Here is a 530022-nt window from a genome sequence, read left to right as displayed (position 1 = left end):
AAAATCATGCCAATCTAGACGCAGCCCTTGTGAATTGAGGGTTACAGGAGTCAGAGTAAGAAGTCCTCCAGCTCACCATTATTTCAAAATAAAGGCTTGCAGCATAGACACGCTCTTTGTTATTTAATGCTGCTGTGCAGAGGTACCCTTAGTCTTTAAGGTGCCACAGGACTCATTGTTTTTGCAGATACAGACATTGATGGCTGCCCCTCTGATACATTTGCACACAGTCTAGCATGCCTGATGGGTGGCAGATAGTGGGGTATGACTTGCAGTCTCACTGATTCACCTCAGAGAAATATTTGGATACCTCACAAACTTAGTTAGCGTAAGAACCCATGAGTGGACACTAGGTAGATGAGATTGGATTTATAAAGGGAAGTGGGGAGAACAGCTGTTCCCCAGGAACTCCTACCATTCCTTCCTCTGCTTCTGATGTCCACTGACTTGCTTAGACAAGCATATTCTGAGATGTTCAATTCCTCCCGATGAGCCTGTTTAGGAACTACCAGGAGACTGGAAATGACAGACATCTCTGTGAGTTTGTCCTATAGCTAAGGTCAAGTTCTGGGGGAAAAAAGCACAAACTTCACCAAGGCCCAAATGGTGTCATGTCACCAGCTCCCTATGCACCATCCCCAAGCTTTCCTTGGGCCCCCATGTATCTTTTGGCCTCTAGTTATTTGCCAGATAGTGGTCATGTCTGTGACGATGGGGCCCCTGCCACTTAGTCTTCAGTGGGATAGCGAGAACAGCCCCCAAGAACTGATGCATTGTCAGCTTGTCCCCATTCCCACTTGGAAACAACTCAGAAGGAAAAAGTTCCCTTGTTTTTCCAGAAGTTCAGATTCCCAGACAATTCTCCCCTTCTCTGCTGACTCTCACAGTCTCCCCCACCTCTCCTACTGGGTGCATTGGCGTGGCCATGCTCATCCCCCTCCACCTCATCAAATGGTTTGCGCCCTCTGCTATACAACTCATACAAAAGGCTTCTGGCTTAGGAAAGCAGTTACCATGGAAACAAAGGACTAGGTTATCTTTAGAGAGTATTTTGTCTCTCTCTTTTAATTATTTACTAACGGTTTGAAGAAGAACAAGGAGAAGAAGAAACATTGATTCTTCCCAGAGAGAGGGAGTTGTTAAAACACAGCAGAATTTGTTGTCTTTCCCCCAAGGGATTCCTGTGCATTGGGCTGGAACAGGTCTAGTTCTCCGTATTTGAGAAGGTTCCTCTGGCCTGGTTGTTTCAGCTTCTCAGTGGAGCCCATGTTGCCAGGCTCTTGAGATTGGAGCGAAAGGGAAGGTAGAGACCTCACGTCTGCGCTACTGTAGGAATTGCTGAGCTCTCTGAGGCTGGGTGGAGGCAGGTGGCCCGTCATCTATGCTCCCGGTGACATGAAGAAGGAATCACAAGAGCCAACACAGAGAGAGTTGTCTCAGTTTCAGTTCACTGTTTGAACAGGTGCCCTTACATGGTCTCAGATGACTATTGCTTTCCCCTATACTTGAACAGGAGCTAACTTCTGTGTGGTGCCTGTTGCTCAGGCCAGATGTTTTAGGGTGTGTCTACCGTTGGAGCTGGGGATGGGACTCCCAACTCAAGGAGACATGCACACACTCAGCTCCCGCCAGCGCACTAAAGTGGAATGTAGCTACGGCAGGGTGAGCAGTGCGGGGAGGTGTGGGCTGTCCTGAGTGGGTGGCTATGGGGTAGCTAGCCCATCTTATTCATGCCAGTGTGGCTACATTCTATTTTTAGCACACTTGTTCAATGAAATTGCTTCAGCTGGGAATCACCCCTTCCAGCTGACCCAAGTGTAGATATGCCCTTAAAGTGGATGGCTATTCTTCCTACCTCTACCGAAAGGTTTCCACACAAATAAGAGGTATGGTGACCCAAAAGCCATAGCAGATATTTGAATTAGCATGCACTAAGTCACAAAAGCCAAAGGGGGGGGGGGGGGGGAAGTAGGGCAAAACTGGCTTTAGGACAAGCAAAAGGGCTCTGTACAGACATATACACTATGCCATGTGGAGTCACATATTCCCTACAGTTTACAGCCTTAGTAATACAGAATTTAGCAATGCCAAAGGCTCATCTCATCATCCACACTGTTTCCCAGCCATGACAGAATTAGGCCCTGGCAGTTTGTTTTTCAGTGTCGCCTAGTCTTGTGGGTTTCCCTACCTCCCATAGGAAACTATTCCCTAGCCTGCTACTGTCACAAAGGTCTCCCCAAATTTCAACTTTTTTTCACCCCATTGTCATTAAACTCCCCCCCCCCCGCCCCATCTATCATAAATAAATCCTTTTCCTACTTGATGTTTAGACTGCTCAAATACTTGTAGACTGTTACTATGTCCCTCTTAAGCTATTGCTTAGCCAAACTAGATGCATTTAGCTATTTTAATCTTCCCTTGCCAGCCAGTTCCTCTGGCTCTTTGATCATGTTCTGAGGAATCTTCTTTATAAATCCTTTCCTCTCTTAAACTGAATCCTCCCTATTTTCTATGTGCTTTATCTCAGGCTCAGGGGAAAGCCCCAGCTGTCAACTTGAGTGCTAGCTGGCCTCCTCTACATAGGGGAACTCTCTCTTCACCCACTCCCACCTGGGAATGGAGAAAGGTAGAACTACTTATTTTATTCCATGTGGGAATTGATTCTTTTTCAGCACCGCCACTGACACAGGGACCTGCCAAATTCCCCATTCCTAGACGCTGCTCTTCCCTAAATAAAAACCAGGTAGGCTTTGCCTGCCCTGCACCCATCGATACTCATTTCATTATGAAATATGAAGAGAAGTTAGACTTAAGGGATAGCAATAACCAGGATCACCTTATTTTATTTGCAAATCTGCACCATAGTATAACTGTTTTCCCTCCAGTTTTCTGGCACCTGCCCAATTCAACACATTGTCATTGATGGAGTAGGTATATTAGCTAATTAAATACAATGGGTCCCACTCCTTTAAAGTGCTGATTGCCATACATCCCCTTTTAAGTTAATGAGTATCAGTTTTGTCACTGGAATCTTGGGGTTTTGATCAAAACAAATTTCAATTTCTTATAAAAAAACAGCATCTGAACTTTGCCAGAGGTGGCCACGAAATATTTCTAACAAAAACTGATGTATTTTGATTGAAATGCCATTGTGGTGTCATATGGGGATTGTAGCTGAGAGGCCTCCTATTCCCAATTGTTTTGGGGCATCACCACCCCAGAAGGACTTCATCTCCCATGAGCCATAGCAGTCCCTCATCAAGAATGGAGACCATGATGCATCCTAGGCGATGTATTTCAATTAGGGCAGCATTTCCCAAACTATGGGCCGTGGCCGGGTACCGGGCCTCAGCGTGCCTGGTGACTGCCGACAGGGCCGGCCTCAGGCCGATTCGGGCCCCGCACCCCTGAACCCGGAAGTGCCAGCTGGGTCTCTCCCCTGGCTCTGCCTGGCGCGGCCCCCTGCGTGTCCTCCCACCCCACCCCACCCCTAGAGCGTCCCCGCCGTGCACAGCTCCTCCTCACCGCCTGCTGCTGCCCATATGCGGCGTTGCACGTGGGCGGGGAGCACGCCTGGGCTTGACGTGACGTCACGGCCCAAGATTTTAAAAGTCTTCGGAGGCACGTGGCGGGGCCACGCTGGCTCTGGCGGCCTCCGGCCCCGCAATGTGGAAGGCAGAAGGTAGGGAACGGGCTTGGGCAGAGGCGAGGAGGAGGCGGCGGCGGGCTTGCATGGAGGGGGAGGAGTGGAAGGAGAAGGGGCTTGGGCAGGGGTGAGGGGAAGGCACCGAGGGACAGGGGTGCAGGAGAGAGAGACAAATGCCAGGGGGCCAAGTGCAGACCATGAGGGAAAGGGCAGGAGGGGAGGTGTCAGTGGGAGGGGGGACAGGGTGATGCTGGGAGAGGAGAGGGGAAGGACACTGGGGGCTGGAAGGGGAGGTGCTGGGAGAAGGCTTGAAAGAAGGGGTGGGCATGAGGAAGGCCAGGATGGCGCAAGGCATGTGTGAGGGCACAGAGGGGCAGGAGGGGATGGGGCAGAGAGTGCTGAGGGGGTGGATATCAGGGAAAGAGGGGGCAAAGGGGGCAGGGGCAGTAAGGGAAGGGGAAAGCACCAGGAGAGTGCAGGGCTAAGGGAAGGTGCAGGTGCCAGGGGATTCTGGGGTGAGGAGGAGGGGAGAGCTGGCCACCAGAAGCAGCACTGGACGGGGGAATCGGGGCAGGCTGGGGAGATTGGGGGGCCGGTGGAAGCAGGGCTGCCGGGGGGTGCGAGGTTGGGGGCAGGGAGCTGGCCGGGGAAGATGGGGGTGGGGAGAAGAAGCGGCCTCTGGAAGGAGGGCTGGATACAGGCAGTGGGGCTGGCCAAAGGAGATTGGGAGGAGAAGTGGACCTGGCTGCCCGGGAGGGGGTTGAGGGAAGTGGGGCTGGCCAGTGGCACAGCGGGGGGAGCAGGGGGGAGGAATGAATCGGCCTGCAGGGAGTGGGACTGACCCGGCCATATGTAGATCTTAGGACGCTGCCCCTGTTTCCCCCTTGCTCCCCGCACGTGTTAGTCCAGCCTGGGGATTCTATTGTCCCCCCACACACACTCCCCCTCGAGTAGTTGCAAACTGGCTGGCTGGTAGACACACTCATACAGCCTGAGCACATTTACCAGCCAGGCAGTTCGAAACTACAAACTGATACATCTAATAATAATACAACTTACCTAATGAGAAAATACCAGACATATTATATGTCTGGTATTTTCTCAGTTTGTTTTTTATGTGTTTATATTTTTGGGCTGCAAAAAGCAGTATTGGAAAAAAAAAGGGTTCCAACTAAAGTAGGGGTATGTCTACACTACCCCGCTAGTTCGAACTAGCGGGGATAATGTAGTCATCCGCAATTGCAAATGAAGCCCGGGATTTGAATGTCCCGGGCTTCATTTGCATGAAGCCGGCCGGCGCCATTTTTAAATGCCGGCTAGTTTGAACCCTGTGCCGCGCGGCTACACGCGGCACCGAGTAGCTAGTTCAGATTAGAAGCTAGTTCCACGAGGTGTACAGCTAGTTCGGATTAGAAGCCTAATCCGAACTAGTTACTCCGTGCCGCGTGTAGCCGCGCGGCACGGGGTTCGAACTAGCCGGCATTTAAAAATGGCGCCGGCCGGCTTCATGCAAATGAAGCCCGGGAAATTCAAATCCCGGGCTTCATTTGCAATTGCGGATGACTACATTATCCCCGCTAGTTCGAGCTAGCGGGGTAGTGTAGACATACCCTAAAAAGTTTGGGAAACCCTGGTCTAACCAGTTTTCTGTCAGTCTTACAGTCCATTTATCCATTCCATATTCCTTAATTTGCTGGCGAGAATATTGTGGGCGACCATATCAAAAGCTTTGCTAAAGCTGGCACTGGGGGTTTTGGGAGGACCAGAAACAACTTATTTGAATATTCATCATTTGATTAATGAATATGTAAATATGCAAATGAACATTACTGGTCCTCCAAAAGTTCGTGAATGGATTTACTGGTCCCCGTGTCAAAAAGTTTGGGAACCCCTGAATTAGGGAATTCCAGGCTATAGATATGAATGAGAGCATGAGGCACCACATCAGCATTTCAGAATCAAAATATTTCAGATTTATGTTTGCCAAAATTACAACATTTTCTGAGGAAAAGTGTCAAGAATTTTTTTTTTTTGTCAAAACATAAGAACAGCCATACTGGGTCAGACCAAAGGTCCATCTAATCCCGTATCCTTTCTGCCAACAGTGGCCAATGCCAGGTGCCCCAGAGGGAGTGAACAGAACAGGGAATCAAGTGATCCCTCTCCTGTCACCCATTCCCAGCCTCTGACAGAAGCGAGGGACACCAGTCTACACGTCTTGGCTAATAGCCATTGATTGGACCTAACCTCCATGAATTTATCTAGTTCTTTTTTGAACCCTATTAGGGTACGGCTAGACTTGGGGGGGGGGGGGTTCGGGATACCAGAGGTATCCCAAAAAAACCTCCGCTGCATGCAGGGAAAGCGTTTGCTCTTCTGTTTGTTTTTTTTTTTGGTGGAAGAGCAAATCCACTCTTTTGGAAGCCCCTGTATTCCTCGTTCTATGAGGAAGTAGGGGGCTTTTGGAAGAGGGTTCCCCCCCCCCAATATTTGACCCAGTCTAGATGGGCCAAACATCAGAAAAACTTTTTCTGACAAACAGATGTAGCCTAGCCATACCTTAAAGTCCTGGTCTTCACAACATCCTCTGTCAAGGAGTTCCACAGGTTGACTATGTGCTGCATGAAGAAAAACCTTCCTTTTATTTCTACAGGAGAAAAAACTCAAGTTTCAAGACAGCTCTTAAGTTCAGGGAGAAGAAAAGTGCTTAGTGTTTTGCCCAGGCAGGCCCCTTGGACACATGCCATCCAGCTCAGATGATTTTTATATGTTCAGATATGCCCTTCCCCAGTCTTTAACAACAGATGTTTTATAGGATCTGCCTTCTCAATTGTTCAACATTATTTATATTTCTGGCTAAAGATAGGTTTCAAATTGGAACTTAGCATCTCAGCTATTTAGGAGTTATCATTAATTTCATTCATCTGATTTATTAATGAACTAGTTTTTCTCCAGCCCTTTTCCTTCTCCATTGCTAAAGGCCCTTCTTATTCCTGCTAAGATGTGGAAAATGACTGTGGAATATGTCATTGCACAGGTGAGTGTTTGTCTCCCAATTGCTTCCAGATCTAATGTGCTGCATTTACAGGTACAATGTTGCTTTCTCCTAAAGACCAACACCACAAACTCCACCTGGGCCTGTATTGGAGAATGCCAAACTGGGCTCTCTCTTTCCAGCAGGAGCAGTAGCGATGAATATTTTACAGGCAGAATTCTGCCCTGGCTTATGCCTTCAATGGGGTTGCACAGATGTAACTGAGGCAGGATTTGGCCCTGCAATTGCCTGCAAGGTGTTTTGCATACATTGGGGCTGTGTCTAGACTGGCCAGTTTTTCCGGAAAATCTGCCGCTTTTCCAGAAAAACTTGCCAGCTGTCTACACTGGCCGCTTGAATTTCCGCAAAAGCACTGACTTCCTATTGTAAGAAATCAGTGCATTTTGCGGAAATACTATGCTGCTCCCGTTCGGGCAAAAGTCCCTTTTGAGCAAAACTTTTGCGCAAAAGGGCCAGTGTAGACAGCTCAGATTTGTTTTGCGCAAAAAAACCTCGATCGCAAAAATGGCGATCGGGGCTTTTTTGCGCAAAAGTGCATTTAGATTGGCCACGGACGCTTTTCCGCAAAAAGTGCTTTTGCGGAAAAGCATCCATGCCAATCTAGATGCTCTTTTCTGAAAATGCTTTTAACGGAAAACTTTTCCGTTAAAAGCATTTCTGGAAAATCATGCCAGTCTAGACGTAGCCCTAGAGATGTAGAGCATCCTGGACTCCCATTGACTTCTACAGGAACCGAGGGGACTCAGCACCTCACAGGCTCAAGCCCTTAATTAACAACTGGGTTGTTGCCATGTAAACCACAACAGACTCCAGGTCACTGCCTTTTCCCGTCACTTCGTCAGCTGTACTGGGTCTGATGGGCTACAAGGAATACAAATCTGTACCATCTCATTTTTAGTCACTGAAGTTAGGAGCTCCATGCCAGGGAGCAAATCTGTAGCATAAGAAAGGGTTATTCCTACAAGTCCACTTTTGGGACTACACAAGCACATTAACCCCTTTGGCTTTTCCCTCCAACTCTCAAGGGCTTCTGTATTTAGTTACTGCCTCCTGTTTCTGTGTCAGTGCATGCTCTCCTACTCTCCTGTCTGTGAGCTTCCCTTTGTGAAACCACATTGGCCTCTGACAGTTCTTACCTATCCACGTACTTTTCCCTGGCTGAAAAGTGAGAGTCACCTGGCTGTACCTCCAGTCACCACACTAGAGTGTTCCCTGCTTTGTTTTCCTTTGCTATAACAGGTGCAGGGCTGGCATTTTACAGAGCCTGGGAAAGTGTCCCCAGGAAAGCAGATAGCTTGGCTAGGTAGAACCCAGTATAAACAACTATACTAGTCACCTCTGGATCTTAAAAAACAACAGACAAGTTCTGCAGCACCTTAGAGACTAACAAAAATGTAGATGGTATCATGAGCTTTTGTGGGCATAGACCACTTCTTCAGATGAATGGAGTAAAGGGTCTAGGGTACAAATAAATAGCAGAGAAAGAGGGTATGGGGAGGAAAAAAGTTGTCAAAAGTGTCTGCGCTAAATGAGGCTAATAGAGTGGGCTGTAAGTACCCAGTGCTTAGCTTTTTGTCATTAAGGCGTGGAATATAGTGACCCATCCAGGGCAGGTCTTTGTTCAGACGTTGATTGCAGGTGTCAAACTTGTAAATGAAACCAAGTTCTGCAGCTTCTCTCTCTGGCTAGTTGTAGTCACTTTTTGATCCATTAATGAGTGCCCATGAAGTTAAAATGTTCCCCAACAGGCCTCCGAATCTATTAGGTGTACAAACCTGTCCTCAGCTTCCAGTCAGGTTAAACCAGTTGTTGTGCAGTGAGCAATCCAGTAACCAATGAAGTAGGAGGAAATGTACCGACTAACACAACGAGGCTATGTCTGCACTACAGAGTTTTTCCGGGATACCTCTGATATCCCCCAAAAAATCTGCCACATCCAGGGATCACGTGTGCTCTTCTGAAATTTTTTTTGGAAGAGCAAACACGCTTTTTTGGCATCCCTGTAAACCTCGTTTTACAAGGAAAACGGGATGTTCCGAAAAAGGGTTTTTTTTCTGACATTTGGCCTGTCTACACCCGCCCAAATGTCGGAAAAGCTTCCTCCAAAAAAAGTGGAAAAACCTATTCAAATTGCAGTTTGCATAGCTTTTTCTGGAAAAACAGTGTAGTGTAGACATAGCCTGAAGCATCTTTTAATCCAAACTTTTGTTCTTAAATCAGAAAGTGTAATCAGAGAGGGTATGTCTAGACTACATGGCTCCATCGACTGAGCCATGTAAACTAGTTTACCCAGCATAAGCAAAGAAGCGGGGATTTAAATAATCCCCACTTCATTAAAACAAACATGGCCGCTACGCTGTGCCAACGATCAGCTGATCTGGCACAGCATGGCAGTCTAGATGCGGATCTGTCGGCTGGGGAAGCCTTTGCCGACCGATCCCTTATGCCTCGTGACACGAGGTTTACGGGATCGGTCGGCAAAGGCTTCCCCAGCTGACAGATCTGCATCTAGACTGCTGCGCTGTGCCAGATCAGCTGATCGTTGGCACAGCATGGCGGCCATGTTTATTTTAATGAAGCGAGGATTATTTAAATCCCCGCTTCTTTGCCTATTCCAGGTAAACTAGTTTACTTGGGTTCATCGACGGAGCCACGTAGTCTAGACATACCCAGAGAGACCAATCCACACATCCAGGATAAACATCAGGGATTGGTACTGTCCCACATGCCTCTGGACGGATAGACACACACACCCCTGCTCCCTCAATTAACTAGGAACTGTTGATTTTTCCCCTCTTACAAATACTTCTTGGCTACATCTAGACTGGCATGATTTTCCGCAAATGCTTTTAACGAAAAAGTTTTCCATTAAAAGCATTTGCGGAAAAGAGCATCTAAATTGGCACAGACGCTTTTCCACAAAAGCACTTTTTGCAGAAAAGTGTCCATGCCAATCTAGACGCGCTTTTGCGCAAAACAAATCTGAGCTGTCTACACTGGCCCTTTTGCCCAAACGGGAGCAGCATAGTATTTCCGCAAGAAGCACTGATTTCTTACATGAGATCGTCAGTGTTCTTGCAGAAATTCAAGCGGCCAGTGTAGACAGCTGGCAAGTTTTTCCGCCAAAGCAGCTGCTTTTGCGGAAAAACTTGCCAGTCTAGACACAGCCCTTATGTTTACAAATATTATGACAATTAAGCAAATACAGCCAACCTTATTTTATCTCCAAGTGTGTCTTCCCAAATCCTGTTTTAGCTTCTTCTCGTATCCTTCTCCACTACTTCCTAAGATGAACTGCATGAGGGGTTTTGGTTCAAGCATTCCAGCTTAGTCCACATGTAGAAAAGCTGCACACAGTCTCCACAATGACAGATGTGTCTAACCATGGGCCAAGGATGACAGGGTGTTGTGTGTCGGTGTCAGGAGATGCTTCCCTCTGCGTTGGTGAATCCCAGTCGTCTTCCCCCCACCCCATACACCACCTGCCCTCTTTTAATGATGAAATTTCAGTCAAGTGTGCAGTTCAGATCATGCAAGAGGGTTTTTCAGCCTAGCTGCCAAAGGTTAGTATCTACTGTTACATTTGAGTGGGGGTGTGGGGAGAAGGGAAATAACCCAATGACCAACTGAATTTTTTAAAACTACATTGGGATCTGGCTGACATTTATTGCTTCCTCTTGTGTGTCAGCCACAGGGAGTGTGGGCAAAGGGTGTGTGGTGCGTTCTAAGGATTTCTCTGTACTGGCCTCTTTTCCTAGAGGTATTTAGGTAACAAGCAGCCCAAGTTGTGCACAGGGGAAATTGTTCCCTAAATCTCTTATGGAACAGGTACACAATGAACGAGAGCCAATTTGGGGTCTTGGAAGCTCAAGGTTTGGCTTTGGGGCTGAGGGGGAAGTAGAGGGGCAGGACTGTTTGGTCATTGCCTGATGACAGCAGAATGCAGTTTCTGCTAGAACCTGCCAATGCTACTGCTGGAGTGGCCAGTGGAGAGCCACAAGAGCTATGTGCTCTCCTGGGCGGAGCTCTCTAGAGCGAGCCTGTTGCTGGAACATCATAGGCCTCGCCTCCTATGGCGCCACGGTGAGTTATTCCTGCTAAGGGGTCCAGCCCTTCATGTTCACAGTGCTACCCCTCTATCAGCCCAGAGGGGAGAGTCCCCTCCCTCCCTCCCCCTGCACTGCAGTCAAGCACCACGGCTGGGCTACGGTAAAGCATCAGGTGCCCTTTTAAATTCCAAGAACAGAGTTGGTGTCACTAGAAGCTTGGCTGCACTCCGGTAACCAGGAATCAAATTCAGCAGCACTTTGTACTGTAACCTTCCCATATACTAATTTAGGGCATGTATACCCCAGAGCAGGAAGACAGACCAGTGAAGTGTGGACACAGTGGCACAAGCCAGGGGCTGGACTAGCCACCCAAATATGTAGCTATGTCCGTGGCCTGGCAGGACTAGTGCTAGCACTCTTGCAGGGGGACACTTTAACTTACCTTTGTGGATTTGGCTGCTGAAATCCCACAAGAGAAGCTGAGTGACTGGCCCATCAAGCCTTAGAACTCAAGCCAAGCGGCCCCTTAAAACAGGCTCCACTTCTTAGCTGGCATACAGCAGAGTAGGTGCCTTGAAGTCAGCAGACCCACATTGACATGCATTAGCAAAGCGTCTGGCCCTGCAAATCCAAGAGTATAACTCATGGCCTACGTCTACACTGGCATGATTTTCCGAAAATGCTTTTAACAGAAAAGTTTTCCGTTAAAAGCATTTTCGGAAAAGCACGTCTAGATTGGCAGGATGATTTTCCACAAAAGCACTTTTTGCGGAAAAGTGTCCGTGGCCAATCTAGATGCGGTTTTCCGCAAAAAAGCCCCGATCGCCATTTTCACGATCAGGGCTTTTTTTGCAGAAAACACTACTGTGCTGTCTACACTGGCCCTTTTGCGCAAAAGTCTTTCGGAAAAAGACTTTTGCCTGAACAGGAGCAGCATAGTATTTCCGCAAGAACACTGATGATCTTACATGAGATCGTCAGTGTTCTTGTGGAAATTCAAGCGGCCAGTGTAGACAGCTGGCAAGTTTTTCCGCAAAATCATTTGATTTTGCGGAAAAACTTGCCAGTCTAGACACAGCCATGAAGTTCAGGGCTTCTTTAGTTTGAATAATACCCAGGGCCCAGCAGATGGCACCTATCCTTGATTATAAAGTTTTTCAACAGTTTACAATTTTTATACCCACTCTCTGGGTGCTGGCAGGGGGTAGCCTGACAGGTCAAGTCAGGGAAGGAGCCCAGGTTCAAACCCCGTTGCTCCCCACTCAGACAGCCAAAGGGAGAGTAGCAGCTGACTTTGCCTGGTTGAATTCCTCAGGGCAAAAACAGGGCTAGCTGGTTCAGGGAAATGTAATTTACCACCCCGTTATGGCTGCTAGCCAATCTGGACTGACATTTGTCATGTTTCTGAGCACTGATGCCACAGAGATCTGAGCATGAATGAGAGCTAGCCACAACGGCATGAAGGAAACAAGAAACTTTGCCTAAATCCTGAATCTACAAAAGCTGGTTTGATGCCCAGCTTACAGGTTAGAGTTTTGCTTTTAGGGCTGAGCTTATGAACCTTTCCTAGTGAGACAAGGACATGCTGCAGAAAAGTAACTTATTTCTAGCCAGGCTGATAGGAAGTATGTGAAGGCTCACAGCCAATTGAATATTCATATGACCTTTCCAGTCTCTGGAGCCAGACATCTGCAGCAGTTTCAATGTATTTGGGTGCTGTTACAAACCAAACCTTTTACCCAGACCTTGTCACGTCATGCTTGAAACAGCACCTCTGGCACATGTGCCTCAGCTAGCCCAGACTCCACAGCCATCCTTACCCATACACAGAATACACAGTTGCATAGCCGTAGGGCACCCAAAAATCTGGGGCACTATTGGGTCTTAATGTCCACCCACTCACCTCTTCCAATCCCTGTTCTATGGCTCTGCTTCCTCTGGAGAGGAGCTAGTTAACTTAAAAATGGAAAAAGCCTGCCAGACCTATTAGAGAACCTGTGAAATAAAGAGCCATTCAAGTGGTAATGAAGCCATTTAACAGGCATTTGCCAACTGCTTTCAGTTGCTGAATTTACTGTGTTACTCTACAGGGGCTTAGCTGAAAATTTGCTTTAAAAATATTTCATTAGTGTGTTGCTGCAGATTATCCAATCACATCTCTAAAAAATCATCATTGTTCCCAACCTCTGGCTGCCATGGGCACCGGGGCACCAGTTCAATGGTACTGCTTAGGGCCCCCTACATCCTAAGGGCAGCATGGTCAGATTCTGTGGTTCTGTATCAGGCTATCCAGGGGTAGGCTAGTCCAGTGCTTCCTGGCTTGCCTTATAACTGACCTTTATTTATGCCTGGATTAACACAATTTTATAAAGTTGTGCACAAAAAGGCAAAAATAGTTCCGTGAGGAGGATTGTGGGAGGTTTGTGTTAATTATGGAGGAAGCAAGGATCTGAATCCTGGCCTGTGTGACCCAGCCAGTCTGTCCCTCGGGACATGCTAAAGGTGCTGATTTCCTCCCTCCGGTCTCACTCAAGTTGCTGCTACATTTTGTTGTGCTGTGGATATGGAGAGAATCAGTACAGCAGCTAATGTGGCACTTGGGAGGGGACTGATCACAAGTGACTGAATAAATTTGCTCCAGTAAGACTCCCAAGTGACAGAAGAAGTAGACTCACATCCTCCTCCCCCCAACTTCTCCCCACTTACTGCTAACAACACCTCCTAGCCCTTAAGGGAGAGGGCCCAGAGACAGAGCAACACCAGCTTCCTCTAATGCAGCAATGGGCAACCTAGGCTAGTGAGTGGGCCTCCATCTCAGTGGGGCCATGTGGCAGGGTCACCAGCCTCGCCCCCTTCAACCACCAAGGCCTGGTCCTTTAACTGCAGGCCCAGCCCTTTTAAATACAGGCTCCTGCAGCCTAGTCCTTTGAGTACAGGCCCCAGCTGCCTAGTCCTTTATGAGATCCCCTCACCCTCCAGGACCTGGGAGGAAGGGGTAGGGGGGCCCAGGCCCTCCCTCTCCACTAGGCCCCAACCCAGGGCCCTATCAGTGGCAGGCAGTTCCCACCACTGGCTCAGCAGGGAGTTTTCCCCAAAACTCTCCAAGCCCACTGGGTCCTTTCCTGGTCCCCGCCCTGGGTTGTTTCCTACCCCCTTGCCAACAGCACTCCACCTGTGGATGTGGGTCCAGCAACATTGGCAGGCACAGCTTAGGAGGCAGCAGTGGCTGGGACAGCAATGGCTTCTGGGGGAGGGGGGGCAGCACAGCCAGCATTGCAGTCTGGCTCCTCCCGGAAACAACAGCTGTAGGGGTAACTGGTCCAGTGCCTCTGGTTCCAACTGCAACAGGTGTCACTCCAGTGTCTGGAGAGGAGCTCTTTCCCCTCCAGCAGCCCACACCAACTGAGCATGCCCAGCATGTATTCTACCCAATAGGCCGGCTCTCCGCCCCCAGGTTCAGTGTGGGGGCTGGCCAGCCCCGTCACAGGGCGCAAGATTGAAATTGGACATGTGCACTAGCCATGACCCCGAGAATAAGATTAAATACAGTGCACTTGATTCTCCTTCCTTATTGTGCCTTTTCAACACAAAGTGAGCCATTATTGGGGCAAATTAAATTGCTGGCAAAAGTAACGTAAAGAAGCAGAGGGAGCGCCCGGTTCTCGATGCTGTGTGCAATCAGCATGCACCTCATGCGTGCCCTTGCTTTAACTGTGCATCACTTCTCATTTTGCCAGGCGCTGCTCAACCTTCCCCTCTGCTCCAGACTCCACCCCCCAATCCACCCTTTCCCTCAGACCATCACTTGGCCTCTTCCCAGCCTCCTCCCCTGAGTGCACCCCATCCCTTCTTCTCCAGCTCCCTCCCAGCATTTCCAGAGCGCTATGAATTGACTGATTCGTGCCCTGTCCCCACTCATCATCCCTCTCCCTCCCAAAGGTTGGGCAACGCAAATCAGCTGATTCGCAGCATTCAAGTTCTGGGGGGGTGGGGGCAGCAGGGCACTGGGGTGTGAATCAGCCAATTGACGATGTTCTGGAAGTGCTGGGAGGGAGGGGGAAGAGTAGGTAAGTATGGGGCCCCCAGTGTGTAAGAGGCACAGGGGAAGGGGGCCGGAGGTACATGGGCCACACACAGAGACCCGATGAGCCGCAGGTACAGGCCGCAGGTACAGGCCACAGGTGGCCCATCACTGCTCTCATGCATTAATATTCCAGGCACGCAGGTAGGGCAGGAAAGATGCTCTGTGTTTGTGGGCTTGCATTTCTCGATGATGCAGTTGTGTCATTTTCACATTAATGCTCATGTTATGCTTTACTGCCTTCATTTATATCATTCAGCTCAGCAGCTGAAGGGCCGGTCTCCCCTATTAAGAAGTTTGAACTATATGTGTTTGCCAGACATGTGAATTAAGGTGTGTGTGTATGCGCACGTGTGCAAGAGCAAGTGAATTAGTATTTGTCTATCACTCTGTAGGAACCTGTGCTAGGACACGAAGAAATCTATGCAAATGTCTGTGGTGTAATAGAATGTACTCACTTGCAAGAGCAGCATTGGCTGTGATATGGCTCTGGACCAGGAATCTCAGCTTCCACCCTGGCCTTCTACTCTCACCCCTAACACTGCCCCGCTGTGTAATCTTATGCAGGTCATTTCAATTAGCGATGTTTCTTCTAATCTTTCCCAGCCACATGAGGATTTTTTCCATCCATGTGCGGAATAAACTTATGTGCAGATGTGCACCACCAGTAGGAACACAAAGCCTAGCTGGGAGTGCTCTGCTAATCAGCTGGGTAGAATTGGAGCCTCCCCTGAGCGGCCACACAAGCACTCATCTTAGGCTATGTCTACACTACAGCGTTTTTGCAGAAAAATGGCCATTTTTCCACAAAAACTCACAGAGCATCCAACCTCAAGCGCATTTTTGCACGAGTAAATCGAAAGATCAGAGGGGTTTTTGCACAATTGGTAATCCTCTTTCTATGAGGAAGAACACCTTTTTGCGCAAGAGCTCTTGCACAAAAAGGCATGTGTGGAGGGGGAAGACTGGTTTTTTGCACAAGCAGAGGGAAGAGGAAAACACACAGATGCCCTGGTGGCCATTCTGTTCATAGCAATCACTGCTTACTTGCAAGAGAATATCCAGGCAGTCTGGATGCTCTCTTTTGAAAAAGCATATTGCTTTTTCTATGCGCTTTTGCAGTGTGGACACTCTCTTGTGCAAGAAGTTTTTGTAGACGATCTCTTCCAACAAACACTTCTTGCACAAAAAGCCTGCAGTCTAGACGTAGCCTTACAGGGAACACGGTCAATTAGCCACCCCGTGCCTCAGTTTCCCACAGCGTATAATATTTACTCTTCTTTGTAACATGAAAGCTATAAAGCACAGTATGGGCTATGTGTGCTGTCTAGTGCTAGCTGGTGTGTATGTAAATGCACACATGACAGTCTATATGCATGGAGGTGTTTATCTGCCAGCTGTTGAGACAAGTTTTCAGATGACTTCAACTCCCAGGAGTGGGATTTTCAAAAGGGCTGAAGTGAGTCAAGGGCACAAGTCTCCCGAAAAGCCCCTGGGATTCATGCATCCAGCTCACTTAGGAATCTGAACATTTCACCCTAAAAGGAATGGCCAGATGTTCAGCTGTTCAGGGCTCCTTTTAAATGCTGCCCTGACATGCCTGGCAGTCTGCTATGCCAGGCTCTGAGTGCATGCGCCTGGATGCTGGGAACGCGTGCACGAGGGCACATGTGAGTGGGGAGAGGCTCTGTGCCAGTGCGCTTGACACCATGTCGGTGTGTGAATGGCGGGGCAGAGAGTCAGGTACATGGTTTGCCTAGGGCCCTCGCTCATAAAGCTCGCGCTGCAGGATGTAAGCCCAGATCCCCTCTGCGTTTCCAGCAGGCTTACGAGTCCCTCCTAACGGGAACAGGAGACCAGTCGCTCCAATCCTGGCCACTTTGCTTGGTCTCAGTGTGATTTAATAGCCCCATTTGCATGGAAGGAACCATTACGCCTCTCCTCGCCAGCCCGGCTGTAACTCTCTCTGCCTGTCACTCTGCTGCTTCAGGGACAGCAGACTGGTAATGAAGCGACACTGGAGTGGCAGCCGCTAACGCAATTAAACGACACGGAACACAAAGGGCAGGGGGGAGGGAAACGGGAGTGCAAAGGAATGAGCCGCTGCGCCTCTCTCCGCACTGGTGCGTGTGTGGGTGGCGAGGGGGGATGCCAGGGGCAATGAGCACATATGCTCTATGTCAGCAGATTTACCAGCAAACCTCCAGGAGCCGGCAAAAGAACATAAGGTGTTTCGGGGGCAGGGAAAAGCTTCCCAATCCACCAGGTTAGCGCTTTCTTGGAGCAACCGGAATTTTCCCTCCTGCTCTTTCCCACAGGCCCCTCTAGCCCCTCCTCCTCTGTCCCAGAAACCTGCAGTTCTCTGCAACTCCTCCACTCGGCATCAGTCCGTCTATATTCTCCCCATCCATTGCTCACCCCTTGTGCATGAGATGGGAGTTGCTTACGGTCTCTGCTTGCCCTGATTGGCCTTGTTTGGAGACTGGCCCCCATGTTTCTGAACATGGGCGGTGGGTGAAGGTAGAGCTGGGGAAGCAAACTTCCACCCCCAGCCCCGCCCCTTTTTCCCAATTCCACCCCTGGAGCTGCACCCTCTCCTCCCCAGCAACACAGGTAGGGGAGGCAGCCAGTGGCCCCAGCCTCCCCCCCCCCCCCCACAACACCACAGGGAGGGTGGGTGGCACACAGACCCAGCCTCCCGAGCCCCGGAGCAGGGGGAGGGCAGGCACTCAGGGGCAGCAACACTCCTCCCCCAGTACACCTTCAGCAGGCATTCTGGGGATGGAAAATAGGTGGGGCCAGGCTGGCGGTTTGGGAAGGCAATGCCTTCCCCTGCCTATGATATACAGTGACCCCGTTTCTGAACCTCTGGCTGGTGTGAAAAATCCCTTCCAGCATTGGCTCAGGCTGCTCCCCCAACTACCAATGCCTGGACTGGGGCCCTGTCTTTTGTTCCCATTGAGAACAAGCCCAGTCCCCTTACTCTTTCTCCATACCTCAGCTCCTTCCCACCTGCTCTCATCTCTGCTGTGCCCTCTCCAGGGTACAGGGCTCAACCCTTTTATGCCACTTCAGAGCTTTTAGGCAGCACCCTTCACTGGGAATGTACTTTCCTTCCCCTCACAGTCCTGGCATTGGAGTGTGCTGGGGGTCCGGAGGGCATGTGGCCAGGCACTTCATGGTTCAGCTACTCCGGGCAGTGGCACAGCTCTATGGGAAGCTACGGGCAGCAACTGTAAGTCAGAACAGGTCCTGGGCCCCCAGAGCAACCCAGAATTCAGGAGGCACAACAAAGTGCACATCCACATACGGCCCTCAATGTTCCCTCTAATCTTTTCCATCCTAGTGAGGAATAAATTTGTATATGCACCGAGACATGTCTGAATGTGCACCGCCAGTAGAAACAAAAATATCTAGCCATGGGTGCTCTGCTAATCACTGGGCAACACTGGAATCTCGCCAGAGCAGCCACACAAGTGCATAGTTTGCAGGAATACTGATGGCCCTCTCCCCTGTCCCTGGGCTGCCCCTCCCATGCTGCAACACCCACAAACTTAAGCTGAGAATCTGGGCCAGTATCAGATGGGGTCAAAAATACCACAGCCTTATTGAAGAGTTGCTCTCTTCCTTTTGAGATGGTTACCAGCGACAGTAGACCAGTGGGCTGTGTCTAGACTGGCCAGTTTTTCCGGAAAATCAGCCGCTTTTCCAGAAAAACTTGCCAGCTGTCTACACTGGCTGCTTGAATTTCCGCAAAAGCACTGACTTCCTATTGTCTGAAATCAGTGCTTTTTGCGGAAATACTATGCTGCTCCTGTTCAGGCAAAAGTCCCTTTTGCGCAAAACTTTTGAGCAAAAGGGCCAGTGTAGGCAGCTGAGATTTGTTTTGCACAAAAAAGCCCTGATTGCAAAAATGGCGATTGGGGCTTTTTTGTGCAAAAGTGCGTCTAGATTGGCCACGGACGCTTTTCCGCAAAAAGTGTTTTTGCGGAAAAGCGTCCGTGCCAATCTAGACGCTCTTTTCCGAAAATGCTTTTAACGGAAAACTTTTCTGTTAAAAGCATTTGCGGAAAATCATGCCAGTCTAGACGTAGCCATGGGGTCTAACCAGAGCCTTACATAGTAAGCGTATCGCTAAGACATAATCCCCTTCTAGACACGATTAATAAAGAATTAAAGGAGGGTAATCCAATTACTGTCAATCAACATGAGTTAATGGCAAATGGAACCTGTCAAACTAATGATATCTTTTTTTGGATTAGATCACAAGTTCGGCTGTACAGGTAACAGGGTTGATGTAATATACTCAGAATTCTCTGAGGCATTTGTCTTTGTATCACAAAACATTTTGATTAAACAACTAGAATAACAGAAATTACAATAGAAATAGAGCAATAGACATAATAATAGAAAGTTAACAAAGCACACCTTGAATGGATTGAAAGCTGGCTAACTGGAAGGTTTCAAAATGTAACTGTAAATGGAGAATCAGCATCAAACAGGTATGATGTCAGTAGTGGAGTTCCTCAAGTATCAACTCTTTGCCCTAAGTCATTTAACATATTATCAATGATCTGGGAAAAAACATTAAAATAATCACTGGCAAAGTTTGCAGAGGGCATAAAAATCAAGGGGATGGTAAATAATGAAGAGGCTACGTCACTGATCCAAAGTGATCTGAATTGCTTGGTAAGCTGGCCACGAGAAAACAATAAACATTTTAATATGGCTAAATGTAAATGCATGCATTTAGGACCAAAGAATGGAGGCCCTACTTAGCCATTCTATCGTGACAAGCACAGTGACCCTGAAAAAGATTTCAGGGTGAAGGTGGATTAGCTACACGAGTTCCCAGTGAGAGATGCTGCCCATAAATTGCCTAATACTTTGGAGGTGGAAGGGAGAGTCCCCAATTTTTTGTTTTGTTTTTGCTTTTGTGTTACAAAGAGTTATAAGAGGTGAATGGATCTTGAAAAATCACCAAAGAATGTGTTATGTAATTTATGGACAGCTTCCGACACCATGGTCAAAAGAGCTAATGCAATCCATGGATGCATAATTTGAGGAATCTCATGTAGGAGTTGAGAGGTTATTTTACCTCTGTCTTTGGCATTGGTTTGACCACTACTGGAATACTGGGTCTGTTGTCTACAGTTCAAGAAGAATGTTGCTAAATGGTGAGAGAGTTCCAAGAAGAGCCATGAGCATGATTAAAGGATCAGAAAACAGGCCTTATATGCCAGTAGATTCAAGGAGCTGCATCTATTTAGCTTAACAAAGAGAAAGGTTAAGCGGTGACTTGACTGTAGTCTGTAAGTACCTACACGAGGAAACTCATATTTGATAATGGGCTGTTCAGTCTAGCAGAGAAAAGAATAACATCCTCCAATGGCTGGATGCTGAAGTTAGGCAAATTCAGACTAGACGTGAGGAGTAACTTTTTAATGATGGGAGTACGATATACCAAATGCCACAGTGGATCACTGGACATTTAAAATCAAGATTGCATGTGTTTCTGAAAGCTCTGCTCTAGGAATTACTTTGGGGAGTTCTCTGGCCTGTGCTATGTAGAGGTCACAGTAGATGATCACAGTTTGGCCTTGGAATCTATGAAGCCAGGTGCTCAAACGCAAATCTCATTTGGTCATGCTGACCCACCTAAAGCTTCAGCTACAGTATCTCCCTGAGCCTCACATTGCTCTCCTTCTAGGCCTTTGCCCCCTCCCCCACTTTGGGAAGAAGGGAAACTGCCAGGTTGTAATGAAAAAGAAGAGTTGAATTAACTTAAAAAATTAACCCAGACGGAAATAAATGAATAGCTTCCTGTAACGGGGTAAGATCCCTCTCCCCTGCCCTCACCCTTGCCCTCACCCCACACCAAGCCAGAAGGGGTTAACTCCACTCTGAGGGTCAGGGATGCTACATCCCCTCTAGCCTTCTGGGCATGCTCCCTCTGCGTGGGTATAAAAGAGGACTACTGGGGGCAGAGGAGGCTGACCAGTGAGGGAAAGGAGCTCAGGTAGGAGCTCCTGAACAGCCCTGCAATCAGAGCTACCACCCCCTGGAGCAGCCACAGTGACAATGCCGGGCAAGGGAGTTGCCAGACTGTGTGTGACAGTGTGTTGCACTGGTGGAGGTAGGAAGTGGCCCAGGGTGGAGGATTGTCCTCTGGGAGCTTGCCATGTTCTGGCAGGCATCCCCGCTGAGCAGGCAGTGACAGCATTTGCTGCTAACAGGGCTCTGGGCCGGGACCTGGTAGAGTGGGCAGGCCTGGGTCCCCCTACCCCACTGCAATCCAGCTCCCTAGATTTTTGGGGGGGGGGGTTTACCTGTGAACCAGGCTGAAAAGCTGTCTCCGCCCTGTGGGAGTGGGCTGTGTTCGTGTCTAGGCCCTAGGGGCCGTAATTACCCTACTAGGGGTGGACTAGGCTTCAGAGGCTGTTTTGACCCCAATAGGGGTGCAATGGACTAGCGACTAGGCCTGAGAGTCTGTATTGACCCTAAAGGGGGGTGGAGTAGACTTGTGTGACTAGGCCCAAGTGGCCATATTGACCACTAATAGAGGATGAATCTGATTTGGGCATAAAGCCTGAAAGGCTGAGCCAGCCCTGATATTTGGGGCTGTACCCCACAGTGAATGACTAGAGGTGCCCTGGGCACCAGGAGACCCTGTGACATGTCCCTTTTATTTTCTTGCGGGGTCTCTTCAAACAAACCCCTTCCCATCCTCCCAGGAACTGTCTCTTCATGCATCCTCTGATATCCCACTCCCACAGCCTATACCGAATGGATTGCCTGATCTGACGTTGGCTGCCACGAATCTAGGTGACTAGTTGTATCTGAAGCACCAGTATTAATCCTTTCATCAGAGCAGAGGTACCTACATGGACTCTCTCTCTTCCCCCCTCTCCTTGCCCCATTGCCTCTATCTCCGTCTCTTGCCTTTTCCCACTGTGCCTAGTGTTCTGTCATGGCTCCCTGCTCCTTCTCTCTTCTGCAGCTAGTAGAAGAGAGAAATCTTCCTAAGGAGCCTCTGTCTGTACGCCCTTGCCAGAACTTTGGAACAGCCAAAGGTCTCCGAAGATCCTATTGTTAAGGAGTCATGATAGCATTAACCAGTGTATTATGAGTAGGGTGCCAACACTCCAAGCTTGTTCTGGAGTCTGCAGGGGAGGAAAGATAAGGTCATGTGATCAACATTCCCTCTAATGTTTTACATCAAACATGTGGATTTTTTCCACCCATGTTGCAGAATAATTTTTGATGTGCACTGAGATGTGTAAATGTGCACCACCAACAAAAAACCTAGCCACTGGCACTCTGCTATTCAGCTGGGTGGCATCTGAATCTCTCCTGAGTGACTGCACAAGCACACAGCCTACAGGGGACGCTGCATGTGATGAGACCACCAGGAATTCATCTAGCCAAAGTTGGCAACTCTAATTATGGGATGGATTGATGTTCTATCCCTGCCCTTACTTTGTTATAGAAAACATTTAATGGGGGGAGAGGGTCCCAAGGGGGCAGCTCTCTGAGTAGATTTAGTTTTGCTACACTAACTGTTCCCTTTACAAAAGCACCCACTGCCAGTTTTACCCCAGCCTGGTGCCAGCTGGGCTAGAATGTGTGAGTTGGTTCCACACTGTAGACAGTCAGCTCAAATGGATAGCACTCGCTATTGAGTCTCAGAGCTCCTATTTCCACAGCTCCTCGCAAGCTGAGGAAAGAAGAGCTCTTGGTGAAGGCCTGGTCAAGTAGCTGGGGGTGTGACCAAAACAGAGGTTTTGCAGCCACCCAGAGGAGACTCAGCTGAAAACTCTTAGAAAGGATGAGCAGTATCAGAGGCCAGGTGCAGAGGCAATGGGTTGCCCCTGCTGATTGTAGAGAAGGAGTTTTAGGGTGGAAAAGGCAAGAGTTGAGTAGCAGGGAAAGGTGTATCCGAGGAGAGTAGCTGGCTATGGTGAAGCCTGTCTGCTGCTGATTCAGTGTAGAAAAAATATAGTTCTTGGAACAGGGCTGTTGCCTGAACAGCATTGCTCTGAGGGCAAGCTGTGCTGTGAACATTTTGGGCACCTGTCCTTGGGGTCAGCCGCTTCTAGAAGCCTGGTACCTCCTGGCAGCATGGAAGGGGATTGCTTCAGTACAAACTGAGAGGCTACACAATGTCTCCTTGGGCTTGTTTCCCAACACATCCAGTGGATATGATCACAGAGGCTCCGAAAGTTGGCTCTTCTCTTCAGTTCCAGTCCCTGGCTTTGGAAGGTGTTGGGGAGGTGAGGTGATACCTGAGTACACATTAACTTTAGGAGGTACCACAGAAATGCAGGTCCTCTAGCCAGCCTTATGCTGTTGCTTCTTAACTCCCCTCACCCTTCGCTGTAACGAAGCTGGTCTTTTGTCCGTCCTTTCATGAGGTGATTTCATTTGCATCCCGGTCTCCCCATTGATTATAGGATTTAAAGAAAGTTGCACCAATGTAACTATGAGCCTTAAATTTTTTTTAATGGATGGGAAATAAACCCCCAGCCAGCAGCAATTTTTATTTAGAACTGAATTCATGAATTTTAACCAAACATTGGCATGTTAGGTATTAATGTATGTGTGATTATGCAAAACCTCCATTATGTCTGTAATGAAAATTAGATTCTGCTACTGAGGCTATATGCAGAGATGGCATATATCTTTATTCTTTTTTTGTTTTTTAAGATTCATGCTCCAAGGTTATGGTTACTATGGTGATAAGACCATTACCAGAGGAGGGAGCTAAAGGTAGGTATGTGTGTGCATGCATGGGCTTGGAGGGTGGGAGCTACTGGCTGCTGGTCACAATTCCCCAGGGCTGTTTTCTCTCCCTTTCACCTACTAATGTGCAACTGTGAACCTCTCTGCCCCTCAGACTACCTTGTTTCCCAAGTCAATCTGTTATAGTGATTGACAGCTGTCCTTGGAGCCTTAAGGCCACCCTGACTCACAAATGAATACAATGGGGGCAGTGGGAATGAGGGCTTCCCAACGGCTTCCCCTCAGGCAACACAGGAGATCAGGTTCTGTGGCCCCTTGAATTTTGGGCAGTCTGAGCAGACAGACCAGAGGAACCAATCAGCATTTTTGTGACATGGGCACTTGTCCTGCTGGAAACTGATCTGAGGGGCACCTCCACTGCTGTCATACAGGCTGCTGAACAGCTCAAAACTTCCAGGCACTACCAACTTAGGGGTTGGAACTAGCATCCTAGGGCACAGGAGAGAGATACTCTAGCTTTCCAGTCACTCAGACCCCATCTCCCTTTTCTGCTTTTGTTTTGGTGCACTTTTTCCCCTCAAAGAGCTGGAGAAAGCCCTAGATTCCTCAAAATTGTCCCTGCAGATGAAGTCTCCCAGGGTGTGTCTACACAACTGGTCCAAGTCAGTTGATTCAGTCTTGCAGTCTGTGAGTTATGGGGCTAAGAATCTCTGTGCAGACATTTGGTCTTGGGCTGGAGCCTGAACCAGAACATCTACACAGCAATCTTCATTCCTGGAAACTGAACCCTGTGAGCCTGAGTCAGCTGACACAGGCCAACCATGTTTTTATTAACGATGTGCAGACCTACTAGTGATGATAATGCTATTGTCCCTCTAGACTCAAGTGGTAGCCAATATTTGGGGTCTGGCAAGTTGTTTCCGCTAGGAGGAGAAATTGATGTTGTAATGTAGTATTTCTTTGATGCAATCCTATTCATTTGAAGAGAATGCACATAACATCGTGTTTCCCTAATCACAGTAAGAATCCAACAGAACAGTTTTCTTGTTTATCATTTCAGATCTCTTTTTCCAGCTGAATAGCTCTCTAAGTTTTCTCCCATGTCTAGACTGCAGGCTTCTTTCGGAGAAGCTTTTCCAGAAGAGCACTTCTGAAAACTTCTTCCGAAAGAGAGCGTCCACACTGCCAAAGTGCATCGAAAAAGGGATCTGCTTTTTTGAAAGAGAGCATCCACACTGAATGGACGCTCTCTTGCATGTAAGCTGTGATTACTATGGACAGAGTGGCCACCAGGGCACCTGTGCTTTTTCCTCTTTCTGAAGAACTCCCTCTTTCCTGTCCACATCTTTTTCCGAAGGAGCTCTTTTGGAAAAGGCATTCTTCCTCAAAGAGATTTACCTATGTTGGAAAACCCCCTGCATTCTTTCGTTCTTTCTTTTGAAAGAACGCAATAGCGGTGTGTATATGTGAAGTTTTTTCAGAAAAAAGGCTGTTTTTCTGAAAAAAAAACCTTGCAGTCTAGACACACCTCCAGAGTCCTGCTACAAGTGCTCCTCTGCCTCTCCTTGGCTGTCTGCTGCCTTCTCTGTCTGCTTCTGTGGTGTTTCTGGCTACATCTGCACCCTCCCATATGCATGCGAAATGCACAGCTCTAGCAAAACAGCACCCAGCCAGTTCTCTGCATTTGCTTCTAGGGAAAGCCCTCTATTTGCATAGCTCAGCTCCTAACCAGCCTTGCAAGGGGCTGGCATTTTGGGCAGTGTCTCTTCTTGTTCCACCAATCTTACTCCCAACAACAGCGTAATGTTTCTCAGGTTTACTCTGATTAGAGCTGCTCAGCAACAATGAGATTTTACCACTGCCACTGCCCCCAGCCTGCTAACATTTTGCATCTGTCACCTTGGGCTTAGGCCTTGAAAGTTGTCAGCTCAGTGGCTCAGGGCCAGTGGAGTTGATCTGTATCTACACAAGTGTAGCTGAGGTTAGAATCTAGCACCCACTTGGGTCTTTCTTTAATTTTTTGTGTGCATTTTTTTTTCTACAGGAAATCTCATCACTTATTTATTTTATACTCTTCTTTGGTTAAAAATAGCCACAAGTGTTTTGAAAGGGTCTCTCTCGCTCTGCCCTCCCCTGTCACATTGATGTAATTTCCTGAGCTTGTGCCTTGCCTGTGTGCAGCTCATTGAAAGAGAAGACACTTTAATGTAAGCAGACACTTTGCTCCCACAGGGAGGAGGGAGGGATAAATGACGGGGCTTGCAAATGTCCCTACTCTCTCCTCCTGAGGAAGGTGTCTCCAAACTACCTGCAGTCCAACTACTGACCCTTACAAGGGACCACCTTCCATCAGTCTCCACAGGAAACTGGTTTGTTCACCAGTGATTTCCGATCCAGCGTTCGTTCTGGGAATGGGCAGATGCTGCAGCTGCAGTGACGGGAGGGCAGGGAGAATTGCTTGTTTTAAGTTAGGAGGAGTCAGGGTGGGGAGGAGCGGGGTCACACTTGAACCCTGCCTGCTTTTCTCAGAGCCTGCCATACTCTAATTAGAGAGGAAGTCTCCAGGGATGATGATCTTTCACGGTAAAAGCCAGTGAATGCCGCAAAACAGGGTAGCCTCATAATCTGCTCAATCCTGTCACTGTTTGGCCTTCCCCTTTTAGGTCTTAAATATAATCCAATCAGTTAAATGCAGTCCCCCCCCCCCCCCTTCAGCTGGTGAGGTGCAGTTCCCTGAAGTATATTCTCAGGTGTGCTATCGAGCTGGAAGGGCCCAAGCATTGTGAGGTTCCTAGTTCCCCTTGAGGATGATGCCATAGCATTACCAAGTGGGCTTAAGATAGCCTTTTCTTGTTGCTTAATTTTACCCCACCACTCCAATTACAGCCCCTCGGCCTCTCCTGAGAAGTTCTTCCACGTTTGTAGCCTCTTCTGCCTCCTCGCTATAGCTGGTATTGCAAACTACTGCACAGATTTGTCTTTTTTCTTTTTCTCCAGATAGGACCAATCCAGCTGTGCTAGCCCCATCTCTGAGAAGCCCCATCCTTGCATTTCTCACTTCACCCCCCTATTTTTCCTGGTACAGTGCTCATCAGTCTCTTCCATAAATCCTGGCCTGCATTAAGCCACCCTGAGACTCCTGTGTTGTGTTTCCCAGTGTCACAAGTTGTTGGCTAATCTGCAAGCAAGAAGTTGTGCCTGCATCCAGAAGCTTCTGTAAGAAAGGGCCCTTCGAGCTCCTCCCCAGTCCTGGCTCTTCTGTCCCCCCCAGAAGCACTATAAGGCCGAAGCCACAGCCGTTCCACCTGAGGAAAGGAGCTCTTGGGAGACCTTCCTCTTGCTGATCCTGACTTGGTTGCGGGGGAAAGGGGAGAGGAGGCTATTGCTGTAGGCACTGCTAAGCTGGGGCATGGCTGGGCACCTGGCCTCTTTTGCAGCCAGACTGTGGGTCTGAAAGAAAATAGGAAGTAACACTAAATTGCCTACAAATTAGCAAGCAGGGTGAGGTAGATTAACCCAACATGTGTGCACTTGCTGAGAGAGAATTGCTGATTTTAAATACCAGGGAGGGAAGCTGAGAAGTGCAAGGGCCTGGTTATGCATTAAGGAGCCTTTCATCTCTAAGGGTATGTCTACACTACCCTCCTAGTTCGAACTAGGAGGGTAATGTAGGCATACCGCACTTGCAAATGAAGCCTGGGATTTGAATTTCCCGGGCTTTATTTGCATAAGTGGGGAGCCGCCATTTTTAAAACCCCGCTGATTCGAACCCCGTGCAGCGCAGCTACACGTGGCACGAACTAGGTAGTTCGAACTAGGCTTCCTAGTTAGAACTACCGTTACTCCTCATTTCACGAGGAGTAACGGTAGTTTGAACTAGGAAGCCTAGTTCGAACTACCTAGTTCGTGCCCCGTGTAGCCGCGCTGCACGGGGTTCAAACCAGTGGGGTTTTAAAAATGGCGGCTCCCCGCTTATGCAAATGAAGCCCGGGAAATTCAAATCCCGGACTTCATTTGCAAGTGCGGTATGCCTACGTTATCCCGCTAGTTCGAACTAGCGGGGTAGTGTAGACATACCCTAGCATAGGAGTTTAATTGTAGCTGAGGCCAATAGAGATACAAAGTCATAACCTGCAGGCAGGGCCAGATTAAGAGCAGGGCTTTTCGGGCTGCAGCCACTAAAGCCTCTGTGGTCTGAGCCAGCCCTTCCTGGCTGGCAGGTGAGCAGAGGGCGAGGAAGGTGGCTCTGTGAGCTGCTGTTTGTCCTCTTCCTGTCCTCCGTCAGGCTGGAACCACATCACCATGAGTGCTGGGAAACTCTGTCCCTGCGCTGCCCTCATCTGGAGGCTCTGCCCCCTCAGCTCCTATTGGCTGTGATTCTCAGACAATGGGAGCTGTCGGGAGCAGTGCCTGTAAATGACCGTGTGGCAGCATGGGCTGCTTGGAGCCACCTGTTCCCCCCACCACAACCAAAGGGGAGCTGCCTCAGATACATGCCCCATACTGAAAATCCTTGCCTCGGTCCTGAGCCCTCTCCAGTACCCTACCTCCCTCCTAGACTCCACAACCCCACCCCTGAGCTCCCTTCTGCACCAAGTCCCTAACTTGCTCCAAGATCCCACAACCCAATCCTCTGCTTCAGCCTTGAGCCCCCTCCTGAACCCTAACTCCCTCCCAGACTCCCACCCCCACATTCTGCCCTGAGTCCCCTCCTGTACCCCAAGCTGCTTGGGCCCAGCCTGGAGTTTCTTCCTGCACTTGAAATGCTTCATCCCCAGCCCAGGCAGAGCCCACACACCCAGTTGGAGCCAGCACCCCTACCCACGCCTATCTTGCTGTCTCTGCCTGCAGCCTCCTCTCCTACACATTGAGCCCCTAATTTCTAGCCACACCCTGGAGCCTCGGGGCCCTACAAAATCAGCCTGAGGCCCTGAACTGATCTGGCCCTGCCTGCAGGTTGTTGCTTGGTAGCAGTCTGTGTAAAATAATGCTGGCATCTGGCCAGCTTTTGGGGGATGGGTCACACAACTTCTCATCACCTGGGAACATGACAGACGTCGAGGAGCAAAGAGGACAACGACTGTAAAATCCTTTTGCTCCATGCAGAGTGGGGTGAGGTGTATGGTCTGAGAGAAGGGCAGAGTGCATTGGAAATTGGTACTGTGTCCCATGCTGAGAATAAATACAGGCCTGGGGCTGCAATGGACAGCTGTCAGTCTGGCCCTTTCACTGACACAAAATTCATGGTAGGAAAATGTCATCTGTTCAGACACAATGTCCCTGTGCAAATATTTACGGTGAGTAGTTAAATGGAAGGTCATGCAGCTGTAGGCTAGAAAAATCAGGCTTGTCCTCCTCCATCTAGAGGAAGGTTCACTAGCCCCTCAAGTACCCTCTTCCTCCCCCATGCCGCCTCAGTAAGCTGTCTGCACAAAGATTCACGGAGTGTTCAGAGACGTTGCTGCAGCAAATAGAAGCGGTGTGACCATAATTTCAAATGAACCAGTCAGGTATTTAAGGACAAAAGGGAATAACCAGTTAGACAGATGTATGTAATATGGTCCACATGTAAGAATTGCAGCCTAATTTGTAGCCATCCTGAGGGCTACAAATAATCTCAGGGGGAGATTATATCTTGACATTTTCTGTCTTCATACCGTGGTGTCACAGCAAGGCACAATTATCGTTCTGTAATGCACGGACATGGCATCCTGAGCTGTCTATGACTCTCCAAGTATGCCAGGAATGTCCAGGACACAGACCCGACCCATTGAAATCCTATTTGTCAGGCTGCGTGGCAAATCTCTTTCCTTCTGTCCCTCAGTGTCAAATCAATGAGATGGAAGTGCTGGGAAGGATGTGGAGGGCAGATACATTGGTTCTCAGCACAGGTGGACATTTCAACGGCAAGGTGTGGTGGGGAGCCCTTAGCCGTGATGTACTACAAAGCAGGAGGGGCATTTTTGTAAAAATAAATTGGGCAGTGACTCCTCAATATGTGCTGCTGCTGTGCCTCAGCCAGGAGAGATGAATGTGGTGAGTCTGCATTGCAGTGTCACACCACAGTTATTTTCTTGCTGGGTTATTAACATAAGTGCTCCTGATTCTGCCTGTTGTGGTAAGGGGGCTCGCATGGGCTTGGGACTGCCTCAGCCTAGCTGGTGCTCTCAGAGCACATGCAGAGGGAGGTGTTGGTTTCTACACAGTACCTGGCAAACAATTGGACTTCTGCAGTTTCTGAGATTTATATCATCTCAGTCTGGGTGTTTTTATAACTGGACATTGCCTGACTGCCTAAGATACATCCTTTGTCTGCCTGAGAGCTTATCCCTTTTCTGGGCTCTGTATGCGGCACGCCCAATGAATCCACAATGATCATCACAGGAAAAAATAATATGCATTTCTCTCCCAATAGCGGGGCACTCATACCGCACTGTTCCGTCAAGGCACACCAACAAAAGGATGGTCCATTATTTTTCTCTGTACATTCTTTTCCTTTTAAAGATTCTTTTATCCTATTTGTAACTGGGGTCAAGGCGAAGAACTGCCCCAATTTCTTTGTTTGTTTGGGGGAAAAGTGGTTTTGTTTTGTTTTGTTTTTTTGTGTGTAGAGATTTATTCCTAGGATCTTGTCTGTCACAAAAGGGTCCTGTAGTCCTCTCTGCAATGGCTTGCTCATGCTGTGATTGGGTTCTAGTGACCTCTAATGGACAGCTTTTAACAGCAAGCCTGAGAGGCCTTTCCTCCTGTGCCTTACTGCAGCAACTGATCAGCAGAGGCTCTTCCCTGCTGTATTCAGGAGAGAGGTGCCAGGAGGATGTTCTCCAGGAGTGCCCTTTGGCATTGGAATTTACTCACCTCCCTCGCTGTTCTTCATGGTACTTTGCCAGAATCATCTTTTTCTCCAGACGTTTGGGGAGGGTGGCAGCATAAAAGGGATGGGGCAGACTGAGGCAGTAGTCATTCTGATTAGATGTTACTTGATGATTAGGACTGGGTTTTGTTGTTGAGGCCAATAGGGCTTTCCCGTATTCTGTGTGTGAGTGTAAGTAGCAGTGGGGATTTTAGAGTGCAAGAGCGGTGCCTTTTTTATTTGAAAATTGAAATAAACAAATACATTTTAACTCATGTGGAGAGCTCTTTCATGTCAGTGTTTGTAGCTCCGGGAAAGGAGCGCAGTTGCTATTTGTCAGCCTACTCAGTACACACTGCACTTTGACAGTGTTTTTTCCATGGTCCACCTTGCCAGCAAGTCATCTCTTCCTCTGTCCTGCTGACACCATTTAGAAGCAAGTAACCCTTACGTACAGTTTCATGATAGCTGGGGTCTTTAGAGCCCTGGCCGCCTTTCCTTTTGTTTGTGCTTTTTCGTTTGCCTCTTGAAGCTCAGGTTTGAACTCTTGGAGAAGCCGTGGGGAACTGATGTGCACCTTCACTGATATGCAGGCGAGTGACTTGGCTTCCATGTTAGGACTCTACGGCAGTGAGAGCGCACCTGGCACCTCAGATGCCCTCCTCAGCCTGTCTCTGTCTAAAATGGAATCCTGTGATTTTGGACGTTAAGTTAAATCAGGGCTACTCCACACGTGGCCCACAGGCTGCATGTGGCCCATGGTCTGCTTGTTTGTGGCCCATGGTGCAGTTTGGGTTTGTGGGGCTCAACACGCAGCCCGCAGGTGGGAGCCAAAACAAAAAATAATCAATATAATGGTCTTCTGTTGATATGAATTTTAGTAATTAAATTCCTGGACTGTCATTGCTCATTAAAGTGCTGTCATATGAGTGGAAATCGGGTAACTATTGTATTTTATTAATATCAGCAGAACTGACTTAAATGGGACCTGTATTGTGTAGTCTTGCCCTAATATTTGTATTCATGCCCGTCAGCGTGAAAGAAGCTTCTTGCATATATATTTGCATGTATATGCAACCACATTTAAGTTGCAGCTCTTGGCATGCGCTGTGAGTATCATTGTGGCCCCCGGAGCTTCCAAAGTTGAGTAGCCTTGAGTTAAATGGTGGCGGATTGCAGTAAATAGTTTTCAGATCACGCATACTTAGACTGTGGAACTCACTGGCACAGGAAGTTGTCGAGGCCAAGAAATTAGCAAGATTCATCTGGACAGGTCTCTTATCTGGCTACCAAGAATATACAGAGTTATAATTAATGATGGAAATGCTGAAAGGGATATTTTAAGTCCAAGATTCCGGCACCGTCTTTAACTGGAGACTGGGATGAAAGCTGGCATTGTGGGGGAAGGGCAGATTATCCCATATCTGCCTACTGTGGTATCTTTATACCTTCCTTTGACACATCTGATGCTGGCTACTGTCACAGATAGGACACAGTACTAAACAGACTGAGAGTCATCTCCTCTGTAGCAATTTCGGTATTCCCATTGCTTGCCAAGGAAACACACTTCTCAAGGTCTCTGCCAGCCCTACATTTCTGTGGTTTTATGAGTCTATCTAACACGGTCAGCTAGGTCCACAGGAAGATTACCTGAAATGGAAGGTCAATTGATCCGTGGCACAACTTAAGCCTCCCAGTTCCAGAAGAATAAGCTGCTGACAGGATAAACAGCAGCTGTCATGTTCTAAACGGGAACTCCTGTTTGTTTGGTTGTGTGCTTCCCCTTCTGTGTGCAATCAGCGGTGTAGGTGAGTAACTTATCTGAGTCAGCTGCCTGTACTGACTCTCAGATCCCCACCAGGTATTCAGTGCTCACTGCTTTAATAGACTGAAAGCGTTCTGTGAAATTGAGAGATTCTGGAAATTCAGAGTAACAAAATGTACTAAGGGGCATAAGAATTGATTTGAGGAAATATTAAAAGAACTAAATATGTAAGAGCTTGGCCAAACAATTCCTCTGGAGCAGATATGGTAATCGCCAGCAAGATCTGAAGGAGGCACATAGCAAAGAGGGAGAGCAATTGTTCTAGGTGGGAGAGTGGCTATAACTTGCGGTAATGGAATGGAGCCTGAATATGAGGAGCCTGAATATGAGGAAGAGATAAGCAGTGTGTTAGACTATAGATTAGTCTGCCGAAGGAGACTAATAAGATTGGAAAATAAATTGTAGGAAACAATTCATCAGCCATTATGGGACAGGAAAAGGAAGGGGTGGATGACTTGTGGGGTCTTTCAGACAAAGCTGTCTGGTTAGTGGAAAAGAGATCTCCATGTTCCAACTGTAACCTCACAATACAAGGTCCAGAGGGAGATTGCAAATGAAATTAATACAGAGAGGAGGAGAGCTTGAGAACTGTTAGAGATGGAGGATAACACACAAGTAGCTTAATATTAGTCTTTCTCCTTTAATTGCAAGGGCTTTATTGTCTCCTGACCGACTGTCTCAAGACATCATTGGAGATTCCTACTACTTTGCTTTCAGCACCTTTCTGATTCTGGCAGCTTTGATTTCAGCACCTCTTCACATTCCCATTTATTCTTCAGAGGTGAATTCAAAACCAGTGAAATCTGCTTGGGCTAAATGGCTAACATCTCTGCAGAGGTTCCATTGTTGTCCATAGTAAAAATGACCATTGACACGCAGGGGTGTGTGATTGGGCGAGTGAGTGCAAATCTGCCTGCTGGCGGATTGTGATTGCATCAGGTTCCATTGTTGTCCATAGTAAAAATGACCATTGACACACAGGGGTGTGTGATTGGGCGAGTGAGTGCAAATCTGCCTGCCGGCGGATTGTGATTGCATCAGCTGAACAATGTCCATTGTGATCAATGCGGTGCTTGGATGGAAGAACTCCAGGGGAAAGCCATATGTTGCTGGAAGTAATGCCGGTGGTTCAGTAAGTGGCTCTCTTCCATCTGAGTAACACAGGGCCCTGACGTGGTTTTTGGCACTGTTGTGAACAGAGGGTACGGCTTCCCTACAGAGTTAGCACAGGCACGGCATCCCCGCTATAGTGCCCTCACTCAGAACTCCCCAAACTCTGGGCTGTGCCCCCTAAGGAGGAATGTTCGGGGCAGCCTCACTGGGACCTGGGTCAACCCCCACAAGTGGTGGGGAGGAAGCACCGCCCACTTTTGCTCCTGGCCTTGGCCCTGGCTTCTGGCCTTAGCTGAGGCTCCGCTCCCAGCCCACTCTCAGGTGTGGCCACAGCCTTGCCCCCGACCCCTGTCCAGCCTCCTAGAGCTACAGCTCTGCTCTGGGCCCCAGCTGCAAAGAGTGAGGCACAGACAGGGCTGAGGGAGCCTGTAAGGTAAAAAGTTTGGGGACCACTGGCCTGTGTGACTGCATTCCCAATGGTGCCGTAGCAGCCCACATGCTGGACAGATTTCTAGCAGGATATCTCTTTAGTGATGCCTGAAGCAGGGTGCGATCTGGACCATCCAAAGGCAGAACGAGGGAGGGTTGATCACCCCCAAAAAATACAGTTGAATCAGCTGATTGTGTACAATGCTAGTGTGCTTTAAAAATGTATCATTACCATTCTAAACTTAATCATTATGAGAGAGGCATAGATACTATGGTTATTAATGTATTTATTTGTGAATATGGAGAACTGTGCTGATAAACCTCAGCTCTGCCTCCTGGCAGGAGAGCGAGTGATCAAGCAAGGGAAGAGCACAAATCCAGACTCGAGTAAGAATCCATTGTACAACCCAGGAAAACATAACAGGCTGTTAAAGTTAATGGAAAGACATTGAGTCAAAGTAGGGAAATCCCCAGTTGTATTGTGGTTTATCTATTAAATAGACCTTTTGTATATTTAGACCGCCAAGCTGGCCTTTAGTGTGGAAACTGTGAAGAGCGTAGGTGCTTACAAAGTGGGGCGGATGGGCTGGTTTGACACCTTCAGAGGTAACAAACCAGAGGGGGAAATGTCCATGTGTCTGGTATGTAAGAACTCGGGGAGGATGGATTTGGGGAGGCTTAGGACTGGAAGGGCTGTTAGTATCAATCTGAAAGGAATAACTAGGGTGACGGAAGCCAGGGTAATACCTTGTATTTGTGAGCAGGCTGCTGGTGTCATGGGTCTGAGCCGTAGAGTCCCAAGATTACAGGGTAGGAGCTGACAGAACCCCTCACTGGCCTGGGTGATTCCCCAGAATGTCACAATGAGCCACTCTATGAATTCATTTGCAGTGTATTGTGAAAACTTGTGCGTCCATTCTGGGTGCCTGTGTGGAGATGTCTTTATGGGTCCTATTGATTTTACACCATCTTTACCAGCACAGGCAAAGCAATTTCTTGAACAGCATCTCTGCTTAGAAGCTGTGGCATGAAGCAGAAAGGGAGCAGAAGCATGTGGGATTAAAACACAGTGCAGAAGTAGGGAGGAGTTAGACAAAGTTCAGCCCTGGAAAAATTGTGGGATAAGAATGGAAAACTAATAGTGCCTGTGTTCTCACTTCAAAATGGGTGGGTTGCCTGCCCATGTGGACACACAACCCAGGCTCAAGATATCCTTTAGATATGCTTGCTAGCCAGGATTAGGATACTTTAGATATGCTTGCTAGCCGGGATTAGGATTTTCCTGGGAAGTGGGGATAGGAGCAAAATGAGGGTAATAGGAGCCTGGAGTAACTCTGCAGTGAAAACAGAACCTTAATGGTGTTCTTTTGAAGAAAAAAATAATAATGCTGCACGTCTGTTCACTTGGCTCCATTAAAATTCCCAGGTAACTTTCCCCAAGAATAGAGGTGCTAACCTTGTTGTCAAAGCCATATTCCAATTCTGTTTTGCCTACCTAAAATTCTTGCTGGGGTTTATTGCATAGGGCATCCTTCCTTGCTTCCTGTCCTAAGCTGTAGCATAGCTTTACTGTCCAGTATTAAACCACATGACGGCAGCTATATTTCAGTGCTGGATGACTGATTTTGTCTCATCGATATAGATATAGATATAAATATAAATAGATATAGCGATATCTTTAAGGACTTTGGATGAAAGGTTCTCGAAAAGCATAGGGTATTATTTTGCCTTCCCTTAGGTTTTCAGCTTTGTGACCTCCTATTTAAAAACTTTGCTGTCTGTCATTCTATTTCAACACCTTGTTGAGTCAGGGTTCTGAACACAATTTGGGGGGTGTCCATGTTTGACTGTTAATTGCTTTTTATAGTTTTTGTCCTTTCTGAAATTTTGCATGATGCTGCCCCAAAGGAAAGGCAACATTTAAAGCTAAAGCTCCAGCAATTAAATTGGTAGCAAAAACCAACAAAACATTTGGCCAAATTTGAAGCCACTTGGTGCCAAGATGACAGCAAAGCTTTTTTCAGAGATGTGTGTTTGTGTGGGTTTAAGGGAGGGAATTTTAATTAAAAGAAGAGAAAGTGAGTGATGCACAATGTTTCAGAAATTATGAAAAAATCCAACAACTCAATCCTGATTTCTGATTACTTTATAGATCTTAGAGTGTGAACCCCTTCTATTAGTGAAAAGACAGCACAGTCTTAAAGATGCTTAGGATTCTTGCTATCCAATTTTTTTAAATGCCTTAACCTTATGTGTAGAATCCTCGTCTGGTGTAAATTGTTGTAGCTCTATTGTCTTCAGTAGCATTTGTCAGTTTGCACCAGAGTCAATGATATGGCTCTGTTTCTTCAGACATGAGATCCCAGCCCAAGGCAATAAGTACAGTAATTACTCGTTAACACGTGCCCGCTTAACATGTTTTCACAATAGCCCGATTTTTGGGGGGGAATGTTTTTCGAATAATATGACCGTCCCCGAAATAATACAAAAATATCAAGTGGCGGACTACTTCATGTGGCTGTATAAGTTGGTGAAAACAGTGGTAATACGCATGAGTGGACGAATATGCTTGGTCACAGTGCTTCTCTGCTCACTCACGTGTTTATCTTTGTGTTTTAACAAATCGCGGTGACTTCTGTTGCTAGATATCTAATGTTGATGTTGATGTTGATGACCAAGCACCAACAAAAAATTGACTTTGCCACCACCACCTAAAATGCAACCCCCCACCTCTTCCATTATTTTTAATGGGAAAATTGACCCTGCATTTCACGTTGATTAGCACATCTATAGTGTTAAATGAGGAATTACTGTAATTATGCACCGGATGGGAGAGCTCCAAGGGAAAAACAGGTTCTACAGGAAGTGGCGTGGGTGACTTAGTAAATGGAACTCTATTTTTTTTCTAATTTTATGTTTTGGTTCACGATTGATCCCAATTACCAGCCAAGGTTTTGGTGGCTGGAGGTGCCATCTTCTCATGTAAGGCTGAGAGAGTAACCACATGTAGTTATTAAAGATAGACTAGGAATGTTGACTACTGTTCTGGTTAACTCCAGTGAGAGTAATTCAATTATGCCCCACTAAAATTCCTCTTGTGGTCTGTTAGTTTCAAAATTCCTATTTAATTTCCTTCTTAAAGATATGGGGTAGCATTTCTGTGCTTTTTATCAGAGCCAGGTGTAATGATTGCTGCATTATGAATAGTTTAATGTATGCTTTGGAATCCATCCATTGGAAATACACTAACAAAATCTAACTTATGGCATTGCTTGCAAGAAGTGCCTGACCTTCAAAGACTTCTCTGTTAAAATATCAAGCGAGGGGACAGAGAGGCAAAGAACAGGACAAAAATGCTTTTCTTTAAAATTCACTTATAGAACTCATTGCTGCAAGAAATTACTGAAGTAAATCTAAGCAGTTAGAAAAGACTTAAGGAAGGCTTGAGTGCTATTTTACCTGTTAACAATAACACGTTAGCATTCCACTGCCTTTGGTCCTCATGGAGCAGAGCATTTACTTTGTGTGGCAGTGTCACTTCGCAAACATTACATTGCCCATCGTGGTGCATTCCACTTCCTTTGTTGAGAGAGTTGAACTCCCTGACCTTCTGTGGCATATAAGAATGCAAAATTCTGACATGGTGCCTTATTGGGGTGGGGACCTCTTTCCTGTGAAGTTTCCAGTATAGTTCAGTGCTAGAAGATGGATACCAGACTAGATGTACAAATGTTGGGCAACAAATTGGCAGTTCTCATTTGAAAGTGGTGTGACTCAGACACAAGAGATACTCTTTCATCTACCATTCCCCTCATGGTAGGTCATACAGGTGAGCCTACATCATTCTTCTGCTCTGCCACAGATTGGTCTCCTCAGCCATGCGTGGCAGTATCTCTCTAGAACAGAGGTCCTCAACCAAGGGTGTACAGCCATCTTCCAAGGGGCACCTCAATTGATCTAGGTATTTGCCTAGTTTACAAGAGGCTATGTAAAAAGGACTAGTCAAGTCAGTACAAATGACTTGTTTATACTGCTCTATATACTACATGCTGACATGTAAGCACAATATTTATATCCCAATTGATTTATTTTATGATTGGATGCTAAAAATGGGACAGTCCGCCATTTTTCAGCACTGAGACACTTTTGTACTTTGTCTGATTTTTGTAAGAGTAGTTTTTAAGTGAGGTGAAATATGGGGTACACAAGATAAATCTGAAAGGGGTTCAGTTGTGTGGAAAAGGTGAGAGTGACTGTTCTAAAGCACCTTTCTGAGCCACAGAAAGCAAGTGAATTTTCTTACTTTAACTCTAAACCCTAAGCCACCTATTCTTATGAAGTTCTGGTTGGTGGCAAGCGAAGACTTAAAATCTTGTCACTAATTAGTAAATGAAATGAAGAGGATTTTATTGACCAGTAAGAGGAAAACCGAAGCAACACCCATTTTTGTATCTCAATGTCTCTGGATTAGTGGGAGGCTAGAAGATTTACCACACCTGATAGATTCACTGCTTATGGATTCTGGAGAGATCCCTATTCAAGTCTAAGGTGTAATGATGTAATATGCATGACACGTGTGCAGTGAGTCTGGTCATCAGTTGCAGGAGACTCTGCCACTTGGTTACATCTGTTCTTTTATCCCATAAAATAAAAGGGAGGATAAAGGGGGATCCCTAATCTATTTCCAGCGATCCAAAATATAGTAGGGCTCCGATCCACCCTTGAACTAAAGAACAAAAAGATACTTGAGTCTAAGCAGAACTCTTCCCGGTGCCATGAGGATGAAAGGGAGCAAATCATTATGTATGTATTCAGTATATACCCTGAACCTGCTGAGGCATGCATGTCAAACAACTAGCACATGTGTCTGGAAGCAAGTGTCTCAACTAATGAGCTTTGAAAGTGTCTCCCTAATGGAGCTTGCTAGAAGCCATGTGACCCTGAAAGTAGGGAATCCTCAGAGAAATCTTAATAATTTTCCTCTGAAGGTAAAGACTGTATAGATAGGGATGAGTGCAGAGTAAATTATGAATTGGAATCGCTCATGCCATTAAAAGCAAACCAGACTAATGGTAAGGTGAACATTAAAGCCCTTTAATCTTATATATTTAATAAATCTTTTTTATTTATAGAAGCCAGGTTGTGCCCTTTTCTTCAAAAGAGGAAATAGAGATTGATAAAAGAGGCAGTGGTATGTGTGTGTGTAAATATATTTATGCAAATACTCACAAGATGTGCTACAGAGACTTCCTGCCATGTGTCTGGGGTGTTGGCAGTGTTTTCTAGAGATGAAGTCTCATAAAAGACCTCAATTTTACAAAGGTCTGCTGACTCCTACTACTGGTGCTGTAATGGCAGGTTTGTAAAAGCAGGAGTGTGTGTATAATCTACTCTCAGGCTGAGGAACACAGAGATATTTTGGATAAAACAGAATCCTCTAAAAATCAGAGTTCACAAAATCAAGATGTTCCTATCTACACAGTACCTGTGAGTGTATTTCTCATAGAAAACTCTCTTTCCTTAACTTTACAGCCAGGTTTGGGACCTCCTCTAATTTCCTTCATTCAAACACCAGGCCTTTTGTGCTTCAATTTTTGCATGTGTGATCTTTGCCCACTAAAGAATATTTCTGACAAACACAGAAGTGAACTGAACAAGCCACTTCTGAGAGATGGTGCTTTGAAAATAAACTGTGCTCTTTGCTTTTCGCAAATTCTTCTAATACTACTTTGTCATGTCATTATCTCAAAAATGGCTTGGCCTAAAAACTTCAAATTTGGTTTATCCAAGTGTCTTTGATGAGATCCTAGCATAAATTACTATTTCTGATCAAGCCAGAAGCTATTGAAGCATTACTTGCCGCAGAGTTTTGAATGCTTTAGTCACTAGCAGTGGACTGTAAGGGTGGAATTAGGCTAAATTGCTCAAGTCCCATTTGATGTCAGTGGGAGTAAAGCTAGGCCAATGCTGAGTGCATTTGAAAGTCATTCCCTAAAAGCTGGCCAAAGGTCTGGCAGAGTTCAGAAAGGGTGTTAGGGTACAGCTGCACTAGCGGGGAGGGACCATGCGCGCTATCAATCAAACCTCTCTGGTTACAACAGAGTGCAAACTTCAGGCTGAACGGTCACAGATGGCAGAGCTTTCAAGTCTGCTGGGTGACCTGCTCAGGTGGAAGGAGGCCACAAGCTCTGTAAGCACAGCCTGCAGAGTTTGTAAATTCTGGCTGAGTGCCACTTGCACTGGAAATTCCACGCTCTTCCGATACTGCCAGTAGAGCCGGTAAACTCCATTAGCGAAAGTGCTTGGGTTTAAGGAGTCAATAGACTCCTCCTGGCTGGTGCTGCATGTCCCATGATTTCAGTGCACAGGAATATTTCTGGCAGAGTTAGATGCATATGTAAGGAGTCATAGGTGACTTTAGTAGTGCTTGGGAGGCACTCTGCCCTCCTCCCTGTGCCCCTGCCAACATTTTAATTGCTAAATAGAGTGACCTCCCACTTGTCCACAGCTTGTCCCTCTGCCTGGCCCTCCCTGCATCTGCTCCTTCCCACAGGCACCAGTCAGCCCGGTGACTACGGATTTTAACTCTTGAATCCTTTGACAGGCCCTGATGAATTTTGCCAGATCTCCTGATAATCTAGTGCAAATTGTCTGCTCTGCTAGGGTGTGACTTGTAACTCAGGCAAAAGTATAATCTTTGTCAGCTGACTTGTTCCAAGCCAAGGGGATTACCCTCTTCACTGTTGGCATTTGACCTGGATGCTTCAATTTGAAGTCCATTAATTTTTACCCTAATTTAAATAGGTGTGTAGGTGTGTTGCCCAGTACCATAAATGTCCATAGTATTTTACAAAGGAAATAAACAAAAGGGTCCATATATTCAGCTGACTTTATTAGAGCTAAAACAGTTCACATCAGCAGAAGATCTGGCCTCATTACCCATGACTTTCCAATAGAAAATATCCAAAAGGAATAGAGACCCTTGGGAATAGAGGTGAAATTAGTTGTTGTTCCAAGGCAGAGAAATATATTAATTATTTGAACAAGGTGGCCGGGGTGGGAAAGGAGCAATGCAGCTATTCATGTTGAGCAGCTAAAGTACTTTCTTCTTCTCTGTGAGATGAGACCATTTGATTTTTCTGGGCTGTGCTGAAATCTTTGTCTTTTCATATAATTGAACATAAATCTTTGCGTCTTTCTTTTTAAAAATTAAAATTGGCATTTCTGTGGCTCCTGCTTGTGTGCACCATACTGCATAGATCAGATACCACCTGTGACACTAGTGGAGTGCATCCAGCCTCTTCTACACTAGGGATTTCAGCCAGCATTGCCCAACCGTTTGTGAAGATAGGAAAAACTGTGATAAGTCTAAAGGAGTTTATAAGGGAGGAAGGGTGGTTCAGAGTTCAGGTGCAAAAGTCTGGGCTTTGGGAGACATGTTTAATTTTGCCCCGCCAGACTTATTAATATGAATTATTGTGTTCATTGCCATATTGCCAAAGGGCCAGAGTAGAATATAGTAAGGCAATGTCTACATGATGAGCTAGGGGTGTGATTCTCCTGCTTGTGTACATATACTTGTGTTAGTTCTCATCAAGCAAGTACAAATAGCTGCATAGCTGTACTAGCACTGGTAGCACCAGTGACACAATGACTTAGCTGTGCCAAGTATGTCCCTGCTGATTTCAGGCAGGAATGTACTAGACATGGCTAAGCCATGCCTCCACCATTGCTACCTGTGCTGTCCTGCAACTATGCGACTATTTACACTCCTACTAGCTCAATGAGCACTAGCACGAGTACTGGCACTGCTACTGTGTGTGTGTGTGTGTGTGTGTGTGTGTGTTTGGGGGGGATACGCACCACAGTTCATGCACAGAATTCATGTCCTCCACGGGACAGTCTGGGGAGGGAGCACTGAAGCCAGCAGGGTAACAGCACTGAGCCAAGGGCTGAATTGGAGAGATGATGCAGGACTGCGTAGGGATGGGAGAGCAGGGGCGACTGAGTGGGAGTGCAGGGACACATGGGGATAGAGGCAGATGTGTCTGACTTAAAGGGAAAGGCTACAGATAAAACAGGGTCTACCGGGGAGAGGCTCCCCAACTTCCTAAAAATCCCTCTGCTTCCCCCCCTCCCCCCCAAAAAAAACCCCACAGCTGTTTGGTATTTCTTCCATCCCCACCTAGCAATTTTTCGAGTTCACTACCCAGCTCCTTCCCAGCAATTACTTCCCTCTCCTTCAGGGCTTCCATTACCCCCGACTCCCCTGATGCTTTGTATTGCTTCTGACAGGTGCAGGAAATACATTTCTGGATTGTAGTTTAAATGATTTATTTCTCAAAGTTCTGTATTAATATGCCTAGTAAGGAATCTATTTGTCAAAAAACATTTCCTGAATCTTTTGTCGTCTGTATTGTTACAGACATACTTGCTGAGGCATATTTTGAAATAAATTACCAAAATAATTGAACCTGGCATGATTATCTTGTGTTATTTTTGACAGAGTATGCAGAATTTTAAAATACTATGTGCAGGGTTTTTGGTTTTTGTTGTTGTTGTTTTTTTGATGGTGCAGAATTCCCCTAGGAATTGTATGCGAACAGGGGGATAACACCCCTTACTCATAGTGTAGACAAGGCCTAAATAAACAAGACAGGCACAGGTTGAGTAAAAGGAGTAGAACACAAAAGCAGAGGGAAATGAAAGTTACTTATTCCTCACCAGAATTCTGCAAGATGGTCTCCGTATCATCACATTCTTGGGATGCTCTTACTGGTACAGTCTAAATGGTAGAATTCTATCTAGCAGTCCCCATTGGATAACTCATGCCTCTTCCTTGCTCCTCCCCTCAGTGAACACCAAACATTTTAGAACAAGTGTGTAGAAGAGAGATGAGAGACCGCTACTGTTACCTCAGTGTCCTCCTAGGTAGTGGGGGAAGAGTGGTCAGTAAGGGTATGTCTAGACTATATGCCTCTGTCGCAAAATTAGACATACCGACCTAGTCAATGAAGTGGGGATTTAAATATCCCCTGCACAAACTGGCAGTCAAGATGGGGATTGGTCGGCAAGAAAGCCTTTGCCGACCAATCCCTTATGCCTCATACAACGAGGTTTTCAGGATCGGTCGGCAAAGGCTTTCCTTGCCGACCAATCCCCATCTTGACTGCCGGTTTGTGCCGACAACAGCTGATCCGGCACAGCGTGGCGGCCATTTTTATTCTAATGAAGTGGGGGATATTTAAATCCCCACTTCATTGACTTGCTTGGTATGTCTAATTTACATGCCTCTGGCAACAGAGGCATGTAGTCTAGACATACCGTAAGTATGAATGTGCAGAGATCATCTCGGAGGCTTGTAGTTATAGGAAGTAACCATTTCTTCTTTGTGTGTCATCTGCATAGTCCCCCTCTTGGGACAGACTAAGGGTACACCTATACTACAGCCCAGATCAACACTCGGAGATCAATCCACTGGTGGTCAATTGAGCGGTTCTAGTGAAGACCTAGTAAATCAACTGCAGATTGTTCTCCTGTCGACCCTGTTACTCTATCCTGGATGAAAAGAATAAGGGAAATTGACAGGAAAGATTCTCCCATAGACCCCATGGGGCATAGTCCACACAGTAACTCAACCTAAGGTTGTTGACTCCAGCTGCGTTATCCACATAGCTGTAGTTGCATAGCTCAAGTTGACTTTTTGCTGTAGTTGCATAGCTCAAGTTGACTTTTTGCTGTAGTGTAATAAATGGTTACTGTGGTCCAGGATGGTAGGGCCAGGGAGACCTAACTAAATAAAAAGTGACCAGAGGTGAAAGTAAGCTGATGTGCTGCAGTGGCTGGGGCACTTGGCTACAGTGGGAGAGGTGGTGCTCTCCTAGCCTTGCTCCTGGGGCTTTCTGCAGGCTGCCACACTAAGCAACAAAAGGAAAAACTATGTAGTACTTTAAAGACTAACAAGATGGTTTAATAGGGGAGGAGGGGAGGGAGGGAATAGCTATTTCAGTCAATGAATGGCTAATCAGGGGGTGATAAGTGGGAAGCTATCTTTTTGTAATGGTTAAGGTAATTAGCATCTTTGTTAAGGCCCATTTGTAAAGTGTCAAATTTAAGCATGAAAGAAAGTTCTGAATTTCCCTCTGTAATCTGGTGTTTACAAAGTCTCTTTGAAGTAAGATGCATGTAGTAAGGTCGTTAAGACTATGTCCATGTAGGCTAAAATGAAAAGCCACTGGTTTTTCCTTGTGAAGATGTTCATCCAGAAATATAATTTATGCCATCATGTTCCAATAGTATCCTTCTGTTATGTATATTGGAAAGACTTCTCAGGTACTTCGCCAAAGAATTAATGCCCACGTATCAGACATCTTCACAAGGAAAAATCAGTGGTTTTTCCTTTCAGCCTACCTGGACATAGTCTTAACGACCTTACTACATGCATCTTACTTCAAAGAGTCTTTAACACCAGATTACAGCGGGAAATTCAGAACTTTCTATTTCTATTCTTTCTAGCTATTCCCTCCCTCCCTTCCCCTCATCCCACCTTCTGTACTAAATCTGATTTGTCAGTTTAATAATGTGTTCACTTTTTTTATTGTATTCCTTTGGTATATATGGTTATGCCAATTCTCTTCCAGAATATGATCTGAGGAAGTGGGTCTGGCCCACGAAAGCTCATCACCTATTAAACCATTTTGTTAGTCTTTAAAGTGCTACATAGTCTGATCTTGCCAAAACAGAAGGAAAAACTAACACGGCTACCTCTCTATTCCTACACTAAGCAACAGGCATGCTAAAGGAGCTGGCTGAGCACCCTCCCCCAGATGACATGTTGGGGAGGGAGGGGCGCAGCAGCCGCAAATACCAAGTTGCTGCTATTCTTCCACCTCCGCTATCAGGGAGCAGGGGAAGTGCACAGCCTGCATGCATTCCTCTCTCTCTCCTGGCTGCCCAGCTGCACTTCCCTTGCTCCCCGATGGGGAAAGAGGAAGAAGAACATCAGTCACACAGTATGTGTGGCTGCAGCCGTCCCACCCTTCTGCTATGGTGCCCTTGATCCCCCACTCTGACCCTACCCTACACACACAGAGCCCCTTGCTCTGACTCCTGCACTGCCACAACCCAACCTTCTGCTCTGAGCCCCCTCCTCTCAACCCCCAACTCTGACTCCATACTCTGCCACACCCAGTCCCGTGCTCTGACTTCTGAACCCCCCACATCTTCCAACACTGACTTCTGCAACCCCTCACCATGTACCCTAAGCCCCACCTCACCCCCCCAACTCTGTCTCCTACAACCCCACCCATCTCCAGCCCCTGTCTGAGCTCTTCCTTACCCCCTTCCTGCCCTGACTCCTGCTACCCCCTGCCTTGAGCCCCCACATAAGAAACTTAAGCTACTTTCACCCCTGAAAGACAGTAAAATTGCTTAGCATCATACATATATTCTAAGTCTCTTGAGTAATGTTTAGAAAAAGCATGGTCTTCTGCTCTGCATATCTTAGCTAAAGGAATGTGTTTAAGAAATGGCATGGAGGCTGTGTGTGTTAGAACATCTCCAGTTCCATCAGGGATAAATAAACAAAGAGGCTTGTAAGCCTCATTAATACATAACCTAGTGATCTTGAAAGACTCAGGGGTAGCTGTGTTAGTCTGTAACTTAAAATGAGTTGTCCTATAGCACCTTAAAGACTAACAAAATATATGTGTGTATATATAATAGTATCATGAGCTTTCATGGGCACAACCTACTTCTTCAGATGAGTGGAGCAAAAGGCACAGAGGGACACAAACTCCAAAATTTAATGCAGAAAAAGAGAAGGGGAGGTAGAAAAAAACCTGTCAATTATAGTGTCTGTGCTAACTGAGCATAATAAAGTGGGCTGTAAGTGTCTGATACTTAGCTTTTGATGTAATTTGAGTGTTGAATATAATGGCCAGTCCAAATAATGTCATTGTTCAGTTCCTGGGTAAAGGTGTCAAATTTGCATATGAAGGCCAGTTCTGCAGTTTCTCTCGTGTTGGTTCCTGAAATTACTTTGCAAAAGAATGGCTACTTTTAAATCCATTAATGAGTGCCCAGGCAGGTTAAAATGTTGTCCAACAGGTTTCTCTGTATTACCATTTTGAATATCTGATTTATGTCCATTAATCCTTTGTCGTAGAGACTGTCCAGTTTGGCCCATTTACATGGTAGAGGGGTATTGCTGGCCCATGATGGTATATATCACATTAGAGGGATGTGCAGTTGTAGGAGGCTCTGATATAGTGGCTTATGTGGGGGTAGATCCTGTGATGGTGTTGCTTGTATACATGTGTGGACAGAACTGGTAGGGGTACGTTCCTGAGTGTGTGAGATGGAGGTGTGATGCGTGGTTGCTGGAAAGAATTTGTTTCAGGTTAGGGGGTTGTCTGCAGGCGAGGATTGGCCTGTCCTCCCAGGCCTGTGAGAGCGAGGGATCGTTTTCCAGGATAGGTTGTAGATTGTTGGTGATATGCTGGAGGGATTTAAGTTGGGGGCTGTAGGTGATGACTAGTGGTGTTCTATTATTTTGTCTGTTTGGGCCTGTCTTGAAGAAGCTGATGCCTGGGTACTTGACTGTCTCTATCTGTTTTTTCGGTTCCCCAGCTGGGTATTTAAGTTTTAAGAATGCCTGATAGACATCCTGTAGGTGATTGTCTTTGTCTATGAGATTGGAGCAAATCTGGTTGTATCTTAGGGCCTGGCTGTAAACAGTTGATCATGTGATGTGTCCTGGATGGAAGCTAGACATGTGAGTAAGTATAATGGTAGGTTTCCAGTATAAGGTGGCAGAAATGTGGCCATTGTGTAATAGTACTGTAGTATCAAGAAAGTGGATCTCTTGTGTGGACTGGTCCAGGCTAAGGTTGATGCTGGGATGGAAATTGTTGAAATCCCTGTGGAATTCTTCAAGGGTCTCCTTCCTGTGGGTCCATATGATGAAGAGGCCATCAGTGTAGCGTAAATAGAGTAAGGGTGCTAAGGGACGAGAGCCGAGGAAACGTTTGAGGTCAGCTGTGATGTAGTGGGGGCTCTCTGCTTTGTAACCCGGTGTCCCCACCAGGCTGTGCTGTGGTGTTTGATTCCCACTGACTCACCCCACATGTGTATTGGCTCAGACACCTAGTCCCAGCCTGAGCAGTTAACAAGGCTCTTTCCGGAGGGAGAGACAAAGGAAGGGAGGCGGAGACGGCCACCTGGCTGGGGGCAGGGCCTGGGAGCTGGGCAATCTTGGTTGGACAAACATGAAGAGAAGGGACTAAATCGAGTACTGGGGGATCAGGGACCTGTGTACCCTTGCTCCAAGAGGTCTAAGACTGCCTGCCCCCTTGCTCTGATGTCCACATCGAACCCGGGCCATGCATTATCTCTGAGAAGCAATAAAACCTCTCTATTCTACTGGCTGGCGGAGTCACATCTTGCTGCAGACGAGGGTGCAGGGTCAGGGGTCCCCGATGTGCCATCACACAGCCATAAAGATGTTGGCATATTGTGAGGCCATGCGGGTGCCCTTGGCTGTGCCACTGACTTCAAGTTATAAATTGCCCCAAATTGGAAATAGTTCTGAGTGAGGACAAAGTCACAGAGCTCTGTAAGCAGGTGTGCAGTGGTGTCATTGGGGACAGTGTTCCTGACAGCTAGTAGTCTATCATCGTGCAGAATGTTGGTGTAAAGAGCTTCTACATCCATGGTGGCCAGGATGGTATTTTGAGGAAGATTACTGATGTTCTGTAGTTTCTTCAGGATGTCAGTGGTGTCTCAAAAGTAGCTAAGAGTGCTGGTAGCAGAGGGTCTGAACAGTGTCTCTGTCGCCAGATAACGCTGCTGTAAGTGTGCCAATGCCGGAGATGATGGGATGTCCAGGATTTCCATGTTTATGGATCTTGAGTAGTAGAATACTGCTGGTCGGGGTGGGGGGGAGGGGAGAGACTTTTTTTTTGAAGGGAGGGTGTTTGTATAAATTTGGTCCCGAAATGTAGCGCAGAGTTTCATGAGCAATTGGTTTTAGTTTCTTTTGGTATTCTTCAGTGGGATCAGAGGAGAGAATCCTGCCGAATGTGGTGTTGGTGAGTTGTCTGGCAGCCTCCTGTTCATAATCTGCTCAATTGATGACGACTACAGTGTCTCCTGTGTTAGCCCCTTTGATGATGTTTTTGAGGCCGTGTATCGCATTGCATTCTGCAAGGCTGAGGTGTTCTGTCACACGTTGTGGTTTAACAATGTCAGCCCGGGCTTGTTTGCAGAAGCCATCAGTGTAGAAGTCCAGACTCATTACAGCTGTCGGGAGGGGTCCACATAGAAGCCTTCCTCTTGTGAGTCTAGCAGGGGGGATCCTGAGGGTCCGTGCGATGTTCAGTGGTATGTTGGAAATATTCTGTTAGACAGAGGCAGTGAAAATAGGCTTCTAGATCACCAGATAACTCAATCGTGTGTGTGGGGGGGGGGGGATTCTTCTGCTAGGCTAAGAGTGTAGTTGGATGGGTTGACAATGTTGTTAGGTGAGCTGAGGGTCCCAAAATTGAAATATCCTGAGGCACGTAAGAGTTGCATAGTTTATTGTCCTTTTTCTTCTGTAGGGAAGTGAAGTGAGTGGTGTAAGTGGCTTGTTTGGTTTTGGTAAAGTCCAGCCATGAGAAGGTTTGTGTGGAAACTTGGTTTTTTATGAGAGTCTCTAGTGTTGAGAGCTCCTCCTTGATTTTCTTGTTTGTTGTATAGTGTGCTGATTAGGTGTTTCCTCGGTTTCTTTGAGAGTATGTGGCATAATCTCTTACTATAGTCTGTGGGGTATGTAGATTGTAGTGGGGTTGTTACCTTCAGTCCATTGGGTATGATGTTCATCTGTTTGCACTTGGATAGGAAGATGATGTCTGTTTGGATCTGTGTGAGTTTCCTTGTGCATTTGATGGATTTCCACTCCATATGGCTGAATGCAGTGCCTTGCATGTTTAAAAGTCTCAGAGGGGTAGCATGTTAGTCTGTAACTTTAAAAAAAAGTAAACAAGTGGTCCTATAGCACCTTAGAGACTAACAAATATATACAATCATGAGCTTTCATGGACACTGTGATGGACACCCCCCCATGCTTTATGAAGTGGACTTATGGACATGAATACACATAACTCAAAGGTGGTTTGAGCGAATTATTTCATGTAACACATCAGTCTTCATGTTATGATCTGCTGTTTCTGTTTATCTTACTCGGTTGTATGTAGCATTTGTGTGTAGAAAATTAGACACATGGACTGGGGAATACTTGATGAGTTTCAAATGAGTAAATGGGAGGCATGGAGGGTGTTACCTGCAACTTCTAGATCAGCCACTGTTAAACAATCTTTTGTCCTTAAATCTGAGCAGTGGCTGGTAGGAAGTGGCTTCAACTCCTTAACAAAAGGAATAGGAAAGCAGAGGCTGGGGTCTTTTGGTTGGGCTGCACTGGAAGGAAGGAGCCTGAGACCCGGGGGGGGGGGGGGGGGTGGAGGGTGGGAGGGTGGGAGGAGGGAGACAGCACCCTGGTGTGGCAGCTGGAAAAGAGGTTTTAGGGTGAGTTTGATTAAGTTTGTACTGAGGTTTCAGTGTAGAATTAGCCAAGCGTTCTTGTGTTTCTTTTGATTTGTAACCTGCTTTGCTCTGTCTGTTTTCACTTATTACTACTTAAATCCTACTGCTTCAACTTAATAAAACCATTTTTATTTTTTTATCAAACCCAGTGTAAGCGATTGTAACCTGGGGGGGGGGGGGGACCAGTGTGCATATTCCCCCTTTCATTGCTAAAGGGGGTTACCTAATTCTTTATGGTTTGATCCCATCTGGGGAGTGCTCTCTCAGGATGCTGGGCTCTAAACTGCACTCTCCTTGGACCTGAAGTGGTTCAGTGTCTGTACTGCTTCTCGGCGGGGGCAGGGACCTCAGCTCAGGACCTTGGTTGGGGGAGACCAGTAGAGCTGGCCCAGCAGGACGGGGTGGTGAGGAGCCCCAAAGAGCCGAAAGGCGAGTGGCAGTGGCCATGTCAGCACCCTGGGAGGCACCCCCAAGGGGTCATCTATGACCGCACCCCATCACAGACACAACTCACTTATTCAGATGAGTGGAGCTAGAGGCACAGAGGGACACAGAAACCCCAACATTTACAGCAGAAAAAGAGGGGGGAGAGGGGAAAAAAACTGTCAACTATAGTGTCCATGCTAAATGAGGCTAATAAATGGGCTGTGTCAGATTCTTAGCTTTTGATGTCATTTGGGTGTTGAATATAACGGCCCATCCAGTTAATGTCTTTGCCATCTTGAAAGAGTTTGTATAGGAACAATCTTCCCTTTATTTTTATTTTTTCAAACATTATAAACAGGCTTGAAGACAGTTGTTTAGATCAGTCTAAATAAAAGGATAAAGCCCTCCTAACTCTAATGTTTATAGATTCGTTTCCTCACCTTGACTGTGAGGCTTGGGGGAAAAAAACGCAGATTGGCTTATGTGAAAATATTAAACCACCGTTGGTTTAAAAAACAACTTTGAATGTATACAGAGAATTATTTTAGCATTATGAAAACTAGTAAATGGGACACCAGGCATTAATACATGCAATTCACTTATGTCTTGCTGAAGTGATGATTATTAAAAACACTGTCTTAATAGATAGATGGAACAAGGTACAACTTGCAATAGGTTCAAAAGGAGGCTTCGTAATTATATACTATACTATCCTGAGACTTGAGCTTAGTCATGCTTTCACAATTAGAGGATACAAATTATTAAGACCTTTGAGAATCTCTTAATTACATCATGAGTAAAAAAGCCTATTTACAATCATGCTATTCTTATACAGCTGAAAGATTAACTAAAGGCCGTGAAAGACACACTCTTTTGAGATGCAACAGATATTCTAATATGCAACTAATAGCTGCTAAAAATGATCTCTCATATACACAGAAACTTACAATAAATCCCTGTTCCATTTATAACCCTAACATTTTTGTGTGGATTCTTATCTTGAATGTATCAGTATGTTTTGCACTTCTAATGATCAAGACTAACTATCTCAGAGCCTTAACCGTGAAGTGGTGGGTGATAACTTCCCCTGCTGGTGTGTCAACAAGTCTAGTACTAATAGTAGAGGTGTGATTAACCCTCCACATAGGTAAATTAAGTCTGAACCACTGTTGTCTTGCACAGGGTGTTGCTATTAAAATGACCCTGTCTTTGTCTTGTTTTATTTTTTCGTTCTCTGAATGGGAAACATGCATACATAAGACTTTGACCCCAATCTGTCAGAAATGTCCTTGATGCTGAGTCTCTATCTTTGCCTGGCTTCGAGCAAACATGGTTTCTTCCTTTGATAACACTTTTATTAAATGGTCATCTAGATAAGGTCCATTGTTTTCTAGATATGCTGCCACAACCAAGAGGCATTTTGTAAATACCCTTGGCACTCTGAATAAACCAAAAAGGCAGTGGCATAGTGAGGGTGTTATGTGCCGGGGAGAGGGGTGCAAAGGCAAAACTGTGTTGAACTGCACAGCGAGGGCAGCAGCGGCTCCCGAGCCAGGGGCGCTGGGCTGGGCAGGCCTTCAAAGTGCCTGCTCCTGCCACCCCACCCAGCTCTGCCTCAGCGGCTTGTCTGCGGGGAGCAAGTGGCCCTGCAGCTAAATTGGCACCCCTGTAGTGTGGCACCTGGGGGCAACTGCCCTCCTGACCCCGCCTCATTACACCACTGAAAAAAGGAGTACTCTGTCCTATCCTAAAATAGATATTTCAGATGACCTGGTCTATATTGAAATGTGGAAATACACATCTCATAAATTCTTAGCTACAAACCAAGTCTGAAGGAAAGAAGGGATTATAGAAATTAGAGACAATATGTGGAAACTAAACTTTTTTATACAAATACTTAATTCTGTGAGATCCAAAATGGTGTGAAGCCCTTTTGGGTTTTTTCAGTGTGATGGGATCCTCGGGGTGCAGCCTGGGACTGTGGGACCACTGTGCTCCCAAAACTCTCCAGCGTGGGCTGTCTCTCTGAATGCTTTCCTAGTGACAAGCAGCAAAATCCTCCAAGTGCTGTGACCATGCAGCAGAACCACATGTGAAGTCCCGCACCTAGCTAGATGGCTCTGGGACCATTCATGCCACTCATGAATCATTCAGAGAAAGGCATCAGCCAGATTTCCCCAGCTCCCCAATCTTGAGCTTTGTACCTCAAGAACATGCTGAAATGTATTAATTGGTTAATCACTGGAAAGTGGACACACACCAGTCTTTGTAGAACCCCTGAGCAAATTTACCAAATGCTTCAGGCAACCTCTCTGGTAAAGATAACCAGTAAAACAAGTTTATTGACTACAAAAGATAAATGTTAAGTGATCGGCAAAAAGTCAGTACTCACCAAAAGCAAATAAAACATAAGCACTCCGTCTAAACTTTCCACCCTATTAGATTGGACAACAATTTAGAGTAAGTAGGCCTTCTCGCCCCACTGGATAGTGCAGGTTTGTCCCTTAAACTTGGGCCAATCTCCTCTGTTGGAGTTTTCAGTCTTCTGATCGTCCTTGTTGCTTGCAGTACAGGTTGGAGCAGGAGAAGACTGAACAATTCCTTGAAGGTGGCCTTTTTCACATTACTGGATTTTAAGGGGATCAGACAGATCACTGCTGCACACAAGGGTGGGGTGTTTGCCCCAAAGTATGTACAAAAGGGGCCATGTGAGGTGTTAAGTGGAAAGCTTTTGTTCTACTGATTCTATATATTCTACTCACGTACTCATGTGATATCTGTATGTGGAGTTATAAATATGTACTCTGTGTTGATGCTGGAAGATGCTCTGTCTCAGACACAGCAATGTGCCAGGCAGGGACGGCCCGAGACAAGCTGCCGGCAACTGGCGCCCCAAGCGGAATGCGCGACCAGTGACCCTGCCTCCGAGATGAGCTGCCAGCAACTGGAGGCCTAGGCGGAATGCACGATCGGTGCCCCCGCATCCAAAGCCCACAGCAGCGGTGCGTCATCATTGGGCGCCCTGTTTAACGCGGCGCCCTAGGCGACTGCCGAGTCTGCCTATGTGCATGGGCCGCAGAATGTTCAGCCAGTGACTATGCTAATCAGCAAGACTCTCGGAGAGGCTAATACACACCTGAGGAATGTGTCTGGGACCTGCAGATCAGCCAGTATCATGCTTGCTTACTTGGGACACAAGGATAGGTCACTGTGCCATGTGACCTGCTCCAGCTTGGAAGATACTAGGGATGGATATAAAATGCCATGAGGCAAACTCCATCTTGCCTTCAAGTCTGCTACTGATTCCAGATGCAGCCTTGTGAGGAACAGTGAGCCGGGGAGAATCGTTGGCCCATCCTGACATAGGATGTACACCAGAGACTTTTAAGATTGCAGTTTATAACATCTCTGCTAAGTACCTGCATCGAGAACTTGGTGATTCGATGCATGCAGTGTATTCTCCTTAACAAACTTACTCTCATGCTTTTAATAATAAACCTTTAGATTTTAGATTCTAAAGGATTGGTCCAGTGTGCTCTTGTGGGTAAGATCCAAAGTGTAAATTGACCAGGGGTTTGTAGCTGGTTCTTTGGGACCAGAAAGACCTATTCGGGGTAGGTGGGATTGAGTTCTATAACCCCTCACTTGTGTGTTAGGCCCAGGGTGGTTGTGGCACAGGGAGAGCTGGGGTGTCTGAGCAGGTTTTGCTCGGTGTGACTGGTTTGTGGCCTATTTGGGGACGGTCTCCAGTCAGGGGCTGTAAGGAGCACTGAGTTTGAGCAACTTCCTGAGCGGACGCCCTCAGTGGTGTCCAGACTCAGCCTGGTCTGTCACAGCCTTATGCAGATGAGTCATTGAATTGTAGCTCCCTTGTTGGGCAATAGCTGTTGATGGTTGTTTGACATCTCTGCCAGGCATTGGTTGCTTTCCTTGCTGTTATGTCTAGGGAGCTAAAATCTGGCTGATTCCTCAACTTACAGGATGTTTTAGTGACAACACTTCAAAACAATCTAATACATTCATATGCACTAAAGATGCACATATTTAGATAGAAGAGTGGGTTTCAGCTGCTCATAATCTTTTTCCTGATCTCTCACGTGGCATGCTCTATATGCTATATCACAGTTATATACAGATGAGGAATATGGGGAATAAATTGGACTCCCTCATGGTATAGAATTGGAATTTAGAAAATAATGTGACTAAAGCCCCCTTCTTTTTGTGCTCATAAGGTACTTTCTCTATTGTACCTCCTTGCAAAAGGGACTGAATTTCATTTCTAAGTGAAACCAATAAACTAGATCCATGCTCAATGAGAAACGAGTGGGAGAAAACAATTTGAAGTGAATCAAATAACCACTTTCAATAATTTGTACAATCTATCTGTCCAATGCTATTAATTCCTACATTTGCTCTATTCCTGCACACCTGGAGTGAGTATCTGGTCCTTTGGGACTAGGAGTAACCTGACTATTAACCCCAACCCCCAAGATCTAGATGTAGCGCTGACATTCCTTATTTTCTCTAGGGCTTTGTCTCTCTGTTTCTGCTAAACGAACCATTTCCATCAAAAGGAAGATTGAGTCTCATCCTTTTCTCTAGAGAGAGACCCTCTGATTTCAGCCACACATATCTTGTTAATGCAATAACTGAAGTTATTGCTCTAGCTGAAGTATTTGAAGAACAAAATGCTGATCTTAATTGGTATTTAGCTACCTTTTGTCCTCCTCCTAAAAGAGCATTTTCTGATCTTTTATGCTTCTCCAGTAGAGGGTTCTGGAATCAGATCATCTTTCCCCAGAAATAATATTGAAATCGAGTCATAAAAGCCTTCATAATTTGCATTTCACATACCTAAAGTAGCTGAAGGAAATATTTTTTCCCAAACACAATCGGTCTTTCTCCTTCTTTGTCAAAAGGAGTAGAGAGTGCATTTGTGAGGCCTTGTTCCTGTGAAGTACACACTCCACTACTTCAGAATTGGGAAAAGGATGGGTATAGAATGTAGCCAGATCTTCATGAGGGGCAAAAAGTACAAATTTGTCAGCCTTTTTTAACATAAGATTGTGCAGACTCGTAGGGTGGTTTCCAAATATTTTTTACTGGTTGGGACAATCTTTCTATTAAAAGAAGCGTGACTATCTAGTTGTTAAAATATCAAACACAGGGTGAGAAGAGTGTTCAGCAGAAATTGAGAGAATGTTTAAAGTCTTTTTCATGCAATCTGCCAGTTCATAGAATAATACCACATCCCCTGATGACGATACAGCTGATGTGATGACACTCCCCCCTCTCCTCAAAGTTTCCTCAGAACACATCACCATTCCAGATTCTGGATCGAATTCTTGTATGTCTGTGATTTCTTCCTCTCTTCAAAGTGCAGCTGAGAGCCCGTATGGGGGTATGGCACTTCTAGGATCCCTCCCCTGCCTGCTGCAACCAGGAGCTATGAGGTACCCCTGCTGCCTGAGGCAGCCAACAACTACAGCCCCACCATGAACAGAGGCCAGGAGCTATGGTGTAATCCCCTCCTCCCCAGAGGTGCCAGGGTTACCTTGCAGCTCCTGGCTGCTGGGGCTGAATTCACAGAGGTTGCTGCAGTCACATGTGTTGTGACTTCCTGGACCTCCATGAAAAAACCGTAGCCTTATACCTGAGTGATCCAATGGCTGTACCTAGCTAGAATACCACTCTTCAAGGTGCACCTGTCAGAGCAATCCAAGAGTCGGGCTAGGCAGAGAGCACTGAAAGAACAATGTGATGGCAGCAAATGGCATTTTAGTTCCACAATGTAATAAATTATTTCTTTGTGTTACGTAGGTTTAGTTAGGAGGGGATTGGTTAAATGGGACAAAAAGAGAAGGGAAACAGGATATGAAGGGGTCAGGAGAGGAGGGTCAGGTGTGGAGTGAAGCTGAGGTGAACAAACTAGGAGGGAATGGGACAGAATGCGTTGAAGCAAACAGCCAGTTAGCACAGGATAGAGAAATTAAGCTCAAAACAGTAGAACGTTCTTCGTCTGGAGACCCTGCTTTCTGGCTGCTTCTCTTGGTTGGGGGAGGAGACTTCCGGGGTGTGACCTTGGCTGAGTCATTTAGTTTCTACATGCTTCAGTTCCTTTATAAAATGGGAATAATAGTACTTATCTCCACAACAACTCTACTGCAAAGGGATGGGGGGTGAGAATATATGCATTAGAGACTGAGAGCAGCTCACATACGATGGTAATGGGGCCATGTGCACACCTAAAATAGCTATCTAGCTAGGCAAGCTGTAACCTGCACTGGTGCATTTTAGCCATGCTTGAAAACAAGGCAAATTAAATGTTGCACTAAGGCAAATAGCAGCTTGGCTGATTTATCCTAGAGTTTGCTCTGGTTCAGCAAAACTGGTAGCTGGCCATCAGTAGCAATAATCAGGGCACATTCCCAGTGTAAATAAGGCCTGCGGATAGGGAAACGAAGTGTGAGCAGTGACTGTTTTCAAGCATATCAGTGGCTCTATCTGCTTCAATTTCTAGGAAAGTGCGCACAACTTGGCTGGCAAAGGAAACACAATTACTTATCTGAGGAGGGACTGCGGGGGAAATGGGTGGAAAAGTGAAGAGGCTGGGAAGAAACAGAGTCACACATCCCCATTTTTCCCCAGATAATTTCAAAGGCCTTTCAACAAAATGGCTCTTACATGCTCTTAGTGAATTAATTACAGTGAGAAGGTTATTCATATACAAACATGTGAGTTTGTGTTCTTTTTTTTTCCAGGCAGCAGCAGCGTTCCTCTGAAAAAATTGACCAATAAACCCCTATTTCTTAATCCCCAAACTTCAATCAGAATGAAATTACAGCAAATCTCAGTGGATTTAGTGTTCTAAATTGAGCCTCTTAAAAAAATCACAAAAATACCATTAAAATGACAAGACAAAAACAGGTAGTGTGCTCTTGCTATGCTCAGCCCTTCCACAGTTTGAAATATTCCTGGCATGCTGCTGTTTTACATAATATTGGTGCCATGAAGTACGGCCTCTTTAGGTGAAGAGGCAGAGATTAATGAGCCACATGGAAACACTAATTTGTCTGAGTTAGAGGAGATTAATTATGTTAATGGTCTAAACAAAGCTAATCTAGAGGCTAGAAATGTTCGTTCAGTGGTGTCCTTAAATATGGTTGGACTTGTATTTAAACTGTGAAAATGGAATCTGAAAATAAGTAATGTATTTTATTTACAAAATGTGAGCTCTATTCTTTTTTCTCTGTGCATCTATACATATAGGAGTTGTGCATAATAACAGATCCCTCCATGTTTAATACTGTAAAATTGTGAATATAATGCACACCTATGTATAATGCACACCTACCTTTTCAATGTCAGAATCCTGGAAAAAGTGAACTCCTATATATAATGCGCACCCCCATTATACTAGCGATTTTACGGTGTGTATATATAGGAAGGAATGGGCCGCTCCGACCTGCAGGCTCGCCTGGGAAACGTGTGCGCAGCACCGGGGAGCCGGCAGTGGAGTTTGAAACCTGCTCCCCACCCCCCAGCCCAGCTGCCCGCACCGAGACCAGGCAGGCAGTGAGCCAGGGCGCTGCAGTCTGGCAGCACGCCGGTTCCTTGCCTTGTGTGGGAGCCTGGCGGGGATCCGCGCTGCAGCTGGAAAGTTTCTGTGCAGAGGGGAGAGTGAGTTTAAAACTTTAACAGAAAATCTCCTATGTATGATGCGCACCCCAGCTTTGACCCTAAAAAAATGGGGGGGAAAGTGCACATTATACTCGAGATTTTACAGTAATATTTTGCATCTCTCTACCACTTCCTATCCAAGGGATTCTCAAACTGGGGCTTGTAACCCCCAGGGATCACATGGGTACATGGTGGCTGCAAGCTGTCAGCTCCGTGGGGCTGACAGCCCAAAGCCTCTGTTAAATTAAATTAGACCCCATTTTTAATTTATAAGGGGATGGTCACACTCAGAGGCTTTCTGTGGGAAAGGGGTCTCTAGTCCAAAAAGTTTGAAAACCACTTTTCCACCAGGATCCCCAAATGCTTCAGAAACAGTGGATTTCAGTCATCACTGAGGTCCAGCTGCTTCTGGACTGAAATGGAGCAGCTGTTTAACTTTCAAGATGCTGGCCAGTCCTCCAGAAACGTGGTACACCATTGCAAGCACTATCGGAAGTTACCTCTCACTCCGAGTGCCTCGACCATTGTACAGAGTGAGGTGCTGCACACCTATAACCATAGGCGTTCAGTAACCTAGGTGGGGGAAGGCTTTGTCTTCCCAAACCACCAGGCATGGCCTTGCCCACACTCTACCCCCAGAATACCTGCACTAGGTGTTCTTGGGGAGGAGTGTTGCTACCCCCGGTGCGCACTCAGGCTCCCCGTGCTCCTGGCCAGGAAGGCTGGAGCCACATGGCCTCCTCCCTCCCTGGTGCTGGGACAGCACTGCACACCCTCCTCCCTCCCCAGGTGCACCAGGGAGGTTGGGAGGCGAGCATGTGCTTGCCCCTCCTGTCTCTCTTCCCATCCCCGGGTGGGGTGGGGTCACAGCAAAGGGGGCAAGGTTATAGGTGGTGCTGGGGGCCTGCCAGGGTAGGCCCACATTTTGGCACCTGAGGCGGGGAGCTCAAATGACGCCCTCATATCCCCTTGCCTGGACCAAAACTTAGGGGCTCCTTCCTCCAGCACAGCACTCCACCATCTCTGTGCATCTAGAGCAGAGAGAATACAGATGCACCAGCAGCAGACACAATTTTCTACACTCTGGGTCCTAGTGGCGTTCCCCCAGAGTCTGGCACCTGAGGCGGCCGCCTCAGTTTGCCTCATGGTAAGGCCAGCCCTGGGGCCTGCCTCCCCCAGCTCCAGCTGCACCAACCACTCATGCCTATAACTGAAGTCAGTGGTGTGATGTGGAGAGGGAGGAGAGACCATGCTTACCCTTACACTCATCCATAGGATACTAGAGAAAGAGTGGGGCTGTAATGCTTTTAAAGCATGGCTGTAACACACCTCTCCCATCACTACAGAACTCGGTACAGTTGCTTTTGGGGCGGGGAAGGGGGGTCTGACCCTCAAACACTGCAGTTTCAAATTATTACGTCATAGTTAGTCGCGACTAGCTTTTATTTTAAAACTATCTTGACAATCCTGTAATTATCAATCTGTTCCAGAGAGTATGAAACAGAAGAGTTTGTGGCTGAGAGCCACTGTAGCATTCAGGGACTTACAACCAACAGAGGGAAACTGTAAGGATGCCAAGAAAAGGACTTTAAAAGCTGGGACTAGAACACTGCCTGCATTGTGTCCTGGGAATTTAGGTTTCCCTGAGACTCATGTAGAAATGGCTGGAACATGGATCTGCTAGGGAAGTTTGTTATAGCAACATTCCAAGGAGAAATAGTTTTATCTGTTACTTTAATTTTTTTTTTATTTTCAACTCTACATTTCTGTAAGGTCAGCGGAAGAGAGTAGCTGTGCTTGTTGGCGCTAGCTTTTACTCATAAAAGATACCAGTGTGTTGCCAAAAAATCATAAATTGAAGAGAAATTGGGTTATATGAGTAAAGATCAACACTACACAGCAACACTACATAGTAGTTTAAGACGAGAAGCGAAGAGCTATGTCCAGAGCTGAATCCTGAGGGCATGCAGTTGCCTAAGATGGAAAATGGTCAGGATATGCCAGCCAACACCACCACTCATTTAATACACTATTTAGGGATGGTGGTAGAGGACTTGAAGCAGGTTGGGTTTCTCAGTTCCTGGTCATTCTTCAGCTTCCTGTTTCATAGGCGATCATATTTTCACACCCCCTGCCCTTTTAGCGATTCTCCCTCCATTTGATTTTATCTTACACACATTTATGGTTTTGGTCATGTCATCAGTCAAGGAATTTCCCATAATCTTCTAGGAATGAGAGAGAGTCTCAAATAGCTTCTGTTAGCAGCAGCCATGGCAGAAATATTCTGCCCACCTCCCCTGAGAGGGGAGGGCAGTGTGCCCACAGCAGCTTTTAATATATTCGTCAACACCAGACAGGTTCTGATTAACCACAGATGTGTCTTCCACTGGAGTGTAATGATTAGGTCCATCCATCCTTTCTATCACTGCATGCTCCCTTCCAAACAAATCTCATCAGTCAGTTATCCTCCCATTAGACCTTTATCAGACAGCATTTAAACTGTCACTTGAAATCAGCCACATTGCGTCTGTTATTGGCATTTCCACTTCTCTTTCCAGTTCTGAGTTTCAAATTGATGAACCTCTGTTATCATTGTATGTATTCTCCTACTGTGACCTCAGAACCCGTAGCCCATTCTCTTGTATTCACACAGCTCATGATTAACCTCTTCTTCTTTCTTCTCCCCTTGCTTAGGGCTCTGTTCTGGCTTTCAGTGTTGTGCAAGCAGCAAGCTGAGTGGGATGCAGAGGCTATTCAGGCCATAGCAGAAGTGCCTGGAGGCATGACTCAGCCAGAATGCCTCTGGCAGTAATGATCAGCAGGCACTACAATACCTGTTTAGAGAATGAAGCATGTGCTCTCCCGTTGTCTTTGGCCCTGCTTCACTAGCCCATTGTCGAAGGTTCACAACATGGGCTGTGCCTCTCACCCATTTAATGAAAAACCTTGGATAATGTCAAAAATATTGTGGCAAATTATGTTTGACATTAAGCAGGTATGTCTGAGTAATTAGGCCCTTAAGTCATGTAAGAACAGTCTGACTAGACTAACTGCAGCCTTCTGTCCTGTCAACTGACTGCTGGAATTGGAACTCAAATGCTTTCCTCCTTAATTTACCCCTTGGCAATGATGATTTTACATTTTAACATAGCATCTTGTGTCCTAACAGTTCTCAAAGCACTTTACAAATTGAAACCAAGACACAGGCTATACATAGGGGAGTGCTTAATCTACAGCTGAAATGCAACCATCTCCAGGATGAAAACAACAAAGTTTTCAGTAGCACAAAAACAACATTACACAACAGGCTAGGAAAGGAAGAGAAGGGTGCCTTTTCCAGGGGAAACTGTGTGGGGAGTGTTAGGTAGGTGGCATGTAGTAGAATTTTGGTCAGGACGCTGGGTGACCTTTACCTGCCTTTATTTGTATAAGGAGTGGCAAGCATTCTGGTCTTCTCTGTCTCTGAAAAATTGTACTTACAGTTGCATGGGGCTTCCACACACCTTGCTAATATTGGCTCTCAGAGAAGAATCCCACATCTCATTTATCACCATTACTCTTTGCAGCACTTCCTTGGAGTAGGGGTCAGAAGTTACCAGTGTGGTGTCCTGAAAGGTCTCTTGCTCTGTCCAATGATGATAAATGTTTGGGGGGGGCAGGGTGTGTGTGTGTGCTCCTGTATGTTGCACTGGATTTGTGCAAGTAGCCAGCACAGCAGACTCTGTGATGGTCCCCCCAAGGACCATGGAATGAGATAAGGTTTGAAGTCACCTGAGTCAAGTTTATTGTCCAACGAAGCACAGTAATAGTTGCCAGCAGATGCTCCTGAACCACTCTGCATATGTACCACCTGACAATAGACTCAGCTCAGTGAGTGGCATGTCCCACTCCGCTGAGGCTGGATAAAGAGTTATGTCAAAGTCCCCCAACATTTATAGACTGAGACAAACAATCTTTAATACATACCTATGTATCATCATTCGTGCTTCATGACATGTTTATTACCTCCCCTTGTATTTTCCTCCAAAGCATTCCAATTCACCACCTGTAATTGTGCTTTCACTCCTGATGTTTGACAAAATAGCACTATTCATCACTTTTGTCAAACTGTTTTATCCTGTGCTAGGTTGTGGTGTGCCCTGTATCAGAGGCAGCAAGGGTGGCAGGCAAGGATCAGGTGGCTCTCTGGGAGCCTGCACATACAGGGAGCTGGCTTCCTGCATGTACCGGTTCCCACCTCTTCCCCCCTCCCCCCAGACACACACTCCCATGCTGCTGCCTGTCTATCAGAAACAGCAGTGGTGGGGGAGGCGGCTCCATGGGAGCTGGTGTCCATGGGGAGCTGGCTTTTAACCCTGCCCCTCCACACTTCTTCCTTTGTGGGGACCCAGAGGTGGGGGGAGCTCTGTGGGAACCAGTATGCACAAAGAACCAGTTTAAAAGCTGGCTCCCCGTTTATACCGGCTCCTGCTTGCCCTGCTGTGTCTAAATATGTAACCGCTAAAAAAATCCAGCGGTTACACGTTTATACAAATATAAGTTTATTAACATCCCTAATAACAAATGGTAGAGCTTACAGACAGCTTAAAAAAGTAATGAGTCATATAACAGCTATATGTCTGTGTTTGCATTATGTGGGGGGTAATTAGATCTGCTGTTCATTTCTTTTTCCTGGTTGATTTAGTGGTGCATTTTGTCATTTCAGTGTTTTGTTTCTGTGATTAGTTAACCTACACCAAAGAGGGGAACCTTTTTTGGGTCTGGGGCCGCTGACTCACAGAAAAATGAGTCGGGGGCTGCACACATGTCAGAAGCAAAAAAATCCAACCAAACACTCTCTGAAGTGGCCCCCAACTGAGGAGGAGAAACACACTCCCCACATTCCCCTCGCACACCACAGCATAGAGGGACCCAGGCTAGTAGATTTTGTGTGCTCCAGCCTTTGGGGGGGGGGTGAGCACTGAGCCTCAGGGGCAGGACTCGGGCAAGCCAGGGACTACAACCGTCCCCTGGGGTCTTAGGTTCCCCACCCCTGATCTACTCCTTTTTTCAGTCAGTAAATCTTATATCTTTGGGTAGGTTATTTCCTATGGTTGCCTCTGGAAGCCCCTAATACTAAAACTGAGGTTCTTCCAAGGGTGCATGTGCTGCCATTTTCCTGCTAAGCCATGCTTATATTATACAGTTTGCAATGGGGTCAGGTTTGTTCCGACATGTGGAGATACCTTATAAATTAACTGCACGATATATATTATTTTATTTGCTGGCAATTAAACAATAGCTCTTGCAGACTTGCACGCACAAAACTTTGTCCCGTGCAATGCGAGGATTCCAAAGGGCCAACATTTGTAAAATGCAAGGTGTGTGTAGTCTACGTGTTAACAATACTCAAAGGCTAAAGATGTAAATTATTTTTTAATGACCATGACAAGAACAGAACAGCCACATGGATTTCTATTTGTAATTATTTTAACACCAGAAAAGAGATCTGATGCCCTAGATGAAGCGTATTGTTGGGGCAAGGTAGCATAAAGCTGCACTGAAGTTTGATGTAGCCATTATGAAAATTACTACTGACGTGAGGCATCGTTAGCAGTTTGGGAAGCTGTCAGGAACTTGCTCGTATGCTGAATGTCCCCCACCAGACTTGCCATCTGGTTGCCAATGGTTTGCAGCTGCTGGGCCACATTGCCTATGTCCTCTCGCAATCCCAGAACTGCATTTTTTATCTCCTCCAAAGTGCCCATGGCTTTCTGTGTAGTGTCCATCTTAAATGAGCTTCCAGCAGGAGGCATACTGGGACTAACCACCATGTCTATATTCTGCAGAGGAACTGCCCCCCAGCTCCCACCAGAAATTCGGAGAGTTCTGCTCTCATAACTGTTTCCTTTGCCAGGGCAACTTCGTGAATTATCTGGAAGGAGATTCAGGATGCTAGTGTTTTCGCTCCCCTCTTCCTCAGATCTTTGACAAGAAAAAGGTTGTGTAACCCTGTCTTTGAGATCATTAAAGAAAACAGAAGAAGAGATCTTGTGAGGTGAAGACAAGCTGAAAGGTCCATGGGATGGGATACGGTTAGGGTGAACTATGTTCTCTGGAACAACTGAATCAGGAGATGAGATGGAAAAGGTGGAAAAAGAAGAAGTTGTTGCCATGGAGCTGGTTGAATCTAAAATGTAGGTAAAAGAGAAACAAAAAAAGAAAATGATACAGTCTTTGTGTAACATTAATGTTAGTAGCAGTAAATTATTTATACTAAATAGTATTTATACTAGATAGTACCTGAAGCCCCGATTAAGCCCTGGGGTCCTATCGTGCTGCATGCTTGAGACACAGAGAAAAGTGACAACTCCTGCTCTAAATGGCTTACCGTCTCAATATGCAAACAGTAGAGCTGTTAGGAAAATGGGGTGGTTTCCTGTGGAAAATTTGTATTTTTGTCAGATCACTTTCTTCTTAAGATTTTCTTCACAAGATTTTAAAAAATAACATATTTTGAGTTATTTCATTGCCTTCTAGCTTTTGAACCATTGGTATTCACATGTTTAAACCTTTTTTCCATAGCCATAAGGGCTAGAAGTATCCTTTCAGAAAATGAAGACTGAGATTGTTGTTTAACAATACTCCAGGAGCTGGGGCTTTAAGATAAAAGAATTAACAACACTGGAGTTGATATCTGCGTTCATGTGCAGTATGACTACGGTCTCTCTCAGGGCACCTCCACAATGTGTGGAAATAAATGTAATTTTCAAGAAAATCACAAGTGACTATATAGTTCCTCTTCTGAAGAGGTGAATTCTGAGCTGACCCTGTGTTTTGCAGGACTTCAGCAATTTCTGTAGCCTATTTATAGTGTTTAGCAACTTGATAAAAGCTTGTGGTGACTGACACTAAGGGTGGGGGGGGGGGGGAATTTCTTCAACAACTGATTAGGTTTGTAGGATAGGATGGTTGCTACTGGAGAGACTTGAAGTGTTCATCTTTTGGGGAGGAGAGGCACAGAAAGGAGAGTTCATGGAGCAGTGCTGCCAGAGAGGAGCTGCCAAAAACCAAAGCCCCTAAATGGCTGACCAAACATGTAGCAAATGTTCAGGAGCAGCCACGGGTGAAATGTTTCCCAGAATATGTATTCAGTTGCTGTGAAATTGATATTTTAACAAATAAGTACACAAGCATTATATGTAACATTCAGAACACATGCTGTACTTGAAACACAACCCAAACAGCTCTAACTCTTGCCTGACTCCGCTTTTACAAGCCAAAAAGCACCTACAAAAACATCCAGCATGGTGCTCAGTTATAACAGACAAATGTTCAGTTTTACAGTGGGATCAGCCACTTATTTCAAAATTCATGGGACATTTCATGATTTTCACACATGACTTGAGAGCACAGAGCTTGTAGGACAAGTAGAGAGTATAGGTCTGACACATCCAGGCCCCACACCTTACAATGACATTATGCTGAAGGTTAAATCCTCAGATGGGCCAAAGTAATACCTCTTAGGATACAGTGGAAGTTAGTTGTATGGCAGTAGTCTCCAACCTTTTTAAGCACAAGATCACTTTTTGAATTTAAGTGCAATCCAAGATCCGCCTCAGACCCAAATACCCTTTCCCTGCCTCCTTTGTGCCCCTTCTCTGAGGCCCTGCCTCTGCTCCCTCCCTTTCACCAGGCAGGCTCTGGTCTTGGACTAAAGGATTAGGAGTGGGGCTCTGAGCTGAGCCTGGGTCTTGGGCTGAGGAGGGGGTACATAATTGGGGCAGGTGATTGGAACTGGCTCCAGCTGGACACTGCTTACCACAGGTGGCTCCTGGGTGGTGGTGCAATGGGGCTAAGGCAGGATCACTCCTGCCCTGGCCCTGTACCACTCTCAAAAGCAGCCAGCAAATTCCCTCCCTCCCAAGCCCTGTTGTGCCCGCTCTCTGCTCTGTGGAGAGAGAATACTGGAGGAGGGGGCACCCTGACATAAGCACCCCATCTCTCCCTTCCCTGCTCTGTACTGCAAGCAGGAGGCTCCCAGGGCGGGGCAGCTCCAAGGCAAAGGGCAGGAGATGGGCAGCAGTGGGGGGAAGGGCAGCTGAAGTGCTGGCACTTGGTAGCCTCTTGGCCAAACCAGTCAGGATCACCTGTCAGAGGCTCCAAGATCTACCAGTAGCTCCCAATCTACTGGTTGGTGACCACTGTTGTATGGCAACTTTGCAGTTGTCATCCCTTTCCTAGGGCCACCTGGGAGCTTGTTTAGCCCCTGGAGTAACTTAGACCATCCCAGAAGCTGCTCTAAGTTATACCCATTTGTAATAGTCCCAGAGTTCATTACACTACCTGAGGATCACCAGAGTGCAGCGTGTCCCCCCAATTAAGGTTTGGGAAGGAGAGGGCCATGTAATGCTAGCTAGAGGGATCCTCAATTGTCTTTTTAGAAAAGCTTTATATCTTCACTGTGCTGCCAGATTGCCAAAAAGGAGCTGTATGATGGGCCATGACTTAAGTTCCCTCTAAGCTGTGCAGCTGCACAGCAGGGTCTAAAAAGTCATGCAAAAGTGCAGCTAAAGGAGCCTGGAAAAGAGAGAGGTAAGGGACCAGCAGGAAGGGGAGCAAGTTAGGAGCTGCTGCCAGTGGGAAGAGGACTGGGGGGAGTCCTCTGGCTCCAACCCCTGAGCCCACACCCTCAACCAGAGCCCTCACTCCCCCCCACCTCAATTCTCTGCCCCAGCCTTGAGCCTCTACCCTGCCACACATCATCTCCATACTGGTGCACATAACAAAATTCATTCCACACATGGATATGAGAAAACAGAGGGAATGTTAACCATGATCTAGCACTCAGTCTTCACTCTGTGACATTTTACTGATGCCTAATATCATTGCATCACTGTGCACTGGTTCCCCCTCCTGTGTGAAAAAGCAAATAGGAGGCAATTATTTTCTCCTGAAGGATAAAAATAAAAAAGATGGAGTGTCACAAATAACTATGAGTTCTTAAAGGAGCAGTTTAACAGATTTTTTGCCTTCAGCTACAGATAATATTTTGATTATATCTATACACCATTATCTAAAACATAAACACACATGTAATTTCACATTAAGAGTTCTTTTCTTGCAAAATCTCCATGTACAATCAATAAGAGTCCTTGGTGTCTGACTCTGTCACCAAACAACTCAGACTAAAGAAAATAAATTATTTTTCTGGGATGCAAAGATTCTCCGCTTAATTGCTGTTTCCACGAGTAACTGACTTCCTCTTCTATTCTGAAAATATGTAGTTTCTCTTTGGTGGCATCAGTTTTCTAATTTGGCAGTAGTGATGCTTTATTAGAGTAGAATTTTTTCTTGTAGAGATTCTACTCTCTTCATGGTAGTCACTTTCACCTTAGGATGTAATCCACTTTGTTTCCCATTCTCCCCAAAACAATTATATGCACAGAATACTAAAATTCATCTGGCTCAGTGATGTAGACCAGTGTTTCTCATAGTGGTCCACAAAGCCACTTTGAGAAACCTGCTAACAGGCCATGCCAGTGTGTGTGTTTGCTGGTTCCGTGGTCATGGAACCTCACAGCTCCCATTGGTTCTAGTTTGCTGTTTGCAGCCAAGAGGAGCTGCGACACTCCATGGCCATGGACCCAGTAAATAAACACACTGGCACGGCCAGTTAGCAGGTTTTCTCAGAGTGGTTTAGTGGACCACCTTGAGAAACATTGATGTACCCTGAGTATATATTGTCTGGCAGAGATGGATTCTAGAGAGGTGAGCTGTTCTTCACTTGCTAGGGACTCAAGCACTGTGCAAGCAGCGCACACAGCCCCTAGGGCTGGGGAAAGAATACCATACTGGAATGGCATGGGTGGACTCTGGAACTTAAGAGGCCAGCCTCCTCAGCCAGAACAATAACAGCCTCCATGGGCCCCTGGACAAGGTGGGAGGGCAGTCTCACCCTGGAAGGGGCAGGGCCTATGATGGAGGTGGTGGAGCCAGGGCTACCAGCCCTCAGTGGAGCCTGGAGTGCAGCGCTGCCCCAGCCCGGGTCTGAGGCTAATTTGATGGTTGAATTGCTTTGAGTACTCCTAATTCAACTCAACTACTTAGTTACTTAGGGTATGTCTACACTACCACCCTAGTTTGAACTAAGGTGGTTAATGTAGTCAATCGAAGTTGCAAATGAAGCCTGGGATTTAAATATCCTGGGCTTCATTTGCATCTTGCCGTGTGCCGCCATTTTTAAATCTCCGGTAGTTCGGACTCCGTGCCCGTGGCTACACGTGGCACGGACTAGGTAGTTCGAATTAGGCTTTCTAATTTGAACTACCGTTACACCTCATTCCACAGAGTCCGAACTAGCGGGGATTTAAAAATGGCGGTGCCCGGCAAGATGCAAATGAAGCCCAGGATATTTAAATCCTGGGCTTCATTTGCAACTTCGATTGACTACATTAACCATCCTAGTTCGAACTAGGGTGGTAGTGTAGACATACCCTTAGATATTTGATAACTCAACTCCTTTGATTAGCCAGGCCCCATGGCAGTTGTCCTATTTGGTCTGCTTCGAGATGTTACCAAAGGTTGGCATTTTTGTTTACATTTTTAAGACCTGAGAATGTTTCTTTGTGTACTACATTTTATAAAACTAAACAGGAAAGTCTCAGAAATGCCAATTTTAAATTTTAAAACATCTGCTTTCAAAAACAATTGACTTTATCAGCAAATGAAAAGCATTTGTTGACACATGCCCTAACTAAAACAGAGGCAAGTCTCAGAACAATAGACATGTTAGTCTGTATCTTTAAAAAAAAATAAAATAAAATAAAATAAAAAGTCCTGGGGCACCTAAGAGACTAACAGATTGATTTGGGCATAAGCTTTCATGGGTAAAACTCACGTCATCAGAAGAATTGGAGTGGAAATTATAGAGGCAGGTGTGTGCATGTGTGTGATTATTTATATATATAACTAAATTAAATAAAGAAAAGAAGGAAGTTACTTTTCAAGTGCAGAGCTACTGTTAATGAGGCCAATTAAGACAGGGTGTCTGTAACTCACTCACAGCAATTGTTGAGGAGGGAGGGAAATTGTCTTTGTAGTGAGAGAATCAATTTAAATTCTTATTCAGTCCTAATTTGAGTGTATTGTATTAATTTGCAAATTCAATGCAATCAAATTAGGAGGGAATACAGATTTAAATTGATTCTCTCACTACAAAGACAATTTCCCCTCTCTTGGTATTCACATTTCCCCATCAGCTGCTGTGAGTGAGCCACATCTACCCTGATGACCTCATTAACACTGGTCTTATACTTGATAAATAACTTCCTTTTTTTCTTCTATATATACTCCTGTCTCTGTAATTTGCATTCCAACTCATCTCATGAAGTGGGCATTACCCACAAAATCTTATGCCCTAATGAATTGGTTAGCAAAGGTGCCACAGGACTCCTTGTTGTTTTTGTAAAATAGAGGCAATTATTCCTTCTCTAGTCCCATATTCTACATTCAGTGGTTTCTTCTGACATCCAAAATTTTCACAGGTGTGACCACAAGATTACTGGCTCCTCACATTGTCTGTTTAGACAGAACTTCTCAGATGAGAGGAAAACAAAGGGGTTGCATGTGTCTCTCTCTCTCTCTGGTAAAAAAAAAAAAAAGTCACAGGGCTAGCTAGGGACTAGAGATGGGATAAGGAATCTTTCCTGTCTAAATCTCTAGTTTCAGATATACTTAATTAGTATCTAATGGCTTTTCAATGGCTTTGGTGAAGTGAGGTTGTGGTCTGTCTCCAGCCCCTAATAATGGAGTTGATGTGGCCCTCTTGTTGAAGCCAAGCAGTAAATGGGCAATGCAGACTGAATCCCCTTATGATCAGATTTGAATAGTGGAGGGGGAACTGGGGAAAAACTTGTTCCAACATGAACTATGCTGTATATATTCTGAGAGTAACTGGAGAATTTCAGTCCCCAGCACTGATAATCCAGCACTATGCAACAGCACTAAATTTGCTTACATTATATACAGACTACTGCATTTTCAAAGGCTTTGTTAAAGATGCTTGTTACCACTTCCAATATGTTAGATTTTTTTCCTTGGCTTGTAGTATCTAATACCGAATATGAAAATATGAAGGAAAGATGTTACTTAAGTTCTGGATAATATTAATCTAACCTCCATTTAAATAGCTCTGAACATTTAGTATTGTGTTAGCCCTAAGTGACAGCAAGAATGCCTGCAGCACAGAGGAGGCATTGATAGCTTTTTTTCTTAACACCTTTTAAATTTTGAAGAGCTAACATCCTTAGCCGAGTGCTGTCACTACAGCATGCATGTTTTGCAAGAGCTACAAAGAGGATGTGGGCTGGGAGAGGAGGTAAAGAAAGCAGCAGGCAAATTAGACACTTGTCTTTCATTAAGACATGGAATGTACAAACTCACCTGGCCTTGGGGAGAGATGGAAACTCGTGTTACATGTCTGCATGTTACCAGGTGTGGAGGAATTGAAGTTTAGCATGGTGGTTGTACTAGGTCCAGGGAATTGTTTAGAAGCTGGGGTTGGTTTAAGAATCTCGCTATTTGCCACACAGCTCCCTAAAGGATCAAAGATAGTGAAGGTAGGGGAGAGGTAAAGGGTCTCCACAGAAGCTACACTTCTAGAGGGCGGAAAGTCTGACTTTGGGACATGTTGGTTGGGTGTGGCAGGCTTTTCTAGAACCGATAACTGAAGATCAAGCAAGACTTCTGCAAAGTCGGGAGTGTTTCCTGACTGCATCCTTGAAGGAGGCCTAAGAGTGATTGTGGAAGGAGGATTTGTGACTGTGCTGTCTGTTCTCCTGGCTGCGCCCCATTTTTGTGAAGTACATACGCTTCTCTGTGGTGGGTAGGATATGATACCTGTAAGGCAAAAAGCAAGAATGTCACAGAAAAGGAGCTGCATCTTGGAGAGGAGAGATAATATTATTAATATAGTGCCTAGTTCTAAAATAGTACTTGTCAGCAGTAGATCCCAAAGTGTTTTACAAAGGAGGTCAATTATCCTCATTTTACAGCTGGGAAAACTGAATACAGAGTGGGGAGGTGACGTACCCAAGATTACCCAGAAGGCCAGAGCTGGAAATAGAACCAACTCTCCTAAATCCTAATCTAGTGCTCTATCCCCTTAGCCAGGCTGCCAAATTAATCACAATTGCAGTGGCAATAACGTTTAGCACTTTCCAGCCATCTATTTCAAAATATCTTACCAGGGTATATCAGTACAGCATCTTCCTTTTCACAGAGAAGTTACTGGGACCCAAAGAGGTTAAGTGACTCTTTTGATCTTACACACAGTGAGTCAGTGGCAGAGCTGGGACTTTCTTCTGTCTGTCTAATTATTACATCCCATTACATGTAACCATACATTACTAATCCTAAGCATTTTACATATAATTCGAAAGTTAAGACTCAAACCATAAAATGTAATCTTGATGATCTGATGTAAGTTATGGTGATTGTGTGAAAGACGGGCGAACACTCCTGAAATCCTTATATGGTAAATTCTGTTACTTTAAATATGGTTAATAACGGTTAATTCAGCTAAACATGTAGAACATTTTGCAACAGTTTTTGAAAGTCTCTCTTTGCTGTGCATTCAAAATGGCATCTGCATTCCAGTGTCTTAAGCCAAACTTGGGGGCACCTGGTTCCCCTAAAGCCTCCCCAAGACACCAGCACAGGTGAGGAGGGGAGGCTTAAAAACAGGTTTCCTCCTCAGAGGAGCAGAGCTGACAACAAAATAGCATTGGCTCCAGAGCAGCCTTCAGAAATCTAATGGCCTTGTGAATTCATCTAGACTTCTATTTTCTGCAGCGTGGCAATGTGCATGGGGAAGAGGGATGGAGATGGTTGTGTGCCTACACACACACATACACGTGATCAATCTATCTAGAGAGAACCTTCTTGGTGAATTGGAGCTCAGTTGTTTGGTGGAAAGGAACTGGGTGCTATTTTTTTTAAGTTTATAAAGAAAAATGGTTCTGTTGTAGAGATAAAGCTAAAATAATAGAATTAAACATAAGGGAAGACAGATGAGGAAGGACACAGGGGGCCACTGGCCACATGACTGCCCCTCCATGACTCCTCCCTGTGCATCCTTGAACTCAGGGTTTCCTAACCTATGGGTCGGGCCCCAAATATGGGTCACCGTTACATTTCAAAAGGGTCACCTTCGTCAGGTTTCTCCCCAGGTGGCTCTTAAGGAGCAAGTCACACATTTTTTGAATTGCCCTGGGTCAACAAGTCTGCCTGAATTGTCAAAATGTGTCCCCATCTGGAAAAGATTGGGAACCGCTGCTCTAGCTCCTTTGCAACAGTCCCTGCCTCTCCCCACCCCTACCCCAACTCTCCCTACCCTGCTTCTTCCCTGCAATTTCCCCTCCCCCCAAGTAACACCACGTAGGGGACTAGCAGGGGCCTGGCACCAGGACCAGGGATTGCCCCCCCACACACACACCCATTTACACACTCACTGGCAGTGGTGGGGACCAGGGAAGTGGAGCAATGTGTCCACAGCCTGTTCACTTCCCCAGCTGCCGGCCACGTCATTCTACTTCCTGCAGGTGAGGTCCTGCTTCTTCCCCCAAACAATGTGACGAGAAGCCAGGAGAGCAAAGCCAAACTGCTCTGCATCCCCCTGCCACTGGCAGTGAGTGTGGGGGGGAGGGCTCAATCCCTGCTGTAGGTGCTAGGCACCCACTATTCCCCCGAGCTAAGGCACTCACTGTTCCCCCGAGCCACCAGAGGCTCTGACCCCTTATACTATGTTACTGGTATGTGCCATTCATCACCAGGATCATCTACTTGGACCCCTCCTTCCATTCTTCCTCTGTATTTGTGCCTCTTAGGGCCCAACTCTGCAAACATGACTTATGTCATTTCACTCAGACCAGAATTAAGGTTGAAAAATCTAAACTTCCTTACATAGTTAATATAGTCTCGGGGGTAGCTGTGTTAGTCTGTATCTGCAACAAGGAGTCCTGTGAACCTTAGAGACTAACAGATTTATTAGGGCATAAGCTTTTGTGGGTGAAACCCACATCGCCAGATGAATTGGAGTGGAAGTTACAGAAGCAGGAGTGTATATAAATAAAAGAAGCTAATCAAGTCAGGTGTAAGTGGGTCATTCATAGCATTTGGAGATGTGAATATTCAGAGAGGGGAAATTGCCTTTGTAATGCATTAATTAGTTGAGATCCTTACTCAGCCCTAAACAGATAGTGTTGAATTTGGCGATGAATTCCAGTTTAGATATCTCCCTTTGTAACCTTTTTAAAAAATTCCTTTGTAGAAGGCTGGTTACGTTCAAATTCATTACTGAATCCATTGCTGAATGTCCAGAGAGGTTAAAGTGTTCCCTGCAGGTTTATGTGTGTTATCATTCCTGATGTATGATTTGTGTCCATGTATCCTTTGGCGCAGAGACTGTCCAGTTTCGGCAATATACATGACTGGCACTTACTGGCATGTATCACATTAGTGGATGTGCAGGTTGATTAGCCTCTGATGTTGTGGCTTATGTGGTTAGGTCCTGTGATGATATCGCTTGTATAGGTATGTGGACAGAGTTGGCAACAGGGCTTGTTGCAGAGATAGATTCCTGGGTAAGTGTTTTTGTGGTATGTTATGTGGCTGCTGGTAAGTATTTTCTTCAGGGTGGGGGGCTGTCTGTAGGAGAGGATTGGCCTGTTTCCCAAGGTCTGTGGGAATGAGGGATCATTTTCCAGGACTGGCTGTAGATTGTCAGTGATGCACTGAAGGAGGTTTAGCTGGGGGCTGTAGGTGATGATTAGTGGTGTTCTGTTATTTTCCTTGTTGGGTCTGTCCTGAAGCAGGTGACTTCTGGGTACTAGTCTAGCTCTGTCAATCTGTTTCCTCACTTCCCCAGGTGGATATTTAAGTTTTAAGAATGTTTAATAAAGATTCTGTAGGTGTTTGTCTCTTTCTAAGGGATTGGAGTAGAGGTGGATTTATCTTAGGATTGGGCTGTAGACAGTGCATCATGTGACGTGTCCTGGATGGAAGCTAGAGACATGTAGGTAAGAATAGCAGTCATTAGGTTTCTGGTATAGGGTGGTGTTTATATAACTATCATTTATTTGTACTCTAGTGTCCAGGAAGTGGATCTTTTATGTGGATTGTTCCAGGCTCAGGTTGATAGTGGGGTGCAAACTACTGAAATCCCAGTGGAATTCTTCAAAGGCTTCCTTTCCATGGGTCCATATGATGAAGATGCCATCAATGTAGCACAAGGAGAGGAGGAGTGCTAAGGGAAGGAAGCTGAGGCAATGCTATTCTAGGTCAGCCATAAAAATGTTGGCTTATTGTGTGGCCATGCAGGTACCCATAGCTGTGCCACTGACTTGAAGGTATAAATTATCCCAAAAATCAGAAATTGTTGTGAGGACAAAGTTACATAGCTCCACCACCAGGTGTGCCTTGGCATCATCCGGGATACTGTTTCTGATAGCTTGTAATCCAATCTCCTGTGGAATACTGGTGTAGAGAGTGTCTACATCCATGGTGGCCTGAATGATGTTTTCAGGAAATTACTGATGCACTGTAGTTTCCTCAGGAAGTCAATGGTGTCTCGAAGATAGTTAGGTGTGAGTCTTAGATTCACAAAACTGTTTGGGTGTAAGAACAGTTCAGGGAGGGAGAGAAGTTAACCCTTGCTTTTCATAGAGCAGTAGAAGAAGTTCTTCAGCATAATGTCCCTTCCCTTATTACTCTTACTATCACACTTTAGGATCATGTCCCAGTGCAATTTGAGGCCTGTTCTCTGAGCATTCGCCAGAAGGAGTTCAGGGAAAATTTCGTCAGGTGATCTTGAAATGCTTCTAGCTGCTAGAATATGGTTCTGCCCAATTTGTACAGTGGGAGTGCTGAGAGCCATTGAACCAAAATACAAATCCTGTATATAATGAAAACCACTGCAGACAAGGGGTGTAGCAGCACCCCCGACACCTGTAATTCTAGCACCCATGGTTCTGGGCTGCACATGATTCTCACATGCTACTGCCCCTCTAAGATATAAATCTCTGTACTCCCTCTGCTTCTTGATTTCTCTCTTTTTGATATCTCCACTTTCCTGTTGTTGGTGCAAATTGCATTATTCTTCATACACAATCACATGGTTTTGTTTGAGAGAGATGGATTCCCAGAGGCTAGTGCTGGCAGCAATTTCCATGTTAGCCCAATATGCGTGCATTACAGGTTTCAAAGCAGAGAGTCAGCAGGTGTGACAGGAGATTTTTAAAAAGTTGAAATGTATCTCATGGTTTAAGAATGTGTGAATGAAAGAGTTCCTCTGTGAGTAATTACAGTGCTCAAAGGAAATAGAGCTCACAGATAATAGAAAGACCAGTACACTAACTGCCTGCAGTATTAAACAGTTGGTTCAGTGGGGAGATTGGAATCACTGAATGTACTGATTCAATGGTAGATACATTCTGTCTTTTAACAAAGATAATGTATGTTCTTGTTCGATGTTACATTTGAGAGATGGGTCTTTAATTGCTGAGGCAGGCTAAAAGTGTGTGTGTTTGGGTGTGTGGCGTGCGTTTGTAGGTAAGGAGTGATGAGATATCTTTCTAATAATGGAAAGATTTGAAATCTCCATACATTTCCTCTGTATTTTTGAGACGAATATAAACAAGTTAGAAGTTGTAATGAAAGTGCCTTTCAATACTATAGCCTTTGCAGAAAACATATTTGGAAGCCATTTAGTCATGCACTCATGTTTTTTTCACAGTGAAACATAGTATAAAGCTGAACATAATGGCAAGGAGCCATGTGAGAAATGTGCTCTTTCTTTTCCTGCCTCTTATTATGATCCGCACCTTTCTACTTTGACATTGGGCTCCCAGTTCTCATGTTAACTTTTCATTTCATTTATCCTTCTGATGTTCTCTTAACCCGAACACCAGCTTACTGAACCAGAACATCCCCACAGAGGACCTGATACTAGGAAATGCTGCATTCATCGTTCATTTTCAGTTGGCTCTTGTTGCCGCTACCCTCTGAACCACTTCATTCATTCCTCTGGAAGGGATAGGAAGCCAAGGATAATTGAACAAGCACAGATGCAACTGGCCAAATTTGGCCACTTCAAACATCACTGTGGGCTACGTTCGGGGGGGTGGAGAGGGGGGAGCGATATAGGCACTGCAATACTGAACATTGCACCATCTAACTTTTTTAGATGCCATGCTGCCTAGTGAAATTTACTACCCCAAATTAGGGACCCAGGCTCCATGTACAGTATATGGGGAGAAAAATGGGATTCACAAAAGCCAGTAAATGAAACAGGGAGCTATCTAAGCTCTCTTGCAGGAAATGCAACTGTGGTACCGCCTATTCCCTATCCCTTCAAGGGAGGTAGGTGCCTCTTTCTAGCCTGGATATAAGCACCTATCTTTACTTGGGACTCACAGCTGTGAACCTTCTCTTAGAATTAGGCATCTAAGCCCAGGAGAGGTCATGGTGCCCCCCCTTATAGCCCGTATCTAGGGCCTAGCATACTCACCCAGAATTTGGGAGATCTGGGTTTAAATTCCCCTTCTGCTGGATATGGAGCAGGAACTGAGACGAGTGCCCTAAACACTAGGCTATGTGGTACTTAAGGATGGGTTTCTCAGTCTCTCCTGTTGGATCTGTTCCACTGGGTATAGATAATTCACTGAGCCAGAGAGCAAGAGCAGCTCTGCAGCCCAGCAGTTAGGGCTCTCGCCTGTAGGGCTGGAGTCATGCTGAAATGCTCTGGAACACCACTCTGTCTTCTCCCTCAGCTGACCAGTTCTCTCACTTTTGAGTGATGTGGGATAATACTGGCAATGCATTCTGGCACTCTTTTTTTGGTAAGGTTCTGTTGCTGCTCACCTGGGAGGTGGGAAACCTGGTTCAAATCCCTGTAGGTTGACCTGAGCCAAATAGCAAGTGGGAAAATTGGGATGGGTGCGGGAGGGAGGGCGGTATTAGGTACCTACATAAGACAAAGCCCTGAATAGCAGAACTATCCCTATAAAAGCAGGACAGTTGGTTACCCTAAATCCCTGCTGCACAGCAGACAGAATGGGGATCTGAAGTTAGGTCTCCCACGCCCCAGGTTTAGTATTTCACCCACCAGACCACCGGGTAAAAAGGAAGTGGCTCCACTTCTACCATTCTGTGTGAGGCCCAATCTAATAGACATGCTCTAAGATATCTCTGAGCATGCCTACTGAATCAGGCCTAAAATTCAAGGTAGACAGGGGAATTTTGTGAATTCCCCCAGGCCTTACACATGAGCTAGGTACTAAGCTGCTGGGTGGACACTATTCAAGAGCTTAGGTGTCTGTACATGCAATTTAGGGGGGACTTCGGTAAAAACTACAGATTTTAGGGATCTACAGTTTAGGTGGCAGGTGAATGATAATTTTGTGAATGCCAGTGCACCTAACATATCAGCTAAATGCTCTCATCCCTATTGTAAATCCAGTCCTGTGTATCACTGGAGATTGGAATAAGTTGTGTCTGAACAGCTAGCCGCAGTTTCTACACAGGGATTCTGCCATCTTCCAACAGTCTTCCCCTGAATGGTGGTGTGGGTTTGATTAACATAAACATGCCCAGCCTCTTGTACATAAACAGTGGAACAGGATTGCTAGAAAAATATTCTAAGACTTTTAAAATAGAGGCTTTAAAGTTAGGGTCCCAAATTATTATTTATGCATCTAAATAAGTTTCCTGGTTTTTGGGGTGCTGATTTCCATTGAAGTGAATACAACAGAGAGTCCAGTAGCATTTAAAGACTCACAATTTTATTATGGCATAAGCTTTCATGAGTTGCAACTCACTTCATCAGATGCATAAAGTAGAAGAAAAAGAAACAGATGGTAGGGATACAGAGATGGGAGTGTAACATCAGAGCTAATTCAATCATAGTAGATGTGGATAAGAAGGTGAAAATGCCTATAGTGGAAAATTACTTATTGTAAGGAGAGAGCCATGCCCAGTCCCTATCCAGACCCATTCTGATGGTGTCAAATTTACATATGAATTCCAGCTCAGCAGTTTCATGTTGCAGCCTATTTTTGAAGGTTTTGTGCTTGAGGATGGCAACTTTCAATTCTGTAACTGTGTGTCCAGGGAGATTAAAATGTTCTCCCACTGGTTTTTGCATGTTACCATTTATTTTATTGTGTAGAGATAGTCTGGTTTATCCAGTGTACGTGTCAGAAGGGCATTGTTGGCACACAATGGCATATATCGCATTAGTAGATATGCGGGTGAATGAGCTTTTGATGGTATAGTTGATCTGGTTAGGTCCTATGATCATGTCACTAGGGTAGAAGTGTGGACAGAGTTGGCAGTGGGGTTTGTTGCAGGGATTAGTTTCTGTTGTGAGGTGTGTGGTTGGTGGTATGTGTTTCAGATTTGGAGGCTGCTATAAGCAAAGACTGGCCTGTCTGCCAAGGTTTTTAGAGCAAGGGATTGTCATCTAGGCTAGATTGTAGATCCTAGATGATGATGTGTTGGAGAGGTTTTAGCTGGGAGCTGTAGGCAATAGCCAGTGGCATTCTGATGCTTTCTTTATTGGGTCTGTACTGCAGTAGATGACTTCTGGATACCTGCCTAGCACTGTCAGTCTATTTCTTCACTTCCTAGGTGGGTACTGTCGTTTTAAGAATGCTTGATTGTAGGTGTTGGTCTCTGTCTGAGGGATTAGAGCAAATGCGGTTGTATCTTAGGGCTTAGCAGTAGACAATAGATCTTGTGATTGTTCTGGCTGGAATCTGGAAACATGTAGGCAAGTACAGCAGTCAGTAAGTTTCCAGTATAGAGTAGTGTTTCTGTCACTATCAATTATTTGCACTATAGTGTCTAGGAAATTGATCTCTTGTGTGGACTAGCCCAAGCTGAGGTTGATGATGGGGTGGAAATTTGTTGAAACCCCAGTGGAATTCTTCAAGGGCCTCCTTCCTGGGTCCTGATGATGATGTCGTCAATGTAGCGCAAGTAGAAGAGGGGCACTTGAGGATGAGAAATGAGGAAGCATTGTTCTGAGTCATTCATAAAAATGTTGGCATAGTGTGGGGCCAAAGGAGTAGCCATAGCACGACTGATGACTTGAAGGTATAAATCATCCCCAAATTGCAAGCGATTGTAGGTGAGAACAGTCACTTGTTGAGAATTATAAGAGCATTGAGTCATAAGTCTCCAAGTCCTTAATGCTAATCACCTGTGAGAAGCTTGAGTTCCTAGAAATAAGCAGACTACTCTTACTTAATATCTTGGTATTATGATATGCTGTACAAACTTCAGACACAGGAAAAAACAAAACAAAAGAGAGAAGGTTTCCAGGAGCTAGTCAAATCCCCCTGCAGTAGTTTTGGGGAGAGATCTAAGAGCTTATTCAATCCTTCTGTTGGCACTATCTGCAATAAAAAGTGCTCCAGAATGTTACTTTTATTTCCTTATAGCCGGAAGAATTTCTTCCAAAGGTTAAACTGCCTTGTTCCATAAACTTATAGTCTAAGGGTGTGTCTAGACTACATGCCTCCGTCGACGGAGGCATGTAGATTAGACAGATCGGCAGAGGGAAATGAAGCCGCGATTTAAATAATCATGGCTTCATTTAAATTTAAATTGGCTGCCCTGCTCTGCCGATCAGCTGTTTGTTGGCAGATCGGGGCAGTCTGGACGCGCCGCTGTCAACAAGGAAGCCTTTGTCGATCGGCGCAGGTATGCCTCGTGAAACCAGGTTTACCTGCGCCGATCGACAAAGGCTTCCTTGTCGACAGCAGCGCGTCCAGACTGCCCCGATCTGCCGACAAACAGCTGATCAGCAGAGCGGGGCAGCCATTTAAATGTAAATGAAGCTGCAATTATTTAAATTGCGGCTTCATTTCCCTCTGCCGATCTGTCTAATCTACATGCCCCTGTCGACAGAGGCATGTAGTCGAGGCACACCCTAACCGAAGTGTTGGAGCATAAGCTTTCATGGGCAAAGACCCACTTCGTCAGATGCATGTCTAACAAGCTTATGCTCTAACACTTCGGTTAGTCTATAAGGGGCCACAGGACTCCTCGCCACTTTTGCAGATTCAGACTAACACGGCTACCCCTCTGATACTTGTTCCATAAAGAAATCTGTGGATTGGTGTGACAGCCAAGAGACATGGTATGTGAACTATGGTCTTTGATCAGTTGGATCCAAAGAGGAGTCAATGTTTTTAGTGCTTGCACTGTGAAACTACCGTGAGTTTACCAACAAGCATCTCATTGAAAGGCTGAGTAAATTTACAACAGGCTCAGAATGGAAGAGTACACAGTTACAAGGTCACAGGCCATGCTCTCACTCTGATTTTTTATTTATAAATACAGATCGGATTATTTTCTCACATATGCCAGTTTTACACTAGTGGCAATATTGATTTTAGTTGTTATACCTTATGTACAGCCATGCAGATGAGAGCAGTCCAGAGCCATAACCTTTTAATATTGCATTATATGTAGTTTGGAGCATGAGTTGTTGCGCTTTAATTAAATCACTGGTTCCTCTCATTCTCTAGGTTGTCCAGCAGCGGACAATATAGGATGCTTCAGAGCATGGTTAATGTTTCTAGTAATTATGCAATGAGGTGCATGGGGGTTGGAACTATTCCAATGGATACCTACACACCAACCTAAATGTAAGGATTGTTAACTATATCTTATATCACTACGTTATTAATATTCATTTTTGTTTAAGGAGGACTGAAAACCCCTCGGATGTGTCACAGTGTGGGCTACCCGCCCCAATGTCAAAGTAGTTCATCAAACTGAAAACACGAACAGTTGTTGTTTTTTCCAGATTTTAATCTTGGAAAAAATAATTCTCCCTCTTTCTGGATACAAGCAGAAAAATCCACTAACAAGACAACTTTTTTCTTTCCAAGGTGCATGCTGTAGCAGCCAAATTCCCATCAAGGGGAGACCAACATCTTCCCACCATCTTTGTTCTTTCTTTTTTGTATACTTGACAGCTAAGCCTTCCAGTTTAAGTGAATCCCATCCACATCTGTCCCCCACTATCATGCCTGCAGTCTAATTACTTGTTCTTTAGCCTGAGTAGAAAAAAATGGGTGGCACACTTTAGTTCTGCATGGGCAATCAGTACGGGGGAGAACTGAAACCTGGGCAGGTAGAATACTGTCACAGAATGCTCACCTACAGTTTCCCTAATTGTGTTTTCAGCCCATGAAAGATTGTGCCCTACTACTCCCTGTAGAGCCATGGGGGGCAACCTGTGGCTCGTGGGCTCATTGGTGAATCAGGGTAATTGGATTGCAGGCCGCAAGGCATTTTGCTGAGGTTGACTGTCTGCAAGCACTGCCCCCCACCGCTCCCAGTAGCCAGGGTTCTCTGTTTGTGGACACCAGGACATCCCTGTGGCCCTTTTGCCTGCAGGTACCACTTCCCACATCTCCAATTCTAAGGGAACAGAGGATAGCGGCCATTGAGAGCTACGGGGGGCAGTGCCTGCAAACAGTCGCCGTCCACAAAATATCCTGCAGCCCACAAGGTTACTCTGATGGTTCTGCAGGTAGCGCACCACTGCTCTAGAATCATAGATTCCGAGGCCACTGTGATAATCTAGTTTGACCTCCTTTATAACACAGGCCATAGAACTTACCATTCCCACAAGCCTTCTTTTAGACAAACATCCAGTCTTGATTTTTAAATTGCCAGAGGAGTATCTACCACAATCCTTGCTAAGCTGCTCCAATGGCAATTACCCTCACCATTAAAAATGTATGTCCTATTTGTGTAGCTTCCACTTCCAGCCATTGGATAATGTTGTACCTTTTTCTGCAAGACTGAAGAGCCCATCATCAAAGAGCATTAGCACTGGGTTCATTGTTCCTAGTCTAAAACCCATCGGTGCTGCCCTAAGTTTTGGCTGAAGAGGAACATGATGTGAACCATCCCCTAGGGGGACTGAGCATGCTGTTTTCTCAGCACATAAAGGGCAAGATGATATGGTGGGCTACTTTACGCTATTCTTTTGCTTGTCTTCTTTTTAATGTCACAGTTAATGCATTCAAGGCAAGAGCTGTAAGTTAGAATTGGCATGCCCTGACAGAGCAATAGGAGGGTTAAAATGCTTTTAAGCTTTTGATGTACCCCTTTTGGTGCCCTGCCTATCCCTAGGCAGTGCCAGGGCAATTTCTAGGGGCTGATTTTTTTCTGATATCAGAGGAACAATTCCACAGTTAATTCCTCTTTACTTTGTTTTGAACTTGAAAACAGGCAAACAAACTGTTCCAGGACATTACAGTCAATATTTTCCCAAACAGAACAGTCAGATCCATTTCAGTTTAGAGCAAATAGAATGCATTTCTTGGGGTGCAGTAGTGAAAACAGAAAATAAATGGTTTGAAACATTAACTGCCTGACAGGGTAACAACAATGAGACACTGCAAGCTGGGCTATCAAGCTTGCAGAATAATTGTCCAGCTAACCATTTAAGAAAAGGTCTGAAAGCTGCTTGTTGTCTAACCAATCAGTTTCCCCTTTCAATGTCTGGCTTTTCAGACCACATACACACAGATATATACAGGGTATGTCTGCACTCAATAAAATACCCACAACTGGTCTATGTCAATTCACGGGGGTCATGGAAATTTGCTTCAAAGACATTTAGGCTTGTGCTAGAGCAGTGTTTCTCAACTTTTTTTTATAAAGTACCCCTTTTTCAAAAAAAAACCCCAATGATAAGTACCCCCAGTACCTACAGTTTTCAGACACACAACATTTTTTTCTACCATTGTGACCCATTTGTTTAAACAACTTAATGGTAGCTGGGCAGACAATGAAATTTTTGGGTGTAAAAAGTACAAAAATAATAAAGCAATGTAAAACTGAAAACAAAAATTCAGTTTTCTCCACATTTCAGACTTCTCTTAAGTACCCCTAAGGGTACTCATACCCCTGGTTGAGAAACACTGTGCTAGAGGTTGGGCTCTGATACCCCAGGTGTGGGCTCAAGGGCCTTGGACTGCAGGGCTATAAAACTGCAGTGTAGACATATGGATCTTAATGTGGAGATTGAACACAGGATCTGCTCTGTGCTAGCACATCCTTCAGAAAGATGATTCATTGTGTCTTTATTGGCAGTGATCTGCAAATGGAAACTAAGATCCAGGTCTACAATGCAGTAGTCATCCCCACTCTCCTTTATGGGTATGAGACTGGGTGATATACATCTTTAATGTCCAGAGTGGTATTAACACTGCTGTTTTAGGAAGATTCTCCGTATCAGATGGGAAGACAATTGCACCAATTCCAGCATTTTCTCTGCAGCTAATATCACCTGTTTTGAGGCAAAGACTATGAACATCAGTTTTGGTGGGCGGGCCATTGTGTGTGGATGGCTGATACTCATCTCCAAAAACAAGTCTTCTTTTCTCAACTTATTTATGCTAAGAGTGCCCACAGAGAAAACACTATGAAGATAGCATGAAAGTATATCTTCAGAAGCGAGGCAAGGACCCTACAAATTGTTAAGAACTGGCAATAGACTGCAAGAGCATCACATCACATATCAACCTTCAGCCTGTTTTGAAGAGAATTGCCTTCCTCAAAAGGCTGAGAAACAATGGAGGAGGAAAGAAAGTGTGTAGCATCCCGGGCAGCAATTGTGCTCTCGCCAATCACTAGGCACAATCCTGGAAAAACCTGTAGATCATGGATTGGTTGGATTCCTCAGCCATCTTAAGTCTCATCAACAGGGTCCCTGACAGACATCATCCTCATATCAAGGGATGGCACCAAGACATTTGGGCTCTGGGACCCCATGAGGGAGAAGGGTTTCAGAGCCCAGGCTCCAGCCTGAATAATGTCTACACTATTTTATAGCTCCACAGCCCAACCCTCAGTCAGCTAACATTGGCCAGCTGTGGGTGTTTTATTGCAGTGAAGGCCAACCACATATGTCAAATCCCTCACAGGAAGTCTCTCACCTCAGAGCCCTGCTTCATAACCAGCTTCTCATTGAAAAATATGGTTAATAATAAAGGCAGTCTGATACAATACTGATATTTCTTTAGGAATTTACAGAACAAAAATATTGGGCCAATCCTTAGCTGTTCTAACTCCACTGACTTGAATGGAAAAATGCCAGTTCACACTAGTTGAAGGTCTGGCCCATTACTCCTTACTACACGTAAGACAAGTTCAAACAGAACTGTCAGACATTATTAAATCCCATTCCCTTTTCCCTTGCTGGGTTGCATTTTGACTAGTTTTCTGGAAACCTCTCTTTTAATTTTTCTCTGTATCTGAGGATTTTTTGGTAGTTGTAATAAGGATTACCTTGAATATTAATGCAATGCACTGCAGACATCCACCTTCCACAATGAGCAACTAGAAGAAGGAGATTAGGTTTTTCAAAGAAAGGGGGAAAGGAAGTCACTTCAGTGTCATGTTTTCAGTGACTATGATTGCAGTCATACCTCATTTATGTAATATGAAAAGAGAATGCTGCAAGTTTTTTTGGATATGCTTCTATTTCTCAGCCATCCTCTCTTTGGGGTTTCAACTGTGGTTTAACTGCTGTCGCTTTATCTAGAACTAGGCAGCATGCACCAATTTCAGGTTGCTGCTGCTTTTTAAAAATTGAATTATAATTTTTCTTGCCTCTTAGTGGGTATAGAGCGGTTCTGGAAACGGAACTGATAGATGCAAAACACGCAAGGTGTTTAGTAGAGTGCACTAGTAAGTCAAATTACTGGTCTGCTTACGTAACTAGAAGAGTTCTGAGTATTGACTTTCCACGTCTTAATTAACATGTAAAATCTGATTGAAGAAATGTGTGTGTTAGAACTGAGAGAGAAAAGTTCTTGATAACCAGAGTCAGGACAGTACAGGTAAGTGCTATGTAAGCCTTCACACACTTTTCTGATGAATATTATGCTATCATAATTGTTTCACTCCCTCTCCCCTTCTGTTTTTTATCCCCACATTACATCTTAGATGTTAGGAATGTTAAGCTTGCTGGGGCAAGACTGTCCTTTACAGTTGTGTATGGTACATAACACAATGAGGCCCTAATTGGGGTCTTGAGGTGTTACCGCAATATAAATAATTATTTAAAAATACACTTCATGCCTGATCTGTAGAGTCCCTCCTAGTCCAGCCCTCTGTACCCCACACATACCTCTCCCTACACATCTTCAGGCCTGCCGATGGGGTGCATCGTGGGCAATTGCCTTGGGGTCCAGCGATTCAAAGGAGCCCAGGGCTTCCGGCCACCATCACCGCTACTGTAGCAGCGGCAGCAACTGGAGCCCCAGGTCCTTTAAATTGATGCCGGAGCACCATGCTGCACTCTGAAGGCTTGGGGAGGCCACACATTTAGGGCAGGGCTGGCAGGGGGCAGCAACACACTCAGGCTATGTCTGCACTCGTGGCTTCTTGCATGAGTAATATGCAAATGAGGCTAAGCGTGGAATATCGCCGAGTTTCATTTGCATACCTAATGAGCCACCATTTTTTTCAGAAGAGGCTCTTATGCAAGAAGGAGCATCTACACTGCCCCTTCTTGCGCAAGAAAAACCCTCTTGCGCAATGCTGTTCTTCCTGAAAAGTAATAGGTGTAACGGCATTGTGCAAGAGGGTTTTTCTTGTGCAAGAAGGGACAGTGTAGACGCTCCTTCTTGCATAAGAGCCTCTTCTGAAAAAAATGGTGGCTCATTTGGTATGCAAAAGAGGTGTGGAGATATTCCACGCTTAGCCTCATTTGCATATTACTTGCGCAAGGAGTCGCGAGTGTAGACATAGCCTCAGAGTGGAATGGAGGACTGGCTACACTGGCCCCACCCCTTCTACCTGATGCCCAATCACTACCAGGCATACCCACACACGCATACACACCTTGCCCAGCAGCGGCTATTGATGCCTCTGCACGCCTTGCAGCAATCTCCACCACTCTATCAGTAAATCTCTACTGAACATATGAAAAAATGTTAATTGAAATCTGGAATGGAAAGACAGGCATAACAACCTACCATGCATCCTATTCTACTCCCTCCCATAAAAGCCAGAAACTCAGAACTAGAGAACATCCTGGCATACTCAGGTTCAGAGCTGTATGCTTCCTAACTTACCTGCTACTCAGCAAAATGAGATTGAAATGGCAGCAGTGTAAATCAAAACTTGGGATACCATAGTGAGACAAAAGGGAGAGAGCTACAAGGGGGATTATAATTAGTGAGCAGTTTTCTTTAAAAAAAAAAATACTGTACATCTTAAACCTCTTTCTTTGGTTGGGTTTCATTGTGAACTTAGTCATGCACCGTAGCTTTGAAATCAAGTTCCATGCACATCTGATGCAACCAATTTGACAAGGTTTGTGCTAATCAGCTGAGATGGTAGCCAGTCTAGAAAACACAGGGATTATATTGTGTGTTTTAAAAATGTGAAGATTTGCTAAAGGAATGTGGAACTGGCTTGGATTCTCCATCTTCCCCCAAAATTCACAGGATAGGCTATAGTCTTATATTAGGCTATGCAACATGGTATGGTGATAAACTTATCCCCTTCCCCAAAGAATAAGCAGAGAGACGGCAGCTCCTATATAGAGTAAAGTCTAGCTTTTACCACAGGTGGCCTTGGTTTTACCTGCTACGTTCACAGAAGCAGAAAAAGGAATCCCCTCCTTTAGGTTCTCTCTCCTCCCTCTCATTTTTATGATAGGATTTTTAAAAAGACACATATATAGTCCATTTCACATATGCCAATAATGAGGTGACACACTCTCCTATGTTTTTAAAGGCAGGGAAGGCCAAGGAGTAAAAACAATTTCTCCCCACCTGAATATGTTCATACCTAATATAATTTAGAGCCATGCTAACTTTTCAATTTTATGTCTTCATTGAGTTATGTAAAAAGTTCCTGAAGCCTCATGGAAGACTTGAGAAATAAAAACAAAATGTAACTCCTAAGCTATGAGATTTCCTACATTTCACTCCCCCTCATTTTTTATCACTAAGGAGACAAGTGTCGGCCTGAAAACAGGATCTTGGTTCCTTGAGAGTTCACCTACTCCAGCTGCTTATTATTCTCTCGCTTCCCTGTCTTGTGCCTGAGGCTCTAATTCTCTGCTTGTGACATCACTTATTTCCATGGCATCCAATTGTGATGTCACAGAACTCTCACTTGAGGCACAGGAGAAGAAATACTAGCAGGAACACATGAACTCTTCTTAAGAAAAACTTACTGCAGCCCTTTAGCCTAATGAAGTAGAACGGAGAAAAATACACGTCATATTATAGAGCGGCTGAATTGCTCCTACTTACAAAAAATAACCTGTAGAAATCAAAACACAGAACTCCATTTCACAGACTGTCGTCTTAAACTAGGACTGTACAATCCAGGTCTCAAAAGTACTAACTGAACTGAATCTCAACCCTGTCTCTGAAATGCTTTTCAACATTTTTATGGCTCATATTTCTTCCTCTCTCCACAGCATCAAAATTTTTCTCTTCCTGCTAGACCCCTTCCACAACACCAGCTCCATACCCTAGCCCCTTCCTTCACTCCCTTCACCAGGCTGCCTCCTAAAAACTTTTTCCATATATATCCCTTCCTTTCTATAATCTTCCCCACTACTGTTTTAATACCCTAATATCTGACAGCCTCTCTAATCGAGTCTCATGCTCCACTGTATTCCAGTGTTGGAAGCAATACACTCTGTGCACCTGTGAGCAGGGAAAGTTCAGAGTGTAGGAAAAATGTAAATAGAGAGGAGGCCATGGAAAGCAAGGAGGCTATATCCTATGTGCATTGTTAAGGGAAGGCGATAGAGGGAGTCTAATTAATATAATAGGGTTAAAAGTAAGGAAGAAGCCAAAAGAGACCCTCAGAACAAGCATCCACATTTATGGATGGTTGCCTGAAATCAAACTGAACCTTTTTTAGGTCTGCCCATTATAATTAACTCTTTCTCTGTCCATTGGAATGGACTATTCCTTTGAATAACAGGGTACATATACCAGAAGCTGATGTGAGTTTTGCCCCGTGTATCTGCAGTTATTTAGCAGTTAAGTGGATATATAAAATGCTTCCCAATCAGGCTTATTTTTGGACAAGTTCACTCAGTTAAAGATTCTATATTCATACAGAACACCTGTCCCTGCTTGGGTTTTGAACTCTTTAGCCATCATACTTCTGTTCCAGGAGTCACTGGCAGCTGCCTGCACCACTGGGGGTGCGCTGTTTGAAGAGCCCTCAGCAGGAAACAGAGGCAGCAAAGTGGTGGTGGTGGTCTGTTCATCCTCGCTAAATACTATCAAGTCCTGGTAGAGAAAACAATGCAGAAATAATCAGTTAAGCAGTGAATGCTCAGATAAAAGCCATGCTGCTCAAAATGGTGAAGACTTGAACTTTTCAGGTGGTGCTAAAACCAAAAAGGGAGCAGGGAGTTAAAAGCTTCAATTTACCTGAATTATTTGATTGGCTGGTTTTTAGTAGAACCACTGGCCATTAAATATAGATTGAAATATTTTTAAAATGTTTAAGATGGCATATTTATCTATATGAGAATCGGGCCATGGAAAATATACATTTAAAAACAAAAAGAATTGAATGCTGGAGTCTTCCACTTACCTACATGCTGAAATCTGAGCGAGGGGGCTCCGTCTCCCCTACTAACATTGACATCATTAATATCTAAAGCACCATAAAGAATGCAGCTCACTGTTCTCTTTTAGGTGTCAGTGATGTGATATCATATATTATAGGAGAAATGCAGAACCTTACGGTCTTGTAGGCTTCTCTGCTCAGCTTTTAAAATGTCAAGGGATTTACTTCCACCTGTTGTTCTGCTAAAGGGTGACTTTTGCCCTGGAGCAAACTTGTTAAAAATAATATAACTGATACAAGAAGAAATGTTCTGGTCCTATGTTTCCTTTACTATTTTTGAAAAGATTTGTGTTTTCATAATGACTCTCTTTTATCAGTCCCAACTTCAGCTTGGCATACTACAACTACTTTGCAATTTTATAGCACCTTTCATCAGAGGTTGCTAAAATATTTTACAGACTTTAAAGAAACGCAGTCTTACAACAGCACTGTCAGATAAGGTATTAGTATTCTGTCTTATCAGATGGGGAAACTGGGCAAAGAAAAGTAAAGACATTTCTCCAACCCAGATCTCTTCACTCCTAATCCAGTATTTTAAGTATCAGGTGTGTCGGTGTAGCTTACTGGAAGTCAGGGGACTTATGCAGATTTCTACTAGCTGATGATCTGGCCCAGGGCTTTTCATAGCTTGTTTTGTTTTGTTAGATAAAAGGAAGCCACAAATCATCTCAGTTGATTACTGATAAAGTCTCAGACTGGCAACTAATACATATATGAAAATAATTTCATTAATTAGGTAACATTTGAGGTGCTTTTCTCTCTTCACAGAAAGGCTTGAAAACCACTGCAAGTTTTCCATTGTTTTAACCGATTAGGCTTAACAAAGCAGCACTTAGAAGAGCTCAATGGAGAATTACAGCCTTGCCTACATTAGAAATGTGTTATTTATACCAGGATTCTAGGAATGAATGCAGTTGAAACAGTGCTGAACTCTGAAGTCTACACTTGGCACATTTACAAGTAAACTACATTCAGCTCTGGTTTAACTCTCTTTGTTGCTGACACCTGCTGTCAGCAATGGGTTTTTTTTGTAGTGCAGTCAAAATTAAAGGCATATATTCCTAGAAGAAATTAAAATGACTGCCTTGGCAGTTCCAGACAGATTGGCAGTGGTGGGTGTAGGAAATGTAATTGTGATTGGCATGTGGCAGTGACTATGAATGACAGGAAGGTATATGAAATTACAGAGGTTAAATGTGTTTGGGGTGGGTTCAAACACACGCAACTTGGAAACTATGTGGTGACACATAAGTTTAAAGTTTGAACACAAAAATGTTCTGGTAGAGCCCTAAATGTGGTGCGGTGCTGTGCTGCATGTATGTAATCTTTGTTACTGCTTTTGTTGGCTTTATTCATCTTTTTTTCAAAGCAGCAATAAGAACAATCTAAAAAGTAGACTAAGAATATCCTGGGTTTGTGTATCTCTTTATTTTTCTCACAACAAAGAAACAGCCTATTCCAGAAGTCTGAGTAATGATTCTAGCCTCTTAGATTTACAAAGCAGAACCAGAATTAGTGAGAAAATACTTTCTCGTAGTATTTCTCTGTTTCTGTGTCTCATTTTACACAGGTAATACAAGGACTGCATTGAAATGAAAAATAACAGTAAAAACATTAAGTGATCAGTCTTGAGTTTTCCAAAAGTTTTGGCTTGTTTCAGTTCCATTTGGGGTAAAAACAACATAGTCTTGTGACACCTTAGAGACTAACAAAAAGGGATAAAGTTCATGATGGTTTTTTATTTTGTAAGAATAATGTTGTGGTTGACATGAAAATGATTCCGATAGCATAAACTGATGATAATAAGTCAAATAGGAGCATAAAGCTGAGAGGATAAAGCTTCTGTAAAAGCCTAAATCAGTTAAATTAGCAAATGTGGTAAGGAAAATGACTAACCATGCATGGAAGGTAAGTGGAATCATATTTATGGCTTTGTCTATAGTAGAGAACTGAATTGTTTCTAACTGACTTGGTGGGCTGATACTGCTATAAGTACCAGTGGACCAATGAGTCCTTATTAGCCATTCTGTTCTGGTTGCAGTTTTGCCCTGTGTACACATTGTGCTCTGTTACTCTGTTGTGGCTGCATTGCCCTCTGGATTTTTTGATCCCACAGTTTCCTGCTCAGATGAAGCAGTGGATTCACGGAACTATTTATTACAAGGATTCCACCAGCATCTCTATTGTACACAAAATTGCAGGCCAACTTCAAAAGCAAAACAAATTGACATGGATAAATAGAGGCAAGAGTAGGGGTTTATGGGGCCCTGAGCCACAGCAAATGGGGGCCCCTCCCTACCTCTTGTGCATGCAGTCCCTCCCCACTACCCTTTGGACTCTCTGCAAAGGAATGGGATCAGGGTGTAGGGGCTTGCCCTGCTCTGCCCAGCCAGTGCTCCTGCTGGAGATCAGGATGGGGTGTGGTACCTCTCCCACTTCCCGGCAGGAGTGTCGGGTGGGCCGAGGGAGCAGGGCAAACCCCTGTGCCCCATCCTCATTCCTGGGCAGGATGTGGGGACACCCAGTTAGCCAGGGCCTTTGGGCAGTGTCCCTGTTGGTCTAGGGGCTAATCTCCCACTGTGGATACACCATAAAAAGCAATAGAGATGTTATCATCCAACTTCATAAGTGCATCTCACAGGAATTTTCCAATTTTCCTTTCCAGCATCTTGTAAAGGAATGGAAGAGCTATGAGGCATCAAAAGTGGGAGTTAATCCAATAAGCAGTGGTATCCTGATGTAAAATGTACTGTGTAAGGGTTATAGGCATAGGCGTGACAACTAGTTCTTGAGTTAATACCTCATTTATGCTTGAGCCCTAATGTAATTGTTGGAAATTTCCTTTTGGAATTATCTGAGCTCCATTTGCATTCTTCGCTGCTGAAATTTCCCTGCATCATTTCCTGGTTGTCCTTTCTGAAACTTTCCTATTTCTCAACAATGGTTTATTTTATACTCCCCACATTTATATGAGCAGTCCAAGTCCTTATTCGTGTGTCTCTGCATGACTAGCTCTTCCCTGATCTTCCTCTCCTGGACTTCGTCTGTCAGTCATTCCATCTCTATGGATCCAGTTTACTTGCCCCGAGGTCTGTTCTGGGTGTCTTCAATGGCCACTAAAATAGGACATAAGAAATGAAAGTTAATAATCATAGCACTTGCACATCCCTCCCTTAATACAACAAGTAATTCCCCCCTCCCCCAAATATTTAAGTGTATCTGAAGTAAGCAGGGGGACACTGGACAATCAAGATGCTGAAAGAGAACTGAAGGACAATAAGCTCATTGCAGGTCTTCACTGCTGAGGAGGAAGGGAGATTCCCAAACGTGTCATTCTTTTAGGTGAAAAAGCTGAAGAACTGTCCCAGATTGAGATGTCATAAGAGGTGGTTTTGGAACAAATAGATAAATTAAACAATAATAACTCACCAGAACCAGATGGCATTCACTCAAGTTCCAAAGGAACTCAAATGTGAAATTTCAGAATCACTAACTGTGGCTTACAACCATCTATTTAAATCAGCTTCTGTACCAAATGACTGGAGGATAGATAGTGTGATGCCAGTTTTTAAAGAGGGCTCCCAAGGTGATCTTGGCAATTACACTGGTTGAACTATAGTAAAGAATAGAATTGTCAGAGACATAGATGAACATAATTTGTTGAGGAAGTTTCAGCATGGCTTTTGAAAAGGGAAATCATGGCTCAGCAATCTATTAACATTTTTGTGGGATCAACAAGCATGTGAACAAGGGCTACTCAGTGGATATAGCATTCTTAGATTTTTAGAAAGCCTTTGCCAAAGTCCCTACCAAAAGCTCTTAAGCATAGTAAGCTGTCTTGAGATAAGATGGAAAGTGCTCTTGTGGGTTAATAACTGGTTAAAAGATAGAAAACAAAGAGTAGGAATAAATGGTCAATTTTCAGAATGGAGAGAGGTGTCCCTCAGGGATCTGTACTGGGATCAGTTCTATTCAACATATTTCATACATGATCTGGAAAAGGGGGGAAAACAGTGAGGTGGCAAAATTTGCAGATGATACAAAACTATTCCAAGATAATTGAGTCCAAAGCAGACTGCAAGAGTTACAAAGGAGTCTCACAAAAGTGGGTGACCAAGCAACAAAATGATTTTCATCTGCCAATGTTGCTAAATGCAAAATTAATGTGCATTAGAAAGCATAATCCCAATTATACTAAAGTCATGGGGTCTAAATTAGCTGTTACCACCCAAGAGAGGAATCTTGGAGTCATTGGGGACAGCGGATGAAAGCATCTGCTCAATGTGCAGCAGTGGGGGGAAAAGTGAACAGAATGTTGGGAATCATTAAGAAAGGGATAGAGAATACGACATAGAATATCTTATTGTCTCTATATAAATCCATGGTGTGACTGTGTATTTAATATTCTTTATGAAAATAGGTGTATTCCTGTTTTAAAGCATAATTCGAATATGCTTTGTGCAAAATTTTCATGTAACATATAACTGGAAAGCTTGTAATCCTCTGTGCATATAAATAAAACATACATACACCATTTCTGTACATGAAATTGGGAATATTGACTGTAGATTTATTATCAGTATCTTCATAGTGGGAAAAGCCTATTTCCAGCCCATCAGGACAAACAATGAAGAAGCTAGACACACAGCTAATAGCCTATAAGCAAGAAACAATTGAGTGAGGGAGAACTGTCTTCCTGCAGACATGTTACAAAAACATGTCCATTTTCATCTGGTGCTGAAATCCATCTTGAATTTTGTACTTTTCCACATAAATATTAGGGAATTGAACATAGATTTCCCACCATAGAGAAATTCTATACAGTATAAGGCAAGGGAAGTAAACAATGATTGTTTTCAGGTGGTTTTATAGACTGCCTCCCCACCCCAACAAGGTACATGAAAACACCTGGAAACAAATGCACTGTAATGAGAGTGTTGGAGGAGAACTGCTGGACTCAGGTCAGAAAGGACATCTCTGGCCTGAAATACTTTATCTGAAATAAGAACTAAGGCAAGACATTATTATTTTTAACAAATTCTCTTAGTGTTTGTTTTGTTTTATTTTGCTTAGTAACTTACTTTGATCTGTCTCTATCACTTGCAACCACTTAAATCCTACTTTTTATACTTAACATCACTTTTGTATAATTATTATTATTTATTAAACCCAGTGTAAACAATTGTTACATGGGGGGGGGGGGGGTGGCAGCTGTGCATATCTCTCATTGATAAAGGGATGTGACAGGGCAGGAAGCAAGGCAGCGTCGCTCCACACTAGAGGCGGCCCCAGACCTTGGGCTGGAGATCGGGAGGGGGGTCCGCACGGTGGCAGGCAGGCGGCGTAAAGCCGCAGGGCTGAAAGGGGCGCGCCAGAAGCAGCCGGCAGCGTCGTGATCGCGGACTGCTGGGCAAATGCGGCGTGACCGGATGACATCACCAGTGATGTCACGTGTGAGCCCCGGAAGGGCGGGGTGGGGAACGCGGGGGCAGAGCCAGCAGTAGACACCGAGGCAGACAGTTTGAAAGGGGCGAGGAGCCCGGGCAAAAGGGGTGGTGAGCCGGAGCGAAATGGCACCCGCCCCAGGAGGAGAGGGACAGTAAGCCTGACTCCACACTGGGAGCCATAGGAGTCGTCAGGGAAGAAGTGGCCCAGGGCAGGGCCGTGGTACCCATGAGTGGAGGGGTTAGGGGCTACAGCCCCCTCCACTGAGTAGGGACGAGTGTCCCTGCCTTAGGGCCCTGGGCTGGGACTCGGAGAGAGGGAGGGCCCGAGCCCCCTTCCCCAACCCTGGGGATCTATTTATGCCGAACCCCTAGCGGCTCTTGCGAGCACAAACACGGTCCAGAGTAGGACCGGTCAGAGAGAACCACATGTAGGTGCATAAAGCCGTAGACATTTTCCGTCTTGTACGGGTGGAGTCTGAGACGATTTGGGGGAACTGGTGACAAGGGGATATACAATTTTTGATCTTCCTGTGCATAAAACTTTTCTACACAGTAAGATGGATTTATCTGGGGTTCTGGTCTCATTGCACCTGGCTGCTGTGTCAAGTTCCTTTGACTGAGCCTTCCCAGAACTGAGCTGATCTCAGTATTCAGCTCTGCTGTGAGCTGTGACCCCCAACTCTCTATCACTGCTGGAGAACACTGGAGGGTCTGACTCAGCAGGACAGGTTCATGGAGTACCCGGGAGGGCAGGTAGGTAAGTTCAGTGGTATCTCAGCCCATCAAGCAACAGTCTCGAGAGGATTTCTGTGACTGAGCCCATCACGCCTATTTTAAATATTGCATGCAGATGTAGCCACCATATATCAAAAAAGATATATTGGAAAAGGTTCGAAAAAGGCAACAAAAATGATTACGGGTATGGAACAGCTTCTACGTGAAGAGAGATTAATAAAACTGGGACTTTTCTGCTTGGAAAAGAGATGACTAAGGGAGGAATATGATAGAGGAATATAAAAGCATGATGGGTGTGGAGAAAGTAATTAAGGAAGTGTTATTTATTCCTCATAACACAAGAACTAGAAGTCACCAAATAGAATTAATAGACAGAAGGTTAAAACAAACATTAGGAAATATTTATTCACCCAACACACAGACAACCTGTGGAACTCCTTGCCAGACGATGTTGCAAATGCCAAAACTATAACAAGGTTAAAGAAAGAGCTAGGTAAATTCATGGTGGATAGGTCCATCAATGGTTATTAGCCAGGATGGGCAGAGATGATATCCCTAGCCTCTGTTAGCCAGATACTGAGAATGGGCACCTACGTATGGATAACTTGATGATTATTTGTTCTGTTCATTCCCTCTGGCATTTGCCATTGTCAAAAGACAGGATACTGAGCTAGATGGACCCAATATGGCCATTCTTATTTTCTTAAGGAATGTGATTAAAAGTGACAATTCCATTTCAACTTTTAATTCCAGTTCTTGGTCATAAGGCACTTTCTTATTTGACTAGAGATGGTAGGAATGTATTATTAGAATTCACATATACACTTACAAGAGTGAGCGAGGATGCCAGATAAACATGAGGATGGGATAATGGCCAGGTAGCGGTCACTTTACCTAGATTAACAAAGGTTTCCAGCAAGGGGGGGGGGAAGCAGTTTTTGTTTGCCTAGAGGATATTTGAGAACCAGCGCTGTCAATGGAGAAGTTGTCTGAGTTTCTATGGGGTGGAGGGAAATATACAGTGCCCCAAATTTTAATTGTAAGGCTAGAAGGCTTGTTTAATGAAGGTTTTTGGATATAACTCCTGGGTACCGGGGGAGGAGATTACAGTATATTTGATCTCTGAGATCTGGTGGGACAGACAGCATAATTAGTTCAACTACTCTCAGGGTCTCTAGTTACCTGTACATCACTGTGTCACCAAAATATGCCAAAGGCTGATTCTCATGCATTAAACAGCAAGAAAAAATAAAAATTTACCAAGCAGTGAATTGTGTATGGACTGAGAAATACAATGACACCCTGAACTCTGCAGAGAAAACCAAGAGAGTATTGTTACGGAGGGATAAGCTGACACGGGTGGATTACAGAGGAACTAAAACAGCTGGGCTGAAGAGAGGGTCAGAAGCTATCACCTATTCTCTCCTTCCATAAAGAATGAAAGAGTTGGGGAGATAGCTGGACACTTGCACCTTCATGTGAGGCATTTTCCACAATCACTAAGAACCTGGAAAACATTCTTCTGTCCCCAAGCCTACAAAATCAGCTCCCAATGGTACATTTTAAAATGAAAAGCTGCATACCTTCTGTGGAGGGCATCTCTCCAACTCTGACTTCTGCAGACATGGCCTAAGCATAGTCTTCACGTCCGGCTCTGGATCCTGAGATTCTAGCAATGTGTCAGCAATCACCTAGTTTGGATCTTTGTCTTGCTGGTCCATAGATCCAGTGCTCTCCTTTTTTCCATCATCATTGTGCTGCAAGACACCTCAGTCTATGTAGAAGGGTGAATGCTAAGAAATCAGTCTAGTTTATTGTAAAAGGGAAACATTTTCCAGCATGAACCAGATGTACTGTAACTGTCCCAAGCCTTTTATTCTTAGATTTTTCAGTCCCTTTACCTTCTCTCAGCACTCTTTGCCACTCTGAGTGATACTGATCTTGGTACCCAATAGCTCATAGACCCAGCCATATACTAAAGTAGTGTGCAAGACCAATTTCTGGTGGTTCTGGATCACCTCATCTCCCCTTAGGACCATTAATGCCTGCACATTGGCTGTCAATCCATCTGGCAGCAATCTCATACAATGGCCTCCTTAGAGAAATGCAGATGATACTCAGAATAAAATCAGAGAAGCTAACTAGCTCCAAGGTGACAGTTGTGCTATTTGTATGCATAAGTGTTTTCCAGCAAACCTATTCCCTTTCTGACAAAGTACAGGAAGTATACCACACAACTGTATATGCCATGACCAATGTGATGTGAGATGGTAGTGGGAGGACTATTTCCACCACTATGGCTACTATGCCAGTGATTTTCTTCATCTGATGATTAGCACTGCAAATTTCTCTAGTGTACGCAAGGGCTCCATGAGGTACATTTGAAAGCTTTCTCTACATTAAAAAGCATTAGAGATATAAGTACAAAACCAAACACTAGGAACTCCTGAGTTCTAATCTAGGTTCTAGCAATGCTGCATGTTATCAAAGCTAAGACCTGATTCTCATTTACAGTAAGGCTGCTTGAGGCAACCCTAGAAGCATGAAGAAGCCTTAACATTGAGTAAAATTTACATAGTCAGTGTCAGGCCTCTTAACACTGCCACAGTGGTGTAAAGTGGCCTTTGTGTAAATGAGAAGGAAGCGCCTAACCTCTCTGATTTCCCACTTGTAATATAAGGACACTACTCCTTACAGTGGTCACCATTAAAAATTGAGCAGTCATCTCCAGGCACGTCACTGTCGGAAATCAGGGTAGTTCTCTATTAAGAGAACAGGAAAATAAGTGCCGTTATCTCTAGCATCATTGCTCATTGTGTAGTACAGTATCTGGAAAAAAGTTGACACTTTAATGACAACCACTGGGCCTCTGTGAGTTTAATTAGCAACTGGCAGTGACTTGAAACTGTAAAGTCCAACAGAAGTGCTAAATATTATTTTTAACTATGAAAGTGTGCAGCATAAGAGAGGAGAAAGCATGGATCTGAGTCTTAAAGCGCTGCTTTTCCAAATTCCAGTGTGCAGTGCATGGAAAACAGAATAGGTTGGAAAATATATTTATGTTAAGCCATTTTAAAAAGTAGTATGTGCAAGCTTTGCCTGTGCTGACTTAGCAACCATAGAAATGAAACCTTCTCAATTTCCCTTTTGTAATCAGTGTGTGCTTTCCTTTAGTGCTGCCGCTCACATACAATCTCATATACAGCACGTGTGGGCATCACTAATAAGATTTACTATTTATCCATGCCAAGTTTCATCATCCACTGTGAAAGCAGCTTGCTGAACAGAGGGAGAGCTGGACTGTAGCGAGTGCTGCTGACATTTAATAAGAGGGGGAGGGTGGAATATTGCCATGCTACAGTAATGCTTTTAAAATGAAAAATCTCATTTCCAAACCTCTTTGCAAAGCAGGGGGTAACATTTATAGAAAACTCTTTGGGATGAAGGAAGAAAATTAGTTTCAGCAGGCCCTTGTGGAGCCACAGAAATAATAGCCAGGAGTAGGTGGGCAGAAACAGAGAAAAAACTGCATTCCATTGCATCAAGAGATTCCATAAAACTTTTGGGGTATAGTCCTTGGTGCACAGGGAGTTACATGCACTGACCAGTGAGCATGCCCCTTAGAATCATATTGTGTGCAAAGAATTATGACCAATTACTATTTGCATGAAAAATATCTTTGAACACATGACCAATGTGATGTCAGATGGTAGTGGGAGGACTGTTTGCACCATTATGGCTATGGGGTTCTCTGGGATGGAATTTCCCCCTCCCAGGATTGTCTTCCTCTTTATACTGCCTCCTATCACCACCTTTATATTCAGAGATGCAGAAGTTCTCCCACTGGTTAAAGGCTGAACACAGCTCCTTTCAGAGTCTAGATTCACATCTTTAGTCAGAAGAAGCAATTGGTCCCTTCCTCTACTTCATTGATTTTGGAAGACAGAGCAAGGATGAATTTGAATATATCAAAAGCTTAAGCCACCTGTGTTCCTTCTGCATTCACATAATTGAAGGAAATGGTTTAGGATACTTTCGTCTGATCTAAAAAGCAATGTCTCCTCAATGGTTCAAATGAGGAAAATATTTTCCTCTACATTCCTGTCAAAAGACTCGGTGAGGTAAAGGGCATAGAATTCTTTCTAGAACAAGCAGTTTAATAAGGTGAAGTTGCCATTTACAAAGCTACCAAATACACAAAGGTGTGCTGGTGTACGTATTAATCAGATAAAACTAGATGTAAGATTACTTCTTTGTGCAGAGCCTAGCAATCAGACAACAAAATGTTACTAAGAAAGAAAAGAATTCTTGCCCTGGAATACCCACACATGTCTACAGGGTTATATTTATTTCTGTTAATAAACATATTACTGCAGTTTACAAAGCTTTTTCATACATATTTCAGGTGGGCATCAGATCTGCTGACTGATGGCCAGATGCTGGAGCTAATTTAACCAACTAGCATAATCCCACTTCCATATGGTAGGTAGATGGACTCGCTTTGGTTCAAACTGCGATACTCTTACTTACACTGAATAGTACTTGATTCCACAAATTGTCCTATTGATTTCAATGGGATTATTCATGGTGTAAAATGTTAAATGTGAGTAAGGGTATGGCTCTATGGATATCTGTGTGCATCTCCCTCCCAAGCAGCAGTTTTACCATGACCCTGTAGGATGTGTCCTGAATTGGTACTGGTCTCAGATGAAAGTCACTATTTGCTTATCATAGAGGGGACCAATGTTCCCTCCAATTTTTTCCATCCTTGTGTGGAATAGATTATGTGCAGATGTGCACCACAGGTAGAAACACATGCTGCTGGCTGTGGGAGGCTGTGGGCACTATACTAATCAGTTGGGAGGCACTGGAATTTCTCCCGGGCAACCGCCCAAGGACTCAGCATACAGAGCACACTGGAGAGGACCCAGGGAATGCCTTAAAGCAAAATGCCTGTGCTTTCTACCATACCAATAGTGAACATACCAAAAATATAGAAATAGAAATAACATTTAAGAAGTACTTCTTGATATATCCAACTTTACTATAGCTATGTGAATTTCTTAGCTCATACCATGGAAGCTGCTATTCTCTGCTTAAAAGGCAGGCATTAGGACAAGAAGAAATTCATTCTGAAATGAAACCGTTAAGAAAAGCTATTTCTAGGAGTTTTGAAATATATTTTAGAAAAGCTGTCAGGTAATAGTAGAGGGTGGAGGTTGTGTAAGAGTTTGGTTTAATGTAACTTGTATTTCTTTATTTTCATTATGTCCCTACCAGAGAAGTCCCCAGGATAAGACCAGCACCTTGGGACAGAAGCTGCCTTTTTCTTCTGTGTTTGTACAGCACTTGGCATAATCAGGTCCTGGTCCATGACTAGGGTTCCTAGGTGTCATGACAGGATTACTATGAATAATAATGAATCAGGCTGCAGATGGGAATTTATTGCTAAGAGCATGTGTGTGTGTTTGCTGGGGCCCTCAACGTGGGCAGTCTGATCCAGGGACCTGACTCCAAATTAGAATGAAGACTGAGATCAGAAACCACAGCAAGCAGTAAACCAGAGGTGGAGCCAGATGTCATGCCAGGGGTCGAAGTTGGAGTCAGTCAGAAGTCGCACCGAGGGTCAAAAAGCCAGAGTTCATAACTGGAGTTAGGATGAGGGACAAAATAAAGGAACAAGGTGAGGTAACAAAAAGGATCAGGCACCAGGTGAGAAGGTATGAACATGATCTCAGGAGCCTGGTCAGCAGCAGGCCTAGCAGCTAATCCCTCAGACAAAGTGTAAGGCAGGAACAGGAAGCTTTATGCTAAGAGGTGTCCAATCAGCAGCCTGCTGCTTCTCCAGTGATGCTGCTGACTCAGCAGATATAGCCATTGGTGAGAGGTATTAATTACGGTTTCCTTGTCTGGCATTGCAGAGTGGTGGTTCAGGGGGTAAGGCTCTCTCTTGCCAATCCTGCAGGCCTGGATTTGAGACCCATGATGCCTTGCACCCTCAAGGTGATTTCTAGGAGCCCTGGGGCCAGGCTTTTCGTGGTGATCCCTGTAATTTTGCAGGGGCATGAACATGATGCGCTGGCTCCCAAGAGCATTCTTCGCATCCACAATCTTCCCAGTTGATCATATAATACAGTGCTCATTTCTCTTCATATTTGGGAATCCAGGATGTCCCCACTATGTACTCCTCAATCATAGTTCCATATTTGAACTGGAGTTGGGTGCTGTGGCACCAGCTGGGAAACAGATCATTGAAGAGCGGTTTCAGGAGAGAGACATGAAATACCGGATGGATTTTCCAGGCCTGAGGGAGTACTGCAATACAAATATCACTGGACTGATTTGTTGAAAAGTGTAAAGGCCTTTGTATTAATTATCCAACTTGTGCACAGGTTGATGAGTCTGTAGGTTTTTAGTGAACAGACATACTTTTTGACCACCTTTCAGAAGTGGGACCTCCTGGCAGTATTTGTCAACAGGATGTTTGTACCTGTACCAGATCTGAGGCAGCAAGAAATGCTGTAGACAAGCGGACAGAGGGATGGAACTATAGATGAAAATCATAACTGGGATAGAAGTCACTGAATAGAAGTCATTGAATAGGGTGGAAGCACATTCTGTGTTATCAGTAAATCTGGCTAGCAGCAGTAATACACAACCCGATTATTTTAGCAGTGGTTCAGGAAACAGTGTAAATACTGTTCAAGTACCTATTTGGCCCATTCTGATTGGCCATCCATCTGGACATGATGAGATGGATGAATGCCAATGGACATTCACAACATGAAACACTTCCTTCCAAACACTGGATATAAACTGAAAACCTCAGTCAGTGGTAAGACTTTCAGGAAAGCTGGGGGTGAATAGATGCGTGGAATAAAGAGTTTTATGTGGCCAGAATCCGAAAGGGTTTCATACAGTATCAAGACTTGTGCAGTAATTTCTGCAGTTGGGAGGCCTATGCATGGTATAAAATGTGCCATTTTTGCTAAATTGATTCATGACAGTTATTAGAGTGCTGTGTCCTTCTGATTCTGGCAGTTTTACCATGAAATAAAGAGTTGTATGTGACCAGAGTCAGAAAGGGTTTCATACAGTATGGCAAAAGCCTTGTTTCAGAAGGTTTTAGTCCAAGTCACAGAGCCTAACATAGGATCAGACATCATCCAGCGTCTGTGGCCACCAAAATAAGCAGTCTACTGCATGCCAAGTCTTAGATTGTCCAAAGTTACACAGCAAACAGATTTCCAAAAAAATCACAGAAATGTTTTGAATTTGATAAGTCATCAAATTCAGCCCCCCTGGGCTATGGCAGGACCAAGTAAACCTAGATGGTTCCTAACAGATGTTTATCCAAATTGTTTTTAAATGCTTCCAGTGATGAGGATTCCGTGACCTCTTCCAGAAAGTCTATTTCAGATCTTAACTACCCTTATAGTTAGAAAGTTTTTCCTAGTATCTAAGATAAATTTCCCTTGCTGCAGATTAAGCCTTTTACTTTTGGTCCTGTCTTCAGTGGACATGGAGAATAGTTGATCACTGCCCTGTTTATAACCGCCCTTAATGTATTGGAAGACTGTTACCCAGTCCCCTCCTCATTCATCTTTTCTCTAGATTAAATGGGAAGCAAGACTGAAGGGAAAAACAACTGAGGAGAGTTGGAAGTATTTCAAAGGGACGTTGTTAAGGGCCCAAAAGCAAACAATTCCGTTGTGTAGGAAAGATAGAAAATATGGCAATGAAGAGAAATGCAAAGTGCTCCACTTAGGAAGCATTAATAAAGAGAAATGCAAAGTGCTCCACTTAGGAAGGAACAATCAGTTCCATACATACAAGATGGGAAGCGACTGTCTAGGAAGGAGCATGGCGGAAAGGGATCTAGGGGTCATAGTGGACCACAAGTTGAATGAGAGTCAACAGTGTGATGCTGTTGCAAAAAAAGCAAATATGATTCTAGGTTGTATCAACAGGTGTGTTGTAAGCAAAACTCGTGAAGTCATTCTGCCGCTCTACTCTGCACTAGTTAGGCCTCAGCTGGAGTACTGTGTCCAGTTCTGGGCGCCACATTTCAAGAAAGATGTGGAGAAATTGGAAAGGGTACAGAGAAGAGCGACAAGAATGATTAAAGGTCTAGAGAACATGACCTATGAAGCCAGGCTTCATGAACTGGGCTTGTTTAGTTTGGAAAAAAGAAGATTAAGGGGGGACATGATAGCGTTTTTCAAATATCTAAAAGGGTGTCACAAGGAGGAAGGAGAAAATTTGTTCCTCTTGGTTTCTGAGGACAGGACAAGGAGTAATGGGCTTAAAGTGCAGCAAGGGAGGTTTAGATTGGACATTAGGAAAAAATTCCTAACTGTCAGGGTGGTCAAATATTGGAATAAATTGCCAAGGGAGGTGGTGGAATCTCCCTCTCTGGAGATATTTAAGAACAGGTTAGATAGACATCTGTCAGGGATGGTGTAGACAGAGCTTGGTCCTGCCTTGAGGGCGGGGGGGCTGGACTGGATGACCTCTTGAGGTCCCTTCCAGTCCTATTATTCTATGATTCTATGATTCTATGAAATATGCCCAGGTTTCATGTAACCTTTCCTCATAGGTCAGGTTTTCTAAACCATTTATCGTTTTGTTGCTTTGTTCTGGACATTTTCCATTTAGTCCACATCTTTCTGTGGTACCCAGTACTGGACACAGTTCTCCAGTGTAGTCCTCACCCATGCTGAGTAAAGCAGGACAATTACCTCCTTTGTTTTATATTCAACAACCCTGTTAATACACTTCAGAATCATATTAGTCTTTTTTGCAGCCGCATCACATTGACAATTCATATTTAGCGTGTTGTCCACAATACCTGATCGATCCTTCCTGCAGTGGATCTTTTTAAGTCTCGGCTTGACAAAGCCCTGGCTGGGTTGATTTAGTTGGGATTGGTCCTGTCTTGGGCAGGGGGCTGGACTTGATGACCTCCTGAGGTCTCTTCCAGCTCTATGATTCTATGAGTGCTACCATCTATACAGTTATTCCCCAATTTGTAGTTGTCTCTTTGATTTTTGCTTCCTAAGTGAAGTACTTAGTACTTCTTTTCACTGAATTTCATCTTGCCAAGTTCAGACCAATTCTCCAATTTGTGAATGTCATTTTGAACTTTCAACCTGTCCTCCAAAGTGCTGGCAACCCCTCCCACCTTTGTGTTCTCTGCAAATTTTATAAACAAAATCTCTACTCCATAATACATGCCATTAATGAAAATATTGACTAATACCAGACCCAGGACTGACCCCTGCAGGACTCTGTTAGAGACATCCTCCCAATTTCACAGCAAACCATTGACAACCATTGACCTTTGAGTATCGTCTTTCAAATACTCATGCACCCACTTTATAATAATTTCATCTAGATTACATCTTCCTAATTTTTGTATGAGAACGTCTTGTGGAACAGTGTAAAAAGCTTTATTAAAATCAAGTTACATCAAGCTACTGCTTCTCCCTATCAACTGGGTCAGTAATCCTGTCAAACAAGGAGATTAAATTGGATTGGGAATATTTGTTCTTGACAAATCCATGCTGATTATTCCTTAAAAACATCTTACAAACTGGTTGTTTGGTAATTTGCTTCAGTACTTTTCCAAGTACTAAAGTTAAGCTGACTGGTTTAAAATTCCCCAGGTCCTCCTTGTCTCCCTTTTAAAAGACAGGTATTACGTTTACCCTTTTCCAATCTTCTTGGACCTCTCCCATCCTCCAGGAGTTGTCAAAGATAACTGGGTTATGGCCCTAAAATTGCCTCAGGTACAGGCAACCCCCGCACTTAAGACCTAATTGGTTCCTGGAGAACTGTCATAAATCGAGCCATCGTAAGTCAAACCCTTTTTTCCCATAGGAACAATGATATAAATGGGGGTTCCGTTCGTGGCCCGCTTTCCCTCCTGGGAGTTGTAGTCCCCAGAACGCTGGGCGCAGAGCCAGCCAGGGGTTGTGCCAAGTGGAGGCGGTTCCACGTGTCCTGGAGCTAGCGCCGGGGGCTCTGCCAGGTGGAGGCAGTGCAGCACGAGCTGCTCCCACAGCCGGCTGGGGGCTGTATTGGGTGGAATCAGCTCCACATGTCCCGGAGCCGTCGGCGTGGCGCGAGCTGGGCCCAGAGCCATCTGGAGCTGCGGGCAATTGGCTGACTCTGTGGCTCACTGATCAGGTGGGCTTGAGAGGCTGGCCCAGAGCAAGGTGATTGTAAATGGGGGAGAGGGGTCATAAATTGAGCAGTCATAAGTCAGGGGTCGTCTGTAGTTCTGTAAGCACCCTAGGATGGATTTCATCAGACCCTGCTAATGAATACACCTAACTTATCTAAATAGTCTTTATCCTGTTCTTTTCCTGTTTTGGCTTGCATTCCTTCCTCCTGGTTGTCAATACTAATTATATTGAGTATTTCGTCATTATTAAGGTTAATATTCTGTCATGGGTATTTTCAGCAGAAGTCAGGGACAGGTTGTGGACACTTAACAAAAGCTCATGAAAGCCCATGTCCTGTCTCTGATTTTTATTAGAAATATCCCGAGGTAGAAAGACAGAGCTCAGCTGGGGCTTACAGCTGCTCCAGCTCTGCTGCTGCTTCTGTGGCAGGGGTTGATCACTGCTACTTCAGTCTCAGGGGGGCTCATCACACCCCAGACACTGTTCTGGCAGCCCTGGGGCTGGCAGCTAGCTGGCTGTTCTGGCCCTTCCCTAGAAAAAGTAACAGAGGTCCTGGCAATTTAAGAAATCCATGATCTCCATGACAGAATTGTATCCTTTGTCGTCATCAATCTTTTTAGTGAATACTGAAGCCACATAGGCACTAAGCACTTAGCTTTCCTGATGTCATCAGTTATTAGATCTCTTTCCCCACTAGGACCTATACTTTTCTTTGTCTTTTGATTGCTCCTAATGTATTTAAAGAAACTATTCTTGCTGCCTTTTATATCCCTTGCCAGCTGCCCTAGCCTTTTGTATCCTAGTCTTTCTGATTTTGTCTCCACATACTTATGCTGTTCTTTTGTAGTCCTTAGCAATTTGATAATGTTTCTGCTTTTTGTAATTCATTTTTGTTTTTCAGGTCATTAAGGGGCTTGCCGAGGGAGCCATCTTGGTCTCTTTCTATTTTTCCTATCTTCCTTTGAATCAGAATAGTTTGCAGTTGTGCCGTTACTTTTGTCTCCTTGAGGAACTGCAGACTCTCCTGAACTCCTTTCCCCATAAAGTGCTACCAGACCATTTGTTGTTTTTTTCCTTTCCCTTGGATTTTCTTCCAATATGACCTTACTTACCAGTTCTATCATTTTGTTGAAGTTTGCCTTTCTGAGGTTGATTATCTCTGTTCTCACTCCTTTCTTAGAATCATTAAATCTTATCATTTCATGTTCACTATCATCCCAATTGCCTTTCACCTTCAGATTTGCTACCAATTCCTGCCTGTTGGTCAGAATAAAGGCAAGACAGAGCCACAAAGGAAATGGTATGGTTTCTGTAGGTTGAGTGTTTCTGGTTTCACAGGTTTAGGTGACAATGATAAATCCTAGTGTGAGGTACTGTTTTGTTTTTTTCAAAGATGTCCTGGTGGTAATCTCAGTATTTTATATAGGGGCATGGATCGTCATGGAGAATTGATCCAATAGAGTTGCCTCCAGGTAGACGGGCTTCTGGGTTCTTACATTAGAGTTCTCCAGCTTGGGTTCTAGGATTCTAGGTTTTTTGAACTGGGACTGGGAGAAGCTCAGTGAGAGAGAAATAATGTGTTGAGACAAAGAATGTGGGGATTAGCCAGGTGCCTCCAAAATGTTTTGCTGTTCCCCAACTCCCTCTGTTTATAGTCCTCTCTCAGGGTATGTCTACACTACCCTCCTAGTTCAAACTAGGAGGGTAATGTAGGCATACCGCACTTGCAAATGAAGCCCGGGATTTGAATTTCCCGGGCTTCATTTGCATAAGCGGGGAGCCGCCATTTTTAAAACCCCGCTGGTTCGAACCCCGTGCAGCGCGGCTACACGGGGCATGAACTAGGTAGTTCGAACTAGACTTCCTAGTTCGAACTACCGTTACTCCTCATTTCACGAGGAGTAACGGTAGTTCGAACTAGGAAGCCTAGTTCGAACTACCTAGTTCGTGCCCCGTGTAGCCGCGCTGCACGGGGTTCGAACCAGCGGGGTTTTAAAAATGGCGGCTCCCCGCTTATGCAAATGAAGCCCAGGAAATTCAAATCCCAGGCTTCATTTGCAAGTGCGGTATGCCTACATTACCCCGCTAGTTCGAGCTAGCGGGGTAGTGTAGACATACCCTCAGACCTTCCCCCGGCTGGACTAAATGATCTCTCAGGGTTCCTTATGGTAAAACCTGCCTAGACCCTGTGACAAGCTATTTAAAAGATACAGGGTATATAAACTTTCCTTCATTAACATACACATTTAAATTCTCTCTCTTCAGGATTGTCTTGTAAACTATATGTTTGTAGACTCCATTCACATAAGCTACAGAGCAATGATTTAAACAGAGAAAAACAAAACTTTGAGCTAAGGACCCAAGCAACACTGGGTAAATCTTCTAGGGTATGTCTACACTAGCCCCCTAGTTCAAACTACGGAGGCTAATGTAGGCATTCGAAGTTGCAAATCAAGCCCGGGATTTAAATATCCCGTGCTTGATTTGCATGTTCCTGTCCGGTCGCCATTTTTTCAAATTTACAAAGTCCGGACTAACTGCCCGCGTCTATACGCAGCAGGGACCCAGTAGTTCGAAATAAAGCCCTAAATTGAACTACCTGTTAAACCTCATTCCAGGAAGAATAACAGGTAATGTGGACTAGGGCTTTATTTCAAACTACCAGGTCCCTGCCACATGTAGACGCGGGCAGTTAGTCTGGACATGTAAATTTCAAAAAATGGCAACCAGATGGGAACATGCAAATAAAACCCAGGATATTTAAATCCTGGGCTTCCTTTGTAATTTCAAATGCCTACATTAGCCTCCCTAGTTCGAACTAGGGGCCTAGTGTAGACATACCCCTAGTGAGCATACAACACAAGAAAGATAAGACAATGGGTATTTTTTAACTTGATCAGAAGCAGCCACCCAGAAAAACAGACCTACTGTTTCCTATATAGACATTCAAAGAAAACTATACAATTTTTTGTAGACAAAAATAAGATCATATCTACTGCGGTATTTTAAATCTCACAGCGCTGGAACCGGGGCTGCAGTGAGGCTTCCCCAATAAGTCCTTGCTTAACAAATGAATCCCTTTCAAAAGGTGGTAAATGCAATCCATTTTAGAAGACTGGAGAGATAACGGGAGGATTAATTTTAGTAATGCCTGTGAGAGACCTGACAGGTAAGGTAGGTGGAAAGGTTCCGAAAACCTGGATGGTGAGAAATTCTGCTTCAATGATTTGATTTCAAAGTTCCTGATAACACTATAAAATAGTAGTCCTGTCAATGACGACTGAAAGTACTTAGCAGGCCCCCAGCTGCCGCCTCCTCCCCCCGCCCCATGAGCAGGCCCCAGCCTCTTCTCCCCCGCCAAGTGCTGGTGGCAGGCCCCAGCTGTCGGAGCAGGCCCTGGCCCCCCACACCATGGAGCAGGCCCCAGCCCCTGCAACGTGGCAGGTCTTGGTACCCATCCTGTGGCAGGCCCCAGGCTTGCCCTACCATGATTCTATGATGCTATGAAATCTGATGTCTATCCTGATACACAGATCCATAAAAGCTGGGCAGGAGAGTCTATTTGTGCCAGCTTGTCCTTTAATTTGTTACAGAGCCTGAGCTGAAATTGATAAAAGAGTGCAACATCGTTCCCCAGGCAGTGTCTGTGGCCAAGCATCTAACCTGGGCACAGGAAGAGCCCAACCTCAGTTTTGAAAGTTTACATCAGGCAGTCTCTGCCATGTGAGGTTCATGTGGGTTATCAAAAATGGTGGCAAAGATTTGCAGGAAAGTATCTTTTCTTATCAGTGGGTGGTCCTGCTCTAGAAGGGGAGAGGCCCACGCAAGCTAAATACCAGCTCCACCTTCCTCTGGTCCATGGCATATTCCTGGGGTTGAAGGATAAATAGGAGTTTGCACAGGACAATCAACCTGCAAAACTTGCTACAGGTGCCATTTTATCTTTCTAGAAATGCAATTCAGGGGTCAGCCACCCAAGCTGGTGTCATAAAAGGAGATAAGTGGATACCTGCAGTTGTTCCAAATGCTGAAATTTGTACAGAAAGAGCAATTTTCCATTTTTGGATGCCATATTTGATCCCTCAGTCTCTTTTTCCCAGCCTGGAGGATAGTAATCTGTTCCTGCAGACTCACAAGTTCTTGGAGCATTGATGAGGTAGAAGCACCACTAATATCCTGTATTTGGCCCAGGGGCTCAGCAAAAAGTCTTGGAAGACACTAAGAGGATCAGAGCTAACTGTCAGGGCCCATAATGTAGACAGCCGAGTTAATGGTCAGAGTCCAGAGTTGAGCTGGGGTCTAGGTTAGGAGTCACTCCAAGGGTCACAGCTGGAGTCAGTCAGTCAAGCAATGCCAAGGATCACATCAGAACCAGAAGCCAAAGCCTATAATTAGCATTAGGATGAGGGATCAGGAAAAGGATCAAGGTGAGGAGCAGGAATAGAGAGTGGGAAATGGGCAAGGAAGCAGGAGCTTAGTCTCAGGAATCTGGTCAGCAGCAGCCCAGTGACAAGGCTTGTGAGAATAGGAAGCCTCATGCTCAAAAGCAGTCTGCTGTTAGTCAGCTGATGCTGCTGGAGTCACCTGCTGCTGGGATGCCAGTTGCAGTTTCCTTATTTGACTTTGGAGTGCAGTGGCACATCGGGTCAGGGTCTCACTGCGAAACCCTGTGGACAGGGTCCAAGAGCTGTGGTGCCTTAAAGTTCTGCTGCTGAAGTCAGGCTGCAGGGAGGGAAAGCAGAGCTGAAAGTATGGAGGGAGTTTAGTCCTGAGGTCAGAGGTGAAGGATGCATCATCTGTTATAATAATAATTAAGAAGAAAAGGGGACAGATCAGCTACATGATTTCTCTTAGAGGGAGGCTTCAGTTTATCTCCATCTAAAATTCCTTGACACGTTCTTGCAGTAAAAGAAAGTAAGACAAGTTAAGTTCAAACAAGATCACGTTTACCTGATAAATGTCTTATTTTAAATTTACCATAAATTGGTATTCACAATCCAGTTTTTCCTGACTGATTTCAATGCAGATTCAGTTGCTCCCTGACCTAAATTTCTACCTGATAGTAAGATAATGGCACTCTTCATGGAATTCTACCCTTTAAAATATTTAATATAAATGTTAAGAAGACCGCTTTCATCTTCTTTGAGATATTTTAAAAACAACGTCAACATTTTCCTTTATTTTAGTAGAAGAAATGCCAGGGATTGCGGGGAATCTTCACTTCTGGGGGCTTTATACAGACTTGGCAAAACATGGACAGTCTCTGTCCAATCTTCAGAGGTGTCAACAGCCTCCACAGGGCCCTGAACAAAGTGTGTGTGGGGGGGGGGGAATGGTTCTATACTCCCAGATAGGGCAGGGCCTCAGATGGAAGGGGCCAGGTCAAAGGTAGCCAGCCCTCAGTGCTGCCCATACTGTGGTACCCCTTCCCCGCCCCAGCCCTCAGAGCCTCCTGAAGTATGCGCTGCTCCGTCGGCGATTTAAAGGGTCCTAGACTCAGGCCGCCAGCACTACTGGCCCCAGGCCCCTTTGAATCACCAGGCACCAGGGCAACAGCTCTCTTTTCCCTGCCCTGTCGGCAGGCCTGCTAGTCTTTTCCAGAGGTTAGGGTAAGGTGAGGAGGTAGCAGACAGGATAATTCCCCTCACTCCAGCAGTTTGGGAACCCACAAATCATAAAGCTGGCTCTGACATCACATCCTAATTTGGAAAACCGGCTCTCTGCTACTTGTTCTTCAGTGCCATGAGTAATAAACAGCATAATGATCAGAACAGACTGATTTAAGCACCCTTCAACAGTAGCATTGCTCCCTATAGTATTTACCTCTGATGACTTCTTAATGATGTGAGGTGCCATCGTTTCTTGAGCCATTGCCGCTTTCCTTGGTGACTGAAAAGGCTGGTTTTGCTGCGGCACAGATGCTGCCTTAGGAAAATGGACTGTCAATGAAAGAGATAGTTAAAAAAAAATTACTTTGGCAAACAAAAAAAATGAGTTTTATGCAGGTGTTAAATTTCCTGGAGTTAATCGGGTAGACAAATGCCTCTGATGCCTCATTTGGTCCATTAACTGCAATGCCACCTGCCAATGACTGGGACTGAATACTAACAGCTTTTCTAACTCTTTACAATAATTGACAAACACAGATGGATTCACAGTTCAGCACAGCCCTCCTATTCTTACCTGCTACCTTCCGAATTATGTCCCCAGTGTGTAAAACATGCCTTCTTTTTCAAATGGGTGAAATGAATGTAAGATGCAAGGTCATTCTGCTCACTTATGTGAAAATTATGTAGAGGAATGAATACCCACCAAACCAGGACCAGCATCATCCCCTCCCTGACACCATACCTTCTAATTACTATTTAAAAGGAACATTATTACTGCAGCGTGTCAGATGTGTGCTGTGAATCACAAGGAACTAAACAGGAGTTTAGAGACCATTTGAAAAGATAATGGCAAATTTTGAAGACCATAAACCACTAAAAGAGAATGTTGTTGAGAGACAAATGTGGAAAAATATAAAAATAAAACGAAATGTTGTTGTCAATATTTTTTTATTTTATTTGCTACCATTTCAGACTATTTTTATATTATCTTTCCCCCCCAACCCAGGTATGTCTTTTTAACAGCCTAGCTTAATTGATAATAACTAATCAAACATTATTTTCTAGCCTAGTGCTGTAATGAATCATGATTCTCTGTCTGAGCTAATGGTCTTATTATGGCAAAAATTTTCATGTCACACATTCAGAATTGTAATTTAGCAGGGCAAGATAAAATAGGAATGGGACTGTGTATGTAAAAATGAAAGAGAAAGGGAGAGAACACCTTTATTTGATGCCCCAATTTTGTGGCAATGGAAAAAATATTGTTTAGATGTTTTGACAGTTTCTCTATGGACAATCTTTTACACTCAAGAGCCATGTAGTAATTTCCCCCAAACTAACCAGGACTGGAAGGGATTCCCCTTTGTGATGGATCAAGTAACAAGTGTCTCTGTATAGCAGTGCAAAACATTCCCACCTACAATTATGTGAAATTTTGTTCAACTTAAATGTAGATTCAGTGACACCAGAATGCTTCATGAATTCCTGATGATTTGACTGAAGTGATTTTGTTGAAATAACCATTCCAAAAAAGTTGAGAGTTTTTTCTGTTCGTAAAAAGTTTCATTTCAAAATTTCCTTCACTGAACTGATTTTAAAAAAATTAAATAAAAAATTATGTTTTCTGATTTTCCAGAACTGACAGTTAACCAAAAAAATCTATTATTTGCACAGCTCTACTTCTATCCCCTGCAATCTCCTGGGAAGTAAAAGACTGACCTAGGTATTGAAACTTGGGATATATCTATTTTGCACATAAAAAAAACATAGCTAACCAGTCTCATGAAATTCAGGCTAAAAGGCTGTTTAACTGCAGGGTAGACTTTCAGGTTCTGGCTCCAACTTGAGCTCTGGGACCCTCCCACCTTGCGGGATCCCAGAGCCTGGGCTCTAGTTGAATTCAAACAGCTACACCAGGCATGTCAAACTGGTGTTTGGAGGGCCACATGCGGCCCGCCAGAACATTTTTATAAAAGAATGAAGTGCGGCCCACTGGCCGCTCAGAGCACGTGGCCAAGTGCCTGCTCACAGCCAGCTGGGTGCTCTGCGCTGGGCTCTCCAGCAGGCGCTCACAGCTGGCTGCTGTGCTCACGCTGCCCCAGGCGGCAACGTCAACTCCAGGACCCAGGTATTAGGTTGTGGGGGCCTTGCTCTGGGTGAGGGGGAAGGCATTAGGTTGGGGAGGCTTGGCTCTGGGGAACGAGAGAGGCATTAGGTTGGGGGTGCCTGGCTCTAGGGGAGTGGAGAGGGATTGGGTTAGAATGGGAGCATGGAAGTGCCTGGCTCTGGGAGAAAGGAAGGGGTTATTTTGTTAATATTTTGTTTTTATTTATTTATTCCCAAATAAAATCACAAAATGTATATTAATTTTATATCAATAAATGTCAATTCTTTGCAATTACATGAATAATTATATCTTTATGCAAAATCTCAAACTTACAAAGTATCTGACATTTTCAAAGAAGCCTGTTCTATTTGATTAACCATGGTCTATACTTGTTTTTATTTCAACAAAACAAGTTATGTATCATATACAAAATTTAAAAGTACCTTAAATTTATATTTAAATTAAAAAGTATGTAAAATTTTAAAATTATTTAATACGAGGAAATAACAATTTTACACAGCAAATTATTGTAATATTATAAAATATACCTAAAACATAATCTATAAAATAAATAACTACTACTTTCCGACAAAGTACATTTTCTTTGGTGGTCCTAGGGTTGCCAGATGTCCGGTATTTTGCTTGGTACCTAAAATGCTGCTTTTTTTTTTTAAATCAGTTTTTGTTTGTGCGGCCATCAATAGGCTTTGAGTTTGATATGCCTGGTCTACACAGCAATGAAACAGCCCGTTAGCCCAAGTTCCAGCTGACACGGACCAGCTGTGGATTTTTAATTGCAGTGTAGACAGACATACCCTAAATCTCTCCCTCGGTGACCATAGGGGACACCACTTAGGCTGGGTCTACATTGGCACTTTCAGCACTAAGACTTCAGTTGTTCAGGAGTGTGAAAAAACACCTCCCAAGATGACAAAAGTTTTAACACTGAAAAGCCCACGTATAGACAGAAGCAATTCCTGGCTATAAAGCTACTGCCCCTTGTTCAAGGTGGAAGCGGGGGGTTATTTCCAGGAAAGCTCTTCCCTGGCAATAAATCATGACTACACTGCCCACATCCCAGTGCTGCCCTTATTTGAATTTCTGTTGAAGCCTGATATTTGATTTTTGTGTCCTCTTTAAACCCAGCGTTTAGGTTAGTACAGGTAATTTCAGGTTAGTTGTATGTAACAAAGGGTAAGGTTGTAGGCTTCCTTATAGTGTTTGTCATGATGGCTTAGATACCACCAGTTAATCTGTGGCTGAAGTATTGTGAATTTGTGTTATTGAAGCAAGTGATAGGTGTGTGCGAGAGACAAGTAAAAGTCCAGTTGTTTCATTCTGGGAGTATAGATAACAAGAGATAGGTATTGCATTATTAACCCTTTTGACATTGTATACATACACAGAGAGGGACCAACAATCTTGCCTGGGCAAAGGGGGAAGGTCAACTCCATGTTCCCAGAAGGGGAGGGGCCTTGGGTACAAGGGGCGGGGCTGGGGCAGCCAGCCCTTAGTGTCACTCAGCATACACAACACAGGGTTCCCCCCAGCTCTCAGAGCTACCCAGAGCATGCTGCACAGTCCTCCAACAGTGATCTAAAGGACTCCGGGCTCTGGACACCACTGTTCTTGCAGTAGCTGTGATGGTGGCCAGGAACTCTGGGACGTTTTGCCTTTTAAATCGCCAGGTCCTGGGGCAACTGCCACCTTTGATGCCACATCCCCCAAGCAACAGGCCTGCATACACAGATACACCTTCCTAGCCATTCATAGGGCAACAGCGCAAAAGGATGGGTTGTATTACCCTACCAACCCACACTTACTTCAGTACTGCTTCTCTGCCTGCCTAGCTCTGAAGGCAGCACATCTGCCACTAGCAGTACAGAAATAAGGGTGGGAATACTATAACCCTCCTACAATAACCTTACACCCTCCTTCACACACAATCCCTTTTAGGATCAGGACCCCTACACTTACAACACCATTTAATTTCAGATTTAAATATCTGAAATCATAAACATTAAAAACCCATGACTTTGAAATTGACCAAAATGGACCATAAATTTGGTAGGGCCCTCCCAATTATGTTTCCACTTAATGGTAGTTCTGCCAAACCCACATTTCTCTCCCTTGCCTATCAGAATGTCATGTGTTAAAAGTAAGGCTGTCCATTAACATGTGTTAATGCCTGTGATTAACACAAGGCAGAATTAATGCATTAATTTTTTTAACGTGCATTAATCGCAAGCATTTCTGTAGCGTTACCCCTCTGAAATGCCACTGCCACGTTTCAAAGGGGCAGCGGCGTGGGAGCCTGGGATCAGCCAGGTCCCCAGCTGACCCCAGGCTCCATGCAGCACTGCCCCTTTGAAACACCGCCGCAACATTTCAAAGGGGCAACGACACAGCTGATCCCGGGCTTGGCTCAGCACTGCCCCTTTGAAACACAGTGGCGGTGTTTCAAAGTGACAGCGCTGCATGGAGCCTGCAGTCAGTTGAGGACTCCAGCTGATCCTGGGTTCCCACGGTGCTGCCCTTTTAAATGCCCCTTTGAAAAGACCCCGTGGCATTTCAAAGGGACAGCACTGCACAGAACCAGGGTCAGCTGGGGTCTCAAGCTCATCCCAGGCTCCCACGGTGCTGCCCCTTTTAAACACTGTGGCAGCGTTTCAAAGGGGCAGCACCTTACAGCTGATCCTGGGCTCCTGCGGCACTGGCCCTTTGAAATGCTGTGGCAGTGTTTCAAAGGGTCAGCGCAACATGGAGCCTGGGGTTAGCTGGAGTCTTATTATTGTTTAACAGCACAATTAATTGCAATTAATTACAATTAATGTTTTTAATTGCTTGACAGCCATAGTTAAAAGTCTTGCTGAAGTCCAGGGATATTATGCCCATCATGTCCCCTCACCTATCAAACTAGTTACCTTGTCAAAGAAGGTAATCAAACTGGTTTGGCATGATTGGTTCTTAGCAAGGCCATGCTGGTTGCTAGCAATCATTCCTTCATCTTCCAGGTATTTGTTAATTGAATGTTTTATGCATTGCTCTCACAACCTCCCAGGTATCAGAGTCAGACTGACTGATCTACAGTCCCCAGCTCTTCCTTTCCCTCATTTTTAAAGATGGGCACTATGTTAGCACTTCTCCAGTCTTCCAGGACACTTCTGTTATCCATGAGTCTGTAAATATTATTGCCAATGGCTCTGGCTTGTGCTAATTCCTTCAGAACTGCTAAATAAGCCTCTGAACCTGGTTATTCAAATCAGTCAGAAGATCTCTGGCTTGTTCTTTACTTACCCCAATCTGCATCCTTTCCCCTTTATCTATTGTAAGGTTACTAGTCATCTGGTCACATGTTACTCTTTGTGAGAAGACTGAAGCACAGTAAGCACTGAGCAGCTCTGCTTTCCTATCCTTTTCCATTACCAGCTCAACTTCTTCAGTAAGCAGCAAACCCACACCATCCTTGATCTTCCTTTTTGTCTGGCATATTTTGAAGAACACCTTCTTGTTGTCTTGCAACATCCTTTGCCAGGTGTAACTCATCCTTTGTTTTGGCTTACCTGATTTTGTCCCTACACACTCGCACTATTTCCTTTTATACTTCTTGGTGTTCTAAGGATTTCAGAAGTGGATCAGCAGGCTGTGTGTGCCTGGAGAGTTAGAAGGGTTTTGGAAAGAGGGACTAGTTTGAGTCTTCTGTCTGAAGAGAGGAAAAAGGAGGGCTCAGTAGGCATGGAGAGGGAAACATGAAGATATATTTGTCTTCAATTCTACAATATAGTTTACTAAGAATGAGTGACAGTGTGAATGTCAACACCCTACCAGCCAAGAAATAAATCAGACTGAAACTCCAGTCTCTCTACACTGGTGGTGTTTAGATGTTTCAGCACATATGGTATGTAAATATCAAGCTCTATTTAAAGATGTTACAGTGCCTAAGAGCAGCATGTCTACCAACAGGTGATCATACAGTAGACTAGCAGTCTGGTTTCCAAAGGGATCTGAACCGCCATGTGAAATTTTTTAGAGGTTTGCAAATGAAGAAAGGTTAAGAACCACTGCATTAGAGCAAAAGTAAGAGTAGTGCCTCCCCTTGTAATCGGCAGCTGAACTTGCTGTGTATGAAAGTCTCATGTTAGAGTGGAGCAGTGGTTCTCACTGGGAATCTTGTTAAGGTCCCTAAGCAATAGCTATATGAGGTCTATAGCCAATAGCTGCATCAGATGGACAAAACTGGAATTCCCATGCCATAGGAGCTGATATAATCTGCTGTCAGTTGGAAGTCATTTTTTGCATAGATACTACATTACACTTTTACTCATTCCCACAGTGACCAAGAACTGAAGCATTTCTGGTCTTCTGTTGGTGTTTCCAGACAGCATGAGTTTTATGTATTATATAGACAGCACGTAAAATGCTGGAAAACTTAAGATGACAAGCAGGGTGAAAAGTGATGCAGGAGACTGAATGGCTTTGGTTAGTTTGTACTGTGTTAACTTGACCATTCATATCTTGTAAATTTGCATTCAGTACCTGTCATTTAAGACTTAGAAATAAGATACAATATCTTGGATTGTTTTTCCATTATTTTAAACATTGGTCTATGTACTCTTTCTTCCAAGTGCTGGCTCTGTTCAAACGAGGCTTGCAGCATTTAAGATTGTCAGAACAGCATTAACTCCTGACAATATTAATTAATCACAAGTACATTTCATTTGCCACTTTGAGTGATTGGGCAACAAAATGGCAAATTAAATTTAATGTGGATAAGTGTAAAGTAATGCACATCGGGAAAAATAACCCCAACTATATGTACAGTATGATGGGGGGCTAATTTGGCTATGACAAATCAGGAAACAGATCTTGGATTTATCGTGGATAGTTCTCTGAAAACTTCCACGCAGTGTGCAGCGGCGGTCAAAAGGGCAAATAGGATGCTAGGAATTATTAAGACAGGGATAGAAAATAAGACACAGAATATCTTCCTGCCCCTGTATAAAACTATGGTACGCCCACATCTTGAATACTGTGTACAGATGTGGTCTCCTCACCTCAAAAAAGATATTTTGGCCTTGAAAAGGGTTCAGAAAAGGGCAACTAAAATGATTAGGGGTTTGGAACGTGTCCCATATGAAGAGAGGTTAAAGCGACTGGGACTTTTCAGTTTAGAAAATAAGAGACTGAGGGGGGATATGATAGAGGTATATAAAATCATGAGTGGTGTGGTGAGGGCGGATAAAGAAAAGTTATTTATTAATTCCCATAATAGAAGACCTACAGGACACCAAATGAAATTAATGGGTAGTAGGTTTAAAACTAATAAAAGAAAGTTCTTCTTCACACAGCGTGTAGTCAACCTGTGGAACTCCTTGCCAGAGGAGGCTGTGAAGGCTAGGACTATAACAGAGTTTAAAGAGAAGCTAGATAATTTAATGGAGGTTAGATCCATAAAAGGCTATTAGCCAGGGGATAGAAATGGTGCCCTGGCCTCTGTTTGTCAGAGGCTGGAGAAGGATGGCAGGAGACAAATCGCTTGATCATTGTCTTCGGTACACCTTCTCTGGGGCACCTGATGCTGGCCACTGTCGGCAGACAGGCTACTGGGCTAGATGGACCTTTGGTATGACCCAGTACTGCTGTTCTTATGTTCTTATGTTCTCCCTTACTTTTTTATATAATTTAACAAATTTATATATGGACTAATTTACTTGTGGATGGATAGCCTTGATGCTTTATAGATATTCATCATGTATAATATGGATAAAGGAAGGAGTCAAACCTCTAAAAATAACTGTACCCGAGGGCCATCTTTCTCTATTTCTTGGCAAAGAACCACATTGGTTTAGTTCACACCAGACTACAGTCACTTTATTTACATGTTATTTCACTGTGGATGCCATCTGACAGTTTCGTCTGAAAGGAATAATCAGCCTGAACACTGGAAGATTTTTAAAAAAATCCACACAGCCCAATTCCCAAAGAATCAACTTCTTCCTTTTTCCTATATACGCTGTACAGTTGATGAATTTTAATGGTCTCATAACTGAGTGATTGACAGTACTATCTAGAGCAGTGGTGGTGCGATCCCTCAGGATACTCCGCCGTCGGACTGTGAGACATTCTGTTTATGTTGACCATCCACAGGCACAGTCACTTCCCCACGATCAGCAGCTGTGGTTCACTATTCCAGGAAGTGGCGGCCAGTTTGTCTCTGCGATCCACACTACTTCCAGCAGCTCCTATTGGCCATATCAGCAAAATGTCTTGTGGCCTGCCACTGGATTACCCTGGTGGGCCACAGGTTGCCCACCACTGGGCTGGGGTCAAGCATAATGCCATACAGATTGTGTGCTACTACTCCTTCTCCCCCACCTTTACCAGTGTGTTTTAACTCTCATCTCTACAGGATTTCTGTAATTTCAGTTTTACTGTCTTGACCTTGGTTCTGCCAGTGCACCTAAATTCTTGTACACTGAATCGTTTCCTATTGGAGTCCCTATGTCCTTGCACTGCTCTGCTTGTTACATAATATTTACAGGCATTTCTTGCTGTTCCAGTACTAGCACCTTCCACATATTTCTGCCAATGCCCTTCAGTGCTGACCTACAGCACCTCTTTGCTATTCCAATTTTGCATCCCCTGTGCACTTGTATCAAATTACCACCAGTATCCTCTGCCATTGCAGTCCTGAGTAAAGATTATCAATTATACCAAGCCATGCAAAATGGGGTGGAGATTGTCAGAGGAGAAATGTTCACTAGTACATAAATTAGATTACCACGAAACTCCAAAGTCCATTTCATTTGAGACTGACATGAAAGACCCATCATTTTGCTCCTGCAAGCATCTCCTCCTCTCTTATCACTAGAACTGGAAGGGACCTTGAGAGGTCATCAAGTCCAGCCCCCTGCCCTCACGGCAGGACCCAGTACCATCTATTCTAGACTATCCCTGATAGATGTCTATATAACCTGCTCTTAAATATCTCCAGAGATGGAGATTCTAAAACCTCCCTAGGCAATTTATTCTAGTGTTTAACCACCCTTGCTGCAATTTAACCTCTTAAGCCCTTCATTGCTACATTCTGCAATGTAATCTTTTCAGATCGTTTGCTAATGCAAAGCCCCACCTGTAGAGCTGACTAAAGTATCAGCACAGGTAAATCTGCAGTTTAAACCTGAGATACTTACGTTGAACTTTGACCGAATCAGGAAGCTCTGGTATGGGCTCAGAGGTAGACATTGTTGGTGAACAGTCCTTGGTAGTGGTCGTCTTCGGGAATAGCATTGTATAGGAGGTTCGGTGCCTAGTCCTACGTGCTATCTCACGTTCATTACGTAGCAGTTGATCATCTGTTAACAAGGTACTGACTTGCTTAGATTTTTCTCTCACGTAATAACCTGTTGAAGCAATTAGGTTGAGTTTAAATAAAATAAATATTCAATAAATGTGTTAGAAAGTCACCCTCCCATTTTGTAATGAGGGCCAACAGGATATACCATGGGCCCCAGCCACTACAGAAAAGTGCAAAGTGGCTAAGGATGCTTGTTGTCTATAATAATAGAACAATGAGCCAAGAAACCAAGATCCCAGGAAGCAGTTGTCTTTTGTAGACTTACTTTGTAAGCAGCTGACAAACGGTTAAAATACTGCATGGGGTAGTTCATAAATGGAAATGTGTTTTGGGGGTGTTTCTGAGGCCCCCCCCTTTATTTCTTCCAAGGACCAGCTTTGTAGCGGCCCACTATTTTGGCTGAATGCTATTAGCAGGATGCTATTCCATTGGTCAGAGAAGCATTTCACATAGAATTCCTCCTTGCTTCTTTTGGGACAGGGTGAGCATAGGGTATTGTCTCTGTCAGGCCTTACCAGTCCATGAGCTCTGGTCCTGCATGGCAGTGAAAAAGTATGTCAGGTTTTTCCATTACAATTTGGCTATGGTTGTGTGGTATGAGTGTCAGTGTGAGTTATAGGGAGAAAGGAAAGAGGCTGAAGTGTTTTTATATCTTCAGCCTCTGGAAAAGATTGTCAAGACCAAAAAAGCTAGGGTTCAAGGAAGATGTCAAGGATCAAAGATCTGTCTCAGAAGAGACATGAGTTGTTTAGTATGTGTGGGAAGAACATCCCCAAACTACCAGTTGAAATGTAGTCTGTTCAATAAAACTGGTGACTCTGCTTAGGAGATTCACAGGTCTGAATTCATTGAGGGGTGGGACAGTAATGAAATGGAAAGATCCATCAAATGCGCTGTTTGAAATAGTTATCAAGAAAATACGCATGGAGCCAGAATTATATTATAACTATGCTAAAAGCTGTATGTCATGATGATTCTTATACTGGCAGGACCCTGGGAGGTAGAAGGACAAGGCAGTGCTGCTCCTTAATTGGGAACCTTCACCCCTGACTGAATCCCTCTGATGGTAAGTGGCAAGCACTGGTGGACATCTGTACTTCATATCTTCTGTGTTTCCAGATCTATCTTACTGGGATGCACAATTATAAGAATTCAGTGTTAAGATATTGTACTAGTGTATATTATTCTCCCTCCCCGCCCCCATAAGTGTTTCAAACATTGAATTTGATAGCTCCTCTAATCTCAAGGCTGTACCACCCACCAAGTAAAATCTGTCCTGGGATTCTGCTATGCAGTGACCAACTTTATTTAATGTATTGCATTAGCATCTGATAGTTTTAGGATGTTGTTTTTATAAACTGGGGAGTCCAGGCCCTGCAAACTGACACCGCATAAGGCGAACAGCGGCTTTCCACTGAGGTGGTTCTGCTACTTAACCTGCATTCCACCACATATTTAAACAGTGGTGAGATTGAGACAGCTGTGAGAGGGTCACTGCAAGGGACAAGGGTCAAGGGACAGTTCTAGTTTTCAGAGATCCGAGTCCCATGATCCTCCACATCTTGCAGGATGATTAAGTGGTCTTGAATTTATTTAATCTCATTCTCATATCAATATGAAATGAAGCAACATCATTATGCACTGCTGCAGCATCATTACATGAAAACTGAGCTATAGCAGTGCCATCATTTAGAACCATGGTGTGATTATTTTGTCCCGCAGGTCAGACACAAATAGTTGGCATTTCAAAGCCAGTAGGAGTTGTATTAAGCTTTTATCAGCTGGAATTCAGTTTTACATATCACATGGGAACATGAATTGCCCAATGTGACAGGCCCATCACTGCCAATAATATATCTAATTTACTTTGGCAAGGTGGATGCATCATCAAGTCTCAGAGCCAACAGGCCAGTAGCTTCATCTACCAGCTCATGCCGCTCTCAGCAGTGCTGCATTCTTACTAATAATTTAATCTTGTCTTTGAAGTTCAGCTCCTAGCAGTTTGCCTCCTTTTTCTCTTTTTCTTTCACTTCTGTTTAAAATTATAATGGTCCATTTCAACGAAATTAACTGTAATTTCATGGATCGGCACATCAGGAATAAGTTTTATACATAATACTATAATCCATGTATTTGTTCCCCCAAAAGTAAATTGACTTGATGAATAATTCTGCCTCCTGTGTAAATAACCCTGATTCTAATTAAGAGCTGTGTTATTTTGGGGGAAGAGGCTGTTTAGAGAGCATGACAATTTTTAACAGAAATGTTTACCACGTATAACATGAGGGTAATTATACATCTTAGCTTTTACAGAGAGCTTTTCATTAGTAGATCTCACAGTACATTCCAAAGAAGGGTAAATATCATCATCCCCTTTTCACAGATGGGGAAGCTGATGTTCTAGGAGATTAAGTAACTTGCCCAAGGTTACCCAGTGGGACTGTAACTGAAACAGATCTGCTGAGTTTCAGTCCACTGTGCTATCCACTAAATCATAGTGCCTCCCATAATTAATTTCATTTATTTTTTACTAACCTTTCCAATGCTTTTATCAGTGTTTCATTCTTCACTGAAATATACTTTAATTGGTTTTATTTGTAATTGATTTATTCCTCATTAAAGTTTCCAGACTGATAAAACCTAACACAGGTAAATCTTCTATTTCTCTGTGCAACAGATGCATCGTGAGCAGTGACAGGACAAGATTCCTACACTGCCTCACCAATATGTCATCAGTAATTCCCTGGAAGAATCACTTCTGTGGCTAGAAGATGGCCTGGCTTCTATTCTGTTGAGATTGCCAGCCAGAGGATCAGATCAATTAATATGAAATTGTGTGGTTCTTTCTGTAATATGGATACTTTTCTACTATGAATTAGACTGCAACTTCCAACTTATTTAAAAAAGGTCACTAAACATATATTGGATGGTAAGAACTCTTATTTGTTATAAACCTGGCCCAGACTGGAACTGAAGACGTAAGGTATGTCTACGTGTGGCACTATTTCAGGATACTTCCAGTATGCCAAAACAGCTATTCCGTATTTTTTAAACAAGCCCATTATTTCAAAATAGCTTTCAAAATAACGGGCTCGCTCTTCCGACGTCCTTGTAAATCTTGTTCCACGAGGATTAAAGTACATTTCAGAATAGTACTCTATTTCAAAATTTGGCGCTGTGTACACAGCGCCAAATTTTGAAATAAGCTATTTTGAATTATACTTGAAATAAGATATGCAATTTGCATAGCTCAAATTGCGTAGCTTATTTTGAGCTATGGGTGCAATGTAGACGCACCTCTAGAGATTATGATGGTAATATAGATAAAAAACTACTTATCCCAGTTCCCTATTCCATCAAGTGACTTTACTTTCATTATTTCTGAGATGGGCCAGTAAATGACGTTCCTATGGCAAACATGCCCAAAAGCAAACATCAAGCATTTACTTGAAAGCTGATAAATTTCATTGGCATACTGATCTAAATCTATTAGTCTAGCATGATCCTGAGCTAATGACAAATTTAATTATATTATTGCAAACATTATTTAGTGACTCAATAACACTTAAGAACAGCCATACTTGCTCAGACCAATGGTCCATCTAGCTCATTATCCTGTTTTCCAACAGTGATCAATTCAGTGGCTGGAAGTATGCTTCCTAGAGCAGGGAGAGCTCCTCTGCTCAAGTTCACATGCTAAAGATAGCTGTGAGGCCGTCGGACAACTGCCCAAGTAAATCCTGCATGACCCCAGAATGCATGCTCAGATGGCTTGCCTGAGTTTCTATAGCCACACTGCTATCTTCCACCCAGACTTGATTAGCTTCACTAACACAAGCAATTCTTCCTTATATATACTCCTACTTCTAAAACTTCCACTCCAATTCATCTGATGAAGTGGGTTTTACCCATGAAAGCTTGTCCTAATAAATCTGTTAGTCTCTAAGGTGTCACCGAACTCCGTGTTGTTTTAGCACAATAGTTTAAGCTGAACTAGCATGTGTGTGTCTACTGACACTGGAAAGCATCCTTTCAACTGCCATTTAGACATCCCCTTCATGTCATAAGAGACATAGCACTGAGTAACCACATCAGGTACAACACTGTGGTATTAATATTCTTGTCTTCTGAGGTTTGTAGCCATATTGGTGCTACCTCACAGTCTTGTCCCCCTAAGTTTCCAATTTCCATATGCTGTCAAGAGACTTTCTATGTAAAGTACTATACCCTCTTATCTACAATCTAATCTGATTCAATATAAATGTTCCAGTCGGACATTAAAGTATCCTTTTGCTTATCCTCATCCTGCCATTTTTCAGAACTGGCAACTGCATGCAGAGCCAGCTCGAGCCATTCCTGTGCCCCGGGCGATGGGCACACGATGCGCGCGTGGCTCTGCCCCCAGGTGCTCGGCGCATGCGTGGCCCCACCCCCTGGCACACTGCGCACCTTACAGCTGGAATCAGGCACACAGTGCCTGATGGCAGCTCTTACGGGGCACCACGTGGCCCCCGGCCCCAGGCACGCGGCGCCTGATGGCAGCTCTAAGGGGCGCCTCACGGGATGGGAGCCATTTTTATGTATCTCTTTCTTTCTGTTATCACGTAAATTCCTCCTCCTTATCTCTTTCCTGACTTTTCCTTTAGTGCCATAATTACTTGCTATTTTTCCTTCAGCAATTAGTTTAAATAATCTCTCCGAAAACCTTCTTAATTTTAATTGACAGACCTTGTCAAGCTACATTTACCTTGATCCTTTCCAGCCTCATCTATATAATGAAAGTCCTTTAATGCCTGAATGTTAAAGAACCCCTCTCGACAATGCTGTATGACTTTCTTTGATCCATTCTTGATGAGATAATCCAAGACTGTGAGGGATTTGTACACGTGCCTCCACTTCTTTCCCTGATCATTCATCCTGTGCCATATCATGTTCATAATCTCCGAAAGAGAAGCTGTGTTGTATGTCAGGTCACTGATCTCTAACATTAGTGAACTAGAGGGACCCCAGGGGTCATTAGAGGTTGCTTCCCTGACTTTGACCTCAGAATCAGAATAATTTTTCACAAAGTTCTTCATGTGCCTCCTGAGTGCCATGGAGATGATAGATTGTTGTTCAGCTGATAAAGCTGGTAAGAGATGTCTGTGCTGCTATCCCTGCCTATGTGTTTTTAGTCTCCATCTCGGCAAACCACAATGATTCTGCAAACAGAACAATACAAGGAACATGTGTAACTTGTTAGCCATTCAAAATTTTGGAGAAAGGGGGAAAGGCCAATATAATTCTCAGTTTCTTATCACTAATGGGACAACCAACATTGCAATCACAGGGCATTACCTCCTAAGGCATTACCTTCTGGCCCTATCTAGCTGAAAAAGGAGACCAAACCTACCTGAAGTACCTAGCCAGAATTAGGGCAGCTATGATTAATGACCACAAGGGAGAGAATATAGTGAGGGGGGGATACTGAGGTTCTCCTTAGGGAATATCATAGTAGATCAACAAACTGGAAGGAAAATGAACTCTGCTGTACTAAAGGCCTTGTCATTAATTTGCTGACTTTGGGCAAGTCACTTAATCTCTCTGTACTTCAGTTTACTCATCTGTACAAGAGTTAAATGTAGTTATTGGTGATCATTATTTATTATCAGGTGTTTGTCAAAGATAGTAAAGCCACTGGAGGTGGAAGAATGGATAGAATATTTCATTTTCCAGGGAGCTTAAATTAAGTTTATATCATAACTTCCATTTGTTACACTAGGGCTCCAGGTTACTTGTATGGTGTCCCTGAAGTTAGTACTTTACACACATACAAGAGACCCATGTTCAAATGCCAGATTCAGACTTGGGCATGCAGAAGCTAACTTATACTGCTGGATCAGTGTAGGCATGCAGGGAGGGAAAAAGAAAGAGTCTAATGTAACTCTGCAGTGACTATTCTTTCTTCTGCTCCTCTAAATAGGAGAGGGAGAGTAGAGGAAGGAAAAACAGGGTTCCATTTGCCTGAGGACTGCTCTGCTAAACTAAATAGAGTTTCTGTACACTGATCATCTTGGATCCCTCAGCTTTCACAGCTGGCAAATGCAACGGGGGGTGCATTTTATTAGAGGTAGTGATAGCATGAAAAGGTAACACAGCCTCCAAACAATTTAAACAATGCCTGTAAATTGTCAATTCACAGCTTTATGAGATGAACTCATCCCCACTCCTCCTTTTCATTAATTAGCATGGGGGTGGGTAGGTCTCTATGCAGTCCCCGACTGAGTCACCAGCAACGGCTGTCATGATCATGTATCAAATTGATTTCAAGCCCTGACAAGTGCCCAGCCTCAATGAGGGAGACAATCTGTAATCGGGATTTATGCACATAAGGCAAAATACGTAACACATATGTTTGTTTTCCATTTATTCCCTCCCCTCCCATCCACCAACAACCTTGTCCACTACAACAATTATCTATTTGATTGATTCATTCAATGTTGGATTTTTTTAACACAAGGATAGGCATGAATTTGAAGCAAAACATCAAAATGTTACCTCTTCAATTTTTAAAATAAGGAAGATAATTAACCTTTTTTATCAAAGTAGGCACAGCTTCAAATAAGTTGGATGGAAAATATATTGGTTTAATTAAAATATTGAAGAGAGCGATAGCTGCAAATGCTGAGAACCTGGAGAGAGAATTTTTATGAAGAGGGTGCTGCATAGTTTACAGCTCCCTGTTTCTCTTTCTTGTTTGTGCTTCAAATGGAGTCAATTTTTATGTGTCTCACTCCTGCAGAGAAAAAGCTGATTTTATAATATGTTTCAATGAAACCATTACAAATTTCAGCCATAAGATTTCTCTTTTGCCTTGTGTCTTTGTTTTGGTGCACAGTTGCACTGTGACAGTGGTTATATAGTAGCACACATTGATCTGTTTTTTACAAACATTGATTAGATAACTCTATTGGAATCATAACCTCTGGAGTGGAACACTTAGCACCAGTGCTTTTGTCCTCCTGCCCTGGGTCCCCACTCATCTTGATTTTCCTGGGACTGGTGTGGTGTTCTGTGACCTCCAAGCAAGGCATGCAGATCACTGAATTTGTTGATGGTGAAAGGTTCAAGAGTGACAGCTTGAAGTCTTCGATTCACAGAACAGGAACAGCATGGGCAGCATCAGTACAAACCTATTGCTTACATTAAATGTCCAGAAATATATCAGGGATGCAAAAATCAACAAAACGCTGGGTCATAGGATCATAATCCAATCTTTGGGAGCTATATTACATAGGACTCCTAGATCTACATAATAAATATTTTGTATAACAAAACATAGAATTATTTATTCAGTCATCTCTTAAAGAATAGTGTACCTGATTAAATTTATGCAATAATTATTTATTCATAATTAAATCCAGATCATTAACCTCAAATATCTTCCCAAAATCTTTTCAAAAAATTGAAAACTTGATATGCACAATTTCATTTAAATAACATTAAAGCTAAACTAATACAGCCAGGAAATTAATAGTTAAGGACCGCCAAACCGTCTTTTGTTGTTGTTTGCCAGTTTATGTCATAAGCATAATGTCATGTAAATGAAACTGTGTCTCATATTTAGTCTTTTGTGCTACTAATCAAGAAATCAATATTTGGTTCTTGTATCCTGTCTCTCATTCGCTGAGCCAGCCGTGTCTGTGGTGAGTGTGTCTGTGCGACCATGTGAAAGGCAGATTCATTTTGCCCAGATCTGCCCGATTGCTCCCAAACTCAGGAATGGCTGAGAGTCCTAAGAGAACTACACTTTTACTCCTATTGGCATCTGGGAGGGTAGGCTGAGTGTGGCTCTGCAATAATCCATTTGGCTAAGCTACAAGCAGTGCTAATGCGCCCTGAAAAGGGACGCCCATAGACTTGAAGCGTAAGTGTGACAAGTAACTGCATGAAATTTGGGAATACCTCAGGAACTTCATTATTTATTATTTTATTTCAGTTTCAGCAAATGATAATGTTTTTGTCTCGTGGTCTATAAATAATGTAAAAGTTTTAAATCCTGCTTTCAAGCTATCACGCTAACCTCTCACTAGCAGGGACAAACATCTCCTTTTGTCAGACTATTCTGTAAGTGCCTGCTATAAGGTTTCTTTCATCTTCCTCTGGCACTGAAACAGCTGGTGCAAGGTGCTGCCAGAGACAAGGTACAGGGCTAGATTAACCATGGGTCTGATGATTCACTATGGTAGTTCTTACACAGGTTCCATTGCTGCCTGTAAGAATGATGGTTTCCAGACATGTCAGAAGGTGTCTTTCATGGAAGTTAAGCCAGAATTTGCTTTGGGGCCATTAAACCTGCCATTTAAGAGAACCCATGATTGATAGGATAGTCCCCACTGGCAGACAGGTGGCTGCTCAGCTGGAGTTGTGCCTGGCTTCGTGTGGTAGGAGAGTTGTGGGACAGAAAGGGAGGGATTGAAGTAGACTGCCCACTCCAGAAACAGCCCAGTGGGGAGGGGTCTTTCCAATCCTAAATACAACCCCATTCCCTGGGGAACATAAAGCTGGACTGGACCTGCCTGTTCTCTGTGGTCGGTGGCTGCTCCCAGCAATGTGGTAGTGAAAGCAGGTGACATCCAGGAGAGAGAACAAGGGGACTCCTGAAGAGGGGATGCCCCTGATTGATTGCCCTCAGCACACACAAATGCAGGTAGAAACAGAGCAGGCGGGTACGTCACGCTCTCCGGCTCCATGGACACCCCGGCAGGGGCAGGACGAGCATTCAACAGGCAGAGGCCCCGCCCCACTCTCACTAACCCATAGGGTTAGCTGGCTGTGAGCAGCGGGGTTCGTGTGCACACCCAGGCTCAGGCAGAGGGTCACGCTGCTGAGCTCTCACCACCCCCGCCCCTTCGTTACCTGAGGGAAACTGAGCATCAGTGACTGTTAGGCATCGTTTTCCCACTTAAAATTCAAACTGTCACCAATCAGCTGCAGAGGCCCGCCTCTCCCTGTTGTCCTCCAATCAGAATGCTTGTACCCACTGTTCTCCCATCATCTTGAATTCAAAGTGGCTGTCACTCACCTTCCAAGCCCCACCCATTCTTCATATCCAATCAGAATTCTAGCTTTTCCTCTGCCTTACCAGTCCTCGGAGCCCTAGGGTGAGAAGTATTTGACTGACAGGCCCTCAACCTTTGCTAGGTTTCACCCCTTAATTGCAACAATTAATAGAGTTTTCAGTCATGAAGAGAAAAGCTTCTCCCCTCCCTTTTATGGTTTTGGTTTTATTTTTACAATTTTTATACTTTTTAAATCCATACACATTTCACAGCCTAAACAAAGGTGAAATTCAAAGGTGTGAAGAGTCTATAGCAGCCAGTCTTAAGCAGTCATTCCTACTGCATCCCATCCTCGAGATCTCATTCCCCTCAACCAGGCCACCGAGTTAATATAATAACTGTCCCCCAGTACCTGAACTAATGCATCAATAAATGAATTAACACATTTCCCACCTAGACTGCCACTTACGGGAAATGAGTGCTTTGCACCCCTTTGCATACAGCTAAAATACATACTCTAAGTCACACTCATTTCACAGATTGTTAAAATCCCTTGGTCTATAGCGCTGCTTCTTCACCCCCTCTCAGCTCCCTCCCTGTTGTGTGTTCCTCCACCTCAGAGCTGCCTGTGAGTTCTGTCTCTCTAACAGTGATAGAAATGTAGCCGTGTTAGTCTGGTCTAGCGGAAACAAAAAACAGGACTATGTAGCACTTTAAAGACTAACAAGATGGTTTATTAGGTAATGAGCTTTCATGGGCCAGAGGAAGTGGGTCTGGCCCACGAAAGTCAAAGGAAGGAGTTTGGGAGACACCCCTCACAAATTAGAATGCTGGTGACACATGGCTATCATATTGCCACGTTGTTAACTTCAATGATACGAGATCAGTCTAAATTTTAATAACCCCACATGATTCAAGGAGGAGACTCAGGACCTGTCAATCTTAAATTCAAACCCAAATAAATAAACAAGTCTTAGGATGCATGAGAGAACACATTAAATGCAACCAGAGCACAGAAATGCAGTAGCATTCGCTAAAACTCCCATGATAAAGGGTTAGCACTGGCAGTGAAAAAACAAAACCACACTAAGCTAACTAAACTCCACACCCAGGGCTGTGAGCTGTCGTGTCTGCTAGTTCCTGCGGGGTTTGTGGTTTGCACATGACTGCTTGATTGGCTGTACTTCATGGTGGAGAGAGGAGGATGCAGGGGGTGAAAGGTTTGTGTGGTCCTGAATGGCTCCACAAGTATCAACCCTTGGTAAGCGCTTAATCTGAAGACAAGAACAGGCTGGTTGTATTGTTATGAAATGCGGACTCTTCAATATCATTTTATTTCGTCTTAGATTCTGCAAGTGTGGAATAAAACAACCAGAAGCAGAGCACAGCCACTTTTTCAGCCTTCCCTACTCTCAAAGGTAAGTGACTCTGACAACATTTGCTTTCAGTTTTTTAACAATAGATGGTGCCAGTCCAAGCCAGCCTGGGGCTGCCTGCAAACTTATACAAATGATGCTCCAGCAGGAAGGCCCAAAACTCTATTTGCACTGCTGCCATACTTGAATCAAACTTCTTCCCCTGCCAGTTTGGGGAAAGATAGAAATGTGTCCAGCACTGGTGCATGTATTTGTGTAGAGCGTTGTAAAATACGGGCAGTAGATTTCCTTTAATCAGAAGAAGGGGTGGGTGAAAAACTATTCTCCGGTCAGGGCTCTGATAAGAGAGACAACATCCAACTTCCACAGGGGCTTAAAGTTATCTTGCTAGAGTTCTGTCAGCACAAAACTATAACGCTGTACAAAACACTACACTGGAGCGTCCCAGCTGGGATATGGCTGCCCATGAACTTGATGCTCCCTTGTATCCAGATTCTTGACGCTATTGTCTGAACTGCTTCCACCCACAAATGGAACATTCATCCTTTTTAGTATCCTATGCGATATGCGGGACGCTACTGCAGCTCCTACATCACAGAACCACCATCATCGACAACAAGGGCCATCTCAGCAAAAGAAGCCAAATCATGAATGGATCATCAGAATTCACCCCAACTTTTCGCTCTTGATTCATTAGTCAGTAACTGTGAATCATTTGAGAGATTCAGAGTGCTGTAAGTGCAACATGCTGTGTTTATTAAGAGACACTGTCCCTTCAGGGCAGGATTGAGGCACCCAGTGATGTTAGTGTCTAAGGAGAAATTTCATATTGCTTTGCCTGTGTGTGGTGTTCATTCTGGGAACTGCTGCAGGACTTCTATCTCCAAACTTTAATCCAGTATCTCTCATCAGAAGGAAAATCAATTAGCAAAAATTCTAAACTGTTTTTCAGCACCAAAGGTGACAATAATTTTGTTATTTACATTTGTCTGAAAAGAAAATTTCCCTACTGGCCAGGCTGCTGGTAAATGAATAGTGTAGGATACAAATGAAATGGAGCAGGGGTGAAGCATGGGGAAGCACATTTCTTATTACTGAAATATAGGCCCAGAAAGCGAAGCAAAGCTCATCTCTGACCCTCTAAAGCAGACCATAAGTTTTCATTGACACTGACTTCAATTTGCATTTCTACCTTTCTTCAATTCAGCCTTGAGAATCACACTGGGTAAGGGATTTTAGGGCGCACAACAGAACAAGTCTCTTTTGCCATAGTTCTAGCCACTCTGTATTAATAGAGATACAAGATGGGTGAGGAAACTTTCATTGGACCAACTTCTGTTGCTCTTCAGGTCTGTGTAAGTTTCAGAGCTTCTCTCACCAACACAAATTGGTTCAATAAAAGATATTATCTCGCCCACCTTGTCTCCCTCATATCCTGGCACCAACACAGCTACAACACTGCATACAACTATGTCACTGTCATTTGCATAAATAGCAGAATAGGAAGGATTTGGACCTGGATTTTAGATAAAATAAATTTTAGATTTAGAGGAACTATAGTCTATCTACCACCCCTCTACTCCATAAAATGCTTCTGTTTGAGGGACACTGCTGTGCAAAATAAAAATTGTCCTTCTACCAATTCAAAGGTTTGAATATCTCCCAGTGGCCAGGGCTTCAGCTGCTCCTCTCAGTTGTCTGTCTAATTGTTTTATCACTTCTCTTTATTCAGCCAGTAAGAATTCTTTTCCTCCACTCAGCTGCTTTGTCTTCTTTTGTTCCACTTTTATCTGGAAGCAGTGTCTTCTGACTCTAATGCTATCCATGCACAATGAAAATAATTCTCCATCCCTTCTTCCCATTTCTTTCCTGGATAATTCTCCTATCCTTGACTTTGCTCACTGGGTTAGATGCATGTGATTCACATCCAAACATTGATTTCTCCTATCTACTCTTATATTCCATCTCTGATGCACATAATCACTGGAAATAATCACTGGGAGTTAGCCACACTAGCCCAAACAATGCCAAATGTGTTGCCATTCACGTAGTATTATTAATTTTTCTTAATCCTTCCAGATATTTTGTAATTTTTTTTAACTGTGTTAAGACTACTGTCCTCCTCCTCTTTTTTCCTTCTCTCCAGGCTTTGGCTGTAGTTTTAAAAAACCCTAACTTGGCAGCCCACTTTCGTCTGATTAAAATGATGTGTAGAGTATAATCATCATCATTTGCCTGATTGGAGGACTGTGCATGGCTGCAGACACAGTCCAATCAATTTATATGCAGCCCCACAAATCCCTTGCTTTCTTTCAGAATCTTTAATTTTGCAGCACACTTCAGAGCTATAGAAAGGAGACTTCTTCGATCATCCAACTTAATTTTTCGTCAGTCCTAGTAAGTGTACATTTCCATTATCCCCCTTTCATCCTAGTGGAGGCTGTATTATAAGAACACTTTGTACTTATATGCTTTTTATCCTAAAATCTCCAAGTGTTTTTCAAAGGGTAAAAATTAATACCACCATTTGGCAAATGAGGAAACTGAGGTAGACAGCAGTGAAGTGGCTTGCCTAAGGACATGCAGCAAACCAGTAGCCAAGCTTGGAACAGAAGTCAGTGCCTTGACTCCTGATCTTGTTCTTTGACCACTAGACAATACTGCCTTATTTTACGTTTTATATCGGTACTTTCAAATAATGTTTTTACTGTATCAGACGTATATACAAATATAGATAAAATTTGTGGTGACACTAACTAGATGGAAAATTACAAGGGCTGTAATCCTTCATAATTCAGATCATAAACTGATCTCCCATGATATAGCTAGAGGAACATTCCAGGGTTTGGCACCTTACTCAGATACTTCTGACTTGGTCACTGATGGAGATGGGTTCCTGGGCAAGCTGGATCAATGCCTGTTCTGGTACAGTTATTGTTGTGTTCTCATTCAAGCAGATGGGTACCTGGGAGGGGGATGCATATTTTGCTATGGCTCTAGCTACTTGTCTTTGAAGGAGAGCCTCTGTAAACACTTTCTAGAAAAATAATTCTGGAAGAATTTATATTTCTAAAAATAAATGAGAGATGATGTTTCTGAAAGAGTCTGAGTCTGGGGGCAGGGAGCAAACTTTATTAAATTATTCTGTAGAGTAGAGGCCCAGGCTGTGCGCCATTTAACTACCGTCTAATTAGAAGCAATGAACCTCTGAGGAACAGGTTTATTAAGAATGATCTAATGATGAAGGCATTGAGATTTTAGGTCAACTCTAAGAAATGTTCTAAGATGAGAGGAAATAACCAGAATGCCTAGGCACCAATTGAAAACTTTGTTTCGCGCTCATAAGGCTGTATAGAGATGTCTTCCCTACAACTTTCACCCCGGCATCTCAGGCCCCTTATAGCCCTGCTGTCAGCGTTGCCCTAACCTTACCTCCCGCAACTGTAAATATAAAAATCACACAAAAATGAGGGCAGAGGTGGGATGGTTAAAATTCCCAAAATTAGTGAAAAAATAAATTCTGCCATGCCTACTATTAGTCACTCGGGATGCCATTTTGTGCTGGATTCCCACTGTTTCCACACAGTTGAAGAGCTGTTTGTGTGTTTCCAGACTTATGGGGACATTTGGAGAGGTACCATGATGGTCACCAAAGTTTTAACTCTTTTAGGTACATTGTGAGTTCATCAGGTAGGGTTAATGCCTTGGCATAGGTGGCACATTTCTCACCAAGTCACTACTGGACCAAATGCCCAAACATGTTTCTTTCAAGTAAGGGATAGAACTGAAAGTCACCTTATCAAGTATTCCTAAACCCTGCACATAAGAATACAAGTGTTAATCCATCTTCCTGGACAGATTTCAATTTAAGTAATTGTATTTAGGGTATTTAACATTTTAGTGTTATATGGGCATTTATTACTCCTTCTCTTACACTGCTGTGCACTACTAAAGAGCCTCTGAGTTCCACACCAGAGAAGGGTGCTTTTCATTGATGGGTAAAATGATATGTGCACAAGTAGAAATAGCGATTCCCAGGCAGGTGTAACTGATGCTCTGTTAGTCACTTGCAGCCTCAGAAAAAGTGTTCTAGGGTGGAGGTACTGGTCTGGTATGCTTCTTGACTCATGCTCTCCATCTTGGTCAGATTACTCTTAACAGGAATAATCTTGCATAAGAGGTATCAGGAAAATACTGTTCCATGTAGGGCTATAACAGCACAAAGGCTTGTACTAATGTTGCCTGAGTTTGTAGCCGATCAGTGCCACTAAAATATGCAGGGCTTGAATTTAATCCATGATTTATTTAAAAAAAATGCTTTGGGGTTGGTCAGAAAGATGATTTTCTATTATTATTTTATTTATGATTATTGTGATGTCAGTCCTTTCAAATGCCTCTGCATTTTGATTTCCAATTGTTTCTTTAGTTTTGGGCAAAAGGAGATTTTTACAGGGGTATTTTCTGACTTGGTGTCAACAACAGCTGAGCCCATTTTCAAAAACAGCATTTTCAAAATTGGCCGCTGATTTGGGATGTCTCACTTTTTGGTGACCAACCTTAAACCACTTGGTCTGATTTTTCAGAAGTGCTGAGCACTTACAGCTCCCACTGACCATCTGGAATGGTGGTCCTCAGTACTTGGTAAAATTCAAGTTGTCTCAGGCACAGCAACTCAAATGTATGGCACCCAAAATCAGTGACCACTTCTGGAGATTTAGGATTTGATATATGCTACACAGATTATTACTTTCCTTTATAAAACTAATTTGAAATAGCTTCAGATTTCGAAAAATGCCTGCAAGATCATCACTTGTAGCAGCAGTGGGCAAACACTGGCCTGTGGTCTGGATCCCGTTCACCAAAGTTAGCCCCTGGTGGGCTGCAACTGCTGTATTCACCTGTGCCTCCACATGTATAGTAGTTGCCACTCCCAGTCAATGGGAACTACAGAAAGTGGTGCCCTGGTCCACACCACTTCCCGCAGCTCCCATTGGCTGGGAACGGCAATTCATGGCCAATTGAAGCTGCAAGCATCCTTGTCTGCAGAGGGATAGGTAAATATAACAGCAGCCCACCATAGGCTAACCCTGGCAAACTGTCGCCATTTTATTGCCCATCTCTGGCTTACAGCATGTTGTACATGTACATGATACTGAAAATGACTTTTGCACCTCTCCATATCTTGTGCCAGATAGATTAGGTGAGAGTGAAAGAAATGGTGTTAGAAAATAGGAGACTAGAGAGCCCTGTACAGTAACAGTAAGTTATTTTTTTCTGCTAGAATGCAGAAGTGCAACACAGTAGATGTATTTAGATGAATTTTTCTCTGACGAAATTCACTTTTGTGGTGGGAACCACTATTAGTTCTGTTTGACACTGTAGTACCACTAAATACCATTTTGAGGGTTGAAATGTCACTTAAATGGTCTATGGCTCTTATGCTCATTCACTGCAGAAGGATGAATTTCACCTTAGCAGTATTTCTAAGATTCACTGATAGTCTGTTTAGAGAACTACTTGTTTTCTGTGTTTAGCTGTGTTGGTGCCACACCATTAGAGAGACAGGGTAAGCAAAGTGGTATCTTTTATTGGACCAATTTCTGTTGGTAAAAAAGACAAGCTTTTAAGATTACATAGAGCTCCTCTTCAGAGAATCGCTGGCAACTTTCCTGCTGCAAGCCTATACCACATTCACGATGCATTTTGAAAGGTAAAGTTTGCAGCTCCTAAGATTCCTTCCTGCTGACTTTATATGGTAGATGAGATAGGGACATCTGGTGGTGTCTCGTCAAATAGTTTTCTATGCTGGAATTTCCTTTTTCTTTCAAAATCTCAGAAGAAACTCCATAGTTACATGAAAAGTGTGTTAAGCCTAAGCAAACATCAGGAAATGATAACCAAGCAAACATCAGGAAATGGTAAACTTTAGCCACTTGTTCATATCTACTATATTTGAGAGAGTTTGTCTATTTGTCTCTTGTCTGTTTGTTCAAGAACTCCTTCTAAACGGTAAGAGCTAGGGTCACCAAATTTGGCATGGAGATTCCTCTTATCATAACTTAAAGTAAGGTCAGGGTTTAGTTGTGCCAGAAAAATGGGATGTGCCTGGAATGGGATTGCTTCTGAGAGAACCAAAAAAGAAAGAATCACCAAACAGGGGAAAGGGCCTGGCTGGGAGTGACTCTCCCCCATCCAGAACTGCCCCAGCCCTGAGCTCCCACCCATCCCTCCAAGTGCCCTTTACAGATGGTGGGGGGCTGAAACTCCCTTCTACCCAGTTCATACGGGGACATTGCTGGCTGTTCCCCTTCATCAGGGAGCAAGGGGAAAGTGCACAGTTTGCTGTATTCTTCATTCTGACTGGGGAATGCAGAAGGTAGATGTACCTGCCTCAGCCGAAGGTGACACATCCTCGCCTTATTGTGCCCTCTGGAGCAGCAGTGGCCATGGAAAGACGCCTCTCACCTGGTGCCAAGCTGGTGGGGTAGTCCTCTCTCCCCAGGGCAACTTGCATACTGAACCCCTCATCTCCAGCCCCATTCAAGAGTAATTATTCAACAGAAGCATGGACATTTTCATTTTATTTTCCAAAAAACAAAAATTAGTTGAGGACCCAAGCAACGCCAGGTAAATCTTCCAATGCTTTATAATAGAATGTATCTTTGTCTTTAAAGGCTAGTTCTAATATCTATGTGAGAGAATTTTGAGCAAGCGAGTCTTCCTTTCTGTCTGTCTCCATCTGTTTGTTCAAGAACTAAGAACTAGGACCACCAAATTTGGTGTGCAGCTTCCCCTTATCATAACTTAAAGGAGGATAAGGGTATGATTGGGCGCGGGTGAGGTGAAGCTCCCGCACCCCCAATTCATACAGGACACATAAAACCACATAGAAAAGAGACAGAATCACCGGGCAAGTAAAAGGGCCTGGCTGGGGGTGTGCCCCCCCCATCTAGGACTGCCTCTGACCCCCCTAGTTGTGCTTAAGGGAGGGTGGGCAGGGCTGCAGCTCCTGTCTCCCCCTCCCCCCGCATTCATATGAGGACATTGCTGGCTATTCCCCTTCATCAGAGAGTGAGCAGAAAGTGCAGTTTTCTGCATTCCTCACTCTATCTGGGGAGCACCAAGGGCTGATGAGCCTGAACCTGCCCCAGCCAGGGTACACACACCACTCCCCGGGCTGTGCATGCTGGAGTGGCAGCAGTCATGAAGAGGCACTTCTCACCTGGCCCCAAGCTGCCGTGAGAGAGGGCTGGGGTAATCCTCTCTCCCCAGAGGCAGCCTGCACCCCAAACCCTCATCTGCAGATATGCCCAAGAGCAATGATTTAAATGAAGAAAAGGCAAAAAAAATAGAGATAAGATGTACCCGAGCATTCTAGTGCAATATAACTTTCATAGGAGCATTTTACAGCTTTGCAGTGTGCCTTTTTTATAAGGTGCACACCGAATAAACCACTTGCTTAATTTATTGCATCTCTTGTATGTAAATGATGTTCAGGGATTCTATTATTTATTATGACAGTGTCTATGGACTGACCAAGAATGTTGGCCCCATTGCGTTCAGCACTGAGCAAATGGGCAAAATCATCCGTTGTTGTAAATTGTCATTGCTCCACTGAGCTAGCCCCATTCAGTAGTGGACACTCCGTGTCCCAAAGAACATGCTGTGTAAAAAAGACAAGACAGACAAAAGGGAGGGGATAGGGTAAGACCACAAAAGCAGACTCAACAACGTGAGCTGTAAAGGTCATATTAATTCCATGATTTATTTTGTTTTTGAATTTTTTGTTTGGGTAGGTTGTTCTCAGGGGACTCTGGCATATGCAGAGGTCACGGAAGATACTACTCATAAGCTGTAGAAAAAATATATATTTTGTTGCCTTATTTGAGAAATAGTATATAATCACCTAACTAAAAGCTATATTGCCATTCATATACGCAAGCCACTAGAATTAAGGTCATACATCCATTTATGAACACATAGAGAAAGGCTACATAAATGGGTTTTGTTTCTATAACAGAGGGAACCTGGGGCAGGGGGGGAATCTTACATTATAAAGGAAATAACATTCATGGCACTCGTACTTCTGGGTCTCATCAGGCTATTGCTGTGTATGTGGTAAAGTAGCAGACATTGTGCTCTTATTTGCCAATTTGTCCTATGGATGGATCTATTGACCATTTCCACCAACAAACCTATTTTTACCCCTTACATGTTGCCTGTGCATTCTCATGCAAGGTGCACATTGCTGTGTGGAGTTTCCCTCTGGGGAGACTATAATGTTTAATCACTAGCATGATGGAAATGCAGAGTTACCACTATTTGAAGGCCCTTGGTGCCTGTTGGACTAACATGGCTGTGTGTTTCTCTAATTGTGATAATCTACTGGAATTGGATCTACATCTCATTCCACTTTATCCATTGTGCAAAGCCAATACAAGCACAGTCTTGTTGGCTCATCTGCATTAACAATGAATTATGGTTTTCTTGCTGCTACCCAAATAAATAAAAGAATACAGTTTTTAGACTTTCTGAACCAGAACTGAATATGCCCTTTACCAGCTTTATTTAATAGGATGCAGTCAGCTTAGATTAAACCCAATGTTTAGATGTGGGGAAAGTGGAGGTTATGAATTGTAATATCAGTAGGAAAGGCATGAATGTATATTTTAATTTCAATTAAAACCATTTTATTTTTAGATTTAAATATCCCCCTGCAGCGCTGTGAACCCAAACAGCAGTACTGGCCAAAAATGATTATATACCCAGAGTGAAAACGACCAGGCTGAATTCACTGAGCAGGTTTAATGAAATGCAGATTAAATAAACTGCAGGACTGGTGAAAAAAAACAGTCATACTTTTAACGATAATTAAGTCTTAACAACTAGAGCTGCTATTAGTTAGTAGGATATTTTAAACATAACAATAATGTCTATCCTAACAGTGTCCCTTTGCCCGTATAGCCTGCTTCAAGGGTATCCCTGCAACCATTGCTGCAGGCACAAATACATTCTGAGCTCTGTACAAAAATGGTTTCTGGCTTCAGGCAGGATGCCAGAACTCTGCCCCTTCCTCACCACTACAGGCCTGCCCCACCTGTTTGCCATCTAATCCCTTGGAGAATGCGTCCATGAATGGCCCAGTGATTCCACTGATGAGTTCTTCCCAATATTTTCCTTCTTCTTGTGGCACATCCCTTGATTAGACTTAAATAAGTATCTTTTTCATTCACGTCCTCCACCCTTTAAAATTATGTCCTATGCAGTATTTCAAGAAAGTCTTCATCTGTACTTTATCTTATTCCTTTTTTAAAATCAGCACATATTCACATTTTTGGCCAGAATTTCAACCTTAAATTAGATTCCTAATCCCATATTTAGGCAGCTGAATAAAAGTAGCTTGATTTTCAAAGGTAGTGAATGTTCACAGCTCCAGTGGATGTCCGTGTGAGCTGCAGTGGGCCAATACCTCAAAATCAAGCCTCTTTGATTTACAAGTCTAAATATGAATCTAGGAGCTTAGATTTAGGTCAGATTAGAAAAGTTTGGCCTTTATCCTTTCTTTGGGGAGTTTTAAATACATAGTTAATTCCCACTGAATTTTCAGTTTGGCCCAGATTTCAATGGGAGTTAGACACCAAAACACCTTTGAGGATCAGGACATAATGTCTGTATCTCTGGTCAGGGTCATACACACACACACACACATTCATAATCATCCATGTGCATGTACAGAGCACATCTGCTCACACTCATGTGCACACGGGCCAATTCTTATGCACATTCTCAGACCTATACTTACACATGCAAACACATGGCACACCTCACACTCGGAGCACACCTATTCACTTATTCCCATGTGTAGTGCTTTGGCTCATAATTATGTGTGAAACTGATTTGTAAGCAAATTCACAGATGCACACCCATGTTCAGACATGCTTAGTCATACAGAATTTACAGTTGATCACACACCCTGGGGCACTATTACAGTCACATGCAGGCACTCTCACACAAACAGATGTACTTGTAAACTCACATTTTCTCGCATGCATCAAATCATGCATTAGTTGGTATCTCCTATGTGTCTTGCATATGTATGCTGTAACAGATAATTTCAATCTTTTTCTTCCCATTCGGTTTAATGTGCAGATGTGGTAGCACATCAAGATTAGAAATAAATGTAGCGGAATGACTTCAGTCAACCTGAAATGTCGAATGACTCATTCACACCCTTTAAGCAGAGCTCCCTCTTTTGCTACATGCATTCTATTAAATAGAGCTGGAGACCTTGTGGTTCCCTGATACAGAGCAGCAATTGATCACTTTTTCACAGATAGGATAAATTAGCAATTATATTTGTATATTATACGGGCATTGCAGACAAGGCTCCAGTTAACTTGACTGCTGTGATGGTTGCAACATCACTGTTCACACTGGGAATGAGACTCATGGAATCTCCAAGGCCTGTCTGTATTCAGAGGTTGCCCTGGTTTAAGGATTTACCCATTCATGGAATGATTCTAGAATAGATATTCCAGAATAATTCCATGTACTGTTACTGTCCTTTAAATTCACACCCTCCCTTAATCCAAATTAACCTTCAAGCATAGGCAAGTCCTAACTTGTTGCCATCCATGCCTTTAGTTAAATTAGTGTAATTTCTGGGTGTGAACAAATCACAAGAACAGTAACAGGAAGGTAGCCACCCTTGGTCTCAGGTTGAAAATAAACTGGATCACTTCTTGGAGCAGCACCTTTCATTTTAAAAAAATCCATGATTGTAATTAATTACTTTAAAATTCCTGCACAAGCAGTCACACGTGCAAAACCATTCATATAGGGCCTGATTCTGATTTCAACATACAGCCCTTTTACACACACAGGCATTGTAACTGACTTATAATTTAATATACTCTGGGGGCTTGATTCTCATTTAAGACAAAAAGCAGTCTTAATGGAACACTGAGGTTGAGAGTGTAAATACAAAAGTCATAAATTAAGGTTTCCAAAGCAACGTTAATTCTGCCACTTGACACATACTTTTGGTAGCAGTTTTAGTTGCCGTTTTTGCAGTTCAGCATGCTCCTTTGTATACAGAGTGGATCAAATTGTGGTTACAGTACAAATGTAACTGAGAGCAGAAATTGCCCTAATATGTACAAATTGCCAAGTTAAGATTGCTAAGAAAACCTTAATTATGGGATTTCCTATGCTTGTGCTAAGTTCTAGTACTTAATTTTGTATTGACCCTAGGCTGTGGTATTTCATCTTATTTTAATTGTTACATTAAAGACCAATGAAGAAAGGATAAAATATAACAAAAAAACAGTGAAAGAAAAAGAGAGAAAAGCATGCAGTAATAAAGCATGTCTTTCTGAAAGGCAATTTCCTGCAAAAATAGAACGACAATTAAAAGGATAAAGAAATGCTACTTTTCCTTACTGTGTTGAATTTTATCCAAAAGTGGAAGCATAGTTATCTGCCAGCACAAACTGTAATTTTAGAGATGGAGTTACAGTTGTCTCTGTTGTCAGACTGAATCTTATGCAAAAGCAGTTACTTTCCTGATATCATTCTGCTTCCCATTTTGCACAAAATTGCGTCTGCTGGCATGGAGTAGCACATGCAGTAACTGACTCAAAATGCAACAGAATGCACCTATCAGTCAGTATCCGCAGACTTCGTTACCACATTGTTCAGACACGTCATAGTCATGAATTCCTGTACAGTAATTCCTCTTTTAACACTATAGATATGTTTCAGAAAATGATCGTGTTAAGTGAATACGTGTTATGCGGGGTCAATTTTCCCATTGAAAATAATGGAACAGGTGGGGATTGCGTTTCAAGCGGTGGTGTCTGTTGCGACAGGGACATAAGGTTGGGGGAGAAAGGAGACTGGGTTACAGCAAGGAGAGGAGGTGTTTGGCTCTGGGGAAGGGAAGGAGAGGAGAGGGGAGGGGATTTGGTTGGGAGTATGCCCCTGTGACGGGTCTGCCGGGACCCGCGCTGCGTCTGGCGAGGGGGCGTCACCGGGGAACGGCATGGTGAGCGATGAACCCTCCGCCACTTTTCAGGGAAAGCCCCGCGCAGCCGCCGGCGACGGGCCAGCTAGGGAAACCCAGCCACCAGCCTGCAAGCGGGGGCGGAGGAGAGGTGGCAAGGTGTCCAGCAAGGGGGAGTCAGTGGGGAACGGCACAGCAAGCAGCGAACCCTCCGCTGCTTTGCAGGGAGGCAAGGGAAGCCCTGTGCAGCCGCCGGCAATGGGCCGGCTGGGGAAATTGTGTTATTCTGGGGATGGTCGTGTACTTCAAAAAACGTTCCCTAAAAAAAAAATTGTGCTATTGCAAAAACGTGTTAAGCGGGCACGTGTTAAATGAGGAATTACTATATATCATGGCACACTAGAAATACTGAATTTGTCTTACTAGATCAGACTATTGGCTTATAATGCCTGGTATTCTATCTTCTGTATGGTCAAGGACATGCAAGTTCAAAGTGAAATGAAAAAATCTCCTGTTTTGTACTTGATGATGGGAATTCTTTCCTGACCCTCATGGAGATCAGTTTATGTACTGAAATCATAAGATGTGATTATCCTTAATTCAGTGTACCTAATTGCAGATGTTATTTTTGTTTATAAAATAACAAGGTAAGGCTGCCATCCATGCACACAGAAAGCACAAGTGCACCTACAGACAAATAGACAAGTGAGTTCCATTCTCAGTTAGTACCAGAATAAATAGCTCTATTTTCAGAAGTGTGTAACATTTGGCATGCAGAGCTCTTTATCCATCTATAAGCGTTACAGTGGCAACACTGCATATTGAATACTTTTGAAAATCCTTCCAATATTTAAGCGTTTAAATGGAGCTGAGCTCTTTTAAAAATCTGGCCTCAGTTATAGGTGCTGAAATCTTTTGAAAATCTGGCCCATAGGGCCAGAACCTGAATCCTCCTCTGGCTGCTTTGCACCACTCTGACAGCTCTAGTGCTGGTGCTTCTGGACTTGAAGGATTTTCTCTGGGTTGTGGAATCCTTGTGAGGTGTAGCATCACCCCCATCCCAGCCTTTGATATAAAGAGAGTAGGAAGAATACTTCTGTGTCCAGCTGGTCACTGGCTGCCAGAATGGCCATTGGGAGCTGCTGTGTTTTAGAGCAGTCCTGGGGCTGGTCTGAAAGTACGCTGGGCTCAAATTTACACTGGAGATCCAATTTATACTAATTAGCCCCAGAACCTACAGAGTGCAAAGATGGCCATATGACATCTCTCATCCCCTGGACTCAGTCTTTTGCCACCAATCAGCCACAGCAGAGGCTACGGCCCCTGGAGTACGTACACATGTATGCAAACCCGCATGTGCACGACGTGTTCATATGAAAGCAAACTCAGACATGCATTCATTTATGGCCGTAAAATTTCCTTACACATATTCATACTTTCTCAGACGTGCACATTTTACTTCTACGCTCATGGCGTAAATGCACCAGCATAAGTGCAAACACCATACATACAAAAGCGGGTTTAGTGTACTGCACAAATACAAATACACACTGAAGCACATGATTGATATTCAGCTAACACTGACTTGCATTAAAGTACATACCAGACCAGACTAAAACTTAAAAAGAATCATGAGAAAAATTGAGAGGCAGTTAGCTAGATAAGTTATGATGAGATCAAAAAACCTCTAGAGTACAAGGAAGTGGCTTCATTTTTCATACTTTATGTATTTATGTGGGGGGTGAGTGATGGAAACTTCTCAATTTTGCAGAAAAAGATCGTTCAGAATAAATTCATATCGGACAGCATTCCTCAAGTGCCTGCTCTTTAGGAGCAGTTAGGGAAAATTCATACTGCAGGAAGTTGTTAATGGGGGCTGCATTAGCAACCCCTTATTGCTGTGACTGGTAGAGGGACTGCATGTTCCCCACTGCAGTTCCACAGCCATTGATGACTGCAGATTAGGGGCTCATTGTCTGGATGACTTAATCAAGCAAGTTAAAATATATGTATCATGATTAAAGGGAAGAAGAGGGGTGGGGGCGAGGGGATGAAAAGGAGGGAGACATCATCTTTCCGTTGCTTCAGATGGAGGATCAAAAAAGTCGAGTGAATCACAGGGCGCTCATCAGGGATCATTTAAATCCTGAAATGGAATGTTTGCTTGAGTGCGCTAGGCTTGGTTCAGATCACCGAAAAAGACCGTCTCTCTCTCTCTCCTGCAACAGCAGGGAAGAAAATCAGCCGCCCGTGCAGCACATTTTAATTTCGTCCTGATGGCCATGCTGCCCCCGCTTAGCTTATCTGCAGTTCAAATTGATATCAAGGAATACTGCAATGACAGGATCAACTATCATCATCATTGTTTAGATAGATGAGTCTGTCTCTGGTATTAGTGTCATGTTTGCCTTTCACTGCGAGCATGAGGCACCTTTTGTATCAGGCTCTAAGACTTTATAAGAGGCCTATAAAGGTGGGGCGGGGGAGTTCCTTCCTTGTCAGCAGCATCACCTCCCTCTCCCCTTCTATCCATCTGCTGCAGGTATTTTTCAAATTTTGAGCAGTAAAAGAAAAAAGTATTTTAAAACCACAGGGGTAGGTCTTCAGCGGGTGTAATTCAGCACAGCTCAAGAGAGCAACACTATCTGAAGATGAGGGTTTGTTTTTTAATCAGTCTTGCTCCAATCAATGCAAAATTTGAATCCGTACAACAAAACCACCAGTATTTCTGAGCAGAGCTCATACTCCAGAAGCCACAATTGTCAGTGTGCACCAAGCTGACTTGTCTGGCATCTGTAACCAGCTAAGTATTAGGACAGAGCTGGAAGATTTGGTGGCATGGCTGGGTGTATGACACTTGTCTTTTAGGTAGAGAATTATGTGGCACAGCAGGTCTGGTTTGCATGTGTGTGTTCAAAGCATTAGGCAGCACAGCTGGTGCAATGTGCTTGCTTGTGTCTAGATTATTGGGCAGCTCTGAAGCAGTTCAGTAAATCTAATGGAAATACAGAAGCAGGCTGGGAACTGAAGGATGCAGCAAGAAGGAGTCAAACATCCCATTTTCTATTATAATCAGTTGTTGCCACCTTCTCAGCTGATCCCCACTCAGTTTTGTCACAGTTCAGTTTTTGTGATCTCACCATTGCTTCCAAGGTGATGAGCTGTGATGTCACAGGCGTTGTTCAGTGTAATCATCTTGCAAAGGCAGGAGGACACGATTGATTAGAATGGATAAAGATGCTAGTCAGACACTAACAACTCAGTAATCTGCAGTGATAGGAAGGGAAACGTAGAAGAGGAACTTGGCAGGATCAGAGGGATGGAGAGAAAATATTTCATCTTTTCATAGTTGTCAGTGCTTTGAAATATGTTCCTCTACTTGCATTTAAAAAGGAAAATAGAGAAACATAGCAACATATTATTGCAAAACAAAAATCCCTCCAAAAGGCCAACATGCTCTTCAATTGGAACGACAGAGGGTATATTTTGAAGTGGATTATCAGAGGAGTGTGGTGCAGCCACATGACTGGGATTATGCAAAATGCTCTGCAGTTCAATATTAAGACCTTGTCTACGCACAAGATGGTGTATAGTTAAAGTTCTACACACACACACACACACACCCTGTGGAGATAGCTATCTAGTATATATTCGTGCGCACACACACACCCCTGTGGAGATAGCTATCTACTCTCAATATATTTGAGAAAGTTGTACATTTGTCTGTCCACGAGTCTGTTCAAGAACTCCTCCTAAACGGTAAGAACTAGGAACCACCAGATTTGGTATGCAGATTCCTCTTATCCTAACTTAAAGCAAGCTCAGGATTTGGTTGTGCATGGAACTTGACTGGTTCTCATCAAATGTGATAGTAGGGACAGTTATATTCCAGAATGACCCTAGGAGGCAGCAAGCAAGTGCACCTCTGACAAAGTCAGAGAGAGTTGTGCAGAAGCTGCCAGCCAGGCAGCATGGCACCTGCCACCCCAGTCTAGCCTGGGGCAGCAGCCGCTGGCAGGACAGTACAGCCTCCATCACCCCAGACAGCCACAGGAAGAACGCTAACAGGTTCCAGGCAGCACAGCAGCCGCAAACTACCCCCAACCCCTGCCTTGAGCCACGCAACCCCCACTTCTGCACCCCCATCTCCTGCTCAGACTCCTGCAACCCCTATACTTCCAGCCCCCTGCTCTGACTCCCCCACACACATCTCCAAGCCCCTGCTCTGACTCCTGCACTCCCCCACACACCCTCAGCTCCCTGCTATGAAGGACCTGAGCAACACTTGGTAAATCTTCAATTACTGATATAAAGGTGCTTATACAGGTTGGTTGTTTCTGAACTGGGGAGGGATCACAGACCCTAAACAGTATAAATGGTAACAATGTTTTGCATAGACAAGTCCTTTGTCATATCAGTCAGTGAGTGTGGTGGTGACAGGTCAGGACTAGAACAGCAGGGGTTGTTTACACTTAAGGATAATGGTGCATTGATTGAACTATTTGAGAATCCTAGGACTTGATCTGGCAGGAGCTGTAGATGAAGAATAAGGAACAGGACCTTCACAGCAGAAAGAGCCTAAATAGCAGGAGAAGCTATAGATCTGGACTGAAGTGTATTGGTAGAGCTCTGCAGAGGACTCTGAATAACACCACCTGCTCTGTGCACTTGCTCCCTGACTGCAAAAATAACTGCCCATTAATGACTTGTCACCACAGACAGCCTAGCCAGCCATCCTTGGAAAGGGAATTTGTGAGAGCAGATGAATTGCCATGTGTAGAACACATCTGACCATGGGACAGGAACAGATGAGAGATTAGGAGAAGCCGGACAGCTCCCATTCATACCTTTCAGCTGTATGTGGATTTGCAACCTGATGCTTAAGCATCCACTGCTGATGAATTATTATTCACTACAATACATGACAGCTGAGAATCCTCCTCATTTTCAAGCATCAATTCACTTACCCTCCTCCTCTATTTCTTGACAATGTTGCTTCCCCCAGGGTAGCTAATTAAGGACCCAGTTTAGTTTAAAAGTACATGCAATCAGAACCAAATCAATTAACCTTCCCTAGAACATCTGGCAAAACCATTTGGCTCTGGCATTTTTTGTTTGTTTTACTGTCAAAGAAATTATCTTTCTTTTTTATGATTACTCCTGTGCTCCCTGGCTAGAACAACTACTGTTGAAATTCCATGAAAAAGCTTATTCACCTGACATTGTGTTCATCTCAAAAGCAAGAGATGATGAAAACATTGTGAGAAAGCTGCCTCCTTATGAGAATGCCAACCCCATTTTGAATGCCAGTTAGGGATGGAGCATTCATACTCAGTTAGGGTCCTGAGCAATTAAGATCAGGACAGTTGTGATGGGAGTGTAATCCACATGGGAAAAGAGTTTACATCTCAGGACAAGGGTGGCAAACCCTGGAAGGTTTTTCTTCTCCAGTGAAGGAATCTCGAGGCAATCAGAGAGGAGAGCCACTTGCTGTCTCTTTCCTAGTTGGGGATTTGCCACCAGCAGCTTGTTTTCATTTTCATTTATGGCATAGAATGCCATTTTGATGTATGGCTAGATAATAAAGACATTTCAAAGCAGGACATTTCCATGCAGTCCTTTTGGTTGGCTAACAGGAAGCCAGACAATTTTTTACATTGCCAGACACCTGGGATGAATGACGGCTCACAGCAGGTCTCTCAATGGGGCACTTATTAGGTTCCATGGCAGTAAACATGGAGCAAATAGCTCACTCTGTTTTGTAACGTATTCTCTCAATCTCTCAGGCAAAAAAACTGCTATAGCCTTGAACAGAGAATATGGAACCAGCCCAAAAGATGGCTTGAGCTATTGGTAGGGCACAGAAATGACCACTGGTTAGATCTTCCGCAGTATAAGATGAGCAGACTGGCGTGTACAGTGTGAATTCATGCACGCACTATTGCCCCCTACTTACTACATGCATGCTCTTCCTCAGCAGCCTGACTGAGGAGAGCTGCTCCTTGAGGGATGGAAGGCACTTGTGCTGCTTCCTCTCTCACTGGGTGGAATACGTTAGACTTCTTGATACATAGATCAGTTTCCTCTGCCAGATGAAGAAATGATGAGAGGAAATGGCTGGTGCACATATGTGCACACTACTGTCGGCTGCTGTACTGAATATCTTTGTGTGGTCATCTTTTTGTAATGAACATGCCTTGTAGTGGTTGGAGTGAATGCAAGTGCTCTGCTAACTCACTGGTGAGAGACTTGCATTTTTGGAACAGAGTATTTCCCAATGGCTCTTGGATGGGGGCTTAGCTGGTGACAACAGTATTTGTATATGTGATAGCTTCCTCTGGATAACTGGCTGCCACTCGGGTGCTTTAGATACAGGGTTACCTATCATGCTTCTTCAGATATTGACTCTTGGTGTCCCTCCCTACTCACCATCAAACTTCCATTTGGTCAGGTTCGGCCCAAGTTCTGAGAAATCACCAAGCATCCTCCCTCTCAGGTGCATGACTCACTGCTTCTTCCTCGCCTGCTCAATGTTTAACTAATCACACCAGGAAGGAATTTTTTTCCCAGGTCAGATTAGAACACAAGAACAGCCATACTGGGTCAGAATAAAGGTCCATCCAGCTCAGTATCCTGTCTGCTGACAGTGGCCAATGCCAGGTGCCCCAGAGGGAGTGAACCGAAGAGGTAATGATCAAACGAGCTCTCTCCTGCCATCCATCTCCACCCTCTGACAAACAGAGGATAGGACACCATTCCTTTACCCATCCTGGCTAATAGACATTAATGGACTTAACCTCCATGAATTTATCTAGTGCTCTTTTAAATCCTGTTATAGTCCTAGCCTTCACAACCTCCTCAGGCAAGGAGTTCCACAAGTTGACTATGCGCTGTGTGAAGAAGAACTTCCTTTTATTTGTTTTAAACCTGCTGCCCATTAATTTCATTTGGTGGCCCCTTGTTCTTATGTTATGGGAACAAGTAAATAACTTTCCTTATTCACTTTCTCCACACCACTCATGATTTTATAGACCTCTATCATATGCCCCCTTAGTTTCCTCTTTTCCAAGCTGAAAAGTCCTAGTCTCTTTAATTTCTCCTCATATGGGATCCGTTTCAAACCCCTAATCATTTTAGTTGCCCTTCTCTGAACCTTTTCTAATGCCAGCATAGCTTTTTTGAAATGAGGAGACCACATCTGTGAGCAATATTCAAGATGTGGGCTTACCATGAATTTATATGAGGGCAATAAGATATTCTCCATCTTATTCTCTATCCCATTTTTAATGATTCCTAACATCCTATTTGCTTTTTTGACTTTCACAGCACACTGCGTGGACGTCTTCAGAGAACTATCCACGATGACTCCAAGATCTCTTTCCTGATTAGTTGTAGCTAAATTAGTCCCCATCATATTGTATGTGTAGTTGGGGTTATTTTTTCCAATGTGCATTACTTTACATTTATCCATATTACATTTCATTTGCCATTTTGTTGCCCAATCACTTACTTTTTTGAGATCTTTTTGAGGTTCTTCCCAGTCTGCTTTGGTGTTAACTACCTTGAGCACTTTAGTATCATCTGCAAACTTTGCCACCTCACTGTTTACCCCTTTCTCCAGATCATTTATGAATAAGTTGAATAGGATTGGTCCCAGGATTGACCCTTGAGGAACACCACTAGTTACCCCTCTCCATTCTGAAAATTTGCCAATTGTTCCTAGTTCTTGTTTCCTGTCTTTTAACCAGTTCTCAATCCATGAAAGGATCTTCCCTCTTATCCAATAACAACTTGATTTACGTAAGACCCTTTGGTGAGGGACCTTGTGAAAGGCATTGTGGAAATCCAAGTACACTATATTTACTGGATCCACCTTGTCCACATGTTTGTTGACCTCTTCAAAGAACTCTAAGGGTATATTTACACTTGCCCTAGTTTGAGCCAGGGAGCAAGTGTAGACGTACCCTAATAGATTAGTAAGACATAATTTCCCTTTACAAAAACCATGTTGACTTTCCCCCAACAAGTTATGTTCTTCTATGTGTCTGACAATTGTATTCTTTACTATTGGTTCAACTAATTTGCCTGGTCCTGATGTTAGACTTACTGGTCTGTAATTGCCGGGATCTCCTCTAGAGCCCTTTTTAAATATTGGCGCTACATTAGCTATCTTACAGTCATTGGGTACAGAAGCTGATTTAAAGGATAAGTTACAAACCATAGTTAATAGTTCTGCAATTTCACATTTGAGTTCTTTCAGAACTCTTGGGTGAATGCTATCTGGGACTTTTCAGTTTAGAAAAGAGGAGACTGAGGGGGGATATGATAGAGGTCTATAAAATCATGAGTGGTGTTGAGAGGGTGAATAAAGAAAAGTTATTTATTAGTTCCCATAATAGAAGAACTAGAGGACACCAAATGAAGTTAATGGGTAGCAGGTTTAAAACTAATAAAAGAAAGTTCTTCTTCACACAGCGTGTAGTCAACCTGTGGAACTCCTTGCCAGAGGAGGCTGTGAAGAATAGGACTATAACAGAGTTTAAAGAAAAGCTAGATAATTTCATGGAGGTTAGGTCAATAAAAGGCTATTAGCCAGAGAATAGAAATAGTGTCCCTGGCCTCTGTTTGTCAGAGCCTGGAGAAGGATGGCAGGAGACAAATCGTTTGATCATTGTCTTCGGTCCACCCTCTCTGGGGCACCTGGTGCTGGCCACTGTTAGCAGACAGGCTACTGGGCTAGACGGACCTTTGGTCTGACCCAGTACGGCTGTTCTTATGTTCTTATGTCCTGGTGACTTGTTACTATTAAGTTTATCAGTTCATTCCAAAACTTCCTCTAATGACACTTTAATCTGTGACAAGTCCTCAGATTTGTCACCTACAAAGGTTGGGTCAGGTTTAGGAATCTCCCTAACATCTTCAGCCATGAAGACGAAAGCAAAGAATTCATTTAGTTTCTCCATAATGACTTTATCATCTTTAAGTGCTCCTTTTGTATCTCGATTGTCCAGGGGCCTCACCGGCTGTTTAGCAGGCTTCCTGCTTCTGATGTACTTAAAAAACATTTTGTTATTACCTTTTGAGTTTTTGGCTAGCTGTTTTTCAAACTCTTTTTGGCTTTTCTTATTACATTTTTTACACTTAATTTGGCAGTGTTTATGTTCCTTTCTATTTACTTCAGTAGGATTTGACTTCCACTTTTTAAAAGATATCTTTTTATCTCTCACTGCTTCTTTTACATGGTAGTTAAGCCACGGTGGCTCTTTTTAAGTTCTTTTACTGTGTTTTTTAATTTGGGGTATACATTTAAGTTGGGCCTCTATTATGGTGCCTTTGAAAAGTGTCCAGGCTGCTTGCAGGTATTTTACTTTAGTCACTGTACCTTTTAATTTATTTTTAACTAACCTCATTTTTGCATAGTTTCCCTTTCTGAAATTAAATGCCTCAGTGTTGGGCTGCTGAGGTGTTCTTCCCACCACAGGAATGTTAAATGTTATTATATTATGGTTACTATTTCCCTGCGTTCCTGTTATAGTTACCTCTTGGACCAGATCCTGCGCTCCACTCAGGACTAAATCGAGAATTGCCTCTCCCCTTGTGGGTCCCTGTACCAGCTGCTCCAAGAAGCAGTCATTTAAGGTTTTGAGAAATTTTGTCTCTGCATTTCATCCTGAGGTGACATGTACCCACTCAATATGGGGATAATTGAAATCCTCCACTATTATTTAGTTTTTTACTTTGATAGACTCTCTAATCTCCATTAGCATTTCCTAGTCACTATTACTGTCCTGGTCAGGTGGTCGATAATAGATCCTTACTGTTATATACTGACCTGAGAGGATTTTCACTTTCCACTGAAGCATGTGAGCAGGGCCATCCTGGGGGAGGGACAAGGCCTCAGGTAACCCCTCTCCCACAGGTCCTGCCCCTTCCCAAGCTCTGCCCTTGCTACACCCCTTCCTTCCTCTGAGCAATATGGCCTAAGGGATTATGGGTGCCTGGTGCTTTCCCCCAACCCCCCATTTTTCCCTTGGTCCCTCCCATGCATAGGATGGCTGAGGCTGTTGCCTCAGGGCTCCCAAAAGTGCAGGGCCTGGGTCGGCCACCCTGCAGTAAGTACCCTGTGAGACTGCTCTGCATGTGGGTGTAGGTCATTTGCCAGGATTATCCAGGTATATCTTCCTTAATCATTTCCCTGCTTTGAACATTTGGTCCATCTCAGATTTTCTCAGTCTCTGCCTGTCACATATAATACACTAGTGTCCCATGGGTTGTAATATTTTGCTCTCTTTTTTTTGTTATTTGGTGATACACAAGAGACACTAAATGATCTAGTGGCCCCCTTCTGACTTTAAACTCTGTGGCATACACCACACCCCAAAAGGCACAGTAGAGTGAGCCACATCACTTATATTGGTGACGGCTCACTGATTGAAGCTGATGGTCTGATTTATATGTCACAGACTTGAAAATCAAGCTCTTGTTAAGGTCATCCTCTTTAAATAGGCACTCTGCTTGCAACTAGGCCCCCTTGCTGTGATCTTATCACACTAGGGGAAACAAAGTTGAGCTTGGACAGTGAATGAATGAAAGGGTGCTATTAAAAAACCTCACTGACACAGGCAACTTGGTAGGTGGCACTCTTCCTCTTGAGTCACTACTATCGAGCCAACACCCCAGCAAGAGTTAGTGGGGGATGATATATTGTGGGAATGCTACATTTCAGATGAGATTTATCACTCGATCATTTATGGTCATTAAATAGCCCCTGTCACTTTTCATAAATGTGGAGGTGTTAACCTCAGTGTCCTGGCTAAATTCCAATTCACAGAATTACATATTCTACTATCCTAAAATAAATCCTCTCTGGTTTCAAATGGTGAAGTTCTTTTTCACTTCCCCTCCTTTGACTGTGTAGTGTGGATAGCACAGAATGGCCCCTGACTTCTACCGCACATAGGTCACCAATTCAAAGATGAAGGGGGTGATCATTCAAAATAAAATTTATTTTTGTGCAGAGAGCCAGCACAACTTCTTTGCACTAGTTAATTTTCATTCATTCCTTAAATAGGGGTTAGGCAAAAATATGAATGGCTACAGTAGTCCAGAAACAGTGGTGTGTCTAGATCATCATCCTGTCTTCTAAAAATGTCCAATGCCAGATGCTACAAAGGGAACAAACAATACAGGGAAATCATCAAGTGATCTTCCCTTGTTGTCTAATCTCAGCTGCTGGCAGTCAGAGGCTTCAGTGGAAGTAAGTGATGCGTAGACCTTGAACTTGTCCTCTGCATTGGGGTGATTTGCACCCAATACATGATATAGGGGACTAAATTCTACCTTAAGTTACATTGTAGCTAGTGGAGTTGTGCTGTGTAACAGAAGGTAGAATTTGGTTCATAGTCTGTAAAGTTGCTCTGATAGTCTTTAGGATAAATGATGCCTGAGAAATGCAAGTAATGACAAAAAAAATCAAACATTTCTCAGTCACTCAGGTGCTGATAGAAGTCACACACATGTAGCGAGAGGAAGAATGAGCACCTGATGGGAGAGCTTTCATAAAAAGCCTTGTGCTGACCTGAACAGTATAAGGGAACTGGAGATACAAGAGGAAGGAGGAATAGGATCAGAGATGCAAGGCCGGTTTGAAGTTCAGGTGCTGAAAAATGCCAGTCTGGAGTTCAAAGAGAGGATTATTGACCAGTGGTGCTTTAGTAGAAGGAGTTTAAGGCCACGGTATTACTGATTTATCAACCCAGCCGACACTGTGTGTATGGTATTTGAGTCGCTCCTAAATCCAGCCTCTGGCACTGAAAAACACATTTAATCCATCTGTTAGATTGTTTGAAAAGGTGTTTGTGTCTCCATGTCTGCCCAAGGTTGGAATTAAAAATAAGCGACAGAGAAACCTTTAACCATTTCCCCAATGCTGTTCCTTTGAGCAGTCACTCAAATTCACTCAAATATCACATGGAACTGTCTGGATGTTGACAAATGAAATGATCGTGTTCATTTCATTTATCAATATCCAGACAGATCCATGTAATAGAAAATATCCCCTAGAAAGCATCACTGAAATCTCTAATTCCACTAAGAGGCACAAATCAAAGCAAGGCTTTGTATTCAGAGAGGTGGTTGTTTTTAATTGATTGTCTCAAACTGAGTTTATTGCTCTGCACATAGGAGTTTGAGAATGTATTCACCCAGCCACCTGTGATCTTTACAGAGCAGCCCAGTGCTTCAAGGTAAAACACTGAGAAACATGCCTGACTAAAACAACTTTGCTTTGGCTGCTGGCATTTTCTATAGTTCTCTCCCTACCAGTTTACGTAATCATTAATAAGAAATGTTTACCTGAAAACAGAATCTTTGTTTTTATAGTTCATGAAACTGTTAACCTACTCTCCCCTCGATTTGAAATCCTAATCCTCTCTTTGTGACATAACAATCATAATTATTGCATGCACTAATGTGACACCACAAGCTGAAGATAAGAAACACCAGTGGCTAAAATAGTACAGAATGCTGTAGGGCAAGGCTGAGTTACATCAGCAGAGCTATGCTAGAGACCTCAGAATAGCAGGAGACAATTGTGGCTCAACCTTGAGGTGCAATGACAAATTCGTGTGAGGACCTAGGACTGGGATACCAGAAGGTGTCATAGGTCAGAATTAGGGTGTATCAATAAATCAGGGAAGAGAGCTGGAAGGAGAGAGAAGGAAATGAACAGGACTGGAATGGCACAAGAGGGTGCAGACTGCGATTGAGGTTTATTCGCAGACCATTAAAATGGTGCAGTTCACTAATGCATTTTGCATTGGCAAAACTCTGAAGGGCAAGGTTAATACTGGAGGTCGGGTTTGAACCATGTTTGTATAGCTGTGGGGGGGTTCCCAGGCCTTACATAACACAGATATCTGTAAGACGGGGTCCCGTTGAACTTGCAGAGGTGTGTGTGGATAATCACTCACCTTGCCTCTAGTCTGCTGGCTTCCTGTTCAGGCACATGAATTCAAATTCACTTCAAATAAGCAGCAAAAAAGAAAGTGCTGAAAGAAAGAAACTCTGGAGAAAGCATGTGAAGGTCCTTTTATATTTGGGAATGAGCAAAAACAATTCTCAGAATCAATCTCTAGTGGCCCATCAATTCTAAACATGACATTTTTCTTGGGTAATTCTGGGTCTTGTTCGGTGATAACACTTCCTGGTCTTTCTCTGTTCTGCTATGAAAGGCAGCTCAGTAAGTTTGAGCTAGTTTCTCTAGATAGGCTGTTGCTGAGGTTTCTTTCTTTGGTCCTCTGGATAATAGCTTTACAGGTAAGGCAAGTTGGAGAGTTTTTCCTGCTTGTACAGACTGGATGCCTTGGTGCAGTAAAGATGGGCTAGGGGGTCTTCAACTTCCACGTTTGTGATTGCAGCCCATTTTAGATGTGCTGATAGTTATTCACAAATGAGAGCTGTTTGGTGGCCTTTGTGAATGCATTTCCAGGAACATCTCCCACTGGTTCTTGGCAGAATATGTACCTACATCACCAAAAAAACCAATGTCATTAATCGACATTGTAATTAATGTAATGTAATGACAATGTAATTAATTTACATTAATTGAGTCACTTCCTGGTCAGGCATTGGCAGACTCAGTGGATAGGTTGGAGATTCAGTGAGCCGCAGGAACTGAGAGGGTTTTGACCCTAAAAATGGTCCTTCCAGGGCACTTCTCGGTTACGTTAGCAAGAAGTGTCAAGTAAGTGAAGCTTGCACCAACACTTCCCGTGCAGTACAAAGGAAGACTTTGGATTGCAGGGTTGTCCATATGGTACCTTCCACCACCACTAAACAAATGTAAACACTAGCGAACAGTTCACAGAGTCCTGAGCGAGAGGAGATAACTCCTTCTATGAGCTAGTATCAGAGGTCTCAGCTCCTTCCAGACATTGACATACTTGTATTTCTTCCAGCTTTGCTCGGTCACCAAGGCATAGCATGGAAGCCACTGCCAAATTTGATTTCAATGCCTCTGGAGAGGATGAACTGAGTTTCCGTACTGGGGACGTTCTGAAGGTAAGTGCAGCATGAGACCTCAGCAAAGGAAAACCGTTTAACCATGTAAGCCCCACCAGATTCCACTGTGCCAGTGCCTCCATTCATAATATAGGCCAGCCCAGATGTCCAGATTGTGGTCCAGATGCCACTAGTGTTCCATAGAGGACTTGCTGCAGGTCCATGGAGTGATCGCTAGTTACATAGTGCTTGCCATCCTTCTTATTTCCAGCTGTTAGAGTGCCATGAAAGATGGCTAAAATAGATTAAGTAACTTTTCTGATATTACTTTTTCCTGTAAGGAATGACTGTAGTTGCCATAGGGATATTATATATTGTAAATGGGAGGGGAAGTATCCACAAGGTAATGTCTGTATGAAAAAGTATAAAAAACTTTAAGAACCCTGGAGCTAGTCTATTATACAACACCCCCTTCGAAAATGAAGGAGCAGAGGAATGCTAGCGCAGGAGTGGGAAGAAGTGGAGGGTACATATCAGACATACAGAGCGTGAAACACAGCCTATTCAGTCTTTGTATTTGTTATGGTGGAACTGTTTGTGTTATCAGCAATGAGGGTGAACCCACACAACCCCACATAATGTTTTACCCACTCTTCAATCTATGACACCTTGCATCATAGTCACTCTGCTAGAGGTGAAGATGCCTGAACACGACTCACATTGGCACTCGCCAACTATTCTCCTTAACTGGCCAAAAGGAGCATTGTTGAGAAGGGAGATGTAACCACTCAGTTCTGCCCATGCACCTTTGTATTGTCCTGCAGCCCCCCTTGCTATGCCAGTCAATTTCAATCTATGAATTCTGATCTCCCCTCTCAGCTTTCCTTAGGTTCAGATTCCCATTTTCACTTTATTCTCCCGGTCATCCGTGGCAGAACACAGCGCCACAGGGTTCAGGCAGTGCAGGGAATCCCACAATGGAGTCGGGAGCCCTGTAGCAGGGGGGTCCACCAGCGCAGGGAGCTCTGGTGGCGCAGCCAGGAGTGCAGCAGGGGCTTAGGCAACACAGGGTGCTTTGCGGCGCAGCTAGGAGCCCTGTGTCAGGGGACTCAGGTGTTGCAGCTGGAAAGTCACAGGGCTGAGGGGTCCAGCCAGGACTGGCATCACAGCTGGCTGAAGGCAGTGGGGACCAGTGGTGCCAGAAGCAGAGTTGGCAGGTAACAGGGGACTTCCCCTGGTCTGGCAAATTCCCTTGTTTGGGACTGTCCAGATCCCAAAGGTGCCAGACCATGGAGGTCCAACCTGTAGAAAGGCAGAGATTGCCCTCTCATTGTACCCCTCTCTCTCTGAGCTGACGCAATTCCTGAGCAACCAAGAGTGAAAGATATGCTAAATCAAAGTGTGTAAGAGCGTATGTACACCCCCAACCCCCACCCCCAGCTGTCCTCCCTACTCTGCCTGTGCAACCTGCTGGGGTTTATCTATCTGATTGGCAAAGGAGATAAGGTAAACAGTATTGATGTGGAGATTAAATGAACAGGAAGCGCGAGGCCCTGAACCAGCAAACGACAGGAGGAAATCCACCACCCCACCACCCTTTTTCTGAGAGACCAACACAGGGGGGCCTACCCTCTGCATACCAAAAGCTTGCAGGTGGATTGCACCGGAAACCTAGCTACCAGCACAGCAGTCTCCAGACAGGAGGAGAGAAGGGTTGCTGATATGCAGAGAAAAAGCGCTGCATCCCATTTGGTTTGCTTGGAGCAGAACAAAGGGACTTTAAATTGGGAATCAACTGGCAATAAACCAGGGGATCCTCAACTACCCATTCAGAAATCCTTAGCTGCCTGTTGCCTTCCTTTGCACAGGTGGAAGGGTAACACCAGAGGCAAGGCAGTGGAGAATCAGTCCCAGAGGTCTCAATACTGTCAACCCCAAATGTTACAAAATATGGCTTTACATTTTTTAAATTATATATTTTTAAAACTTTGTTTTGCCTTCTGTTTCCTGAGCCTCTCTGGGTTATGTGTCGAGCTTTTCTCTTCAACCATAAGAGCTAGGAACTTCCTTTTTATTGAGAGAGAGAGAGAGAGAGAAAAGCTGAGATACTCATGTGTGCATTTGCCTCCTAGAGCTGAAATTTGAAGAAAAACACCAAATACCACAAAGCTTGCAATAAAATCATAGCCGCATCTGGCAACACTACTAGCTATACACCACTTGTTCCCTTGCCTCCATCTTCCAGCCATGTCAGGGGCACAGTGGTGTGGAGGCAGAGCATGATACAGTCAGTAGAATGTCCCTATGGACCATCCCAGCCGGTGATAGTAGGCATAACCCTGAGGATGTGCCTATTTGCATTAGAAGCTGGCCCTCTGGCATCCACAGAATCTAGGGAAAGCAGAAAACTGGCTTTGAGCCATATTTGCCTCCTCCCTTTAACTGTCCTGGTGTGAGCTCTGCACAGCTGAAGAGTCGCAACCTAATCCTAACACATGCAATGATGCCCAGTAACACATTCAAACACATACACCCCCTCCTCCATTGCTATATAGTTTCAGAGCTTTTTCATCTCTTGTCAGATTAGAACACCCCAGAGCAAACCATTAAAAACAACACAAAGAACTTTTTAAAACCCCACTAAGTCCTTCACAGCAAATTCCTTCATCACATAAGCATGAGAGCTGTGCAGTGTGCATCTCCCAGCCGCCTCGATATTTATTCAGGAATACAGATAAACTAACAAGCAGTCCCTCTAATTCCTCCATGTCATCCTCATTGCTTTATTTGCTCTGAACTGGGGGGGGAAATCGGGCAGGGGTTGTTATGGGATTCCAGGACTCAGTATGAGAGAACCCAATTTGGTCTGCTTTTATCCTGCAAAAAAATTCCATTCTCTCTCTCTTTTACCAGTAACTTCTCCTTCTGATTACTTTTCTCAAGGAGGTTCAATCATTCATTCTGTCTCTCTGCTGCAGATTTTAAGCTCCCAGGAAGAGTGGTACAGAGCCGAGCTGAGAAGTCACGAGGGGTATGTCCCCAAGAACTTCATAAATATTCACATTCCCATGTAAGTACAACAGGGATTGTGTGCAATTCCTCTGAAAATTTCAGAGAATTTTTCCATGGGTGTGTATGTGCAATTATGGCAGCATGTATACCCAGTTAGCATAGGGATAAATAGGAGTACAACAGAGGCAGGCTGTGGTGAGGTGAGGTGAGTGCCATACATACTTGAACCTCCAAGATGTATACATGACATGGATTCTCTACACAGGTTGCTATATTTCAAGTCCTCAAAAAGAGGACACTACCAGGAATGCCAGGAGGGGAATCTAGGGTGGCATACAACAGCCATCACTTTCCAGCTGTCTGCTCTGAACGCAGTGCCACCACCACCACCACCAGCACAGAAGTAAGGGCAGCAATACCATGCCACCCTTGCTTCTGCACTGATGCTACTGGTGTCATTGCCTTCAGAGATGGGCTACTGGCCAGCAGCCGCCACTCACTGACTGCCTAGATCAAAATCACAGACATTTGTTCAGATTTCCAAAACCTACCAGGGCAGAGCTCAGAGGACCAAAAAAAAAAAGTCCTATCCAGGAAAACCTGGATGTATGGTAACCTTATCTCTACATGTTCAAGCAGTGCCTTCCACGTCCACACTGCAGTTTTTTAGCAGTATAGTGTCCTATACTGCCTCTCCCCTGCTGGAGCCTTTCCCATAAGAACGGCCATACTGGCTCAGACCAGTGGTCCATCTAGCCCACTATACTATCTTTTAACAATAGCCAATGCCAGGTGCATCAAAGGGAATGAACAGGACAGGCAACCATTGAGAGAGTCATCTCTTGTCATCCACTCCTCTGGCAAACAAAGGCTAGGGACACTCAGTACATGATGTTGCATCCCTGCCCATCCTGTCTAATAGCCATTGATGGACCTATCCTCCAGGAAATTATCTAGTTCTTTTTTGAACCCTGTTACAATCCTGGCCTTCACAACATCCTCTGGCAAGGAGTTCCACAAGTTGACTGTGAACTGTGTGAAAAAAAATACTTCTTTTGTTCATTTTGTTTGTCTGCTTCCTATTAATTTCACTGGGTGACCCCTAATTTTTGTATTGTATAAAGGAGTAATAACATTTCCTTGTTCACTTTCTCCTCACCAGTTATGATTTCATAGATCTCTTTCTTATCCCTCCTCTTTAGCAGTCTGGTTTCCAAGCTAAAAAGTCATAGTCTTTTTAATCTCTCCTTATATGGAAGTTATTCCATATCCTTAATTATTTATGTTGCCCTTCTCTGTACCTTTTCTAATTCCAATATATCTTTTTTGAGATGGAGCAAACAGAACTGCATGTAGTTCAAGATGTGGGTGTACCATGGATTTATCTTGAGGCCACATGATATTTTCTGACTTGTTATCTATCCCTTTCCTAATGATTCCAAACTTTCTGTTAGCTCCAGGATGGGCAAATACTGGGCCCCAGGCCAGATTCAGTGTGCTAGGGTTAGCTCCTGGTGAGCTTCCATTGCTATATTCACCTGCACAACTGCAGGTAGCTGTAATCGCAGCTCCTGTTAGCCATGGACCACTGTTCCGAGCCAATTGAAGCTGCAGGAAGTGCTGTCCCAGTCGGTGCTGCTTCCCGTCACTCCCATTGGCTGAGAATGGCGATCCGCATCCAATGGGAGCTGAAATTGCTGGTACCTACATCCATGCAGGTAAATATAGCAACGGCAGCCCACCAGGAATTAATCCTGGCAAACAACCACCATGTTATCGCCCACCCCTGTGTTAGCTTTTTTGTCTGCCACTGCACACTGAGCAGATGTTTTCAGACAGATATCCACAATGACTCTTTCTTGCGTGGTAACAGGTAATTTAGACCCCCATCATTTTGTATGGATAGTTGGGATTACGGTTTCCAGTGTTCACACTGTTGCATTTATCTACATTGAATTTCATTTGCCATTTTGTTGCCCAGTCACCCAGGCCATAGGCTCTCACAACAGTGTGCACCTACACACCAGGGGAAAATGTGATGCAGACTGCTTTTCACTGTAGCTATGAAGGTAGAGCCTGTACTCTAAATGCCTGCTATAAATACAGACATAGTTGCTCTGTGTGTGTCAGCGCCTCCTCTCTCATGCTTTCTTAGAATGTGGTACAATTTAAGGCAGCTAGGGGTTCTGGTAAAATGCCACCCAGCAGCCCCATCAATACACCTTAATCTAGGATGAAAACAAGTAGCTGACTAGTCAATTAACTGATAAGCCTGGCCTTATCAGTTAATCTAGTTGACTCCTCGCATTTCTCCACCCCTACCCCCTTGCAGCCTCTGTATCAGAGGCAGCAAGGGTGGGGAGTAAGCAGGAGCCGGTGCTGTGAGGAGCGGGTTTAAAAGCTCCCCACCAGGCCCAGGCCCAGGCCCACTGCAGGCAGGGGCTGCTGCAGCAAAGCACTCGCTGTCCACAACGATGCCAGTGCTGGCCACAGACAGAGGCTACTTCAGGGCAGCAGCCCCTGTCCTCTCTCTGTATCAGAGGCAGCAGTTCAGAACAGCAGGCAGCCAGTCTGTGAGGGGAGCTGGTTTTTAAACTGACTCCCCTCATAGACCAGCTCCCACCTGGCACCTCGCCCTGCTGCCTCTGTATCAGGGGGCTCCCCAGGAATGGGGTCAGAGCACACTGGCTGCTGGCCCCACTCCCGAAGACTATACAATAGTCAACTAGCCACTAAGAAGTAATGCGGTTAGTTGACTATTCAGTTAACCAATAGCTAACATCCCTACCTTAATCCTGCCCTGCAAAATTCCCTGCTATTTTAGTCCTGACAGCCCCCAAACTCTTGTCACTCTCAGGTGATTTCCTTGTTACTGTTGCTCACAAGAGTGTTGCTAGGATGTGGTAGGAAGTATGTTTCTTGCTCTCCTTGGACAATAGAGTTGTTAATGATACAGCGTCTTGAGAACAGTGACACACACCAGGTAGAAGAGGAAGACTAGGGGCTTTCTCTCTCTAAATAGTGTGCAGGAAGGTAATAACTCTCCCTCTAAGTCCCATTGTTAATATCATCCTCACCCATGAGTTTCATTGTATCCACTAGAGGTCGGTGTGATGCTACATGAGAAGCAATATCTATAGACTCTTTGGTCTAAACATCAATGGTCAGTGATGATAGAGTAGGTCCATGTCATCCACACCCTGTCAACTTTTCCTGCTCTTTTCAAGTACCTGCTTTCAAAGCAGAGACTAGGCTCTAGAGCACAAAGAGAGATGTCCTTCGCACACAACTCTCCACTGTGATGAAACCTATCCTTTAAATAGTAACCTATCCTTTAAATTGGCTTCTGAACCCAATGACTAGAAGATAACTAATGTAACGCCAATATTTACAAAGGGCTCTAGAGGCGATCCCGGCAATTACAGACCAGTAAGTCTAACATCAGTACCGGGCAAATTAGTTGAAACAATAGTAAAGAATAAAATGGACACATAGAAGACACATAATTTGTTGGGGGAAAGTCAACATGGTTTCTGTAAAGGAAAATCATGTCTTACTAATCTATTAGAGTTCTTTGAAGGGGTCAACAAACATGTGGACAAGGGGATCCAGTAGATATAGTGTACTTAGATTTCCAGAAAACCTTGGACAAAGTCCCTCACCAAAGGCTCTTACATAAATTAAGTTGTCATGGGATAAGAGGGAAGATCCTTTCATGGGCTGAAAACTGGTTAAAAGACAGGAAACAAAGGGCAGGAACAAATGGTAAAATTTCAGAATGGAGAGGGGTAACTAGTTGTGTTCCCCAAGGGTCAGTCCTAGGACAAATCCTGTTCAACTTATTCATAAATAATCTGGAGAAAGGGGTAAACAGTGAGGTGGCAAAGTTTGCAGACAATACTAAGCTGCTCAAGATAGTTAAGACCAAAGCAGATTGTGAAGAACTTCAAAAAGATCTCACAAAACTAAGTGATTGGGCAACAAAATGGCAAATGAAATGTAATATGGATAAATGTAAAGTAATGCACATTGGAAAAAATAACTCCAACTATTCATACAATATGATGGGAACTAATTTAGCTACAACTAATCAGGAAAGAGATCTTGGAGTCATCATGGATAGTTCTCTGAAGACGTAGTGTGCAGCGGCAGTCAAAGAAGCAAGTAGGATGTTAGGAATTATTAAAAAAGGGATAGAGAATAAGACAGAAAACATCTTATTGCCCTTCAATAAATCCATGGTATGTCCACATCTTGAATACTGCATATAGATGTGGTCTACTCATTTCAAAAAAGATATACTGGCATTAGAGAAGGTTCAGAGAAGGCCAACTAAAATGATTAGGGGTTTGGAACGGATCCCATATGAGGAGAGATTAAAGAGACTAAGACTTTACAGCTTGGAAAAGAGGAGACTAAGGGGGCATATGATAGAGATCTATAAAATCATGAGTGGTGTGGAGAAAGTGAATAAGGAAAGTTATTTACTTGTTCCCATAATATAAGAACAAGGGGCCACCAAATGAAATTAATGGGCAGCAGGTTTAAAACAAATAAATGGAAGTTCTTCTTCACACAGCGCATAGTCAACCTGTGGAACTCCTTGCCTGAGCCTGAGGGTTAGGACTATAACAGGGTTTAAAAGAGAACTAGATACATTCATGGAGGTTAAGTCCATTAATGGCTATTTGCCAGGATGGGTAAGAAATGGTGTCCCGAGCTTCTGTTAGTCAGAGGGTGGAGATGGATGGCAGGAGAGAGATCGCTTGATCAGTACCCGTTCGGTTCACTCCCTCTGGGGCATCTGGCATTGGCCACTGTCAGCAGACAGGATACTGGGCTGGATGGACCTTTGGTCTGTCCCGGTACGGCCCTTCTTATGTTCTTATGTGATGCGGCATCAAGTTCAAGGGAAGGAAGATGGAAAAGGCTGCATTTTCAGAAAGGATTTCCATGGATCTAAATCCATAGCAAAATGCACTAGCCCGGTATGCTAAATACTACTCTGCAATGGATTTTCAATCCTTCTCTTTAGATTCACAGAAATCCTCCCTGAAGCTATAGGCCCTCAGCCCTGCCGCTTCCAAAGTGCCGCAGCATTGCAGGAGAAGGGAAAAGCCTTCAGCATCCTCACACTGCCAAGTGTATTGCCAGCTAAGATTTTGTTGTTGTTTTTATTTGCCTATTATTGCTCTGGCACAGATATTAGAATTGCTGCTCCCGTGGGTACTGGAGGGATTGTTCTCTCAGGGAAAGCCTGTGCACCACTGCCCTTATTTGGATGGAAGTTAGAAGACCTTTTTGCCGTGTTGCCAGCCTCACGGGAAAAATTTGGATCCTCCAAAAAACCATGAGATTGACCCAAAAGTCATGATATTTACATATCTATATCTGTATATTGTGTGTTTTGGTCTGTCTTTGATTTCTGAACTCCCCCTCCCCATCGCCAGGGAGTGTGTGACAATGTTGCCCATGCTCTCAAAGGGTATGTCTACACTACAAAGTTAGTTCGAACTAACTGGCGTTAGTTCGAACTAACTTTCATAGGCGCTACACTAGCGCTCCGTTAGTTCGAACTTAATTCGAACTAACGGAGCGCTTAGTTCGAACTAGGTAATCCTCATTCCACGAGGATTAAGCATAGTTCGAAATTACTAGTTCGAATTAAAGGCTGTGTAGACCCTTAATTCGAACTAGTGGGAGGCTAGCCCTCCCCAGGTTTCCCTAGTGGCCACTCTGGCCAACACCAGGGAAACTCGTCTGCCCCCCTCCCAGCCCCGGACCCCTTAAAGGGGCACGGGCTGGCTACGGTGCCCCTGCCAGGTACAAGCCTGCCAGCACCCAGCCAGCAGACCCTGCACCTGGCACAGATCGAGCCACCCACCCGATGCCCCCCAGCCCTCCCCCTCTTCCCGGGACCAGGCTGGCGGCTCCCGGGAGCTTGCCCGGGACCGCAAGAAGCGGGCACCCGCCTGGGCTAGTGCGGACATCATGGACCTCGTCCACGATCTCCGCACTAGGCACAGGAAAGTGGCCGGCTAGGGCAGGAGAGCTGCCAGCCTGGCCACCCAGGAGCAGGTATGCATGAAAACCAAGGGGGTCCACTGAGACCCCCGACCCTGAGCCCTGAGCTTACAATGGCCGTCCTGGGTCAGACCAAAGGTCCATCTAGCCCAGTAGCCTGTCTGCCGACAACGGCCAACCCTAGGAACCCTGGAGGGGATGGACCGAAGACAGTGACCAAGCCATTTGTCTCGTGCCATCCCTCTCCAGCCTTCCACAAACCTTGGGCAGGGACACCACTCCTACCCCTGGCTAATAGCACTCCATGGACCCAACCTCCATGACTTGATCTCACTTCCCTTTAAACTCTGTTCTAGTTCTAGCCTTCACAGCCTCCTGCAGCAAGGAGTTCCACAGGTTGACTCTTTGCTTTGTGAAGAACAACTTTCTGTTACTAGTTTGAAGCCTGCTACCCATTCCTTTACTTTGGTGTCCTCTTCTCCTTCTTTATGGGAACTAATGAAGAACTTTTCTGTATGCACCCTCTCCACCCAATTCCTGCATTTAGAGACCTCTATCCTGTCCCCCCTCCGTCTCCTCTTTTCTAAGCTGAAAAGTCCCAGTCTCTTTAGCCTCTCTTCATATGGGACCTGTTCCCAACCCCTGATCATTTTAGTTGCCCTCCCCTCTCCCAGCCTCTCTCTTCCCCTCTCCCACCTCTTTTTCCCAGTCTCCCCCAGTTTTGTTCAATAAAGACAGATTCCATTTTTGAACACAATTGTCCTTTATTTTGTACATCAAGAAAAGGGTCTAGGGAAGGGTAAGTGGAAGGAGGTGAGGGAGGAATGGGGTACGAGCCCCCGATGGGGAGGACTGGGCTGGCTCTGCGGGCTTTTGGGGTGGAAGCTCTCCTGCAGCCCCCCAATTGCCCCCTCTCCCGAGATGGCAGCCTGCGACAAGTGCAGCCAGGCTGATGGCCGAGTGGTGTGATGTGCTCATTGTGGGTACTGCGGGCACTCCAAGCCAGGACTGCTTTGCAAGTGGGGCACCCCTGAGAACTCTGTCCGGGGTGGGGGTCGGGACCCTTTAAGCGCAGCCCTCGGCTAGCCTGAGACAGCATCTCCACGCTCTAAGTCCTCCTCTGATGCCCTGCCGGCACTGCTTCCGGCCATCCGTAAGCCTGGTTCAGGGTCCACTTAATGTGGACATGCTAGTTCGAATTAGCAAAACGCTAATTCGAACTAGTTTTTAGTTCTAGACGCGTTAGTTCGAATTAGCTTAGTTCGAATTAACTAATTTGATCTAAGTTAGTTCAAATTAGCGCTGTAGTGTAGACGTACCCAAACAGATTAGCAGGGGCCAAAGTCTCCTTATCTAAAAGAGCTCTTACTTCCATATCTGCCAGTCCACTGCCCAGCAATTCTTCTCCCACCCCCGTCAGTTGTGCCCTCCATCAGTTCATTTTCATCCCATCAATTCAGATCCCCTCTGTTCAGCCCATCCAGATCCATACCCCTGTAAGCTTAGTCCCTTCCAACCTCACTTCTCCTCCTCCTGGAAGGGGGGTACAGAATCATCCTGAGCTGCTGGCAGCTTCTTCACCCTTCTCCTCCCTCCCCTCCCATGTGAATGGTTTCATATTGCAATGAGGAGGTAGAAAGAGCATTTCCTGTAGCAGCTTTGATCAGATGCTCTCTCCCAGGAGGCAGGCAAGTGGGGGCAAGCAGCCATTTGGAAGGCTTAAATTCTTCTGAGGTCTGGAGCTTCTCAGGTCATTGCCAGACTGCTTCCAGTCCCAGACAAAATTATATCACTGGTGGAAAAAATCCTGAGAGTTGGTGATACCCAATGTGTGTTGTTGTGTGTGAATTCCACCAGCCAGACTTGCTCTGTTAGCTCAGCCAGCAATTACGGGGCTGCATTTTTGGCACCCAGGTTCTCTCCTTCCATACTGTATGTACAGGATTTGCTGGGGTGTACATGTCACAGGCTGTTACGCTAGCAGCTTTTCCTGGCACACTTGGAGCAGTGGAATCAGACCATTCATTATGCATCTCACATAGTAATTACGTCCTCACTAACCTTTCCCTCACACACACAGAGCATGTAGCAGCTGGGCCGAAACATTTCCACTTTGATTCTTTTCTGAGTCGCAGCAGTTGCACATTTTGAAAGTTGTTCAGGTTGGGCACTGCGAAGGAGAAGGAAGTTGGTCTTCATAAAGGATCATTTTCTCCATCTTTGTTTCTATAAATCATACTTTGAGAAAATGCTCTGTTAAAAGGAGACAATCATTCAGAACGCTCTAGTCCTTTTTGCTTCTCCTTCCCCTACCTATGCTCATTCCAAATTCACCTCTCACCTCTTCCCTTCTTTTCTCTCATGCACTTTCTTTATTCATATGCATGTGATTTATTTCCCTTGACAGCTGGTTTAATGAAGGGATATCCCGCCATGAAGCAGAGAACTTACTCATGAGCAAAGAAATTGGCTCTTTTATCATCCGAGCCAGCCAGAACTCCCCTGGTGACTTCTCCATCTCCGTCAGGTACCTGCTATTTACTGTGTCTTCCTACCTTAGTTTGGGTTAATACCACTGTCCCTAGCATCCCCTTAACAGGATGGCATTGTCTAGGGAAGATTGCATGGCCCCAGTCAATGGAATCAGTGAGGCATCTGCTTCTTGAATGTGTCTTCTTCCATTCAATTGACAGCAAATACCCTATCCCAAAATCACAACCCCCACTGGACTGGACCATTTGAAGCAGAGCAGAAAACATTCTGTTGGCCATTTCCCACAATGCAAAACATGGACCTTTCAGGCATGTTTTTTGCATGATGGCTTGAGTTACCAGTCAAGAATGCTGTTTAATACCCATTAAGAGGTGACTTACGCCACCGATTTATTTCACGTAGGCCACTGAGCAGCCACCAGAGGGAAAAGACTTTCAGTTGCTGTGGACCAAATTGCATGAGAACCAGCAGCTTCACAACTACGATCATAAAAATATGTCGTGTTTACGTAGCACTCTGAATACTGACATGCTGTATGAACATTGACTGATAAATCAAAAAGACTCCGCTGCCTCAGGCCTCTTACACCCTACGCTTGTTTCCCTTTTCAGCCACTTACCTCTAGTCTGGCCATTCTCAACTTTTGTTTCAAACCCAGCACTGCCCCCTCCTGTGTGAACCCAGCATGGCACTGGGACTGCAGATGTTTCTTCAGAGGTAATCCACTGTTCCACTAGGTGCTGGTGGACATTATGCAACAAGAACAAAGGAGTAAATCTCAGTCCTTTGCCCCAATTTGTCTAGGGATTAACCTGAGGAAAAATACCTTAGGTAAGGTTATAACCTTGTAGCATACTTTCCTTCAAGTCCATGCAGGTCCAGTTGTGAATGGGGCATCATGCTGCTGTCTCATCCTTTTCTACATGTGGTGCAGAATGAATCTTCTCACCATTTGTGGTCATAAAAATCCCATCACTCATATTTTGAAAGTAAAGGTCTGAATCCCAGTACTCTGTACTGATTCTACCATTTGGCCATGCATCCTCAAGACCACTGCATTTTTGTGATTGGTGAGTGATCCCTTTACATATAGGGTCACATTCAGATGTAGTGTATCCAGGTGCAGTGCCACTGACTTTTGCTTTCCACAAGTCCAAATTAGGTCGAGAGTCTGTAAAGGGCTTTTGGGAGTCTTCTGGATGAAAGGTGTGCAAGGAAAGTAAAATCATTCTCATCTGATGTTAATTTTTCCCCTTGATCACAGGCATGAGGATGATGTCCAGCACTTCAGGGTGATGAGGGATACAAAGGGCAACTACTACTTATGGACAGAGAAATTCCAGTCACTAAACAAATTGGTGGAATACTACAAGACCTCCTCTATCTCCAGGCAAAAGCAAATCTTCCTGAGAGATGGGAGCCAAGAAGAAAAGGTATACCCAGAGTTTTCAAACCATCCCTCCAAAACCCAAGAGGAGAGAGCCATCTTATGGGATGGGTTTAGTGCTAAAATGTTGCCTTTGGAGCCTTTCAGTAGAATCCCAGTCAGGTCTCTAGATTAGAGGACCTCCCGTCTCAGCCTAGATTTTTGATTGTTTACAACATAAACACATTACGTAACTTAGTGTGATTTGCCTTCTCCATTTACAACAAGCTGAAGACTGCGATAGGAAACACTGCCAATTGGAAATGAGAGGTTTGCCAGAGCTGTTCCCAAGGCCTGGAACTGCAGGATGTGCTGCAGGTCAGCTTTGAGGTGCATCAGAACAGATAAAAGGAGCCAGGTCTAACTATAGGAAAGGGATGGGGTACAGAATAGCTGAAGAAACACTGTTATAATGAGGGCTCAGGGAGAGAACAGGAAGAGAGAATCACAGAGCAGACTGAGTTTATTAGGAGAACTGAGAGAAATTTTGATTTTTCCCCCCTCCTTGGATGAACTCTGGGTGCTGCCATTGCTATAGCTGAAAGTTTGCGGCATGGCATTGAGGAATTGCTGATCTCTTATTAGTTACAGATCAAATCAGGGTATTGTGCAGGAACTGGGGACAGGATGGCAAAAAGGGGGCATCACGTTGTCCCAGAACTCCAGAGATGTGAGCACAGTTTGTGAGTTCAAGGAAGAAGCAGCACAAGATGTTTGTGGAAGAAGAGAAATCCCTGTCTCTCAAATGCACATTTGTTTTTATGCCAGGATAATGAGGGAATGACGCAGCACAGGCTGCTGCCAGCCACTGCACACACAATGCCGAGAGAGAAAACACATGGTAACTACAGTAACTGAAGTGCTGCTTTACCAGGAAACGGACTCTGGTATTAAATTACCAGGATGTGTGGGTAGAGACAAGGCAGAAAATAAATGACCTGTTCACTGTGGCAATACAGTTTGATCAGCTGAATGTGGGGCATTGCTTTCAGTTCCAAAAAGGTGACAGGATGTATTTTTCAAGCTGATAAAGGGTCTTGTGTTGTTCACTCCTTCTAGATCCCTTATCTGGCCTTAAAAAAAAAAAAGGCATTACCAAGATGTAAGGGAGACCACATATAGGAAAGGTAGCTCAGCAGGAGGATGAGAAAGGGGGATGATATTTGTGCCAAGATGTAGCCAGACACACAAAAGATTAGGGGAGAAGTTGCAGTCAGTGGCACTGAAAGTTTGTACAGTGCTTAGCGCCATGGAGTCTTGGGCCACGACAGGGGCTCCCAAGCGCTACAGCGATGATGATGATGATAATCAACAATAAGTAGAGCCAGGTGCTGAGACAAATGAAGCCCAACGCCAGAGGATTCAAAGGAGCTCAGCCGTTTGGGTGTATGTTGGATGCTGAGCTATACTGAAAATACGGCTTCATTGTGGGTGCTGTGCCCTTGAAAGTCTGGGACTCCGCAATTAACCAAATGCCAGGCCTCACACAACCACTCTTATTTATAATCGGAGAACAGGCCGCAGACATACTCTTCTCTTTCAGTAAAGGGGAGCCCAGCCGCACCTGCTTGTTTATTGGAAGGAACACCGGGGCTCGACTCACTCTGTAGTAGGGAACAGAGGCAGGCTTCAAACCCATTCAGGGCCCCAAATCCCCACTTGAACTTCTGAGGGGGAGTGGCTGTGGAGAAGATGCAAAATCTAGGCTCTCCAGTTTCCGGTGGAACAGGAATCCTCTTTGCATAGACCTTAGAGCTAGGGAGAGCAGTGGAAGGTGGAGCTCAGGAGAGGGAAAGAGACAGGGAAACTGATTACTAGGATACAGAGTTATGGGAAGTAGGTCTGGTCTGACCTTCATCACTCTCCTCCCACCCCTAGGGAAGACGTGGTGGAAGCCTAGAACGGGGGGCACCGGAAGGACTCCGCCTGAGTGGAGCAGCTGGAGAAATCCGAGCATCAGTGTCTAAGAGATATGTAGATCACTCACCATCCCAGCAGCAGCAGCAACAGGTATCACTGGGAAAGAGAGATTAGTTGGGCCAAACCTGGGCTAGAGAACACGCTGGCCTCTGCTCACTAGGAGATGGGCTGTTTACCTAATTTTTAAGTGCATCGCCATAACTGCTTTATGACTGTTTCTTCACATTGTGCTATAGCATCAAGGTATGGTGTCAGCATGGTGACATCTGGTGGACTGAAATAAATATGTAAAATTCTATTTTGTCCTCTGAATTTCACAACTCATGGGACAGACCTGCAAAAATCATACTCAACAGGTAGTGACTTTCTAACTGGAGGGCTGGGAACAACAAACCCAGTCTCGCAAGAATGGCCAAGTACAGAGAAATGTTTAGCTTTGGATAAGACTAAAAGTCATGTTGGGAACAAAGAACAACACCTCCCACCCTCATATCTAGGAATGCCTTTCAAGTCTGTAGGGCAAGCCCAAATGTGCAGCCAGTTTCTTTTGCAGTGTGTGGTGATAATGTTTGGCACCATTGTGCACACTAGGGGTGTGTCTAGACTACAGGGTTTTGTCGACAAAAGTGGACTTTTGTCGACAAAACTATACCTGCGTCCACACTACCGCTGAGTTCTGTCGACATAATGTCGACAGAACTCAGCAGTTTTGTCGACGCTGGTAAACCTCATTTTACGAGGCATAACGCCTTCTGTCGACAGAGTTTCTGTCGACAGAAGGTGTTATTGCATGTAAACTGTCCTTTACGTCTACACTACCATGTCGACAAAGCAGCTTGCTTTGTCGACAGAACTCAATGTATGTAGACGCTCTTTGTCGACAGAAGTTTTGTCAACAGTATCTGTCGACAAAACTTCTGTCGACAGAAGCCTGTAGTCTAGACGTACCCTATCTGTTGACAAAACTTCTGTCGACAAAACCCTGTAGTATAGACGTACCCTCTGTGAGGAATAACGCCTTTTGTCAACAGAGTTCTGTCAGCAGAAGGCGTTATTGCATCTATACTGTCCTTTGCGCCTATAGTGCCATGTCGACAAAGCGGCTTGCTTTGTCAACAGAACTGGATGTAGTCTGGATGTAGATGCTCTTTGTCGACAGAAGCTTTGTTGACAGTATGGGTGTGTCTAGACTACAGAGTTTTGTCAACAAAAGTGGACTTTTGTCAACAAAACTATACCTGTGTCTACACTACTGCTGAGTTCTGTCGACATAACGTCGACAGAACTCAGCAGTTTTGTCAACACTGGTAAATCTCATTTTATGAGGCATAACGCCTTCTGTCGACAGAGTTCTGTCGACAAAAGGTGTTATTGCATGTAGGGTTGTGTCTAGACTACAGGGTTTTGTTGACAAAGCAGCTTGCTTTGTCGACAGAACTGAATGTAGTCTAGATGCTCTTTGTCGACAGAAGCTTTGTCGACAGTATCTGTCGACAAAACTTCTGTCGACAAAACCCTGTAGTCTAGACATACCCTAGGAATGGGAAATGGGTTGATTACCACTGGAGAATTGGGTTTCTTTGAGCACATTCCATATGTGCCATATTTCCCTGTTGGGAGTTCCTGGTGAGTGGTCCTTCACTCCTGAGGCTTGGCAAAGATGGTAAAGGTGCATGCAAAATATGGGATGGAGGAAGAGAGAGAGCAGTGCATGGTGCTGCCTTTACAACCATTCCCTGTTAATTTGGGTGGGAAACAGTTTCCATAGGGAAGAGAGGATGCTTCCTGTCTGTAGCAGGAGATGCTTCCACAGTAATGGCCTCATCTGAGGAGAGACTAATCCCACTAGAGAAGGGATCCAAAATGAAGCCACATAGGGTAAGAGTCCCAGTAGAGGAGGGCCAAGGATACTCTGGAGTGGCCAGTTCTATACTTCATCATTCAGGTGCAATGTTACATAGAAAGGGGACTGTTAGCAGAATAATTCAGCTTGTCACAAGATTGGAGCCTGGGCCCTTTGTGACAAATCTGTCAATATGTCATCTACTATATCTCTGAGAAAGTTTATCTGTCTGTGAGTCTCTCTGTATGTTCGTTCAAGAACTCCTCCTAATCAGTAAGAGCTAGGACTGCCAAATTTGGTACGCAGCTTCCTCTTATCATAACTTAAATCAGCATAAGAGCTTGGTTGTGCCAGAAAAATGGTATGTGCCTAGAATAGGATTGCTTATCAGAAAACCATACTGAAGAGAGACAGAATCACCAGGCAAGTGAAAGGGATGGCTGGAGTCCACCCTCTCCCCTTGCTGGGACTACACTATCCTCGAGCCAACCACCCCTTAGGTGGCCTTAATGTTCCACGATTCACACAGGAACATTGCTGGCTATTCCCCTTCTTCAAAGAGCAAGAGGAAAGTGCACAGTTTGCTGCATTCCTCACTCTGGCTGGGGAGCACAGAGGGATAGATGAATCTGGACTTGCCCCAGATGGGGAACATGCACCACTCCCCTAGCTGTGCCACCTGGAGCTGCAGCAGCCATGGAAAGGTGCTTCCCACCTAACCCCAAGATGCTGTGCTGAGAGAGGGCTGGTTCCCAGGGCAGCCTGCATATTGAACCCCTCATCCCAGCCCTACCCCAGAGCAATGATTTATATGAAAAACTAAAATTAATTGAGTTAAGGACCTGGGCAACGGTGAGTAAATAATCTAGTATTTAATACAGAGTAGAAATACTTGCAAGAGAAAAGTATACCAAAAAAATGAATCCTGTGTCTCTAAAGCCAGACTGAGTCTGACTCACTGACACTTCCAGCCAGGGGCAATTGACGTGCAAACAGGGATCCAGTCACACTGACCTTTTAGGCCAACCAAAGCGCAGGTACAGGGCATTTGAAATACTGGGTTTTGAGAAAATAAATTGGGAAGATATAAAGGACAATAGCAATTTACAAAAACCAGAGACTACTGCACTTCCTCCCTTCGCCCCAAGATAAGACGGTTGATCACACATTATATTGCTAAAATGATCCTGTAACATTGGCCGAGCATGCCTGAGAGTTTGATGAATTTTCTCCCACACCTTTCACATCTCTAATGTGTTACAACCTATGCAGGAAGAGGGATGACATGCAATACCTGGCAGTCTGAAAGGGTCAAAGCAGAATGCTTTCTAGACATGTCTGCCTTTCTTCATTCCCAGCACCTAATCCAAGATGTACCCACCTGGGTGGGCTAGTGCTAAGTAGAACACTTGGGCTACGTCTACACTGGCCCCATAAAACGGAATAGTCATGCAAAGCAGGTAAGTCAGAATAGGGAAATCCGCGGGGGATTTAAATATCCCCCGCGGATTTAAATAAACATGTCCGTCGCTTTTTTTCCGGCTTGGGGAAAAGCCGGAAAAAAGCGTCTAGACTGGCGCGATCCTCCGGAATAAAGCCCTTACAAGTAGGAATAAGAGATCCTCCGGAAAAGGGCTTTATTCCGGAGGATCGTGCCAGTCTAGATGCTTTTTTCCGGCTTTTCCCCAAGCCGGAAAAAAAGCGGCGGACATGTTTATTTAAATCCGCGGGGGATATTTAAATCCCCCGCGGATTTCCCTATTCTGACTTACCTGCTTTGCATGACTATTCCGTTTTATGGGGCCAGTGTAGACGTAGCCCTGGTGTGTTCTCGTACTGTTTTAAATTTGCTTTTCTTTCTTTACTTAATAAATCTCATTTTTAATAGGCCCACTGGAATCTTAGGCCTGCTCTATTCTCTGCACTGCAGGAGCTGCACAAAGGCAGAGGGAAACACCTGGTTCTTTCCTCCCATGGAGACATCGCCAGCTGGCATAGAGACAGCATAGCCAGTGCCTGTGCTACTCCTACTGCCAACCCTGATGAGGGAGTAAGGGGAAGGCAGAAGGAGGCATGACCAACACATACTAATCAGTCCTTGTCTGGCAAATGGTCCTAGACAGTCACAGCCAGTCAATTTAAAGCAACCGTGGGTTTGCTCCAAACTATTTCAGAGGCCAAAATTGCCACTCCCTTCTTCCAGCTCTCCACATTCATCAACACTCAGCAGATACAGGAAATAGCTGAGAACATAAACTATTGCTTAAGACTTTCATATTGATCCAAAGTGAGACAATCTTCAACCTCTAAGAGGTTAATGGTACAAAAAAACAAAACAAAACAAAAAAGAATCCTATGTCACTAAAGCCAGATGGAGTTTGAGTCTCTGACACTTCTAGCCATGGATACTTGACATGCAAAGTCAGATCCACTCACCTTTTAGGCTGACTAAGGTGCCAGCATGATCAAAGGAGCATTTGAAATGCTAAATCCTGAGACCACAGTCTTCACTTCCAGGAAGTGTGAAGATCCACACTGCAGTGGTCAATCTTCTGGGCTACGTCTAGACTATATCCCTTTTTCGGAAAAGGGATGTAAATTAGACGTATCGCAATTGCTAATGAAGCGGGGATTTAAATCTCCCCCGCTGCATTAGCATAAAAATGGCTGCCGCTTTTTTCCCCGCACGGAGCTTTGCCGGAAAAAAGCGCCAGTCTAGACGCTGATCTTGCGGAAAATAAAGCCTTTTCCGAAAGATCCCTTATCCCTTATTTCAAGGGATCTTTCGGAAAAGGCTTTATTTTCCGCAAGATCAGCGTCTAGACTGGCGCTTTTTTCCGGCAAAGCTCCGTGCGGGGAAAAAAGCGGCAGCCATTTTTATGCTAATGCAGCGGGGGAGATTTAAATCCCCGCTTCATTAGCAATTGCGATACGTCTAATTTACATCCCTTTTCCGAAAAAGGGATATAGTCTAGATGTAGCCCTGGAGTTTGATTTAGCAGGTCTAGTAAAGACCCACTAAATTGAATGCTGAGAGCACCGCCATCTATCACTCATCTACACCAGTACTCTTTGATTTGTGAGTAGTAAGGGAAGCCATTGACCTAACACTGTGGAGATGATGCCAAAGGTCGAATTAAGGTACGTTGACTCCAGCTACACAATTAACATAGCTGGAGTTGTGTATCTTAATTTAATCTTCCAGGTTAAGTACAGAAAAGACTTGAGAGAGGAAATGTGGAAGCTATACCCAGGTACCTAGCTTGAGATTCTTGGTCCAAAGGGCATGGACTAAGAGATCCTTCCCTATTAGGTGTGTTGCTTACAGCCCAATGAACACCCGGGGCGGGGGAGGGGAAACCCAATAAATGGATATAAGAAATTACTTGGAGGCATTAGGTGACATATATATTGGCTGGATCCTGAAACTCTGTACTCAGTAACTGTAAACCCCATTCCAGTTTGCACACCTGAGTATATTAATGGCTCTTCTCTTGCACTTCACTTTCTAGCACAGAAGTGGTGGAAGCTTGGATAGGAACGATGTCTGTCATGGCCTCAGAGACTACGGAGAAGGAAGTGCAGCATCCATGTACCGGAGACCCACACAACCATCCCTTCAACAACCACAGGTAGGAGGTTTGCACTATAAGCCTCTCCCTGATTCTTTCTTTCAAGGAAACAATCATAGAGTCTAGGAGATTTACTATTCTGTGGGGAGGACAGGGGAGAAACAGGAACTCCATTGAATTCCATGCTGATGTCATGCTTTCACATCCCAGCATTGCATTTCTTGCTCTTTTTGGTTTGAGCTGTGGTGAAGATTCATAAGAATTGTGCCTGACCTTTCCTATCTCCTCCTTCTCAGCAAATACTATGGGCCCAGGCCTTATATGACTTTGAGGCACTGGAGTGTGATGAGCTAGGATTCCGCAGTGGAGACATCGTAGAAGTCTTGGACAACTCTAACCCCTCTTGGTGGAAAGGGCGCCTGCACGGCAAACTGGGTCTCTTCCCAGCCAACTATGTTACACCAGTGACCCGGTGAATCTGCAGCACTCCAAGATAGTTTGGGATGGAACTGCTCTGGCATGTCAGGGGCAGAGAACATCTTCCATGCAGCCAGAACATATGATGTTTTTATTACAGTAATAATTTATTGGCAGTTTATCCGTTGATTGGTTAATATTAAAGTGACTTCTGGAGAGGAGTAGAGGGTTCTCTCTCCTTTTTATACCCACATGTTAGAGGGAGCAGGAATTCTGGATTGTCCATGTGGTCTTGCTGGATGCTGTCTGCACTGCTGTCATTTTGGCAAAATGTTGCTAGCTCAGACTTTGCTAAATTAGATAAGTCACAAGGGAACCCACCTCAAGCAAAGCAGGTTTTAACTTGTAGGCAGCTTCACCTCCTCCAACATCTGAGTACCACCTTTTGGATCTTACAGCACACTGTTTAGTAGAAGAAGGAATGTGGTCCTGCAGACTGTTGTACAGAATAATTAATGTGGAACCAATATGGAGGAGGGGGGGGAAACCAAGTTCTTTGCAGCTCCTGATAGACCTACCCTCATGCACTCCTGACCATACCACAAATACTCCTGTCTACTGTCTGAGCTGCCTTCCAAGATATCCTGTACTTTCCATTAAACATTCCTGTCGGGGCCTGGCTTTTCAGCCAAACCAATAGTCAACAACTGTGAAAACAGTGGATGTCACCAACAGTCTTGTTTAACTATAATATTGTTAGTAGTATGTTGCTGCCTAAAAGTAAGTACTCCTTCTATATTTTTGGGAACCTGGAATGCCTGTGTTTATAATTTTGAGTTGCTGGGAACATGTATCATCCACCTCTGTCTCTGTGAAACCACACACATACACACTCAAATCCACATATGTGTATTTTCCTGCAAGGGTATTTGATTGTTCAGGGATATCAGAAGTCAGGCAACTATATATGGTAGCACAGTGCTGCTTTTACAAATTGTCCCAATTTCACACCCCTGATTTCTCACCCACCTCATTCATGGCCTCTACTTCCACATGCATAGCTTCCTTGTCACCTCTCCTCAGTAGCCTTCTCACTGGACTCTACTTATCGATAATACTATAATGCCAGAAGCAATCTCTAGTTATTTCAGTCCATTAGAGATGCCTGATTCTAGGCAAGGCTCCTGCTCTACTTATGGGAATGCAATGAATAATGTTGCTATCATAATACAACCTCCTTATATATCTGTTTCCTTTGAACTAAATAAAGTAAATGTACAATACCTTGGAAACAAGTTTAAGAGTAAATTAAAAAACAAAACAAAGGAGAGTTGTAGAAATCACCAGTAAGGTTACACACTTCAAATATACACTTAAAATTATCAAAACCTTGAGCAAAAGCCCTGGGTCACTGCTACTCATGCAAGTTGAAATTTAGCAAGCTGCCTGAACAAAAGAGTTTCATACCATGTTTAAGACCTCAGGAGTCAGCAAGGAACTACAGGTTTCAGTTTATTTGGCAAGAAAGAGAACACAAGTAACAAAACCAAATCAGACTCATCAGTAAAAATGGGCTTGATAAAGGACAGAACCAATGGGAAGAAAAGAAAAGAGGATCCAGGCTGAGTGCCATCCGTTGACATGACATAAATACCATTGTCACAAAATATGTGACGTTTGCTGTTCTTGAGCAGTATGAAACTTTTCAAGAAAGCTTGACAAATATGGCCAGAAGTATTGGTTGCTAGGGGATCAATGAAGCAGAAAATTTTACATGGATCTTCAGTCTCATGTGTAATGAGGGACAGCTAGTCAGTTTAATGGATGCAAGCAGAACTCCACTGTCGTGGGTGCCATGAGAGGGTTGGCGTAGGGGTACAGTGGCTGAGAGGAGCCCAATCACCTCCATAAACAAAGCCAATATTTTCCCACCACACCACAGATGACAGAGTATGGCTGGTCCCAGCCCATCCCCCCAGCCCAGTATGGGACTGGGTGCTGCTGTTTTCTATTTCAGAGCAGCTGTTCCAGGAAAAGGACAATGAGGCCTTGCCCTGGGCAACTGTGAAGGAGACAGCCTAATTATGGAATTTTACTTTTTATCCAAAAGCTTCCAGAGAACTAAGCAGTCCCTGGACTCCCACTGAAAGTTGCCCTGTCCCCTAGTGAAATCTAAAAAAATGCCCCTGAATTTGGTTACCTAGATTTAGGCGGATGAGTTCCAGGAAACAGCAGGACAAGGTGGATGAGGTAATAGCTTTTATAAAGCCAACTTCTGTCGATTAGAGAGACAATCTTTCTCACCAACTGAAGTAGATCCAATAAAATATATTACTTTATCCACCTTAACTGTCCAATATCCTGGGACTGAAATGGCTATAACACTGCCAGAAACTGATGGACATGGTAGCTCCTATTGAGTGAAGTTCAGATGTGGTACAAATAGGTGTATTTTTATTTTCTTCGGTGACTTTGTGCCTGGTTAAATCTGGGCTAGATTTGGCCCTAATAGTTCCACGTGGGCTAGGTTCGGAAACCCTTATCCACGCAATGTCTAGACTGCTAGCTTCTTTTGGAAGAAGCTTTTCTGGAAGAAATCTTCCTAAAAAACTTCTTCCAAAAGAGGGCATCCACACTGCCAAAGTGCATCGAAAAAGCAATCTGCTTTTTCGAAAGATAGCATCCATTCAGTGTGGATGTTATCTCGCATTTAGGCTGTGATTACTACGGAAAGAGTGGCCACCAGGGCATGTGTGCGTTTTCCTCTTTCCTCTTCTTTCGAAAGAACTCCCTCTTCCCTGTCCACACACGCCTTTTCCCAAAAGAGCTCTTTCGGAAAAAGGCTTCTTCCTCGTAGAAAGAGGTTTACCAATGTTGGAAAAACCCCTCTGTTCTTTCAATATTCTTTTTCGAAAGAATGCGTTTGCAGTGTGGACGTAAGTGAAGTTTTTTCGGAAAACAGCCATTTTTCAAAAAAAAATCTCTGTAGTGTAGACATAGCCACAGACTATTTCTCTCTCTTTGAACAGTCCTCTTGGAAACCAATGGGACTGCTTATAGAGTCAGGTGTCCTGTTCAATGAGAGGGTGTCAGAATCTAACCCTAAGTGACTCCACAGCTTCAGGAGGTTCTTTTTAAGACAAGGATAAGATTTGGAAGAAGGTAGGTTGAAGATGAAGAAAGAGAAAAGAACAATGCAGAGGAAGATGGAAGAAGAAAAATCAAAGAGCAACAAAAGTAAAGAAGCAATGTCAGATCTGGAACTCCCTGAAGAAGATAAATGGTTCTTTCAGATTAATCCCCAACATGCTGTAATAGTAGATTAATTGTTATTTACAATTTTTTAAAAAATTTAAAACAGATGATTTTTTTCTCTTTGCTCGGCCTTCTAAAGCTTGTGTAGGTAATGAAGATGTGGTTGCAAACAAATTAGACTGAGGATCATATGCTTAGCACTTAGCGCTTTACATAGCTAAAGCCTCTTTACAAAGTTTAAGTAATTAATACTGGGCAGTAAATTGGAAGCACTCCAGTGTCAAGTTATGGTTTCTTGAGTGAGGGGTTGCTCTCCATGTATTTTTTAAATTGATGTTTCAAGAAGTAATATGTAAAGCAATGAAATCAAAGAGATTATGCACATACTTATGCCTTAGAATCTCATAAGCTGTATCTTCTTGGTGTTTGTCAATATTTTATAAAGCAATAATCCAGAGATACAGTCTAGATGATATCCTACTGTGAAGCTGAAAGGGGGGGGGGAGGAGGGGAAACCCAGTTAAATATTTGATTTAGTATTTTTCACAGGCAAAAATGACAGCATATGAGAAAACAGATTATAAACAAGAACAGGAGTAGTAAGAGTGGAAAGGCAAGTACATTTTTAAAAACAAATCACACTGAGGAAGCTGGACTGCATTTGGAGGGATAACAGGAGTGAAGGTTATTAAGCAGAGCCCAGCTGCGTTCACATTGAGGGCTGAACTAGCTTTTTGTCCTCAATATGGTGAAAATCCATATTTTATTTACAACCTCTCAGAAGCTAATAAAAATGAGTAAACACAAGAAATGAAAAGCTTTAACACAAAAACCAGAACACAGTGTTATGTGCTATAGAGCTGCTATGAGTGTGTATACACACACATAACAGATGCACACACAATATCACACAAGAGACCATAGATGGTTAATGTGATGGGGCACCTGCCCCACGCTGGGCTGTAAGGGGTTAATAGGGCTCTAGGGAGCAGTGCAGGAGGCAGCCAGTCAGAGAAGGGCTGAGAGGAGCAGCCAATCAAGGCCCAGCAGGTCCATATAAGAAGAACTTCAAGGCAGAGCAGCTTCAATCATTCTCTGAAGTTTGAGAAGGGAGAAGTAGTTGCTGCTTTGCAGGCTGAAGGCAGCAAGCACCTCAGAGAGAGCAGTGCATCAGGCAGAGATCAGAGAGCTAAAGACAGCTTATGGTGGGCTGCAGGCTGAGGCCTTGTGGCAAAGGCAAAGAAGGTGTTGGAGCCAAGGGGAAGTGGCCTAGGAGTTGACAGGGACCTAGTGATAAGTGGCAGCCATGTACAGGGTCCTGAATCTGGGACTCAAAGTAGTGGGGGGACTTGGTCCCCCTTGTCTCCACTCACCTCTGAGGGAAATGACTGGACAGAGATGGTAAGTCACTGGACAGAGATGATAGTGTGTGGTACAGCCAGAGAACTGTATCTTGAAGAGGACACCATAGTCCTGGAAGTGACAAGGGTCCTCAAGCAGAAGTGATGTCAGCAAGACATCACCAGAAGAAGGTGCAATAGCAGGTAGAGCTAATCCCCAGGACAGCCAGCAGGAAGCACTGAAGTGGTGAGTCACATACCAGCACAGTTACATTCTGGCAGTTGCTAGGCAAAGGGTGTACAGAGAGACTATTCTCACCATTGTGCCTAGAGATACCTGTCCAGAATGCCAGGACTAACTTCCTAAGTGTAACCTCAAAGGTATACTATGGGATTAAGTGACCAGATCTCCCTTTTTTCCCCCTCAGTATTGCAGCCACGTTGGTCCCAGAATATGAGACAAAGTGGGTGAAGTAATATCTTTTATTGGACCAATTTCTGTTAGTGAGAGGGACAAGATTTCAAACTCAGAGCTCTTCTTCAGGTCTGGAAAATGTACCCAGAGGATATGTCTACACAGCAATCATCTCAGCTGTCTCAAACGTGGAGGGCTCGAGTTATGAGACTGTTTAATTGTGGCGTAGAAGTTCAGGATTGGATGGGAACCTGGGTTCTAGGACCCTCCCCCCTGCTTGTGAAAGGGTTAATTTGCATGAAGAATGAAAGTAGTCACTAAGGCCATGGCTACACTATGAGATTATTTCAAATTTACTAAATTTGACTTCTGGGAATCCGATTTTACAAATCTGAAGTTCCATGTCCTCACTACGGGGAAGAATCGAATGTAGTTCGAGGTGGGCTCCGTTAATATAGACCTGCTACCTTGGAAGCACTCTGGGGAGCTGCGGGAAGCCTCCCTGAGGCCAGTGAATTTGAATTAGCAGCATCGGAGCATCTACACTAATGTTATTTAGGACTTACAAGTTCAAGAATAGCAGTATTCCTCATGGAAAGCAGGACTACAGAGTTCAAATTCTGAGGCCCCTTATTCTGAAATATTGGGGTTGGTAGTGTGGACACATCACTTACAAAATCTGCCTTCGGGGACTAATTTTGGACTAAGGTTCTAGTGAAGACCAGGCCTTATGGAAGCAGAACTGACAGTGGGAAAAGGCTGTGGATTTAGCTGACAACTATAGGCCTGGAGAGAAACATGGAAAATGAGTAAAAATGTGCACATACCTCAATGCAGAAAAGAAATTTAAAACATATTTTATGTTTTCACTGTGCAAACAAAAGCCACTCAGCTGATGTAGTGTGTGCTACTATGAACATGGAAAATTACACAAATGGCAGAAGATTAAGGACACTGGCTGAAAATGCAAACAGAAGAGCAGCCCAGGTAGTCAAGGAATGTCCTAGAAAGGAAGGAAAAAACAAAAAAGTTTATGCACAAAATTAACATTAAAGTAATTTACAAACAATTAGAGATTTATTTTTGTTAGATATTTTCATATTACAATAAGGATCACCACTGGCATAAGCAGGTGCAACTCCACCACTGTGGAGATGTGACCACAGTGAATTTGGTCCTGTAAATGAAAGTGAGGAAAACTTGATGAAGAAAGCTGTTCAGAATGGATGTGTTAGCTGTACAAGTGAAGTCTGTAAATTGTAAGAACATCCTGATTTCATAACTGATGTTCAAATCCCTATTTAAAAAGCACTTCTAAGAAGACTTTCAATGAACCAAAGAAAAATTAAATTAAAAAAAGACAACTGTCTGATTGCTCTAAAGGTCATCCAGCTGATATAGCTTTTATATATGTTCAGTAGTGAAAGTATCAGACCCAGGCAAGCTCTTTGGAACAGGGAATCATGCCACCCTCTCTGCTTGTAAAGTGCCTACACTGTCACTGCTCCAATATTAACAAGTAATTATAAATGGAGAGAATTAGTTCAAGGTAATGGACTGGAAATAAACCTTGGCATGAACTAATATTTTTAGATGTTGCAGCACTGATTAAGCTATACGTTGTTGAATTAGAAGCAGAATATAATTCATCATTTTTGTACATGAAAACTGGATAAAAACACAAATAAAATAACTTTTGTGATAAGCTCCTAGGGACAGAGTCTTCATTGTTGTGAACCTTGTGCAGTCATTTTCACTAGTGAAAAGTTGATATGAAGTGTTGCCTCTTGGTTCTTACAACCACTTTGGACTTGTTAAGAGTGTACTACCATAGGGTGCCATTTTGGTACCAGCTGTTTTCTGGTCACTGATGAATAAAGTCTAATCCACAATGCTATGTCAGTGACTTAGTGAGTAAGACAAATGAAGAACACTACTAAAATTTGAGGGATGTCTTAAAACATTTAGATGAATCAGAAATAACATTGGAAAAGACCAAGGATTTTGCTTAATAAAGCTCTTCACTGAATATAATGCATTTGCAGTAAATGGCAAAACAAAGACCCACACCACATTTCAGCGGTGGATGCTGTGGTGAAAGCTTGTCCATTAAAAAAAAATATGAAAGAGCCACAGTCATTTCTTATACTGTAATTTATATGGAGAAAAAAATATTTCTAGTATGTTCACACTGGTAAATATCCTGGAGAAGCTATCATCAAAGAATGTTATCTAGGAGATAGATCCAATATGCCCAAAAGTTTAATTGCCAGAGGGGTTTTTTTTTATGTCTGTCACCCAGCTAAATAATACGTCTTGCTGTTGATGTGGCTCCTTTTGAGTTAGGTGCAGCTATTATTTGTGTCAATCTGGTCAGGAAGCAAACCAGTGCTAATACATGAAAATCATTAACATCAGCTGGCCAAAATTACAACTAGAACCTCTCATTTGAATGTGCACAATTTTCAGAATGCAGAAGTTTCATAAATACTTATAATACAGAAAATGTACACTCCCACTGAGTTCACACCTCTCTCTCTCTCTCTCTGATTCAGGACAGAAAAAAAAGATATTAGTTACAGCCCCACCAAAGAACTAAGTTGAAGCTACATTAGGAATAAGGCACACTTTTTTTAACAGTGAGGGAAATTAACCATAAGAACAACTTACCAAGAAATATGGTGGATTCTGCATTGCTAGGGTTATTAAATCCAAACTGAATGCATTTCTGAAAGATGCACGCTAGTTCAACCACACTCAGGGTATGTCTACACTACCCTCCTAGTTCGAACTAGCGGGGTAATGTAGGCATACCGCACTTGCAAATGAAGCCCGGGATTTGAATTTCCCGGGCTTCATTTGCATAAGCGGGGAGCCGCCATTTTTAAAACCTCGCTGGTTCGAACCCCGTGCAGCGTGGCTACACGGGGCATGAACTAGGTAGTTCGAACTAGGCTTCCTAGTTCGAACTACTGTTACTCCTCATTTCACGAGGAGTAACGGTAGTTCGAACTAGGAAGCCTAGTTCGAACTACCTAGTTCGTGCCCCGTGTAGCCACACTGCACGGGGTTCGAACCAGCGGGGTTTTAAAAATGGCGGCTCCCCGCTTATGGAAATGAAGCCCGGGAAATTCAAATCCCGGGCTTCATTTGCAAGTGCGGTATGCCTACATTACCCCGCTAGTTCGAACTAGCGGGGTAGTGTAGACATACCCTGAGTGAGGTCCTGTACCCTATGTTATGCAAGAGGTCAGATGAGATGAGCATAATAGTCCCTTTTGACCTTAACATTTTGAATCTGTCTGCAAATGGCAACACTAATAGTACAATATTAAATATCACTCATCGACACAATACTAACGCAGACGCTTGCCTTTAAAGGAACACATTTACATGTGAGTGGCCTCATTTTTCCAAGTGCTGAGTGCATACAACTCTAGATGAAGACATCTCTCAAAAACCGGCCACTTTTATTTAGGTACCTAACTGTGAATTTATGGGCCCAGCTACAGGCACAGCCAGCTTTGAAACAGATGGGTATTATGCCCTGAAGGGACAATAGGCCATATGCTCAGTTAGTGTAAACTGTTGTCACTCTAAGTCAGTGGAGCTATGCTGATTTACACCATCTGAGTAAATCTGGCTTATTTTTTCAGAAAAGCACCATCTAGTTTGATAAGATTTTCAGGTAAAGTAGCAACAAGTCTATGCAGGTTACTCCTCTTATTTGAAATGACAGTGACACTTTATTTAAAGAAGCCTTATACATGCATATAAGAGTGTTTAAATTAACCTGATCCTAAGGACTTTACCCTGCCATTACTCAGGCAAAACTGTCCACACTACCAAAATGCTCATCTAGGCCACTCTCATCTTGTACCTGGACTATTGTTCCCTCCTACTCACTAGAGTTGACTGCTATATCCTTACTCCTTCACATTCATTCAAAATGATGTTGCTAAGATCTTTTCCTGCCTTGGCTGCACTGAGAAAATGCAGCATATTAGAAAACATGAACCTATTTTAACAAATATGATGGTTAACCCAATTTAGCACAGGAATCAGCCATGTTTTAAAATGACTAATTAACCATCACACATTTTTGACACAACTGACTTAGTTCACACTAAAGGCAAAACTGTGTTGAACATCATGTTAGTTAAAATGTCAATAAGATGCATTTTCCTAGTATAGAAAAGGTCTTGCTGGATCATCACTATGACAACATCAGCTCCCTTTGAATCTCTCCACTGGTTCTCCCTTCAGCACTGTATTAAACAAAAGGGCTGTGTCTTCATTGGCATCCCTTTCCGGAAAAGGGATGCTAATGAGACACTTCGGAATTGCAAATCCGCGGGGGATTTAAATATCCCCCGCGGCATTTGCATTTACATGGCTGCCGCTTTTTTCCGGCTCGGGGTTTTTGCCAGAGAAAAGCGCCAGTGTAGACGCGATTTTCTGGAAAATAAGCCCTTTTCCGGAAGATCTCTTATTCCTACTTGAAAGACAGAGCAGTTGCTGGCAGGGATTAAGGAAGGAAGGGAAGGCTGGCCACTGCGACTGTGAAAAATAATTGCCAGGAAGGATAAAGGAGCAAGAAGGTGCTTCTGGATGGCTGCTGTTGACTGAAGCAAGAAGAACCTTCAGTTGCCAGCAGAGAACAGGAGAGAAGAGAAGGAGCATGTAGCTGATTGCTGGGACTGGGACAAGCCATTGATTGCAAGGAATTCAGCCCTATGGTAAGGGTAGAGTGTTTGTGCAGGTGCTGGTGCCATAGGGAAGTGGCCCAGGAAATCATAGCAGTGATGCACTTTAGCTAAATGGATGCAGCAGTCAGATGTTGTTCACAGAATCCCTGCACTGGGACCTGGAGTAGTGGGCAGGTCCAGGTTCCCTCACCAACCACTGGGAAGTAGCATAAGCCCCAAGGAAGGAAGCTGAATCAGGTCCAGAGAAAGGGACTTTTGGATAGTGACACCCCTCCCCCCGTAGGGGAACTAAACTGCTTAGGGGGCCAGCTGGAGCGGGAGAGGTGAAACGTCTCCAGGGAGGAAGCCTGGAAGCCCAGTCCCATGTCAGGGTTGAGGGACCATTTGAAGGCTAATCCAGAAAAGCAGAGAGACTGTTAAAGGCTGAGCCCAGGCAGGGCCACAGAGATGTTCTTATGGACGGGATACTGGGATAGGCCCCTATTGGACTATTTGTCCCATGTTTGTACTACACATATAGATTGTGCATGACTCAGCCAGAGGACTGAGTTGCGGAAGACCTACTGTAATCAGAGAGAGAGTGTAGGCACATGCACTCAACCAGTGGGCACTTGGAAAAGTGGGTGCCACCCTGTTACAGACCTCAAAAGCTCCCTGCATTGAGGCCTGGACCAGGACCCTATTGTGCTTCACATTGTACAAACACGGAACAAAAAAAGAGAATTCCTGACCCAATGGCTTACAAAGTATAAGATAAGAAACTACAGCTGGGTACAGACAGGCAGACGTGAGCAGCACATGGAAATAATGAGTCAATATTCGTCATCATGACAGGCAGTCGTACCAGTGCACCAGCAGCCTAATCCCCCGCCGCCCCAGCTCCTTTGTATAAACTCATTATGCTGTCCTCCTTCAGGACCCTAGTCTAAGATATCCTTGCAGCAGGGAAGTCTACAGAAACCTTACAGTTGACCATGGCAGGGTGTGACTATCCTATCCCTCTTTCTTCCTTTCCTGCAGTCTTGCTCTACCTCCCCTTGCCTTCTCACCTAGCCAGTCACAAATGAAACTAACAAATCTGTACCAGTCATCTCCATCTTCACTAATGGTTCTATTACATCCCTGGGCACAACCCTTCATCTGTTCTTGGGTCAGTTAGATTGTAGGGTAGGAATTGTTCTTTCACTTACGTTTGTAGAGCACTGAGCACTAGGGATGTAAAGGGTTAACCATTACCCAGAAGCATGGCCTTACTGGCATGCTTACCAGGGTAACTGGTTAAACAGCACCTGGCATGGCTGGAGCAGTGGCTGGCCACCCACCAGGCCCAGTTAACCATAATGTTTAAGTGGTTAACGTTTTAACCAGAATTTTACATCCCTACTAAGCACAAAGGGGCCCCAATCTTGATTGGAATCGTTGGGCATCACCAAAATAGAAAAGATCAATAATGTTTGTGGTGGGATGGAGCCCCCATGACCTGAGAACCCTAAGGCTGCACGTTTGGCAGAAATCTCTAACATGGCCCTGATATCAAAGTATATTGTACTTGAAGACCTGGAACCTTGCAGCATCATTCTCCACTCCTAGAAACCCCCAAAGACTCCAGAGAATAAGACAATGCTGACCTACTTAGCATTATGCTACTCACCCTAAAAGAGGAAGTTGTTTGTTCAGGGACTGCAGCCAGTGGGGAAGCCCTTGGGAGAATAGCTCATTTGAGAGCACTGTTGCCTTGGCTCTCTCACCAAGAGAAGTTGGTCCAATAAAGATGTTACCTCACCTTTTTTGTCTAATTTAAAGGTAATTGAATAAAGCATTCCAATTGGTTAGTTGCTTTTTGTGTGCATATGTGCATGCTTTTTGTGTGCATATGTGCATGCTTTTTGTGTGCATATGTGTTTGTGTAAGGCAGGATTTTTCCAACTTTTTCACTAAACCAAGTATTTGGATTAAGCTAGAGCAAAGTAGATCAACCTATGATAATACTGCAAATGCAAAATCCAAATATAGCTACTGTTGAAAATACTGAGATCTTCTAGTAACACCTCCTACCTTCCCTTATAGATATGTCTAGGTCTCCTTACCTCCACAGCCTTAGTATATGTACCTCTGGCCCGCTTCCTTCATACTCCAGCACCCGCATTTATTACTACCTCTCTTGCCTCAGCCTCAGCATCCATATCTTCTATCACATCCTCTGTACATCCCAGCTTTCTTAATCAGCCAGCAGGTTACGCTCTCCGTGCATATGTCTGGGTTGATTGCCCTCTCAGTAACTTGGCTTTTGAAGCTGCTAGGCAGGAGATGCCCTGGTTATGTAGGACAGGAAGGAGGAATGCCCTGTTTTCACTCATCAGTAGGTGGGAGAAATTATCACGTTGCCTTGTAAATATTGGAACAAGACTCCAGTTTTTACACGTTTGTTTTTCTATTCCTTAACTTTACTATTGACACCGATTTTATTCTCAGTCAGCATGCTGATAGTGAACTGCCTTTGAAGGTAAGAAAAAATGCAAAAGCCCCCCTATCTCAAATTGAGCTGGTTGGTTGATATGTGTGTATGTAGTTATGGGGGTTGGGGAAGGATGGTATACAGGAGGTAGAGTACTTGCTTAGGTTTGTGGGTTTGCATTTATCAGGAATGACATAACTTCTGTGCATGTGTTTCCTCAGTTGCAGACTGCAGATAATGGTATTTAATTGTCTACCTTGCAAGGATATTGTGAGGACAAATGAATAAACAATTGCACAGGGGGTTGAAGAAGAAATGCACTACATTAGAGCTAAATGGCATTATTTAATCACCAAGAGACAAGGTGAATATTTAGAATTCCCATGTGAGAGGTTTTATTTGTTTTAATTTCAGTGTTTGATCTGTGGTATCAGGACTGTATTTCCACAGTAGCATGTGTGTTACAAGTGTTTGTGGAGGGCAGGGAGAGGGGTTGAGTTTGTAGCCGGGGCACAGCTACATGTGGGCCTGAGAGGGCTGTGGCCCACTCACTTATTATCCAGGCCCATCCCCACTCCCAGTTCTGCTCTTGCCCCAGCGCTTGCCCCACTCAGCCCAGCTGGTATTCCTGCTGGGATCTCAGATCAGGAGCCTGAGGGTTTGCCCCACTCTGGCACTCCTGCCAGGATCCAGGATGGGGGTGGATTGCCCCATTCTAGCACTCCAGCTGTGGAGAGGAAGTCAGGGTGCAGGGCCTAGCCCTGGTTCCATACCCAGCACGCTTGCTGGGGAGCAGGATTGAGGCATGGGAGCTTGCAAGGCCCTGATCTCCACTCTCCAGGGGGAGTGCCAGAGTAGGGTAAGCCCTGCCCCCTAGTCCCACCCCCGCCCAGCTGGAGCACTGGCGCTGGGCAAGCTGCCGTGCCCCTACCCTTGCACCTGGGAGGGGGCAGCGCAGGTGCGGGGCACACTTCTTCAGCCTCCCCTATTTTTCCAAGGCCCTTGGGCCAGAGTGTCTGTTGCTCCTCCCTCTGCCTATACCACTGATTTGTAGGGGAGAGAAAAGGTGAACATTGAATTTTTAACCTTTCCATCTTCTGACTTTCAAATATTCCGTGTTAGGCTATTCAGGCATGCCTGTAAAGGCCTGTATTTTAAGAGTTTAGGTGTATTCTTACAAGTTTGCTAATTACAGGGATATAAAAACAAAGACTGTGATTTTTATTCTATCTGATAGTCTTGGTACACGTCTCCACTTCCCACGCCAGAGATTGATCTTCTGGCATTTGATTTAGCTGTTCTAGTAAGGACCTGCTAAATCTAATGTGGAGGGTGCCCATACCGGTGTTGGTACTCCTCAATTCGCAAGGAGTAAGGGAAGCCAACAGGAGCATTTGCTCCTGTTGAACTCCCACTGTGAAGACGGCCAAGTTCGGCATAAGATATGTTGACTGCAGCCATGTTTTTACGTAGTTGGAGTTGCATACCATAAGCCGACTTTTCGGGTCTAATATAGACCTGGCCTAAGGCCTTGTTCTTCAGTTAAGGATTTTGGCTAAGAAGCAGGGACATCCATAAACTGGAAAACATACATTAACTTCCTGACACATTCCAACCCAGTTACATTGAAATAAGGCAATTTTGGGCTGTTAGAAAGGTGATCCAATATAAGAACATGTAAGTTTTAATGAAAGCATAAGTTGATAGCTGTATGTCTCGCAAGAACTCACTTATCTATAGTTGGGACTGTGACGTCCTAATTTCTTCACTGTTTTGTTGTTATGCTCCCTCCTCTCTATTGTTTATCTGTATTGTCTCTGATTCTTTGATTGTTTCTGTCAGTTATATAATTTTGCTAGGTGTAAACTAATTAAGATGGTGGGATATAGTTGGTTAGATAATCATGTTAGAATTGGTTAGTTATATTTCTGTAGAATGATTGGTTAATCTATACCTGAAAATATTCCTATATAAATTGGGGGCAAACGGGAAGTAAGCTAGGAACAACGGGAAAAGGAAACTGGAGTCATGCTTGCTGATAGCTAACCCCAAATTAACATGAATTGTTTGAATCTCCAGACTTCGGATATTGCTGTTCTCTGTTCATGTGAGATGGACCAGGAAAGTGGGAGGAAGAAGGGATAAGCCTTCTAATATTCCTAGCGGTAGAGAAGGGAAAGAGTGGAAAAAGAACAATCATAGGGTAATGAAATGAAAAGAAGAATATAGGATAAGGATTGCAAGTTAAATGAACAAAAGCATAAAAACTACAATGGCAAAGGACAAAGGGGAGAATGAAATTCCAGCTGGAAGGGACAGAAGCAGCTAAAGCTGGAGTCTCTTGACATTGAGAGAATTTTTTAGCATTTTGACTGTGCTTTCTCTTCTCTGTGCTATACTATTTGCTTTACCCATCTCCCTTCAACAGTCTCTTAACCTCATTGTCACTCCTCTTATTTTGTCCCTTTTTCCTGTCCCCAGTGCCTGGGACAGGGGCTGAGGAAGCCCTTAGCCACACCCCTTTTGCCCATGCCCCACCCCCACGGGAGCCAAGCCACCACCCTCCAGCACCACAGAGAGGGAAGAGGGCATGCAGCCCCAGCCTTCCCAGCCCTGAAGCATGCGGCCCAAGCTTCCCCACCCTGGAGCATGGGAAGGAAGTAGGGCACACGACCCCAGCCCCAGAGCACAAGGAGGCAGGCAGCATGTGGCCCCAGCCTCCTGGCCCCAGAGCACCAGGAGGGCAGGCGGCGTGTGGCCACCCTCCAGCACCATGGGAAGGGAGGAGGGCATGCAGCCCCAGCCTCCCCGGCCCTGGAGCACAAGGAGGGAAGATGCTTGGGGGCAGCAACAGTCCATCCTGACACTCGCCTGCCCATGATACCCATCACCCCGTCTGCCTAGTCTGCGAAGCAGTCTAAGCGTACTATTCTACTTGTTCTGAATTGTTTTGTTCATTCACATACAGATTCTTTGGGGACAGGAACCTGTTCCTTATCTGGCACAGCTGTTCTATAGTTTTGCATGTACCTAAAGCAATAAAGGAAGATTAAAATTCTAAAGGTCATCTTAGGTCCATCATTTGTTTATCTTCAACGCAGAAGTACGCAGAGGTGAACAGGGAAGTGCAGATCATATATCACTGAATATAGGTGAGAGTAGGCAGGGAATCAGCTGAATCAAACTGATTCACCAGAGTAACGTTGATGAATGTTACCTGGAACTGGGCAAATAAACACACCTACATAAACTAGCTCTGTTCCAGTCAGCTGAATCAAACACCAGCATTGCACATTCACCCAGAGCAGCCTGGGGACTCTGTCACCATCTTTTATTGGACCAGCTTCAGTTAGTGAGAGAAATAAGCGTTTGGCTCTCATCAACAAAAGTTGGTCCAATAAAACCTATTACCTTGCTCCCCTTGTTTCTCTAATATCCTGGAACTGACATGGCTACACCGCCCAGAAACTGAGAAAGCCCAATTGTTCAGAATCCCAGGACAGAGAATACATAGAAGATGATTAGTTCCCTTATGCTATTACCTTGTGAGGTGGTGCAGCCATCCGTGTCAGCAGGGGGAAGATAGTGCTGACTGGAGCCCAGGATGTTTGGAAGCTGAACCCAGCAGAAGAGCTACATATTGTAGTGTGACTCAACAAGCCCTGAGAGGAAAGGCTATACCTGGTAAGAATCTGGGCGACTGCAGTAATTTTTTTGTGATTTAAGACTGATTATCTTCACGAGATGTGGACCCTCAAGCCTTTGCTGGAGGGCTGAGTCACCTCTGCACCCCAACAATGCTGGGAGCAGATGGTTCTCCAGGTCAGAGGGGAAACTGAGGCAATGGATGGATGTGAAGTCAGACTCGGTAAATTGCTGCTACGGATCCCAAGTGCATGCTGAATGGCTACTGTGTTTGTTCTGTGTGGAGAGGCAGTCTTCAGAAGCTGTCAATTTGGATCTGTCACAAGCCCCAAAAATGAAAATCATGAGAAATAAGTTGTCTGAAGGATGAAACACTACTTCAGAAATATAGCCTTTCTACACCACATGACATGGCTCCTTCCCCACTCTGGCATAATAAATGCAGAAGTGGGGGCCAGCAAGTGTACCCCAAAGCCTTATCTACTGGGCTTTGGTATAAAACTTTCCCCAAAATCTTAAAAACCTAGAGCTTGGGAATAAAACTTCCGCTGCCACCACCCAAATGTTAATAAAGAAATCAGGGGAAAGATCATTTGGGAAATCTCACCCCTAAAATAAAAATCAGGGCACACAATTAACCACTGCCAGGGTAATAAAAAGAAAAGAAAGAACTTTTATTATTACAACAATATTCCTGTTGCAAGCATAATGACTAGATAGGAAGGTAACAAAATATACTCAGAGAGAAATTCCATGGGCCTAGAACTTAGTTACAAAGAAAAGCCAAAACATCTTTTAAGCAGTGCCAGATCTCAGATCCCATACCCAACCTTTAAAACAATAAAGCCTAAAGAAACTACCTAAACTTTACCCTACTTACAGAAAATGAAGAATGGTGTCCTGGAGAGAGAGAGAGACATGCTTGTCCCTCTCTGTAGCTGCAGAGAACACACCCAGAGAGACGAAAAGGAGAAAGGAAAAAACCCAAATTCCTTTGTCCCAGTTTGAAAGTCCCACCTACATTCCTACTGGTCACCCCACCTGGCTAGGTGTAGTTAACCCCTTAATCCCCAGACTGCTGGCTAACCCTCATAATCATGACACCACACATCAAACACTAAATCAAAACAAATGCAACCTCCCCCACAATATTAAATATTCACCTTGCCTCCTGGTGATTAAATAATGACATTTAGTCTTAGTGTAGTACATTTCTTCTTCAAAACTATGGTCTTGTTGGATCAGTTTGTGAGTGTTAATTGTCACAGCTAAAATGCTCAGATTCCACTGAGTTTGGCACAGTGGAATCTCTCAATCTGATGCATATTTGAACTTCAGCAGCTGAAAAGCTTGGTCCCTAAGGCATGTCACTTTCTTTAAAAAACAAAAAAGACAAGCAACAAATAATCTGTATTAGTTGACATGCAAAGAAAATTTCTGCACAATCACTGGACAAAATCTCTCAAGTTCATTAGCACAGAACTCCAGAGGGATTTTGGTTTTAGAAAAATTTGTAATCCAATCTTTCCAACAGTGCTGACCTAGCCATAAAGTAGCCTATAGCCATAGCCCACTTTTGGGGTTTATGGTCTCATAAGATCTTGGATGCTAAACAGGGTTGAATTGAAAAAGTTCAGAAAGGTAGCCGAATTAGTCTGTGTACAGGATAAACTTAAAAAACAACAAATAATCTGGTAGCATTTTAAAAACTAACAAAACATCTAGAGGGTATCATGAGCTTTCATGGGCACAGAGTTTTGCTTTCTGTGTATAGAACATGGCATTTTATTTACTTAAAATTCTCTTGTTGTTTCTGCTGGGGGAAGTTATCCTGCAACCTATCTACTGTTGTTGTGAACTGTTAAACAGCTGCTACGTCTAGACTGGCATGATTTTCCGCAAATGCTTTTAACAGAAAAGTTTTCCGTTAAAAGCATTTGTGGAAAAGAGCGTCTAGATTGGCACGGACGCTTTTCCGCAAAAGCGCTTTTTGCGGAAAAGTGTCCGTGCCAATCTAGACGCGCTTTTCCACAAAAAAGCCTCTATCGCCATTTTCGCCATCGGGGCTTTTTTGTGCAAAACAAATCTGAGCTGTCTACACTGGCCCTTTTGCGCAAAAACTTTGTGCAAAAGGACTTTTGCCCGAACGGAAGCAGCATAGTATTTCCGCAAGAAGCACTGATTTCAGACAGTAGGAAGTCGGTGTTCTTGCGGAAATTCAAGCGGCCAGTGTAGACAGCTGGCAAGTTTTTCCGCAAAAGAAGCTGCTTTTGCAGAAAAACTTGCCAGTCTAGACACAGTGTATTTCCATCCACATATGGCTGCCTTAAGAGTGCATCAGTGCTGAACTAGAGGTGCTATTGGTGCTACTGCACCTCTAGCTTGCAGTGGCTTCCATTGTTTCCAGTGTGGTTAAACTGCTCTCAGCTCCTATGGCTGACTGTTCCTAATCCTGTAGTATTCCTGTGATGTAGCTTGATGTTTATGAAAGGGGCAACCATCTAAATTAATAAAAACTAGTAGCTCTAACCTTTCAGGCCCTATCCCATGGTTGTGTTGCAGAGCCACTGTAACAGGCTTACAAGAAGACTTGCTGCCTTTTCTGATTTGTTTGTTTCTCTGGCATGACGTGGACTAGCCCCCTAAGGATTCTATTAGTGTTGGCTCAGGAAAGTCATGCAAGTGTAGGGAGGGTCCAAAATCTGTATGGCAGTTGCTATCATATAGGTTGGCCAGCCGATTTCTTGTTTTTCAAGATTCCTTTTTGGCGCTTTCACTTTCAAACTATACAATATGTGTATCATGGGCAAAGTCTCTTGACACTGGTCCAATAAACCTGATATGCTTCTCAAAGCTCAAAAACTTTCATAAAGGTTTTATGCTGAAGACTCAGAAATTTACCTCTCCATCCCAATCCTGTATTTTAGCTTCTCTCTCCAATGTTATCTCTGGAATGAATCTTTTTTCTTTCCTTACAAAACACCCCTGTATCTGGTATTCTTGATATCACCATCCACAGTTTGTTGTCTAGAGTTGTAACCTAACGCTCACTTTTTGACTCCTTTCCCCACCCATCCAGACTATGTCATATTCTTACTGTTTTTTCCTCCAGCATTTTGAGGCTCTGACACTACCTCTTCATCCTGAAAACCAACTTCCACATCATGTGCCCTGATAATCTTCTGTCTTGATTAGGGTTACCAGATGCTTTCAAAAAAATATCGGACACACTTGATCTCAGATCGAGGGAAGGAACCAGCCAGGAGAGAAACAGGGCTGGCTGGGAGGGGGTTGGGAGGAGAGCGGGCCTGGCCAGGGGAGATTGGGAGGGGGGAACCAGCTGGTGGGAAGCAGGGCTGGCCGGGAAGAGGTTGGGGGGAGCAGGGCTGGCTGGGGGAAGCAGCTGGTGGGGAGCAGGGCTGGCCTGGGCAAACGCAGATCTTGGGATGCTGCCAGTCCCGCGTACAGTCCTGGAGGGGCGCACGGGCAAGTCCGGCCCCGGGGATTCCATCCTGCCCCCCTCCTCTCTACTGCATAGTTGCGTACTGCCTGGCTGGTAGACACACTCATGCAGTGTGAGCGTGTCTACCAGCCAGGCAGTATGCAACTACGTACTTATACTCATGATAATAATAAAACTTACTTAATTAGAAAATACCAGACATTTATATGTCCGATATTTTCTCAATTTGTTTCCCGGACAGGAAGCTCAAACACCGGACTGTCTGGTTCAAAACCGAACATCTGACAACCCTAGTCTTGATTTCTACAGCCTTGGCCACTCTGACATCCACATTGCTCCCCCTTCACTCCTACTATTATATATCATTAGTAAAATGATCTTCCTCCCCCATCAGTCTGACCGTATCATTTCCCTCTTAGAATACCTCCATTAACTCCTACTTACTTATCACATAAACCAGGGGTTCTCAAACTTGTGATACCGCGACCCCCCTCTCAGTTGCTCGTGACCCTCTTCTCCATTGCTGCAAGCAGCCTCTCCATTGTTTGCGACCCCCCTCTAATTTGTGATCCCCCTCTAAGTTGCTCACGACCCCCCGGGGGGTCGGGAACCATAGTTTGAGAAAAGCTGACACAAACATTGAACTCCTGGTCCTTGTCTTTGGGGTCCTAGATATATGGTGACCATATTTTCCGAACCAAAAATGGGGACACATGATATAAGGGTCCTACCATCAATCAAATGTTAATCATGCCCCCTGACCCTTTAGGCTCCAACCACCTGCCACAGGAAGTCCCACCCCTGAGGGTAGTACTGCTGGGGTCAAGATGACACAAGTGGAAGTAAAGAGTGTCATATGATTCCTCATAAGCAGTGGATATAGGGCAGGGCAAGTGGGGTGGCCGCCCCACGCCCCGTGCTTCAAGAAGCCCCGCTCATGCGCCGTGTCAAAGGGGGGGCCCTGCAAAATTGTGCTGCCCGGGGCCCCGCAAAATCATCATCTGCCCCTGCTCATAAGTCATGTACTTCAGCCCCCTAATCATTTTTGTTTCCCTCTACTGGACTTTCTCCGGTGTGTCCCCATCCTTTCTGCAATGGGGGGGCCCAGAACTGGATGCATTACTCCAGATGTGGTCTCACTAGTGCCAAATAAATGGAAATAATCACTTCTCTAGATCTGCTGATAATGCCCCCTACTAACACACTCCACTCTTTGCTAAACTGAACCTATCGATCTTCTCCAGTCTCCTACTGTGAGGCATTCATTGCAGGCCCCAAATCATGCTTGTAACCCTTTTCTGCAGTGCTGGTGATATTTTGGGGTGCAATCCAGATTATGTCACTGCCTGCCCTGCCCTCCTGTATGTGGCTGCTCAGAGCCCCCAGAACTCTGCCCACGTCACACAGATGCTTGCATGGAGCAGTTCAGAGCTGAACGCTTTTGTAATGTGGCCCCAAGGCTCTATGTACACTGGTGCCTGCAAGAGGCTGCATTTCTGTGAAGGGCAGAGGGCTTCCAGGCTGTGTCTAGACTACATTCCTCGTGGGATGAGGTTTACCGGGGCTGCCGACAAAGGGCTTTGATGTCGACAGGGGGAACGTCCAGACTAACGTGCGAGCCGACAAACAGCTGATCAGCTGTTTGTCGGCTCAGCGCGGCAGCCATGTAAATGTAAATGAAGCCGCGATCATTTAAATCGCGGCTTCATTTGCCTTTGCTGAACAAACAAATCTACATGCCTCTGCCAACAGAGGCATGTAGTTTAGACGTACCCCCAATGAGGGCTGACTTCACTTCGGGCTCACACTATATACTGTCTGCTGGGGGAGCCCACAGGACATAAGTCCGGCCAGGCTAGTGGCTGGCCAGAGGTTGGTGTCGTGTTGGGCTGATCGCCAGCCAATCCAATGCTGTGTCTTGGCAGCTGTTCGCTGGCTCCCTGCCAATGCCCTACACTTGAAGGGCTCACTGCTCAGACTCCATCTGGCATCCATGGACCGACCAGGCAGCACCAGCCCCAGAGGTGTCTCTCCTGGCTCCTCCCCAGCCCTTACCTGTTTTTTTCCTGTAGAAGCCTTCGGTGTCACAATTGGGGAGCTTTGCCGGAAAAAAGCACCAGTCTAGACGCGGATCTTTCAGAAAATAAAGCCTTTTCCGAAAGATCCCTTATCCCTCTGATAGGGATGCAAATTAGACATATCGCAATTGCAAATGAAGCAATATCATAGGGATAAGGGATCTTTCGGAAAAGGCTTTATTTTCCGAAAGATCCGCGTCTAGACTGGTGCTTTTTTTACGGAAAAGGGAAGCAGTGTAGACACAGCCAATGGATTTAGGAGCTGTAACGGTGTATCTACCCTGAATTAAGGAGCAGGAAGTTGCCCTGGTCCAGCTGGCTGAAAAGGCCCCACCCGCACAGCACTGCTGGGCATGCTCCCAAGGAAGCCATGGTATAAAAGCCCAGGGAGCCACGCAGTGCGAGCTGGCCGCTGGAGGGGAAGGCGCTCAGGCCAGAGCTCCTGAGCAGCCTTTGCAGCAGCCCCCCCTCCGGCAGCCACAGCCACCTTAGCTATAGCAACAGCCTCTGCCACGGCAGCCACAGTCCCAACAACTGCCCCGGCCAGGGAGGCTCTGACTTGCTGAACGATGCCCCGAGAGCTGAGCAGTGTGCTGGGAATGGTAGGAAGTGGCCCAGAGTGGAGGATTGTCATCCAGGAACTCAGCGCATTTCAGCAGGCATCCCTGCTGAGCAGGCAGTGGAATCCTCCACTGCCAACAGGGCCCTGAGCTGGGACTCGGTGGAGTGGGAGGGCCCACGTCCCCCTACCTCCCCACCCCATGGTAACCTCGCTCCTGGGCACTTTGAGAGGTGTCCCTGTGGACTAGGCCTCTAGGCCCTAGTGACCCTGGGTACGTCTACACTACAAAGTTAGTTCGAACTAACTTTCATAGGCGCTACACTAGCGCTCCATTAGTTTGAATTTAATTCGAACTAACAGAGCGCTTAGTTCGAACTAGGTAATCCTCATTCCACGAGGATTAAGCCTAGTTCGAACTAGCTAGTTCGAATTAAGGGCTGTGTAGACCCTTAATTCGAACTAGTGGGAGGCTAGCCCTCCCCAGGATTCCCTGGTGGCCACTCTGGCCAACACCAGGGAAACTCGTCTGCCCCCCTCCCGGCCCCGGACCCCTTAAATGGGCACGGGCTGGCTACGGTGCCCGTGCCAGGTGCAAGCCTGCCAGCACACAGCCAGCAGACCCTGCACCTGGCACGGATCGAGCCACCCACCCGATGCCCCCCAGCCCTCCCCCTCTTCCCGGGACCAGGCTGGCGGCTCCCGGGAGCTTGCCCGGGACCGCAAGAGGCGGGCACCCGCCTGGGCTAGTGCGGACATCGTGAACCTCGTCCATGACCTCCGCACTAGGCACAGGAAAGTGGCCGTCTAGAGCAGGAGAGCTGCCAGCCTGGCCACCCAGGAGCAGGTGTGCATGAAAATCAAGGTGGTCCACTGAGACCCCCGACCCTGAGCCCTGAGCTTACAATGGCCGTCCGGGGTCAGACCAAAGGTCCATCTAGCCCAGTAGCCTGTCTGCCGACAGCGGCCAACCCTAGGGACCCTGGAGGGGATGGACCGAAGACAGTGACCAAGCCATTTGTCTCGTGCCATCCCTCTCCAGCCTTCCACAAACCTTGGGCAGGGACACCACTCCTACCCCCTGGCTAATAGCACTCCATGGACCCAACCTCCATGACTTGATCTCACTTCCCTTTAAACTCTGTTCCAGTTCTAGCCTTCACAGCCTCCTGCAGCAATGAGTTCCACAGGTTGACTCTTTGCTTTGTGAAGAACAACTTTCTGTTACTAGTTTGAAGCCTGCTAACCATTCCTTTACTTTGGTGTCCTCTAGTCCTTCTTTATGGAAACTAATGAAGAACTTTTCTGTATGCACCCTCTCCACCCAACTCCTGCTTTTAGAGACCTCTCTTCTGTCCCCCTTCCGTCTCCTCTTTTCTAAGCTGAAAAGTCCCAGTCTCTTTAGCCTCTCTTCATATGGGACCTGTTCCCAACCCCTGATCATTGTAGTTGCCCTCCCCTCTCCCAGCTTCTCTCTTCCCCTCTCCCACCTCCTTTTCCCAGTCTCCCTCAGTTTTGTTCAATAAAGACAGATTCCATTTTGGAAGACACGTTATCTTTATTTTGTACATCAAGAAGAGGGGCTAGGGAAGGGTAAGTGGAAGGAGGTGAGGGAGGAATGGGGTACGCGCCCCCGATGGGGAGGACTGGGCTGGCTCTGTGGGCTTCTGGGGGTGGAAACTCTCCTGCAGCCCCCTAATTGCCCCCTCCCCAGATGGCAGCCTACGGCAAGTGCAGCCGGTCTGATGGCCAAGTGTTGTGATGTGCCCAGTGTGGGTACTCCGGGCAATCCAAGCCAGGACTGCTTTGCAAGCGGGGCACCCCTGAGAACTGTCTGTCCGGGGTGGGGGTCGGGACCCTTTAAGCACAGCCCTCGGCTAGCCTGAGACAGCATCTCCACGCTCTAAGTCCTCTTCTGATGCCCTGCCGGCACTGCTTCCGGCCATCCTTAACCTCTGATCAGGATCCACTTAATGTGGACGCGCTAGTTCGAATTAGCAAAACGCTAGTTCGAACTAGTGCTGTAGTGTAGACATACCCCCTGAGGGTATGTCTACACTACCCCGCTAGTTCGAACTAGCGGGGTAATGTATGCATACCGCACTTGCTAATGAAGCCCGGGATTTGAATTTCCCGGGCTTCATTAGCATAAGCGGGGAGCCGCCATTTTTAAATCCCCGCTGCTTCGAACCCCGTGTAGCGCGGCTACACGGGGCTCGAACTAGGTAGTTCGGACTAGGGTCCTATTCCGAACTACCGGTACTCCTCGTGAAACGAGGTGTACCGGTAGTTCGGAATAGGCACCCTAGTCCGAACTACCTAGTTCGAGCCCCGTGTAGCCGCGCTACACGGGGTTCGAAGCAGCGGGGATTTAAAAATGGCGGCTCCCCGCTTATGCTAATGAAGCCCGGGAAATTCAAATCCCGGGCTTCATTAGCAAGTGCGGTATGCATACATTACCCCGCTAGTTCGAACTAGCGGGGTAGTGTAGACATACCCTGAGAGAGGGGACTGCACTTTGGGACTAAGCCTGCAGGGCTGTGTATATATATACCTGATAGAGGAGACTGAGGTTTGAACTGGGCCGGAAGACTATATGTACCCTGAAAGGGGGACATTCATTATAAACTGAGTCTATGAGATGGGTTGGCCCTGAAAAAAGGGAGCCCTAACCCAGACTTTGGGGATTTCTAGACCGTGGAAGGGGCTTGCCCCTCGACAGTGGCCTAAATATCAATTTAAAACCTGATTTAGGTACTTAAGGGTCTAAATCCTATCACCTGTCAATGGGATTTTGGCATCTAAATACCTCAATCGTTTTATAAGATAAGCTTAAGACCCCTAAATTAGTTAGTTGCCACACTGAGCACAGTAATGCCTAAATATATATATATATATTTTCATCTGGGCCTACATGGCTTGCCCAAGGTCACTCAGGATGTCTTTTACAGAGCTGGGAATTAATACAATTCCTGAATCCTTGATCAGTGCCTCAGGAGAGATCCACTCTTCTACTGCCTACATAGGAATGGCCAAACAAGTGACCAGGAAGCCCTGCTTCAGCCTTGTGCCTCACCGGGCACTTGTACAACTATTTGCCTTCTACATGGGGCGGGGGAGGGGCGGGCAGCTGAGGGAAAGAGCAGGGTACCTTATTGTGTTCTCCTGATCCTTGTATGGGAATATTCCATCTTGGGAACAACTGAGGAAATAGGCTTGGGATCCTTTATTTTTGTTGTTTTTCCCTGCACAAGACCTCCCTACCCATTTGCTCTTTGCAGTGCAGCATTAGCAAAGGACGTGAATGGGAAGCCTTATTTTCCCTTGGGCCATGAAGGCAAGAGACATGTAGATAAAGGTGGCTGTGACTCAGCTGAAGTAGTTCTCTAAGGGTACACCTACACTGCAACACTATTTCAAAATAACTAGTGCTATTCTGAAATAACTTCATCTGTGTCTACACAGCAGATAGTTATTTTGAAATAGCGTCAAAATGCTGTCAAGCTGGAGGACTTTTTACTCCGACTCCTGTAACCCTCTCTAATAAACCATCTTGTTAGTCTTTAAAGTGCTACATTGTCCTGCATTTTGCTTCAACTACCCCAGACTAACACGGCTACATTTCTATCACTATTCTACATGCAAGGCACTACATTTAGCCGTTTGGAATGGAAATCCATCAACCATATGAAGAAACTCGCACAGATACAGACAGACATCATCTTTCTATCCAAGTGCAAGAAAATGGACATCGTACCCAAAGGACTGAAAGTGAACAATCCACTAAGATCAACGTACTTCACTGACTACAGTGAAAGACTCTGCCTCACACTATCCAAGAAATTAAGAAACCACCTGATAAGTATTTTATACAAGAAACAGAAAACCATCAAGAATGACATTTCTAACTTAGATCGTCTCATCTCAAGACAAACATCCACACCGACTGACACCTTGCAAGACTTTTGTTCCACCAGACAAGAAATCTACTATACACACTTCTATTCCCTACAACAAAGAAAAGACAATAAATTTTCTAACCTGCTCCATACCACTGGCTACAACAGCAACTGCCTCAACCCACCGGATAATATTGTTAACCTCTCCAGCTACAAACTCAATCCAGCAGAAGAGTCTGTCTTGTCCCGGGGTCTCTCTTTCTGCCCCACGTCCCCCACAAACTGGATACAATTTTGTGGTGACCTTGAGGCTTTTTTTCGCCGCCTCTGTCTCCGAGAATATTTCCAAACCACCACTGAACATCAATCTGACCTACCAGATCCCCCCTACCAACACCAAAGGAAAAATAATTCTATATGGACTCCCCCTGACGGTCGGAATTACAATCTGGATTTCTATATACACAGCTTCCGCAACAACGCACAGACTGACATTATTCGCAAACGACAACAAGCGACACACAATCTTAGCCGCGCTGAACACCATGCCATCCAGAGTCTCAAAAACAACGTGGACATTGTAATCAAACCAGCTGACAAAGGGGGTGCTGCGGTCATTATGAATAAGGCCGACTATAACCAGGAGGCAACCAGACAACTCTCGAACACCACATTTTACAAACCTCTCCCCTCTGATCCCACCTTGGACTACCAAAAGAAACTACACTGTCTCCTTAAAAGCCTCCCCACAGCTACTCGGGAACAAATCCTCACAGAATCACCTTCTGACCCCCGACCAGGATTGTTCTATCTACTTCCCAAGATCCATAAACCTGGGCACCCCGGACGTCCCATCATCTCTGGTATTGGCACGCTCACTACTGGTCTATCCAGCTATGTAGACACTCTTCTCAAACCCTTCGTAACCAATACCCCCAGCTATCTCCGAGACACTACTGACTTCCTAAGGAAACTACAAAACATCGATAACCTCCCCAATAATACCATCCTTGCCACCATGGATGTAGAAGCTCTATATACCAACATCCCACATGAAGACGGATTACAAGCAATTAGAAACACTATCCCAGAGGACACTACTGCCAACCTGATAGCAGACCTATGTAACTTTGTTCTCACCCACAATTATTTCCGGTTTGAGAACAACTTATACCTCCAGATCAGCGGCACAGCCATGGGTACACGCATGGCCCCACAGTATGCTAACATCTTTATGGCTGACCTAGAACAACGTTTCCTCAACTCCCGTCCCCTTTCACCCCTCCTCTACCTACGGTACATCGATGACATCTTTATGATCTGGACGCATGGCCAAAAAACACTGGAGATATTCCACAGAGATTTCAACAACCTACACCCCACCATCAACCTCAGCCTGGACCATTCTACACGAGAGATCCACTTTCTGGACACCACCGTACAAATCAACAATGGAAAATTAGACATCACTCTCTACAGAAAACCCACTGACTCATACAGTTACCTACATGCATCCAGCTCCCATCCAGAACACACCACACGATCCATCGTCTATAGCCAAGCCCTTCGATACAACCGCATCTGCTCTAACCCCACTGACAGAGACCAGAAGCTTCAGGATCTCTACCAAGCATTTATAAATCTCAACTACCCACCCAGAGAAACAAAAAAGCAAATTGAAAGAGCCAGACGAATACCTAGAAACCATCTACTCCAAGACAGACCCAAGAAAACCAACAATAGAACACCACTTGTCATCACCTACAACCCCCAACTTAAACCTGTCCAACACATTATCAATAAACTACAGCCTATATTGGAACAGGATACCATACTCAAAGAGGCTCTGGGAGACAGACCCATAGTCTCCTATAGACAACCACCTAACCTCAAGATGATTCTTACCAACCACCACAGGACATACCACACTAATACCAACCCTGGTACCTTCCCTTGCAACAAACCCCGTTGCCAGCTTTGTCCACATATTCATTCTGCTGATACCATTATTGGACCTAACCAAGTGAGTTATAAGATCAAGAACACATATTCCTGCACATCCAGAAATATAATCTACGCTATCATGTGCCGAAAGTGTCCGTCTGCTATGTACATTGGACAAACATCTCAGACACTTCGCCAAAGGATTAATGCCCACAAAACAGATATCAGACAAGATCACAAAGAGAAAACAGTTTCTTGCCACTTTAACCAGAAAGGACACTCTCTAAATGACTTAGCCACCTGCATTCTGCTACAAAGACCTTTTACATCTGCACTTGAAAGGGAATCCTCTGAACTGTCATTCATGTTAAAATTCGACACTTACCAACAAGGACTTAACAAGTCTTTGAACTTTCTCACCCATTACCAAGACAGTTTCCCCAATTATCACCTGTAATACCATTAACTCACAAACATCCCACTCTCCCTACCTTTAATATCAGCAATTCACAGACACTTACCTTCCTTCCTCCCCCTTCCCACCCCCCCGCATCCCCCTTCTGTTCTGCAATGTGATTTGTCCTTTTCATATTTGTTCATTTTTTTTAAATTGTATCCTTTGGTATATATGGTTGTGACTACTTTCTTCCACTATTTGATCTGAGGAAGTGGGTCTGGCCCACGAAAGCTCATCATCTAATAAACCATCTTGTTAGTCTTTAAAGTGCTACATTGTCCTGCATTTTGCTTCAACTACCCCAGACTAACACGGCTACATTTCTATCACTACTGAACAAGGAGTAAGGGAAGTCAGAGGAAGAGTGCTCTATGTTGAAATAAGTGCTGTGTAAATGCTCCCTATTTTGAAATAAGATGACGTAGTTCAATTTGCATAGCTTATTTCAAGTTAAGCCCTGCCCTGTAGATACACCCTGGTTGTGTCTAGACTGGCAAGTTTTTCTGAAAAATCAGCTGCTTTTGTGGAAAAACTTGCCAGCTTTCTACACTGGCCGCTTGAATTTCTGCAAGAACACTGACTTCCTACTGTCTGAAATCAGTGCTTCTTGCGGAAATACTATGCTGCTTCCATTCGGGCAAAAGTCCTTTTGCGCAAAAGGGCCAATGTAGACAGCTCAGATTTGTTTTGTGCAAAAAAGCCTGGATCGCGAAAATGGCAATCGGGACTTTTTTGCGGAAAAGAGCGTCTAGATTGGCACGGACGCTTTTCCACAAAAAGTGCTTTTGCGGAAAAGCGTCCATGCCAATCTAGATGCTCTTTTCCGCAAATGCTTTTAACGGAAAACTTTTCCGTTAAAAGCATTTGTGGAAAATCATGCCAGTCTAGATGTAGCCTCCAAGTCAGCACTCAGGTTTTCTCCCTGAGGTTGTGCAGTATGGCAGGCAGAGGTTTTCACAGCACTTCTCCCTCCTGTTCAAAATCTTTCAGGTTGCTGCGGAAGGCTTTCATTGCCTAGAGCTCTCAGGATGCTGGAAGGAGAGTGGTGAAGCAAGCTAGGTGCTTTTTTACTCTCACCTTGAAACCACCTTGTTTAAAATTTTTGTCCTAGCTCTGCCACTTTGCCCTGAACTTGGATACAACTATAATGCAACTTGATGATCCCATGACTGTGGTGAATTTCATGCTGGCTTTGCAGCCCTTTCAAATTGAAATCATTATTTTCAGGACAAGTATAGTGTAGTCAGTTGCATATGTAAGATTCCTTCTCCTGATCTAGTCTTTGAATCCCAACCCTGCCCTGGAGAGCACAGTGAAAAGGAAGAGCAGTCTCTATTGCCTATTCAGCCCTTGGGGTCTCTGAGACTAACAACAGGCAGAGTGTTTATGGTGATGCAGGCACCTACTTGCCTACTGGGAACTGAATTGACAGTCTCTCCATTCTCAAAACTCAGACTAGGGAGCTGCTGACAGATGGTAATAACTTTAGAAGCCTGGATAGATACCTAGAGATGAAAATTTCCATACTGCATCCCTAAGCCCTTGAGTCATCCACTTTTCTTAACTTAATCTATACCAAAAGTTTAATCTTGGACACTGATTATCATTGTTGGAGGTGGAGAAAAAAATAGACATTTTAAAAAAGAGAAGGCAGCAAATGAGGATTACATAGACAGAAGCAAGCACCAAAGTCTTATTACTAGAATTTGTGACATAAATTGCTATAAGGAAAAACCACTGGGAAATTTATCTAATAATATATCATGAGATAGGCTATTTAGGGACTGAAATTACAGAGGGACTGGCAAGGAAGATGTATGCTATGGGCAAACACAATTACAATTAATGCTAAATATAAGGTGTCATATTTTGAACTAATACATAACCTGCATTACACTGCAGAAAAGTGAAGCAATTAAGCTTGAGCAACAAGACCAGATGTGGGAGGTGTTTGAAGGAGATTTAAAGCAATATAATGGGAATTGAGGGAGAAGGCAATGTGTCCCTGTAAGGTTAGCTTATTGACCATGGAAAAAAAACATTTTGGAACCAGGCCAGGAATATAAACTAGAGCTAAATGTAGGCTTGGCTGGGAGGAGTTTCCCAAATCTACGGCACTAAACCCTACTTATCATGTTAATAAATCTTGCCTACCGTGAGTTGCTTCATGCATATGTAGCTAAGTAGCAAACCACCCAGAAGAGTTCTCTCAAGTAAGATTCAGAAAGCAGTTCTTGTAGCTCTGCTTGGATTTGCAGTCTTACTAGCCCAATTCAAAATGAGGCTTTTCTCTCTCCACGCCCCTCCCTCCTTCTGAGCCAGCAGTAGGACCAGAAAGGAGAACATGAGCTGAGATAGCAGGAATATAAGTGCACAGGATATAAGTAGGTACGCGAGCGCAGTTAGCAAAATTATCCTATCTCGGAAAACCATTGTTATTGTGATAATCTTGCAAGCCACTGAGATGAAGGAGGGCCAGACATGTGGCCCACTCACTAGCTAGAGTTGCCCATTGCTGCTAGGATTGCCAGATGGTTTAACCAAAAACACCGAATGATCACACACACACACACCCCAGGGAAAAAATTCTGTTGAGAGAAAAAAAGGGGGGGAGGGAGACCAAAGTTGTTGAAAAACAACAGCATTCAAACAGCATGGCCCCTTTAAGAAAAGTCTTTAGGCTTTTTGCTGGTGGCTATCTTGTTTTCTTGATCGGAGCCAGAAGGCAGCTTCCTTGCAGAACCAGGTAAACGGGCCCAGTTGCTGAGTGTGTGTAGGGTTGCCAGGTATCCGGTATTTTCGCCTTCTGGCAGGGAAGAAAAATCAGAAAATACCGGACATTTTAGGTGTCCGGTATTTTCTGAAGTTTTTTTTTCCAGACAGGAGGTGAAAATACTGGACTATCTGGGTCAATACAGGACACCTGGTAACCCTAATTGCTGCTCTATACCTTACTGCAGTCACAGGGGCTGCATCTAGATTGGCATGATTTTCCGGAAATGCTTTTAACGGAAAAGTTTTCCGTTAAAAGAATTTTCGGAACAGAGTGTCTAGATTGGCATGGACGCTTTTCCGCAAAAGCCCTAACCCTAAAGCACTTTTTGCAGAAAAGCGTCCATGCCAATCTAGACGTGCTTTTCCGCAAAAAAGCCCTGATCGTCATTTTTGCGATCGGAGCTTTTTTGCGGAAAACAAATCTGAGCTGTCTCCACTGGCCCTTTTGCGCAAAAGCTTTGCGCAAAAGGGACTTTTGCCTGAACGGGAGCAGAATAGTATTTCCACAAGAAGCACTGATTTCTTACAGTAGGAAGTCAGTGCTTTTGCGGAAATTCAAGCGGCCAGTGTAAACAGCTGGCAAGTTTTTCCGGAAAAGCGGCTGATTTTCTGGAAAAACTGGCCAGTCTAGATACAGCCAGGGTGTGATAGCAGCCCAAGCAAATACATGTGAACTAGCTAAACTAAACCCAGCTTTGTTACTGGAACAGAGAAGCTGTGCCAACACCAGTGTCAGTGCAGGATGTCTAAACTTGCCAGGAACCCTGGGTAATCACTTGTGAGGCTAGTTCACACTGCCATGAGCTCAGTGGCACTGTTCGAGGACCTGACCTAGTTACAGTTAGTCAGGCATGTCAGGTCTAACTGCAATCTCACACCCTGTCAATGCAATATAGGTATGTGACAGAAGAGGGGAGTTGGGCTCTGTGTCCCTTTCATTCAATCCTTAGCCTTTTTTGTTGTCTGCTTCATTTACAACAGTAAAAGTAGTTTGCATGCTGTGGCCATCCAATCTGCTAGCAACTGGGCTGAAAAGTCAAAAAGTCAGTGCTCGTAACTTATTTGAACTAAGTTTATTGTGGATAGGAAATGTTGGAAGGTTCTCACACCTTTTTTTTCATCCCCTGGCCCCAAAGCTTACTTTACCAAATGATCCCCCACACAGTATATTTTTAGTGTGCTACCTGATGGCTAAAGCTTTCCTCACAGTGAAATCTTTAGCACCTCTAATGTTTACAAACTGGATGGCAGAAAAAGGGGCTTTGAAAATCAAGTAAAGCAGAATATATCTACTGCATACAGTAATTACTCATTTAATATGTACCCGTTTAACACGTTTTCGCAATAGCACGATTTTTTTTTAGGGAATGTTTTTCTAATAACACCACCGTCCCCAAAATAACACGAAAATAATCAAGTGGTGAACTACTGCATGTGGTGGTATAAGTTGGTGAAAAGAGTGGCAAGACGCATGAGAGGATGAATACACGTGGTCACAGCACTCCTCCTCTCACTCACATGTTTATCTTTGTGTTTTAACAAACCGTGGTGACTTGTGTTGCTAGTTATCTTGTGTTGCTTGATATCTAATGTTGACGTTGATGACCGAGCACCAACAAAAATTGATTTTGCCACCACCACCTGAAATGCAACCCCCACCTTTTCCATTATTGTTAATGGGAAAATTGACCCTGCATAGCACGTTTTCGCTTAGCACGAACATTTTCAGAAACGCAACTATAGTGTTAAATGAGAAATTACTGTATTTGAGAGAGTTTGTCTATATGTGTGTCTGTCTGTTCAAGAACTCCTCTTAAACGGTAAGAGTCAGGATCACCAAATTTGTTATACAGCTTCTCTTATCATAACTTAAAGCAAGGTCAGGGTTTGGTGGCCCCAGGAAAATGGGATGTGCCTGGAATGGGATTGCTTCACAAAAACCATACAGAAAAGAGACAGAATCAATAAACAGGTAAAAGAGACAGGCTATGGGCACATCTCTCCCCCATCCAGGACTGTCATAGCCGTACACCAGCACTCTTGGGGGGAGAGGGGAGGGCTGAAGCTCCCCACATCAATTCACATAGGAACATTGCTGGCCGTTCCCCTTCATCAGGGAATGAGGGGAAAGTACACAGTTTGCGGTATTCCTCACTTTGGACAAGGAGCACAGAGAGCTAGTGAACCTGCCCTGCCCTGCCCTGCCCTGCCCTGCTGGGGGATATGCATCCCTCCCCTGACTGGGCCCACTAGAGCTGCAGTGGCCATAAAAAGATGCTTCTCACCTGACCCCAAGCTGCTGCAGAGAGAGAGGGCTGGTATAGTCCCCTGGCAGCCTGCGTACTGAATCTTTCATCCCCAGCTCTACCCCATAGCAATGATTCAAACGAAGCAGGTACATTTTCATTTTATTTAACAAAAAAATGAATTAAGGACCTGAGCAATGTCAGGTAAATCTTCTAGTAAACCATAAGATGAAATTGTGAATTTACTCTTGCTTTCATGTGGGACCCTTATCTGAATATAGAGGATTAGCTTGTGCATGAATAAAGAGATTTCATATAGCCATATACAAAATGGCAAATTTGGTGGCAGACTGGTACAGAAAAAGAAAATAACCTGCTGGGAAATTAACTCTAAAAAAGAACATGAGCAGCAGAAGAGTTCTTCTCTGTAGTGCTATTTCAAAATGTTAAGTGATTTCATGCTAGCAAAAGGTACCAACTTCTAGACTGGAATAATAAAAGCTTCTATTTCCCTAGTAGGAAGGTACAGCACAGGCAGGGGCATAGCAAGCAGCCCTTCCCAAAACTGGAATTCTCAAGCTCTCAACTCAGTTGTAATATATCATTTCTGGAGAATGTTCAGCATCCATTGCTCCAGTCATGCAGGTGCTGAACTTCATGCAAGCAATCCCATGGACGTTAATGGGACTAATTATCTGCATAACTGTCTGCATAAGAAGCCCATGATTGTTTCACTGTTAGCTTGTCCTCACCACTATTTGTTTGTCCATCTCTACCTGCAAGGATAAGGCCTTTCCCTGTAACCATATTATAAAGCCTAAAGCCCTTGTCTGCAGCCATATTAGGAGAACAATAGCCATTAGCTAAGAAGAAGGAAGTCACATCCTCATATTCCATCTAAATTATATTAAAACATTGTAATATCAGGCTGTTAAGGAGATCCTGTCCTAATAGCACTCACGATCACATAAAAAGCAGATCTTAAGGTGGTTAAAGAAAACTCAGTTTGATAGCATTCTGTCTGGCAAGCAATCACTTATCAATAGTTGTGATTGTTTTTTTGTTTTGTCCTTATAGTCCCCATTTCTGTACAGTATTGTTTGTCTGGATGATCTCTGGCTCTTTTATGGTTTGTCTGTTACATAATTAATGTTGCAGGGTGTAAATCAATTAACTTGGTGTGTGTGATGTGGTGCACCAGACCCAGAAGCCTCCTTCGTGTCCCAGGAAAAGGTAATAGAGTGGTCCTCCAGGTAGGCTAGAGTGGCTGAAGGAAACGGGCCAATCAAGAACGAGGAAGGCCCATAAAAGAGCTGCAAAGTAAAGTAGCAGTTAGTTGCAATATGGAGCTCAAGGGGTGTAGATTGGGTGATGGCATGGAGCAACAAAAAAAAGCAGAAGCACTAGCACTGTAAATGACTGGTAGGCTATGCTGGAACTTTGGAGTCAAAGCTCTAAGGTAAGGGTGAAGATGCTGCTTCTAGGAGGGGAAGCCATAGGGCCACCACTCTTTTTCAGAGTGGTGAACAGATTCAGAGAAACATTAGAGGGCACGGAGATGGGCCCCTGTTAGATGTGTAGGGGTTTTTTGATTGTACACAGGGGCTACGTCTAGACTGGCATGATTTTCCGCAAATGCTTTTAACGGAAAAGTTTTCCGTTAAAAGCATTTTTGGAACAGCGCATCTAGATTGGCATGGACGCTTTTCCGCAAAAGCACTTTTTGCGGAAAAGCGTCAGTGCCAATCTAGACATGCTTTTCTGCAAAAAAGCCCCAATCGCCATTTTCGTGATCGGGGCTTTTTTGTGGAAAACAAATCTGAGCTGTCTACACTGGCCCTTTTGCGCAAAAGCTTTGCGCAAAAGGGACTTTTGCCTGAACGGGAGCAGAATAGTATTTCCATAAGAAGCACTGATTTCTTACAGTAGGAAATCTTACATGAGATTGTCAGTGCTTGTGCAGAAATTCAAGCGGCCAGTGTAGACAGCTGGCAAGTTTTTCCAGAAAAGTGGCTGGTTTTCCGGAAAAACTGGCCAGTTTAGACACAGCCAAGGTGTGTGACTTGGCCAGAGGTGATGAAGAGGGTGCAAGCACATTCACTGGGGCCAAAGGGGGTGGTCATGAGCGGTGAGTGCCCCACTGTAATGGGGCATAGGACTAATTAGAGAATTTTGTTCCAAAATGCTAGGATGGGTTTGTAAAACTTGAGTAAAATGATTGGTTAAGAAGGTATAGTTAAGCAAAACTGGAGTCCAAAAGGAAGCTTTTTGGGGGAACCAACTCTAGGACATAGCCCCAAGATCAGTGTGGCCAGATTTCGACACACTCACAATGACAGTGCCAGAACTGGCGATCCCCCAGATGACCTGATCCTCCTGATTGGCTAGGAAGAAAAGCTCCACTGCCTTATTGGGAGTAGTGAGTACTGTAGGCTTAGCATATGCATCATTTTGAGGGATAACAGTAATATCCTACTTAACCTCTAGTTATTTACCAGTGAAAGAAGCTTACACTGTTATCTTTTGCAGGTTTACTGTCTCTTTAAGTCCTGAGTCCACAGGAAATGGCTGTTTACCCTTCTGTGAGCTCTGGACTCCATTCCTCCAAGATCTGGATGAAGTTAGGTGCCTTTTGCCGGAATCCCTAGGAACTGGGAAAGGGTGAGGTGCCTACATCAATTGGGTTATGCTTTGAGCCCTAGGAACTAAGTAGAGGTGGGATGAGCTAGCGTGTGTAAGCAACAAACTTAAGGTAAAGTTGGGTTCCTTGGATTGTGTGTAACAAATAATTTTGTGCACATAACACAACAGTTTTCCCATCTGAGTAGTTAGTTCTTTGGGGAAAGACTCTTCAGTGTGCGTGTGTACCAGGGATGTGACTGGCTAACTGGTAAGCATCACTTAGAAAGGGTAATGCTTATCATTTTTGGTTTACTGGTGGCCTAACTGGGCTGAACAGCCCCCTTCCTGATGCAGGTGGAGGGCTGCTTCAGCCTGACTGGGCCCACGGTGCTGCAGGCCTGGCCAGAGCAGCTCCCACTTGCCTCTGTTTAACCAGTTAACTGATCAAATGGGATTTTCCATCTCTAGTGTGTACAGAACACAGCACAATAGGGCCCTGATCAGGGCCCCTGGATACTGCCATGTATCAAATAAGAAATCTAAACAATTTTAAATTATCACTATCAATCAGTCCTTACTGTGTCTCCTAATACAGCTGTTCAAAGTGTACAATACAGATGGTGGTTTTTCCAACTTTATTTATTAGGAGGTTGTATGGTCTAGGGGGACAGAGCAGTGAGGTTGGGCTCAGGAGAAGAGCTGTGAATAGAACCCAATTTTCCTGTCTCCAGCATGCTGAGTGACCTTAAGCATGTGTCTGCCCCTTGTTGTGCCTCCATTTCCCTATCTTCAAAGTGGATGCAATGAGAGATATTTCCTTTACAAAGCATTTTGAGATCTATGGATGAAAAATGCTATGTAAGAGCTAGGTATTAATTTAAATAAAGCTAGCATAAGCAAGTGCACAGTTTAGCTAAAAATATACACCTCCCACTTCCGTAGTAGTAATAGGCATTTAATACATGACAGAGCTATAGATAAATTGCTTTTATTAGCAGCTTTGACTGCCTCAGCTGCACACTGCCCCAATCCATCAGACCTTTTAATAGTCAACTTCTGTGAGCAGCTTTCAAACAGCCATTTTATTTTTGAAGAAAAACATGAATAAAACCTGCTAATAAATATTTTGTGTCTCAAGGATGGAATTTCTCACCCAAAATTAAACTGTTCTCTATCCCAGGATGGGCAATATTCAGTCCAGTACTAACTCCAGTACCAGGTAAATTGGTTGAAACCAAGGAACAAAAATATTAAGACACATAGATGGGATATGTTGGGGAAGAGTCAATTTGGCTTTTGTAACATGGAAATTATGCCTCACCAATATATTAGAATTCTTTGAAGCAGTCAACAACTATGTGGCCAAGGGTGATCCTGTGGATATAGTGTACTTGGACTTTGGGGAAGCCTTTGATAAAGTCCCACTCCAAAAGTTCTTAAGCAAAGTAAGCAGCCATGGGATATGAGAGGATCTTCTCTCTTATCAGTAACTGGTTATAAGGCAGGGGAACCAAGGGGTAGGAATAAATGTTCAGTTTTCACAGCACAGAGGTATAGTGGAGTTCCCCAATCATATGTACTGGATCAGTGCTGTTTAAAATCTTCATATTATCTGAAGAAAGGAGTAAACCGTGAGGAGGCAAAGCTTGTAGATACAAAAGTGCTCAAGCTAGATAAGTCCAAAGCGGACCACAAAGTTAAAAAAGATCTCACAAAACTGGATGACATGGCAACGAAGTGGCAGATGAAGGTCAATGTTGATAAATGCATATTGAAAAAATGCAATTCCAACTAGCCACACAAAATCATGGATCTAAATTAGCTATTTCCACTCAAGACAGAGATTTTGGAGTTGTTGTTGATAGTTCTCTGAAAACATTTGTTCGGTGTAAAGCTGAACAATGTTAGCAACCAGTGGGAAAGAACAGATAAGAAGACAGAAACTAGCATGCAACTATATAAATACATGGTATCCCCACACAATAAATACTGTGTGAAGTTCTGGTCACTTCATCTCAAAAAAGATACATTAGAACTGGAAAAGGTACACTGAAAGGCAACAAAGTGATTAGGGATAGGGAACAGCTTTTGTATGGGGGATTTAAAAGACCGGGATTATTTTTCTTGGAAGAGAGACTAGTACAGGGGAATATGATACAGATCTATAAAATATTGGATGGTGTGAAGAAAATGAACAGTCTGCTCCTTCACATAATACAAATCAGGGATCACACAATGAAATTAATAGGAAACAGGGTTGATGTGGGTTTTTTTTTTAAGTAATATTTCACACAATGCACAGTCTACTTTGGAATTTGTTGCCATAGGATATTAAAGCCAAAAGTATAAATGGATTTTAAAAATTAGATAAGTTTATGAAGGCTAGGTCCATCAATGGCTATTAGCCAAGATGGCCAGGGATGAAACTCTGTGCTGTGCAGCCTTTAGGCGATCTGCAGGGCATTGGGACTGGACCACAGGAAATAGATCTCCTGAAGACTGCCCTAACTATTCTCTTTGAAGCATCTGTCAGTGGCCACTGTCAGAATACAAGATACTAGGCTAGATGGACCTGTGGTCTGACTTGGTATTGCCATTTTTAAGTTCTTAGGACCTCTGCCATATTGAAGGTCTTACACCTGGCTACCCAAGCGCAGCTTTATATCAGAAAACCAGGAATTCTCCTAACCTGGTTGTACAGGACAATCCCCTCCAGGCCTGGAGCCCAGCAGCCCTCGCCTTCAACAGCAGTGGCTGGCGCACACTTTGCAAATGGAGCAGGCAGCTGAAGCAGTGACTGGAGCCGAGGGGAGGCCAGTGAGTCCATGCCCTTAGCTAAAGCTGTGTGGCTTCGAGGGAGGTGCGGTTATGTGCGCTGACCAGTCACAAGCCATTGCCCTCCGCGGGCGCTGCTCCGGGAGCCCCTGCGAGCAGGCTGGCTGGTGCCCCGGGGTTTGGCAGCTGCTCGCTCTGCCCCCAGCCCTGGACGGAGGGGGCGGTGCAGCCCTTCCCCGGCCCCGCGCTGCCCCGAAGGGCCATGGGCTGCGCCTGGGCGGGCCCGCCTCCCCTAGCCGCCGCTCCACCCGCTGGGCGGCCTCAGCCAGGTGAGGTGGCCCTGCCCCGTCTCCGCCGGCGGCTGCAGGTGAGCGGCGAGGATGGCGGACTCCCAGCTGCTCTGCCTGGACGAGACGCACGTGAACGAGAAGGTGACCCAGGCCCAGGCCAGGTTCTACTACAGCGAGGAGCAGCGCCGGGCGCTGGAGGAGCTGGTGGCCCGGGGCGAGCCGGCCTACCGGGAGCAGCTGCAGAAGGGGCAGCTGCGGGACTTCCTCTCCCGCCGCGAGCTGCGGGTGCTGCCGGCCTGCTGGCGCCGCTACGATGCGCACCTGCAAGGCGACGGGGCCGGCGACGAGGGCGTCTCGCTGGCCTATTGGCCGGAGCGCTCCGACACCGAGGTGCCGCCGCTGGACTTGGGCTGGACGGACAATAACTTTTACCGGGGCATCAGCGGGGTGAGTCTCTTCACCCACCCCAGGAAGGAGGAGAATGCGCCGCACCTCAAGCAGATCGTTCGGGAGATGCTCCAGCAGGCAAAGAAGGTGGGTAGTAGGCGTGTTGTCTCCCCCCGCTCCCGAGCCCACTTCCTAGCCCCAACGCACTTGGCCCTTCACACCCGCCGCCCAAGCTGTCTGCCTGAGGAGCGACCAGGGGGCGCTCCTGCTCCTGCCGTCTCCTGTTGCTCAGTCTCCTACGGAAGCGGATCTGCTCAGTGGCTTGTTTCCATTGAGTTCCTTTTCTCACATAGATGGCAGCAGCGGCTGAGCCAATCTTCTCTGTACTCTCGTGAAGAGCTTGCATTCGGCAGCGACAAGGCACTGACCGTGCCGGTACCATAGGCAGGCAGACTCACTAGAAAGGATTTGGGAGGCCGCTGGGGAGGATTTGGGAGCCATTCAGTGCTTGAATTTGAGGGTCACAAATGGAAAAGGGCAGCCCACCATCCTACCCCACCATCACCACCCCAACAACACATAGATTCTCTTTGCTGTTTCAATTAATTAGGAAACAATTAGCTATTATCCCCCAGAATCTATATAACGGACTAGTGGCCTATATCCAGCATCTTATGATATTCAATCACTTTACTGCTAATTAAAATAAAGTTTTGCCAGAGTAACTCTATCCAGAATCTTCACTCCAGAATGTACATCCAGGACTGGCTACCCTGTTGTTAGTGGGGTTTTATAAGAAATGCCCATTTTGTACTGTCAGTTTCCTCAGTGGCTCAGACAACCACATATTGAGTCTGTTTCAGTGTCTCTCTTTCTCTCATATCTACATTTTTTTTGTAAATTTAGATAGGTTTGTTTATTTCTAAATCAATTGTTGTCTGAATACTCTCAATTCAGTCTTGTTTGCTAAGCAGCTGGATTTGAGACCATACATAGTTGTATTTATCATTTGGGGGCAGAGAACTGTTGTTATTGACAGTAAGTCTCTGCCAAGAAGACAAACAATTGGAAGATTCCAAAAGCTTACATGGAACACAGATGTATCAAGAGTAATTCTTGTGGCTTCCAGGAAAGAGATCTGATTTAAATGGCTTCTCTCCTTGCACAGATCTCCTCTTATGTTGGCACCCATGGAAAGGTAGCAAATGGGGAGGTTGTTTGATCCCTCACCATCTCTGCTGCTCTCTGTGGGAAATGGGAGCAATTTGGGTCTCCCTATATACACATATCTCTCTCAAAGATTTGCACAATTTATCTATTATGTTTTCTGAAAAGCAGTTTTCTGAAAACATCCTTTCTACAACTGTGTATCTTACACCCCTCACCACCACCTTTAAATGCCAGCAATGCCCTACTGCTATATATATTGGATAAACTGAACAGTCTCTGCAGGAAAGAATCAATGGACACAAATCAGATATACGTAAAGGAATCGTACAGAAACCTGTTGGGGAACACTTCAATCTTCTGAATCACTGTTTAAAATATCTTCAAGTAGCTGTCTTGTCACAAACCAGTTCTACTAGCCGGATCCACAGAGAAGCATTAGAATTAGAGTTCATCCACAAATTCAATTCACATGCTAATGGACTCAATCCTGATGAAAGTTGGTTGGGGAACTACCAACTTAACAGCCGTTGAAGGTGCAAACAGCTCTTTATGTAGACTCCTAAATCAGGAAGGATACTATCAATTGACTTTGATTCTTACCTGCTTCGTTTTAAATACCCCATCTTTGGATAGTTACAGATTCCCTCTAGCTCCCTGTCTCTCACTCCCCTTCCCTTTTTTTCCCTCCCCCCTCCTCTTCCCCCTCCTCTTTATTTTGGGTCTGCACATCCTAAACTCATAACTCCAGTCATCTGAAGAAGTGGGCTGTGCCCATGAAAACTCATGATGCCATCTACATGTTTTGTTAGTCTATAAAGTGCTACCAGACCATTTGTTGTTTTTTACTCTGAATAACGAAGACCTAATCAATTATTCCCTTGCAGCTTGTATAGTCGTGCATGCTAGTGAAAAGTGGCTGTAAAATGCTTTCTGAGTTAGTAGCATTTTGCATCCACTTTGCACTGGTGGAAGTGTCCAGGCAAGGGACAGGGCAAAGAGGAATTGGGCTGTTTTAGCCACTGTGCCTGATGGCCAACAGTTGCTGGGTTTTTTTGTTTTATTTTTTTGCTAACTTAGACAAACAGTAAAATCTTCGTAATTGCATGTTTAAAAACCTATTGAACATTCAATGACCCTGTCTCCAGATAAACCTGTAAATCATGCTCATGTTAGCTGATTGGTCTACATTGGCAATTGCGCAACAAAGCACCTGCAAATGACAAAAACTTTAACACCTCCCTATCCTCAAACAAAAGCTTTGCCAAGTCATGTGCTAGTGTATTCAGTACTTTGTAGGAAGGAGTGCTCACTCCTGAAAGGTGATAGAAATGTAGCCGTGTTAGTCTGGTGTAGCTGAAACAAGCACTTAAGACTTGTCTTCACTATGTAATGGATCAACGCTGCTTACCTGCTTAGGTGCAACAAATCAATCTCCGAGTGCTCTCCCCTAAACTCCAGTACTCTACTAGGATGAGAAATGTAGCTGGAGTTCACGGAAGAGCAGCCCCCATTAACCTTACTGCGAAGAAGACACTGTGGTAAGTGCACAGGTTACATAGACCTGAGAGGGCGAGAGGTTAGTGTAGACAAAGGTATGTCTACATTAACAAGTTTTGTCAACAAAGTTTATGTCAACGCTGAAAAGTTGACAAAACAAAAATCACCATAGGGTGTTCACACTTACTCCTTCTGTGAACAGATCATGTCCACACTCTATCATCCCCAGTGTGAGCAATGCACTGTGGATATGTATCCTACTGTACAGTGCTGTGAAGAGACAGAACTGATCCCTGTGCATCTGCATCATGAGTGAGCTCTCCATGCTGAGCAATGTCAAAGCAGCACCGCAGTCTGTCTCCCTCCTCCTGCGGAAAGCTCCAGCAGCTGTGTTCTTAGTGCAGGGCAAAACAGGATCAGTTAAATTGTTTGCTCTTTGTTTGTTCCCCAAAGGGAGCAGCACACTCAGCTGCCATATACTTCCCGGAGCTTTGAAAGGAAAGGGGAATATGCCTGCAGGGCAGCAGAGATCAAAACACTGAGCAGAGCAATCAGAGCAAGCATTGTGGGATACTGGCAGAAGCCAGTTCTGTCAACAAAACAAAGAGCAGTGTCTACACTAGGGATGTAAAAGGGTAACTGTTTACTGGGGTAACTGGTTAACCAGTGCCCGGACAGGCTGGAGCAGCCTCCTGCCCTGTGGTGCAGTGGTCCCTGTCCAGCCAGGGCAGTGCACCATGTGTGGGGGAGCTGGTCCAGTCCAGCCAGTGGCCCCATGCCCACTGTGCGACATAGTCAACCAGTTAACGGGTGAAACATATAGACTGACCAGTTAACATTTTAAATAGCATTTTACATCCCTAGTCTACACTAGGGATGTCAGAGATTAACTGGTGGGAGCTGATGCAGCTTCTCATCTGCTGCGGGCAGAGGACTGCTCCAGCAGGAGCTGGGAGTCAGCAGCAGGCCCAGCCCCCATATGGGGGCTGGGAGCAAACAGCCAGCCCCAGCACGGGGCTGGGAGTGGAAGCCTGCAGTCTGGGGACTGCTCCAGCAATTTTACATCCCTAGTCTACTGTCTTTGTCATCAATAAAGGGAGGGGAAAAGAAAAAAATCTCTAGCAGGGGTGGAAGTATTTTTTATGCAGAAACTGGGCGTTGTTCCCAACAAAAGCATTGTGATGTGTATGATGCAATGTGTTGAGACAGCCTTGTCACAAAAAAATCAGCTTGTATGAATGGTATTTAATATTTCTGTGCCCTACATGGAAGGGGAGGTTCACTTTGTTGTCAGAGGAGTGCTCCTGCCAACAGAGCAGTGTTCACACTTTCACTTACCAGTGCAAAACTTCGTCATTCATGGAGAGCAGGCGGGTTAAGCAATCGTCAACACAAAAAGTTTTGTTGATCGAGTGCAATTGTAGATGTACCCTTATTGCCTGACTTTTAGGGTATGTCTACACTACCCCTCATTCCACGAGGAGTAACGGTAGTTCGAACTAGGAAGCCTAGTTCGAACTACCTAGTTCATGCCGCATGTAGCCGCGCTGCATGGGGTTCGAACCAGCGGGGATTTAAAAATGGCGGCGCCCTGCTTATGCAAATGAAGCCTGGGAAATTCAAATCCCGGGCTTCATTTGCAATTGCGGTATGCCTACATTACCCTCCTATTTCGAACTAGGAGGGTAGTGTAGACGTACCCTTGGTGACATGGCTGGGTTGCCTAAATAATGTGTAGTGTAGACAAAGCCCTAGAAAACATTGTTGTAGTCATGTTTGGTCCTAGATATTTTAAACAGAGTATGTGAAGTAACTTTTTTGGGGGAGCAAGGATCGCGTTCTGTTGGAAAGACAGCCATGCTTTGGAGCTACACCGAGCTCCTCTTCAGGTCTGGGAAATGTACTCAGAGTGTTACAGCTAATACATGGAGAAACAGTTTGTTTTAGATGCCCTGTGAGAAACTGCTTCACTACTGGGAGGGAGATAAACCATCTCACCCCCTACTTGTCACCTTTCACCCCACATTGTAACCTTATAGGATATCATTAAATAGTTACAGTGCATACTGAATGGGGACTACATCCTGAAATTTTTTCCCCTTCTCCCACTTCCCACAATCCACCTTCTTTTCACTGACCCTATTTTCCATCCAGCCTCCTCTCCTCTCCCCCCCTCCCCCCACTTTCAAAGTTTCAGCAGAGCCAGTTTCCCTGTGGAATTGATCTGGGCTTCTTTAAAAACAAATGTAGTGCATGCCAGGGTTTCTTTTTCCGGGAGTGGGGTGAGTAAGCAGCAGATACTGTGTACTTTGAACTTCTCCTAGCATGACAAACCAAGAAACCCCACCCTTCTCATTTCTTGGAGCCCTAGCAGAGAATAGTACTAGGGCTGTAGCGATCACAAGTGGCATCAGAGTTGTTCACATTTCTCAGCAGAGAAAAGGGCCATTGCAATGACCATGAAGAGCCAGTGAGAGGTGGACTCCCAGGTCTCAGCTGACTCCCTTTGGGCACTAGAAGACATGCTGATCTCATAGACAGCTTTACCAGATGTGCCTTCATCTCCTGCTCCACTAACTTCAGGTTACTGATGCCCCTTCTCCATTCTGTTGGCTCATCTGTCTCCTGCTGCCTCTCATCTACTTATCCTTCAGTTTTTGCTACTCCTCTCCTCCCCCTTTCTCTTGGGACCCCTCTAATTTGCATCCTTCCACTCTTTGCTGCCCCCATTGTCTGCTGCTACCACCTGCTGTTGCCTCCTCTACTCACTACCCTGTGATCTTGTTCAGGAAAACTACTGGTGCTTGAAGGTAGGGATGTTATCCTGAAGACATTTATACAATTAACCAATAAGCCTGACCTGCATTCTGGGTAGTACCGGGGGGGGGGGGGGGGGGACACGGACACACACACACTGCAAAACCCAGCTTCCCACAAGCATTCAGAGTTTTTCTCTTTGGCCTGGGAGCTTCCTCGGCACCCCACACTCCCACCTGCACCCCAACATTCAGTCCAGCCTGAAACCCCCTACCAGAGTTAGCATAGCATTCCCTTCTCCTCCTTCTCCTGTACCCCAACACTCTGCCTCAGCATGGAGTGCCCTTCTGGTCCTTGCCCAAAGCGCACACACCGCTCCCCTAGCCCAGTGAAAGTGAGTGAGGGTGGGGGGCAAGCAAGTGATGAAAAGAGAGGGGAATGGAGTGGGTGGGGTCTCAGGGAAGAAGTGGGATAGATCCTGGGTTTCCCTGACATTTAAAAAGTGATCTTGGGCATAAAAAGGTTGGTGACCACTGATTTAGGGAGATTGATGGGTAACTATCTACAACTTGCCAAACTTAAAAAACAACTGGTCTGGTAGCACTTTATAGACTAACAAAACATGTAGAAAAGCTCATGATACCTTCTGCATGTTTTGTTAGTCTATAAAGTGCTACCAGACCATTTGTTGTTTTTTAAGTTTATCCTGTACAGACTATCTTGGCTACCCCCTGAAGCTTACAACTTGCCAGTTTGTAAACAGTGATATGCTATTTATGCCAGCATTAGAGACAACCTGGAGCAATGCCATATAATGGGCATTTGTCACCTATTCTCAGAACACTTCAGGGCAGTCATTGTTTTCAAGGGTTTATACTAGGGATCGGCAACTTACAGCATGTGCGCCATAAGTGACATGCAAGATGATTTTTTATGGCACGGTATAGGAGCCAGGCAGCCCAGCAAGTAGAGCAGATGGCACGACACTGTGTTGGGCTCTGCGTCCCTGGGGTGTGCAGCTCCTGGGAGTTCAGGGGTTAACACCCTCCTTCCCCTGCTACAGGCTCTGCCTCCTGCTCTGCAGATTGGGGTGGCGCAGCTGGTCACATGCTGCTGCCACCTCCATGGGGTGCAGGAGCCCAGGCTAAGCCACAGCTGCTCTCCACAGGTCGGGAGACCCTCCCACAGTACTGCTGCCCTACCGGTGTGTGTGCTGGGACACAGGGATGTGGGGGCAAGAGAGGGTGAAGGAAGATGTGGGGGCAGGATGGGAGGGAACAGGGCTTATACTGAGAAGGATGGGGAAAGTTAAATCTTGGCATGCCACTTCTGAAAGTTGCTGACCTCTGGTTTATACCATTCCTACAGTTTGCAGGGGAACTAGAACCCAACAATTATTTGAGGAGTCAAGGCATCATTTGTGTGACTTTTTTGTTTAGAAGGCAAACATAAATAGGGTGACAGTCCCCACCTAGATTTGCTGTAGCACAGACAGAAAAGAGGCTGCTTGTCCCAAAAGAAGACATGGAATGTGATATAAATTTCTGCCCAGAGTGCTGGAGGAAGATGTTTTGGAAGTGCAATGTTTCTCTCTTGCTATTTGTTTTTGGTGTTGGGGCATTTACTTGGGTGTATTTTGCCCTCACCTTCCCACTGTTTTAATCTCGGTTTATTGTTTCAGCCACCCTAAGGTAATAATAATCTATGCCTCGCCTGTGCCTTTCCTGGAGAATCTCAAACAACTTTACAAAAGTATTATCCCCATTTTATATACTCAGAAAACTGAGGCATAGTGAGGTTTATATATGTTGCCAAAGTTGTTTGCAGTTTTGTTATAGCTGTGTCAGTCCCTGGATATTAGAGAGACAAGATGAGTGTGGTGATTATCCTCAATAGAAGTGGGTCCAGTAAAAGATATATCACCCACCTTATCTCCAAGTTGCCCAAAGTCACACTGCGTTAATGGTAATGTTTTGAATAATATAAAGTGTCACATGGTATTCAGTCTTGTGCTCTAAACATAGGACTGGCTGCCTCAGTTGAAACTCATTGATGCAGTGTACATGGAAAACCCATAGCAGAAGCTAGAGCTAAATAAGATTTGACAACGAGGAGTCCTGTGGTATCTTAAGAACTAACAAATGTTTTAGAGGAAATTTTACTAGTACCAGTCTATAAGGTGCCCCAGGACTCCTCGTTTTTGGTGAAACAGACTAACATGTCTACCTCTCTGAAGATTTGACAAGCATTATAGTTAATACATGGTATTTAAAGTCAGCACACTCCCCAACCCCAGGGGACTAACCTGTGCTCACAGGGAGTGTGAGTGACAGCACAGAGTATTTGCCCTCTGGCTAGAGGCCTGTACCTGCAACATTGCATTTCTGCTGAGAAGACAGAGAACCAAGCTGGAATGTACTTCTACTGCATAGAAGTAATCAGTATGGTCTAGTCCAGAATTTCTCACATGCAGCCAACGGGGGCTTTTCATGCAGCCATGATAGTGATGGGTGAGGAGAGAGGAATATCAGCCTTTGTGGCATTGGGCCTCACCTGTCTCCAGGAGCAAGGTGAGATCTCAACCTACCTTTAAGAGAGAAGAGGGGGACTCTGACTTCAGCTCTGGGGTGATTGGGCAGCAGGCTCTGACCAGCAGTGGGACTTTGGGAGTCTGGTTACGGGGATTTGAGCACTGACCTCCAGCTCTGGCTATATGACCCTGGCTCTCTTCCCTGGGTGTAGACTCCTGGCCCCTGCCATGTGGCAGCAAACTCCAATCCCTGGCTTTAGCTGCCTGGAACCTGGCTCTGACCAAATAGTGGTGGGCACTAATCCCCAACTCTGGCCACACAGACTCACCACCCCACATTGCCCCAGGTCCCCACTGCATCCTCCCTCTGATCATTCCTTCCATTCAGGGCTTACTTTGTCCTGGGGCTTGCTGAGAAAAGTGATACTAACAAGCATGCAGGTATCACTTTTCATAGCATTATTTTTATTATTGAGGGTGCAAAAAACCCCAAAACTATATAAATAATCTGCAATGATTTGGATGTGTACATGTGCTTATTTATTTGTTTTTCCTAAAGTTAATTAAGTATTTTAAGGAAAATGTCAGTGCAGTCACCAGCATGAGTTGGTGGCCACACTCTGAGGCACCAAACAATTTCTTGTGCTAACTGTGGTCTAGTCTACACAGAGGATATTTTCTAAAACTTGTCCATGTTGTCAGTACTATTCAGCTTCACTGGGGTTAGCAACTGGGAGCTCCAGTGTAGTCATGATTCCCATAGCTACTGCTACAAACCACAGCATTGAGACTTGCTCCAAACAGGTATTATTGACAAGTTAAAGTTAAAACTGAAGCAGCAATTGGCAGGCTGTCTAAAGTAAGGCTCATAATGTGACTAATACTGAAGCTAAGTCAGTGCCCACACTGTGAGAAATTTGTAAAATGTTTCCCTCTTATACTCAGGACTTACAATGGCCAGGCATTGAAAGACTGGGAATGAAATCTGGGTCCTCATAACTGTGTATAGCATTGACCCCCAGCAGGTGCACCTTGGCTTCAGCTTTGCCCCAAGAACTCCAATCCAGGTCCCTGCTGATGACCGGGCAATGTTCTGCCACTAGTTGGCCATATTTTGCCACATCTCTAATCACTGATCACCTATGGCAAATGCATGTATGTTGGCAACTGTCTGTTTTTAAAGAAGACACTGTGTAACCCTCTGCTACCAGAACAGGCCTGGTAGAGCAATGGTTTTTGGCAATGGTCTGCATGGTGAGAAACAAGGGAGTGTGTTGTGGCATTGGTTTGGAGCACACAAAGGCAATTACCCACTTTGTCAGATGCATGTAGTGGAAATTCCAGAGGCAGGTATAAATATATAGACATAAGAAAAGAGTACCAATCAGGAGTAAGGCTAGAGATAAAGAGGTCAATTCAGTCAGGGAGGATGAGGCCCACTTCTAGCAGCTGATGTGGAAGTGTGAAAACCATGAGAGGAGAAACTGCTTTTGTAGTTGGCTAACCATTCACAGTCTTTGTTTAATCCTAAACTGATGGTATCAAATTTACAGATGAACTGAAGCTCAGCAGCTTCTCTTTGAAGTCTAGTATCAGAGTGGTAACTGTGTTAGTCTGAATCTGCAAAAGCGGCGAGGAGTCCTGTGGCACCTTATAGACTAACTGAAATTTAGTTAGTCTATAAGGTTCCACAGGACTCCTCGCCGCTTTCTTTGAAGTCTGTTCTTGAAGTTTTTTTGTTGCATGATGTGCCAGCAATGCCCCTCTGCTATATACATCAGACAAACTGGACAGTCCCTACCAGTGGCGGCCCGTCCATAGAGGTGAACTAGGCAGTCGCCTAGGCCGCCAAAGTTAAATGGCGTTGAGGAATTTTGAGGCGGGGGTGCCAATCGCACACCGATCGTGCGTTTCGCTTAGGGTGCCAGTTGCCGGCAGCTCGTCTAGGGCCGCTCCTGGCACGTGAAAGAATAAATGGACACAAATCAGATATCAGGAATGGTAATATACAAAAACCTGTAGGAGAACATTTCAGTCTCCCTGGACACACAGTAGCAGATTTAAAGGTAGCCATCCTGCAACAAAAAAAACTCTTTTTTGCATACCTTTGTCCAATAGTTTTGTCGGAAGAGGCTTTTCCAAAATTTGTCTCGTCTACACAGGGCCAAATTTCAGAAAAAAACTCTTTCAGAAGAGCCCTTCTTTCTTGTGGAATGAGGAAGACAGGGCTTCCAAAAGAGCACATCTGCTCATCCACAAAATAAAGCAGAAGAGCAGACGCATTCCCTGGACATGGCAGAGTTTTTCTGGGATACCACAGGTATCCCGGAAAAACTCCGTATTCTAGACGTAGCGAGAGAAAAGCCCTCTGATCTCTTCCTCTGTTGTAAAGGGCACCAACAATCTTGCTTTGTAGTTACCCATAATAGCTGACTGTTCGGACTTTTAAGAGTTTAACAGCATGTTAATGTAACCTTTTGTGGGTTTTTTATTAAGTCTGTGTTGGAAAAATATCTTGTTGGGCATTTAAAGTGAAAGGGGAGGATATTTGTAGCTCTAACAAATGCAGAATTGAATGCCAAGCCATATCTGTTCTTAGAAATATAATCAGGTGTGTTTGAACTCTTAATTCAGATTAAGAGTTGTGTTCCTTGAGAATTCAAACAAGGCAGGCGAGTTCTCAGGGGAATCTGTGGAACAGAAAAACAAAATCACCTTCCTCCTCACACCTTTAGAGCTCTGACTCCTCTTCTCACAATTTCCCTGGCCCTTTGTGCTGAGCAAGAGAACCTTGGTTTTCCAGGGCCTCCTCACATATAGGTAAATCACTCTGAGATAAACAGGGCTGAGAGGTTTCACATTGGAGGTGAAAACTGGGCAGCTGGCTGTGTTGTTCTTCAGGCCTATGAGTAATATACAACATTTCGTGAGACTGACAAGAGAGCTCCCAACAAGAACTAACAAACTCTTTCCATGTACATGTGCAGGCATTGGAAGCCATGCAATGAGATAATGAAATAACTGATTTGTGTTCAGGCATGTGTTTCTCTCATGCTTTCATATACCTTGAGGAGACTCATTATCCAACTGGCCTGGCACCCTTTTGTTTTATATGAGTGTCTTTGCAAGTCCCTGCCCCACCTCTCATCCCCATCCCTAATATTGTATTTTACTTACCTCTCTTTCTGCCCTCTCCTTGCTTCCAGATCATTGCCGTGGTAATGGATCTGTTTACAGACCGGGACATCTTCCAGGATATTGTGGACGCAGCATACAAGCGCCGGATCCCAGTTTATATAATCCTGGATGAGGAGGGTGTGAAGTTCTTCCTGGAGATGTGCAAGTGTATGGATCTCACTAGCCTCCAGATCCAGGTAAGATACTGTCGTACAATGAAGGCCATGTCTACACTAGCTGCTGTAATGCCACAGTGTAGAACTTCCCTTCATTGACAGAAGGGGATTTTTCTGTCAATATGGTTAATTCCTTTTTTTCCTGAGGCAATAGCCAAGTTGACTGAAGAATTCTTCTTTCAACTTAGCCATGAAACTGCAGCCAATAGGAACTGGGAGGGGGGGCAGAGCTGATGTTCTAGAGCAGCTTGCAGAGCCTCCTTGGCCAGCCCTGCACCTAGGAGATCCAGGGACATGTTACTGCTTCCTGGGAGGTGCCTGAGGTGAGTCTGCACTTCAGAGAGCCTGCACCTCAAACCTCATCCTGCATCCAAGCCTGCCTGGGGTCTGCTAGACTTTTAGTGGTCCAGTCAGCAGACTGACCAGAGCTGACCTTTTTGACTGGGGGTTCAATTAAAAAACCAGATGCCTAGCAGCTAGGGACATTAAAACAGTTAACTGGTTAACTGGAGAGTAGTTAACCATTTTGACTCATTCCTGCCACCTGGCCCAGTCCTGCCATGACTGTCAGGTTCTGCTGCCCAGCCCACCAACTCTTCTGCGGCTGGGGCTGCTCCAGTCCAGCATGGCTGGCTACTGCTAGAGTTCGTTGCCAAGGGTCAGTTAACTAGTATGCACATCAGTACGCTTCGGCTGTGTCTAGACTGGCAAGTTTTTCCGCAAAATCATCTGCTTTTGCAGAAAAACTTGCCAGCTGTCTACACTGGCCGCTTGAATTTCCGGAAAAGCACTGACGATCTCATGTAAGATCGTCAGTGATTTTTCAGAAATACTATGCTGCTCCCGTTTGGGCAAAAGTCTTTTTCCAAAAGACTTTTGCGCAAAAGGGCCAGTGTAAACAGCACAGTAGTGTTTTCCGCAAAAAAGCCCCGATCGTGAAAATGGTGATGGGGGTTTTTTGCAGAAAACCGCGTCTAGATTGGCCACGGACGCTTTTCCGCAAAAAGTGCTTTTGCAGAAAAGCATCCTGCCAATCTAGACGTGCTTTTCCAAAAATGCTTTTAACGGAAAACTTTTCCGTTAAAAGCATTTTCGGAAAATCATGCCAGTGTAGACGTAGCCTTCATGTTAACTGGTTAACTATTTCACATCCCTACTGGCAAGCCTACATGCTAATTTTGTGACCCCAGTGTGTATGTTTTTTTCCTGGGAGAAGACATTGCATGATAGGTATCCAGTTGTCTCTCCTAATGAGTGTGTGTACAGCACTTGACTCCAGGGTTTGTGAGTGGAGGTCACTTAATTATTGTGAACCATTGCTCAGGTCTGTACACACTGTGGATACGTCTATACTTGCAAAATCAGGAGTAATGTTAGTTCGAACCAAGGGGTTTGATTCGAACTAATGTGGCACAGAATGCACTTCCTGGTTCGAATCAGCTGGTGATCAGAATAGCACAAGGGCAAGATTATGCTAATGAAGCACGGGATATTTAAATCCCCGCTTCATTAGCAATTTTGGTTGGCTACATTTGCATCCCTATCTCAAGATAGGGAGCAAGTGTAGATGTACCCTAAGATAGTGTTAGTTTCAGTAGTACCAGTGTCACAGAACTAGAATAAGGGTCTGAGTCTAGTCTACCTGCTGAAGATTAGTGTGTGCACAGTAGGAAGAGTTTCACATAAAAAGAGAGACGAGTCCCCTCCATGTATATATCATAACCCACTGTGCGGTCTACAGAGTGTAGCTTGGAGAGATTCTCTGAAGCCATGATTAGCCTGCTTTGTTTCCTAGCAGGAAATAACTGGTCATTGCTCATGGTGAAACCAGGTCTCCTGTGGTTGAAGTCATTGCAAAACAAGCACCTGTTTGTAGCTGGAATTCAGATACAAAGAATATGGTTCCTGAAGCCTAAGAGTGGTAGATAAAAACAAGGCTTCTGCAACCAGAGGTTTCCAAAATGGATGCAAACTGGAGGGTTGCTTCTAGCTGCGGTCTAGACTTGTCCTCTGCTTTCAAAAAGCGTTTAACTGATACACTCCCTTTTTATACTTAGTTTCCTGCTGCCACTGTGGGAGACTTCAGTACTTGAGTTCAGCTTTATTCTCCTATGAATAGGCTTCCCTGGCAGCCTGGCAATAAAGGCAGGCTTCTGTTAATCTCCTCAGAAAGAGAGTAGTTTTTACTTTCACCCAGCCAAATAGCAGGTAGCCATATCACCTTTTGTTGGGATCCCCTCTGATTTTATAGGCTAAGCAGGATCAAACTAGATCAATACTCGAATAAGAAATCTTCAAGGAACACCAAGGTTCTGCAAGAAGTGGTGGTATTGCTGACTGAATAGATGGCTCTTTTGCCAATGTTAACATTGAACTACAATCTTAGCATGGTAATGGGGATGCTCTGCTGCTGGAAATGCGACCTTCCAAGTGAGCAGTAACACCAAGATTCTGATAAGTTGCAATCATGAAATGATCCCATAGTAGGGCAGTAAATTCCTGTCTAATCAGTTAACTGGCTAAACATTATATTTAACCAATTAAGTGGGATCCCGCGGGCAAGCTTGAGTGGCCCTCTGCCACGGGCAGGGCCTGTTCTAGCCGGGCTAGAGGGCCCTGACTCCCGGCACACTGCTCTGCTCAGGTGAGGCCTACTGTGGGCTGGGATGCTCTGGCCAGGCTGGAGCGACCACCTCCACGGTGGACCTGACTAGGGCTGGAGGAGTCCATGGCAGGCTGGGGGTTGCTCCAGCCCCAGACACCAGTTCCGGTAAGGGTGATAATTACCAGTTAAATATTCACATCCCTATCCCACAGTACTCTGATTTTTTTTGAATTCTTAAAAATGTTCTGACTGTATTTTATTTTAGGTAACTGCACTCTGTTTCAACTGAATATAGTATTCTTTCTCTTAGGGTACAGCTATATTTGATCTGGGAGTTACAATTCCTAGCTTAGGAGCAAGTGTGTCCACAGCAGCTCAGGGTAATCACCTAAGTGCGTACCCAGAGGTTGGATGAGACTGTACTTGGGGCAGCAAACTTGAGAGGCTACCTAGGCTGCTGCAGACACATTGCTATTTTTAGGCACTAGCTTGAGTGGAGCTAGCATGGCTACATCTCTGTAAGCTAGGACTCAAACCTCCCAGCTCAAATATAGACATACCCTTAAACTATTGAATAGCATAGTAGTGTTCCATCCTACAAGTGAGTCCATTTCAGTGGCAGGTTAGTGGTCCCTCAGTATAGTTTATTTATCAGTCTTGAAATGCCCTGAGATCTTTCATGCTAAGAAACATAATAGAAATACAAGGTTTTAGAGGTACACTATTATAGGGGTATTTGTGTGATTCTTTTGTATTATCTTTTTGCACCCATGGAAAGAGTCATTTTCAGATCACAGTAATTAAATGAAAATCAATGCTGACTTCTTTTCACCAAAAGCAGGAAATGCAATATGCAAATCCAGTGAAACCTTCACTTGCCGAATACTATTGTAACATGTCTGGTCTTGTGCTCACACAGATTGTTTCCTAATAAAGAAGTCACATAACCTCTTTTACTTTTTTTTTTTTTTTTTTTTTTTTTGACTGATGTGAAAAACTGAGGCCATTCTGTTTGCAGATCATGGGCTTCTTTACAGACATAGAGCAAAATCCAGGTTGGTTAAAGAAACAAAAAGATCTTCAGTGGAAAACAAAATGAATAAAAATGTTATAATAAACACTGTAAATATCCTGCTTCTTGTGTGCTCTCCCTGACCTGCATTCTGCAACCCACACAGATGATTCACTGTGAGACCCTAAGCAAGTCACTTTGACTTTCTCAGGTCTTCCGTCTGTGACATAAAGTAGTAATACTTGTAGAGGTGTTGTAATGGTTAATTAGCTAATATCTGCCCAGCATTTCAAACATATCAAGCTGTGTATGATTGCAGGTATTACAGTTTATTATTTGTACAGACACTGCTGCGTTTCTATTGAGCAAATAAAAACAGATATGATTATCAGATTAAAAAATACATATTATATTTAGAAAACTAGGATTTTAAAAGAATTCTGGATACCTTTGATCACTAGGGTTGCCAGGTGTCCGGTTTGTACCGGACAGTCTGGTATTTGAGCTTTCTGTCCAGGGAACAAATTGAGAAAATACTGGACATATAAATGTCCGGTATTTTCTAATTAAGTAAGTGTTATTATTATCATGAGTATTAGTACATAGTTGCATACTGCCTGGCTGGTAGTCATGCTCACGCTGCGTGAGTGTGTCTACCCGCTAGGCAGTACACAACTACGCAGTGGAGGGGGGGGCAGGGCTGGGGCTCGACTTGCTCGTGTGCCCCGCCGGGACCATGTGCGGGACGGGCAGCACCCCAGGATCTGCGTGCGCCCGGGCTAGCCCCGCTCCCCACTGGCCGGTTCCCTCCCGCTCCCCCCCCGGGCCAGCCCCGCTCCCCCCGGCTCCCTCCTGGCCAGTCCTGCTTCCTGCCGGCCAGTTCCCTCCCCCCCGATCTCCCCCGGCTAGCCCTGCTCCCCCCGATGCCATCCCGGCCAGCCCCACTCCCCACTGGCCGGTTCCCCCCCGGCCAGCCCCGCTCTCTCCAATCCCCTCCTGGCCAGTGTCCTCCCCCCCAGTCTGAGATCAAGTGTGTTCGGTATTTTTTTGAAACCATCTGGTAACCCCATTGGAAACAGTAAAGTAAGTTCTCCTATGGCTGGAAATCAAGCCTGGTAAAGCCAGGGCCATGCAGTTCTCTAAACTTAAGACGTAGGTCTAATCAGCATAGCACTTGTTGTGTGCCCAAATCTCTGTTCTTATATGTTATGAGCAGACAGACATCTGACACTGAAAATCATGTAGCCTTAACTCAGCAAATGTTCTAGTCTACTTAGGACAGGGCTGAGGAAGATGCCTGCCTAACACTTTGAACCAGCCCGCGGACTGCATCTGGCTGCTTTCTATTTATATCCTGCTGCCCATGCCACCAAATTTCCAGGCGGTGGCTCATACAGCAGGATCCTATTTAAATGGCTTATGGCTTCCAGTCATAACATTACCCCACCATGGGCCAGAGCTGCATGCCCTTTAAATAGCCACTGCAACCCCGGGCGGCTGGCAGGCAACGCAGTAGCAGCAGGGCCAGGAGCCGGGAGCTCTTTGATGCATTTTTGTTTCACAACCTATGGTCCCAGATAACTCTGGGGGGAGGCTAGTCCCCAGCCCTGCCCCTTTTGCCACAGGCACCGCCCCTTCCACGGGTGGAGCTGGCCCATGACCATATACCAAAATTCATTAAGTAGCCCCCCCTGCAAAAATTATTGCCCACCCCGACTTAGGACATTACTACAGCTGACCCTTATTTCACCAAATCTCTAAAAGATTATTCTGTTGTCTGTCATGCCCTATGAGCTCTGCAGTGGCCAGTTAGATTTCTGAGATGCCTGGGAATCCTTCCCAGCCCATTGCCAAGGAGAAGAATTCTCTTACTGTAGCAGAAGGTGACTAGGAAGCCTCCGTTATGGAGGGCTAGAGGAGTCTCTTCTATTGGAATGTTCAAGAAAATTGGAGTGTTCTCTCTTCTTTCCTTTGATTAAAAAAAAAAGTCCAGATTTTTAATTTACTGCCCTTTACTCAGCCCTACTTCTATCCTTATGACCACACAAATGAGACCAAAGCCTGAGGCCTTAATTCTCCATTTCAGCCCCTTTAAATTAACACCAAGTGGATATCCCCAAAGAAGAATTTCCCTTCTCCAATTTTCACCACATAGGAATATGCGAGAGTTAGGAGTTTGCGGCCACAAACCATTGTGCTCTCTAGCTAGTCTGGGCTAGCAGAGTGGCTTTTGGGTGACGGGGGGGTAGACCCAGGATTCAGCAGATAGTGCAAAAATGCTATTGTTGATTTGTTTTCCCACTCCTCCCCGTCCCAGGCTGGGTCTCCTGAGGCTGAAACTTGGAATTGGGGACTAAGGATAATTTTCTTCCCTTAGATTTTGAAAGCTTTGTTCTACCTGCATTTTAGTCGTCCGAGTGTTCGGACAAGTAGGTGAATGGGGCAAATAAATTGGACAGGTCCACAGATTGAAGGAGTGTGACCTGTGTAGAAAATAAGGGACAAGCTGGGACAGATAGCAGAAATGCATTCTGCATTGGATTATCCCTACTGCAACCTTTCTGAGTTCTGTTGGCCAATGTGAAATAAGCTCTAGGGTGGGATGAGGTGAGATGACTGGAGTGGCGCTGGAGCTGGGGGCGTTATCTGATACTCTGTATGTGCTATTTGTTGTGACTTGTTTTTTCACCTTCCTGTTAGAAAATCCGTGTACGTTTTGTGACGGGAGCTGGGTTCTATATGGCATCAGGGAAGATCAAAGGCACCTTGGCCTCCCGGTTCCTGATGGTTGATGGTGAAAAAGTGGCCACTGGGTCCTACAGGTGGGTCATTCACCCAGGACATACCCATGTTCCTTGTATAAGGTCTATCCCATCCTTTACCTCAGGAAGGAGGGGACCAGCCTCCTTCCTTTTATCTCCCCTCAGTTGTCCAGTCCGTTTCCTAGCTAGGCAGATGTCCAGCTGAACTTTTTGTAGAAGTCTCATGTTTTGGGACAGAGAATCAACAGAACATTTCACTGAGTGAAAGAATTTCTCCTCCTCGCCAGCCAATGGCCGGTTGGGATTCTCCACTGTGGCCTGTTTCCTATCTAGAAGAGGTTGGAAAGGTAGTATAGAGAGACTTCCTGCCAATTCAACAACAGTAGTTTGTGTGATTTCCGGTGTCCTTGTTTAGACAGGGGAACTGTACTTTAAGGTCACACAGCTTTCTCTACCAGATTTGTCCATTTGTACAACAAAGAACAGATTTTAAAACATATACACCACCACATGTTTTTGAATGCTGAGAGTTCTGAGGTGGTCATTTGGGGGTTGGAGAGGTGTCAGGTCTCCTTATCTCAATGCAAAAATCTAACAGGGATTTCTTCACTCCTAGCTTCACTTGGAGCTCATCCCACATTGACAGAAATATCCTCCTGTTGTTGACGGGGCAGAACATGGAAATGTTTGACATCGAGTTTCGTGAACTCTATGCCATCTCGGAGGAGGTCAATCTCTACAAGGAGCTGAACATTGCTAGCCCTTTTCTTTCAGGAGCTGGGAATTTGGAACTTCGCTTCTCCACCGTATCTCGTAAGATGATCAACCCCAAGTATGGGCTAGTGACAGGGGCTGCCCCTGGTGAAATGTTATTCTGGGCTTCACGTCAGAAGGAGCAGGCACAGGGGAAATTGGAAGGGAATGAGGAGGAAAGTGAGTCAAATAAACGGCTGAATCAGTTTCTGAACGACTTGATCACAGTGGATCAGGAGCTACCAGAAATTCTGCCACCTCTTGAGAACTTGAACCGAAGTCCCAGTAAATGGTTCTCTTGGTTCCATCGGAAAAATAAAGCCAGGGAGTCTGTTCACAATACCAAGAAGGACGATGGGGCTGGCAGCTCTGTTGCTAATGGGGAAGCCAGCTTCACGAAGGGTAAGAGGCATGGCAGTGGGTTTTTCAACAGGAAGACTAAACAGCCCCCACTATTGGACACTGAGGGCAATACTTTTGCCAGTAAATGGCTCCAGTCGAAGACGCCAGATGAAGACGAGATCAGCTTCAACATTCGCAATAGCAGGGGCACCTCAGGTAAGCCTCCTCCCCCATACTTCCCCTCAGTTCCTCCAATCCAGGTACTAAAGGACAGCTTCAGCAATTTCTTTTCCTCTCTGCCTTTAAATGACAAGGAGAGCAATTGAGGCCAATGAAACAAAATAATCTTGCAGGTATTTTTAAGGGGAAATGTTGTGAGACTTGTAATTTTCATTGTGACTTCCTTTTAGAGTCTCCAGGTGGGGAGGGAGAACTTCTCTTTCATTTCCCCTCTTCCCCATGTAAAAAAGTTCCAGGTGCTTGGCTTCCAATGTGGAAGCAGTGAATAGTGGTTCATTTCCCTCCTTGTGCTCGCAGAGATGCTTGTGTTGTATTTTAGAGACTCTGTGGACAGTGTTCAATTGCAGAGACAGATTTCAGATGTCTCCTACCATCTGACCTACTCAGCTTTATTTGATTGGTTATGAGTTGCTATGACAATGTCATGAGGGGAGAGAAGACAGAGTGGGTGATTCCGACAAAATTTCCTTCTCCATCCTCCCTATCCAACAGGGGGGAGAACATCATGGAATTAGAAGCTCGAGCATTAACACAATATTGCCATGCTTGGTGCTTGTGACATATCCTTCTGTGGCTTTGTCCAGGTTAGTTTTCAGTGACTCAGGTGAATTCAAAACTGGCAAATACCTTTCACACATTAGCTTCTGAATGGTTTGGATGTTGTCAGACTGTCAGACAACTGTAGACTATCCAGGCAAGTGACCTATGCTCAGTGCAAAGCCAGAACATCTCTTAGAGGAAAAAATACATTAGGGCAGTGGCCCCCAGACTTTTTTGGTTATATCATCCCACCCTCCCTTTCCCCAAGACATAGTCAAGGGATGGAGCTGGGAGCAGGGTTGGAGCTGTGGGTAGGGGCCATGGCTGTGGACAGAACTGGAGTCAAGCTAGGGGCACTCCTTCCTCACCCTTGTGGGGGATGCCCTAGAGGCTCTGCCACATTCCCCCTGACTCTGCCCTCCTAGGGGTGGAGCACCCTATAGTGTGGGGAGCACTGCCTTAGAGGTATAATTTCTTCCTGACCCATTTTAACCAGGAAAACAATGAGTAGTCCTGTGGCACCTTAGGGTATGTCTACACTACCCCGCTAGTTCGAACTAGCGGGGTAATGTAGGCATACCGCACTTGCAAATGAAGCCCGGGATTTGAATTTCCCGGGCTTCATTTGCATAAGCGGGGAGCCGCCATTTTTAAAACCCCGCTGGTTCGAACCCCGTGCAGCGCGGCTACACGGGGCTCGAACTAGGTAGTTCGGACTAGGCTTCCTATTCCGAACTACCGGTACACCTCGTTCCACGGTTCCCGCTAGTTCGAACTAGCGGGGTAGTGTAGACATACCCTCAGAGACTAACAAAAATACATGTAGTAGCATGAGCTTTCGTGGCCAGAACCCACTTCTTCAGATGAGCTTGAGATCTTACCCAGAAATCATTCTATACTCAAAAGAATATGAAATGTCACATGCAGTGTGAGGAGGAGGAGGGGAGATTTGATAAGCCTGAAGTCAGTTTGAAAAATGTAAAGAGACTTTCGGGAAGAAAATGAGGAGGGTATTAAGGAAAAAGAGATGAAATTAAAAACCAGCCATGAGCTGGATTCTTAGAAATATTTCTAGAGAGAGAAAAAGAGAGAGAATTAAATCCCAAAGCTATTTAAAGATTAAAACAAGTGTCAGATAGTCTAATCTGGATCACAATAGATTCATTCTAGAGGACACCCTGAGAAGTTGGGAATAAGCCCTCTGCTCCCCCATACCAAGCGACAGCATATTATCTGCACAGGTGGTTTGTGCTGTTAGGTCCCTTTTCACTGAGGAATAAAATTTGTATAGGGATCAGATGGGTTGACTTAAGGGCTTATAGTACCCTCTAGTGACAAAACTAGAAAACAGTTGAGTCTGTTTTCCTCACATGTCTGACTAACAAGGCAATTTAAGGTGGTAAAGCCTCCATATTTCTACCCCCTGTCTCTAGATGTTGTAAAATAGTTCTCTAACCACCCTGTCCTGTCCATATGTTATGTCAAAAAGAGGTTGTTATCTTTCTGAGGCTTGAGCTATGTCTTCCTATCAGTGCTGTAAGTCACCTTCCACAATTTGGGGTAACATATAAATAAGGAGCTGGTAAAAAGGAAACTCACTCACAATTTATACTTTGTATCAGTTTATAAATTAAATGCAGCAAAAACCTTAGAAACCTAAAGTCGACAGTGAACCTAGAGAGCATGTGGGTGGCCTACATTTTGAAGTTTGGAAGAGGGCTGGGAGAGTAGGGCAGTCACACAAAAGTACAAACTTCCAGGTGGCATTGTGCTGCTGGGCTTTTCTACCTCTGCTCTGATTGGCTGGCCTTTTTGTTTTGGCTTGGTGGCTGGTAGTGGCTGGCAAAATAGCTGGTCACTCCTGCCTGTGGGTGTCTTATTTAGATTTATACAAATACTAAAGAGATGCTGGTTTAAAAGTGTAGGTGAGCCTGACACCACAAAAGTGGGTGCAAGTGAATGTAAGTGAGTCTGAATATAAAGGTGCAGCAGGGATATAACTTAAGCGTTGCCTTTGAATTTGGACCACAGTCCCTGCACCAGGATGCTTATAGTCAAAGAACTTGATCTTACAATCTTTAACCAGTGAGGTTACTCAGAGTGAGATTCAGGTCCCTCGATAACACTTGAGAAGTGGGGATGAGGGACAGAGAAGAACCAGGGGTACGTTAATAAGATCTTGTGGTTGCTTTGTTAGTAACATGCTGCATGAGAGTTCAGTGAAAGTTCTTAGGCCTGGATGTGGAGTGGCATTCATGCTTCTTCAATAAAATGTGAAGCATTTCCTACCATTCACATAACATTGGTACTAGCTTCAGCTTGATGTAAGCCTAAGTGGAGAATACTGCTGTGTTTTTGAGGCTGGGATACAAGAGATGCTTTGAATGCAGTTAGGTGCAGTTATCCAAAACTTCATATTTTGAACTGGATTCTTTTACTTTTTAAAGATTCACAGAAGCATGCATTAACTCTGTGGGCTTATCTATTGTGACAGGGTCAGGCCAGAAGGGTACATGAGAGTGATCTTTTTGGAAAACCAAGAGGGACTCTTCCCCGGAACCCAGGAAACCAAATGATTACAGGAGACAAATAAACAGGGCTAGGTGTGAAAGTCACACAGAAGAACTGACTTCCAGAAGGTGCCCAGGTGTTAGCCCCCTCACATCTAAAGGACCTCCCCTCAGCCTATGGGGAGGGTCCATAGAGCCCAGAATACCAAATAATTACTGGGGACAAATGAAAAAAAAAAAAAAAACAGGGACAGGTGTGGAGGTCATTGAGTCAAAACAAGGGAGCTGGATGGGGACACTGAGCAGAGAACCCTGGACAGTGCCTAGTGCCCCTTGAAAGTCTTGAGAGAGCAAGCGGATGCCGCCCAGTGGAACTCTGCCCAGATGCGTGAATGGATGCAGGAGCAGAAATAGGCCCCATAGTCTCAGGCACCTCCCTCAGCCAACCTCTGTTCCCTCATACAGGAGAATGGTAGAAGAGAAGTATATTGGCTCTAGATCCGTGAGTCCAACATGCTAGCCACTAGCACATGTGGCTATTTGGCCAGTTGAGTGTGGCTAGTTGGCTTGAACAATGTGGCTATTTGGCCAGTTGAGTATGGCTAGTTCGCTATAGTAGTACCCACCATAGTGGTCACTGCTTCAGAACTAGTTGGACACCATTGCTCTAGATTGAGTAAGTCTCTGTTCCCAGGATAAATTAACAAGAGCTAGTCCAGAACCAGCAGAAGTCGCCAGCATCAATCAGGGCAATTAAGCACCTCAAGCCAATTGGGAGGTTTCCAGAGTCATGTGAGTCAGACAAGCCAGAACACCTGGTGCAAATTAAGAACAAGTTAAAACGGGTTAAAAAGAGCTCCTCTTCAGTTAGTTCAATGCAGTGAGGAGCTTGAGGAGAGAAGGAATTGTAGAGAGTCTCAGAGGAGAAAGTGAAAACCAGTAGCAGGAGGAAGAATCTGCAGGAAGGAAGGTGCTGGGGAAGGCTGTTAGGAAGTGGCCCAGGGATTTATAGCTGTCACAAAGCTGTTGCTGGAGTTATTTCAGACAGTTGCTATCACAGGGTCCCTGAGCTAGAACCCACAGTAGAGGGCAGGCCTGTGTCCACATGCACACCAACTCCCATTTCAGTACTAGCAAGAGATTGGCTTTAGTACAAGGGTTTGTCCTACCCTGTACTACTTGGAGGGGCCACAGAGACTATGAAGTTTGGTTTCCCCTCTGGTTCCCATGCTGGCCAATGATGCTGTTTGCTGAGCTACTCTCAAGCTGGTGTCTAAATTGAGGGCTGCTATGAGTCTCTGAGGCAAGTAATCCGCCTGAAAATGTGGGACCCACCAAGATTGAAGAGGAGTTTTGTCACACTATGGATGCGCACATCCTTTAAAGTAGCTATTAATTAATATTTAAATGTAGAAACAAATACATTGAAAGACCAGATTCCCATTGCTTTTGTTAGTCACTTGGGGTATGTCTACACTGCCACCCCAGTTCGAACTAGGGTGGCTAATGTAGGCATTCAAAGTTGCAAATGAAGCCTGGGATTTAAATATCCCGGGCTTCATTTGCATCTTGCCGGGCGCCGCCATTTTTAAATCCCCCTTAGTGCGGACTCCATGCCCGCGGCTACACGCAGCATGAAGTAGGTAGTTCGAATTAGGCTCTCTAATCCGAACTACTGTTACTCCTCGTTGAATGAGGTGTACCGGTAGTTCGGATTAGAGAGCCTAATTCGAACTACCTACTCCGTGCCGCGTATAGCCGCGGGCACGGAGTCCGCACTAACGGGGATTTAAAAATGGCGGCGCCCGGCAAGATGCAAATGAAGCCCGGGATATTTAAATAACCCGGGCTCCATTTGCAACTTCGAATGCCTACATTAGCCACCCTAGTTCGAACTAGGGTGGCAGTGTAGACATACCCTTCCTGTCCTAGCTGCTGTCAGTCTGTGGCCCAGGCTCAGTCAATAGTAAGAGTAGACAGTGAAGAAGGGAGAGAAGTAAGCTTTGTGGCAGGGCTTGAAAAACCGTACTGGCTGTTTACATTCCAGAAGATTGTACCATAATTAGATACAAAATGTGTGGGTTGTAGAGTTCTCACCAGTGAAGACTGAGGGGACAGGGGGCAATACCCTGATCAAAAGCCTAGCCTCCACTTAGTGGGATTTCTGTGAGGGTGATGTCCCAGTATACTGCTTGAGGACTCATTTTAATGAAAGTGTTGTCCCTGGATCTTGAGGAGCCTCCCCCAGTAGTATCTTTTGTATTGAACAAAATACATCTTGTTTAGCTATCTACTGCCTAAGGAGGATAGGGTAGTAAAGGGTACAGACATCCAGGAGGAGTGGGAAAGAAGGAAACTGTTCAGGGTAGCGGCCAGGGGACGATAAGGAGTAATGGGACGAAACTCAGCACATGACTACTTAGGCTGGATATCACACTTAACTGTGGGGTTATTACATTCTGAATTAGTCTCAAGAAAAGTTATATAAGCCCCATCACTCTGGACCTTTGAAGCTAGGGTGAGTAATATACTGCAGAACATATTGTAGGGACTAAGGCTGCACTGCTCAGGTGAACAAGCTGACCCAATAACCTTTTTTCATCTTTTAACTCTTTGAAAGCATTCCAGGCAAACAATTACCAAGTTTGGCCTTTCTTGCCTTCTGTGAGCTGAGGAGACCATAGTTCAGTCTGTCATGCTAACAGGCCAAGAAATACAGCTTGTATCTTTCATTGCCATAAAGTTTTGTCACCTTTTGTTTCTGGAGTCTGCTTTTGTTTTTGTTTGTTTGTTTGTTTGTTTGTTTGTTTGTTTGTTTGTTACTCGTGATTTCAGAGTTAGCAAGTAAGATGGGTCCTTCCCACCCCTTGAGGCGTGAATGTACATTTAAAATGAGCAATATAATGAGGGAGAGTTGAAAGTGTGTGCCGAAAGTTTTATTACACTTTTTTTTTAACCTTTTTATTACAGGTAAAGTGAACCCAAACTGTTCCCCAGGGGATAAAGCCAAACAGTCAGCCTGTGTGATGTCTTGATTTGGAAATAATGTCAGGACAATTGAATACCTCAAAAGTGCATTTGATGGACTTCATGATTTTTAACCCTTTTAAAACCTGTAGAATCATTCTCTCACAAATGGTTTCAAACCATTGTTAGGTCCGGGATGCAGTTTGTACCTCCAGTGAATTCACATGTGCTGCATAAAGTATAAAAAGGTTGGTGGTTCTTCGGTGAGAATTCGCAGTGACAGTGTAAAAGTCAATATTTAATTGTGATAATTGGAATGCTGAGCTAAGCTTGCATTGAAATGAATGCAGCAGAGCTTCCCACTTTTTAATGCTGCTATTTCAGTCTGTCTAGCTATGGACGCAAAAGGACAGCATTGCATCACTTGGGAGAAGACTGTCAAATCTGCAGCTCATGTAGATTTTCTTAGTCCATGGATTTCTATAGATTTCTATTATGAGCAGGGACAGCTAGAAGATTCAGAGTTGAAGAAGGTGGATTTGGCTGGAAGAGACCAGGGGCTTAGTATATTAGCCCTTTTCTTCATGTCATAAAACTTAACAATTAAGCAGAATGATATAGTAATTTCCCATCTGGAGAAGACAAGGTTTGGAATGTAAGGGAATGCTTCAGATTAAGATCGAAGCACATTCTTATGTTGTGTGGGGTACCAGACCTGAGACAGCAAGGAGTGCTGCAAGATTATACAAGGCCATGGGAGATGATATACACCGTAAAATCAACTGAAACATAAATTCCCTGACATCTTGCTCTTAATGGAAAGTGAGTAAATAAAGGAGGCACATCTTGAAAAGATGAAAGATGGGTGAACGTTTCAAACGTCTAACTTGCTTCCCATTTTTAGTTAAACCTCCCCCTTCCAGAATAAAAATCAAGGTCTCATCCCATAAATATATGGAGACATCAGTTCTTGTGCACAACTCGACTGGATTCATTTGATATTTGGACTAGCATTTTGTCCTGCTGCGTGGAGTGAATTTTTGCCATGATGATTACCACAATATGCTACCTTCAACAAAGCCTTGATGATTTTTTTTTTGAAGGAAAATACATCATAATGATAAATAACTACCTAAATACAAACAATATGTTTGTACTAATATGATATTGAACACAGCAAAGATAATATGGTTTAATTAAAGAAAATGAACAATTGATAACATCAGTTAGTTGTCTCCTGCTTCCAGCCAGTGCCCTGCTTTGATGTTGCTTGTTGTAACAGATTTTCTCCTGTCAGTAGGCCTGGTTCTCAAATATCATGTTGGTAAGTTTGGAATAAGAACATGACTAGGATTCTGTCTCTCCCTACTTTTTATTTATAGGGCCAAGAAACAGTCATGTGCTGCTATACTGGGCATGTGCAGTATATTTAATATCAATAACAAATGAACTGCTTCTGCTGCTGAGCATGCTTGCAAGAGCCTTGCTTGACCTTAAGGTAGCCATGGTATCTTTCCTTCTTTCTATTGGATATGCTCACTCCAATGTGAGTTGACAAAGTGGTTGCCAGTCAGTATAGCCAGCCTGGGAACAGATGGTATCCCTAAAACTGGTTCAACCAACTCCAGCCTAACAGCAGCTCTTTATAAAATTTCCCCTCTCCAGTAACACAGTAGGGGCTTACACTATCCCTTAAACAAGTGAATAACTTCATACATGAGTAGTCCTACTAAATTAAGCAGGGATACTCATATATGTATTTCCAAGATTGTCAGACAGGCTTGCTCCTTATAAATTGAGGTGGCTTAGTTTGTCTTGGTTCTGTTATCCTCCTATTTGTTTGGAGTTTGTTTCTCTCCTTACTTGTATTTGTTTAACTTCAATCTCTGATAAAATAATTGGTTAACCATGGCCAGGATTGCTCCTCATATCCTTTTTCTAATTGGACAGACAGTTGTCTGGCTTCAATCTTCTGGTGTTTCCCTGTTCTCCATGACAAAGTATTGTATTTTTTTAAAATGTGGTTTAATAATAAATAGACTAGCTGATTCACCTAACATGATGATTTAAATAGTCTTGCATGTGGTTTTAATCAATATGTTGTAAAGGTCTTCATTACAATCCACATCTTTCTCTGATTAAGACAGACTTTAAAAATCAATACCTCAGTCATTCTTTTGCTGTTTAATTTAATTCCTGCCTCACTTATTAATAGACTGACTGAATTTCTCTTCAGTACTACTTTCCCCCACTGATATAAAAACTCTTATTTCCTTTAACCTCAGTAACTAGCATAAAAGGGATCATTTTGTTTTGCTGTACTTATTTTTCACTGTAGTTCTCATTTCCTTGTCCTTTTTTTGTTGTCACACCCAGCTTCCACATATAATTTCTTGGTCTGTTTTTCTTCCAGTTTTTAGTAGCCTCGGGAATTTGTTTTATGCCTTATCTCTGGTGTTTGATAGGACTCTACAGCCTTATTACACACAACTAGATTTTAATTATATTTATTAGATTTCCTAATTTTCACTAAACTTGCTGTTTTGCACTCTAATGCTGCATCTTCTGAACCCATTCCTGAACAACTTCAGTGGAATGTTTCTGGGATGCAGACAGCCCAACAGATCCTTCTCTCAAATGCATAGTTGAATGTTTCAGTCTGCTGGTTTACTTATCTACACTACACATAAGTCTGGTTGTTCCCATAACAATAAGTCCGTGCATGGGTGGGATAATCATGATTTATTTTGACCAAGCCTATTCACTATGGTTCATATTCACAAAGTGTCTGCAACTTTTTAAATAATCGATGCTCTTCTCATGGGTAACATATAATTGCGGGGGCAGGAACATGCAAAAATAGTCAGCACTTTGAGGGAGGGCAAGGTGGAGGCAGTCCTCAATGAACCTTGGTTGAACCTAGGCTGGGTTCTTGCCCAATAAGCCATCTTTTGATGCTGATATTGGCAATTAGAACCGTGTGTCTAAACTTCCATTTTGGGAAGATTACTTGAAGATTGAGAGGAAGCAATTCTTAACGCTTCTTGGAAAAACTTTTCTTGACCTCAGTGCCTCAACTCTGGAACTTGCTTCCCCTTTGGTCCAGCAGAGCCAAAGTTCACTGACTTTCCTGGCACATCATGAAGCCTATCTTCATGCACAGACTTTTGCCATGGGATGACAAGGTTTGTGTGCGTTCTCTTTTCTGGAGTAGATAGAGTCCTCTGGTTAACATTGTACACATTCATTGTCCATATTTGTGTCTTTAATGAATACATGTGCCAAAGAACCATGAAAGATGACTTTTATAAATCAAATAAATTCTTAACATGTTATATTCAGGTAGTTTGTCGTCTTTGGTGTAGTCTCTCAATTTCAATAACTTCTTTTTTATGCTTTGATCAATTTATGCTGGAGGTTTTGGTTAGTTTTTGTTTCCTGCCCCCCAACATCTTTTCCACCTATTACGGCTACTTTCTTGAATCACATTTTAGAAAAACTCCATAATATTCTCCAAACTGCACTGAAGGAGAAAAAGCAGCTGTGTAAGTATCTGATAAAACTGTCCTGTAGTGTATTATTGCACATACGTTATACAGATAGCCATTATAACTACAGACTATATATGAATTGTGTATTAGTGCCTCCAAGGTATGAAGGTATCTGGAATAGCCATGCAGTTTCCCATGTGGTGTTCTACCTCAGGCAAGTGAGAATTCACTGTGAACATGTACCCCTGTCATGTGTTACTGTCAGCACACACCTAGTGTTGAAATCAGTTATAAATTTGTTTCCAGGATTTCTTTTTTAGATTCTAACCTTATTCCCAAAGGATCTCTTCCCCTCCTTGCCCCTTTGTTAGAAATTAGACTTGTATTCTGAGCAATATAGAAGATCTTTGACCAGGAGCGGCCCGAGGCTGGCTGCAGCAGCTGGCGCCATAGGTGGGGCAGTGCAATCGCCGCCCCTGCCTGCAAGGCCGTCAATGGCCATGACGTCATCATGGGGCGCCTGGAGCAGCGGCACCCTATCTTTGGCAGATGTTTGGCTGTTTCTGTTAATGGATGTCTGAGCAGTTAAAATTCTCCATGAGTTCAATCCCCTGTGGTTTTGAGTACCTTGAGAGTTGCTCCATAATTTTTTCCTTCTTGTTCTTTTCTACTTGGGTTAGCTGAAGTGGCAAATGCCCACTTCAGTTTTTTGGGGTTTTTTTTCCTTTTCCATGCTGCTCTCTTCATGACTGAATTATATGTTGCTGCTGTTGTAAATACTCTTGACAAAGTGCTATCTATCCTTCCTTCCCTGTCCCTCTCCTATGTAATTTGTACCCATAAGTAATGATGCTTGAGAGCAATCACCCCATTGCCTTTCAGCTATGTTTAAGTAACTCTTCTTCCTCATGACATGCTTTTTTGTGTGTACGTGAAATACTCTTTTTAGCCCTGATCACATTTTGCAATGATTCTATTGCGTCTGATTTCAGCATGTTGAAGGATATGAAAAACTACTTGAGGTAAGCAGGGCCGGCCCGAGCCATTCTTGCACCCTGGGCAGCAGGCACATGGTGCATGCGCAGCCCTGCCCCGGGCGCACGGCACATGATTGACGTGTACGGGGCGCCGTGCCCCTGGGCGTGCGGCACATGTGCAGCCCCGCCTGCGGGCGGCAACCTATGGGGGGGGGCGCCTGATGCGGCGGCCCTTACCACTTCAATCAGGCGCCCCCCCATACGTTGGCGACCCGGGCAGCTGCCCGGCTAACCCCTCCCCCCTTAATCCAGCCCCGGAGGTAAGCAAAAGCTCCTCCCTTAGTCACCTGTGTTTTAAAGCCTTCTTAGCAATCACTGCCAATTCATAACTTAGGCACTGTGCATTCCTTTTGTTGAAGTGGCAGTAGTCTCACCAGTTATTTTTCCTTTTATTCCTCAATCCTAATACAATTATTGGATTCTCCTCCCCCCAAATTTCCTTAAAACTACATGGATGCACTCATGTAATCAGTGAGTGTTCCAGGAGCTAATGACCCCTTTGTGTCACAAGACCCTATTTGTCCTCAGTCTGCAAAGGAATGCAGGATTCCTCCATAGTGAGAGATTTGGGAAAATCAGGATCAGAAGTGGTAGGAGGCCCAGGATGGAGAAACCTACAGCTTTAGCTTTAGCTGGAAGGCCTTTGCTTAACTCTTAGCGCAGGTCTAAAATTTCTGATCTTCGTTTTAAGTCACAACCTCTTAATGTAGTTATCCTCCAACAGCTGTTTGATGGAGGGAAACATTATTATCCCCATTTGACAGATGGTAAACTGAGGTGCAGAGATTAAGAAGTGACTTGCCTAAAAGTCACACAGGAAGTCCCCATCAGGCAGGAAATTAAAAGTAGGTCTTCTATGCCCTAGACTAATGCCCTAACCTCTGAACTAGCTTTCATCCAGAGGTAGGAAAGCTCCAACATACAGGCAGAAAGAAACTTGCATGTGTCTGAGCCTGGCCCTGACACTCAACAACAATGATTAAGGATGCCTGTGTGCCAAAAAAGGGTGTGGGATAACTGCATGGGTCAGCAGAATTGTCAGACGCTTTGTTCGTTTAGGAAACTTCCAAAAACAAACCCTGTGTGTGGGTGTTATTTGTAGCTAGATTAAATTCATGGTATCTGAGATTCCTATAGGGCAAGATAAAAGGGTCTAGGATAAATGTCTCAGATAATTTCAGTAGGGCAGAGCTATGAATCCCATTTCTATATTAGGATTGGGTTCTGTTTGTCTAAAAAATTCTGATCTAAGTGAACAGTAAAAGCTATTTTCCTTATTATATCTTCCTCTTTTTACTTCGCTAGGGCCATGTCTACACTACAGAGAAGATCAAAGCAGACGATCTTCCGGGGTTTGAATTAGTGGGTCTAGTGAAGATGCACTAATTCGAATGGAGAGGACACGCCTGTTGATGCTGGTAGTCCTGCTTCTACGAGGAGTAAGGGAAGTCAAAGGGAGAGAATGTGCACCCTTTGACTTCTCACAGTGTGGATGGCGCCAAAATTCAAGTTAAGATATTTCGACTTAAGCTACTCAATTAACATAGCTGAAGTTGTGTATCTTAATTCAAACGTATCCCCTAGGGTAGACCAGGAGTGGGAAAGGAAGGACTGAGGTGCTGCTCTCTGAACCACATGCAGGGCACTTCAAGAGAGAGAGAGACAGAAAATTAAAATAAAAAGCTCCCCAAAGGACAAGACTTTTGGTGATATGGCTTGAAGTGCATATGCTGGGTATTCTTAAGAAAGGGAATTTACTGCTTCATGTATTTGAGAAGAAAGAATACTTGAAATGAATAGTTCTTTGAAAATTTACTGTTGCAGTATTTATCTTTTTTAGAATTCTGACACTAACATTGCTTTAGTCATCCCTAATCTACTACCAGAAATTTTTTGGCAGTTTCCCCATGCTGACCACTTGCTGTTAGAGAAGTAGAAAATAACAGGTCTAAACAAAGTGTGATCATTTTTAGCGAGCTTGCTAAGTGCAGAACATTGTTGTAGAATAATCAGTTACTCTGGTTTATCCTGGCCATTAGTCACAGTGTGCTGCTATTGAAAGAAAGGAAAATGGCTCCATTTAGTGTAGTGAGGGATAACTTGTTCCAGTGACAAAAATTAGAGATAGAAAAAGATCCCTGGGTTCTCTTGTCTACTGCTCCAGCCTGTTACAAGATTATTCCCCACACTATATTTTCTCTAGGGCTTCGTAAATGATTCCAGCACTTGTCTTTGAGAATCTGTTCCCACAAGCTAAAGCACCTTGTGGTCAGGAGGTTATAAAATAACACTTTAGATGTAGAGGGTAGGTAGGTAGAGGGTCTGATGGGCACTTCAGTGAAAAAATGACCTTTCCTCTAATTTATTAAAACATCTTCTGTTGCCCTTTCAGGATGGAAATACAGTAATAAATACAGAGCCAATAAAGTGAATATATTATAAACATTTTAATAAATCAAAAGTTTTATGGGAGAAAAATTCCATTCAGATGCAGTTGGTTTCTCACTTAACTTCTAACCTACTTTAAAAGTATTAATTTCTGCTATATGCCCAAATCATGCTTACACCAGTATAAATGCAGACTAATGGCACTGAAACCAGTGCAGTTAATCTGGATTTGCACTGGTGTCACTGAAAGTAGAATATGACCCCAAATTTCCTACTTTGTATGCAAATAGGTGAGAGAGAGACAGAGACAGAGACAAAAGCAGTTGCAGCTGGTATGCCTGTAACCAGTGGGAGTGTTCTGGCAGTCTGGATCTTGCTTTGGAATCTCCTATGTCAGGGGTGTGTGGTGTAACTATAGATAAAATAAACATAGGAGGGGAACTTATCCCTACACTGCAGTCTCTCTGTGATGGCTAAATCCCTGAAAACAGGCTGGACAGCCAAGAGGGCTCTGTGTGATGACCCTCCTCCCCCAGTGATGATTCCACAGCTCCCATTGGCCAACAGCTGTGGCCAAGGAGCACTGCAGGAGTAGTGCCTATGGGCAGAGACAGCACCCTCCACACACATTTCTGAACTCCTCCTTTCTGATCCCACCCCACAAGCCTTACCCCTTACTACATCTCATCCCCCAGTCTCAGCCTGGAGCACCCTCCCACACCCCAAACCTCTTGTCCCCATCTCTGTTTGGACCTCGTTCTTGCACCCTAAGCCCCTCATCCATGGCCCCAACCCAGAACTGAACCCCCAGCCCAGAGCTGGTACCTGCACCCTCACTCCAAACCCCTCATCCCGGACCCAACCCCAGAGCCTGTGCCACTTCTCATACCCCACAACCCTGCCTCACCCTGGAGACCCCTTCCACATGCTGAATCCTGCAGCCCCAAGCGCTCATCCTTATTCCCACCCCAGAGCTCACATCCTCAACGAGAGCCCTCACCCTCTCCTGCACCTCAAACTCCTGCCCCAACCTGAGCCCCTTCCCGCACCCCAACCACTTGCTCCAGCCTGGTGAAAATGAGCAAGTGAAAGTGGGGGAGAGAGAGAGCAACAGAGAGAGGAACCATGGAGTGAACAGGGGAGGCCCTTGGAGAAGGGTTGAGGTAGGGGCAGGGAAAGAATGTTTGATGTTGTACATTTAGAAAGTTGACAGCCTTAGAAAATGGATGCACTGAGCAGAGAAGGCTAAGAGGAGTTGTGGTTCCTGTGCTTAGGACAAAGGGGGCAATTGCCCTGAGACCTGGTGATTCCAAGGGGCCCTGGGCCCCTGGCTGCAATTGCTTCTATTGTGGCAGGCAGCAGCTGGAGCCCTGGACCCTTTAAATTGCTGCCAGAGTGTCACGCTGTGTGCTCCGTGGAGCTCTGAGGGAAGCACCACGCTCTGGGTGCAAGGGTGCTATTTATGGGAGACTTGGGGGGATCTACATTTGGACCACTATTAAACTTCTCATAAATGTTCTTGAAAAGGGGATAAACATTGACTAATCCAAAGCTGACTGCAAAATTACAAAGGGATCTCACAAAACTGGGTGACTGGGCAACACAAGGGCAGATGGAATTCAGTGTTGATAAGTGCAATGTAATGCACATGAAAAAATATAATCTTAATTATAGATACAAAATAGCTGTTACCACTCAAGAAAGAAATCTTAGAATCCTTGTGGATAGTTCCCTGAAAACATCTGTTCAATGTGCAGTGGCAGGCTAAAAACTAAAAAGCTAACAAAATATTGGGAATCATTAGGAAAAAATAGATAAGACAAAATACCATATTGCCTCTATATTAAGTCATGGTATGCCCACATCTTGAATACTATATGCACATCTGGTCACCCCATCTGAAAAAAGATATATTGTATTTGGAAAAGGTTCAGAAAGGACGATGAAAATGATTAGAGGTAAGGAACTGCTTCCATATGAGGAAAGATTAACAAAACTGGGACTTTTCAGCTTGGAAATAAATTACTACGGGATGAGGGGATATGTTAGAGATCTAAAGCATGGGTTCCCAAACTGGGGTGGGTGTGAAGAAATTCTAGGGAGGGTGTGAGGCGACCCAGTCCTCCCCCATCACCCCCACCCCCCAAGTTTTGCTGCTATTTTTGTTTTTCGGCCCTGGTCAGTTCCTTTTTTTTGTTCGCTCAACAAGTTTTGCTGCTATTTGGGGGGGGGGGGGAAGCATGTGAGGGTTTCTCAAAAATCAAAAAGGGGTTGTGATGTCAAAAAGTTTGGGAACCACTGGTCTAGAGCATTATGAATGGTGTGGAAAAATAGAAGAAGGAAATGTTATTCATTCTTTCACTAATATAACATAAGAAACTGACCCAATTAAATTTATAGGCAGCAAATTTCAAACAAACAAAATAAGTGACAAAGGATGGATCATGATGCTCGCCTCTTCTGTTTATTCCTTCTGAAGCACGTGGCATTTGCCACTGGCTGAACAACGCATCGGGAATGGTAGGAAGTGGCCCAGAGCAGATGATTGTCCTCCAGGAGCTCAGAGCGTTTCAGCAGGAATCCCCGCTGAGCAGGCAGTGAGCAGGAGGGCCCAGGTCCTCCTACCTCCCCACTGCACGGTAACTCTGCTCCCTAGCATTCGGGGAGGCTTCCTTTGGACTAGGCCACTAGACCATTGTGACCTTGAGAGAGGGGAGGGTGTTTCTGACCAGGCCTGCAAGGCCATATTTACCCTGCTAGAGGGAACTGTACTTTGCAATTAGGCCTGTAGAGCCATATTCACCCGAATAGAGGTGAATATGGCCCTACAGGGGCCTAGACCTGCCGGGCTATATATACCCTAATAGAGGTAACCATACCCTGGGACTGAACCCGCAGGGTCATATTTGCCCTGCAGGAGGCGGGCACAGACACCGATTTTAGGGCTTCCGGACAGTTGAGGGGGTTGGCCCTCAACAGTGGCACAGAGGGCTGGTTGCCCCAGGTCCTGCCCCTTCTGACCAAGGTCCCATTCTTTCCTAGAGTGCAGAGACAGCCCCCCTCCTTTCTACCCAGGGGCCTATAGATACTCTCGGCACCCCTGACCGTGCTGCAAAGTTCATCACATGTGAAGTGAGGAGGGGGTATTTGTACAAGTCTCCTATCACCCACTGAAAGCTGGGGCACTTCTGGAATAGGGAAAGTTCTTCCCTTCTATCCTGCATCCCAATAACAGGCAGGTGGGGTCCTCTGTGTGCAGTACTGCATGGCTGAAATCGAATGAGCCAATTACTGAGCGAGAACCTTAGCAGTGAGTTGCCTGCTTCTGAGCTCTGTCAGCAGCCTCACTGTGCTTCACAGTGGGAGGAAGTGGGAAGAAGATGTAGCCTGTAAACAGGGCCGGATTAAGGAGGGGGCTAGCTTATGGGGGCGCCTGATGGCAGCTGTAAGGGGTGCCGCATGCTGGGGAGCAGGCCTGCGCATGCGCTGTGTGCCCGGGGGCGGAACCGCGCATGCGTAGCATGCCCGCTGCCTGGGGCGCAGGAATGGCTCGAGCTGGCCCTGCCTGTAAATGGCACCATTGCCTCAGGACCACTGTCTGTGGATTTCCTGTGTTGTCAATGAGCCCCTGGTAGGTTGGGGTCCTACCCTTGCCTATCCTTTCCTGTCCTATGCTTCCTTTCAGTCAAATGGCAGCCAGGTTTGGAGCTGCTATCAGCTTCCAGTTGGGCAGGAGGTGCAGGGAGCTCAGCACCCTGGGCCAGGGTGGTGGATATAGCTGTCAACAGTCCTGGGATACTTGCCAAGATAGAACAATGAGTCACAAATTTGTGCAGGGTGTGATTCGGATAAGAAGAAAAAAACAAAATAAACTCCAAGAACTTTGTGTTTACTGCTTCCAATATCAGCTTGAAATGGAGGGTTAGTCATAGGAACAGCTTCTGTCAGCGACCTCAGGGCTGGCCAACCATCCAGGATCTGGGTTGATGTCACACATGTAGCAGCTTCATCTTGCTTGCCCCACATTCTCTGCAACTACTTACACAACTGGCATGGGTGTGCACTAGTAGCAGGGTTCCCTCTGCCGTTCCCTCTCCTAATTCCTGTAACACTCTGTCTCTGGCATGCCTTTTCCTGCAATGCCCCAGCTAGAAAGTGCTAGCAGTTAGGAAGTTGGAGGAAGGGGAGTGAGAAGAATGAGTAAATGGAGATTGGAGGTAACAAGGGTTTAGAGCTGGCCAGGCACAAGGGACATGTGTGACAGAAATAACTCCAGCCCAGGAATCCTGTTCCATCAGGCTGCCCCCTTCCTCTAATACTCCTGGCCCCAGGCTGCCCGTTCTCTCCTCATAACCTCTTCCTGGAGCATCTCTCACCCTCCTCCCCCAGTCTTTAGTGGCTTTTTCAATCGCTCCCATCAATCATCACAAGCATTCCCCAAGCCCCAGTTTCTTTCTGTCTCTTGATTTTTCCTAGGGTACACCTAGACTGTCGGGTTTTTTCTGGGATACCGGAGGATCCCAGAAAAACTCTGCCACATCCAGGGAACACGTTTGCTTTTCTGCTTTTTTCTTTTTTTTTTTTTTTTTGCGGAAGAGCAAACACACTTTTTCAGGGAGCCCTGTATATCTTGTTCTACAAGTAATAAGGGCTCCTCTGAAAGAGGAGGCTTTTCTGCCATTTGACTCCATCTCATTGCAGGAGGAGTAACAGTTAATCCGAACTAAGGACTTAGTTCAGATTAACTTCTGACTGCCATGGGCAGTCAGTTCGAACTAAGGGGATTTAAAAAAGGCAGCCGCCCAGGAGCATGCAAATGAAGCCCGGGATATTTAAATCCCGGGCTTCATTTGCAAGTTTGAATGCCTACATTAGCCACCCTAGTTCGAACTAGGGGGCTAGTGTAGACATACCCTGTGTGTGCAACTCATGCCACGGCCACTCACTCCCCAAAGTCATTCTCTCTGTGTCCTGCTCAACCCCCTCTTTTTTCCATTTCCCTGACTGGCTCTTGCTCCCTCACAATCCTCAACTGCCCTAATCCACTTTGCAGCTACAGCTCCCCAGCTCCATATCAATGTTTACACGCACCTGCTTCCACTGTTCTGCTGGAACTTGGGCTGTGGCAGCTGTTGGTGGGATAAGAACTTTGGAGAGGGCTTTGCTCCCAACTCAAAGCTGATTCCTCTTGTGGGATAGTATAGCAGGTTCCTGATTTCCCCTTCCTGTCTGCAACCCTTGGAGAGCTGCCTTGGCCTTTCTTTTCCAATCCACAAACCACTCCCTGTGCTGTGGATAGTAGAAATAAATTAGCTAGAAATGGCAAATGCAGAACTGCACAAAATTTGAACACTGTGACCTTATCAAACACTAGTGCTCATCTGAATCTGCTGCTTGTTTTTCTACTTTGGGGAGAAGGAAAATAATTGTACAGCCTGATCCAGGTCAACTGCTGCAACCACTAACAATGGACTCATGGGAGAGTAGGGAAACAGTAGAGGCCCTTTTACATCTATATACACATTCCTACTAGTCTTCTTTTGTATTTAGCTAGGGTTGCTTCAGAAACTGGCATAGTAGATGTAGCTGCTGGTGGTGAGCTGGATTTTATTCAATTTGGTAGAACAAGGGAGATTAAAGGGTAAGTTAAAGCTTGTCCAATATGTCATCTGACCTTTAACCCCAGCAAAACTGCAATAAGACCACAGTTTCAGCTACCCTGCCCCTTGCACTTAGTCCATAGAAATCAAATGATTTATTTTCAGACCTGAAAGTTCAATGCAAATGTTTCAATTTCAAACATCTCACTGGAAAACAACAGAGAAAGAATGCTAGGTTAAAGGAATATAAAATTATTCATAATATTTTCCTAGTTATCCTTTTTTCTTTTAAAAACAATAACACTAATTTTTTTGCTGAAAAATTAAATACCATAATGACAGTGTGAAATTAAAAATGGCTTAAAAAAACATCTGAATGAGATATTGTCTTAATTTTGTCTGCAAAATTATCCATTTACATGCTTTAAAAAAGTGTTTACTTAAGAGTAATTGCTGCCTGAACAGTTTTGTTTGCAAAGAAAGGTCGTGGAATTTTCTTTACTCATATGGCTCACAAAAATTGGTGGAATTTAAAAAAAAACTTTTCATATTAGAAATAGCCATACAGCTGCACATACCAGTTTGAGTCACAGAGTCCAGGTTTTGAACAGCTGTGGTCATTAAAGAAATTAAACCCTTTTTTGTAAGAGTAAAAGTGGATTGGCAACTTCCAATATGAAAAATTAAATTTGACATTATCTTCAAGTACTTTTTCCCTTTTTGTCCACAACTGTTCTTTTGCATTGCTCTGTGATCTGAAAAGGAAAATAATTAGGTATAGGCTTTTTTTCCTTGTTGCTTTATCATGAATAAAGAAGGCCTAAAAAGATCTCTTCCCCCCTGCCCCCCCCCTTTTTTTTTTGCTTCCCAGTCCATCCTCTTCTTATAACTCTCAGGAATACAAATCACATCTTCCTCCTTTTCTTAAATTTCATTTTATTTGTTTGCCAGACATCATCTTAGCAGTCCAAAGAAGCGGAATGAGAGTTTTCTCAACACCTAAATGAAGGCATGAGTGCGCTGTTGAATCTCGAGCAAAGATTGACTAATTCTTGGACTAAATAAATTTTAACCAAAAAAAAAAAACCCAACATTTTAGTAGGACTTCAAATAATTCTCAATTATTCAGGTTTATTTCCTTGGTACTAGTTCTTCAGTTGATTAATGTCTTCCATGAAAAAGAAGCTTCAGAGGGGTAGCTGAGTTAGTCTAAAGAAGGATAGGCAAGAAGTGAATTTCCAATGTTAAGAAGCAATGTAGGTAAAAGTCATCACATTATGTCTTTGTACATAATAGAAAGCCACATTCTTTTATTACTTTTTCATACTTAACCTTTTAACGGCTGTCATGTTCTTCCTAGCATTGGCTATATTTCAGAGAGGGGGCAGGCTATAAAGGGAGGAGAATGCACAAAGGAGGTGTGGGGGAGAATGCAAGGCCAGCCAGCCCACAACATTTTGGCACCCGAGGCAGGGAGCTCAAATAACGCTCCCATGCCACCTTTTCTCCTGCCTGCCTGTTATGTCTCTTCTGCCCTCCTTCCTCCAGCACAGCAGTCCACCATTTCTGTGCATCTAGAGCAGAGATAATACATATGCACCAGCAGCAGAGAATTTTCTACACTCTGGGTCCTAGTGGCACCCCGCCCCCCACAGTCTGGCACCTGAGGCGGCTGCCTCAGTTCGCCTCATGGTAAGGCCAGCCCTGGGAGGGTGTGAGGGTGCCATGCTTACCAGGGGCAACCCTCTCTGGCAGTGGGTACTGGAGAGGTGGAGGTCTCCCTCCAAGTGCTGCTGCCTGCCTGCTGCTCCTGTGACCTTCCCCGGCCTCTCTACTGCCCCCAGGCAACTTAAAATGCCCCCCCTTTGCCACCACTGACAGCACAGTGGGGCTAGAATGGCATCCAGCAGCTCGCTTCCATGGCTGCGAGCATGTGCAGCCCTGCAGCCCAGGGAGAGAGGAAGGGTTGGTCAATTTGCTGGGAGCAGGACACGGAGACCCCCTCTCCCAGCAGCAGGGATGCACCTGCTGGCAGCCGCAGGGAGTGAGTGGCAAGGAACTGCTTTAGCCCTGTTGTGCTGCTGGTGGTCTCTGGCATTTTAAGTTGCTGAGGGTGGCAGGCAGGGTTGGGGGACACACAGGGGAAGTGTGCGGGATGGCGGGGAGCCTAGGAATGCAGGGGGCAGCAGACAAGTGAGTTTTGATGGAACCTAGACACAGACCAGGAATATTCCTGGAGCTCAGGCACCACGGGCCCATATATAACTCATTGCTTATGTTAGAAACAACCATAGGTGCTAGAACTATGGATGCTGGAGATGCTGCTGCACTCTCCCTGGCTTGAAGTAGTTTCTATTATAGACAGGTCTTACAGTTTGGTGTAATGGGTCTCAGCCCTTCCAGGGTACAAATTGTTCCAGAACACCTGCCCACAACTCCCTGCCTGACTGTACACCAGAGTGATGGCATGAGAGTGACACTGTGTGGCTAAAGAAGAGAAATGCAGTTTCTTCATCCAGTCTGATCTCATTTCTGGAAAGGTGAGTGAAAAACAGGAAACGTCTGTATGGAGTGACACAGCAGCTCTAGTGTGAAGGCTATTGCCCCAAAATTCACTGAAAACCACAAAAGATCTCCAGTCATAAGAACATAAGAACGGCCGTACTGGGTCAGACCAAAGGTCCTTCTAGCCCAGTATCCTGTCTACCGACAGTGGCCAGCACCAGGTACCCCAGAGAGGGTGGACCGAAGACAATGATCAAGAGATTTGTCTCCTGCCATCTCTCTCCAGCCTCTGACAAACAGAGGCCAAGGACACCATTTTATCCCCTGGCTAATAGTCTTTTATGGACCTAACCTCCATGAAATTATCTAGCTTCGCTTTAAACTCTATTATAGTCGTAGCCTTCACAGCCTCCTCTGGCAAGGAGTTCCACAGGTTGACTACACGCTGTGTGAAGAAGAACTTTCTTTTATTCATTTTAAACCTGCTACCCATTAATTTCATTTGGTGACCTCTAGTTCTTCTATTTAGGGAACTAATAGATAACTTTTCTTTATCGGCCCTCTCCACACCACTCATGATTTTATAGACCTCTATCATATCCCCCCTCAGTCTCCTTTTTTCTAAACTGAAAAGTCCCAGTCGCTTTAACCTCTCCTCATATGGGACCCGTTCCAAACCCCTAATCATTTTAGTTGCCCTTTTCTGAACCCTTTCCAAGGCCAAAATATCTTTTTTGAGGTGAGGAGACCACATCTGTACACAGTATTCCAGATGTGGGCGTACCATAGTTTTATACAGGGGCAGTAAGATATTCTGTGTCTTATTTTCTATCCCTTTCCTAATAATTCCTAGCATCCTATTTGCCTTTTTGACCGCCGCTGCACACTGCGTGGAAGTTTTCAGAGAACTGTCCACGATAACTCCAATCCCTTTCCTGATTTGTCATAGCCAAATTAGCCCCCATCATATTGTACGTATAGTTGGGGTTATTTTTCCCAATGTGCATTACTTTACACTTATCCACATTAAATTTCATTTGCCATTTTGCTGCCCAATCACTGAGTTTGGTGAGATCTTCTTGGAGTCCCTCACAGTCTGCTTCTGTCTTGACTATCCTAAACAGTTTTGTATCATCTGCAAACTTTAATACCTCACTGCTTACCCCTTCAGATCATTTATGAATAAGTTGAAAAGGATTGGTCCTAGGACTGACCCTTGGGGTACACCACTAGTTACCCCTCTCCAATCTGAAAATTTACCATTTATTCCTACCCTTTGTTTCCTGTCTTTTAACCAGTTCTCAATCCAAGAAAGGACCTTTCCTCTTATCCCATGGCCATGTAATTTACACAAGAGCCTTTGGTGAGGGACCTTGTCAAAGGCTTTCTGAAAATCCAAGTATACTATATCTACTGGATCCCCTTATCCGCATGCTTGTTAACCCCTTCAAAGAACTCTAATAGATTAGTAAGACAGGATTTCCCTTTACAGAAACCATGTTGACTTTTGTCCAACAAATTATGTTCTTCTACATGCTTCACAATTTTATTCTTTACTATTGTTTCAACTAATTTGCCCGGTACTGAAGTTAGACTTACTGGTCTGTAATTGCCAGGATCGCCTCTAGAGCCCTTTTTAAATATTGGTGGCTACCTTCCAATCATTAGGTACGGAAGCCGATTTAAAGGATAGGTTACAAACTACAGATAATAGCTCAGCAATTTTCCATTTGAGTTCTTTTAGAACCCTTGGATGAATGCCATCCGGTCCCGGAGATTTGTTAACAATCCTCCTAGTATGACTTCCTGTATATCACAGCCTCTCAGAACCACCCAGCACTTGCATACTAAACCCAACTGAAGTTAGACTTAACTAGACAGCTTACAGGCGAGTAGAATATTGTGCCAACAGGCAGATGTTAGGAGAAACCAGCATGCACCAGTGGCTGAGACTCTCAAAATGGCAAGGAGATTATTAATATCCAAATAATCCTGATAAGTGATCTGAAACCACATGCTACAGAGGAAGATGTACCCTTCCTCTGACCTGGTGAAAATTCCTTCCCAACCCCTCATATAGTGATCAATTAGGCCCTGAGTGTGTGTATCACAATCAGCCAGCCAAGCTGAACAGAATGCTTGGTGCCATGAGCTGCTTTGGGGAGGTGGGACCATGGCAGGAGCCCAGAGCCACCCCAACTCCCCCACCCATGGCCAGAGAAGCCCCAGGCCAGCCTGAATCCCAAGGCATGCACACACATCTGCTTCTAGGGGAGCCTTGGGTTGCCCGTTGTCCCAGTCCTGCTCTGATTCCAGTTGGTTAATTGACCTGAGCCTCAGGCTAGCCTGAGCGGTCCCAGCCCAGCGTTCCACAGTCGTAGCTCCAATGGGGAAGGTAGATCCTTCCCTGGCCTATTATACCTGCCGTTCATGCTTGTTACTACCTCAGAGAACCAACCCTGATCCAGCCCATTCAATGTCCCATCTCTGGCCATGACCATCACTGGTGCTTCAGAGAAAGGAGACCATAAGGACTGCAATATATGTGACATCACCCCTTTCATTGTCCCCGCCTCTTATCTCTGATAGCACCCACACAAAAAAAGACGAAACAATACAAAGAAAGCCACTAGCAAGATTTATACTAAATTTAATATGAGGATAATCATAGAAGACAGTATAATGGTATCCTAACCAATTATACCCTACCAGTGTAGTTGATTTACACCTAGCAAAATTAATTATCCAGCAGACAGAAACAGTTACAAACCAGACAGAGATCTCACAGACAAACAATAGGGAAGTGAGGACAATAACCATATAATGAGGATTCCTCAGCCTCAACTAAACAGTTTCTTGCCAGACGAAATGCGGTTAACTAAGTTTTCTCTACCCATCTTGATATCTATTTCTTTATCTGGGGTCAGTGGATGCTATTAGGATAGGATCCTCTTCTCACAGCCTAGTGTGAAACTATTTTAATACAATTCAGATAGCATGTGAGTATGCGACTCCAGGCTTTGCAGCTAATGGCTGCTGCTCTTCAGTCTGGCTGCAGAAGAAGGCTTTAGTTTAGGCCTACCAATATGGCTACAGAAAAAACATATTTTTACATTACAAGCACAGAACACGTGATCATCCGCTTTCTGCAGAACTGTTAGAAGAACTGAATTAATGGATAACATGATTTCTTAGAGGACAGATTTCTGTGGGACATAACAAGAACCAGTTTAAGGTTGTTGGGGGTATTCACAAAGCAACTGCAGATGGTAGTGTGCTGCTTCTGGACCCAAGAAGTGAGCATTGACTTGACTCATTATGCAGGTTTAGGATTATGAGCAATGGCTATTAGGCCTCGTTCCTGAATATGTACAGCCGCTTTTCCGGAATAAGCTGCGAGCTGTCTACACTGGCCTTTGAATTTCTGGAAAAGCAACGATGCTCTACTGTACAAAATCAGCCGCTATTCCGGAAAAACTATTCTGCTCCCGCTCGGGCATAAGTCCTTATTCCGGAACACTGTTCCGGAAAAGGGCCAGTGTAGACAGCCCAGTAGTCTTTTCCGGAAAAAAGCCCCGATCACAAAAATGGCGATCGGGGCTCTTTTGCGGAAAAGCGTGTCTACATTGGCCACAGACGCTTTTCTGGAAAAAGGGCTTTTCCGGAAAAGCAGCCTGCCAATGTAGACGCTCCTTTTCCGGAAAAACTGAATAGTATTCCGTTTTAAGCAGTTCCGGAAATTCATGCCAGTGTAGACACAGCCCTCCTGTGCAGGGACACCAAATTCAGACACACTGACAATAGAGAAATGAGTGGCAATTGCACTGTGGAAGCTTGCAATGCCAGATTATTTCTCATTTACCTGGAACAATTTTGGAGTTGGAACATCCAGTATGGGGACTATAGTCATTCAGGGCATGTCTACACAACACGCTTATTTTGAAATAAGCAATTTCAGAATAAAAACTCCGAAATAGCTTATTTTGAAATAGCGTGTCCACATTACAAATGCCCATCGAAACAGTGCTGAGCTATTCCTCAATAGAGCATTCACATTCATTGGAGCCTGACTCACATTTAAAGCTCCCTGGAAGCACTTCGGGCAGGGCACAAATTACTTCCTGGAGCTGCTTCCTGAGGCTAATGCTTAAAGGGACCCACCATGTACAGCTGTGTCTTAGGGTCTTCTCTGTTGCCTACCTTCTTGAGGGACAGAAAACTCATCTCACTGTGTGCTCTGGTTGCCCTTGCAGACACCACAGCACTCCAGTCTTGGGATCCGGACCTGCTGGAAAGCAGTAACCAGCTCTTAGACCTGCTGCTGCATGCACTTGTGGGTCTACAGGAACAGGACCTGCTGCTCCCTGCAGAGCACTTACGCACCTCTCTCCATATACCACTCATGCAGCACAACCTCTCCTTTCCTCCCCTGCACACCATGCACCGCCGTTTCTGGTGACAGGACATCAGTTCCAACTGGTGGGACCAGATCATCATGGAGCAGTGGCACAACCAGCACTGGCTCCAGAATTTCCACAAGCGGAAGAACACCTTCCTAGAGCTGTGCAAGTAGCTTGCCCCTGCCCTCAGGAGACAGGATACCCACATGAGAACTTCCATCGCCCTCCAGAAGTGGGTTGCCATCGCACTGTGGAAGTTTGCCATGCCAGACAGCTACTACTCCATAAGGAACCAGTTCAATGTGGGGAGATTGACCATCGGGGCCGTGGTCATTCAGGTATGAGGCTTTCATGCTATTATCCCAGGAGGATGGTAAACTGCTCAAAAGGGGTTCCCTAGGGAAAGGTGGGGTGGAAGCTCCCTCCCTGGAAAGTTTTTCAGTCCCACCTTCACAAAGCCTGCCAAGGGATGGAGTAAGTTGGGGTTGGTCCTAGTGTGAGGAAAGGGGGTTGGCCTCAAGGAATTCCCAAGGGCCCTGGCACCCCTGTGATGCTCTATTTGTCTCCTTCTACAGGTGGTGAGGACCATCAACACCATCCTGCTATGCAGGGTCATTGTCCTGGGCAATGTGGACCCCATTGTTGCAGGCTTTGCTGCCATGGGCTTCTCCAACTGTGATGGGGGGGGCATTGACAGCATCCACATCACCATCCGGGCCCCTGACTACTGGGCATTGGATTATATCAACCAGAAGGGGGACTTTTTGATAGTGTTGCAGGCCGGCATGGATCACCAAGGCCACTTCATGGACATCAATGTCAGGTCATCAGGGAAGGTGCATGATGTATGTGTCTTTAGGAACCATATCATCAGGGTTGGGGACCTGGACATGCCCATGTGCATTGCGGGGGACAAAGCCTACCCTTTGCTCCCATGGCTAATGAAGCCCTACATGGCACACCTTGACTGAAGCAAAGAACATTTCAAAGGCAGGCTCAGCAGGGTTCGCACTGTTGTGGAGGGCACTTTTGGCTGCTTCAAAGGGAGGTTCTGCTGTGTCCTCACGCAGCTGGACCTAAGTGAGCAGATGCTCCCCTGAGAGTGTGGGCATAAGCCTTTGCCATGTATGGCACTGCTGTGTGTGTGTCTGTCCATGATTCCATCCTCCTTAGTGGTGGGAAGGTGTCCCAACGTTAGGTCAGGAGTAAGGCAGGCCTGTGAAGGAACCCCGTGAGCAGAAGTGCAAGGTTCCTGTGTGGCAGCCTCATTGCAGCTGTCTGCTCTGCACTGGCACGCCACATCTACCCACATGCACAGGCTGCTGTGCAATTCCCCAGGGTGGGGGAGGAGCGTGCCCACCACGTCCTCCCACGTGTCTATGGAAAGTAATGGAACTCACCCAATGGACCTTCCCCAGCCTCATCCAAGCCCTGGGTGAGATCTTGGGATGGAGGGGATGGCTCCAGAGCTAGGATGAACTCCGAGCTGGTGGGCTTGGTGTTGATGCTGGCCCACCTCATCTTCCTCTTCCTGCACCACCACCTCCTTGTCCATAGCCATACCCTCTAGAATGTTGACAATGAGTGTCTCCGGCCCAGAGTCCACAACAAGGCGGGGGAAGGGACTGACACCCCTGTCCCCCAGGATGCGGTGGAGCTGGTCATAATAAAGGCAGGAGTAGGGTGTTACCCCAGAGTGGGAGCTGCACTCTCTGGCCTTGTTGTAAGCCTGTCTCAGCTCCTTCACTTTCATTTGCACCTGCTCCTGGGTGCAGCTGTGGTCATTCTGGCCCAGGCTGTCAGCCATCCAGTCATAGATGTCGCTGTTCCTGAGTCTGGTGTGGAGATCCTGAAGTTTTTCCTCCCCTCCCCAGACCTCAATGAGATCCAGGACCTTCACACCAGACCAGGATGATGCCCTCCTCTTTTGCCCCTGGGCAGCAGCTTGGGAGCTGGCTGCTGGCTCCCTTGCAGCAACAGAGGACTCAGTGGACACATGAAGGTAGTTCATGGTGGTAGGGAAAGAAGAGCAGGGCACTGCTGTATGGCACAGGACTAGGAGGGCTTGTACCACAAGCCCTTTCCTCTAAAGCTGCACCTTTAAAGCCTGCAGGGGAAGGGGTACTATAGAGTCCTGATGAGTGTGGACAGAGGCGCCACCAAGAAACCTGTGACAATCCTTGGAGGCCACTTATTTTGAAATAACCTCAACTGAGCTTTCAAGTAGGAATAAGAGATCCTCCGGAAAAGAGCTTATTTTCCGGAGGATCGCGTCCAGACTGGCGCTTTTCTCCGGCTTATCTACAAGCCGGAAAAAAGCAGCAGCCATGAAAATGCAAATGCCGCGGGGGATATTTAAATCCCCCGCGGATTTGCCTATTCCAAAGTGCTACATTTGCATCCCTATTACGGAATAGGGGCCAATGTAGACACAGCCGATGAGTGGAGCATTGTACCCAATGAGCCAGTAATATGAGCCTGTGTGACAACATAAGATACGGTTGCGTATCTTTCAGAAACAATAGGTACATTGGGAAATGCCTACACCATAGAATATTTAAAACAGAGGTGGAGAACTTTTTTTGAGTCAGGGGTCACTGACCCACACAAAAATCAGTCAGGGGCCGCACATAAGTGAGAAACTGTGACGGGGCAAACAGGCCTCACACTGAAGGGCTGGGAGTAGCCCAGGCCCAGATGGCTTAAAGAGCCCCGCCCCTCCAGCCCTGCTGGGCATGCTCCCAGCAGAGCCAGCATATAAAGGCAGAGGGAGCCCAGCAGGAGAGGAGGCAGCTGGGGGGTAGAAGGGTCTAGGCTGCACTGCTGGTGTTCCTACAGCAGTGGAGGCCAGAGCGAGGGCCTGCATCAGCCTCTGGGAGTGAAGCCGGCATCCAAACCTGCTGGAGGGACTGGACCACCTACACCGCCAGCCCTGGCCCTGGCCCTGGCCCTGGCCCTGGCAAGGACTGCTGCTGAGGCAGACAGACTATAGGGGTGCCAGGGTGGTAGAAAGTAGCCCAGGGCAAGGGGTTGCTATCACAGCTTGGTGTGTATTGGCTGGATTCCCCACTGAGCAGGCAGGAGCAACAGTCCCTGCCTACAAGGCCCTGGGCTGTGACCCTGTGGAGAGGGAGGGCCCAGGTCCCCCTACCACCATTTCCTGTACCCTGGGCAATCACACTGGCTGTGAGAGGCTTTTCCTGGAGCTAGGCCTCAACTACCATATATGCCCTGATAGAGGGGTCTGGACTGTGTACTGGGACCATTAGTACTGTATAGGCCTGATTAGAGGGAACAGGATGTGGGATCCTGGGGGGGGGGGTGCACCCCATGTCAGGGGCTGGCCCCCAACAGAAGCCAAAAAACAACCCTGGTCCATTGACATGGCTCTTGATTGAAAAGGAGAAAGACACTCACCACATACACTAGAGCCTAGGGTTGCCCAGGCTGGTAGACTTTGACTATGTCTATGCTAGAGTTTTGTTGGAAAAACAGCTGCTTTTTGAACAAAACTTGAGGAACGGGACATCCACACTGCAATTGTGTTTTTCCGCAAGAAAATCAAAGGAACAGAGGGGTTATTCCAGCATTGGTAATCCTTATTCTATGAGAGAGAAGCCTTCTTGCAAAAGAGCTGTTTTGCAAAAAGTTGTGTGTGGATGGGGAAGAGGGAGTTCTTTCGGAAGAAGAGGAAAAGGCACAGGTGCTCTGATGCCATTCTGTCCATAGCAATTACAGCTTACATGTGAGAGAGTGTTCACCCAGCCTGGATGCTCTTTCAAAAAAGCGGATCACTTTTTCTATTCATTTTTGCAGTGTGGCTGCTCTATTTCAGAAGGTTTTTTTTGGAAGATCTCTTCCGAAAAAAGCTTCTTCCAAAAGAATCTGTAGTCTAGACATAGCTGTGTGTGCCAGACCTGTGGAGGAGGGTAGGGGGAATGGAGTGCCAGATCAGGCTCCCCAATGCTGGAGGGGGAACCCTAAGCCTTGGGCTAGATCCAGGCAAACTGAGGGCCACATTCAGCCCCTGGGCCTAAGGCAGGCATGTCCAAAATCTGGCCCGTGGGCCAATTGCGGCCTGTGTTCCGGTTTAATACGGCCCCCCCAGGTAATTTGGCAATATCTATCTTTTATGGCCCCCAACGAATCCATATGTATTGAGATGAATACATTGTAAAATCTCAGTTAATGTCATTTGGTCTAAATCAGTTATAAATATATTTGGACACAACATGTATACTTGGTGTTATGTTCCTGTTCATATTTTTTGAACTTAAAAGTTGACAGACAACCTTTATTACCAATAATATGTAATGTACTTTACAATGTTCCTGACATATATTTCAGCTTCCTGGATTTTTTTTTTTTCATCTGGCCTTCAGATATGAAAGGCAGAGTGATTTAACACCTGTTTAGATTTGTCATCCATGTGACGAAAAGAAAAATATGCCGTTTGCAATAAACTTTGCATAAAATAGTTAATTTGCATTTAATTTTAATGGTTCAAAGAATGTCAGGCAAAATGGTCGGCCCTCACACATGTTCACTTCATCAAATCTGGCCCTCGTTGAAAAAAGTTTGGACACCCCTGGCCTAAGGTCTCCCACCCCGATCTAGAAGAAATGGCAGTGAAAGCTATAATAGTCATGAACAAAAATTCAACTGTCGTGTGCAGTTTTGTCACAATACTTCAAACCTAGCAAAGAGATAAGATACTTAAAAGAAGAAACAGAAGAATGTTCCTTAATAAATTCTGGCTGCAGTGCCCATTTAATGCATTCTTTAGCCAAAGACTTAAGTGCCTTTTCTCCAGGAATAAAAAATTGTTGAAGTTGAAAAATTCTTTTGTAACCATTTTGTTTCAGTGTTACTGAAGAGAGCGGGAGGATTCAAACTAATTCTCCCTAACAAGGTTCTATGGAATTCTGTGGTTGATTGTTTTGAACAATTTATTAAAAATTGGCCTAATCTTTGTGAAGAAAACCGTGATTAAATATATGGAAGTGTCTCATGCAAAGTAACATTGGAATAAAGAGTACTTTAGAGGACGTGCTCAGCTTGCTGATGCTATTGAAATTTTAAAGGCAGTTCAAGAGACATTGATGAAAGAAATACCTCACCAGAAAGTTAAACTGCAGGCAATAAAATAAAGAAGCGAATGAATCAAGCACGAACTCCACATTATTTTCTTGAGAACATTCTTGACCTCAGGTACAAAGATAGATGCTGAATTTTTCAAGATACTGCTGCTGCCATACCATAGGCATCTCAAAAATCACTCCTCAGTTATCCAAGTCATAATAAATTTCAGGGCTGGAGCGAAACCATTTAATTGGTACATGTTTAGTGATTTTTTTTTTTTAAAACAAAGTCTCTCCCCTGACTTGGTGGAAATAATTACCTAGGCAAGTTCCATCAGTGGCTAAGCCAACTTTTCACAGCACTAGCTTCCTCTGCAGGCACAAAAAATATTTTCATCATTTGGTATTTCTCGCTCAAAGCTAAAACTGACTGGGAGAGGGGAAAACCAGAAAAAAATCATTTTTGTTTATCTATGAATTAAAATGGAACAGTAGGTGTTAAAATGACAATAGGAGTGTGGAAAACAAGAGCTAGTTGTAGAAGTTCTAAGGATACCATACATTTAGTGTTGTGGTTGTTTGTGTTAAAAGTTAAACTTTTTTAATTTTCAAATTATATTATGCACAGTAGGAAAGATTAAAAAATGTTATTCTAACAGTATAGATGCTAAAAATTTTAGTGGTTACATGCTAACTCCCCAGGAGCCAAGCTGGCAGACACTGTGCTCCAGGCTGCCAGCCCCACTCCCAGGGAGCCAGCTACCAGCCCGTGACCTACAGACTCTCATAGGGTATGTCTACACTACCCTCCTAGTTCGAACTAGGAGGGTAATATAGGCATACCGCACTTGCAAATGAAGCCAGGGATTTGAATTTCCCGGGCTTCATTTGCATAAGCGGGGCTCCGCCATTTTTAATGCAAATGAAGCCCGGGAAATTCAAATCCCGGGCTTCATTTGCAAGTGCGGTATGCCTACATTACCCTCCTAGTTCGAACTAGGAGGGTAGTGTAGACATACCCCTATAGACTCAGTAGCACAGGGTGGCAGCCAGTTCCCCAGGAGCCAGTGCACGCCAGGAGCCAGCTTTTAAGCTGGCTCCCTACGTGTACTAGCTCATGGTTGCTGCATTGCACTGCTGCCTCTGATACAGAGACTTCTGTAATTTAATTTTTAATATTTTCTAAATCTACACTGAGCTTTTTTTTCCTAATAGTTCACTGTGGTTGTTCTACACAGCTGTCTCAGTGTAGAAGCCAACAGGGTATCAAAAGACTAATGGCAGTCAAGAAAACACTAATGTAGTGTTTAGGGAAGTAGTGTTTAGGGAAGTACTGTAACATGTAGTATGTGAGCAATAGACCAATTTTTTTTGTACAGCTTCATTTGCTCATAATTCTGTATAATCAGTGCAAGATTAACATGCTCTCTGGACATGAAAACGGTCACAGAGAAGGGGAGTTGGTGAGCGTAGCAAGCAAGGGGGCACAGCCCCCTAGTTAACTTTTTAGTTCCATTATCCTTATTATCTCTTGAATCTTTGGTAATAAACTTATCTTTTTTTCACTATGAACTATCTAAATGCTGTGATATTAAGCAAGGTGCTGATCCTGAGTTGTCATAGCTAGCATATAAACTGTTCCTTTGGGGAAAGCAGACCTGGTATTTCTGTGAACTTCATTAGATAAGGGTCTGGATGCTACAAGTGCGTGTTCAATAGAGCTTGGGGACTATGGTGTGCCTATTTTTAACCTGTAAAGCAAAATAAGGCTAGCATTGGCTAGAGGAGAGTGCTCAGGTGGCTAAAGAGCTGTTGATGTTAGGGAACAGACACTCAGCTAAAGACAAGCAAGTTTCTCACATGCTGGAGGCAGGGGTTGACAAGGTACCCCTTAGAACTATTACACTGTCCCTGGGCTTCTGCTGTTCCTTGATCTCTGCATAAAGCCCCTGGCTACGTCTACACTGGCCCCTTTTCCGGAAGGGGCATGTAAATTTCATGAGTCGTAGTAGGGAAATGCGCGGGGGATTTAAATATCCCCCGCGGCATTTAAATAAAAATGTCCGCCGCTTTTTTCCGGCTTTTAAAAAAGCCGGAAAAGAGCGTCTACACTGGCCCCGATCCTCCGGAAAAAGTGCCCTTTGAAGTAGGAATAAGATCCTCCGGAAAAGGGCACTTTTTCCGGAGGATCGGGGCCAGTGTAGACGCTCTTTTCCGGCTTTTTTAAAAGCCGGAAAAAAGCGGTGGACATTTTTATTTAAATGCCGCGGGGGATATTTAAATCCCCCGCGCATTTCCCTACTACGACTCATGAAATTTACATGCCCCTTCCGGAAAAGGGGCCAGTGTAGACGAGCCCCCTCTATATAATTTCAATCACTCCTTAACAGCTCTCCCCTCACCTGCTAAATATTTATCAGCAGGGTCTACAGAATAAAACTAAATTAATAGAATACTAGAACTGGAAAGGATCTCAAGAGGTCATCAAGTCCAGCCCCTGCCCTCATAATGGGACCAAGTACCATCTAGGACTAGGTCATCCCTGATCGATGTCTAGCTAACCTGCTCTTAAATAACTCCAGTGATGGAGATTCCATGATCTCCTTAGGCAATTTATTCCAGTGTTTAATCACCTGGACAGTAAAGAAGTTTTTCCTAATGACCAACCTCAATCTCCCTTATTGTAATGTAAGCCCATTGTTTCTTGTCCTATCATGTCAAAAAGAACAATTTTTCTCCCTCCTTGTAACATCCGTTTAGGTACTTGAAAACTCCTATCATATCCCCTCTGTCTTCTTTTCTAAACTAAACAAACACAATTCTTCCTGTCTTTCCTCATAAGTCATTTTTTTTGGACCTTTAATCATTTTTCTTGCTTTTCTCTAGACTGTCTACAATTTCTCCACATCTTTCCTGAAATATGATGCCAGAGTACTCCAACCAGGCCTAATTTGGAGTATCTGGACCAAGGTGGGTTTTTTTTAAAGTAAACTACAGCCATGATTTCAAAGCACTGTGGAAGAAAACCTGGCTTCACTGACATCAAAGGCAAAACCCTCCTCTCCTTCAGGATAGTGGTAGAAATGTATCCCTTAGTCTGGTGCTGCTGAAACAAAAAACAGGACTATGTAGCACTTTAAAGACTAACAAGATGGTTTAATAGGTGATGAGCTTTCGTGGGCCAGACCCACTTCCTCAGATAAGAGTAGAAGAAAATTGTTATATGGTTGTGACAATTTTCTTCCACTATTTGATCTGAGGAAGTGGGTCTGGCCCACGAAAGCTCATCACCTATTAAACCATCTTGTTAGTCTTTAAAGTGCTGCACCTTCCTATTTCTCCTTCAGGCTGCGATCCCTTCAGTGTAAAACGCAGGAGTGCTGGAAAGAAGCCTAGGGCAGGGCGGCGGCTGCGCAGCGTAAAGGAGACGCTCCGTCACCTCACTGCTCTACCTGGTTCCTGTGGGTCACAAACAAGGGTTTCGCGTGAGACCCCCCCCCCCCAGACGCCAGAAAGGCGATTCGCGCTGTGCTGTGGCCGCTGCAGCAGCCAGGAGACCACTGAGATCCGTGCCAGAGTCACAGCCCAGCGCCGGCTGGGGCCGCGCTCGAGACTGTGGCTGCAGCAGGCAGGGCCGGGCTGAGACTGGGCCGCTGGATCAGGCTCTGCGGGGATGCACTCGGGCCGTAGACAAGCAGCTGAGGGGCCTCAGGATTAGCGCTCTGCGGCGCATGACAACGGGCCAATCAGAGGCGCGCTTAGAGGGAAGCCGCCCTATGACGCTATCAGTAGCTATGGTGGATACGCTTACTGTTGCCAAGGGCTGAAAAAGATGATAGGCGGGACACCCCAAACGCTTTCACCAATGACGTGCGCGCTTCATTAAGACTGACACCTTTCAGGCCCAATAGCGTTTCCCTCCGGCTATAACCTGCACGGGGCGGTGCAAGCTGGGGATAAATAGCGTCGCAAGCTGTGCCGGGTGTGCCCGTGTTGCGTCTCAGACAATAACTAACTGGGGGCGGGGCGTTGCATTTGTGGGTGTTTATCGCTGGGGCCCTTGTTGGTAACTTGGACACCAGTCAAACGCCTTCCCTCTGGCCGGGACCACACGGGAGCCGCTGTGCGTGCTTGATTGACGGTGATTTTACCTAGCTGAGCTAGGTAGTGCTGCCGGCGCGCAGTGACGCACCAACGCAGAAGTCTCTTTTAAGACCCGCAGCTTGGTGGGCGGGACTTTGTTTTGTGACGGGCCCAGCATTCATCCAATGGGTGGGAGAGAATAAAAATACAACCCAATGAAGGGTGCGGAAGAGCCCGAGAGTTGGGCGCGTTCTCGTCCAACGGCCTGGGTGTATAGCCAATGGGGAGAAAGGAGGAGGCGGTGCCAGACAATGAGTTAGGTGGAAGATGTATGTGACTGTCAGTGAGTGTAGCCAATGGGTGGGGAGATGGCGATGATGCCAGCCAATTGAAGTCGCAGAAAGGTGGGTATTGATGTGATAGGCAAGGGTTGTGGCTAATGGGCGGGGAGACTACGGAGACGCTATCCTATTAACAGTACGGAGGGGTGAAAAGAGGCGAGGTGTGTGATCGGCAGGAGCTGCGGCCAATGGGGGCGGACGCTGGCGCAACCCTGGCCAGTGAGCTGCGCAGGGGGCGTCACGGAGGCGTGTCTCGGTGTGTTTGGGTTCGTGCTCTCGGGGGGAGGGAGACGGCGACGAGGAAAGTTTTTATTTTTTAAATTGTATTTTGTTTCTAGTTTCTGGGGTTCGCGCTTCCCCTGCGGGTGACGCGGGTGGGTGAGAGGAGCCGCCCCCGGCGCTGAGGAGAACGGAACTACGCGCACCTCGGCGGTGAGTACGGGACAGGCCCCCCAGGCACAGGCAGCGCGGCGGGGGTCTCCGTCCGTCTCCCTGGGGCCCCGCGCTGCGTCTGTTCCCCCGCCCTCAGCGGGAGGGGTGGGGGCCTGGCTGGAGAGCCGCCCCGCCCGCCAGGGCTCCCTCCGGGCCACTCCTGCCTCGGAGCCGCAGGCGGCCGCTCGCTGGTCTCTGCCTGGGCGGTCCCGCTGGCTGCCCTCGGCCGGCTGGGGACTGAGGCGGCGCGCGCGGGGCCGGAGGGTGGCCCTAGGCCGGCGGGGTTTAACTGGTGCCCGAGCCCCGCCCCGTGCGGAGGGAGGGGCGGCTCCAGGCTCAGCCCGCGGGAGCCGAAACGGGAGCCGAGGCCCTGTGTGGGGCCTGCAGCGCTGCTCTGCCCGCGGCGTGCGAGGCCAGCTTGACCCGGCACGGCCTCGGCAACCGGCAGCGCGCGGGCCAGCGCAGAGCCTCAGTTGCCGCCGCGTAGCGCGCTGCGGGCCCCAGGGAGTGAGCAGGAGACTCTGAGCCCTGGCGGGTGGTTCTGCTTCCCGGCCGCCCCCAAGCAAGCCGCCAGCAAACCTCCAGTGGCTGGAGTTACCCCGCTCCGCTGCGTGCGGATGCGCTCCTGAGGTTATGTCGGTAGCACTACCGACCACATTGGATTTGTTGCATACGCGGCTGGTGGAATGAGTTTAGAGGCGGGAGGAGTAACCGAATTGAAGAGGAGTGTCCCAAGCCAAAGCCACTTTTCAGAGCTATTCCTGGCATAGGAAAATCCGAGGCGACACATTGCTAGGGCTGCTTCTCTCTCACTCTCGTGCCTGCTTTGTGGTGCTCCTTATGTTAATATATACGCTCTATGACTACATAGGGAAGTAACTGAAGTCACCTAATTTTGTGAGGCGTGGGCATGTTTTTTTTGTTAACTCAAGCCAAAAAATAAGTGGTCATGCTGAGGCCCCTCCATTTGCATTCACAGTCATACATGACCCTTCCGTTTTACTGTCCCAGTTTAGTTTCTATAACAGGGGTGGGCAATACTTTTTGTAAGGGGTGGGACACATCACCAATTTTGGTGGTAGTGGTGGCTGGCTGTGGGGCAGAGGAGCACATGAGATCTCTTGCACCTGCCCAGCCGAGGCACACAATGCCTAGAGGGAATTGCTAGTGTTTTGAACTGCTGGCCGTTCCCTCTGGAGCAGTGTACCCCTGATGGGGGGAGGAGACTCCATGCACTCTTCTGACCCTGGGTCTTGATTGGCCTGGAGGCAGGGCGCAGCGCTGCCAGCTGCAGACTGGATCAAATGGCTTGGCAGGCTGGATTCAGTCCCTGGGCCATATATTGCCCTTTCTATGAAGAAGCTTTTTTAATGTCAAAGTATATCTTGCTTTTTTAACTTTTGGGTTTAATATCCAGATTATTTTGAGGTGTCTGTACAGACTAGGGATGTTAAAAAGTGCTTAATTAGGTAACCATGTAACTGTTAAGTCTTAGCAGTTATTCGTAATGGGCTCTGCAGTATAAAGTTTTAACCCCCGGAGCTGGGCAGGCAGCAAGTGTGCACTGGAAGCTGGCTCTCAGCTGCTGACTCCACTCCTGGGGAGGCCTACAGCATGGGGCGGCAGCTCACTTCCACCTCCTGCTCTGCTCTTGGGGACCCAGTTGCCTCCCTTGCACTGCTGCCTCTGATTCAGGGTGGGTTGGGGGGGAGAAGAAAGAGAACAGGGTGAGGGGTGGTCTGGATTGAGGGGAGGAAGGGGTCCTTAGCCTTAGCCCAAGTCCCTGCCTTGAAGGACCCAGGCAAGGCGGCTGGTTAAATCTGCTAGTTTAAAAAAAAAAAAAATCAGTGTACCATTTGTCTCCTGGGCTATGTGTAGCAGTGAACAAAATGAATATTGTTGTTTGCGGGATTTGGCACTAAATCTTTTTATTACAGCCTAGCTATAGAAATAGGCTGCTTTTTGTACTCTAGGTAGCTGTTACTGTCAGACAGATGAAGCTGCCAATATATATTTCTGTTTAGGCCTTGCCTGGTTGAGCGTAAGTCAACAATTCTCTGATTTCTGACCTTTCTATTTCAGTGTATAATAAAGGGTGCTCTCCTGATACCAACAACAATAAAGTTGATAACTTTTAGAAAGATCTCTTTGTATCCTTCAACTATGTGAACTCTTACCTGTATGATCAGCAAAGGAGCAGATTTGTTTGCAAGTGTTTGATAGTTCATTCCATTTGTGAAGCAATGGATATAGAAGAAGAACATATAGCATTTAGATAATGCTTTGTATTTTTTGAAACAAGGGACAAACAATCCGTATTCACATCACCCTTCTCGCATATTGAGTCCAGTGATATTGTTAACTTTGTCCTATGGCATGGACATTGTGGCTATGTCTACATTTGCGGCTTCTTGCGCAAGTAATATGCAAATGAGGCTAAGCATGGAATATTGCTGAGCCTCATTTGCATACCTAATGAGTCACCATTTTTTTTCAGAAGAGGCTCTCGCGCAAGGAGTGTCTACACTGCCCCTTCTTGCGCAAGAAAAACCCTCTTGCGCAATGCCGTTCTTCCTGAAAAGTAAATAGGTGTAACGGCATTGCACAAGAGGATTTTTCTTGTGCAAGAAGGGGCAGTGTAGATGCTCCTTCTTGCGCAAGAGCCTCTTCTGAAACACATGGTGGCTCATTAGGTATGCAAATGAGGCTCAGCGATAGTCCATGCTTAGCCTCATTTGCATATTACTCGCGCAAGAAGCTGTGAGTGTAGACATAGCCTGTGGGAGAGGGTTCTGAAGCTTTTATTTTTTCATGAGTACTAGGAGTTGTAATCTCATCTTGGATAACTCTTTGTTTACAGTGTATTGAACTATGGAGATGACCTTTACTAGTTTCACCAGGTCTGTATGGATCACATTTCTGAGGGTTGGCAGGCTCTTTAGTTCAGAAATCAAGCTAAGAAATACATTTAAATGATTGTCACTCATCTACACAAAATCTGATGAATTACTTCTGTAGAAAAGTCTTCTGAGTTTGTTTCACTGTTTTAATCTTTATGTAGTTAAATGAATATAACTAGAAACTGGGGGGGGGGGGGAGCTCTCTTAACCAGTGAGTCTCTTTTGGAATGGGGAAAAATATATAATCAGATTTAGTGAAAAGGAATGGAAGGTACTATTAAAATATAATGGAAGATGAATGCCATGAGAGAGAGGAGTCAAAATGAAAGTGTAAAATGATAGGCAGCAAGAGGATCCAAATACAAGCAGAGAAGGCAGAAGATCAAAGGCCAGAAAGCTAATTAGTGGATCAGAGGTTAAGAAGTCAAACTGAAAAATGAAGGGGTGATAGTTGGGGAGGGAGGGCAGCTTAAGCAGCTTGACAGAGTATTTGGAAAGAGATGATACAGTAATGACATATTGCTTTAAAGAGAAATGAAATTGAGTTCTGAAGAAAGGTAAAAGTCCCCTACACTTATTTAAATTTACTTTTTAGAAATTCCGTCTCATAATTCATCACAGTCAGTATTAAGAAGCTTTCTAGGGAAAACTGGTGAGAATTCTAGTACAGTCCTAAACTACTTGGAAAAGGTAAAGACTGATCTACTATGGAAGACATGATGAGTTCCCTGATGTTCCAGAAGCACTGTAGCTCAAAACATTTTTTTTTTTTTTTTTTTTTTTTGTATAGAGAGCTTCTTCCTTTGTCTAGCTGACACATTCCTGTTTCTGCCTCCTATCTTAGGGCTAGTCTATGCTACTGAGGGAGATCAATTTTAAGTTAAATGAATAACGTAGCTGAATTTGACATACTTACTGCTGTCTCATCTCTGTGGTGCATTTATAGGAGATTATCTCCCGTCGTTTGCCCTTGTGCTTCTTGTTCCAGTGGAGTATGGGACTCGATGTCTAAGCGATCAGCCATTGATTTAGTGGGTCTTCATTACACCTGCTAAATCGACTCCTGGTGGATTGATCTCTACTTTCTCAATCCAGTTGGTAGAGGAGACATACCCTACCCTATGTAGTCCCACATAAGGCAACCCTTGCTAAATAATTGTCTCTGTTTTTGCCATACATACCTTGTTTCTGCTTTGAGGCCTAGTCTACACTGGGAGTTTAGGTTGAACTTGGTGGCATTAGGTCACCTTTTTTCCCCTAAACAATGAGTCCATACCACCAAGCCCATTTTGTCGCCTTTAAGGGCCTCTAAAGTCTGTTTCTGTACTCATGCTCTCACAAGAAGTAACTGCTAAATTCAACCTTGCATGGTTGACTTTCTGGTAGCGCAGAATCAGCGCTTTGAAAGTCAACGTTCTTGGCCTCTAGGCGGTGTCGTACGCTGTCCCTTGATGACTGCTCTGGTCACAACTTTCAACTCTAGTGCTCTCTAGGCGAATATGAAAAACCCCTGGAAATTTTGAATTTTGTTACCTGTGTTGCTGTTATGGTGAACAGACTTCAAAATAGGCAGCACTCCTGACCATGAGTTCCCAGGGTCACAGATGAGCACCAGCAGGGAGAGTGAGGAGATCCTGGACTCCATTACAGTGTCAGGAGAAGAATCTGTTCTTGCAGAACTACAAGCCAGCCAAAGAAATGCAGATATCTATGCCAAGATTGCAAAGGACATAGACAAGAGAGGATGCATTGAGAATGCCCAGGAGTACTGAGTGGAAAATAAAGGGGCTGAGGCAGTCATAACAAACAAAGGAGGCAAACAGGTGATCTGGAGCATTGTCCCAAACAGGCTGCTTTTAAGAGCAGCTGCATGTGATCCTTTAAGGCACGGGGTGGAGGGAGATGGAAACAGTTTCCCTAGCCAGTGTATGGATTCTTCCCAAGACGCTCAGGTAGCCTCAGGCAGCAGCATGGTGGAGGAGGAGAATGGTCAGCAGGCAAGTAGGGTAATTGACGTCACTGAGAGCCAAGAACTTTTTATAACCTTGTGAGATGTTCTGGTAGAGGGAGGATTGTCTCTATTCAGTCACTGATTCCCCAGGAGGGCACTTTTATTGAGTTCACATTTTTTTATCCTGCTAAAAGTAGCGTGTGATTTGTGACATCCACTGTGCCTGAACAGTGTGGGGGTCCCTGGAGAAACTTGTCCCTCTGGAGACACAGCAAGAATCCTGCATGCACATCTCCATAAAGCTCTCATAGAGGAACTCTTTAATCATTCTCACAAGGTTTCTGGAGAGGCCTGTCTTATTCTGTCCTCCTGGTAGGACACCTTTCCATGCCAAGCCACCAGAAAATGGTCTGTTGTCATTGCAGCACAAAGCATTGCAGCATCATGTCCAGGTTTCTGGCCACATTCAGTCAGCATCTGCTTCCTGTCACACTGTGATTTGGAGAAGACTGATACCTTGCATGACAACTTGGATGAAGTAGGGGAGGCTATTAGCTGATTCTCTGCAGTAAATCTCCATTTGCTCTTTCCCATTGAAGCATGGTTTGAGCCGCTGTCTTGCTGCCATGCCTGGATCCCTTCCCCTCACCTGCCCACCTGCTTCTGGGGGAAGGAAAGTTGAACTCTCCCAGCAAATGGGTGGTAGTCCTGAACACACTGGCAATGTGTGAGTCCCTGCCCTTACTCCACTGCCACACCGGGACCCTCTCCTCTGCCAACCTGCAGACTTATGCCCTGACCTGTCCCTTACCATGCTTGCCACCAAACTGGGTCCAGCTGCTCCACTAAGAACTCTGAGGTGTAACTGCTGCATAGTGGCTGCTTAAAAGCATAACTATGGCCTTGTACATAACTCATCCCTATTGTCTTTAGACACATCTTCATTTTATTTGAACACATTGTAGAGCATAATACCTACTCTATCTCCTGTAAAGTCTGCCCTTCATTTCTTGTTACAGTGTGAACAGCAGTGAGCCTGCTGCACACTTCCTCGGCCCCTCCAGCTGGCACAAATCCACAGGCAAAAAAGGTTAGGGAAGAAATGGTCAAGGTGCAAATGCAATCTGCCAACTTGGACACAGAGCACATATGTGAGTGGAGGAATACGTTGGCGGTGGTGTGAGCAGAGCATGAGCAAAGGAGAGTGGGGAACTGTAAATGAAGCACCAGGAGAGAGTCTTGTCCATGATGGATCTCATAGAGACTTTCCAAGATGCCTATCTGAACAAGCACCCCCTCTAGTCCTTGCAGACCAACTTTTCCTCCTCTGGAGTTCCATAGAACACAGGGGTGGGAAGGATCAAGGGCAGCCTCACATTCAACCCCCTAGGGATGCATCACAAAGCAAGAGGCTATTCTTGCAATTGTGATAATCCTGGACTCCTTTTCTGTCCCTGTTGTGTTCCCTAATTAAAAACACATGGGGGGGGGGGGGAATCTCTTTATTGCTTGTGTTAAAGGGGAGGGAGATTACAGGCATGCACACTGAATACAGAGGTACTTCATTGAGAGCAACATGCATAACTCTCAAAACTGGCCATTCATAATGCTGTGTTTCAATGCCTCTCTTATTTGTACTACCCCCTCACTGTACTCTCCTTATTGCCTTGGTGTCTTCATAAAATCTACAGCTAGGTGCTGTGCCTTGACATTCCACCCTGACAGATACATTTTCCTCCCTTGCTCTCACAAATATTATGGAGCACACAGCGGGGTGCTACCACAATGGGAATGTTGTGTTTGCTGAGATCTAACCTAGTTGTAAGACTGTGGAACCTTCCCTTTAAAAGCACATTCTACCACCATTCTGCACCTGCTCAGCCTGTAGTTGAATTGCAGTCCAGGCTGCCTGTGTATGGCTTCATGAGTCACGGGAGCAAGGGGGAGTAGGCTGGATCACCAAGGATCACTATTGGCATTTCAGTGTCCCTGATGATAATTTTCTAGTCTCAGAAGAAAATAGCAGCTTGCCGAAGAGGCAGGAGTTCCTAAAGATGCACACGTCATGCACCTTTTCCAACCATCCCACACTGATGTCGATAACATGGTCCTTGTGATCCAACAGCACCTGCAGCACCAGCAAGAAGTACAGCTTGCAGTTTATATATTCCTTTGCAAGGTGCAAAGTTGGGGATGTGCATTCCATCTATCACCCCACCACAGTTAGGGAACCCCAGTGCAGCAGAGCTCTTCACTATGTCCTGCATATTTCTCAGTCACTTCTCTCCGTCGCAGAAGGGTATTGATTGCATTGGCTATTTGGATTACAACAGCCCTCATTGTAGATTTCCCTACTTATAACTGATTTCCAACTGACCAGTAGCTATCTGGTGTTGCAAGCTTACACAGGGCAATTGCCATTTGTTTCTTCGCTGTCAGAGTGGGTCTCATTCTGATATTCTTGCACTTCAGGGCAGGAAAAAGTAATTCAGACTTCCATGAAAGTGGCCTTAATTCAAATAAAAGTTTTGCAGCTGCTGCTGATCTTCTCATATTCGCATAACAATGCAATCTCCAGTCTGTGCTTGTCTGACAGCACCAGAACTACCCACTGCACAGTTTGGTTCCAATGTGTGCTGGGAACATATCCCAAAATAGAAAGCAGTGCAGGCACTGTGGGATAGCTACCCGCAGTGTCAGTAGCCACCCTACTGGGGAGACACTACTTCAGACTATGTTGAAATCTTGCATGCAGTGGGTTCATGCACCTTTGCTTTGACTTTACAAAATGGGGTGCTAAAAAGTACAATTTAATAATTTTTACCTTATTTCGTAGTATAGGCATGGTCTAAGATGGTCCGAGAAAAGAGTGCATGTTAAGTCACTTTTCTAAGATCAGATAGTGTGTTCTGAAGTTCTGTGATATTCTCCTTTGGAATTAAGTGTATACTGTATTTAAAACTTTATGAAAGCAAGTAGCAAAAGGCAGGTCTTTAAACCAGTTAAGTTAAACTGTCAGAAAACCTTGTGTGCCTGCTATAGTTTTAAGAATGTATTATACTTGCTTACCTTGAATAATAAAATAAGAGCATCTGAGTAGGGTTTTGTGTCTCTTTACTGAATTGGTTTTAAGAGATGCATTTAACTATGCAAGTTTGTACATAAGGCCTGAGCTTCATACAATTGGAACATGCTTGGCTAATGAACCTGTGTGTGGACCAGTTACTGTAAAACTTTTAATTGTGAGCAAAATATTAATGCCTTGTCTAGGCACAGATTTTTGGACAAAGCTTGTGACTTTCTAAAAACAAACAGTTATTAATATTTCTAGTGCCATAGTGCCTAGGAACCCTAGTTGTGGACCACCATCCCACTGGGCTGCTGCATGCTGGAAAACACAAAACTGAAAGATGTGTTTTGCCCCAAGGAGTTTACAATCAAAGTATAAGACAAGAGATAAGTTAGATGTAGACAGGAAGGGGAATACATGGAAACAATGAAGAAGGCAAGCTTTGAGAGCTATCTGCATCCCAACACTTACTCAGCAAGTTAAATTTGTTGGCTTCTTTGCTAGAAGGGGTCCCCAATTGACAGGTGTAGTTGTGGAAAGTTGTTTCACAAAATTATTCACTGTGGTATGTCTACACTACAAGTTTTTTCTGTCAGAAAATATGCTAATGAGGGACTTATTAGCATAAGTCACAACATCATTAACATATTTTCTGCCTTTTCTTTTTGCGCAAGGGGTTTTTGTGCAAAAAGAAGCACAATGTAGCCACTTCTGTTTTACGCAAAAACCCTGTTTTGTGCAAGATCCTTGTGCCTCTCTACGACAGGCATAAGGATCTTGCACAAAACAGGGGTTTTGCGCAAATAGAAGCGGCTACACTGTGCTTCTTTTTGCGCAAGGGTTTTTTGTGCAAAAACGGCAGAAAATATGCTAATGAATCCCTCATTAGCATATTTTCTGACAGAAAAAACCTGTAGTGTAGACGTAGCCTGTGATTATTCTTTTTTTCATTTCTACTATGGAATTGATCCTAAAACTTTCGCAAACAGTGTTATTGCTCCTCCTGGAGAATCTTTGTATATCTTAAGGGATTTCTCATTTCTCTGTAGAATCTGCTTCAGTACTCAACAGTTCAATACTTTTGTGATTTGGAAGCTTTCATAATGATATTTTACGTAACCCTGATGTTTGCAAAAGAGAGAAAATCTGGACTGTCAGGCTTTTTCTGTACTGTGAAAACATTATTTCACAGGACCAATTTCATGTTGTTCACAAAACAATGCCTTAATAAAGATATGCTGAAGTTAACATAGTAGGTAAAATACTTACTAGCTATAGCAGCGTCTTGCACAATCTTTATGATCCTTTAGGGGAAAATAGTGTAGTTTTGAATTTTTGCTTCTGATTAAGTGCTGAAATTAGCCCTCTCTTTTTCTTGACTCCCAAGTAAATACAGTTGCTTAAATTCAAGAATGCCCTGTACACAGTAGGGGTTTTCCCGGTTATACTAATACAGTTAAACTTATGTAGTTATTTTGTGTGTAACTTTCCCCTATGGACATGCTTATTCCAGAATAAGAGTGGTCTTTTTCATTGTAAACCAGTTGTTCTCTACCAGGGATCGGAGGCTCCTTGGGAGCCCACAATCAGGTTTCAGAGGATCTGCCAAATTAGGATTGGCTTTGACTTGCTGGGGCACGGGACAGAATGCCAAAGCCCCACCACGACCCAGGGTTGAATTTAAAGCCTAAGCATCTTAGCTTCACAGCACGAGTCCCCAGGCAGTTGCCCTACTAGCTACCCCATATTGCTTGCCATGGCTTTTATATGCAGAAAAACAGTTGTGGCACAGGTGAGTTGTGGAGTTTTTATAGCATGCCTGAGGAGCTTCAGAAAAAAGGTTGAGAACCCCTGGTTTAAACCTCCTCCAAATGACATATTAACTATAAAAAGGCACTGTTATCCCAAAACAAGTGTGTCCACATAGGGAGTTAGATATATTAACAATAGTAATTTAAATTCATAACCCTTTCTGTACAGTACAGACAAGACACGTGTCTGAAAATAATTGTCAGTTGTGCGTTTTTCCATTTTTAGTAGATGCTTAATTTTCCACTTGTTTCTTCTGGAGCTTGAAATTAACATGACTTTATTAGTTTTCTGATAATGACCTGTATAGCATTCCCATATGTCTCCTGGTGAGTATATAAAGTCATTATTTTCATTTCTGATAGTTCACCGTTCTGGGGAGATGATGTTTTTTCAAATTAAAGTTTAAAAAAATTCTAGTTACTCTTTATGACCAGGCTTCAACTCTGGAGTTTTGGGTGCAATATTCTATCTATTGGCATGTTTCCCTTAATGTCAAATTTTCCTTGCTTGATTGTGCCTTAAAGCGCTTTCATTTAAGAAAAAAAAAACCAACCAAACACACTCTTAAAACAGAGCATGCAACACATGTTTTCATAATCATACTACCACAAATATGTCATGAGGTTTTTAGATAAAGTAAATCTGGGGTGATAAAATTAACCACACGACAGAGGAAACAAGAAAGAGAAGCCTGAAAAAATAAACTTCTTTTGCTGCCGTTGGTATAAGTATAGAAATTTCACACTGAGACTTAATGCAGGTTAGCAGAAAAGACCTTTTATGATGTGTGTCAAGAATACACTTTTAATTACGATTTCAAGATTCACATGAAAGAAAATCTCTAAAGAATACAGGTGTACACAATTGACAGTCATGCTTTGTTTAATGAATGTTTACTTGGTAAAGTGTAATGGCTCATCCACTATAGCAATGTGTTTTTTAAAACATAGATTTCAAGGACTATGAAAGCTAGCCATGAAAGACGTTCTTCATGATTTTAGAAATAGTTAAACATATTTACTTGATTAAAATATATTACAGGTGTGTTTTGATAATTCTTATGCAGACTAAGATGTCTGTTACATGGAAAGTATCAATATTACACAATATGGTATTTTTTATTGTGATTTTTATTGTTTTGTGTGTGCGCATGCATGCCTTTTCTTTGTCTGCTGTTTGGTGAAAGCTTAGGCGTGGTTCCAAGTGTGCTTCCTGACAATTAAAAATGCAGATGAGTCTCTTTTTTTTTTTTTTGAGGAAGATTAGAGAGAGAAGTATTTTACAGTGTGTGAGACAAGGTACGTGAATTGCCAATGGAGTCACAAATATAGATGAGGAAGAAAATCTGTTTCAAATCCTAGTTGCGATGGAGAAGTCTGTTTCTTTAAAAAAGGTAGTAACTCTTCCTTTGCTATCTTCCCCACCATTCCCCTCTCAATATTAGGTCCATGTGTTTTGTGGCTTTTAAATGAATAGAACTAACGGTACCCTTAACAACAATTTCAGATGTTGGTGTGATATTATGTAAGCCCTCGAAAACAGGATGTGGCACTATAGTTTAAAAGTAAAATTTAGGAAAAAAAATTAAGTGCTGTTCTTTAGGGATCAGACTTTGGTTTTGGGCCATTTCTTAAGTTCATGCACCCTCTGCAGATAGTACAATAGCAATGTGCAGGATAAAGGAAGTTGTATTTTCAGAAGTGTCTTTTTTTTTTCCAAGTAAAAGTAAAGAATCTCTATGTCCTTCCATTGATTATATTCATTTTTTCTGAATGAGACTTATGTAGAAGTATGTGCTACAAAACCAGTCTTGCTCATCCATATATCAGAAAAAGAGCTTTCCTGTAGAGCTAGTTGACTACTAGTCACAAACATTTCTTTAAAGAAGCTCAAATAGAAGTTTAGATTAATGTAATAAACCTGTTTGGAAGGAAACGTGTGTAGATTTGGTGGAAAAGAAATGTACTTAATTTATTAACATTCTAGCTTCCATCATTTGGAGAATATTAGCAAAAAAATTTCTTCTGATATATTGGCTATATATTGGAACCTAAAACAATATGGCCAAGTCCAGATGTTAAAAGTTTGATTCTTATTCGCCACCTTGTTTTCTGGCATTTAGTGTGTACTTCCTTTATATATAAAAGCTTTTCTTTCCTTCATGGTTGCAGAACAATTTTTTTTCTTTAATGAAAGCTGAGATTCTCATTAGGAATGTAAAAGATTAACTGGTTACCCAGTAAGCATTAGACTTACTGGCATGCTTACTTGGTAAATGGTTAACCAGAGGACCGAGTCTGCAGGAGCAGCTTCCCCTGGCCATGGTGGGCCCAACGGGGCTGGAGAGCCCTCCCACTCCACTGCCCATGGCAGCACCAGAAAGTCTCATTAGGGATGTAAAACAGGGGTGGGCAATAATTTTTGGTGGGGTGGCCACTCCAAGATTTTGGTAAGTGGTCAAGGGCTGCACTTTTCTGTGGAGGGAGTGCAGAGTCTAGGGTGAAGGTTAGGTGCAGAAGAGCACACTGGGTAAGGGACTGGGGTGCAGGAGACGGCGTGAAGTCTCAGAGGGTGTTTGAGTGGAGGAGGGGGTTGTGACCTGGGTCAGGGGATTGAGATGTAGGGTCAGGGAGGGGATGTGGGTGCAGGAGAGGATTCTGGCCTGGGGAAGGGTGCCAGAGTGGGTACAGGATCTGGGAGGGAGATGTCTCCTGGGGCAGGGGACGCAGAGGGTTTGGATGGTTATCTGGGGGAGGGAGTTGGGGTGTCAGAGGCAGGCGCTGGCTGGGAGGAGTTTACCTAAGTGTCCCCTGGCCAGCAGCCCCAGCCTGCTTGAAAATACAGGCTGCTCCCTCCACATTGCTCTCAGCTCCGGCTGCCCTGTCTCGCAGGCCAATCTCTCAGCTCCAGTTGGCTGTCTGTTTCCAGCCAATAAGAGCTGAGAGATTCTGAGGTCAGTTCTTACTGGGTGGTTGTTTCTGACCACTAGAAGCTGAGGATTGGGCTGGGGGCAGGGTGATCTCAAAAAGCCTCCCCCTGCCTGCAGAGCAGAGAGCTGCAGGGTCTGTGTTAAACACAGCACCTGTGTGTGCCTGAGGATCCCTGGGGGGGGGGGGGGTTGTCCGTGGGCTGGATCCTGTGACTTGGCGGACCGGATCCAGCCCCCAGGGCCATATTTTGCCCAGACTTGATGTAAAAGAACCCCGACCACTGTGGCCCACCAGCCCTCCACAGTTAACTTGTTAAACTATTACAATTAGATTATTTAATTTGTTAGCTTTTTCCCCCCCTCTAATTCTCATGCTGTAGCGTGATTCTAGCAACTGGCATTTAAGACAGACACATTAGATTGCAACACTGCAAAATATTCCATATTGTGCATTTATTCTTAGTTGACCTTGCATATACTGTAGTGATCTAGCTAGCTATTGCCATTGGCTGTTTGTGGCTGCCTCCTTTCGTGGGTTTGAAGAGGCTGATGAAGATGAAAATACTCTTTATCCTTCTTTGGTGACCCCTTTCTTTTTCACCTTTACCAGTTATCTGTTGTCCCTTCTGGACTCCTTTCCCAACCCTTTGTTGGTTATCTGGCTGCTCTCTTTTATTTCCACTGCCCTGGAATAATGGATTAAAATTAAGAAAAAAAAAAAAAAAAAACTTCCTAATGGTGAGAAATCTCTTAGGATTTGGAGAAGTGTCTCAGGAAAGAGGTGAAGTCCCATTGTCTGAAACATTGACCATATGCTATAAGGAACAATTTGGTAGCACAGCACCCTAAGACATGAATAAATTGACATAATAGGTCTCTTCTGTCTCTCAATTCTATGTTGTTGAACATTGGGCGAGCATATTAGCTGAATGTTTTTGCTTAAAATATTAGCAGTGAAACCTTATTAACCTTATTTATTTCTAAATTGTTAATTCACTGAGATGAATAAGACAAATTAAAAAATACTATTACTATTTGGAAAGGAGATTTTTATAGATGGGGAGATAACAGGCATGCAACACCCTCTCTACTTTAAGGAAATTTACACTGGTGTAATTAAGTTCATGCAAATCCCCCAACATAGAAGTGCTGTACCAGAGCAAAGTGGTGTGTATATTAGTGGAACTTAATTTGGTATGTTACCAAACACATAGCTAAATACGGAGTTGTATCAGTTTAATTAAAAGGTGTAGTGTTATACAAACTGTTTTTAATGAAGTGGTGCATGGATGTTCTTGCATCATTTATTAAACCAACTAGATCAAGTCTTGCTCGGATCCTTAACTCAATAAGGTTTCTCCTCTCTTTCCCCCCTCCCCCCCATTTAAATCATTATGCTGGGCTGGGGGGTTCAGTATGCAGGCTGTCCTAGGGAGAGAGAGCAGACCCAGCCCTGGCTCATTGCAGCACCTTGGGGCCAGGTGAGAAGCACCTATCTGTGGCCCCTTCCGCTGGCATAGCTGAGAGAGGGATGCATGTCCAGACAAACACACAGACAAACAAACACAAATAGATAACTCTCAAATATATGGTAGATAGCTGTCCATTTCTCCACTCCTGTCCCCTGCTGCCCCAGTGGTGTGTTAGCTGTCCTGGTCCCCATCTCTGGCTGCTTGCTGCCTCCTTCCTGCGGTCATTCTGCAATATAACTGTCCCTTCTGCCAAATCCTTCCCTTTTCCATTTTATGAGAAACAGTCAAATTCCAGGCACATCCAATTGTCCTGGCACAACCAACCCCTTAATTCGCTTTAAATTATGATAAGAGAAAGCTGCATACCAAATTTGGTGGTTTTAGCTTTTACTCTTTAGGAGTTCTTGAACACATGGACTTACGGCTGGACTGGCAGACATGTAGTATTAGATGAGAAGTTGTACTTGTACAGATGTAAGTACTCGTGCTGTTTCAAAGTTTTTCACTTCTAAAAGAGGTCAGAGAACCTCACTGGAAGTGTTTGAAAGGAAATTTTAATATTTCAGTCATAGAGATAGCGTAGGGGAATAATACAGATGGGCACATATTGCTATCAGTGAACATTTCATGCTTGATGGATCGCTGAGATCCTGTCCAACTCTAACTTTCCTGACTCTTTGACATAAGTTTTTTCCCCATAATTTCTCATTTTTATTTCTTTTTTCTTTAAATTATCACCTTAGTATTTAAAATGAATATTTGTCCTAAATACAGATTTATTAATGAGATTAACATTTCTAGTTTCATGTGACCTTATTTTGCTTCCATAAAATAATTTGTGTGTTATAAGCAGTTTTAGAAAAATGCTGACCTTTTTTGGTTTTTCAGACATTATAATATGATCATACACAGGGCTCGACGATCCGCGGTGAGCCCTGCTCGCCAGCCGCATTGTCCAGCGATCTGCGCATGCGCAAATTGCCCGAACCCGGCTCTTCCGCAGGCGAGTAGATTACATAGTTTGTTGAGCCCTGATCATACAAGTGGCAGCTCCCAAAATTAGGATTCTCTGGCTCCTGGACCCAAGAGCCCTGGGAGGCTAGCGGCAGGAGGGCCAGCATCTAGTAGTAGGACTGGGACGCCAGGTGGCCCGTGGCCCATGGCAGCGGGGGGCTGGCTGGGACAGAAATGGAGCTGGCACCATTGAGGGATGGTGGGCTCAGGGGCCAGTGGTGGGGAAACTTTCCTGGTTCAGCAAAATTGGTCCCCAGGGTGCCGGAGCAGGGAGGTCAAACCTATGTAGGTTTTTAGTTCTATGCTGCAGTTTATTTTTAGGTTTGGGGTCTAAAGGTGCTTAATTATGATCTTACAGTTCCTAATAGAGATGGATCCAAATTTCAAAGTCTATCTCCAAATCTGAACTTTTTTTTTTTTTTTTTAACATTGAGGTATTGTAGAGGCATAGTTTGAATCCTAGGTTCTGGATTTGTCTGTTATCAAATTCACAAGGTTTCCAGATTGGGTCTAAGATTTTGTCTTGGACCATCAAAACTATATGCCAGACATTAGAAGATGTATTCGACATTGCTCGGGTCCTTCACTCAAATAAGTTTTTTGTTTTTCTTCATTTAAATCATTGTTCTGGGGTGGGACTGGAATGAGGGGTTCAGTATGGAGGCTACTCCTGAGGGAGAGAACAACCTCAAACCTCTTTCACCACAGCAACTTGGGGCGAGATCATGAGCACCTGTCTCTGGCTGTTTCAGCTGCAGCGGGCACATCAGAAGAAGGGGTGCATGTCTTCCAGTTGGGCGACAGACACACCGATAAACAGACATACAAACAGACAAATTCTCTGAAATACATAGTAGATAGCTGCTGCTTTCTCCATCCTTGCTACCTGCTGGCCCGGTGAAGTTATAGCTGTCCCAGTCCCCATCTCTGGCCCCTTGATGCCCTCCCTGTTATCATTCTGTAGTATAACTCCCTCCTGCCAGACCCCTCCCTTTTTGTTGTATGAGAAACAAATTCTACACACATCTAATTATTCTGGCACAATCAAACTCTTACCTTGCTCTAAGTTATGATTAGAGGTGTATTAAGTCTTACCGTTGGTGGTGTATTAAGTCTTACCGTTTAGGAGGAGTTTTTGATCAAATGGACTCACAGATGGACAGACACACACATTTCTAAAATTAAAGTAAGAAGATGTAAGAGGGTAGAGCACTTTAAGTCCAGGTGACTAAAATTATTGTTTGAAAGACTCAATTTTTAAATGGTGTTGAGGCTTTTAAAAACTAACGTGAACATTTGTGCTGTCTCGGGTTTAGATCACAGTTATGAGCGCCTCAGTTTTTGGGATTCAGTTCTAGATACTTTCAAGTCTTGGTGTCTGACCCCAGTAACCACCAGCCATGTGTGGCTATTTGGCCATTTGTTGCGGCTAGTTGGCTTGAACAATGAAGCTATTTGTCCAGTTGTGTGGCTAGTTCACTATAGCATTAGCAACTAGTGTTACTGCTTCAGAACTGGTTGGACACCATGGTTTTAAAAGGACCTTCCCCTCTTCCCCTCCTCCCCCTGAAAGTTCTAAGTAGGGATGTAAAATCCTGGTTAATTGGTTACCTGGGTGTAAACAGGGATGCACAGGGGCTGTTCCAGCCAGGTTGGACTACCTCTGCCCACAGCACACTGGACTGGGCCTGCTACATGCAGGGGGCTGATCCAGCCTCCACCAGTTAACTATAACTAGTAAGTCTCCCTCATTAAGGGTTATCCATTCATATCCTTAGTGTTTACACAGGTGCAGCTTAGGGCTTGTCTATACCAAGACGCTTTATCAAATGGTGCAACAATACCCCTTGATTGCAACTGTGTACGTGAAAACACTAGAATGGATAAAGATAATGATTTTTTTATTTAATTCAGATTTTTATTTACATGTTCCAAATTCTTTACTTTCTCCTCATTTTATAACCAAAAATTACTAAAGTTGGATGTAGGTTTTGTAGTATTTTTTTTTACAACTGATTTAATAATTATTAAAATTTCAAAGTTTACACATGTTTTCCACAAAGATGTTTCATGCTTAAAATACTCATCTATGCTAACCAAGGTTTCATAGTACTCTTACTGTGAAAATAACATTAAAATACAGTACATGTTATATAGGTAACTAGCATCCTATATTCTGAACTTCTATTAGTTAAAAGATAAAATAAAAAAGAACAAGTTAAAAATCACCTAGAAGAGTTAGATGCCTGCAAGTCACCAGGGCCTGATGAAATGCATCCTAGAATACTCAAGGAGCTGATAGAGAAGGTATCTGAGCCTCTAGCTATCATCTTTGGAAAATCATGGGAGACAGGGGAGATTCCAGAAGACTGGAAAAGGGCAAATAATAGTGCCCATTTATAAAAAGGGAAATAAGAACAATCCAGGAAACTACAGACCAGTCAGTGTAACTTCTGTGCCAGGGAAGATAATGGAGCAAGTAATTAAGGAAATCATCTGAAAACGCTTGGAAGGTGGCAAGATGATAGGGAACAGCCAGCATGGATTTGTAAAGAACAAATCATGTCAAACCAATCTGATAGCTTTCTTTGATAGGATAACGAGTCTTGTGGATAAGCGAGAGGCGGTGGATGTGCTATACCTAGACTTTAGTAAGGTGTTAGATACTGTCTCATGATATTCTTATCAATAAACTATGCAAATACAACTTAGATGGGGCTACTATAAGGTGGGTGCATAACTGGCTGGATAACCGTACTCAGAGTAGTTATTAATGGTTCACAATCCAGCTGGAAAGGTATAACAAGTGGGGTTCCCCAGGGGTCTGTTTTGGGACCGGCTTCATCAACGATTTAGATAGTGGCATAGAAAGTACGCTTATTAAGTTTGCAGATGATACCATGCTGGGAGGGGTTGCGACTAATCTGGAGGATAGAGTCATAATTCGAAATGGTCTGAGGTAAACAGGATGAAGTTTAATAAAGACAAATGCAAAGTGCTCCACTTAGGAAGAAACAATCAGTTTCACACGTACAGAATGGAAAGTGACTGTCTAGAAAGGAGTATGGCAGAAACGGATGTAGGGGTTATAGTGCACCACAAGCTGAATATGAGTCAGCAGTGTGATGCTTTGCAAAAAAAAGTAAACATGATTCTGGGATGCATTAATAGGTGTGTTGTGAGCAAGATACGAGAAGTCATTCTTCCACTCTACTCTGCGCTAGTTAGGCCTCAGTTGGAGTACTGTGTACAGTTCTGGGCACTGCATTTCAAGAAAGACATGGAGAAATTGGCGAGGGTCCAGAGAAGAGCAACAAGAATGGTTAAAGGTCTAGAGAACATGACCTATCAAGGAAGGCTGAAAGAATTAGGTTTGTTTTGTTTAGAAAAAAGAAGATTGAGAGGAGACATGATAGCAGTTTTCAGGTATCTGAAAGGGTGTCATAAGGAGGAGGGAGAAAACTTGTTCATCTTGGCCTCTGAGGATAGAACAAGAAGCAATGGGCTTAAACTGCAGCAAGGAAGGTTTAAGGTTGACTACCCTGACAGTTAGGAACTTTTTCCTAATGTCCAACACTGGAATAAATTGCCCAGGGAGGTTGTGGAATCTCCATCTCCGGAGATATTTAAGAGTAGATTAGATAAATGTCTATCAGGGATGGTCTAGACAGTACTTAGTCCTGCCACTGTCCAAACTGGACAGTCCCTACGTAAAGCAATCAATGGACACAAAACTGATATTAGGAATGGCAACATACAAAAACCTGTACGGGAACACTTCAATCTTCCTGGACACACAATTGCAGATCTAAAGGTAGCCATCCTGCAGCAAAAAAACTTCAGGACCAGACTTCAAAGAGAAACTGCTGAGCTAACCTCAAGATGATTCTTACCAACAACCACAGGACATACCACACTAATACCAACCCTGGTACCTTCCCTTGCAACAAACCCCGTTGCCAGATTTGTCCACGTATTTATTCTGCTGATACCATTATTGGACCTAACCAAGTGAGTTATAAGATCAAGAACACATATTCCTGCGCATCCAGAAATATAATCTATGCTATCATGTGCCGAAAGTGTCCGTCTGCTATGTACATTGGACAAACATCTCAGACACTTCGCCAAAGGATTAATGCCCACAAAACAGATATCAGACAAGATCACAAAGAAAAAACAGTTTCTTGCCATTTTAACCAGAAAGGACACTCTCTCAATGACTTAACCACCTGCATTCTGCTACAAAGACCTTTTACATCTGCACTTGAAAGGGAATCCTCTGAACTGTCATTCATGTTAAAATTCGACACTCTCCAAAGAGGATTGAACAAACACTTGAACTATCTTACACATTATCAAGATAGCTTTCCCAATTATCACCTCTAATACCATTAACTCACAAACATCCCACTCTCCCCACCTCTAATATCGTCAATTCACAGACACTTACCTTCCTTCCTCCACCCCCCTGCATCCCCCTCCTGTTCTGAAATGTGATTTGTCCTTTTCATATGTGTTCATTTTTTTTAATTGTATCCTTTGGTATATATGGTTGTGACTATTTTCTTCCACTATTTGATCTGAAGAAGTGGGTCTTGCCCACGAAAGCTCATCATCTAATAAACCATCTTGTTAGTCTTTAAAGTGCTACATTGTCCTGCATTTTGCTTCAGCTACCCCAGACTAACACGGCTACATTTCTATCACTGCTGAGCTACAGTTCATCTTCAAGTTTGACAAAATCAACTCTGGATTAAACAAAGACTGTGAATGGCTTGCTAACTACAAAAGCAGCTTCTGCTCTCTTGGAATTCACACCTCCAGATCAGCTGCTAGAAGTGGGCCTCATCCTCCTTGATTGGATCCACCTCCTCATTTCCAGCCTGATCCTGGCCTGCATATTTATACCTGCCTCTGGAAATTTCCACTACATGCATCTGATGAAGTGGGTCTTTGCCCACGAAAGCTTATGCTCCTACACTTCAGTTAGTCTATAAGGTGCCACAGGACTCCTCGCCGCTTTTGAATGAAGAAAATGTCTCTAAAGTTTCATATCTCCTAAGTGTTTTCAGAATCAGAGCCTTTTATTTTCTATCTTTTTCTTATAACAGTTTTATAAAATTCAAATAACAGTAGCAGCATTTTAAAATCCTCAATATTTGTAATTTGGGCTAAGATATTAAAAAGTGAATATTTCAAGTGTTTAAATTCTGTGTATCTAAACTGAGCTATTTTAAAGAAGGTACTTCGAACTAGGGATGTGAACTTATAGTTGAGTACATGGTTAACCAGTGAGCCCTAGTGTGATTTTTTTTTTCTTCAGATACATGTTTACAGAAATAAATGCATTTTAACATCCCTAGACGTTACGTCGGTGCAAACTCCCAATGTATGTTCACTATATCAGTACAAGGCAGCGTTTTGGTGAAGTTATACCAGTATGAATTTTCTTATGGTGGACATCACAAAAATAATGCATGATTCAAAAGTCATTACATTGTGTGCTACCTATGAATGGGAATGGCTTCAGTATAAATAAGGAAAAGTATTTAGATTTAGGAAATGGCTAAAGAAATGGAGGGACAGTACATTTAAATCTGATCATGTTTAAAAGACTTCAGTAGCGCATGCTTTAAATAGTGCTTCCAGAATTAAAACTTTTTTAAAACGTTTTTTTTTCTCATTTCCTATTGATGTTTAGAAGGATGTTTTTGAATGGAGTGAGGGTTACACCATTACACAAGTGCAAGCAAACTCTTTCTTCTTCCTCTGCATATTTGCTTGTTTGCTGCCTTATAGGTTTCAGCTTTGCTACTGCTGTTACTGATAAACACCCTCTTGCAGGAGATTATTATGGTGGCTGCAATTTAACCTCAAACAGCCCACCAATCCTGAACTGCATTCCGTGATAAGCATGTTAACTGGATGTTTCTGCTGAAATGATTAGTAGTGAAATAGTTAATAATGTTGACATGAATGTTCTTATCTTTAAGTTTCAGGCTTAAAGATGATCTGCCAAGGGGAGGAGGGTAAATAATAAATATGTCTGTCTGTCTTTATGCTTTTTTATGATAAATACGAAAGCTTGAATGGTGTGAAGATTTTGCTTGTTATGTTTAATATTAAAAATTAAAGTTGGTGTGGAAGATTCTCTGACCTACTATACCCATTGCCCTAAATCTTGCAAAATGTTTCCATGGTTTCTAATATTAGTTTTGCTCCACCAGTACCAGTAGTTTTAGGAATCCTAGTGTAAATGGTCTACTAATATCTTAGGCATTTTCATTAGACCGTCATCAGGCAGACATGGTATGTAAAATGCTGGCGGTAACTGATGTGGCCCATCTGATATGTTTTGATGTGAAAATATATATGAACTAGAAAGAGCTATGAAGAACTGAATTAGAAGAGTGGGGGCTTATGAATCAGACAAACCAGACTATGAATATATGTGGTGCTTCATTACAAGGGACAAGGAGAAGATACTAAAACCTAGATGTCATAAAGTGTGTCAAGTAACAAAGATTATGGCACTAAGAGAAAAGTGTTTTTTTTTTAATATAATTTTAGCATTTTGCCACTGGCGCATTGAGCAATGATGGGTGCAGTAGTGTGGATGCAGTTGTTAGGTGCTGCAAATGTAGCTTCTGGTGTAAATGGAGGGAATTGATGGGAATTCTCTTTGTTAGAAATATGCCATGTAGATTAAAGCCCTAGTTCTCAACTAGGGGGAACATGTACACAGAAGTCATCTTTGAAGAAAGAACAACTTTTTTACATGTCTAAAATGAGGATGCTTAGGTAAGATGAGTAGAGCCCTGAAAATCCACGAGTATCTGTATCTGCATCTGCAGATGTGTATATGGATATTCACAGCTTGTTTTTGCGGCTACAGATGTAGATATCAATGTAGTATCTAGAACCCTGCAAATTTGCAGATATCTGCGGGTATCTGGATTCACAGATAATTTTTGCAGATGTGGATACCAATGTTGTATCTGTGCAAGGCTCCAAAGATGAGAACTGACAGGCTATTCAGTGAATCTGTATTAGCCAGGATGCAGGTAGTCGCCCATCATGGAGAAGCTGACAGGCTATTGACTGAGATAGCTGTGTCATGTGAGGTGATGAGACATATGATCTGTTGGCCTGAGATTGCAAGAGATGCTCATAGGACAAATACCATGAGGAAGACTTTGAAAAAGGTTTTTTTTTTAGGAGGCTGAAGGACAACATGAAGCAGATTGGTGTCAACTTGGAAAATACACTTGAACAAGCATGATTAAAGATGTAGAACGAGTGGGAAACCTTTTTTGGGTTGGGGCCACTGACCCAGAGAAAAATTATTAAAAAAAACCCCACAAAAAACCCCTCCACACCAAACAAACAAACAAACCTCTCTGTGGTTCCTGAGTGAGAAGGAAGAAGATACTCCCCACATTCTCTTTGCACACCAGAGCCTGGGGGACCCAGCTTAGTAGATTTTGTGCGCTCCATCCCCTAGAGGCACAGCTGAAGCACCAATATGTGTTCCCTGAGCTTTGGGAGCTGGATCCAGGCAAGGAGGTTCCCCACCCCTGATGTAGAACAAGTTGGTCCTGATGGACAAGATACAGTGAAGATGAAGAAGCTCACTGCCCACCTGAAGTGGGACTTCCAGTGTCACTAACACTGGGGTAACTGAGCCAGTATTAGCAGCGGTGTGAAAAGGCCTCCTACCGCTCCCATTGACTGGAAATGGCAAACCAGAATAATAAGAGCTGCGAGGCTCCATGGCTACATACCCTTTATGTAAACAAAGCGGTGCAGGCCACTGGCCCACTTTGAGAAACACTGCTTAATATAAATTGAAAACTAGTAACAGTATGATCTTACAGGAGCCAGGACAATGGAAGTTAGAAGGGAATGGGACTTTTGGTCAACACTTTTTCAGAACCTTGATTTAGTTTGCTCTTCAGGGACTTTAACAGAGGCTTCCTTTCTATTTAATATAAAGACCTTCAATTAAGATACTAGAGATAATGCCACAGACTCACTGGCTTTGTTTAAAAAAACAAGCAGGAAAAATCTTTTATAAATATAAAATACTATAAGACTTATCTGGGTTCTTCAGGGCAGAGAGCTGGCAGTATGGGGTGTGTGTGCTAGAGTCAGGGTAGAGCCTCTGGAATGTGGGGGACTCAGGGCAGGAGGCTGGGGGCATGGGAGGGTGCAGGAGTCATGACGGTCATGGTTAAGGAGGGGTGTGGGGGTGGAGGTGGCCTCTGGTGTCTTCATAGGGGCAGCTAGGACAGCAGGGACTGCACACCCCACCCACCAGTTTGTCCCTGAGAGCCAGCGAGCCCTCTCTCCCCTTTCACCTCTCCCAAGCTAAGGGATCCCAGTGGGGGCTGTCTCCTAGGGTGTGTCTAGACTACCTAGTTTTGTCGACAAAAGTGGACTTTTGTCGACAAAACAATACCAGCGTCTACACTACCGCGGAGTTCTGTCGACATAACGTCGACAGAACTCCGCGGTTTTGTCGACGCTGGTATACCTCATTTTACGAGGCATAACACTTTCTGTCGACAGAACTCTGGCTCCCCTCGTGGACCAGCTCCTGCTTGGCACCCTATGTGGTTACCTCTGATACAGCGGTAGCAGTGTGGTGTAGCAAGGGTTTCCTCGGGAATGAAGCCAGAGTGCACTGGCACTGCCCCCACCTGTGAGGACTATAGAATAGTCAACTAACCGATAAGAATTCATGAGGTAACTTGACTATTTGATTAACCGATATTTAACATCCGTACTTTGCAAGTCAGGCGGCTTCTTATTATTCCAGGCTATCTAAAAACTCAGGAGGCTAAGAGTACATTGGTTTACCATTTTATAATTTAAGGTTATTTTCACAACCATGGGAACTAGGAACAGTATTTCCTTTTCTTTAATAAAAGGAAAGCTGAGCAAGGAACAAATCTCTGAAGCCAAGGAATCTTGGCAAATTGCTGCTGAATACATACCTTTGATTCAGGGTCCATGAATCAAATTAGAAAATTTCCACCTTAAACTGATATAGGTCTAGAGTTAGTCAAGAAGTAATCCTTGGTTCCCAGAAAATAGCTACAAAGTGGAATTTAAATAGCGCAGATCCCTATTGTACTTGGTCTTTGCCTGCTTCTTAATGTGGAGTCAGAGAAATGGGCAATTCTGTTTGTGAAATAAGTGTAATACCTGATCACCTCAGCTACTTGCATTGTAGTTTCTGTTTAGCAAAGAGAGGTTAAAGTCCTTTGCAGTGTTTCTCTGCGTAATATGAATTGGCAGTCCCTGATGTAAATAGCTCCAAGTCACATGATCTGAGGGTCAGTGTCTTGCATGTGTGGAGTAATGACACAGTTTTTATATAGATTTCATTTCTGCTTGGTGCCCTGAGTGATCTTTCAGTATTCTTAACAATGACTTTCTAAAGCCCTGTCTATTCTAGAACCTAATTTTCTAGATCACTGTTGAAAATAGCTTTATAGTAATTAGATCATTTTCAGTACTGGTTCAGAAAGCATGAATGAGGCTTGGTAAAAATTTCATGTTGACCAAAATACACAGCAATTCAGTTAAAAATAGTAACCCAAATATTTTTCTAGACATTTTATACTATGTGAAATTTAAATTTGCCTGCAGAATGTAGTGGTGGTGGTCTATAAAAATCAGTAGATCATAGTTCATCTCTCCTGAGTGCTAAAAAGGGTGGTGGATTTTACCATTTCTTCCTATACTTTTTTTATTTGAAGGCTGGTGCTTTCTTTCCTCTTCGCAGCTGTAATGACGGACTGGGATTCCTCATCCTCTGCTGCTAATTAATGAGAAGATATGGAGTTTTCTGGTCTTGTCTATACTGCTGCTTTATTGCGCTGTAACTTTCTTGCTCAGGGTGTGAAACCCTCCTGTCCCCCGAGTGCAGCAAATTATAGTGCTGTCAAGTGCCAGTGTAAACAGGCTCCCACTGGCTGGGAGCCACGCTCCCATCACTCTTAGCTACTCTATTTGTGGAGGTGGTTTACCTACTGTGCTGGGAGAGCTCTCTTCCAGTGTTGGTGCTGTGACCACGCTGCTGTGTTGAAGTGCTGCTGTGACTGCACTTTAAACTACAAGTGTAGACAACCCTCTGCATTAAAAGATGAGGAATTCTAACTCTTTCTGGCAACTGGCAGGAGTACCTTTCCCTCCTTCCTTACCCGTCCTGTTTGTATAGCTGATAAAGCATCATGTTTCTTGTGTTTATAATTTTAAAATCATAAATGTGTTAGTCACTTTTGGAATATCCTAATCAGGAAAATGAGATTTTTTTTTTTCTTCCCTCCCCCTCCCCCCATGGCTATGTCAGTACTTGCTTTCTGTGACATAGCTTTAGGCATTCTGGGGCCTATTGAGTGTAGAGCAAGCTTACAGTTGCTTTGTTGGAATTGTTCCGGCACATGAGTCAGTACTGGGATTCAAACTAAATTCCTTGTTGTCAAGCATTTACCCACTTAGCAATAAAATATTTGAGCCTTGATGGCAGCAAAGACCCCTTTTTTTAGTTTCCCGAGGGAGTGCTCCTAGCCAGAGATTGTTAGTATGAAAACCACATCCCAGAATGCTTTTAGTTAATTCCAGAAGCTGAGAGGAAAAAAAATCAGTTTGACAGCTAGTTCCATGACAGAATGGCTTATTGCTTCACCATGTTGCTCATTAGCTATAAGCTGTAGCCATCCCATATAATTGAATTTTAAAAACCTGCAACCTGTTCGTTCATATCTCTGCAGTAATCTCTTTCTTTTGTATAGTGCTTGAACTAATGCAACTGGAACAATATCACTAAATTGCACAGAGCTGTTCTGCGTCTGTGTTGCTGTTAGCTGCCTATTTAAAAACATTTTTAATTAGAAAGAGATTGGTTGCATATTTTCATACCAGTCTGGGAGAGTGTAGGGTAATGCAAAGAAAACTGGTTGCCCTGAAATCTGAATTATTTGAAAGTGATTTTTGGTAAAGCCCATCTATGTGGTGATAATGTTACACTGTTCCTCCTTCAGCTTAGCATAAATATCCATCATATAGTCCAAGAGTCCATTCTTCCCATGTAGGCATATGGCACATTAAGAGTTTTTTAGCTTGTAGAATTTACTACTTTTTTGTGTGTGCATGTGATTTAATGCCCCAGACCCTGCAGTAGAAACTAGGGATGTTATATAATGTTTATTTTAGTAATTGTGTAGCTACAAAAAATTTGTTCAGTTACATGTTTACTAAAATACTCTCCAGGAATGGGGATAGCAGCCTGTGAGCTCCCAGATCCTGGCCCCATCCCAGGGAGTTCCCTGCCACTCTATTCTCCCCATGGACAGAGGCTATTCTGTAGCAGCAGTCCCTGTCTGTGGGGGGTCTGAGCATTCACGAAGTGCATGTCAGTGGTAGCAGCTTACCTGTGTTGTCGAGGGGTCCAGGTATATATATCTCTGGAAGACTGGCTGGTCAAGGGCCATTCACAGTGCAAGGTCCAGTGAGACGTCACTCTCCTCCTCTCCATGTGTCATTGTCTTTGACTCCTGGCAAATAACAAAAATTATCGTTCGTTCCAGCACAGAGAATTAAATTAATCAGAGCGGTACCCAACTCTTCTACAGGAAACCCCCTTGTTACGACAGCCCGAGTTGCAAGCTCCCCCCCCCCCCCACACACACACACACTTATGACCATTTTTGTAAGTGCAGAAGGGACCGAAAACCTCCAATTTACGTCCTCGGCCCCCATTTACGATGACGCACTGTGCTTATTGTAAATGCAGATTAGAGTTACAACCCCTCCCCCCCGACTTGTGATGCTTCCCCAGGAACTGATCGCGTCACACGTCAGGGGCTGCCTGTACAGCCACAGTATTCCTCCCTTGGGACAGATTCAAAGCATTGCAGGGCCTAGTTTGGTGATTCTCTCTCTTGCCCCTCTGACAATGACGAGGGCCTGTCTTCGCATCCTCAGCCACATGGCAGCATGTACATATGTAGTGCTTTTTGCGAGCCTCAAGATGTATCCACTCCAGCTTTGGGTGGTGTCAGTGTACTCCCCAGTGCAGCAGCCACTCAACCGTGTAGTTGTGGTACTGTCACACATCTCTACTGCTTACAGTGGTGCACAGAACTACATAATCTCTTTGCTAGCGTCCCCTTCAACTAGCCCCAGCAGTTGGTGCTGGAGTGGAGAGTTTGCCTCAGATTGCTTCAAACTCAAGGCCAGTGGCTCCAGAATGAGAGTCCTCCACGTAAACGTGAGGGAGTTCAGGGTGGTCAGAAACGCATGCAGAGTGTTTTTACCCCACCTTCATGGGCATAATAGTCCATGTTCTCACATAACATGCAAGGAGGAAACTACTCTGTGTCCCTCTGTGAGGAGCAATCTGACTGTGGGGCTTCTGTGTCCTCTACCACATCTCACTGAAAGCACTCCACCTTCCTAGAGTTCGCAACTTAATTGTGGACAGTCTGAGCAGTTTTCTCATCTCCCCACAACAGGTCTGCTCCAGAATGGTTCTAGAAGAGGGCTCTCTTTCTGATGCCTTTCTTTTCCCTTGGACATGCGGTCTCGTACGCATTCCATCTGTTCCAGTTAATTGGCATAATACTCCAGAAGATCAGGCAGGACTCAGCACAGGTGATAATAATCACACCAGCTTGGCTGCACCAACACTGGTTTGGCACCCTCGTGAGCTGCTTGCAGCAGGCCCCTCATCCACTGTTGCATCACCTGGCCCTTTTGTCCCAGGAATATGACCCTCTTCTTCACCTGGACCTTTGGCCACTCCACCTCATGGTGTGGCAGCTCAGTGGTTGAGCCAGCGGGAGATGGCATGCTTAGCAGAGGTGCAACTTGTCTTCCTTAGAGGTGCAACTTGAAAACAGCCTTCAGCCAGATCACCCTATGTGGTGAAGTGGAAGCCGTTTTTGGCCTGTGTGTCCCATAAAGGGGTCATCCCCACCAAAGCACCAGTATAGCTGATCTTTAACTATCTTTTATACTTGAAACAAGAAGGTCTCGCTCTTGCCACTGTCAAAGTGCATTTCGCTGCAGTTTCCTTCCATCCACCGATCCAAGGTACTCAGTTTTCTCACATCATCTTGTGAATTGCTTTTTGAAGGGCCTGGAAAGGTTATTCCTGCTAGTCCCAGCCCCTCTTCCTCAATGAGGGCAGAGGCCTGTGGGAATAACTTCGTCCTTGCTAGGTTTACTGGTCCTCCATTTGAGCCACTGACTTCCTGCTCCCTTGCACTGCTGTTGCTTAAGGTGGCTATTCTTGTTGCCATTACCTCAGCCTTTGTGTTCTACCTGGACAGAACAAAGCTCTGTCCTAAGTCCATCTAGCTGTTCGTAGCCTATGTGGATAGGATGAAAGGCCATCCTGTATCATTTCAGAGGATATCGAGAGATTACCACCTGCATCTGCACATGCTATGAGCTAGCAGGCATTCTGGCCCCAGACTTGTTCAAGGTTCAATTAACCAAAGCCTACATCTCGTCCTTCAAGTCTCTATCCAAGACATCTGTCACGCTGCAACATGATTCTCAGTGCACAACTTTGCAGCCCACTATGTGATTATGCATCATGCTAGGAACAATGGGTAAAGCTATGTTGCAATCTGCATGTTCGTGAGTTGCCTGCCCACCTCCACAGATACTGTTTGCAGTCACCTATGTTGAATGGACATGAGCAAGCACTTGAAGAAAAGCCACAGAAACATTACCCGTTTCTGTAACTAATGTTTTTCGGGATGTGTTGCTCCTGTCCATTCTACCTCCACTCCTCTGTTGGAGTTTCCCAGCAAAAACGGACGGAGGGGCCTGGAAACGCCCTTTATAGTGGGGTATGTGCACGCCACTGTAGGGTGCGCTGGTCTCAGTCCCCTTTAGGTATTGCCGAGGGGAAAATTACCTCAGTAATTGCAGAGGTCCCATTTTCCTTATGTCCTCTTATGACATCAGCTCTTTAGAGAGCACAATTGGCAATCTCTTCCAAAGGGAGAGTTTGCAGGTTGATGTCTGTGACACACCCACACTGTTAGCATATGTTGCCTGAAGTGCGTCTGAGCGTGCCGTATTATGCAGGACAGTGTAAGATGCATCTTTTGTTCAGGTTTTCTATGGCTATCAGGCTGTGAAATCCCTGTCTAATTCTCCCAGTCAGAGTGGGTGTGGGTGGGTGTGTGGTATTGTAGCATCAATATTATTTTAAGGCTCTCTGCTTGTAACATTCTCTCCTCTCATACTTCTGTACCTCAACACCTGTTCCATAAAAATACATTATGGTACTCTACCATTGACACTTTTTTTAGTGTGCAAAATTGTTTTTTCAAAAAAGAAACTTGGTTGTGGCAGGGAAGCATATTGATGTGGGATTCCAGGGGAATGAGAAAGTTTTGTTCCATTTTTAAGCAAGCAAAATTGAGAATAAAATAAACTGGTAGCTCATTCCACCTCCCTTACAATCATGAATTTTTACCTATGCAATTGCTTTCCTTTATAAGTAGGGTCAATTTCAGGGTCAGAGGATTTTCAAAATAACAGATTTCACAATTTCAGTTGCTTAAATTTGAAATTCCACAGTGTTGTAATTGTAGGGCTCCAGACCCAAAAAGGATGGTCTGTGTGTGTGGGGAGGGGGTATGAGATTGCAAGGCTATTGAAGAGGGTGTTGTGGTACTGTTGCCCTTACTTCTATGCTGCTGGTGGCACTGCTTTCAGAGCTGGGCAAATGAAGAGTGGTAACTATGGACCGAGAGCCTAACTCCAAAGCCAAATGCTCAACTCTGAAGGCAGTGCCCCCCAAGCAGCAGTGCAGTAGTAAAGAAGGCAGTACAATATCATGCCATCCTTACTTCTGCAATGCTACTTTCTGGCTGCCCAGCTCTGAAGGCAGTGCCGAAGTAAGGGGGTGGCTATGTCACAACATCCCACCTGCGACTCCCTTTTGGGTCAGGACTGCCAATTTCAGAAATGCTGGTCCCTGTGAAATTTGTATAGTATCGAATAAAGGCACACACAAGACCAGATGTCATGGTCCATAATAAGTTTTTCATGTCCATAAATTTGGTAGAGCCCTACTTATAAGGAGGATAAACTTTAAAAAATCATTTTGGAAGTGAGGGGTTGCGTATCTTTGGAAGGAAGTTTGTCTTTCTCTTCTACCTACTGTGATCTAGTGATGATATATTTTTCTTTTGTTTTTTTTTTCAGGTTTTTGTTTTTGCACTGAATGTAGCCAGGACGGATCCTTGTGGGCTTTAGCAGCCCTAGGAAACTGTCAAAGGTAAAATTATTCAAACAGTAACATTTACTTGGCATTTTAGGAGTCTAGAAGCAGAATTAACCTATACTAACCTTTAATTGACTGGCATAGCAATGCTCCTTGGGGTACGTCTAGACTACATGCCTCTGTCGCCAGAGGCATGTAGATTAGGCTACCAGACATAGTAAAATGAAGTGGCGATTTAAATCGCCGCTTCATTTAAATTTACATGGCTGCCGCGCTGAGCCGACAAACAGCTGATCAGGAGGTTTACCTGGGTGGTCGACAAATACCTTTGATGTCGCCACCCGCGCGTCCAGACTATCGCGCTGAGCCGACAAACAGCTGATGAGCTGTTTGTCGGCTCAGCGCAGCAGCCATGTAAATTTAAATGAAGCGGCGATTATTTAAATCGCCGCTTCATTTTACTATGTCTGGTAGCCTAATCTACATGCCTCTGTCGCCAGAGGCATGTAGTCTAGACGTACCCTTGGTGGCGTAGAATCCTTCTTTCACTCTTATTTTGTGGGAGGAGTTGGGTATAAGATTTTGATGATTGCTTAACAATTTTAATGTTTGTTGAATAAAGATGTGTACTCTGGTGTTTTTTTGGCAGAGTTCAATTGTGGTAAGAGTATCAGCCTTTTAGAACAGTGAATACTTAATCCCATCTCATAATAAGAAAGTTAGATATTATGTAATTGAATAGTCGTGTAACTGCATCAAATGTTAGTGGTTACACGATTATTTGATAGATCCCGGGGGTGGGTCTGGCAGCCAGTGTGCTCCTGGCCCCACTTCCAGGGAGCCTGCAGCTATCCCACACTGCTGCTCTGTATTAGAACGTGGCACAGAGGCTTAGGGCTGGGGATTTTTACTCTTTCTCTCCTGTTCCCCATTGACTTACCTCTTTGCTGCCTAGTACAGGCATCTGAAATAACATGCGCCTTTGCTGCTGGGGGGGTGGTGAGTTCACTGTTCTTGTGGCTTCCTTTTGCTCCTCTACCAGAAAGTCAAAGAAATCGGTGGGAAACATGAATTCTGCCTGTGGGCAGTGGTGCAGAATTTTTCCAGGGAACAACGTTCTCTCTTAATTTTATTATGTGCATCAAGATTAGTGCAGATGTGCACCACCAATAGAAATACATACTAGTGGCTATGAGTGCTCTGCTCATCAGTGAGGTGGCACCTGAATCTCTCCTGGGCAGCCACCCAAATGCTCAGCTTACAGAGAACACTGCCAGGGAGTAGTGTGTTTCCATGCACTTCTCCCATTTTTCTCAATAACCATCAGCTCCATCTTTAAAATGTGGAAATAGTTGTTTCCTTTTTTTATATATAAAAGAAAGTCTGAGTCTCTGACCTTCAGAACATTGTAACAATTTGTTACAATATAAAAAGTTAGTTCTTGATGCAGTTTATTTCCTTAATGTCGCCCCAGGAGCGGAGCTGAGTGGTGCTCCCTCACTGATCCCCTTGTAGTTTGGCCTGGACCCCATCTGTGTCCCCAGTGGTCCTCTATCCCTCTCCTCCAGGTGAACATGTCTCATACGTTGGGGACCTCTATCCTAAGGTAAGAATTTGCAGGTCCAGTAGGATCACTGTCAAGCTGACAGGGTTTTTTTTATTAGCCTAGTAACCAGGGGAAAGTTCTTCTATACTATATTTGTAAAGCTGGCTTTTTTGTATTTGTATTTAGATTATTAGAATCTTATTGAGCTCCAGTCTGTAATTATTCCTTGCTGCGCACACCTTTTTTATGAATGAGTGAATACAATGACTATGTAAATTCTCAGACATTTCCTTCTGACACTTTTAAATAAAAAACAAATACTGATGTGCGCCTGCTGGACACATTGTTCTTTTTAGAAAGAAAAATTGTCATCTTGCCCTGAATGACAGCTATTGACTGAGGCCTGGCCAATTGCATATAGTATATTATCTGGTTAAAGGCCAAGGCTTTCAGTATTATCGTGTTATATGACACTCCAAGAAAGAATGTTGAAGATGGCAAACCATTTTTTGGGTATTTTAAAATTTGTTTTCCTTCCCTTTATTTCTTCTAGGCACTATTTTGCATTTCTGCAGTTTTGCACAGATTCTGTTCCCATGCAAACCGATGAGGGAGAAATACTGGAGGAAGGCAGTCCCAAGGTCAGTGAGATAATGCAAATAACATTACTTGAGCAGGAGGTTTCTTGTTGAGACAGGGAATAGACATTGCAAACACTAACTTCTGAAATGATTGTATTTAAAAAGTAGAATTGAGCAAATCTAGTATTAATACTGCATTTATCCTATAAATACCTTACAGGAAATGTCCAAAGGGGAAAAAGAGGAAGTTCCTTTAAAAAAACAAAAAAAAAACCCAAAACTTTTCAATAATACTAGCCTTTTTACTGAAACTGGAAGGCCCTAAAGATTAGTGTGAAGATTCCCTGGTTCCACTTTAACCCGATTAATGCATTAGACTATTGGGTGATCAGGTCCCAAAATCACCATATACGTATTGCAAGTGGATCCATGTGCCAGAATTCTGATTCTTAAAAATTTCCTATTCTTGACATCTCACATTTTTGTGTCTTTGGATTTATTCCACAAAAGTCACATCTTAGCACGATACCCTCTGTGGAAGTAACTAATTTCAGAAATGCACTGAGAACCTAACTTGTTGCTAGAGTAGTAATGCATGTAATTGACCCAGGTGAATACCTTTCTTAGAAGATTATTGCTAATTTAGAAAACTCGGTAGAGGGATATGAAGGGATACAGGATAGTGCCTTTTAGCTACTTCTTTTATCTTAAAATTCAGGTGTTCCAATATTACAAATGACCTTTTGTGTAAATACATGGTATACTATCAAAATGTTGCACAGGTGGTTAGCTGTATTTCACTGTCCTAAAAATTATAATCTTTACTGAAAGACAGTTTAATATTCACTTTGCTGCAAGCATGTGTAAATAAGTCAACCAAAACCAAATTCGTATTAGCTTGTTTGTGCTATATATTAGGTACCAACTCCCAGTGTAGACCAGGCCGAAGTCTATACAAGACAACCCTATTGAGGATTGAATAAATCAGTCTAACTTTTTCGATCTTTATTATTCCATTGAGACACATTCTTATGTTTTTTCTTCACATATTTGCATACATTAACAGAATAACAAATTATCTGAGCTATACATGTACCTCAAGGTGATGGTCTGTTAGTACAAAGAGAGTTGCTATGGTGATTCTCTGGAATTTCTTGGAAAATGCCTGGGACAAAAAGCTTTTAAATGGTTTTGGGAGGAGGGAGAGCTGAACTTCACAGTTACAATGAAAACCATAGCAGGTTCCAAACTGTTGTTAGAACAGCAGTGCGTGTAATTGACCCAGGCAGCTGAATGCCTTGCACAGAGAGATTTTGCCAGTTCAGAAAATTCATTGGGGAGGTGTAAAGGGAAACAGGATAGTGAAATTAGTTACTAATTCTAGAAACACTCTAGCTTTCTATGTGATGAGCACAGTCATGAATGCATATTTTTCAACAAAGTAAAAGAATGTTTCTGTGTGTTTTAGGCTTTTGGGAACGCATGAGGAGGCTGACTTGTGTGTGAGAAATATCAGAAATGGGAAAAACACATTAGCATATCTAGGCCCTCTTCCCATCATACATTGGGCTATATTGTTTGCTAAAATAGTGCTTTGTCTCATTTCATTTTAAATGATTGTAGGTATGAGCCTTTCTTCCCTTCCATTAGGAGACATTTTTTTAAAATTCAGTTGATATTTGATTTAACTTTTCCTCTCAATTTCAATCTGCTGTTATCTCAGTTGTATCATCTTGTACACATTAAACTTTTCTGTGGTATTTATAAATATTTGGATAACTATTTTCTCTGATTTCAATTTTGTATTCTAGGTGAACCATGCATGTTGTTTAGTTACATGTATGCAGGTATAAAGGAACAATTTTTAAATTTATAAGAAAAAAGTAATTTCAAAGAACAATAAGTGTGTCCTGGGGGAAACAAAGTGGATTATATATGGCTCTTTGTTCTGTGGATGTTAACGGCTAGTCGGCTAATGGTTTAACTGATAAGTGATTGTTTATTGATTTACGTCCTGGTTAACTGCAACAACCCCATCTCCCCCCGTGCATGCTCTTCATTTAAAACTTGGACTGGCAGGCTGGCTCAGTCCCAGCCCACCAGTCAGAGTTTTCAATGAGGAGCATGCAGGGGAGCCACCTGCCACCTTACACAGTGCAGGATGGCAGCAGCTCCTGTCCACAGCCAGTTTTAAACACACTTCCCTTGTGGACTGGCTTCTATCTGATACAGAGGCAGCAGCGTGGTGTGGCAGGGGGTTCCCCGGGAGTGGAGCTGAAAGCGTACTGGCTGCCAGCCATCCCCTCAGTGGGAGGGTGATCATCAAGTAAATGCTAAGAAATTTAGTGGTTACATGATTATTAAAATAACTGCTATCTAGCATCCCTACTTCGTTCATTACTGCTTTGGTCTTGTCAGGCTCATTCTTAGTGTTCTGGATAAATGTTTTCTTCTAAAATCATGGCAGAGTATCTAGCCAATGTCTACACTTGTTCAGGATTGCTTCTGCCTTCCTTGTCGTCCCCTCCCCCCCAAGCATTCAGTTACAAATAAAGGCAAATATGTAACACTTACGGAGGATACGTGCAAATTTAGACCATAGTTTTGGCTACTTTGTTTTTCTTCCCTTCTTTGATGAAATCTTTGTATTCATGTTTGGCATCTTTAGGATCCTTTCATTTCTTCCAACCATCCAAAACATTGCACATTGTAACCATCATTTTTCTGACTAAAAATAACTCTTCTGAGCCCATAAATAATGGTCCTTTAATTTCTAGATTGGTCAGTCTTCTGGCACACTCCTCTTCCTGTAGGTTTGAAGAAAGGACTGTGTCGTGTGGCAGTGCAGAGCGTATTACATGCACTGTTTGTTTTTCTTTGAAACTACAATACTAAAGTTGCTTCAAATGAGGCTACAATGCAGCAGTTCATGGAGCTAACAGCTAGTGGACTTTAGACTAGTTTTACACCCATATAACTTTTAATTAGTTCAGTGAAGATATTCTTGATTTACCCCAGTGTGTGCATGAAATCAGAATCAGGCCTCTCTTGTTTGGCACCTGGTTAAGATATTAGTTCATACTTCTAGACAAGCTTTTTGTTCTTACCACAGCACAAATGAAACAAAGGTATTGTAGCAGAGCAAGGTGAAGGGTCCAGAAGGAGTAGGAGATATCTGGAGCTTTCTGCCCTTGGAGTGCTATGGAGGAAATGAATTTGTGAGGTCAGAATGTTAATTGGCTGTATCTGGTATAAGGACCAGCAGTGAAATGGTTAAATGTTGACATTTTATGTTACTGTCTGATTCATAGCTAATTAATTGAGGCAGAGAAAAATGTATGCTTGTCTGCTGCCGCTTGCTGCAAGCTCAGGAAGACTCATGGCATTTGGTTAAGCTTAATTCTCCTTGTCTGAGGTGATTTAACAGCTATCATGCTGTATATTTTTTAAAAAATGAAAACTTATATGTCAGAGGTATATTTTTGAGGAATAATGATTTCGCAGGATTCTGAGGGTAGATTGGACTTATTTGAAAAATCAATTTTTAATGAGACAGGAAAAATACAGTGAATAATTCATCTTAATTGTGACCTTAAGAAATCCCTGCTATTCCAGTCCTGGACTCCTCCTGCAACTCTGCCAGGTTGACAGTAGGGATCTTAACTATCGTTTAGTTGTATAAACATGTAACTGTTGGAAATTCTAGAGGTTACACGTTTACACATGGGGGGGGGGGCAGGCTTTTAAGCCAGCTCCCCACAAACACTGGCTCCTGCCTGTTCCCTCCCTGCTAAAGAAGCAACAGTGTATGGAGTAGGCAGCTCTGCGGGAGCTGATATGCATGGGAAGCTGGTTTGAAAGCTGCTTCCCACATGTACCAGCTCCCGCCTGCTCCCCTTATTTCTATGCTGCCGCTGCCTGTCTATCAGAGACAGCAGTGTGGGGGAAGGATGGTGGCAGGCGGCTCTGCAGGAGTCGGTGCTCGTGAGGAGCTGGCTTTTAAGCTAGCTCCCCGCAGCACCAGCTCTTGCCTGCCCCTACCCTCTCCTCTCCCCCATGCTTCTGCCTCTGTGGGAGGTGGGGGGAGGCGGTTCTGCAGAAGCTGGCATGCTCAGAGAGCTGGCTCCGAGGAGGTGCCTGCCTTCCACCCTTGTTGCCTCCCACAGCAGCAGCAGTGCAGGGAGGAAGGGCAGGCAGGTGCCAACATGCACGGGGAGCCAGCTTAAAAGCTGGCTTTTCGTGGGCACCAGCTCCAACTGCCCCTTACTGCCTCTGCAGCAAGGGAGGGGGTTGTGTCTAGTCGATATGATTAACTGATAAGCCCAGGCTCATCGTGTAATTGTCCACATGCTTACATCCCTAGTTGACACCTGTGACGTACTCTTATTCTAATCTAATCTTGTCTTCAGCAAGTATCTGGAGCATAGTGGCCAGTGTATTTATCTCTTTTTTCACTCAGTGACTTACAATATGCCAGGTGACCTGCTAAAAAGAGAATTCAACCACACTCTATTGGACATTCCACAATAGAATGTAAAATGTTTCACATGAAAAGTCAAACTCATAAAATTTCCCTCGTGTGTAGTATGGTCTTGTGCTAACTGCCAACCTTAATGGTTTAAGTCTTGCCCCACATGTGATAGGCTCATTCACTCGGTTAATGCCCTTTATGCCTGGAGAAAAACACATCTCCATTACGATGCTCTTATAAAAAAAACTCATGAGTCAGTTGATGTGCACGAAGCTACATCTTCACCTACTTGAGCAATTGATGTGTGCCTCCTCAGATCCAAAAGAAACATCCACCACCAAAGAATCCAGAGTCAACAAATGCTCTTTTGAGCAGCCACTATCGTGTGTGTGTGTGGGGGGGGGGGGAGGGGGGCAGAAAAAGGAAGGCATGGAAGAATGCTCCATTTAAATGGACAATGGTCAGATTAATGCCTGCCATCCTAGCACTGAGGCTGTTGGCATTCGCAGCATTCCTCTCCAGTCTTGGTTCCTTAATGATATTTAGCTAAAGATTTAGACATCCTAAAGCTCAATGCTACTAGACTGGCTTTCCCTGTTTGTTCTCTGAAATTCAGTAGTGCAAATCTTCACAGACAAAAGCAGTACAAAAAGAAACATAATCCATCAGATTCTGGAGTTGGTGCCATCAGAGTGGGGTGACTGCGAGGCATTTCATGTCACAGGACTTACTGAGCAGACAATCTTTAATTGGTCCCTGCATGATTCTGTAGTAGAGCTGATATTCAGTCTTTGGGGATGTCCCTGAAAGACCATGAACAACACATGTCAGAACTTCTGCTCCAGATGTAGACTGAGAACAGGATAATTACCAGATGCTTTTCTCCTGCAGCGGAAGGGAGGCCTTCTTTTCACCCTTCCCCATTTCCCTGTTTCCCAGGGTGATCTCCAAGATCAAGAAGCATGGTTGTGGTCATTGTCATTGGCCTGTATTGGCTGAGGCACTTCTGACTGGCAGATCTCCTCTTACAATCCATTCAGTCTTTGATCCAGTTCTCTTCAGCACTTTTCTAGTCAAGTGGAAAAGGTTCTTTATTTGTTCTGTGCAAGGGCACCCCTCCGCTGCAGTCCTCAGTTCCCTTTATACTGGACCACTTAGTCTACTTAGATGAGACTGCCAGCCCTTGTTATTTTATCAGTGTCCAACTGGTAGCTATTTCTGCTTTCCATCCAGGTGCAGTGGGGTGGTTGGTATTTGGTAAGCCCATGCTTGGATGCTTCCTTAAAGGGCTAGAAAGACTGTACCCCCAGTTGTGGCAGATAGTCCCCCCCATGAGACCTTACCCTGGTCCTTTTGAGACTCATTGGGCCACCTTTCGAACCTTTAGTAACTTTTTTGATTTACCTTTTGGTCTCTCTTTGACAGCCAAAAGTCTGTTGTAATGATAACCCTGTGTATGAGAGACCAATTTTTCATATATAATAGTATTTTGACTTCAGTTTTAAACTTTATACACACTCACATGCACATTTCACATATATAGGAAAAATGTGACTTGCTGTATTTGATCAGTTGGCTGATTCAGTGCAGCAGAGCAGCTGTGGCCAACCTGTGGCTTCCAAGCCACATGCAGCTCTTGCCCCCCAAAAGTGCGTCTCGCGAAGCTGTTCCTACTTCCCTCCCCCCCCCCCCCCACATGGTCCTCACCCCTCCCCCGCCGGCTTCCCTGTGCTTACCGGGTCAGAGCTGCGGGGTTTTAAAAAAATGGTGCCCAAGATGGCGGCCATCTTAAAGGGGCAGCCCGCCTTTTTTTAAAAATGCAGAACACAGAAGTTCTTATCAACTAATTGAATAGTCGATGGAAATCCCATTGACTATTTGATTAATGAAAATTTAACATCCCTATTCAAAACTTGCTGGTTTTATTTTTGTTTTCTTGTAAGAATTTGAATTGGTTGGAGGACCCCTGTCTGCTCTTAGCCGAGTTCCTGCTAGGCCTTAGTATCTTGTGGAGCTTCTCTAGGTGATGTAAGTCTGTGCTTTTCTCCTTTTTGACATGGTCAGAAAATGATCTTTTTGTTAACATTGTATCAGGATCAGGAGCACGGCCAATATCTGTCATGTTGCGCTGATGTTTCCGGTAGTTTTCCAGTGTTAGTGCCATATATATGGAGAAAAAGCCAGTGTAAAAATCAAGGTTTTTAAATGAACCTAACATATGAGATGTAATAACTGTTTTCAGGACAGATGGAAGTCTGATTTAACAGGAAGACTGAATCCCTTTACACTCAGGCTGTATCTGCACTATGCAGCTTTTAGCAATACTGTACTGGTGAAGCCATGCCACTAAAAGGCACATGCAGCATAGCCACTGTTTGTTGGCAGAAGAGAGATCTCTCGCTGACAAAGCGCTCTTCATACTGATGCTTTTTGTCCACAAAAACTTTTGTCTTGTGGGATTTGTATGTTTTTTAACACCTTTGAACAACAAAGGTTTTGCTGACAAAAATCCAGTGTATAACAAACCCCGTGAGGTATTTCTATGTCTGCCTCAAAATAATAGAGGAAAGGAAGTGCCTTTGCTTCATTATACAGATGAGTTAATACTAAGAGCCTATCATTCTTTCAGTTTTATGGAAGCCTCCTGTTCATTTAAAATTAGAATTAATTTAATTTTGTACTGAAGAACAGCTCTTTGGATTATACAACTATTTTTGCTTTAATTTTAAGAAAATATATTTATGCCATTGAATGCATACTCAGACTCTTTCCAGTAGATGCCTCGGTTTATTTTAAAAAAATCAAACAATTACTGAATTACATGTTTGTGTTTGATCGTGGACTATTTTTGTCCAGCTGTTCAGGATTACTGTGCAGACAATACTTCTATTCTATAGTTCTCAATTGTTTCTTTGTCATAAAATTTCACAGGAGGAAACTAAAATTTCCAATTAAAATAGTAATATCTGTAGTGTATTTCCAGCACTGGCAGGAGACATTTTTGGTTGTAACAGTAAGGCTATTAATCAACAAAGTTTAAATTGTATTTTCTGATAACTGCTGTCATCTTTTTCATGCTTGTTAATGGTTATCATTTAAACAAATTCATAGTAAGAATTTGAGATCTGTAAGGGGAGTGGGACACTTTAGTGTCTACAAAGTACAATACTTTGATATGTATCAGTGTGTTTCTGGATTGTGTTGATCCTCTGGGATTGTAGGAAAAGAGGGAAAAAATGCAAGTTCAAACCATTTGTTGATTCAGTCTGGCTTAAATTTTTAAGAGTGGAGCCTTCTAGTATCTGTAAACAGAATGCCAGCTCAGTTTTTGTGATGGTAGTGTAATACTTCTATTAGGGAAGGCGGAGAATGGTACTTCTGCTGCACTATTGGCAGTTGTATGAATGTCTCATCATTCAGTTTTATCATAAGTATTTACAAAATAGATTTCAGCTGAAGACACAGAGAAGTGTTAACTGAAACTGATGACTTGAGGCAGCTTTTTCGATGTACTCTCTACAGTTGCCATTTTTCAAGGCAGATGAAAGTATTAACCAAGAATAGTAAATATTAATATAAATATATTAATTTGCCCCTACTGTTGTTTTGATTCTCTACTGTGCTGTACATCAAGCCCTCTTGAGAAACTTTCCTGTAAATCTTTGTTGCTGCTTTTTTTTCCTCCCCAGTTACCCACCTGTTCTCATTTATCAGCCTGTTGCATTCCCTCATGTTATTGCTTTCCTGTCCTTACACCTTTGCTTTACTAATATTACTACCATTCTGGTATCCAAGTGGAATCCTGGAGTTAAGACTGGGTTGCTTTTGATTTTTATTATTTTTAAAGTGCTGTTCAGGATTTTCTCTCTGATTTTGTGTAAAACAAAAACTATTTACAGGCCATTTAAAGTGTTGGAGCTGAAAGAATATATTAACCCATATTTAGGTATTTCTTATGGCTAAGTCAGTATGGTCATTTTATATATCTATATGTGGTAAAACACACACAGAAGATTAGCCTTCTTAACATTTGTAATTTTTTATAGTTGTGAAATTGCAAATTATGGCATTTGTAAACCAAAGTTTAGAAATTTTTGGGGGAATATATCTGAGAAAACAGTTTTGACACCTTGCTGGGCTGATATTTAGGAAGATGGAGACTGAACTAATCATATAGCATTATCAATAATAAATGCAGAAAAGGCAGAAGTGTTCAGTAAATATTTCTGTTCAGTATTCTGTGTAGTATAGACGCAATAAATCAACCGCCGAGTGCTCTCCTGTCAACTCTGGGAACTCCACCAGAATGAGAAGAGTACTGGTAAGTGGAGTCAGTGGGAGAGCATCAGCTGTTGACTCCACCATGACAAACCGAAGTACATCGACTTCACTATGTTATTCACATAGCTGAAGTTGAGTAACTTAGAAATACGATCTGTGGCAGTGTGGACAAGGCCTGGGGATATACACTTTAATATACTCAAAACTGCCTTCACCAAACAAGGACATTCCATCTGAGAAGTTGGTTGTGTCATGGAACGGGCCACCCATGTACTCTGAGAGAACCTTTCATACACAAATAAAACCCCCTCCAGTTGTACACCCCTTGTTGTCCCCTACCACCCAGTGCAGAAACCATATGGAATATCATCAGATAGCTACAACCCATACTTGATGGAGACTGTATTCTGAATCTGAAAGGAATCTTTCCTGGACCCTTCTCCTTCTTGGCTTCAAAAAACCCCTCAGCCTCTCCAAACTCATCAGAAGTAAGCACCTCGCAGATTAGAACAAACCAACTCAAAGTAGTATCAGACCCCGCAAGAACAAGATGCAAAAACTGCTATAATGATGATCATCCTTCTCTTCCCCCCCATCTTTCAAATTTCATAGGTTCTTCATATGCATATTGCAATATGTGGTTTACTTCATTCAGTGTGCAAGTGCCCCAGTAATAACTATTTGAGTGAAATATACAATTGCTACGCCTTCGAAAGAACTCTCAAAGGAAAAGGATAAAGGACAAAAACACCTCATCACCTAAGGGTTAACACTTTTCACACAACGATCACTCCATATCAGCCCCCTCATCCTTAATGGAAACTTGTACAACACTTTAAAAAATGAGTCTGGGAGCTTAAATTCATAACTTTTAGTGTCTAACAAAATCATGGACTAAATAGAGACACTTGGAATTTTTGCTTATTAAAGCAGTTAACTCACTAACAACCCTTTTTTCCCCCATGCTCCCAAGGATTGGAGATGTGTTAATGGGCCACTTCACCATGAATGATCCCTTGAAATATGTTAACTACTTCAACTAAACAATCTGTTCCACTGTTTGTTTAGCTGAGTGTTTCCCAAATCTGAAGAAGAGTTCTCTTGAGAGCTTGTCTCTCTCTTCAACAGAAGTTAGGCAAATAAAAGGTAGTTCTCTTCCACCTTGTTTCTGTCATGGGACTGACATGGCTACAACAACTATGCATAGTTCTCAAAAAGTAACTGAGAATTGTCATTCCAGTGGGGTCCTGCAGGGATGAATATCTGTTCTTGGCCCTATGCTATTTAATATCTTTATGGTGACCTGGAAGAAGACATAAAATCATCACTGATAATGTTTGCAGATGACACACAAATTGTGGGAATGGTAAATAACAAAGTGGACAGGTTACTATCTAGAATGCTTGATAAATTGGCACACCGGAAATATGCTTTTTATTATGCCTAAATGTCTACATTGGGAACAAAGAACTTAAGCCATACTTACACTATGTGGATTGAATCCTGGGAAGCAGTACCTCTGAAAAAGATTTGGGAGTTGTGGCTGTTAATCAGCTGAACAGGTGTTTGCATTATGATGCTGTGGCCGAAAGATCTGATGTGACTAAAGGATTCATAAATAGAAGAATGTGAGATTGGACTTGAAAGGTTATTTTATCTCTGTTTGGTGTCAGTGAGAAATACTGTCTAATTCTGGTGTCCACAATTGGAGGAAGACTTTAATAATTTGTAGAGTTCAGAGAAGAGTCATGAGAATGATTAAAGAATTAGAAAAAATGCCTTACTTTGGAAGACTCCGGGAGATCCGTTTGTTTAGTTTAGCAAAGAGAAGGGTGGTGACTTGATTACCATCTGTAAGTGTGAACATGAGGAACGAATATTTAATAATGGGCTCTTCAGTATAGCAGAAAAAGATATAACATGATCCAGTTACAGGAATTTGAAACTAGACAAATTCAGACTGGAAATAAAATATAAATATTTACTGTTAACAGTAATTACCGTCTTTTAGCATATATAACCCGTGGGTTATACACGTTTTTACAAGCCCCTCCCCTTCCTCTCCCCGCAGCGTATACATGTCCACGGGGCATACAAGTTTATTTTTACTCGCCTGTGCTGCGGTCTCTGTTTTCTCTCCCCCCCCCCCCCCCCCCCCCCCACCTGGAGGAGGGTGGGTTGTGCCTGGCTGCAGCTGCGCAAAGCTTGGTCATGGGTGCGGCTTCCTTCCCGCAGGCTGGTTGGCCAGCTTGCCTGGGCTGCGCTCTCCATTCCCCTGGCCCGGAGGAGGGTGGGTTGCGCCTGGCTGCAGCTGGGCATGCAGCTCCCCTCCTGTAGGCCGGCCAGCTCGCCTGCGCTGCGCTCTGTTTACCCTGCTGGCAACCAGTATGTGCAGTCACCTTAAAGTAGCATATATAACCCGTGGGTTATACACGTCCATGGGTTATCTAAAACTTTTTTTACTCATTCAGGAAAAGCTGCGGGCTTTGCACAGGTGCGGGTTATACATGAGTGCGGGTTATGTACGCTAATTTACGGTAATTATTGGAACAATTTACCCAGAGGGTGGGTGGGGTGGGTGTGTGTGTGTGTGTGTGTGTGTGTTATTCCGTAGACAATTTTAAAATCAAGACGAGATCTTTTAGAGAATCATCCCTAGGAATTATTTTTGGCACTATGCAGGAAGTCAGACTAGATGGCCACAATGTTCTTTTCTGGTTTTAGAGTTTATGAATCTCCTCTCATCTCTTGTGAGCTTGAATATCACTTTATAGAGGAAAATCTCATAAATACTAGTGCTTTTATTAGTTTGGCCAAGCAGATTGCAAAAACCATTTAGGGTGGTAGAAAGGTGCATAAAATTTAAGGAATTTAATTAAGTAAACAGAACTTAGATTGAGTATTGGTGACTTTCTCAGTGGTCCCATCTATTATGCTGGGAAATAGTCTTGCAAGTGGAGTGGTAGAAATCATAAAATGTGAGTCATTTAAAACTGGTATAGCTGGAACACTAGTAAATTGTTTCCCATGGGATAGCTTGCACTGAGATGGATATAATATATAGATGGATATGTCCTAGTCCAGCAGGGCTTTTCATTCCTAATGTTTGATAAGTTATATGTGGACATTGCACCAGTGAGCAGTGAAATGTTTGCTTTAGAGGACATTCAATAAGAGGAAGCTGCCACATATGGAGAACCTCTATAGCGGCACCTATAGCGTCTTTGGTACTGAAGAGCCATAAACATGTGCTACTGACATCTCCTTCGTCGGTACCACGGGTTGTGTCAGCACCACAGATCGTAGCAGGAGCTGCACTGCAGGCACCGAGACCACTGCCGTTCACCACTGAGGGGGACCTTTGAATATCCTCAGTACTGACAACACCTTTATTTGGCACTGATGGCACCCCCGCATCAGGCAGTTTCCTGCACTTGCTCACTCCACCCCGCCCCTATGAGCGATGATGAAGACTCAGTAATGAGGTCGCTCTCTCTGAGACATTTATCCCCTAAACAACTGCAACCGCCAGTACTGACGGGAGCGCAACAGCCACCTCGCCAGTGGTTGCTCCCTTTCATGCCTCTACCACTCAACTGGCCCTATTGGGACCCATGTGCGCCATACTGGGCCCAGCAACAGCAACAAGTACAAGCGCAACAGCCCATGATGATCACTCCTGCAACCAGGTCACTTTATCAGGAAGAGCAAGAACTTGGCTCCAGTGATGAGGCGTCAATCTCCTCTTACCCTGCAACACACACACATTGTCCTCCTTGCCCAATGATACACTCATGCTGCCACCACACCTCATGGCAGGTTGATGACTTTCGCTCCTTTCAGGAGCTTTTCAAATGTGTTGCTGACGTCCTTGAGGTCTCTCTGGTGAGCCTCCTGGAGACTCAACACAAGTTGACCAGCATACTTCACACAGCTCCAGCCTCAAAATTGGCCCTACCTATGGATCCATCCCTGATGGACCCTGCCAAGATAATATGGCAGACACCAGCCACAATCTCACCAGTCTGCAAGAGGTCTGATTGTAAACATTATATGGCAGCCCAGGGCGCAGACTTTCTTTTCTCTCATCCGGGCCCAAATTCTATAGTGAAGGACTCGGTCAATCAAAGGGGCAAACAGGGCGCAACACGTACCACTCCTTTCAACAAGGACTGGAAACAGTTGGATCTTATGTGGAGTAAAGCTTACTCTTCAGCATCGTTGCAATTACACATAGCAAATTATATGGCTATGCTGGTGAAATATACCCACCACTTATTTGAACAGTTATCGTCATTTATTGAAAATTCATCAGAATACAAGAAACAGCAATTTTCTGCCAACATTAATGAGGGTATGCTGATCTCCTGAACAGCCCTCCAGGCTGCACTCGATGCATTGGACACAGCATCACGTTCCATCACTACAGCAGTGATCATGAGAAGGGTCTCCTGGCTCTACCTCTCTAGGTTTCCTCGGGAGGTACAGACCACTATAGAGGACCTCCCTTTCCAGGGCTCCAAGTTATTTGCTGACACTACTAATGCGTCTCTCCATTCCCTTAAAGATTCAAGGACAATACTAAAAACTCTCAGGATTCTCGTACTTGCAGGGAAATGGAAACAAAATCAATACTTTAACCACAGATACAAGTCTTCTCCTTTCAATCAGAACCAGGGGCACTTTGAAAACAGGAGAAGACAATGCCAAACCAAACGCAAGCAAACAACCGATCAACCTGTGGCATCGCAACCATCTGTGTCCAGGCAAACCTTTTGAAAGCCAGGTCGAGAGTCTGGTACCACTCCCACATACAGAAAATCCTCAATCATACCTATTCTTCCACCACTGCCTCCTACCCTTCTTACACTAATGGTCAGAAATCACGTCTGACAAATAGGTGCTAGAAGTTGTTAGAGCAGGATACTGCATCTCTTTTACCAAATTCCCCTCTATGCATCCTCCCTCCCCGTCCCTCTTCAGGGACCCACTCACAAGCGCGTGCTTCGTCAAGAGATTGATCATCTCCTCCACTTGGGGTCCATAGAACCAGTACCCCAACATGTCAGGAACAGAGGTTTCTACTCCGATATTTTCTCATAACAAGAAATCAGGGGGCTGGAGACACATCTTTGATCTCAGGAAGCTCAATCGTCACATCTGAAGAGAACTCTTCAAGATGGTGATCCTAGCTACTATAATACCAGCCCTAAACGAGGGGGACTGGTTGGCCACTCTTGACCTTCAAGACGCTTACTTTCACATAGACATGCACCCGGCATATCGCAGGTACCTCAGGTTTTCACTAGGTCCAGCATACTTCCAATACGCAGTGCTCCCCAAGGGTCTTTTCAGAACTCATAGCAGTCATGGCAGCTCACCTCCACGAAAGAGAAGTAGACATTTTCTTCTACTTTGACGACTGCTTGATCAGGGTACCCACATGACAAGAGGCCCTCGAAGCAGTATCTCAGGCCATGTCTTTATTACAGAATCTAGGGCTCCAAATCAGCTTAGCCAAATGCAGGCTCCAACTGGCGCGGACCATAGAGTTTATAGGAGCCCACCTGGACTGCATTCAGGCAATAGCCTCTCTTCCATACCACAGATTCCAAACCATCAAACAGCTTGTCAAAGTGATGCAAACAAGCCCACAAGTTCCTGCAAGAATTTTACAGATTCCGGGCCACATGGTAGCAGCCACATTAGTGGTATCGCACGCTGGACTGCGTATGAGGAACATGTAATAATGGCTTAGAATGGTGTACAGACCCCTCTACACTAGCATCAACAAGCTACTATCGCTCCCAAACAGTCAAGAGCTCACTAGATTGGTGGGCGGACCAAGAAAACATGCGCTGGGGTACCCTTCCACACACCTCCCCCGATGATGGCAGTTACAACGGATGCTTCCCTCCTCAACTGGGGAGCACACTTAGGCCACATCTCAGTCCAGGGTCAATGGCACACTCATGAACACTACCTCCATATCAATGTGTTGGAACTCAGAGCAGTACGCTAAGCTTGCCAGAATTTTCTGCAACGAATACAGGGCAATACAAATTTTTATGGACAATCAGGCCACCATGTATTATATAATCAGGAAGGGAGGGGCCAGATCCTTCCGCCTATGCAGGGAGGTGACATTCCTATGGTCATGGTGCGTAGAACACAATGTTAGCCAACATGCAGCCTACCTACCGGGCAAAGACAAATGTTGTAGCGGACGCACTCAGCAGGAAGTTCACCTCCAATCACAAATGGGAGTTGGATGACTGCATATTCCACAAGATCTTCATACGCTGAGGATTCCCAAAAGTCGGCTTGTTTGCACCTTTTGCAAACAAAGTGTCCACAGTACTGTTCTTGTGCGAGCATTGTACTACACTTTCTGGGGGATGCTTTTACAATCCCTTGGAACACATCCCTCCTCTACACCTTCCCACCAACCCCGCTCCTACACCGAGTGGTCAACAAAATAAGAGCAGGAACAGCACCAGTGATCCTCATCACCCCAACTTGGCCTCGTCAGACATGGTATACTTACCTGCTGCGCATGTCTCTAAGGCCTCCGTTGCACCTTCCATTGCACCCTCGCCTCCTGACTCAGCAAGAGGGGCTCGTTCACCATCCATCTCCTCATATTCTTTTCCTTCGAGCATGGCTCATTGCTAGCTCTCCTCAACAGAAGCCTCATTCACTCATGAGGTCAGACAGATTTTAATAAGTAGTCACAGAGCTTCTACGAGAGAGTCTTACCTGGGCAAATGGCATAGGTTCTCTATTTGGGCAAACCTCAGAGCCGCAGACCCATTCATGATTCCTCTAGCTGACATATTAGAGTATTTTTTGCATCTGAAATGTACAGGACCTTCCACCAACTTGGTACGGGTCTATAACGTGGCTATAACAGCGTTTCATCAGTCTATTGAAAACAAATCAGTCTTCGCCCATCCCACAACTAAGCGTTTCCTAAATGGCATCCAAAATATGTTTCCGCCCATCAGGGTGCCAGTTCCAGCTTGGGACCTCAACCTTGTATTGCGCGCTCTAACCCGCCCACCATTTGAACTTATGGCCATGTACTCGATGATGCATCTTCAATGAAAGTCGTAACGCTGGTTGCACTTAGCCAGAAGAGTAGGTGAAATTGGAGCTTTGATGACCGACCCACTCTTTATTGTTTTTCCCAAGGACAGTGTGGTCCTTCAACTGCACTCAAAATTCTTATCTAGTCTTATCTCCAGGCATTATAATGAACCACTGGTCCTACCGGTCTTTTGCCCAGAACCGCATGTCACCAATAAACAAGCTAAGTGGACACTCTAGACATATGAAGAGCGCTTGCTTTCTACCTAGAAATAAAACATTCGTAAAAGGAACAGACTTTTGGCTCCATTGCTTAGAGTTTGAGAGACAAAATCCCTACACAGAGAATTTCTAAATGGATAGTAGACTGTATTTGATTGGATTACATCAACTTTGACCAGGAGACCCCGTTGCAGTTGCGAGCACACTCCACAAGGGCCGTGGCAACATCCGTAGCCTACAGTAGCAACATTAACCTAGTGGACATTTGCAGGGCAGCTATGTGGTCCTCTGTACATATTTTTGCCAGACATTATGCCATAGACACCTATGCGAAATGGGGCATGGAGTTGGGACTGACAGTTCTCTCCAAAGTTCAATATAATCATTAAGCCTTAGCATCTGCGTCTGTTCATGGGTATGGCTATATAGTCACCTAAGGTGGAGCACCCACAGGGACACTCCTCGAAGAAGAAAGGGAAGTTACTTACCTTGTGCAGTAACATAAGTTCTTCGAGATGGTTGTCCCTTGTGGGTGCTTCACCATCCACCTTTCCTCCCCTTTGCTTCGGACTTGTCATACTTTTTCCAGGGAAGAGAAGGAACTGAAGGGAATGGTTGCCGTGCTTGTGAGGTAGCAGAGCTGTGTGTGCTGACCCCTGCGTGTGCATGGCACACCGGAGGGCACTGGTAGCAAAATCTCTGTCCAGATGTGTCATGGCGCTGCAAGACCTAAGGTGGAGCACCCATAGGGATAACCATCTTGAAGAGCCTACGTTACTGCACAAGGTGAGTAACTTCCCTTTTCGTTTTTGTTTTTGTGGTTGTGAATCATCTTGGACTTGGTGTATTTTTTAAATGACTGTTAATACAAGCAATGAAGAACTCTGGCTTATATGTCTGCCCTGACCTTCAAAATTAAGCTAGCACTAGATAATGAAATAATGATTTTTAGGAGGTGGCATATGTAAATACTTATGCAAGCTGCTCACAGTTTAAAAAGGGGGAAAGGATGGGCTGAATTGGACTTGGAAGACTGGGACGAGCAGTATCTCCATCCTAGAGTCCACTATAGAAAAAGGCACACTGTGAGTTAAAGATATAATGCTGCGTTCTTCTTAAGGATGTTAAGTATCTGGTAATTGACTAATCGAATAGTCTATGCATTTTGCATTAACTATTTGATTAGTCGATAGGGTGCCTCCACTTTGGAAGTGTAGCAACAGACATAGGGCTGTTGCTACACTTCAGAGGCCAAAGTGCCAAAGCCTGGGGTCAGCTGGGAACTTCCTCGCTGACCCCATGCACCGTGGCATTCCCAGCTGCTCTCACGCTCCACGTGGCATTTCAAAGCGCCAGCGTTGTGCGGAGCCCGGGATGAGCTGGGGAGTCCCTAGCTGATCCTGGGTTTCATGCGTCATTTCAAAGCAGCAGTGCTCCACAGAGCCTGGGGTCTGATCCAGGGCTCCATGCAGCACTGCTGCTTTGAAATGCTGTGAGGAGCCTGACGTTGTGCTCCCCACGACTTTCAAAGCAGTAGAACCGCACAGAACAGCTAGCCCGGGGCTATGTATGGTGCTGCCCATCTGAAGTATCCCCTTCTTCTCTCCCCCAACCCTGGTTCCTCTATCAGATAGAGGCAGCAAGGGTCGGGGGGAGGGGCGGGGAGCGACTAGTTGACTATCCTGTTGACTATCTGATAAGCTATTGCTTATCGGATAGTTGACTATTCCTTCACATGCCTAGTTCTTCTTCAAGTGATTGCTCATGTCTATTCCATATAGGTGAGCGTGCGCTACGTGTGCACGTCGTCAGAAGTTTTTCCCTTAGCAATACCCGTTGGGCCAGCAGAGGATCCCCCTGGAGTGGCGGCTCTATATTGGCTAATATATACCCCTGCTGCCCCTCCAATCTCTCAGTTCCTTCTTACTGCTCTTGATGGTCAGTCATTGAAACGTGCTCTGCTCTTGCTCTGCTAAGAAGCACTTGCAGGTCTCACCTAGTTTGTTCTTGTAGATTGGTTAGTGTTCCTGTTAACTGTTTTGTTATCGTCTTTAAATAGTTATTAGTGTAAGTAGTTTATTCTGGCATGGAGACTCACTTCGTGTTCCCAGCACCTGCTGTGGGGCATGCCTGGGCCCCAATGCTTCAGGCCCTGTGGGGAACTCCATATAGCCTGCTTAAAGTGCCTTGGGGAGGCCCATCTTTCTGAGTCATGTAAAATTTGCAGAGGGTTCAAGCTTCACACAGAGTGGGAGTTCCGCCTGAAGAGTCTGCTGATGGAGGTGGCTCTCTCTCTGGCGTCGGACCCCACATCGGCCACGCAGAGCATCTTGGCTTTGGTGCGCGAGGTACCTGGCCACTTGCAGGCCTCCCCGGCACCGATATTAATCCCTAGTGCTGCAGATGAAATAGAGACCAAGCAGAGGCAGGTTTCCATTGCAGCATGTGCTGACAGTGTGCCCTCAGGAGGGGCACTGGGCACTGAGGGGGCTCAGTACCTGGACCTTTGAGGTTGGGTTGACCTTATCCCATCCTGCACTGGGAATCCAGCCCAATGGAAGATCTCCTGGAGCTGTCAATGCCGGACAGTTCTGAGGCCATGAGGGACCTCTTTGAACAAACCTTGTCCCTGGTCTTGGTGTTGGCCTCGAAGAGGGAGTGAGAATCACTACAGCACCATGCCGATGCTATGGCACCGAGTGCCTTGGCATCAGCCTCGAGGGTGCACTACAGGTCTGTCCCAGGGCTGACAGCTTTGACACTGGCACAGCCTCTGTCAGTAGACCCAGCACCGCGTCCAACCGCGGTACTGGCACCAGCACCAGCTCTGGCGCCAGCACCTGCACCAGTGACCACACCAGCTTTAGCACCAATCTTCTCTTCAGCACTGGCACCAACCTAAGCTAGGTGTGCAGCAATGCCTTTATCATTGGGCCAGCCATTGGGCTTGCTATGCCACCACCCCCTCAGCACTGGGGAAGCCTGAGTCCATGGCTAGGCATGCCACTAGCCGCAATTCACTGATTGCCACTGCCATGGCACTACACTGGTTGGCCTCTGAGTACTCCACTGACTTGGAGGCCAAGTCAGTCTTTTCGTTGTGGATTTCCAGATCCAGGTCTCCACACCGATCTTATTCCCAGAACTGCTTCTGGTGCCAGAGTCCTTCTGCACAGCCTTAGCAGCAGCCCTGGCTGTCCCAACCCACGCCTGTTCAGTCAGCACAGCAGTCATGGCCACCGCAATGGCAAGCACCTATTCAGTGGCCCTTTTGGATTCCCTTGGCCTACCACCAGTCAGAGGGCGCGGGACCCTCTAGGCCAGAGTCGGTCTACTCTGGACTCAGGGCTCGACCATCAGTCACCCCGCTAGTCTGCTTCCCTTGCCTTTGGGCCAGGCCTCACCCAGAGCTTCGGGGGTCAGTGCTCTGCCCACAGCCCGGGCCTCAACTGTGGTCTCCTTGGCTACCTCCCCGATGGCTCCCCCAGGCCTGTATTCTGGAAGATGTCGGTCTAAAAGGCTGCTCATCTTCATCTCCAGGCAAGCCCCTCGGAGAGGCCGTCCTGTCAATGCCATCCATGGACTTGAGGGCTCACCAGGACTCCTTTGCCAGCTGGCTCAGAGACTGGGGGTACAGCCAGAGAGATGTTGGAGACTCTGACCTGATGGTTCACATTCTGCAATCCAACATCCCTACCAGAGTAGCCTTGTCTCTTAATTAAACTTTGGCTAAGATCACGAACTTCTGGCAGATCCTGGCCTCCATTCCACCAACCAATAAGAAGGTGGAAAGACGTTAACTTTGTGTTTCAAGAAGGGAAATGAATGCCTGTTCTCCCATCTACCCCCAGATTCCCTGGTTGTCCAGGCGGTAAATCAGCATGAGAGGCAGGGGCAGCCGGAGCCAACCCCTAAGAACAGAGATGTCAAAAAGATGGACCTTCTGTGTAGGAAGGTCTATGCCTGGGGAGGGCTGCAGCTCCACATAGAGAATGACCAGGTTCTGCTTCTTTTCTATGCCTATAACACCTGGACCACGATTGACAAGTTCACCATATTTCTCTCTCAGGACTCCTGACCTGAGTTTAAGTCCCTCTCCAGGGTGGTCTCCCATGCTGCCTTGCAAGCAGCCCTGGATGGAGCTGACGTAGCCCCTCTGATAGAGGCAGCAAGGGGTGGGGGGGGAAACTGCTAGTTGAGTCGACTATTCAATAAGCTAGGGTGGGCAAAAGGGCTTCCGTGGGCTGGATCTGGCCAAGCAGGTTAATCCAGACCGCAAAGACTCTGCTGTTCCCCCAGCCCCAGGCCAATTAGAGCCTGGGGACAGAAGGGGGCGTATGAAGTTTTCTCCTCCCTGCCAGGAACATGCGGTGCTTAGAAGCATCATGCGCTTCTGGAAGGGTGGGAGGAAGCTTTGTGTGTTCCCCTGTTGCCAGGCCAATCAGGGCTTGGGAGTATGGGGAGCGTGCAAGGTTTTCTTCACCCTGCCCCTGCCCTGTGAGGCGCGTGTGGCACTTAGAAGTGGCTCGTGCTCCTGGTAGGGTGGGAGGAGACTTTGCACGCTCCCCCGCCCCCAAGTCCTGCGGGCAGAAGAGGGAGCATACGAAGTCTCCTTCTACCACCAGGGACATGGGCGCCTAGAGGGAACCTCTGGGGGGGGAACAAAGGCACTCCCCCCACCCCCAGACTAATCATGGTCTGTGGGTGGGGAAGCAGGGAAGTATCCTGGCCCCACCCCTTCCACTGGAGGCCCCGCCCCTTTTGCTTGAGGCTCTGTCCCTTCCTGAACTGCCCAGGGTCACTTCAAAAACTTCTGAAGTGGCCACCCCCCTAGCAAAAAATTATTGCTCACCCCTGTGATAAGCATATGCTTATTGGATAGTCGACTAGTCACTTACATCCCTAGTGTAGAGAAAGTAGATAGGGAAGTGTTTACTCCTTCTCGTAACAAGAACTAGGGATCACCAAATAAAATTAATAGATAGAAGTTTTAAAACAAACTAAAGGAAACATTTTTTTCACACAACACACACAGTCCATCTGTGGAACTCTTTGTAGACGATATTGTGAAGGCCAAGACTATAACAGGATTCAAAGAACTAGATGAGTTCATGGAGGATGTGTCTATAGCTGGAGCCCCTAAGGTCTGTTTGCCAGAAGCTGGGAATGAGCTACAGGGAATGGATCACTTCATAATTACCTGTTCTCTTAATTCCCTTTGGGGCATCTGGCACTGGCCATTGTCTGAAGACCGCATACTGGGCTTAATGGACCTTTGGTTTAACCTAGTATGTCTGTTATGTTCTGGCTGTTCCAATGGTTAAATTATACCACATCTTCACTTGTCGCACCAGAGATCTGTCTTCATGCATTTGATTTAGCAGGTCTAGTTACAACCCCCAAATTGAACTCTGAGGGTGGCCCTGATTGGCGCTGGTACTCCTTGAAGTTGTGAGGAGAAAGGGAAGCCAATGAGAGTGTTTGCCTTTGGCCTGTTGGCCTCCCTTTGTGAAGACAGCACCATGCTCAGTTAAAGGTAAGGTAAAATACGTAGCTGGAGTTGCGTACCTTAACTGGCCTTCCAGATCTAATGTAGACCTGGCATTACTCATGCCATTCAAAATGTGTAACTTATTTCCAGTCTGGATTTATTTAGCTTCAAGTTCCAGACATGGGCTTATGCTAAGCCTTTTTCTCTTAGGGTGAAGAGCTAATAAACATTTGTTCCCCATATAAATACTTAGACTGTAATCAAATCAACCCTTAACATCCTTTTTTTAAAGCTAAATAAATTGAGCTCCCTGAGCCTGCCACTAAGGCTTGTTTGATAATCCTTTAATCATTCTAATTGCTAAGGTTATCAAATTCATGGCCATGAGAAACACATCATGGACCATGAAATCTAGTTTTTTATGTGCTTTTACCCAATTATATATAGATTTCACAGGGGAACCCAGCATTTTTCAAATTGAGATACCTGAGAAAAAAGTGAATTGCACAGGAAGTCACAAGGTTGTATTAGGGGGATCTCAGTATTGTCATACTTCTGGGCTGACTTCAAAGCTGGGTGGTTGGAGGGGCATGGCTATTGGCTACGCACCCAGCTCTGAAGTCAGCATCCCGTGAGTAGCAGAACAGAAGGAAAAAGTGGCAATACCATAACATGCCACTCTTACTTTTGCACTGCTGACTTCAGAGCTGAATGGCCAGATAGTGGCTGCTGTTTGAGGAACTAGCTGTGTAGGCAGGTGTGCCGAAATGAGGGTGGAAACACCATACCATGCCATCCTTATTTCCAGGGTTCGACAAATCAGTGAATCTCAGCTGGTTGCCCCGTTCACCGGCGGCGCGCGTATGCGCAATGCGGGTCTGGCGCATGTGCAGTGCGGGGCTGGTGAGTAGATTTTGCTGCGGTTTGTCAAGCCCTGCTTATTTCTTCACTTCTGCTGGTAGTTGTTCTGCCATCAGAGCTGTGCCCCTGGCTAGCAGCCACTACTTTCTAGTTTCCCAGCTCTGAAGACAATATCATCGTTAGCAGTATTGCAAAAGTAAGGGTAGCTGTACCACAACTCCCTCATACAGTAACTTTGTGACACTCCCCCACACAACTCTTTCAGTGTGTCCGGACCCCCACAAATACATACATTTCAGATTTAAATAGCTGAAATAATGAAAATCGCCAGGACTCGCTGAACCGCGGTGATCCCCACTCGCCAGCCGCGCTGTCTGGCGATCTGCGCATACGCAGATCATTCTGCGCATGCACAGATCGCCCGAACCCAGCTCTTCCGGGTTCAATCTAATCTTTCCAATTTATCAACATCTTTTTTAATTTGGATACCAGAACTAGATACACTATTGCAGCAGCAGTTACACCAGTGCAAACTACAGAAGTGAAACATTTCTACTTCTACTCAAGAATCCCCTGTTTACACAACCAACGATTATGTTTGTTCTTTTTGCCATAGCTTCATGTGTTCAACAGATTATCCACCATTTTCAGAGTCACTGCTTCTCAAGATAGTTCTCCATCTTGTAACTATGGCCTTGTAATGAAGTGGCATTCACCTCATGTGAGCACCCCTGTCTGGCCAACTGCGGATTCTTGCACTGCCTCAGTTTGTTAGTTGAAAGCCACTTGGGTAACTCAGCCCTTCTGCTGAGTTACATCCCGTATATCCCAAACCCATTCCAGAGTACACCACTTCAGATGAGAGTGATGCCTCCAGGGCTTCCCCTCCTGAAGATAACTATTTTGTCCTTATCTTGGGGCTTTATCTCAGTCTCAACATGGTACTGCTGCTCCCATAGCCAGCCAGTCACCCGGTCTTCACTGTTGAGGGCTCCAGAGCCACTGACTTGCTGCTGAGCTTTGTAGCTCCTTTTGTAGGCTTCCCTGGCCCTTGATTGGCAGGTTTCTTCTGTCGCCTCTTTAGCTACCTGGAGGACTTCCCTGTGGTCCTTTCTGGGGTCAGGGCTTGGTCTGCCTGAAACCAATTCAACCCCCTTTCATATTCCAGTTTCCCCAGGATTCCTGTTAGGCTTCCTAGCCTGCAGAGCTTCACTCCTATTAGTCCCTCAGTAAGCCTTTGTCTTGGCTCCCCAGGATTCCCTTTCAGGCCTCTCTGCCTGTGGAGCCTTGGAGTCCAAAGGGGTGCCCTTCCAGGTGATACTCATCTTAGACAATGTGCCAGGCCACCCACAAACCGCTCTGCAATTTTCCCATTCTGAGGTTGAAGTGGTTTTCAGCATGCACACCTTCGCACTGGTTTATACTGCACTGGATGCTGCTGAAATGCTCGATGTCAGGAAGTACTGGACGGACTTTACTACAACATATGAACTGCTTCACTAACATAAAGGAATCGATCAATTAAATGAAATAAAAATCATCAACCATCAGTGCTTATTGGAGAAAGTTGTGGAAGGAAGCTGTCAATTTAGATCAATGATCTCTCCTCTGTCAATGAAGAGATCAAAGGATTGAGAGAATGGCCTGTGATTCTGAAGGGGAGATTTTGGAGGATATGGAAGAACAGGAGGTTGAAAAACTGATTGAGTTGCATTCAGAGGAATTGACTGATGAGGACCTAGCAGAACTCATGACAAATAGTGAAGACTAAGAGGAAAGAGAAGAAACCTCAGAAAAACTCAATTTAAATTTAGAAATACTGGCTGAGCTCTTCAGATGCAACAACTCACTGACAATGTATTGTGTATGATCACTAAATGGAACGGAGCCTGAAAGTTAAAAGGAAAATTGAAGCTGCAACGCCGCCATATCAGGACACTTTAAATGAGTTAAAGAAAAAGTCTAAACAGTTTCCCATCACAATGTTCCTTTATGACCCCACTCCTTTTAATTTCCCCATCCCAGAAGAACAAGAAGATGCACAGGAAACAAGTTCAAAGAACTGTTTTGGGTGATTAGTGTTCAGTTAAGGATTTTACTGTGCTGTATTATCTGTTTGATTTTTGTTTGGAAATCTATTGTTTTGAAGTTGAAGTAGTTTGACTCTGAAACAGCAGGTAAAACTCTAGTTAGCATTATAGTTTGGATCGTGTGTTGAGGTGTTCATGACACAAATCCTCCTCCAGTATTCACAGATTTCATCATTGGTGATAATCTTAAGAACAATTCCCCACAAATGGCAAGGGCTTCATGTAGATAGTTCCACCATTCTATATTTCCTGTTTAATATTTAATTATTTTTGTTCCAATTTATTCTGACCCTAATGTTCCTTTTTGCCAGATTGTTTGCACTAAACTTCACCCTTGTCCTATGCACTCTTCTACCCCACTTTTCCAAACCACAGAAAGACCTTGATCTTTATGAGCTAGAATGAAGTGTCAACATAATAGAAATTACAATGATCTAGCCAAGAAACCACAGACATGCAGAAACACCTAGAATAGGATAGATTATTCAGGGATGTTATATATCTAGTCCTTCAGTGATGACAAATAACTGTCCACTGTCAATGACTGATTCTTTGTAGCATAGGTATGCATGACTTGAACTGCTGGAGGACAGACTCCAGAAGAACCAGTTATATATTTACTTGTCACTAACGCAGCAATGTATGGTCCATGCTATCAAAAGACACTCTGAAGCTCAGTATGATTAAATTGGCCAACTGTCCCAAATCTAAACCTATAGATTTATTATGTATAAGTTTTAAAAGAGGTCTGCAGTGTAAGCAAAATGATGATATGTCCAGGCATACCTGGAATTGAGAAACTATGCTATTTTTAGTCCTCATTTCTGTAGAGATTTGAAATTGACAGCAGGCTTCCACATACTGCTCCTCTCCACTTGTCAAGAAAGGCTTTGACAATATACATATGTTATGGACAAGAGGAGTGCTGACCAGCACCCAGTGACTAAGGGGTTAAAGTCAGGTAGCTAGTAAAGGTGTTGGCCAGGGGGCTGGGAGAACCAATTGAGATGTGTTGAAATTTGAATTGGGTATAGATTTCTTGCTGGTTTTCTTTGTGTGGTGAGAAAAACCAGGAGTTGAGACATGCAGAATGATTTAAATCCAGGCAGGACTACCATATCTCCAAGGAATATGGGGTTTGGGAGTGGACTGAACGAAGAGAAAATTTTAAGTAAGTGGAAAAGTGAATCTAGTCGTGTTCAGGGCAATTTTTTTTGATTTTGTGGTTTGGTTTGAACTACTCTGTGTGAATCTGCGCCTCCCTTCCTCCTTTACCACCTAACCATTGGTCCCAGAGATTTTTCTGTGTTTTAATGTGTTTTCTTTAATTGCTATGTAACATCTAGCAACCAAGTTTATACTTTATCAACTATATCTTTTGTCTTGTAATAAAAATCACTTTTTTTAATGTGATGATTTGATTCTTGTGTCCTGGAACATCTTTCTGTGTGTATCTGCGTGCCTCCAATTGAGGGGTCGGGTACCAGAGACTGCAGCTTGTTTTTCTCTTTCCTTTTTTTGAGCTCTTTTGGGGGCAAAAGAGCCCCAAAAGAGCTTGGGGGTACCCCTGAGGTGGGTTCAAGTGTTCACCCCCAGGTTTAGGAATAAAAAAATCACTTGACAGTGGCAGCAATTCCTCAAAATCTGAGTATTGTGATCCTAGGGAGAAATTTTTTGATAACCAGTGCCTGTAGAGACAAGGTTTTTAAGCTCTCTTGCGGGCCCCCCACCTTCTGCACTCAGAGTGCGAGAGTGGGGAACAGCCCTGACAGCATACAGATACTTTACTTGCATTATGTAATCAAGGTGGCAATGTTCAAAGTACGGTTGGTGGGAACCCAGAAAGTCACGTAAATTAGTTTCAGAAACATTCATTGCGAGAGACAAACCATATAGAGCATTAATTTTTCTCTGGTGACATTATTTGTGAGAAGATCCCTTTCACTTGTAAAGAACCTGACACAAACTCATTAGGAATGTCAACTGGAAGGACTGACAGCTGTTTTTAAGATGGTTACTATTCCTTAGAACAGGAATGGGGAGTCTTTTTTGGGTTGGGGACCATTGACCCACAGAAAAAACCAGTCGGGGGCCACACACAAATGAGAGGCAAAATAATAAAAAAGCACTCTCACTGACCTAGCCGCCAAGTGAGGATAAAAACAAACCCCTCACAGATGTGGCCCCCAACTGAAGAGCAGAGAAAAAAATACATTTCCCTCATCACCCTCTAGCCCAAGGGAGGGCAAAAGAGCCTCCCTGGGCCAGATCCGGCCCGCCAAACGTATGGATTCAGCCTGCGGAGGCCCTGCTGCTCCCCCACCCCGAGGCCAGTTAGGGCCTGGGGGCAGGGCAGCACCTGAAACTTTCTCCGCTCTGCCCCTGCCCAGTAGGGTGGCGGGGGTGGGAGGAGGCACGGCAGAGGAGGCTTTTCATGCTCCCCAGGCCAATCAGGGCCTGGGGGTGGGGGAGCTTCATGAAGCTTCCTTCGTCCTGCCCTGGCCCTGCGAGGAGCCGGCAGCACTTCAAAGTGCCACGTGGTCCTCGCAGGGCCGGAGGAGACTTTGCGTGCTCCCCTGCCTCCAGGCCCTGATTGGCTTGGGGGTGGGGGTTTGTGCCAAGCCTCTTCCAGGGCATGGGTGCCTAATGGTAAGGGAGGGCAAAGAGGCTCCCCCTTCTGGGGTGGCCAGGGGCTCCCCCTACTGGGGTGGCCAGGGGCTACTTCAAACATTTTTGAAGAGGCCCCTGGGCAAAAATTATTGCCCACCCTTGCTTTAGCCCCACCCCGGAAACTAGGGGGACTGGAGCTAGTAGATTTTGTGTGGCCCCCTAGGCTCTGAGGTGGGGTCAAAATGAGGAATTCAATGCATGTGAGGGGGCTGCTGGGGAATGGGATGGGATCCAGGCAGGAGGAAGGATACAAGAGTGAGCTTGTGGTTGGGGTTTGGGAAGGGGAAGGTAGGATGCAGCAGTGGGCTATGGGTGGGGGTTACAGGGTCTAATGGGGGGGGGGGCTGCAGAGCCTGGGCAAGAGGAAGGGTGCAGGTGCAGGAGTGGGGTGGGCGGTGTGGAAGGGAGAGAGGGTGCAGGAGGAGGGGGGGGGTCTGGAGAGTGCAGGTAGGGGCAGGCGTTGGAGGTGCTTATCTGGCACAGCCCTTGGGGGGTGTATGTGGTTCTGTATGGATGTGCGCTGCAGGTCAGTGCCCCCTGTAGGAACTACTCCCCATCACTCCCATTTAGCCAGTTGAAGCAACAGGTGGCAGTGTGCAGAGCTACTTCCTTCCTGTTGTCCTCCCAACCCTACCAGGCAGAGCCTGTGAGCTGGATCCGGCTGGTGGCTTGCCTGGAGTTAGGCCCATGAGGCTTGGGGCTACTCCTCTCTCACCCCCACTGCTGCAGTGGGGAAGAGTTGGCACTGGTGCTCCAGCCATGCTGTTCTCCGCATGACTGGAGCTGGGAAGCGGGGCACAAGTCTTGAGCCTTGCAGGTTAGAACAAGGCAAGTGGTGGGCCAGATTTGGCCCACAGGCTGTATGTTTCCCACTCCTGCATTATAATGTATAGTACTTCAAGATCTCCCTCTAACAGGTAAAATAGCTGTTGGCAAATTGGTCAGTATACTGGCTGGAAGGAAAGTCTATGGTCATGCAGAACTAGATTCTAATAATGATGTAAGTGTGACGTAGTACACTTACAATACACAGAATTGTTTGGACCTTCCAAAATGGGTGACATTGATATCTGAAATAATTGAACAAGATTTGCAGAGTATGTTGCAACATCTGATCTACTCTGCACACTCTCTTCTCAGTTCACTGTGTAACAGTTCATTGCTTGTAGGAAAACACATGTATCTATTCAAGCTGACTTGGTTGTTCATGTTAAAATGCCAGAGGACAATTCATAAAGTCTCCAATAACACAGCCAGCACAGTTTGGAAGAGGAAACTGTGAATTTCTCTTTAGAATCTCGTGGCCTGTACACTAGTTGGAGACATTTGGTCTCACTACAGTGGCACATGAAATGGCCATGTGAGATGGACTTAGCTATTCATTTGGCTGTCTTGAAATTAACATTTATGACATAACTGTCAAACCAGAGCTCTTGGTTTCATACAAGGTTGTCGAATTACTGAGTAACTAAGACTATTTCCAAAACTGGCCCTATATTGTCATCTCGCTAGGTCTCAGTAAATGCATGTCTGGTCCAGATACCACTTCATGATACAACTGTTAAAAGTGTTGGTATTACTCACAACAGTTTTGGCATTGCCCAAATTAAAACTCATGCAGGATCAATCTGAAAGAATTCTCCCATGTAGGTTCTTAGAATAGGGCTTGAAAAATTTTACACCTGCTAGCCTGAGAATTAAGCCTGTTAGCTAAGGTGAAAAATACCATTGCTGCTATGACTCCAGCAGTGTGAATGGGGGAAAAAAGTGTACTGTGGATCATGTGTGTGGCTAGTGCAGTGGTCACCAACCAGTAGATCGGAATCTACTGGTAGATCTTGGAGCCTCTAACATGTGATCCTCACTAGTTTGGCCAAGAGGCTACCAAGCGAAGCACTTCAGCTGCCCCTCCTCCCCCCTCCTGCATATCTCTGGCCCTTTGCCTTGGAGCTGCCCCTCCCTGGGAGCCTCCTGCTTGTGGTGCAGAGCAGGGGAGGGAGAGGAGGGTGCTGATGTCAGGGTGCCCCTCTCCCACCCTGTATTATATCTCCACAGAACAGAGAGGGGGAGCACAACAGGGCTTGGGATGGAGGGAGTTTGCTGGTTGCTTTTGAGAGTAGTGTAGGGCTAGGGTTAGCCTGCCTTAGCCTCACTGCACCACCATCCAGAAGCCACCTGAGATAAGCAGTGTCCCGCTGGAGCCAGCTCAGTTCTCCTGCCCTGGTCATGAAGCCCCTTCTGCACCCTGAACCCCCTACTCCAGCTCAAAGCCCGTCACATTCCAAATCCCTCGGCCCAAGAGCCTGTGTCCCATCCCTCTGCCTGGTGAAAGGGAGGGAGAATGTGGGAGAGAAGATGGAGTGAGCAGTGGATGGGCTACAGAGAAGGGGCATGAAGGAGGTGGGGCAAGGGGATTTGGGTTTGAGAGAGATCCTGGATTGCACTTAAATTCAAAAAGTGATGTTGTGCTTAAAAAGGTTGGGGACCAGTGGGCTAGAGGATTGGATGTGTATGCCAATTTTGTATACACACAGAGCTATATCTATAAACAGCCCTCATGGTTCACCTTGCCCATCTTGATAAGTTGGTTTCCAATGCTAGAAAGCTTTAATCACAGAAATATATATGAATAGTGTTTAATGCTAGCCAATGATTTAGGGATACATGGATGGACATTAGGCTTGTTTGAAAAACTGTCTGAATTTCCTGGCTTTCAAACATTTTTAAAAATAACTAATGTTTTGGTAATGTTTTAAATAGTCACGGTTGTAAATATGTATCACTCTTAAACATGTTGAGTGCGTCTAGACTGGCAAGATTTTGTGCAAAAGTGGCCGCTTGAATTTGCGCAAGAGCACTGACTTTGTAATGTACAAAATTAGTGCTTCTTGCACAGATACTTTCCTGCTGCCGCTCAGGGATAAGCCCTCTTGCGCAAGAATACTTGCGCAAGAGGGCCAGTGTAGACAGGCAGTTTAATTTTTTGCGTAAGAAAGCCTGATGGCTAAAATGGCCATCGGCGCTTTCTTGTGCAAAAATGCGTCTAGATTGGCACGGATGCTTTTGCGCAAATGCATCCTTGCCAATCTAGACGCTCTTTTGCAGAAATACTTTTAACGGAAAAACTTTTCCTTTAAAAGTATTTCCGCAAACTCATGCCAGTCTAGACGTAGCCGTTTTGTTTAAGGAATACATGGTTATTGAACATCAGTTCTTGCATATATCTCATTGATCTTTTACGGTATATCTGTGGTCTTGTTCAGGAGTTCTTGCTTACCAAGACAATAATGCTGCTGCTTTTGTCTCTGTAAATGTCATTTTTGTCTCTGTAAATGTCATTCAGACAGTGCCTCGCATAAGTGAATTTTTTGACGCTGCTTGACAATACTGAAATATGATTGGGAATTACCTACTGTTTTGTTTTGTTTTTTGCCAAAGAACTCCCCAAACAGGTTACCTTTACCTCCTGTATTAATGCACTTTACCCTTTCCCTGCCATCAGTTTCATAGCTTTCTTTTGTGGATATCATTCAGTTGATTTTTATTTGTCATGTCTGACAATGGCATCTACAAGGTATATCCAGTATTGCCGTGTGGCTAGCTTACTTCACATAGTGTGCAAGGTTGCTAAATGTGTATGTTCTGGTGTTGATATATAGATCCCTACAAATCTGCAGATACCCACTTCATCCATTGGCCATTTTTGCAGATCAGATGCAGATACAAATTGTGTATCCATTTAGAGCTCTAGTTATATATAATAAATGTATGTGTGGTTTTTCCATAAAGGGGAAACATTTTGCTGCCTGTTCAGGAAATTCTCCCAGAGGGAGTTAACTGAAATATGATTGTTTCATTGATGAGGTTTAGATTTAGTGTTTGAGTGCTCTGATTTCCTGGCCTAAGAAATGGTTTAAAATTCACACAGGAATTGTGGAGAAGAATATAAGATAATTAAACAGAAAACTTCCTTAGTGTCCTCGAATCTTCTATCATGAGATCCAGAGGAAATGCCTACCTTATGCTATCACTGGAACAGCATTTGTATAAGGCTCACTTAAGTTTTTTTTCCTTCTGCTGGCTACAGTGTGTGGCAGTATGATTATGAGCTAATGCTTTGTTAATACAAAAAGTTATTTTTCACAAAATATATTCTGTGTTTTTGTTTCACAAAATATATTCTGTGTCTTTCATTGCCAGATCCTAAAGTCCTTTAAAATGTTAATTAATCTTTAAAGATGTTGTGGGATAGAGAAGTATTTTTATTCCCAGTTTACATATAGAGAGCTGAAGTAGAAAGATAAAGTGCTTGGCCAAGGCTACACAGGAAGTCTATGACAGAGGCAGGTACAGAATCTAGACCTTTTGACTATTGCTGTTTTGCTTTAGACATTAAACCATCCTTCCTCTTTGGAAGCTCTTATTTTGTTGAACACACAGGCGGAATGGTACAACAGTAAGAAGAGTGAAGGTGTGCATTCATTGTTTAGAATGGGATGGGCAATAATTTTTGACTGGGGGCCACTTCCGAAATTTTTGAAGTGGCTCTAGGTTGCCCTAAAAGGAGTGGGGCCTCAGGTGGAAGGGGCAGGGCCAGGACACTTCCCTGTTTCCCTCCTTTCCCCCCGACCCTGATTGGTCTGGGGGTGTGGGAAAGCACAAAGTCTTTGCCCCCCCTGCCCAGAGAACTGCCAGCTGGCGGAGACTTTGCATGCCTCCCGCCTGCTGCTCCCAGCTCAATCAGGGTCTGGGGACGGGGCGCACATGAAGTCTCTCGCTCCCTGCCCCTGCCATGCAAGGGAGTGCTGCGCTTAGAGTCAACCACTAGCTGAGCAGCAGTTGGCAGTTGACTTTAAGTGATGAGCCTCTGGCAGGGTGGGAGGAGACTTCACACCCTTCCCCCTCCCCCCAAGCTCTGATTGACCTGAGAGTGGAGGGGAGTACACAAAATCTCCTCCTACCCTGTCCCCCTCCTGCAGGGAGCATGCAGGGCTTAGAAGTGCCGCACCCCTCTCAGGGCGGGAGGAGACTTCACGTGCTCTCCCCTATCTCCAAGCTCTTATTGGCCTGGGGTGGGAGGAGTGCACAAAGTCTTCTCCCACCCTGCCCCGGTCCTGCAAGGAGTGTGCAGTGCTTAGAAGCACCGCACCCCTTGCAGGATGGTAGGAGACTTTGCCTCCTCCCCCTTTACCCCTAGGCCAATCAGAGCTTGGGGCAGGGGGAGCGTGTGAAGTCTACTCCACCTCAGTGAGGGGTGTGGCACTTAGAAGCACCACGCACTCCTTACAGGGTGGGAGGAGACTTCCCGTACTTCCTCCAGCTCCCATGACCTGATTGGTCTGGGGGCAGGGGGAGCGGCAGGGCCTCCATGAGCCAGATCTGGCCCGTGGAGGACCTTTTTCCCCACCCCTGGTTTAGAATCTAGATGGTCTGTTGTGGACCAGTCACTGAAATAAAGTTGTGATATGTGGAAAAAAAATGCCACATTAGGGTGACATGCACTTTGCTCCACCGAATTCTGACCTGCAATGCTTGCCTTTGCAGATGGAACATGAGGATTTTGTAATGGAAGGGCATGGCAAGACTCCACCTCCTGGTGAAGAAAACAAACAGTGAGTCTCACGTTTATTTAAAAAGGGCCTTACCATAGTAAATGGTGGGTAGCACTCTTGTTTAAACGTGCCGGAAGCATTGGTTGTTCTTGGGGTGCTCTCCCTTGGTTTCTTGAATACCCATATTTTCATAGTAGCTAGTGACTGAAAAATCAGTATGCTGAAATGTACTCAAAGAAAGAAGTGCATTGAGAAAACTCTTCTACTTGGTGGAAATCTAGAAACCTTTCTTTGGTTGTGGGAGTACAAAGCCCTCTGCTAATGATACTATAATGATGGATGTTCTAGTTATAGCAGAGACCTTTTTTTTTTTTTGCTCGAGCCAGTGCCAATATTGTGGTGATTGTCCTTTCTCACCTTATCACTTTGTAGAGGCTTGGAAGATCTTGGGACTTTGGCAGAGCCAGACCGTAGTAACTTCTAAAAAAACATACAATTCCAGTGTCACTTTGTCATTTAAAGGAGAGTGATCTCACCCTTAATACACTCCTTCAAAGTTATTTAATTGATTCTTGTCGTATGCTTTTAGTAAGCTAGCAACACAGACTGTTACCTCTGTGACTGAAGTTGTTTCTTAGATTGCCAAGATGAACTCAGGGAGCAGTTGCATAGTGGAAATGAGCCAAACTTTTCATAGGAATTGTTGCCATTTTTTCCTGTCCATATTGGTATCACAATAAATTGAAGAAGAGTTGCAAATTTTTAGTGATTGAAACAAGCAGAAATGTTTTGAAATTAAGCAGATAATGTAAAAAAGTGGAAGTTAACTTCCTAAGAGACTTAATGGTGAAACTATATATATGACTGCAGAGAATAACCTTTAGGGGTATTATTTTGGACTTATCAAAATAGAATGCTCTGCTTTTGTTGCTGCCTTTGTTTACTGTGAATAAAATTGAGAATTCTTTCACAGCTGACCTGATTTGTAGCTGCAGCTTTTCAATAGACTTATAATCTACCTTCTCAGAACCATTTTGACTGGAGAGAATATTAAAAACTGGCAGTGTGCAGTGTTCCTTACCAAATTATTTGTATTATTGTACAGTGGTATCCAGAGGCCCCAGTCAGGATCAGGGACCCATTGTGCTAGATGTGGTAAAAATACATAGTAGAATGATAGAGCTTTCCCTAAAGAACATCCTGTGCTAATTATGTTACTAATAAGATTTGTACAAGTATAAAATACAAGTTTGACACCTCAGCTAAAAAAACAAGGATAGTCACGTTGTTCAGCTGTACTATAATCACAATACTTTATTGTGGATGTTGCTTGATTTAGTCATCTGGATTTCTTTTTACCCACACACAATTTTTCTTCTGCTTCAGTGAATATACTATTAGTTACTGTATAAAAATGAATAGTCCTGTGAAATTGTTATTCATCTACAAATTTGACCGTTTCCCTGGGCTTGAACCAAAGACATTAACTGGGCTGGAACATAGAATCATAGAACACTAGAACTGGAAGGGACCGCAAGAGGCCATCAAGTCCAGTCCCCTGCCTTCATGACAGTACCAAGAACTGTCTCGATTATCCCTGACAGGTGTCTGTCTAACCTGCTCTTAAATATCTCTAGTGATGGAGATTCTACAACCTCCTTAGGCAATTTATTCCAGTGTTTAACCACCCTGACAGGCAGGAAGTCTTTCCTGATGTCTAACCTTAACCTCCCTTGGTGCAATTTAAGCCCACTGCTGCTTGTCCTATCCTCAGAGGCCAAGGAGAACAATGTTTCTCTCTCCTCTTTATAACACTCTTTTAGATACTTGAAAACCGTTATCATGTCCCCTCTGTCTTCTCCTTTCTAAACTAAACAAGCCCAGTTCTTTCAGTCTTCCCTCATAGCTCCTGTTTTCTAAACCTTTAATAATTTTTGTTGCTCTTCTCTGGGCCTTCTCCAGTTTCTCCACATCATTCTTGAAATATGATGCCTAGAACTGGACACAGTGCTCCAACTGAGACCTAATCAGCGCAGAGTAGTGGGGAAGAATGACTTCTTGTATCTTGTTCACAACACTCCTATTAATACATCCCAGAGTCATGTTTGCTTTTTTTGCAACGTTGTCACACTGTTGACTCATGTTTAACTTGTCATTCACTATGACCCCTAAATCCATTTCAGCAGTACTCCTTCATGGGCAGTCGCTTCCCATTCTATATGTGAAACTGATTGTTCCTTCCTAAGTGGAGTACTTTGCATTTGTCCTTATTAAACTTCATTCTGTTTACCTCAGACCATTCTCTAGTTTGTCTAGTTTTTTTTGAATTTTCACCCTATCCTCCAAAGCACTTGCAACCCCTCTCAGCTTAATAAGTGTACATTCTATGCCATCATCTAAATAATTGATGAAGATATTGAACAAAACCAGCCCCAAAACAGACCCTGCGGAATCCCGCTTGTATCCTTCCTGGCAGGGAGCCCACACTGGTGCTGGACAAAACAATCTGGTCTGCAGACACAGCAGGGAGCCCCCCAGAAAGACTACCTTGTTTGTCCTGCCCACACTTGCTGCTCAGAAAAGGGGCTGCTGGGCTGTTCGTGTTTCACAAACTGTGAGCCCAGATGGGAGGTGGAAATGGTGCTTTACAGCTGCTTCCACCTCCAGCACAATCCCATTGGCCAGTTTCTGGCCAATGGAAGCTGCTTGTTTCAAGACCAAGCAGTATATGAAGCACTGATCCCCAATCTTCCCTTCCCTCAGGCTCCTATTCACAGAGGAAATGGCCATGCAGCCTGTGCGAGGGGCAGGGTAGGCCCCTGAGAAATGTGCTGGGCTGGAGTCTCACTGGTAAGTCTCCCAGGTCAGAGCCTGCCTCTGGCACTCCAGCCCCCCCACTTCACATAATCCAAACCCTCTGCCCCCCTCCTGAGTCTATCATGCCCCCTCCCAGACCCTGTACTCCAATTCCCTGCCTTTGGTCACAGTCCAAACTCCTGCACCCCAATCTTGTGCCTCGGGTCACAACTGCTTCCTTCACGCAAACTTAGTGGCCTCCAACCCAAAAAAGGTTCTCTATCCCTGCCATAAATAAAAACCATGTTGAAACCTTATGTGTTGCATGTAAAATTTTACTTTATTTAAAAATGAAGCAAGGCCAACAAGCCCCCAATTAGGATCCAGCCCCCATCTGGCCACAGCGTCCTAACATTCCTGCACCCCCACACCAATCCTGAGTCCGTCATACACTAGAAGCCCCTGACCTGAGCCCCTCATATGCCTGAACCCAGACTCCTGCACCCCTGCATCTCCAGCCCCCTGCCATAACCCTCTTGCACCCCCACACACCTCAACCTTGTGCTCCGAGCCCATCATACACCTGAACCCCTGTCCTGAGACCCTCATACCCCTACATCCTGAGACTCCTGCACCCCCACATCCCCAGTTCCCTGCCATAACACTCCTTCGCCCCACATACCCGAACCTTATGTCCTCCTTTTTTGAGGAGTAACATTAGTTCGAACCAAGGGGTTTGATTCAAACTAACGCAGCCCAGAGCGCACTTCCTGGTTTGAATCAGCTGGGGATTGGAATAGCGTGCTGGTGAGATTATGCTAATGAAGCGCGGGATATTTAAATCCCCGCTTCATTAGCATTTCGGTCGGCTTCATTTGCATTCCTATCTTGAGATAGGGAGCAAGTGTAGACGTATCCCCACAGATTAAAGATCTTACTAAAAACCAGAAAGAAAATGAAGTAATCAAGCACTTTTACTGGAGCTATAGAGTTGGTATCAACTAGATACCATGCATCTGACGAAGTGGGTCTTTGCCCACGAAAGCTTATGCTCCTACACTTCAGTTAGTCTATAAGGTGCCACAGGACTCCTCGTCGTTTTATCAACTAGAGAAATTTTGTAGTGCATACTTGAAGAATGAGGACATTGAAGCCCTTCGTAGGTTGCAAGTCTCTCAAACAGGTTTGTGAGGTTCTGGGTTGGAGTGCTCACTATTCCCACTGTGCCTCTGCCTTTTGAATGTATCAACAAACCTTCGGGGTAAAAGCCCTTTCTTTTAAATATAGCATGACAGAGGTGCAGCAGTTGGGACCAGGGCAAGGGGACCTGCTCATGCCACTTCCCCTGCTGTACCTCTGGCATGCCTTCTTTCCCCTGCAGAGACAGTGCTGGGGGGAACTGGCTTTTAAGATGGCTTTCCCCAGCACCGGCTCCTGCTCCCTCCCCCCCCCTTGCTGCCTCTGGCACAGAAGGGTTGGGGGGGGCAAGAGAGGGGGGAGGGGAGAAGCAACTAGTTGAGTAATGACTCGACTGTCTGATAAGCCTAGGCTTATCAGGTAGTCAACTGTTTACTTACATCCATAATGTAGGTGACTTTTTTCTTCAGTCAGTATTAACCAGTGTCTCAGTGCAGATATTTATTTGGGTGAATAATGCTTCTGGCAATGTTTTTTTTTTTTCAATAGAGGACTCTGGAAACTAAAGTCCTGATCATGTGTATTCATTAAAGAACCTTTGTGAACTTTTTATGAAGTTTAGGTTTTTAATCCCTGAGTCTAGGACAAATTCTACTTTATATAATTACTAAATTAAAATTCTGATTGTTTTAGATAAAATGTTTTTCACTTCCTGTTTTAAACTGTTCAGTAGCTTTTCTGGGTTCTGTATAATAGCTGTTATGGTTTGTTCCAGAGGTGACTGCATTTCATTGCTTGGAGGGAAAAAAGGATATGAATGGTTCATGAGTGTTTTATGATCATTTTGAATGAAACTGTGTTTTGCTAATTTCGAACATGATCTGGTGCCCCAGCAATAGCTGCTATGTTTATAGAAGTTTAAAATATGGAAGAAAAACTGTTGATGAATTCTTTTTTCAGTCTTGCTCCACTGAATATAGCTAGAATTTCAAAGGTGTAGGATCTCTCAATTGAAGAAACCTGCTTCTGTACATATAGCCTGGGATTTTCAAAGAAGCCTGAGAGAGAGAAGTGCCCAAATCCCATTGAAATTTAGTGGGATTTGTATTTGAGTCTGAAGTGTCTTTAAAAATTCCAGATGTACTGTGCTCAAATTTGAGGTAACAGCTGTTTTTTCCCATCACTGGGCATAAAATAAGAAATAGCCTCTCAGATAAATGTCCTTGACTTTAAGTCTCCAAAGATTATCTCCAACTTCTGTAATTGCACTTGGCAGAAACTGGAAAGCCACTGTGGAGACCTGAGCGTAGATATGTTCATGCCAGCCATGGTGCTGATGTAGCAGACATTTCTCTTTTATGCTGTCTGTAACTTCTAGGTTGACTTCAGAGCCATAGTAATAGTTCAGGATCATAGTTTGAGGATCACAACGTTAGTATAAAGGAGAAATGACCACAGTCTCTTTTAGTCAACTGTGAATGGTGAAGAAGCAGTTACAAGCCACCAATTCTCCCTTGTGAATTAATGAGTAACATTTTAGGCTCAAGAGGCAATAATTAGGTACATCCCTCCAGTAGATGAAGTATAGCTTTCTATCTCTTGAGGACATGTTGCTCTGTAATTCACTGAGTAATGAAGGTTTTTTTTAATAGTCTTCCAAGCATGGAAGGGCCACTTGTCTTTTTTTCCCCTCTCTTAACTTCTTGAAGTCATGCCTCAAGAGGGAATAATTTACAGTACTGGTTGCACCTCTAATTTCCTGGTCTCTTACAGTAGAAGGTAGTTCCCCAAAGTTTCTCTTTTGTATCTCCAGGCAGAAGCTTTTTTCAGAGATTTTTCCTTCCAGTCTCTGCAGCAGTGAAGCAGGTAAGCATTGGGATGCAAGGCATAGAGAAGTTTGGTGCTAAGACCTGGCATTTTGGAGAATACAAGCCAGTTGTCACTAGCCACGTTTCTTTCCTAGTTGATGTGAAATATGGTACTGAAGGGCTAGGAAGAGCTCAAGACGGGGGACCTTCTCACTGCCACAATACCCAGTTTTTGCAAGGAAGACCTTAGTTCACAAGCTCAGTCCCTGTTGTGTTTGGTGTCTTGAACTTGAACTTCTATCAACTCCCATCATAATGATGACTCTGAAACCAAACAATAAAAAAACCCTGAAATGGTTTAGATTTCCAGTATTTGTAACCAACTGTGATTCTTCTAGGAAAGCCTAAGGCTTTTCTATGCTGATTCTTTTCTCAGATGGGTTCCTTCTAAGTGTGTGATTAAGGCCATTCCTCCACAACTTTAACGCATCTTCCGTAAGCTTTTCTCAGGGATACAAAAGACCAGTCTGATCCATATTACCAAAATGCTGATGCCAGCTTGTCATCTGAATTCTCCTTGGGTTTTTGTGTGGGTGGGGGCAGGCAGGCTAAGGCTCCAATCTACCGTTTTACTACTCTTTTCTCTGTGTTTTCCCTTGAGGTGCAGCAAAGTTGTCTAGATCCGTGTTTCTCAACCTTTTTTTATAAAGCACCCCTTTTTAATATATAAGTACCCCCAGTACCTACAGTTTTCAGACACACATTTTTTTCTACCATTGCAACACATTTGTTTAAACAACTTAATCATGGCTGGGCGGGCAATGAGATTTTTGGGTGTAAAAAGTACACAAATAATAAAGCGCTGTAAAACTTAAAACAAAAATTCAGATTTCTCCAAATTTCAGTTGTTGATATACCCCCAGACTTCTCTCATGTACCCCTAAGACTACTTGTACCACAGGTTGAGAAACACTGGTCTAGATTATACTACTACTGCCAGTGCAAACGGACCTTCTATTTTCTGTTTTGCCGCCCTTAGCGTATATGATCTGATTAACTCTGCTTTTTTATGACCCCTTTCTCAGCAATGCAGTAGAGCAGTTGAACACCTACTCTCATCCTTTATCAGTAGGCCACCCAAATGGAATCTGTAGGCAGAGGTAATCTTAAATTTCTCCCCTTTCAGTTTTCCTCCATATGTATCAGATTTTTCCCAGCTATGGAGTACCAGGCCCTTATTAATCAAGAGATTTCTTCTGAAGCTTTTTGTTATCTTACAAATCATGTTCCCATTTCCCAATTTGATCTCACCATTAATTCTACCTACATTTTGCGAATTGCAGACTCCATTACCAATTCTCAGTGGTTTCCTTTGGCCTCTTTTTTCAGTTCATACTTTTATGAAGCTGATGATAATTCTGATTTGTCAGTTTAGGGCAGAAAGGCAGTCCATCATGTTTGGGATGGGTTATGATTAAATTGCATGAGAAAGTAATGAGGATGATCCAACTATCCAACAATCAGATATGCCACCAAATGATAACTCTTCCTCTGCTCCTGATGAAGTGGTTATCCCAAATGATCCAACACCTAGTGATGACCTCAAACAATTTCAGGACTTATTCAAAAGAGTGGCTGTCAGTCAGGAGATCATCTTATCAGAGGTGCAGGAAAAATACCACAGGCTTTTAAAGAACCTGCAGCCCTCTGCAAAATCCAAAATTACTCTGCCTCTAGATGAAGCAATACTTGAGGCAGCTGATGAAGTATGGCAAACACCAGCCACAGACCCCCAACCAGTAAAAGGGCTGATAGAAAGTATTTGGTCTCATCAAAAGGCATGGACTTTCTATACTTACATCCTCAACCCAACTCTTTAGTGGTTGATGCTGCAAATCAAAGGTCCAAAAATCCTCAACACGAAGTACGTACACAGGACAAAGACCACAAATGCCTGATTGTCTTTGGGAGGAAAATTTACTCCTCAACCCTTCAGCTTGGCATAGTACAGTCCATTTTGCCAATCATGATTTTGATAATTATGCTACAGTAACAGAGCATATGCAGCATCTCGCAGATGACACGGGTCCTATCCTTAGAGCAGTCGTTAAAGAGAAAGATACTATATCCTGTACAGCTCTACAAATGGCCCTCAACGCAGCAGACACTGCAACAAGAGCTACTGCAACATCTGTAGTAATGAGACATGCATCTTGCCTTCAAGCAGCAGGAGTTCTTAAAGATCTCCAGGCCAAAGAAGAGGACCTGCCATTTGAAAAGGCCAAATGGTTTGCTGCAGGAACCGATGAGGCCTTGCAGTCTAGCAAAGATTCGCACACCACCTTATGCACATTGGGGATGTACACTCCCCCCCTACTAAAGGAAGCGCTACACACCCTACTAAAAACTCTGGAATAAAGTGTTTGGCAGACAACAATACTATCAACCTTTTGAACAAAACCGCTTCCGACCACGAAACCAATGCAGAAGAGCCCCAAACAACTGCTCTTCTACGATGCAGGTCTCTAAGCAGCATGTTTGAAAATTTGGTTAAGGGTGTGCCTGATCTCACCTCCACACCAGTACCAGGCGAGTCCAACATACTTTACCACCGCTTGTGCCCCTTTTACAATCAATGGGCAGCAATCCCCACAGATCGGTGGGTTCTAGAAATCATCAGCCGGGGATATTCTGTCCCTTTCATAGCAATCCCCCCACCCACTTCTTCCCTCTTCAGGGACCTCTCTTATGAAACATTGCTCCTCCAAGAGTTTCAACACCTTCTCAGTATAGGAGTCGTAGAACGAGCCCCAGAACAATATGAAAGGAGAGGTTTTTACTCAAACTGCTTTCTCACCAAAAAGAGAATGGGGTTGGAGGCCTATCTTAAACCTCCATCAATTAAATACATACAAGCCTATCTTAGACCTCCATCAATTAAACACTCCACAAGCAATGCTTCAAAATGGTTACTCTTGCCACGATAATTCCAGCACCAGACAGGGGGGACTGGTTTGCAGCCCTTGACCTCAAAGGCGCATATTTCCACTTCACAATATACAGTAAAACTCCATTAGTCCGGCATCTAATGGTCCGGCACTCCTGATGGTCCAGCACCATCAGGAACCTGGAAGTGTTCCGGGTAGCCGGACCATTGGAGCTGCTCTGCCCCCAGCTTCCCCGATTCAGCCGCTGCTGAAACTGACCAGCAGCTGAATCAGGGAAGCCGGGGGCAGAGCAGCTGGAGTGCTGCCGGTAAGTCCCGTAGCGCTGCCCCTCGGTGCTGCGGGACCAACCCGGCAGCACCCTAGCTGGCCCCGATTCAGCCGCCGCTTAAAAAACTCACCAGCGGCTGACTTGGGGACGTCTGGGGCAGAGCAGCTGGCATGCTGCCAGGTTGGTTCAGTATCACTGAGGAGCGATGCTACCGGACCAACCCAGCAGCACCCCAGCTGCTCTGCCTCCAGCGTCCCCAAGTCAGCCGCTGCAGAAACTGACCAGCAGCTGACTCTGGGATGCTTGGGGCAGAGCAGCTGGGGTGCTGCCGGGTTGGTCCAGTAGTGCCGCCCCTTGGCGCTGCGGGACCAACTCGGTAGCACCTCAGCTGCTCTGCCCCAGGTGTCCCCAAGAGCAAATGAGGTGCTGCCGGGTTGATCTCGCAGTGCCAAGGGGCGGCACTACCGGGCCAACCCGGCAGCACCCCAGCTGCTCTGCCGCAGGTGCTGCTGAAACTGACCAGCAGCGGCTGAATTGGGGACGCCTGGGGCAGAGCCGGACTATTGGAAGCGGGTGCTATGAGGGGTCTAGGGTGGCATCCCCCCCCACACCACCCTAGACCCCCTTATGCCGGACTATCGGAAGGGGGGCTACATCTGATAATCCGGCATCCTCTGGGTCCTAAAGGTGCCGAATTATCGGAAGTTTACTGTATCATGCATTACAGGTGTTTCCTATGCTTCACAGTAGCCTCAGACCATTTTCAGTACAGAGTCCTTCCAGTCAGACTCTCCTCTGCCCCAGAGTCTTCTCCAAGACCCTAGCGGTTGCAGCAGCACATCTCAGATGAAATGGTATCACAGTCTTCCCTTATCTGGACGATTGCCTTGTCCGAGGTCCCTCTCAACAGACCACGAGGGACATGATCCGATTCACAAAGGCCTCCCTTCAGTCAACCATCATAAATCCATTCCTCCCAACGCAATCCCTAGAGTTCATAGGGGCTCGCATAGATTCCCTAACAGCATGCGCCAGTCTCCCAAATCACGGATTTGACAATATAAGAAGTTTTGTCACGATCATAATCACCAGCCCAATCATCCCCATCTTAACTTGCCTCAAACTCATGGGGCAGCCACTATATATGTTGTCCCACATGCCAGACTGCGCTTTTGAAGTTTTCAACACTGGATTTCTTCAATTTGTACATGAGCCAGCTACAACATCCACAGGCACATTTCGCTCCCTCCAAAAGTCCTTACCTCCTTACAATTGTGGACCGAAGCACAGAACCTCTGCAAAGGGGTGCCCTTCTACCAAGATCAACTGCCTCACAGATCACTATGGACATGTCACTGGTAGGTTGGGGTGCATACTTCCAACAACAATTCACGCAAGGGGAAGTGGTCCAACGATGATCCAGATTCCACATAAATCTGCTTGAGCTTCGAGTAGTTCACAATGCATGCAAGCACTTTCTTCCACATATTTGAAACTGCTTGGTGCGTATCCTCACTGACAGTATGACTATGTTTTACATCAGCTGCCACGTTGGTGTAAATCCCATTTGCTATGTACAGAGGCGATCTGGCTTTGGAATTTGGTCTATCCGCCACAACATAACCTTCATGGCAGCATTCCTTCATGGGACAAGACTATCATAACCAATACCCTCAGCTGCAACTTTCTCACGGAACACGAATAGCAACTATATGGACAGATTACCCATGAGCTGTTTCAATGCTGGGATCTACCGCAAATAGATCTTTGTGACCAGACAAAACTCCAAATGCCCTCAATACTGTTCCAGAGCAGGCATAGGACATGGCTTCCTGGGAGATGCAATGCTCCTCCCATGGGGGAGGGAGGGGAGCTCACTTATTATATGCCTTCCCTCCTATCCCTCGGCCGCAGAGTTTTCTGGAAGGTACAGGCACATAGGGCTTGTGTAATTCTAATAGTCCCAGTGTGGCCTTGACAGACATGGTTCCCATGTCTTTATCAACTGTCTCTACTATCTCCCTGGCCACTTCCAACCCACCTGGACCTTCTCTCTCAGAACAAGGGGAAAATACTTCGTCTCTAACCGCAAACACTACACATGATGGCATGGCACCTATCTGATTCTCGAAAGCAGAGCAGCAGTTCTCCCAACAAGTGAGAAATGTCCTACTGCATAGCAGGAGACAAATAACATGCAGGGCTTACCTGTAGAAATGTCAACAGTTTACACAGTAGTGCACACAGAGGGTATGTTTACACAGCAAAGTTATTTTGAAATAACTTTACTAGCATCTACACAGCCAAACTGCTATTTTGAAATTAATTCGAAATAGTGGAGTGCTTATTTTGAATTTGGTAAACCTCATTCCATGAGGAATAACACCAAATTCGAAATAGCATAAAGCTGTGTAGACACTTATTTCAAAATAGGGGGCCTCCAGCCTTTCCAGGGTGCCCTGGTGGCCACTCCAGCCTCAACCAAGAACACTCCTCTCCCTCCCCCCTCCCTGGAGCCCTTAAAGGGGTTCACTCTGGCCACAGTGCCTGTACCAGCTCCAAGCCTGCCAGCCCAGAGCCAGCAGTCACTGCCCCTGACCCAGAGGCCCCAAAACATGAGCCAGCAAGCCACTGGCAGCCAGCCCTCCACCGCTCCCCAGGAGCAGTGTGCCAGCTCCCAGGAGCCTGCCAGGGCCCAGAGAAGGCAGGTGCCTTTCTGGTCCAGGGTGGAGATCATGGACCTTATTCAGGTTGGGGGGGATGCTCCCAATTATCCATGATCTCCGCACTAGATGGAGGAATGTGGCCATCTATGGCACGATAGCTGCCAGCCTGGCCACCAAAGGCCACATGTGCACCCAGGAGCAGGTTTGCATGAAAATCAGGTTGGTCCAGCAAGACCCCCCAACCCTGACCTTCCCCTTCCCCTTCTTCCCTTGCTTCCCTTTTCCAGCTCTCTCCTCCCAGGTTTCCCTCTCGCCTCCTTTTCCCCAGGCTCACCAGAGTTTCATTTCTCCCCTCCCCCCCAGTTTTGTTTAATGAGAGTTTGTATTCATGAAAATACATGTATTTTATTTGACATTAGGGAGGGGTACGTGGAAGGACGTGAGGGAGGAATGAGGCACAAGCCCCCAGTGGGGCAGACCAAGGAGGCTCTTAGTGCTCCTCAGGGTGGAAATTCTTCCGCAGGGCCTCCTGGATACTGACAGCCCTCCGATGGACCTCCTGGATGGCAGCTTGCAGAAAGTGCAGCCAGGCTCACAGCAACGCGTCCAAGAGAAGCACCAGAGTTCCCAGGGGTGGGTCCTGCTCCATGTGGCAGAGGGCTGTGGTGTCCCGAGTGAGGGCAACCAGAGCACACAGAGACTCAATGCTTTGCTGTCCCTCATTGAGGTCGGCAAGCAAGCAGGGAAACCTGAGAACCGGCTGTCCGGGGGAGGGTCCCTTTAAGCACAAGCCTCAGATAGCCCCAGGCAGCAGCCACACAAAGTAACTCCTGACCTGATGCCCTGCTGGACCTGGTTCCGGCTGGCCTTAAATGCGATTCAGCGTCCAATCAGTGTGGACATGCTATTTCGAAATAGCAAAACACTATTTCAAAATGCATTTTGTGTGTAGACATGTTATTTCAAAATTTATTTTGAATTAACTATTTTGAAATAAGATATTTTGAAATAATGCTGTAGTGTAGACATACCCAGAGGGAACTCCAACCATCTATGGCTCTTCTCCATCTGGAACTGAAATATATTATGCCACCTGAAGCAACAAAATGTATCCCTTTCATCACTCCAGGTACACATGGCCACCATTACGGCCTTCCACCCCTCCATTGTTGGGTCCTCCTTTGCCCACCCCATCTCTAAAAGATTTTAGAAGGGCCTACAAAACCTTCATCCACCACATACACCTATACCCCCCACGTGGGACTTAGAATTGGTCCTCCACTCATTTTGTGAACGAGTGGAGGACCACCCTTTGAATCAATGGCAACTTCATCACTTACCTTTCTTACCATGAAAATATTCTTTCTGGCAATCATGTCCGTAAGGAGGGTTAGTGAACTTGCAGCTCTCATGGCCTTTCCTCCATACATGACCTTTCACAGCATAAAGTTGTTCTACAGCCCCATCCTTCCTTCTTACCAAAAGTTGGTTTTGAATTTCATATCAATGAATTCATAGTCCTTCACACCTTCTACCCAAAACCACACTGCTCCAGGGAAGGAACTATATTATACACTTTAGATGTCAGAAGGGCCAGTGCTTTCTATCTGGATAGGACTCAGCCCTTTTGACTATCCCAGAGATTGTCGGTATCCCTAGCTGAATGTACAGGGGAAAACTACTTTCTTCCCAGTGTATGTCAAAACTGATAATATCCTGCATTTCCACCTGCTACTCGCTCCAGAATAGGTCATTATTACCAATGACTCCCAGAGCCCATTCCACTAGAACGATGGCGATGTCAACTACCTTCCTCAGGGGAGTCTCACTCCAGGAAAAATGCAAAACAGCAACATGATCATCCAGTCACATCTTCATAAAGCATTATGCGATTCCACCATGCTCCACAGCAGTAGCTACTGCAGTCCTCCCATCAGTCTGTAACAATTAACCGAAGCCCACTTTCCATCTAAATAGGCACTGCTACACAGTTACTAGCAGTGGAACACCCACGGGGACTTCACTAGAAGAAGAAAGAGAAGTTACTCATTCTGTGCAGTAATGATTGTTCTTCAAGCTGTTTGTCCCTGTGGGGGCTCCACTACCCGCCCTCCTCCTCACTACTTTTGGCACCAGTAATAGCCCATGATGGCATCCGAGAAGAAGCAGAGGGGAAGCAGGAAGCGTGCACTAACTTCAAAGGTGGGAACACCGCTCACACATGCGCAGCCCACCTGACCACTGCTCTGAAAGTCTCTGAACCATGATGCTGGGATGAGCCCAGCACCAACAGTGAAGCACCCACAGGGACAAATATATCAAAGAACAATAATTTCTGCACAGAGAGTAACTTCTCTGTCTCCCTGGCAACATCCTGGCCTTCCTGACCCTCTCCTAGGTCAGTAAGGGAGACAAGCCAGTCATTTCCTGCACCGTGCCGAGGTATGCCTCTTATCGGCACAAATCCTAGGCCATGCCATCAGGCGCCATCTCTGGCACCAGCCTCAGTGGCTGTTCCACCACCATTGGTTCTGCATCATGTGGCACTGATCAAGAAACCCAGTGTGATAGAACTGCTGGCATCAAAGAAACCTGACCCCAGCCAGAACCGTAGCACTACTTTGGCACGAGAGGCAAAGCGTTTTACTGACACCACGTTCCCCTCTCTAGGGTACCGATCAATCTCCAGATGCCCTTTGGACCACCTGCTGATGTCACAATTATCTGTTCTGTTCATTCCCACTCAGGTGCTGGACATTGGCCATTGTTAAAATACAGGATTCTGGGCTAAATGAACATTTGGTCTGACTCAGCATTGCTATTCTTATTTTCCTGTTACTCTGCTGCTTCCTTCAGAGGGCAGTAGAAGCCCAGACACTTAAACCCCTTATCACTAAGAGCCCAGTCCCCCACCCAGACATTCTCATTCCTTGCCCCCGTCCTGCCCATGGAGACAGCTGTGGCGGCATAGTTCCCAAGCTCAGACATTCATCCTCAAAAACCCAGCTCTGACCTCTCTCAAACTCAGAGACTGCAACGTTTCTCCTCCAGAGTCCAGCTGCAGAACTCCCTTATCCCTGAAGCCTGCCCTCATCCCCCCCAAAACCCAGCTGTATCCTCCCTCCCCCCCCATTCCAGCTCTCTCACTCTCTCCTCCCAGAGTCTAGGGATCCAAAGGGAGAAACAGCCAGATGCTGGGTCCGTGGCTTCTCCAGCTGGTAATAGGAGACAGATCAAAGTATAACAAGAAAAAGGCAAGATCGTTTAGGAATTTGGAGTGGACGACTGTTTATTAATAATTTAGAATAGGGTATGTTCATAGAAATTAAGTTTTATTCAAAGTAGGGATGTTAACCGGCAACTGGTCCCCAGGGAGTGCTCTCCCCCGCACCTGTGGTCTGCTGTTTGTGGAGTGCTGCTCCAGCCCTACCAGGGTCCTATGTGGGCTAATAGCTGGTAGCCTGCCAGCAGCAGCCTCTTGCTGGGCCAGCTGTCACTTCTGGCCCCACGCGGGGTTGCCACATGCAGAGCTGGAAGCAGCCGGGCTGGAGTAGCCCATGTTTAATCAGTTAATGGGTTAAACAGCGTTTAACTGGGTTAACTAATTAAATGGAATTGTACATCTCTAATTCAAAGTTGGAGAACTGTCTGTGTCTTCTTGTGTCAAATGTTACTCTCCAGTCCTCATATGCTTAGCTTGCTTCCGAGTTCTTGGAATGAAAAATAGTTGTCTAGAACTGCTGATATGTAGGGGCTCGGTTTTGAAGTAATAAAGGTGTGCCTCTTAGTGCTGCTGGCAGTATCTTGTATTTGTAAAGCCAAATGGGCCTTCCTAAAGGGTCATTTCCTCTTCGGGGAGGGGGGGAGGAGGGGAGATCAGACAGAAGCTGCTGAGGCCAAGTGCCTCAAAATCCAATATAAAAGACTGAATATTGTTGTGGGAAATAATTTCATTTCATGTTTTTACTACTTTTTTTTATCCGTGCAAGCTTAATGTTACGTTATCATGATTAGTTTTAAAGAATCCAGCGATGATTTTACTTTGTTCTGTCCCTTGATCTACTGGATAAAATCTTGTTTCTGTGTACTGAGCATGATAAATAGATGAGAAATAATGTACCTGGAAAGTATACCACAGCGGCATTACACAAGTGATGGAAAGCAATGTAGTTTGAAACAGCCTTTTAGGTGCGTAAAAAGGCTGCTTTCCCTTTAAGATTGTAGCATTCCACCCCCATTTTCCTGATTGACAAGCTGCCTAAAGTCACATGACCTGCCTCTATCTGAAGGTCACAAAAAGCTTCTTCCTTTAGAGAGGCGAAGGGGGCGGGGAGGGGGAGAAAGCGCAAGAGGGAGAGAGTGAGTTCAAGCCAAAATGGCCGACGGAGTCTCTGCTGGGTTCTGAACATTTAAAATTGAAAAAAAAAACAAACAAACATAGAAATCATTTTTGGATCTCTTTTCATTCCCATTTCTACCTTGTATGCCTCAACTCGCTGGATTTAAGCACTGCTGCACTTTATGAGGTTAGTATATTTCGGTTATTTTTTAACCTGCTGATTTTATGTGGATTTTGTTTGACCGTTTCATCAGTGGTGTTGCACGGGGATGTTTGGCATAAACATTTGCTGCATACTATTTTGAATCAGTGTGATCTTGCGTCTTAATGCACTTTGACAAGATTTTAGGATTTGAAAATCTTTGGTAGAAGTATTTTGACATTTTTTAAGGGTTTGATTGCAATTTAAATACACTTATATGTAAATTATATAATGTTTCTGTTTTCCAAACAAGCGAGAGTGCAAGGGATTATTTTAAATCCTGCTTTATTTAAACAGAGGCTGCTTATCCTCCCCACTCCCCAGTGGTTTTCTCCCCCAGCACCTGAAGCTCTTAAATCTGCTGCAAAAATTTGCATAAATATAAATGGGTTTGCATTCTTTATATTGCTAGGACCGATAAGGGGAGGGTGTGGAATGTTTTAGTAGGCTATACTTGCCACAAAGATATAAAAACTAAAATGATGCATCAGTACATTTACATATTGTGTTTGGGTCATGAGTACTGGATGGTTTGGGATTTGGAGGATTCCTGTGCTTTAAAGCCTCTTGTGCAAAATGTGTATCAGAACTCACCCTCTTGCATGTTTCACACTCCTTTCTTGTTTTTCTCTCACCCCCACCCTGCCCCCTCTTGCAACTAGATGCATTTTTATTTTGGTTGCAGTTGAGACCAAATGGTACTGCCCCATAAACATGGCATTTAGAGTTCTGACCAGTCGGTCATGCAAGCGTAGTGTCAATTTCGAAGTAGTCTTTCTTAACCCCCGAAGGAGCTCCCCATTATTGAACATCATAAGTTTGGGTCCAGAAAAATTGTACAAGACCTTTTGTAAAGTATTGAGGTACAAATGTGTATATACATTTGACATATGAGACTGTGGTTGTTGTTTTGCAGGATGTTTGTTTCACGTCCAGTAGGAAATGATCATTCACATACATACTAAGACATGCAATTAAAGACTTGTAATCTTCTAGAATCTTCAAATTTTGCATTGTTGAAAATTAAATCCTAATTGATTTTTACATCTCCCTCCAGAACCATGCAGATAAGTAAAGGGAAATAACTGTAAATCTTGCTCTCTGGGAACAGTCCCCTCCCCCTGCATTGTAAGAGTGTGATGTAATGCTCCTTGCCCTGGAGTGGATGAAATAAGACAAAGTAGTTTTTACTGTGGTCCTGTACATTGTCTCCCTTCACCCCCAATCTCCTCCTTTCTGAGAGGCCTTGTATTCTGTTTGTGTGATATTTTTGTAGACTGTTGATTACGCAGGAGGCTACTGTAGGGCTGATGAATCTAGTTAATCTAAATCCATTTTCAAACTCTATTTAAAAATATATTCTAATTATATTCAACAAGTCAGTGATGTAAACCTCCTCTAATAGGGGATCATTGGGTATGTATTTTCTGAGTCTGCATGGTCAGAACACAAACTAAATAGGCAAACCTGAATGCATTTGACAGAAAAAAGCTTCATTTTCTCTAGTTTCATTCCAGTACATTATCACAAAGACTGTTCAAAATACAAAAAGGAAAGAGCTAGAATGTCTAGGGATTTGGAGGGGTGAATTGTATAATAAGTTAGAATAGGATGTGTACGCTCATTAGGAAAATGAGCTTTACTCTAAGTTGGAAAAGGGTCTGTGTCTTGCTGCTGAAATGTTTTTTACTTGTGGGATTCATTTGGGGGGGAGGGGAGGATGATGGTGGGTGACCTAGTTTAGCAACAAAGTAATCCTAAATGGAAGAGAATGTTAATGAGCCAAACATGGATTCCATCTTCTGCCATGCACACGTGTGTAATATTCTCCTATGACCTAATACTAAAAGATATGGAAATATGGACTTCAAGTGTGTTTGTTAGCACAGTCTTGTGGGCTAGTGAAGATATAACAGTAATCAAAATCCAATTAATATTCTATTAATTAGGCCAATTTAACTGGTCTTGTGTGAAATTTATAAAAATATATTGTGGAAATTGTAGTAATACTTATTAAGTTTAAAAAAAATCTACTTGAGTATTTCATATGATCTTTGCTGTGGTCTTTGGATGATTGGCCTCAGGATGAAGGAAAAACATGAACTTTGTCCGGGTTTGTGAATGACGCTGGAGATGGCCTTGTTTTTGCTGCATATTTTTATTTCACTTTGTGTGTTATGCCATTTCATAAATCTGTAATATGTTACCATGTGAATCAACTCCAATTAAGAATGATGGTACATGGATTGAAAAACAGCAGTGTTTTCTAGTTTTGACAGCTGCTCAAGTAGATTGGCCTGGGTAAGATAGAATCAGAAACAAAATTTGGTAGTAGTAGTGACCACTACTACTAATATAGTATGTCAGCTTATATCTACGTGTGATCTTTGAGGTGCACAGTGAATAACTGCTTTAAAAGAGATTTTCTTTTTCCTTTAGACAAACATTAAATGATGGCATTGTAAACTTAGAGTTTTGATCCAAAAGGACCTGCTATGGAAAATGCTGGCTACTTTGCAAGCTGCAAAATCCCAGCTACTATATGGGAGTTTTCTTCAGAGGAAAGAAAGGAAATCTATCAAACATCTACTGATGTGGGCAGAGGAATTGACCTGGATTATTCTCTATATTGTTTGTATTCAAATATGCTTTTGCAATACAAATAGAAAATTTAAAATGATTTAAAGTCAATCTCAGGGAGTCCTCTCAGTAGGTAGGTATACATTCAAGGTTTCAGAAACAAACTTCTGTATTGAGTAGTAGCATTTTTTGGAGTTTGAGGTTCACTGTGCTCTTTTTTTTTTTTTTTTTTTTTTTTTTTTGTGGTGGCTGTGTCCACAATTTTTTGTTGGTCATTTATTAGTATAATTAGTATTTTAATTATTGCAGACATCTGGAGCAATCTCAAAGACCTTTCCCTAAACAGTCTCCAAACTTTTAATAATGATTTTTTTGAGTAAGGTGGCAGATAAGGAGATAAGGTCAGGTTTCAAGTAATTTGGACAGTGGCAAACTAGTGGTTTTGAACATACCAAAGATAGATAAATAAAAAACCATTTGGTAGTCCGTTTATGTTGGTAACTTCCTTGCTTTACTACTGGAAAAGATTTCCAAGTCTGTGCTCCTTAATTGAGGAAAGGAAGTATGCTACTTCCAAAGAGTCAGTTCAAGTTGACAGGAATCTAGAAAGTTTAAAGACATTAAGAAGCTTCTCAAAGAGAGACGCTCAGCTGTTGGCTGAGACAAATCTTTATTCAAACCTCTATTAGGGGATTATACATGGGTGTTTGAATTAAGGATGTGAATGGTAACTGGTGGGCTGGCGCAATCTCATGCCTGTCTGGTTAGGAGGACTGCTACAGGGCTCAGTATGTACAGGGGTTGCTCTAGTCCTGCCGGAGCAGCCCCTGCCTGTGGTAGGGTGGAGGGGCACTTCAGCCCGCCCCCGTCCAACTGGTTAACCAGATAAATACAGTGTTTAACTGGTTAACTGATTAATTGGGATTTTACATCCCTAGTTTGAATCTCAGCTCTGTAGCCTGTCTAAAAGTTTGTAAGTTTAGTATGTACTCTTAAAGACTACGGAGCAAATTTTTCCCAATTGGAGTTAGGCACATAGGTACTCTTAAATATCTCAAGCACCTGCATGCCTTATTCCCATTGGGAAAAATCTTGTCCTTGGTCTTCAGAGGTATTGACACAGCTGTTAAAAATTTGCTGGTGAGTTATACCCACTGACTTGGGCTCGGGCTGAGGGGCTGCTTAATTGTGGTATAGATTTTTGGGCTCTGGGACCTAGCAACTGAGCCCAAATGTCATTAACTATTTCTGCAATAAACAACACAATAGCCCAGGTTCTTGGCACTGGCTTGACACAGATTTTTAATTACAATGTAGACGTGTCTAGAGAGAGAGAGAGAGAGAGAGAGAGAGAGAGAGAGAGAGAGAGACATTATGGATTAGGGATGTCAATGTGTAGACGACTAAACTGAGGCTTATCAGTTTAATCGTGTATCGGTTAAACTTGTCAACTACAACCCCCCTCCCCCGTTGCCTCTGTATCAGAGGCAGCAAGGGGAGAGCAGGAGCCTGTGCCTGAGAGGAGCTAGCTTAAAAGCCGGCTCCCCATGAGCACCAAATCCACTCCCCCTCCTTCTCCCCCCCCCCCCACCCTAATGCGGAGGGAGAAGAGGGCAGGCAGGAGCTGATATGCTTGTGGAGCCGGCTTTCAAGTAGGGTTTCCATGCGTGCCAGCTCCACGGGACTCATCTCTCTCTCCCTCTCCCCCCTCCCCCGCTGCCTGCTACAGAACCTGCCCCTCCCCCCAATGCCTGCTGCAGAGCAGCCTCTGTCCTCAGGGAGCTTGGACCCCCTGTGGATAGGGGCTGCTGCCACCCCACAATGATGCCTCTGTATCAGACTATTCAATAGTCCACCGGGGTGGGAGTGGCAGCCAATGTGCTCCCAGCCCCACTTCTGGGAGCCCTCTGCCACCCTGCACTGCTCCCTCTTTATCAGAGGCAGCAGAGCAGGGCGGCAGGTGGAGCCGGTTTGTGCAGGAAGCCGTTTTTTAAAGTGTTTCCCTTTGCGGAGCTGCTCCTGCCTGTCACCTTGTGTTGGTGCCTCTGATAAAGAGGGAGCAGCGTGGGGTGGCAGAAGGCTCCCCAGAAGTGGGGCTGGGAGCGCACTGACTGCCGCCTCTGGGGACTAACAAACAGTTGTGTAACCACTAAAATTTCATGTGGTTACGCGACTATTCAATTACATGCTATCTAACATCCCTATTACGGACCAGTTGCCAATAGGGAAGGACTTGAGAAGCTAAATACCTAACTCCTATCCATTTTGATAAGAGTTAGGTACCTAGATGATTTTGAAAATCCAGGTAAACACCTACTTGCATTTTTAAGTGCTTAAATACATTTGAAAATCTGGCCTTAACTGCTGAATTATATAGGTAGACATTAACTTGTATTGTGGTGAATGTCCAGATGTACTGATCTGAAAGGTAAAGAAAAATTCATTATTTACTTCATGGAACAATAAATATTTGTGATCGCTGAAGTATGAAGTATATATAACAAAGCATTGACTATGTCTTAAATATTTTAATCAGAAATATGTGCAAGTCACTTCGTGACTATGTAAATTCTTAAGGATATAGGTTTTTTAAAAATAGCATTTTAAATAAGAATGGAGTTAGCTTAAAAAACAAAACAAAAAAACCCCTTGTAAGCCAGTTGAAATACAATTAGTTTGATGGTTTAATTTTGTTCTAGATCTCAGTGTTGTTCTTTTGAATTAGAATGATATTAAGAACTTAATGATTTATCACATGCCTTTTTTATGATGATGAGCCGGGGTGGGTGGGTGGGTGGGTGTGTGTGTGTGTGTGTGTGTGTTTGTTTCCGGCTGGGCAACAGAATGATGTCATCACGCTCTATCACTGTGAAAGCAGCCAGAGAGGGGGATTGGCGAACGTAACAAGAAGGTTCAGCCCCCTAGTAGTAATGTAATAAATTCAACGTTGCTTGTCGTCTTATTCTATTTTGTGCATGCTACTGATGATTGTGATTGATTATTGTATATTATTGATCTTAGTAACCACAAACTAGATATCTGAAGTCTGGTATGTAAATTATTCTTAATGACGGATTCTTTTTTTGACAGCTCAAAAAGAGGCCAAGGATTGAATGGTCTTGAAAACAAAGTTCCTCTCTCATTCATCACAATGATGATGATGTAAGAATATTGGAGATAGTTGGTGGTATTGTGTGACTCTTACACAACTGGTTTGCTGTCCTGTGTACAGAGAACTTAATACTGCAGAGTTGTCAGGCTTGTATTTTTCACTTACCACACATACCTGTAGTTCTAACTCAAGAAGTCAATTGTAGAGAGATTTCTTCTTCATTTAGAGATAAAGCATGCTCTGTGGCATGAAAATCTCTATTTTTTTCCAAACTTGTCACCATCAGGACACTATAATAAGGTAATCTTAATAAGTTTTCTGGTGGGTGAGGTAATATCTTTATTGGTCTTTCAAAAGCTGCTCTCTTTCTCACACAGAAATTGGTTTAACGAAAGATGTTACTTCACCCACCTTGTTTTTTTAATATGTTAGGACCAGTAGGGCTACATCTACGCTGAATAAGATGTCTGGTGTCATACTCCATATAATTGTGTGGTATTTTGCTGTTTATCTGCATGTGTACTGTGTTGTTATGGTCCTTCATTGAAAAAGAAGCAATATTTTTGGATTCAGAAATATATAAAGGTATTTTTAGGCTGTGAGGTTCTAAAGCAGATTAACATAATCTTAAAATTGTAATATAGAGTGATCCACTCTTTTCTGACATTCTCTGGTCCAGCAACATCTGTGGTCCAGCATGATTTTGGTTAGTCAGATGTCCACTTACCATGGGTGTGGCCAAGTTTTCCTCGGTCGCATAAAGTTTGTTTACAACAACCAGTCCTGACTCTGTGTCCTGTGTTGTTGTTCAGCTCTAATTTACCCCTAAATGTCTTCTAAGAGCCCAGTAAGCAGTGAAAGTGGTGGTAATACTGCTAGACGATATTGACCTCCCATGTTTCAGCACCATTCAGGTCCCCAGAGGGCCACATTAGAGTTTCAATCTGTATTGCCCTCAGATTTGAAAAGTTAAAACTAAAAGGTGATTAGTAAGATGGTTGAGTGTAGTGCTGTAGTACATACAAATACAAAATGATGAATGGATTCTTTACAACGTGATTCTACTTCAAAATGCTAGAATTGTAGATTTAGCTTTAATTAGAAAATATATTTATGAGCTGTCAGAATATAAAACATGGATGACTAAAATTCATGTGATACAAAATTCTGGAGTCAGACAGGTACCCACGAAAATAGACAATATAATTGCAAAGATCTAGAAAGGAAGAACAAACAAATTAGCAATTTAATTCTGTCTCAGAGCTAATATAACGGAAGGGAAGCAACTCTAGGGTGTGATGATCTTGTGGTTAAGGCCCAGGTATGAACTGGAGGAGATTGGTTCTAGTTCTGCCTTTATCACAAATTCTGTGTACTTTTGAGCAAGTTAACTTTGTGTGCTTCAGTTTCTCCATCTGCAAAATAAGGAGAGGTACAAAATTATTTATAAGGTGCTTTGAGAACATAGAATGGAAAATGATGTAAGTAGAAAGCACTTGATATAATTAAAATGGTGATATTAAATCGGGGATAGATTCTAGAAGTTGTATTTGAGTTTGCAGTGCACTGCAGTCATGAAAAGGCATTCAGAGTCAGGCTGCAAATACATTGTTACATGCCAATATGGAGGCAGTTGTCTCTTCTAGCTAGCATTTGTGAGTCAGCCTTTTGAATGTTGTAAAGTTCAGATTCTTTGAATAACAGAAAGGTAATGAACTAGAAGGAGTTCAAAGAAGAGTAACAAAATCTAACAAAGATTTAAGAGCTAATTTTGTGTGCGTGCGTATGAGAGAGACTATAAAAAGATGATATAATTAAACCTAACAAGTAGTGAAGGCTGTAAACTGCAAGAGAGGAATGAATTGTTTAGCCAAAGTAAAAACATCAGGAAACAATTTGTAACACTGTTAATAGCTGATGACAAGGTAGCACACTCTGTAGTTAAGGCTATTGATCTATTCCCATATCAACCCAACAATTGAAAAAACAAGAAGCAGTCCTGTGGTACCTTAAAGACTAGCAGATTTTATTTGGGCATAAGATTTCGTGGGTAAAAACCACTTTGTCAAATCTGTGCTGACTATTGATGCAAAATTATCTGTTTGACCTTATATTTTTAGCTGTGATACTCTAATTACCTTCTTAGACCTGTGTAAGAGCTCTATGTGGCCTGACAATTTGTGTCTCTTACCAAAATAAATTGGAGCAATAAAAGATGTTACGTCACCCATGTTGTTTCTGTAATAGCTCAGCCATGCACATTTTGATTCAGAATTGTCAGTACACCCGTGGTCCGGCACCCTCAGGACCTGACTGGTCCAGGATGAAGGACTTTGATGGACCAGGGGAGGTCATTTTTGGACCCCTGCCACCAGCCCCCCTGACCTGGCTGCTGACCTCCTAGCTGGCACCCACCTTCTGCTCACACTGCTGTCCTGCCAGCCCCTCTGGGAAGCCACACACCAGGTGTCTCAACCCTGCCTGGAAGCCCCCGCTGCCACATGCTGGGAAGCCCAGCCATCAGCTCCCTGTGGACAGCTCACTGCCCTACCAGCCCCGTAGGCATCCTTCCTGCTGGCCCTCCACTGGGATTCTCTGGTCCTGCAACATCTATGTCTGGACCATGGAAGTTGCCAGACCAGAGAATCCTGGTTAAGAGAGTTTCAACTTGTATTTTGACTCTATGAAATAAAGTCTGAGTGAAATCTCTTTGTGTGTTTGAATTATGAAGAGAGGGGGAAAAGCCTTTCTTCATTTGTCTTTAAGAAGTTATTTTTAATTTTTTTGGTACTGCTACAGGAAGAATATTTGAAAATGGAAACTTGATTATAGACATGGCTCTCAAAGAAGACTACAGAATGAAGCTCTCTAGTCCGGTAGCCTTGGGACCTGACTGTTGCTGAACCAGACAGTTTGCTGGACCATAGGAGGCCAATTTTGTCTAGCAGCATTACCAAAACTTCCACTGCTTACTGGGGTGTTAGCAGTTCTTTGGGGGGTAAATTAGAGCTAAATAGCGGTACAGAGCAATGAAATCCAGGACTGGTTGCTGTAAACAAACTTTATGGGACCATAGGAAACATGGTCACACCCATAAGTGGGCATCTGACTCACTACAATCATGACAAACCACAGATGTTGCCAGCCCAGAGAATGCTGGATTAGAAGTTCAACCTTGTAGAATATTTACATGTTGTGGATGTGAGGTGAAGCAGGAAGTAGGGATGAAACCCGTTAATCACTTAGCATCACTGTGGGTGGATGGTGCTCCAGGCCAGCCAAATGGGAGCAGCTCCCCACAGGCAATGCAGTCTGCTTGGCCCAGCCTTGCTTGGAGCAGGCCAGACTGGAGACCCCCTCCCATCTTCTGGATCCCAGTAAAGCAGTTCAACGTAACGTTAAACTGGTTAACTGTTCAAACAGAATTTTACATCCCTAGCATGAAGGGGATAGAAATAAAATTGATGGAATAATCATTTCATACAGGTTGTTCAGTAGCATATATCAAATGCTGTTAGCACAGTTTAGTAAAGTATCACCTCTTTATAATTTTGCGCTAGTCCCTGGCCCCAATCCGGGATGTGCTTAAGTACGTGCACAACTTCATACATGAATAGTGCTACTGAAAGTCAGTGTATAAAGTTATTCCCTTGCCTATGCTTTTGCACGTTCAGTGCCATGTAGGCTATTAAGGCTGACAGAGTCCAGGTCTACACTACAGAACTATATCGGCAAATGGGGCGACCGGCTGAAATCTACTCGCCACGGGTGAGTAGATTCACTGATTTGTCGAGTCCTGGTGTGACTAGTTGCGTACATGCACTAGCGATAGCATATGTCTGTTTTGACCTAGCCTTGTTGCTAAAAGCTGCAGAGTGTACACATACCTTGAGAAAGGTGGATTAACTATCCAGTCAGGAAAAACTTTCCCATCTGCATAGTAGTGTCTTCCCTTAAATGCTACAGCAGTGCAGCTACCCGGGTGCTACTGTGCTGATGCAGCATTTTAAGCACAGACCTGCCCAGACACAGGGAATACTGCTCTCCTTCAAAAGGGACCACCCGTTTAACTGCAGGGTTTTATATAAAGAAGGTTGCAAAACTCTCATTTATGTATAATGTTTATATAGTCTTTTGTTTATATACGCATACATGCATTAATATCCTCTAAAGGCACTGGGTTAAGATGGGGATAGCAGAAAACTTCAGTTGCCAAATAAAAATGTATCCTGCGGTAGTAGTATCTGTAAATTTTGTTGATTTCTGAAATTTTTGCTGAACTCTAAATAGAGATGTGAAAGTGTAAAACAATGTACATGGTTAACCGATGAACCTGTTCACATCAATTAATGTTCACGGTTACACACAGACTCCTGGTATGCACGGGCTCCCATGGATCGATTGGCGCCCTGTGTATAACCATGTAACTGCTGAAAATTTTACTTGAACGCATTTTAACATCTCTAATTCTAAACTTTTTTTAAAGTGCAGGAGAAATAAAGCTTTTCCCGTAACGAATACGCAGTAGAAAAATATAAATTGATAGAAGGCTTCCTTCTATCTAAACAATAAGAGTAGCAAAGATTAAACAAAATACAGGACTATGTAGCACTTTAAAGACTAACAAGATGGTTTATTAGATGATGAGCTTTCGTGGGCCAGACCCACTTCCTCAGATCAAATAGTGGAAGAAAATAGTCACAACCATATATACCAAAGGATACAGTTAAAAAAATGAACACATGCTGAAAGTGTCCGTCTGCTAGGTACATTGGACAAACGTCTCAGTCACGTCGCCAAAGGATCAATGCCCACAAAACAGATATTAGACAGGATCACAAAGAAAAAACAGTTTCTTGCCATTTCAACCAGAAAGGACATTGTCTCAACGACTTAATTACCTGCATCCTGCTTCAAAAGCCTTTTAAAACTGCACTTGAAAGGGAATCCTCTGAACTGTTATTCATGCTAAAATTCGACACTTTACGCCAGGGTCTTAACAAAGACTAGTTATCTTACCCATTACAAAGATAGCTTCCCCAATTATCACCTCTAATATCATTAGCTCACAGACATTTACATCCCGTCCCCCGCATTCCCCTTCTGTTCTGAAATTTGATTTGTCCTTTTCATGTGTGTTCATTTTTTTTAACTGTATCCTTTGGTATAGATGGTTGTGACTATTTTTTTCTTCTATTTGATCTGAGGAAGTGGGTCTGGCCCACAAAAGCTCATCATCTAATAAACCATCTTGTTAGTCTTTAAAGTGCTACATAGTCCTGTATTTTGTTTCAGCTACCCTAGACTAACACGGCTACATGTCTATCACTAGCAAAGATTAGTTTGTATTATACTAAAGCTGAAGTGGGTCTTAGCCCACGCTCACTATGTACCCAATCCTACTCAGTGGCCACACTTCCACTCCTCCTGTTCCCCCTGCTCTGCCTTGTAGCCAAGCCAGTAAGGTATGAACTTCATATCTTACTTTGAATATATGTGAATGTTAACATTCAGGATAGACAGCTTATTTTTATTAACACACAAAATTTAGAAATTAATTAACTAAAATATCCCGTTAATGCCCCATGAGCTTTACTCAGATTAAATAACAGATCATGAAATACAGCAGCATAATTATCTTGGTCATTTCATTTTTGCATAGAGATAAAAATGTCAAAAGTACTGACGTGACTTGCTGGCTTAAGTCTCTGCTGCATAAGCTCCCAAGTTACATAGACATTTTGAAAATATCTTCTGTTCTGATTCCATTTTTTCCCTGTTGAAATCTGTAGTTGCCTATATTACTTTTTATAATCAAACAGTAATGATATAAATTGTTGTATATGTACAACATGACAATTTATGTTGCTATTGGAACTTTAATCTTAATGTTCGTATTTGTGATTTTAATTGTGCAATACTTAATGTTACATTTAGCAGTCTGTACTAATAATACTCTTTATATCTATTCAAATATCGCATAATCTCCTTTGGGAAGTTGGGGGAGGCAGTTAAAATTTACTGAACAAAATACTATAAAATATATCATGGGGATAAATCCTGTGGTGTTAGGTGAATAGACAAGTCTGATAAGTTTTGTTACTAACTCAAATTTAGTATGACTGTTCTACAAAAGCAGAGCACGGACATTTTTGAATGATAGCTCATTTGATCCAAACATACAGCTGAAGCACAGTACTTTATTGTAGCAAAATGGCAAATCCCCCTGAAGCTCTGTAGTAAACCTTCAAAAGAGCTTCATGCCTTATTGGAGAGGGTGTGTGTGTTTTTTTTTAAATGGAAATGAAGGTTTTTGATTTTATTTGCTTTTTTTATATGTATAAAGTATGCACCCTTTCCAATTTTTGTGTTGCTTTTTAAAAAAAAAAATTAAGTATTGTTTGTCCTTCTAAATAGGAAGACATGCACTTTTTTTCCAGCTGTTCTGTGAATTCTTAAAGAGAATTTTTCTCATGTGTTCTAGTTAAAAAAGATTAATAGTATAAAGAAAAAACACTTCTACTTTGAATTCGGTTTCACCTCCTTGGTATGTCATTATCCTACTAAAAACAATGAGTTGTCCTGTGGTACCTTAGAAACTAACAAAAATATATAGTATCATGAGCTTTCACAATGTTTTTAAAATTACAGACTAATATGGCTACCCCCTCAGACTATAATCCTACTAGTTCTCCAGTTGATTGTAGAGTCTTCCAGGGTGGACAAGATTTAAATTTGTATTGTTTAAAAGGAGAGAGAGAGAGCGAGAGTAGAAGAAAAGCTGTGTGTATGAGGGGAGAGGGACATACAGAGTTGGTCTTAGGAGTGGGCGAGCCGGGCAGTCACCCAGGGCCACCATTTTCTAGGGGTCGCCGACAGAGCCGGTCTTTTGCTCGACAAATTTTCCCCGGCGTGTGGGGTTTGTTTTTTTTTGTTTGGGGCCGCCAGTTGGTTAGGACCAATCATGGGAACATACATAGGATATGTCTAGATAGGATATTATATATATTTTTAAAAATTACACAAACTGTCTCCAGTTGGCATACAGTGTCTTCACCAGACTTGCTACAGTAGCATTTGCCTCCTCAAATTTCAAGTCTTGGCCATGCACAGAGCACTGCTGGCAGGAGCTGTGCCCCGTGGTGATGATGCTGAGAGGGTGATTAGCTCCCCAGCTATAGTGCACAGCCTCTAGTGGTGGTGCTAGCCTCTTCCTCATATGGGTGCTGAAGTGGGTCTTAGCCCACCCTCACCATGTATCCAGTTCTACTCAGTGACCACACTTCTGCTTCTGTTCTCCTGCCCGGCCTCCTAGCCAAGCCAGAAGCCACAATCATTCCACCTGCCCTGGTCAGCATACTCCAGGGGATGAGGCACAATCTGGGGACTCTCTCAGGCATCTGCCGAGAGAAGGTGGAGTGTTCAGAGCTCCCAGTAGCAGCGTAGGCTCCCTAGGTGGCTCTTCTCATTGCTCTGTTCCAGCTTTCAGCCTGGCATGGGGCAGAGCTGTGGAGGAGGCAGTGGATAGGGCCACAGAGTAGCCTCAAGGCCCTCAGTACTTCTACCAAGATTCTAGCTCTCCCACATGTTATATTTTAGGTCTGATCTGCATATAGACTTGCATCAGTTTGTTTAAATCAAATGTCTTAGGTTAAACTTACTCAACTTTTCATATAGACAAGCTCTTCACCCACCTCACCCCGATCATCCGGCGTCATCTTTGAAAAGTACATAGGGATTTGTCTATTTTAGGAAATGAGATTGAGGCTGGATAATGTAGTTCTCCTTTGTGTCTACCTTGCCTAGTTAAATTGAGGTAAAAGATTGTTAATATACATCTATAAGAGGGGAAAACTTTTGGTCAGGTTTAACTAAGGCCATGTCTACGCTATGAGACAAAATTGAATTTATTAAGGGCAGTTTCTTACCACACAATTTGTAAAGTTGAAGGTCCATGTTGTGTCTCAAGCCATATGTAGGCCTGCAGGGGTTAAATTTGTATTCCTCTAGGCCAGCCATGAGCCCTGCTGGGGAAAATACCAGGTGTTCTTTATCAGACAGCCTTCATCAGCTGCAACTCCCTGTGCTTGCTAGCTGAGAGCTGAGTATGGGATAAATAGGATGACCTTGGTTCCCAGCCCCATGGGAACGTTGTGTGTGGCATTGGGCCGGTATGTGCACACCCAGTAAACAACTGTAGTATAACTAGTGTAGGGAATCCAGTGTCCGGTGAGTCTCACCAGAGACCTAGAGCTCGGAGGGTGCCCTAGATTCCCCCAGCTGGAGCAACGTCCACTGTGGCCTGGTGCGAGGTGACACGAACAGGACTCCCTGCAGACTGAAGTGGTGTAAGCATTTCCAAGTGCCTGTTGCTCTCTTTTATGCATTGCTCTGCTTGTGCTTATTGATGTATTACTTTGCAGTAGCTGTGTAACCATCTGGCAGTATTAAACCTGTAATAGTAGTGAAGTAGTGAGATTAATAAACGCAACTCTCTATCCCTAATCAATTGTTTTGAAGCGAATCTATAATCCTGTTGGGCCCTGGCCCTGAGAGTTGACACATGCCCCCACTGTGCACAAGAATTCAACGTAGTTCAAAGTAGTGCATCCCCAGTAGGAAGACTCTAGTTGACTTTGAGAGCAGTGCACCACTTTGTATTCTGGGTTATGCTCCCGGTGCACCCTGGAACCTAAACTGTGGAGTGGGTGGTTCTGGGTTGATTTCATCAGCATCCCATAGTGCACTCATTTACTCCCTCCTCCCTTGCTTGAGATCAGTGGAAAACTGGTTACCCGCGCGGATGCCATAGTGTGAACAGAGACACCTCATGGATCACATTATGCATCAAAACATTGTGGTGATGATGATGTTTACCTTGTTATGCCTAATGGTGAAGTATATTGAGAACATATGCATGGCATTCCAACAAGAGGAAGAATTTTGGGTGGCCACGGACACGCTGTTCATGAAAACCCTTGAGCAATTTGGAAATGCCACTGCCATTCGATCGTCTGGAAATGGATCACTGGTTGTGGTGCTGTCAGACTAGTACAGACTGGTGGGACCACATAGTGCTGCATGTATGGGATGATCAGCAGTGGCTGCAAAACTTCCAAATTTGCAAGGCCACTTTCATGGAACTTTGTGAAGGGCATTTCCCTCTTCTGAAGGAAGCACTGAATGAGACCCACTCTGTGTAGAAGCACGTGGCAGTTACTCCATGGAAGTTTGCAGCACTGGACAGCTGCCAGTCAGTTGGGAATCAATTCGGAGTTGGGAAATCTACAGTGTGGGCTGCTGTTATACTAGTAGCCAAAGCAATCTATAGCATAATGGTATTGAGGGTAGTGATTCTGGGGCAACGTGGATGCCATAGGTTAGGGCTTTGCCGTGCTGAGGTTCCCAATGTGCAGTGGGGCAATAGATGGCATGCACATCCCCATCTTGGCACTCAACAGCCTTGCCACGGAGTACATAAACCGTAAGTAGTACTTATTGATGCTGATGTAGGTACTGGTGGATCACAAGGGCCATTTCACCGACATTGACGTGGGATAGTTGGGAAAAGTGCATGACATTTGCATCTTTAGGGACTCCTGCCTTTTCAGAAAACTGAGAGCTAAGACTTTTTCCCTGACTGGAAAATTAGAATTGGAGAGGTGGAAATGCTAGTAGTGATCCGTGGTGACCTAGCTTACCCCTTGCTCCTGTGGCTAATGAAGCTGTAGACAGGCACCTTGAACCGCAGTAAGGAGCTGTTCAATTACAGACTGAGCCTAGTGCAGATTGGAGGTTTAAAGGAAAGGTTTAGGAGTGTACTGACTAGGTTAAACCTCAGTGAATGCAACGTTCCCTTTGTGGTGTCAGTCTACTGTGTGCTCCATAGTATTTGTGAGTGTAAGGTGGGAGTTATCTGGCAGGGTGAGGGACTGAGGCAGAGTGCCTAGCCAGAGGTTTTGAGTAGCCAGATACTAGGGCAATAAGAAGAGCACAGCGTGGGGCAGGGTAAATAAGAGAGGTTTGAAAGAAAGTTTTATGAATGACCAGTTTTGAAACTCATGCATATTGCTCTCAACGAGGTGCCCCTGCATTCAGTGTTTGCTTGTAAACCTCCCACCCCTATAATACAAGCAATAAAGAAATTGTTCAGAAATCATATGTTTTTATTTAGGGAACACAGCAGGGACAGAAAGAGTCCATGGTGGGATCCTCGGGGATGGGAGGGAGATCAGAAATGCAAGATGATGGCCTTTTGCTTCTCAGTGCCCTGGAGGTTGCGTGTGAGTTCCCTCTGTCCCCTGCATGTCCTGAGAGAACACATTACAGGAGATTGATTGTGGAGCCTAAAACCTAATCTGTTAACAGACAGTGAAGGTGTCTCTAAAGACAATGGCAAGGTGTTCTCTACAAGGCCAAAGTTATGCTTTAAAGTGGCCATTGTACAGCAGATACACAACAGAGTTCTCGGGAGCATCTGGACTCTCATGATTTGGTGTCAGTCATGGTAAGGGGCCTGTCTGGGCATGATCCTGCTGGTGGGAGGGAGGACAGGTTCTGGTTGTGCCGGTGAGATAGGGCAGTGGCTCTCACAGCACACCACTGTGTCCGGCACACACTACTTGCTTGGGAGAGTTCTACTTTCCCCCTGCACACAGGAGCCTGTGGGTGGGAGGAGCAGGAGAAATGGAGGTTAGCAGCAGAGGTAGCAGCTAATAGCTTCCACTCCTTCATCCAGGTTGCCATATGAGATATCAGTCTTCTCTGAATCTCACACAGAGATAGGGAGCTAATATTGACCGAATGTGGCTAACAACCTGGTCCTTGTGCTGCAGTGATGTGTGGCAAGGTCCTTGCCCTGGGATCCCTTTTTCGTCTGTGAATCAACCAGAGCCCCCTTTCTGGTGCAATCACCTGTGCCTTTTATTGTGTGTGCCTATTTACAGAGCTTTGTTCACAGCAAACTCAGCTAGCCTCTCTTTCTGGCTCCTCTCCTTTCACTTTCTCTTCCTCATCCCTCCCCCTTATCTCTCTGGTTAATGAGGCCCACAGCTGTTTCACATTAGCCCTTTAGGCATGGGCCTGCTCAGCTGGCCTCAGTTGCTCTTTTCATCCAGGCTGTAGTGGCAGATCTCTGGCTTAGCCCAGCAGTCTGTCACACATGCCAGACTACAGCTGCTCCCCAAGTTACGACCATCCGCACTTATGACCAAAGTGGTCGTAAATGCTGATCCGAGTTATGAACGACGATCTGCGCTTACGAACAGCGTGGTCGCCATGTAACTCTATGGGATCCAAGTTACAAACACTTCGAGTTATGTACCAACTGTTGGTCCATAAGTTGTTCGTAACTCGGGGAGTGGTTGTACTTTCTAGTGGCTTGGTGTGGGACGATGTCCTAATGTGGAGGATGGTATAAGCAGGCCTCCCCCAGAAACCTTGTGAGAAGGATTAAAAAGTTCCTCTATGAGAGCTTCGCAGGGAGAATTCCTGCTCCATCTCCCGACATGTTAACAAGCTGTTCCTGGGCCCCCACACTGTGCACAGAGTATGCTGGACATCACACTCAATTGCCTTAACCTGTTTGTAGCAAGAAAAAAAATGTGAACTCACCAGAAGTGCCCTCCTCAGGATCAGTACTTGACTGAGACACATCCTGGGAGGAGGGGATTGTCTCCAAGATTATAAAAAGTTCTTGGCTGTTGATCACATTGGTTGTTCTGCTCACCTCCTGACCATTTGCTTCCTGCTCCTCCTTGATGCTGTCTTACCTGCTGCTACCCTGAGTGTCTTGGGAAGATTTCACAGTCTGGCTTGGGAAACTGGTCAGATCCCCCCCCCCCCCCAGGATCAAATACAACTACTAATAGAAGTGGCATGTTCACGGCGATGCTCCAGAAGTCCGTTTGTCTCCTTTGGTAAGACTGCCTGAGCGCCTTTATTTTCACATGGTACTGCTGGGTATCCCTGGCATATCGTTTTTCCACCATGGATTTTTGCGATCTTCACAGACATCTGAATTTTATTTGCCGGTTTGGAGCTCCATGAGAACTGATTCCTCTCCCGACTCCTTGATGTGATCCAAAATCTGCTTCACACTCGTTTCTGGTGCTTGTCTGCACGAATCAGAAATGGAACACATGGAATTCGTGGTTAGATGTGCAGCCTGCACTAAGATGTGCTCGCCACTCTGTCCACCACAAGAAATTAAATTCAGTTTTCTGGGGCTTTTCCTGTTTAACTTAAGAGCAGTCACAGTAGGGCATTGTGGGATGCCTCCCAGAGGCCAAGAAAGTTGACTTTCACAAAGCTGTGTCTACACTACTGTAAAGTCAACCATGCAGGGTTGAATTTAGTGTTGCTCCTTGTGAAAAGCAGGAGTACTGAAATTGATTTTAGTGACCCTTAAAGTCTATGGAACAGGCTTGGTAGCATTGTTTAGAAAATTGACCTTATGCGGCTAAATTTGACCTAAATTCCTACTTTAGACACAGTAAATTTGAATTAAACTCTAGTGTAGACCAGACTAACTGTGGTTTCTTTTCCTCATTTAGATAAAACCCAAAATGCTAAATCAGTAGTCACCAACCAGTCAATAGCAATTCACTGATTGATGCTGGAGACTCTCCCCATGGATCTCAATCTCCAGAGGTGTAGTGGGGCTGCTGCTAAAGCAGGCTCTCTGCCTGCCCCAGCCCCGTGCCACTTCTGAAAGCAGCCAGCAGGGCCCTGTGACTCCAGGGGAAATGGAGGGGCTCTCCAAGATGTTTCCGCCTGCAAGCACTATTCCTGCAGCTCCCATTGGCTGGCAACAGGGAACTGTGACCAGTAAGAGCTATGGGGGTGGTACCTGCAGACAGGCAGTGCACAATGGCATGTGCCCACTGCAGGTGCATGTTGGCCTTTTCTGGGAGTGATGTGGATTCAGGACAGGTAGGAAACTTGCCTTACTGTGACACTGACTGCAAGTTTCCAAAGATAAGTGCCACCTGGTGGTATCTAGCACTCCATACTAGGGATGTTAAAATACCTTCGTTTAGGTAAATGTGTAACTGCTGAAAATTTCTGCAGTTACATCTTTACGTGCGGAGGGGAGGCAGCTCCCTCGGAGCTGGGGCTACCATGGAGCCAGCTCTTTTCTTCCTCCACGTTGGCTCCCCGTGAGCACCAGCTCCTGCCTGCCCCTTCTCTCCAGGCTGCTTATCACGGGGGAGGGGCCCTGCATGTAGCTGTGAAGGTTAACTGATGAGTGTTTATCGGTTAACCATGTACATGTTTTCACTTTCACATCCCTACCCCATACCTACTCCTTCACCCAGAATCCTCCACCACCCAAGTCCCTGCCCTAGCCTTGAGTGCCTCCCCTCCTCCCCCCAGCTTGCACCTACCCTGCATCTCAGCCCTCTCCTGCTTCTTGGAGCCTGCTCTTGCATCCAAATGCCATCCCAGAGCTCCCTCCTAGATCCCAGTTCCCTGTCCCAGTCAGCTTGGAGCCCCCTCCCACATGGCAAACCTCTCAGCCCCAGCCCAGCTCAGAACCTGCACACTCTCCCAGTCCTCTGTCCCAACCCTGTAAGAGGAGAGTGAATGATGGAAAGAAGGGGGATGGAGTTGAGTGAGGTGGGGCTTCAGGGAAGTGGTTGGGCTTTGGGGAAGAGCCAGGTTGGATGCCTGGGTTGCCTTTAAATTTAAAAAATGCCTTTCAATTTAAAAAATGTGTAAAAGTTTGAGACTACTATACTAAATAGTATTTCAAATCACGTTAGCTAACTCAGTTAAAAAACAAACAAACCTCAAACACCTCTTTTACTGGTCTTAAGTAGGCCATTTTGCCAGGCTGCCAGAGAAAGGTGCTCTGGTTTAACAAAATTTTAGAAGTGTATCTAGTTAAAGCAGTGTAAAGTGCTATATGGCGATTCTGTTAAACTCGTGGAATCCTTGCTCAAATCTGTTTAAATGTAACTGGTAAATTGCCATCTAAATCAGTATAAACAAGGCTTAAGCTATTTAATTTATCTACCTTGGGTTTTTACACTGCTTTAACTTGAGATGAGTTTGTAGTTAAATAGGTGCACTTTTCTAATGTAGACTAAGTCTAGTTTCATTGGTTGATAGGGAGTTTTTGCTGGATAGCTGTAACCTATCATATGGAATAATTCATCTTACTTGTCACTCAGTAATTGAGAGACAGGATGGATGAAGTAATATCTTTCATGGACCTAACTTCTGTTGGTGATAGAGACAAGCTTTTGAGCTGAACAGAGCTTTTCCTCAGGTTTGGTCAGTGTATCTCAAAAGCTTGTCACTTTTACCAATAGAAATTCATCCAATAAAAAAAAATTGCTTTGCTTTTCTAATATCCAGGACCAGCACAGTGACAACAACTGTGTATTCACAATGAATGAGAGAAAAGGAATTACAATTTTTAACTGTTTCATTTCATTATTTTGCTTTTTGCTATAAGGGTTAAGATAAATACTGAAACTTAATATGAATGTTTTTAATTTTGTCCAGATGCCATTTCAGGGAGCCATTGACTATTCCTTCCTGTATTAGGTTGAGCCAAATGTTCTAAGCTTGTTGTGCTGTATAAGCAGCTCCTTAACTCATTAAAAAAAGAAAAAGATAATTGCTATGTTAAAGAAAAAGTTGTGACTTGTAGAACATCTAAACTGCTCTGCACTGGCACTTTCTTTCATAGGTTACTGTTAGTGAATGAACTGATCAGCAGTCTTAGGCTATTTCTTCCAGGTATAAAAGAGACAGTGAAAATTGTGTGTTGTCTGAATTTATAGTACTTTACTTACATGAATGGTCTGTATAAACAATCTGAACACCATACCTGCAAGGTAAGCTTTTCTATTTTAATGAGCAAAGTATTCAGATAGAGAGGTTAAGTGCTTGTCCAGGGCCACAGATCAAGTCAGTGGCAGAGACAGGATGAGAACACTGAAGTTCCTGGCTTCCAGTCCAAAACTCAGTCCAGGAGAACATAGATGTATTGAATTCTGAGCAGAATGGCAGTGGGCTCTTCTTTAACATCATGACTGGGAGCAACGCTTATTTAGTTGAGAGATTGTAATGGCTGTGAACAGAATAGGCTTGCATTCCACCTTTCTCTGGCCTGGCCCTTGGAAATCGTTTACTGATACTGAGAGAGCTGTTGCCGGTTTAACTAGTATGTACTAGTTGTAGCCTTCCAGTTTCAAGGAGTTAGCTGAATGTAGTTGTCATAAATGAAAACAGTTTATTGCAGAGACTTAGATAAGACTAAAGTGCAATTGCTGAGCATATAATAAGAATTAGCAATGTAAAATTGCCTTATGTCAAGTTTTGAGAAATCTGAAAGAATTTTTGTACTGTCATATTTCAATGGGATCTGCTATAAACTGAAAAGTGGTTGGCTTTCTAAAATACAAAGAAGCAGACAAAGTAATACTGAGATTAACAGTAAATTGACTTTATGTACTAATTGGTATTATAACCTTATATTCACATTCTAAACTTCCATCATTTGGCAAGCATTTTTCTTAAAATTTTATACTTCCATTTCTCACTGTGGTTTGTGAGAGTCTTCCATGTGAAACTTTTAGAAGCAGGGTGGACTGATTTAAATCAAGATGATTTAAATCACAACAGAAATCATTGATTTTAATCAAGTGACCAGAAAATCTAAGATTGTGCTTAGACTGCACTTAATTTTTGGAGTAAGCTCCATTGAATTCACTGGATTCGTTTTGTTTTCTCAAAAAACAAAGTATAGTATGGGATTCTGTTGGAAAAGTTGTGTTATGCTGACGTAAAATAGGGAATAGACTTAACAACATCACCATATCGGTCTGTGGCCAGAATGTCCATAATAAAGGGCATGTATTATGTAATATAAAATAAGAAAATGACAATCAGTGACAACTGGCAGCCCTAGGCAGCTTTCTGAATTGTGTATATGAATGACATACAGGTGATCCCCTCATTTACGACCTAATTGGTTCCTGGTGAACTGTTGTAAGTCAAGCCGTTGTAAGTTGAACCCTTATTTCCCATAGGCACAGTGTTACAAATGGTGGTTCCGTTCCTGGAAACCCATTTCATACCCAAAAAATACCAATTTTGACTACGGAAATGGAGGAAAACTAAACTAAATAGTTCAAATAATGCACAAAAATAACTAAAAAGTGAAGACCAATGTGGCAGAGATGAGTGCAGGTCAAGCAGCAGCTGCAGATTGGTGAGTCTAACTGACCTTGTGCATTTCCTGTTTTGGGATGACGTGGAATTTGCGTCGTATGCCGTCGTAAATATGAGCTGCGGATATAAATGGGGGGATTTTAGGAGCTATCTTGCATGAAAAAAATGGTTGTAAATGCGGGGCGTTGTAGGTTGAGCGGTTATAAGTCGGGGTTGCCTGTATTCTAAACATAGTTAATTAAACAAGCCATAAGGATTAGCAAAGCTAAACTGTTTTTTTCTAGCAACATCCAACACAATAAACAGGCTGGCAATTTACTTGTCAAATGACACTTATACTGAAAGACAGACAGAGAGATTACTCTTTGTCAAAAAATTGAAAATTCTATGCATGATATTTTAAAATTTTATTGGTCAAAATAACACTATATAATCAAGGCAGTTTTGGATATTTTTAGAGCCCTGCAAATCCACGGATATCTGCTTTATATTCAGAAGTATCCACATCCGTGGGTGTGGATGACAGTATTTGCCGCTCATTTTTGCAGATATAGATGTGAATACAAATTTTGTATCTAGAACCCTGCAAATTTGTGGCTATCTGCAAATGTAGATGCAGATATCTATGGTACATTTTTGCTTATATAGTTGCGGATATAAATACAAATTTTATATCTATGCAGTAGGGATGTTAAATATCCAGTAATTAACTAATTGAATAGTCAATGCATTTTTGCGTTAACTACTTGATTAGTTGATAGGGTACCTCCACCTTTGAAATGTAGCAACAGCCCTAAGGCTGTTGCTACATTTCAAAGGTGAAAGTGCCATATGGAGGGGATTATCTGGGGACTTGTCCACTGACCTGGGCTCCATGTGGCCCTGCCGCTTTTAAAACACCGTGGGGAGCCCGGTGTTTGGCTTTGGGCGGCATTTCAAAGTGGCAGTGCTGTGTGGAGCCTGGGATTAGCTGGGGAACTCCCGTGCTAACCCTGGGCTCCCTGCAGAGCTGCTGCTTTGAAACACCGCATGCAGCCTGAGAACACCCAGCTTTGAAATTGCCACTTCGAAGAATCTTCCCTTCCCCCTTCTGCCCTTGCTGCCTCTTTCTGATAGAAGCAGCAACGGGAGGAGCGACTAGCTGGCTAGACTGTCCGATAAGCATTTGCTTATCGGTTAGTCGACTAGTTGTTCACTTCCCTACTGTGCAGGGCTTAAATTATTTTGGTAATTTATTTCAAAGTAACTTGTTAGCAACTATGTCTATAACAATACATCTGCACACAAAGTTCCCTCAGCAGTCGTGAGTTAAACAAATCTCTAAGACAACTGTTTTTCCCATACCCTCCCAAAGCCCAGCTGGGAGGGGAAGAGGGAGGTGCTGAAGTCTTCTACTCCCCAGAGGCAAGCTTTATCCCCCCCTGCCCAGCCCAAGCACCCCTCCCCCAGAGGCCAGCTTTGCATCCCATTTTGGGGGCAGGGGAGGAGAGGAAACTGCACACTCAACATTAATTTCTGCTTTGTTCAGTGGTGTAGAATTCTCCCAAGAGTAAGGCACTTCTTCCTTTCTAGTACAAAAACTTAAATGTAGGTTTTAGGTTTTCCCAATTGTATTGAGGTTTTTTTTGGGGGGGGCGGGAGGTTGGTTGGAGTGTTTTAGGTAGGAGCATTTGGTCTGAAACTTTACAGCAAAATGAACTAACATTGGATGCATCTCTGTGTTTAAAAATTTGTCAGGGTTTAGTCAGGTCATTTTGACAACCAAAGGGAGTTCCCCCATGTGAAGTCTTATTAATCCCAGGCTCCAGAAAGGTAGATTTTGCTTTTTCCAGTAGCCAGTTGGAACATTGTCATAAAGTGCCATCTTTCTGAAAGTTAATACAGTCATATGCAAATATAGGGTCAGGAAATGCTCCTGAAATATTATCACAGAGTCTGCTTTACTATCTAACCCCCCCCACCCCAAGTGCTTTACCCCTGGCAGTATTTTTCTTTTAAACTGAAAAATAAAAGAAATGTCAGGTATTGCAAAAAGAAATCCAAGCATTGATGACTTTTAAAAAAATAAGCAGTTTGCATTCCTGAGGGATGAATTACTTTGGAGGAGAGCAGAGGTCCAGTGGTCACAGACCACCTATGATTTTGGTATGATGAATAAGTAATACATTTCACTGCCTATTCAGGAGAGACTGTTTATTGAATGAAAGTGATAAGCTTTGAAACCATATCTGAAAATTTTCTCCGCTATTTAAAAAAAAAAAAAAAAAATCAGGGGTGATATTAAATTGCACAATAAACCTGTCTGCTATTCTTTTGTTTTAGAATTCAAGTAACTTTGCCAGACAGAAAATATTTTCTGTGCCAGTTTCCCTTTTAGTTAATCAGCTGTGTTAAGTTTTTGCAAGTCCCCAGTTCTCTTTGATGGTGGCATCAGAAGGCATAAGAACTGATGCATAAGAGATTTATTACAGATGTTTGTGCTGTATATCAGATTAACTTTATTTTGGTGGTTCTTGCAATAAAAACAAAGCCACTGCCCTTTTATTTACCTACAGGCAGTCCCCAAGTTACGCGGATCCAACTTATGTCGGATCCGCAGTTACGAACGGGGCCGTCTCCCTGGTCTCCAGCAGACCAGGGAGAGGAAGCAAAGCGGTGGAGCACGCGGGCAGCGGACAGCCCAGACGCGTCTGGGCTGCCCTCTGGCTCCGCGGCTTTGCTCTGCTTTGCTCCCCATCTCCCTGGTCTGCAGACCAGGGGGACGGGGAGCAAAGCCGCGGAACACACGGGCAGCGGACAGCCCAGACACGTCTGGGCTGTCCTGCTGCCCTCGGGCTCCGCGGCTTTGCTCTGCTTTGCTCCCCGTCTCCCTGGTCTGCAGACCAGGGGGACGGGGAGCAAAGCAGAGCAAAGCCGCAGAGCCCGAGGGCAGCAGGACAGCCACGGCGCGTCTGGGCTGTCCCGCTGCCCCCGTGCTCCACGGCTTTGCTCTGGACGCCTGTGGCACAGCAGCTGGGGCGCTGCTGGTTGGTCCAGTAGCGCCGAGAAGCGGCGGTGCTACTGGACCAACCCAGCAGCACCCCAGCTGCTCTGCCCCAGGCGTCCCCAAGTCAGCCGCTGCTGAAACTGACCAGTGGCTGACTACAGGAAGCCCCTGCCCCAGGCTTCCTGGAATCAGCCGCTGATCAGTTTCAGCAGCAGCTGACTTGGGGATGCCTGGGGTTCTTAAGTGGAATCTGTATGTAAGTCAGAACTGGCGTCCAGATTCAGCCGCTGTTGAAACTGATCAGTTTCAGCAGCGGCTGAATCTGGACGCCAGTTCCGACTTACATACAGATTCAACTTAAGAACAAACCTACAGTCCCTATCTTGTACGTAACCCGGGGACTGCCTGTATTTTATTGGTTGTGTTATGCAATAATTAAAATGTGGATAATTTTTATGTAAATTAAGGAAGAAATATAGCTGATCAAGCCTGTTAGAACAGGCATCAATAGAGGATCTGCAGAAGAATTCTATTTTAAAGTTGAAAATTTGTAATAAACATTTTGGGTGAGATTTTTGACTGTATTCAAATGATGCTCTGATATAGTGGGATATGGCACTTGAGGGAGCCAGTAGCAGGTCCTTAATCCTGAGTGACTAAGCCCCAGCACCTACTAGAATAAGAATTCTAACTTCTGCCTGTGGAGGAGTAGGTGCAGTAGAGCTCTGTTCTGTCACACCCTCTTCTTCTTGCTATACCAGAAATACATGAGGTAACCCAGTGCTGCCTGTCAGCTTTATGTTGGTAGAAAGCTTCTATATAAAGGAGGAATTCTGGGTCGGCCCTGTCTGGGCGCTTTGGACCCGTTTTGTGCCTCTTATGTAGCAGAAGTGGACTTTTTGTACCTGTGAATCCCACTGTGCATCAGTAGTTGAATTTAAAATATTGCATCTTGTGGCAACTGTTCTTAATACCATCACATATCCATTACAAAACCATGCTAAGTCTCATGGTGTGGTTAACACTAGAAATGTTTAAAAGCATGGGTTTTTTTGTTTGTTTTGTTTTTTGGTAAATGTGAAACCATTTAAGTTTTCCTAAAGCCAGCTGCCCATGTGCACTGGCTCCTTCGGAGCTGCCTTCTCTCCCCCACCCCATGTGCTGCCTCTGTATCAAAGGCAGCAGCGTGTGGGGTGGGCGGCTCCCTTCAAGCTGGTGCTTGTGGGAAGCCTGCTTAAAAGATGGCTCCTCGTGAGCACCAGCTCCCACCTGTCCCCAAAGCCCTTGCTGCTGTCTCTGATACAGAGGCAGCAGCGGAGGGGCAGAGGGTGGCGACGGTGAGGGCTTTGTCCTGGCTCATTGGTTAACAGTTTAAACATATGCACTATTACATCCCCAGTTAACATTAGGGATGTTAAAGATTAACTAGGTAACCAGCATTGCTTACTGGTTAACTGGAGCTTCCTGCTCCCCTTGGCAGCTCCCACTGCCCGTGTTGTGGCTGTGGCAGGGCCAGAGCCGTGCTGTTGACTGTAGCCATGGTGGGGAAAGAGCAGCTCCTGCTACTGGCAGCCAGTGGTTAACTGGTTAAACACATTGTTTAACTGATTAACTATGTGGGTGGTTTTTACATTCCTAGTTAACACAATGTTAAAGCAACTTGCTGAATGGTTTCTTGGAAAGATTGAAGTTTCCCACTGAAAACACATGCAAGCAACGTAAGCTGACAAATTAGATTAATGATTTTGGTGTTTGAAGGGCTTTCCTTCTAGCAGGAAATCATCTCCTATGCTGGCTTACACATTCTAACCTTCTGCTTAATATAGCAGTGAAGATTTGATCTTCCTTTTCTCTGAGACACCTTTCTTAAAGAGGATAAAGGGTTTATCTGAACAGATTTAAAGGTTACATCTCAGAACAGTGGGTACCTTATTATCCTATTAATAGCTGAAGAACACTGTTTTTCAGTTAAGAAATAAGTAAAATTGCTGTCAAAGTTGTATATTTTATAGAGTTCCTATGCTGATGAATCAAAATGGGTAGAAGTAAATAGAGGGTAGAGCAAAATCTTTAGATACAAGTTGGATTGTAATCCTTGTCAACTATGAAATAGACTGTTTAGTAGTCAGGGACATGCATCATCTCCTATACAGGCAGTCCCCGGGTTACGTACAAGATAGGGACTGTAGGTTTGTTCTTAAGTTGAATTTGTATGTAAGTCGGAACTGGTACATATTGTAGGGGAAACTCTAGCCAAACATTTCTCCAGAGCTCAGTTTTATTCTCCCACACCTCACTTCCCTCAATCCTTTATTCTCAAGCTGAGGTGTCTGCTGAGACAAGCCGCTCCGTGTCTCCCTGGTCTGCTGGGGAGGGGCGCTAGCTTCGCGTCTCCCTAGTCTGCTGGGGGGAAGCAGCTAGTGCGGGGTTGCCTCACCCCGTTTGTAAGTAGGGATCCGATGTAAGTCGGATCCATGTAACCCGGGGACTGCCTGTATAATAGAAATATTGTCATCCAACTGTCTTGTAGTATTTAATAGTGAAATGTGATACTATTTTCTTCTGTTCATAAAGAGAAAAATATTTAATTTGCTTATTTAAAAGAGGTGCATCTCTCCACTGACCTATTGCATTGTGCATGTATTTTATGAAGTGCCAACAGTTATAATTCAATGGTGTATTCCTCATTTTGGCTTCACTGAAAAGCTGTCTATCCAATATGATGCAAATGGTAATGTATGTAACACTATTTTGTGTTGGGAATTTACTTTAAAAGAGCAAATCCATTAAAAATTTGGAAATTCTGAGGAATTATTTTTAAATTGTGTATTTCATTTATACTTCACTATTAGCACTTTGTTCCTCTTGTGTTGCTGATACATGAGGCAGTCTACTTTTTCTGTTCATTATTATTGCTTGTTTTGGTACTTCTTTCCAGGTGATGCCAGAATGTTTGATACCCTCAGTCTTTTTTTTCTTTTTCCAGTTCTTCTGTGGCTTTCTGTACTTATTTCCTTCTTTCCATACATCATTATCCTCCTGATAAATCATTGTTTTTCATACCTTACCATATTGCTCTTTTGTAACCCAGACCTCCATTAGATCAAAGCATTTGCAGTTTCCTGGTGTTTATTTCTTGGATTACCTCTTACTATACTTCCTCTGCCTTTCTAAGCCAAGAAGTGAGTGGATACCCTCTGGGGAACTGAACCATAGCCACTTTGGAGATGGTTTGCAATGACTTTGCATTACTGTTCTGAGCCTGTTAATACTCCTTTCTGATTTCAGTTCAAGTTGTGAATAGTTAAATTGGCCAGTGAACATAAGTATGTATAGCCAAAAATGTAGCATAAAACAGTCTTCATAGTAAATTTAAAGAAAAAAGTCCCCTCCTTTTTTTCCTATAAATAACATTTAAATTCTAAATTATGGGCTGTTGCTTGCCATAGGATGTAACTTTACCATTTTCTGAATGTTAGTAGTAACACGCCGTTTAGAAGAATGCATATATATGTGTGTGTACACATGCGTGCACATGCCCATGTATGACCTTGAGGATGTCAAATGGGCTAGACCACAACTGTTTAGAAGCATGGATTTGATTGTCTTTATCTGAGCAGGGTGAGCTGCAAGTCAAATTTACCATTTTAAACAATGTTATCCTTCTTGGAAGAAGGAATCTAAAAATGTTCCTTCATCAAGGCTTGAAAAATCCACACCCGGCATTTAATGGCAGGTTTGCCAGGTGGGTGAGAGAAGTGGATAAAACATCAGTGCTACAGAAATTAAGACATAACTACAGTTCTCTGCAAAGTGGATGTTTGGTAGGGATGTTAAAATGCATATAATTAAGTAACCATGTAACTGCTGAGATTTTCAGTGGTTACACATGGGTGGCAGGTGGTCATGGGGAGCGAAGTTCCCTGTAAGCTGTGTGGCATACAGAGCTTCCTGGCTGGGGAGAGGCATTCCCTCAGCAACTGAAGCTCCCTGTGCTAGACAGTGAGCTTGCCGGTAGAGAAAGGGACATAAAGAGGAGGGAGTAAGTGTGTGGCTGGGATGGGGCCAGAGGGGAGGAGAGTTTGGAGCTAGGGATGTGAAAAACTAGTCGCTCCCCCCCGCATCCACACCTGCTGTCTCTATCAGAAAGGGGCAGCAAAGGTGGGGGAGGGCAGGAACAGGGGGTACTTCGAAGTGGCAGTGCTGCTTGAAGCCTGGGGCCAAATCCTGGGCTCCACAAAGCGCTGCCACTTTGAAACACACATGCAGCCTGGGGCCAGCTGGGGTGTTCCCAGGCTGCACACAGAGTTCCAAAGTGGCAGTGCTGTGTGGAGCCCGGGATCAGTCGTGGGCTCCCCCGCTAACCCCAATATCAGGCTCCTCGCAGTGTTTCACAGCGGCAGTGCTGCATGGAGCCCAGGATCATTTGGAGTCCCCAGCTGATCCTGGGCTCCATGCGGAGCTTTTGCCTTTGAAGTGTAGCAACAGCCCTAGTCAATTAGTCACACTTACTGCATGCTCCAAATAAAGATGTTAAATAAGGGAGAGGAGAGGTTTGATTACAGCACTTGGGTTTGCCAGCACGCTTCTCTAGCTTCCTGGTCTGGGGAAGAGGGAGCAAACTGCATGGGGTGGGTGAGGGAAATGAGGGGCAGTGCTGGTGTTTATGCAGTGAGGTGGGGACATAGGGTATCTTTACTTGCTCCCATCTGGACTGTAGGTAGCAAGAGCCAGACTCTCAGCCCAGCAGCCCTAGTTGGGCTGTGGACATAGGACTCTGTCCTGGGCTGGGGCAGGCTGTATAGGGTTGTGCCAAAATTTCAGGTGGGTTAAAAGCTTTTAGGCTGCTTTTGAATACTAGAACAAAAGGCCTAGCTCATGACATGTGCATGATTACATTTCAAACAAAGTTTACATAGGTGTTAAAGGCTTAAGGTAAAAAAGGAAAGGATTTTTTTAACAAATTTTTTTTTTAGCTTTATAGATATCTGCAAACTCTGAACTTAATGTTTTTTTTAAAAAATCCTGTGTCACTAATTAATACTACTAGGGATGTAAGCAACTAGTTGAGTGACTACTTGACTACTTCCTTCCCACACACACCTCTTTACAGTCTCTGTATCAAAGGCAGCAAGGGGGGGGGAAGCAGGAGCTGGAGCTGCGGGGAGACAGCTTAAAAGCCATCTCTCCCCAGCACTGTCTCTGTAGTGCAGGGCCCCAGGGTTAGCACAGCTGTGACTGTTCAGTACTAGTTCATGCCACTCCTGGGAGCTACTGCACGGTAACCTACTTTGAGGTTAGCTCCTGGGGTGGTGTGAGCTGGCACTGAATTGTCCTAGTTCGCACTGCCCCGGGATGCTGTGGCTCTGTACTTCTGAGCTTGGCAGGCTCTAGTGCAGAACCGCAGAGGGAGTGTTCCCTCCCCACTATTGACTAATCAAGTAGTAGACGGAAATTCCATTGACTACTCGATTTGTCAGTTACCCAATATTAATGTCCCTAGTTAATACATGGTCAGTTGTTAAAACTGGAAGAACTTTACCATGAATCCTGTTTAATTTGTTTGGCCTTTCAATTGGAGTTGAATTCTGGACAAGTCCTCTGGGGGCTTTCTACTCTTTGAATTAGTGACACACACAAGGCGAAAGTTTTCAAACCAGAAATTTTATCTGTTTTACAGATCTCTGTTTCATTTGCATAGCATGGATTCTAAATATTCCCCCAGAAAAAGTATATAAGTCTGAGTGAATGCCTTTAACTCTCCTTTCCAGAGTCAGTAAATATTATTTTGCTATTTTCAAGAAGAGCATGACTATTTGTAGTTGACTCATAGATTTGTTTAGTATCTTAAAGCTGTGCATATTTTTTAGACTTTTACTTAATGGCCATGTCTTTTATTTATTTATATGGCTATTTGCAGTCTGCCCCATTTTGGTGTGTTTACTAGCTTGAGTTGTTAGAAAGGACGATACTACATGTACTCTAAGGGTAGTATTAGTTTTCTTTATTTTATTTCATATTAAATAATGGTAATTATCTCTTGTTTTAATATATTGCCTTCCATTCCTGTGGACTGTTTATATAGAAATAAGTTTTCCTGTGGGATGACAGAATGTCATTACATCATCTGCATCGACAGTAGCCAAGCCCTTGTCAGCCTGGCCCTCCCCAGGGGCCAAGTGGAGAGTGGGGGCTGCCGTGCTGCAGCCTTGGCCTGGTCCTCCTTGGGGGAGGAGGGGAGGAGGCTGTCTAACCCCAGGGGTGGAGATGAGCATAGCGAGCAGGGGATGCAGCCTGTTGGTATATATTTGTACCTAGGTTTTTTGTTTGTATTTGGACACGCTACACATCCTCAATATTGATGGTGAACATAAGAAATTTCAACCCACCCAAAAAAAATTCAGCCCACCCAAGGATGGAAAATGTTAGAGGAACACTGGTGGGAAGCCAGCTTTTAAGTTGGCTCCCTGTGTGTACCAGCTCCTGTCTGCCTCCCCTGCCTCTGTCAGAGGCAACAGCAGGGGAGGAGACCAGCTGGCTCCCCAGGAATTGTTGCACACGGGGAGCTGTTTTAAAAGCTGGCTCCTTGTATATACCAAGAGCCTGCATGTACCTGTGAATTTTAGCACAACTGGGCCCATCAGTTAACCATGTACATGCTTACACTTTCACATCTCTAGTGTCTGGTAGTGTTTTCTCCACAAGCTGCACATCAGTTCTGTCTTTCCACTGAAATGTATTTCAGAAATATAATTCGTTATAATTTAATGTTTTTTCTTCTAATTTTCTTTGTCTTGACTAAAAGAAAGAGTACAGTGTGTGTGTGTGTGTGTGTGTATATATATTAAGCGGAAAACTACACTGTGCAAACCCTGAGCTGACATCTTGTAGAGGTGGCAGGGTATAATGAACTTTTTTCACTTTCCTTTCCCCTTTAAAGGCTTTAAAAACAAGGAAATTGGTATTTATACATTACATTTGGTTAAGTTTTCATGTTACTGAGCTGGTTTAATTTACATTTGTTACTAGAGGGCATGGAATAAAATGAAAGGGGAAAAATGTAGCTAAGGAATTATATACAGGCAGTCCCCAGGTTACGTACAAGATAGGGACTGTAGGTTTGTTCTTAAGTTGAATTTGTATGTAAGTCGGAACTGGTACATATTGTAGGGGAAACTCTAGCCAAACATTTCTCCAGAGCTCAGTTTTATTCTCCCACACCTCACTTCCCTCAGTCCTTTATTCTCAAGCTGAGGTATCTGCTGAGAAAAGCCGCTCCACGTCTCCCTGGTCTGCTGGGGGGGGAGGGGGGGCGCTAGCTTCGCGTCTCCCTAGTCTGCTGGGGGGAAGCAGCTAGTGTGGGGTTGCTTCACCTCGTTTGTAAGTAGGGATCCGATGTAAGTCGGATCCATGTAACCCGGGGACTGCCTGTACAATATCAGGGGGACTATTTGATTAGTATTTAAAAACTGCTCATTTCCACTGGTTTCTCACCCACTTTATTAAAGTTATGAACAAGCAGTGGTCTCTTCCTAAACAAATTCAGTTGGTTACAAATTACAACTCAAAGTTTTATTTTCTCTACAACACTTTCTACTGTATTATTTCAGTACATTGGTAATTATTTTTCAAACTGAATGACCTGACCAGTCTACATTTCTGTTTTGATTACTGTGCCTTGTATAATGTCTGTTGTGTTTGTGGTTGAGATGGCTGTTTTACACAGCCTTTTGTGTGAATAGAATTGAATTACTTTTAAGATACTATTTCCTACTTTTTTCTTGTTAATATAAAAGGGGCTCATACATTTTTAGAAGAAGTTATTACTTCACTTTGTCTGGTACTGGGAGTTCCCCGATTAATGTGACTTCAGAGACCATGGGAAATGACCTCTCCAGAGGGCTGGGAACTAGTGGTGGTTTCTAGACCCATTTTGAGGTGATGGACCATTGCTGAGAGGAAGATGTCCCGTGCTGGGATGGAGATTGGGACCTGAATGCCCTGCGCTTGTGTCCCGAGTAGTGTGGTGCCAGCAAATAGCGATGGCACAGTGAGTGGTGCTGTCCCTGTGGGACTATAATCCTTGACCTTTGGTTTGCATGCAGTGAGCATCTGGCTCTACCTAAGTTAACTGCTGGGGGGTGCACGCATCTAGAGGTCTATGTCCAGCCTCCAGCAACGCTTGGCTCAAAGCATTAGACATTGATTTCTACGTCACAGTGTGTGCTAGCCTGTGGAGTGTTCTTCTTTCTTACTGAGTTGAAGACCATGAATGCCGGACACAAGGCAACCAGGAGGGCCAACAGGGGAATTGGCGGCACTGGCATGGAAATAATGAGAGATCTTGGAGTCGTTGTGGATAGTTCTCTGAAAACATTCACTCTATGTGCAGCGGCAGTCAAAAAAGCAAACAGAATGTTAGGAATTATTAAAAAAGGGATCAAGAATAAGACGGATAATATCTTATTGCCTCTATATAAAACCAAGGTATGCCCACATCTAGAATACTGTGTACAGATGTGGTTGTCTCATCTCAAAAAGGATATATTGGCATTGGAAAAGCTTCCAGAAAAGGGCAACAAAAATGATTAGGGGTTTGGAACAGGTCTCATATGAAGAGAGATTATAGAGACTGATTTTTCATCTTAGAAAAGAGGAGACTAAGGGGGTATGATAGAGGTCTATAAAATCATGACTCGTGCAAAAAATGATTAAGGAAAAAATATGTACTTGTTCTTAATATAAGAGCTAGGGGTCACCAAATGAAATTAATAAGTGGCAGGTTTAAAACAAACAAAGAGAAGTTTTTCTTCATGCAGCACACAGTCAGCCTTTGGAATTCCTTGACAGAGGATGTTGTGAAGATCAGGACTTGAACAGACGTAAAAAAACCAAAAAAGCTAGATAAATTCATGGAGGTTGGGTCCATCTATGGCTGTTAGCCAGGGTGAGTGGAGGTGGTGTGCCTGGCCTCTTGTTTGTTGGAGGCTGAGGATGGGTAACGGAAAAGGGATCATGTGGTGATTGCCCGTTCTGTTCACTCGCTCTGGGGCATCTAGCATTGGCCACTCTGGAGGACAGGATGCTGGGCTGGATGGAATGCCTCCAGGGTGAAAGGCACCTGGATGCTTGGGCTAGGCAGTGGAAAGCGAGAAAAACTAATCAGGTCCACTTGTTGTTGGTGCTTTATCCAGCCTGTGGTCTTTATGGTCCTCTTCCCCGGGACCACTGAAGATACTTGGTGCCAGCCAGTTGCCGTCGCTGGGGGAAAGCCCTGCACTGAGGTGCTTACACTCGGTGCCAAGTCCTGATCTTGCAGTAGGGAAGACTCCCATCAGCAGCACCTTTAAATGAATAATTCTGTCCTTTATCATCCTAGGCCAGGAGGATCTGCAAATCCAGCACTTCTCACTGATATGAGACTCTCCAAGACAGTGAAGGCAAACACCGTGCAGGTCGCTAAAGCCAGGGGAGCGGAGTATGCACCATCCCCAGGCTAAGTCCTTGAAGGGGACTAATTACTGTTTACTACTAGAACATGGAGGGAAAGGAAAACTATTTAGAAGTGAAAAGAACGATAACAGTAGAAAAGACTGCAGCTAAAGGCTGGAGTGAACAATTCCAAGCACCGTCACTGGCAGCAAGAAGGAACTCAGGTAGGAAGGGACCAAGGTGGCGCTCTTTATAGCGCAACATGTGCGTGCCATTCTAGGGGGTGCTAGAGTTGGTCTCCTATGGAGTTTACTGTGGGAAAATCTTCTGGCACCAGTACATGTGATGAGCACACCCACCTAAGTTAAATGGATGAGAGCAAGCACTCAAAGATGAATCAAGGGTGGAAGAATGCTGAAATAAACCAGCTCTTGCACCATTCTTGAATTATTGATATTTGCTAATATACTGCTCACTGTGCTTGCCTACATGGAAACAAATGTAGAATTGATGTTCTTACTTCACAAGTTTTAGAATGTATGTTGAACAGGACTTTTTTGAAATTCATGGTTTTTAAAGTAGAAGTTATTATTTGTACTCTAACTAAAGCTTAAGAATAGAAAACACGAAGAAATTATTTTCTTCAGTGTGTACTAAAACACTTTTTAGCACTCCTTAAAATGTGGGTTAAAACTGATTCAATAAAATGTTCTTAGAAAACTTAATATTGCCCACTGGCATTCACAATTCAGCTCCACAAAATTAACACTTGTGCCATAATATTGCTGTAGCTATGCTGAATTTCCACCTGTCTCAAGAAACTTGCCTTTGACTAGTGAAGTCTTTTCTTCTTTAAAAAAAAAAAAAAAAAAAAATTCCATCCCCCTCCTCAAGCTAAAAAAAAAAATAGGCATTAGCTAGCGAAAGCTTCTCAGTTACAACTTAACTTTTCTGAGGAAAAAAATACCATTGCATATATTCTCTGTATAAACAATAGAAAATCAGTTGGTTACTTCTGGAGTAGGGGTGAGCAATAAATGGCCCATGGGCTGGATGTGGTTCACCAGAGTTAGCCCCTTGTGGGCTACCAGATGCTTTTTTACCTGCATGTTGGCAGATAATCCCATTTGCAGTTTCTACTGATTATGGTTTGCAGTTCCTGACTAGGCCACTGCTTCATGAAATTCCCATTGTCCAGGAACAGCAAACCATGACTAACCGGAGCTGCGAGTGGCTGTGCCTGGAGAAGTGCAGTTGAATAAAGTGCCTGATGGCTGGCCAAGCAATAACTCTGATGAACCATGTCCAGGCTGCTTATTGCCTACCTGTTCTGCAGGATGAAAAACAAATGTATTACTAACAAGCTTCCACTGATGGAGTTCCAGAAAGGTCAAACTTCATGTTCCTGTTGTTAGGGCATATATGGGAAGAGGGGTAGGCATTCCTTCATGAAGGCAAATTTGGTTTTTATTACTGTTTTGAGGTCTGTCCTCTGTTTCTCTTAGAATGTCTGTCTGATCACAAATGATCAGGTCATCTTCCATCTTATACTGAAATCGTAAATTATAACCTGAGAGAGCAAACACTGAGAGGTTTTGAATCTTCTTCCCTTCTTACAAGTAGGGCCAGTTTGGCTATAATTTCACAAGCAGACAATTACCAGCTTACTGTCATTCAGAAGAGCTGATCCCTTCATCCCTGAGTTGTGCCTTGCGTGCATGCTGTGTTTCTGTTTTCTGCACATTCAGCCAATTCCTTTAAAATTCCATCTAATCCCAATTCTGTTAGCCCGTGTAAAGTTTCAGCCTGGTTCTGACTTTACAGTTACAGTATGACATAATGAAGAAAAGGTAGTCAGTGTCTCGAAGAGCAATGTAGCAACACATTTCCGGATGACACTAAGCTAGGGGGAGAGGTAGATACGCTTGAGGGCAGAGAGAGGGTCCAGAGTGACTTAGACAAATTGGAGGATTGAGCCACAAAAAATCTGATGAGGTTCAACAAGGACAAGTGTAGAGTCCTGCACTTGGGACGGAAGAATCCCAAGCATAGTTACAAGCTGGGGACCAACCAGTTAAGTAGTAGTTCTGCAGAAAAGGACCTGGGGGTTACAGTGGATGAGAAGCTGGATATGAGTCAACAGTGTGCCCTTGTAGCCAAGAAGGCCAATGGCATATTAGGTTGCATTAAGAGGAGCATTGCCAGCAGAACCAGAGATGTCATTATTCCCTTTTATTCGGCTTTGGTGAGGCCACATCTGGAGTATTGTGTCCAATTCTGGGCCCCCCACTACAAAAAGGATGTGGATGCATTGGAGAGGGACCAGAAGAGGGCAACCAAAATAATTAGGGGGCTAGAGCATATGACTTATGAGGAGAGGCTGAGGGAGTTGGATCTGTTTAGTCTGCAGAAGCGAAGAGTGAGGGGGGATTTGATAGCAGCCTTCAACTTCCTGAAAGGAGGTTCCAAAGAGGATGGAGAGAGGCTGTTCTCAGTAGTGACAGATGACAGAACAAGGAGCAGTGGTCTGAAGTTGTTGTGGGAGAGGTCCAGGTTGGATATTAGGAAAAACTATTTCACTAGGAGGGTAGTGAAACACTGGAATGGGTTACCTAGGGAAGTAGTGGAGTCTCCATCCCTTGAGGTGTTTAAGTGTCGGCTTGACAAAGCCCTGGCCTGATTGATTTAGTTGGGATTGGTCCTGCCTAGAGCAGGGGACTGGACTTGATTACCTTCTGAGGTCTCTTCCAGCTCTATGGTTCTATGATTCTAACACCTATTCTGAGACTGAAATAGAACATTCTTCTTCAAGTGTTGTCCCTGTGTGTACTCCACTTGAGGTGTTGGAGCCTCCTTGTGCCGGTGATCTGAGATTTTGGATATCCGTGCTTGGCTGCTTCATGTATGCACAGGATCTGTTTCAGTACTGTTGGCACCCACAATATAGCGCATGTGTAAGGCAGTGCTTCAGTTCCATCTCTGCTGTCCTAGGCAGCAGAAAGAGGCTCTAAGTAGTACTGACTCCTGCTTAGAACAAACAAAAAGTTGTTACTCTCCTCACTTTCATTCCTAATTTCCAAGTTCTTAAAACTAATAATAATAATAATAATCCCCCCCCAAAATCCCTTGGAGTAGAGCTTCATTCCTACAATAGGCACCATGCTGAGGTCTCTCTGCTTCAAAAAATGCAACTTATGTCCATTGGCATGGGGAAGCACACATTCCCCAGAAATGCCTACATTGCAACAATATTAAGGCCAGGGTGAAACAGGACATAGAACTCCAACTGAAGGGGATTCTTCTGGAGAAATTCTTACAGCCCTCTGAAGAGCCTTCTCCTATAGGGTCTCTCAAAGCCACCAGGAAAGACAAGGCTCAAGTTTCCAGTAACTCCCAAGAAGTGAGCATCATCTCCTCCTACCTTGGACTCTCAAAAGAGGAAAGCTCCTATGGTGAGATCACTGCCCTCAGAGCTAAGCTCCTCGAGAGTCACTATCACTGAGACATCAGGCACATTCAGCACTGCCACAGTATGGACATCCGTGGACTCCAAATTGGAGCAGAGTGCTTCCATGGTGACACTGACATGGTCGGAGATGCTGCCTCCACTGGCACCAATGCAGACTGTGGCACCAACAGGCAGATTCCATGCAGCAATGACCTGGGCTTCTAAATTGGCATACAAACATGCGCTCAGCAACAGCTGGCACTGAAACAATTCCTTCACCACAAGGATGTTGAGGTTGCATCAGAATCACAATTACCTAGCCGAAGGTCTGACCAGGCTTCTTTATCTCCTACTCTCTCTTCCATATACAGCAAAGTGGAACTAAGCAGGCACAATAGCTGACTCTCCTCCTAACACACCTCTACGACAAAAAGGAGACGTTGGGAGCCTACAAATCCTAAGGCCACTCATGAGAACCTGGTGTAACCATGGTATGGGCAGCTATGGCCTTGCCCACCATTAATATATTCCATGCACTGGCCACCTTAGGACCTTACAGCTAACTATAGACACCACGATGTTGCCCCATCTACTCCAATGCACAGGGCTCGACAATCTTTGTAATCTACTTGCCTGTGGCGAGTAGATTACAACTCGGAAGAGCCGGGTTCCGGTAATCTGAGCATGTGCAGAACGATCTGTGCATGCACAGAACGCTGGACAGCCCGGCTGGCGAGCGGAGCTAGCCGCGGCTCGGCGAGCCCTGCCAATGCATCATGTGTTTTCCCATTGGATTCATATGATGCAGTGTTGGACATCTTGGACAACAAAATTGCTGGATGATGAGGATCACACTTCTACTGACAATGAGAGCAACATTCCCAATTAATAATTCCTCCTCCTCCTCAACAGACAGAGCAGTCATACTCCTCATACCTACACCTGCTGATGACCTCAAACAGTTCCAAAAACCATTCAGTAGAGTGGCTTCTACCCAAGACACAACACTATTGGAAATGCAAGAGAAACAATGTAAGTTACTGGAAATCCTGCAACTACCAAAATCACCTACCCTATTGACAGAGATCGTGGAATCCATGGAAACCATTTACCAAACACCTGCCTCCACTATCCCCACCAACAAACATGCAGACAGAAAATACTTTGTCCTGGCCAAAGGCATGGATTTCTTATTTTACTATCTATAACTGAATTTGCTTGTTGTTGTTGCCATCCACCATCAAGTGAAACAAACCACAGGTTAGATCCACACTGAAGGTCAAGGAACATAAATATCTAAATCTCTTTGGAAGGAAAATACATTCATCCGCCACCCTCCAGTTCTATGTCACTAATTATTTGACACTCCTGACCAACTACAAACTATCCCTGTCATGCCAAACTACAGGAGCTCCTTCATGACTTGCCAGAACACAAACACCCTCAATTGCAATCTGTCATTAAAGAGGGCCGAAGATAGCCCAAACATCCCTACATGCGACTATGGATGTCACTAATGCAGGGACCTGAACTACCACCCTGGCTGTTGTGTTGCTCAGGGCCTCCTAATTACAAGCCTCAAAATCCGTAAGGAGCTTCAGCTAAAGGTCAAAAGACCTTCAGTTCAACAGGTGCAGTTATTCTCCTCCAAAACTTTATCTAGTCCCCCATATCATGAAGGACTCTCATGCCATGATCTGTACCTTCAGCATCTACACCTCACCCAAAAAGAGAGAGCATTATACATCATGCCAGAGGCCTTGTGACGCTTCCTTCTGCTGCCAAAATCAATCGCAATTTGGTCATAAATCAAAACAGTGCTCCTAGAGATGCTGGGCGCACCACACACCCAATATGGGGCTATGCAGACCTCCACATCCAAGCCCCAGTTTTGTTGATTTGGTTGAGGGTCTGAATGAGCTCTCCTCAGAACCAGCAGTAACAAAGTTTCCTGCTTCTCTGTTTGTCTATCATTTATACCCATTCTATCAGGTTTGGGCTGGTATAGCATCAGATCAGTGGGTACTGGAGATTGTACTATCAGGGTTTGCTATCCCCTATCTATACCAAGGTCGCGGTGTCGACTCACTGCCACAGCATCTCCTTCTGGTCACACTAAGAATGAGCTCTGATCATTTAGTGTGCTGCCTTCTGGCCAGTGTATCTCTTGTTGTCACTTCTCTTTCTCTACTAGCTGTCACTCCCTGAACAACGGTGTACTCTTCAGGACAATGCCCTTTTTCCAGATCAACACATAGAAATAGACTCTGGAAGCCACACAAATTCTAGTGTTCTTAGGACTCTACACAGGCCAAGGCAATATTGCAATATTGCCTCAACACTGATTCACAAGTCTGATGTCATTCATAGCCATGGTTTCTCTCAGCCCCAATGCCACTGTGAAGCCTCCAAATTTTAGGCTACGTGGCCACCGTGGTCTGCATAATAAAATATGCAAGGCTATACATGTGCGCTGTCTCGGATCACCACAGTGTATACCTCTGCCCACCACAAAGGTACTTATCTCCTATGCTTGTGGAAACAACTCCAAAACTTACTGGTGGGCATCACTTTTTGACAAGACCTCTCTGTTGTTTATCACCATAGATACATCCATCATAGACTGTTGTGTTCACCAAGACTGCCACACCCTTCAGAGCAAGTGCTCCCTACCTGAATTATATCTACATAGCAATCTTCTGGAACTCTGGCAGTATGCAATGTTTGCTATCACTTTTTACCCCTAATACAAAACAAGACCATGTACATTCTCACCAACAACATATGTATGTTTTACATCGATTGGCAAGAAGGAGCCTGATCTCTCTCACTGTGCACTGAAACACACTAATTCCATAAATAGAGTATCTGCAACATGACCCTAACTACATCCTACCTACCAGGCTGCCAAAATACCATGGTGGACCACCTCAGTCACCATTTCTCATCAAGAATGGAAGATAAACTCCACTGTCCTTAGGGTAAATAGTCTGCAGATGTGCTTACTTGGAGATCATCCTCTTTGGAACACTGAAGAACCATAAATGCCCATGCTTCTGCTCCATTGTGGGTTTTGAACCATGCTAACTGGCGGTCAGCTCCCTCATCATGTGGAACATATTGCTCTTGTATGCCTTCCCACCCATACCACTAATCCCACACTTCATAAACAAGAACATAAATATTCTCGTTGTCCAGACATGGCCCAGACAGACCTTCCTCATCTTGCAGTATGTGAGCCTCACCTACTGCCCCTATGACTAGGTCTACTTTTGTAGCATCAAGACCGCATGTTGTACCTGAACCTCAAGGCTGTCTGACTCAAAGTTTTTGTGTCCTCCATGTTTCCAACATGGAGATGAAACTTCCTTAGAGTAAAACACCTATTACTAAATAGCTGTTGTCCAACAACCAGGAATATGAACCTGCACAAGTGGAAAAGAGTCTCTTTATGTTGCCAACAAAAACAACTGTCTCCTACCAGGGCACCCCTACCTACGATGCTACATTACACTTTTGTCCTTAAAGGATTAGGAGTAGCCATGCGTTTATTTATAGACCTCCTTGTGGCCATCAGAACCTTTCATGAGGAGGGGTGCTGCGGGGAGCCAGCTTAAAAGCTGGTTCCTTCCAGCTTCGTGGGAGGGGGCAGGAGCGCAGCGATGACATTCCACCTTTGAAATGTACAAGAGTCCTTGCTAAACTCTACATTTCAAAGCAGAAGCTCCTCATGGAGCTGGGGGCCAGCAGGCTCTTGCTACATTTCAAAGTGGAGGCGCCCTTATAGACTAATCAAATAGTTGATGGAAATTCCATCGACTATTTGATTAGTTGATTAATCTAATTTTAACATCCCTAGTAACAGGTCAGAAAATTGCATTGCTCGTGGGTGTGGATTTTGGGTGTGTAATGTACTCATACTAATATATGTTTATAGTATAGACCTGGTCTAGACTTTCCTCTGTAGTATGTGTGGAAGGGAAAAGTAAGCCACTAACTTGTGTTTTATTACAAAAGCTTTGGGCTCCCAGTGATTGTTCTCACAATGAGTTCTGATAAGAATTTCTAGTTCTCTGAGGTGGTTGAGGCCCATCACTTTTACTTTCAACATTTGATGATCTCAGCTGTTTTAAAGGAGGTGGTGTAGCTGTAGTGCAGCAGATTGCAAGTTCCTGGCACAGGGAACTGGGCTCAGCCTTGCAGGGAGGAGCCACCACTGAAGATTGACTGCAGGGCAGGCTTGCTCCAAAGCCCTTACCTTTCCCCATGCCACAAAAGTGGGACCTGAACCTCTTTTCTGGATAAAATAAAATAATGTGAATTTCCTGAAAAAATATAAAACAAACAAAACCAAACCCCTGGAGCTCTGTGCATGTACCTAGGAAGTCTAGATTCAGGACAGATGCTTGAATGATACTGCCAGCTGGATATATCGGCATTATCTCATTGTCATTCTGCATGAAATCGAAGACTGGCAGAGTAGAAAGACAAGCCACTCGTTTGTTTTCAGTTTCTTTAATTTTTGATGAGGTGGTTAGTTGCCAGTTGGGGAATGTTGATGTCACCCTTGTCTAGTCTACAGGTAGGCAATAAGTTGCATGCAGGCTGGATGCAGTTCACCAGGCTGTCAGTGCTTTATATACATCTGCGAGTATAGCTGCTTGCACCTCCTATTGGCCATGGATTGCTGTTCCCATATAATGGGAGCTACAGGAAGCAGTGACCCGGTCTGTGCTACTTCCTGCAGCTCCCATTGGCAGGGAATGGCAATCTGCCTCCAACAGAGCTGCAAGTGACTGTATTTGCAGATGTACGTGTAAATAAAGCACTGGCAGCCCACCGTGGGCTAACTGGTGAATTGCCTCTGGCTTATTGCCCAAGCTGGCCTATGCCCTTTCTAGAAAATGCTATGCATTAAATATGGTTTCAAAGTGTGTCTTTCAGTTGTACAGTGTCCCTGTTTAACAGTAATTTATGCCTTCATGATCCCCTCTCAATTCTGTTGTTGTACCTTAATTATGGTTTACAGCAGGGCTTCTCCACAGCTTGTTCAGAATGCAGCAATTTTTTTCACAGGTTGGGGCAATTCTGCATATCTTCTTTTTCTGTTTATGTTGACTGCCTAAAAGGTGGTACCTTGGATTTAAGCGAAAACTGTTTTAGTTTTTGGGCTGGTGTGTTGATCAGACTTAAATGTACTTCCTCTACAAATTTGACTCGATGATTATCTATAATTCTGCTTCATTCACCTTGGAGTGACTCGTCATTATGGCTTAGTGTGGCTGAGAGTTGTGCATTTGCTCTTTTGGGCCCATCTGACCCCTCAAACTTGGTTTAATTTTAATTATGGCATTTTTTTTATAATGATGCGTAGTGCTTTATTATTAAATGACTTTTGCAGTAATTTATAATAAAGGGGAAAGGACCTTTTTAGGAAAAATATTTATGCTTACAGAAAGATACACAAGTATTTTAAAGTATTTGCATTTTTCAGGCTGTCATTATGTTGAGTTGGGGAGGGGGAAGTAATTATTTTAGGCAGTGTGTGGAGCCTTTGTGATTAGAAACATATTTTCAAGTCTCCAGTACTCAAAAACTATAATATTTTAAAAATATTTCTTCTGAAAAATAGGCTTATCCATGCACAATTGCAGCTTCATTTTGCTATGAGCATGAGTCTTCAAAGGAAAACTGCTACCACTTTGCTCGGCCTATTAGTCTGAAAGTTCACAGGGAAATAAGCACTTGTCACTATGAATAAATTGTTGTGTCTAAAACCAGTAATTACTGTGGGCACTTCTGAGCCGTATGTAGGATGTGGCCTTCTTGCTACCACTAAGGGTGTAAAAACTGCCCAGAATAGTTAACCGGTTAAACTATCTGTTTAACTGGTTAACCACCAGCTCTGGTTGGCACGGGGGCTGCTCTAGCCTCATGGACTAGGGGTTGCTCCAACCCCGGTGTGGGTTGGGTCCTTCAGTTAGCCTGTAAGGATACTGGTAAGCAGTGCTTTTTTTTTTTTGTATTAAAAAATTTGTGCCGGTACTCCAGGGGAAAAGTTGTTGAGCTCTGACTGGAGGTGCCGGTACTTCGTACCGGGCAGTACTATCACAAAAAAAGCACTGCTGGTAAGGCACATGCTTACCAGTTAACCTTTAACATCCCTATCTACTAAGTGATGTATCTTGTGTCACTGAGAATGCCCAATGGAGTGTGTTGTTACCCAGGTTCCAGGCTATGGTTTAATAGACAACAGAATATATTTAAATTTTAGATCATTATTCAGCCTATTAATATTTAATGAATCTTTTCTAGATTTTGTTATTTTAACGAGAAGAAAAATTTGAATTTGAGGTGTTAAAACCATAAGTAAAGGGCTTTGAAAGATTGTCTTTTGGATGCCTTTTTTATAGTTTGTCCACAAATGACATCTTTTACAAAATATCTGCCTCCAGCACATGGCTCAGAAAAGCCAATTATAATTAAAATCTTGAATAAACTATTACATGGATTTTTGATTTTTTTTTAATTACAATTAACATTTCTTTGCCTAGTTCTAGAGGCAGCCATCTTTCTGAAAAACTCATTTATAACACTGACAGTCGGATTGTGTGTACATTTGGAGAAGAAAGAACGATGTTCTGGTTCTAGAAGTAAAAAGTTTCCAGCATATCAATGGATTGCCTTCTGTAACTGAAATGCTGAAAATGCACGTCTAGTCTGAAAAGTGACTCTTTAAATACGACAATATGGTGTTCAGTGTTTGTATCTGTTTTTCCATATCGATTCTATTCAGTTTACAAGTAAAAAGATATTTTTCTGACTGGCACACCTGAAAACTCAACATGGGCCTTCTTTCATTTCTTCTTTCCTTCACAAATCTCATAGATAACTAGGGGGCTGTGCTCCCTGCTTGCTGCACTCACCACCTCCCCTCTTTCTGGGGGTAGGGTCTTGGCAGAAGGGGAAAGGGGACTTATACGGTGGTCGGGCTCAGATGGGGAAGGGATGCGGGGCAGCCTAGGGGGTGATCTTGGATGGCAGAGGGGACATGGGATGACTTGGGGGAGGGGGGCGAGGTCGGAATTGGATGGTGAAGGGGACTTCGAGTGGCCCCCGTGGGCTGGTGGTAGGCAGTCAGGCTCTGATGGTAGAGGGGACCCAGCCCCAAGCAGCTCCTCCCTGGCAGTGCTGGCCACAGCATACTGCAGAGCGTGGAGGCAGGTGGCGGCATGAGGATGCAGATGACATGATGACATCACTATCATTCCTCAGGAAAATTATTTTATATGCACAGGGGGAGAGAGAGAAAAGTTTGGTAGTTCAGATTAGGCTCTTGGTGATGCCTTAAATGGGATTTTATATCACTAGTTGAAGTGATTAACCAGTTAAATGTAGTGGTTAACCGATTAAAAGGGGGCCCCGCTGGAGCAGTGACCACTGTGGCCAAGGTGGAGCTCCCCCCATTCTGCAGGTAGGAGGGGATGCTCCAGCCTGGGGTGAGAGTCAGTTGCTGCCAACCCCACATGGGGGGTCCAGACCATGGGCAGCAGACCATGGGTGGGGCTGGCTTCCTGGTATCAGTTAACCGTAATCCAGTCCACATCATGCATTAAGAGTAATCCTTGCTGTGTAACTGGTTGTGTGTTCACATCCCTACCTCCAACAGGAGTGCATAGTTTGATTAATAGAAAGTAATAGAATCTACTTCATTTCCTCCTAGCTATGAGGGCCTGCAAAGCTACTAGGTGTTAAAACAGAACTAAAATCTCCAGCTATGATTTCATATATACACAGAGAGCAGTTCTGCTGAGTGGTAAATACATTTTGGTTACTTTTTAGAGCTGTACTGCTCTGAGTGTTCTGGGCTAGTGACAAATTTTTTGAATTTTAGAAGTCATTGATAAGTTTATGCACACTCACTGTAATTTTGTATCAGTTTGGCAGGGGAAATGAGGGAGTGTGGAAGGCATAAATTCTCTGAAGACTTGACTGATGGTGGGTGAATGTTTTGTCGGTCTGTAGCTTTTTGGAAAATAAGCTTGTATTTTGGTCTCACTGTTGTTCATTTTAGATGCAGGTATCAAGCTCATTTTAGATGCAGGTATCAAGTTCTGCCAGGATAAGGATTTATCAACTGATGAGTTACTAATTTAATTAACCTGAAAATGGAGCATTAATTGAACATGTTAAGAGATGCATCACTTTGACCTTGGAGACCCAGATTCATATTTGGAACATGTCTGAACCAATTATTGTTTGCTAACATCACAATACTACCAGTTAATGTAAAGGAGGCCCCCAACTTGCAACGCGATTGGTTCCGGGGGAAGCGTTGCAAGTCGGTGGTGTTGTAATTCGAACCCTCACTTGCTATAGGCGCCATGTGCCATTGTAAATGTGGGCCGAGGACATAAGTCGGAGAGTTTTGGGCCCTTCCACACTTACAAGCATTTTTGTAAGTGCAGGGGGTCTGAACTCAGGTGATTGCAAGTTGTGTTACAGTTTCCATAGTTTCTGTCAGAAAGCACTGACAAAAGCAAGATGTGTAATGTCAAGTTGCTGATGTTTGACAGCCCTTTAAAAGTGTGTATTGTTAATAAAGATTAGTACTGTGTACATCAAATTATTTGAGTATTGGCTTAGTGTTCACCAGTTTCAGAAGCAATGGACTTGCAATTAGGACACAGTCGGTTTCTTGCTTTTCCATACTGCTGACTTATCCTATGACCTTGAACAGGTCATTTATTCTATGCTTGGGTTTACTCAGCTACAGAATTAAGTTTTTAATACTTAATTACCTCACAGGGGTGTTGCACTGTTTGTAAAGTTTTTTTTGGCATCCTGTGATGAAAGAAACTATGTAAGTGTTAAGGTAGTTATGTTTTATTAGAGCAAAAGACAGGAGGAGTCAGAAGAATACTGGGTTCTAATTCAGACTGAAAAATTGACTCACTATGTAACCTTGGGCAGGTCATTTAGTCATATAGCAAACCTCTCTTTACAGTATATTTCTCCTGGGAAAGATCAGATCAGATGTAGCATGTGGTAATAAATGATTTAGTTTTTACTCAGATGGAAAACTGCAAAAAATCCTAAGATTTTTTTCAATAAACGATATGCATTCTTGTGCATCTAAGATGAGCATTCTTGCAGAAATTAAATAGCCTCCACGTGCAGCGCCCCACCCCCCAACCATCCTCACAGATCCCATTGGCCAGAAACTGGCCAATACAACCTGTAGGGGAGGTATTTGATGAGGGCATGGGCAGTACACAAAGACCTGCTGCCCTCCTCCCTCCAAGGGATGCACAGAGATATGCTTACTCCAGTAGCTGGCAACTTTGAGCAATGCTTAGGGGTGTGGCAAGCAGAGGACATCTATTAAATCATTTTTCAGGAAATTCTAAAAACGTGCGCTGTATTGAAATATTTATATGCATAGTTTGGGTCTACTCTGAATTTTGTGTTTAATGAAACTTGAAAAGAGAGAAAATTTTGTACATATACCCCAACATTATTATAAAAACAACTTGAGTGCAAAACATGAATAGTTAGAAGCTTTAATGCCGGGGTGGGCAATAATTTTCACAGGAGATCTTTTCCAAGAATTTGGTAAGTGGTTATGGGCTGCACTTTTCTCCTATATTAATGGAGGGAGTCTGTGGTCTGTGACAGATCTGGGTGCACTAGGGACCTCTGGGCTTGGAATTGGGGTACAGGAGGGGGTGAAGAGTCTGGGAGGTAGTGTGGGTGTGAGTTCTAACTTGGGGCAGAGGGTTAGGGTTGCAGGGTCTAGGAGGAGATTTGGATGCAGATGGTGGTGCCAGGTGCAGGCTCTGGCCAGCAGGTATTTATCCTGGCTGCCCAGTGAGAAATTTTTTTTGGTATTGTAAAGGTCTTAGGAATCTTTTGGCTACTTATGTGGTTAGCTTCTAAAATGACAGTACTTTAAAAACTTAATGACATTTAATTTCTCCTGAAAATGGTAGTAATTGTGACTTGTTAAGGCATTAATAATCTAAAATAGACAATAATCAACTGTCCTCTTTATGCACAATGAGTAGCCCTATGGCACCTTAGAGACTGAAGGTGCATCTACATAGCATCCTAAACTCAAAATAAGATATGCAATTTGCACCATGCAAATTGGCATATCTTGAATTTATTTAGAAATAACTTATTTTGAAATTTGGTGCATATACACAGCGCCAGATTTTGATATAACACACTATTTTGAGCCATCCGTTATCCCTTGTGCAATAAGGTTTACCGTGATGGCTAAATAGCAGTCCAATTATTTCAAAAAATGTTTCAAAATAACAGGCGGCTTGTGTAGATGCGGGGTAGCTATTTTGGGATACCGGAGGTATCCAAAATAGCCATGCAGTGTAGATGTACCCTAACAAATATATAGGATCTTGAGCTTTTGTGGGTAAAACTCGCTTCATGAGATGAGTTGGTGTGGAAATAACAGAATCCAAGGTAGAGATAACAGCATAATAGTTACCACTCAATTGCTAGTTCCTAGCAACTTGACCCTCCCTTGTTATCTGTGGTGATTAGGGATGTAAATATCATGTAAAGAATTTTAAATGATTAGAAATATTTTGTTTAAATGGTTAATTGATTAAAGGGAGAGGGGCTGAGATTGTGTTCTGCCAGCTGCTCTGGGTAGCTGGAGCTGGGGTTAACGATTAAGGCATCTTAACCAGAAAGACTAATGCTTACTGGTTAGCTGGCTAACACTTTACATCTCTAGAAGTGGTGTACCTGTCCATGTGGGTGTTCTTCCAACCCCAACTCCCTCATTTCTTCCTGGACCCAAAGATTCTGAGCTTTTTTTTTTAATGACTTCTTGTTTCAGGCTACTCTAGTGTTTTGTCATGTTGTCTCATTGCAGAATGCTAATAGGTCATGATCAGAGCTAGATACCTTCCACTCAGTACCAGTAAATTACAAAGCATTATATCAATATCCTGAGGTATCTCGTACCACAAAATGCCTTACTGTTTCTATTTCAGCAAGAGTTTCCTCCTGAAGCTATTCAGTGATCATTACACACTTCTTCCCTTATGTGACCAATCTCATCCTCATCCTCTTTTTCGGACACAGCTGTCTTTCAAAGTTGCCTACCATTTTATAGGTAAATTGTAGCCTGTTTCACCCTCCTAGTGGAACCTTATAAATCCTGAGGCTTTTTTCCAAATCTAAATATTCTCTGAAACAAAATACAAGACTAGGTAGCACTTTAAAGACTAACAAGATGGTTTATTAGATGATGAGCTTTCGTGGGCCAGACCCACTTACTCAGATTTTACATCTCCAGATCTGAGGAAGTGGGTATGGCCCACGAAAGCTCATCATCTAATAAACCATCTTGTTAGTCTTTAAAGTGCTACATAGTCCTGTATTTTGTTTCAGCTATACCAGACTAACACAGCTACATTTCTATAAATATTCTCTGGGCAGCAGAAAATGCTACTGGTAGGATAACTTAGAAATTACAGAACGGCTTGGCTAAATCTTTCACAGTCTTTCAAAAAGCTACAAAATTGATCCGTATGGGAAAAATTATGTAAGATTGCTTAAAAGTCAATTAGAATTAACAGCCATTTATCTTTCCTAAATTAGTGGAGAGAAGCCCAGTGAGTTTGGTACACTGGATCATATTTTTGGTATAATGCATTATTTATGCCACTGTCTGCCCAGTAATATTGCTTATGCCCAGTGCTAAGTTATGTCATGATTGTGCACATTCTTGGTGCTTTCAGTTTGGCAAAAAAGAATTTGTCGAATCAGAGCATGTTTTACAGTTGACTGATTAAACAGAAAAGAGATACAGTGAGGGCAAGGGCATTGAAAAACACCTCTAATTTAATGGCCTAGGTTTTCTGCAATATGATATATTCATTTGCCATGCAATTTTTTTTCATTGCTTGAAATGGGGATACTAGCTTTCTTTTTTCTGCTCTTTGTTGATTTCTTCTAAATGAAGAAAATAGTCTCTCTTCCTCTGGAATAGATGTTACTGCAGTCTAAAACTGATTTACTGCTTCATCAGCTTATATCTGAGATCATTGTCCAGTGACATCTGCTAATTTGTTAGTTTAGATCTCTTTCTATCTTCAGCAGAAATGTAGTTGTGGTATAGATTGACTCTAGCAGTAATTTTTGGTCTTCTAGCATGGGGTCCATTTTAAGATGTGCATGCATGCAAGATAGGTTTATTTTTAATAACAGTGTTTTTCTGGGCCATGCATACATTTTATGCTTCCTTGTGTTGCTGTTCAAAGGTATAGGGGATAGGGATGTGAATAGGTAATCGGTTAGCCAGGTGATGCTTACTGGCTACTAGGAGCAGCTCCCCACCCACAGTCTGCCGCAGGCAGTGGAGGCCAGGAACTGGCGGAAGCCCCAGGCCCAGGACTTGGAGCCTGCCAGTGGTGACATCTCTGGGGCCAGGAGCCCGCTTAATAGGTTAACTGGATAAACATTAGGTTAATCTGACATTTAAACCAGTTAACTGATTAATCAGAATTTTACATCCCTAGTACCGATGAACCTACTTGGTGTCCAGTCTGCTAGATTTTAGCTTTGGTTAAACTACTTCAAATCTTATGAGACTTCTCACGACTACCTTCATTCTTTGATTTTAATCGCTGCTGTCTGTTCCAGTACTTGTTGAACCAAAAATTTCCATTATACAATTTTCCCTGTAGGAGAATTGAAAAATGGTCAACTGAAAACTTCTTTAGGTTTTAAGCCTTGCTGAAAAGGAGGCGTAGTAGATACCTATTCTGTTGGGTGAGTTCCACATTCCATTTACCCACTGGCTACGGTCCTTTTTCCAATAATGGACTAAGATCACATCCAACTGGTGGGTTCTAGAGATTGTTTGGGTTATCCCATACCTTTTACATCCATTCCCCCTCCCTACCCCTCTCCCTTTCCCACTTCAGAGACTCCTCTCACCAGAACTTGCTACAACTAGAAATTCAATATCTGCTACAAATTGGGACTATAGGCCGAAGGGTACGGTTCTATCAAAGAAGAGGGTTCTATTCAAAATACTTCCTCACACAGAAGACAGAGGGCTGGAAACCCATAATAGATTTCAGAAAACTCAACAAATACATAACAAATCAAAGGCTAGAAATAGTCAAGTTGGCAACCATTATATCGGAGTTATTCAGTGGAGATTGATTCTTAGCCCTCGATCTCCAAGACACTTTCACATAACCAGCACACAGACATTTCCTATGCTTTATGGTAGGAACCAACCATTACCAATACAAGGTTTTTCTACGTGGATTACCAGCAGCACTAAGAGTCTTCTCCAAAACCCTGGCAGTAGCAGCAGCATACCTTCACCACGCAGGAGTGATAATATTTTCTTTCTTAGACGACTGCCTTATCAGAGGCACATCCTATCACGATACCCAGGATATGGTCAACACATCCATCGCTCTACTACTTAGTCTTGGATTCCATATCAATTATCAAAAATCCACTTTGCAGCCCACGCAGACTCTCAAATTTACAGGAGCTCAACTAGGTTCCATCACAGCCAGAGCAGCACTGCCAAAATACAGGTTCGAATCACCACCCTCATAAACCTAGTACAGGCTTCACCAGTTACAACAGTGCACAGCTGTCTCCACATACTTGGCCACATGGTGGTGAGGTGCCTTCAAGCATGACTGGCTACAGCTTATGCACAATGCTCTCTTCAGGGACTCCCTACACAAAACAGTCCGCATACCATACCATGTTCTATCTTCACTACACTGGTGGACACAGCCACACAACATGCTAGAAGGCATCCCATTTCCACAACCTTCTCTGATGATTATTATAACTACAGACTCCTCCCTTATGGATAGGGGAGCATGCCTGGACTCCTACACTGTTCAGGACGAAGAAACCAGAATCTACAGCAACCTCCTAGAATTAAGAGCAGTACGCCATGCATGCCTTCATTTTCTCCCACAAATCAAGAACAAGGTTATCCACGTCCTAACAGACAATATATACTTTCTTTTTACTAATGTATTAAAAAAAAGAAGTGGGGGAGGGATAGCTCAGTGATTTGAGCATTGGCCTGCTAAATCCTTGAGGGGGCCATTTAGGGATCTGGGGCAAATCTGTCAGGGATGGTACTTGGCTCTGCTATGAGGGCAGCAGGCTGGACTTGATGACCTCTTAAGGTCCCTTCCAACTCTGTGAGATGGGTATATCTCCATATATTAAGTGCCTATGGCCAGCTTATGTGGCAGTGGAATGTCCCACCTCTAACTGGTCTGCGTCCATTATCAGTGGCATACATATCGTCTTGTTCTTGTACAGTCTTCCAGGTCCTATTGCCATTTTTCATCAACAGTAAACTTGGCTTGGGTGCCTTTGTATCTTAAGTGATCAAAGGGTTGTTGGGTTGTTTGCTCAAGGTATGCTGTGCTAGCTGTCTGTGCAGAGATGGTATGGCACACGGGGGGACATGTAGCTGAACATCTATCAACATCTATTGACAATTTCTTGACAAAGGATGCTTCACAGTCACTTCAATTGGTAGTGACTAAAGACTACACCAACAATGACTGTGTGTTAAGTGCCTGGGGCAAGTTCTCGAGTGTGTAGATCTCTGTTTAGCCAAACTTCAACTTGGCTAATTATATAATGCTTAGTCTCAGAGAGGTAGTCATGTATTAGTCTTTATCTGAAAACAAAAGTCTCATGGCACCTTACCGATTTCTGCAAAGAAGAGGAGTCCCATGCCACTGGATTCCTTATTTTTTACATAATGCCTAGTGATTTTTAAATAAGCTAATCACTTCTCAAAAAGTAACTTACCAGAGTTTGGCTACATTTCTCTGTGTTTCGAGTCATCAGATTCTAAAAATTGCTTGAAAATGTCATCAAAAGAATGTTAAGCTTACAAATCAAGAACCTTACTGCATGCAGAAGCTAACAGAATGCCAGAATTATTATTGCCTGTGTAACTTTAATTTGATGTTCATGTGCATATGCATTCTAGGAGACTTTGATACAGTTTAATTCCATAATAATCTATTTTTTCTGCAGAGAGCTCTGCCTTCGTTGTTTAGTTAATCCCAGTCCACTCTTCATCCAGGGTCCTTGACCCAGTTTCTCTGGCTTAGTCCTGCTCTTGATTCAAATGCAGAGGGGATGAACATAGTGCGAAGAGATTCTCTCAATTTGTTCTCAATCACGTTACAGTGGCCCTAGCTGTCAGGAGGAGCTATTGCAAGGAAAGTCCCACTCAATCCTGTAAATCTGATTTCTGGAGCATCATCCAAGCTAGAAAATTTTTAAGAAAATATAGCTGTGAAACTTTAACAAGCCATTGCTAAGTATGTGCAGGCAGATTTTTAAGAGCTTGTAACTGGGCCAAACTTGGGCAGTTTTTCACAAGAATGACAAAAAGCACATCCCTGATCCCAGGGTGACCATTGCCAGATTTATATTTCCTGATCCCACATGATGGAGGTACTGCATCTTCTTAATTAAATAGTTGTAATTTGTTTTAACATGGGTAAAACAATATTTTCCCCAACCTCTTTTTCAGAAATGGCTTGATCTTTTTTTTTTCCAGACTTGAGGGGATAACTCCCACCCAAAGCCCCCAAATTAGCTTAAGCCAGACACTCAGCACAGAAAATTTCAGTCTGAACAGCTTGTCAAACTTAATTTTAGTCAGTGGGATGCATCAGGCAACCTTAACTAATAATTGGTGCTACAAGCACTTCCTGTAACAGATGACTAACTACATTATGGTTATGGAACAAGATAAAAATGTATTTATTCAACTGATAAAATTGTAATAAATTCTGGTTTTAGCAGTTTAATGTAATTAAAATAATGTAGCATAGACATAGTATTTTGGAATCCTGTATATGCACAGTTTTACCATGTATATTCATCTGAATAAATATGCAGAGCTCTTGGTTTCTTTGAGTAAGATATGTTTTGGTTTTCCTAGCTAGTGAGTGGAATGTTGTATTTTACAAAGCAAATAAAAATAAACAGATTTAGATTAATTATAGTAAAACCGGTACAATACACCTTTAGTATGCCACCATCTTGAGAGAACGCCAAAATATTCCCAACATATTGAGTACTGAGTAATTCCACATATGTGTAAGGCTATTGTATTAACCAGCATACTGTTGTTTGGCTCTTCAGTAGCTTAAGAAAACAACCTATGTATTCGATGCACTGATATATTTTCTGTAAAATGTTAGATGTTTACATATTTCCAGGCTCACTTCCTTTTATCATAAGCCTTTACAACTCTTAAATATATTTTGTATTGGATAAGAATTATAAGACACCTCTTAGTTTCTAAGAAGCAGGGACCTTTTTTGTTTCCCTACCTAGCACAGTAGAGCAGTAATGCCCTTAGTGGCATCCAGATTTTTATCATTATTTATATCACTATAACAGTCATGTCTGAAGGAATGTCTATGATAATTTCAAACCAGAGGTGGTACTACCTAATAACTTGTAATAGCTTTTATAGACCAACTTTTGGTGGATTTTCTGTTCTATAAATATTTTTCTGTAGCATCTCTTTTGCTGCTTAGCAGGCATTTGGTTTAATAAAACTGTTTGCTAATGAACTTTGCTAAATTGAATATCTTACTTTTGAATAGAATATGCATAATAATTGGCCTGAGTGCCATGTGATGACGACCACGAGTAGCAGATCTCATTCCAAAATTCCTGTGCTCAGCAGTAGGATTGTTTTATATGAAGATTATTGTTGAACCACATTGGGCATTTAAGACATACATAGAAATAGCAAGAGATAATATTTAGCACTTATGCACTTGTTGATCCATAGATGTCAGAGTGCTTCACAAAAGTTTTGAACATTATCACCACTTTACAGATAGGAAATCTGAGTCACAGCAAGTTTGTAACTTCCTAAAATCACAAGTGAGTCAAGGGCAGAGCTGAGAATAGAACTTAGTGCTTGCCTCAGTCTAACGCACTGCTCTCTCTTTCTCCTTTTAATTACTGACATACTTGCTCGTTCTACTTCTGCATTTCATGTTAAAATGCTGGTTGGATCTTGAATCAGAAGTCTGGAAGGGTAGTATATAAGGTAGGAAAAGTTTCACTTTCTTCGTGCATTCTGAGGCACCTAACCAGTTAGAAATCCCCTGAAATTCTCAGTAAGGAAGAGGCCCGTGAAACTGTGTTTCTGTTAAGCTTCCAGATAAGAGCTTTTGTACTGATATGTGAAACACTTAGGATTGTAAATGTCTGAAACATTTCTAGTTTTATAACCCTTTAGTATAAAACCATGCTGGCAAATGTTTGTGTGCACTCCATTTGCAAGCTAATAAATCTTTTAACTGACATCTGGCATTTTTCCCAAATAGCTTGCTTTCATTTCAAGCCCCATGTTGTGTGGCAAAGTAGGATTCCCAACGTACTTCTGTATGCACAATGAAGTAAGTAAAATATTTCTTTTGGATACTGTAGTGGAGAGAAGTTTCATAAGTGTAAAAGGAAAATAAGCTGCAAAAGATTTTCAGAGGACAGAACATGAACATTATCTTCATAAACATTAATTTAGAAAACTTGAAGAGCTCAGAAAAGCACAAATTCTCCTAAGTCATATCTGCATTGCAAAAATTACTTATTGATTGGTTAGGGGTATCAGTAATGGGTGCAGCTGAACTAGTTTTCCTCCTTTCATAATGGATAACTTTCATTGGATAAAAGGCTATCCAGTGAAGATTCTATCTATTCATAGACTGGATTCCGGAATCTACCGTGATAATCTTTTAGATGTAGGGCAGTTATCACCTCCCATATAAGTGTTAATTTCTGTATTCCTGGAGGTTTCGCACCTTTTGTTCTCTCTCTCTCTCTCTCTCTGCTTTTGCTTGATCAGTGGAGAGAAGGAATAGACAAGTTGCCACTGTTTTGGGTAGAAGTGTAAGGTAGAATCCCTGGCTCTCAGGCTAAGTCTGCACTCTCTCCCCCAGCACATTCAGCCAAATTTCTTCCTCCTGGCTCAGTCCACTGCCGGATGCCCCCTGACATCCCAAGGTATCCATGGGGGGAGGGGTCTTTGTAGTGGAAGTGGGATCACCTCCAAGTTTATCATCCCGCTCTTTGTAACACCTGCAAGTTGTGGGGAAAGCACCAGAAAAGCATTTTGTTTCCTGAGCCTTGTGGTAGGTGTTTCACAGCTCTTTCACTTTGACCCTACATTGCAACATGTCCTGGTCATTGCTCCTTTTCCTCATACACCTAGAGATCTGCCCGTAGGGATTGTAATTCCTACAGCTAAAGCACAGCTGTTTCTGGACTGGCTCCTTTCCCGAAATGCTGATGAGGTCTAGCACCACAACGTGACTCAATGCTGGGGATCTCCTAATGCAGGGCTTCTCAACACACAGCCCACTGGTTGTATGCGGCCTATGGCCCATTTGTTTGAGGCCCGCAGTGCAGTTTGGATTTACACGGGGCTCAACATGCGGCCTGCAGGTAGGATCCTTTGAACATAGCCTGCACTGGGAACACACTTCACAACGGTGAGGAATCTCCTGGATGAGGTGAGCATTGAAAGACGCAAGCGGATGGGCTGGCTGGAACAGATGGGTACAGGGTGTTGGTGTTTCATAATTTTCATTTCTCTCTTGTGCTTAAATTTAATTCTTTGAGTTGAGTTCTAAAATGCAACTCCCAGTGATCAATGATAGGGAACCATGGCCAGTAGAAGCTGTGGGCTCAGTGTCTGTAGATGGGGGCAGCACATGGTGCCATGGAGCCATTGCTGTACATGCCAGCTGCTTTAAGGAATGGTGCAGGGCCAGGGCAGGAGTAAGCCTGCCCTAACTCCACTGCTCCACCACCCAGAAGCTGTCTCAGTTAAATAGTTCCCAGCCAGATGCTGCATCCTGAACCCTTGTTGCAGCCCTGAACCTCATCCTTCACCCAACATTTTGCCCCAGACGTAAGTTCCCCTGCACTCAAACTCCTTCCCAGAGCTTGCACCCTGAAACCCCTCCTGCATCCCAAGTCCCCACTCTGGGCTAAGCCTGGAGCCCCTCACACGCCTAACCCCTTGGCCCTAGACCAGAGCCTGCACCCCAACCACCTACCCCAGCCTGGCGAAAGTAAGTGAGGATGGGGGAGGAAGAGGAATGGAGGGAACAGGGTGAGGCCTTGGAGACGGGGTGGAGCAGGGGTGGGGCCTCGAAGGGATGAAGGAAGTGGGAAAAGGGTATTTGGGTTTGAGGTAGATCAAAGTTACTTAAATGGAAAAAGTGATCTTGTGGTTAAAAAGGTTGGAGACCACTGATTATGGTGGGAGAGAAAAAGGGGGATCTTTTGCCAGGTAGACCCTCTCCTATTATTGTGGAATTCTGTTCATAGTAAGGTGTGTGAGAGGTGGAAGGGAGTGGGTGATAGATTTTTTTTTTTTTTTTTTTTTTGAGTGAAGAGTCAGTTTGTGGTTTAAAACCAGAGATTGTAGTCCTATTTCTCTAAAGGCACCCAGTGCTCACAGACAAGCTTGTTACAACCCTGTGAGGAGGCAGATTCTGTTCCTCAGTTTCAGATTTTAGTGTGGTAAATGAATTATTCATTCTTCACTCTAAATATTATTTGCAGATTTCGTAGCCACAGAAGTTCTTTGAGAGAAAATTATTCCTAAGTGTTAGAGAATGGAGCTTTACCAGCACCAAGATCTTTGCTTAAAAATCAAATCAAATTGTTTAGCTGATAGATTTATTTGAAACATTTGAAGTCCTGCATAGGTATATAGTAGTGCTAGCATTTTTTCAATAAATTGAACTGATCAAAGTTTTAGTTACATATACTTTGCAACTGGATACTTCGGTGAATAGACTTTCTAAAATTATCACCTTTTTCAAATTAACTCATCAATGCTTTTCTGTCATTAATGCATCTGCATGTTGACAGCTTCTCCCAGCTCCCCATTTACTGTTTAGGAGAAATAATGAATTCTGTGTGGGTTTTGCAAACTGAAAAGTAGAGAGAGAAAAGGAAACAGACAGTGCTCATATTTTAGATTCCAGAACTTTGATCATGTCTCTTTAACTGTACCTTGACTATTTTAATCTCTTGTGAATAACTTCTATAGGAACTTTAACTCTATCAATATAATTAAATACAAATAGAAACAAATGTCTTGTTTCCTATGTACAGGCAGTCCCCGGGTTACGTACAAGATAGGGACTGTAGGTTTGTTCTTAAGTTGAATCTGTATCTGATCAGTTTCAACAGCGGCTGAATCTGGACACCAGTTCCGACTTACATACAGATTCAACTTAAGAACCCCAGGCGTCCCCAAGTCAGCTGCTGCTAAAACTGATCAGCAGCTGATTCCAGGAAGCCCGGGGCAGAGCAACTCTTCCTCTGGCTTCCTGTAGTCAGCCGCTGGTCAGTTTCAGCAGCGGCTGACTTGGGGACGCCTGGGGCAGAGCAGCTTGGGTGCTGCTGGGTTGGTCCAGTAGCGCGGCCGCTCCTTGGCGCTACTGGACCAACCTAGCAGCACCCCAGCTGCTCTGCCCCAGGCGTCCTGATTCAGCCGCTGCTGAAACTGATCAGCAGCGGCTGAATCAGGACTCCTGGGGCAGAGCAGCTGGGCTGCTGCCGGGTTGGTCCAGTAGCGCCAAGGAGTGGTGCTGCGGGACCAACCAGCAGCGCCCCACCTGCTCTACCACAGGCCTCGGGCTTTGCTCCACGTCTCCCTGGTCTGCTGGAGGGGGGGGGGGGGCACTAGCTGCATCCCTCCCCCCCAGCAGACCAGGGAGACGCGGAGCAAAGCCGCGGAGGACCCAGGCTGGACCCGCGGCGCTTCCAGATCAGCTGAAAGTGCCGCGGGTCCGGCCCTGGGTCCTCCGCCGCTTTGCTCCCCGTCTCCCTGGTCTGCTGGCTCCCCCAGCAGGCCAGGGAGATGGGGAGCAGCTTTTCTCGCCCCGGAGGAGGCGGGCGGCGGGACCAGGTGTCCCGCCGCTCCAGTCCTCCGGGGCGAAAAAATCCCCGTTCGTAACTGCGGATCCGACATAAGTCGGATCCGCGTAACTCGGGGACTGCCTGTACTTTTTCTTTGTATCTTTGATTGAAATAGAAACATTACAATCCACATTTTAAAACTATGGTTTGTCCCCTCTTCCTTCCCAAATACCTGATGTTTTCGGCGCACATCAGACATTATTCTTCTAAGGACAGTGACTAAACAAACAACTACCACTTTTATATCTGTTCTTTGTTAGGCCTGATGACTAACTGTTGAGTAGCTCAAGGAACTTCCTTTCTTGAGGCTCCGTGACCTCAGGAGCATAAGTCAAAATAAGAATGGTACACAAACCATTCTTATTTTGAGTGGCTAATTTCGGTTTAGTTTAAATCTATTCCTCAACAATTTAAACTAAAATAAGTCTGGTTTAAATTGAAATAAGAATGTCCAAACTCCCATTTGTACAAGTTGAACTAAATTTGTTTAAAATCACACTTGAGTTAAATTTGGTGGACCTGTGCATATAAGCAAGTAGTGAATTTTTTTTTTAAATATTTTATTGCTTGCTTGCACAGTATTCTCAGCCTGGGAGACAAAAGAGGAATAAGTATCAGACAAATCAAAGCACTTATCACAGGACAGTCAGACCATTCCTCACCCTTCTAATATTCCTATCTTTCATGAGTACATTTTAAGGCACTGAAGCTGCTTTTTTCATACACTAACCTCATCTCCCTGCCAAGGTACTTCAGACCTGACCTGTAGAGAGCCTACTTCTTGAAGTGAGAACAAAGTCCATTCTCTGTGGCCCATTCATTCATTGTCTTTTTTTCTGCTGACTGAGACAAGGAGGCAGTTGTAAAAGTTGTTTTTTTGTGATATGGACACCAACATTCATTTTGTTTTGGCAAATGACCATTGGATGGTGGTAGTGTCCTTTTACATTACCGACCCAGGCCAAATTCAAACTAGGGATGCTAAAATAAGTTTATTATTATAAATGTGTAACATGTTTACAGCAGGGAGGGCGCTGCTGCATGTAACCATGAGGGCTAACCAATGAGCCCAGACTCATTGATTAACCATGTACACGGGTACACATTCCACATCCTTAATTCAAACCAATAACATAGGCCTTGTCTACGCTATTATGGGCCATCAGCTTAAGTTACACAACGTCAGCTATGTGAATAACTTTAGATGGTCTTACCGCAGCGTCTTCACCTCGTTAAGTTGACTGCTGAATGCTCTCCCATCAGTTCCATTTACTCTTCTCATTTTGGTGGAGTACCAGAGTCTAAGGCAGAGCGCTCAGAGGTTAATTTATTGCATCTATACTATACTAGATGCAGTAAATCAACCTCTGCTGAATCGAACCCTACCCATCAATCTAGCCCATAGTGAAAACATGATCATAAAAGCACTATGCTACATTTAAAAGATGCTTCTACAATGTCAGGAATGATTTTGTCAGTGTTTTGAAACTAGTCTGTGGGTCATGCTGTGGTAACTCAGATCTGCTCATGATCTTACATTGCGTTATCAATGCTTGTGAGACGATAACCACTTCTTTCATCTGAATAGTGTGGCTTTATAGGAAGAGGAGGGGAAACAGGAAACCTGGGGAATTTTAATAATGGCCACTAATTACTTCTGATTTTTTCCTTTGATATATAAAGAAAATCTGTGTTTAATTTCTTCTGTTAGTTTTATCTCCTTTGATAACCTGCAAGTGAAATTAAAACCACACAAAACCAACTGTGTAGCTCTGAGATTGAACCTTTCAGTCACTGGTCATCAGGTATCTTGTACGAGTTGTATTTTCTGCCCAATTTTTAAAAATTATAAACTTTTTTGAGGACAGAGACCACATCTTTTTCTAGAGTAGATTCCCAAGAATATAGATGGTGCTCAACAAAGAATAAATAATACCCTGTTCTTTGACAGTCGGTGAATAATCTTGTCTATGAGAAGTCTACCTTTAAAGAGAAACCTCTGTTAGTAGTTTAAATACACCATAGTCTGATTATTTTGTACAGCAACTTAAAATTCTTGATGTTTTACTATGATAAAAGCGTATCAGTTCCAAATATACTTTTTGGAGAAAACAGACTCCTTACAGTGACGTTGCTTTGGTTTTCAGCCAAGAAAACAGGCTACACTGGCTGCTTGACTAAGAACATTTGCTTTGGAAAACACTGATGATAATTTTAAACACTATTAAAATATCCAGTAAAAGTAGTACAAATATAGTTTTATTTATATTGGTAGAGAATATTATTTAAATGGAGTGTGTCCATTTTACTCCCCCTGGCACTGGGATTGTATTATATAAATTCATACTCTGCTTCTAATTACTGGCTTTGTTGTGTCAGCTGTATTGAGCTAGTACCATGGTATGATTTTGACCTTAAGTTACTTTAGGTGGCTCACTGTACATTCAAAGCAGGAATAGTGCAATTGAACCACAGATTTACTCATTGCTTTTTCAGACTCCAGTTACTCATGTATCTGGATGACGTGTTCCCTCTAATATGCTGTTTCTAACTGACAAAAAGTTATTTGAATGCTTAATTTTTATGTATTTATTTGTTTGTTTATGGGGGGGCTTGGACATGCTCACATTGAGTTAAAGGATTCATTTAAACCTTTTTCATGCTGAAGGTTATCTGATATATTTTAAATATTGCACTTCATTTGTCCTGAAAAAATTGTTTAGCACCTTTAATGGGTCTGGTCTTTAAACTACTTTCATATTAGTCTGTTGTTTGCCTTAAATTTATGTGCAGTGTTTAGTTCTCAGGCTTATTTATGAGAGTGCTGCATAACACATCTGAAAGAGTCTGCAGTGTTAAGAGATTTAAACATGGTCTTTAGACAATTACCGTCTTTCAGTGTATATAACTTGGGAGTTATACAAACCCTTCCCCCCTTCACCCCACCCCACCATGGGGTATACATGTCCGCGGGGAATACAAGTTTATTTTTACTTGCCTGCGCTGTCGTCTCCATTCCCCCTGCCCGGAGGAGGGTGGGTTGTGCCTGGCTGTTGCTGTGCAGAGCCTGGGCGCAGCTCCCTTGCTGCAGGCAGGCCGGCTAGCTCGCCTGCGCTGCGCGGTCTGTTTCCCCCTCCCAGAGGAGGGTGGGTTGCACTTGGTTATGGCTGTGCGGAGCCTGGGCGCGAGTGCGGCTCCCTTCCTGCAGGCCGGCCAGCTTGCTTGTGCTGCTCTCTATGTTCCCCCCTGCTGGCAGCGGGTATGTGCAATTACCTTAAAGTAGCATATATAACCTGTGGGTCATACATGTCTGCGGGTTATCTAAAACTTTTTTTACTCATCAGGAAAAACTGTGGGTTATATACTCTAATTTATGGTAATGAAGTTCCTTTTAAATCTCTTGGGGTTTGTCTATGCAGGGATAAATGACTGTAGCTGACACAGGGCTGCTGATTCAGGGCTAAAATTCACTGTGTAAACTTTTGGGCTCTGTGGGACTCTCCTCCTCATAGGGTCCCGGAACTTGGGCTCTAGTCAAAGCCTGAGTATCTGCACACCTATTTCTTAGCCCTGGAACCTGAACCTCATGAGGATATTTATTCCTGTGTAGACATACACTTTGATTTTCAAGATCAGATTTCTTAAATGGGTTATTTATCTGCCTAAAGTTCATTATTTTTAAAATGGATTTTTCAGAGCTGCTGAGTTACCTCGTAGTTGTTCTGGCAGAATTGATTGGAAGTTCTGGGTGCTTGACATCTCTAAAATACAGCCACTTTTATTTAGGTACCCAAGTATGTTGAGTTCATTAGGTTTGAAAATGATGGCCTGTTTCCAGTTGTCTCGTATTTCCCATTGATTTTTTGGCACTATCAGAGATCACTTCACTGCACAGATGTTACCTGTAACTCAAGTAAGTCCTGTCTGTATACACAAACGTGGAATAGTGTTTTAACTTGAGTTGTCTGGCCTGTCAGAGATGTATAGGCTAAAGCCTGAGTTAGCACATCTCATCAGCAGCTAACATGGACATGCACATGTCCATGGGGCCAGATCTAATGCATCCAGGGTGCTAAGAGAGTTGGCTGATGTAATTAAAGAGTCATGGGCCATTTTCTTTGAAAAATCTTGATGATTGGAGGAGGTCCTGGATGATTGGAAAAAGTCATAGATAGTGTCTATCCTTTAAAAGGGAAGAAGGAGCATACAGGAGACTACAGATAGGTCAGTCTCACCTCAATCCATGGAAAAATCATGGAGCAGATCCTCAAGGAATACATTTTGAAACACTCAGAGGAGAAGATGGTCATCTGATCAGAAACAGATGGTGTGGATTCGCCAAGGGCAAGTTATGCCTGACCAACCTGATGGCTTTCTATGATAAGATAACTGGCTCTATCGGTATGGGAAAAGTGGTGGACATGATATACCTTGACTTTGGCAAAGCTTTTGATACTGCCTCTCACAGTATTCTTTCCAGCAAGTTAAAGTAGTATGGATTGGATGAATGGACTGAACTATAAGAGGGATAGAAAGCTGGCTAGATTGTCAGGTAGTGTTGAGTGGTTTGACATCTAGCTGATAGCTGGTATCAAGTGGAGTGCCCCAAGGGTCAGTCCTAGGGCCACTTTTGTTTAGCATCTTCATTGATGATTGGATGGATTGCACCCTCAGCAAGCAGATGATACTAAGTTGAGGGGAGAGAGAGATGCTGGAGGATAGAGATAGGGTTCTGAGTAACCTAGACAAATTGGAGGATTCATCCAAAAGAAATCTGATGAAGTTCAACAAGGACAAGTGCAGTGTGTTGCACTTAGGATAGAATAATTCCATGAACAGCTATTAGGGTTGCCAGGTGTCTGATACTGACCCGAACAGTCTGGTATTTTTGCCTCCTGTTTGGTTAAAAAAAAAAAAAAATTCAGAAAATACTGGGCACCTAAAATGTCTGGTATTTTCAGATTTTTCCCCACCCCCTCCGGCCAGGAGGCGAAAATACCGGACACCTGGCAACCCTACAACACGCTCGGCAACTGGGCCCAGCTCCCAGCCTCCTACCTCCCCAGGCCCCCGACACCACCAGTCCCCGCCCCCGGACACCCTGCTTACCTGGTTTTGCAGGGAAGCTGCATTTTGGCTTGATCACGAAAACAGAATAGCCACCCGCAAAAAGCCTAAAGACCAGGGAGAAGGGGGGGGAATGCCTTTCCTGGGTCTTAGTGCTCAACCGCTCCCCTGTTCCTATCCCTATTCTGACTCTGCACACACTCTGAAAGGGGTCATGCAGTTTTATTTTATTTTTACTTAACTCTCGGAGCCCCCCCTTTTTTCCTCAACTTTGGTCCCCCTCCCCTTTTTCCCTCAATAGAATTTTTTCCCTGGTGTTTTTTTGGGGGGGCAGGGATCGGTATTTTTGGTTAAACCATCTGGCAACCCTAACAGCTATAGGCAGAGAACTGACTATCTAATTAGTAGTGGTGCAGAAAAGGACCTGGGGATTACAATAGATAAGAAGCTGGTTGTGAGTTAACAGTGTGCCCTTGTTGCCAAGAAGGCTAATGGTATATTGGGCTGCATTAGTAGGAGCAATGCCAGCAGATCATGGAAAGTGATTATTCCCCTCTGAGGCCACATCTGGAGTACTGCATCCAGTTTTGGGTCCTCCACTACAGAAAGGATGTGGACAAATTGGAGAGAGTCCAGCGGAGGGCAACAAAAATAATGAGGGGGCTAAAGCACATGACATATGAAAGAGGCTGAGGGAACTGGGCTTATTTAGTCTAGAGAAGAATGAAGGAGGATTTTGATAGCCTTTAGCTACCTGAAGGGGGGTGCCAAATAGGATGGAGCCAGGCTATTCTCAGTGTTGACAGATAACAGAACAAGAAGCAGTGGTCTCAAGTTGCAGACTGAGAGGTCTAGATTGGAAATCAGGAAAAACCATTTCAGTAGGAGGATGAAGCAGCACTGGAATAAATTGTCTAGAGAGGTGATGGAATCTCTATCCTTAGAGGTTTTTAAGGTCAGGCTTGACAAACCCCTGGCTAGAATGATTTAATTGGAATTGGTCCTGCTTTGAGCAGGCTAGAGGTCTCTTCCAACCCTAATCTTCTTTGATTCTATGGGCACGACCACTCTGCAGTATGAATGTGGGACTGCTTCATTTGAGTGCTCCAGCACCTTCCTTCTGTGTCCAGAAATGGTAAACAAGTTCTCCCACAATACAGGAAAAAAATTCATGAAATGATTCAGCTTACTGCAGTGTAGATAACCATGGGATGTTCCCCCCCTCCCCCCCCCCCCCCGCTAGTCTTAACACTGCTCATGAATCCATGCAGCACCAGCATTGGCATCCCAGCTTCTGAGGTGTTTTTGCATTGTAGCTGCTCTTACTGGAGTTTAGATAATTGAAGTTAAATCTGTAGGGAAGATATGCTGTGGGAAAAACTATATTCAGGAAGAACTCCAGAAATCCAAATAGCTTGCTTTTTTTAGGATCTGCAGGGCAAATGTGCAGAGCTTGCTTCATGCAGTTGTGAGTGTTGCCTAGCACTCTACTAAGCATCTATTTCTGAACTCCCTAGAAATCCACTTTTCTTGCTTATTTATTGTAATGTTTATCTTCCATCTTGTACATATTTTTCCTCATGTTTTTCACTTCAAAAATAGACTATGTAGCTTCTTTTTATATAGTGATCAAAATACATCATTTTACCTATACCCTGTTTATTGATCAGAAAATCTGACATGACATTTTACAATTTTTTTCTGCCTTGAGTTAGGGGACTTGAAACTTCATTCAGAAAGCTTATATGATATTTTTGTGTGTCAGGCATTGTGGCTTCAACAATAAGGAATCTTTGGTACATACAGATTTCTGAGAAATAAAAATACAGATTTTTTTTTTTTTGCTTAATCTAATAAAAGCCAGAATTTTCCAAACAGTTAAATGATTTTGGGTGCCAAACTTGTTACATATTAGTAAAGTCTGAATTTCAGAAGATGGGTGTTTACACACTGTAATTGCTTTTGAAAATCTGGGCCATTCTTTATTATTAGATAGTTTAGAAGCTCTTACCAAAATAATATAAAGTAGTTGTAGACCAGTTGGCAAGCTTACTTTTCTTTACGTAAATATATGCTGCTTCTCAGCAAGGATATTAAATTTTGATTTTGATTGGTTGATGATAGTCGATGTAGTTGGCATCGACTATTCGATTCGTCAGTAAGGGCACCCTGCTGGCTCTTGCTACACTTCAAAGGTGGAAGCGCTGTGGGGAGCACAGGGCCAGCGAGGGACACAAGCAGTCCACTGCTTGCCTCACAGTTCCTGATTTTGAAATGTGCAAAAGCCCCCTGGGGCTCTTGTCCATTTCAAAAGCAAAGCGTGCATGGGGCCAGTGGACTCTCCCGCTGACCCTGTGCTCCCCGCAGCGTTTCTGCTTTTGAAATGTAGCAAGAGCGCCACTCTTGCTGCATTTCAAAGGCGATGCATCACCAGTTTCCCACTGTGCCCCCGTCCTCCCCCCCCAGATGGTGCTGCAGGGAACCAGCTTTTACGCTCCCCACCTTGCTGCCTCTCTGATAGAGGCAGTGGGGGGGGGGGAGAGGCAACTAGTTGACTTGACTATTCGATAAGCAGAGCTCCACAATCTATGTAATCTGCTCACCCGTGGCAAGTAGATTACATCCTGGAAGAGCCGGGTTCGGGTGATCTGCGCATGCACAGAACACCGGACAGCGCGGCTGGTGAGCAGAGCTCACTGTGGCTTGGCGAGCCCTGCCGATAAGCATATGCTTATCGGATAGTCAACTTAGTCACATTCCTACGTCCCAGTAGGGACGTAAAAGGGTAGTCGAGTTAACTACTCACATCCCTCCCTTGCTGTCCATTGGAGGTGGGGTAGGGAGGGGAGAAGTAGGAGCTAGTGCTGGGGGGAGCTGGCTTAAAAGGCAGCAGTGTGTTTTGATAAGTACAGTCCTTGTACGGTGTTTCATAGAATGATCGGTTAAGTGATTCAGGAGGTTTTCTGTCTTAACACTAATAATTCCTTTACTTTTCCTGTGCACTCCTGAAGGCATCTTTTATAATCACCTTCCCTGCTGCATATCATCATGAAAGCAGATAGCCACAGCTAGGTCTTCAATTGATAGTCTTCATCACCACTGTTTTATAGCTTAAGTTTTGCTTACAGACTGTTGTAAACTATCTTCAGCTTTATGTGCCTAACTGCACAGAATTCTTGTCCTGATTTTTCTTCCCTACACCTTTAATCCTTGCTTGCCTGTACACTTTCAAAAGGAGGGAAACTATATTAAAAGAGAAACTTATCCACATAGCATGATATTAGAATAAGCTGCCTGCTATGGCTAACCCTGGTGTTTTTGACACACAAGTGGTTGTAATTGAATTATGTTTTTAGTGTCTCTTGCAGCAAATCTTATATAATTCTTTAACATCTTGCAAATACTACTAGAAATAATTGTTTTTCATTAAACTATTTATAACCTACACATATAAATCAGAAAGCATAATTGGTACTACATGGTTTTAAAATGTCTTAATAGCATGAAAGAAAAAACTAATTGTTTTTAATAGCTAAAAATCTGAGTATCAGAGTAGAGTTTGATTTATATTTTGCTTACAAATACAGGTTCAAGCAAAAAAAAGTGATTAGGTTTTACTCTTAATTCCATGAAAGTATAGAATAGGCATTCCCCTTCTTCTCCATCATATGCTTGTCAGTACAACTGAGGAATGTTGTGATCTTTTTTCATTACCATGGCAGAGAACTGGGAAGTTTACTTTGGCATTTTATAGTGCAAAGGAGGGAGCCAGAACTGGTCTATAAACTATTAGACTGTGGGGGTATAAAGCAAGCTGTTTAACATGACAGGGAATGCTTGCTTTGAATTCAGTGAAATGGGGACCTACCAGTCTGTTTGCACTCCATTTGCAGATAGATAGAAGGATGGTGGAACTAGAGATCCCAGGTATTTTTTTCAGCAGGACATCTTGAGACTAGGAGACCTGTCTGTTCCGTTAATCTCCCTGGAACCCTTATGCCTTGGATGTGCAAAAAATGCTCCTTCAACTCCTTGTATATACAGTAAAACTCCATTGGTCTGGCATCTGATGGTCCGGCACTCCTGATGGTCCGGTACCATCAGGAACCTGGAAGTGCTTCGGGCAGCCGGACCATTGGAGCTGCTCTGCCCCCGGCTTCCCCGATTCAGCCGCTGCTGAAATTGACCAGCGGCTGAATCAGGGAAGTCCAGGGCAGAGCAGCTGGAGTGCTGCCGGTAGGTCCTGTAGCACTGCACCTTGGCACTGCGGGACCAACCTGGCAGCACCCCAGCTGTCCCCGATTCAGCTGCCACTGAAACTGACCAGCGGCTGACTCCGGGAAGCCCGAGGCAGAGCTGCTCTTCACCAGGCTTCCCAAAATCAGCCTCTGGTCAGTTTCAGCAGCGGCTGACTTGGGGACTCCTGGGGCAGAGCAGCTGGGGTGTGGCCCAGTTGGTCCGGTAGCGCTGCCACTTGGCGCTGCAAGACCAACCCGGCAGCACCCCAGCTGCTCTGCCCCAGTCGTACCGATTCAGCCGCTGCTGAAACTGACCAGCAGCGGCTGAATCGGGGACGCCTGGGGCAGAGCCGGACTATTGGAAGTGGGGGGCTATGAGGGGTCTGGGATGGCATACCCCCCCACACACCACCCTAGACCTCCTTGTAGCCCCCCCTTCCGATAGTCCGGCATATCTGATAATCCGGCACCCCCTGGGTCCTAAAGGTGCCGGATTATCGGAAGTTTACTGTAACAAGTTTCAGAAAACAGTAGGCAGAATGTTTCATAAAGTGGTTTCTAATTTTATATGTGCAAATTTGGAGATTGATTACACAAATGCCTCTGCACACATTAGTGTGGTAATAAAGACTAAGGCTATGTCTACACTAGAAATTTTTGGTGACAAAAGTACTGTTGACATTCAAAAGTCACCAAATGACGTTTACAGTGCCACATTCTGTTGGTATATCATGGCCACATTGTTAGCTTCCCTGTTGACAGAAAGAGCAAAGCAATGTGTGGGTATGCATCCCACAGTGCCTGGCATCACCTTCAGTCACTAGGCACTATGGGATCGCACAATGTAGCGCATTTTGGGAATGTGAAAAACGTCCCATCAACCACCTCTTTGCTTCACAGCCCTCCTGGCTTCTGGCTTGCTTTCACGTCATTTGAAACTGTGACAGTCCTCGCTGTACACACCAGCATCTGGGTTCATGGAACCCAGACTTTTCTCCTACACTGTGATCAGTGTACTTAGGACATCATAATTGCAGCAGAGCTACTTATGAACTTAGTATCAGAGGAATCAGGATGAGTAGTATCATGGTTCGGCATGGATGTTACAGGACCAGAGAGTCTTGGTGGAGAGCCATCAGTAAGGATCCCTGTGGGGCCGACAGGGCAGTGGACTGCCCCCAGGGAGCTGACACCAGGGCCACCTAGTGCATGGCAGTGGGGCTGCCCAGTGGCGTTGGGAGACCCAGCATGCAATGTGTGAGGATGCTCAGGGAGCCCCAGCATGACATGTGCGGCTGCTCAGGAAGCTCCAGTGTGCGGTGCCTGTGGCTGCCTGGAGCCTCAGCAGTGGGCTAGCTGGTGGAGCTATGGCAGTGATGGCTGCTCAGTGGGTAGGCAGGGCCGGCAAGAGGTGGGGAGCCAGCTGGGAGACAAGGAGCTGGGCCAGGAGGGCCATTGGCAGGGGTCCAAAAATTGCGACCTCTGGTCCAGCAAAATCCCTCATCTGAAACCAGTCAGGTTCTAAAGGTGCTGGATCAGGGAGGTCCAACCTGTAGATATTCATTAAACTTGTTAAAACCTGTTCATGAGAGAATGCGCTTTATTTTATGCAATTTATAGTCCTATGTTATAGTAAGCTTGAGTTTTATTTCTAAAGTCTTATACTTCAGTCAACAGCAGTATGTCTTTTGCCTATTCCAGTACAACGTAAACCCGTGGTGTCCAATCAATTCTGAAGCAGTAGCGACTATAGTGACTACAGCTGTAGCGTACTAGCCAGACTTAACTGACCAAATAGCTACATTGTTCAAGCCAACTAGTCACACTCAATTGGCCAAATAGCCACATGTGGCTAGCGTGTTGGACACCACAAATGTAAACACATCTATGTATTAACTGTTTTACATCTCAAAGCTTTATAATGCTGATGGTGCTGTGCGTTCATCTAAGCTAAAAGTCTGAATACTTTGTCAGTGTGTATCTGCCACTTGAATCTATATCCTCATGAAGAAACAGGGTAGATTTCATTTGTAAGCTACTGTCTTCAAAATGTATAGGATACCTGTCCTTCTCTCCCACCCCTAAAGCCCTCCTGCCCTAATCAGTCATTAGATTTTTTTGTACCTTAGTTGTCCTAAATTCCACCTGGTAGAATAAAATTATTCCAAGTGAATTGAAATCTTGTTGGTCCAAATTCCCTTGGAGTGGAATGTAGATAGCCAATCAGATGAAAATGTGATTCACCATAGAAACAGTTCACCCTATAGCATAGATGTGATGAACTAACCAATCACCTTCTGGCACATTCATATTTAATAGAAAGCATAGCAACAAAGATGATAGCATGACAACGGCAGAATCTGCCTAAGAGCATTTTTGGAAAAATAAATGCCTATGAAAAAATTCCCTGGAAAGTCATTTTTAATGTAAGTTTCCTCATAAAAAATACTCTTAAGTGGTGCACTATCTTGGAAATTAAACTTCTGTGTATAAAATGATATGATTACATATGATAGATTTGATATGATACAACTAATAGCTCACAGGTGACATAATTACAAGTAAGGGAACAATCTTCTACTTGTAAAGATAAATATTATATAAGACCAAACCATTATATATTGAAATTACATTTTTGTCCTGTTTTGTCAGGGAAAAAATGTACAGGATTGTTCAGGAAATAATGGTACAGCCCAATTTCATGAGCATATAAAAATCCTAGGGCTGTTGGCAGGCATGCACTTAATTATATAGGGTTTAACTTGAATGGGAGTTTCTCATTCTCTCAGGGGTCTTTACATCATTACAAGTTGTAGGATTGGGACCATATTAAGCTACCAAATACAAATTACAATGTGGGTTTGATATAAACTCCCACAAGCAGTTTCTGAGTTGGCTAAAATAATTAGTCCATTTTCTCTTATCTGTCAGATTAGAGTAGAAAGAGATCTAAGTCTTATTTCAGCTCACTTTCCTTTGCAAAGCAATGGGTAGAGAGAATGAGTACGTGCACACAGTTTGACTGTTCTGATAAATTATTTGGTTTTGACAGAGAGAAGGAGCAAGAAAGGGAAGAACAGTTAATGGAAGACAAGAAAAGGAAGAAGGAGGATAAGAAAAAGAAGGAATCTACTCAGAAGGTAGGTTTGATGTTTTAAGTCTTCCTTCTCCAATTGTTGAACATAGAGAATCTTGTTTGCTTCCTTACTGAGTCTGTGAAAATAGTTCATTGTGTGAAGTGTGGCAATGTCTCATTGAGGATTCTTCTCTCTCTTGGGGTATGTCTAGACTACATGCCTCTGTCGCCAGAGGCATGTAGATTTGGCTACCAGACATAGTAAAATGAAGCGGCGATTTAAATAATCGCCACTTCATTTAAATTTACATGGCTGCCACGCTGAGCCGACAAACAGCTCATCAGCTGTTTGTCGGCTCAGCGCGATAGTCTGGATACGCGGGTGTCGACATCAAAGGTATTTGTCGACCACTCAAGTAAACCTCATCCCAGGAGGTTTACCTGGGTGGTCGACAAATACCTTTGATGTCAGCAGGGGAGCGTCCAGACTATCGCGCTGAGCCGACAAACAGCTCATCAGCTGTTTGTCGGCTCAGCGCGGCAGCCATGTAAATTTAAATGAAGCGGCGATTATTTAAAACGCCGCTTCATTTTACTGTGTTTGGTAGCCTAATCTACATGCCTCTGGCGACAGAGGCATGTAGTCTAGACGTACCCTTAGTTTGCTTAAAGTTTAATTGTATGATGTGGTTGGGATTTCTTCTGTTATTTTTAGAGGACTGGTGGGAGGAGGAGATTAACTGTTTTTGTGACGCTATATAGCAGTATTGTGGGGCATGCTTATCACTTTCTGCAGTGAAATTGAGTGTCAACTGAAAACTTACATTTGAGAGAGGAAAGGTAGTGGATTTTTTATTTTGAGGGGGCATAAAAGCAAAGGAATAAATTGGTATTTAATAGTAAAGCCCCTTCCATGATTCATCTTTTGCTGAACCTTCAGTCTGAGTAATGTGTGGTTTGGGTGAAGGGGGGCACATGGTAAACAGTTGTTGAAAATGGTCTTTTATGGCCAGCTAGTGATTTTTGAGCTGATAGTCTGCTAATGAAACAGTGTTACCTGAAATGGCTTTCAAAAAGTCTAGCAAACTCTTTCAGGAATTGACAAAAATTGTAACATAGAAGGGGTCTGCATGAAACATTTACATGTTTGTATTAATAAACATCTACTTAAATCGGGAGTAGAAAGCATTACGAGGATTCCTAACTACTATCCGTTCTTGTAAGGCCAAAGAAAGCCTAATCGTGTCACTGAGTACTTCATCTGGTATCGTTTCAGTTATGCAGTGTGATTTCTTACTGAGATTCTTCCATATCAGGTTCGCTTTGGCCCATTAAAGGATTGTCTGAATATAATTGTTGCACCAATTTACTTTCATTAGTTTACGAACATATATAGTTTAGTTAATAGTGCAACCTCCAGTGTGGTTTCATAGATAGTGCAGTTACATTGATATAAAAGTATTAATATCAGTAAGTTTGTTTCAGTAAATTTATTAGAACATCTGATTTGATTTACTCCAAAACTAATACAAGAGATTCTGAATCTGATTGGGTTTTTTAGTTGATCTAACATTTCACTTTCCTATCATTATTTAATAGTGGAGTATAAAAAACAAAATAACTGACATGTTCTTCTTTGAATGATTGCTCATGTCAATTCAACATAGGTGTGTATACTCGCCACATGCTCTGGTGCTGAAAATTTTTTCCTTTGAAGTACCCATAAGGGAGCAAGTTCAAGGGCCCCTACAGTGGCATGCAAATACTGCCCTCTGGCCTTCTCCATCTAGCCACCTGTGAGGAACTTGCTCAGCTCAGCCTTAGCTTTTGTGCATTTCCCTAGCTGGTCTTTGTTTTCCCTGTAAATATTTTCTATTGTTAGTCAGTTTACTGTTCTTAGTTAGTTAGTTAGTATAGTTCATTAGTCCTATAGGGACTTTGCCTCAGCCCAGGGCATGCCCTGTTTCTCCCCATCCCTGCCTTCAAGTCACAGTTGTAGTAGGCCTTTGCCAGTGAGTGAACCCCCCTTCCTCACTGCAACTGTTTGCTGTGCTTAGGTGAGACTCACAGAAGTGATAAGTGTAGCATTTTGCAAGCCTTTCAGGCCTTTCTTACCTCGGAAGACTGGAAGAGGGCAAATATAGTTCCCATCTATTAAAAGGGAAATAAGAACAACCCAGGAAACTACAGACCAGTCAGTTTAACTTCTGTGCCAGGAAAGATAATGGAGCAAGTAATTAAGGAAATCCTCTGCAAACACTTGGAAGATAATAAGGTGATAGGGAACAGCCAGCATGGATTTGTAAAGAACAAACCACATCAAACCAATCTGATAGCTTTCTTTGATAGGTTAACGAGTCTTGTGGATAAGGGAGATGTGGTGAACATGGTATTCCTAGACTTTAGTAAGGCATTTGGTACAGTCTCTCATGATATTCTTATCAATAAACTAGGCAAATACAACTTAGATGGGGCTACTTTAAGGTGGGTGCATAACTGGCTAGATAATTGTTCTCAGAGAGTAGTTATTAATGGTTCACAATCCTGCTGGAAAAGGTATAACAAGTGGGAGTCTGTAGGGGTCTGTTTTGGGATCGGTTCTGTTCAAAATCTTCATCAATGATTTAGATATTGGCATAGAGCATGTGCTTACTAAGTTTGCAGATAGCACCAAGCTGGGAGGTGTCACAACTGCTTTGGAGGGTAGGGTCCTAATTCAAAATGATCTGGACAAATTGGAGAAATGGTCTGAGGTAAACAGGGTGAAGTTTAATAAGGACAAATGCAAAGTGCTCCACTTAGGAAGGAACAGTCAGTTTCACACATACAGACTAGGAAGCGACCGTCTAGGAAGGAGTACGGCAGAAATGGATCTAGGAGTTATAGTGGACCACAAGCTAAATATGAGTCAACAGTGTGACACTGTTGCAAAAAAAGCAAACACGATTCTAGGATGTATTAACAGGTGTGTTGTGAGCAAGACACGAGAAGTCATTCTTCCGCTCTACTCTGTGCTGACTAGGCCTCAGTTGGAGTATTGTGTCCAGTTCTGGGCACCACATTTCAAGAAAGATGTGGAGAAATTGGAGAAGGTCCAGAGAAGAGCAACAAGAATGATTAAAGGTCTAGAGAACATGACCTATGAAGGAAGACTGAAAGAATTGGGCTTGTTTAGTTTGGAAAAGAGAAGATTGAGAGGGGCCACAATAGCGGTTTTTAGGTATCTAAAAGGGTGTCATGAGGAGGAGAGAGAGAAATTGTTCTTCCTAGCCTCTGAGGATAGAACAAGAAGGAATGGGCTTAAACTGCAGCAAGGGAGGTTTAGGGTGGACATTAGAAAAAACTTCCTAACTGCCAGGGTGGTTAAACACTGGAATAAATTGCCTAATGAGGTTGTGGAATCTCCATCTCTGGAGATATTTAAGAGTAGGTTAGATAAATGTTTATCAAGGATGGTCTAGACCAGAGGTTCCCAACCTGGGGTACGCATACCCCCGGGGGTATGAGAAGCTTGTCAAGGCTGCATGGGGAATATTTGGTAAATAACTAGATTATCCTAATTGAAATATTCCAAAAGTAATAGTGTTAGTGAAAAAAGTTGTGGATTCTAGAGTCTAGAATTTATTTCCTTTCATATTGCATAGGGGGTACGGGAAGGTTTACTAAAAGCAAGAGGGTATGGGGACCGAAAAAGGCTGGGGACCCCTGGTCTAGACAATACTGGGTCTTGCCATGAGGGTGGGGAACTAGACTCGATGACCTCTCGAGGTCCTTTCCAGTCCTAGCATTCTATGATTCTAAGAAGGAGAGGGGCAATTAGTCTGTAGGATCTCCTAATGGAGCCCACGTTAGCTGTCTTGCGTGAATATTTGGATTCAGCATCGAGCACCAGCATGTCAGTACTCAACGCAGCACCACAGCACTGCTCATTGGCTCCACGCAAGCCTAGGCAAAGTAAAGGTGACAAGTCTCCTGGGCCTAAGAAGGATAGGTTCAGAACACCAACACTGGTGGCTCTCCTGCTGGGGTTCAGTAGACCAGTCAACCCTCTTTGGAGTGTGAGGGTCCCTTGCTCACTCGCCAGCTTGGTCTCAGTGGCGTCAAACATTTCTGGATGCCATCAATGCCGGAGGCCTTGTAGGCGGCCAAGGATATCTTGTCCATGCTGGTGCCACTCACACCGGTAGTTGTGGGACTGCAGTACAAGGGAAAGTCGGCCACAGCACTGCCCCAGTCTCCACAGAGGTGCACTGTTCCCTCTCTGGTGGAACTTGGAAGATCTCACCTCTGTGGGATCAGAGCCATAGAGCCTGAAGCTCAGCCTGGTTCCTGGTAGGGCCCAGGACCACGGAGAGGAGTAGGTGGGACTCCCTGGGACTTAGGTGCAGATCTTCAGAGGTGTGCATCTCACAATATGAATGAACTGGTATTCCCTGAGGCTGAGTACCATTCGAGAGAGAGGTCTCTGGTGTGGCATTGCTTACTCTGCTGACATCCTTCCCTAGCTCGTAACTCCCTGCAGTGCGTCCATAAGGAGCACAGGGCTGGTGGTTCCACTTGACGTTGCAACACTATGTTTTGGTTGATCGGTACCAGTCCTGCAGCTGCTACCGAGCCAGTCACAAAACGCACATTCACTGGAGGACCATGCCCAGGTTCCTCCATATCCTGGACATGGGAGTCTGTGACTGAATAGTGTGTGGTACCACACTCATGCCAGCCCTCTTTCCTGATGCCCATCACTGCATAATCTGTCAGCCTGGCCTCGGGCCAAGCCTCAGTATCCCCAGCGCAAGCTGCTTATCCAACACCTCTGGTACCACACACAGGACTCTAGTTGGCAGCGTGGCCACAGGCCTGGCTGCCTGAGTGGTATTCCTGGAACCCCTGGGGGTTTTCCACACCATCGCAGGTACCACACTCGGTAGCCAATGGGTGCTGTTGCATCCTCGCACTGGCGACCGGAGACTTTTTCCAGCAATTGCTGCTGTGCCGCACAGGCACCAGAGCACCTTCTAGTGCCGCTGGAATCCTAAGGTGCCTGCGCGGTGCGGCTCCTCAGTTGCTTCTCTACTGTCCTCAGCCACTGAGTTCTCCTAATTTCTGTTTAAAAATAGATAAATAGCCAGTTTAACTCCCTAGTTTCCTCAGCATCCAAGTATTTTAGCCCTTTTCTCTTTACCCAGTCTGTTTTAAATAAATGAATTTTTTTCTTCAGTTGCGGTCTGCCGCTTTTCCCCCGGGTGTTTCATGCCCGGCTCGCCCGGCTTTAAGAGATGCGAGGCATGCTGCGATGACATGCCCGTCTGACGGGCACTCTAACTGCATAAAGTGCTTAGGAGAGGCACACCAGACGCAAAAGTGCTCCCACTGCCTTAAACTCACCATGGGAGCGCACCATAACCGAGCCAATAGACTGAAAACGCTACTATACGAAAAGTCCCTTCACCCTTCTGAGGACTCTCCCGCAGCTCCTAAACCAGCGGCACAGAGTAAGGGTATAGATTAAAAATCGTCCCTCTAACCCACTTCAGCCATACTGCCTCCAGAACGGGTCTTTCCCCAACTCCCTCGCTACCCTCGGCACCGAAAGATGCACGGGTCAGCACTGGAGAGAGACCGGGGACTTCAGGCACAGTACCACGTAAGTCAGTGCCGACTCATAAGAGAGCCCACTTGGAGCCGAAGCAGAGGCCAATGGCACCGCAGCCTATGCACCAGGGGTACGTGACACTCCGACCGTACCAACATCAGACTGAACAGCACTGAAGCACCATCCTAAACCGCCACCGGTGCCTGCACCGAAGAAACCCTGCACTGATGATCTGCCGCCAGAACATTCGGCACTGGAGCTGATTGCCATGCTGCCATCACCTTTGGCACCTACGGTGTCCCCGGCACCTACAACATCCTCAGCACCGATGCCGTCCTCGGCACCATCCAGACACCACCATTCAGCACCGAGAGGGCCGCACTCGACACTGTTCACCAGTGCAGAGTCATACTCTTATAGCACCGCTTTCACCAGGCTCTCCTGTTCAGTCTGTGCGGTTTTGACAATCCTCTGTGGTGTCTCGTTCCCCAAGCGAAATAGGCACCGGATCTAGAAGCAGATTTTCCTCCCAACATTCCAGTCCGACACCTGGACCACCATCTTGGCAACCTGCCACAGTGCAGTATGCATATCCTCCTCCTCCTCCTCCACCACCATAGTATGCTCAACAGTACTCCTACCCACCACCACCATATGCCACCTAGTGGCAATCCTCAGAGCCACATACTAAAAAGAATCATCGTTGCGCTCCTTCTACTGTTTCTAAGCTACCACCGGCTTCGCCATCCTCTACTGCTTCTGTTACTGAGCCGAAGATAGGTTGCCTTTGCATAATTCGTCGTCATCTCCAGATGATGCAGTCACAACTGAAGCCCCACCACCAGGCGATGACACTAAAAAATTCCAAGACCTGTTCAAGAGGGTGGCTGTGGCACAACAATGAGACCTTCAGGAGGTCCAAGTGAAGTACTTTCCGCTTCTTCGCACATTGCAACCTCCAACTGCCTCCAGGATAGCGATCCACATGGACAAAGCTATCATGGACCCGTCCGACGTCATTTGGCAGACCCCGGCCTCTATTGCCCCGACAAACAGAAGAGCTGACCTCAAATATTTCATCACTCCCAAAGACATGGATTTTCTTTTTACTCAACCTCCTCCGAATTCGTTAGTGGTAGACTCTGCTCGGCATAAGGTTAAACAGCCTAACTTCGGAAACACCCCACAGGACAGAGATCGCAAAAAGGTTGACACCATGGGTCGTAAAGTTTACACCTCTGCTACTTTGCTCCTTAGAGCATCAAACTACATTGCGATGCTCGCAGATTATGACCATACTGCAGGACCTTCTTCCACCCCTCCCCGAACACAAGCGGCCAGTGCTACTGAACATCATGCAGGAGGGCCATAATGTCTCCCGAATTGCCTTAGTCCACTATGGACATAGCGGACACTGCGGCTCGTATCACTGCCTCTGCCGTTGTCCTACGAAGGTTATCCTGGCTATAGGCATCAGCGGTTCCAAGAGATCTACAGCAAAAGGTAGAAGAACTACCTTGTGACAAGATCAACTTATTCTCGGCCAAAACGGATGAAGTGTTACACTCTATGAAAAGCTCTCGGACTACCCTCAGAATGCTGGGGATGTACACCCCTCCCCCCTTTAAGAGGACCAGGTCCCAGCCTTACCAATGCCCCAGAGAGCCTTTCAGGCAGCATACGAGATATGACTCCCGCCAGAGACAAAGACTATAGTGTCATAGGCCTCAACGCCAACAGCAACAACACCCTGCTACACATCCATTGGCAAATAAGCAGCAATTTGAAAATTACGTCAAGAGCCAGAAAGCCACTCTTTCAACACTGAAAACCGGTATTCTTCAATTCCACTACCCTCTCCAGGCCTTCTACCACCAATGGGCCCTCATTACATCAGACAAATGGGCCGTAGAATTGATCCAATACGGCTGTGCTATCCCATTCACTTCCCTGCCTCCCACCCATCCTGTCCCTTTTCAGGGACCCATCTCACAAAACCCTTCTTGATCAATAGGTTTCACATCTTCTACAACGGGGTGCCATAGAACCAGTTCCACCAGAGTCCCAAGGTCGAGGATTCTACTCAACTTACTTCCTAACCCAGAAAAAGAGTGGAGGATGGCAACCCATTTTGGATTTGAGGCGACTCAACATGTATATCGCCTACCAACATTTCAAGATGGTAACTTTAGCGACAATAATCCCAGCACTCGATCAAGGAGATTGGCTTTCAGCTGTCAACCTCCAGGATGCCAACTTCCATATCGTGATCCATCCTGCTCACAGACATTTTCTGCATTTTACTGTGGGTACCTGGCACTACCAGTACCAAGCGATCCCCTTTGACCCCTCAACCGCTGCAAGGGTCTTCTCCAAAACCCTAGCAGTAATAATGGCCGCACTCCATCATCAAGGAGTCATGATGTATCTGTACTTGGACGATTGCTTCATAAAAGTTTCCTCTTTCCAAGAAACCAAGACCATGACCAATACCACAATGCACCTTCTGGTCAACCTGGGTTTTCATATAAACCACGCAAAATCCTCTCTACTTCCAAACGCAGAAGTTGGAGTTCATAGGTGCTTACCTCGACATGGTAGAAGAAAAGGCTACCCTACCCAAGCACAGGTTCATTACCATCCGTGACCTGATCAATACTGCATGTTTAACTCCTACCCTGATGGTACACCAGTGTCTAAAAATTCTCGGACATATGGCCTCTACGATTTATGTAGTCAGGCTCACCAGACTCCACATGAGAAGTCTACAATCATGGCTGGCAACATCCGACAAGCCTTCCAGAGACCCACTCTCCAAAATGGTGGCTATCCTACCTCACATTCTCAATTCTCTCCGCTGGCAGACAGATCTGCAGAACATGCTAGTAGGCATTCCCGTCTAGAGCTCTCCTCCTACGCTGACAGTTGTGACGGACACTTCCCTTATGGGTTGGGAAGCCCATCGGGGCAACGTTACAGCACAGGGCAAATGGTCGTTGACAGAACAAACCTTCCATATCAACTTCCTCGAACTGCGAGCAGTCAGATGTGAGCCATTTCAAACAATACTTTGCACACAAGTCGATTACCATCATGACAGACACCACGTGCATGTGCTACATCAACTGCCAGAGGGGCGCCCGATCCCTATCCCTGTGTGCGGAAGCTATCAAGTTCTGGAACTGGTGCCTTATACATCATGTCATTCCAGTAGCCACTTATCTCCCAGGGATACTCAGCGTCACAGCGGACACTCTAAGCCGCACATTCCACGATCAGCACGAATGGGAGATAGACACAGATGCTCTCATTCCTCTTTTTCTCCAGTGGGGACAACCAGACATAGGTCTCTTCATCACAAAGAACAACAGAAAGTGCCATCTACATTGCTCCAGAGGAGCCCTGGGGAAACATTCCCTCGGAGATGCCTTTTCCATCTCATGGAACACTCACCTCCTTTACATCTTTACGCCCTTCCCCCTACTGTACAGAGTCCTCAACAAAATCAGGATGGACCAGGTGCGAGTTATTCTGGTGGCACTGGCTTGGCACAGACAGACATGGTATCCTTACCTTCACAGGATGGCGAAGACTGATCCGTTCCCGTTCCCACTCCAGCACCACCACCTGTCACAGAATCATGGGATGACTCTCCATCCAGACCTCCGCAAGCTCCATCTCCATGCCTGGCTCCTTCATGGCTCCAGGATGCTGAGATTGCCTGTTCGGAACCAGTAAGGAGATACTAATCAATAGTAGAAGACAATCCACAAGGAAAACATACAAATGGAAAAGATTCTCTCATTGGTATACCAATCTACACACAACATGCCTGGCGCCCGCCCTCCTCCTTACTTTGCTGGAATACTTACTATCCCTGAAACAGTCTGGCCCCACCCTTAGCACAATCAGAGTACAAGCAGCCGCCATGGCAGCCTTTCATCACCCTATCAACGGCGCTTCCTTCCTCGCTAACCTGTTAACTAAACGCTAACTTCAAGGATTGCAGATCCCCGTCTGGGATCTCAACCATGTTCTCAAAAGTTTGACACAGTCACTGTTTGAGCCGCTAGCCACCTGCTCTTGGTCCCTTTTGTCCATGAAAGTGTCCTTTCTGGTTGCTATAACCTCCAGCAGGAGGGTGAGTGAACTCGCAGCCTTGATGGCTGACCCTCCTTACACGGCATTCACAAAGGACAGGGTGATACTCCGACGCCACCCGAAGTTCCTCCCTAAAGTGCCTTCCCCCTTTCATGTTAACGAACCTATACACTTACCTGCATTTTTTGTCCCAAGTTCAGGCCAGATGGCACTAGCATTTTACGTGGATTGAACTAAGCCTTAGCGAACCTCTCCTAGGCTGTTCTTGTCCTACACTGAACGATCTAGAGAACAGGCAGTCTCATCTCAGAGAATTTCAAAGTGGATCACCAACTTGCTCTAACTTATACGACAAACACTTACCTGAATCCATAACGGCTCATTCCACCAGAGCTATGTTTTCTACAACCGCCTTACTTAGCAACGTTCCTCTTCAGTAAATTTGTAATGTCACCACCTGGTCATGTGACCACACATTTGTGCAACATTATGCACTTTCTTCTTCGATTGCATCTTCTATGGCAGTGGGACATGCAGTACTATCCATAGTAACTACCACACAGCTCCAAACCCACCTCCGTGAGCCGACAACCGCTCTGAAGTCACCCAGAGTGGAGCACCCACGGGGACCACTCGAAGAAGAAGAAAGAGTTACTCATCTTGTACAGTAACTGTGGTTCTTCGAGATGTGTCCCCATGGGTGCTCCACTACCCTCCCTCCTTCCCCTGCTTTGGAGCCTCGTACTCGGGCAGGTAGAGAAGGAATGGAGGAGCTGTGCTGCACAGGCACCTTAGGATTCCAACGGCACTGGAGGGCGCTCTGGCGTCTGTGTGGCGTGGCAGAAACTGCCGGAAAAAGTCTCCGATCGCTGGCGCGAAGACGCACAGGCACCGAGAACATAGCACCCGCGGGGACACATCTGTTTCTCTTCTAGAGGCTAGTCCTGCGGTACTATTTTTAGGGGCAGATTTCTGAGGATAGGGAGAAGAAAATCTTGACTGGCTGAAAAAGGATTAGTTGCTTTTTGTATTTTGTTCATTAGCATATTTGAATACAATGTAGTAAGTAGATTTTAGGGCAGTGGTGAGGAACCTAAGCTAGCTTGCCTGGATCCCGACCCCTGAGGCTCAGTCCTCACCCCCAGCACTTGGTAGCCTGTGCTGGTGCTCAGGCACCTCTACCGTCCCCCGTGGGGCTGGTACACACAAAATCTGTGCTGATAGACATTTGAGAAGTTGTTTAAAATCAGTGTTGTGTCACATTTCTTTTCATGCCTGGGATGCATCTTTCTCATGGCATGAGAGAGAAGATAATCTACAAGCAAATAACATGTGCAGCTTTGCATAGCAAAATATTTTTGGTTTTCAATCAAAGCTATCAAGGTGGCTAATATTGTAGCCTTTTGACTTTTAGGCTTGCCACTAGGTTGTCCAGTATTGTTAAACTGAGATGGTTCCTTCCCTCTCTTGGACATAGCCCCTCTTAGTGTGCGTGATCCAAATTTCCGATAGGTAGATAATACATTGAGGTATATGATGCAATGATATATCTCTTCATATTTCTTTGCTAAAATTTTGAAAAGTCATAAGGACAAAGGATGCAATGTTGGGTTTGATGCAGAGGCTGGAATTTATTTTTCCCGCTAAAGCAGATGTTAGTTACAGCTTAGAATTCTGAGTTGTTGAAAAGGTAGATGTTAAGGGCTGTTATTAAAGAGAATAGTGATCAATTGTTCTCCATGTTTCCTGAAGATAGCAAAAAAGTAATTAGCTTAATTTGCAGCAAGGAAGATTTGGGTTAGGTATTAGGAAAATCTTTATAACTAAAAGGATGGTTATCTTCTGGAATAGGCTTCCAAGGGACAATGTAGAAATCATTGGAGGTTTTTAAAAGCAGGTTGAACAAGGATGACATTGAGATATACTTGGTCCTGCCACAGCACAGTAGTTGAGAGCTGATGACCTTATCAAGACCGCTTTCAGCCTTACATTTCTAGGATTCTGTGAATGACCATCTTTGTTAGATTAAGTTTATTACAAGAAGATTTATTGTCTCCCAGGTTAAATTTAGTAAATCTAGCAGCACTGCAATATGGCATTCATGTGTTTTCTTTTGACTCTCCTTGTGTAAAAATGTCATGATTATGTCCCTATTTAAAAAGGCGGTATAGGGATGGAGGTTGGGGCAATGTAAGGATGGGTGATTTTGGTTGTTTTTGAAATGGAACACTCTCAGTAAGTCAGTTAAAAATACTGTCCCGGGGAAAATGAAAATCTGGTTTGTTATGAAAAAAGTATATTTTTGCTGCCTGTCGTGTAGTGAGACTTTGAGATTATATAAATGTGAGTGAAATTTTACAGAGCACGGAGGGGTGGCATTTTATATTTTGGGGCATGTTCAGTTTCCCAGCCCCCAGAGAGCATCTTTCCAAAGTGGAATGATTCCAGCAGCAAGTGAGTGGTTGTGCTTCTTATTCTTTATCATACAAAGGAAATCTGGCTATGTTGGTGTCTGTAGACAATAAATTGCCTTTACTTGTAGTGGTTCTATTATTCTATATTGTGACTGTACCATCCAGAATTAGGGACTAGTTCAGCAATTTCTTTTAAGAAGAGGTAGCACAAAGCCTGACACATGATGATCTTGGGGTTTTCCCTTATTGTGTAGAGGAGCTCATGACCAGCAAGTTCAAAACATGCCACAATACAAAGAATTCTGGAGAACATACCAGTGGCATATTTGGTTCTACTGTAACTAGAAATCTATACTACTAAAAGAATTTAAAAATACAGCAAAACAAAAATTGGAGAGTTGGCTGGTATAATGGCTCACTTCAGTAAGTCCATTATACAGAGCTTGTAGCAATCACAGGATTTTGATATCCGATGGTGCTAGAGGTATTACAGTTCCCATTTGTGACAGTGATAATAAGATTGAACTTGTCTTTTCCCGGGAAAAGAAAATGGCAGGGGAGGAAGGTGAAGGGAAAGACTGCAGAGAGATGGGTTGGGGCTTTTCACTAAAGTTGTCCCTGTAGGCAGCATGAGATGTCACCTTAATAGTTTTCAGTTATGGGGTTGCATGTGGCATTTTTTAGGTTTGTTTCCATTATGCTTTGCTATTTACAGTAATGATTTCCTTTAAAGATATTAAAAAGCCATATTTGGAGTGAATACATACTTCTGCTTTAAAACGTTCCAGTGGAAAATACCTTACAAATCATCGTAAATGAAGTAACGTCTTTCTCTTACTTATGTTTGTTTGGATCTAATACGTGTCAGAGATGATGATGGATAAATACCCCCTTTCCTCTTAAAATTTATTATGTTTATTAACTTCTTTGGTTTTAATTTGCAGGTCACAGATCAAAAAACCAAAGGTAAGAGATTTAATTTGTTCAAACATGGAGTCTAGTTTTGTTTAGACTCAGAACAGGCCTTTGTCCTTGACTGAAATTCTTGGATAAGGGAGTGAGACTGTCAAGTCCTAAGATGAAGCATTTCTGCATGAGTAGTGAGCAGAAACAACAGCTATAGTGGTCAAGAAGAGAATATGTAGGAACATTTCCAGTCAGCCTTCAGAATGTTTGAGGGGAAAAAAAGCTTTTTTGAATAAAATAATATCTTAGTTGTGATGACCTCTCATGAGTTAGGTGAATGTTGAAAACCCTAAAAGTGCAGCTTTTCAGAAGTGTAGCCACTAGCTGAAACAAACTACTAAGGTCAGTGAGAGGAGAAGAATTTCTTAATGAGGGAACACCAAAATGAGTGGAATACTTTCTTTGTGTGAACTGAATTAAGAGATGTTTAAAGCACAGAGACTTGAATGTCAAATAGAAAAGATTGTGAATAAGCATCTTGCCAAGTGTTTAACTTGCTCACCTGATTTAAAATGTACTTGAACCTGATTGCTACCTCTTTTTAGTGGGGGATGCAAAAGGAAAAATAGTAATTTGATTGAAATTTTAAAAAATCTAATAATTTTTAGGCAATGGAGTTTGTATAGGAAAGTGAGAAAAGCCATCACGAGCTGTATACAAAGATAAAAATAGGATATAACACATTCTGTTCTAGAAGAATTCCTACACTTGTTTTGTATTTTACTGCTTTCCTAACAAGTGTGTGTCTGATTGTATTTAAAAAGTAGATCACATCAGTTATGCGATGTTTGGGAGAATAGCCCCTTCTCGTGCTACTGTTACTTCAGTCCACAAGAGAGACTGGAGTAGTTATAGCTCTAAAATGTGTCCTTGGTTTTGGAGTCTGTACGTGCCTTGTGAAACCTTTTGACTTTTTCCAAGCTAGTTACCTTGTTAGGATGTAACAAATTCTTTCTTTGTTCCCAAACTGTTTAATGTCTGAGCGTACGTTGCTTCATTTCTAAAAACATGGAGAATAGAGGAATTCTATTTCTGAAATCTCCCAAGTCGATGAATTTAGTTTTGTTAAGGCACAAGCGCGCCCCTAGGATTCCCTCATCCCCCCGCTGTCCCCCACACATTTATCACTTCATCTCTACTCAGAGGTCCTCAGATACAAGCCCATTTTGGCTAGGTATCATTGCAGTATTTATAAACACTATTCCTGGGTCAAACAGTGAGGGTTGCTCCAGAAGGAAAGACAGCATTTCCTTGTTGTAGCTGTGCATTCTGCGTGACTTATGCTGTATTGTCACTGCCAAAAGTGGTGCTTTTGTTTGTTCACTTACCTCACTGTTAAATAAGTGTGGGTTAGCTTAACTCACTGTAAAACCCTAATGAAGACAAAGCACCAGATAGTCTTCATCTTAACATAGTTAGGTGAGGTCAGTGCTATGGCTTCCACCAGTGGTTGACCTCATCTGCTACAGTGCATTTAAAATTACACATTCTTCTTTGACACATCTTCTTTGAGGCATCTATGAAAGCACTTTCTCCCCTATCCCAGTCCTGTCAAATACAGAGGGAATGGAACAAAATGGATGAACATCATTACCAATTTGGGTCCGGATGCATTGCTGGACACAAGCTCACCATCCGTGAGGGGTTGATCTATCATGCCATTGCCATTGTCAACCGCTGAGGACTTCACCCCTGTTCAGGAGCTTTTTAAGAGAGTCACAGCTGATCTAAACATTTCAGTGGAGGAAGTGCAGGAGACACAACATGAGCTTACAAACATCCTGGAGGCTACTGCCGCCTTAAAAAATCACCTTGCTTATTAACTCTGACATAATGGAACCTGCCAAAATTCTTTGGGAAACCCCTGCTTCAATCCCTCCCATCTGTAAAAAGGCAGACTGCAAGTATTATGTCCTACCAAAGGAGTCAGAGTTATTTACTCATCCACCACCAAACTCCATAGTAGTTGATGTGGCTCAGCAAAGAAACAAGCAACAACAAAACCATTCCATGCCATCTGACAAGGATAATAAAAGACTTGACACACTTGGCAAAAAGGTGTATACCTCAGCCACATTACAAATAAAAGTGGCCAACTATGCAGCACTCCTCAGTAAATAGGACTTCGATAATTACGCAAAGTTTAACACCTTTATTGATGGTATACTAGACACAAAAATGATGCAGTTTAGCACAATCATCACAGAGGACTAGGCAATAATGAGGACTGCCCTTCAAGCTGCCCTAGATGCAGTTGACACAGGCACAAGAGTAACAGTCACGGCAGTTGTTATGAGACAGGCTTCCTAGTTTAATTCCTCTACCTTCCCTTGTGAAATCCAATCGTCCATGGAAGATTTGCCATTTGAGGGCAAAAAGCTCTTATCAAAAAAACAACTATGTCCTCCATCCCGTGAAGGATTCCTGGGCCACATTATGCTCTTTTGGCATTCAGACACCTGCAACAAGGAGGAGACAATATATACACCAACCATACCAGAGCCCTTGATACTCACAACCCACGTTCCATTTACCAAAGGCAAGATCACCTGCCATACCAACAATGTGGCTATTGTAGACAGCAGCATCGATGTAGCCAGGCCAATACTTCCAACTACCCACCTCAGCCCAATACGCAAATTTGAGGGGTGTCTCAAGAAACTGTAAACCGTCTTACCTCCTCCAGAGCTCCCAAATACTAGGAAACCTTTCACATATCGTCAGAAAATGGGGCATTACCATTTATCTGTACCTAGATGATTCCCTCATCAAGGCAAGAACCTGAGACAATTCCTATCACTGTACCCATCTGGTACAACAATGCTTCCAATCACTGGGACTTGTAATAAGTAAGAACAAGTCAGTTCTTACTCAGTCCATACAATTAATTGGGGCTTGCCTTGACTCTGTTTCAGCCATTGCCTTCCTGCCTCCCAACGGGTTCCTGAGGATCTGCAAGCTAGTTCATTTGCTCCGCATAATGCCACGCCTCACAGCCCACGACTGTCTGCAACTCCTGGGCCACATAGCATCTTGCAACTCTGTGGTCCTCAACACCCGTCAGTTTATGAGGTGTCTCCAGGGATGGCTCAGCTCGACCTACAAGTCCAGCCTACACTCGCTGACCAAAACACTGTCAGTCCCCAACAAAGTAAAAAGATCACTGTTATGGTGGAGAAAACCGTACAGTTTATGCAGGGGCATACTCCTTCAAACTCCAGAACCCACAGTGGTCATCACCACAGATTCCTCCCTTATGGGCTGGGGAGCACATATGAGAGACCTCACAATCCAGAGTCTATGGACTCCAGCAGAGAGGACCCTACACATCAATGTCCTGGAGCTCAGGGCTGTCTAGCTTGCATGCTAGCATTTTCTTCCCCACATCACTGGAACCCACGGCAGAATATATATGGACAATATGGCCTTGTGTTTTATATAAACAGACAAGGCGGGGCATGATTCTCTATACAAGGAAGCCACAGCTCTCTGGATCTGGTGCCTCATTAATAGCATCTCTATAAGTGTGTGCTATCTCCCCAGTGCCCTAAGCAGAGCCCTATCTCCGAGATAATGAGTGGCAGATCGACTTTTCAGAGCTAACAGATATTTGCACGATGGGGATACCCTAACATAGATCTATTCACTACCAGAACAAAACAAAAAATGCCCACTTTATTGTTCTAGGGAGGGCATGAGAAAGCACTCTTGAAGAATCTCATATCCTCAAGTGGAATGCCCACTTTCTCTATGCATTTCTTCCCTTTCTCCTCCTCAACAAAGTACTGTACTCATGAAAATATGGAGGGACAAAGTGAGGGTTATCCTAATAGCACCTTGCTGGCCCTGACAGCTGTGATTTCCCCTCCTTAGCAGAATGGCCCTACATTGCCCAATCACACACTGATGCAATCCGAGCATACTATTCCAACCAGAAACAAAAGTCCTCACCCACAATTTCCCACTCTTCACCTCAAAGCATGGTACCTCGATGGTTCACGGGCATAGAACTACAATGTTCAGAACCGGTACTAACGTGATCCTACACAGCAGGACCCCTACAACAAAGAAGACTTACACTATCAAATGGTCTCACTTTGTACATTGGGTTTCTTCCTGTAACACATCACGGAGGATGCCCCCTTACCTACAGTCCTTGATTACTTACTCCATCTCAAGCAATCCCATCTTTCCTTGAGCTCAATTAAAGTACATTTTGCAGCAGTAGCAACCTTCCATGTGACCGTCGATGACACCATGGTCTTCGCACATCCCATAACCAAGCGCTTACTCAAAGGCCTACAGGCCCTATATCCTGATGTTACTGCCCCACAGGAACCATCGGACCTACATCAGGTATTGGCCACCTTCTTGAAATTTCCATTTGAACCCTATGGCCACATCTTCCCTTCTCCACTTAACACTAAAAATGCCATTCCTAGTTGCAATAACGTCAGCATGTCGGGTAGGTGATGGCTGCCCTAATGGCAGACCCATCATTTACCATCTTTTTTTAAGGACAAAGTCTCTCTACAGACATATCTTTTCCACCAGGCTGGGTTCCGGATATAGAAGGACCTGAAGGGGAGGGTGGCCGTGTGTGAGCGATGGTGCCAGGAGGAGCCTTGTGTGCCGCACATGCGCGACCCCAATGCACCACTAGGAAGAATCTGCTCTGGGACGCTCATCTTGAAGAACATCAGCTTGAGTAACCATCTCTCCTGCTCTCCTTTATGATTTTATAGCAAGATAGCTAACATGGATGAGCTGTGTCCTTGCTGTACAAAACACAACGAAAAGCTCATTTTTTTTTGGTAGTGATCACATAGCCTTAATGAGCAAGGTAAAAGCTTGGAAACTAAATTCAGATTTTCTATATGGCATCACAAAACACTGCCACTAAGTGAACCAAAGATTAAGAAATATGGAGGGAAAATTACAAAATGTGTATTAATCACTGTCAGTTGAAATTTAAAATTTCAGTCTGAGATTTCAATCTCTAAATCATTGGTGTTGACAAAGATGGAGCTTCTGCTTACCTTCATAGATTCCTTGATAGTTGAGTTTGCACAGTATTCTGAGTGGGAAATTGCCATGACAATGTTCAATTTCAGAGAGTTTATCTTACAAAATTTTAATTTTTTTTCCTTCTTGTGTTCTAGTGCCCGAAGTGACGAAACTAAGTTCAAGCCAGCCAGTGGCCGCCAGCCCAATTGGCAGCTCTCCATCGCCACCAGTCAATGGTGGCAACAATGCCAAAAGGGTGGCAGTGCCGAACGGACAACCGCCAAGCGCCGCCCGCTACATGCCTCGGGAGGTGCCGCCGCGATTCCGTTGCCAGCAGGACCACAAAGTGTTACTGAAACGTGGACAGCCCCCTCCGCCATCCTGTATGCTGCTTGGGGGTGGGGCAGGGCCTCCTCCCTCTTCAGCCCCTGGAGCAAACCCAAACAACGCACAACCAGTGGCAGGAGTACTGCTGCAGAGTGACAGTGGGATTGCAACAGGTAAGGAAGGCTTAGCTGAAGAAGGATCTGGTAAAATCATTCACATGTTATATGCATTAATACTTCTAACTTAGACAAATTGTTTTACTTTTTTGTTATGATCTCCAGTGCTGCTGATTTTTAATGTTTTTAGGGTACTGATTATTTAAATAAAACCACAAATCCGCCCCCTTCCCCTCCCCCCCCAAAACATTGTCATTGCCACACTGGAACAGAGTCCAGTCTAGTCCAGTATTCTCTCCCTGATTCTGACAGCGGCCAGTACCAGAACTTTGATAGGAAGATTGCCTCTCCTTTTTCTAGCACACAGTAATGCAACTCTCTAATTTAGTGGTACAGGTCGTACCTCCCTTAACTGGGATTCCCTGGTCTGGCAACATCCGTGGTCCGGCATGGACCATGGATGTTCCTGGACCACAGCCCAGGAAGAGGGAGGTGTGCCAGTGGGAGTGCCATCAGGAGAGCACAGAGTGTGTGGGGGTGGGGAAGAATGGACAGTATGGTGGAGTGTTCTAGCCTCAGCTGAGTTTCCTGGACCCAGTGGCTGGGAACCTCCAGCCCCAGCCAGGGAGCTCTGGCCCTGGCCATAAAGCTCTGGTCGCATTCTGGCTTCAGAGGCCAGGGACCTCCAGTCCCAGCAGCAGCCAGGAAGTTCTAGCCCGGGATGCAGAGCTCCATGCCCCTCCCTCTACCCTTGCTGCAGAGAGTGGAGCTGGGCAGTTGCGCAGCTCTGGCCATGGCACTCCAGCCCTGGCAGTAGCAGGGTTGAGGAGAGAGCCGGGGGTAGTGAGGCAACAGCAGGGGCAGGCTGGAGCCCTAGCCCAGTGGCAGCTCAGCCATGAGGGGAGGGACCTTCCCTGGTACAGCAAATCCCCTTGTTTGGAACCAGTAAGGTCCCGAGGTTGTTGGACCAGTGAGGTCTAACCTGTACTGTGTAAGCTTAGGATCAAATAGAAATCCCCTTCCCTAAACTTACAATCTGAAAATTTACAATCTGTAATCTTTCTGTTTTGAATGGGATTTCTGTTTTGTTGTCATTTGTAGTGCATAAAGAAAAGAAAATCTTTTGTATCCAGGTTTGTCAGTCTTTTCCTTAGCTGCTGTGATGTTGCATGCTAAACCACATGTTAGGGCAGCATGGGGTCAGGAGACTATAGTGTAGTGGATCATCAGCTTGGAATAATAGTTGTTCCTTAGCTAGCTGATGTGCAGTAGTGTTCAGTAGGCATGTTAGTCTCTTTGGTGCAATCCACCTCTCTTCCTGCTGATGGCAGTTTTTTGCCTTTGTATCAGCTAAACATAGTCACAACAGCAGTGTTTTAGTTCCAATCAGCATAAAAGTAAAGTTCTGTAGATATTAGCTGCAGTGAATCATAGCAGGTGTGGTCCATTTCTAGTCTTAGTAAATGACAACTCCTTCTGGTCTCATACTTAGTCTTGTGACCATTCTTTTTAATTGTCCTCCCAAAGTAGGACTTAGCTTCCTAACACAAAATCTGTAAGAAACTATTTACTTGTTTTCTGTAAAACACATTTGATTTGTAAGGTTGAAGTAATTTCTAGGAACTGGTTTTCCTAATGATGATGTCTTCATTTGTTCCTCTGTTGTGATAATTGGATTCCAATAAACGGTTGTTGCTTTTTTTAGAACTTGCCGTAATTTTGGGACAATGGGACCATGACAGATTGTTGTACCCAGTATATTGAATGCTGCCGTGTGGGATGTATGATCCTACTTGTTTTGCCTTCTTTTTTTTTTGTCTTAGGACTGGGTGTCTTGACTACAATTGATGATGGAAGAAGCTTTTATAAGCTTCCAAGTCATATGAAGAGTCAAGCTGACTTGAGTAGTTCCTTTTTCAGTCAAGTTATTGGGACAAATCAAACTCCATTTAAGAGATCTCCCTTCTGAGGAGGCTGGGTGATTCAGCATGCCAGGCCTCATATGCACCCGCTGCAGTTGTGCTTGGTGCGTGCTCACAACCCACCCTTTCACACTTGGGACGGTTTGGGGACAGTCCCCCCTGACGTCCTTCACTCCCTGGATTGGGGGACTCAGGAGCAGGCGGTCTGCACCAGAGTCCCATTCTTCAGGCCCCTTCTGACCCTTATGTTGGTAATGGATGCATCCGACACTGGTTGGGGAGCTCATATCGGCGACATGCATATCCATGGTATGTGGACATGAGAGGAACTCTCCTTGCATTTAGGTGTCAGAGAGTTGTGGGCCATCCGTCTCGCATGTCAGCCCTTTCTTCCCCGGCTGAGGGGCAGAACGGTTCCTGTCTTCTCCAACACGTTAGCGGTTTCTTACATAAACAGGCAGGGTGGGGCTCATTCCCCTCTCCTGTTTCAGGAAGCCCTCCAGCTATGGGAGGCAGGTATTCAGCCGCTCACCACCTATCTTCCTGGGACTCAGAACACTGGCAGACCAGCTGAGCAGGTCCTTCTCCAGCCACAAGTAGTCTCTCAGGGGTGATGTGGCCCTCCAAATCTTCTGCAGGTGAGGGTTTCCCTCCTGGACATGTTTGCATCCTGCCAAAACAGGAAGTGCCCCAGGCTCTGTTCTTTCATGGGGATGGGTCCCGGGTCCCTGGGAGATGGACTCACCCCTGGGCTGAGGGTCTGCTTTAATGCATTTCCATGAGAGGCCAATTTCTCTCCTGCTGAACCGAGATGTGATAATGCAGGACTTTGGCAGGCTTCGCCATCAGCATCTGCGGTCTCTACATCTAATGGCCTGGAAGCTCCATGCTTAGAGTGGCGGAGCTGCAGTGCTCGGAGTGGGTGCAGGAGATCCTGCTAGAGAGTAGGAAGCCTTTCATTAGGGCAACCTACCTGGCTAGATGGAAGCATTTCTCTCTCTGAGCTACCAAGAAAGGGATCTCTCCTATGGATGCCCAGGTCCCACTGGTCCTGGATTATCTTCTGGATCTCAGGGTTCAAGAGCAATCCTCTTTTGTAAATTAGCAGCTATCTCTGCTTTTCACCTGCTCTTTGTGGATCCGTGGTTCATCTGTTTTTGAAAGGGCTAGACAGGCTTTATCCACGTGTCCATCAACTTGTTTGTCAATGGGATCGTAACCTGGTCCTGACTAGACTCACCCCCCCACCCCCCACCCCCCGCCGGCTCCCTTGAGCCTCTGGGGACCTGTTCCCTTCTGTACCTCTCCTGGAAGGTGTCATTTTTAGTGATTATCATGTCAGCCAGGCATGTATCAGAGTTAAGAGCCCTTACTTCAGATCCTGTTTACACAGTCTTCTTCAAGGACAAGGTTAGGATAAGTCCTCATCTCGCCTTCCTACCAAAGACATTGTCTCAAGACATTTTTCTCCCAGACTGTGTCTAGACTACACCTCTCTGTCGACAGATGTAGATTAGGCACGTCAAAATTGCTAATGAAGCAGGGATTTAAATATCCTGGGCTTCATTAGCATAAACATGGCCACCGCTTTTTTCAAAAAATGAAGTTTACAGGTTCTTTCGAAAAAGGGTTTATTTTTCGACAGATCCGTGTCAAGACTGCTGTTTTTCCGAAAAAGCTCCATTTTGAAAAAAGTGGCAGCCATGTTTATGCTAGTGAAGCATGGGATATTTAAATCACTGCTTCATTAGCAATTTCGACGTGCCTAATCTACATCTCTCTGTTGACAGAAAGGTGTAGTCTAGCTGTACCCCTCAGTGTTTTACTATAAGTCCCATGCCTCTGGTAAAGAACAGGCTCTACACATGCTAGATGTCAGGAGAGCTCTGGCTTTTTATTTAGACAGGACAAGGCCATTTCCTAAGTCCCCACAGTTGTTCGTAGCAATCATGGAGAGGCTCCAGGGTCAGCCAGTGTATCTGCTCAGAGGATCTCTTCTTGGATAACCTGCATAAATAAGTTTTAAGGCTTGGCTGGGGTTCTGGCTCCGCCCCTCATGGCCCAATCTACTAGGGCACAGGCCGCCTCTGCTGCTTTTTTGGCTCAGGTCCCTATTCTGGACCTGTAGGGCTGCCATGTGGTCGTTGGTCCACACCTTTGCTAACCACTATGCTGTGGCTTACCAGGCTAGGGAGAATGCAGCTCTTGGTAGGGCTATCCTCTGTTCTTTGGAAGGTTAGAACGCCACTCTCGCCTCCTATGGTTTCTGCTTTGGAGTCACCTACATGGAATAGACATGAGCATTCACTCGAAGAAGAAAAAATGGTTACTTACCTTCGTAACTGTTGTTCTTCGAGATGTGTTGCTCATGTCCATTCCATCTCGAAGAACAACACTTACGAAGGTAAGTAACCTTTTTTTTTAATCTCACCATCATCTTTGTAGGCTGACCAGTTATACCAGGTCCTTTATATAAGGGTTTGATCCCCTCCCTCCCCCCAAATAAACCAATCTTATTGTTTTTTATGGCTTCTTTAAAAAGAAGGGCCAAATGAAAATACCACAAGCTAAAAGGTGCCAAGAAGATTAATATGCTCAACCAGAAATTACTTTATAGATCAAAAAAAGCGACAATGAGTCCTATAGCACATTATAGACTAACAGATGTATTGGAGCATAAGCTTTCATGGGCAAAGACCCACTTCGTCAGATGCATGTCAAAGTGGCAAACTACAGAACTTTTTGGACTATGTATGACTTTATAACGTGGTATATGCTTGTTCCAATGTTGGAACATCATCTTTGAGGATCTGAAGAAGATGAAAAGAAGTCACAAAGGGGAGTTGCAGTAGCAAAGTATTTTCTAGAAGTTGCCCATGATTCTTCTCACACAAATTCCTATTCAGAAGCTATACAGCTATCACTACAAGAAGAGCTGACTGAAGGGCTGTTGTCTGTCTTTGGATTTTGTACAATCATTATAATCTCAGCCTCAAAAACTAGTATTTCTCTAGGGCTACTTGGGACTGATGGTTTATTTATCTTCATAAGTCTGTTTGCAATTTTAACTTTGTTTTAATTATCCTGCAAGATGTCTGTCTCTTTTTGTATCATGGACTAACTTGCTCAGTATTTGCAAGAGGTAACCCTTTCAAATCACCAAAGGCCTTACTGAGCCAGTTGACTGTGTGAAACTTTTGGGAGAGACTGAGCCAATTGACTGTGAGAAACTTTTGGGAGACCAAGTTATACATGTGCACTTAACTACTGAGAGTAATTCAGCCTTCATTCAAAATGCATTCCCTATATTCAAAGGAAAGTAATGTGGTGGAGAAGATGAATGCCAGTGTTACGCTCTGCAGATTGCCAGAGAAGGGTTTGATGAAATTGTCTGTGCTGAGAAGGGATCAATCTTTGGAAATGGGTACATCCGTCAACTCATAACCCATGTAGCAATCCATCTTTCATGCAAGGATAATGCATTTGTGGATGAAATAAGCAGAAACAGACAGCCTTCAACAAGAATGGGCATTAAAAGATTTCACGGTCAAGTCCTCTTGCAGATAGATCTGTTTCCCACACTCAAAATCTGCATTTTTCCTTCAGAGGAGGGCAAAGGTCTTGTTGACAAGATACCTTGTTATTTAATAACATTTTCTTAAAAACAAACATTATTTGTACAGTACCAGTGATCCCCAAGATAAAGGACATGATCATACAGGACAAAGATAGAATTTTTTGCCAATAATCCAGAAGTGGGTTAGAGATTTTTGCCACACCCCTGGAACTCCTAGATGTAGCAATGGAGCCATCCTTTTGCATCTTGTTTCTTTTCTGAATCTTCATTTATCATCAACCTTAAATATTTCACCAGTGTCCCTGGAGCTAGTAAGGTGGACCATATGTCTGATATTTTAGAACTTCTTACAGAAGTTTCTGGAGATACTACTGAAAAGTTAGAAGCGTTCAACAGCATAGTCTATGATGCTGCATGGTAAAGACTATTAAGTGACCATCATAAAGAAACATACTTGTTAACACTACTTATTAGACATTTTAGCCCTCGATGTCTCAAGAAATCAGGACTGTGGATTTTTTTTACCAACCCCTCTCTCCTCCCTAGAAAAACCCACCATTATTAACTCCAAGTCATCCATTCTGGTGTTAACAAAGATGGATTTTCTCTGCATAGATTGTCTATCTCTGGTAGTTGTTTTAGTACCACAATCTAATCGAATTTAATCTAAACAGTTGATTGGATTTTTACTTAGCAAATTCAGTTAATCCAGTGCAGAAAACAGCTGCTGGAGTCAGTAAGTGGTCCATATACTGAGGCTCCAATCTTGTCACACATTGTTGCTGCCATAGTTTTAGCTACTGTGGTAAGTTTTTGGTAAATAATACTACTAGTATAGGCAGAACTTTACAGTATGCATCTCAGCTTTTCATATTCCAATACAAAAGAAACCGCATACATTTTACAGATAATATGCTTTAGAAAAGATGTCTTAATGCTCTCTCACCTGTTTGGGAATATATTAGTACAACCCAAGATGATAGTTTCTTGATTTAAGCCTGTGGGAGAATATTCTGTGGTCACTCCTTGAAGACTGTTTCTTGAGGCAACATCATGAGGCTGGAGACTTCTTGAGCTCCAAGAATTAATTACTGATACGTGTCATTTATAGTTTATATTTAAGATGTAAAGCAGTAACACTTTTAATCTTCCTTTGAAATTCATCTATAAAATAGTAATTAATTTTCATCTCAGTCAAATGAGAAGCTTGCTTATCTTCATATGTTACCAGGGAAGGTGATCTTACAAGCAGGCCCTTAGCTATGGTCTTAGTAGTACAAAACCCTTCTCCAAATCCCCAAAATTATTTGTGGGGTTTGGGATGATTGGAGAGGACAGTTTCCTTTCAACATTTGTCAAAATGCAGCAAAACACATTCCGTGGCTTAGCAGACACTCCTGTCCTGGATGTTGTTAGAACACATTCAGGAGGCCCAAGACTGCTTCCAAATTATTCCTATTGTAAAAATATGAGAGTAGTAGATATACCTTTGCACGCCGAATTATTCTCTTGTGTTGGTCTCAGGAGCTGAGGAGTAGTTTTGGAGAGCTGCCCTGTAGTCTTTAACTAGGGCTTGTCTATACTGCCTGCCAGATTGACAGACAGCAATTGATCCAGCCAGATTTGATTTATTGTGTCTAATAGATATATATAATAAATCAACTGCTGAGTGTGCTGTCGTCTGTTCCGGTAGTCCACCAGAACAAGAAGCGCAGGTAGAATTGATGGGAGAGAATCAGCTTTCGACTTACTGCAGTGAAGACACTGTGGTAAGTAGATCTAAGTATATTGACTTTAGCTATGTTGTTCACATAGCCAAAGTTGTGTAACTTAGATCAGTGTCTCAGGATAGTGTAATCCAGGCCCTAGTCTACTACTCAAATGCCCCTCTTCACTAGCGAGAGAGAGAGTTCTCACTGATCAGTCTCCCAGCCTTGCTGGTATTACCTCATGAGCAGACAGTTAGTCATGTGCAACTGGAATTCTTTGTAAGATTGTCAGTGCAGTTCCACACTACCTTGAGTGATGGTTGACTACAGCCACAGTCTTCTTATGGCACAGTCTATAGTTGGAGTCTAAGAAAATAGAAAGAAATGAAGGTACACGGGAGCCGTATCTCCTTATATATCCTTGCCTAAAATATTTCACAGCTGAAGAAAATCTAATTTGGTCCCCAATGGTCCAAGTTAACCAGAGGGTTTCAGCTTCATGTGTAGTGTGGCTCTTCTACTGACAAAGAGCTTATTTAATTGATGGGCAGCTCTTCACTGTGGTTTGGAAGGTCAGCTGAGAGAGTGACCATCACATCAGCTAGTAAACTGAAAAAGCATAGAGCTTGTATGGACAAACTCTGAAAAAGCATAGAGCTTGTATGGACAAACTCTGTTTGTCTTTAATAAATACATTAGTAACTGAACCTTCCTATTTTGTCACTTTTGAATATATAAGTAAAACAGAGATCCGTTGTGTGTAAGTATGTATTAGAAATGTTTTTAGATCGGTCTGACTTAACATGACTCTAGCCAGTGCCAATTATATGGTAAAAGCATATATGTAGACCTGATGCTCAAGATACTCACATAAATATTGTTGAGAATTTCTTGCCTTATCATATTAGCTCTACTGGAGAAGCAGAATTGCCAAATACCACAGTATTATCAGGGCTTACTACAGAAGAAATGAACATAGGGGAGATGGAGAATAGTCATCTTTGGAAAATTTTTAGCAGGGTATCTTGAAGGCACTGAGGTTAGAATTGGACAGAAAAAATTACAAACCGCACCAGAGAGAACATAGCATTAAATTGAGGACCAAACTTGTTTTTCTTAAAGATTAATCTGATATCAATGCGGTAGTACAAGGAATAGCAGAGGAATACTTGCAGACTACTATGATACACATCTTTGGAACATGTGAAATAACCACAAAGCCAGAACTCACGATCTAGTGTTATAGTAAGTCAGATTTTATAGCTGATGTAAGCCAATGTAAATCCTGTGAATGGATATCTCTGGGCTATGTTGAATGCAAGTGTGTGTGTCAATTAAGTAAACGTTTGAACTAATTTTTTTACATACACTGATTTTGCAAAATTAGTATAATATGCACAGTGAGGGGAAGAAAGGAATATGTAACAAGAAAATCAACGTAAGAGTGTTTGATAAAGTAATAGAATGGAGGGAGGACTTGTTAAATACTCCACCCTCCTGTTAGGTGATTTTTTTGGAAACACTTTCCTTTCTTCCTTTCCTTGTTTGGCAAATCCACTGAATGCCAAGCCAATATAAAACAACGAGGAATCCTTTGGCACCTTAGAGACTAACAGATTTATTAGGGCATAAGCTTTCGTGGGTAAAACCCATGTCATCAGATGAATGGGAGTGGATATCACAGAGGCAGCGGTGTGTGTGTGTACATGTGTACACACACACACACACACACACACACACAACAAAGAAGGAAATTTTATAACATATACTCATATTTGAATGTTATTTTCAGTGCTGAATTTTGTCCAGCACATTATAATTTTAGACCCAGCCTTATAAAAATCTTCAGTTGACATCAGCAGTGGCCTTTGTATTATTAAAAATATTACTGCTTTAAGTTGAATGACAGGACTGTCAGCAAAAGGAAATAGTCCTCAGTAAGGTTTGACGCATCTATAAAATTGAGTGTGAGGATCTTTTTTCTGGACCACTGAATTGTTTTAGTAAGAGTAGCTCACATACCATTTTCCAGAGTTATGTTCTGTTATAGTCAGCTGAGTTTATAGGTCCATGAAAAACAAGATTTTAAAATAAACAATAATTGGCGTTGTCTGGAAGTGCAATTTTTAAGGGGCTTGTAAATAGTAACAAATAGTAATAACCTTCATCTTTTTAGATTCAACAATTGGAGGTGCTGCTGCTTCAAATTATGCAAATTCCACTTGGGGTTCTGGAGCCTCCTCCAACAATGGCACCAATGCCAACCCAACTCACATCTGGGACAAGGTGATTGTAGACGGGTCTGACATGGAAGAGTGGCCTTGTATTGCCAGCAAAGACGCTGAGTCTTCTTCCGAAAATACCACCGATAATAACAGTGCCTCAAACCCTGGCTCAGAGAAGAGCACTCTGCCAGGAAGCACCACTAGTAACAAAGGAAAAGGAAGCCAGTGTCAGTCTGGAAGTGCTGGGAACGAATGTAATCTTGGGGCCTGGAAATCTGACCCCAAAGCTAAATCTGTTCAATCTTCCAACCCTGCTGCAGAGAGTAACAATGGACTAGGAAATTGGAGGAATTTGAGTGGGCAGGACAGAATAGTTCCTGGTTCTGGCTTCAGCAACTTTAACCCAAATAGCAACCCATCTGCTTGGCCAGCTCTGGTTCAAGAGGGCAATTCTAGGAAAGGGATTTTGGAGTCTGATAATGGTAACGCCAATGCACAGATCAGCTCAGTAGGCCAGACCTCCAGGGAACAGCAGTCAAAGATGGAAAACGCGGGTGTTAATTTTGTTGTCTCTGGCAGAGAACAGGCTCAAATACATAACACTGATGGACCAAAAAATGGAAACACTAACTCCTTGAACTTAAGTTCGCCAAACCTTATGGAGAATAAGGGAATGCCCTTTGAAATGGGCTTGGGGAACCCCTCCAGAAGCACTGATGCCCCTTCACAAAGCACTGGAGAAAGAAAGGCTGGGAGTGTTGGATCTTGGGGTACATCTAGGGGGCCTTCTGGAACGGACACATCTGCTGGACAAAGCAATTCTGGAAACCATGGGAACAATGGAAAGGATAGAGAGGACTCCTGGAAAGGAGTTTCTGTTCAAAAACCTAATGGGTCAAGAAATGATTCTTGGGATAACAATAACAGGTCTTTGAGTGGTGGGTCTTGGAACTTTGGCCCTCAGCACTCAAATGAAAACAAATGGGGTGAAGGGAACAAATCGGCATCTGGGGTCTCTCAGGGAGAATGGAAACAGCCGTCGGGGTCTGATGAACTTAAAATTGGAGAATGGAGTGGTCCAAACCAACCAAATTCTAGCACTGGAGCATGGGACAATCAAAAGGGCCACCCCCTTCCTGAAAACCAAGGCAATTCCCAGGCTCCCTGTTGGGGAAGATCTTCCAGCTCTACAGGAAGTGAAGTTGGAGGTCAAAGCACTGGAAGTAACCACAAAGCAGGAAGTAGTGACAGTCACAATTCTGGACGCCGATCGTACCGGCCTACACATCCTGATTGCCAAGCAGTCTTGCAGACTTTGCTTAGCAGGACTGATTTGGACCCCCGTGTGCTTTCAAACACTGGCTGGGGCCAAACTCAAATTAAGCAAGATACAGTTTGGGATATTGAAGAGATGCCAAGACCTGAGGGGAAAACTGATAAAGGAACTGAGGGGTGGGAGAGCTCTGCTACACAGACAAAGAACTCAGGGGGCTGGGGAGATGCACCCAGCCAAAGCAATCAAAACAAGTCTGGATGGGGTGAGCTCTCAACTCCCACAGAGTGGAAGGACCCCAAAAACACAGGAGGGTGGAATGATTATAAGAACAACAATTCTTCTAGTTGGGGTGGAGGAAGACCAGAAGAAAAGAATTCTTCCTCTTGGAATGATAATTCCAACAAGGATCAAGGGTGGGGTGGACGCCAACCTAATCAAGGATGGTCTTCAGGAAAGAACGGTTGGGGAGAGGATGTTGACCAAGCAAAAAACAGTAATTGGGAAAGTGCAGGAAACAAACCAGTGTCGGGTTGGGGTGAAGGTGCACAAAATGAGATTGGGACTTGGGGTAATGGTGCAAATGCAAATGCTGCTTCAAAGGGTGGATGGGATGATTGTAAAAGAACGCCAGCATGGAATGAGAGTGGTCGACAGCCCAATTCCTGGAATAAGCAGCACCAGCAGCAGCAGCAGCAGCAGCAGCAGCAGGAGGCTCCGGGCTCCTGGGGTCAGCCCCCACAACCTCCGGGTAATGGCCGACCTCCAAATCCAAACTGGAACAGTGGGCCACAGCCAGCTGCCCCCAAGGATGAGGAACCCAGTGGCTGGGAAGAACCTTCTCCACAATCAATCAGTCGGAAAATGGATATTGATGATGGCACTTCAGCATGGGGAGACCCTAACAGTTATAACTACAAAAACGTGAACCTGTGGGACAAGAACTCGCAAGGGGGACAGACTCCACGAGAACAAAGCCTGCCTACTCCAATGACTAGCAAATCAACAGCATCAGGTACCATTTTGCTTCCTTCTCTTCAGTAGAGTATATGGCATTATATGTCTACACCCAGAGGTTCTCAAACTGGGGGTCGTGACCTCTGAGGGATCACGAGATAATTGCATAAGGGGAATCATAAGTTCTTGGCCTCCACCCCCAAATAACACTTCGCCTCCAGCATTTATAGTTTTGTTAAATGTAAAAAAAAAAGAAGTGTGTTTAATTTATAAAGTGGGGAGGAGGAGGTCACAGTCCAGAGGCTTGCTGTGTGAAAGGAATCACCAATACAAAAGTCTGAGAACCATTGGTCTAAACCATTGTTTCCCAAAGTTTGGTTGTGGGCCCGCATTGAGAGATCAACTAGTAGGTCCGTGCTACTTTATTTACCTAAAGGTTCCGTAGCCACGGTTTGCCATTTCCAGTCAAGGGGAACCATGGGAAGCAGCATGGCCCAGGCTGCAAACTCCACCTGAGGTCTGAAAGACAAAATATGTTGTTCTTAGTTTGTACATCAATACCTGTAAAAGATTTTACTGTCCAAATTCTGTCTTCGCTTATATCTCTGAAACCCCATTGTCGTCAGAGAAATTGCATATATTCAACTTCCCTAATTTCTAAATGCAGAGCACAGTTCTGTTTTAATAATTGTGGACATATATGAGCCACATTATAACCTATTTTATGCTTCCATAGTTGTACTATGCTATTCAGAATAAAAAATAGGTGTGTGTTTATTCCAAAGTAAGTAGCTAGGAGTTAGAATACACAGAACATAATGGCAAGGTGCCATTTTTACATAGCTGCTTTTCTGACCATGTCATACTTTAAATTATGTTGTTTATTTTTTCAGTGTGCACTTAAATTTATCCTTGTTCTTCAGTATATTATATTTCTGTACACCCTGGCACTAATCACTTTTCCTATTAAAAAAATTAAGTAAGCTAGCATCAGGGATAGGCTTCATATTTAAGTTGATACAATAGTAAGAATGTTTCTCATAGCATTTCTAAAGTTAGGGTCATCTTCCTTTTCATTCCTAGAACTGAGAGTCAAGCCCCTGCGGGTGTAGTGTTTGCAATTGAGTAAGTTCCAGTTTATACTTTTTAAAGCTACACCAGAAAGGAGGAAGCAGTAGGGTTTTTGGTGATGCTATGTTGAATGTCAGTAAACTGTCCATAACAAAAGATCTCTTCTTTATGCAGTCTGGAACAAAAGCACACCACCTGCTCCAGATAATGGTACGTCTGCCTGGGGTGAGCCAAATGAAACCAGCCCTGGGTGGGGTGAAGTAGATGATACAGGAGCGTCAACAACAGGCTGGGGCAATGCATCCTCCAACGCCCCGAATGCCATGAAACCAAGTGAGTATAGGGCCAGTAATCAGTCATATTTATAACAATGCTATAGATTTTAGTATCTAACTTTCAGATGTGATTCAACTGTAGATGTAGCACCTCCCCTCTTATTTTCATTTTTGAAAATGAGACAAAAACAAATGTTTTTGTTACAATGCTTATATAACATGGTGCAACTCATTACTGTGGTGCCTCCTTCTGGTCACTCTGGTAATTTGCTCCACTAAGCACCTTCTTCTGACTGGTATCTCATCTGCTGTTTTCTGTTAATGGTTCTGCCACCTTGCATTAGGACCTGCGCCCCTCCCAGACTGTGGCACCCTTCCCTACAGGTACTTCTCCATGGCCGTGCACGCACACCGTGGGGTCCTTTCCCTCAGAGAACCTCCCCTCCCCAACCACCTATACCTATCTTGCCTCAGTGACCCTACTGCCAGTCCTCATGGCCAAACTGAAGTCTGACGTGGCCACTCACCATAGGCAAGTGGGTGGGGACCTGCTGCTTTTGTTTGCCCTGGCTTCCTCCCCTGCAGCCCTAGTATCCCTCAGGCCCCTGTTGCTGGCCTCAGCCTGGAACTACTTAGGCTGGAGCTCCCCTTGCTCACCCTGCCTTTCTTCAGCACTTCTCTGTCTGTGGTATCCTGGTTAGCAGGTCCTTCCCCCTCCAGGGCTGGAGTTGTGAGTGTGCTCAACCTGACCAGCTGTCTTTTTTATATAGCCCTTCTGGGCTCTGATTGGCTTCCACAAAACCTCTCATGATTGGCTTCTAGCTATAGCCCTCTCCCAGGACTGTTTTAACCCTTTTTATGCCTGGAGTGGGGTGAGCACCCCACTACAAGCATAAAAAATATTGCATCTTTTAAAATGCTTAGAGCTTTCTTGTATTCAATCCAAATTACTGGACGTCTCAGCTTTTTACTTAAACATTATATCCGTATTCACCAGTGAATGAGATCCTGCTAAACTTCTGAAAAAACTTGGGTTTGGTAACTTTTGAAATTAGAATGACTATTATATAATTGCACATGCAATTTCATTTTTGTGGAAATCCTTTCTGCCAGTATAGGTAGTGGGGGGGTTTTTAGGAGAAAAAAAGTGTGTGCGCAAGAAGGATCCACGTGTGGAGGGAATTCAAAGCAAAGAATGAATGAATAAATAAATAAATAAATAAATAAAAAATACACCAAATTACAAAATTCTTCTCAAAGCAAAAACTTTTATTTGATGGGCGAGTAAGGGGGACGTTTGTACACATACTTTTTCTTGCTTGTATAAGCTAAATCCAGGGCTCAACAAATGCACTCGCCCGCTTGCCCATGGCAAGTAGATTTTTCCAGCTGGCGAGTGCAGGGGCGGACTGGCCTGGTGGACAGTTATGACGGGCTGGCTGAAGCCGGCACTACGGGTGGCGCGGCCCCATCCGATCCACTGGCCAGCGGAGGAGCACAGTGCTGCTGGGAAGGGGGAAGTGCGGCAAGTCTTCCCACCGGGCTGCCTGCGTGCACTCCGGCGCGAGGAGGCGGAGCGGGACGCCAGAACGCTGGCGTGACCTGGCCCTGCTGATTTTAAAGGGCCGCAGCAGCTCGGCTCTGGCCGTGTGTTCCTGGGAGCTGGTTGCGGCATGTGGCATAGCCAGGGCCCGCCCTGCCAGCTCCAGTCCTGCCACGGCCCCAGCCCGCCTTTGTCTCCACGCTGCCCTACACTCCAGACCCCCTGCTCTCCCTCTTCCCTGCGACCCTTTGGCTCTGTGCCGCCCTTACACCCTGATCCCTGCTACCCCCCCCCAGCTCTGTGCTGCCCATTCCCTGCACTGCCTCTAAACACCGATCCCTCTGCCCCTCCCGTTCCCCGCGTCCCATCCCCGTGCCTCCACTGCACCCTGCTACCCCCGATCCCTGCATCCCTCTGGCTCTGTGCCTCCCGTTCCCTTCGCCAGCCCTGTACTCCCCCACTGTTCCCTGCACCCCTCTGGCTCTGTGCTGTCCCTGCACCCTGCTCCCCCTGTGGGTCAGGAGTGAGGGGTGCTTGCCCATAGAGAGAGTCTGGACAGGGCAGGGAAAAGGCTGCTGTGACCGAGCAGTGAGTGAAAGGGGGAGTTCACTTGAAGCGCCTTTGTGTTTATGGGGAAAAAAATGAAAATGCTATATGTTATTTATAGGGCTAAAATGCCGGGACAAAAAAGAAAACCAAAAAAAAAAAAAACCCATTGCAAAATGCAAACGTAAAAGACAACAACAAAGGGGGGGGGGATGTTTTGCTTGGGGCAGCAAAAAACCTAGACCTGGCCCCTGGGGAGGGGAAGGGGCTGGGCTGGGCTTTGGGGAGGGGAGAGAAAAAATATGGGGAATGAGCTTCTGCTGAGGGGAGGAGGTCAGGAGAAGAAAGGGGAAGGCACCAAGAAACAGTGGAGCAGAAGAGACAAATGCCAGGGGGGCCAAGTGCAGACAATGAGGAAAAGGGCAGGAGGGGAGGTGTCAGTGGGAGGGGGGACAGGGTGATGCTGAGAGAGGAGAGGGTAAGGGCACTGGGGGCTGGAGGGGGAGGTGCTGGGAGAAGGCTTGAAAGAAGGGGTGGGCATGAGGAAGGCAGGTATGGAGCAAGGCATCGGTGAAGACACAGGGGCAGGAGAGGAACGGGGGCAGAGGGTGGGTATCAGGGAAAAAGAGAGCAAAGGGGGCAGGTGCCAGGGGATTCTGCTGGTGAAGCAGAAGGGCAGACACCTGCAGGGGAGGGACCAGCACCAGAGGAGAGAGGCAGGGCAGGTATGTAGAGGGAGGTGTTAGGAGAGGGGATGAGGAGGGGTAGCTCACATGATCAGAGTGGGGCTACTGGAGGAGTGGGTACAGGGCGGAGAGAAGGGCTGGCAGAGGGGGGCAGGTCTCAGGAAGGCTGAGGACAGTGAGAAGGGCAGGAGTCAGGACAGCAGAGGGTGAGGGGTTGGGGGGCAGCAGGCACTAGGGGAGCTGATGGAGCAAGAGGAAGAGTCATGGCTGCAGAGAGAAAAGGTAGAGGTTTATAAGATATTTATTAATAACCTGCGTGATATTTATTAATAACTTATTAGTAATTACTGTTCTTATTCTTATTAGGAATTTATGCCATTAAAAAATACTTTTTGTGGAGGAGGGTGGCAAGTCCCTTTTTTGTCTGACGAATAGGATTTTCCATAATTTGTCAACCCCAGCTATATATATAATTTTCACAAACACACACACAATAAAAACCAGCACTATGATTAAAGATTGATTACGGTTGTTGAGAAGTAGATTTTATGCTTGGGCTGATACCTCAATTGGGGGTACTTTTGTTAGGAATAATTTAGAATGAGAATTCAGATACAGATTGAGACATTTTGAAAAGAAGGGTTCCCACAGTGGTGTCTCACCTGAACATTTTATTGTGTATGTTAAGTTCCCTTTTTAAATGTATACATAGGAATAAAAATATTGTTGTGTGTATATATATATTTATTATGGCTGTTATTCCTGCTATGGGAGCTCTACCTTTTGTGTTTCCTGATTTTTTTTTTTTTGTTAATATTCAAATTTTCAACCAGAGTGCATTGGAACCCCCTTATTTCTGATTTCTTATTGCCAAAACAAAAAGGCCTTAACAGGAAGAAGATGATGGAAAACCAATTTTGGGAAGGTAGGTAGATAGGTAGAGCAAGTAGGCAAGATGAAACCACATAATGAATGGAGTAGTATTGGTCAGCAAACAAGGTAGGGAATGAGAAACTTGTAGGCTGGTCATGAGAAGCTGCAATTATAATACACTTTGAGTGGGTCAACTGGCATAGGAAGGTGCAGGTGATAGGATGAGAGCTCAGCAGGGGAAGGAACACTCCTTAGCTAGTTTTGTAAGATGAAATTGTTGCAGCATTTGAGTAGCAATGCACCCCTTTGTTTAAATGGCAACACCAACATGCTGCTAGAGTGAACCAAGACATTAAAATCTGGTTTTCACATTTTGTTATTTTTGAGTAACTACATTGAAACATCGGCAGTGTTTAAAGTTCCTGTTCTAGATTACTCACATCTTAATCTGAACAGAAGCTCATTCTGTGTTTCTATGGGTTCATAAGCAGAATGCCAGTAGTTTTTATATCCGATCTTAGTAAAAATACAAACAATGTGAAGTTGCACAGAGAATTTGTCTTGCTTTCCATGTTTTTTTCTGACCAGTGTCTGAGAATTAAATCTGAGTTTTCCAGAGTTTTGTTGTCAGTATACTAGCAGATTGATAGAAAAATGTGTTCAGTGTTGTAATATTGGGTTTTTATAGGTTGTTGGGGCTTTTGAAGGAAAACATTTGCCCTGAAGAATAGGTTTTGATATAGGTTAACCATATGGACCTAATTCCTCAATGACATTTGTTTGAGAGCCCATGGAATCCTTTCCTCTACATTGGAAATTATGAGCTCCTTTTAGGAGGTCATTTTTTACTGAGCACAGGAAAGTAAAAGGCATTTAATATGTTTGAAGCCAAAGCAAATTTAATATTCAGAACACTTGAAAAATATAGTACACTACTTAGCACTAAATACCGGTAGTCTTTTAGGTGTTATGCTTTGTGTGCAATTTTCTGCATTAGAATAAAATGAAGAAAACAAATTTTTAGACTTATAACAGCAGTTGTGTGCTAAGCATCTCACTGATCTTGTCACAGTGACATAAAAGCTGATGGTTAAGAGTTATATTGGCTAACTTTTTTGCTTTGAAGGTTCCAAATCTATGCAAGATGGCTGGGTGGAGAATGATGGGCCAGTAACTGGAACACGTCATTCAAGCTGGGAAGAGGAGGAGGAAGGAGGAGTCTGGAATACAGCAGGCTCTCAAGGAAGCAGTTCCTCTCACAACTCAACAAACTGGGGGCAAGGAGGCAAGAAGTCCCAAATTAAGGTAAGAAACCTAAAGCTTGAATGATTCATAACTGCTGTGTACTCAGAAAGCAGGTATAACTAACATTTTTGGAGTGATTGCTGATGTCGATTCCAAGTAGGTGTGTGCTGACTTCATGCACAGTCATCAGGAGGTTTTTCCCCTAGTGGTATCCTGTGGGACAACTGTGGAGCCCCCTGGAGTGGTGCTCTTTGTGGTTTATATAGATCCCTATTGACCCGCTCTGTTCCTTCTTACCACCAGTGACAATCCTTTGAGCGTTCTTCTCTTGCTTCCCACTAGCAATTCCCCAGCTTTTGTTTAGCTACTCTCTTGTAAATGGTTTTATTAACATTGTTTTATTGGAGTGTTAGGGATTGATGGGTCTGGGAATGTGGTAGGGTGCAGGAACGGGCTGGGGGTGGGAGGGCTGAGTGGAGGGTAGGGTGCAGGAGCAAAGAGAGGGTGGAGGGACTGAGCAATGGGGGCCACTGACCTGGCACATGGTTCTGTGTCCCCCACAGCTCCCAGGTACTGCCCCCTGCTGCTCCTGTTGTCCTTGTTTATGGCCAGTCGAAGCAGCAGACGGAAAAGCCTCCAGGCAGAACTTTGCTGCTCTGCCGTTTTCCCAGCTGGGGGGAGGGAGAGTGACAGTGTGCATATCCGCTTCCTGCCCTTCACCAGGCAGAGCCCCATGGGTCTGATCTGGCCCTGCCTTGTCTGAATCTTCTCCATGAGGCTCAGGGCTCTTGCCCCCTTCTTCAGCAGGGAGCCAGTGTTGGCGCTCCAGCCCTGTGGGTGGGGGGAACGCCAGTATTGGCTCCCTGATGCTGGAGAGTAGAACCCCAAGCTTCAGGGGCCGGATCTAGGCAAGCCAGCCCCCAGGCCATAGGCTCCCCACTCCTGCCTTAAAGTGCTTGGGCGAAGTACACCAAACATATAAATTCAAGATCTGCAGGAGTATGTGACTTTGCAGAAATAAGGAGAGAGATGTTAGGCTCAAACTCCTCTTCATGGAGTCAGCCCTGCACTCTCAACTGATACATCTTGGACTGACACTGAAATCAACTGTATTGGTGTACAATGCACCATCCTAAGTTTGGGATAGCATGCAGAACTGCCAACGGATCTGATGCCCAAGACTTCCTGGCACCTCCATTCTCCACCATCTAAGATTGATGTAGTGACCTCCCAGTACTGAATGCATTCTCCATTGCTTCATAAGAGACAGAAGCAGCCAGATAGAGGGTGGATGCCAGCAACCAAGGGTGATAAAACTGAGTGTGTCCTACACCAGGCCACTCCACAGTGCCTCATAAGCAACCAATACTCTATTCTGCCATCACATGAAAAGCTGTGGAGTCCAGTTCTGGTGGACTCCCCAACATGGTAGAGTGAGATAGGGGACTTGGATATGTCATCCATTTCTGCTATATCTGAGGCAGCAAGGGACCTTATTAAAATGACTGCCCTCACAGTCAGTATACAGGCCCTCGCAGGAACTACACCTGGCACAGACCACAGTGCAGACACCTTCCAGAGATAAACTGACCATGCTTTATGAATGATTCCTCTCTCCTTGACCAGTTATAAGAACATAAGAATGGCCATACTGGATCAGACCAACGGTCCATCCAGCCCAGTATTCTGCCTGCCTACAGTGGCCAATACCAGATGCCCCAGAGGGAGGGAACACAACAGGTAATCCCCACGTGATCCCTCCTCTGTCTCCCACCTCCAGAGAAACAGAGGCTAGGTCCTCCATTCCTACCCATCCTGGCTAATAGCCATTGATGGACCTAACCTCCATGAATCTATCTAGCTGTTTTTTGAACCCTGTTAAAAGTGCTAACCTTTACCATATCCTGGGACATCACTTCATCCTAGAACTGCTCTACCTGGCACTTCTTCTCCTGTGACTGTTCCCCTGACATCATTCTCCAGCACCGTCTAGAACTGTGCCTTCTTGGTCTCTGACTCTGTAGCTGGAGTCCTACATATCTAGACAGAGCCAGCACTGCTCACAACGCTCCCACTGGTAGCAACCACACCAGGCCCCGATGTTGTCTTGCAATCCTGAGTGGCAAGCCCTGGTGCAGTGGTCTTTTAGGAAGCTCTGGGCTTGCCATCAAGCCCACAGCCCCATGGTTCATGTTGGTAGCCTTATACAGGGGACCCCCCACCATCTTCCTTGTTGGGGTGGGAACCCTCAAGAGAGTCAGTATACGATGCCCAGGTCGGTGTCCAGCCCAGCACAATGATTGGTACTATTTCTGGTGCCAAGCTTAGCATAGGCAGAAGTATTGACTGGTGCCATGACAATTTTGACACTGCCATCATCCATTAGGAAGACTACTTAGAAGATGGAAGGTCAGGAAGACCCGGGGTCCACAGGAGCATCTTCATCTTTCTACCCAGATGAAGAGGTCGCTGGCTTGTCCACTTCTTTCCCAGCCATGTATAACAGAGTCTGCTAAGAGCTACTAAGGGGAGGGTAGCACAAAATTAGGGCTTACAAGCAAAGGAGGTTGCATAAGAAGTAAATTTGATGATTGATATCCTTGCCCAAGAGGGGCCATATAGTTTGGCATTGCTGCTCATAAAATTGAGGCTTTGTATGGCTCTGTAGACTTTATTATCCCTTCCTTGGATCTGGGGGAGTGGTACGTCGACCTTAATTTGAAGGATGCATAATTTCATGTTTCCATCGTCCTGTCTCTCAGAAGATTTCTTTGGTTTGAGGTAAGGAAGATGCACTGTTAGTTTACAACCCTCCTCCTTGGCTTCTCAATAGCCCCTTGTGTTTACAAAATGCATGGCAATGGTGCCTGCCTTCCTTCAAAGAAAGCAAGTGCAGGACTTTAGCCAGTCATCCAGGTAAGGGATCAGGGTTCAGTCTCAGGCCCAAGTAGAGGGCCATGTGAGATTCGTGCGTGACAGGTTCCTTTGGCTCAGTCTGGTCTTGAACTTGACAAAGTCAAATCCCCACTCAGAGGATAGTTTATTGGAGCCCAGCTAGGCACTATTCAAATCAGGGTTTTTCTTCCACAAGCTTTATTCCTCACCATGAGCACCATCATAAGGGACCTTATTGCCTTTCCTAACAGTCTGAAACTGTCTAAAGTTACTTGACCATATGCTAGTCTCCACATACATAGTGCAGCATGCCAGGACAGAAAGTGCCAGCAGTTCTGCTCCTTCCTGAATCATACCCAGGGATCACTAGCAGACACTTTCCTCATTCCTTGGAAGGCACACTTCCTGTCTGCATTTACACTGTTTCCACTTACCTACAAAGTCCTGCTCCAGATCTGTGGGGACAAGTAATCTTTAATTCTCATAGCTTGGACATGGCCCCATCTGCATTGGTTCACCATGCTAGTAGACCTTGTTGTTGCACACACCTATAGTTCTGCCTGTGTGTCCGCATTTAGTCACACAGGACCACGGTCGACTCGAGCACTCCAGTCCCCTTCCCTCACAGGATGAAAGCTCCATGGCTGAATCAGCTAGAACTAACATGTTTGGACTTAGTGAGAGGGGTGCTCCTAAGTTGCAGGAAACATTCCGTGTGCACCAAATACCTAGCCGAGTGGAGGAGATTTTCCATTTGGTGTCTCCAGAAGGTATCCATCTCTGTCATCCTGGTTTATTTACTCCATCTGAAGCAGCAGGGCCTAACATCAGTATCTGTAAAAGTTCACCTGGCAGCCATTTTAGCTTTCCACCACAGCTCAGCAGGCTGTTAACTTTTTGCTAATCCCATTATGGGATGTTTCCTACAAGGTCTGAACAGACTCTACCCTCATATAAAGCAACCGATCTCAATTTAGTACTGTTGAGGTTTATGGGGCCCCCCCTTCAAGCCACTGGCAGCCTGCTCCCTCTTCAATCTTTTCTGGAAGGTGACTTTTATGGTTGCTGTCACTTTGGTCAGAAGGGTATCAGAACTTAAAGCCTTAAAATCTGAGGCCCCTTGTACTGTCTTTTATAAAGACAAAGCACAGCTTTGTCCACACCGTCTTTTTGCCCAAGGTGATTTTTGTCATTTCAAGCCAACCAGGACATTTTCTGACAGATGTTCTACCCAAAGCCACACATGACTAACCAAGAGCGGTCACTCCATTCCCTGGGGCTTAAATGTGCACTTGTATTCTACACAGAATACACTAAACTGTTTAGTAAATCAACTCAGTTGTTTCTTGCCATCATGGACACGATGAAAGAGCTTCCTGTCTCCTCTCAGGGATATATTCTTGGACTATGGCATTCATCAGGACCTGCTATGACCTGGACAAGGTTCCTGCTCTTTCACTAACTACACATTCAAGAGCACAAGCTTTTTCTATGGCATTCCTGGCTCAGGTTCCCTTGCAGGACATCTGCAGAACAGCAATGTGGTCTTCAGTTCACACATTTTGCATCCCATTGTGCCATCACTCAGTATGCTAGAGACGATGCCACATTCAGTAAAGCAGTGTTCCAGTCTAACTAAATGACCTGTGATCCCTCCTCCAGGGGATTGCTTTGGAATCGCCTACTTGAAATTGATATGAACAATCACTCGAAGAAAAAAACTGTTACTTACTTCTCGTAACTGTTGTTCTTCAAGATGTGTTGCTCTTGTCCATTCCAAGACTCACTCACCTCCCTCTGTCAGAGTTTTCCAGCAAGAAGGATATGAGCAGGCAGCGGGTCCGCAGGGATCTATGTATACTGTCATAACGATGCCACTCCAGGGGGCTCCACAGCTGACCCGTCAGGTACCACTAGGGGAAACATCTTCTGACAACTGTTCACATAATGTGTACACACCTACATGAAATGGACATGTGCAACACATCTTGAAGAACAACAGTTATAAAGAAGTACGTAAGCATTTCACTTTCCTTTTATAAACAAGAACTACTATAGTGGAGAATTAATCTATAGAGGTGGCTGTATTGCAGTGGTATGTGGAATGACACTCTTGTTTTTATGTAATATGGATATTATGACTTGTAACGCCAACAGATATTTCCAGAAACCTTTTGGCATGTGGGCTGCAGAGCCGTTACAGAATGAAACTGAGCAACAAAGGTCATTGTAGATCTCTGGGTAACACATCATGCTGCATTAGGCTGTTGCTGACACTTTTACACAGCCTGTTGAAGTTCTGATCTCATTCTCACTTCTAGTAGTAACCCTCTCTTATTTCTGCTTGATTTTTGTGCTCCCACCTTTGTTCTTGCTGAGGCCATGTTTTCACTATGTGGAAGACTGACACTGCCATGAATGAGCTTCAGGAGTTTGATTTAGTGATTCTAGCAAAGGCCCACTACATCGAACCCAGAGGGCGCCCCCATCAATGCCAGTAATCCTGCTCCTCACAAGGAGTAAGCAAAGCTGAGGGAGTATTTGCTCGCATCAACCTTCCTCTGTGGAGCCCATGCAGAAACTCTATTTAAGATATGTTGACTTTAGCTACGTAATTAACATAGTTGGAGTGGTGTATCTTAATTTGATCATCCCACATAGTGAAGACATGGCCAGAGTGGCAAGAGTGATAACAATTGGAAGTAAAATGACTGTGCCCTTGCCTGCAACACCATGGATCTAACTGTTCTGTAGAGGATAGAGCATGTTAGACTTCCTACTGTGGTGTTGCATATTGTGTTAATATTAAGATGACTCCTTATAGCTAGGGGTCACACTTTGGATACTACTGGGTTAAGATAAGGTGCAAATAAAAAAAAAATAGTGTTTAATGATTTTTTTTTTAAACTTACTCTGTCTTACTATATGGATGTCAGTTTCTGCTTTGGATAAATTGATTCCCTTTAATTGACATTTAATTGCTTTTATGGTTAGGATAAAAAATAATCTGTAAACTTTCCTTTTCTGTGCGTGCGTGTGTGCTATATTGCCAATTTCTGCTTTCAGTTTTATTTGGTCATTCATAAATTTCAACAGGACCAAATTGAAAGCCTGTTGAATTCAGATACATCTACATATAATAGAACAGAATGCATCAGTTTAAGTAAATAAATTATAGTATTTATAGCGTTATTTTTTTAGAATGTTGCAGGTGTCCGTTAAAGAGTAACTGTAGTCTTTCAGAGACAGATTTCAGGGACAGTATTTTCAGTACATACTTCTGCAGCTATGAGGTAAAATAAAGAAAGTATGAAAATGGAGGAAAGATAAGGAAACTGTTTAATTATATGTCTGTTCTTGTGTTTTAGTGTTCATTAAAAGGAGGAAACAGTGATTCGTGGATGAACCCTTTATCTAAACAATTTTCAAATATGGGATTACTAGTAAGTGGATTATTTAATGTCATAATCCAATAGAGAAGCACTAGCATTTGTGTAGTAAGCAAAGTTTTAAATTCTGTCATATTTACTATCTGGTGTTTATTAACTAATTGCATTTATCATTCACATTCTCTTTCTTGCTATACTGATTGCACTACTGATAGTTGGTGGCTATTTCAAACTCCACTTACTAGTCAGAATATGTCTTTCTGAACATGTGGGCCACAGACATGCGTGAACTTGGGCAAGACAGTATCACTATCCCTAAGCTCTCCATCTTGAGATATTTCCTTTATCCTATCCTTCGTCTTGTCTATTTATATTGTAAACTCTTCTGTGTTTAGTACAGTACCTAGCACAGGCGTAAGCAATCTTTCAGCAGTGGCGTGCTGAGATTTAACTTACTTCTTTTTACAAGTCTGTGTGCCGTTGATACGATTTAAAGTTAGTAATAGCCTTTCCACCACCTATTGTTGTGTAGTCTGATCCACCCAGCCCAGGTGGGGACAGGGATAAAATCCTGCTTCTCAAAGTAGCAGACACCAGCAGTCTGTCCTGTCCTAGTGCCCAGCTAAAGCACATATTATCCACACCTCTCCCACCTCACAGCACAAACTACCTTCCTACTTCCACCTCACCCCAGTGCCAACACCCACTCACCCATTTTCCCCCCACCTACTCAGTGTAGTCAGCCCCTTACCTCCCACTTCCCAGGACACTTGAGTGTGCTGAGTTTCTGCCTCTCCCCCCCCCCCCCCACGCAAAAGGGATTCTCCAAACTCCCCTCCCTTCTGATTTCCCTCCCACAGTTACCCACTCTCTCACTTCTCCTCCCCCAACCTAGACACTTACTCTCTCCTTACCTTGCTTTTTATTACCTGCTCCGGGAGCTGCTCCATTTCAAGCATGAGCCAGCTCCATTTAGTTGCTTGCTCAGCAAGACAACGCCCCGCCCCCTGCCTATTAATTGAGCTCCTTGCATGCGTGGGAGCTTTGAACTTCTGAGCAGAGCTCAGAAAACACCTATGCAATTGCGCAGCTTGGAAGGAACTATGGTTCCCTGCCACTGGCCCCCTCAGCTTGGCGCCCCTCCTTGTGACTGGCTCCTTCAGCCCCGCTGATGGCTGGGAGACACAGCTGCCCTGGCCCTGCTGTCATAACTGCTGCTCCAGCCAACATGGCAGCCAGCACGGCAGCACACAGCCCTGCCCTCTATGCTGGCCTGCCCCAGCCGCAGCTGGGTTGACGCAGCCCTGGCTTTGCTGCCAAGGCTCCGCTGCCACAGCTCCAATCAGGTTTCTCCTGCAGGGCAACTGCACCCATGCTGTTGTGGCTCTGTCCCCACTGCTGGGCCAACACACAGACTCCATTGGACTGCCACAACACAACCCTGCTGCCGAGCCAGTGTACACATGCTACCCTAGACTCCAGATGGGTTGCCGGGCTGCCCTTGCTACTACCACAGCTCCATTACTGAAGGAACAGCTATGTGGTCCAAGCCGTAGTAGTGGCCGCCCAGGAGCAGCCACCTGCCCAGATCCCAGCCCCACTGCCAGAGGAGCACCCTGTGTGGTCTATGCCCTGGCCGCCGGAGGAGCTTGCCAGACTGAGCCCCCATGCATACACCAGCAGCAACTCCTCTGCTTCCACTGGCTCACTGCTGCAATGGAGTTGGGCAGGTGGAGAAGGGCAAGAGCACCAGCCGCTGGTGTACAGCCCAATCTGCAACCTCTCTGCCTGCCCCCCAGAGCTGGTGCTACAGTTGTGTGCCAGCCATGAGGCTCTCCAGCAACAACACAGGCTCCCTGCTGAGCTCCTGCCCCGCATGCCACTGAAAATCGGCTCACATGCCACTTATAGCACACATGCTGTAGGTTGCCCACTCCTGACCTAGCACACACATATATAGCCCCAGTAATAGGACCTCTAGGTGGAGCTGTAAGACAAATACTACATCACTATCAGTGAGAAGTGCAGAGATCTACACTGCCTTCTTTTCAGTTCACAACTAGCCATCCATATAATGGGGAGAGGTTTTTTTGCATTTTTCAAAATGCTGTACAAAGTTAAGTAAGGTACCTTGTGAACTAACTATTATCCTCATTAAAGGATTGCAGAAATTGTGGTGTAAAGGTGTTGTGACATATCTGAGACCAAGCAGAATGTCGCTGGCAAAGCTGGGAGTAGAATCTGAGCTCATGGCTTCCAGTCTCAAATTCAGTCTGCTAAATCACACTGCCTGTCAATTATGGGAACACCCTGTCCCAAACTGCCAACAGAAGAATAATTTGGCAGCACATTTTAAGATTTGATGACTTGACAAGTCACGAGAAAGAGCTATCATTCTGGCTGTTGCTCACATAATTTGATCCTTTGACCACTGGAACATGAGGACAGAGGTTCATTTCTCAGAGCAGCTGTTCAGCCATCTCTCTCTGTTGCATGAGTTCATATGTCTAGTTACATTTTAGGAAATTTAACACCAAACACAGCTTGGATGAGTTGTACTCAAGGTTACATCAGTATTAGTTTTCTTTTATTTCATTTAGGACATTACTTTCATTCTCACTGGCATGCCCGTACACATTTCCAATACACATTTTTACCTTTGAAGGCTATTTTCTACAGTGTTTTAGAACTTTGTTCAGGAGTCAGACCATCTCTCTTTTTTTCCCCCCCTTCAGAGTCAAACTGAGGACACTCAAGGCAGTAAGATGGACTTGTCTGTAGGTGCGTATAACTTCATTACAATGCATTTGGCATGATGGCTCATATTATGTATGTACATACTTGTCTTTAGGAGGGGGCACATTTCATTATTTTGAGCTGTGTTCCTTACTAGCAAGATAGAGTAGCAGCAGCCAGCCTATTGGCTGAAGAATTTATGCATATATGTAGTTGCTGCTGAGACAAATTGGGCTGTGGAAAAGAGAAATAGCAGCACAGAATGAAAGGGTGCTTTAAAAAAAACTGTTGTAGCTTAAAAAATGGAAAGAATCCCTTGTCACATGCCTTTGCTAGGTGGAAAAGGGAAGTCTACTAGTGTTGGCATTAGGGCATTCCAATTACTAGCTCCTTAGGACTGATGTGCAGGGAAACAAAAAGATTTTTATTGCAATTTATTCAACTGTTTGCCTCAGGCAATTTTGCTGCTGCTGAGTAGGAATATATTTATCACCCTTGATGGCCTGACCACAAACCTCAGTAAGCTTAAATGGATCATCATGCTGTGTGAGGGATATCATCATAAATGATAGTTGGAACTGTACTCTTGGATTATCTGGTGTAGGTTTCTGTATCTGTTTTAGCTAATCTCAGTTGATTGCCTCCTAATTTGCTATAACCAGGGCTCGACAGATAATGCAATCTACTCGCCCGTGGCGAGTAGATTGCAACCCGGAAGAGCCGGGTTCGGGTGATCTGTGCATGCGTAGATTGCCAGACAGCGCGGCTTGCAAGCCCTGCGAGCCCTGGCTATAACTTTCTTGTTAGGCAAACTGTTTCGCTAGATTAGGTGATTGATTTTGTCATCAGAAATGTTTTCCTAATTTCTAAATTGAATTTTTACTGAAAAGCATTATTTTTTCAAGTGGGATTGAGGTTGCCTGTGCCATAAGCTTCTAGAACCTTCTGATGACTAGTCCATTTAGGCCACTCACATCCCTTTCATTCCCATCCTCAACAGTTTCAAAGAGGGAGCAGCCCATTCAGTTTTTCCTAACTACCTTACTTACAGCAAGCTTGATTACCCGCAGTGTCCTCAGCATTTCTCTTCATAGTTTTTGGTGGTGTTTTTTGTTGATACTTTGGAGTCTGTTTAACTTAACTAACAATAAGATGCTTCCTGTGGCTCCCCTTGGTTGCAAATGAAGAACTGCAGCCAATGGGAGCCACAAGGCTCTGTGGCTACGGAGCCAGTAAGTAAACAAACCGGGACAGCCTGGAGCAACTTTCTCATAGTAGGTCCGCAGACCACTTTGAGAAACACTGATCTAGGTCAGCACATTTCAATGCTGAGGACTTAATACCATCACCTGAAGAACCATTTACCAATGTGGTTCTGTGTCTAGTATGACTGGCTCTATGGTCCCTAGCTTTCCAACAGTGGTACATGAATCCACCTTCATTTTTACACCATGAACACCGAAGACTAAATGGCTCAAGACACTCAAGATGCTTTACTGGGAAAAGCAAAGGAAGAACATACCCTTCAGAAGACATCCCAGATGGTTAACTATGGTACTCATTTTGATTCCCAACCTCTTCAGCTCTGCACTGAATGAGCTCCACCTTAATGTACTGGAGTGAACGGCTATTTGTCTGGCCTACAATTTTTTTCTTTGATCAAATTCTAACATAACACTAAAATATTTTATCATGCCTATTACTATGGAGGGATTTGGTCTCGCCAACTGTCAGGGAGTCTTCCCTTTATAAGAGCATGTCTACACTCGGAAATTATTTCATAATAACTTATTTTGAAATAATTACTCCCAAAATAACTATTTCAAAATAGCGTATCCACACTACAGAGAAGCCTCAAATTAGTCCAAGGCAGGCCCCCTTAATGTGAATGTGCTACCATTACTTACAGTCCCAAGAAGCACTAGGGAATTATTACTTTGAATGACTCTGGGGCATAGTTACTTCAAAATAGCAGCAGTGGAGCACCCACACTACCTCTATTTCAAAATAACTGTTTCAAAATAAGCATTATTCCTCATGAGAAGCAAGCATTATTATTTTGAAATAACCAGCCCATTATTTGGAAATAACGGGCTTGGTAGTGTGGATGCTCTGCTTGTTATTTCAAAATAACTCCCTAGTGTTGCTCAGGACTTATGGTGCGTCTACACAACAGGGCTTGGCTCAGTTTGAGTATCTAATTTCAAGTTATGTCAATTGTGTAGCTTATTTTGAAATTGGGAGTGTCTACACAGCACTTATTTCGAAATAGAGCATTCTTCCTCCGAGTTCCTCGTATAATGAGGGTTACAGGAGTTGGAGTAAAAAGGCCTCCAGTTTGACAATATTTCGATATTATTTCGAAATAACTTCCTGCTATGTAGGCAAGGACTATGTTATTTCAAAATAACGTTAATTATTTTGAAATAATGTTGCTGTGTAGATGTACCCTTAGAGTGCAAAATCTTCCACTGGATCACTCCATCTCATCTTTCAAGGAAAGACTATTCTTATCAAGCTCTTTTGATAAGATCTGTATCTTGCATTATCTGTTATGCTAGTCGGGTAAACCACAGATCAGTCCCTTTCTACCAGAAGGTATTCAGTTTTCTCAAGTTCTGCTTCAAGGATGAGCAAGACTCATTTTTATATGAGAACCCTCCATGAAGGCCATACAACAGGCCCCAGTGGACACAAGTGACAGAAGATTCTAGAAGCTTGCCTCATAGGTGCTGTGCTCTCACAAGCATGAATATTCAGAGGCTTATTGCAAAGCATCCCTATTACTTGTAAGCAATCTTTATCTCTCTTATTGCTAGATTCACTGTGGGGTTTTTACAATTGTTGTTTCTGTATTGAAAAATCATCTTGTAAATTATTTCTTAGCGCATCAACCACGTTGGTGATGTTCAAGACCCTGAAAGGAGAGACAATCCCTGCCAGAAGGAGTTTATGGTGTAGACAGACTAGGGATGTTAAGTAGCGATTAATTTACTAGTCCAATAGTCGATGGAATTTCCATTGACTACTCAACTAGTCGATAAGCACTTCCACTTTCCATCTTTGAAATGTATAAGAGCCCAAGCGGGGGCTCCTGTGCATTTCAAAGTTGGAATGCCATGTGGAGCCCAGGGCCAGCAGAAAGTCCCACTGACTCGGGCCACATGCAGGTGCTTACGCTTTGAAATGCATAAGAGCCCCTGTTGAGGACTCTTGTACATTTCAGCGCTGGCATGCCATGGAGCTGTGGAGTCCCCAGCTGATCCCAGGCTCCACCTGGCTTTTCAAAGAAGCAGCACCACTTGGAGCCCGGGATCAATATTCCAACTAGCCTTATTGTAGTGTAAAGTTCCACTGTATCATTTCACTCTCATTAAATTGCATTTATAAATCCCAACCTGTAAGGCCTCATGATTCTAAAATCATTCTAAAGAAGTTTAAATTTTATGGGGCATATGCATTTTGATTGAAAATCTGGAATTGTATGTCCCCTTTCTCCCTAAACAACTCCGATTGGTGCAAATATTTTTAGAACCATCCTCTTTTCTTCCATTGTGCAATTAGTTAAGTCTCAGTCTGTAGAGGTAGTCATTAGTTTTATTTATAGTGTGTATGGACATACAAATGTCTGAGAGTACATGTAATGTTAGATTAATTTTAATGTAAGATTTAGTTATGGGAGACCTAGAGAAACCAGTTAAGTACTTTGGTGTCAAGGGAAAGCTTATTCTTTGAGAGGTGCTTGGTCTGTGAAACCTTTATTCTCAGAACAAGACAGAAGCATGAGAAAGACGTTGAGGCCTTGTAATGGTCAAATACAAATATTTTGAATCCATCTACAATTAAAAAAAAAAAGGAAAAAAGCCATAAACTTGATACCGTGGGCAGGAGTTTTGGACTGGTTCATTTGGATGTTTCCCCTTGCCCTCCCTCACACACACATACCTATTCTTTTTGCAATGCCTGTCTCATTTTCCATGCGTAGACTGAAAATACTACAGACTGCTGGATTGTTAAAATCATCCAAACAGAGTGTGTATTTAAATTCCAGTCCTTACCTGCCCCTTGCCTGCCAGCCCCAGCCCAAGATACAGGAGACTAACTCTCCTTTAGGTGCAATAGAGAGGGTGCCTTCAGAATTCCTGGCCATTGGCTTCTTAGACCCACTATTTCCTCCTTCCAAAGAAGGGTGGATGACATACGATACTGGAGCTCAGGTCATTAAACAAGTTAGTTTTCAGCCCAGAATAGAATAATAGAAGATTAGTGTTGGAAGAGACCTCAGGAGGTCATCTAATCCAACTTCCTGCTCAATGCAGGACTAATCCCAATTAAATCATTCTAGCCTCGCTTCAAAAAATAGTCTCACTTGAGTCTATCATTCTATACTCTTCCCCCTACCTTCAGTCTGTGACTCTTGACTTACAGGACACATAGCTTCTGTATTTCCATCCTTCAGACACACAAGAAATAAGTTCAGAGCAAATTACACACATAACAATTAATAGTGTTACCATGTGGCCTTTCTATACTTCCAGAAGTATTCGCCAAATGCTAATGTGGCAGCTTACCTGTGGAGACATGGCTTCACTTTTGTCTTTATCTTGATTTTCTGATATAAGGAAAATTGCCACAGCAAGTCACCAAATGTATGGGAATGATGCTTCTTCTCATCTCGCTTAAACTCAAGATTAATTTAGTCAAATCCATCCTTACACATTCAGAACAATTTATAGGTACACTTTTAGGTTCAAGGTCAGCAAGGACCTTCTTCTTGATACCATGAGTAGTCTTCTCTTAGGGCTTCAGGCTCAGGAAAGGGCATTAGTGATGGTTTGTCTGTGTTTGGCACTTACATGATGCCACATGCCAGATTGCATCTCTTCTATTATCAAAGCTGGTTGAAGTCAGTCTACCAGCCAAACAGACTCAGCACTAATAAGCCAGTGCTTTTTCACAGGAATATTTTTTGTCATTGTTCTGGTGGAAAGATATCATGTCTGTCAAGAGGTGATAAACTGTGTCTTCAACTACCACAGTCAGTCTGGGGAGTACTTTTGGCTCCTCTGCAAGCTAGCTTACTGACTTTGAAAGATGAATGTTGGTCTGAGGTACAGAATGTTTTCATTCAGTCGAAAATGTTCGACGTTTATTTATGAGACCAAGTAGAAATGTGTATCGATGCAGGATTTTTTACCATAGCTTTCACCAGCTGAAGGCATCTATTCCTGTCACCTTGATTACCTATTGGCATTCTTTAATAGTTCTGATAAAGTTATCCTAGCAGCAATATCTGTCTTATCTTCCAGTACAGAGACATAAGAATTTTTTATTCCCCAGCCAACACTCACCACAATTTTTAAGGAGATAAAGCACATTTTCTGTTTGTTAAGGTTTTTTTTTTCCCTTTCCTGAGACTTAATATATAGTCTTCATATTTCTGATGGAACCTCTATTTGAACCTGTATACCTTCTGTTTTTTGTATCATTTGTCTATTAAGAGGGCATTCTTGGTGGCTGTTATCTCTTCTGACAGAGTGAGAGAAATCTAAACACTGATGTCAGAACTATCTTATACTGCCTTCCATAGGTTAGTTATCTTTCATCATCATAAATTTCTGCCTAAAGTGGTCCTAGACTTTTTACTTAAATCATTTAATTCATTTGAGTGCTCTTTCCAAGATCTCATTCATCCCCTTTAGAGGCTGAGCTCCACATTTTCAGTGTTTTTAAGAATTACTTTGTGTTGCCTCAGCACTACAAAATCATTCTGAAAATTACCCAAGACTATTTGTATCTTTTGGTAACTAATCTAGAAGACAGGCTGTTTCAAAAAAGAGACTTGAAATGGGTGTCAGACTGCATTAGAATTTCTTATAGAACTGAGTAAATGAATATTGATATCTTGAAAGCCCAAGGAATCATAGAATCATAGGACTGGAAGGGACCTCAAGAGGTCATCGAGTCCAGCCCCCCGCCCTCAAGGCAGGACCAAGCTCCATCTAGCCCCAGCTAGTCCTGTGCACGCTCGCCCAGCGCACGCTCACCCCAGCTCACCCTGGGCACGCTCATGTTTTAGTAGAGCTCAGGCATCCTTTTTGGCCTTTATTAAGAAGCACATCTATATTTGAAATCTATAGAGCTGCTTCTTGGAGCTCCATACCAATCTTTAGAAGCCTTATTCTTTACTGCAGGGCTGGGCAAAATACATTCAGTGGGCTAATTCCGGCCCACCAAGATGCCAGATCCAGCGCACAAGAGCCTCAGCCAGTTCCCAACCTGCCTTACTCCCGCTCAGCACTCAGTGAAGCCTGGTGCTGCAGGGCCATGTGCTTCTGTGAATGCTGAGAGCTCCAGGGGCAAAGGCAGAGGGTTCTCATGTTGCTCCCTCCCCCAGGAGCTCTCTTTGTCCAATTTTTGGCCAATAGCAACTGCCTGTTTGCAGAACAGGCAGCATGTGGTGCCACTCTTCCCTCATTCCCAGACTTACAGTGAATGCAGTTGCAAACATGGCCCCTATACCTACTGTGAGCAGTACAGGGGCATGGAAGGCAGGAATCCTGGTTAAGGAACCTGCTGGGCTGCTGGCTGGGAGCCACCCAGGTAAGACCTCCCAGCCAAAGCCTGCTTCTGGCACCAACCTCTCCCTTCCCCAACCCTTCCCCCCGCTCCCATCCCTACTTCATGTAACCCAAGCCTTCTGCATCCCTGTTCCAGCCCCCATACACCTTCCTAGAAACTGAGGAAGGGGTAGTGAGTGCCGTCCTCTTATCGACTACTCGATTAACTAAGTAAACACTACTTAACATCTCTATCCCATACACTGCACCCCAATCTGATATCTTTGGTCACAGCCCAAATACCTGTACCCCTTCCTGCACTCCTGCCCCAGGTTATGACCCCCTCTTAGACTCTGTATTCCAGAGGGTGGGCAAGACAGCCTCCGCAGACCCGATCTGGCCTGCTGAGCCCTTTGATCCGGCCTGCAACCATGCTGCTGTTCACCTACCCCCAGTCAATGGAGATCTGGCAATGGGGGAGCTTACTAAATTCCCTCGCCCCACCAGGGGCGCATGGCACCAGAGGGAACCGCCAGCTATTCAAAATAGCAGGTGGTTCTCTCTAAGCAGCGTGCACCTCATAGCATGGTGGAGGCAGGGGGCAAAGACTTCACATGCTCCTCTGTGCTCAAGCCAATCAGGGTCTGTGGGTGGGGGAGCACGCAAAGTCTTCTTGTCCCACCCCTTCTTGCCATGGGGCCCGCCCCTTTTGGGGTAGCCCACAACCACTTCTGAAATTCATGAAGTGGCCCCCCTTTCAAAAATTATTGCCCACCACTGCTTTAGTATCATCTTCTCAATCTGATGCATAGTTTGCCAAGCCAGTCAAACAGTACTTATTAATAGGATTCCTGGCACCCACTACCTTAGAGAAACAGCTATTTGCCAGTAAACTAGAATGGTATCCATGTGGATAAGTATTTAAAGGGAGAGTATAGTTAACTGTGCCTTTTTCAAGATGTCTACATGGAGCCTATGACACGCCCTCCTTCCCCACTGATGTAGAATCTGTTAGCCTTCGGAATTCTATGTCGGTGAAGGAATTGAATGATGATTGGGGCCATCATGCTCTAGGAAGCGGGACTCAATGACATACTGCATGCACAGTCAGCTCCAATGGACACTGCTTACCAAAATAAACTAATCTGGCATGCCGGGGCACTTGGAGTGAGTTCCATGAGAACAAAACATCTTGAAGAACCACAGTTACTGTAAAGTAATTATTCTTTTCCTGTTTGTATGGTAGGATTGGAAGGGAACTCAAGCTCATCTAGTCCCCTGAACTCATTGTATAACAGTGTTATTTTGGCAGTTGTTTACTCTTAAAAATCTTCGGTGGTTAAGATTTCACAGCCTCCCTAGGCAATTTATTCTAGTGCTTAACTACCCTGACAGTAAGGAAGTTTTTCCTAATATCCAACCTAAAGTATCCTTGCTCCATTTTAAGCCCAGTGTTTTTGGTCCTATCCTCGAGATTAAGGAAAATATTTGTTTTCCCTCCTTCTTGTAACAGCCTTTTATATATTTGAAAACTCTATTACGTTCCCTCTGTCTCTTTCTCCAGACTAAGCAGACCCATTTTTTTCAAATTTTTGTCATAGGTTGTTTTCTAGATATTTAATCATTTTTGTTGATCTTCTCTGGACTTTCTTCAATTTGTCCACATCTTGTCTGAAATGTGGCATCGAGAACTGGATAGAAGTCTAGTCAGTGCAGAGTAGAGCAGAAGACTTACTTCTCATGTCTTGATTAAAACACTCCTGACAATACACTCCAGAATGATGTTTGGGTTGTTTTTTTTTGTTTGTTTTTTTTAGGGGGGGAGGTGGATTATACTGTTCACTCAAATTTAGCTTATGATTCTCTGATTGCCTGACCCCTTTCTGTAGTACTCCTTCCTACGCAATTCTTTTCCATTTTGTATGTATGTAACTGATTATTAAAATCTTGCAGGTCCACGGATATCTGCTCTATATATGCAGGTATCCACCACTCATTATTGAGGATATAGGTGAAGATACAAAATTTGTATCTAGAATTCTGCAAATTTGTGGATATCCGCAGGCATCCATAGATATCAATGCGGATATCTGCAGTCTTACTTTTGCGGATACAGATCGGAATGCGGATACAAATTGTCTTTCCACCTAAGGCTCTACTGATGACACCTTTCTAAATGGAATACTTTATAATTATCCTTTCTGAATTTCTTTCTGTTAACTTCAGATCATTTCTCCAGTTTATTTAGATCATTTTGAATTTTAATTAGTACTGTTGATTAATCTCCTCTAGCCCAAGTAATAGTACAACAATAATCACATTTTTTTATTAATGGCACTATTAAACAATAGAATACTGATTGAAACTTATTAAATATTTTTGCTTTTTTCATGTTTTCAAATATATTGATTTCAATTACAATAAAGAAAACTGTGTGCCGTGCTCACTTTATTTTATTTTGATTACTATTTGCACTGTAAAATGATAAAATAGTATTTTGCAGTTAATTTCATATAAGTACTGTAGTGAAATCTCTTTATTTTGAAAGCGCAATTTACAGATGTAGGGGTGGGGTTTTTTTGTTATATGTAATTGGCCTCAAACAAAACAATGTAAAAATATAAAGCTTTTAAGTCCATTCAGTCCTACTTTTTGGTCAGCCCTTCGCTAAGGCTGCCTGCTTCTTGTTTACATGTCGCCTGAATGTGAGAACAAGCATTTACATGGCTTTATTGTACCTGGCATTGCAAAATATTTACATGTCAGATGTTCATATGTCCCTTCATGCTTCAGCCACCATTCAGAGGCTGTGTCCATGCTGATGACAATTCTGCTCGATAATGACCCAGAGCAGTGCAGACCAAGTCATGTTCATTTTCATCGTCTCAGTCAGATGCCACCAGCGCACAAAAATAATTTTCTTTTTTGTAGTTCGAATTTAGTAATTTCTGCATTGGAGTGTTGCTCTTTTTAAGATTTCTGAAACCATATTTCACACCTCATTCCTCTCAACTTTTGGAAGGCATTTCATATTCTTAAATCTTGGATTGAGTGCTGTAGCTATTTTTAGAAATCTCACATTTGTACCTTCTTTGCAATTTGTCAAATCTGCCGTGAAAGTATTTTTAAGTGTAGGTCATCACCCGAGACTGTTATAACATGAAATATATGTCTAAATGTGGGTAAAAGGGAACTGAGAACATATAATTCTCCCCAAAGGAGTTCAGTCACAGATTTAATTGACACTTTTTTAACGAGTGTCATTAGAATGGAAGCATGTTCTCTAGATTGGTGGCCAAAGCATGAAGAGTCATACACATGTTTAGCATATCTGGCACATAAATACTTTACAGTGCTGGTTACAAAAGTGTCATGTAAACACCTGTTCTCACTTTCAGGTGACACTGTTAACAAGAAGCAGGCAGCTTTATTTCCTCCAAATGTAAAAAAATTGTTTCTCTGAGCGACAGACTGAACTAGGAATGAATGGACATGTAGGCTCTAAAGTTTTACATTATTTTCAATGCAGTTATTTTTGTACATAATTCTACAATTATAAGTTTGACTTTTCATGATAGAGATGGCACTAACAATACCTGTGTTAGGTGAATTGAAAAATACTATTTCTTTTGGGGTTTTTTCACAGTGCAAATATTTAATAAAAAATATAAATTGAGCACTGTGCACTTTGTATTCTGTTATAATTGAAATTAATAGTTTAGATTTTACTTATAAATGTTTTTTAAGCAAACTGGATTGTTTAATCTTACAATAAAACTTAATTGCTGGGGTGGGGAGGGTGTTCAACATCTTTTATCAGGAGCTGTAATGCTACATTATAAGATAAATCCCTGGCCTCATACTATTTCTAGCATTTTAGAGGTATTTTCAAGCCATTTTAAGCTGTGAATCAATTGAAAACAACAGATATGATTGTGGTTGTTAACACTGATATTCACCTTCTTCCTTCCCTCTTATAGGTAGTCTCCCAGATAAGAAATTTGAGGTGGACAAACGAACCATGAACCTCGGGGATTTTAATGATATAATGAGAAAGGATCGATCTGGGTTCCGTCCTCCTAATTCCAAAGACATGGGAACCACAGATAGTGGGCCTTATTTTGAGAAGGTGAGATAAATACATATGGTTAAACAGAATCCTCCATTGCATTTACATGAGGTCTCAATTTTTTGGATCGACTCCTTTGAGAGTAATAAAAATTCAAAATCATGGAAGAAAATGTAATAATACATGAAATAAGAAAATTATTCATACATAGTGTGAATGTAAATTAAAAATTAAGGTGGCTAAAGATAAGTAAGAATACATTAGCATAGTCCTGCGTAATAAATATAGCTCTAGAAAATGAGTAAGTACTTCTTCAGTCTTTTGCTGAGGAAGGAGAAGTTCATTTTGAACAGGTACAAACAAAATTCAGTGAAGAGGGCATCACAATGGTTGTTTCTGCTTGGCTACTGACTATGCTCCTGTACCCTAAAACTAAATTTAAATGTAAACAGACAAAATCATAGTCTTGGAAGACTTTTTCTTTCTGCTTTCATGTCTGCAAGTTATCTGAAGCATCCTCTCTAGATTAGGCTGTCCCATGTGCCATATTTGTCCATTTATTGTTGGTTTCCCTACATCTGTTGTATGTTGCAGTAGTATCTCTTTTGTATCTTTACCAATTTTAAATGGGCAATGTCAAGCTTTTTGGATTTTAAATATTAATTGCTTTAAATTATGATTGGAGAGGGTCCCCTGGATTTAAAATGTTTATTTTAAATTCAGTTAGTTTGATTCAATAAAATGTAAAACAGATAAAATATTGTTATATAAATGTTGTAGGCGTTCTCTGTCCAATTAAATCATTTATTTTTAAACTACTCCATTTTGTGGTAACAGATCAAACAAATTTATGAACTCTTCTTTGCTGGCCTAATTAACAGACACCATTTGCAAAGGTGCATACTGTGGACAGAAATTGGTATATGCAAATAGAAGTTGGGATGTAAAATCCTGCTTAATCAGTTAACCAATTAAACGGGATCCCAGGCTGGAGACCACTCCAGCCCAGCTGGAGCAGCCTGTTGCACTGCTGACTCCTGGCCCCATGTATTAGGAGGGCTACTGGCTTGGGGCATCTGACTCCCAGCCCCACGCAGTAGGGAGCCCAGCAGGGATGGAGCAGCCCTCCACTAGCAGTGAACTGCACATGGTGTGGGGGGAGGACTGCTCCCAGGTTCCAATTAACCATTTCCCAGTAAGCATCACTTGGTAAGGGTGATGCTGATCAGGTAACTGGTTACCCATTGACATCCCTAAATAGTAATAAATAATATGAACTCATTCTAATTCTAGCTGTACCTTCTGCTGTGGAAATAATCACTGTCAGAGAAGGACAAAATTAGCAAAGGAATACATTTTCTGTGTATTTAAGAGATTTTTTTAAAGTACCTTTACCTCTACAAAACTTACTGACCATGGCTCCTTCACAAAAAAATCTCCAAACATCAGCTGTTAAATTTATTCAGAAGTTTGCCCTTGTAATTGCTATTACAAATTACCTTTGCTTATACCTGATCTCTCACAGTCCTTCTTTTTTTCCTTTTGCATTCTGTTGCTTCACTAACCATCTCCTGCTGATTGGCTAACTACTGCTTCAGCTGACTTTGCCTTTCTCCAATCAAGATGGGTGCCTTGGGGATGAGGCTCCCTGCTCTCCCTTCTCCCCTTCTCCCAGCTACAAGCTCTCTCCCTCTGGTTCCACATTACCCAACGTCAGCCTTGGGGCAATCGGCTCAGGGCTCAACCCCCAAAACTTCGCTACTAGACAAGTAAGGAGGCCACCTACTCAGATTTATTACTACGTGGTTACAACGTAGACTTAATTCTGGTCAGCTGGTTTTCTTATAAGATTTACTGATCACTGACTACACAGTATCATAGTATATTAACATGGGTTTCAGATATGCTAACCCATCAAAAATCCACCTTCCTTCCTATTGTCCAATATATATTTTGTTTGTTTTGTTCACCTCTTATTGCCTGCAACACAGTGCCGCAGGCTAATGGATTTACTTTTCAAAAAGCGTTTGCCATTGTAGTCCTTAACAACTGTTTATTGGTGGACTTTCTATAGATGATCTTCTAATCTTTCATAGTAAGAGTGGTTTACTTCAATTTGTTTTGGACTCTTTTTTACCCAGGTTCCATACTGAGACTTGTATGTGGAAATGTTTGAACAAGTTAAAGCTTTTTTTCCTCTAAAAAGACTCAGCAAGAATAAAAGGATAGAAGAAGAATTATTCCTAGTTAATAACTATTGGGTGGTATTCAGGGAAATAATATTATATGCTTGCTGTAACTAGATAAAATAATTGTAGACAATTTATAGGTTATTGTGGCAGAATAAGTTATAGGCATACTATAAAATGGAATAATGAGAACACGAGTATTTTAATGTACCATGAAAGATTTGTGTTTGTGTGCATTCTGGACATCACTCAGAGAATGTGGGTAAGTCTCCAGGAATCTGCTCAGAAATGGTATTAGCCATAAGTTTGAATTATTTAGTGTATTTAGTGATGATTTACTATTTATTATTAGTAAAGCTGATCAGAAAATGGTAAGTATTTTCTGTGGCAAATTTGGAAAAATGAAATATCTGTTGTTTGAGTTCTCATCTCTGTATCCCATTTGTGGATGGACATATACCCCAGGGCCCTGATACCAGAGATTTGTAGCAAGTATTGTCTGTTGTTCCATGGATGTTCAATTGTTCTTATTCTTCAAATTGAGGGCATAATGAGTGGTGTGGTCCAACGCCTTTGCAATTCTATTCCTATTTACTGTCTAATCTCCTTGTGGAGGACTATACCAAGAGTCCTAGGATTTAAAGAACTTTTATCTCCTTTCCATATTCTTTTCCATTGACAGTCATCAGCAGGGTTGCCTTTTAATGCCTTAAGGAGGCTCACATTGCCACCAAGTGCAGCTTCTGTCACTCCTTCCTTCCTTGAATTTGTAATTGTAGATTGCTCTGTTTGGGGCAGTGGTCTCCAACCTTTTTACACCCAAGATCACTTTTTAAGTCTCAGAACAGGCAAAGATCTACTGCCCCGCCCCTTCCTTGAAGCCCCGCCTACATTACATGAGGAAATCTAATGTAAATGTACTGCGCAGGTGCACAGTTCAGAGAGGGCTCAAGAGCTACTCTTAGAGCCCCTGAGATCTACCGGTAGCTCGCAATCTACTGGTTGGTGACCACGGGTCTGGGGGAATCCCTCACTGAGTGGATAGTTCTCTGAAAACATCCACTCAATGTATAGCAGCAGTCAAAAAAGCAAACAGAATGTTAGGAATCATTAAAAAAGGGATAGAGAATAAAACAGAGAATATCATATTGTCGCTATATAAATCCATGGTACGTCCACATCTTGAATACTGTGTACAAATGTGGTCATCTCGTCTCAAAAAAGATACATTGGTATTGGAAAAGCTTCAGAAAAGAGCAGCAAAAAAAAATTATTAGGAGTTTGGGATGGATCGCATATGAAGAGAGATTAAAAAGACTGGTACTTTTCAGCTTAGAAAAGAGGAGACTAAGGGAGAAGATGATAGAGGTCTGCAAAATCATGACTGGTGTGGAAAAAGTGAATAAGGAAAAGTTATGTACTTCTTCCCGTAACATAAGAACTAGGAGTCACCAAATGAAATTAATAGGTAGCAGATTTAAAACAAACAAAAGGAAGTTTTTCTTCATGCAGCGCTCAGTCAACTTGTGGAACTCCTTGCCAGAAGATGTTGTGAAGACCAGGACTTGAACAGGGTTCAAAAAAGAGCTAGATAAATTCATGAGGTTAGGTCTATCAATGGCTGTTAACCAGAATGGGTAGGGATAGTGTCCCTAGCCTCTTTCAGAGGCTGGAAATAGATGATGGGAGAGGGATTGCTTGAAGATTCCCTGTTCTGTTCACTCCCTCTTAGGCATCTGGCATTGGCCACTATTGCAAAACAGGCTACTGGGCTAGATGGACCTTTGGTCTGACCCAGTATGGCTGTTCTTATGTTCTCATGGAGTAGGCCATGAGGCCTCACTCAGATTTAATCTTGGGAGTCCTACCTACATAGTGGTCTCAGATCGCAAGCATTGCTCCTTTGGGTGAATGGTCTGGAGTAGAGATCAAACAAAACACTTAAGCCTAACAGACCCTCTCACAAGAGCAGGAACATGGCCATGGGTATAATGATAGATCCCAATCCAGGCCTACCTTTAAGAAAAAATATCCCCTCCCCATCTTGATTGAAGTTGAGTGAGTCCTCGCATGCAGGTCTTGAGGAATTAGGTCCCCTCAAACCTGTTAAGCCAGAAAGGCACATCGGAAGAATTACCGATCAGTACTGGTTCTAGCACCATCTCTCAGATAAAAAAATCAGAACCCACTGCCCCATATGGTATTCTCTGAGTAGCAGATTGTTGGACACCCCAGATGCATCTGTTCTTCTAGTGCTTGCTCATGTCCGTTCAACATAGGTGTGTGTGCCTGCCACATGCACCGGTGTTGGAAGCTTTTCCCTGAGCAGTACCCTTAGGGGCCAGGGTCCCAGTGTCCCTGGAGTGGGGTGTACATGCCACACTATATAAGACACTCTCTGGCCCATCTCTCTCTCAGGGTATGTCTACACTAGCCCCCTAGTTCGAACTAGGGAGGCTAATGTAGGCATTCGAAGTTGCAAATGAAGCCCGGGATTTAAATATCCCGGGCTTTATTTGCATGTTCCCGTCCGGTCGTCATTTTGAAATTCCACTAGCCCGAAGTAATTGCCCGCAGCTACACGCGGCAGTGAAACGGCAATTCGAACTAAGTCCTTAGTTCGAATTAACTGTTACACCTCATTCCAGGAGGAGTAACAGTTAATTCGAACTAAGGACTTAGTTCGAATTGCCGTTTCACTGCCGCGTGTAGCTGCGGGCAATTACTAAGTCCTTAGTTCGAATTAACTGTTACACCTCATTCCAGGAGGAGTAACAGTTAATTCGAACTAAGGACTTGGTTCGAATTGCCGTTTCACGGCCGCGTGTAGCCGCGGGCAGTACTTCGGGCTAGTGGAATTTCAAAATGACGACCGGACGGGAACATGCAAATAAAGCCCGGGATATTTAAATCCCGGGCTTCATTTGCAACTTCGAATGCCTACATTAGCCTCCCTAGTTCGAACTAGGGGGCTAGTGTAGACATACCCTCAGTTCCTTCATGCTGCTACTGACTTTGCTTGGAACAGTGTGTTCCAGCCTTAGCTGTACCTAGCACTTCCCTTAATCCTCTTGTTTCACAGATGGTTATCTCCTTCATTAAGTACCTGTAAATAGTTTGTAGACTTTTTGATTCTTCCTAAAGACTTTGCCTTAGGGATGGGACATGCCCTGTTACCCTGGCTTCAAAGCCTGCACCTGCAGGCCTATGCCAGTCAGTAATCTGCATGCTGACTGCCTTCCTTGCCTAGGTGAAGAGCATCTTTTGGAGAAGTGTCACATTTGCGTGTCCTTCCGTCCCAAAAGAATTAAAGAAAGTGGTATTCGGCTTCCAGCATTGCTAATGGAGTGTGCGCTTGCTTAGCAAGGTAGTGGTCAGACTCGGCACCGAGCATCAGTGCGCAGTGCGCCTCAGTTATCCATAGCTTGCACCGTTTGCCATCACCAGCTCCAGCAAAGTGCCCTAGGAATTCAGGCAGAGACAAGTCCGCTCTTAAGGAACAGTTGGCTGATAGGCAGCAGGAGAAGGCCTAGGCAACACCAAGCTCCCCTACATGGTCGCTGTCCCTGATGTTGGAGGTTGATCTTCCCTCCACACTGGAGGCCTTCCAGGCTGCCCAGGACATACGGCTGCCATGCCAGTACTAATACCACCTTCACCTCAGCATAGAGGGAAGCCACCATTAGACCCTTGGTTGCTGAGTACAGTCAGGTCCCGCTCTCCTCCTAGTCAGAGGGGAGAGCACCTCGAAGCACCTGTGAGCGAGAAACCTGGGCAGGACGCCAAGTCTCCCACGTCACTGGAGTCAGTGCACAGACCTGTGGAGATACATGCCACCTGGCATCAGCAGCACTGAAGGGAGAGTCAATCTCCTTGCTCACTTTGTGAACCCAGGAATGTGTCTCCATCCCCACAGCACTGCTCACTGCACCAACGCTTCTCACTGGCACTGAGCTATTCTAGCCGGGGTAGTATGTCCTGTCGGTCCTGATCTCCCTCACAGCACTGAAGCGCCCCTTCTCGACACCGATCCCGTGCATGAGGGGTAGATCCTCTGAACACCACAGCCCTTGAAGGGATGCAAGGTTCTCCCAGTTACCGAGGTCTCTGTCAGTCATGGAGTCACAGTAAGGGGAAGTTGCCTCAAGTTCCTCACCCTGAGTGTTCAGCAGCATCCGATCCTGCGGCGTCACGTTGGACTCAGATTCCATCGCGCTGGTCTCCACACAACTCTTGGTACTGTTGTATTCCTTACCACCAGTTCTGTCACAGGGAGCACCAGGTCTGCGGTCTCAATGGCAGGCTCAATGTTGCTCATGGAATTTCTGGGGTTTCCCGATGCAACCCTAGCCAACCTTTGATGACCAGATCATCAAAGACCCTCTCAGTGCCCCCAGCTCCTAGTGGGTGACCAGGAGAGACTGTGGCACGAGCCTCCTCCCAGTTGATTGATGGGGCAGGTGACCAACCCTCTTCCCCCTTGAGGGAAAGAGCAGCCAGCTCCAACCTCCTCTCGAGACAAGGCCATAGAGGCTTCTCCCCGGTGGTGCCACTGGATGATATGAAAGCCCACCATGACCTCTTGAGGATGTCAAACGGCTTGAGCCTTCAGGCAGAAGAGATTCAGGAGACCTTGGACTCACTGTTTGGAGTCCTGTGGTAGGTGGGCCCACCAGATTGGCCTGACCCCTACATGAGGTGGTAGCCAAGATTGCCAAAGCCTTGTGGCAGACCCCCTCCTCTATTCTGCCAATAGCACAGGACAGAGAGGAATTACTTTGTTCCCACCAGGGACTACGAATACCCGTATACACACCCACCTCCGAATCCCTAGTAGTGGAATCCATTAACTATAGAGAACACCAAGGTCAACTCACCCCTGCTCCCAGAATAAATAATCCAAATGCCTGGACTTGTTTGGCAGAAAACTTTGTTCTTCAGCCAGTTTCCATCCCACTATGAGGTTAAACACATGGCAGGTGTTGGCCAAATTCAAGTTCTCCATCCCAGATAGCCTACATAGAGAGTTCAAGGTCCTGGTGGAGGAATCTTCTGTGGCAGTGCAGGCGGTTTCAGATGTGGCAGACGCATTGGCTCATTCCATGGCTTCGGCCATCTCTATGTAGCGGGTGTCTTGGCTCCTCCTTTCGGGCTTTTCTCCAGAGGTCCAGAACTCCCTTTTGACATGGGTGCCTTTTTTGCAGAGCAGACAGATAGTAAGTGATTAAGGACTCCCGCTCCATGTTAAAGACTGTAGGTTTAAAGACTCAGTCCCTGGGCCTAAAAGGAAAAAGTTTAAGCCTCACTCATCTCAACCAAAGATCCACTAACTCCAGCAGGATACTGCCCACATTCTCCCAAAGCCTTCAAGAGGAAGCAGGACCGCCATCCTCAGTCTGGCCAGCCATCAACTAGCCAGTTTAAGTGGCAGGCCAAGCGCATCTTTTGAGAATGTGCGAGAGGACAGCATACCAGACTCTTTGGATCCTCCCCACCTGTTTTCCTTCAGACTCTGCCCTTTCTTCCTCGTCTGGAAGGGTATTACCTCAGGCTGTTGAGTTCTAGCCACAATCCAGTGTGGCTACATCTTCCAGCTTTCCTCTACACCATCTTCCCACCCACCTTCCCTGTTCCTCATCAGGGACTCTTCTCATGAGCGCCTCCTCAAACAGGAGTTATTCCAGTTGCTCCAGGTGGGAGCAGTGGAGAAGGTACATCTGGGAGTTGAGAACAAAGGCTTCAGCTCCTGCTGTTTCCTGATTCCCCAGGTCAAAAGGGGTCATCACATGCTTATCTCACGCATATTCGGATTCAAGATACCTACCAAGCAGCATTGTGGTCATCAGTGTGTACCTTCATGTCACACTACTCCATTATGCAGTAAGCTAGGGAAGACGCTGTGTTTGGCAGGGCTGTAATGCAATCTGCATGTCCTTAGCTCTTACCCACCTCTGCAGACACTGCTTGCAGTCACCTATGTTGAATGGACATGAGCAAGTGCTCGAAGAAAATACAGTTATTTGTTCCGTAATTGGTGTTCTTCGAGATGTGTTGCTCACGTCTCTTCAACTTCCCACCCTCCTCTCATCTGTTGGAGTTCTGGCAAGAAGGAACTGAGAGAGGGAGGGGCCAGAAACTGTCCTATATCAGGGATGGGCAATATTTTTTTGCCGGGGGCCACTTTGTTTTTTTGAAGTGGCCCTGGGCCACACAGGAAGGGGTAGGGCATCGAGCGGAAGGGGCAGGGCCAAGATATTTCTGGGTTCCTCACCCCCAGACAAGATATTTCTGGATCTGGGGGTGAGGGAGTGCTTTTGCCCCTGCCCCTGCTGGGCGTGCTGCGGGAGGGGTCATTGGCCCCAGAGGAGGAGCACGGCGACTTCCCTGCACCGGCACAGGAGCGGTGAGTCAGCCCTGGGATAGGCACGCGCACACGGTTTCCCTGCGCCACAGGGGAGGAGGGGTGTTTCTGCCCCAGGGCAGGCGCGTGCGGTGTTTCCCTGCGCTGCGGGGTGGGGGGGCAGGGTTGGGCCCAGAGGAGGCACACGCTGGTTTCTTCTGGGGGAGAGGGAATCCTGGGAGGAGGCAGATGCAGGGGAGACTCTGCCTCCACTGGCACCCTGTCCCCACTCCCCTGACTCTGTCCCCACTCCCCTGTCCTGAGCCACTGAACTCTATCCCCACTGGCACCCTATCCCCAGCTGCAGAAACCTGTCCTCACTGGCACTCTGTTCCCTGCTGCAGAACCCTGTCCTCTGCCCTCCCAGCACCCTGCCCCCTCTCCCCTGCCCCAAGCCACAGAACTCTGTCCCCACTGGCACCCTGTCCCCTGCCAAAGCATTCACTAGCACCCTTCCCCAGTACTATGTCTCCTGTTTCCACCAACACAGTTGGGGCCACATTAGTGAAGCTTGGTGGGAGGTTTGGAGGAGGGTTTTTTTGCATCTCACTTGTGTGGCCCCAACTGACTTTTCTTGGGTCAGTGACCCCGACTCAAAACAGGTTCTCTGCCCTTCTCAGAAATAAAGACAATGCAGAAACTTTTTGTTTGACATAATATTTTATTTAAAAATGAAGCCTGGCCAACAAACCCCAAATTGGAGCCAAGCCCCCATCTGGCCACAGCATCATAACACTCCTGCACTCCCCTTTCCCCCAGACCGTACATCTGAGCCTATCATACACTGGAACCCCCTGTCCTGAGCCCCTCACATACCCCAACCCAAATTCCTGAACCCTCACATCCAGAAGTCTGTGGCTTGCTTAGCACCCTAACCCTACATCTGACCCTAACACTGCTCAGCCTGGCGCCCGCTCCCTGAGCCAGCGTCCCCTTATCCACCCTCTCCTGCATCCAGATTTCCTCCCAGAGCTTGCACACCTCACCCCTTCCCACACCCAAATCCCTCATTCCCACCCCAGAGCCTACACATCCTGTCTCAACCCAGCAAGGTTACGACTAGACTGCAGGAGTTTTTCCACGGTTCTGGAGATATCCGAGAAAAACACTTCTGCATCCAGGGATGCATTTGTTCTTCTGCTTCTTTTAGTGGAAGAGCAAACATGCTCTTTCAGTCACCCGTATATTCCTCTTTCCACAAGGAATAAGGGGGCTTCCAAAAGAAGGGGTTTTTCTGACATTTGGTCCAGTCTAGACAGGCCAAATGTTGGAAAAACGTCTTCCTACAGAAGATTTGGGGGGGAAAAGCAGCAGTATAAGGGCTGGGGATAGCAAGTGATGGAGAGGAGGAGAATAAAGAGGGCGGGGCTTCAAGGAAGGGGCGGGGTGGTAGATCTTGGCTTGTTCTGTTATTTAAAAAGTGATCTTGAGTGTAAAAAGGTTGGAGACCACTGCCCTAGGCCAGTTAGGGCCTGGGGATGGGGGTGTGTGCAAAGCTTCATAGTGTCGCATGTTCCTGGAAGGGCGGGAGAAGGCTTTGTGTGCCCCCTCCCCCAGGCCAAGTAAGCGCCATGCGCTGTTTGCAGGGCAGAGAAGGAAAAGGCTTCACACCTTCCCCCATGCCCTAATTGGCCTGGGCGCAGGAAAACAGCAGGGCCTCTGCGAGCTGGATCCACCCGCTTAGTGGGCTGGATCCAACCCGCAGAGGCCCTTTTGCCCACTCTTGTCTCATATAGTGGCATGTGCATACCGTGTGGGGGCACTGGGACCCTTGCCCTTCCAAGTACTTGCTTAGGGAAATATTTCTGGCACTGATGCACATGGCAGGCACAGGCACCTATGCTGAATGGTCATGAATAATGCACCTCAAAGAATACCAGTTACGAAATAGGTAATTCTCTTTTCCCACCTCGGTGTCTCCTCAAACTCCAGGAAGGGTGGCCATCTTTGTCACTGGAGGACATTTTCATTCCGACCTATTCACAATCTTTTCTTCAGTTTGGCAGTTCTCCTTAGAAATGTTTCTATACCCAAAGAACCCACCTTGTGAGGAAGAATAGACGGCCTGAAAAAATGAGGTTTATAGGATCTTTGGAAAAAGCCTTCCCTTTTTGAAAAAACCGCATCTAGACTGCAGTTTTACTTTTGAAATAGCACCTTTTTGTAAGAGTGCCATGACGCAATTATGCAAATTAAGCGTGGGATATTTAAATCCGGGCTTCATTTGCACTTTCAAAGTGCTTCATTTACATCCCTCTGCTGACAGAGGGATGTAGTCTAGACGTAGCCATAGTGCCCACTGCAGGCCAAAATGCATATCAATCTGCCTGAGATTTAAAGTAAGTTCATGCAACCTGCAACAAATACTACTTCCTCACATGGTCCTGCCGCATCCAGATAAGAACTGGCAATATGACAACCATCTCCTATATAAACAGAATACACAGTGAGCTTTATGGAACTGCTGCATGAAGAACAATGTGATACTGTTGGCAACATACATACCAGGTGTGCAGAATATTCTGGCAGATATTTTGAGCAAGCCCTTTGCCGTAGACTGTGAATGGGAAATAACACAATTTTGATCATAACATAATTGTGTAAGTGCAGGAACTGAAGTGCCTCACTTATACCCTCAGTTCAGAGTATTAGGAGAGCAACTGTACAAGAGTGAACCTATTTGCTACAAATCTCCAATCTCAGGCACAGAGTACATACACTCCCATGTGGGGAATACAGCTGGGAACCACATATATCAAAGAACTTCCCTTTACAAGTTGTTTTTTGTTTTCTCGTTTTAAAAAAGCACAAATATATCACAAAAAGATCAAAAGAAACTAATTTCCCATGAACATTCCATGAAAATTTTCACATTAGGAAAAAAAGGACATTTTTGTCTAAGTAATTTTTCAGATAAAATAATTAGACCTAGTCAGTTTTTTCAAAGCAATGGTAGACAGCTAAAGGCATACAAGTTACATATGTAATAGTCCATACTTATTTTAGTGACAACTGGTTCCTGAATCTTAAACCAAATCTTTGTCAGACTTTTCATAATAAAACAGCCAAATGACTTGGTGATAAATACTGCTTAGCAACTCTTAACTAAGAGAATGTTCTAGGACATACTATTTTGTTTTCTCTGAACTTCATTTCTCATATCTGTAAACTATGTAAAGTATATTCGATTCTTGGATGAAAACTACGATGTAAATGTGGAGGAAGAGGCTGTATTTTAAAAAGTTCAGTTTATAAAGAGACTAACATGTCAGGGAATAAAGCTAATTGAGGTTAGTATCTTCTGAATAATCACGTGTGAGGGTATTCTCTATCGTGAAATATTCTTGGAATACCCTTAGCAAACAGCTAATAGCACAGAAATCCATTAAAATATCAATTGACTCACCGCTATTTTAATTTTGTAGGCTGGCAATCATGGTTTATTTGGAAACAGCACAGCACAATCGAGGGGCATGCATACACCAGTGCAGCCACTAAACCCTTCTCCCAATATCCGGGCACAAGTGCCTCCCCAGTTTCTTTCCCCCCAGGTAAGCGGCTTAACATTTCTGATTTCTTACACAGTATAAGGTTTTCAGCATTGACAAGTACATGTTTTAACTATTTTCACTTGCCATCTTATTGTGGATCTGACGTATTTTACAAATGGAACCCTTAGTTCTTCTTCGAGTAGTGTTCCTATGTGTGCTCCACTGCAGGTGTATGTGCGCTCCTGTCTCCTAATCAAAGATTTTTGTTAGCAGTGCCCATTAAGCCTGGGCATATGCTAGTACCTGGAGACTATCTAGCAGTGCACAGGGCAAAAGCCTCTCACTTCCTTCTCAGCTGCCTTTGGCATCACATGGAGAGAGTTGTTGTCGCTTCCTTATCTGTATTGTTAGCATAATTAGAATCTGGTTTTGTTTCTTTTGTTCTCCCTAATAGTGTTCCCTTAAAAAAAACACCTTCCCTTGTAATTAAAAAGAAGGAAAAAACTTTTTTATCTTGTTTGGGGGTATCTCCCCCCATTTCTTCCTCCTCTGGTGAAAGGAACAAAAGAGGAGTAGAGAGGACCTGCTTCCTTCTACATTCCTTGTTGCTAGAGCTGCCACCTGGACACCCACAGGAAAACAGACTCTGAGTAGTTGGCTAGCTAATGGAGGGGTCCCCAGAGCTGTCACCACTTCAGGAACAGAAGAAAAAACTCTGAGTGATTGGCAGCAAGTAGGGTTTCTCCAGAACTGCCACCTCAGCAGTGAATGATTGACAACCAGAGGGGTTTCCCCAGAGCTGCCACTGCAGTATGGATAGAAAAACAAGCTTACCACAGCATGGACGGCACTGGTAGCTCTGAAGCAGGGTACCTAGAAGAGCCTTTCCTCCCTCCCACCTCTGCTCTGCAGCACAAACTGCACAGCAGCTGATAAGCCAGGGGCAACTGCTAACACAATTACCGTACTGTCTCTAAAAGAGTGGCACAATGAAAACTTTTGATGCCAGGTGCAACAGAACTCCCATCGAGGGAGTGTTCTTCATCTTCCCAAGCATCAGTACTGACAGTGTACCATGAACACGCCTCTGCAGTACCAAATGAGCCCATGGTAATACGTGAGCTCTGGTATCCTGGAGACCTGTGGTCTTGGTACCGAAGGAAAGAGAGTTACTGTACCATCTCTAAAAGTGCAGCAATGACAATTTTTGGTACCTGGTGCAAGAAAGCTCTCAGCTAGGGGATGCTCTGCACCATCTCAACCATTGGTACCATAAAATACCATGGACGTTTGTCCATGGTACTGAGTGAGCCCAAGGTTCTGCACGAATTCTGGCACCCTGGAAATTTGATTTAGGGGAAGAATCACAATCCTCATTACACAGTACCAAGGCTCTGGTACTGAGCACATTCAGGCACTCAAAATCACTCCTGGCTCCGGGCTGTGTACTGCCAATATACCAGTCAGTGCTGCCCCTAGCCAATGACCGGTCCGAGAGCAACCAGGAGGAAGTAATGGCCCATTATTACAATACAAAGATCTTCCCACATTCCATCGAGCCCATCCATGATCGCATGGGACCCTATCATCCATGCCTTCCCCCATTGCTTTATTGCAATCCTTAGGCAATATAAACACACAGGTCACAACCATCCAGTGTGTCTGAGTGGTTAGTCTTCTACAGTGGCTGTCCAGAGCCCTGAGCAAGGGGTACAGGAAGCTGTTGCAGAAGGAGGATCTTGTCATGATTGCAGATGAACTGCAGATTCTCCTACAGGAGATGGCAAATACACATGACAGTTGGGGGATATTCTGCACACCACCCCTCATCCAGAATCGCCTTCCCCCCAGTTAATGACGGGATTCTAGATCCTACCAACTCCATCATTGTGGATGTGGTTAATGCCTGAAGCAAACAACATAATGCCAGTTGAGACCCACACAGTGAGGTTTAGGAAGATGGAGTAATTGTTGCTGACGTAACTGTTTAGAATTGCAAATTACCAAACTGTTATAGCCAAATATGATTTTATTAATTATGGGAAACTTAAAGTGTTTCTGGAACATTTACAGGAGACACAAAAGTAGCAATTTCAGGTCATCCTTAAAGAGGATCAGTTAATAACCAGATTGGTGCTAGTGACAGCACTGTATGTAGCTGATACAGTGGCCTGCCTGCTTTTCATGATAGTGGTACTGAGGTGGGGTTTTTGACAACATCTTTCTGGATTGACCCAGCTGTTGTAGAAGACAAACTCTTTCGCAGAGAAGACAGATTCTTCTCCCCAGTCTGGGATTCCTGGGCCATATTATGCTCCCTAAGAATCTACACTACAGGGCAGAAAAGATATACCTCTCAGCCACACGATACCCACTCTCTCAGTACTGTTACGAGCCATTGAGTAAGATGATCAGGGCTCAGAAAAGGAAGCATTCTGCACCTAGTCCACTATTTCTGAAGCCACCTCTTCTAAGCACTTTTTGTGGGAAGGTCGAGGGCCTCATATCTTCAGCTGCCATTCACATCCCTGTCGCTCTCAGAAGTCATCTGGCCCCATTTCCCAGCAGCGGTATCACCTCTGACTGCTAGGTCCTGGGGATTATTTCAAAAAGTTACACTATTTAATTCATGTCCCTTCTCCACTACAACCTTCCTTCCCTGTCCCCCTTCAAGGACCCTTCTCATGTGAACCTACTTCATCAGGAACTGTATAATTTGTTATTCCATTGAACCAGTCCTGCTGCAACTCAAGAGCAAGGGGGTTTACTCCTATTTCCTGATCCTCAAAATGAAGTGAGGTTGTATTCCCATTCTAGATCCAAGGGGATTAAACAGATACAGGAAGCTGCAGATGTTCAATATGGTCATGTTAGCAGTCAAAGATTTCCAACACTTTATCTTTTGATAGGACCATTATCTGTACAGACTGCTCCATCCAGGTTATTCACCACAGCTCTCCTCATTGAACTGGAATGCTGACCCCAGTACAGTGACTGGAGTTCTCAGCACCACCCTCAATGCAGTACACAGACTCACCACCTTGGAACAGGTTCCTTCCTAGTCGACTGGGGGGGGTTCACCTACACAACCACAAGGATCAGGGCAAATAGCCTTCCCCAGAAGTGATCCTCCATGTCACTCTTTTGGAGCTAAGTGTTGGCAGGAATGCCTGTATGCACAGCCTCTATATTTTACATCTCATCACCAAGAGGATGCCAGATTACCCTCGCTCTTCAAGGAAGCATTCAGACTGTGGAAGTGGTATGCATTCCTCACAATGTGTTTATCCCAGCTATCTATCTACTAGGGATACAGAGCATGACAAGCAACAGTCTCAGAATTTCTGTCACAACCCCAAATGGGAACTGAACTCAGATGTGCCTGGACATATATTTGTTCTCTGAGTAGCCCTGTATACAGGTCTCTTCTCTACTTACTGGAACAAATAATGTCCTCATTACTGCCTTAGGCCTGGCCTGGGGAAACATTCATGGAGAGGTACCCTCATCTTCCCATGGCACAGTGACCTGGTTTTCTCTTCTATCCAAGGCCCTGCAAAGTGAGAATTATTCTGTTTGCACCTTTGGGCAAGACTAGTCTGAGTCCCTTATCTGACACAGATGGCTTTATGCCCTTATTTTCCTCTTTGGCTGATTCCACACTCAGTATATGTACCCACAAAATTAAAACGATCCCAAATTGTTATTAATCTAAACATAGATGCAATCTCATCTTCCCTAAGACAACCCCAGCATGTCTGCCTTGCTCATGTCTGCTTTTTAAATGTGTTTATATGGGGTTAGATAAGTAGTGAGAGGATTGTTTTACTCTCTTTTCTCACAGGGAGATTTCTTTTTCCAGGTTTCAAATGTTGCTTTTTCTGCTGATGGCCACTCTTTAAGTCCATTGCTTGGGGAGGTCCCACATCTCCCACAAGTGAGTTCTGCCTAATCCTGAAGTCTAGAGCAAGACAAAATAGGGAGATTAAACTCAGGCTGCTAATGATGAAACACTCCCTTTAGCCAACTTCTGAGTCCATTCAGGAAGGCTTCCCCATTACATCCCCCATTACAGATCCAGTACCCTTTCTACCTTGGTGCAAGCTTCCCTTAAGAAACGGAAGATGTTTCAGGCATCAAGGAGGACTTCCAAAAAGAGGAGTGAAGACTCTCTCCATCTTAACAAGCCAACTCTGAAGAAGTCCACATCCTCCTTCGATGCTGGTGGGCCATAAAGTCGTGGAGCACAGGTACAGCTCCAGTAGGGCAATGGTACTTTCTAACAACTTGGAGGACAAGCATTGACACTTGTGACTGGCACTGTTGAAATCAACCCAGACATTGGTACCCATGTAGGCAGCACCTTCAGCACCAAGCAAGCTGTCGTTCTCGAACTCAATGGCCTCTACTTTGGTGTGCTCATTGTTGGCAGCATTGTCTCCTTTGGTAACCTTAGCCTCAGCAACCACATTGGTACTGATCCTCTCTTTAGTGCCATAAGAGTTCAGATATACTAAAGACCTCTTGATGATAGATGAACTGGAGTCCCTGCCTTTCATGATACTGAACCTTTCTTGATACCAAGACTCTGATCTCTGGGCTCCAGTACTTTCTTCCCATTTTTCTGTGGATGCTCATCCTGTAGATGAGATGAGACAATGTTCTAGGACATAAAATGTGTTTTCTCTGAGCCTTTCTTTCCATATCTGCAAAAGGAGATAATCAACTGTGTAAAGTGTATGGAAATCCTTGGATGAAAACTACAATATAAATGTGGAGGAAGAGACTGTATTTTGAAAACTTCACTTTTATATAGAGACATACACGGGAATAAAGTTCATTGGTGGATTCCAACATCTCTCTTCAGGAACCCATTGTCTAAAAAGTCATAGGGAAGATTAGGTTCTCCATTAAGAATGGTGGAACCAACCCTGCATACCACCACCTCTTCTCTATGGGCCCCCCAATGGTCACCCTTGGACTCCTGGACTGCTTATTGATGGGGATTTGCCAGGCCACTGGTATTGTCTCCTAGGAAGACAAGAGTTGTCCAGCTCTCTCCTTCCTAGCCAGCTCCCCCCTTAGGAGAAGACATCGGAGGAAAAGGAAGCTCCATAGTTCTCTCGAGGAAATCCTATTTATATTACAGTAGATGTTAAAAGATCATTGGAGTTCTACTTAGATAGTACCCAACTATTTAGGAAGTTACTTAAGCTCTTCATTTCCTTCACAGATAGATCCATGGAGTCCTCAGTCTCTCTGCAAAGACTATTGAGATGGCTATCTGGATACATTATCACTTGTTATAATTAGGGATTTAAATAGTTTACTGATTAACTAATAAGCTTCACCTGTAACAGATGCGGCCAGATGGTGTGCTATAGACAGGGGCGGCTCTGGTCAGCCGGAGGAACTCCTGTCCGTGGTGGACCTAGCCTGGCTCCCTCGACGCAGGTTACATGCAGGCTGCCTGGAAGGTTTCACTGTGGACTCTGTAGTATAAAGCTTATATATGAGCTTTATATTGCAGATCCCTCAGCGTGTGTAATTGTAACCACTAGGATTTTCATACGTTACATGGTTATATTTTTAAGTTACTTTTTACATCCCTAGTTATGTTTTGGGCACTCACCGAGATAGCACTTTCAACCAGATCATAGGCAACATCTGTGGCATTATTGAAGCATATATCAGTATCTGAAATATGCGAGACTACTACCTGGTTTCAATGCATATATATTAAAAGAAGAGGTTGCTCACTTTGAACAGCAATTGTGGTTCTTCAAGATGTTTGGTCCCTATGGTTGTTCTGCTACTGGCCCCTCTCCTCTTCTGCTTCTGACAGCTAAATAGGCGACATTTACAACTAGCATGAATAGACATTAGGTGCATGCACAGGCCCAAAGAGCACTGCTCACTGAAATCTCATCAAGGCTCAAGAGGTGCATTTGTTACCTGAAATGAAGCAACCATTGGGAGACACATCTCAAAGAACTGCAGTTCCTGCACAAAGTGAGAAACTTCTTCATTTATGGATCTGTAAGGTGTCAGTTAAAAAGATATCTAGTGGCTTTCCTAAAATATGATGCATACGTCAGTATATCCCATACTTACTCCTCTTTACAAATATCTCCTCCCCTAACTTTCTTTATCATGATAGAAATGTAGCTGTGTTAGTCTGGGGTAGCTGAAGCAAAATGCAGGACAATGTAGCGCTTTAAAGACTAACAAGATGGTTTATTAGATGATGAGCTTTTGTGGGCCAGACCCACTTCCTCAGATCAGATAGTGGAAGAAAATAGTCACAACCATATATACCAAAGGATACAATTATATACCAACATCCCACATGAAGACGGATTACAAGCAATTAGAAACACTATCCCAGAGGACACCACTGCCAACCTGATAGCAGACCTATGTAACTTTGTTCTCACCCACAATTATTTCCAGTTTGAGAACAACTTATACCTCCAGATCAGCAGCACAGCCATGGGTACACGCACGGCCCCACAGTATGCTAACATCTTTATGGCTGACCTAGAACAACGTTTCCTCAACTCCCGTCCCCTTTCACCCCTTCTCTACCTACGGTACATCGATGACATCTTTATGATCTGGACGCATGGCCAAGAAACACTGGAGATATTCCACAGAGATTTCAACAACCTACACCCCACAATCAACCTCAGCCTGGACCATTCTACACGAGAGATCCACTTCCTGGACACCACAGTACAAATCAACAATGGAAAATTAGACACCACTCTCTACAGAAAACCCACCGACTCATACAGTTACCTACGTGCTTCCAGCTCCCATCCAGAACACACCACACGATCCATCGTCTATAGCCAAGCTCTTAGATACAACCGCATCTGCTCTAATCCCACTGACAGAGACCAGAAGCTTCAGGATCTCTACCAAGCATTTATAAACCTCAACTACCCACCCAGAGAAATAAAAAAGCAAATTGAAAGAGCCAGACGAATACCTAGAAACCATCTACTTCAAGACAGACCCAAGAAAACCAACAATAGAACACCACTTGTCATCACCTACAACCCCCAACTTAAACCTGTCCAACACATTATCAATAAACTACAGCCTATACTGGAACAGGATACCATATTCCAAGAGGTTCTGGGAGACAGACCCATAGTCTCCTATAGACAACCACCTAACCTCAAGATGATTCTTAACAACAACCACAGGACATACCACACTAATACCAATCCTGGTACCTTCCCTTGCAACAAACCCCGTTGCCAGCTTTGTCCACATATTCATTCTGCTGATACCATTATTGGACCTAACCAAGTGAGTTATAAGATCAAGAACACATTCCTGCGCATCCAGAAATATAATTTATGCTATCATGTGCCGAAAGTGTCTGTCTGCTATGTACATTGGACATACATCTCAGACACTTCGCCAAAGGATTAATGCCCACAAAACAGATATCAGACAAGGTCACAAAGAAAAAACAGTTTCTTGCCATTTTAACCAGAAAGGACACTCTCTCAATGACTTAACCACCTGCATTCTGCTACAAAGACCTTTTACATCTGCACTTGAAAGGGAATCCTCTGAACTGTCATTCATGTTAAAATTCGACACTCTCCGGGAAGGAATGAACAAATACTCAAACTATCTTACCCATTACCAAGATAGCTTCCCCAATTATCACCTCTAATACCATTAGCTCACAGACATCCCACTCTCCCCACCTCTAATATCATCAATTCACAGACACTTACCTTCCTTCCTTCCTCCCCTCCCCCCACATCCCCCTCCTGTTCTGAAATGTGATTTGTCCTTTTCATATGTGTTCACTTTTTTTTAATTGTATCCTTTGGTATATATGGTTGTGACTATTTTCTTCCACTATTAGATGATGAGCTTTTGTGGGCCAGACCCACTTCCTCAGATCAAATAAACCATCTTGTTAGTCTTTAAAGTGCTACATTGTCCTGCATTTTGTTTCTTTATTATGACAGTGCCCTTTTTGTTGAGCCATTTTGTAGATGTTGAATCTTAGCTGTTTGAATTTATTTCTTCATAGGTTTCAGCCTCCGTGCTCAAGCAGTTTCCCAATGGTGGCCTGAACCCAGGTCTCTTCAATATATCTCCTCAACAGATTGCTATGCTGAGTCAGCTTCCAAATATTCCTCAGTTTCAACTTGTAAGTAGCTGGTCATCTTGTGATGATAGATTGGGTTGTCTACAATCCTGTCCCTGTCTACAAATTCTAATAAAACTGAAGTTAAGCAAACCTAAAGAGAAAACAGTCTAAGACTTGTTCTGCTAATTTTGCATTGTCTGTGTGCAAGCACTCCCTGCTATTTTGTATCTAAAAACAAAGTTTGAACTGATTTGTGCAGTTATAAGTTGGGGCTCTCTTATTTGTTAGACAGTTGTTAATTAAGCTGAGCAACAACTTTGCATGGGAAGCAATTGTGTGCTGATATTTCAATTATTTTGTTGTTCATGCTTGTGTTTTTAATGACTTGAGTAAAGCAGCTACTAGGAATACTGTTTCTAATTCCGTTAGGTATAACAAGAAAGCCAGATCATATTCTTCTAATTCTTTCATGACAATTTTATTTCCTTGTGAAATGTGAGGAACTGTTTGTTTTTACTGAAAGCTATCAAGCATTTGCCAGTGATCATTTCCACCAAGTATTTTCCCCAAAAGTATTTCTTCTCCACTTGTGTTATAGGCATGTCAGCTGCTTTTGCAGCAGCAGCAGCAGCAGCAACAGCAGCAACAGCTATTGCAGAACCAGAGAAAGATATCTCAAGCAGTGAGACAGCAGCAAGAACAACAGGTATGGGCACTGCTTGGTCCATCAAAGATGTGTGGGGGGAAAGTGTGTTTGAGGAAACCTGTCAGTCTATAAATGTAGACTATGCTGAGGCCTGGATGACATACTCGTTTCATCAATAGGTGTCAATTAAGCGTCCTTTAAATTCACTCACGCTCTTTTACTCTTCTGCACGATTACCCAAGCCACCAGTTTTAGTTGAGAGTAAATTCTCTCATTTCTTTCCTTTGTTTGCAGATTGCTCGTATGGTGAGTGCCCTCCAGCAGCAGCAAAGGCAGCCTGGCATGAAGCATTCTCCATCCCATCCTGTTGGGCCTAAACCACATTTAGACAGCATGGTACCCAATGCTCTGAATGTGGGTCTCTCAGATATACAGACCAAAGGGCAAATACCTGGATACAGTTCTGGTAAGTACTTCCATGAGCTAGAGTTATTCGTTGTATTGCCAGTGGTATTGCTATTAGTTTGACTTGTGATCCACCAGGAGTCAACAAAGCTTCTGATACTGTAATTTCTGTATAGGCATTGGATTTGAGGGTTTGTCACAATGTCTGCTCCCTGCATTTTCTTGCAAGTCTTCTAGGTTTGGCTTTTTTCCATACAGAGTGGAGCTTGATGGTATGCTAATTTAGCATATTTTAAGACTGGCTGGTAGAGGAGTATTATGTAAAAGATAGACCCAGCCACAAAGAACTTAACAGTCTAAATAGACAAGACAGTGATTTATTGGTTTTTAGTACAGTAGCATAGCCACTTGATCACACTGCCTCTAGACTTCCCCTTCAGTGCAAATAGATGTTATCCCTTCTCCATAGCACCTCAGCTTTCCCTATGCGCGCACACATTCTGTGTTAAAATAGAAACTAAAGCTGTGAAGATGCAAAGGCATTTGTCAAAGTCAGACAGGACTCTCAGACTTGTCAGACCGCTCTGTTTATTAGCAAAGCTGCTCTGCTAAATTCACCCAGAAAATGTGAGTGCCATACAAGGTTCAAACCCCTTGATTTATACAGTCAAAAGAGAGCCAAAATTGACAGGATTAAAAGAGGGGCAAAACTTCACATAATTAGTGTGAGGCTAGTCAAGTATCTTCATTTCCACATCAAGCACACAGCAATCTCCTGTCCATATCTCCTTGGTTATCTCAATTGTTTTCTCCCTAACACCTAATGTTCCTTTTCCTATTAACTCTGGCTAGCACTCTGATCTGCATACCTACAAACAACATTAACATACTTTTCTTCCTCCTGTTCAGAGACAAACAGTATTCCTTCAACTTATTCAATTATTACAGCATAATTCATCTTTCTCTTACAGTATAATTCTTTCTACTTTCACACATTTATCAGTTGATTTTAAAAACAGTCAGGAAAGCTTGGTAGCTATTGGAAAAGTGAGTTAGACTCAAGTTGCTGAAAGCTAGACACTTGTTACAACAGAATATAGTCATATCTTCAGGAAGTGGTGATAGGAACAGGAGGACAGACAAAAGGTATGGACCATTATATGTGGTAAAATGGGTAGAAAATAATATATATATATTTTGCTTTTTAAAAATATAGGTGAAACACTCTACTTTAGTTTGTCAGCAGCACGTAAAGATAATTAGTCTGTTAGTTCATTCATCGCCATGTTTCACTACCCTTGCAGCCTTCCTGAGTCATTCTAGTTTAACCGAATCTAGCTACAGACTTGTACTAAGTTAGTGAATATGCTTTCATCCATATGGAACACGGCTTTTCTGAATATCAGAGATGACAGCATGGTAATTGCAGGAGAATCTGTTTGTCAGCTAGTAAGAATTTAGTGAGAATGACACACTGATGTGTCCTGCACAGGTACAAGGTTGGGAGTTGGATTGCTTTCATATCACCTGAAGTGTAGCTGTGAAAGGGATTTCAGTTATTACCATTGCATTTTATTTATGTTTATGATCAGACGTATCCATTTGGAATACAGTTCAAATACAGAGAGAAAATGGAATTGTTTTCTATTTCACAGGCTTTGGTTCAAGTGGCATGGATTATGGCATGGTGGGAGGAAAAGAAGCCGGATCAGAATCTCGCTTTAAACAGTGGACTTCAATGATGGAAGGGCTGCCCTCCGTAGCTACACAAGATGCCAGTATGCACAAAAATGGTGAGAGACATTTGAGGTTATATTGCTAGAAATAGGAACATAGTTATGCCACCACTTTTCATCCCAGGTGAAAGAAATTGCTAGAGAAATCTTCGTTCTGGTTGCTCTCCCTTTAACATACCTTTGAACGAATTTTCCTGTGCTAATTTTTTTTTAAACCCATCAACTTTGTTAGTTGCTGATAGATGACATTTATGCCCCACACATCAATAGTAATGAAACTACAGTGAAACTGGTGTAATGTGCTTTGATTTAACTAATATCTTATTCCTTCTGTGGTGGTTTTACATTTTCTTGGTTCCAGTTTTCCTGCCCCTTCCCAAACTTCAATTTTTCTTCTCTGTAACTATATCTTTCTCCCACTTTTTCAGGTGCAATAGTGCCCCCTGGAAAAGCCCGTGGAGGATCACCCTACAACCAGTTTGACATAATCCCAGGCGAGCCACTGGGTGGCCATGCAGGCCCTGCTGGTGATAGTTGGTTACCTGCCAAATCTCCACCAACAAACAAGATTGGAAGCAAATCCAGCAATGCCAGCTGGCCTCCAGGTGTGACTTAGGGGAAGGTGTTTCCTCAACTCTGCAGTAAACTTGATGAGCATTTCTCTCCAGTTTACTTTAACTATCTCATAGGAATTATTTCTTTAGCCTCTCTATCCAGTCTAGTAAAGCTGTTGTCATTGTATATTAAGCAGGACTTGAAATGTTAAAATGACAGTATACATTTAATATGAATTAAGAAAAGAATAACTCCAGTGTTCCTTAAAGATCCAAATGTAGCCATGTTAGTCTGGGGTAGCTGAAGCAAAATGCAGGACAATGTAGCACTTTAAAGACTAACAAGATGGTTTATTAGATGATGAGCTTTCGTGGGCCAGACCCACTTCCTCAGATCAAATAGTGGAAGAAAATAGTCACAACCATATATACCAAAGGATACAATTTAAAAAAATGAACACATATGAAAAGGACATATGTGTTCATTTTTTTTAATTGTATCGTTTGGTATATATGGTTGTGACTATTTTCTTCCACTATTTGATCTGAGGAAGTGGGTCTGGCCCACGAAAGCTCATCATCTAATAAACCATCTTGTTAGTCTTTAAAGTGCTACATTGTCCTGCATTTTCCTTAATGATCCTTGATTTCTCACAAGTGAACTGTGTTTGTGATTGGCATACAATTGTGACTTTGAATGTAGTTGATTAAATCTGCTCAGAAACACCTAAACAAAGAATGCATACAAATCAGTTTCTCTCTGGTATACTGCTTGCTGTTTCATTTTGAGTTATGCTTGCACAGAGGCTAAAAAAATCCCATTGAAAGCACAGTGAAAGGTGTTAAGCTGGTTTTTAAGGTGGTTTTTGGATGAGGAAGAGCAGGATTTTTCTGTGTAGAGGTTATTGTATTGACAATGGTATGGCATGAACTTCTTTGGGAATGGCTCCTTTGTGCAAAAAATATCCTGGAAGGGTTATGGAATAGTCAGCAAGATTAAAGCCACTGAAGTCTGGCACAGTCTGAAATTAGAAAGATGGAAGATGGTTCAGAGAGAACGCCTGTATATTTGAGCCAGTTTGGAGTAAATGCCCAATGGATGTGAACTGAGGAGAGCAGTATGGCAGGAGAAGGAATTCAAGACATATTCCATATAGGAAAGTCTTCACCTGATGATCAGTTGAGGAGCCATATATATATATATATATATAATCGTGAGCCCTCAAAACATCCTCAAAATTGTTAATTTCATTTAAATGGCATTTCTGTCTCTGCATTTTATTTTTATTCCTTCCCATCCCAGAGTTCCAGCCGGGAGTTCCATGGAAAGGTATTCAAAACATTGACCCTGAATCTGACCCCTATGTGACTCCTGGAAGTGTACTGGGGGGTACTGCAACATCTCCCATTGTAGATACTGATCACCAACTTCTGCGGGACACCACCACAGGTAAAACATCAGACATCTGCATTCCAATGTCTCAATCTGTTAAGTAATTTTAAAATCTAATTCTCCTCTCCACCCCCACACAAAGGGTAAGAACATGAAAAAGCGTATGCTGCATTGATATGTCTGTTGTGTGTCACTAACAGTTAGTGGAAATGGGACCAATGGGGTCTTTTAGTATTACAGAAATTGTTACATTTATCTGCAATATTTTCTTCCTTCCTTCCCCCTTTTTCATAGGGTCTAATTCTTCCCTCAACACCTCGCTGCCTTCACCTGGTGCCTGGCCCTACAGTGCCTCTGACAATTCCTTCACCAATGTTCATAGCACTTCAGGTAAGTGGATCCCAGATCTTAAAAAAACAGTCCCCAGCCAATCAGTATCTGTCCCCACTCACCTTTTTTTCTCTACTTTGGGTATAGTCTTTTAGTGTTTCCCATATGTTGGGGAACTGAGCAGTTTGATTGGCTGGTATGCTAGTTTTCCTCCTGATAAAATGTTCCATTATAATTTTACCAAGAACAAATCATGTCAAACCAATCTGATAGCTTTCTTTGATAGGATAACAAGCCTTGTGGATAAGGAGGAAGAAATAAGCATGGTACACCTAGACTTTACTAAAGCATTTTGATACAGTCTCATATGACCTTCTTATCAATAAACTAGGGAAATATAGTGTAGTTATGATTCACAGTCATTCTGGAAGGGCATAAAAAGTGAGGTTCTACAGGGATTAGTTATGGGCCTGAGTCTGTTCAATATCTTCATCAGTGATTTAGATAATGGCATAGAGAGTACGCTTACTAAGTTTGTGGATGATATCACGATGGGAGGGGTTGCAAGTGCTTTGGAGGGTAGAGTCAAAATTCAAAATGATCCAGACAAACTGGAGCAATGGTCTGAGGTAAGTAGGAAGAAGTTCAGTAAAGACAAATGGAAAGTACTCCACTTAAGGAGGAACACTCTGTTTCACATATACAGAATGGGAAGCAACTGTCTAGGAAGGACAACTGCAGAAATGGATCTAAGGGATCATAATGAACCACAAGCTAAATATGAGTCAACAGTATGACACTGTTGCACAAAAAGTAAACATTCTGTCATGCAGTAACAGGAATGTTTTGAGCAAGACACAAGAAATAATTCGGCTTCCCCTCTACTCTATGCCGATCAGGCATCAACAGAAGTATTGTGTCCAGTTCTGGGCACCACATTTTAGGAAAGAATGTGGAGAAACTGGAGAAGGTCCAGAGAAGAGCAATAAAAATGATTAAAGATCTAGAAAACATGACCTATGAGGAAAGAATGAAATAATTCAGCTTGTTTGGAAAAGAAAAGACTGAAAGGGAACATAATCGCAGCTTTCAAGTACCTAAAAGGGTCTTATTACAAGGAGGAAGGAGAAAATTATTTTCCTTGGCCTCTGAAGATAGGACAAGAAGCAATGGGCTTACACTAGAGCAAAGTAGGCTTAGGTTGGACATTAGGAAAAACTTCCAATCTGTTAGGGTGGTTAAGCACTGGAATAAATTGCCTAGGGAGACTGTGAAATCTCCATCATTAGAGATTTTAGGAGAAGATTAGACTACTTTCAGGGATGATCTATGGTGCTTGGTCCTCCTGTGAGGACAGGGGACTGGACTTGATGACCACTTGAGGTCCCTTCCAGTTCTAGTATTCTATGATTCTATAATTACTTTAAAGCAACCATATATTTTTAATAAAGTTTCCTTTAAGGTCTAAAATACGGAGGTCTGACATATAGTGAATGTAGTAGAATATGAAGCAGAAAGGATATAATGAGCAGCCAAAAAATGTATAAGCATTACCTCAGACAGAATCTACTAGGATAAGTAGTGCGAGTTTCATTTAATTTATTTTTAAATGTACCTGGAACTAAGCCAACACTCTGAGATGTTAGGGTAGGGGAAGACTAGTTAGAATATTTTCATTTCAACTGCTTATTGCACCCTTCAACAGTGATCCCTCTAAACTGCAGGGTAGCACAGTTTCACAGGTGATTAATCAGCCTCACCATGTCAGAGGCTCAGGGCTCCATGCAAGGAGCTGACTGCCTGGGCAGGGCTGATTAATTACCTGTGAAACTGTGCTGCCCTGTAGATTAGAGTGAAGGTTGCCTTTCATCCCCCTTTAGAACTTGAGAAAAGAATCATAGTGTTTCTGGCAGTTTAACATGTAGCCCAAAGTCTAGATTTTTGCCCTACTATCTTTACTTTGTAATAAGGACGCCTAGAATTCCTATTAATCAGTGGGGCTCTATGCTCACTCTGAGTAACTATTTGACTATTCAGTCCGGGAAATCTAGTTTGATTTCCAATTTTTCATAAATCCCAAAATTTTCCCTTGAGCTGAGATTGTCCTTGGCTAGTTTTTATAATTGGACAGGTGTGGATCTGTAGAATGGCTTTGATTGCAGAACTGTCTGAATATGTTGCCTAGCTTTACAAGGACATATAAAATTTGTTTCATAGTTGAAGTTGGATGCTGGTTAATCTGAGCCTGAGAAGAGAGACATCAAACCCAGTGTTACCTCCTTTTAACTGGGTCTAGCATAAAGGAAACATGGGAATGATTTAAAGAAGTAGAAATTAATAGGATTAACACATGTTCCCTGTGTTCTACATGTTACTCAACTGCAGAGCATTTACCTGTTGCAGGAAAATGACTCCTTGAAGTGGGCCCTCTAAAATTGGCAGGTTAGAATTCACTGATCCCTACATAAAATGTCCAGCTCTCTCTCTCTCTGTCTCTATATATCTATATCTATTTAAATAAATAAATAAATTTTTCTGCTACGTGACAGAATGACACCATTAGGCTCTCTGGCCGCAAAAGTTGCCAAAGAGAGGGGGGTTGGCGAGCGTAAAGTTAATGCATGCCGTTGGTACTTACAGACCCCTGGACTCCAAGCACTATAGAAGGTAGCGATCCAAACACATTGTATTATAAATCATTACTTTTTTGCTAACAAATCTTCATTCTTTCATTGGGCTAACTTGTGGAATTGGGGACCCTGGATGTTTTTTCTTCATTTCAAATCTACACTAATTTCACAATAGCTAGAATGTACATGCACATACTAGATGTAAACCAGGTTATTGACCAGACAAATGTATTTTCCCCAGACAGCCCTGCCTTGAAAAGCAAGTGCTACTTCTGGATTATTGTATCTTACTGCTTTATTGTTCATTTGCTGTCCAGTCAGAATTAGTAAAAAAGCCAATTACTGGAGTAATCTTCACTATGCCTAGCATGTGTCTAGTAGATGAGCAGAGTGCCCAGTAACTTTTAGAAACATTGAAGGATGTATTACTGTTTTCTTTCTTAAGAAAAGGAAAAGTAGGGGGATCTCCCTCATGTCCATTACAAGTATGAAGTTTCCAATTTTGTTAGCATACAGAGCTTTCTGTTGGTCTTAGAACTTCAATAGGAAATAGCCATGTTTGGGATGAACCTTAGCAAGTAGGTGTCCAGTAATCTTTCAAAGCCCTAACAGTAACAGTGTGTGCCTGCACAAGTGGTTTCAGACTAGTACAATAGCTGCATAATTACATAGACTGTGTTGTGAGGCTTAAATCCCACTTAATCCATGCCCTCTTTATCTATTTATAGCAAAATTCAATGATTACAAATCAACATGGTCCCCAGATCCCATAGGACACAATACTCATCTCTCCAACAAGATGTGGAAAAACCATATTTCCTCAAGGAACACTACAGGGCTGCCCCGCCCACCACCTGGCCTGACCAATCCAAAACCATCGTCTCCCTGGAGCAGCACAGCACCCCGATCGGTCAGGGGGTGGGGGGCACAGGACTCAAGGCTTGCCTCTGGTGAGAAGGATCTCCTGATAGCATCATTGCTCAACCGTGAGGGGTGTGTGTTGTACAGCGCTAATGGTGTGGATATGATGCGGCCTTCACAAGAGAGGAAGTTGCGGTTGCCCGGTAAAGGAAAAAATATCCCTTTTTAAAATGGAAACTTACTGTCAATGTGAGGGAAAGGACCCAGGAGCTGCCTGGGGAGGAGAAAGGAGAGGGCTGGGAGCTATGAGGAAAGGATTTCTGCAGCAATAGGACTTTTGAAGAGTAATGGGTGGTGTTGGAGAGGTGAATTATGTGGCTGGGGAAATTTCTTAGAAGGCACAAATTGGAGAAAATTTATCCTGATGTTAAATGTGATAGCTGTTTTGTCAATTGATATTAATGAATTCTAATGTTAATCATTTTTTGTACACTACAGTAAAACATAGAATCCACTCTCTTAGTGTATTTTGATATGGATGAAGTTGTCTGAGACAGAAAGACTTGAGCGTAGTGCTGAGGAGACATTTGTTTGTCAAAACGTTGTACCCTTAATATCTTCTGACTTTTATATTTCTTCCTCGATTTACATATTTTCAGCTTCTACCTGGAGTGATGGTGGCTCAGTTCGTCCTAGCTACTGGCTGGTTCTTCACAATCTCACTCCACAGGTATTTCTTTTCTGTTTTTCTTTTGAGAGGTGGGAATGCTAAATTACAGAGAACTGGATTTGTAGGCTACTTTTCTAGTCCCATTTCAGTGAAATGTAACAATGCTGATTTGGCTTGGTGATTCTGAGGAAATACTAGTACTCAGTCACCAGCTTGACAACAGTAATCACATCAGCTAAATTACTTTGATAGGATGTTTGATATTTGCCATTAGACTATAATAAGTGTCCACACCATTACCCAGAGGTATGGTTTGTTTGGGATTTTTGAGAGGAACTACTCTCAAGATTGTTTCATTCAGAAATGTGGATACATTTTGTTTTGTATAGTAGCTCAAAGCTGCAATTTCTTTAGGACACTGTCAGTAATGGAGCTACAGAGAACTGCTAGGTTTTGTTCTGGGGTTTTCATAGGTTTTACTTCGGGGTTTTTCAAACCTCATAATGTTTCACATTAAGTCATTATTCTCAGAGCTTGTTTCCATTGAAAATAAACATTCTACAGAGATCCTGGGTTTAGTAAACCTAGGTAGCCTGCACTGGAACCCACAAAATGCCTATATTATCAGACACAGTTTTGGAACGAGACAACCAGTCCACTATCCAGTTCACACTTACAGCACAGCTGAAGAACTAAGACCACAGGAAGGAGGGCTGGCATCTTCTCAGTAGGGAAAAAGTTTGCCTAGTTGCAATGAAAAGGCACATTTCTATGTTTCTTTTAATGCAAGGAATGTTTCATGCTATTTTAGCAGTTACTGCATGGCAAAGCAATAGATTTGGGAGAAATTTAAATAACTGAAAAAGGAAACACATAGAACTGTTTATCAGAAAGGGGAATGGCCAAATGATGCTTGCTGATCAAGGAAGTACAGAAGGAGCTGTTTCTGAAGGTGTCCAAGATAATAGACTGAGCTCTGTCAATCTGACAGACCACCGACAGTTTTAATTGTTTATCTCAGAAACCACCAACCTTAAAAATTAAACCTTTGAGCCATTCAAAAACCAGGATTCCCAGTTTTTCAGACAGTGTCAAGCAGTAGTCTCTAGCATTTTCAAAATAGTAGCCTATTTAAAATCCGTCTGAAATTGAATAATTGGAGATAGAGAGCAGCAAATCAGGTAATCAAAATTACATTGTTTTTTCTGATGTAGAATCTTATGCCCTAAAAGTGTTAGAAATAGATTTTGTACTTTCCTGGAAATTTAGGGATCACAGAGATGATCACAATTTAGTAATCTGAACAAAACAAAGGAAGAGAAAATTAGACAGAGGCCTAGAATGAGTTAAAATTAAAACAAGCTCAGATTAGAATCTAATTGCTGGAGTACAAATTGAAGTCATTGTAAGATGCACAAATGCTGATGAAAAGAACATACTTGAAAATAACGTTCCATCTCTCACTGGCCTTCTCAAGCTCCCACTCTTTCCCCTGTGGCATAGAGTACAATACTGAGTCTTTACATTTCAATATTGTTACCACCTTATTTATTAAACATACCTCAAGTTCTTTAAATGTATTCATGCCATAAAGAAAATGTTCAGTGCTCTTTTCTTTCAGTAAACTTTTATTTTTCCTGACTAATATTCCTCAGATCGATGGGTCAACCTTGAGGACGATCTGCATGCAGCATGGTCCACTGCTGACATTCCATCTGAACCTGACCCAGGGCACCGCCCTAATCCGATACAGCACCAAACAGGAAGCAGCCAAGGCTCAGACTGCACTGCACATGTGAGTTACCCTAGTACCATGCATATGCCCTGTTTCCTCTGCCACATAAAACTGACTTTATCTATTAATGAAAGTTCTGTATGCAGGAGGTGATTCATTAAGACTTGTTTGTCGAATGCTTACTAATGTCCATTCCATTCTAGGTGTGAGTGCGCCATGTGCACAGTTGCTGGAGATATTTTCCCCTTATTAGTATCCATAGGACTGGCCTCCCAGGCACGTGTGCTGGTTTGAGAGCCACCGACTATTCTGCACCCTCTCATTTCCTTCTTACCACCCATCACAGTTGTTTGGAATGGCCTTCTTGTTCTTGCAAGGTTTTCCCAATGGTTTGGACTTTGTAGTCTGTACTATATAGTTTTTGAGGTTAACTTTAATTATTAGTATTAGTGTATACAGTGCAGTCTCAGTCATTGTGGGACACCATTCCAGAGACTCTGCATGCTCTGGTCACTGGGCTTCAAACCATGTACCTCTTGTGGAAGGCCAATCCAATGAGCAACCCTCATTCAAGCTGTCTAAAGTATTTTGGGGAAGTTCAGGTTAAGAAATACAAGAGTCTCAGGCCATTCACTCAGAAAGACAGGGATGTTGATCTGAAGGCTTTCTTCATGGAGGCAGCCTTCAAACTGTCTTCGGAGCATCATACTCCAGTCATCACTGAGCAGTTTGGTCTCCATGCAGAGTGCCCCACTGACACAAAGCTCTTCCCAGCACTATTCTCCTCGCCAGCACCAAGGAAGAAGCATAAGAAACAGCATTCCAAGAGAGCGCTCTCAGATGTTGAAGAGGGGCAAGCAAGAAGCCCCTGATGAAGCAAGACTCGCCAGGCCACCCATCCTCTCCAGAATCAGGCCCCCCTCAAGTCCAGAAGCTTTCCAGGCTACAAAGGCTATCATGTCCCTCCTTATATTGCCCAATACCTGTTCCCATCCAGGGATACAAGGATTCTTGGGGCAGTGAACTCCAGCATGTCATTGGCCGTTGTAGCAGCACCTTCCAGAGAGAAGCCCTCTATGGCTCTGATGCAGCAGTCCCGGATCCAGCATCACTGACCAACTCTCCATCACTGCCTGGATGCAGAGAGGGCACAGTTCTGCCATGGTCTCCAGGGAAAGAGAGCTCTTCAGACTCTGAGCGGAAATCCTTTGGCCTGCCAAAAAAGTACCTGCAAGTTACATTCCCACTAGTCCTACTCAGTGGTGTCTGACCACTGTTTCTTCCCAACCAACATCACATTCAAATTCTAGTACCGACCCCAATATCACTGAAGTGGCCCCAATGGAGGGTGGAATAGATGGAGGAGAAAGGATCAGCACCTTTTGTGGTGCTAGCCTCTTACTTCTCATGCCCGGATCAGGTGGGCACAAGTACTAATATCTCAGTTCCACCAGATTACTCCAGGGCCCGTCAGGAGCTCGTGAAATGGATTGCCACAGAAATTAGGGCTGGAAGCCAAAGAGTTTCACACACAGCCTGATTGATATCCTGGCTGCAGCCACTCCCTCCAGAATGGCCAGACCCAGTCAATGATGCTGTGTTTGGACCAGACAGGGTCCTATGGTAGATCCCTTTATCTCTACTAGATTTCACATGGTCTCCCCTAGCTCTGTCATTTCCTGCCTGGATCCAGGTATGCTGCCTTCGAGTTACAGGACACTTATTTCTACATTTCCACCTGTGGACACAAATGATTCTCAAAGTTGTGTTGGGTCAGTGCCACTACCAGTTCATCATACTTCCCTTAGTCTGTCAGCAGTCCCATGAGTTTTTACAAAATATATAGCTATGGTTGCAGCCTTAGTCAGATGTCAAAGTGTACATGTCTACCTGCTTCTCAGTGATTGGCTGGCCAAAGGTCACTCAGACTCAGCACAGCGTTGGCATAGTACGGGCCACCTTTCAGGCACTGATGGTCTCTTAATAAACAAATTGAAATCAGCATTGATTTTAGTACAGATAGAGTTTATTGGGACAGTGGTCAGCTCCAAGCAGGCCAAGTCCTACTTCCCAGAGGCTTGGTTCTGAACTATGTCAGATGAAATCACCACCTGCTTACAACTGCATGGATGTGCTTCAAGTTCTTAGGTCATATGGCAGCATGTACCTGTATTGTGCAGCTACACCTCAGACCCATACAGATATGACTGGCATTAGTTTAATCCCCGGGCAGACTCAGTTCTCATGATTTTGTCATCTATCTTTGTTTCTTTTACTTGGTGGAGAGACCCACATTCTATGATGAAGGGAGTGCCTTTCACTGTCCCACATCCAGTAGTACATTTGTTTAATTCTGTGTGAACCAAACCATTCACCTTGAGGCATCACACTTCCTAGAAGACTGGAATGGGTTGGCAGATCACCTCAGTAGGTTCTTTTCCTCTTGCCACACTATTATCTTGCACAAGTGTGAGACTCCCCCAATTGGACCTGTTTGCCTCCATACAGAACAGGCAATGTCATTGGTTCTGTTTTGTATGCAGGCTTAGAAAAATTTCACTTTCTGATGCCTTTCTGCAGTATGTAAATATCAAGAGGTTATGGTGAAAGGTTATCATGATTGCTCTGGTGTGGCCATGCCGGCATTAGTTTGGCATGTTTCTGACCTCTCAGTGGCAGCTCCTCCAGTGCTCCCATCCTGTTTGGACTTGACTTTGCAATACTACGGCCAGTTGCTTGACCTGAATCTTACCTCCCTATGCCTGATGGCATGGCTGCTGTGTGACTCAACCCTCAGATTCAGAGGCTGCATCTAGACTGGCATGATTTTGTGCAAATACTTTTAACTGAAACGTTTTTCCGTTAAAAGTATTTGCGCAAGAGAGCGTCTACACTGGCATGTGCCTTTGCGCAAAAGATTTGCTTTTGCACAAAAGCATCTGTGCCAGTGTAGACGCTCTCTTGCACAAGAAAGCTCCGATGGCCATTTTAGCCATCGGGCTTTCTTGCGCAAGAAATTAACTTGTCTGTCTACACTGGACCTCTTGTGCAAGAATACTTGCGCAAGAGGGCTTATTCCTGAACGGGAGCATCAGAGTATTTGCGCAAGAACCACTGATTTTGTACAGTACAAAGTCAGTGTTCTTGTGCAAATACTCATGGCCAGTCTAGACAGGCAGCAAGATTTTGTGCAAAAGCACATGCTTTTGCGCAAAATCTTGCCAGTCTAGACGCAGCCCAAACGTCTTGCCATGTAGCAAAAAATCTTGCACCAATTCCAGGGGTACTGCTTGTGAGTCACCTAGCATTGAATGGACATGGCAAGCTCTTGAACAGTTGTGAAAGGTTAGTAACCAGGTTTTTTGTCTGTCCACTTCCAGATTTTAGAAACTCAGGTATTAAGTCAGACTTTCATGCTAGGAATCCCTTCTTTTACCAGAAGAGACTGGGGAATGAGGCATGATTTCTGAATGAGACTGTGCTACTGCTTTAAAGTGATAGTGTCACAAGGATTTTACAATGGATGAGGTGGCCTATTGGGACTAACATGCAAGTGAATATTCAAATCTGGTTGTTTTTATGAAAATTAATATATTTGCTTCAAATGAGCAGTACTGTGCAAGATTTTGCAAAGTGGTCAGTCACATTTTCATCTGAAACCAAGTCCGTGTGAATACCAAATTTAAATCCCTTACCTTCCCTGCCCTTCTTTTTTTTTTTTTTTTAAGGGTATTGGTGGAGTAGGGGAAGTGCTTTGTGAAGGAAAGCTTGTTTCCTAGAGCAGGGTTTCTCAAACTGTTTTGTGGGGTGGACCACATTTTAGTCTCAAAGATCGCTTATCCTCTCATTCTCGGTTGTGTGTGTCACTGCCTCCCACTCATGATGGTGAAAGACTCTTGTGGTGGCCACAGCAGTTGCTTACATAAGAAAATAATGATAGGGATGTATTTAATGTGTTTTAATGAAGAGCTTTAGTAGCCAGAAATAAGGACTGAGAATGCAGCACTACGTGACCAGCCAGTCCCACTTGGGCCCCAACAAGTTCAACATGAGCCACAGTTTGAGTGTAGTAGATGAAAAGAAGTAAAAACAATTTAATCCAAATAATACTCACTTTTTTTAAAAGGATTTTTGAAAACTTTTTACAATTAAATTAAAAGGTCTTGATTTTTTTTCTTAAATTTTAGAATCTTTTCATTAAAATGTCTGAGGGAAACACTATACTTTCTGCATTTTTCCTCCTGCTGGTTTTTACCTACCTGTAATGATTCTTCAGTTCTGTTTCTTTCAAGTAATCTTTCCTCCTTGGGGGAACCACAGTGCAGAAAAATAGGGTCAGGAAAAGATAAAATAGACTCTGGTTTTAACTGAGGGGCATTTAAAATAGGCTCTCTGGGAGTCTGCAAATCCCAGAATTGGTTTCTTGTTTTCAGGGCTCTTCGGATTTGAAGAAAGAGTCTCACGTTAGTTTTCTTAAATTTGAATGTGATTTTTGGCTTGCTTTAGAAGTGCATGGAGTCTTGGGAGCAAAGAGTCCCTCCCATGCTTTTTCTTACCTTTCAGAAATGTTAAATCTAAGAAAAGACTGGAAATCCAGGAGAAGGAAAATTGCTTTCCTTTCATTCTAAAGTTCTTTGGTTTCAAACCTTTTCTTGAGCTTTTATGTTTTGGAAAAATATACACACTAAATCTATTCATGTGTTTCTGCACTGTTCGTTTTTTTGAGGATAATTATCTCTTCCACGTGCATGGTGCTGTTGATGTTTCTCTGTGGACTGGGTTTCTTACACAGCCATAAGAGCTGTACATTTATTTCCATTAAAAAAAAAAAAGATTGGGTTCTATAGAGTCTGATTAAACTGGTAAAATGGAGGTGGCTGCAGTCATCTCCCTTGCTTAGTTCTACCACTGATTTCCTTACTGGCCTGGGTAGTCTTTTGCCATTTTGAATCCTGTGCATGTACCCTGGTTTTTAATATGATCTTTTTTCTTCTCATTCACCCTTCCCTTCGCCTCCAGGTGTGTGTTGGGAAACACTACCATCCTGGCTGAATTTGCCACAGATGAGGAGGTTAGTCGCTTTCTGGCACAAGCTCAGCCCCCTACACCTGCAGCAACCCCAAGTGCACCTGCAGCAGGCTGGCAATCCCTGGAGACAGGACAGAACCAGACAGATGCAGTTGGACCTCCGTTGAATCTTTTTGGTGGATCAGCAGGGCTTGGGCAGTGGAGCAGCAGTGGTGGCAGCAGCAGCGGAGGTGATCTTTCTGGCGCTTCATTGTGGGGGCCCCCAAACTATTCTTCAAGCTTGTGGGGGGTTCCAAGTGTAGAAGATCCCCACAGAATGGGCAGTCCTGCTCCCTTACTACCTGGAGACCTTCTGGGAGGAGGGTCGGATTCAATCTGAACTTAGAACTTTCAACTCTGACCTCGTGACCTTTTTTGGAACAGCAGCAGCACTAACTTGACCTTTTCGTTTTTTTTTCAACTTGCAATAAATACATTTTTAAAAGGAAAAAAGAAAACGGAGAGAGAAAAAAAGGTGGGTCATTGACAGACTGTCTGAGCACATAGTTGCCTCCCTTATATAACTTCAGTTTTTTTGTTTGGAATATGAATCCAAAAAGAGAACATATCACTCTTGAAATACTTGAATCATGAACGCCAACTTTAGAAAGACAATGTGAAGCAAGTACACATACCATTTAAATTTAAACACAAAAAATTAAAAAAATTAGTTTCTAGTTTTTCACTTTTTCATGTTATACGGAAGTTGTTGCTAAGAAACATATATACTGAAAAAATAGCTTTTTAACTTTGTTTGCACTGGGTGTGTTTCCGTCCTTAGGTCTACCGTGTTGGGTGGGGCTAGGGGTGGGGTTCAAAAGAATTGCAAGGGTGGGGGGAGGGGAAGACTTGACGGAGCCTCACTTTAAAAACAAAAAAAAAATTGAAAAAAAAAAACAAAAACAAAAAACCCCCAACACTTTGTGATTGGCTGGTTGATAAATACCAGTGTGTTCTGGCACATGTAACTGCCCATATGTGCTTATTTCTGGTAAGTTTGCATTTTCTCCCTCTCTCTCTCTTGCTGTCTCATAATGCTGCATTGCTGATGGGTCTGTGGGCTGTCTGTCTGTCTGAGTGTCTTGGTTCTGAAAACAAGACAAGAATGGGGGAGTCCCAGTGGCTGAATCAAAATTTTCTTGGGCTGGATTAAAATTTGTCAAGTCTTTGTTTTGTTTTTTAATTAATTTTAGTAGGGTGCTAATTCAAGTGTGCAGATCATATTGAATGTGGTTTGTTGCTTCTAAGCCCTTGTTCTGACCCTGTGGTAGAGCAAAACACTGCCATGTCTGAAGGATTTGTCGAGAAGAGGAGCCAGTGTTGTCTTTTGAGTAGCAGTGTATTTATTTATTTATGTCTGCATGTGGGGGTTTTGTGAGTAAACCCTAGAATGTTTGTTTTATAATGAAAGCCATTCTTTATTCTTCTGTGGAGGGTAAACCAGAAAATAGAAGACATCACATTTGTAAGTGGCTAAGACCAATGTTCTTATCTAGTTCCTTGCAGTCTACAGCACCTTTAAAAAAAATTAGTCTCACCCCTCCCCCAATTGTATTTATGTATCCATGTCCATTCATGAAGTATTCATCAAAACCCTGAAATTCCAGCCCAACCAACATTATTCTCTTAATTGATTTACTGTTTATATTAAAACTGACAAAACTAAGTGGTGTCAGCAGTTTGCTGGCCTATCTGCCTCATCTCCTGAAAGCACATGCAGCTAACTCCTTTCTGCATCCCTCCTGAAGAGTGTTACCTGTGCCAGGGCTTGGTGTATTACCGCACCAGACCATCACTGACAGAAACGTTTACTTACGAATGTTCTTAAACCAGTGTGTACTTCAAATGTTTCCTTTTGTTTCTCTGTGTTGTGTTTTTTCCTGTGTATGTGGTTTTGCTTAGGCAGGTATATAACTAGCAAAAACTTTTTTTTAAAGTATTGCACCTTTTTTGTTTTTGTTTATATTCTTTCTGTACTGTTGCTTTTTAATTTCCATATTTAACGAAAGATGCGGGGGGGAGGGGATTTTTTGAGCATCAGTGTAGTAATACTCTTGGCAGAATGGGCATGACCTATAATCCACAGTGATAGCCATTGTCTGTGCTGGGAACAAAACTTACAACACTGCTTGTTGTGGAAAGAGCTGTAGTAAACTTGAAGGGACATCTTTTTACACAATGCAGGGGAGATTTTGTGGCTGCAGGGAGAAGAGGAAAGAGAGATGCCTGTACTCTTCTCAAAGTGCCACCACTAGTGTGATGGTGTCAAGCTCTGTGTTATACTATTTAACATAAAGTGCTGACATTCTGTACCAGCAAAAAACTACCCATTCCAGCAGTGAATGGGAGTGTACCTCTGTTGTCCTAATTAACTGTAGGAGGTGGGGAGGAAAGGGGAATCTTTGTTTTGCATATTCACTGAAGGATACAGTAGTGTCTAAGTGTAATGTATTTAATAACTCTTTAAGCATGGTGGGAGTGGAAAAGGCAAACTCAAAGTGTGTGTGTGTGTGTGTGTTTGTGAATGTGTACGGAGAGAGGTCATGGGAATTCTGTGGCTTTTTAATTGCCATATCTGTGTAAAACCAGTGTCACATGGAAGGCTGACTGAGGGGGATGCTGCATCTGCATATGCTTATAGATTCACATGCTAGGCATTATGTGAGGAAAAAGTGTGTGTGTGTGTGTGTAAGTATAAACTGGAGTCTGCAGCATAATATCTGGCTCTTTTTGAATATTCTTTTTTTTTTCATTTGTTATTTAATTTTTTTACTATGCCCTCTCCTCCATCCCACCATACACATTGAAACAAAATGTTTTTCTTCCATCTCCTATCAGGTAGGTTTGTTCCCTCCTCCCCCCAGGCAGAGTTGTATTGTCTCTGATAGCCTCAATATGAAGACCAGCCATGAGCAGAGATGCAGGACAGATAAAAAGCCCTGTGCCAGCAGTACTTTCCAGTGGAGCACCTATGATGGCCTGAGTAAGACAGTATACATTCTGTCATGTGACTTGCCCATGCTGGTTCACTGCTGTGTTCCCCACCCCTTCACTTCTCTCTCCCAAACTGCCCTAAGGTCCCTTTACCTGCACTTTGGGTTAGTTGAGTTCATTGCGATACTACGGTGAAAGCCGGGTGCTAGAACCCCTCTTGTTTACAAGACATAATGAGGGATCTGAAATATTTAAAAATGAAAAGCTAAAAATGTTCTTCCATCGTAAACTTAGAGAAAAAAATTAAAACTTACACAAAAAAAAAGACCAAAAAGTGCACGCATGCATGCATGCATATATATTAGATGAAGACTAACTCTGGGAGCATTTAACAGTGTTTTTTTGTTTGTTTTAACCTTTTTTCCTGCTTTAAATTTGCAAGCTTTCTCAGGAATTCTAGGGTAGGAAGCCAGTTTTTGAAGATAGTGTATTAAACCTTATCTTATCCTAGATAGATGGCTGTTTCTTTCCTGTTGATAAACTTTTACAAGTTTCTGAATCTTCAAAAACTTTGAAAGATTTTACTTAAAAAAATTAAAAAAGCAGAAAAATCTTCAAATGTTACTGTTATAACTGGGGATCAAGCATTTTCAAGACTGTAACAATAATAATTATAACAAATTCAGTAGCAGCAACAGAAATTCATTGTAATCTTAAAAACCAAGTTGTTGGAGAAGAAAGGTTATTCTTTGTAGAGCTTTGTAAATCTGATGTGGGAGCATGTACGCGGGGAGAGAAATGTCTGAGTGGAAATACAATCACTTAGTTCTTTTGCAATGAAAATTAGACTGAAATATTCCTCCAAGCACCTTTTTTTAAAAAAAAATAAGACTGTAAATCTTAACCCATACCTGTGGAATATCCTAGCAATTGAACAGTTTTATCTTGTCTCCTTTTTAATACAGAAAATGAGCAAGAGCGGGGAGAATATGAAAGTTTGTGGGATGTAATTTAGAGAACAAAAGTGATTATTTTAAGTTTCCATCTACCCCCTAATCAATGTTAATCCCCGTTATGGAGATTTGCTGCTTGCTTTTCTACATCTCTCATCCAGAAATGTACTTTTATTTTAGGGTGGGGTGGGTTTTTTTTAGGGAAGTATTTAAGCTCTTCTGCTGACCCCACTGGTGCCAGCTGTCAGGACTCCCAGCTTTGAGAGTGACATTTCTGATCTCTGTGTTGGGATGGATAAACTCCTACCTCCCACTAGTAGGGAAGAGGGGCCTAATCTGCCTGAAGTTAGGCTGAAACCACAAGCCATTTTAGTGCCTTTGTAATACACCCACACATTCTGCAAAAGGAGGCATATGTAGTCCACGCACTCAATGGAAATAAATGCACCTGCTGTGAAAACAGAAAATGAGCCTGCCAGAAAGGCATGACATGCAGTGAGTTACATAACAGACAATTTTTTTTTTTATTTGAAAAATCAAATGCCAAGTTCCTCTCCTGTAACTTCAGAAGTGCTTGTTTTTGTGTTGCATTCTTCCTGCATGTGTGTGAATGCAAGTATGTTAAAAACAATACACCATGTTAATTTGGAAAATTGTGATATGACTGGCCAATGGAGAGGGATTCTTTTGTTTATTTTTATTTTTGTAAATTGAGGAGGTATTTATTTGTATGCTTTTCCAGAGGCAGTGCTTTATCAATTTGTAGTGTCTTAATAACAGAAAACAGTAGGACTTGTTGAAAAACAATGCAATGCCTTTGCTGCAGTCCCTTGGCAACAGCCATGGCTGACTACTAAGAGATTAGAGCACTGAATCTTTGTGTCATTTTATAAGAGCATCCTTCCCCTCTCCAAAAACACCCCAATTCCTGAAGTCTGTGTAGACTTTTTCTTAGGCACTTCTGTCTTGAATCGTCAATTGATAAGTTGCTTGAAAGAGCTTAATGCCTCCCATTTCCCAGTTTGAAAAAAAAAATAGTTGCTAGTTTCATTACTGTCCAAATTTATAGTGGAAAACATACAGATAATCACTGTGTCATCAGATTGGTTCTATAATGGATTTCCTGACCGTTATGAAAAATAAATTTGGAAGCCCATGCTAGCAGACAGCACTCTTCTATAGGCCAAATATGGCTTGTGTTTCTCAAACAAACAGTTCTATTGATGTCAGTGCATGAAAAAGACAAGCAAGATATGTTATGGGGTAGGTGTGTTGAGAGAACACATTTGTGACTGTCCTGGACAGGAAAAATATGCTAATTGCTGCCAGCATTGTTTTACATGAACATCATAAAAGAAAATCTAGGAAAAGTTTCTGAGGTGGAGAGGCCCACATCTTAGAATAGATTATGAACCTCTGCTTCTATTTCGGGTCAAATTTCAAGTCTTTCCTGTTAATCTCAAAAATACATCTTCAGCTACCCAAGATGTTCATGAAGAAACAAAGAATGCACTTTGTAGCTGTTCTGTTCTTGATTCTTACTTTTCATGGCCATATAATCTCAGCACCTACATGTCTCAATTATTATTCCTTTCTTCCTGATTTCCTGTCTCCTTTTATTAATCCTCAACTATTTAATTTGTTAATTACATTTTAGTGTTTTTATTTCTTTTTACATTTTATTTTCTATAAATCCTGCTTCAGTACCAACTGCTTTCCCCCTCTCCCAAATGTTGCTTGAATTGTCTGTAGGTTTACTCTCTGAATTAGATGGGTTTGATCTTTTCTGCCTCTCTCCCTGATGCCATAGTAACTTTTAATGAAGTGATAGTGAGCATTTCTGGCAAGAAAAACAAGAAACAAAATCAAAGAAAGTTTTAAAATCTAACACAATTCCAGTGGAAAGTAGATTAAATTTCTTGAACTAGATGCCCTTTGGGAAGCCTTTTAGTCCTTTCCAAGAAGCCTGTGCTTTTTCTGGACACTTTCCCATGAATGCTGAGGAATCAAATGGTATGACCTTTTTCTTAGATTTTGGCTTCCTGGTGTTCAGATTAAACCAACTGAAGAATTTATATATTGAACGGAGATCTTACACCAAACATGCTTCACTCTGAAGTATAAACAAAATATTTTCAGTAGACTCCATTATTAGAGAACAATTTAACCTTTGTATTAAGTTGACCTATTTTTTTAATTCATCTTGAAGCTTTTAAAAAATTAGTACATTAGAAATCTAGATATTTCTACGTAATATTTTTTTTCATTGCAGGAATTTGAACCAGTAAAGGTTTCAGGTGTAATACTTTGTAAAGGCCAAGTTTTTATTAGTGTGTGCTCTTCTTCCTCATTAAATGCTGCCACATCTCTTCTGTTCATGCCTTGATTGTAGAATAATCATTTTCTGCTTCATCCCTCAGCTGCCTTTCCCTCTTCCTGGATCTGATTTTGACTCTTGCATGTGAATCTCCTGCTGACTTTAATGGGGGCCCAGTATGTACCTCTGAGATCCAAATTTGGCCCTCTGGACCAGATCTTGGAAACCATTGTAGGAGTAATCCTTACTCTCACAAGTTTGTGCCACTGATTTGAATGAGTAAGTGCAACTCATAGGAGTAAGGGCTATTAGTATAAGTCAGAGGTTGCAGGACAAGGATTTAATATTATAGCCGGGACACTATAGTGTACCAGTACAACCAGGAACACCTGCATGTCCATGCATATATTAAATTCACTGTAAACTGTGTGACTTCAACATCCAGGACTTCTCCAGTGTTCTGAGATGCACTTACAGTGCTTGGCACATAGTCTCTCAGGATATGAAGTCCTGATTGACTTAGGTGGAAGTTAGATTTTTTTTTTACTTGAGAAAAATTCCATTATAGCAGGGATGGATGTCTCCTTAACTGTAAATATGCAAAATAATAATGCAGTAAATAGTCCCAAAATGGAAAGTTTAAATGATGTATAAGAAACTTGCTGTCAGAAGAATTTAATTTTATCAAGACTGAGTTTTGTCTTGTAGTTAAAGCAGCATATGCAGAACCTGTAGCCTTTTTTAAAATTTTTCAAAAAAGAAAAAAAAATCCCACTGTTAATGTTCATAACATTGAGAGTCCAGCATAGATGGGCCACCTGCTGCCTCTGGCATTTTAAGCATCATATTGATTATACCTACTCTGAACAGACTATAGATGACAAGATGCTGCCAACTCCAGAAGTCTGCCAACACTAAGGTTCCTTGTGTGGTTGTCCAGGTATTAATAATGAGAAACTTCTGCCGAATTTTTCTAGTGTATACAAAAGCTATGCCCATCTATCCTGGTGTTACAGCAGAGCTTAAAATACAAATAAACAGAGCTTAAATCCTTGCAGCTAACTGGAGTTTGTGGATAGGACTAAAGTGTGTTAGATAGGGGCTAACTTTTAAGGACTGTTCTAATAATGTTTGTCTCCTCTACATTCTGCAAAAATATCCACCATTGCATATACCAGCACAAATGAACTTGTATTACCAATAGTAGAGAAATGTTGGCAAAATTTCTCTAAAGTAGATAAGTAGGTAAGTTTAATCCTTTTAACATTGACTGGCCAGGCTCTAGTAGAACTCTGTCCACAATAAAATCCTCAATGCTGGTATTTAAAACTCAGTGGACCTCTTTGCAACATAGTTTGGTTTGTGATGCACATTGAACTTCAGCCATGTTCTGTAGTTGGCTAGAACTTTGGATGAGTTTTCGTCCCATTATGGAAAATGATTAAAATTCCACCGGTGCCACAGAAGTGTTCTAATGGTCTGCACATGTGTAGGGCTCTAAGCCTATTTTTAAACTGTGTTGTCAGGCCAGTGTAGATGTAACCTAATATAAGGCATGCAATAAAGCAACATTCACATGCTTCCACAGTTTGTGTGTTGCTTTTTATAAAGATATGCAGGAAAGTTTCTCTGAAAACCTCTCAGAACCCTAGGTTGTGAAAAGAGCATCTTGCAAACTAAGTGCCCTCCGCAAAGAGCCGTTTCCCACTGTGCATGCGGCAATCAGTAATGGGAACATCGAGCAGTGTTAAAAGCTTGTGAAATTTTAATTTTTTTCTTAACCAGAGTTGAAATAATTTTTACTTGACCCTAAAAACCATTCTTATAAACACAAAACAGTGCACTCGAGATAAAATGGTGGAAAGCTTTGTGCCAGGCTGTGTCTGAGTATTCTTTGTGGCACATTCTCTTGGCTATTTGGAGGGCAGAGGGAGAAGAGAGGAGATGGGAAGATTTTTCATGGACAAACAAGAGGCAGGGAGTGTTTAGCAAGAAGTGTTTCTTTTTAAACACTTAATGCCTCATCTTAGGTATTAAAGTACAAATCAGTGCATTCAAATAATAAAAATTGTCATTTTTTAACTTTTTAACCATGACAAATAAATGGAAGTTTCTCTCACATTGTAGATTAAAATAAGCTTAGATGAACATAGTTCTTTCTCAATACTAATGTTAATCAGCAGGAGCAGGTGGCAGAACTTTCTGGAAATAGCTATTTTAGTGACATGGTTGTGATATTAAGTGCTTTTCTTCCTTTTCCCTTCCCCTTCTAGAATCGGCTCACCCTTCTTATATAAGGTGTTGAATGTTTTGTGTTTCTAGTCGGGGGGGGGGGGGGGGGGGGGAGGAGGAATAGAGTGAAAAGGGAGCCAAGGTAGAACAGCCTTACATTAGAGGGTAGCCTTACAACAGAGCTTTATAGTGGGGGTGTGCTGTATTCCAAAACATGTAAGCCAAAAATGGGGGAAAGCATTAATTTATGCAACAAGAAAAAAGGGGTCTTTGAAAACTTCTTTAATAAATATGTACCTTCTGAAGGTAAAAAGTGGGGTCTCACCAAGTGATATGTGATGTTTCTTGCTGGGTCAGTAGGGTTGAATTGGGGTATAAGCGCTTAACATTTTTCCCCTCTTTGTTGCTTTTACAAGCAGTAACTTAAATGTGGTATTTATGAATGTGCCTTTGTGAGTACAGTGACTAAGGAGACTACTTGGGCTGGAGTAGGGTGACAATGGTCAATTCATTCTTTCAAGAGGTCAAATAAAGATGCCATCCCATTGGTCCCTTTCAATGAGAATCATCTTTGAGCTAGTCTCTACACTGCACAGTAAAGTAATCATAAGTGATTAAGAGGTTTGGGGATTGGAAAGAGACATGACATGATGCACAGAAGCTGTTGGTAGTTAGTCTGCCGTTGCAGGTTGAATTTATATTTGTATTATGTAGCTTCTCTTTTGTGTGTGTAGCTTGCTTTAATTTTTTGTAAGCACTGGAGAAGTGAAACTCAGTGATGTTTGAGACACATTTATGCATGTAGAGAAGAAATTTTGTAGCTTCTGCCATTTGTGGGTATAGGCACACTTGTATCCTTTCTTTCCATGTCCTAATGAGAGAAACAGGAAAATTATATTTTTTTCAACCCTTTAACTTCCAGCACATTAAACGTTGCCATTTAAATTAACAGGGTATTATAAGAATAAAAAAATTAGAAATGGTGAGGTAGAAGTGTTTAAAAAAGAAAAGAAAAAAGTCTGAAGTAATTTTTTTCTTCAAAGCTGTTTGTAGCTAAACATGGGAATCTGCAGTGTCTCCTTCCATTTGTTTTTCCCTATTATTCCACCTTTTCACCCCAAATCTGAGGTGTGCAAGAGCTGTTGTATTAGCCCCCTTCAGTCCTCACCCCAAAAAGAAACTCTTAGTGGGACCCTACAGCTCTATTCAGGAAGACAAAGGGAGGAGAGACATTGCAGCTTTCTTTGCTTCGCTCTCATTCCTCTCTAATGGCCTTGAAATGTATTATTATGCAAATGTGAATTTTGATACTGAACTTAAGAAGAGGTTTTTTTTTTCTTTTTAAAAAAAAGGTCCCATATGTGGTCAGCATTGCTTCTTTATTTTGTAAGTGAATTGTAAACTATGCATTCTGCTGGGAGGACATGGGGGAAGAAGAGGTAGCTCTGCTAGACTTTTCAGCAGTTTCTGTGTCCATGGTGCATACATGTTAGGTGTGGAGGGAAGGAGAGAGTGAGAGTGCTGACTTCCAAAGAGAAGGACTCCTCCTAAATTGGGGATTTTGTTAGCTTGACAGTTTAAGAATTCAATTAACATTTATTCCAAAATCTAACCCAAAATATTCTGCAGGATTGTGAATTCTAGCCATGCAGTGTTAACCAAGGGCCAATAGTGTGACATGAAACCCAGCTTTCCCTGGGAAACTATGTGACCACCTCCTGTGTTAGGGCCCCTTTCAAGCTCAGGAAACAGAGTGCCTCAGGCACTGTCTTTTGGGATGTATCTAGTCACTCTCCATTAAAATAGTCATTCTCTCAGGAGAATTGGAACAGAACCTTCCCTTACTCAAAAAGTGTATACATTAAACTTTTCCTAAAATAGCCACTATTGCTATCTGTAATGCAGCTCTGATGTGTGGTAGCACTATTAAAGATAGAGTACTCTATTTATCTTCTAGCCCTAAACAGGTGTAGGAGAACTTGGCAGTTAAAACACTAGCTACTGCCAAAGCCTTGTCTATAGTAGTACTACTAGTGGAGATGTAGCAGTGGTGGTGATAGTGAGAAAATTTTAGGGAACAAAGACTAGTGTAGAGAACACCATCCAAATAAAAGAAATTATCCTTGTGTACTGGAAAGTGGCTGCTGTCCCAATGGGTAAAAGAGGATTCACTTCTCACTCCCAAAATGCACATTTACCTAGAGCTCAGTGGGCTTCTTGGAGTGGTCTCTTTGTGGGGGAAAAAAATAAAAATCTAACTCTAACTGCCCTGTTCTTGTCTCAATAGGAGCCTTGTGTTGACTTGACTTTCCCTTACCCATGGTGAACCATGGTACCTGCATTACCCTTGGCATTATCTTAGATAACAGTATCATAACTGAGGGATTATCCTGCCTGTATTCAGTGTTTTTCATGCAGCAATTTTATTTTTTGTTGACGTTCACAGTACTGTAATGAGTAATAGACTTGATGATGACACTCTCCTCACATCTGTGCCTGCCTTACAGATGTGATCTTATCAGGGTTCCACTCTGTTGGATTGCCTTTTAAACATAAAAACATCCTGAAGTTTCAATTCTTCATCACAAAATACCTCATGGTACATTTCCTTTTAAACATTGCTTAAACCCTGTGTTCTCTTCCAGCTTTGGTGAGCTTATCTGCTTCTTGGATCTTCCCAAGCTCCTGAAACTCTGAGTTTCAGTTGTGGCCCTTATTTTTTCTCCTTAGCCTTGGGCAAGTCATTTAATTTCTGTGTTTCCATTTTTTTCATCTGTATATTGGGGATACTAATACTTACCTACCTCCCAGGGGTTTTGTGAGGATCAACTAGTTCTTGTCTATAAAGTGCATTGAAGATGAAAAGCACTATATAAGTATTATGAATTTAAACAGCCACATAACTCATTCTTAACATTGTTTGAGGTAGGAGGGGGGAATCTATAATACTTCTAAATTTACGACATCAAAAAAATCTAGACCTTAAATGACTTAGCTAAGCAGAAGTAAATGGAGAGCTTAAACCATCCTTACTGCTTGCTTTCTCCTTTCCCTCTATGTTGGTCTTCTCTCCTGCATTTTATATGCAGTAATACCTTTTTTGCAGTAGGTCACAAGCCCATTCTTTTTAAGCAGACATTGGAGCTGGTTGGATTGATGTACTTGCAACTTTCCTCCTCTTCCTTACCAAATCTCTAAATTGGATGCAATGTGTTATTTTTTTCTTTGACTTTAAACAAACATTGGCTAGTGAAGTGTCATCCCGCCATGGACGCATCTCTTCCTGTCTTCAGGAAGGGAGGAGTATCTTATAGATCTGATGGGGATTGTAAAATGAAGAGTCATGTTCCTAATGCTGCTCCAGGAATAGAGGACAGTGTAGCTCCCTGCTTCCTTCCCTGAATTAATTTATAAAAGTGTTGTTATATTGACACTTCAAATAAAGTGTCACCTTGTCCCTAATACAAGAAGCCATCATATACCAATAGTACATAGAAACAGAGGAAATGACATTCAGTAGTAGTAGATGCTGCTTTTTTATATGCCTTACAGCTCACCCAGAATCTCTGAGAGGGTGGTGGGGTAAGAGGTCTTTGTTGGGTAAATCCCACAGCTGTCAGGGAACCTCTGATACTTTCTCCCTCTCCAATCATGTTATGGTCAGTTTCTTCTCTCTTGGACAAGTGTCTCAGGGATGTGCATATGAGCCCATGCCTTTGGAATTTGGTCTTGGAAATCTAGAAATTTGGCTTCAATTCTGAATTTGAAGCCTTCCTTTCTGACACTTCACTGGCCCTTTCTGTCCATTGCAGTGCTCCCTGTGGCCTTAGGATTATCTCTCTACTGCTTCCATATGTCATTGCCTCCACCTCTGTCAGCATGCAATGAAATCTGTCTAGTGATTCCATAGAGAACAAAACCAAAATGATGCATGGGCAGCCCTAAAGCTTGTGCACAATTGCAATGTTCCTGAGGTGCAGAATATCTAACAGATGTGTTATTCTTTCCTTTCTATACAGAAAACAGAACAGACATTGCATAGTTCTGCTGATGGTAACTCTGCACTGTTTACTTTTTAATTAAATGTTATGTCTTTTCCCAAAAGAACCAAATACATACCAAAAGCAACCTTTTGGTGGGAGGGTGGCACAGGTGGTGAAGAAAGCAATGGTGGGGAGGAGTTCTGAACTATTTTAGTTTCCACTATTTGGATGGAAACATGAAATGCTGCTTTGAAATCCACAGACCTAAGGAGCTATGTTTACAAAGACAAATGCTTTCTACCTGATCAGGAAACTGGCTGATGGTGGGCATCAGAGGGTTAGTGAGGTTTTCCTCATTGCTAACAGTCAAGTCAGGTAATGGGGGAGGAAGTGTGTCTTGAGGAGGAGTGGAGGAAGAGGTTAATTTAATCTAGCCTTGTTTGTAAAATAGTTCCCCCTTCCTCTCTCCTTCCTTTAAAAAAAATAAGTGCAGAGTGGATAATCACTTATGTCTGAAACTGCTGGATTAGAAAAGGCAGCTTTCCTACTTTGCACATGAATGAGGTAACAGAAAGGTACAGCTGAAGCCCTCTTGCAGAAACACTGTCCCCCCGAGCAGACATTGTAATAAATAAGAATAGTAGGTGCATGTATTGATGCTCTTTGAAAGTTACCTATGAGTGTTTTTTCTTATACTTGAAATAGCTTTCTTTAGTAAACTTTTAATTCTGATTTCTTCCTGCCCTCCCCCTAAATGGGCAGCAGAGAAAGCAGACACAGGACAAGGGAGAATAGAGAAGAGGTTAACACAACTACTTATGCCCAGGTTTCATCTTAATTCCTATCCATATACCCTGGTGTTTGATCTTGCTTTCTAGCCTAGTGGTTTTCCATGGACACAGAAACTCAGCACTTTAACAGGTGCTTTTGTATGGCAGGCTGCCCCCCTTCTCCTCCTCTTCTGTATTTTTATTTTACTTTTAGTATAGTGGTACTTAAAATCACTGGTTCACTTAAAAACAATAAAATGTTTAAACTCTACTAATGTACAAATAAGCTGAAATGTTGCATTTTATGTGTATTTTTGCCATAGCAGGTACTGTATTTCTCATGCTGGATTTAAAAAAAACAAAAGGGTGATGTTTTATTGGAGTGTGACAAATTAAGAGTAATAAGGAATTAAGTCGTCGTCATTTCATTGAAACTGAGAGATGGTGTAATACATAAGTTTTCTGAAGGTTTTTGGGCTTTTAAACAGCTTTTGTTTTTATTTTATTTTTATGTTTTTTAAAGATATGATTGTATTATGTGCAACTCAGTTGCTTACATTATAACTACAAAATATTTTTGGGTTCCTGGAAAAAGAGACTAATAAATGTGTTTGGCTGCTAAGCATTTAATACTGTAGTATCTTGTCAGTTTATTCTGTCAAATGGCCATTCTGTCTTAGGAGTGGGGGTAAACTGTAGAAATGATGTGCCTCTGCGTGACCAGACTAATGTAGGGTGCTTTCAGAGAAGCAGAACTACAGTTTCAGGTAGGATTTCCAAAATCTGAAAATGTAGGACTAAATCCTGTCCTTTCTTGTGCGCACAGATCCTCTGAGACAGTGTGAAATGCAAACAACATTTGGCCTCTGCAGTAGAACAGGGCTACTCAACATCTGGCCCGCAGCCTGTTTGTTTGCGATCCACAGTGCGGTTTGGGTTTACTCAGGGCTAAACACGCAGCCTGCGGGTAGGATCCTTTGAACATGGCCCCCTCTGGGAACACGCTCCAAAAAGGTGGGGTGAGCAGTGAAAGACACAAGCGGACGGGCTGGCTGGAGCAGACGAGTACAGGATGTCACATTTCTAGCCTGGGTATTGTGGGAAGTGCTGGCTGCTTAGCCTTGTGGGCAGAGTCTGAGAGGTGCTGACTGGTTCACTCTGGCCATGTTTGGGTCCGGCACTGCGAATGGACAGCCCTGCCTCCAGCTCTGCCTCCATCCTGCAAGGAGTGATGGACTCTGGCGTGGGGAAGTCAGCCCTGCTGGGAATCCAGGACGGGGCTCCTAGGCACCTGTCCTTTTTTGTCTCGTGTCTGGCATGACCCACCAAGCTCCCGACTCGCCACAGAGTGGAGCGCTCTGGCTTGGAAACTTTTTCTGAGTAAAATCACTCCAAGAAACACACAACCTGAAGCTTCAAGCTAAACACCCAAAACACTGGTATACAATTTTCTCTTTAATAAGAAGCATTACAAATGGCAACAAAGAAGCGACGCTTA

General features: G+C 44.1%; 4 protein-coding genes across 24 annotated transcripts; 3 read left to right on the top strand and 1 right to left on the bottom strand.

Moving 5' to 3' along the window:
- The first annotated feature begins 22738 nt into the window (after window positions 1-22738).
- On the top strand, window positions 22739-184501 carry GRAP2 (GRB2 related adaptor protein 2). 9 transcript variants are annotated; one of them, XM_075936456.1, is made up of 12 exons: window positions 22739-23104; window positions 23538-23600; window positions 120603-120679; window positions 130001-130072; window positions 132364-132427; window positions 155993-156095; window positions 159014-159105; window positions 167479-167598; window positions 168829-168997; window positions 170869-171000; window positions 176266-176385; window positions 176622-184501. In XM_075936456.1, exons 6-12 carry the CDS (start codon window positions 156018-156020, stop codon window positions 176799-176801), a joined length of 891 nt encoding a protein of 296 aa, XP_075792571.1. In that variant the 5' UTR covers window positions 22739-23104; window positions 23538-23600; window positions 120603-120679; window positions 130001-130072; window positions 132364-132427; window positions 155993-156017; the 3' UTR covers window positions 176802-184501. The 9 variants fall into 9 exon arrangements, 8 of the variants coding, with proteins under 8 accessions (XP_075792571.1, XP_075792539.1, XP_075792529.1 ...); XM_075936424.1 differs by having other exon boundaries at window positions 132347-132427; XM_075936414.1 differs by lacking the exon at window positions 132364-132427.
- ENTHD1 (ENTH domain containing 1) lies at window positions 62763-128630 on the bottom strand. 2 transcript variants are annotated; one of them, XM_025185115.2, is made up of 7 exons: window positions 128512-128630; window positions 124361-124814; window positions 119450-119659; window positions 110364-110479; window positions 87654-87822; window positions 69905-70360; window positions 62763-63650 (listed from the first exon to the last, which is right to left on the bottom strand). In XM_025185115.2, the coding sequence occupies exons 2-7, from the start codon at window positions 124707-124709 to the stop codon at window positions 63052-63054; spliced, it is 1899 nt and encodes a 632-aa protein (XP_025040900.2). In that variant the 5' UTR covers window positions 124710-124814; window positions 128512-128630; the 3' UTR covers window positions 62763-63051. The 2 variants fall into 2 exon arrangements, with proteins under 2 accessions (XP_025040900.2, XP_025040905.2); XM_025185120.2 differs by having other exon boundaries at window positions 62766-63650; window positions 87693-87822.
- Window positions 184502-211904: 27403 nt separating the features above from the next.
- FAM83F (family with sequence similarity 83 member F) lies at window positions 211905-244423 on the top strand. The gene is made up of 5 exons (XM_075936373.1): window positions 211905-216203; window positions 227217-227384; window positions 233681-233802; window positions 234359-235053; window positions 241098-244423. Exons 1-5 carry the CDS (start codon window positions 215760-215762, stop codon window positions 241160-241162), a joined length of 1494 nt encoding a protein of 497 aa, XP_075792488.1. The 5' UTR covers window positions 211905-215759; the 3' UTR covers window positions 241163-244423.
- Window positions 244424-269966: 25543 nt separating this feature from the next.
- TNRC6B (trinucleotide repeat containing adaptor 6B) lies at window positions 269967-529154 on the top strand. 12 transcript variants are annotated; one of them, XM_075912508.1, is made up of 27 exons: window positions 269967-270083; window positions 270359-270452; window positions 300844-300916; window positions 302962-303049; window positions 335709-335776; window positions 423005-423092; window positions 436081-436102; window positions 441265-441609; window positions 450937-453273; window positions 454461-454619; window positions 459336-459514; window positions 465718-465792; window positions 468474-468519; window positions 479015-479163; window positions 480702-480872; window positions 491118-491243; window positions 499249-499368; window positions 499907-500014; window positions 500249-500420; window positions 502015-502152; window positions 502524-502700; window positions 503953-504099; window positions 504337-504432; window positions 507731-508066; window positions 508523-508593; window positions 510189-510328; window positions 515288-529154. In XM_075912508.1, exons 4-27 carry the CDS (start codon window positions 303005-303007, stop codon window positions 515673-515675), a joined length of 5703 nt encoding a protein of 1900 aa, XP_075768623.1. In that variant the 5' UTR covers window positions 269967-270083; window positions 270359-270452; window positions 300844-300916; window positions 302962-303004; the 3' UTR covers window positions 515676-529154. The 12 variants fall into 12 exon arrangements, with proteins under 12 accessions (XP_075768623.1, XP_075768572.1, XP_075768946.1 ...); XM_075912457.1 differs by lacking the exon at window positions 269967-270083 and adding an exon at window positions 270138-270276; XM_075912831.1 differs by lacking the exon at window positions 269967-270083 and having other exon boundaries at window positions 270283-270452; window positions 507731-507952.
- The last annotated feature ends 868 nt before the right edge of the window (window positions 529155-530022 follow it).

This window comes from Pelodiscus sinensis, chromosome 1 (assembly GCF_049634645.1).
Source record: "Pelodiscus sinensis isolate JC-2024 chromosome 1, ASM4963464v1, whole genome shotgun sequence".
Taxonomy (NCBI): Eukaryota; Metazoa; Chordata; order Testudines; family Trionychidae; genus Pelodiscus; species Pelodiscus sinensis.
This window is presented reverse-complemented; position numbering and strand designations above follow the sequence as displayed.

Bases quoted from the DNA above. Each gene is read 5' to 3' on its own strand.
- ENTHD1 (XM_025185115.2), bottom strand. From the start codon at position 124,709: ATGGCACTCAGGAGGCACATGAAGAACTTTGTGAAAAATTATTCTGAT. The intron at 119,660-124,360 runs GTAAATGTAGCT...TTGCTTCAACAG, and splicing joins TGAGGCTGGAAAGGATCAAG to GTTATTACGTGAGAGAAAAA. The intron at 110,480-119,449 runs GTAAGTATCTCA...TTTCATTGACAG, and splicing joins TGATTCGGTCAAAGTTCAAC to TCCATTTTCCTAAGGCAGCA.
- GRAP2 (XM_075936397.1), top strand. From the start codon at position 129,960: ATGAAATGCGGACTCTTCAATATCATTTTATTTCGTCTTAGATTCTGC. The intron at 132,428-155,992 runs GTAAGTGTACAT...TATTTCTTCCAG, and splicing joins TTAATTTTTCGTCAGTCCTA to CTTTGCTCGGTCACCAAGGC. The intron at 159,106-167,478 runs GTAAGTACAACA...TTCCCTTGACAG, and splicing joins ATAAATATTCACATTCCCAT to CTGGTTTAATGAAGGGATAT.
- TNRC6B (XM_075912508.1), top strand. From the start codon at position 303,005: ATGCAAACCGATGAGGGAGAAATACTGGAGGAAGGCAGTCCCAAG. The intron at 303,050-335,708 runs GTCAGTGAGATA...TTGCCTTTGCAG, and splicing joins TGGAGGAAGGCAGTCCCAAG to ATGGAACATGAGGATTTTGT. The intron at 499,369-499,906 runs GTAAGTAGCTGG...CTTGTGTTATAG, and splicing joins ATATTCCTCAGTTTCAACTT to GCATGTCAGCTGCTTTTGCA.
- FAM83F (XM_075936373.1), top strand. From the start codon at position 215,760: ATGGCGGACTCCCAGCTGCTCTGCCTGGACGAGACGCACGTGAACGAG. The intron at 227,385-233,680 runs GTAAGATACTGT...CCTTCCTGTTAG, and splicing joins TCACTAGCCTCCAGATCCAG to AAAATCCGTGTACGTTTTGT. The intron at 233,803-234,358 runs GTGGGTCATTCA...CTTCACTCCTAG, and splicing joins GTGGCCACTGGGTCCTACAG to CTTCACTTGGAGCTCATCCC.